The sequence below is a fragment of the Anser brachyrhynchus genome (assembly GCF_964034855.1).
Source record: "Anser brachyrhynchus genome assembly, chromosome: 2".
In the NCBI taxonomy this organism is placed as follows: domain Eukaryota; kingdom Metazoa; phylum Chordata; class Aves; order Anseriformes; family Anatidae; genus Anser; species Anser brachyrhynchus.
In genome coordinates, this window is record NC_137695.1 from 149,049,840 (window position 1) to 149,621,669 (window position 571,830).

Consider the following 571,830-nt stretch of genomic DNA (forward strand, 5'->3'; position numbering starts at 1 on the left):
CCTGAGGGGAGCACAGAACTCTAACCTGACCCAGAGCTGGGATGGGAATGTGAAACATAAAAATAGTTATCGGAGAGCAATCTGAAATATCTGAAATGTAAGATCTCTTCTTTGAATGGGCTTTCTTATTTCTGTTGGTGAGATCTATGCATGTGGATCCACTGATGTTGTAGAACTGCTTGGGAGCTGGGTGCAACAAGGAGGCTTGGAGACTGCACCAGCAGCATGTTTGGTTAGGTCTCAAATTGGAGAGAGATGGGTCTTATTCCTGATTCTCAGAGGGTCCTGGGGATTTCTCCATGCCTCATTCTCTTCAATGTTGAGTAATCTAATCAAGAAAAGGGATATGCACCTCTTCCCTAAAGCATTTTTGACCAACTGCAAAAAGAAGCCATCTAATTTTAAAAGCAAGAAGAAATGTATATATATAATATTAAAATTAATATTTTCACCTATCTTTCCTCGTAATCAACAAGGCTGTTAATATCACTTGCTGATAACTGTCATTGCAATACTGTCCAAATTACCTCTAATGATGGGAAATACTGTATTGGCCAAATAGTCCAGAAAAGTGACAATCCATCTGGGCTGCAGGAATATGAAAAAGTTTTGCCAACTGTGCCAACCTTTCCTGAATTAGATGACAATGAACAGTGTTGTGCAGCTGGAAAGTGAATAGGAAGGGTTTGAGAACTCACCAGAAAAAGGGAACTGTGTGGCACAGGGAATCACAGCCACTATGTCTTCTGCAGTGCTTCCATTTTAGCGTCTTCCCTGTTCTGGCTCTTCCTTACTCAGGTTGACATGGCAATGCAAGGCCAAGCAGGAAAATAAATCAGTTAGGTCTTCTCGGCAGACTGTACACCTTGGTGTTGGCTTCAGATATAACATATTGAAGAATTTCAACTGACAACTGCAAATACTAAATTAGATTATGTCTTAGGAATTGGCAGGAGTATGGGGAAACTGTGAGAAAAATGGAAACATCTGAGGGTGATAATTTATTCTCTGGTCTACTAAAAAGATGCTTTGGAAAAACCAAGTGAACAAAAAAACCATCTCAGCCAAGAGAGTGTAGGATTCACCAGAGGTATCTCTGGCTGTTGATGTGGTGGCTTATTTCTGACAGGGTATGTTGACACCACTCAAGGGATTTATTGAGGCCTGATATTTATCCTCAGATAACATTGGGGTTCTTTTCCTAGGACTAGCACCAAAAACACAAGCTGCATAAATTAAAAAGAGGCCAGCAGGATTTTTTTCTGCTATATTCAGCTACACTTGACTATTATTTCTGGGAAACGCTTCAAATTACAGCCAAGAAGATCATCTCTCTTCTTCATCCAGTTGTTCTATTACAACTCTCCAGCCATATTCCTCCTTGTTTCCTCATCAAAGACAAGTTTTCTCCCCTTGCTTTGAAAGTCCTCCGAAATATTGTCCTATCCTTTCAATCCTTTCCATTACTGCAAGTTCAGTTCCAACTCAGGCTTTGCCAATGGCAACAGCCCCAGCACCCTTTCCTCCAGGAAGCCCTTTAGTGCACTCGTGCATTTAGATGTCCAGAGCCACCAACTCTAATGGCTCTATTTCAGTGCAAGGGCAACAAAAAAGAGCTTTTTGGACTCACAACTCCGTATTTCACATAGTCTTCTACCCTGTCATCAACAAGCAAGAAAAGTTTCCAATCAAATGTGCAATGCAACCCCTGAAGTCCTACTCCACCATCCCTCCAGCATGCATCCAGTGGTCTTTAACCTGGTGAACATGTGTGCGGAGAGCTGTGGGAAAGAACTGCTATAATAAGGACTGAGAACATTGTGCATCCCATTAGACAAACCTGCCAATCTGTATCTCACACTCCAGACCAGACAACCTGCTTGATCCATCTAGAGTGGAAAGCCTCTTTGACAGCACCAACACAAATAGACCCGCTTGACTGAAATCTTAATGCCCCATCAAAGTACAGAGAATGATAGACTTAGAGGAGAAATCATGTTGGAAGTGAACTTAGCAGGTCTGTAGCCCAACCTCCTGCTCAAAGCAAGGACAGCCATAAGACCAGACAGATGCTCAGTGCTTGGGTCTTGAAAACACCTCTCAGGATGGAGAGGGCACAACATCACTGGGCAACCTGCTCCCACACCTAACTGTCCTCATGGTGAAAACAGTTTTCCCTTTTCCACATCAAAACCTTACTGTTTCAATTTCAGTATGCATTTAATCAAAATAAATGTGGCATTGTTGTTATTGTTTGTAAGAATTTATGTAACAAAATTATGCAGGGCTTTTCACTCACCTTCGTCCTCAATACTTAAGATATTAGATATTCTCTATGACCATTTTAAAACTCCACCAGCTGTTACTTGTTTATTGTCCTAGAGAACAACTAATTTACATTCAGAGCCATTCTATAACCAGATACGATATCTTGTATTTCAATGTCCTTTACAGTAAAAGAGACCCCCCAAGCACTTAAATATATATCACAAACCCCTGCATTAACTGGCGGTTTCTTCTTTGGTAAAGCCTGGCAGCTGTTTAACCACAAACAGAAAATAAGGAAAAAATAGTTTCGGATAAGACATGGGAAGTACTGCAGGAATTTGGCTTGTCCTTCTGTGGTGATGTTTCGCTGTGAAGAGCCGTCGTCAGCGTTTCTCTCAGAATAAGTCGGCTGGAAAGAGACTCCCAATTCAATTCAGTACACCTAAATAGCAAAGCTCAGCAACTCCCAGAGATGTTACTAGGAACTCTGGGTTTCTCGGTTTGATCGAGAAGCAGAAAAATTGCTTTTACTGACTGAACTCCAGATTTTGACACCTCATACAAAGCTCTCGCAATTCAGAAATACTTTTTTTTTTTTCCATTTTCAGTCCTGCACACCATTGCACATTACTTCATTGCTTCTCTAAATTCAGCAGACACTACACAGCACAGCAAAATGCAGTGAGATGCAGCATGCTTCTTGAATTGGGTCTGAACTAATGTTCCCTGCAAAATGCCTTGGGATATCTTTGTTGTCCAAGAGTGATGAAGAACACAACTCTGCACCACCTCAAAAGCTCTCACACCCCCTGATAGGGTCAGAACAAAGATGTTTTAATCTGGTAATGACCCATCAGAAACCAGGATTGCTCTTTGCTCATCTGCACAGTATGTTCAAATGCTTGCCTTGTATGCACACCCTTGAAACACGTGCTAAATTATTTGTCTCTACCTCTGCTAAAGGAGAGGAATAGGGACACCAAATGGTAAACAAGCCTCAAGCTCTGATTCACCTTCACACTATATTTGAATGAGTAACAGCACCAATGATGATGTATTTTTTTCTAGGTTTGTTCAGTTGCATGGATTATAGTTCATATTTTCTGGAAGCTATTCAGCTGCAATTGAGCACCCTGTAAACAAGAACAGATGCTCTACAACTTGTCACTACCCTTCTCCACTATCCCAAGCCAGTGTGCTGCAAAGGGAAATCAGTGTAATGCACTTATGTGCATTTTTTTGCCTTTTAATGGACAATTTATCATGACGAGGAAGAGCAAGAAATAGAATCAATCAACAACAGCTTTCATGGTTAACACAGGGAATCAGCCTGGTAACAGGATTAGCCAGGAGGCTCCGGTGGTTTTTCTTTGATGTTCCAGGTTACTTTCAGTCCAAGGCTGAAAGAGACAATTGTTTTTTCTATCTTCAGAGCAATTTGCTGCACTCACAAAATAATACAGTAACCTCAGTGTGCTAGCAACATCTTTCAGAAGTGAGCTCACCACCAAACCCATCAACACCACTGCATCAACTGTGAGAGAGACTCTCCATCCATTGCCTCTGGTGGAAGGACCTCCCTGGCGAGCCTTCTGAAGGATGGGCCATCAGTAAGGCTTCAGTGGAGGAAAATCCAGGTTTTCCCATAGCTCTCATGCTTAGCAGATGAGACCTACCCTGGCTAGTTCAAGGTGCTTTGACCCTCCTGCCATCACTGAAATTGTGCAAAATGTTCACAGAAGTCTTTGCCAAAATTCTCCACACTCATGGACGAAGACCCCCATGACTCCTGCCAGAGACCTCTGATTACTCTTTGTAAATAGCTAGAAAGAGAAAATTCCTTACCCATTTGTGTTATTCTCCCATTGCCAAAGTAAAACTGCAAACATAGGCTTTTATGACGGCAAGAAGACAGTGATAGTACCAGCAATAGATGGATACACTGATTCAAGCTCACAGAGGAAAGTGATATATGCACCACTTCAGCAATGACCTTTTAAGCAAGCAGACTTCTTATGCTTGATGTCAGGGAAGTGCTGAACAGGTTTAGCTTCCCTGCAACCACACATTTGTGTTCCTGAGGGCCACCTGCAAGCAGTTGAATCCAGTGTTGAGGAGAGCATACAATGCCAGTAGCCTTTATAAGGGCATTTAGGGAGTTTTCCAAATATTTTTTGCAGAGGTCAGAGCTTTTGTCAAAGTGGATTTTCACATAGGATAGAGATAGTTCACTCTGAGCATGTAAATAGTTAATTTCTCACTTCAGTTTAAAAACTTTGGAGTTCTTCACTGCCTCACATAAGTGATTTTTTCCTCTTCTTTGCTTGATACAGATTAGTGTTTCACAAATAAAAGAGCTCCTCAGTGCCAAAGTTAAATCATATTATCAGAAACATAGAAGAGAATTCGGTAGGCAAAAAGCTAATTCTGCTAATACCCCATGAATGAAATTCTAGCTGTCAATTAAAGAAGAAATACTTCCTCTTCTTTTGAATGCTGGAGAGCAGAATTAATGCCACAGACCAATTTCTATGGTACAATGTAATAACACAATTACGAAGCTGAGAAAATCCTAAAACTTATTTTGCTTGGCTTCCAGCCTGACAATTTTCAGAACCGTATGCAATGTACGGTTATGTTTCCCATTAAAAAAATATTTGTTAAGCTTCATTCATTCGAGACACAGGAAGAGACAATTCAATGGCTTATCAATTTCATCTGAACATCACTTGATTTTTTTGCTTGGCTTGCACTCACATTACAGTCTCCTTAAGTAGCTGCAACAACCCAGATTCAAATAATATTTCCATCCTTGTACCAGACAGCAGTGATTTACAAGCCTCTCAAGTCTTGTATGACGAGCGTGGGACTCCCACAGTCTCACCTCCACACCTGGGCTGTCTCCTTGGACATTCACTGTGCAGCATCACGAGTTGGCCCAATCTGTGACCTGCTAAACCACTTCATCCAGCACAAATGGGGAGATTCCTCTCCAAACTGAAGCACCTAATAGGATTAATGTCCCCATATACCTGTGCACTAGGCATCTGAGTTTCAATTACGGTTGGTAATGATCCAGGGCTCAGCATTTAGAGATGCCCATTGGTGCATTTAGAGATGCCCTAGATTCCACATGATTCCACACAACCTCCTGGCACCACTCCCGAATGGCATGAGTCTCTTCCAGGACTGTGTTTTCCAGATATATCCAGGCATCTTGAGTACTCAAGAGCACCACACAAGTTCTGAAACTGAGCCCTGCCCTTCACCTTGACTGGATCCCACCTGTAGAGTGAAACCAGAGTTTTTCAGCTGAAGAAGGAATCCAACATATAGCTGACAGTGTCTGTTTTCCTTGCAGTAAAGTATGAGTCATCACACCTCATTAGGCCATATTCAAAAAAATATATATATATTTACATATATATATATATTTAAAGACAACTATTAAAGACAACAAGTAAACTATTCACATTCAAATCTGGCTCCAAATTTGGAACACTTCAAGGTTAAGAATCTGGAATACTGGCTTCCTACTCTGGAAAGATAGTATCTTCCGGAAAACTAGAAATCAGACTCATAACACTGTTAAATTGTGGAAATGCTGGAATATAAGGATAGGGTCAGGCCTGTTTCCCAATATTAGAAAAATATTTGAAACAGAATTCACAAACAAAAATCTGTTCAATGAGGTACGTGGAAAAGGGTAATAATAAATCAGCTGCTGTATTTGAAATGGCTTTTTTATTTTTTCAAAAGTTGCTCAGTTTATCTCCATTTGGCTTCTGTGTGGTCCCACTGAGTGTGATTTGTGATTAAAGCTGATTATGATGCTTGTCTTGAGGCTAATACTTACAGTCCATTTATACTGCAGCCTATTTCATTGCCACACAGACCCCAACATTGGTTAAACCAACCATGGAGAAGGTTGCAAGAAGTCATTAGCAAAGACTAACTGGGGAAGCAAGGCAGGTTGTGGGAAGCAGCTGGGACCAGGCTCCAGCCCCAGGCATCAGGCACTTCCATACGTCTGAGGCCAGGTTGGGACATTGGGCTGCAGGTAGGGGTCAGGATCAGGCCCCATGAGGTGAACCAGGGTCAGACACAGCCATGGGATGGCCAGACTGAGCTGTAGGGACAGGGTTGGTCTCAGCGGAGCCCATGGCCAGGCAGGGCAGGGCTGTGGCAGAGCTGGACACTAGCATTTTACAGCATCAGTGGGGCAGAAACTGATGGTCCCAAAACCACACCAAAATGGGGCTCCTAGGCCATGGGCAGGAATGGTACTACGCTCCAGAGGAGACTGGTCATGTGCAGTATGGGCTGTCAGTGCCCTTGGGGTTCTGATGGTAAATACTTGTAGCCCTGAACTTCATCATCTTTGTAATACACCAAGAGATGCAGGTGGGATTCAGCTGGAGAGTAAGACACAACTTTAGGTGCCTGCATGTATTTGTCATGTCTGCAAGAGTCTCAGCCACCATTAAAGTCACTGGAGAGCCAGCTTTTATGGCCTTTGGTTCCTGAGGAATCTATTCAAGATGCCCAGCCAGTAGCCATAAAGTTCATCTGAAGAATAAGACAGCTGAATGCAGACATCTAAAGGCAGGTGCCAGGTCTCAAATCTCACCATCATCAGCCAAGATTTACACCTCAACTCACAGGAATCTTCTGATAATGGAAGCATCCTGGAGCATCTGAGTTAAGTACAAGGTGCTGGTAGATGGGACATGAGACCAACAGTGGTGCCTAATTTAATGTGAAGTGTATCAGCTTTCATGAAGTGTGTTGGTTCTTGGAGAAGGAACATCCCCTGGAAGCCAAAATGAGGTGACACCTGAGTTCAGCAGGACAAGCAGGGTCATGGTAAAAAGTGCTAAGTAAAAGAAAAAAAAAAAAAAACAAAAGAACACCTTTCTGTTTAAGGAGGCCTGTTCTATCATGGAGGAGGGTAGAAGTCAGAGGAGCGATGGTGTGAAAATAAGGCAGGAGGACATGTTAAAATAGGCAGGAGGACATGGGCACAAGGCCCATGATCCTGGGCTGAGAGGGAAGAAACATCAGGGGATATTCAAAGAATTGTACCAGTGGCAGCCAGAAAACTCCTGGAGATGATATGAACGTATTAAAGCTCTGGCACCAGAAGTACAGACTGCTCTTTTTTTTCCCTCCCCCTCGACCTCTCCCATGGATTTTCCCCAATAAATCATAACAGGAGCTTGCTGACTGCTCGGTACACAGCCACAGTCACAAAGGGTGTCTTGGTGTCTTTCATTAACTCGTTTAAGAGAGCAGTGCTCTCCAAGCACATTATACAACCACAGACTGGTGGATGATGCTCACTAGCAGTCCTTTTTTTTGTTTCCCTTCTGGTTTGCATTTATGTGGCCTAATTAATATTCAGTCAGAGGAACTCACTTTCCATTTACCCAGATGAATGAAGCAGAATTCAGAGCAGAGTGCTTTGCAGATGTACCAGTGGTCAACCTTCAAGTGCACGTCCTTCTATGTCAGGTGGGAGATGACTTGTGTCAGTAGTGAGGGGTGAAGTACCAGCAGTCCTGAGCCCACTGCAAGTGCTGCATGGTCACAGGCCATTTTTTGGAAAGGAAGGACGCCCTTTCTGAGAAAATTTAGGGAATCTAACCTGAGTTCCCAGTTCTGATGTACCACGGTGTGGAGTAAGCTGTGTTTCCTCAGTTTTCTGGCACATTGATTCATGTCCTCTTCACCTGCACATGTCTGTAGGCTGAGGTGCTCTATGCCAGTCTTGCTACATATTGTATTTAAATGGTATAACAAAAGAAAAGTCCTGAGCAAGTTACAGGGATTCCAGTGTAACACCAGGGTGGAGGCAGGGATGGTGATGGGATGCTACTGCCATAACGAAGGTAGATGCCAAATATTTTCTCTGGCCCAGAGCTGTAACAGGTCTTGGTGGCTCTGGGTGTCAAAACATCTAAAGATTTGGAAGTTGTGCCCAGCTGAGTGGCTCAGATCACCATAGCTGGGGCCCAGGTATCACTGGGGAGAATCAGACACCCTGGAAGGCAATGCAGGAAGCCTATACGCCAAGCAATTAGCTGTCCAGATTTAAGAAGCAGGACATGCCAGCCCTACCTAAACAGTGCCCCAGTGTTTAGTCCTGAAGCCTTGTTTGATTCAGGGTCAGCAAGACAGATGCTCCTTTTTTTTTTTTTCCTCCTTTTTTTTAAAAAAAAAAAAAGAAAGAAAGAAAGAAAAGTAGTTTTAAGGTTTCCCAAGCAGCAGGAAGACCCTAGCCCCAGTATCCCATCTCCTGGCAAACAACCAGACAACTCTTACAGTAAAAGCAGTGCCACTTCCTCACTCTGGGGAAATCTTGGTTCAGCATCAGACAGGAGCTGAGCATCTGGCCAAGAATCCAGCTCTTCAGGGTGGTACTTGACTGCATTAAACATTAGGCCACACTTTCTCTTTCTGAAATCCCTTGACTTGCTCCCTCCACACTTTCCAAATTCTGCAGCTAGTGAGACTGGGACCCTGCAGTCAGTGGACTTACTCCCACATCATCTGAATTAACACTTTCCACCCTATGCACTGTGTGTAGCAAGGATCCAGTGAAAGAAATAATATAGGATGCGGCATAATCTTTTTCTGCTCACCCTCACTATCCCAGGGTGGATTAGTTCTCCTTTATTATGGATCCTTTGTCAACCAGTCCAGAGAACTATAGCTTTATTACTGTGAGATTAAATAATTATGTACGTCTATCCTAATAAGAGAAAATGTGGTTTGAATTTTGTAACAGATGATCTTGAGGACTTCAGACTTGCTCTGTCACCGCAGTTGGCCATAACCATCAAACTGAGTAGTTTTATTGTAAATTTAAATTATGAATATCTCATTAAGTTCTGAGCTTTCACTATGACACATGCATCGTACAGATCTTATTTACTTGTTATTCACATTTCTATGGCACTAATCATCAGAATATCCTCCTGATGATAGAAAATGCCATCATTTCATGTAGGAAAGCATTGCAATGCCAGGAAAACAACCCAAGCGTACTTCCTAGGTTGGAGGAAGGAGAAAGCCTCCTGCTTCAACTAAACACTAGCAACATTAGCACTGAGCTGGTACTGCGTCCAGATAGAAGAGGTCAGCTGCCACCAAGAGGTAGATTAGACTGCTCTTACTCTACTGAAATATGGGAAACTCACCTGATGTCTGAGTGACAGATTAGGACTTTTAAAGTGATTTAACGTCTACTGAATGTCTACTGTTTAATCTGTTGAAATTTCTGGACACATAGACAGAGGACACACGATACTGAGTTAACCTAAGCATGCAGATTTAAAACTAAGACATCTTAGTTGGACCTAGGGCTTTTAGTGTGACCATTGTCGAGGTGGGGGTGGGGGAGAAGGGAGAGTGGAGGAAAAGTAATAGATGTGTGCATGGGAACATCGGGACACTTTCACAGCTTTATAGGTACTTATGAGCTGAGTAGAGTCCTGAGCTATTATTGTTAAGATTAGTTCATTTCTCTTTGGTACCTTGTAATTGGGTGATTGCAAAGGTTTACAATAACCAACGTATCGTAGCACAATACAAGACTATAAAATTGCTTTGTTTTTCTGCCAATTATGTGGTGAGAAATATATGGCTGACATGTCTTGCCACATAGGGGAAAAAAATCATTTCCCAATTAGCTTTGTGTATTTTTGGCTAAGAAGTTTTCTCATGAGTCACAAATCATTTTCTCATGGCATCAGTAGCCTTATTACATATGCAACTAATTTTGTTCTGTAATCTAAAGCAGCAACAAAATGAAAATTTCTGATATTTCTCCTGGCATACAGTTATGAGAAGCTGCAATAATTTTTCCTGCTCTACAAATAACAGTAGGTGCAAAGGATCTCAAGAACAGGAATACCATTGTGCTTTCTTTTGGCAATAAGGAATATAATGAATAGCATACAATGATCCTGACCTCAACACATCCGTCACCATTGACTATTTTCTGACAGAGCTCCAAAACAATGCCAGCTCAAAAAAGGATTTTGATAGCTCTCTTCTTATACTTATTTATCACATGGAATTAATGTTGGCCCCACCCACTGATCTCAGTGAGATCAAGGGGAAGTTCACAAATGGTTTCAACAAAAGAGAAAATAAGGATTTCTTTCTAATTTGTTGACCCTTGAAAAAAAGAGAGAATACTAGTAACCACATTAAATAAAAATCAATGTAAGTTCATGGCAATCGATGACATTATAAATATGCTTCTTTCTGATGAACGTTAGAAAATCTAACCATGGTGATTCCTGCTTGCTTCTTCTGGGGTTGTCTACCTCCCCCAAGACGTGCTCTTGCTGTTCTCTATGGGAGATCATCCATTGTGGAACTGGCGAGGTTTAACATAAGATATGCATCTTCTAAAAGATGGGCAACTTGACAATGGAGCTCATCTTACTAACTGGCTAATTTAACATTGATTTCTTTATGCTTAGAGTGACTTGAGTTGCTGCTTTTTCCATGGTCCAATGGCTCTGAACCTTCCATGCTGTAAAGAGGTCTGTTGCCACCTAAATCCTTATGAAAAAAAAAAAAAGAAAAAAACAGCCAAACTCCTGTCCATGACAAGAATGCACCATAATATCAAACCAGTCACATGTTGAAGTTAACATTCTAAAGCTTCAAAGGCATATATTGTCAATAGCTTTGAGAAAGAGATACATCATCCTATAAATCTTAGAAAACTTCCCACTGCAGCCAAGTGCCTGCAAATGAAACAGCAGCATGACAATTTCACAACAGGCATGAAAATTGCTCAAAAGATTTAACCCATAACATGGACCTAAGTAGGAATAACACACCTCAAGTTTTCAAAGCCTTTAAACATATCAGTACACTCTACCTTCAGCTGAAACCTTTGAGTGAATTAGCAAAACTGTTTTCAGCTTCAGTTCTGAGATGTTACAGTAGGCTAGAGAAATAGTATCTCAGGTATTACATTCCTGGTGAAGGGCAAGCACCAGCAAAGTCAGAGATAGCCCTGCCTTGTTGAATTACACTACATCAAATAGGAGGCCACAACCTTCGGCCTTTATTCTGTGCCTACAGTATCTCTGCCAGCCTCTAATTATATTTTCATGTGTAAGAACTGACCTAGAGTTCACACCAAGGTTCACACCAGATTGTCTTTCTCATATTTCTGTCAGCTCTGCAAGTATCAGTGATGGAGGATCACTGGACTCCTTCCTTATTCCCACCTGGGTTTATGTTGGCCCTGCAGGAGCACAAGTGCCAGCTTGGCTATGTGGAAGGAATGGCCATACATGGCCATGGCTTTTGCATTTTGAGATCTATTTTTCTACTTGTTTTCCTCTTTAAAATTTGATTTTTTTTTCTCCTCCCTTTAGGGGTCTGCTCTCATGTGCACCTGAGTAGTCCAAAGAGACTACAAAGACAGTTGCAGGCACCATCAGCTCCCTGCTTTCTCTCCTGTCTGGGTTAGCAAAGCTGGTAGCAGAGAGGTACTTTGGACAAGAGCTGAGACAGTCCAGCAGCAAGAGAAGTGTTTAACTGTAAGATCAGGAAACACCAGACCTTGCACTCTAGCTGGGACTGTACAAGTACCAAACTGTACTAGACCAAATGCAGTACCAAATGAATCTCCAGATCTGGGGTCATCAAGATTATGAGCCCAATCTCCAAACCACTAATGACTTGATTGTTTTTACCATTGAGGAGTCAGGCTGCCTGTACATCAGTGACTGCTCAATTTATTTTCTTTTGCACACCAGTACATTTTCAGAGAAGAAAAATGAAAAATGAACAGACAGGATACAGTTTTAAGGCAGGCATGCCTCAGAAGGAGAGTTCACATAATTCAAAGGTATTTTAGTTGTGTTGTTTTGCTGTTGGCTATTTGGGATTCTCCAAGCTCACCTGGCTTCTAGATAAGAGTGGGATTCAAACAGGAATGTGGTGCAAATCAAGCGGGGAGGGTTGTTTTCTAACATCGACCCAAGTCCACATCACAGCTCTTGTAGTCACTGATGGCTCAGTCCCAAGTAGTGACAAAGCTGAGGGCCTGTTTCATCTTAATCAACTCTCACTGACTAGCTTTAACTACCTCTTATGGATTGGTCTTACAGCTCTCCAACTGTACTTTTCCTGCCAAGATTGTTCATTTCAGTGTTTTTCTTTCAAGTGTCTCAAGAGCACAGTTCATACAACTCCATATAAATCTCCAAATTTACAGCATGTCTAAGTTATAGAAAAGATGGTCAGGAAATTATGCCTAATAGAAAACTGTCAGCGGCAGATTATGAGAGAAGTGTGCAGGACAGGTAACGATAAGGCAGGAGAGAAATACAAAGACCTGCAGGAAAACAAAAGAAGGAGCAGTGGGTCTGGTCGCCAGTTGGCATTTACGCCAGCTTAGTCATATCAACTAGTGGTGCTGTTCTTTCTTACTGCGTTTCTCTGGCAAGAGCCCTAGCAATCATTTTTATGATGGTAACAGCTACAGCTTTTTTTTGCTTCAGGAATTTTGGAAAGCTATACAAACCAAAAATACCTTTTTTTTTTTTTTTGGTGGTGGTGATGGAGTCTGTTTCACTATATCCAGAGTTGACTAAATTGGCCATCCCACCAGTCTTTCCCACATGCAGGGCCGCGGCCTACATCTCAGCCCAGAAGAGCAGGGGCTGTGTGAAAGCACCACCCACCCTCCTTCCCTCAGAGAGTTCCCACATTTGAGTTCAGTCTGAGTTTGTCCATGAGCAAGGAAAACGCGGCAGGTGAAGACAGGCATGGTGGAGCCATGCCTGACCACCAAGTAGATATGCTCAGGCCTCCCGCTCTCTCCCGCTTCCCAAGTCCTGGACTGCCAGTCCCAGGACCAGCACCTTTCTCTTTCATTATGTTTCTCATCTGGTTTAACTTCTCTGACCTGCCCAGGCAGACAGTCAGGAGGTTTGGTTTTAATAACATGGCTGACAGGCAGAAACGAGCCCGGAGGGCCTACTTCTGGCAGCCCTTCCCTTTTAACCATAACAAGGATTGGGTGGAGAAGTCGCTGGGTTGCAAGACTCTAAGTAGAAGTGTGTGGGATGAAACCTGCCAGAGACAGGAGAGTGAGAAAGGGAAAGATATGAGACTCGCAATGCAGAAAAGCAAATCATGAGTGACACAACAAACCAAGCAGTGCCAATATTCAGTGCCTACAAGCCCATCTGCCAGCTCCCCTCCCATTATGCTCGCTTGGATGCCTCATCACTAAACCCGGTCAAGCCAGAGTGCTTTGGTCCTGTCCTCCAGCAAGAATAACTCTGTTTCAGAGCAGGATCATATGCTAAGGGAAAACCTCGAGTGATCCTGCTGTACCAGGACAGACGGTCACAGATGTCTGCAGCCAAACTGGTTGTGCAGCCCAGACAGCCGTAAAGCTTTGTTCCTCTACTAAACACTTCTGTAGTTACATGTTCAAGGCTGGGTTTCAGTAGAGTCAGTGGGTGCATACGATTAAGCCACATTTATGTGTAGAGTTATTTCTTTTTCCAACTGAGAAAAAAAAAGGGGGGGGGGCAGATTTCAGCTTTTTGATACAGGTTTTTCTCATCTTCACCTGGTACCTGCTTCAGATTTGGTTTTCCAGGCAGGACATTTATTCAGCTGACTTGGAGCTAATCAGCAGTAGTTTGAAGTTAAAGCAGATTTTGTAAGTGAATCTTGATGTGGAGAAAGTTTGGGGGGGGGGGGGGGGGAGAAAGGAATCCTGTGGTTTTTCCACGATAAAACCCCCAAACTGTCAGCTACTGTCTTTTTCCCTTCAGTACATTTTTCTTTTGCTTTTCTTTCCGAAGGGCTGGGATAGAAGATGCAGACCCCCATCCCACTGCACTTTTGTTTCTAGCAGGTTTCAAACACAGTGACGAGCAGCAATTTTTTCCATCCTTCCCCTGAAACAGAAACCACGTTCTGCCGTCATCTGGCAGAAAAGAGCAGTGTCCATCCAGGGAGCCACAGCAGAGAGGTCACTGGTAAAATACACATGGAAACTGAAATATTCACTACTCAAGGTTTGCCTTTGGCTTGCAGCTATTTTAGCTATTAATATCTGAAGTGTTCAAGCCTTGCGAAATGGTTCTGAAATAGGTACTCCAGGTCTTAGCTTAAAGACTCCGAGTATTTCAACCTCGAGCTCAATGAAAGGTGAATCGAGTCCTTAACACAAATAATAACAGGGAGAAAATACTGCCTTTCATGCAATGCTAATATCCTTGACCCCCCACACGCTTTTCCCCAGCGGACAAATTAGAGCTTTTATTTGCATTTGGGTCCCTCTAGTGGATAAAGAAAGAAGCCCGAGGACTGCTGCAAAATTTGCGTGCGACACGGAGCCACACAGTCTGCAAACTGATGGGGTGTCTGTGCCTTCGTTTTGCCTTTTAAAACCAGATCACACCGCAGCTCGACACAGATAAAGCTGCTGTGGTGACAGAAGCCAAACCTCAGCACCCCACACTCTGAGGGACAGGAGGGGGCCCCTGGTCAGCTATGTACCAGGATATTCCACGCTTTTCTCTCATTTTTGGGATGGAGCAGCACCGCCATGCAGCTGTATGTACTGAGAGACAGCTCGTGGACACCAGGTTAACCTGGGTGAGCAGTGCACCCTTGCCAACCTCATACAGAGCCATGTTAGCACGAGTGAAGCCAGCAGGTCAGGGGAGTGAACCTTCTCCTCTGCTCAGCACCGGCGCAGCCACATCTGGAAAACTGTGCCCAGTTTCAGGCTCCCAGACTCAATGCAGACATTGACAGACCACAGTGAGTCCCATCAGTGGCTATAAAGGGCATCAGGGTCTGGAGCACACATTGTAGGAAGAGAAACTGAATGAACTGGGCTTGTTCAGCCTGGAGAAGAAACAGCTCAGGAGAGAGCTTGCTTCTGTCTACATCTATCTAATGGGAGGGCATAGAGAAGGTGAAGTCCATCTCTTCTCAGAGGTGGATGGTGAAGAGACACAAGTAACGCTCCAGAAAGATACAAGGAAAAAGATTTCACCATGAGCATGGTTCAGCACTGAAGAAAGTACCTAGAGAGGTGGGGAATGTCTGCACTGGAGATACAAAAATAAAAATAAAATAAAATAAAATAAAATAAAATAAAATAAAATAAAATAAAATAAAATAAAATAAAATAAAATAAAATAAAATAAAATAAAATAAAATAAAATAAAATAAAATAAAATAAAATAAAATAATAAAATAAAATAAAATAATAAAATAAAATAAAATAAAATAAAATAAAATAAAATAAAATAAAATAAAATAAAATAAAATAAAATAAAATAAAATAAAAACTTGACCTGACAAGGCCCTGAGCCACTTGCTCTCATTCCAAAGTTGACTCTGCTTTGAGCCAGGGGCAGGGCCAGATGATACCCAGAAGTTCCTCTCAACCCAAATTATTTTGCATCTCTCACTCACTGAATAACCCATCTGGGCCTTGGCTTTAGTAAAGAAAATTTTGTAAAGAAAAAATTTAGTAAAGAAAAATTTGAAAAGGAGCAGTGGCTATGTGAGAAATTAGATAAAGAGACTGATCCAACATCTGAGATCATGGAACAGAGCCAGCATATGAAGGAAAACTGTCCATCTGCATTCGTCCCCACTAATATCAGGTACTTGCAGTCCTGGCCACCCAGTCCTGACCCATTCTGAGACACCTTTTATCTGTTCATCACTGAAGGAAGAAGGTAAAACACAGAAGAGTGGGATTAATTTCTTCTTCACTGACAGATTCTCATCAGCAATTCAGCAGCTCCGGTGAGCACTTCTTACATGCCTCATAACAAGGGACACTTGTGTTTAGAGATGAAATAAAAGGATTTGGGGATGTGGGAGAGAGAGTTAACGCTTTTCACATCACAGCCAGAGTGGCAAAATGGTTAAGTTCATTTGGAAAACAAATTGCTGGCAACATGTTTGCTACACGGGTGGTTTCCGTGTTTATTTTTTTGCTGGTTATTTCTTAGTTCTTCTGTTTTTTTAATGACTGCATAAAGTTGTTAGGAATTACAGGCCTGTTTTTGTTTCCACTGAAATAAATGGAAAGCTCTCACCGATTTCTCTGCTGCCAAACTGAGATTTTTATGGCCTGATGCGGGCAGGCTTCCACAGCGGTCAGCCCAGAGAGCACAGCAAGCCTTTCTCCAGAGCAAGGGGCTGGCTGTCCACGACAGATGGCTGCATGGATATTTCCTCTTAGACAGAGGCTGAACGTGGTGCCATCCTCTCATCCCACATGCAACAAGCGCTCTCTACCAAACATTTCAAAAAATATTCATCAGGTTCCTGTTGAAAAGTTGTGGCTCCAAGGGTTAAAAGCTGGCAGAGCGGTGAGCAGAAAGAAGTAACTGATAACTTTTCTGTGCACATTGCTATGAGCTGCTCCTTATTTTGCTGGGCAGTGTTAGCACTCTCTTTGTAAGACTGTGGAGCAGTGATGATGTTGGGCCATCAACAGGAAAACCTGTGGATCTAGGAGCATTCGTTCTGCTTTCAAGTTGTTCAGATACCAGTTGTGTGTTGTACTGAAACAGGCAGACAGCAGGATTGTGCTTTGACACAAAAATCTGCTCAGCTCCAGACAGAAAGAGAAAAATGTTCTATCTCCCTTTGCAACCAAAACCACAAAACAGAAACTAGGCAGAAAATAAGGGAGGTGGTGGGACGGGAGCTCCCTACCCAGGTCATCCTGAAGCAGTAATGTGGGCTCACAACATGACCTTGAAAGAGAAGTTTTCTGCCATAGAATAAAAAATGCTGGGATTAATCAAATTAACACATCTTTTATTTTAGGCAATGAAAAAGACCCATCTGACATCACTGAGCAGCTGAACACCTGCATCTAGTGCATTTAACACCCTAGTAGGTGAGCTTCAGTCCTTAAAATCACACAATTACCCAAAGCATCACAGTGATCTGATAATGGGATCCCTGACCTGATACGTGAGAGTTCAAAACAGTTCCAAATGTGAGGACCCAGGAACAAAATACTCAGAGGTACCTCAGTGCCAAGGGCTTCCTGACCAATATTACTGCTTATCAATAGTAGAAATGCCTGCCATGGCAAGGGGAGAGTCCATAGCTGGTTAAAAGATAGGAGCCAGCTTCCTTTGTCTTCCTCAGTAAGGCCTTCATCCAGATCATACAGATATTTGGTTTTCCATCGCATGGGAACCAGGGGAGAGGGGAAGGCACCATGTCCTGCATTGAGACAGAATGAAAGCATGGCTAAGCATACAGATGGTTTAAGCCCCCCAGACCAATAACACACAGCAACTTCAGTGGACCTTTTCCATCTGCCCTGACTTGTAGTGTGTGACAAAGTGTCATGTTTTTGGCTGGGATAGAGTTAATTTTCTTCATAAAGGTTTGTATGATGCTGTGTTTTAGATTTAGGATGAGAGTGATGCTGATAACACACCGCTGTTTCAGTCGTTGCAGGGCAGCGCTCCCCCAGAGCCAAGGACTTCCCAGCTCCTCGTGCTGCCCTGCCAGCGAGGGGCTGGGGGTGCCCCAGGAGCTGGAGGGGACACGGCCAGGACAGCTGGCCCCAAATGACCAAAGGGACATCCCACACCATGGGGATGCTCAGCAATGGCAGCTGGGGGAAAGAAAGAGGCAGGGGGTGCTGGGAGCGGTAGCGTTTGTCTTCCCAAGGCACCGCTACGTGGTGAGCCCTGCTGTCCTGGGGGTGGCTGGCGCCTGCCTGCCGGTGGGACAGGGCGAAGGGATTCCTTGCTTTGCTTTGCTTTGCCTGTGTGTGTGGCTTTTGCTTTGCCTGGTAAACTGTCTTTGTCTCATCCCATGAGTCCTCGCACTTTTACCTCTCTGATTCTTTCCCACATCCCACCTGAGGAATGCGAGCAAGCGGCTGGGTGGTGCCCAGCTGCCTGCCGGGGCTCAACCTCAACACAAAGCAACAGGAGAGCATCAAGACAAGAGAAATCAGAGGAAGGACAGGAACATAACACGGAAGCCAAGCATTAGGGGAATGGGTGCCAGATCTTTGCATAAGCAAATCTGTTGCCAATCATTTTCCTGGATAGAGAAGCTGGTGTGCCTTGAGCACAGTTTCCCCATCCAAAGAACTTGGATTTTAAGCTAATTCTGCTGTCTAAAAGATTACCATGAGGCCCTAATCCGTTCAGCTCCATGGTAAGGGGAAGAATGCAGCACACAGACCTTGCTGGTAACCACATACAGCACTGGCATCAAACACTACTATGAGCACCAGTTAAAAAGAGAGGCATGATTGCACGGCGCCAGGCTCGCTGATTTCCTGGCAGCTCTATGTCCATGCAAGTCCATGTCCATGTGAGCTGTATATCTTCATGCTTACCTCCTGCTTGCAATTACTTCCCGTTACCCTGATGGCTTTACTGCCACCTCATCGCTCACTCCCCTGTGATGCACGGCATCAGCCTGCCTTAGCCCTTAGCCCACAGCCATTCACCCTTGCAGACACATTTCCCAGCCACTGCCAGCTCGGTATCTTGGGGTCACACCACGGATCCCTAGCCCACCAGGACAGCTTTTCATCCTCACAGCAGGGTACCTGCCCTGGAAGGACTTTCCCAGCCCATGGCTTTGCTGTCTGGCAGAAACTGATCCATCCCTCGGCCACTGCTGCCTGTCTCTGTGGGATCTCCATGGTCGTTGCACTACTTTTGCCCATGATGGTGAGTGATCCAGCGTGACCCAGCATCCTCTGCCCCTTGTAGGGGAAGACTTCTCCTCTCTTCCATGTGCAAAAGAGAGCAGATTGTCTGGGTGTGCCTTAGGCAAAAATCTCCTGGGGAAAGGAACCGACTGGTGTGCCAAAGTTGTGCAATGAGTCCAGGGGTGGTGTTTGGTAGGACAAAGTATATGAAAAAAGATTAACCCCTGCTTAAGAAGGCCAAATTCTGCTGAAAGACTTCTCAGCCCTGGGTTATGAACCCATGCTGAACACCCTGTTGCTGGCCCTGTGACAGAACTGCTCACAGTTAATCCTTACTGAAATAACACCTCCTAGCCAGCAAAATGAAGTGCCTTAATGGGGAGCTGCGGGGATGCCTTAGGCTGGCTGGGACAAAGACTTCGACCATACCCACCCGTTAGCAGGGAGCTCTTCTTTTCCATGCTGAGCTCTCTCCTACTCCAGCAGCTAGAAATAATCACTGACAGCAGAGATGTTCCAGTCCTGTTTTACACCAGGAAATACAAGGGATGTCCGCGGTTATGAAATATCACATCCCTCATTCTCTTAGGTCTGTCTGTTAGTAGGAGGTTGGTAAGGTTGGGCTCAGCAGAGCCCTAATGAGCTCAGAGGGTTGGAAAAGTTGCATATAATGTAAATCTGCTCTGAAATTAATCAAAAATTTATACTTTCTCCACATTTGGCTATAATTCTTGGGAACAAATGAAGACAAATCGCAGTGTTAAAATCGCTTTATTGTGCAATTTTAGGTGCTCACTCCCAATACAAAAAGTACTCGAGTTTATGAGGAAAAGAATTTTAAGAAAATTTTGACATGAGCAAAGCAATACTTTTCCCCTAAATTCAGCCTGCAATTGTCTGAAGAAATATTCCAAAAATCACCGTGCAAAGAAACAGCAGAACTGACGGATTTCAGCTGAAACATTTTAAGCTTCAGGGAGTTTCAAGTGAGAAAAGTGGGTCTTAGAGAGGAAACATGTTTGGTAATATAGGCATAGCAATTGCTACCAGCTCCACCTATAACATGTTCAAATTAATGTATACTACACTGTCCCTAGTAAAACACAGATTTGAGAGCCCAAGTGTTTCCACTGCTATTTGCGCTGATCCTTGCCATGAGAATAGCAATGTTTCATCTATGAATAAAAACATCAAGCCTAAGCATTTCTGGCACTACATATAAAACTTCCCTTTTCTCCCACATGTTAACATGGAGATTCACAGGCAACCAGCCAAGCAGACCGGAGAAGCTAAATTCACTGTATAAATAATTCAGAATCAAAACCACTGGTGGTAAATCTGGAAAGTCACCATCTGACCTACCATATGTGGTTACTATGGAAATAGCTTTCTCCTTTAACTTAATGTACTCAGTAGTGGGAACCATTTCCCTATGATTCACATGAATCTCTGGCATGTGCTCCACTGCTAAGTGCCAGCAGAAAGCTGCTTGTTGCAGTGATATTATAATACCTCGACAGGATTTCAGGGCTAGAAACTGCCACAGACTGGGTATGAGATAACCGGAGATGAAGTTAGAGTACCTGTCAGCAAAAGCAGATCAGAAGAGGACTTGGCACCCAGCACTGCAATGTGGTCGTGTCCAATGCCGGTAATGTTGGTCCCAAGGTGATAATAAACCTGTAGCTCACAACAAAGAGGCACAGCTCACTTCCAACTCAGAGATGAGACTCGTGGCCCCCTGCCTATGAGATGAGGTCTAGTTGGGATTACAAGGATGGGTTTATGTTTTGAAGGATTAAGCACAGTGCAATGATTCAAGAATTCCGGACTTCTTACCTGCCCCTGCTACAGCTGCATTGTCCGAGAAGTCATTTCACTTGTTGATACCTGTATATATGCCTGTCTATACATCGCAGTATTAGAACAGATAGATGTCCTGGTGACAATAGCATCAGTCAGGAAGAAGAGAAAAAATCTTGGATTACATCAGTTGGAGGTATGGGGTGAAGAGAAGGAGGGTCAGGTACTGGTGTCATTCTCTGGAGTTGCAGCAGGAACAAGAGCAGCACACCAGTGATGCTCAAAATCAGCCCATTTTGAGCGCCACTGGGAAGCCATGTGGGAAACTAAACAGGGAAGAAAATAACAGAATAATCAGATTATTGTTACATGAATAGTTTTTCTAAAGCCTTCACTTTACATATGAGATAAATAGCATATTTTACTAAATAGCAAAAAATATTTTAATTTTCATACTGTCTCTTCAGTAACTAATAAAACTTCTGCATTATACACCCTGGGTTTATAGGGCTGTTAAAATGCAGCCAGCTCTGCGATGAAGTGCAACAGTTGTTATTCTGTTCATATTAATACTCCATCCAAGGCCAACAGAAGAAGATACTCAATTATTTACTATTTTACAAACAAAACCCATATAAAAACCTTGGTTATTAACCAGTGCTCTGCACAACAGGCAGGGCAGCCTGCATCAGAACCTGCATTCCCCTCACACGGAAAAGTGGACATGCTCATCTTCCACAAGAACTCAAAAATTCCTAGCCAACTGCTAAATGACAGATAGGGAAATTATGCAAATACCTTTAATTTGAAAGGGAAAGGTAAGAAAAGCCCTGTAGAAGGGGCTCTCCCTTAGGAGGGCTGGGATCTGTCAGACCTGGGAGAACAGAGAGTGGGTCCTTGTCTGCGGGGAGGTGGGTGGAAAGCAGAGACGCACATCAGAGGGCTCAGGATTACCTCCTCCTGCCTCTCTCTATGGGTGATACAGTGCTCCCACTCCTCGATGCATCCCACCAGTCCGCAGTCAGATGGGGTGAATCTGGACACCAGGGAGCCCCTAGGTATTCGGCTCTTCAATAATTCCTGACTTACACTGACTCCTTGTTTCCCCCCACATCCTTTCCTCTTTTCATCACGGGGAAAGAACAGGCTTTCAAATACATCCAAAGTAGAGAAAACAGAAAGCACAAACTAAAATTCCTCATTGACACCTTTGGGATGACGGTGAGCACAATAGCTTGGTGTGATTTAGGTTACAATTTATGACTTCAGTCTGGTTGTTTGATACCTACTGACATGGGAAAGCCATGGCCACTGTCTACACCCAGATAAATGACAGACTGAGCCGTTAGGATGCTCTCACCATTTTGTAGGCAGAACTTGACAGTATATGGAAAAGTATCAATGTGACTGTGAAACGTAGTTGTCATCCAGGTACTTAAGCATCCCTCTATTCAATTAACACACATTTTAGTGTCTCTGGCAGAGTTCATTAATGATTCACAGACCCAAGCAAGGTTCCCAGTTCAGCTTCTGTGGATGGAGTGAAATGGTCAGTCACACAGCTGCTATACAGGCAAAAATACTCGAGTGAAGAGCCAAACATGTGGTGTGACTCCCAGAAGAGAATTTGGTGTCTGATGTTCCTCACCAGTACTCCAGACTTAGACGTTGTTTGGGTTGGCCACCGATTCATTTTCTGGCTGCAAGTAATGAAGGGCGAGCAGCTGGGCATCCCTAACTCTCCCCGGCTTTACTGTGGGGTCGGTGTGATCTGGTGGTTAAAACACAGCCCTAGGAAGTGATGGCTTCGGTCCTCCACATCCAGCTTCCCCCTCTTGCTGCCAAGGGAAGCCTGTCCCAGGTGTGGGTGCACACGCTGGGTCCTTCCAGCGGCCGGCTGTAGGATTCCATGGTTTACACATTGCAGTGGGTAGGGGGGCTCACCCCGCTCTGGACAGAGAACTCCAGGTGAGAAGGTGTTGGGAGCTGCCAGTGCTCTGTGCAGCTTTTGAAGGCCCTGATACCCCTATTTGTTTTTAATAACCTCTGTTCGTTCTTATTTCATTTGTTCAGGTCCATCAGTTGTGTCCCAAATGGGGAGCGATACTGCTTTTTACAGTTACTGGGAGACGTGAGCACCGTTCAAGATCTTTCATGTCCAGATGTGATGAAGTGTAATGTGCTTTTTTCCAGAATTCAAGGTCTCTTTCCCTTGAGAGCCAGCTAGTCATAACAGAGATGAAAAAGCCATCACTAGTCCTTCCCAAAGCTGCCCCAGCGCTGTGATACAAAGACCATCACAGTCTACAGATTTACACCCTATTACCTGCAGCACCAATGCGCATTTTTCAGTCTCAGGCGAGTGGAGTTTGATCGCACCTGTTAAAACAGTGTCAGCAAAACATGCATTGAGAAGTAACAAAAAGCTCCTCGCTGCGGATGACAGCAGTGAGAAAAACCTTTTGATTTGGTCTCATCCCAGCATTGCCCTTTCCCAAGGTGCCACACATAGCTCACTGTTTCTCTGCAGACAGCGTACAGATTCCCTGCACTCATCCCCACAGCACCATTTATTAAGTGATAGCAAAGACACCATGTGCTAACACTTCTTGAGCGTTGGCCTGGCTGCAAGGGGCGATGCAGAGCTCACTCTGTCCGGCAGGAGAGTTGAAGGCGGCAGACTGTGGACACTGGAGACCTTGATCTCCACTTTGATCTCCACCTCCATGCCTGGTTCACAGGGGGGCTCCTCTGCTCTCTGGGAGCAGTACAGGTGTAGGACAGTGCCAGAGTGCTGGCAGTCCCCTGGGGACAGGTGTCCCCTGCCTCTCGTCTGGTTAACAGCAAGGCACATGGGCTCTTTGTGACCGATGGAGGGAATGGCATTACTCTTCCTGGGCCAGGCAATCTGTCTCAAAGCTATGGGTGCTGAAGATTTTTCCCTACCAGGCAGGCAGACGGACCTCTTGTAATTAGGTAATGAGCCCCAGCACCTTTCATTACCTGGCAATCGCATACTATTACACTGAGACTCCTTACCTTCCTTAACTTTCATGTGAGAACCGCTCAGATGCTTAATTCTGAAAATGATGGATGATCTCTAAATGGGCAAAGAATCTCAATTTCCTCACACGCAATTAACATTATCTGGCCCAAGCAGACCTGTGCGGCATATCTGAGAGCTCTGCACACAAAGCTCTGCTTTCCTACACCCCGCTGAGATTCAAAAGCCACTTCAACTTGTCCAAACTGTAAAAGACATGACAGAGCATTTCTGTACCATGTTTTATGGCCTTTATGGCATCCAAAACAAGTCTTTTAGTAGAGGAATTTGTGCATTCATTGGGCAAACTCTGAACTCACAATTGTCCCTGGGCAATCTGTCTGCATGGCCATGTCCACCCATTTCTGTAGGGGATGCATAAGAATTTGCACTAGGACAGCCAAATGTTTACACCCTCACAAATAGTCCAGAAAAAGATTAATTTGTTTTGTGCAAAAAATTTCAAGTTTCATCCAAAAAGTTTCTGGTTTCATCCACTGAAAAAAAAAATATTTGGCCCTCAACCCAATTTGCAGACAAAAATGTTTGGGACTTTTGTTGTCATGAACCAAACAGAAATCATAGTTTGGCTTTTGCATTATTTTGTTTGTTTGTTTTTCAATAAAAAGAGGAATTTTCCACATCAGTTTCCATTTTGACAACGAAGTGATTTATTTTAAAGAAGTATTTCCAAATGAATATTCCAACTGGCTTTCGTTGTTTGTATTTTTGTCCAATAAAGAAAGGGAAAATGTCAGTGCAAGAGACAAAAGCTGCAGAGTCACAGCTCACAAGGATGAGTGATCAGGAATGCATTTTGCTTGGCTGTTTCCAAAAATCCGTCCCTCAGTAAATAATAACTCTGGGTTCTTGTTCATCTGCAGATCCCGAGTAACATTTCTAAGAGAAACCTTTATCCTTGAAATTAAAAAATCACTTCTTTCACATGCTTTTCAGAAAAAGGATGTACATACACTTCACATGCAAAATTATTTCTAACCACCCACACTAACTTCAGTAACCACATATTCCAATTTCCATAACCCATTTTCTTCCCTACTCTTTCTCCTCACTGAACTGTCAAGTCTTTCGTTGCATTGCAATCTCTTTTTTCCATACAATTTCCTTTAAAGAAACTCTTCTGTCTTCAGGTGCTATCAAATAAATAATCATTTCCCAAATTGATCATTGAAGCTAAAGCCTGGGCTTGCTGTTGCTGGCATTCTGCATGTAGTTCACAGTCATATACACGTGCATGCACAGACATGAAGAAAATTTGGATAACTCTGGCACTAAAATAAGAAACTCAAGGGACCTACGGTCTTGGCTTTTATATACTCCTAAGGTTATATTTCCTGCATGAGGTGGTAGATATTATTCTCACTATTAATAACATAAAAAGAAGCCATCAAGTTGCATACTTCTATCTCACAATTTCAGCACACCCAAAACACTGTGTCCAGCACAAAGCACTGACTGCATTCATCCAGGTGACTTAAATCCCCCGTTTCCTGTTTCCTAGCCCAATGCTGGCTTCTGACATCCCAGCTGAGGTACCTGGCACCAAAATCCAGGTATAGAGTTATACAGGCAGTGCATTATACATCACACACAACATCACAAAGAAGAGACACGGCCTACTCTCCTAGAAACTGAATTATTCATTTTCTTATTTAACTTTTCTATCTCCATTTCTCAATCTAAATGAAGTTCCCATAAAATCCTTAATCCACTGCAGCCATATAAATCTGCTCAGTGAGTTACAAGAGGGAACTAGAGGAAGAGAATTTCCAAAAGTACAAATGGAAAGAAAAGATCCAGCCTTCACAGCAGCTGAACTACCTTTAAAACAGTGGGGGTTTAGGTTTTTTTTGTTGTTGTTTGTTTGTTTGTTTATTTTTTTTCTCCAAAGTATCCTGCTTTAATATATTAAAGCATTTAATTATTAATACACTCTGCTACTGTTCACTTGCTTTGATTTCAGACTCACGAGGTGCCTTTGGCAAGCCCATTCCAGATCTGCCTGGATGTTCAGCCCAAGGGTGCTCTTGCGGTAGCAGCTGATTGGAAAGATTTCATCAAAGTATTTGGGGGGCCAAAAAAGATCTGGTTTTGTCATAATTCATGCATTTTCAAAAAAAAAAAATCTGTTGATTTTGATGGCATTTGCCCTAGAAAGAAAATAATTGGCACATTGTGAAGTTCACATATCCTATTTTGTCCTTTTGGAACAGTAGTTTTGATTTTCTTTCTCCTGAAATGGACTTTGAAAACAAAATTCAGTTAGCAACGTTTTAAAAGATGGAAATTAAGACCAAACATTTTGTCTCATTTAACTGCCTTCCTGGAATTTCACTTACTGGGAAAGGATAGTTTTTCCTTTCCAGTTGGGAATGGAGAATCAGAGTTTCCTTGAAACAGAAGATCTGGTCTCCACCCATACCATTTGCCATCACATGTGCTTATAAACATGAGGAAAGGATTTTCAAATAATCAAAACCATATCAAAATAGCCCAAAGCTTCATCAGCGTAACACAGAGGAAATAGCACTATGATTGCTGTGATCAGGTTAAGTCCCACAGTGGAGCTAGTGGATCCAAGTGGTAGGTTTTCCCCAGTGGCTTCCCCCATTAGAAGACCCTCAGACCAACCAGCAGGTCAGAAAGTAACATTTATCCTTCACAGAGTTAGGCACCAAAAAATTGATCACCTCCAACAGTGGCAGAAGGAGAAAGCAACTTTTGCAAAGGGTCGGTATTGGTGAGCTTTAATGAAAGTGTGATCCAGAACCCTAAAAAATTTCTCCAAGCAGAGTGGCTGGATCAGGATCATTTCTCCTTTCAGGTGATGAAACTCTAACACATTGCATAAAGACACACTTCCAAAATTCACTTTTACCAGAATCCTGAAAGTGTAGTTCCTAGAGCCATCACAGAGGCTTTTAAACCCAGACAGTTTAGAAGGTTGGATCCACTGCACGACTAGGTTAATGGACTCACAGATACGGATAGACGTTGGATCAGGAACACAGTGCCGAAACTGTGGGCTCAATCTTCTCCTTACTCACCCAGTAAGGGCTTATCCTATTAGGTGACATATCAGATATTTTTTTTTTCCATCCCCAAATAATTACAAGGAAGACAGGAAATCTCCAGTGGGAGACAATTAATGCGTGTAAGTAGGCAGGGAACTGAGAGGGTTGTTACCACACCCAACGCAAGTGAATCACGGGAGAACACTTTGAAGAACGCCGCATTTTACGAAATAAGATTCCTGCATTTTTCTGAAGTGTTTCAGGAGGAGAAAAAAAGTGCCCGTGATGTCACCAGGCCTGCTGGGCGCTTCCAATCTGGGCTTGCTCTGCCAAGTATTCCCAGAGCGGTGATTTAATTTTGGCTGTGTCACTACTGCTATGTCAGCTGTGCTGCTGCGAAAGCAGCTCTCATGTCGTTCCAGCTGGGCTGTTGCTGTCTTTCAAAATCCTCATCGTGTGTGACACTACAAATGGACAAGTCAGCAAGGTACTAGCTTGTAATAATGAATTCTAATTGCACATATGGGTAGGATCGGCAGTGCTTCGGGATGCATTAACACGGTCGGCATTTGTCGTGGGGCGTGATCTGAGGCTAACAAAACTAAATAGCAGCCTGAATAAAATGAGCTTTTTGCAAACTCATGCTAGCCAGGGATGTAGATATTTGCCTGCTCCAGACCTTGACAGAATGGCTCCATGGATAGAGGCCATCGGCGGGTACTTTGCCTGTGAGAATGGGGACTTTCTGTCCTGATGTGGATCCTCCTAATGCAAAATAAAGGCTATTTCTCTGCATTCCATTACTGCAATTAAAAACAGACCAAACAGGGCTTCTCACCATGTGATGGACACAGAAATATGCATGTTTGCCAACTCCTCGCTGAAGCAGAGGCACAGCAGTTTTCCCTTTGTAGTTCCAGTAGATGGAGCAGTTCCTGTCCCCACCCAGCTCCCCAGGCTCTCTGCTGCAGCTTTTTTGCTTGCTCTGGGCTTGTCCTGCTCCTGAGCTTCGCAAGCAAACTGCGTGTCAGAAGGAAAACAAGGAATAAATAGGTAAAAGACCAATACACATCCATGAGCCTAAAATTTCAAATGGAGAAGTAGAACCAGTGCTGGAGAGAAAGCAGTTTGACCAAAAAAATAAAATTAATGAATTAATTAATTAATTAATTAAAAAAAGAAGGAAGAGAAGGGATGTGGTTGGGTGCACAGCTGTCCCATGAAAGAGTACCCTTTCATCTTCTTAATACCTCTTTCCCTGCAGGGACATGTGAATACTTAACCACTGGCCGTGCAGTAAACTGACACTTGTTTTTTTAGCTCACACAAATCACCTGACGTCATTCAGCTCCTTGTTGGGTGAAACGGAGCCGGGGTGCAAATCCCACAGAGGCAGCCCCCCCCCAGACCCCATCCCAGCAGCTCACGTTGCAGCCTGTCACCGCTACAGGGCTCTGGACCAGCCGGACTAGCACTCAGCCAGGCCCTACAGTCCCACTTCCATGCCACGGTGCAGACACAACCCTGAGGACCAACCTTCACCTCCCTGAAACTCCACAAATTGGTGTCCACAAAGAAGGAACCAGAAGCTGCAACGTCCTGCTCATTCCTTCTCTCCAGTTCACGGAAACAGGAGGCAGCACGAGGCAGAAAACACCACATGGTAAGTCAAGAGCAAAGAAATCATCCATGTTATCCTGAGAGAGGAGAGGTGGAAGATGTCTCTAAGAGAAAAAATATCCACTGGATAGCCTCCAAACTGCACTGAGGATCAAACCTCCTCTTATACACTGATCTTACACAACTGAAGTCAACAAATATTCTTCCATTAACTAAACTGGCAGAATAAACTCTTTCCAGCCAGAAGTGAGCCACTTACATGGAAACAGTACAGATAAATCTAAGACTGCAAACTTAACCACTGACTAAATGCAAAAGCAGGAAAGCTGTGCTCTAGCTGTCTTCTGATGTAGTGCGGCACACGTGTCAGTAGGACGTTTACTGGCCTGTTCTGGATAGCATACACAACGCAACTGGGAAAGAAGTGAAAATCAGAAGAGTAAGAAGTGAAACCAGTTAGAGAAATTGTCATAGGCCCATAATAAAACCAGCTAACCAACAAGACGATAGTGAAAAAGCAACCATCAAATGTACAAGAGGCAAGCCAAAACTGATGCCATTGCAGTCAGACTTCCACATAGCTTTTTTATTGTTATTTACAGGATAGCTTTATACTGTATTTCCTAAATAAATGAACTGGAAAGGCAAAACCAAGCTTGAATTGAGGCTGCGGTTGAAGATGACAAAGTGAGGCAGGGTGTCCTGGTTGAAGGAGACAGCTGATGACTGTCGAACGATGAGTGTTAACAGAGGAAGAGCCAGTCTTGGTATAGCAAGAACCTTATTAGTATCACTGATCCTTCTTCTGCAGTCAGTGATTTCTCTGATTAGACTGGAAGGACAGTGGTTTTCCCTCCAGATAATTTCAAGAATATTTTCCTTTCATCCATAACAGATGAAAATTTATGTACTTGGGGAGACTTCCAGATTGTCTCTGGAGCTGCATGATAACAAACCGCCGCAGCCTGCTTTTGAGCTGATCCCAGATGGCAGGACTTGCCTTTTGCTCCGTGCAGATGCTCACCGGAGATCTCTCACAGGTGTAAATCAGGGCAGCTCAGTGATTTCAGTTCCTGAGGAGGATTAGCTAGATCACCAGTTTTTAATCGCTCTAAGATTTTAGGGCAAAGAAAATTATTTTAAATGAGTCAGAGCAAAATCTGTCATCCCTTCAGCACTGTGCATATTTCTCTCTACTCTGTAATTTCAGCTTTGGAAATTCCAGCAGTGTCAATCAGAGCAAACTGAGAGTCCCAAGGAATAATGAAATAAAACGAAATATTCAGCGTTACATCTCGCACAACTTAGGAATGATTTAAACACTGAAGTGGAACTTTTACAAAACCCCGAGGAAGTTTTACATTTTGTAGTGTCAGCAAAGCCGGACTAACCATCCCTCCTTCCCTTCCTCCCTCCCTCCCTCCACAAAATTCCCAGAGAGCTATAAACACCTACAATAAATCTAAGGCTTGTGACCACTTCCTAAACTGAATGTGCTGGAGGATTTTTTATGCAAATCCCAAGGTACCCCCAGCATTATTATATTTTATTATACTGCTTAAATAAGCTTTAAAACATATACATGGGACTAGGTATATTAACTTCCATAGTAGCTGTAATCTAGTAAAAAATGGTTTACAAAAGGAAAAGCCTTCATTAAAAATTCTTATATTGTTGTATATTTCAATATACAAGCCAATATTGATTATTTTAACCTCAGTGTTATATGTGAGATGAAAAGGTCTCTAAAAATGATTCACTGATTTTCTAGGAGTTGTAATAAAATAAAAATAAAAACAGGGTCCTTCATGAGAATGGACAGCTGAAAGAATAGCCACCTCCAGCCTACACAGGGCACATGGCATCACCTGAAAAAGAAGCACATAGGCAAAAAGTTTCTACTTGCTATTCTTCAGTGCACATGCACATTTTAAACAGACAAACAGGGAGATCAAAGGAAAGAGAAATGCAAAGGATACAGCTTGAAAAAACATCACCACTGTGAGAAGGTAAGAAAGCAAGCCTTAAGCACACATGCTGGGGAAAGGGCATGCAGCTTGCAAAGGAAAGTTGCTGCCCCTTGTTGCCTGAATAATTTTCAGAAAAAAAAAAAAAAAAAAAAAGTGAATTTTGTATGTTGCTGAAAATTAAACACAACTGTCTGAGAGAGGAACTATTCCCTCCGTTTCTCCTCGTCACTGCTGCAGCCTGGCGTACATACCTGGTGATGCCCACATCCCAGTGGGATCTCCATGGAGTCACTGCATCCCCACAAGCAGGAGAGTCCACAGACAAGGCTCAGACCATGAGGTCGATGCACTTGCAGGCTCAGTACATGATTGCTGTGCTCCCTATGTGCTTAGTGTTAACCCATTCCACTGAAATCAGTGGGTCTGCTCACATTTGTACTCTTATTCACAGCTCCGTTAAATATTGCATATTTGGATCCTAATTTTGAAAGTCAAAAAATGTCATCAGTATGGTGTTATGATCACATTAGTGTAGGATGAAGGAGAAAGTGGTGTAAAAAAGGAAAAAGAAGAGAAGAGAAGGGAAGGGAAGGGAAGGGAAGGGAAGGGAAGGGAAGGGAAGGGAAGGGAAGGGAAGAGAAGAGAAGAGAAGAGAAGAGAAGAGAAGAGAAGAGAAGAGAAGAGAAGAGAAGAGAAGAGAAGAGAAGAGAAGAGAAAGAAATGTAACGTTTAAGTCAATTATTATTCATTAACATTGAGACTGTGACAGGACTTAGAAGCAGACTGTGCTGGCATTCACTAAGTGGTCGTTCTGGAGGCTCCCCCACCACAGAACACCCCAATTCAAACAAATGTCACAGTTCAAATACCCTCATGCAGACTGCACAGAGAAACTCTCTGGGAGAGGCTTTGGGAACCCACAGGACACAAGACTAAAGCAGAAGCAATCTCCTAAAAAGCCTCCCAGCTAATCTTGATCTGACCTATTTGTGAAAAGTCCCTGGTGGAGGCAGCTCTACAAGCTCTCCGGGCAGCCCGTTTCCCTGTCCTGGCAGAGCATCCCACCCACAAGCACCTACTGCTAGGACTCTGTTAAATCTGGCTTTGGCTCCTTTCTGAGGCTCTGTTTTTAATGTTAAAACAGTTATCATGCAAAAAGATATCAGGTAAAACTGAGTAAATACACTGAGTACATCAGTTCTATTCTCAGCTCCCTTCTATTGACAAAAAGGTTGTTTATTTGCATATTAATGCCTGTTTAGATTAGAAGGTTTGTCTCTAAGAGAGAATAAGAGTTTATTTACAAAGCTATTCTGTTGTTTCCATCTCTTGAGTGTTTGTTTCATTGGAGCCACCTGGGTGTCTCTCAATCTGTTCATTAATTACCCCAAGGGGTCACCCAGACCCCATGTTTTAACCCCATGCAAAGTGCTGTGAACCATATACAGATGGGCTGAGGCTTTGGGGTCTGTTCTGTGCTAATCAAAAGTGGTGAACAGATTACAGAGCTGCATAAAAGTCACGTTTTTATGTTAAGATATAATGGTGATATATAAGGGAGTTTAGTGGGGTAGCCAAAAATTGTCCTAGGGTTGCTCTCCTGGATCAAAGCAGGGATTCATGTAGCTCACTATCCTGGTTTTCTCATTGTTGTTTTTTAACACAGCAAGTCCCATGTACTTCAGAAGAAAGCTTTTCAAATGTTGCACAATGGTTAGATACAGATTGAACTAAACTCTGCATTAGAGCTCAGTGTTAAATCTAATTTTTAGAGATGGAATTATCCCAAAAGAGCGAGACTTTGTAATAAACTGCAAAAATCTCAGAGCAAAAAATAAATGCTAAAATAGCTTTAATGTAGAAAATAATTTAGTAGTGATGGATAAAGATAGTATTAGCGGGAGATAGGTGAGCTCCATCTGTCCTCCTTTCTCATCTCAGATCCAGATCCAAAGAAGCATTTGCATTCCTAACTGCTCTGGAGGTACAGAAATCTCAGTGAAATCAGGAGGATCTCAGCACCCAGAGAGAAGCCAGGTACAGCTCTTACAACCTTCGTCCTCCTACACCAGTTCATAGCAGCTTTGCATCCCACTTCAGCCAGACTAGGATGAATCCTGACACAGGGTACTCACTGGATACCCCAGCTGTACTGACCCAGTGCAGTTGGGCAGAGTCCAACTCAGTATAATCACAGAACCACACAACGGCTGAGGCTGGAGGGGACCTCTGGAGGTCATCTGGTCCAACCCCTGCTCAAGCAGGGCCACCTACAGTATAGTCCACCTCTCTTCAGAGACCACTTGCATGGGACAAAGCTAACTGTTTGTGTATATCTTTGCATTCAAGAGCCTCCAACAGATCCTAAGGGAAAAATTATGCTCTTATTGCAGTATGTTTAACTCCAAATCTTCATCTTAGAACAGACAAATAATCATAGATGTGGCAATTCCGAGTTCTCTGGTGATTCACCACCAGAGAATGACTGCAGGCATCTCTCCTGTGGAAAAGATATGTCAGTAACACCACGTCATATTGAGCTCCACTAGCAAACAGCCACTTACTTAAGTAAGATCAACGGGATGATCTCATTCATAGCTGGTCCTGAACAATAACCAGCTGTGATAAAGATTGGGAATTAGAGGTGCCTAACTTTGGGGGCAGAATTGATCTCCAGAGGCAGAGGCAGGAGCTTAGCTGTCCACATGTGCACTAAGAGCGTAAATTCACACTGCAGTCAGCTCCAGGGCTTGGTTTTGTTGGACAAATATAACTGCCTAATGTTGCTTTATATGCCCCAGGGGATCCAAGAGATCCACACAGAGCTGGATGAGATGGCACTGTACCAAGAGAAGCCTAGTTCCTCCCTGAGCAGCATCAGAGTCCAAGCATGATTTCCTAAGCTGATATCCCTAAAAGCCTTGGATCATGCTCATGCAGGCTGTTACTGACTCAGTCACCTAACACAGGCACCTGTTGCCACCAGAGATGCCTGGCTCCAGCCACGTTTCCAGAAGGGTCTCTTTGAGGTCATACACCATATCTGCCAGCCCCTTGCAGGTGTGCTAAATGCACTGCCGCATCTGAAATGGCAATTGGTGTGTACTCACGGACAACAGATATCCCTTTACAGCCCCTTTGTCGTGATACCAATCACATCAGATGCATCTATTGCTATTTATTGAGTATACAGAGACTCTCGATGATGAGCTGATAGAGGCATTAGCTGTAGACATCTTCATCTGGTCAGGTGAGAAACACCCCAAGGAAAATACTTCTTCACATTACAGGCTTTTTTTTCCTGGGGAATGTTATTCTTCCTTTATAAAACCAAAAAGAAAAGGTGATTTTTGCATGGCTGATTTAAACTTTAATATCCTTAACCATGAAAAAGTTGTGAGTACCTTTAGTTCTGCAGAATGCTTTCCCATCAGTAAAGAACGCAACAGCCCATTTCAGGAATGAAACTCTTCAAATTTTTTATAAAATATAACATCTCAATTTACTAAATTAATTTACAATCAAGGGTGAAAGAGTTGGAATTATTAGATCCTCTAAACTGCAGAAATAGATTAAGGGATGAACATAAATAGAATTACGTGCCTCCTCACAGCCTTTACCAATGAATATTCTATCCAATCAAAGTGAATACATGCTTGATAGGATCAAGACAAAATGAGTGGGATGGCTAATTATTGAATGGAAGTGGAACAAGTAATGACATCTCATCACCAGCTCATCAAAATGGGCATTTCAATGTTGAACTGAAACCTGTAAATAAATAATTTAAGACACTTTAACAAATTCTATACTCCAGGAAGATAAGTTATCATAAATACCTAACCCACATTGCAAGATCCAGTTTTGATATTTTTACAAGTGGAAAGTATTTTAAGAACAGTCTTTCTGTCATGAAGAGTATCACAAAAGCAGCTCACACTCTCCTTTTCTTTATTTACTTATGTGTGTTTGGCATGGGCCTTTATACACTGCAAATGTTGTGTGTTTATGTACTCCTAAGAGATGAAAGATAATTACTGAGGAGAATGGCAAGTTAACCATTGTTTAAATTTAATGAATAACATTAGTTTTACTGAGCAGAAAAGAACAACAACAAAATAGAGAGAGATTTGTTTTTAATTTCTAAACCAGGAAGATGCAGGTAGTTATTTGTCCATACTAGGCCAAACAAAATTGTCTAAAAATTTGAAATCATATAACATTTTTGCTTCCAGATTTTATGTCAGATTATAGCCCACAAATTTGTCCCCTACCTGATTAGTGAGAGTAGCAAAAGGTTTCTCAATATATATAAGCTTACTGCTTTCCTATAGCAAAAGGGTATTTAGGACTTTATCCTTCCTGGGGAAAAAAAAAAAATACAAAGACCCTACCCTTGATTTCTGTTAAAGCTCTGGAGCAGCTCAGGCATAAGACAGACATTTTAAACTACTGGAGCAAGTTCTATCAGGAGTTCTGTTTAGGAGTCCCAGCAACACATGCACAACCAGAGGCCACAGTTCAGCTGAGTGGCAATGTCCATGTTGTGACCAATTCCATCCTCAGCTGGACAGCAATAGCACCCTGCTGGAAAGGACCCAAGGGCTATGGTGGACACCATTTGACTAAGAGCCAGCAATGTATTCTTCCAGGGAAAACTGCATTTTGGGTTATATTTGGAGCAGCAAGGCCAGCGCGTCAAGGGAATTCATCGTCCTTGACGTATTGGATTACTAGTTTTGGTTTCTGGCCCTCCAGTTGAAGAGGGATGTGGACAGCCTGGAGGGTACATACTAGTGGGCAGCCTCACTACCTCAGGAGACTAGAGAACAAGACCTAGAGAGAGATGCTGAGAGAGATGAGCTTCTTCAGTTTGATCAGAAAGAGTCTAAAAGATGATCTAACAGAGGTCAGCAGCTACCTGATGGTTAGTTACAGGGGTAACAGGCTTGGGAGGAGCTGGTTGGACAGTGTTTCGCTAGGCAGGTAGGCAGCATGGGTGAATACTTCCCAGAGAAGTCATGGCACCTCCATCCTTGGAGGTTTTCAAGGCTCAGCCAGATAAAGCCACAGCTGATCTATGCTAAAGTTGTCCTGCTCTGAGAGGGACTTTGGACTAGACACCTCCAGAACTTCACCCCATTGACTTGTTCATGGCCCCTTGCTTCGATGACCACACACACAGATTGTTCTTCCAGCCTGACCCACTGCACAGCTCGACGGCTGAATGGGTCCCAGGGAGCAGGGGCAGAAGAACTTCTGAAATAAAAACTTCCCTGGATGGATCCAGGCTTCCCTCTGCACTGGGAAGGATGGTAGCTTCCCTGAAGAAACGTACAGCAAAATAAAAGCAGTACCACCCCTCTAAAGTCATTTGTCTCAATTGGTTGTGAGTAATATGAGCTGGTAATATTTGTCTTTGTTTTGGTGAGGAAGAAAAGGCAGGGGGAAGGACTGGCAATCAGAGAAACAGCTATTCTGGCATCAGTGGGAAGGCACTATATAGATTCAATCTTTTCAGCAAATTGGTCTTCCCAGGAAAGTGCACCTAGTGACAGCTTGAAATTATGCCTTTGAAAGGGAAAAGTAACTTTAGGTATGTGAAATGAGGACAAGAACAATTAAACACTGTTCTTACCTTGTTCACACCTGCACAGAGCTCACAGAAATGCACTTTACTCTTTCCCCTTCCTTATGTGAAATGTCTCCAGATGCATATTAAAGCACAGTCTTCTCATGTGCCTGCTGCAAGATGCTGAGCAGAGAGCAAAGAAAGTTTCCAGTGTTCAAAAAACCTTGCAGATCATATACCTGGCCCTTCTGATTCCCTACATTGTAGGGAGTGTTCCCTACATTGCTGCTTGAACATCAACGTAAGGGGAGGCAGAGTCGAATATGCAAAACACCATTCAAAACTGCACAGTCTGCCCTTGTTGTTTTGTAGATGCAGACTTCAGGTGATGATAGAACTCATCTGATCCAACTTGCAGCATTGCACGAGGCTAGACATCTCCTTGCTGCTCATGCATCATGCCTGCTGATCCATGGCGGAGCTTTGTAATAGCCCCTGCTTTCTTTTTAGCATAGAAAAAGGAGGGATCAGCAAAGCACAGTTGCTGGAGAGTAGTAAATGCTCTGTTCTTAATCTCCCCCACGTGTATGAGAAAGTAAATGAAAGCCACGTAAAGAGAATGGGACACAGAGGACCATATTTTCAAAGTGCAGCTCTTAAGCTGTCACCCATTACAAGCCCCATGCACATTAGACCCATTTATGTCACATTTGCACTTGCAGATTGAAGGCCTCTTGTGCAATAACTGTACATTTTACACCAGTAGAGCATTGACACCTGAGGCCAACATGGTCCTGCCAGGAGCAGGGGCGGCTCTTTCACCAGAATAAAGCAGGCCTCAGTGTTTATCAGACATGATCCCTGTGATGTGTCTGAGGTGACTTTTAATGCATTAGAAAAGCAATCCCTGCGCATGCAGTGCAAGACAGGCAGTTGTGCTGAGGAGGTGGGGTAGAAGCAGAACCAACTCTCCTGGTAGCAAACCACAGTCCTAACATGAAACTCTGGCAGCTGCTTCACAGGTTGTCGCAAATGAATTGCCACCATTTACAAGTAGGGTATTACAGTAAAATGGTTTTGATTTCAGGAATCTTTAGTATATCGGGCTGTAGTTTATGGCAGTTCAGCTGCCATTGCACGGGTGGCTGAGCCATCCCTGCAAAAAAAGTGATGGGATGGGAACCATTGTAAATGTTTGAAAATAAGCAGGACACCAGAAGGACCATTGCCAGCTTGGCCCTATCCCAAAATGCCACAGGGAAACATCTTCCTGCACAAATGCACATTTCAGACACTGGAAGTGACTGAGGAAAAAATCAGAGATTTATATTGACACAAACAAGGGAAAATAAATAACAACCATAAACAGAGTTACCAGGTCTGTACATGTCCCAGATGGCAGAAGGCATAATCTATCAGCATTACAGGAAAGAGTGCCTGGAATACGGATATTTGCAGTTGAAAACTCAGAATACGGAAAAAATAGTCTTGGCCATATTTTGCCCATTAAGCTCCGTGAAGTGCTCTGGGATACGGAAATGAGTGAGAGAATCCCTGGCCAGTTTCCACCTTGGCTTCTGTCTACTGCAACCAACTTCGCAGCTAATTCCTGTGCACCCCTCGCTCCAGCAGAGCATTTACTAAATAACTTTAAGTACATAATTATCCCCCTTCCATTTAGGCATTAAACAAACACTCAAGTTTTGCTAGAGCAGGGCCCCTGGTGAGTAAGAATAAGCATGGATACAGCAGCAGCCAACAAAATCAATACCTAATTCCCTGCAGCAGGGCCCCTCGCATGAAGGACTCTTGTCCAGCGTAGGACCAGGAGCGGAGTTTGCTCAGACACAGTGGTGGAGTCAAGTTTACCCAATGGCAGATACTCCCAGTGTAGATGTTGACATCTGCTCATCGCTTTAAAATCCCTTTATGGAGAGAAATAATGTGCCTTTGAACCGTTCTTCACCAGATCTCTTTAGAGGTCTATCTGGCAGGGGGCACGATGCATCCTATACCCGGCTGAGCAGCATTGACTATATAGAGGCCAGTTTGGGGTAGACATGGTCTTTAAGGGATGAATCCTCTCACCTATCTGCAGAAGACAAGGGCTCACCCCCCCAGGCCCTTATGGGGAAGCTGAAACCTGGCCCAGCCATGAGGGTCAATGGGAAGCCCTGACTGGGCCCTGCGAAGCTGTGGCTGGCCCGCCTCTTTCTGGGGAGCAACCTGAGCAAAAATTCCCACTTCTCATCAAAAGCCGGGCTGAAACTCAAGAGAAGCCAGACAGCTTGGTCCCAAATGGGTGTTAATCCCGTCCCTGGATGTGCAAAGCAGATGCTCCACAAGAGGGCTCCCAGATGACGGCAGTGCCTGGGAGCCACCTCTGCCCCCTGGGACTGCCCACCCAGCACTGAGGTGGAGACACCCTCCTCCTCGTCTCCTTCCCCAGTCCTTGGCCCAAAATCGGCCTCTCTCAATCCCGTCTGACAGAGATATGATAAGTGGCGTCACCACGCGCCACATTTCGGCATCCACATCCTGAGAAGCTGCTGGGCTGGCTTCCCACAGAGGAGACAGGGACATCCTGTGGACACTGAGTCACTGGTCCTGAAATGTGCCGCTCCCAAGGACACCCACACCCAAAAGTGGCCGTGAGAGAGGGCAACAAACCACCCACAGCCCCATTCACTGGTGGGGGGGAGAAGCAGCCCAGTTCAATGCCAACGTCCTGAGAGAGGATGCAAAAATCAGCCAAGAAAAGAAATGCCTACCCATGGTTTTCCTATGGCACAGAGACTGCCTCTGTGATTGCCAGGGCTGCAGGCTGGAGGTGGATGAGCAGAAGTGCATCCACAGCTTGGGTGGCAACCTGACCAAAGGAGGCACCCCAGCAGGAATAGCTTGACAGCCCTAACCAGGACATACCTTTAATGTTGTCAGTGCTGCGATTTTAGTCCATCAAACTCTTGCCGAGTTCCTGCTTTCAGGTGAGTTTGTTCTATTCTAACTCCTGTGTAGTTTTTTCTCTATTGAAGTTTTATTTTCAGCTGGTTTAACTCGCTTGCAGCTTCCATCCCAGGAGTAAGACTACCATCTCCATGGGCCTGGCCATATGCCCGCTGTCAAAGCTGCAGTGCAAAGGCAGAGAGCACCACCCTCTCTCCTTTTTATTGCTGGAGAGCTGAGGTGCAAAGAGACCAGCTAGCCAGCGCCATGTGAGCGTCTGTAGCAGGAGCAGAGGCACGACCCATTCCTCCCCAGCTTTACCCTCACAGCACCTTAGAGCAAAGACTCACGGGCTTTCTACTCAGCTTGCAGGGTTTTGTGGTTGCTGGTGAAAGAGCTGAATCTCCTGGTGGGAGCAATGCTGACTTGGGCTGCATTAGATTTATAGTGCTTTAATCAGATGTGGACATGACCATGCTGTGTCCACTAGAAACTCTTCCAGCCTGGTTATAAGGTCCTTCACCACGCCATGCTGAACACCCACAGTGCAGACTGCTCAGTAGGTGCTGGGTGTAGATGTGATCTAGCTTAGAAGCTGCTGAGATGCTGTCCGAGAGGTTCCCGTAGCTGGCGTGGGGAGGCAGCCAACTGCGTTTTCCACAGGTCAGTGCAGAATTCACTCCTCATCCCAGGCAGCTGCACACAGAGGTGATGAAAGGCTTCTGGAGAGTGAGCAGTCCTCTGACGACTTCCAGGTATCTCCCCAGTGAGCAGGGAGGCCCAAATCAAGCATCAAGAGCACATGTGAACAGCTGCCACGGGAGGAAACCGCTCGAGTTATGAGGTTTGTTTTCAATTCTTTCCCCAAACTCAGCTCCATATGTTGCTACATTTTTCCAGCCTCTGCAAAGTGATTCATGTGGCATGTTGCCTAACATTGCACAAAGTGTGCCCATACGAGGCCTCGCAAGTGCGCGGGAAGACTCTGCTCCGAGGCAGGTCCTACCTCTCCAAGGACAGATGGGACTGACATCGCTGCCCGTAATGCTCCTGCCCTTCTCCAGCTAAACACGGACACCCTGTGGAGCCCGGGCATTTCCCAGCCTGCAGAGCCTCAGGGCAAACCCTGTCTGAAGTTCCTGCCCCTTCTGCATCTCTGGTCAGCCCATTGCGTCTAGCTGAGGGACGGTATTATAACCTCGGCAGCAAACTCTGTCCTCTTGGCCATAGACATCCTGCAAATAAACCTCTGGTATCTTTGGCCAAGCACCATGCATGATGCTCCCACGTAGATCTCTTTGTCCAAGATTTAAAGAGCAACAGAATACAAACTGCATCTTCTATTCAGAAACGTAATTGCGAATTCTCAATTGATTTTGTGCCAAAAAGGTATACCATAAAACTCAAAGAGGCTATTAATGAGAGAGACATTAGCAATAAAAACCCATATAACTCTGCACATAAAGATGAGCGATCATTATGAGAGCAGAAGACAGAGATGCAAATACCGCGTGTTGTTTACTTGGGGTGATTTTGCTAACATTTGGAGCTCTGGTGTGGTAACCCTTCACATAAATATTACAAGACTCCACTACGTAATTATTCCATCTTGAATGTCATCGTCTGTACTTTCTCCCAGAGTACAAGTGGTTTAGATAATTGGAGGGAGTATTTGAGACTCAGTTGCTCAGGACTGGGTTCAATTGTTTTTGCAGCAGCATGAGCATATGTTAAAGGTATGTCAACTCCAGAGGACACAGATAAACTGAATTAATTTGATCCACGCTAACACCACATCCTGGAGGGTGGAGGGAGGGCAGTACAAAGCTGGCTGAACTTGTGTCTAAGTTAAACCGTGCCTGAGCCAGTAAAAATCTGCTTTTGTTGATGAGGTGACTGGCACTGTGGACAAGAAGAGGGCTGAGGATGGTATACACCTTAAACTTCTGTGAAGCCTTTGATGTGGTCTCCTACAGTGTCCTTAACATCAGATTGGTGCAATACAGGTTGGATAAGAGGACAATAAGACGTCTCCTCTTCACATCTCCTCTAATGACCTTCACATCACCTCTAATGACCTGCCTGATGGGACTTGAATATGCAAGCATGCAGGTACCAAATCTGGGAGGGAGTGAGACGCTGGAGGGCAGGCTGCTGTTCAGGGGGGGCTGGAGAGGCTGGAAATTGGGCTGGCCAGCTGTGGGACTTGCAGATGAGGGGCCCTTCCTCAAGCTGTGTGCTCCCAAGGATTCTATCCAAGTGTTTAAACACCTCTCACACAAAGTTTTAGCTGCCTCCTGTGCCAAAGCCCTTCTGTCCCACGCATAACATTGCTGATACTTTACCTTGGGCACTGGGAGTCTAAATGTCTTCGAGGGTCTCAGGCTGAGCTCTTTGGCCTGAGACCTTTTTGTTTCAACTGGCAGGGTCAAGAAGAAAAGAGTCAACTAAGGCCAATCCATTAAGAATAATGAATTTTGGAAAGAGAGAATTTCCTTTCAAACACAACTTGGTACGAATGAGGATGAAATTCCCCATTATCCAGCACTCCAGTCTGGCTTAGTATTCAACATGTAGCAAATCTGCCCAGTGGATAAGCTCAGAAAGACAACCATGCAGGTGTGTTCACCTTGTCCAGGCCATGGGAGCCCTTGGACAGGCTCCTTGGTGCATGCTGAACTAGGGCCAGCCCTAAGCAGTGATAGAAAAAAAGGAGGAGTGAGACAAAATGTGGGAAGAGGGAAATCAAGAGGCTGTTCTGCACATGTAAGCAGCCCTGATCCTAACTATTTTCCTACCTTGGGTAGTCATTTTGGGTATAAATTTGCAAGAAATGAGAGTTCTCACCTACCTTTTAGCAGTGATGTCTAACATTCAGGTGCTCCTGGCACTCGCTCAGCCCTTGCCTTCCCTGAAAGTTTCCCTGCTGAAGCTGGATTGCTCCATGTCCTGTCTATGCATGGTATTTTGTCTCCTGCCAAAATGCCCTTTGCAAATGCAGGAGGTGAGGGAAATGTCTGGTCTGGAAGTCCCCTATGGAGTTGCATACACATTTTGGGCTGTTTAGGGTTTGAGTGAAAAGAGGCTTCTCACAAGAGCACAACTCAACATCTTGGCATTTTCCACCAGCCAGGAGGATGTCTGTGAATCCCAGACTCAGGCTCCTACCCCCAAAATGAATTCCCAAATGGGAGGTGTGAGTTCACAGGACAGCAGGTCACCTAAAAACAAGGCTCACAGGTACACAGTGATGTGGCGTTTGAGTCTTGGTGTTGAACCTGAAGATTCCTGTCTTGGTACATCCACCTGTAAATAGGAACTATAGGATTCACTCCACTCTACTAAGATCTTGAAAGAGCATGAGGCTGGAGCCTGGGGTGCTGAATTCACACGTGAGCTTCCCACCTCACACCTATGTATGAGAGAGCAGCTCCTGCTAAGGGTAGGGGGTAGTTTGGGGTGCTGAATTAGTAGTGGGAGGAAGGAAGGCAAAGTCTCCCCCTCTGCCCTCTCCAAAACACAACATTCATTTTTCTGCAGTGCTGAGTTCTCAAAGAAACTACTTGTTTAAGGCAACAAGCTGAGGCATTTAATTACAGTGATGCCATTCATAACACGACAGTTAAGCATCTGTTGGCTTTTATAGCATAATCTTTATTCTAGACCAAGAAAAAAAAATCTCTGAGTTAATTTGGGTGAAGAGCCCCGACCCAAGAGCCCAGGAACAGCAATTCTCTTCTTCCAGTAACTCAGATCTGACCTCTCTGCACCACACACAGTTTGCATGATCATCTACAACTTTAGGAGTCCTGCAGAGTAGTCAAAAACAAAGGAAGCCATCACTACATATCAATTTTTCCTCCTCACATGTGGCTATTTTGGACATATGCTAACAGATGTTGCTATCCCAGCAACAGCCTCTAGTCTAATCCAGGGTTTTCCAGACATTCTGGACTATTTGACATTCAGGATGCTTCCTTCACCCCCACCTATGGCTTGTACTGACAGGGATATTTTCTCAGTCAGCTTTTCTCAGTTTTTCAGTGGGAAATGGTAAAAAGTGCTGTGGTTCTGCAGGTTAGTTGGACCTCTTACAATGGCCTTAAGAATGGATCCAGACACAGTTTAGGAACTTTGAATGGGTGATGAGAACAAACTCTATGGACATCCACAACTCTCGAATACCACCGCCTCTATTGAACACTTTCAGGAAGAAGAACTGGGCATTGGAACAGGTTTCCCAGGGAGGTGGTGGAGTCACCATCCCTGGGGGTGTTCAAGGAAAGGTTGGGTGTGGTGCTTAGGGACATGGTTTAGTGGGTGACATTGGTGGTAGGGGGATGGTTGGACCAGATGATCTTGGAGGTCTCTTCCAACCTTAATGATTCTGTGATTCTAAGAAACACCCAATGCGTTGCACAATGAGACTGCATCAATAACGCTTTAACCAAGCCACTAACCTGAACCAGCTCTATCCCTTCATCATCACCTCTGCAACATACCCGCAGAAAGAATATTGTCCTTTAATAAGCAATTGTTTCTTCAACCAACTAAAATTAACTTTTGGTGAGATGCATCTTCAAAACCAGGTATTTTTAAAAGCTTCCTGAAAGGATATGCTCAAGCTATAGTGTGATCTGAAAGTTTACAGAGGCGCAAAGAAAAAAAGAAGCCACTCCTCAGAATCCAGCAGCAAACAACAGCCAGGTTGGTTGCTTCTCCCTGGAGCCAGAGTTTCACCCTCAGTAGCAGAGCAGCTCAGCAAATGCATACTCTGGGAAACATGCAATGAAAACACCAAGTCAAAGTTCAGCTATTTTGGAGTCGTTAATGGGAAAAAATAATACTTTACTATAGGAAAAAATCCCAGGAGACTTCCTCATACACATTCGTCACTCAGAACAGCTACAAGGAGCTTATTCAAACTTTCCATCCTGGCATTAATTGTAGCAGCACCTTGGAGCCCCAGCAAGGAGAGCCAGGCTGCAGCGGGCACTTTGCACGTATATGATAAAGGAGACAGTCTGTTCCCTGGGAGCTGACAAACAAGCAGATAACAGAAATAAATAGATCAGCTTCAGAAGACTGAGCAGCATGGAAAGCATCAGGCAAAATTATAACACTTTGAGTAAGCTGTGAATGCATGGAAATTGCTTTCTAATTGACTTTTTTTCTGAAATGCAAACTATACTGCTCGTCTTCAAGTGGACAGAGCAGTATCACAGAAACCTTCGGTACATTCAGCACAAGCTTGACAGCTACCAATTAGACCAACCATTAACTGAACAGTTCGTGGAAGAAAAAAGGGCCAGAGCATCATGATCCTCAATGCTATTGTGCTGATTAATGTCCCTCTATAAATTACGTCTGGGTCACCTGTGCCAGTATTCTTCCATGCTGTTTAAAGTTTCTTTCTTTCCTGAGCTTAAGTTCTAATTAAAAAAAAAAAAAATCTTACTTCAATACGACACAGAAGGCTCTCAAGCTCATGTAGTGGTGAAACTAAGCAAGTTTGGAGAAGGCAGGCCTACTTTTATGCCATTTGCTCTACTGAGATAAGGTTTGCATTCACCTTCAGAGGTCAACGAAAGCTCTCTGATGGATCTCACTGCACACAGCTTCATAAAGTAATGTGGTCCTGAGTACTAGTTGTAAAAAAAAATCTGTCATTGAGTCCTGGATTCACTTTGTCACACTCACTTCCAGACCTGTGTATGAAGCCTTGCATGCAAGTCCTCCAGCTCATGAAGAGTAGTAATGAAGAGCTGGCAGCAGACTGCACTTGCACTTTCAACAAAAGCAGGTATTGTAAGAAAGAAGAAGGGAGAGGAGATGAGGAAGAAATCCATGTTCCTCTTCTTTATAATGCAGAACTCCAGAAAACAAAGGAAGAGAAGAAACCTGGGAAGGATAGGATCAATTTCAGAAGGAAAGGAGATTTCTCAGAGAAGACTGGAAGTCCTCAGAACAGTAGGAGTGAGAAGCAGGTGTGCAGCACAGAGGACCTGAGTACATCCCTCAGCTGAATACCCATCCCACAACAGGTTTGTGAGGTGGCAACCAGAGCATTTCAGGCCATGTCCTGGGTATGGTCCCCACAAAACCCTCTGGGTCTCCTGAGAACCAGATCACAGAGCATCCCAGCAGCAGGGAGCTCAGAGTCCACACACTCTTAATACTCACTCTTTTCTACCCGGTAAGCGTATCCAGAGATGCCAGCAAAGAGGTCAGAGCCTATCACCACTTGAAGTCCCACCAGATGAACGTAGCGTGCTCCAGGGCTGCTTACTGGGGTGGTGGATGCGGTACTACAAGACTGATCCATCAGGAGAAGCCCATAAAATGCAGGAAAGGCATTGAAAGCCTATGGATTAGCATTCGTGCCCTTATTTCTAGAGGTGCTGCAAATTTACCACCACCACAAATTTCACAGGCAACTGGCAGCTCTAAGTGCTTTCTAAAAAACAGTATATATGATTTTTATATGCTTTTCCTGATACAGACCATGTGAGTTCCTCTCATCACTACATGGATGGGGAAAAGATTGCTGCCCTTTTAATGTTCTGGCAGAAAAATGGAAACCTAGATTAAAAGATATAAATCAAGTCTTTGTTAGAAAAGAAATTCTTCGGTACAAAAAAAAAAAAAAACTTTCATTTTGGGGAAGCTGGTCACAAGGAAAGGGCATTGTTTTCTTTCTTTCTTTTTTTAAGGACTTTAAAAATGAATCAAAATGAGCACACAGCCCTTCAGAAGGTCCCGGCCTGCCCACCCTCTGGGGTTCAGTTGGAAAATTGCACTTGGAAAACATCTACAAAAATGTTGGCAATTATATGTCGGCTTTTCCCCAAAAGACCTCATGGGCTTCTACTATCCAAACAGATCAGATGGCTCAGAAAATCCACATCTGTACCAAGATGCCGAATGGGAGATGAGATCAAAATGTGAAACGAAGAACTTCTGATAGCTCCTTCACAAGTGCCATTAAAGTCAGATGGAGGAGCAGGAGGTTCGGCTCCCCCGTTTCTCCCCATTCCCCCAGTTTACAAAGCCTCAGCATAGGGCTTGGACCAAGGGCCCCAGCCACAAAGACACTTCCCAAGCCACCACACCAGGGAGGAACCAAGAGCTTTGGTTTCAAGAGACCATTTCTTGTGACAGTCTCAGCTGTTTTCACCACTTTAGAGATTCTTTTTCATATACAACGTCAGGGGGTGTTGGAAGGAGTGTCAAGATTAAACAGAGCACAAAAGTTCCCTGCTCATACTCTTTCCCCTCTGGACAATATAAATAAGATTGCACACTTTCTTTCTGGCAGTAACCGCTGTTATTATTTTCCTCCCTCTCTGCTGATGCTGCCAGTTGAGCATGGAAGGACACCAGAATGGAGAAAATCACCAGGAGAAAAGGCTTTTGGAGTGAAGATCGCCGTACGTCATTTAAAGAAAGTTGCTAGAATTAGCTCACTTGAATTCCTGTGTTGCTGGGAGGTGTTTGGAGGTAAACCCAAATTCATCCACAATAATAAACTCCCCATCAGGATGAATTGGGGCTTAGCTGCAGCCTTTCTGTTCCCGTTGCTGTGTTACAGCACAGAGCTCACTGCGACCGGAGGAATCGCTGCCCACCGGGGCGTCCCCACTCGGAAAGCATAGGACGGCAGCTCCCACTGCACATCCTGGCTCAGGCCTGATCCCCAAAATCTGTCTAGAGAGACCATTTCTGGGCTACAAAAATGAATTAGACACACGCAGCCCCTGGGCAATAGAAAATGATGTGAAGTGAGAGGATTTCTGTACGAAGAGCTGACTATTCAGATGGAAAAGCCTCATTAAAGGAGTATAAAACTTACAACTAATCAGATCCACATAAGTATTCAGATCTGCAAAAGCCAAGACAGCCCTGAGATAAGCTTTCTATACAGTTCTCCTCTGATGTGTATCAGTGATAAAGCACTTTGAATCACCACTTTATTCCTGGAGCCAGATAACAGGCCTTACCACTGCACAAATATTTGTCTTTACCCAGTTAACAGCGGCAAAGCCATTAATGCTTGGTGCATTCCTTGTCCCTCTCTCCTTGAGCATTTTTAGGGAATGCCAACAGCAAGTGGCTGTCTTGTGGCCCAGCTGTGTTCCACCAATGTCACCCTTGAACCTCACCCCAATGCCAGGGGATGCCTTGGCAAAGAGGGAACATCCCGTATGTGTAAATCCTTTTAAATCCAGGCAGACACAGATGAACCATTCACACTGTACTCTCTTTATACAGAAAATGCAGGTTTCCCATGACCTATGCGTACGTGACTTCTGGGTGAGTAAATTCAGAGCACAGCCAGTGCATGGAGTCAGTGCGTAACGCTGCTGGGAGAGCTATCACACTATCACACTATTGCCAATGAGGTTATTTGACGTTTTGCTTCACTGGGACCAGGATTTCAGGCAAATTGCTTATGAAAGGTGGTAGACTGGAAGACAAAAAAAGTGCCAGCTGGACAGCCTCGGCCTACCTGTTCACTGGTAGTAAGAGAGGGTTGTAGCTCTTGCATTAAAATCACAGCTGAAATTGCTAAGCTCTCTGAGTAGAAACTGCACTGTCCCCCAACCCATGAAATTCCAAGGTTTCCCACTGTCTCCCATGCCCTATTCAGGTACTGGTGATTTCATGCGGTGAGGAAACCACGGGCTATGCTTTGCTGATATGGTACCAATAGATCATGCTTGTTGAACATACCGCTTGTCCTCAGACGGAAATACCACTCAAGGGTTTGGCAGGACTCAGGTCAGCTGTAGAGGGAGGTGTAACACCTTTCACACCCATCCCCATGTATTTCCAGCACACAACAATTCAGATTTGATTTCAGCTGGGGCTTCTCAGAAGACAAGTATTTCTGCGTGCAAGACCTGCTCGGACCACAGAGGAAGGTGGACTGGCTCCATTAGGCATCCGTTTTCCATTGCAGTCGTGCTGGTTTGAAATCACTTGCCTGTACTGTGGAAGCATGAGTGTTTTACCGTTCGCTTCAGTGGGAATCCCTGTGCCAGAGAAGCAGATGAGGCAGTCGACCACCCCGCCCTTATCTTTGTTAATTTCACAGTACACACAAACATTGCCATATCGTCCCGACAAAGCTCCGTCTGCTGGCCCTGCGCCATCCCCTCCGCAGCGCCTCCTGTGCGGCAGCCCAGTCTCCTGGAGCTGGAGAGATGCGATCCAAATCTCTTGGCAACATTAAATCGCATTCAATTAACTTTGTTGGGGGACAAAGTTGTTTTGCTCCTGATGTTTATAAGTCTGATTAGCTAGGCAATTAGGTATGGCACAACTGATGTGAGAAGACACAGCACGCTCCAGAGCAGCAGAAAGAACCCATTAGCTAAAAACCCTGCCAAGTCCTCAAAAAGGCCCACAGTGGCAGCAGGTGCAGGCAACTATCTGCCTTCAGTGCCTTCTATAATGTGGTCTGCACTCATTTTGTTTCCACCTGCACAGATGCCTTCTCCAAGGCACCACAGCTTCAGTTTTGGCCCCATAGGGCATCCCCACCTTCGGAGGATGGAGGTGGACCGGTGCCATGCCCTGGCTAACCATATGAACATACATCTCCATCTGGCACTTCCCTGTGAATAAAAACTCATTATTGTCTCCGAAGGGATTTCTTCTGCGCCTGTAACAAAGCAGGGAGGTGGTCTTCTAGGTCCTCAACCAAACGAGGAGGTGCTAGGGTGCGGTACCAGCTGGGAAGTGGTGGGTTAACACTGCAGGCCTCCCCTGTGTGTGATTTGACTTGTGCTTAGTTGCAACGCATGGATCTTTAATTACATCTATATGACATTAAAGGGAAATTAGTATAGTCAAAATTCATATTCTTTCCAGAAAGAGTAAAAAAAATAAATAACCAAAGAGGTAGTAATTTGTTTTTACCACGCAGCAGGTGGCTTTATATCCCTCATTAAATTATACAGATATGATTAATATTTATCTACATTTGTACCGCTATCCATCAAATTCAGTACCCACCACACCATCCTTAGCACTGCACTTGTTTTGAAATGCATTTCATCAAAGTGGTAAAACGTAAGAGTGGTGAATAGGACCTGGACAAAGAGAGACCCTTATGCCCCAAGGCAATACAACATTATGGATAGTTTTAACACAATTTACACTTATTTTTCATCCTATTTCTGACTCCCAAAACCAGGTAGAAATAAATTCAAGGGGCTGGGGGTGAGGGATCCTTTATCTTCTTTTTTTTTTTTTTCTGGTTTGTTTTAATATTGAAAATTGTAGTTTTGAAAACAGGTGGTTCTATACAGCTCATAGCCAGCAAAATGCACCTTCACATCTTTATAAAGGTGTATGCCTTTACAAGTTGCCCTCCTGGCGCGTCTTCCCACTGCTTTCCCCTGTATCGCCACCCATGCATCACCGCTCCCCCCCCGCCTGCTCAGCCCTGGACGCCACACAGCTGATGGCAGCAGGACGCTAAATTTAATTTGCATCTTGTAATACAAACGCGCCCAGAGGTTGAAGCAACAGGCAGCTTTTTATAAATCAGATTTTACATACAGTATCATTTTTTCCCCAGCCGCTCTCGGGGTGCGGGGAAGTCGGTATTTCACAGGCTGCACTTGAGCTGAGCTTAACCACCTCTGTGGAAAAATGTCACCACAAATTTGTCACTGAACCAGGGTGACATTTAAGGTGGCTACTGTGACAAAATACTTTACACTGAGAGAGCTGCTTTTCTGGGTTTCATCAAGTTCAGAAAAGAATTTCCCTTTAGTTGTCATAAATACACTTAGCCTAGCCTGAAATTTAGCATGTTCCCCAGCAGCTAGCTTTTCAAACCCAGTTCTCCAGAACCTCCTGGAGATGTTACCAGCATGGCCTTGTGGCGAAACAAAATCCTGGAGCTACCCCAGCACGCAGGGAAAACCTGTGTGCTGGGACCTAAGGGCAGAGCGTGCACTAAAAGGACATTATGAACCGCTGGTTGAGCCGTGCTAGGATAAAGGCTCCAATTTATTTCTGCAAGCACAGCAGTACTGCTTCTGTATTTCTGACGGTGATACAAGCACACTTCCCTGTGAAAGCAGGAAAATTCCTGCTGCCACTGCTAAGATACAGGCCACTCATAAATATTTACCGCGGCGCGCGGTGAGCCGAGAGCTGGGCGCTCCTGCTGGGACCAGCCACGGAGACAAACGATGGCTGTGGAGCGAAGCCAGCGGGTTTACGCTCAGGAGATTCGGCTGTGCCAAAGGTTTTTTTCATGATGCTGGCAAAAGCCACAAGAGCCCCAATTCTGGTGTTGATTTTTATGACCGCTCGCCCAGAGCCAAAGGCACTGGAGAGCCTCATCCCCAGCTCCCCCAGGCCCCAGCTTCACACCAGCACTTTGGGATAACAGTATGGGCTGATGGTATGGGTGTGTTGTAACGCTCATCACGTTAATCTTTTAAGCATCTTGAGACCCTGGTATGGACAGCGCTACATAAGTACTCTTATTTTAAGTGTACACAGCCAAAGACCAATAAACTAATTACATCCCCCTTAGGAAAAGAGAAGATATTAATCTTCTCACATTAAATCTGTCCAGGGTAAACATTCTTCTCTCCTCCTGCTGTTAAAACATGTTGCCATAAGTGTTTAGTGCAACACCTGACCTGTTTCTCTGGAATCTTCCTAGATTAGGGTCAGGCCATTTGCACTTCAATAGTTCCAGGGCTGTACCGCAGTTTCTGGGGCTGGAACATGGCTCAGCTGTAAACACTTGCTGGAGGCCGTAAAATGGCATAAACAGGCTGGGCCAGGGAATATTTTTATAGTCAGTTTTGGAAGGAGAAAATCATTGTATCCGAATCTTTTTTTTTTTTCACTCGTTTTTGGTTGTGAGCCTAAAAATTTATGGAGGTCTTTGAGGTCAGCTCTTCCAAATGGCTTAAAGACGAAGCTGCAGCAAGCGTTTGCCAGGTAGAGAGGTAAAGCAAACTGAAACGGCCTGACTAGTGATCCACTCAGGCTGTATGGATTATATACATATAAAAAGGGACTGGGGAGGAACAGATGCACCAGACCTGTCAGCCTTGTACACCAGCTCCACCATAAGGGACAGGGGAGCCTATAGCATGCTAAAGGCTGTGTGATCCTATGTCACTATGCAGATCCTGGCACAGCAGCCCCAGTGGGGTCCCCTGGATGTTACCACTATACAGGATCACCATCATATGAAAATCTATTCTGCTGCACAGTGAGGAATTGTGCCGTTTCTCCTGGATCTTCCCCTCCCCTTTCCCAAAAATCCTCTCCTGTCACACTCAGCTTTGTTACCACTTACCACTTAATAGGCACATATTGTTTAAGTCCTCCTAGACAGCACCGCATCCACTTGGCAATGATTAAAAGAGCCAAATCAGACTGCCTGTTCACTTTCCAGCTCCCCAGAGAGGTGGCACATGGTGCCACCCGTCCGCCTGCATTCCTGCACTGCCAGATATCCCCATTATTTCTCTCTGTACCATCAGTTTAAACGAGCTACATCCTAGTCCAGAGGACAGATAAAGGCACGTCCTGAAAATTCGTACTAAAGTACAGACAAACATACAAGCTGTCTCGGTGAACTAGCTACATGTGTAAATAGCTTCCCAGAGGAGCAGACTCAGTTTGATGGTTAAAATTGGCTCCAAAATCCACAGGAATCACACACACACACAAAAAAAACCAAAAACTAATTTGAACCGGGGGCTGTGATTCAGGTCTTTGGTTAATTGAAAATGGGTAACAGAGGCTGTGACACCTGCGGGGCAGCCTTTGGTCACTAATCCACTCCAGTTGGCCACAAAGACTTGCGACAGTTGTCACCCTTCCCGCCAGGCTCAGCAGGGAGGTGAGAGATGAATGCCCTGGGAAGCCAACCCACTCCCCCCCAGCCCTGTTATCTTCTGGATGGGGTCGGGGCAAAGCCACGGGGGAGCAGAGGTGAAGCACGCATTGCCCCCGGCCATGCAATACCTGCTTCCCAACAGGAAACAGGGAGTTTGGCCTCCAGAGCTTTTAATCTATGGGTATGGGGGGGGGGGGGGGGGGGGGGCGGGGAACAGGGGGGGTGTAAAAAATTCCAAGGGATTGAACTAGCATCATAAACAGGTGAAAATGACTTTTCAAAGAAAGCGATGTTCTCTACGGAGAGACATATTTGGTTTGTCAAGTGGATGCCACCCCAGCCCAAGCCCCGAAGTCGGGCAGAAAGCCCCCGGGAAGGCTTCAACCCTTCAACTCCAGGGCAAATCCCCCCGGCTTGCAGCACAGAGCCCACTTCTGTTAAGGCAGAAGCCGCTTTTTGATTCCTCCTCTGAAGCATCCTGGCCTGCCTGGTCCCGCGGTGAGGTCATAACTCAGGGCTGATCACATCACAGCGCGTTGCCATGGCGATGCCTGAACTGTCACCGAAGGATGCGTGCTATGATTTCACAGCAGATGGGCTGTGAGGGAGGAAGCCCTCATTTAAATTTTAAAAATTGCTTTAGTAATTAGCAAGAGCAATGGAAAAAAAAAATATATTGAAAAAGAAAAAAAAAAATCCCCGAAACTGGCAGCCTCAGCAAAGGGTAATGAATTCTGCAGGCGGGGAGGGGGGGAGTAGGGGCTGCTGCTCCCAGTTCCCCCCATGGGGTCACTGCCCAGCTGCAACGTGCCCCCCCCTGCCTACCAGCACATTTCAAAGCACGGGGCCAGCCCCCCTTGGTAGGGAAGGCAGAGGGCTGCTGGAGGATGCTGCAGGTCTGAGGCTGGGTTAAAGCACCAAGTGCCCGGCGGAGGGGAGATGTGTCCTCCTGGGTGCACAAGTTCTTAGCAAGAAGCTGGTTCACATCTTCCCAGGGCCCTTTTTAATGCAGAAAATGAGGAGCTTGGAGTCCCAGGAACGTGCTCTTGTCCTTGCGGGGACATGGTGAAGCGTCACCCCCAAGAGGAGAGTGCAGCCCCCAGCCTCCCAGCCCAGCCGCACTGACCCGTACAGCAGCCTACGCTGGCCTGGCCCTTCATCCTCAGCATCTCTGGGGCTGAGCCCAGTTCCTCCTGTCCCCCTGCACACTGGGGACCAGCAGCAGGCCCCCTGGCCCATGGGGGACCAGCAGCAGGCCCCCCGGCACATGGGGGACCAGCAATCGAGGGGGCAGAGCAGACCAAGTCATGCTTTCCAGCCCTGCTGCCCCTCCTCAGCAGAGGTGACCTTGATGAAGCCGAGCTCTAGGTCCCCATCCCTACAGCCACCAGGGCTCATGGCAGAGATGCTGCCATCCCCATAGCTGCAGCTCTTCCACATCGCAGCTGCTCAGCAGTCTCCGGGCAGGATTAAATCTCTCCTCCGCCTGCAGCAGGCAGCACATGCAGCATCTCGGGGACCTTGGGCTGAGTCCTCGTATTTAATGGGGAGAGCAGACTTCGGTGCAGCGTGTTCCTTGCTCGTTCGGTGACTAACTGTTGATCTCTCGAAGAATAAGCCAGATGGTTCCCGTGATAAGTGATCAGCTCTCCTGGAGTTTTTGAAACAGAAAAAGACAGATGCCTGCGTGCCTCTTGCCAGGACCCATCTGAAAGCTCAGGCGATGAGTGCAGGCGCGCCGGGAGCTTGTGTTTAGGGGATTCTCTCCATCCAGGCTCAGCAGCTGATCCTCCCCATCAGCCCTGCTGAAGGGGAAGCATCTTGCCTCCTGACAGCCTCCCCCAGCTTAAGGGCATTACAGATCATAAGGTCAGCCCTTATAATTGGATCAGACCGCAGCAGCGCTTTGCTCTTCTGCGCATTTATTTTAACATCTCATTTTGCAGACAGCACGTCTGATCGGTGCTCTCCACCTCAGCTTGTGTTTGTACAGCTCAGCGATTGAGGAAAGTGAGAGGATTGACAAAGCACTTTAGCAGGGGAGAAAGCTTAATTTTCGTAGATGTTTCGCCAGGGGAAAACATATATAGGTTGGGGAATGAATGGCAAACATAGGAGGTGAAAGAGCGCTGTTCCTCCTCACTGGTCATTGACCACAGTGCCAATGCCAGCGCCTCTCTTGCCATGAGCACAGAGAACAAGATCTCCACAAGAGAGGGAAGAAACAGCAGTGTTTATCTGCTGACCTCTTTCCAATTTGTTTTTACCTTAATTTCTACTGCTGTCCACACCGAAAGCCTAACTCCAGCACCAATCTGTACCTAAAACACCAGCTGCGAGCCGTGGCCTCGCCGTACCTGTGTGGGTGATGAGGAGCAGGGTGGGATGGAGCCAGGAGCCAGCTGTGTGATCAGCAGCTGTAGCTGAGCCTGGTTGCTCCTGCAAGCAGCTCGGGACCCCAGCCCAGAGCTGCTAAACTCCGCTGGGGGGTGGAAAATGCATCCTGAAGCTCCCAGCCCACCTTCTGCTGCCGCATCCCGTGCGCGAGCCTCCTCCTGGTGCCACAGCGCTAGGCCAGCAGAGACATGAGCAACGTGCAGCCGTTTCTTTCCGTGCCTCTGTTTTGGCTTCCAGAGGATGCTCGGCTCCTCCGAGGATACACACGGAGTCTCCTCGGAGCGCAGCTCTGAGCTGCACCTCCACGAGGGGGAAGGAGCTCTGTAACGCTGACTCAGCCTGCGATTTCACAGGCTTAAAACAGTCAGAAAGGAACCATCACGCTCAATAAGACGGAAACATATGTGACAATACATATGTCAGACGCTCATCTCCTCGCCGTTAAGGGTATAGAGACACGCGTATCAGCACACGGTTCGTTATCTCTGACCAAGGTGCTATTTCACAGGGAGGCTGCAACTTTATCTGAGGTCTTTATGGAGCAGGCGTCACCTTAAATCTAGAAAAGTGCACAGAGGAAATGAAGAGGGCACTGGATTTAAAGCAAGCCGACGTTCTGCCCTTGCTTCCCTGGGAAATTGTGCACGCACTCACGGTACTCCGTGAGCAGTGGGGCTTCCATTGTGCTAGGAACTGAAAAGAGAGGCTTTATGCAAAATAAATAAATAAATAAATACAACATACAGCGATAATAATAATTGCAAACTTCCGTTTTGCATATACTGTATAAGCAATTTCCATTTCCTTACCTTGCCCTGCATCATTTTAATGTTAGGCTTCTATAAATTAATTACATTCAGAGAGTTAGCGAGAGTATTTACACCACTTTCACCAGAGATACTTCTTTTTTAGTCCGATTTCCCAAAGAATTAAGACTTTTGTAATTATAAACCCTGATCACAAATACTGCTCTCCCATCCCCCAGCAAATTTTTGATCCTTTCTGTTGATTTCATTTAAATGGCAACAAAGCTGGTAAAAGGGCTGGAGGGCATGTCCTGTGAGGAGAGGCTGAGGACGCTGGTGTTGTCCAGTCTGGAGAAAAGGAGGCTCAGAGGTGACCTCGCTGCTCCCTGCAGCTCCGAGGAGGGGCAGTGGGGAGGGAGGTGCTGGTGATGGCAGGACACGTGGGAATGGCACAAAGCTGCGCCAGGGGAGCTTCAGACTGGACATCAGGAACAATTTCTGTACCCTGAGGGTGGTCGAACACTGTAAAAGGCTGCTGAGAGGGATGGCTGATGCCTCATTCCTGCTAGGGTTCAGGAGGCATCTGGATAATGCCCTCATTAGTGTGCTTTGACTTTTGGTTAGCCCTGAAGAGATCAGGTAGTGGGACTCGGTGATCTTTGAAGGTCCCTTCCAACCGAGCTATTCTATTCTATTCTATTCTATTCTATTCTATTCTATTCTATTCTATTCTATTCTATTCTATTCTATTCTATTCTATTCTATTCTATTCTATTCTATTCTATTCTATTCTATTCTATTCTATTCTATTCTATTCTATTCTATGCTATGCTATGCTATGCTATGCTATGCTATGCTATCCTATCCTATCCTATCCTATCCTATCCTATCCTATCCTATCCTATCCTATCCTATCCTATCCTATCCTATCCTATCCTATCCTATCCTATCCTACATCTGACAGGGCAGGAGTCAGAGATGACCCCCCCTAAACCACAAGTTCCCTAAAGGAGAGCATGTGGGCAGAGGTGCCACACAGATTGCTGGTCCCACCACTCCAGATTCAAACAGAGGAGGAATTTGATGGCCAGACCAGGTCTCTGGTTTGCACTTCCACGTGGGAAAACGTGAAGTCGCAGAGGAGCAGGTGCCCTTAGCCTTACCCCCACAATCTCCGCAGTTGCCTTGCAGGAACGTGGAACAAACTGGCACAATTTTAAAACCCACACCCTCCTCGCCTTAAAACCGAGGAACCGCGCTCCATCCTTAATGGCTTTTCAGCTCCCAATTGCTACGACGTCATGTAGGTTTTGGGGGAGCCTCGCGAGGGCCCTGACTTAGCGCAGGGACCGCCCGGACCTGGGCTGGGAAGCGCCCTTTGTCCCCAAAGGCTGCCCCCGGGCAAGGCACCCGGCTCCCACTGGCAGCCCTCGTTTGCACTTGAAAGCCGGCGTTTGACGGCAGCATCACCTAACCGGGCAAAGAGCCCTTCGCGTTCGGCAGCGAAAAAAAAAAAAAAAAAGAGAGAGAGAAAAAAAAAAAGAAGGAAAAAAAAAGTTAAAGAGGCCTTAAAGAAAGTGCTAATTAGGACAACCGCAAGGAGACGATTTTTCGCTTGCCTTTCCATTGATCTGCCCTGTAAAGAATATTTTACATTAACAAGTGTAGCTAAAACGCTTTGGCTCTTCTTTGTTTTCAGTTCCCAAATCACAGAAAATTATTTAAGACTAGGAAAAAAAACTTAGGGGGGGGGGGAGGATTTTTGCAGCAAAAAGAGCTTTTTTTTTTTTTTTTTTTTTCCGCCAAGCATTCAAAATTCGGCAATATTTCCAATATTTTCCAATAGCTCCCTCCTGGCGAGGAGCCGAGGAGCCAAAGCGAAGCGCTGGGAGCGGGGGGAGGCAGGGATCCGTCCCGTTCGCAGCCGGAGCTCGCAGAGACTGCACTCAGGCAGGCAGGCAGGCAAAAACACGCCTACTCGGCTCAGGGTATCCCCGCAAAGAAATCTCTTGACATTGCTTTGACATATTTACTTTCTCACGCGGTTTTTTTTCTTTTTTTTTTTTTTTTTCCCTCCAGTAGCGACAACTCCCGGCTCCCCTTCCCCGCACTCCGAGCGATGCCGGGCGGTCCCGTCCCCGCGGGAGGCTGCGGACACCGCGGTGCCCGGGGGTGTCGCTGAGCCCTGCGGGGGGGGGTGGGGGGGGTCCAGCCCGGCTCTGTCCCCTCTTTGGGACGCTGCCGACCCCCCCCCCCCCCCGCGGCTTCCGAGCCTCGGGAGGTCGAGGTGCGTGATGTAGGTGTGAATTTAAGGGCACCTCGGCAGAGGGAGCGCGTCGCAGCCGGCGTGTCCCCGAAGTTACGGGGACTGTTAGCCCGGACTTGTGGCGAGACCTGCCAGCCGGCAGCAAGCCAGGCTCGGCGAATTATTTCTCCTCATGAAAACACCGTAGCCAACGGAAAACAGCCCGGGTCCCGGCTGTCTGCGCGTCTTCGGTAGGAAGGGGAAGAGACGCCAGGAGTTTTAACGACAGTTTTAAACGGGGGGGCAGGCTCCGTGCGACGCGGCAGGGATCGCAGCATCCCTCGGAAATACCCACCACCCCCCCGCGACAAACGGCCACCGCCTGCAGCCCCCCCCCCCCAAATCCCCCCCCCCCCCATCCCCAGCGGAGCCCGCAGAAATGCCCCCCGCCCCCCCAGGTGTCCCGAGGGGCAGCCTCAGGGAGGCGGCACGGCCCCATCCAGCCGCTCCAGCCCCACGGAGGGGGGGGGGCAGGGAAAAGGGGGGGGGGTCCTAACCCCACGGGGCGATGCTACGAGGGGGAGGAGGGGGGGGTCCCGTCGTGGGGCAGAGCCCCCCCACCCCCGGCGGGGCGCCACCGGCGGAACCCACGCGTGCGGCGCTGGGGGCGTGGGAAATTCACGCGGCCGCGGCCGGGGCCGGGGCCGGGGGGGGGGAGGGGGGGGTACGGGGGGGGGCACGGCCCCGCTGCCAACTTTGCTCCGAGCCCAGGGCCCCCGGCGGCCGCCCCGGCGGTGGTACCGTATGCAAATACGCAGGCTGACGTCAGAGATCACGTGGCTTTTGGCGTAGATCCCCGCCGATCGAGGGCTTTTTTTTTTTTTTTTTCCCCTTTTTTTTTCTTTTTTTTTCTTTTTTTTTTTTTTTCTCCTCTCCCTCTCCCTTCTCCTCTCTCCCCTCCCTCCCTTTCCCTTCTTGCCGGGGCGGTGCGTGCGGGTGCGCGCAGCGGCCGCCCGCGGGGGGCCGAGCGCCGCGGGCGGGGGGCGCGGGGGTCCCGCGGCCGCGCGGAGCTTTCCCCGCCGCTCCCCCCGAGACGCTCCGGGGACGCCGCCTTGGGCTCAGGTAGGAAACTTCCCGGGCGGGGTGTCCCCGTGTCCCCCCCCCCTTTGCTCTCCTTCCCGAGCCCTCCTCGGCCGCCCTCCTCCTCCCTGCCCACATGCGCTGGCGGGCGCTCCCGCCCCGCTCGCTCGCACCCAACTTTTGCTCCCGGAAAAAAACTGCTCCGGGAGCCGGCCCCGGGGCTGGGGGGGGGGGGGGGTGCCGGAGCCTAGGGGGGGGGGGGTGCTGGGGGTGGGCTTTTAATTGATCGCTTCTTTATTTTTTAGCAATGCGGCTTCTTTCCCCCTGCCCCCCCCCCCCCATACACCCCTCCGGTCCTGCTCGCCGCTGTGCCTCCCGATCGCAAGTTCGGGTGAAAGGGGGGAAAGGAGGAGGAGGAGGAAGGCGGGGAGGGGGGGGGGGGGGGAGGAAAAAACATGTCTACGTTTGTCTGTGTCGACATCAGCAACACAAAATATGGCGTCCGCTTTCGACAGGGCGTTACGTAGAGGCGAGCAGGGCGATTTTGGCGGCGCGGGGTCGCGACGGGAGCCGCTGGCTCCCGGGTGGGGAGATGGGGGAAAAGAAAGAGAAAAAAAAAAAAAAAAAAAAAAAAAAAGCAGCCCGGAGTGGGGGGGGGGGGCTGCAGGCAACGGGCCGGGGGGTCCCGGGGCTGCCGCCGGGCTCCGCGCCCCGCTGCCGGAGTTGGCCGGGGTTTCTTTGGCTGCGATTCGGTGGGTTCGGGGGGGTTGTGATTTGGTTCTGGTTTTGTTTGCGGTGTTTTGGTTGTTTGTTTTTTCCCCCTGTCCCCTTTTTGCCGGTGAGGGGGCACCGCCAGGCCCCCCCCCGGGGGCACGGAGCCGCCCGCCCCGCGCCAGCCGCTGCCCAGGGCCCCGCTTCGCCGGGGCGTTGAGTTCTCCCAAAACGGGATCGGGAGATTTCGGGAAACTCGGCCTTTGGCACATTGCGTCCACTTTTTTTTTTTACTTTTTTTTTTTTTTTTTTCCTCAGGAGGGGGGTGACTTTCTCTTTTGTTTTAGCAGCTTCCCAAAGCCTGCCCGCAACTGTCCGCTTATTATATATATATTTTTTTCCTTCCCTCCGTCTCGTCTCCGGGACGAGGGTGAAAGCAGAAGGCACGGATTTTGTCCCCTCTTTGCTAGGAATAAAACTTGCAAGCGAAGCTGGGACGTGCTGAGGAGCTCCACCTGCCTGGCTCTGGGGGTCCCTCTGCCCCCTCCTGCTGGGGGGCATCACCCTCGTCCCCCCCTCCTTGGGCTCCCCAGGCACCTCCCCGGTGGAGCATCCCCACCCTGAGGGCAGGAGCTCCTTTTAAACCCCAGGAGCTCACCGGGGCCCTGGCGTACAGAGGGAACCCAGCAAAAGTTTGTTGGGGGATTGGAAAGTGGAGAGCAGGAGGGGAAAAAGCATCCAGAGAAGCAGGGCTGGAGGAAAGAGGGGGACTTGCTGGGTGACGAGGCTCCGGCAGCTCCTGCCAGTGGTGCTGGAGCAGTGGGTGATGCTGGGGGCGCACACAGAGCCCTGCGGGGCTGCACCTCTGCCCACAGCAAAGCTGGGGGCACAGCACGAGGATGTCAGTGAGGCAGAGCCAGTACCTCCTATGTGTTTGTTGTGTCCCGCCTCAATTCAGGTAATGCAGGTGCCAGCATCCCAGTTCGGGAAGTTTTAGCACATCCTATAGAGGAGAAATGACAGGAACTCCAGCAAACTCTCTTTCCAACTTGGAGCTGAAAACTAACACGTCAAATGCCTCTACGATATTATTTTCATGAAATGATTGTAAATCATTGCTGCTCTCCGCTTCATCCACTTCACCTGCAAAGAGCTGTGATTATTTTAAAACTAGGGATTAAACTTCAGGCCGGTTCGTCCCCTGGCTGGAGCCGGGGCAGTTTTATAGGTGCGAGGAGCAGGCTCGGACATCTCCAGCAGAAACCTCATGCATGTAGCCTTGCTGGGAGCTCCCAGAGCCCGGCTGGATGCGTGGTGTGGTGGTGTTAGGAGACCGGGAGAGGAGTGATTTTGTTGTTTGAGAGGTATCTGTGACAGAAGTGCTTTGCCTGTGTAATATATTCCTGTCCCGGTGAAGCCTTTCTGATGTAGATGTGGCTTCAGCCTGTAGGATGGATGCAGCAACCCTTTGAAACACAGAATTGCAAATTGATCTCCGGGTCGGTGAAAGCCAGCTACTGGCCAGCAGGTTGGGAGGGTATAAAGGCTAAAAAAAGCCCATGCATTTTTAAAGTTGTTGGCCAGTCCTTGTTTTTCTTCAGCAGCCGCTTGCGTGTTTATCCCCTCTCAAGCTGCCACAGTGCATGTGCAGAAACGAATGGCCATGAGCTCTCCTCTGTTTGTCCTCGCTTCTTGTACCTGTGATGAACTCGGTCCCGGAAAGCGCTCACAGATGTGCGTAGCTCAAAGTGATCAGCCCAAAGTCCATGCGATTACTACCCTTCATAAAATGACGTTTTTCCTGCCTGGCCACCACAGAAGTTCTCCCGTCAGAGTTTCGTCCTGCAGCACACCTCTGCTGTAGGTGTCTGGGAGGAGGGCGCTCCCTCAGCTGCTTTCTCTGCAAGTACCACGGTTTTCTTTTCTTTCCACCACAGGGACAATCCACGATTTCCAGGGCTGTAAAACCAATAATTCATGGCAGGAGACATCCCAAGCTGGCAGTGTCGCGTTTTGATTCTTTTTGTCAGGGAGGTGGATTTTATGGTGTTTTAATAAAAGCCCCAAAGGAGAAAACTAGCGTTAAATATAGCAAAGGTACTCGCTTCTTTTTACTTTTTCAAACCAGTTTCAAACTGCAGCAGACTGGAATACAGCAGGTTTTGCTCGTCCTCATACAAAATGAGGCTTTTAATGCCAGGCATGACATCACTGTGCTTGCATGTGCGACATCCTCCGGTTTTATCCCTTTTAGCTCCGCTCTAACTAGGGTGATCCTCAGGGATATCACTTGGAGTCTCTCGCGGCTGGGACGTTTTGACCCATATCTGAGTTATTTTTTCTGTGTGTCCGCTCATCTTAAGGAACGAAAGCGTCCACTGAGAATAAATAAAAGTAGTGTTTTGATTATAATTTGTTGAGAAATGGATGTGGTCTCAACTGACTTCCCTGAGACTGTAGCATGGCTGTCAGCGGCAGCAAAGCTGCATTTCCTTTTTATGTGGACAGTGTAATTTGAGTTTTAACTTCCTTTCAAGCATAACCATGATCCAGCTAGTGTGCTCTTTACCTAACAGTTACTGCAAACCAGGGGTTGTAACATGGCACAGCTCCCTGTTGGTATCTGTTGGTATTCCAAGTAAGTAATGAAATCAAGCATTAAAGGCATTAACTTAAATCCATTAAATAATTCCTGGGATTCTGTCAAGGTGTGTTTGTGTGTGTCATGCCAGCTGGAACAAATGTGCGCGGTGTTAGTTTATTTTATCTCCCGTGTGAAAATTCATAGGCCTAGAGTTCGGTAGATGTCCTTGTAGGGTGATGTTGGAAGTAAGCGATAATTTGGGGGTTCTTAGGTAAAAGCTAGAAGAGCTGACCATTTCCAGAACATTGCAAATACTTTTTAATACGTGGTAGTATCTGTTAGTGTGGTGCCCCGAGGTGGGAACGATGTGAACAGGGCCCTTGAAAGATTAATCCAAGAGAGTTCAATTCCAGCATTGCTGTCCTAAGGCAGTTCAGAAATCGCCATCCCAGCCCTCCCTCCCAAAACCACCATGGCTTTACAGATCGTAAGGTGGGGGGGGGGGGGTTGTTGTTGTAGTTTGTTTGTGTAGGCTGTTCTCTGTAACTGTGAGCCCCCCAAATGGCTCTGAAACGAAAACTGAGGTCTCTGACTGCAGGAGTTGCTGTTTTATGTAAGCCAGCCAGTACCGTGAGCGTGTTGGTGCAGCTGGGAGGCCTGGTCCAACTGGAGCACGTAGGGCGTCCGCGTGAGGTGTGTGAAAGATCCTCTGTTGTTGGTTTAGGGTCGGTGAACAGGAGGGGACCTGTAGGAAGTCCTCCTGGGGATTTAGCCTAGTGGGTGTGGGGAGATTTCAGTGAGTTGTGACAACTTTCTGCAAGGAGCCACGGCCCGTGCCAGCGTGGTGAAAGCAAGGCCTGTGCAAGGAATTTGGTGTCATGCCGGTACTGATCCTCCTCGTCACAGCTCCACCTCCTGCTTACATCTTTTCTTCTCTGTGACCCCTGGGCAGGCTTCCCGGCAGGGACATGATCTAGCAAAGCCGAGCCTGTTGACCATCAGCTTGCCCTTGGAGTTAACTTTTGCAGACATTTCAGGTGTCAATTGCACAAGTCCATAAACCATGGGTTAAAAAGCTGTGGTCAGCACTGTTGAGCAGGGACGTGGTTGCCATCCACACCACTGACAAGCTCTGAATTGATGTAGGTCTCCTCCTCAGGTTGCTTATAATCTCTTTAAGCAGGGCACCCAGGGCCTAGGTGGGCATGAGCACTTTGGTGGGGTAAGCATCCTACAGCCATGCCAAGAATTTGCTCCTCGAGTTTACTCATCACGGGTTTATCCTCCCAAAGCCGGGCAGGGAGCTGGACAAGCTGCGTAAGCACAAGATGCCCTTTTGCTTTTGATACAAGCATTTCTGCTGGTGGGACATGTGCTGCCCTGGGCTGATTCAGCATTGTGGCAAATGTCTGTGGCACTGTAGGAAGCTTCTTAAGTGGTATGTGTATATATATATATATAAAGTACAGCATTTCAGTGATGTGATTTATGGCATGGTCCCAGCTGGCACCAACAGCGAGGACAATTAACTTCATGTCAACAGTGGGAGGGGTGGGTTGGGAGCTTCTCCCCCTGGCTTCTGTGCCCAGGTTAGGCCATCATGGGCCTGAAGGCTTAGTTTTCCTTGCCTATTTTTCTCCCAGTCTTCCTGTCCTGACCTTATTTCCCCTCTTAGATACTAAGTGCTTTTTAAACTTGCAACCTCAAGTTACCTGTGGATTTTGGCATCTCTTTTGTTGTTGTTAATTGTCTATTGTTCCCACAATTTTCTATTAAGTGCTAAAACTGCATATTTGACTTGCTGGATCCAAAAAAAAAAAAAAAAAAAAGCTAAATGGAAAGAGATTTTCTTGCCTGTTTTGAGTCAATGACCGTAACTGAGGAAGCCTCAAGTTCAGAATTATTTAACCTCTTGTATAGCCTGGTGAGTAGAGGAAGAAGTCAGAAACCCAGAAACCTGATGTGTATCTCCTACAGCAGAGCTTTATAGGGGAAAAAAATGTGATTCCTTTCTTTTTACATGGAATCATCTTGTGGTTTTTGTTTTTAAATAGCACTCCAAAGAAGCAGGCTCTGAGCGGCTGCTAAAGGCACCATCAGAGGAGTTCAGTAAAATCCTAGTATTTCCTAAGAAGTCTGTGCCCCGTCTCTTTGCCTTCAATCTACGTGTTCCCTTTTCTCACTCTCCAAGCTTTGGAGGTCTTTTTTTTGTATCTCTCAACCTAAATTCATGCTTATTAATTTCAGTTACTTTATGTTACACTTCATTCAGACAGCAGAAGTGGGAAAACACTTGGATTTTTGTTGTTGTTGTTTGGTTGGTTTTTGTTTTGTTTTAATTTGAGGTCATAAGTTTGCTTTGTTTCAGATGCTGCAGGGTTTTGGGCACTTGGCTGGGGGATGCCAGGTCGAAGCAGACAGCACTGGCATCTCCCAGGTTTGCTGCCATGCTCAGGAGCGCTGCTGATTCACTCTCACAAGAAATAAAGGAGAGTCCTGATGGTTCTGGCCTGAAGTGTTTTTGACAAGATGCCTTCCCCACCCCTCTTTCTGCCTCCCACCTCTAAAGCAAATATGTTTTGTTGTGGTTTGTTTTTTTGTGTGTGTTTTTGTGGGTTTTTTTTCCAGCATCCTCTCCAGCACGAACTGTCAGGCACTGCAGGGAGTTTTTCCTTGTCTTTTGTCTCTCCAGAAAGTGATTTATTTAAATGATATGCTCGGAGCACGCTGCCGTTGCAGGCTTCAGTGCTTGTCGCCTTCCATGCCTTGTTATAGTTTCCTTGAAATCCATGGAAGATCAGCCCAAGGTGGTTAGGCGGTCCTTTATCCCGCATCTGTTCCCTTGTCCCCGTCAGGCATTCCTGGGGCATCTCCTGCAGCCTGACACGTTGACGATGCCACTTGTCATTACTGTCGTGCGGCACTGCTAGATGTTGGGAGGAGTTGTGGCCTCACAGTTACAGATTTTAGGGATCTCTTCCTTATCTCCCGGGACAGCGTAGCCTTTTTCAAGGCTATGAGAGCCAGAAACCCTTTTACATGAGCTTTGAGTAAAGTTCCTGATCTTTCCAACCTGGGCTCAGGTACCAGCATCTTGTCAGGAAGGCACCAGCTCCACTCTGCTACTGTTTAGAGGGTTAAATTTAATTTTCTTTGAGAAGTCAGTGGTGATAAAGTGCTGAAAAAGCATCATGTGGGGTTTCCAAGTCAGAGACAGCATCTGGGGATGCTGCATGGGATATACAGCACAGCCGTGCGGGGCTGGTGCTGTGGGCCTGCAGGATTTTGCAAGGAGGCTTCCAGGTGCAGAGCTGGTGATGAGCAAATCATGATCTGTGGGTAGTTTCAGAGGAAACTGCTTCCTTAGGGAGCCTCTTCCCTCTGCCTGTCTGGGATCTTCTGGCCTAAGGAAGGAATAAGCTCTGCGTGTGTCTTAAAGCAATTAGAGTGACAAGGAAGAGCAATATGTTAGTTAGGAGGGAGCTGTTTTCTTCAGCTACCCTTACTTGGCATCTTCTTTTTGTCTGGAGTTAGCGTCCTCAAGTTTTGCCGTCGCTCAAACTCGGTTTATGCAGGGCTCCTCTCCTCTGCGGATGTGCCGGAGTCCCGTCTGTGCGCCCCGTGGTTATGGCAGGGGGATAGAGGTGGTTTGGGAAGCGTTCCTCGAGGCAAACACAAGTTTCAAAATCTGCGGTTAATCAGATACAGGAAAAAAATGTTAGCTTTCTGAAGCGTTTTGCGTTCAAGCCTAAATGTTTTTAGATGTTTTTAGACCATAGAGATGGTCTTAGCTCTCCAGCCCTGTCTCTTCTCACTTAGTAGAAGATCAGAGTGCCGAGGTGGTGGATTTAAAGGTAATCTCTTGAAATCTGAACTCATTTTTTTTTGCTCCACTCTAGCTCCTTTGCAAGTGGAAGTTCCTGTTCTCCCCGTAAGGCACCTGCAAGTGCTTTAAGAATGGGAGCTTTCAGCAGGGCCAGCAGCTCCAGCTCCCAGCGGAGCCAAATGCACCTTGCTGCAAAATCTCCAGGGGATGCACATATACATGCTTGTTGGGAAAATAATAATAATAATAATAAAGTCACAAACCTCTGCTTTCATCCTCTCCCCAGTTTAGGAGGAAGTATGTTGTTTAGATCATGTTTTGCTTTTTTTTAGTTTTATTTTCAGTATCCTCTTCCTTCCCCTCCTTTCCTTTCCCCGTTCCCATAGCAGGGCAGCACATCCCTTTGGGCACAGGGTGCTGTCTGGGCAGGGTGCTCACTGCCCTCGTCCCCTGCGTCCCAGGCTGTGCTTCGGGGAGCAGCAAGCTGTGAGCTACCGGCTGGCCCGAGCTGATTTTTTCCATAGTAAATATGAGCCAAGTTCTTTTGAAAATTCACGGTGGGGTGCGGCCTGGGGCTCTTTATAATTCCACCTACCAAAAAAAGGCCACATTTCACGGTGGCACAGCATCATTCAGTGCCTGTCTTTAAATAAGCAGTCTGTTCAGTAGCTTTCTACTTCTGTGCTGGGGAAACCGTGGCAGGGAAAAAGCTTTTGTGGCGCACGGTGGAGCGAGGGACCTGCTCGGTGATGTGCTATTGAATGCGAAGCACCCCCCGGAAAGTGTGCGAGCTGCATTGCAAGGAGGATATTGGGTGTTTAGTGCTAGCGCTGCTGCCTCCAGAGATTGGTTGTGATGTGGTAAATAGTGTGTGGTACTTGCTGGCCAAGCTTTGGGGGCTGTTTGTGGTCTGCTTTGCTTACAGAAGGTATAGGGCAGCAGCTTGGGGATGGGAATTAGCATCCATCTCTGCCACCCCTCTAACTTCTCCTGTATGTTTTGTGTGCAGCAGTGCAAGGTGCACTTTGCTGCATTGTGAGAAGGGTGTATTAAGGGTGTATTTGCACAGAAAACGAGTGTGTTGATTATTGAATTCATACCTGAGCCTCCTCTCTCTGCCCATTTCCTGGGGTCACAGCTGGATCATGTACTGAAGTCTGCTGCCTTGGACCCGATGCGTCCTTCCCCATCGCCTCGTGCTGGTTCAGCCCCACTGGAGGACCCTTCCTCACCTCCCTTTCACAAGGTCTGCAGGACGGAGGAAAGACCTGTGATTTGCCACAGTTTATTATGTTTTTTTACAACCCACAGATACTCATCTTGAAACATTGGTCGCCTTCTGCCGTGGCCCCTTGGCTTGGGTTGGGTTGGGTTGCAACTTGGTGAATTTTTGGCTGGCAGTGGGATGGTCCTTGTGCCTCTGCTGTGCTTTAAAATCGGTTGAAAAGCACTCAAAAACTTGGAATCAGCAAATTTTAACACAGTATTGAAATTTTTAGAGTAGCTAGCAGAGGAAGAAAAATATCACAAATCTTGTTTTTTGGTTTTGTTTTTCATGAAGCAGTGAGACGGTTGTGGTAGAAACCCAGTTAAGAAACATTTGCAGTTGGGTATTTTTTTCAGTCATTAACCTTTTTTGGTTAGTCAGTGATTTTAAAGTATCTGTTCTTAAATTATCTAAAACATCTGGTTCATGCCAGATGAGGAAAAGCCCAATGCACAGCTGGGTTTGGCAGGATTCTCCGTTCATGAAGTTTCATCCTTAACATGATTTAAATAGTTCAAGGTGTTAAAGTCATTAAATCAAGGTTTATAACAGCTTTCAGATGCTCCCCAGTTAAAGCAGGAAGGAATGTTACATGCTATGTGTTTTAAAAGGAAGCACTGAACGTTCTTTGCTAATTATGTACTTTTTTATTAAGTCCAAGTAGGTTGTGGTTTTTTTTTTTTTGAGGCGTGTTTGGCAAATGATAGTTTTTAATCAAATTACAGAATAAAATAATTGCTTCAAATTGAATTTAATGAACTCTTATTTTACAGGTCTTCATACAGCGAGGCTCTGTTAAGGCCACCCTTGATCTGCATTGAAATTAGGCAGGCAGAGTCTTGTTTGAAGGCAAGCGAAGCCAAGGACCAGTTTTCTTAAAAACTAGAAGGCATCATTCCAGGAGGTGCTTGTCCGGAAGCACAGGCTTTAGGAGAAAGCAGGGTGTTAGAGGATAGAGAAGCCTTTTGTCTGTTCGGCAGGTACCAGCAGATAGATTAGGCAAATTGTAGGTAATGGTTTGACGAAGGGGCCCAATGCTGCAGCCGTGTTTGACTTCAGCACTGCTTTGCAGCTCCGTTCTGGAGGGTAGGATTAAGACTACAGCTTTGAAATTAAGCTTTCCTTTTCCTTGTCTTCTTCCTAATAAATTCAAGGCTCCTGACTGCCAGTTGTGAGTGGTACAGCCTAACCAGATGACATGCAAACTTTTGTGCTCTGTTCTGAGGCCTTTACGTAAAGTCGAGACCTTGCAAACCCCACAGTTCGTGGGCTTGCTCGGTAAGGAGATGGGTCTGTGCTGTCCTTATCCACCTAGGGATCTTCAGGGAGTCTCTGTGCTACAGACCCTTGTGGTTTTTTTGCAGACCCTTATCATTTGTTTAGCAGGAAGAGCTTCATCTGCGCCAAGCCAGTTCTGATGTGAGCTGAAATCCAGGAGACTGACTGGGGGAGCGGCAGGATTGACGTAGGCTGCTTTCCGATGGATTTGACTCTAGAGATTGGACTCAGAGACCTGCGTCCCCTTCCCTGAACGGCACTGCTCGTGGGGACCCGTCCTCCTCACCCTGTCTGCTTTCCCTGGCTGTAAGGCCGGAGCTGCTCCAGGCTTCGCTGGGTGAAGCTCTCTGTACGTGGAGTTAGCAAACAGGGACGGCTGAGAGACGCTCACTGCGTTCCCGGCTGGGAACGTGCAGGCAAGGCGATGTCAACTCAGAGGCATGAAAGAGTAAGCAAAGCAAAAATACCTTTCCACCGAAGTCGTCGCTGTATGCAAGGCTGAAATCATAGGAGCCGTTCTTTGAAGTCAGCTGCCTAGTTGTGTTGTGAATTTGGCTTTCAAGGCACAGCTTTGAACACGTAGCTGAGGCCTTTGAAAGCCCCAGACCTCTGCTCTTTTTAGTGACATTTTTTTTTACATACATCCCTCTGCAGGGCACACACATAGTTGCACACACGCGTTGCGTGTTCCTACCTGGACATGCATTCAGGACAGTGTTTCAGTTGGACGTAGTCCTGAGTTTTTCTCCCCCCAGCAGATGTGCCTGGAGCATCGGGACAGTCCGTGCAGACTTTTTGCAGCAGTCTCCGTCCCTGGGACCCACCACTGCTGGGTCCAGCACAAGGGAGCCGTCCCCTGGCTGCCACCACACGCAGACAGGCTGGGTGCAGTTCTCCTGGAGGTCTGTGACCAGCCCCGGGGTCCTGTCCTGACGGGAAGGATCTGGTGAAAGGATCAAGCCGTTCCTTTGCATTATCACACTGTAGTGAATGGGCAAACACTTCTGTTCTCATCTTGCCTTTGCTTCTGAGATCACCAGCAGCTGTTTCATTAACTATTAATGACCCGCTCATTAATGCTGTAAAAGGCTAGGACCAATCTCACAAATTTTCTGGACTCTTCCCCTGAAATATTTATGACTTGCTCACTATGCAGAAGGGCAAGAGCAACAGCAGAGAACATGCCTCCAAGTTTTGTTGAGCATTATTAAAGAGCTCATGAATATGAAGAAGCTGGCAGGTTCTCTCTCTTTTTTTTTTTCCTTTTTCTTTTTTTTTTTTGGCTTGCCAACCTTGCACTGTGTGTCTGGCTGCAGGGGTAGGACAGACCCACAGCAGGCGCTCGCTGAAGTATCGCTGGCTCAGCTGGTCCCTTGGTGCTCTGTTACTCCAGGCAGCTTCATACCCAGGCTGACCTACTCTTGTGTCTGGTCTTCTGCCTCCTTAGCAGAGTTTTGGCTGCTTTACTTGTAATCGGTCGGTCCTGTGGTGTTTACTTTGCACAGTGCTTGACAAGCCCCAAGGTGTAAAAGTTACATCCAGGGGAGGTTATATTACCCTTGCTTAATAGATGGGGAAAATGAGGTGCAAAAATTGAACAATTTGTCTGGAACCAAGCAATGGGAAGCCAGCAGAGGATGGAAATGTTTTTGCAAACTGTAATGGTATTTTTAATTGAAGTCTGGTTAGTGTGAAAGAGGGAGGATTCAGGCTAGGGAAGAGTTTGTCCCTAAACAAACGGGAGGTGAAACAAAGCCAGGAACCTCACAAGGATCACCAAGCCTCATCTGAAGCCATGGCTACAAGTCGTCCCTGTCCCATACCAAACAGAGCTCCTACGTGATCATAGAGATAAGCACCGAGTAGTGCTTTCCCTGGGAAGGTGCCAGTTGTTTTAGCTCCCACCAGTACCAAGAAGCGTGTCATTTTAATGTCTTTTCCACGTGCAGCTGCCCCTTAGAGTAAAAAGGCTCCGGTGTGTTTGGAAGATGGAGAGTATGTCAGGAATGACCAGCTTTTAGTGCTCTTCAAGCTTCTGGACTTACAGATAGCACTGGTGTGGAGCCAGGCAGCAAGGCAGATCCGTATCAGGAGTACTCCATGGTAGAACTTCCTTGTTACTACTTCTTACAGAGTGTGACTATTTTATCCCACGTCATATGAAAGGACAAGGGATGCTTGGTTCTTTTCCTGGAGCCATTACTTATAGCTGATGGACCAAAGTTAAAATGGATCCGGGATGGAATTCCAAAGTCCTGTCCTTCACCAGCGTCGTCTTCAAGGGTTTAGCTTAACACCTTAATTTGTACTGCTGGGACAAGGCGAAGAGCCTGCTTAGGTAGCCTGGTGGTAACTAGAAGCTCGTGGTAGCACGTGGTCGTGCCGTGCCCCGTATGACTGCAGCAGGCCCTGGTGGGACCCCATTGTCGCATCAGACTCCGGGAACACAGCAGCGTGCTGAATGCAGCTTGGTTTTGACCTCAAAACTAGCATAGTTGTCTCTTGGGAAGACTCGTGGGACTCTGCAGCGAGCATCCAGATTTTGAGTGACTCTTGTCACTCATTGAAGCAATTCCTTCACAAGCTGGAAAATGGATAGATGCAAAAACTGGGTCTCTGCCCTTTTGCTGGTGCAGTTCTTCCAGGGGCAGCTGCAGTGGAGGCTGCAGAGCAGATCCTGGTCAATTCTTTTTGTTACCTGTAGTGCCATTATCCCTTTGTCTGTACAGCTGCTCTTTTCCTTCTGGAACATCTCCCCTGTCATCCCACCCAAGGGCATAAATCTCCTAAGTTTTGGGAGCCCTTTCCTTCCTTCTTCCTTGGTGGTTAGGAGGAATTATCCCAAAACAGACCCTGCTCCTCTCTCAGTTTCGCGTTGAATCACAGGTGAAGGATGTTGCAACATCTCTATTCCTGAGCAGAGGGAGGACCAACGTAATTCAAAGCGCTGTGTCCTGTCCCTGCCAGAAGCATCAGCGGTCAGGTATCGATGATGTGAGAAAGCGCGGTGATGATCAGCATTTCCAATAAGCAGAAGCTTACGGTGTCCTGTGAAATAAGCGGAAGAGGGAAGCGTCTCCGAGTGTCAGCTTTGGGATCTTGGTGTCATAACTTGAACATAGAGAGCCGCCAGCAGCCAGAAAAACTCCAGAAGTGTCTCCTGCACGCTGCTGAGCTGCGGGTGACACTTCAAGGGAAACGTGTGTCTGTTTGCACTCTCAGGCAGATTCCTGATTTCAGCGCCTTCAGGCTGAGGACTGGACCACACTTTGGAGGAAGCTGAAACTCATCATTCATCTTCCTTTTTTTATTTTGCCACTGTGTTCCTGTCATGCTCTGTCAAGATGAAAACCACTGCTCGCATTTTCAAACAGTGGTGTCTGAAGTCTAGCCTTTAAAATGTCGTAGCATCGAAGTGATCACTGGGGTGCCAGTAGGTCACTGGGACCTGTGGTCCTCCAGCATTTTTTACCAAAAAAGACCTCGTTTGTTAGCTAGATCCGTATTTGCCTTGTGTCCCCGGGTGGGTACCCAGGTTTTGAAGTGTTACCTTAAATTGTTATGAAACCTGATGTACATTTAGGTCGATGGGTACTCCAACCAGCAGCCACTTTGGGGCACAGTAAAGTCTTACTCAGGAAAACGTCATCAAAGCCTAAATTAAGAGGAGGAAAGGATAAAATCAGCCTCATAGCTGCAGGCTTATGGGTGGAAATGGAAGAGCTGGTCAGCTGGCTTAAATACAGTGGGTCCTGGTTAAGTCTGGGATGAAGCTGTCCTGTAGGATTTTAATCGCTCGTTGAGATGTGTTAGTTTCTCTCTGTAACAGTGAGCGTTACAGCTTCATCCTGCATGCCAAATCCTTTCCTGAAACAGTGCTAATCTGGAGTTCACAGATCAGTGAAAACTCTCCTGTTTGGCTTTTTAATAAAACCTTGTATTTCACCGCATCAGCATCTCAACGCTTGCTTTACAGCGACTGACAGTCGCTCCCGTGAACGGAGGGGCTCAGCGGGGAAAGGCACGAGGGCTGAACTTTATGTTTTGTAGAACACAGGTTGTAATGCGCGCTGCAGAGTTAGATCGCATCTCGCTGTCTTCTGAAAATAGCTTGGGGTTAAGGCATGCCTACAGCGCAGACTTCTGCCAGCAAAGCTGTACTGGCCAAAAGCGTGAAGAGGTGTGATTCCTGAGTGACACAGCCATGCTGGCACAGCCCCAAGGCAAGGCTTGCTTGCGCTGGGAAAAACCATCCTTCCTCGGCCCTTTTTTTGGCTGGTTTTGCTGCGCTGTTGTGGAAGGTGGGCTCGTTGCAATGGCTCGATCTACTGCATAACGTTCTGACAGCACTATGTGGGCATTCGTCTGTTGCTGAAGAGCTTCTGGTGTCGTGGGGGGTCTTGGTTCCTACAAAATTTTTAAAGGGATGTTTTCACATCCTCCTCAGTATCGGAGGTGAAAGGCACATCTTAATCGTCGCAGGTCCTCTGCTGTCGGCTGTCTTTGGGTGGCTGGTTTTGGTGTCCCTCCGCTCGCTGGGGCAGGGCACAGCAGCTGTTATTCTGGCTGCGCACGACTTAATACTGTATAAGGTTGCAAGATCCAAAAATAAAAAGTGGAAAAATATGCAGACGGAGGAAACAAAGCACCAGTTTACCTCTTGGACAGAGCATCTCCCTTCCCTCTTCCCAGCACAGCTTTACCCCCTGAATCCTGGAGAACAGATAACTCCTTTGAGTTTTTATCACCTACTCCATCTTTCCACAGAGTTTTAGTCTTTGGCTTCCTTCAAGAGCTGATGTTGTTACACTGCTACTGCAGGTCCTTTGGTGAAGTACTGTGCCTTTCTTCCCCCCAGCATTTTAGAGTTACACATTTCTTTGCTTGAGGAAAAAAAAAAAATCAAGGTCGTTCTCAGCGTCATTAGGGAACCAGAGAAAAAAGCAGTTCCTCAAGTTTTTTAACCCCATCTCTTTTTTAAAAAAAATAAAAAAGTGTTGTAGTTTTTTTGGTTTGGGTTGGGTTTTTTTGTTTGTTTGTTTCAAAAAAAAAGCTCCTGATAGCTGTTAGCATATTTTCCATCCATGTGTTTGTGATGCAGAAAAGTTTTCTTAGAAGAATTACGTGCAGAAGCAGCAAGGAATAAAAATGGTATGTACATTTTTCCATGGGGAATTAAAATCTCTCTTCCCATGGCCCTCACTAGGGCATTACCCTCCTGCCTGTCCTTTTCCTTCAGTGTACCCATGTCCCCACATTGCGAGTTACTGTGCAAATAGCTCGGTTTCTCAGTACAATATTGGAGGCTCTGATTTCCAAACAGGTCCCTGAGGATGTGCCAATTGAGTGCGACGGATGGCAAAGGCCTCAGCAGACTAGCAAACCTCTTATTGATGTTTGTTTGTGGTTTTTAATTTACCTGTTACCTTTGGCAAAGCTAGTGCAATAACTCAGTCTGCTGGCATTACCCAGCTAAATTTCAGATCAGATAACGGTGTATTGAGATGGGATTATCAACAAGGAAACATTAAGATCCCCAACTTGGTCTCCATGGGGAACGTGGGTTCTGACTTGAAACAAATATGTGGCAAGGCTGCGACTGTGGCTTGTTTTTCTCCCAGAGTAAGAATGGGAACTGTGTCATCTTTCGTTGTCTTTTCCCTGATCCAGTGAAAATCAGCATTTTTTCTTTCTGCAAAGTAGACCCAAAAATGATTTTGCTACAGCAAATGCAAAGGCGCTACGGAGGAGCTGGGTCTGAAACACTGAAATGTGATTGCTCTCCAGCGAGTTTCCCACATGTATATGCTGGTGCTGTTTGCAGCTGTGGAAAGGAGGGATGCTTGGCTTCCTGGGGCACGAAGTGCTCGTGTTTAGCCCATCCCAACAGATCACAGGGCACAGGATCTCACTGTAATATCCTTAATCACTTCTCATTTCCCTCTTCCACCCGGAACTCACTGTTACTGTAGGGATGCATACAGGCACCTCAGCGCTCAAAAACAACACTCACTATTTTTACCTGTTTATTGATTATTTTTTATTTTTCCTTGAGGCTAAACACTAAAGACAAATAAGTCAATGAGCAAAGCATTTAAATGAATATACAGTTATTATAACTGATATCAGGGCAAAGGAATGCAAACAGGCCAGCGTGTGGCTTGATGTTTTTAGCTCCTGACCCTCCCTCTAGTTTTTTATTTTGAGCACAGGAAAGGGCCAATATATGACCATATGCTTACAAAATGCTGGTTGCAAATGCATTCCAAACAATGTTGTCATAGTAATGATATGTCATGTATGCGTCACGTTTTATCACATCATGAGTGTATCCACATGACTACAAAACTTACTGTGTTTTCTTGTCCTATTCTTTGCCACAAGTATTAAGAATTGTTTCCAGTATACATCTGTATCCATTCCGAATAAATTGGAAATGTGATTTCACTTCGTTCAGTACTGTTGGAAAATTCATACCCTGGAAAATTTGCAAGGGTATTGCAAGGAAAATGTTAAGCGTGTGCTTAAGCATCATTGATGTTGATCAAGTTAAGTGTGCACTTAAGCCTTAGGAGCTATTGCCTCTTTCCAAGCATTGGTCTTAATGCAGGTTCTGAAAGAAGGGGAATTGATCTCTACTTACAAGGTTGTGAAGATGGAAGTGCACCTTGAGGGGAGAAATAATAAGCCAGAGTTGATGCAGGTAATGCTGTGAACATTATCTTGGCTGTACCTTTTCATTTTCCAAAGATAAAATCCTTTCAGCATGATCTAAAGATTCCTTCAATTTTCAAAATAAAAAATAAAAAAATCTCCCCTTGGGATTTGTTTTCCCTTATTTTTCTTGTCATGTAATCGCCTTCGTGTACTTTTAACAAGGTTTTGAAGTTAACACTACTTTGAGGCAGTGATATCTAGGCCAAAGAGGTTCGCACCTCTGTGGTGTGAGTGAGTTCTTGTGATTTTTGGGGAGGGAGGTCTTGTGATCAGGACGTGGAGGAGCAGGCAATCAAGGCTCCCAGGTCCAGATTCGATCTCTGTGGCTTTCCCTCTTGTGAGCCTTTGGCAAATGAGAGAATAATGCAGACTGCATATAACAATCTTTAAAATAGATCTCCTTTGGGGAGAGTGTGGATTAATTAACATTTCAGAGACGCTTTGAGTTCCTTTGATAGGTGTTGCAGAAATGCAAAAGTGTTGTGTTTTTTTTCTTGCTAGACATAGGCTGTCTAAAGGACAGATTTTAATGATGTTGGTTTACCTCCTAAGAGTTCTTTTTCAAACGGAAGACTATTTAGCTTCTTATGTATGTACCAATGTGGAGTTTTACTGCCAGTGTAAGCCAAATAAAATATACAGTGCCTGGACCAAGACTGGATCTGGTACCTTTGCTTCGTGGAGGTTCATGCTGATAATTTGCCACTAGCCTCAGGCCTCTGATAGCAATTTGCCAGATGCTATACCAAGCCTAATTTGCATCTGTATTTACATAAATGCTTTAATTAAAATTATATGCACCGAGCTGAGATAGATCGGCAGCACTGCCTGCTATTTGTTTATGTTCCCTGACAATAAAACCCTACCTTGGCTGCTGCTTACAGATCATACAACCTGACAAGGCAGCTTGAGGTGTGGACTAGAAACTGGACAGATTTCTAGTTCGACTCTACTGCAAAACAAGGAGAGACCTCAGTCTTCCAGAAATAAATTCTGCCTTTATTTTAGCACCAGAAGTGATTTGAACATCTTGATTCCAGCAGTCAGATTTGGTCCAGGATTCTCTAGGTTGGGTAGTGCTGTGTAGACATGATTTGTAGCTTCTTGCAACCCATGTCTACTTTGTCACATGTGAAAAAATGTGAAACCCCTCTGAGTACAATAGAAAAATATTTTAAATACATCTTCCATCAGGAATAAAATGTTTGCTGTTCATCTATGAGCAGAGCATTACAGAATTCTTTGTAGAGGTAAGAGCTCTAAATAAAGGTATTTCTGGGCTCAAGTAAGGTCCTGGTCCTTTCAATGGGACATGTGAAAGCTTGTGGCTGAGTTGGGATCAAGGCAGTGGAGACACTGACTGAGGCTTTTGCGTAGACTCCACAGTTAATCTGGAAAATGCTAGCATAAAAATACAAATAAGTCAAAGCCTGAATTAAATCGAAACTGTACAGTTTGCATTGGCACAGCAGAGGTTGCTCTGGTGACTTGCTCTGGTCAATGTCACTGCCGCTCCACAGTTATTAGGAAATCATCACAAAGTGTCACAAAGGAGACTAATAGCAAGGCAAATTTACTTAACTTGCTCGATACCAGGTACTTCCAAGCCACCATTTCATGTTTTGAGACGTAGTGTGTAGATCTGAGCATCCGCAGTCTGTTTCTCAGGTGACCTGTGGCGACCACCTTGTGTAGGGTGACTTGCCGTGGGACGGTGGCTGAAACTTGCATATTGAAGTTCATGTGCCAGAGCACAGGCATAAAAGGTGGCTGTATTTGTTTCACAGTGGCCTAAATATCTAAATACAGAGGCCATAGGCAGGCTGGGCGGGCAGCCAGGGGTGTGAGACGTGCCGGGCGGCGAGGGGTGTCCAGGCCTGTGGCCACCAGAGATGGCAACTGGGGCCTTCTGGGGGCCATGGCAAGGCAGTGCTTTGTGCTGGGGGAACATGGGAGGTTTAACTGGGAACAATGAAGCCAAATTTCCAATCAGCCTTGCTTTATCTCGTCAGTAATAAAGGAATGAGAATACCTCCCATTTTAAGTCCACTGCCGTGGTTGGATGCTGGTGGTAACCAGGTGTTTCCAGCCTAAGTGGAGCAGGAGAAGGATGGGAATGTGGCACATGGGGTTATTCTGGAGCTCGGGAGAAGAAACTTCTCCCTGTGGAAAGCGTCCTGCTGGAGTAGGATATGTGTGTGGGAGGTTTTTAATTTTATGTTAATATATGCTCTGTAGCAACCTCGTTTGGCAGGGTGGCCTGGTGCTCGGCCTACCCCTCCACCATCCCTGCCGCATCGCCTGGCAAAGAAGTGACAGGAGCCCTGCTCCTTTCCTCTGCCTCGCAGAGCAAGCCCATTGCAACCCCAAAATGGTCACTGGTGGGAATCTGAGCCGATATCCCAAGTTTTTTACCTCTACTTCTCCCAGGATGATCTTAACACATTTTGCATGAAGTGGGAGCCAGGGAGCAGAGGAACACCATGTGCAGCCCAGGGTGGAGAGAAGTTTTTTTTTGAAACCACGGTATCTCTCTGATTTTAAAATTCACTACTAATGCTTTGAGTTTACCAAGCACTGTAAGCTGGCCATTAATCAGCCAGCCTTGTCACAACCTGTACATATTTTAAGAATTGTGCCAACTGTTACTGCTTCAGTGATACCTAGAGATTTAGTGGAGAGAAGCCTGGCCTAATTTTTTCAGCGCAGCTAAGGAGGCGTTTTCATTTCCCTGTTTAGTGGGACTCTCCCCAGCCTTATTTTTCAAGGCATTTTCTTTGAAAGATTGCAAAGCTCAGAGCAATCAGTTAATGCACAGTGGAAGGCAGAAGTCTGGGTGTAATATAGCAACAATTCTGCAATTAGACGTGTATTAAAAATTGCACTTCAGCATGGCTTGGTTGTGAGCAGAGGGGCAGCCTGTCCCAGAAGACAGCGATCCAGCCCCTTGAGCTTATCGCCAGGAGGCAAGCAGGATTTGGAGAAGCACCTCCTTGGGTGAGCCTCCTGAGCAGGAGCTGCATTCATGAGGCTCCTCAGGCTGAAATGAGAGATGGTGGAGGTGGTTCGAATAAAAGTAGATGGAGCTGTAGGTGCTGGAGCAGGGTGGAGAGCACGCGGTGTGGCAGGGAGGTGCTTGGGAGAGGGAACCACCAGCCTGGTGTTGGAGTTTAGTCATTCGTGTATCAGAAACCGTACATCTGTTAGGTTGGGTTTTGGGTTTTTTTTGTGTTACACAATTGCTGTGGTGGAAACTATTACTCATCTTTCCATCTCAACTCTCCAGACAAGGAAAACGGAGTGTAAAAATGCAACCCTGACAGAGCTTAGGGATCCATCCTGATGATCCTCTAGTGCCAGAGTGGTGTCCCAGAGCCAGGAAGGAGTTGCTCAGCTGAGTCAGATCCCTCTCAAGCTCCAAGTCACAGTGCGCGTGCAAATGTCCCCACTCGCCATGTGCCTGGATCCCTGCAAAACCAGGTCTTGCCAAAGCGTGTGCCCAGCTTCCAGCGAAAGCAAGCTTGCTGATCAGGCTCTTGGGCAACATTTAGTTATTCCCAGCATTGCACCACCAACAAAATATGCAAAAAGCATCTCAGAATTAAAAGGACTGCGTCCTGGAAAAGCACTTGAGAGCCAGTTCATTAGCTCTTTGTTTTTACCAGGAGTTAATTAGACTTCCGAAATACTTTATAATTTTTTTTCAGCTGTCATCTGGAGTCGCAAGCAATTTTTTGAGTCACTGCTCCTACAAACTGTTACCTGTTGCTAGGCATTGTCCTAGAAGTGTCCCTTCTCCATTTCCCACCTATTTGTGCAGATAGAGTTGATAATTCAAGACATCTGCAACAGGTCACCTCATCCTAAATCAAAATCCAGCTTTTTTGTCACCTGAGGTCAGCTCTTATTTATTATTTCTATTACAGAGCACCTCAAGACAGACATTGGGGTTGATGAGACAACATAAAGCAAAACTGAAGAGTGTGCCAAGTAGTTCATAACCATGGAGCAAGACTTGACAGAGGGCAGAGAAATGGAGAGATAAATTAATGATAAAATGTGTGTGTGTTTTTCTTGTGCTTTCTCACGTCAGCTTTTCTACACATTGTCAGCTAAGTTTTGTACATGTAACAGCAAAGATATTAAATAGTATATAATAAAAACAGAAGCAATGTGGGAAAACGGCATTTACTGAATTTAGAAATTGATCCAGATGCTCTTTTGCTATTAGACTTTTTTTTTTTTTTAATCTACCTTTTTGATTTGGAGTCACCCAGCAAAACTAATCCTTGGCTCAGGTGGATGTTTGGCTTAAGTTCTGATATTCTTTTTTTCTTCTTTTTAAACTGAAAAAAAAAAAAAAGCTTAAAAAAATGATATGGTATTTGCAGAATCAATAGAAAAGCTGACCCAGATAAAAGTGTGCAGAAATTGGTTTCATGCCCTAGAACTTTTCCTGCATGCTTTTTGATGCAATGTATCTGATCCTTCAAAAAGGAGGTAACACAGAGTGATCTCAGCAGCTTTGAAGAATTGTTCTGGAAGAATAACAAGGAGCACCAGAGAAAGGGGTGTGCATGTGTGCTTTTTTTTTTTTTTCCCTTGTTAAATATATTGTGAGAAGGAAGGACTTAATGTCATGTTGCAGGTTATGTTGAAAGATTGGATAAATTTTGTATGAAATCCCTTTTTGTCTGATTTTTAAGTGGTGAAAGCGTGTTTCTCCTGAACAGCTATTCACAGTAGGATGTGAATTGCACTTTATCTTCCTTGGTTTGAACCTTTTCCTACCGGAGTATGTGGCAAAGGCGTATTTAAATAGTAGCTGGATTTGCTCTCAGAAATGTAATTATGCCCTGGATCCTGAGTCAGGTAGAAGGCTGTAAAAAGCATCGGCTGCTACTGACATACTCCAGCACAAGACTCCAAATCTTAATTTGATTCAAATACAGCATTTAGATCTGTGGAAGTGTATAAAAGCTCCTGCCTGAATGTATGTCTAAAAGCTCCAATGTCTGAACCTGTCTTCCTTTGGCTTCCAAAAATGCCTGAGGGTGTTCGGAGGTGTGGACCTGGAGGTGTAACAAACCAATGTTCAATACAGCCGTCACTGCCATGAGGGTGATAAGTGGATAGGACCAATTTGTGGGGCTGAAAAATTGGCGGTATGTGAGGATAAATTTTTGTTCCATCTCTTTGTGTTCTCTGCTTAAAAAAAAAAAAAAACTAGCTGGAGGGAAAGGATGGGCCCCAAGTTACTGATTCCTAACAGAATACGCAGATGCAGTGCCCAGGCTGTGCTGGGTATTGCCCGGATGGGGGGAAAAGTCCACAAAAGCAACTGCTGCATGAGTTTTCCCAAAAGCCTTTCAGTCCTAGGGGTGAGCAGAGCCATCAGACCCTCTGAGCGCCCACCAAGCCTAGGGGAGCCACACCAGTACAGGGATTTGTGCTGCCAGAGGATGCTAGCCCTGTTAAGCTCGTCTTTCCCAGAATTTATTTTTTTCCCTCAGATGCTGTTTTTTGGTGCTTGGTGTGTGCAGGCTTTCTGCTTTCCACAGCATTTCTGCAAGGCATTGAGTGCAGGGGCACTGATGTGCCATCACTGGTGCTTCAGCTGCAGCTTCCCAGATGTTGATACATGCTCTTACTGAAAATAAGAGACTCAACAACACCTACTGGTGCTAGTTTTCAACAGTAGATGAAACGCAAACACCGTTACTTGAAAGGAGTGAAGTGATTTCTTGCTTTATGTTTACACCCTATGCTCATTTTGTTTCTCGTACCACTTTTGCACTGACGGCTGCTGTGTTTGGCAGGAATTTGCAAACACATCGATGCTTACAGCCAAAAGTAGGAATGGTCTAAACAGCCGGAAAAGGGAAACCCCTTCCTCTTGTATTTATTTTTATAGCAGCAAAATGTAGTTGCTGGCTGGCCTTGGTCTGTTTTTTGTTGTTGTTGTTTTGGTTTGTTTTTTTCCCCCCTTTTTTCTTTTTAAGTTGCCTTTCTTTTCTTTTCAGCTTGGGAGTTGAGGGAAACAAAGGAGGAACGAATTAAGAGCAGGAGAAAGAGTGTCTGCTGCATGGCTGAGCCTCATTTGGTGAGGAAATCAGGCTGAAACTGGAGAGACCAGGCCAAATCCAACAGTACTGGGTGGCTTTAAAATGTGTCATTCTGACGGTGAATCGAAGTGGTGAAAACAGCTAGCGATGTTTCTGGCTGCAGTCTGATTCCAATAGGTTTGTACACACAGGGAGCGATGCTGCTCGCCTGCTGTCGGCATCATTTGCCGTGCGTTCCTGTGGGATCCCTGCTATAGGCAATCTCGAATGATAACCCCTGTCCTTTCCAAATCGGCACGTGTGCTTAAACCGTAAGGTCAGGCATGCGTTAGCGTAGTTTTGCTTTCTGTTCACTTCAGTTGTCTTTTCTCTGTTGATCTTTTCCTCTTTAGCACTGCCATTGTTAAAAGCTTAAATATTCGTGGAGGGTAGGAAGGAGCGTGTGGTTCTTGGCTGGGTCCCCCATGTACGACATTCTCTTTGTCTCTAAAGCAAACTCGCTTGATGACACCTGGATGGATCTCAACACCAGGGCTCGGCATCCCTTGGAGTTGAAAACTGAGTAGCGGATTGATAGCGTACAGCTCATTTGTTTAAAACTCAAATAAAAATTACTGCCGTACCTATGCTGGGCAGCAAAAGTGTCCTACAGCAGTGCTACTGTAGCAACCACTGTGTTGGAAAACAGTTATCAGTCGTGGTTTTGGCAGAGGAGAGTTGGACAACCGCTTTCCAAAGGCATTTATTACTCTGGGCGAGCCTTTACTGGCTTGTCTCAGAGGTAACTATCCAGAGGGTGGCAGTCTGAAATGGAAGGGGTAAGAGGAGTAATGTGAAATAATTTAACTCTACTAAAAGCCAAATAAATTAATGATGAACTTTCTCCTGGCCAGGAAGCATTCTGCTACAGGACATCACTGAATTTTCTTACACAAACATTCTTCTCTTTGCTCTAAAGCCCTTGCTGCCAATTTAAAATAGTATACGAAACTGAGATTTCTCACCCTTCAAGAAAACGCTTTGATTTGTTGAGGGAAACTAGGAACAGTTAAGAAAATAGAAAAGAAAGTAATACGTCTTTCTCTTGTGCTGACATCCACAGCTAGGGGATGTGTTGAAAAGCGAATGTAATCGGCTTTGAGCAATGCTTTCCCATTCTTCTTCATTTGGGTTCAGTCCTTTGGTTCCCACTGAACAACACGATGGCAAGGTGAGGTGCAAAGAGGCTGTATGACCTGAGTGGAGACACGGCATGGATCAGGACCTTGTGCTTGTGACTGTCAGGCTGCCAAGGTGGAGGGGTGCCTCGCAGGAGCCTCCTTCTCTGCCCGTGCCATGCCAGAAGCTACGGCAGCCTTCCCGCTCCCAGCCTCACCTCCGTCGCACCCGAGGAGGCTGCGGAGCCCCTGCTGCGTATCTCACCGTCCCTTTCAGTGCTGGGGAAGGGCAGCCGAGTGCCCCGTGGGATAAGGACGGGGTTGCTGGGGATGAAGAGGTGCAGGGACATCCCCAGGCACCAGTCGCTTGGTGTGGCACGTGGTGCATGTGCTTACGGAGACCTCCGGGCGGTTCTGTGGGGTTTTGTTTCGTGGTTTGGTGGCTGTCGTTGTTTTAACGGCCTTTTCACTGCATATTCAGTTATTTGATGGAAACTCTGGACTTTTGTTATGGGTTTGTCTTAGGGATAGGGGTGGGGATGGTTTAATTAAACTCTACGCCGAACCTTCCAGCTCTGCATTCATTATTTGCACTGCAAACAGAAAAACTGTGAGGTGGTCTGGTTTGGCCCATGGTAGGACTTTGGCTACGCCAGGAATACTATCTGTGTGTTTCCATCCCCATGTCTTTGCTCAAACTGTGCTATTCTTACGTTTTTTAAGCACGTGTAGATCGTATGGGCACACACAAGCTTTATAAAAGTGGGTAGAAGTGAAGGATCGTCATGACCACAGTCTTCCCTTTCGTTGAGGGTCCCCAGACCTGGGTGAACGTTGGAAGAGGAGCTCCGCGGAGGAGCAGCAGCACACAGCAGTGCCCCGCCAGCCAGCAGCTGCTGGGGAGCTCAGGACCCGCCAGGATAATGGGAATTTTCAGCACACCGAGACAGACAACTTCCAGGAAAGCTTGTATCTGCTAATCATGCCATAATAACAGTCTGCAATCTCCAGGCTGTAAACCACCCATTTCCTACACAGCTGTGAATATTTAATTTGATAGAAGGCATTTCTATTCTAGTGCTCAAAGTAATGCGGCTCACTGAGGTTGTAATTTTTATCATGGTAGTTTTTTAGGGAAATCTAGATATAAGCTAGACGGAAAAGTTAATAAATGCCTATTGGGATACAGACACCAGGGGGTGAGGAGCTGACTTGGACTTCATTGTCCCATGGCCTTGATGTCTTGGGCAGGGCATGGCCAATAGATGGGGGAAGCCAAAAGCCACCAGGCAGATGGATGGATGAGGACTCCTCCCCATTGCATCTCTCTTACCCAACCCTTAGGACCCCCCAAGCCTGGCATTTTGGGGCAGCCAGAGATGGGAGCGTGGTCATGGGTCACCAAAGCCTCGTGGGGCTGCTTGGAGCTGGTGGAGGGTTGGCGTTGGAGGTGTGACCTGCTCCACGTTGATGCTTCGGGCAGACTGGCAGTGGGGATTAAACTACCCAGTTGGCATCTTTCAGGAAAAGAGGTTGAGGAGGAGTTTGGGTTTTATTTTTCTTCGACTCAAGTGCAGCTGGGGAAAGCAAGTGCTTTCAGGACTCCCAACTCCATTTCTCTTTGTAAAGTGTTCTTTTGCAAAATTGATAATTTCCTTAGGTTGAAAGAGTCTCAAAGGAACTTTACTGTCAAGCTGCAAAAAAGTACAGCTATTTCTCTTCTCTGCCCTAACGGCAGCTCTGGATTTACATTTTAGTTCACTAAAGATATTTCAACGATCTGTTTTTTGGGGGGAAATCTCTTGCGAACAATGAAAAATAATCCCATTTTCAGGTGGTTACCGCTGTGATGTTTGGGTTGCAGAAACCTGCTGATGTTCGTAGAGTGACACACTTTTTGAAGTCTTTCCGTTTATTTGTGGTTTTCTGTTTGTTGTCGTTGTTTTGACATGAGATGCCACTCTTTTTTTTTTTTTTTTGGAAAGCATCCGGAATGACGAAGCGGGGCTTGGGGCCGGTGGTTGGGTTGTGCCTGCTGGTTGGCAGGCGGAGAAGGAGGGAGCTGGAGTTGTCCTCCCTAGGCTGCAGGCCAAGTACAAGCACACGGAGGCGATTCCTGTGAGTCAGGTGGCGCGTGGCAATTCACAAACCACCGTCACCTGTTCCGTACGGGTGCTCGCCGGGACACCACGCTGGAGCCAGCAGATACAAATCCCTCCCGTTCCTGTCCGTGACCACGCAGCTGTGTACGTGGCACGCGTAGAAGAAGGCAGGTTGTGGTTCGAGGGCAGTGTGGCTACGCGTGCACGGGTGCCTGCCTGCGGACGGGAGAGATCTGTTCTGCCTTCGCCTGGTCCCGTAGCTGCGACATACTTCTGCGAAATCACGTTTTTGTGGAATGAGTGCGGCTTCCCCTGACCTGAGCTGGTTTGGAGTAACGCAAGAAGCATTTCGGGAGCAGCCATTCAGGTGTAGCTGCCCGGGCAGGGGAGCTCAGGCTGAACAACGCTGGGCAAGACCTCATTTCTTTGTGTTAGCCATTACCTACCGGATGCAAAAAAAAATATTTGGCATTTCTGTGCAAAATGTGTCGTGACTACTTCTTCCACAATCGCCTAACTCCAGACTTTCAAAAGCAGTAGCAGATCTCCCAGAACCGTGAGGTTGTTTGTAAGATCTGAGATATGTGTGCGTGTATATGTATATATGTATATTACCGGCTCGTTTCTGAGCTGCTGTCTTAAATCATGCTCTCATAGCCACGAGGGGTAGAAACTTTTTCCGTGAATTCCGAAGAGGATTGCGTGGTGCGGCACAAGAGTGAGGGACTGGATTTAATCACCCTGGAGATTTCCTCTCGCTTTATGTTTCCTAAAGCTGGGATCCTCACAGAAACTTCACTAGCTGAGTCTTTAGGAAAAGCACCAAAAATTGTGAGGCTCATTATGCAGTCCCAAGAAACGATGGCACTTTATATAATGTATTTATTTCAACTGACTCTCTAACCAGAGGTTAGAAATGAGGCTACTTAGTGCTACAGGCAATTTTGTTGGTGGCTGAAAGCATTTTATTTGTAGGGGCGGTTTTGGTCCTGTTGGGAAGACATGGGGCCACGTTTATGCACTGGACACAGCACTGAAAAGGCAGGATTTCAGAGAGTGGATTCAGTATAAGATAACCAGAATAAGCCCATTAAATACAGAAACTGCTTGGCACCAGGATTGTAGCCCAGGAGGGGAGAATTGGGGGATTTTGACCCAAAATTCTGGTGCCCAAGCAGGTTCTGTCCCTTCAGCAGGTGGAGGTGTAAACATCAGTTTCTGTTACAATTCAGTGAAACTCGTATTTTGCCTTACTTTGAGACGGAGCAAAATGGGAAGCAGTTTCCCTTTTATCTATGAATAAACATGCAGCTTCTTCTATTCTAAGCTCTTAAAAAACATTTTTGGTTGTGTAACAGCTCCTGGCCTCCCAGCTCCTCGAGTAGCTCTGATATCCCTTCAGGAAATCAAATAGTGTCTTCCTTTGAAAAGAGCCAAAAAACACCTGACCTGCTGCTGGGAAGGAGCGAAAGACTCCCAAGTTATTTCTTTCTAATTTGCCGTCAGGTTTTCCAGCCAGCCTTCCTCTGTCCAGATAACACGGAGAATGTGAAGTTTCGAGCTGAAATTCCTCAGCTCGAGCTGAAGATGCAGGCGGTGCCGTGGGCACCGCTGAAGCGATCGATGAGCTGCTGTCTCGCGAGCAGGGTGTTTGGCTGGATGTACTGCTTTTGCAGCTGGATGTATTGCTTTTTTTTTTTTTTTTCCTTTTTCAGCCTGGTCCTGTGACCACTTATTTTCCCCTCACCTTTTCTTCGCAGCCCCTCAGGCAGGGTGTTTCTCAGATGTGTGTGTGCACACATGCACAGCTGCTACTGCCAGACCCTTCCCTGCCAGCTCTTGGGGGGGGGGGGGGGGAAGGAATATATAAAAAAGTAAAGGAAGAAAAACCAAAGAAAGCAAACTTTAGCTTTAGGACCCAACAGGTGAGTCCCTTGAGGGAGAAGGGTGATGAGCCAGACACATTTTGTCGGAGCTCCCAGTAGCCAGAGCTGGTTCTGGCCCATGCCTGCAGCAGATGTGTCGTGGGTATTTCCAGTCCAGCAGGGCAGGAGGACAGGGCATCCCTCTGTGAGTGCTCCCCACTGTCGTTTTGGCCTCAGAAATGTGGATTTTCTTCTTCCCAAGAGGCCCCCGAGGTATGTGGTGTTACCGTAACGTGCTGGAGCACCAAACCTTCACGTGATCTTGGTGGTCAGTGGACAGCGCATTGCTGCAGTTCCTGTCAGTCGGCATTCCCAGGTCCCATCAAAAAAACTCCTTGTGGGCAGAGAGTGGAAGGGTTGTTTGCTGTTTTGCTGTTTTCTCCCCATTTTTTTTCCTGACTTACAGAACTTTCCCCCTCTTTTGTAGGTATCAAGTTCTGCTCGCCTTCTGAGGTAGAAGTACTGAATTCACAGGATGTAAGAAACACAGTGCTGTGAGTAGCTGTTTTATTTCTATTTTCCTTTTAAGTGAGAACCCCAAGTTTGCTCAAACAGAAGGAAGCATAAAAAGAATTTTTTTTTTTTTAAAAAAAGAAAAGACGCTTTTAGAACTGTTTACAGCAAGCAACTCCAGTGCTTTGGAACCAGTTGTGTGTCTCTGGCACCTCTTTGCAGCCCACAAAATATAGTCAGCATTGTATTACCACATAGGCTGAGTAATTATCTCACTACAGATACGAACCACATGAATGCATTTAACTATGAATATGGTCAGCAGAATGGACCATTAGCACCATCTGAAGCTTGTTTGTTATTTTCAAGCCCTACCAGCCATTAAAAGACAAAACGTTGCTGGAGAGTTGAGGCAAGGAATTCCTCAGGAAGAAAGCCTGCGTGTTTTGAAAAGGGAGAAGAACATGGATTTGCCGTGAGGTGCTTCTTGAGTACGTGTGTGTACAGCTTCCCAGCCCTGTCACCAGAACACAAAATGATCCAGTATCTAGCTCTTCCCTAATCTGGTCAAATAACTTCAGAGACACTTTTACACTGCATGAGGTATCTGCAGGCTTGGCTCCCTCTGTTGCTCCAAAGCAGTTTGGCCAATATTTTATGGAGTTGGACTCGATGATCCTTGTGGGTCCCTTCCAACTTGGGATATTCTATGATGATGAGCATATACACATATATTTAAGCAGCAGCCACACCGTGGCTTTTTCCCCTGCATTGCCAAAGAAGCCGGGGCTGGTTTGCAGCTCCTGAGCTGGAAGAGCTGGGGCTGCACAAGACAAAACTTCCCGTGCCTCAGTGCAGCTCCTCCAGGCCGTGGGGGAACAGGGTTCAGATTTGAGTGTTTGGGTACCACTGCTCCGGGCTTCACTGCTTTTCTGTAAGTTTTCCTAGCAGAGCAGCTGTACAGGGGTTGGGGTTTTTTGAGGTGTTTAAAAGCAGCCCAAATCCCATTCCATTTTTACCCTCTTCTGTGGTGATACAAATCTATGGTTACTTGGAAATCAGAATTTTGTTTCCATTTATATTTCAGTGGCATACAGCCTGTTTTCTGTTACACCAACACGAATCTATTTGGGCTAGAGCAGAATAAAACCCCAAATTGAAATCAGCCTGAAAAAAAGAAAGGGCTTTGTTATGTTAAGAGGAAAGAAACCGAGTCCATCAGTGTTCGGAAAAAAGACGTGGTAAAAATTGCTAAATAAATACCTGGCAGGCATTCAGAAATTGGTAAGCAGAAGCCCAGCAGTAGGGAATCCTGCTTCCAGCTTTTTGTGAGGGATACCAGCACAAAGTCCTTTACTGGGAGAAAAATGTCATGAGATTGTGATGGTGTTTTGGGTTTGTCCTCAGTAAGTTCTGTCGTCTGTAGTCTCCCTTTGAATCAAAAGTGTTTTCTCCCCACTCCTTGGTGTTTAAAGTGCCACATGAGGCCTGCTAATCGAGCTGTGGGGTTTATTTTTTTGTCCGTCACTTAGAAAGCATTGCACAGAAGGGGCTCTGGCCTTGTTCTCTACAGCTGTGCTGGCTGCAGGGAGCTGGTGTAGGGGAATAAATTCAGCAGAAAGGTGCCACGTTACACGTTGTGTCTCTCAAAGTATATCCATCCATTAGAAACGCTGTTCAAGCAACCTTCTCTTTGAGATGAGCATTTCATTTTCTCTGAAGTAGGCAGCGTTAAAATTTGGCCTCTGCTCTGCAAGCACCTCTGAAGCCCTGACAAATCTGTGTCCTAATGCACCCATGCGGTGCTCGCTGCTGCAGAAGGAGTAGACACGGGGACCTGCCCGTGCTGTGCTCCAGCTCTTCAAAGGCAGCCCGCTGGCCCAAGGTGGATGCTGTCTGTGTTGTTAAGTCAAAGCAAAGCAGCGATGCAGGAGGCTCTGATATATCGTGGCTGTGTTAAGAGGGTGAGAGATAAAACAGAAGAGCAGGCTGCTTGGAAGCTGCCCAGGTAACTCGTGTATGGTCTCAGATGGCTCTGAAATTATTGCAGTGAGAGGTAGTCATTTTTCAGCGGTGGAAGGAGACGTAAATTCCCATTTACTTGTGTTCTAACGCTCTGGCATGTGAAAGGCTGCTTGACCAAAGCCAAGAAGAACTGGGCAGCGTGAGATGGCTGCAGCAGGGCAATGCCAAATGAGAAACAACACGTAGAAGGTAGAGGAGAAACCGGAGGTGGAACATCTGCTCTCTGCATTACCCTCCAGTGTTGTCCTGCAAAATGCTTCAGGAGCAGGCATTCAGCCTGGAGAGGTGCGATGGGGAGAGGGGAGAGCTGCTCTGCCGGGCAAGTTCCCTCCATGGGGTTTTGTTCTTGTGGGAGAGAGAAGGGACCAAGCCCTGGGAGGATGGAGCGGGAGAGCTTTCTCCGGGTCAGATCCACTTGAGGAGAAGCATCAGCGGTATCACAGTGGTGTGGCTGCTGTCTTATGCCAGGATGCTGGGGGGGGCGGGGTGGACAAGGTGGTACCAGGGCAAGCTGCAACGTTGGGCTGCTGAGACATGGCAGGCCTGGCAGGAGAGCACGAAGGGCAAAGAAGCACATTTTATGCACTGGAAAAGCTTGGAAAAGATAGCTTGGAAATCTTACCCATTTTCTGTCAGCACTCGCAGATGTGTAACTGTGAAGGAGATTCCCGTTGCAGGGGGACCTTTCTCTGCCAGATACGATTTGGCTGGATTTGGGGGACTTCAGGCTTTTTTTGGTGGTGGTGGGTTTTTTTTTGTTTTCTTGTTTGTTTTGGTTTGGGTTGGTTTTGCTATTTGCAGCTTGAGCAATGAGTTGACAAATACTTTCTATCAAAGCCCTGACAGCGGGGTGTCCTCTGAATACCAGCGCTACGCACAGCGCTCAGGCGCTGGATGGTGCCCTCGGCCCCCAGCCAGGAGAGGGTGAGGAGATTTCCTCCGTGTGACATCAAGTCCACCTCTGTCCTGCGGCCAGGGCAGGGAGGAGGACAGCTTTTCCCAAGTGCTCAGCACCTCCTGAGCTTCGCTAAGGCCAGGGCTGATGCTGCCTGGCTTTCCAGCAGCCCCAACGTGGCTGTCCCTGAGGACCCAGTCCGGGAGGCATGAGGAAAGAGAAGAAAGCAGGTTTTGTTCCATTCTTCGTATTTTTTTGGTAGTGTCTCTTCTTCCTTTTCTTTTCCATTAAGCATGATGTCACTAATGACATCAGTCCAATAACTGCTTGCGGTTGTCATAGTCACAGCCTGTGACACCCAAACAAAGCAGCAGGAAACCAAGCTGCCCTACAAATGCGGTAATATTCACCACATTCCTTTCGATTAATAACTACGTGATTAGGTATTTAGTTTCCATTAGGAAAAATAAAAAATAAAAAAGGAGTGGGGGGGCTAAGAGAACAAAATGAAGTCGCTGCGAAGGGGAAGGTTGTCCCTGACTCTGAGCCACGCAGCTGCACTTCTGCTTCTGGTTCCTCTTCCCCCAAACCAGCGTTGCCCTGGGACCTCGACGTTCGACTCCCTCCTGCAGCGATTCCCTTCGGCGATTCCTTCACGGTGGCACCGTGGCACGGCTGAAGGCAACAGGGGAAGTCCCAGCGCCTTCAATGCGAGCGGTGTCCCCAGGGAAAAGCCTCCCAGGGCAGCAAGTGCCCGTCTGTTGTTTTGAATCTGTAAAATAAAGAGATTTTGGGGTGAGGGGCAGGGCTGCTCTGCACTTGCAAGGTTTCTCCTCTTCTTGGGAGTTTGCACAGTTGGCCTGAGGGTCGGAAGGGACCCGCTGCAGGACAAAACTCCACCGGTTTCTGAAAACCCTTGGCAGGAACAGATGGGGAGTGGATGCTCTGGTGGCACGATGAGAAATAGGGGGCTGGCGGGGAAGGGGCTGTTCCACCCCCTCACCGCCGCCATCCACACTGCCCACACCAAGCCCCCCCCCCGGCCCTGGACACCCATGGAGACGTGCACGCCCCCAGCATGGCTTCCCCAAAATCCGTGAGCTCGTGGCTCCTGTGCTTGGCCAGGGTCAGGAGCCAACCCCGCCGAGCCGGGGGCAGAGGCCGGCAGCGAGCGCTGCCCAGCTCCGGGGCCACAGGCGCTGGCGGGGGGGGGGGGGGCTCATTATATAATAGCTGGAGGTTGATTAATATGCCGTGAGTCAGAAATGCTGGGGTATTTTAGCTTTCTCTAGTTGCCACGGCAACGTTATTTTAACAAATAGCTTTTTAATATTTAATTAAAACTCAGCTTTTGGCAAGCCGGGGTAGGAACTATTACAATCGCTACTACAAAGGGTTAGCCGTGGGTTTTGGTGGTTGATTTGTGTGGGGTTTTTTTTTTTTTTTTCCTTCCCCCCCTCCCAGATCTGTCAGTTTCGCCAAAAAAAAAAAATAAATCACTGTAATTCATTAGTTGTGAGAAACGTGTGCGTGTTCCCAAGACACAAAGCAAATGTGATGCAAATCCGCAGCCGCACTTGACAACCGAAGGTTGTCGCTCCTTTGAATGCCCGGTGCCAAGCTGGCTCTGTCGGGACAGGGCGGTTTGATGGTGTTTATTAAGCGCTGCTTTGTCGCCAGACTTCCTCGCTCTACCTTTGCCTGCCGGGTGAGATCATGCCCGTTTTGTTTGCTTCCGTGCCAGGTTGGATGCTTTTTCCCTCGCCAGCTTGTAGAGGCTGGTGCTCGGGGCCAGACCGGGCTCTGGACCCATTCCTGGTCTTTTTTTAGGTGAGCTCCTCCGCTCCCCGGTACTGCGGCGGAGACGAATGAACAGAGAACTCGGTCTCAAGAGGAAAATAAATATTTAACAGCTCTCTTTGTAAATACCTTTTATTTATAGAACGGTTGCAGGTTCTGCCGTGCTTGGTGAGCGGGGATGCTTTTTATGCAGGAATTCTGCCTTGAGGGACTCGGTGGATACTTAAAGTCATTTGTGATATAATAATGAAATAAACGTGTCGGTCTCGTGGGATTCCCTCACAACCCCTATTTGCTGTGATTAACTCCAGTATTGCACACTTCGTCTCCATTCTCATCGCATCGCTTCATCTCGTACCGAAATGTTATTTGGAAATAACACCTTTATTTCCTGGAGGGAGGGAGGGAGGGTGGGGAGGCTGTTCAGTGTTTTGACTTACGCAGAAGAGTCTGAAACTAGAGGTGCCTCCATCACGTATCACCATCACGTCTCGCCAGGTCCCTCAGTTCCCAGAAGGCTGGCACAGGGCTGTTATCTTTCCCCCTTCCAAGTAGCATGGCTCATCTCTGAGACCTAAGGCATTCCTTCCTATTTGTGCTGAAGGCACGCTATTGCGACAGAAATTGTAGTACTGCTGCTGTAGTCTTGCAAACAGTGCTTTGGGCAGTTCTTTGAAGCATTCTTCTGGGTTGCATCCCACATTTCTGTGGCAGGCAAAGTGTCTAAGACTCTGTTTAAACCTCTCTGTCAGCTGATGGCCGCCTCGAGGAGCCCAGAGGTGACCCTGGGATGCGGTGGGAGATGTAATTAGCACAGGGTCTCTCGATGGACAGTGCCAAGCAGGGGAGGTGACAGGCCTCGCAGCCACCCTGGTCAGCTGCTGGCTGCTGTGGGCTCTGGGGAGGAATGAGCTCTATATCCTACCGCTAAGGAACCGCAACTTCCCTGCTGCAAGATCAAATTTGCCTGGTTTTGTAGCAAGCATGGGTCTCAACGTGGCTTGTAAAGCATCGGCCAGAGCCACTTTCGCTGGTGAATAGAGGGAGGTCCCGCTGTGCCAGGGACAGCATGATGGGGAGCACGGTGCTGCCCAGGTGGAGGTGGCTGCAGAGGTGAGCAATGGGTGCCGGGGCCAGGAGCAGGACCTGGGCTGCGAGTGATTCAGGGACTTCATGATGTTTCCAAGCATCGTGTTGTGCGGCAGGTCCAGCTCGTTCAATCTGCCCTGGAAAACAGCTTTTGAGGTGGGAAAAAATCAGTTTCTCTAGGAGGGAAGAAATAGGGAAGAGAAACTTCATTTTTGTTTGGGTAGATGTGTCACACAGAGTCTTCCTGAAAAGGCAGATGGGATTGGCACAGGGGAATAAAAGCTGTGCCACAAACACAGACTGCAGTGGAAGAGTTCAACTGCTCCCCAGCAGAGCCTCAGCACCTGGGCCATGGGTGAGCTGCAGTGCAAGGTGCCATGTAGGTTTTCAATTTGCACTAAGCTCGGACTGGCACGTCATTTTGGGAGGCACAGCATGACCTCCGGCAGACCAAAGCAAGACCGAGTGCCCTCTGTCCTTATGAAGGTTTAATATCTCTGCACACACTTCGTATTGCAAGTCAGTAATCTGGCCCAAATCCCCATCTAACCAACCCTGGAGTCTCTCCCCCTCCCCAAAACCCTCACTCCCCATGCTTAAAGCCAGCCCAAGGTTTGCTTCCTTTCCTCTCCGCTGGTCCCGGTTGATTTAAAACCCACGCTGCTACCTTCATGTCTGCCTGGTAAGTGAGAACAACAAGGGATGGAGTAGAGAGCCAGGTAAATTGCAAGGAGGCAGGTGGGAAGTGACAAAAATCACAACAAACTTCCCCGGAGCTCCCTGTGCTCCCCAGGATGCAGTCCCCCCACCTCAGCTGCCGCGGGAGGTTTTTGGTAGCCTTGTCTTCTCGGGGACTGCTTGCTCCCTACGGGGTCTGCTGGAAATCAGAGGGAGCTGGCACCCCGAAGGCAGGAGCACTTAAATCTGCAAGTCTGCTTATGTATTGGAGAGCACGCCCTCGTCTCGCAGCCCGGCGCGTGCAACGGAGGTGAGTATCACAGGGTTTGCATCCCAAGTAGCTGCCTGCGATGCAGCTGTGATACTTGCATGGGTGGTGTGTGCTCAGGCCCCATCTCGCTGCTTTCGGAGCTCAGGAGGAGCATCACGTACGCGCCGAGCGCTGCGCTGGTGTCTGAGCTGTCTCAGTTCTCCCTGCCAGCGTTAGTCACGGCTCAGGTGCAAACAAACCCGGCGCGTTTCCTGTCTGTGCTCCTCAAAGCGTGCTCAGACCGGGCTGTAGCTGCGCGTGCTGCTCCCTGACACCCGGCCGGGCTCGCGAGGGATGGGTCCAGCCCCAGCTGGGTCTCAGGCGGGACAGTGAGCGGGGGGGGGAGGAAGAGCAAGGGCAGCACCCGGCAGCTTCTCCAGGAGGAGGCCCGAGGTCCTGCGGCATGGGGAAGCGTATTTGTCACCAAAGAGGCTGTTGGTTTTGTGTTTGGTTTTTTTTTTTTTAGTTTTGTTCTAAAATATTCTATGGTCCCTATTCCTGGTGCAGCCTTATTCTCCAGTGTTTTTGTTTTGTTTTGTTTTGGTTTTTTTCTGAAATAAAAGAGCCCTCTGAGTGACCATGGCCAGACCATTTCTCTGGTGTTCAAGGAGTGTAAGGAGCTGCTTCCTGCTCTGACCCTGCTTCTGGTGGAGCCGGGAGCGAAAGTTCAGAGGAATTCAATGAGCCAGGATCAGCCCCTTCAAAAATACTTGGGCAGCACTAGGAGAAAGCACTTGTGAGCAGGTGAGAAGCAGCTTGCATCTGCCTGGGGTGGGGGAAGGCAGCACACCCTTGGTAAGGGCTGCTTTTGTACTGAGCACATGCCTTTTGGCGCACATTAGGGACAGAAACCTCAGCATCCTGCAGCTGCAGCGTACCGTGCAGCCCTGCCTCTTGCAGCCGTACGTCGTGCGTGGCTCTGTTGCTGCAGAAATCGTGCCGCTGCTCTTCCTAAGATCCGAAAGCGACTTCGTTCCCTGTCTGTGAAGACCTGAGGGTGCGTTTCGTGCGTGTCACGAGGACGGCTGAGTATCTCTTTCCAGCCACGTCTGGCTGAGTAATTGTGTCACTTGGATCGACTCCTGACTGCGGCGTTACGCTTGGGCTAGTCCTGAGGTGGCGGGGAAGTCGGAGGGACGCGTGTTAAAAGTGGTGCAAAGCTAGCAGAGCCTACAGCACCTCGTATCATCTTGGTGGCTATCAGGTGGGTTTTGAGCCTGGGAAGCAGGCGGGGATGTGATGAAGGGAGAGGAGGGAGACGGTGACCTCCACAGAGCTGGGTTTCCAGGAGGAAACCCTGTGCCTCCGGCGATGGCCGGGGTTTCCCACAGCCCCCCTCCTGCACGGGGTCTCAGTCAGGTCTCGTCGGCCCCTCCTGCAGCCACCGTTTCGTGCCATGGCCGCGTTTGCAGATCCCCTTCTGCTTGGCTGCACGCCGCTTCTTGGCAACCCAGCTGCCCTCTCATCCTGCCTGCGCGTGATGTGATCGCTTCCTCAACCTGATGGGTTTAATGGGAGGTCTTCACAGCATATAAAAAAATCCTGGTAGGCTGAGCTGGTGAATTACACCCGCGAATCACAGCCCCTGTGCGCCTGTTTCTGACACCTCCCTTCCGCAGTGTGTCTCTTACCTCCCAGCCGGTGCGCTGCTGTGCCCAGCAGGTCTCTGGACAGCCACAGATACCTACTAAAGATGTTGCTTCTCCTCCTAAAAACCTCACTGTGCTCTGTGGCGTATCCATAGCACTGGGCTCAGGTGTAGTGGCCTCCTTCGTGTCCACCTGAAGCACATGGCTGCAAATACAGTGACGGTAACCTCAGTAATGAGGTTTGAGTGATGGACAGCATCGACAGCTGTTGGAAACCCCCAGTCTGTTGTCCCAGCCCCTGATCCGAGTCTCCTTTACAACATCTGGAGCGTGGAGGCGACTTGATACCAACCTGGTCACTGACACCCTCCGTTAAAGCGTGCTGCTTCTGCGGCGCTGTCAGACCCAGGAATTTCACAACCAGCAGTGGTTTCCCAACACAGCCATCCCTACCCACAGCATTGTTTCTGGTGGTGCCTTGCCGATGTCTGCCCAGCAAAGTCTCCTGGCGTGTGATGATTGTTACCGTGTGCTCACGTTTTGTGTGATCACAGCGATTGTTCAGCACCAGGCCCATTTCGAGGGGGAAAACACCTCCTTTTCTGCAGACCCATCAGTTGTTATCGATCAGATCATTTTCTTTTCCGGGCGGCTCTAACAGGGTTGGTCCCACTGACACCATTGGACTCAGCTCCTTGTGCTCTCTGCCTTTCCTCCGACGCTCAGGCCTGAGATCTGCAGAGAGAGGATGGTCCGGGTGTGACAGTGATACTCAAAGGGTTCGAGTAACTAGCTGCGCTTTCCCTCGTAGATAATCTAAGAAGGAAATTATCGGATCTATTGGAGTGAAGGAGCCCGTTGCCCTGTTTGCTTCAGCGAGACCGTGCAGCACCTCGGTGTGTGTCCTGGCTTTTTCCCTGGCTCTTGCCCCTTTGCAGGAGCCTTGGCTGGGGTAGCAGTGCAGACCCAGACACCGCCGTGGTCAGCATATTTGCAGCAGTGCTCTGTCAGACACCTGTATGCAACGCATAGGACCTCAGTTTTTTTCCAGGACGTTGAACTCCTGGGGGGTCCCATCAAATGGTTTTGGAGACCTGGATCCTGGCCCCATCTGCGAGTTAGTCTGTGGCTGCTTTGCAAATGCTGGATTTTAGTCCAGGTGATCAGAAGCCCGGCAGTGGGGGGCTGTGAATTCCTGGGAGTGAGTTTGGGGGTTTGGTTTCCGTTATGATTTAGTCAAAAAGGACGACAGACGGCACGGCTGATCCACGCACACTGCCCGCCTGTGGATCCTTTCTCACGGGGACTGCTGGGGGCGACTGGTGTTTCTCGGCCACTCCTTGCCCCAAAGCCTCTTTGGTAGAAGCTCGGTGCCAAATTGTTTTGTGGAAATTCAGCACAGCAGCAGTTGGATGGAGGTGAGCAGGTAGGAAATCTAGGAGGGTTTCCCCTCAGCAAGGGCTGAGGTCGCTGTGGTGGACACCTCTTGCCCTTTGCTCTCTGCAGGGCAGAAGCACCCTCACCTCTCTGCCTTCGTTGGGCCAAAAGGGGCTGAACAAAATCTGTCTGACTGCACGAGTGGGAATTCGTTGGGTTTAACCTTCAAACAGAGTTGCCTGTGAGGAGCTATTAGCACAGGCAGTAACGCTTGATGCCGCTTGTTGTTCCTGAGCCACCGATTGTAAAGCATCGAGCTTATTGCTCGAAATTACTATTTTTGTCATGGTATAAATGGTTAGTAGAGAGTTTTGAGGAGTATGTGTTGACTCATGGGGACAGCAATATTTAGCACTTGCTTTTTTTTTTAATTTTTTTTATCTTCAAAGCAGTTTACAGCTAGTAATCCTCCTAACTCCTCTTCGAGGAAGGAAACAGTGTAAACTCTTTGGGGCAGGGATTGGCGCTTGTTTGTCTTTGTAGCGCTGAAGTTGGGATTGGGGAAGAAGTGTTGGTCTGGGAAAACATTCTCACTATAAAAATCCTATCTAATTATCATACAGAGAAACCATTCTACAAGAATAGCTCAAAAATGCTGGAGAAGATGTTGGGATCGGGACATCTCCAGTGCTAACAGTTAAATGGTATCCTGTCTTTCTCAGATTTATGAAAAGAAGTTTTATCTGTCTCGGGAGGTTTTCTTTTGTTGTTTAAAGTTCCATAAATCTACATGGGAGATCTTAAAATTGGAGGGGGAGTGTGTGACTAACTGAGGCATTTCTGAGTTAAGTTGTAACATGAAACATAAGAAAATAAAGGTTCTCTTGGCTGGTTGCATTAGTAGGATATATTTGAACCAGTGTGTTGCATGTCATTAAACATATGGTGAATCACATCTGACATACATGCCAAAAAGAGTCTGAGATAATGGGACCAAAATGTCATTCAGTATTCACGTAACAGAGTAATTTCCTGGAATATAATCTACCGGGATTGTAAAATTAAATTTGAAAATGTATCCCCCTTTCTATCTTGCCCCTTGCAAAATAAAACCGCCAGAAATCGTTAACCCCTTGTTTGTTCTTGCTGCAACTTGTGAATATTAAGTTTCCTATTGTGTCTCGAGAGCCTTTTTCTGCCCCAGCTTCGCCTGCCCGAGGGCAGAGTCTGTGCACATCCGTGAGCGCTGTCCCTGCGCGGCCCAGCCTGTGCTGGGTGTCTTCTGCTTTGTCCTTCGCGTCTGCCATCTGTGCTCTCCTGAAGCGGTGACCACTTTGGGTAACATGGCTGCTGCGTGTATTGTAATGGACGTACAAATGTGCTCTGGGTTTGTTTTGGCTTCATAGGATCTATTCGATTAAAAGGCGTTGCGTGTAGTTGTGCGTTGCGTGCAGCTGAGTGTACCATGAATCTATTCTGGCTGAAACAGGGATGTTCTCCAGGGATCTTACGCGTGTTAGGAGAAAGTATAGTCCAATTATTGCTAACCTGCCTTTATGCTAAACTTAATGCTAAACTGCATTAGATAAACTTAAGAGATTGCTGAGGTTGTAGGGTAAGGTTTTCTGAAAGCCAGGCTCCAAATCTGCTCGGTCTGTCTCCAGTCTGTGTTTTAAGCGTTGACTCCAGCTCCTAGCAAACGTTCTCTAACTTCATCGGTGTTAGTCAGGCGACTCATTTACTGGGAACTCTTACAGGCTCCGGTCTGTTTACACAGTCCTTATTGAATTAGGTTGGAAAAGCACTGTGGAATTTCAAAGAAAAGCATTGTGGATTCATGATCTTTCCTTTTTTGTAGTCCTTTTGGAGGAGGATGCCTGAGGTCTCTTTTCATACACGTGTAGACGCAAATCACTGGTGAAAACGTAGCGGAGAAAAGTCTTTTATCAGTGTTGTCTCGGCCGACCCTTGTCCCCTTGTCCCCTTGTCCCCTTGTCCCCTTGTCCCCTTGTCCCCTTGTCCAACCCAAAAAAGACAGCTGAGGTGCAACCCAACGCCTGCTGTTTTCATTATTACTTACAAATCACCCTTTTTCCCCTCCGGAAAACCCTGTGCTATCATCCATGCCGTGATATACATGCATACACACACAAAGATAAACTTACAGCCCACCAGGATGAAATCCGTAGTAAAATCTTACATGTAATATCATCAAAGCTCTGGTTTAGGCAGGGCAGATGGAGCTGCCCTGCTGACCTAATGCCCATTAAAAAAAAAAAAATCTGTAGCTGGTGTCAACGGGCTGCTTTCTTTTTCTTTCTTTCCCTTTCTTATCATTTCTGTGCTTTCTCTTTATAAGAACTTCAGTGCCACATTAAAGAGATTACAGGTTCTTTTCATCTTTACCTTTTTTCCCCAAATTTTACTTCTTCCCTGCAAGCCTCAGGGGTTTTTGTTGTTTTATTATTATTATTATTATTTTATTTTAAAGCAATTGATTTATAGCTCTCCTACCTACTGGGAGAGATTGACCCGCTACTGAGCATCTTCAGACAGCCCTTCTTTTGGGTCACTTGGGACTGGAAGCAAACAGAGGTCTGGGTTCAAAGGTGTTTCTTTCCTGGTGGTACTTACTCCCTACAAAAACAGCAATGGCATGTGCTGTTCTTGTATAGTTTGATAGGTATCGTGTGTGTATGTGCCTGCATGTTGAAATTGGGTTGTCCGTGGAGGAAAGACTTATTTTTCACTAATAGATTTCTTGCTTTAGATCTGGTAAAAAACCTCAAATCATTCCTTTCCCCTCTTTCTCTCCTAGTATGCTTTTGGTGTTTTTTTTTTTTTTCTGTGTGTGTTTTGGGGATTGTTTTTTTATGCAAGCCTCAGACTGTGCTTTGATTCTTCTGAAACATCGGCCTTGGATCCCATCTGAAGCTCCTTTTGGTGGGTTAAATGTTTTGTGGCTCTCCTCAGTTTCCTGCCCCTGTCTCTGTCTGCACGTCTGGGGCAGGAGGCAGAGCAGGGACGTCTTTCACAGCCCCAGCTTCTTGTGTGCCTGATGGGCCGCGTGGGCCATGCCCTTGCTCAGCTTTTGAAGCACTGAAAAAGTATCTTCGGGTAGTCTGGAAAAGGAGAGTTTTCAGTTCCTGCCATCTGATACCAACTCAAAATTGTTTCATCTTCAAAGGAAGAAACTTGAAGTGCCAGGGTGGCTGTTTTTCATCCTTCCTAAAGGATGAGTCTGACAGCACCAAATTTCCTTGGCTGAGTCTATACTGGTCCAAAAACACCGACCTCAGCAGTCAGGCTGATTTATTCCACAAAAGGAGTAAAATCTGTCCTGTTCTTGTTTAAATTCAATTTCGAAAGAATGAGATCTAGAATTAAAAACAAATGATGAGAAGAAAACAGAGCATCCTTTTTTCACTCACCTTCCTAGATCTAATATTAAGGCTCCTCTCCTCACTCACTCGTGCAACAACAGCTAAGACAAAAGTCCCATGGACGTAGCCCCTGAACTCTTTTATTTAGTGCCGCCTCTTGTCATTAGAAAACAGCTAGAGATGCCACGTCTGAGCCTTGGCAAGTGACAAAAGAGGCGAGCAAAGATTTAGGTGGCAGCTCCGTTCTGCAGATGGCTCAGGTTCTGGTGACCTACCTCCTTTTGCCTGTCCCTCCTTGGCCTGGCGTGGTTTGGATGCAGTTGACCGATGTGAACTGATGTGTGTCTGAAGAGGTTTGGGAGCGGATTTCAGCAGCCAGATCCAATTTCTCAGCAGTGTTGTGTGCAGTTGTGTTATGTTTTGTCATATTCCCTTTATTTTAATAAGTGTTACGAGAGGACTCGTCTGCGATTGACTGAGGATTTTCTATTACATTTCTGTAGCCTTTTCATGCTCCGTGGCTGTTGTTCCCATTTTGCAGTACCTCGCCTGGGATAACTTCTCTTTGGAGCTGAAATCTTCCAAAAGGAGAGCAGAGGCACAGCTCACCCAGTCCCGGGCCTGTGTGAGTGGGAAGCGGTTTTAAGGCTTCTTGTTTGTTCCCTCTCTCCTCTGATATTTACCCTTTAATTTACTGTTGTGAGGCCACAGGAGACACCAGGGGAATTGAATGCATCAGGTCATAGCGGGCACAATTGCTTCCCAAGGCAGGAGCACCCTCCCTCCTCAGAGACTCGGCAGTATTGCTAAAGGCCACACAGATCAGGAGCTCCGTGAGGAGTTTGTCCTGTTCCTTCTGACTGAGCTTTTCAACCCCCTTCGTGTTTTGGTGGGGGTGGAGAAGGCAAAAGGAATCAGGGAGGAAGCAGGTCATGGAATCATAGAATGGCTTGGGTTGGAAGGGACCTTAAAGATCATCTGGTTCCAACCCCCCTGCCCTGGGCAGGGACACCTCCTACCAGACCAGGCTGCCCAAAGCCCCATCCAGCCTGGCCTTGAACACCTCCAGGGATGGGGCATCCACAATTTCTTTGGGTAGCCTCTTCAGCATCTCTTCTATGAGACAAAGAAATGATGAAGAGAAAAGGAACTTTATGAAGAAAAGATAAAAAGTAATTCAAGAATTCACCGGGGGGTAGAGGGTCCTCTTTCATGTGAGGAACATGCAGTATGCCTTGATCTAATCCCCTGAACATCACAGAAGTCTTGAGACAGCAGTTGCTTTAGGAAATGTTTTTGACCAAGTGTTTCAGTGCCAGAAGGCAGCTGACCTAGGGGAGCTGAACCTTTCTACATAAATGCATGTTTCAACGATGCTTTTGTCAGGAAAGTTGCCTGAAGCCCATACTGGCTTTGAGAGAGAGAATGGTTTGAACACTCCTTGGAGATGTGGTTTCAGGTCTCTGCCATCCCCAGCCTTAACCGCTGGACTATTGTCTCTTTCTTCCCACCTTATTTGGATTTTGGGGTTGGGTGATTTCAGATAACAACATCAGCTCTTGCTTTTTTTCAGCTGTGGAACGTAGTTTTTCCTAAACCTCAGAAACTGTTGTGCAACTAAACTTTCACATAAAGCCTCGGGAGAAATAACCCTGGATGGCTCCAGCCTGGGTAATCGGAGCACTTAAGGCAGAGTCTTGCAGGTGATAAGATAGAGAGGGAATGCTGTTGGAAAGAAGGAAAGGGGACGAAGTCCTTGGGAGTTGGCTTGAGTGTCAGCTTTGGATCCTGAGCGGTTCAAGAAGGATCACAAAGGATTTGGCTACATGGCTAGATTGAAGAATATCCAAAGATGAGGCATGCCTGGAGGACTTAGCTCCCACAGATGTCTGGGGGTGCTGAATTTCTGAAGTATTCATTAAAGGGCTGGGGAGGGGGGGTTGTTTCAGAGGAAAAGTTGTGGTTGCGAAGGCGAGTTTGAAGGCGCAGCCCGTGTTTAATTGTGCTGCAGCAGCGGCGGGTCGGTGCTAGCAGAAGACGGGGTGCAACCTCCAGCGATGCCTATCGGAGGCAGCGAGGGAGCTCACAAGCAGCCTGCTCGCAGGCTTGGCTGCCCACACCACCGGCCGTGTCCTCAGCCAAGGGACATCCCCCAGTGAGCTCCTTGCTGTGGCATGTGGAGACCGTCGGGGAACATGGCCCAGTTGCCTTAATTCTGCTCCTTCCTGGTGCGGAGAACATTTTTGGGGCTGCAAAGGTAATTTTCTGTGACGTTTGGAAAACAAAATACACTGAACGTGCTTTACAGAACAAGCAAACCAACCAACCTGCAAATGACCAAGTGGCTGGTTAATGGTTTGAGCCAAGGTCGCTTTCTTGGGTGTCTTAGTGGTAGGATCACCAGGCTGGACTTGGCCAGTGGAGGTTTTTAGCACGCTCTTTCCCTGCCCTCCTTCATTTTGCAGCGAGGTCCATGCAGAAAAGCGCACTCGGAGCTGGTGGGTTGCCATGGCAAGAGCTGCCACATCGCACGGAGCTCATAGCAGGGTTTTCGTTGGTTATTTGTTTTAAAGAGAGAGAAATTTTCACAAACGTTGTAAAACTGGGAGACGAACTGAATTAACGCAAGCTGGTCACAAAATCAGCGGTTCTTGAAATCATGCAGTTAAGAATCTTTCTTTTTTTTTCTTTCTCTCCTCCCTTGGAAGGAGCGCACGTGTTTTGGCAAACAAATCCCGAATATTAGTGTCCCGCTGGATGTCGGTGACTGGTTGGTTGGAGCCTATTTTGCAGCACACAGGAAAGGGGGGAGGAGTGTTTGCTGAAGTCAGCGGGGATGAGCGCATGTTCTGGTCGCTGTGCTGCAGACCTGTTTCTGGCCATTTTCGTGCTTTTCGCGCTTCGTGGCCCTGGCAGGCAGCACCGTGGATTAGTAACATACTGTGTCGGAGGAGATGTGAGTTCGAACTTCTCGCAAAACTTCACTCTTAGCATGCATGGGCTGAGTGGAGATTATTTCTGTGCCAGCACCACACGATCCCTCTGAAATTTTGGGGTTCTTCTGGCACGGGCGCTTCATGAGCCGTTGCTTTCTGTGCTCGTTGTGCTCAGGGTTTTGCAGGATTTCCAGCTCAGTTTGGCTGGAGAGGCAGCCAAATGACAGGTTATTTCGGAAACAATCAGACTTAGCACTTCTGTCATCCCGTCCCTCCGTGCGGACGGGACCGGAGCCTGCATCCCGCACAGGGCATGGGCACAGGTTTACACTTTCCTTCTGACTTCTCTTTCGCCTTTTTTTGAAAAATTCAGCAAGAAGATAATCCATGAGACCGGCAGGCAAGGGAGAGCTTCGGGGTTTGAAGCAGGAGGGGGAGGTGGGCTGGGAAAGAGCACGAATCATAGAAAATAAGGAGAAAACTGAAGTAATGAGGTTTATGGGATGTTACGAACTCAAGCTCAGGTCTTGCTTTCCTTCTGTTGACCTACATAGCAGCAAGAGTAGCCGCCTTCTGAGTTGATTCCTATTTTTGTGCTTCTGCCTTCGTATGGCTTCTTTGCGTTGCATTCTGATGTCGTCTCGTTTGGAGAATAGTGATTAGATTTTTTTGCTTTTGGGGGAGAATCAATTATGTATAAGAAAGTACTCAAAAATCATTCCTTCAGATACTTTTTAATGGAGCAAAATTGCTCAATGGAAGATTTCTGACATACCAAAAGGCAACGTGAAATAATTGATTGACCTTGTAAGAGGCGACTAAGACGTGTTCCCCTAGGGAGATATTTTTTATGTGTATAAACCAGCCTTGGCTTTTTCAACCAAGATCCCTCCTACTCACCAGAAACGGGAGGAGAAGAAACCCAGTTTCAAAAAAAAAAAAAAAAAAAAAAAAGGATTTAGACAAATATTCCTCAGTAAGACACTGTTGTAACGAGCAGTTCTCTTCTGCATTTCTGAAGTATTGCTCAAGAGCCATTGTTACAGTTTGTTCATCTGGACATGCTATGAAGTAGCCGGAGGGGGATCCAGGGAGACAAAAAGGCTGATGCTTGTAATGACTCCGGCTCTGTGCAGGAAGCAGTGAGTATGCCCGAATTAAAAATGTGTGGGAGGAGACAGGAGGAGGTAACTGTCAAGTACACTTCGTTGTGTTTTAAGGTGTCCTGATGGCAAACGGTTACACTGGTAAGAAAGAAATGAATGGAAGGTTTTGCCAATTCTTCTTGTTGTCGTTGGCAGTTTATTCTTTGGCATGGTAATAATCTGTCTGGGTGAAACATTGTCCCTCTGTGGTTTGGGAGTGTAAGGAGCATTCCAGCCAGATGCCAAAGCATCTGAACTTTGTGTGTTCCAAATCAGACTCGGTTTTGGAAATGGGAACTGGTTTGTTCTGCGTCCCGTGATGTTTTAAATGAGAAATGGAAGAAACGAAATGTGCCCTGTTTTGTGGCTCTCTCTGTGGCAAAAGTCTGCAAAGGTGTGGATCAGGCTAGTCTGATCGTACTTTAGGTGTCGCTTAGCTGTTTTTAGTACGTGGTCAGATCTTATGAAACTTCATTTACTTCCAAAGATGCTTTTCACTCTCTTCTGCTTTTTTCAAAAAGAAGCACTGTTTCTTTCAAACTGGGATATTAAATAATTTGGGAGTGATCCAGTAATCATCTCTTCTGTGTATTTCATGGGTGAAATGAAAATACGGAGACACTCCGTCCTGCCAAGTCCCACTCTTCTCCAGCAGCAGCCGCTCAGGCTGTGCTCACCCTCCATCCCCTGCCCCACCACTGGCATCTTTTCCTGGAGCTCCCAGGTGCTGGCAGCTCCCATCCACAACCCAGGCACCTTTCTTGCAAGAGCCAGGACAGGGAAAGGTGGGACAGGCTGGATTCAAAGCCCTGCTCCAGCCCTGCTGTGCTGACATACACACACAGGCTGGCAGATTTAGAGCAAACGGAGAAATGTGGCACGGAGGAATAATGTTACATCACATCTATCTGCCACGTTTCTGGCCTCGAGGACAAGAATGTACCTGGAAATCGGAGAGCCTTATGCTGGAGGTTTTGCAGCATCCAGGTAGCGAAAGTCCTGCGAAGAAGCTGGAGGCAGAGCTCTGACACTCTCGGATCTGCTGTCTGTGCTGCTAGTCAGGTTGGAGTTTGCAGGAATTCGTGACCCAAAAAGCAGTGACTGGCTCCCCTCTGTCTCCTCTGTCCCGCAGTACTCGCTGTGGGAAGAAGGAGGTAACGTTGCGGTAGCGGGGGAGTGCTTCTGGCCCAGCCATGGAAACCCGACAGTGTGTGACAAGGGGGAAGGATTGCATTGTGCACCCAGGTCCTGGCACGAACAAAGGTCCTTTGTGGCCCTGCCAAATTCTCCCAACAGCAAAGCTGTCACTGTGTGCAGAGGGCAACGGCTCTGCCCTGTGACAAATCGGAGAAGCAAAGGGTGATGTGGTGAGGAAAAGGGAGCTCATTTGATCCGAGATCCCCAGGGCAAAATGCATTTCTTTGCCATCCTGCCTAGTAGGCGCCAGGAGGGACGCTTTGTAACCTGCACACACCCACCTGAAATCTCAGCGTAGGGCAGAGCAAGACAGGCCTTTTCCCCATAAGCCAGCATGGTTTAGAAAGGCTTTTTAACTCTGTGTGTTTGGGTTTTCTTTAAAAAAGTTGTATGTATGATCTGTGATTATCCTAAGGAAGGTAAATATTTATATTTAATATTAGGGTATTAGTTGCATATTAGTTGGATGACAGAAGTTAGAACAGCAGTACAGAACAATAATGTGTTATTTCGTGAATAACTTTATCTCCAAGCTACTATTAATTTCAGACTTTAGATGGTGTGGACATCAGGACCATCAGTGATGCTTCTGCTGATGGATAACGAATGCTTGGTGGCTTTGGTCTTGTATGAGATGCCTTAAATACCCAGAAGGCCGGGAAAATGTTTTGTGACTTGCAGTGGAAGGGACGCGTGCAGATGTTTCCAAGGGTCTTGTCAGACTTGCTGTTTATTGTCTCTTTGCCTTTTCTGCTGAACATGTGGTAGGTCTTCTGCTTCTGCCGTACCATCCATAGGATTATATAAAGCAAAGTGTTTTATATGGATATGAGGTCTGGGTGCTTACTAAGAAAAAGAGTGATAATTAAATACACCTTGAAAACAAAATGATTAAATAAAAATTGAAGCCTATAAGGGAAAAATGATGTGCAGAGGTGATCTAAACAGTAATTGCAGGAGCCCTTTCAATTACCCTTGACTGAAAGGCATGTGGGAAGTGTGGGTAAACTCAGAGCAGCTTTGGGACAGGACTTCCAAAGCCTTCAGAGCCAGCAAGAAAGAACAAATATATTGGCAGTACCCACAGGCTTTGGATGAGAGGGGGTTGTCATGAGAAGGTCTTCAACACATGGAAAACCTCCCTAAAATACTGGATTTTCCAGAATTTAGGCATATATTTATTTATTATATATTTATTTATATGTTTTAAATATATGTCAAGGCAGGAGAATTACTGAGCTGTAGCATTCAAGCAAAGGAAGACCAGGAGGAATTGGTGCAGCTTTGCTAGCAATGTATGTTGCTGCAGCTGCAGAGGAAGGTAACTTTGAGCTTCTGTAAGGACAGAGGGATGTCAGAAGCAGAGGGGCTTCTCTGCAGCCTACGTGCAGAGACAGGCTTCTCTGCAGCCTGGGCTGATGAGTGATTTCTAAGGGAAGGCAGATAGTTCGGGCCTTTGATCTTCAGACTTATGCTTTTTGCACAGAGTTGTGGTGGTTTTGCGTCTTCAGCGCTTGTTCACTAGGACCTAAACTAAGAGTCCCAGCTCCTTCTGCACTGGCTGTTAAATATTTTTAACTCATGAGCCAGGAGGATAATCTGAATTTATGGGAGGATGGAGCAGTAGCCTGGAGCACAGACCACCTGGATATAATTTCCAGCCCTGCAGACTTCCCATGTGACCGTGGTGGGTAGGGCATGATTTTTCGCATTGTCTTTACTCCATCCCATTTGGCAGCAGCAAGCTGTAAATTGGCTTGGCCGTTTAATGAAGCCTCAGCCACGATCTCTTCATGCCTTAATTGCCCATCTGAGCAATGGGGATAACGGCACTGCCTTAATTCACAGCCCTGCTGTGAGGATAGGTGCCTCAACAGCCATAAAGCCTTCAGATGCTGGGCTGCTGGGATCCTCTGAACACCGCTGGTCATTAACTACCTAAGGCGGGCTCCTACATGAGGAGAAAGGCCCTAAAAAATCTACCTGTTTTACACACTCGGTGGACATCATGTGTTTGCTGTCAGAGAAGAAACGGCTCTGAATGGGGAACTACATTTTTCATGGCGTGAGGCAAGGCCGCTCTTGAACTTTAAAGAAGTAGAGCACAAGAAAATGTAATTTAAAACGTGACAGGATGAGAGTTTTTTACACCCAGGTACGCAGAAAGGCCCTCAGCAGAACCATCAGCACCAGGGCTGGACGGAGACAAGGAGGTCAGGTGGATGGATGCGGAGCACTGCGTAGGCCGGTGCTTCTTTTAAGCACCTAAATCCTCATAACCAGCAGCCATCGACTTCCTTGTGAATGGGGACGCAGAGGTGTGACCTGCTGGTTTTACACCTCGCATGGGCGAGCGTGGGGGTCTGCAACACGCTGTCTGACCCGGCCGTGGCATGGGTGGTGGGGTCTGTCTGCACCCCCAGACCAACACGTGGCATTTCAGTGTGGGGTTTTGCCTCAGGTTTGCCTCCTCAGTTCATCAGGGTATTGAACCATGTGAGTTAGGCCAAAGGCGGACTCTTCATCTGCTTAAAATTGGAGCTGTCTTGAAGTGCCTGGGGCACCAGGTTTGTCTGATATCCCCCGTTCACCTGGGGGACGCTGAGTGTCCAGGTATCTGAAGATCTGGCTCGCAGTTTTTGGGGTGGTTCGGTTTTGAAGGTGTGTTGAAGTTCCTGCTTCTGGGAATCTCAAGGTGAACGTTTTTGTACATTGCTGTGCAAGCCTTCGGTGTGGTGGGCCCCCAGGCACTGCTTCATACCCCAAGCCCTGCTTTGTGATAGTTTATGGCACCGTAGCTCAGGCCTTTCCATTCAGATGGAGAATATTTTTAGGTATTATAATTGTAAGCCAGACCTAATGTTTTTAAATGGGAAATTACTGTGTTCTGAAGCTTTTCTTGGTGGTGCCAAGGTTCAGACTTCATAGACAGTGTCAATCTGAATGACAAGAAGTGATAGCCATTGAATTCAACGGAGCGCAGATGAGTGGAAAGGGAAATGGGGGCAGGAGAGAAGAACAGGAGGGTCTGGGGAGCAAGGTTAAAACCATGCTGTGGGAGGGAGATGTTACACCAGTCTGTTTGTGGTGTTTTCTCCTCTGATCTGTACTCCTCATCTGGGAACATGAAGATACACAGAGAAGCCCTTGGGGGTGGGGGGAAAGGGAAGAGGTGCAGTGACTCACCAGCGTTGTAAATCACAACCATCTGCGTTTTTCTACCACATCTTGAATGAGTCAAAGGGGGAGGTGTGTGGCTATAGACACGCAGGTTACTAATGTTTTGTGTTAATTGTTGAGCTCCTTCCTCTCTTTTGGGAACTCCGTAGACTCCTCCAGTGCTGCTGCTGTGTTGGATGAGGCTGATGCAAGGGATGCTCCCCGTGTCGGACAAATAGTGTTGGCCACACATCCTGTAAGTCTGCCTGTATTGCCTCTGTTGTTCAGGCTCAGCACTCTGGTTGTCTGGATTTCTTCTTTTCCTCTCCCTCAAATCTAAACCCTGCTGAGAAGCGGTCACCAATTGTCTCCTGCCCTCAGCCTGTGTTCCTTCCCCTCCATCAAGTCCTCTGGGCACTTTTCGCTTGGTGTTTCATGCTGTGATGTGTGCTGCCTGTGTCAGGAGGAGAGAGATTTAGGGGCTGCTTGTAGAGAAATTAAGTTGGGTTTTGGTTGTTTTGGGTTTTTTTTTGAGAAAGTTAGAGCTTATTTCTGTCCTGAAGCCACGCAAGAAGAACACCCAGTATGCACATGTGATTTTTGTTTGCCCTATGCAGCTCAAAAGTGTTTGTGAGGGCCTTAATTTTACTTGAAAAACTTGCTGCTCAGCTGACTAAAGGATGGGTGCTGTGGTTCCCGGGGCAGGAAAAACTGCTGAGGGAAACGAGCAGTGTGAGAAGTCCTGAAGCAGGAAAACTTCTGTGCTATTGCTTAAGTTTTGCAAGTGTGTAAAGAAGTCAAATGCCTTGATTCTGTAATCACCCACCTTCTTCCTCTTTGCAGGCATTTAACTGATAGTGTCCCTATAATAACCATAAGTCTGAACAGAGAGAATAGATAATAATAATTGAAATATATAGGAATATATCAATATATAAAGCTGTACCCTGCCTAGGTGGAGGATCACAGGAAGGAAGAAGGGGACCAGACATTGCTGTTAAAACGTGGTTTATTTTTCCCAGCGAATGGGAAATGATTTCTAGAAGTCACTAGAGGAAAGAGCACCACTTTTAACTCTCCTAGGAATTGTTCACTCCTTAAAGGCATACCTAAAAATAAAATAAAATAAAATAACTCACTGAATATTCAAACAAAACAAACTGGTTTTAATGTGTAAAATCAAATGTGGCTACATCCAGGTTTTGGCCATGTAGTTGAAGGTACTGTGTACAGATAATTTTTGTTTTGTGTCTGTGAATCTCTTGTCATCCCACCACATGGTTCTACATAAAAGCTCAATATGAAGAATTATTTAAATCCAGCGACTTTAATCCACTCCAGTGATGAGGATTCAGTGAGCTGCACAGACAAGTAATTAAACTAATTAGAATGAATGTTTTTATAGTGTTTCTATTTCTCTCTTAAGAAATCTGTTGGTCTTTATTTCTCTCTGATGAACATGCAAGTACCCACCCTAGGAGTAAACATGCTGCTGATTAGAGGAGATAATTTTGACATGGTGCGTGACTAATCTCTGGAACTCGCTGCCCCTGAAAGCCATCGATGGAGGGTGTTGGGAAGAGGCTCAACCCCCGTGCAGGTATTGAACAACTGCTGATGCATCCACCAGTGTTTTGGGGGGGGGGGGGCGTGATTCATCCATCCTCTTGCTTGGAGGAGGTCACACTGCATTTTTCCCTCCCCAGCGGGAGAGCGAGGCCCCAGGAGAACACCCACCAGCACCTTCTGAGTTTTGAGCATGGGCAGCTGCAGACACCACAGGGATTTTGGAACCCTTCCTTCCGCGTGTGGGAAGCAAGGGATATCCTCTCCCCTGCTATCAGAGAGCACCAGCAAGATGTGTGTTCAGTGGGACCCCAGGGCAGATGCATCTTGCAGAAGCACACACCTTGAGGGAAACAAGTTCATAATCAGTGGGAGGCACGGCCCTTGTGTGCCAGTGGTGGTTGCCCACATGCCCCATTTGGTCTTCAAGCTGTAGGTTGCCAACCCGTTTTCCAGAGGAGATGGCAGTGGCCAGGAAGCGAGGAAACCTGGATGTTGTCCCCATCTCCAACACAGGTGCAAGACCCGAGCACATCACTGGTGCTCGCCTGCCTCTCCCGGGCCTGTCCCATCCCCTCGGGAGCTGGAGAGGGACAATTCCTGTGAGGCCTTTCCTGAGGGAAAGGCCACTCTCTTGTTTGGGAAAGTAGCCATTGCTGCTATACAAGTATTGAATCAGTCTGTAAGGTGGTGCTTTTCATTCTGGGTAGGTTATTCTATCACTTTCCTAGTCCTCATTTTAGCCACTAAACTTAAACCTGCATTTAAAATAGGGAATTTAAAAAAAAAAACAGAAACAGTGATTGCAGATGAGTACTTAAAATAGAAAATTCACAGCACAAAATGTTCAACTTGCCCATTTCTGGGAGGGGTTGGCCACTAGTGTTCATACAACCAGCAGCACAGAAAACCCGCAGCTTTTACCATGCCTTTGGCTTTGCAGTGGTGTGAATGAGAACGTTTTAGTTCAAAGAACATATCATGAGCAATATACTCTGAAATACGTCTAGTGTGCGATGCTGGCTGACATAGCTCACTCTGGTAAAGCCTGTTGAGCTTTTTTTCACAACACTTGTGTTTTCCAGCATAAATTTCTCCATCTCTTTCCTCCACACCGTGATCACGTAGACCCTGAGCTGTTAATGCAAAGAGGCAGCGTTCGTGTGGATTGGCTTCAGCACGCCATTCTCTGGGGTTTTCTACTACCCTTAGCACCTTTTGAGCACTGCATTTCATCCCACCTCAGCTTATCCCCACCACCACCACCCATCGGTGTTTTATGTGTGTACTTTTGCCTCTTGGTGGCCATGCTGCAGGCGTGGATTCTCCCAGGCAGGGCCGCTCCTGCCCTGCTTCGCAGAGGCGTTGGCACCCAGCTTCACGAGTCATGTTGATGCGGGTCAGGAGTCTTGGGGGCACTTTGCTTTGCTATTCGCATGTTAAAGGTGTGAGCAGCTGATTCTTAAAGCAAAGAAAAAAATACACTTTGCTTCTTCCATGCAGACAAAAATTCATGGCCATCACGCGCCAGGCCATCATGACGGGCCTCAAACATCTGCATGGTTATTTTCTAATTAGAAATGTCTCCATCAACATATGTGAATTAAAAATCTACAGCATTTTCAAATTTATTTTTTCGTGTCTCAGAAAACTATTGCTGTGGCAATCTGTATACCTCCCCATTAATTTTGCTTTATTCAGCTTACAAAGAACAGCAAGGGAGTCAGAGCTCTTGGCTGCTCTCACTTAAATGTTGTTTAAAAGCTCAACTCTGCAGTTCAGAAACCTTCCTTTCTTTCTGTGGTTTTCCCTTTGTAAATCATTGCAGTCCCGATCCATCATGTAGGAATTATTTGCCCTGGTTTGCTTCTGCTTATTCTCCTGCATATAATTAAGCAGTGTTTTTAACTGTGTTATCACAGTGGAGAGCAACAGCATTTTTGCTGTGCTAGCTGATGTGCTTTTTGATATTGCTGCAGCAGCTGCATGCTAAAAACAGTTGTAAGGAAGGAAAAACATCACCCAAGGCGTGTTCCTCTTTGCACCATGAAATGTATCTCTCACCTCTCATCCTTGCGTTTGTAGGAGAATAATATTGCCACAACACTAATGAACATGAGTTTGCCCTCTTTGATAGGGAGCAGGAGAGCAGTTCTGCTTTACTCTGCATCTTTGCACCGCAGCTACCTCCATGGGTGAGGAATAAATGGGCATAGGGGAGTTACAGGGTCATCCAGCAATAGCAGTTCTTGCACAGAACCAAGCTGTGGGCATGATCTCGGTTGGAGTCAAGTGTTTTTTGATTTGCTGTGTGATAAAGCAGGGCAACATCCCGAAACCTAGGGACAGAAAGGCTTGTGACCAAAAAGTCCTTTCCAGGTAGCAGCTGCGGGTGCTGCGCTGTCACTCCTGCTGTGTCCCCAGGCTGGGGAGGGGGAATGGGAGAGCTGAGAGGAGTAGTTGGTACCTTTGTGATAGCGAACGTCATGTTCAGACATGGGTTTTTGTTTGCTTTTGGCTGCAGCCAGATGCTGGCGTAGGGCAGAGCAAGTTTTCCAGTGAGATGAAAAATAAAGGAGTCTGTTGGCAAATCACACTAGCGTCGCTACAGTTTGTTTGGTTTAAAAAAAAAAAAAAAGTATATCTGTGAAAAGCAAAGATCCATTTGCACTGGGTGGGGGTTTCAACCCCTTCGGGGTCTCTGTTGCATCCATTTCATTGAGTCCTGGCTCCTCTGCACTGGAAGTGAGATGCAGTGTGAAGTAGTGGCATTTCTGGTGTGCCTTTCCGTTTCTGCAGCAGTTAAGGTTCCATCTGTATTTTTGATTTGACATCGCTTATGTTTGGGATAGCTTTTGGACAACCTTTCCCAAACTTCCTCATGTTTTTGGGGACCCTGCCACCAAAGCCCCGGGGGAAGAGTCCTGCGACAGGGAGTTCAGCCTCTACTTGAATATTTGCTTTTTTTCCTTTTAATTTGTTGGGAGGTAGTATAACACTGGCTATGGACACAAAGGAAAAATGGGAGAAAGTGAAAAGATGGCAAAATTCAGCACAAGAAAGGTTTGTGATTCATTTTTCCAGCCCTTTGCTTGAACTGTGCTGTTTTGTAAAGCCAGTCCACACGAGCAGTTCTAGTCAGCTTAGTACCACTGGCACAGACTGCCCTGGAGTTTTATTTTTAACAGCTCTGAACTGCTAAGTGCTTCAGGATAGTTACAGCTTTGCCAGCATAAAAGTGTTTTCACTGCCCAAACTTACTTCACTTGAGAAACCTATAGAGGCAGGAATTATCCTTTGCTGCTGGAAGGTGGCATTGCTACCCAAGCAAACATTTTCCAGGGACAGCCAGACCTAAAAACATGGTTTATTTTCCCTGCATAGTTCTCTGCAGTTTCCCAGCCTGGGAGCCAGCAAGCAGCGAGGGAATCTGGCATTTCCCTGGTCATGCACCAAGTCACCAAATGAGTTGCCACTTTGTTCTCCTGTCTGATGCTCCAGAGCCATCTGAACAGGGCTTTGAAAGATCAGAGGACTGTGGCTGGGTTAGTTCGTTAGCTCTTGGAAATTAAACAAAACCAGGCTGGGGCCTCTCTCATAACTGCCACGATGCACTTTTGAGCAGAGATGCTGAAAAGAACACATTGCTTCTGACCTGCGTGCTCCCGTCCTGATTGCTTTGCAGAAGCAAAGCAAATCGAAAGCTCCTGTTACTGCAGACGGGCTCTGTGGTTTGGTTTGGACCTGGTTCACGGAGGCAGCTGTCTGCTTGGAGGCGAGCGCTTTTGTTTTTAACCTGGCTGCCTTTGGCTGCTTTGTGCATCTGCTCGTTTAAAAATAAAAAATAAGCATAACAAATATTTCTTTTTTTCTGCTGTTTTCCCCCCTTGCAGCATGGCAAGCCCAGCAGGAGACGAGGCAGGTCAGCTGCAGGGGTGAGGGCTGCCTTCTCCCACATGCCTGGGCACTCGCTGCTCGCAGGGCAGTTGCCACCAGCGCCTCTGCACCCCATGCATGGTGGTGACAGCAGCTCAAATGGAGGCCAGTGGTCCTAGGTCCCATCCATAATAAAACAAAAACAGCGAACGAGGCTGGCTTTAGCGACAGAGATCATCGTGTATGTGCCAGGAGAAGCCTGTACCCAGTGCAGCCCTGTTTGTCTGGCACTAGATGTGAATTTGGCCCTTGGAACAAGCTGAACAGCGGCTTGGTGAAGTGTGACTTGTGTTGCCATCTCAGCATGCTGCTTGCTGAGCCTTGGTTGTTGCTGAGGGGTATCACCAAATCTGGGGAGTTGCTGCTGGCTGGAGGACCAGCCACCTGCAGGTAAAAGCCGGTGGTTTGTGCAGTCAGGTTTGTGTGTTCCCCTGCCCGTCTCACAGAGATGTGGCATGGGTGGTCTGTATTCATTGTGAGGAGTGACCGGGAGCTCCAGGGCACGAGAAATGCCTTAGCAACTTCATATTTATCCTGGGTGAGGCACTTACCGAGGTCCTGGAGGAGCAGTGGCTTGGAGGTCCCAATAAACTCCTCATACACGCAGTTGCTGGGCCTCGCTTTCCTCCCCCTGTTTCGGGACAAAGGGACAAGTAGGGTCCCTCGCTGGTCGTGGTCTCCCACAAAAAAAAAAAAAAAAAAAAAAAAGCACATCTTGGGTTGAAACTCATTTGTTTTGTTACTGACCTCCAAAAAGCCGCATTTGACTTGGGGTTGGTTTCTATAGTGTGCAGGGATTCTTGTGTGGCAGAAAAACTGTTCAATGTGTAGAGTTAGCACAAAGCAGCGGTTAGAAATACAGAAAAACGCTGCGAAATAGAACGGAGGAAAAGAAGCGATATGTAAAAATACCCAGTAAAATTGTAGCGGACAGAATTTTTTATCCATCCACCCACTTATACGTGTTTTGGAGATACCTTGGCCCACGTTCTGTATCAGAGCATCCGTGCCTGGGGCTGATCCTTGCATCCTTGTGAGAGGTGGGAGTTTGGCACAGCAACCCGACGTGGCAGAGAGCTTGCCGTGCTTCCAGAGAATGGGGAATTCAAGACATTTACCCTGACTTTTAAGAAACATTTGATTGATCCAAAGTAGTAACCTAGATGTTTCTCTTTCTACAGGCTTTCTTTCCCGTCCCATTCCTTTATCTTTTTGTTCTTAGCCCTTTCTTCCTTTTTGGGGGAGAGGGGGATTGATATTCAGTGAAATATAAGTAAGCCTTTCCCTGTCTTTGATGTCTTTTCATTTCCTTCCTTTTGCTGATGTTGCCACATGAATTTTGCAGAAGGTCACACATCAGAAAAGGAGCAGACCATTAAGTGAAGCTGTGTGGCCAGGGAGGGAGAGCAGCAGAGGAGTATCGGGGAGCTGTGGCTCCATCCTCATCCCCACCAGCCTTTCCCAGAGTGCTGCGTTGCACCTCCCTTCCCTCATCTGCAAGCATCAATGTCAGGAGTGCAGTGGGATCTGCAGGGCAGTGTGAGGTGACCCCATTACCTTCACCCCGTTTCCAGCAGCAGCCTGGCTTAGGCAGCCGATTGCACCCCCTTCTCTCACCTTTTGACCCATTTCAACCAGTTTTGATATAGCAAAGTAGCTTCCGGGATAATTAATGCTCTGCAAGCTTCATTAAAAATGGTTGGCCAGGAAGATGGGTGTTCAGACAGTTGTGTGTTTGTGTCTAACTTCTGATCCCATCTGCAGTGGGACACAGCAGGTGACAGACCACAGACAAAATACTCTGTGGGAGGATGATTGTGAAGGGAAATAGAGGGAAATTTTGAAGGAATATGTGGAAATAACAGAGAATATTCGGAGTAATCCAGTTTAAAGGTCAGTCAGCACAAATCTGCAGAAAACCAGGCATCATTTGTTCCACTGTTCATCTGCTTGCTTATTATTAAAAGGGAGAAAGGAAAAAAAAAAAAGCAACAGAGATGGCGGAAACCCAAGGCATGGGTGGCTCGGAGGTGCTGATGCCTTGGGGAATGATAATGAGTGTTGATGATCCCAGGTCAGAGGGAGATGTCACCATGTCATCCTGACCAAGGTAAATGCTTAAGGCATGGCCATAGAATCACAGAATCATTAGGGTTGGAAAAGACCTCCAAGATCACCTGGTCCAACCATCCCCCTACCACCAGTGTCACCCACTAAACCATGTCCCTAAGCACCACGTCCAACCTTTCCTTGAACACCCCCAGGGACGGTGACACCACCACCTCCCTGGGCAACCCGTCCCAATGCCTGACTGCTCTTTCTGAGAAAAAATGTCACTTCATTTCCAACCAGAACCTCCCCTGGCACAACTTGAGGCCATTCCCTCTGGTCCTATCACTGGTTACCTGTGAGAAGGTAGCTCCCCCCAGCTCCCCACACCTTCCTTTCAGGTAGATCATGCTGTGGACAGACCAATCCATGCTTCACTGAGCTGAGTGAAGATGTGCCATTTCCCAGAGCTTAAATGCACCCTCAAGCATCAACCCGATGCTGCAGCGCTTCACCAAATTGGAGCAAGGGTGCAGGAGCACCCCCAGTCTTGGTCAGGCCTTTGGCGGTGGCCGTGAGCATGGAGCACCACGCGTGTAGGCCGAGGCAGCTGCAGTGTAACAAATAGCATCTCTGGACAGCCTCTCCTCCATCCTGCATCTTTGCCATTCCACAGCTTACGTTTCAGCAGAACCTTACCTGCGAAAGTGCTTCATGAAGTGATGTACAGAGAAGCACTTCACGCTGGGTTTTGGGGAAATGGAGCTGGAAGCTGCCATCCCTGTGCTTGTCCGCAGACAAAGCTGCTTCCTCTGTCAGTATATCACTTTAGGTTTCCGTAAATGCAGTAGGGGTATGATCTGCGATGGGCAGACTAGCAGGAATATGCTCTAGAGACTTTCAAAGTACTGATAAACTGCAAACAGAGCTAAGCAGTTAGCATCTGCGTGAGCAGAAATTGTTTCTGGCTCTCATGCCAATGCAGAGGTGAAAAGAGCAGGTTCAGGGGCAGCAGTGAGGTGGTCTGAAACTGCCCGCTGGTGTTGGATGTGTCCGGGGGAACTGCAGTGGGATTTACCTCATCTGATTTTCACTTTGGTGATTCTGCTAGGTGCCGGTCACTGCTCATCATTTACAAGCTTTACAAAAAGGTCTGCATTTTTTTTAGAGATAAGATCTCTAATTCAGATTCTCCATTTAATGTGCTTCTACAAAAATCAACACAGATCCTACCCGCGTTCCATCCTCCTCAAGTCTGTAAGCCCTGGTGCCCCCCACGTCCCATCCCATGGACTCCTTGATGTCAAACGATGAGTTTCCCATCAGGTGCGGAAACGTTACAAACCCAGAGCCCGTCTGATCAAGAAGAGTAGCAAAATTAAAGTCAAGAATTGATTAGAAAAGGCATTTTGTGAAATAGGAAAGACATCTTTTTTTTTTTGCCTCTTGGAACTGTTATAACAATGGAATTCCACTCCCCCCACACACCCCCCCCCGATGAGCACGGGTAGATTATAACACAGCTGGTGTAGTTTCTCTTTTTTTTTGTGGTTGTGCTGACTGATGTTGACTTCAGATCCTTTTAAAATGCATATGTTTTTATGGAATTCTTACATTTGAGAACTTCCAAAACCACTTCACCACGTGAATCGTGTTTTTAAAGTGGATTCTTTTTTTTAATTCTGTAGGCAGTTAAGCGCACAGATCAGGACTCAATGGGAATATCAGCAGGGTCACAAGAAGGGACCCTGTTTAAAAGGGATCTAAGGATGCCTGTGACCTCTGCTAGCTGCCTTTAGAATCAATATTCAGTGAAAAGTGGTAGTTTAAGGAAACTTTTGTTCCAGAAGAGACTTGATAGGCCTCCACAGATCTGCTGCAGTTTCTTTGAACCCACCTCTCATCAAAACACAGACCTTTGAAAATGTTGACTTGCATTAACTATTCTTTCTGCCTTTACTTTTAAAAGCAAGGCAGTCCCTATAGCTTTATTTAGAAATCACCCATCATTAGTAACCACAATCATTTAGTAGACATATTTACAAGGTAAGTGACAGTGGGAAGTAATTAAGTTTAATATAAATCACACTCAATTTCAGATCTGCATGCTTCAAAATAATAATTAATAGAAACTGCAGCTTCTATAAAAAGGTACAGTATTTATAGCAGTGTCTTCTTTCTTTTCCAGCTAAATGCATTGACTCTAGTGGAGATTAAAATCCCCTGTCTGTTCATCTTCCTTGTTTCAAAGTCATTTTCTACCTGTGGTGCACTTCATTGTGAATTATCCACTGCTTTTATTCTTTGTGGGCAGATTTTGCCTCTTAAGTTGATGGGGAGAGTAGCAGGGGAAGAGTTTAGCATTGTCCAAAACGTTATTTTAAATGTATATATCTTGAGCTGTGGCTTTCTGCTCAGTCCATGTTTTACAGATCAGTGCCTAATGGTGTGTGCTTTGTTTCACAGGTGTCATGCAGCTGATGGGTCTGCCGTCCGAGCTGATGGTCACAGCCAGGGCTGAAATCCTTTATTAAACAAAACAGTCAAGTAATCTGGGAAGGTTGGAGCCATTTGCAAGATCTTTTGAGTTTATTGCTCACCCTGCCAAAAAGAAAAAAAAAAAAAAAGTCACCATTTGGGACCACAGCCTGCTGCAAACGGCCGCCATGGCTAGCAAAAGAAAGTCAACAACTCCCTGTATGGTGCGAACTTCTGAAGTGGTGGAACAGGAAGTCACGGAGCGCGTAGAAACTCCGAAAGAGAAGGGGGCTGGCACACCGCAGCAGGACGCTAAAAAAACTTGGCCTTCAGAAAGCTCGGTAAAAGATTGTGAAGTGGTCGAGGCAAAGCCCCCAGCTGAAAATCAGTCTAAGAAACCCCAGGGCGGTTATGAGTGTAAATACTGCCCTTACTCTACACAAAACTTAAATGAATTTACAGAGCATGTTGACACTCAGCATCCAAATGTCATTCTCAACCCCCTGTATGTCTGTGCCGAATGCAATTTCACAACCAAAAAATATGATTCTTTATCTGACCACAACACAAAATACCACCCGGGAGAGAGTAACTTTAAACTGAAATTAATTAAACGGAATAACCAGACTGTTTTAGAGCAGTCCATTGAGACCACCACTAACGATGTCACTGTCACGAGCAGTGGGCTAGAAAATGCAGAGTGTGAGGATTCGCTTCATGGGGGAATTAGTGTGAGTAAAACGCCGATGATGAAGTTGGGAAAGCCTAAAGGGGAAACCAAGAAGGGTCCCAAAAAGCCAGAAGAGGGAGTTACGGAAAACCATGTGGATGGTGCTCTCCCCCGCATCATAACTGAAGCCACTGAAGCTATTGCTTGTATAAACGGAGACCTCCTCCATGACGTGTTAGCTCATGTTATGCCCTCTGTACAGCTACCACCAAATATTAACCTTGTCCCCAAGGTCCCGGTACCTCTGAATAGTACCAAATACAACTCTGCACTGGACACTAACGCAACCATGATCAACTCCTTTAATAAATTCCCTTACCCGACGCAAGCAGAATTGTCATGGTTGACAGCAGCCTCAAAACATCCAGAAGAACAGATCCGAATCTGGTTTGCTACGCAACGTTTGAAGCATGGCATCAGTTGGTCTCCTGAAGAAGTGGAGGAGGCGAGAAAGAAGATGTTCAACGGTACTATCCAGGCAGTTCCCCAAACCATCACCGTCCTGCCAGCTCCTTTGGCAACGGCAAAAATCCCCCCTCCCATCATCCAAACAGCTTTGCCCTGTCAGATACTGGGCCAGACTGGTCTGGTTTTAACCCCTGTGTCAAACGGTTCAGCAGTTTCCTGTTCACCAATTACGCTTGCTGTTGCCCCAAACCAGGGGCAAAAGAGGACAATACAGACCCTAGCAAGTGTCCCGGAGGCCAAGCGTCCTCACGTAGTTCAGGTGCCCGAGAGTCCTGCCAAGCTGACCGCCGTACCGCTGACGCCAGCCAGCGAGCGAAAAAAGACGAAGGAGCAGATAGCAGAGCTGAAGGCCAGCTTCATAGCAAGCCAGTTTCCCGATGACACAGAAGTCTACCGGCTGATAGAGGCAACGGGTCTCTCCCGGAGTGAGATCAAGAAGTGGTTCAGCGACCACAGGTATCGAAGTCAGAGGGGCATTGTGCACGTCACCGGTGATGCTTTAGGGAAAGATCAAATAGCACCTTCACTGGGTCGGCACGGCCGCTCATTCCACCCCTATGCAGATTTTGCACCCCAGAAGTTCAAAGAGAAAACCCAAGAGCAGCTTAGGGCCCTTGAGGAGAGCTTCCTACGATGCTCTTTTCCGACCCAAGGAGAATTGGACAGGCTTCGAGTGGAGACTAAGCTGAGCAGGAGGGAGATTGATTCGTGGTTCTCTGAGCGGAGAAAGATAAGGGACAGCATGGAGCAAGCTGTCTTGGACTCAATGGGATCATACAGAAAAATTAAAGAACAAGGAACTCCCAACGGTGCAATAAGCCAAGCAGAACTGCTGAATAGCTCCCAGCTCCCCGGTGCTTTGTCTGGGTCCTCTGCCACATTTAAGAAGACCCAGGAGCAGATTCATCTACTGAAAAGCACATTTGCAAGAACTCAGTGGCCATCACCCCAGGAGTATGACCAGTTAGCATCTCAGACTGGGCTCACACGAACTGAAATAGTTCGCTGGTTCAAGGAAAACCGGTCTTCGCTAAGAACGGGGTCGCTTAAATGGATTGACCAGTACCAGCAGCAGTACGCCGTTGATGGCCATCACGAGCAAAATCAGAAAAAGGGATCAAAACTCACGGAGAGTCCAAAGAATGGTAACGAGGTGTCTCGGCAGCATTACCAGGAGCATAAAAAGCTGAACGAAGAGAACGCAGGGAAAATGGTGGTGAGAGCCAAAAGGGACTGCGAGCCATTGAAAGACTCTTTGTTGGGGAACCAAGCGGAGGGTGCGGAGAGGCTGGAGTGCAACAGCCACGACGGCCACGGCAGCGAGGAGAACGAGGAGCCGGCCGAGGTCAACTGGGTGGAGGTGACGGTGGGCGAGGATGACGCCGCATCGGACTGTACGGACAGCTGGAGCCAGGCGGCGCCCGAAGGGCAGGCGGAGCTGGCGGACTTTGACTCTGAAAGTATATCTGGAGACAATGCCCACGTATAGACAGGTAATGCTGGTGGTGCCCTGCTTCTCTGGGCCGGCCTCAGGCCGGGTGTGCTTCCAGCATCCCCTAGCCCCTTTTCGGTGCAAATCCCAAAAAGCCCGTCCCTGCCGGATCCTGGTGCCTGCTGGATGCCTGAGCACAAGGGAGAGCTGTCCTGGTTGTAAATTGAAGCAGTTGCTTGCCAGGGAGGGGTTAGTGCTGTGCGCCAGGTTTCTCCTTTCATTTTGGGTCAACTCCCGTTTAAGGGCGTTATTTTACTTTTTATTTTTTTTGCAGTAAGTGCTTAAGTCCTGAACTTCTGCCTTTAAATGACCCGTGTAACCTCTGCAGAGCCTGATGTAAAACACACCAGTGGAGCCATGCAAAGAAATAATAGGTGATACTAGTTCCCGATAGCCCTTTTGCTAACAGATCACTGATCTCCCACGGACAGAGGCCGCAGCGCCTGGTTTTGCACCTCGGCTCCTTCCTTTGCAGCAGAATAAAAGCTCTCTGCGGGAAGGGCCCGGGCCAGCGATGCTTCTTTATGCAACAGCAAGCAAAAAATGCTGTGGGGCCTCAAGCGGCTCATGTAAATGTGCTCTCTTCCTCTTGCAGGTGAGAACTGTCTCCAGCCTTGCTTTGTTCTGCTTGCTCACTGTAGAGGCTTAGGAAATGCTCCAGACTAAGCTGTGTGGGTGTTTTAGCAGCTCTTCTTCACAGGATCCTGAATTTAAAAGCAAGCTGCAGGGTCTTTTCTTAAGGGGGCTGGGGAGTTATGTGAGCTTTCACAACATGAGAGGATGTGTTGTTTGGAGACCTGAGGCCTGCTTCTGATCACAGTTACGCAGGTATAAATCTGGAGCAAGCTCTGTCGGGGTTTCTTGACTTGCGTGTTGAGTTCCCCAGAGCCTTTAACGTTCTGTGCATGGTACAGCCGAGATCAGAGCCCGTCTTTCCGGAGCTGGAGTCTCTTTATGCTACAACTTACCCAACAGAAAGCACAGCACCACGCACTGACAAACAATTAGAGAACTTGGATTTTTGAAAGAATTAATGCACCTCTGATGTCTAATAAGTATAATATGCTAAAATATTAAAAAGAAAAAAAAAAAGAAATACAAAAGCCAGGACTAGAGGAAGTCCCTACCCTTGCACTAAGGACGTTTGCTATTGCAGCTGGCAGGCCTCAGGTTGAACTGCTTCGTGTTGCAGAAGTGCAGGTTTTTTCTTAGCAATCTCTGCTGGCCAGCCTAGAGCCCTCCGGTTTCTCCTTGTGCTGCATGTATATGCAAAAGTCTGCTAGACACTCTGAGTTCAAAAAGGGTTTCCAACCCTGCAGTGGTTGCATTTTGAACTACAGTTTGGGCATTCAAGAGATGTCACTGTGTCCGTACCACGGAGTATGTTAAAGCTCCAGGCTGCGCTACAAAACTGTCCTGGGCTGTGCTTGCAGAAGCTGCTGGCTGGGGGTGTGAGGAGCGGGTTGTGGCAAGCACAGAGACTGGAGGAAGACGGGCTGGGGACATCACCTGGAGCTGCTGTGGCTGCTGCAGAGGCACACAGGGGTGCCACGGCTCTGCAGCCACATACGAAACCAGACCCAGGATCTGATCACATGAGCAATGTGAAAGTGCACCATGGGATTTATATTTTTCTGTCAGGGTTTGTCATTCCAGATCATTTTGCCGTTCCAGCTACAAACAGTTACCCTAATGTAACCGAGGGGAGGGAGCAGGCTGTGGGCGAGGAGGGGGAATGGGGGGCAGATAGCAGGGAGGGGGACCTGGCACCACTTTCTCACAACTCTCTCGTGCTGTGAGACCGAGCCTTGCCTCAGCCCTCTTCCCAAGGGACAGGTCGGTGCCTGCACTGCAGTGCTAGCAGGATAAATTGGGGTGAAACTTCTGCCATCACGCCCTGCTGCTGCCCTCGAAGCTCCACAGCTGTGGAGGTGCTCAAGGGTCATCAGAGAGGAACTGTAATAGGAACTTTACTCTCAGATAAACTTTCACCAGTTTATCCTTTTCGTGAGGACCTTCCAAGGGCCTGCTGTAAAATGCACCAGCTGAGAAAAGATGCACCAGAGCAGGGCTTTCCCTGCAATTCCGGAAGATCAGACGACCATTTTGTCCTCCAAACTTCGCCTATTTCTCAGCATCCCAACCTGGCGACTTGACAAAAGCCCAAAGCCTTTCTCTCTTTTGTTCCACATCGTCTTCCCGGCACATCTCAGCCCAGAAGTGCCAGTGCCTGGGTGGGAGGCGCTGTCACAGCCGTGGTGACGTGAAAGCCAGGAGCTTTATCCCCTGCACTGATGGGACCCGTGGAAAAATCCCAGCTTCTTTGTCCTTCAGGATAAACTGTCGCTCTCATTTTTGCGAAGGCTGGCTATCTTGTTTGATTTTGAACTGAAACTTTGGAGTTGAGCTAGCAAGGTGTTACCCGAGGTGACACCCAGGGTATGACCCAAAAGCAAAGACCGTGTGAGACCTGACGGTGAGCTTGTTTCTGTGTGTTCTCACGTAAAAAAGTCTGATTCTTCCTAACACCATAGCCCTCGGTGCCTTCGAGGGGCCGTGTCACCATCCTGGCTGCACACAGGAGGCGCTGCCAAGCGCTGAGTTGCTGACAAGGGACTTTTCCTCCTCTTGGCTCTTGCACAGCTGCAGTCACGGTGTGAAACTTCCACTGCTGCGCTTCACTTTGTGCAGAAACGTGCTCCTTTGATATTCACGCTGTTGCTATTTTCTCAGCCTGACATGAGCGCTTTAAAGCGAACATTTTTCTGCGCTCAGTCCCCGTACTTCTGTTGTGCAGCTTCTGCAAAACTTGAAGTGCTGCAGAACTTCTGAGATCCCTCTTTGCCTCCCCCAGGTAGTTTTATAAGTTCCTGAAACCATTAGGGAGTATTCGTATTACAGCCTCGATGGACCTGGTGCCTGAGAAAATGGGTTCTTCAAAACTGATGCATTTCCAGTTGTTTCTGCTGGACTTTCACGGCCTCGTGGCCACACCATCCACAGGCTAATGGGGTCTCTGTTATAAAGCCTGCTTCTGCCTATCTGAAGCTTTTGCCAAAACTGGATGAATTCCACGGAGCAGAGTCAGGTTTCCTGAACACTCCCTCAAGACTTGTCCCCGTAGGGCACCTTCGGGATGCTGAGTGGCCGCTGCAAGGCGCGCTGAAGCCCTCACTAAAAATGCCCCGGCTGCTGCGTGACGAAGCTTTGCATCCCTCGTGTATCGGCACAGCCTTAGCTCCCTGTCCATCCGTGCCGAGATTCCTGCCTTCCGACAGCGTGGGTCAAAACCAGGTCTCTTGTCACCACTTGCGCAAGCCTGACGAACAGAAATCCGCCTCGAATTAAACGCAGCACATCACGGCTCAGCCCCGGGAGCAGGAGCAGAGCATGCCGGAGCGGCTGGCAGCCTCTGCTGGCTTTCTTCACAGCATTATCTCCCCGGGGGGTTTTCCCAAGATTTCCTCAGACCAGAGCTTTTGTCTTTTCTCAGAAATGTACTTTTTTTTTTTTTTTTTCCCCCACCACCACTTTCTCCACCGAAAACTTTCTGATTCAGGGTTGCTCTCACAACCTCCATTTCAAGCCCAGAGGCCTTCTACCGAGGTAGAAGATGCTCTCGAGGGCCACGAACGCTCCCCGGGGTCGCTGTGACGCCCTTCCACAGCCCAGGGAGCTCGGCCGAGCTGTGCTGAAGGCCAAGATCTGGGAGCTGCACACCAGAAGGCCCCAGAGAAGCCAGGCCTTGCTCGCTGCGTGGTGCTGAGCATCAGCAGCAGTCTGGGCCCTCCCGGTGCCCTCAGCTCCTTTCACACCGCGGTGGGAGCCGAGATCAGTCGGATGCTGGTGGCCCAGCACATTCCTCGGTGTCTGAGACTGGTGAAAGCTCCCAGCACCGGGGTTTCCCTTCCTTTCTGTTCGAGTTCTCATTTTTCTTGTGGTTTGGTGCTCGATCCGTGAAGCTGGCTGCAGCGCCTGCTGCCGACGGTGGGCTCCACGGCCCCTGTCCTGAAGGCAGCGTGGGACTTCCCAGCGGTTTTTGCAGAACTGAAGCATTTTAGGGACTCGCCGTTTCCCCTAAAACCAGTAAGCTGTGTTGGAGACCCAGCAATGAAGGACTTCAGAGGGAGAAGCAAAACCCAAAGCAGCAATTACAAATTTGCAGTGCTTTAGAAGGCACAGAGAGGTTGTCTGAGTAAAGGCTGCAGGGACAAGGAGGGTTTTTTTTTTTTCCTTTCGTGTTGGCACAAACCCACGCTCTTTTGCTGGGCTGGGCCGCTTTGCTTTCTGAGGTGCAGATGCCAGACAGAGCTCAGTGCCTCTGTGGGAAACGACAGAGCTAGTAGCAACGTTCGTAAAAGGTGTGAAATAAGGGCTGCGGTGAGCATTGGTGCAGGAGAAACCACCCCGTGCTGCCGCCTGCAGCTGCAGCCTGGGTCGGTGCTCACACTTCCTGCACTCTCACACTTTACTCATGGGGAAAACCACGCTGGAAGTCATCCCTGTAGGGCTGACATCCCTGTAGGGCTGACATCCCTGTAGGGCTGACATCCCTTGCCATCTCCCTGTAGGAGCGCCCTCGCCCTGTGTCCCCATCTGTTCACAGGGCCGTGTGTAGGCAGGCAGCTGTTGGAGGGCTGGTTTCGAGTTTGTATAATTCTTTTCTAAATCCGTGCCATATAATGAGAGGATTTGCCGGGGAAGAAAGGTCTGAAGTCTCCTTGCCTTTAGCTCCATCTCTCCTGTGGGCACAAAGCAGCTGCCCCCAGCCCTCGGGTGTCACCCACGAGCCGGTGCAGGCTCTGCCCGAGGTGTTCGCAGCAGCGAGCGATCGGCAAGAGTCAAGGCTGGGCTTGTTTGTCCCCATCAGCGGTCTGTAGGGGGGTATTAGCTGGCTGTTGGGCACAACAAAACAAATCTGGCACCCTGCTGCAGCACCAGTGATAGGGACAGGCTTCAGGGGGTGGTTAGTACCAAATGCAGGGCCACGGCAGCTGCAGGGATGTAAATCGGGTGCTGCATTAATCAACAGCCCAAGTAGCTGTTCGTGGTGTCTTTAAAAGTAATATGTTTCTTCTTTAATTTTTGCAGGGGTACTCATCAGCTGCACTGTCCTGACAATGAAGGGGAATTCTGCCTGAAAATAGAACAAAAATCTATTTTCCTGCCTGGGGTGAGATAGCGTGTTGCGACTCCAAGTCTCAAACCGTGCTCGCGGAGGCACAGTGAGAAATACTCTTGTGGAGCACCGTCATGGGGTTGTTTATAGTGCCAAAGTCCTACTACTGCATTGAAAAGGAAAAGGAAGAAAGAAAAAAGGGTCCTTGTACATAGGGTTCTCCTTCGCTTTTCTCCCACCCACTTTCCTGCCCATCCTCTTCCTGTACTGGAACAGATTTGTACGACGTGGAAATTTTGTTAACTTTTTAATAGGTGCAAGTTATTCTTGCATATAACGCCATGGCAAAATTTTAGGGTTGGTTTTGGGGGAGGGAGGTGTCTTTTGTGGGGAGGGGGGAGAGGAGATTTTTTTTTTTCCGAATCACCGAATCACAAAACAGCTGAGGTTGGCAGGGCCCCCTGGGGTCCACCTGGTCCCCCCCTGCTCAAGCAGGGACGCCCAGAGAAGGGTGCCCAGGGCCACGTCCAAGCGGCTTTTAAAGATCTCCAGGGGAGACCCTACAACCTCTCGGAAGTGTTTGAAGAAAGATTTGCAATTTTAGGAATCTCTTTGGTGCCGATCGACATCCGATCCCAGATTCCCACCCCAGCAGCCGTTTACATTTCAGCCCACGCAATGCAGTTTGGGTTTGGGGAGGGGAGGGGCGGTCTGCCTTGGTTGGGGCTTTGGTTTTTTTTTTTCCCTGTTGTTTTGACTTTTTTGTTTTGTTTTATGGCCATCTTCTACTGGTTGAAAAATTTAAATCTGTGCTTTCCTGTGCTCCTATGAAGCGAGTCTTCTCCAGCTCCTGTACTTCACTTTTCACAAACGAGGCCAGACCGTGGGTCTCTGACGATCTTCGCTACAATGCCTTTTTTTTTTTTTTCCTGTTTGTTTGGTTTTAGCACTTTTTGTTTGAACACGCAACCCCCGGAGGGGTTGGAGTGAGAAAATGAAGATGCTTCGTAATCTGAACTTGTTTGCGTTTCTCGGGCTGGTACAAGGATGGACAGCATAAACACAAGCCTGTCCGCCAGCTTTAGATGTTGCAGCGCACAACGGAAATTTCTGATTAACCCTTGCCACTAAATTTTTAGATCAGTTCTAGATTCCTGAGTGCACTTTTTTCAAGTACTGCTCATTTTCCTTTGTGCGAGGTGTCTGTACGTGCGGGTGTGAGGAGGAAGAAGAGGAGGGAGAGCTGGAGCATGCGTGCGGATGCAGGAGCCGGCCGCTCGGTTACTCGGACCAGCTGCATTTTGAAACCTTACCCATATTTCAGTACACTGCACAAACACAATGCGTTAGGGAGTTTGAATAAATCCAGTTTTTCTAACTTGTTGCTCATTTGTTGTAACTCAATAAAACAAAAGCTAGACATTTTGGTAACCTTTTTCTTGTCTCTCTCTTTTTTTTTTTTTTAATCTTCTTAATTAAAAACAAAGATCGGCCGCCGCCAGCTCCACGTTGTGCAGAGGAGCTCAGGGGCTTTAGAGCTGCGATTAGGGTTGGAACTGGTTTTGCAGTAATCGGCTTGGCAAACGCGAACCAGATTAAAATGAACAGCTCAGTCCACTACTGATTTTTATTTTCCTGGTGTCAGACAGTTGTACGCCATGTGAGGGGGTCGGATAGTGCCTGGGAATGGGGAACCAAGCCCCTGCCCCATGCATGGGGCATGCATGGATTTAGGGGTACCTTTATATTGGTTGCCCTTACAACCTGAATGAAGGAAGGAAGGAACGAATGAAAGAAACCTTCCCCATGACATTTAAACATCAAGGGAAGTTTACAGTAAGTAGGGAGGAGGACTCGGTGACTTTTCTTACCATAAAGCTGTCCAGGACATTGCTGAAAGGGGCTGAACCAGCGCCCATCTCCTTTTGGGGCTGGGAACTGCAGTGGCTGCACTCACCCTGATCCTACACCAAAATCTGATGGCAAAAGGTACAGAAAGCAGCCCAGCTGCTCCTCCAGCACCTGCAGCCTGCCGGTGAGCACGCACACGGGCTGTGCCATTGACCACGACGGCGCAGGAGGCTGCATGGGGCGATCCTGCCTGCATGGAGCCCGATGTCCTGTGCAGCCCCTTCTGTCCCCCCTGCATGGGCTGTCGGATGGCTGGATGTGTGTGTCAGGAGGCAACGTGTCTGATGGCTTTCCTCCAGGGCTGCAAACTTGTAGCTGAAGCTAATTGCCACTTCTGCCTGCTTTGCTTACATGAAAGGATGCTAATATTTTAATTGCCCTCGTGCACAGTTTTTAACAGCCACTTGGCAGCTTAATATTCCAGTTTGTGTCTCTTCTGGCTGATGTGCGTGTAAGTATGTGTGTCTGGAGTGCTGACCTACTTTGTTTAACTAGCAGCGCTCCCGTGGCTCTCGGGAGTTTTCGGCAGAACAAGACCCACCTGGGTTGCCTGTATTTGCACAGCACCAGCCGCCATGGGATTGGGGACTGGGGCTCAGTAGGATCACTGCAATTCAACCAGAACAATAGCGGCAGCCCTGGAGTTTGTTATTGCAGAGATAATAAAGTCAAAGCTCTCCCAGAGCAAACAAACATGCTTGCAGAAGAGCAGCAGGGCTTTGCCAGCCCCGGCCGGGAGCGCCGGCCGCACGGCCATGGGTTGAGGATGGGGGCAAGCCTCCGAGTGCCACGGTTCCTCCTGGAAAACCAATCCCACTTCCTTTTTACGCAAAAGCACCCCAGTGCCACACAAAGGTTGCTTTAGGGGGGATGCCTGAGCAAGTTTGCAGAGAGGGCACTGCGAGCAGGCTTTGCTGTAATTAATAACGACACGGTGACTGAAGCTCTAGGAGAGGCCAAGTGGCGAGGCACAATCAGGACGTTGTTCGTGCTCCGCTGTGATCGGGGACGGCCTTGGGCACGGGGTTTCACTGCGCATGGATGAGAACAGGCTGCTGATGCTGACTTTCCCCATGCACAGCTCTGCCTCCCCTCTCCATGGCCTGGCTAGGGCAGGCACTTGTGCAGTGCTTCTTTTAAAAAATATTGCTTGGGGAAAAAAAAATCCATCACTCAGAAGCCAGGAACTTGAATTAGGTGGCCTGTGCTTTTCTAATTTAGTCTGCTTGTGCACTGACAAGAGGATGGTTTTTGGTTACATGCACACATGGCTTTCCGTGCCTGGTCCATAAGATGATCAGTAAATGAGACACCCTTTGCTTCTTGCTGTTGTTATTCGGGCCTTGCTTAGAAAAATAGATTTCTTTGTTTTGTTTTATTATTTTTTTCTATAACTGATGTCTCAGCAGCTCAGGACTCCACCACCGTTACAGAGCTTCCTCAATAACTCACAGCAGTGTGACTGGGCCTTGATCCCTCTTGTAACGGGGAAGCTGAAGCACAGACATTTCCAGGTCCTCCTAGTACTGGAACGTGATTGAAAACAGCCAAGGACTGCAGGTGTTTTTGCTGGGCTTGGCCTTTTCTAGCCCTTTTAGTGTATAACATGAGGTTACCACTGATCCTGGCTGCACCTCAAGCTCTCACCTTGCCTGCAAAACAAATCCTAGACGTTCACATCCAGCACCCGAGGAGCATTTCACCAAAGTTTGATGCCAAACGGCCACCACTGCCAAGTGGAGGGTGTGAAGACCTGAGTCCACCTTCTTCTTCTTCTTGGCATTGCTTCCTCGCCAGCAGCCCTGCGGTTCTGACTGGGCAGGAGGACCAAAAACAGCCAAGTTTCATCTTCTGCACCGGCCCTCAGCAAGGCAGTCACCAGACAGCTCTGCCTGAGGAAACCAGAAGCCAAATTTGAATATTTGGGGGATGTTGGCAGGAGTCCATGGGACAACGGTGGCCAGACTGCACGAAGAGCCCATAGGGAGTTGGCCACACAAAAGCCCCTGTCAACACATGCCACAAAATCCCTGGCAATCCACTATATGCTCAGCCATATAACACATAGGAACTTGTTGTTGCTACCAGTGGCTTAGAATTTGACCAAATTTGGGTGCATTTTCCTAGGGGTGATGAAAAGCAGCACTGGTACAGGCCCTTTTCCTCCTAATGTCCTTTCCCTGAAGGGCACTAGAGCTTTCCTAAATCAACGCCCCCAGAAGTTTTTCATGGGAGCAGAATTTATTACTCTGATTTTATGGAAGTAATTCAGGGCTTTTTGGCTGAAGTCTTCCATGTGTCAAAATTAATTAATTAACAAACACTTGATCTGGAGACTGGGCAGGGAAATTCCCATCTCAGAGTTACCAGCAGCCGGTTTTCCTGCTGGAGGGAGCACGGATCAGGTGCTGTGAACATCTCCTTTGTGACGATGCAGAAACCCACCCAGAGCAGCCCCACACTGCCCTTCCCCGTTCTGCTCGCTGCGGTGCCAAACACATGGCATCCTCCAACCCCTGTTTGCCCTGCTCCCCGAGGAATTACATTCCCCTATTTTTGCAGACTGTGTGCATATATTCGCTAAATACATTGTGAATTCACCCAAGCATAACAACGCCAGTTTTAAATTTTGCCCTGAATCTGAACACTGGTTAGATTTCTAGCACTCATAGACTGGATTTTGTAGTTTTTGGAAGTTCTGCCTAGGAATCGATGAAGATAATACCTCTCACCTCATGCTTGCCTTCAGCCGAGGGCCATCCTTGGGCAGCCACCAAAGCTCCGCTGACACACGCAGCAAGGCTGCGATGTGCCACCAGGCATCACTGGCCCCAGCAATCGCTTGCGACACATTTTGTTGGCACACATCGTGCAGGAGAGCTCAGGAAACACAGTCCCATCTGCTACCCGCAGAGTCAAGAACTTCAGAGGGAGGAAAGTTTCAGAGCAGAAATCTCAGCCTATAAATCCCTCTGCAGCCTAAATTACATTGCTTTTCACAAATCCATTACTTACATATAAAAAACTCATTTTGCAACCAAGTTGTTGCAGGGGCTGTCCCAATGCCTGACTGCTCTTTCTGAGAAGAAATGTCTCCTCGTTTCCAACCTGAACCTCCCCTGGCACAACTTGAGGCCATTCCCTCTGGTCCTATCACTGGTTACCTGTGAGAAGAGGCCGACCCCCAGCTCCCCACACCTTCCTTTCAGGTAGTTGTAGAAAGCAATGAGGTCTCCCCTGAGCCTCCTCTTCTCCAGACCAAACACCCCCAGCTCCCTCAGCCGCTCCTCACAGGACTTGTGCTCCAGGCCCTTCACCAGCTTCGTAGCCCTGCTCTGGGCACGCTCCAGGGCCTCGATGTCCTTCTGGTACTGAGGGGCCCAAGGCTGAACCCAGCACTCGAGGTGCGGCCTCATCAGAGCAGAGTACAGGGGGACAATCACCTCCCTGCTCCTGCTGGCTGCAAGTAGCAAAAAGAGACACCGGCACCTGGGAGAGACATGATAAATTACAGACACATACAGCAACATTATAGAAGTCAGTTTGGTATCTGGATAGCAAGGAAAGTGTACACCAGTGATGGAAAGGAAACTTTTTTAGTCTCCTGAACAGAAAGAGGCCTAAGACCATGTTGATCAGTGAAACGAAGGACTTCAGTGGTCATTTGACTGGTAACTAATGGAAAGCTACAAATGGAGCCTACAGGCCTTGAATGTAGTTCTGAAAATATTCACAGTACAGCAGGAAAAGGAAACGGTAGCACAAGCTCCAGTGATGATGGAGATAAGGGGGGAATCACCAGCCCCAAGCACACAGCTCAACTGCAGGAAGCCACAGCAGGTTTTTCACCGTGTTGTTACTGCCATCAGACTTGCTGCTCCAAAATGGTAGCTCTAAAGTATTACAGTCCTCATCATTTAAGCACCCTACACACCAAGAGCAAACTGGCTCAGGCAAAGTAAATGGGATATCTGTGAAACTTCCTAATGCGCAAAATCATCTTCTCTATACATGAACACAATGGCAAGCTGGACATACTTGAGTTTGCCTCCTGCCTCAGCACACTCCTAAAACACACACTGAACAGCCGGGCCGTGTCTTGTCACCTGTTAAGCCTTCTATTTTCCGCCCCAATAGGTGGATATTCCCTTGTTCCTATTAATCAGCCAGGGTTTCACACACACTCAGGTGCGTGAAACGTGGATGTAGCTGTAGACAGACAACTCTTGGATGGTCTGTTGTCTACATCCCTGCTCCCAAGGCACTTCTGCACATCTCCCTTCACTGGAGTTGGCTGTAGCTCCAATCTGTGATCCGCATCATCTGCTGCCTCACCCAATGGGTCACGTTTGCCCCTCAGAGGTTTAGGTTCAGCTCCCCCAAGTCCACCTCCAGCTGAGCAGAGGATGCTGAGCAGGGAAGCTGGCTCTGGAAAGCCAGGGAGGCCTGCTGGAATTAAGATTAGCACCCAGTTTGATCAGGTGACACCATTATTTGTGACACACGCAGAGATAGAGTGCACAGAGGTGCTGAGCAAGGTGGGCAGTGCTAAGAGGAGGCACACCTGGAACAGCAGAAAGAGGATGCCAGGATGGTTCTGGCACCACGATAGCTATGGAGAACATACCCTGAGCTGGAGAAGCCCAGCTCCGAACCTTTTCTCCAGCCCAGCTTCAGCTACCACCAGGCTTGAACCAAAGCTGGAGGCAGAAACGTGGGCAGGGAGCACCCAGGTTGGGGCCCACAGGGTTTTGCTGCACGCTGCTGCCAGAGCCCAGGTGAACAGCCCAGAGCCAGGAGCCCCAGCCAACCCCTGCCCCAGCACCTCAGCAGCAGTGTGCTGCAAGGCTCCCTAGCAGGGATTTAAACAAAAGGAATTTTAATCTTTTTTTTTTTTTTAATGAATGCCAGCGTTTGAAAAGGGAGCGGGGAGGGGAGAGGATGGAAATTTTAACATGAAGCCACACGCTGAAGGTCACAGAAAGGCAAGGCAGACATTGTCTTCAATAATATTGAAAGGAAGACCAACCCTGCTGTGTCAGAGGAAAAAAAAAAAAAAAGAATACTTATTTTGATTGGAAAGAAGGTTTCTCCATGCCCAGTTGTGGTGCAGCATTGCACAACGGAGACTGCTGTGGCTGGGAGCAAGGAGAATTAATTACTTTGCTTTCTGAAGCATGTGCGGCTCTGCTCTGCCGTGCCAACTTCAGGAACGATAAGCACTCACCCAAAGAGCATGGGGAATTTTTTTCCCTGGTGTGAATTTTGCCGGGCTAAATCACAGGAGGCCGCTGAGTTTTTTTGCTTTGTTTTCTTCACACTTGGCCTAAGCTTGAACCTGGGGAGCACCAATTTTGTGTTGGCCGAGGGAAGGGAACTGGACTGAGCGCCCACGTTCGCAGGGAGGCGTGGTGGTGTAATTGCGTTAGGCAGCAGCCCGTAGCGCTGGCTGCCGTCGCGATGGCAGATGACAGCACCTCGTCACAGACAGGGTCGTGACAAATGCAAATTTCTCTCCGGCCCACCTACTCTCTCTGTGGGTTTTGCTTTCAAGGGCATTCCAGCATCCGAACAAAGCCGGAACGCGTCTCTCCCCAGGCGAGCAGGCGGTGGGGTGGTGGCACTGAAGGATGGCTCCAGTGCTTTGTCCTCAGCTGTGCCGCGGCAAGTCGTGTTGCAGAACGGGCTTATTGATGGCGTGCCTGGCCTTTCAGGGCTTTGAATTGTTTCCTCGAGTCTCTCGCTCACGTTTTTCATTTAGAAGGAGATTTTTTATACAAGCGACTTGGGAACTGAAGTCATACAGGTTGCTGAAGCTTTCCTCCTCTGCTCGCAAATAACTCCCAGGTGTCCCTTGGCAGGAGAAAAATGGTTTCACCCAGTGAAAGCACCACCCACCGCCTCAGGATAACTGCAGATGCTGCCGCACTGACCTTCAACAAGCAAAATCACACAGCGTGTACATTTTCACCGTAGTGTTGACACCCCTTCGAAAAAGCGATTCCCACCTCTCCCAAAGCCACTGCTTATGGCCATCTGCGGCCTCAGCACGCCAGAACTGCGGCTCCTAGCTCTGCTCCTCATCCCAGGTTTGTGACAAAAGCTGCTGACTTACCTACGCTGTTGCAAAAGGACCAAAGGATGCACGCATGGGGTGGTTTTTACATCAACAGCTCCTGCCGACCCGTTAACACACTCTTGCAGCAACACTCAGCGAGCCTCCTCCTAGCTCTCAGAAGTGGTAGAGCCAAAACTGATGTCTCCTCAGCAACCCGCACTCACGTTCTTAGTTCATGCTTAAAAAAAAAAAAATGAAAGCTGTTACAAGCATAAGATTAAATAGAAGAGCTATTCAGAGCTTATCAGGCTTTCACCATCCATTTCTTGATGAAAGCTAGAACTGCCCTACTTCCCATGCCTTACAGAACTGATTTTAATTTGCTCCTGAACGACAGCTATCAGTATCTAAACAAGCCAAGACACAAACTCTTGGGCAAGGAAGATCAGCACTTTTCTGGAATTATATTCTCCCTGAATTATCATATGCAAGTAATGATTTCTCTATTGGCACTTCTGCTTGTTCATCACTAGATTAATGCTTCAAATAGGATCCAGACTACACGATTCTTAAAACCATCACCTCTCGGGTTCCAAAACAGATATACAGGGACTGGGGAGGGAAATTATGCCCACATCCTATCTGGTGCTGCTGCTATTCAAAGATAGATTACACCAATATACTTCTTGTTCCCATTTCACCTGCATTCACCAGCTCTTTAGCAGGGTTGCTGTACCAGTCCGTAGCTGTTTTCTAGCATACCCATAGTAAAGCTGAAGCCTGACACACAGTGGCATTGTCTGAAATAAATGCAAATCCACAGAACTGCCCTCATTTGGGCAAGAGCTTGAAAATTTAAGGTGCTCCTGTGGAAGAGGGAAAAATTAAAGCTATGTAGGCGAGATAGCTACTGAATAGGGAAGTGTCAGCCCTACTGATTTGGCCCACAGGCAAATTTAGCTTGAGTCAAAAAAAATACAATAGCAGCAATACAACAAGGTATACATCCAGCACGAGTGACCTTGGCAGTGGCAATAACGCCAGGGGAAAGGCCACCAACACGAAGGACATCCTGCTTCACGCCTGAGGGCACTTCCACGGCAAGGCGCTCCTCCCCAGCCGTGTGCCTACCCACTCCTACCCCACAGAAGCTCCCCCAGCAAATTAGCAGGAATAAGCCGCTCTCCACTTGTTAAAACAAACAAAAAAAAAACCAACCCATATAAATCAAACTGAATTCCCTCTGGCTTCCCAGCTATGGAGGCATCAAGACTTGAATACCCTGCCCTGAGGTCAGAGGTGTTACCTTGGCAATTATACGGGCACAATTGCTTTCCTGCTCCCCTTTTTCCTGGGTTCCTCCTACTTTCCTTCCCCGTCAGCAACATGCCCACACATCCCCTTCAATATATTTTGGTTTTTTCCCTTTTTGAGCTGTGCAGCTAGGGGTCATTATTAATCACGCTGGTTTCCATTCTCCATTTCCCTGCTCATTGTCCCGTGCCGCTTGTTGAGAACCTTATCTTTATTAGCTGCTCTTATCACGACTCGATTACACATTACCAGAAACACTCCTTACTCAGCAGGATTTCCTCGGGATTGCATTGCTTTCGGCTTCGGAAAGCAGCTCTGTGGAGCGAGCCACTCCACCACAGCCAGCCCAGGAAGTTATTGATCTAATTTAAGATGCGCAAGGGGACATGAAAAGCTGGAGGATGACTTTGAGGAACCGGCAGGAGCAGATTTAGAGGACAAAGCATTTCTATAGGGGAGGAAATGCATTAGCTTATGTTGTTTGCATTGGCATTCAATTATAGAGTAATTATTTGGCCTCGGTGAGCTGTGCTCTAATGGCAGCCACAGAGCTAAGCTCCTGCAGCACGGGGATTGCATCCAGCTAAAATGTCCCCCATCCATGTAGTTACTCAACCAAATAACACAGCTGTACGGCTATTGTACCTGTCTGCTTCCAAGAAATCAGACTGATACAGTTCTTAGAGATTTACTAGACCTTCAAGCACCACATCACCACACCACGTACTCTACTGACGGGATTTTTCCCCTTCAATTCTACTATTGCACTGCCCAGGGAAGTTAAAAGGCATCAACTCCTATCAGTTTCTCTTTTTGCATCCTTCCAATCCCCCTCCCCAAGCACGTTGCACAGAATAAATGGTTTGAAAGGGCAGAGTGAGTGCAAGGGCTGGGGGAAATGCATTGACAGAGATGAGAAAAACTTTTCCCTAATGGATGTCTTTCTGAACCACAAAACCCCATGTCTTGTTGAAGGCAACACTGTCCAAGGACTCCACGGCCTGGTGAAACCTCCCGGTGCCAGACACAAGGTAGGGGCAGGCAGCCCAGGCAAGACGTGGGCAGAGCTGGGTTTGTTTGATTGCTTCCCCTCCCGCTTGGGCAGAATGGCACCGCCATACCATTGCCACAGCCCTTTGGATCCCAGATCTCAGCCTACACACAGCTTCTAGGGCTGTCTCAGCAACAAGGAGGTCTGGAGAATTCATTAGGCATTCAGTTAACAGAGATGGAAAAAAAAGGGCACAAGAGTTCTTCTGGAAAAGCAGGAACAAGCTCCAAGAGCATATATAGAATTTGAGGACATTTTTTCTGAGTCCTACTACTTACTTTCATCAGACCATGTGAGAGACGGAGTTAGTGATAGCTGAAAAAGAGATGACTGTGAGCAAGGGAAGAGGTATTAAACCGGTTCTTCCCTGGAGAGGAAAAATAAAGGTGACTGGTCATTTACTGCCTGCACAACAGCCACCAGAAGAAGCAAGAGAAGATTATAAATCGCTGTAAAACCAGTATTGCTCCTGGGCCTGTGATTTTAAGTATCAAGACTCAGCTTCTGAAAATGGTTTGAAGCTCTTCTTTGTATATGCTGGCTGTCATGGTAGGCAATGGATGAAGAGTTCCCGTTACAACCTGCTCGGGCTCTGTAAATTGATGCAGATTCGCATTTTGCAGGTGGAGCTGGTGATTGATCTGGTGATTCCTGTGAGAGCTCTTCCCTGGCACTGCAGAACACGGGCTTGGAGAAAGCACAGGGAGCGCAGGTTCGGTGGAGGAAGGCTGAGAGTACATCCCCTGCTCTTCCTCAAGTGCTCTGCTGGAACATTACATTTGGACCAAATTCTTTGAGTGCGGTTTCAGATCACCAAGAGGGAAGGAAGATTTGAATGAAGTAATGCTGTTCTCACTAAAACATACAGGAAAACTAAAAAGCAGATTACAACTACCCCCAACAAGAGCAGCAGACGTGCAGGGAAGCTTCCACCAGGAATGCGGAAAACCCCCTACTCTTCTCCCCTCTCATGGGTGCAAAACGAACTTTTTACTTAATCACCTGCTAGACTCGTTAACAGCACCAACACTGCGCGATGCCGGTCAAGTCTCAATGAAGACAACTACTCCCAAAGAGCCCTTCCATTTGAAGTAGGTGAGGTTTTTTTGACTTTAAAATAAGCTAAGGGGTCTGTCAATACAACAACTTGAAACCTAGAGGGAAGCATCACTGCAAAGAAGCTTTCTACATTTAACCAACCACTGTAAGGTGATGTGAACCCCAAAGGGTGAAGAAATTTACCAAGCAGCTTGGCAAGCCTACAGGTTGGTGCAAGCAGCATCCTTACACCGCTGGTTACAATGGTTATTAATACAGGGATCTACTTAATACAGGGATCTACCCACTGCCCTTTAATCCACAGCCAGTTCAGGGACTAAGCACCTTTCTTTTAAGAAGTGAATGCAAACATTCATATGCAAGATGACAGCTTGCAGTGTTTTTGTTTCTAAACGCTGCCTCCTGTTGCCATGACCTCCATCACGAGGGACCCCCACCTAACAGCTAGTGGTCTACAGAAACTTGGCCTTAGGAGCCAACCTGAGCTAACTAACTTCTGCTCACGTGTTGTAATCACTCCTCCCAGATCATGTTCCAGGTGATAAAAGGGTGCAGCACCGCTGCAAACAGAACTCCCTTCGTCACCAAAAGAAGCGTGCCTGAAAAATATGATATCCCTTCATCTTTTCAGTCATAAAAAGCAGCACATTGTCATCCTTTAGATGTAAGTACTTCTGCTTAATATGCACATCTTACATAGTTAATTTTATTAATAAAACCACAATGGTAGACTAAATACCAAATTTCGAGTCACACTGTTACTATCATCCCTGGCAAAGTAAGAATCTAGGGATGCAAACCAAGAAAAGCAATTTACTACTGTACGCAACAACAGCTCCAAAACATCTCCACCAAAATTAGTGCCCTGTCACACCATGGCAAGTACAAATTGATCAATCATCCTAATCCTAGCACAGAGAAGAATATGAATCACATACCTTTTAAGTATGAAGAGCAGAAGTGAAGATATTAGGTGACCTGTCAGATCAGAAGCTTGAGACTAAATAAACGTGCAACTCTTCAGCTCGCTGCCTTAACTTACCAAGGCGATGTGCCTACCTCCCTGATAAGGTACAGAGACATACAAACACAGAAACAACCTTACACTAAATTGCAAACAATATGCTACTCTGCAAGTTAAAGCCCCTCAATTTTCCTCACGTGGCACTCAGAGGACAAGACGGGTCAAAGCAAGAGGTCATTTCTCTGTCAGACGCTGGCTACGCCCCACTACCAAGCTATCAGAGAACAGCTGTTGACAAGGCAGAGTGATCGGAAGGAAAGATGATGTGTTCCAAAACCAGACATTTGATTTCATATTCCTGGCTCTCCCACTGACCATTTACGCAGCTTGAGCAAAAACAAAAGCAAGCATTTGTCACTTTGCTGTATCTGGTGTATTTAGCATGGACTGAGACTTTCCAGCTTAAAAGAGCTCAACAGATTCACGTACCACCTCAGGTACCAAGTCCGTGGTCTTCTTTGGCACCTCCGTAGTAACAAACAGAAAAAGTGCAGTCAAATGAATGACGAGGACCAGTAGAGTCATTCGGACGATGCTAAATCTGTCTCCAAATCAGCTGAGGTAACAGACCCTCAAAAATTCTGGCGGTTGTGCCTACCTGGCTGGACAGAGAGGGTGCTGCAGAATACCAAGGTGGCTACTGGGAAATGAACTGATCTCTATCAATCCCACAAAACTTGAGTGTGAACAGACAGGTATTTCCTCCCAGAAGACAATAAACAGTGAATAGTTGAGTATATCCCCCAAAAACTGCAACAGGATAATAACCCAGGAAGGACACACTGTCAGAACTTATGGTGATAAACAAAGAAAATATCTTTTATGATTTTTTAACTCATCTGAGGAGACTCCCCCCCCCAAAACAGGTCATTGTCCTGAGAGTACTTTTGATCAACAGCAGGTGGTGTCACAACGCAGCTGCCAGACACCCTCTGGAGACATGCACATCAGAAGGCTTCTCCTAAGCTGAATTATGATTTAGCGAAACAGAGACAATAACAGATTAAAACTTTAATTTAAAACTTTGCCAACAAAAAGTGATTACAAAAAGGGAAATTATCTGTACAAAATAAGAAAGGAGGTACTCGTTTAGCAAGAGACTGCCATTGTCAGTGTACGCTGGAGGACAAACAGTGCTTCAGGTCAAATGGCAAGAGAGAAACAAACAAAGTGAATTTATAATATGGAATTCTACAGTGAATCTTCCATACAGCAATGTAAATTGACTTGAAGCGGCTCAAAAGCAAACCAGGACTTACCAGAAGTCTGTTTTTCTCACAAATCCCTTTTCTCTTTCTTTATGGAAGGAGGATGCACTACAAAGCAAGACCCAGCACAATGCACAGGGCCAGGACAATGACTTTTGCCGTGCTTCCTCCCACTCGTGCCTTCCTTCTGTAACAAAGGAGCTGTGCAAGGTGAGTGTACCAGAGTTTAAGCTGAGTCACAGACTACTGCATCTTCACTTTGCAGTTAGGTCCTGACTCCAAATAAAGACAAAATGAAGACAAGGTAATACCGGTTTGGAGGCAGTGATATTTTATGACTAAAAAGACCAGTTGCACCGTGACTCCTATAAAACTGATGGTTCTGAAACTTTTTGAGTTGGCCATCAAGTAGCAGGTGCTGGTCAACAACAAATTAGTATTTACAACACTGAAGTCCTCTTTCCCACCCACCCTTTTCTACAGAGACAGACGGAGACTAGAACATCTTCAAAACTTATCACTGAATGGACAAAAATGGCAGGTTCTCTCTGAACTCCAAGCTCCTGTAAAATCTAAGCACGCACTGTGATCATTACCAGTTTTCCACATTTCTCCACAAGCCGGATCAACAAAAGGGAGCTGCAACAATGAAATGGAGCATGCATATTTTTCAAGCAAGCCAGCTGAAAACTTCCAATCTGACTGCTGATTTTCCACCCAGTTTCACATCAAGAAGTATTTACAAGTTTATCAACCTTCATTAGCCAGGTTTAATGAAGGGGGAAAAAAAAAGGAGTAATAAAAACGTTCTGGCCCAGATTCACTTCACCTACTTAGCGATACCTGAGATACCTACGTTGGGGCAGAACAGCCTTGTGTGCCCTGCCCACCCAGTAAAAAGAAAGACAAATGCTAAAGGGAAATTCAAAGACTTGAATCTCATCCTAGTGACAGTGCTTTTTCCTCCTACTGTAAAACAAGAAGGGCAACCATATTCCAACTTAGTTTAAGTGTCGTTCACATGAACCTAAGCCTTACATTTTCACTAGCAGCTCCCACCAAGGGAAGTTGAGGGATGATTACTTTTTTTTTTTTCTTTTTTTTAAGAATCCTATGAGACATGCACGAGTCCTCCTTCTAACTGGGAAAACTGAGATAAGTAATAAGTCTGCTCAAATTCATACGGTGAGTCAGTAACTAGCTAGCATTACAGCTTCCTGGATCTCAGCCCTGTGCTCTGCCCACAGGAACCCAGTACTAGGATAACTACTGCACAGAATCATTTCCCTCTCCATGTCAAAAAGCTTTACAAGAAAAATACAGACGCTAATAAATAGTGTACGTAGTTCCTCATTCACCAGTGAAAGAGTCCTGTAGTAAAAAAAAAAAATCTGTTCTATTTTATCTTGAACCTGGAAAAGTTTATTTCCAGCTTTGATTCTTTGATGTCTTAAAGCTTTTAAGAGAAAGTCGTAAATTCAGTTAATATAAACATAATGCTGTAGTCAGAACCCTTTAACCACAATGATATGTTACATTTTCTAGCTGTAAATTACTATTTGTGCTATCCAATTTTACAATCAAAACAGAAACCTTGAAGCCAAGAATTCAAAGATCTCAGGAAGAAAACAATCCAGACAGCTTCAATTTAAGTAGAGCAAGCCTTGTACATGACATGAAGAATTCATAGATTTCAATTCTCTGAGTATCTGTCATTGCCATTTCAAACGAAAGCCCTCTTTTCCTCAGTCTTGCCCATCCCGTGCTGTAGCAGGTTGGACAAATGATGCATGGCAAGAAAAAATTGCTCTGGAAATACAGCTTAATAATGGAAATAAAACATTTGTACTTCACTTTATGAACACAGCACAGAAATATCGCTTAAGTAATGTTTCCAGAGACCCTGGGACTTAAGCACAGCTATGAAAAAAGTCAGCCTCCTAAACATTGGGGTTAGTTTGATCCAACTGCCATACACTGGATTCTTACTTTACTATGGCTGAAGCTTTTAGTGTACCAGGTGAGATAGAACATCGTTAGCTTGTTCCATCGCATCACAGAACGAGATGGCAAAATGGATGCCTGTTGTGACAGACAGACAATACTGTACAAAGGCAGCTTATTTTTAATGGCAGAATCATATCGGACACTACTGGACAACCTGGAGTAAGATCTACATTTTTCCCTTGTGGACTTTATAATTTTCTCTTGCACCAGAAAAATTCTTCCAAATCAGTTATATCCAACAGCACTACAGAGAGCTCAGTTCTTTAGCAAGCTCTGCACCAGGAAGGATCAGTCCTAGAAGCAATTAAAAACAACGAGTTGCTGTTTTCCAAGGGCAGACGTTATTTACTGGTCACCTAGCCGGAAACCTTGGCCCCAGTTGTGTCTTCCACCACCCTGCTGATCTTCCGCAGCTCTTCTCATGCTAGCAGGTGGGACACCAAAGCCCGACACTCCTCCTCTCCTGTTTGGCAGCCAGCGGTACCTAGGGCAAGCCAGAAGAGAAAGAGTTTGAGAAATAGCTGTTTGTACCTTGGGGGTAATTACCAGACTACTTTTCCGTGGACTTCCTTTCAGCTGCTAGACTTTGCATTAAAACTAGCTTTTGATAGCAGTACCTCACAGGATTCTTTCCAAATTTAAGCCCCCAGTACACTGAGAAGTAGGAATTCTGGGGAACTTACATCCCTGGGATGTGGTTGTATGAACAATAATCCAAGCAAAGGGAAAAGACAGATGATAAGGGAGTCTCATTGTTGAGAATAAATGCTGTGATATAAACTTAATTTCCCTAAATTCTCGTCCTTTTTTTCCTGGAGAAGTAATAAAAACACCAACAAATTACTTATGAGCATCTCTCTCCAACAGTTACAAAGCTCCTGCTACCACAGCATCCAATTATCTCACCGCTCTCTAAATAAAACTTCCTGCAGAACTGTGGACCAGAGACCAAGGGAAACAGGCTCAAGCACACAGTGTGACTGAAATCAAAGTTCAAGTGACCTGGCCAGAGCAAATCAGGGCTGTAAGACCTTATCATCCAACTTAGGCTACCACCTAAACAGTGATCTAAAACACAGCTTCTGCAGATACCAGTGGGATGTCTGGGATGCTATCAATGCAGAGTCATTTCAGGTCTACAATAAACAGTTAATTACGCTGAGCGCCTGGAAATCTCTTTCTGAATTTGACCAAGAAAATCTGAGGCCCAAACATAAAAACCAGATTCCTTTATAGAAGAAAAATGATCCCGTATAACCTTCATTATACTAAATGTATCTGTAATTCATGACAGCATTTTTTTTTTCAAAACTTTACAGTACAGAAGCAGAATTTATCCCACTTCAGAGGTGTTTTCAGTACTTCTATTCCTGCTTCTCAAATACAGAGAAAAATTAAATACACATATGAGGAATCAAGAGAATTGCATATAATCAACAAGATTGATGGTAGTTTCAGAGCTGTTATTACCCTGAAAGCCATTTTAAAGCAACATTTGTCTTCTAGTCTTTAAGGAAAGCTAGGTTTAGCAGTAGGGCTTGCAAACACAAAGCTTCCCTTCTCATTAAAACTTGCAGAGGAAATATAACAGTAATTCAACTTCGTCCTTTAAAAAGGTTAAAAGATGTAAACTATTAATTAACTGAATTGCTAACTAAGACTTGGTAGAGAAAAAGTAGTTACAACCCAAAAGGGATGAGGACAAGGGGAACTGAAGCTATGATCTTTGGCTTCTGACCTTAATATTCCAATGCCAAAACAATGAATAAGTTACAAGGAAAGCACTTCAGAATCCAAGACCTGAAGTCTCAGTCCAGGTGACTTGTACCAGCTGCAGAGTAGGGTTTGTATTACCGCACTTAAATCTGCAACAGACTTCTGTTGCTGTTACAGCTTGCTAAACTGGTAGCTACTGTAATGACACACGGAAATACAGATAAAAGATCAGGAGAAAATAATTTTAAAAAGAATGTGATGGCTACTGTCTGATAATTGGTAGGGAGGTCTCTTTACTATAGTTTAATTCACTAGCAGAGGTGTAACCTTTACTCTTACTCTGAGAAGTGGGTAAAGGACACGAGCCACCCATAATGGTAACAAAGAATACTGGCCATCTACAAGAAACTAAATATTTTTGAGGGCTCAATCTGTACACAGCAGCACAGTCACTATGATAGTCTGAAGCAGGTTGATTTAACAAAGTATTTTACACAGTGCAATCCTAGCAAATATATGTCCTTATAAACAACCCAAAAAATTGATCCAAATAAACAGCGAGACACAGTATAAAGCCAGCTTACAAGAACTGAGGTGTGGACAGAAAATTCCTTCCTCCCAAATCCATTGGGTATTTGAACATTAAGAAGAAATACAGGTGTCCAACCAGATTTCCTATCAGCTCATTGATGACTCTGCAAGGCAAAAGAAAAAGAGGAGTTTCACATGCCATCTTCCACAAAAACAGTGACCATCTTCTGCCAGTTCCTATTGTTCACCTGCCACAGGCTCTGCCAGGGCCACGAGCCCCGGAAAATTTCCCTTCCCTCAGCATTTTGCAGCCACTTCTTTAGAAGGGCCAGCTTGCAGTGCCAACACATCAACAGGCTGTTCCACCCTCCCTTCCAAGCCATCTCCGCAGACTGTACTGAAAACGCAATTTAATGCTTGTTTACCTCGGGGAATTAGACCGTATAGCTATTAGTGTCTAAAATAATAGTCTGCAGAGCCTGAGAAGTTACGGCTGTTTTCGCTGGACAACCTGCCTCCCGCTGTACTGTTTTGTTCCCAATTTTGCAAAAGCACTGCTGAATGGAGGCCCTTGAGTATTTTCTGTCATGCATAGAAACAGCAGGTATCTAACAGCAAGCAGTTTTCCTCAAGTGACGGATGAGTCAGTGGGAGGCACAGCCAGGAAAGGGAATTTGGTTTTGCTGCGCTCCTATCTCCTCCTTTTATAAACCAAGCACACCGCTTGCCGTTGTCACCAATTGTGTTACAGCATCACCAAGAGGCCCCAGTCAATACAGGGCACCGGTGGGAAAGGCTGTGCACAAAGAGGGGATTTCTGCATCACAGCACTTAAAAGAAGTGCAGAACAAACCAACAGATACAGAAAGTGCTAATATGGCACCCCGCAGGCTTGTTATTGCCATTTTTCCTTGTTTCACAAGCTGATAAAAGCATCATGCTGAATGAGATTCTGATGGAATGAAGTAGCTTGCCTCTGACAAGTGTTGTTGTTTCTAAAACCAGTAATAATGGCTGGTCACTTGGGATGAAATCTTTCTTTACTGGGCATCATGCTTTTAGCAAGGAAAAGGCCTAATGCACGGATCTACTAGAACATAAATCAAATTCTTATTATTTCTCCTCACCTACATTCCGTAGTTCTCACATCCACATCTCCTTCTTTGCATTTATCTTAAACAACCACCATATGACACTGAGAAGGATCAGTCCAATTACACAGCTTTAAGCCTCTTATTTTAATATTGCTATTAAATTCAGCAATAAGAAATAGCTGTAAAAACCTTTATAACTTCAAATTGGCCACATCTGTAAATACGTACGATCCACCAATGATGTAGTTGAATCCCAGGATAACCCATGGAAGGTAACAGGCCTGAAAAAGAATGCAGAAATTGTAAATACAAGTGAAGTACTACTTAAACCTGCTCAAGCTCCGCTGCACTAGTATGTATGATTAGAATCTCAGTGTTTTAGCATTACACAAATCCGAATATATTAAGTAGATTCTAACTAAGAAGGTAGAATACTCTAAACTGAGCAATCACTAGCACGTTTAGACAAATCATACTGACTTAAATATTTTAAGTAGATGTGCCTTTTGCAGTCTGTGTTCCATGCCAAGCTTACATCTGAAACAAAGTCCTAACATTTCTGACTTTGAAAAGGTCTGGAAACAACAATCAAGAGAGTTTTCACTACAACACCTGGCAGAAACTGACCAAGCTGCATAGGAAAGAGCAATTTAGAACAACAACTATTCAGCTTTTAGCCAGGTTAATGTGTTATCAGGAATTTTATTTTCCTTTTTTTCAGACAAATGTATTTCAGTGGTCAGGATACCTTTTCAGTAAAGCCACACTGCGTGACACCATATGGAAGACCAACAGACTTGTCTCTGCTGCTTCTAAAGGAGTTTTATGAGTGCATGAGACATCTTTAATGGGAGAAAATACTTATATTTTGTCCCTCAGTCCTTTCACATGCATCTTCCAGGCAAAAACCTTTCCAACAACCTGTTCAATTTACCTTAAATCTTGTTCCAAACCAGAAAGATACAATCATGTCTCTGTTCAGCTGGGCCCACACGTAAAGCACTGACATGATGAGGGGAATCATCAGCAACTGCAATATTAAAAAAAACAAGAAAAAGAAGAGAGGCAAAAAGTTACCATAATGTTCACAGAAGTTTGAGAAACTTGGAGAGCAAGGGACTAGAAGGTTCAAAAATGGTTTAAAAGCATGATGCATCAGCAAAGTCTTTAAAGATTGCCCCAGGATCTCTGCCACCACACACACATCATGGATCTGCTCTCAAGATCAAAAAGCTAAAGAAGAGAACCTCCTTGGTCATTCTCTTTTGCTGTGCTGGAAAACACTTTGTTACTGAAGACAGTGCCCCACTAGGCTACAGTATGATAGCTTAGATGAGCACGGAAGCCAAAATAGGTGGTGCAATTCCCGATATAGGTATAAAATGATTTAAATGCATATTAGAGACACCTATGTCCTGAGTATACGACCAAATGATAACTTTTGAGTCTTAATACACACAGGTCTACGCTTCAGCACAGTGCAGTGGAGACACACCAGAGGAGTCTCAGGCTTTGAAGCCACGTAACTACAGCAGCACAAGAGCAAAGCAAAGGGCTCCAAAGCAACCTGCACTACGCAGAACAGCAGCCGTGGCAGATTCCAATGCTCCCAGCAGCTGGGTACCACACCTACAATCAGCAACATTTGTGCCGTAATCGTTTCTGTTTACAGTCCAAGGCAGTAACCCCAACACATCCTCACCTGGGACTAAGCCAGTATGTCAGAGGTGTCGCTGCATCTGCGTGCCAGCTCTGTGCCGCTCAGACCACCAACAGGGAGGCGTAGCGGCACATCATCGCTGCAAAGCGTCGCAACCTGATTAGGCAAAGCTCTTGGAAGAGCTTCAGGTCACCCCCTGCTCCATGCTGGGAGAGGAGGCTGTTCCTAATACTGCCCTACTGCAGCCCTACCTTAGTTGATTGGAATATTTTGGTGAAACAAAATATAGAGGGCTGTTTCAGGTATCTGCTGATTTCTGAACCAAAGAGAGCGTGCTACCAACACTGCCATGAACAGGCTTAACACCACAAACCAGCTGGGGTGACTGGAAGAGAGGATAAAACATGTCCCTTCAAGGGTGGCACTATTTAGTAAGCTTCACTTTAAAGCTGCCGTACCAGAGCCAACCCAGCCTTCCCCAAGCCTTAAGTTTCACCAGCAGTCTGACTCCTCACACAAGCACCTTAAATTCATTATTAAAATTATTTTTATATATATATATATATATATAAATAAAAATAACATATATTATATATATATACACACACATAAAACAATGTTTATGAAGGCCCATTGGAGGCCCAGATGTCCTACTCTGTCATCTCACTTTTCAAGTCATTCATTCAACACAAGCAAAATCCCTAATTCCAACAAAAATACATGTATATACCAAACAGTTGACCCTCTTCTAAGCAGCATCTTGTGTGCAGACTTAAAACCATTTTAACTTTATTTTTTAAAAGATACAAATCAACACAGTCAGTCTAAAATTCATACAGAGTGACTTCAGCATCCTTTTGAACAATTTGGTGGAGTCTTCCCCACAGCAAAAAAGAATTAACTGCGAAATTATGGACACCCCTTAACAGAATTCAATCCTGACTGCAGGTGCATAATCATCATTTCTGTCTACTGGAGGAGCCTGATAATTGATCTAATAAATACTAAGATAATCTTGCACAGAGTATTAGAGATATTGGTGCAGGCTTTGGGTGATGGGGACAGAAGTAAGATGAGGACGGAACAGCAGAGGCAGGCTGAAGGCATGCAGTTGTATCTGATACTTGGTTGTATTCAAGAAATGCTTCCTTTATTTCCACCCCCCTTAACATCTGGGCAGATAAGAGCTCCCTCATTGGAGCTCATTCTTCAGACTGCTATTTAATCATTCTCGTGAGGATTTTGCACTTCACAGTTCTGATAGGAATCTGAAGCTGCACTTTTCACAAAAAGAGCTTCTGTCAGCAAGTAAGTGGAATGAATTTGAGAAGACTAACGAACCCAGGAACCATTTTTAGCTAAAAAAAAACTAAGAATGCAGATCCACATTCATTAGAGGAAACAGTACATAGATGAAATCTTGGGTCCACTTCAGTGACAGGCAGAAACTTCCTGACTGTGAAAGCTGCTTCTCGCTCCTTGACTCCCTAACTAGGTTATGGATGGAAGATTCAGAAATGAGATTGTGATGTCAGCTGAGGCTAACCCAAACTACTCAAACTCAAAAAGAAACACTACACACAGAGCCAGTCCATTTTGACATAAACTAAACCAACCTACCTTAAGTATGCTCTGTGTTTATGTAGATAATGCTGTCTGAAAAACCATTAAACAGTCTGGGACCCTCATTAAATAGTCCGAAAGCTGAAGGCTATTATTTTTAAAAAACTGCACTGCACTTACCTGCATGTCCATGGCCAAGCCAGTTATCTGTCATTTTGCCATTAAGGGAAAAAGCAGCAAAACCTGACAGACTAGGAGGAGAAAAAGAAACTACACACACACTGAACACAAACGGGAAAGCCTTTAATTTTAACGCTTAAAATGAAAACAATGTTCTTGGGAAGTATTAAGTCAGGCACTGGAAAAATGAAAGACCTCCAATGATCTACAGAGTTGCACACTTAGCTTGAAAGGCTACTGAGAAGTGATTAATGTACATGAACCTCAAGTCAGTACCCCAGGAGCTGGCAGATGCACTGGCCTCCCTCCATGATGAAGCTGGCCAGCTACAAACTCAGCCAGTCCTTCCATAACAGCAGGTTATTTCTTCCATTAGTTTTTGGTGGTTTGTTTGGTTTTTAAAGACTAAAACGCTTTTGTAACAAAAGAAATACCAAATCAGACAAAAATATCTAATATTGCCACTAGGTCACAGAAAATGAGTAATTTCTTAAAGACTTTTAACATCACTTTCCTGCCTTGGAACTCAAAAGGTTTGCTTGCTGTAATAACTGCTGGGCAGAAACAATTACTGAAGAATTTTGCTATGATCAGAATGCTTTCAACAGTTCACGAACGCACGTAAAATGGCACTGAGCTCCTTCCCAGCTCAGGCATCCAACTCCCTCCTTACATCATCTATGGAACAAGCACCTGGAAGCTTTCAAATGACCAGTTTGAACGTCAAGACACAATCAGACTCCTCTCATAGCTCACAGCCAGCAGCCTGCAACCACAACGAAGCTGCTGGGTTTCTTAACAACACAGCTAAACACAGGTTGTTTTCCCAGTACAGCTGCAGCTCAACAGGACTAGCAGGACTAACAATTCCCTCCATGTGGAATGTAACTAGAGATGGTTAATCTATTGATAAAGGTGGCAGCATTTCTACACAGGAGTTTGCCTGGCTGTACCTGGTTCACGCTGTCATTACTCCCTTTTTTTTTCTAGGAGTTGTGCCACTGCAAATTGCTGCAAGGAGGCTAGGAACAACACAAACAGAACAGGAACGCCTCCAGGGATGGGGATTCCACACCCTCTCCGGGCAGCCTTCACCTGTCTTTGACCAGTGCCACAGTAAAAAGGTTATTTCTTGCATTTAAATGCAATTCTCTGTGTTTCATTTTGTGCCTGTTGCCCCTTGGTCCTTCTGAGGACCAGAGAAGTCTGGCTCCTCCTCTAATCCTTCCCCCACTAGGTAGCTATCCACACGGATGAACCCCTGAACCTTCTCTTCTCCCGTGCTGCAGTCCCAGCTCCCTCAGACTCTCCTCATATGATGTTCCAGCTCCTCAGCCATCCTTACGGTCCTTCGCTGGACTCGCTCCAGTCTGTCCGTGCTTCTCCTGTACCAGAGCTGGGCAGAGAGGAGCCATCACCTCCCTCAGCCTGCTGGCAATGCAGCCCAGGAGGCTGTCGGCCACCTTTGCCACAAGGGCACGTCGCTGGCTCCTGGTTAATTTGCTGACCTCCTTTTCTGCAGAGCTGCTTTGCAGGCAGCGAGTCCCCAACCTGTCCAGGTGCACGGGGCTGCTCCTCCCCAGGGGCAGGAGTTTGCACTTCCCTGTGTCGGGCTCCACAAAATCCCCAACCAGCCCATTTCTCCAGATTGTCCAGATCCCTCTGAGTGGCAGCACAACCGTCTGCTATCAACAACTCCCAGTTTTGTGTTTGAAACCTAATGAGACTCAGGAAGTCGGCTCAGTGCAGGTGTCCCAGCACTGCTTTCACAGCCTTAGCTGACTTGTAACCAGCAGGTAAGGTATGGGCTAACCCCAAATTCCCAACTAGGGGAACAGCAGAGATCAGACCTGCTTGCATGTGGCAGCTTAAGCACACTAAATTCACTCCTAGCCCACGCTGCAAGCCACAGAAGTGGCTACTGGAAGTAATACAGTGAGCACTACAGAAGCTCTTGCAGCACGAGTGAAGCTTAACGTAAGCAGAACTCCACTCCTCAAGTTACAAAGCTGTGTTAGCACACGCAGTGAGTGGCTCGCAGGGACAATACCAATACATTTCCAGGAAGACAAAAGTTTACCTGTAAACATTTGCTACACTGTAGATGTAGTTAGTTGCTAAAACCTGGTCTTTCAACGTATTTCAGACAGAAATATTAGAACTAAAATATTCTAAAGGTTTGATGATATGACAAACAGAAGGATACAACGATGCAGATCCAGTTGAACAGGAGCATGAACATGTAATCTGCTGGCCTTCCATCAAAAGCCCCTGTAAATAAAAAGATTTGTTAGGAAAGGTATAAAATCTTGGTTAAAACATTAAGACTTTACCTTCAGAAGTCTAAGAAAACTTCAGTTGATAAGAGTTACACTAACTACTGCCAGTGGTTTTTGACTTTTATTTTTTAACTTTAAAAAGCCTTATAAGAGAACAACCTACGAGACCAAAAATTAAGACTTATTTGCATTAAGTGCACACACAACAGCTCTACTAAAAAAAAACTAACATACTAACTCTGGAAATCAATAGTTTTAACTTCACAAGACTTCAAATTGGAGTCGGATCCAATCCCTCCCAAGAAGTTGCCAGTCAGAAGCCCACAAAAAACAAGCGTACTTAAACAGCAAAAGCAGAGATGCAAAGCTTATCAAGTCACATGAAAGCTACTCCTTACTTAGGCACATTGCATCCTTTTTGCATCACCTGGTCAGACTCAAGAGATACGAGTTTTTACACTCCAGAAAAGTTAATATATGTGACAGAGTATACACGTGCCATGCATTCTGTTCCTTCTTCCAACCTGAACTGCTTGTCTGATTTCCCATTTCAAACGTGTCCATGTTTTTCAGGACAGTGGAAAAGAAAACTAATAACATTCCCTGCAAAGAAAATGAAGTTATCTTTTGATGCCCTGTTGAGTTTATGACCTGGCAGAGAGAAGGGTTAAAAAAACAACTCAACTCTTTGTGAACATGAAAATTATAAGCTCTCACTCCTGCGAACTGTGGCAGAGACCTCAGCATTTGAGCCAGACTCCTATCGAATTTCATGTAACCTCACGCAGGCAAGGAAAGACCAAGAATTCTGCTGAAACAGGCCCAAAACACAGTGCACCACAAACAAGCTGATTTATTTGCTAATAAACATCAAAATGCCCAGAAAGAAGGACACTCATGTTAGCACAGTGTGGCTTCCTACAACTATTTTACTGGTCTTCAAACATCTAAAGAAAAAATATCTGGTTTTAGCATTTGCTTTTTAAAAATAACTGGAGTGATTCACTCTGCGTAAAAGAACTAAAATGGCAACCTTGTTTTAAGTTTATTATTTAAGTTTAGCCACGCAAGCTACACGACAGAAAAAACAAAAACACTTTGAAAAAATCTTTTGGAAAGTTTTAAAGCCGGAGAACTACATTAATTGGAGTTTTTTCCTTACTGTTGCCATACAACACAAGAAACAAATAGAGAGGAAGCCGACTAGCGCTGCAGAACCTCCAAGAAGAGGAATCCCTCCAGAATATGAAGAAATAAAGGAAATAAAAAAGCTTTTAACGTCATTATTTAGGAGATTACTAACTAGCAAGACGAACTATTTAAGTTGAATTTCCAATTAATACCTAAGTCCAATTCATATTTAAGAAAACTGAGCTACAGACTCCCAAGAAGTTCAGCACAGGAGCGAGGAGCCCACTGCATCCATCAGGGCCCAGGACAAATCCAGCACCTGGTGAGGAGCTGCAGGCTCAGAATCTCATCATCCACACTGCTGTCAACTCTGCACATTTCCACCGCAGTCTCCCTGGTGGCATTTGTTACCTTCTTCACCACCGGAAACAAACCAAAAACACCTCAATCTCATTTTCCTCAGGTAGCTGGACATCAGCTCATTAGGAAAACACAGCCACAGTATAAAGCCATATGGTTGTTGGTTTTTTTTTTTAAACAGCTGAATCTCTTCCCCTCATAAATTTGAGGTTAGCATGCAACGCTAGTGTATGCTCAAACGCCATGTATAACCCTGACAACAGTCATTTCACTTCCTCGGTTTCACTGATAAAAGGAGGCAGGTCTACGCTGAGTTCAACCTTTAAACGTATCAGCAACTTACACACAGCAACTTCCCGCTTTCAGAACTACAAAGAATCCGAGAAGTTTTTGTAGAAAGGAAGGACTGACCTAATCAAGAAGCCTGGTTACATTAAGAAAAATTAATCTTACAGGTGAACTGCATTGCCCCACACAACAACACAGCTGACTTCTCAGCTTCAAAATCCAGATGTATATGGCAGGAATGTAAATTCACTGTTGGAAGACCTGACTCCCTTCCATGAGACTTCTGCCACAGCAGAGACAACTACAGTATTTTTTTAGTATATGTACAAGCAGTGATGTCTTATAATTTGCATATATTAACCAAGAATTCTTATTTCGTATAGCTTTGCACGGTAGAATGTCGTAACTGCCATTACCCACATGTGTTCTTAACCTTCTACACCAAAAGGCTTAAAGAGGAGGAGGAGCTGGGTTTAGTTACTGAACGGCCGCATACTTTTATTGAGAAACAACCAAATGCAATGGGCACACTCCTCCATTTCCCTGTTACTCGCCTTACGACTTAAAAAAAGGGATCCCACAATGCCCTCTGGATGGCAGGTTGACTGGGGACCTCTTCTCCACCCACAGGGGTTCCCAAATTTCCTCCACTTCCACTTACACCATCAGCTCTAAGGCTCCATTAGAACGACACTGGAATTAGTGTTTACAAAGGCTTCCAGAGGAGTTTGGCTTCCTAAATGCTTTCATTATTTTCTTGATTTGAAATAATTTTTGCTAGCTTTAATGAACTGTGATACGAAAAGAAATCTTATTTGAAGCTACCTTGTAATAAGAATCTCTTTTTCAAGAAAAAATGAAAACGATTATTTTCCATTATCTGACCTCCTGTCTTCTACTCTCGATTTTTCCCCTACATAAAAATCCAACGAGTTCCTTAACATTTTCACATTTCCGTGTGACAGAAAGGTACGCTTCATTTGTACAAAGGCCTCTCCCAATTCAGCATTTCCTACAGAAGAACACAAGTAAGCACCATCACCTTTAAAAAAAACAGGAAAAGCTGAGACTGTTACGTATTACACATGCTCTATCATACTTCCATGTTAAAGGACACCAGACACAAGAAAAAAGAAGTAAAGCTGTCTTCTTGTCTCTCTCCCTTATTTCCTGAAATCAATGACTAGAAGCACCATGCCTTCCCATTGAAAGAAAATATCAAGTTCAAGTAAAAAAAAATATCAAGTAAATGAACAAGCTCTGTGCCACAGGCAAAGAGGCAGTGATACAAAAGCAGTTTTTAGAGCAGTTTTCCCTTTGACTGACATAAGGGGGCACAGAGATGAGCCATCTTTCTCCCAGTTCTGTCCAAGCCTGCCACAGTCCCATCACCACAGTCCCCAGAGAAGCTCTGTTTGGCAATGTTTTGTCTCTATCAACTCCGGGCAGAGTTTCCCACGTGCACACCCCTTAACGTACAACATACCTGTTTCTAATCGCGATGAATATTGGTACAGGAAATACAAATTCACCAAGTAGAGAAAACCTGTTCCGGGTCCCACTGGGAAGAAGAAAGTTGCAGTTATCGGCCGCCAGATCTGTCCAGAGCAAAAGAGAAGGACATGTTTGTACGTTGCGGAATGTGTTCATATGCACAGCTTTTTTGTTCTCCTTTCCTACCAATTAATTGGAAATACAAATTTTAGAATAAAGATTGCCCAAGTATCAATTACTGCTGCTTCAGCAGCCTCTACAGTTGCTTTTAATCTGATGCGCAAAGCTGTTAAGACTACAACTAAAGTCACGCACAACTTTCCAGGGCACTTCCATCACATCTTCACAGTATTGAGTCTTTACTGCGGTGCAAAAGAGGCTTGCTTGCAAGGATGCCGGCCCGTTTTAAAGGCATCTGTGCAGAATCCACTCTAACCTGTTTGAGGCAGGATCTCACAAGCAGCCTTTAGCATGTTTTCAGACAGCACAAGCTACTTTAAGCTTTTTGCACCTGCTTTAGAGTCTCTCAACCATCGGTGTTATGCACAGTGAATGGCAGCACATAGCCAGGATAGAAAATGTCTGGCCATTTAAGAATGCACTCAATATTGAATGGGAAACATTTCCAAATAGCATTTCAGGCTCCTGAGCTTCGTAGTTCCAGAAGGATAAACAGAACTACAGAAAACACAGCCGCTTGAGCTATTACATTCTGGGGAAAGTATATGAAGCAAACAGAGCACAAGCTGTCTTTTTCTCTTTTTTTTTTTTTTGTTCACTCAGTCTGTTTGACTAGTGATGTAATGAATACGTATAAAACACACTGAAAGGATGGGCTATCTTCGCTTCCGTCACTTTCATTTTCAGTTCAACCAGGGGGTAACCGCCCCAAACATCTGTGTACCAAAACAGTGAACCCGTGACCTCCTAACAGAAGGAAAGGCCACGTCTGCCTTGTGATCAGCCCCAACATTTCTAACACAGAGGAACACCGTTATTCTGAAGCTCCAGGACTTTTGCAGCTAACTTACATCAGCCATACCCAGGCTGACAATCCCCAAACATGATGTTTTACGTTCAGAACACGAACATAAAACACCAAGGATCATATAAAGCACTTTTTACACATAGAATTTGCCCCAGTATCCCCAGACCGAGCTGGGTCTGGGGGCAGTTGCGTGCCTGCCTCCTCGCCCACCACGCTGTAAGAGGGGCCAAGCACGTCACCTGCAGCTACTACCACGGTATTTATGATTACAGGAGCCGAGGCACGAGGATGAGAGGTCAGAAGAACGACACAGCTCAGAAAGGGGCACGTCCTCTCCTCCTTTCCTGCCTCGCAGGAGCCCTGCGGGGCCGAGCGCCCAGCCCGTGTCACCTTGGGGGCTGCAGGGCGGGTGCTGGCCCAGCACAAGCCGCTGCAGGAGGGGGGCTCTGCCCCCCCCCTCACGCCGGGGAAGGGCCGGGTCAGTGCCCGGGGCTGTCCCGGGGCGCTTCGCCCTCACGGAGCGGCCGCTGAGGGACCAAGCCCTGGCTTACAGCCCACCGCCCCGCCGCCGCGCACTACAACTCCCAGCATGCCTTGCGCGCCGCAGCCCATGCTTTCCATGGGGGGGAGCGCCGCAAGGCACGCCGGGAGGCGTAGTGCGGCCCGTACCTGGAAGCGGTTGATGAAGGCGTCGGGCCACAGGAAGAGGTAGACGGGGCTGACGAGGCCCAGCTTGCCGACCAGCGGCACCGCGATGGAGCCGGCGAACCAGTAGCGGGTGATCAGCGGGATGCTCCGGAACCAGTCCCCTAAGTCCGACATGGCGCCGCCGAAGCCGAGGCCGAGGCCTCGCTGAAGGATCCGGCCGCTGAGGGAAGGGACGGGCGGGGAGCGGCGGGGCCGGGCCGCAGCTCGCACAGCGCCCGGGGCCGGCGGAGGAGGGAGGAAGGAGCCGGGGGGAGGCCCCGAGCCAGACGTGGCGCCGCCGAATTCGGCCCCGCCGCTGCCGCTTCCGGCCCCGCCCCGGAGGCCGTTGCCAGGTGACGAGCGGGCTCGGCAACACCCGCCGCGCGGAAACTACATCTCCCAGCACGCCCCGCGGCCGCCGGGCGGGGACTGTTCCATCCCATCCTATCAGAGCGGGGGGGGAATCACCCTCCTGTTCCCTATTTCCCCCTATCAACAAAGCGGGGCCGGGCCGTACCATGAGCGCGGCTCCCCCTCCCTCCGCCGTTTGGCGGCCGTTTGGGGGGAGCCCGGAGGATGCCGAGCCGGGAGCTGGGCGGCCGCAGCCAGGGCCCGCTGTGGGCCCGCGGGCCCGGCCCGGCGGCGGGCGGCGGCGGGTAACGGCCGCTGGGGCTGCCGGGGGGGGCGGAGGGGGCTGAGGGGGCTGAGGAGGCGGGGGGCTGAGGAGGCGGGGGGGAGCCGGGGGCAGCGCCGGGGGCAGCTCCCCGGTGGGTCGGGGGGGGGGGGGGTGGAGTTAAATTAAATTAAATTAAGTTAAATTAAATTAAATTAAATTAAATCGCTCTGAAGGCAGGCAGGAGGCCCGATGGGTGGGCTGCAGGCGTCCAGGCCTGGTCTGGGCGGCCCCTCTGGTTTCTAAGTTGGGCCTGCCCGGTGAGGGGCGCCCAGAGGGGACCTTTCCCACCTGAAATCTCCCTGAATCCCTCCTGAAATATCCCCTAACTCTTCCTGAATTTATCCTGAACTGTCCTGAATTCCTCCCGAATCCCTCCTGAATTCTCCCTGAATTATTCCCTGGTTTTGCGACCCGCCTGGGGCATTTGGGTGAGCCAGCACCCAGTCCCCCCCCCCCAGGTATTAAAACATCAAAGCAGGAGAAATAACTTCACTGGACTCCACCTGTCGCTGTATCAGTGTAACGGCGCTGTGAGCAATGCCTCACCTCGGCAATTAGGGATTGGGCAACACTGTAGTTTATAGTGGAAGTGTTCCGCCGGCAGGACCAGGGATCCTTCCCCTGTACTCTGCTCTGGTGAGGCCGCACCTCGAGTGCTGTGTTCAGCTTTGGGCCCCTCAGTACCAGAAGGACATCGAGGCCCTGGAGCATGTCCAGAGAAGGGCCTGGAGCACAAGTCCTGTGAGGAGCGGCTGAGGGAGCTGGGGGTGTTTGGTCTGGAGAAGAGGAGGCTCAGGGGAGACCTTATTGCTCTCTGCAACTGCCTGAAAGGAAGCTGTGGGGAGCTGGGGGTCGGCCTCTTCTCACAGGGAACCGGTGATAGGACCAGAGGGAATGGCCTCAAGTTGTGCCAGGGGAGGTTCAGGTTGGAAATGAGGAGACATTTCTTCTCAGAAAGAGCAGTCAGGCGCTGGGACGGGTTGCCCAGGGAGGTGGTGGAGTCACCGTCCCTGGGGGTGTTCAAGGAAAGGTTGGACGTGGTGCTTAGGGACATGGTTTAGTGGGTGGCATTGGTGGTAGGGGGATGGTTGGACCAGACGATCTCGGAGGTCTTTTCCAACCTCAGTGATTCTGTGATTACACCTTATCCTCTGTGTAACCAAAAGTGTGTAGTTGGTCGTGTGATGTTTCAGATCATATCAGTGATACAGAACATCACTATGTACATCACTAAAGCGCTAAATACAAGTACACGGGTGTTGAGGTGCTGGCCTCAGAGACGGGTGTAGATGTGAGGGTTACACGTAATTTATTCCGAAGGCTGAACATCTCTAATGGTGCACCAGTTAAGCATCCTGAAATAGCTTATTTCATTTGAGCTTAAATGCTCAAAATAACTTATTTGGAACCTGTAAATGTCAGAATTGTCCTGAATTTGTTTTTTGTTTGTTTTTATTTTTAACTTCCTTAAATACCAAGGGCAAATTCCCACAAGAGTTTAATTAAAAAGTGTTTGAAATACTGTCTGTCCCAAACCGAAGAGCAGTAAGAATGCTGTTTTTGCATACCTGTGTGGTGTTTGACATGGGAAATGTGAAGTCACACTTTGTATTTTTATGATGCTAAAGATACTAATTTATCACAAGCTGTTAATTTAAATAGCTTATTATCTTTCTAATTTCATTTTTATGGCCCTTCCCCTTTATCCCAGAAAGGGACGGGCATAGCAAGACAAAGTACAATTAGTTTTTATCTCTAGCCTGTGCGATAGCTGCGTGGCCCTCCTGGGGTTCACTCACACTTCGTGCATACACCAGCAGTTGCATGCAGGCATTGGCTTACGTATTCTGCTCTCCTGACAGCAGGTAGATAGCAGGATTTTACACTGTCATGGCCACAGTGTTCTGTAAGGGCCCTGAAGTCCTTAACCAGCCTCCCATAATATTGGTTTTCCCAGCATTATCCAAGAAATCCAGGAGCAGCAGGCCTCCCAAATCTTACTGTGCTGCTTCCTGGGAAAAACCATCCATTTCTGGCTCATTCTGCACATGGGGTCCTGTTCTGCATCTGGCTTCATTTTATGCTAGCAGCGTGACGCAGGGAGGGAACGTGAGAAGGCAGTAGCTTTTGCTCTGTAATACCTCAGATGAACAATGATAAAGATGGCTTGCTTTGTGCTTTTGAAGACTCTGGAGAGAAGTGGCGTTAAAACAGATTCCCCTATCCCCCAACCTCTCCACATCTAATCCAAGTGTTGTTTGTTCCTGTTTGTTTGTTTGTTTTTAACAGTAATTCACAGCTTTTCAGTTTTCTCTAGCTTGTTTCTTTACAGTGACAACAAAGAGGCAGGCTCCTTGCTGGGCACTGGGCTGTGTTTTCAGATAGTTTGGTAGCTGATACACCAGCATACAAGTTACTGTTACTCAATAATATAAATGAAAATCAGTGAACTCGGGCCCACATAAAAGGACCATGGATGGTGAATTTCCCCCTGCCTGCTTTCTTTAACATCTCCTGACTATAACTACCTTCCAACTACCTTCCAACTTCCTTTATTTAGTGTATTTTTAATATTAGAAATACATGTTTTTCATGGAAGATTTCTCATAGAACACCAGGAATGATCAGAATTCTAAAACCATAACCTAGGAATCTTTAAATTCTAGGTCGTGGAAAAATGCATGTCTATAAAAACAATTCTAAACAAGGTTGTTTTGCTTGCTTTCTTCACAGAGTTATAGTAAATATAACTCACAGTGCCCCAGGAGCTCCTTCAAAGACGATACGGTTTCTGAATGTGGCATTTGACAGTTCTGGAGATTCCCTCCTTGCCGGAGACCACCAAGGCAATATATATGTTTTTGACCTGAAAGGAAACAGGTAAGAATATTTATATCAAGATATTGTAATTATCCTGCTGTCTGTAACATTCAGGGACATGGAACCTGCCTGCCACTGTGCCACAGGTCTGGTTTTAACCTCAGGTTTCTGTGGCTGTGGAGATGGATGGAGGTTTGCTCAGAGCTGAAGCTGCCAGCCAGTGTCTGATGTAGGTTTCCTGTGTCCTATTTTATTAGCGTAGCTGTTCCAAAAAGATAAGAGGGTTGTAATTGTAAACCGAACAAACAGCAGTTTCACAGACCTTCAGTGATTAAAGACTACCAATGAAGTTGTTCTGTGACCAGTACTGATCAATTAGTAATATGAGCCATGAATTACAACGAATTAGTCCATATCGTCATTTTGCAGAAGTACATTAATGTCTTTTCAGTTTTACACTACTAAATTGTACAGTATCAGCACTGATTGTTGTATTTGTTATAAGTAGATATGATTTATTTGCTCCCTTCCTTTGAGTTAATTTATTTCTTGGTGAAATATGTTGAAGCTGTTTAAGCCATTACTTCACTTGACATAATGACCCCAAGTTTGCTAACACAATGAGGCCGTGTATTTTTAAATAGGTTCAACCTTGTTCAGCGAACAATGCAGGCGTGCACTGCTTTGGCATTTAATCTTCGCAGAAAGACAGAATTCCTGGTGGCTTTGGCAGACTATTCTATTAAGTGCTTTGATACGGGTAAGGCGAAATTTAAAGGTTTATTATCCGGATAGTTATGAAAGCCTTTATAATTTTAGTTTCAATCTCAATTTTTTGTAAATTGATTGAAGTCTTTTATGCATCTCATGCCTTGTGTTCTTACCACCACCCCCAAGAAAACAAAAAAAACACAAGTTGAGACCTGTGAGGCCTGTATGGGTTATGGTCCCGGGGGTAAATAAACCCTTCACTTTGTCAGAGCTTCTTGTTCCCACTGAGTCACACAGGCATTTGTTTAGCTGAAGGCTGGCACAGGATCACAATTATATATTTTACCTTTTTAATGCAAATCTATGTATGTTTCGTTGTTTGTTTTTTTTTTAGAACAAGGTATTCTATATAAAATCAAAGCAAAATCAGTCAACAATGTTAGTTTGCAACTGAACCAGTTGTAAACTATGTTTACAGTAAAATCTGTAAACAAAGTAAGCTTATATACTAAAAGAATTGTCAGTTGTATTGAGAACGCCAGCAGATCTGTATTGTTATTCAAAAGCAATATCTAAAATTAACTTCGCGGGCTAGCTGTGTGCCTCTGACTTGGTTAGAAGTTAAATGGTGAAGGGCATTGACAATTCATTCTTCCTCACTTAACCTGTCAAAATTGTAACTGCAATGTCTCATATCGTCTGGACTTAAGTCTTTTTAAAAAGCCATAGGAGTCACTTACCTGCGATTTGGGCGGTTCGAGGCTGATATTATTAGTGCAGTTTTTAAAGTAACAATGTTTCCCAAAATAAAAGAAGAGTAGGAGATAAGGTCTGAAATCCTCCTGGCTTTTCCTTTCAACCACGGTAAGTTTTTGTTTTTGGATGCACTTAGAGAAATATTGCTAATTATCCCACGGTCCTGCATGTTTTTATGGCTCTGTTTCCAGATACCAAATCATACCGAAGAATGTTTTAAAATGTAAGTGATCTTCACATAAGTCAGCGCTGGGTGAGCTACCCTTAGAGGTGTGTTAGATAATAGTCGGTGGGCCCCATCCCCTACTTCAGAAGCCCTTCTCTGCAATCCCATGTCGTCCTCCCGTGTGACAACAGCTTTGAACACTCAACTCTCCGTAAGCCCAGCAGCAAGTTTGGCTGTTAGGCTTCGCGAGCTGCGTTCCAGCCGTTTCCCACCCTTGATGCCGTAGCAGTCGGTCGGCTGGAAGCGCCCCGCGGGCGGTCAGGCAGACTGCCCCGCGTACGTAGTCTGATTGCCACAACTGCAGTTCAGTTGCTGAGGAAGGATTAGTGGTCACGCAGTCACCAGTGGGAGACAATGTAGTCAGAGAGCTATTTCCTCGGCGTGCAGAGCACAGCAGAAAAATGTTTTGGACTCTAAAAGAGTTAATGAGGTGTTGCTTTCTGACTGTACTTTTCTATAGGCATTGCCCATTGTCATTAAACCTTTTTTCCTTGCACCTGTAAATAGCTGCGTAATCATTCACACGGATCGTCCACAAGTCAAAACAAGTGGAGAACTCTAACTAGAGCGTTCAGCCTTCTGAATATTCAACTTCTAGATCCTTCTGCCGGTGTTCACATCAGATAATCTGCCCACAAGGCATGCTGAATTTACCTGATCTTAACGTTCATGATTTCTTATGATTGATTCTTAGGCTAAATTAAACAAGCCTGTGCAGGTTGGATTTCTGTGCGGAGCTGAGAATAATTTATGAAATCTGTTACTTAAACCTGTTATTTAGAGATGAAGAGGTTATGTTTCTCTGTGGTATAATAATAATCTGAAGACTGATATATTTGTTTCTTGTTTGGTGGATTGTGATGGTAAAATGGTCGTACACCTGGTGTGATTAAAAGTCCCTTTCACAGCATAGTGCTGGCAATGAAGTGTGTAATAGTCATTGCACTTGGAATGACTTTCATATTCTTTATTTTCCCATCAACTCCCCCAGAAACCAAGGAGCTAGTTAGCTGGATGAGAGGACATGATTCTTCAGTGTCTTCCATCTCGGTCAATGGCTCAGGCAGGTATGCCATCACTACCTCCACTGATACAGCGCAGCTCTGGGACTTGGACACCTTTCAAAGGAAAAGAAAGCTGAACGTTCGTCATTCTGTGGGTATACAGAAGGTGAGTAAAGAACAACTGCTAAAGGGCAAGCAAGCATACCTCAGCAGGAGTAATACCACATGCTAAAATCACAGTACTTGAAAATAGAGGGCAAGATGTGTGAGGAGCACTGAAGTAAGTCCCTTGGTTTGCTCAGCCCAGAGCAGGGCAGGCCGAGGGGAGGCCTCATGGCGGCCTGCAGCTCCCTCACGAGGGGAGCGGAGGGGCAGGCGCTGAGCTCTGCTCTCTGGGGACAGCGACAGGACCCGAGGGAACGGCATGGAGCTGGGACAGGGGAGGGTCAGGCTGGGGGTTAGGGAAAGGTTCTGCACCCAGAGGTGGTCGGGCACTGGGACAGGCTCCCCAGGGCAGTGGTCGTGGCACCGAGCCTTCCGGAGTTCAAGAAGTGTTTGGACAACGCTCTCAGACACAGGGTCTGATTTTGGGTCATCCTGTGTGGAGCCAGGAGTTGGACTCAATGACCCCCATCGGTCCCTTCCAAGTCAGGATATTCTATGACTGTGATACTTTTAAAAATTCAGCAGAATCTTTCCTGCGTTCCTTGGGTGTATCTCCCTGACTGTTGCCTGACATCACTCAGACCAGTGTGTGGTCAGCAGTTGCAGAGATCTGCTGGGAACATGAAAGGAACCGATGAGTATCTTTACTCAGAACTTGGTCGGCTGTGACTGTGACCAACCCAATCTAACCTGGAGGCTGGCCTTTCTTTGACCTGGGGATGGGCTCAGATGACCTTCGGAGATCAGTTCCAACCTGAAGGAATTTGTGATTCTAAGGGTGTTGTTCAAAAAACAGTTTTGGGATGGTGATGGTAACTTAGTCACCACCACCTACCCCATTCAGTTGCTTATTCCAAAGCTTCTCTTCCTCCTGTGCGCACGAAGCACTGAATGTAGGAGCAAACAAGCTGAGAAGTAACTCAGCAAAAAGAAATTGCTGCATTTTAGCTTAGTGGTTTCTTTGGTTTGGTTCGCTGTGCACCAATACTGGAACAACACAGGGGAGGAGAAAGAGTAGGTTTGTGTCAGGGAGTGGTTTAAATAGGTCTACTATGGTGTTATGCCTCTTTAAATAGGTCTGCTTGCGCCACCAAACGTCAGACTTGGGCATTTGTACTACAGAAAGCACCACTGCAGTGCCTGAGCAGTGCTTGCACACGTGCTGCCCTACAGTGAATAGTCGTACCCGTACCACTTCAAACCGAAGTTCTCATCAGACTGGTCACTGAACAGCTATGCTGATTTTGTAAAGAATGAGGATCCTCATCTGAGTGCTTTCACCCTGTACTAGGTCAGGCAGGAATTTTGTCAGCCTGAAATAGTCACCTGGCAATTACTGGAGGAGATTGTGTATACGTTTTTAGTTGCTGTATTAAAGCTGCTCTTTAGTGCACATCACGAAAATAATTATCAAGTCTTCTCTCCAAAGAAGGCTGCATTTCTTTAGTCTACAAGATCTTTATTATGGCAGCCTTTCAATGTGTAAAGGGGGCTTACAAGAAAGACGGAGAGAGACTTTTTACAAGGGCATGTAGTGATAGAACAAAGGATAGTGGTTTTAAACTGAAAGAGGATAGGTTTAGATTAGATATCAGGAAGAAATTCTTCACTCAGAGGGCGGTGAGGCACTGGCACAGGCAGCCCAGAGAAGCTGTGGGTGCCCCAACCCTGGAGGTGTTCAAGGCCAGGCTGGATGGGGCTTTGGGCAGCCTGGTCTGGTGGGAGGTGTCCCTGCCCAGGGCAGGGGGTTGGAACTGGGTTGGCTTTAAGGTCCCTTCCAACCCAAACCATTCTGTGATTTTTCTGCTGCTCATCTTTCTTTGTCTAGGCTACATGCAGGGGCTTCTCGCTGATGAATGACTTTTGGAATTTGGTAGGATCAGGATGTTACAATGCAGAAACAGACTTTTAAATCCAAACAATAGTGACTGCGGTTGGGTGAATAAATCACTGTTTGGGAAGCAAGAGCCTGCAATTTTGGTTTGGCTCTACAATTCCTGATAGGACTTCATGCAAGTAATCCATCTTATCTGGATTTCATTTTGGTGTCTTTAGAATAGAGATAATGCTGTTTACTCCTATGCCATGATTCCAGATATACAGATAGTGCTTTATTAAAGATCAGATTTATTTTTAGACACAGCCATGACGCTCATTGTCCAAAGTTGGACTCCTGCTTGCTAGTTAATTTCACACCAGTCTGTAGAGTTCTTTGGGGTACCCTTTCATTTAAGCCCAGACTGCACTCCAAAACACACCTTCTGTTCATTTGGTATGGGACAAAGCAAAGTTAATATGACAGGCTGAGTTGCACGCTGTAAGAATGGCAGGTGGAAAAAAAGACAAATGAGGAAGAAGAGCTAAAGAAAAAACATCTGTAATGACCATTTTCAAAGCGTTGCTGCTCATTCAGCAGCTGCGTGTGACCAGCTTGTGGTATTTTTCTAGGACAAAGCAGAAAACGAGGAACTGCTCATTACTCCAACTTGCCAGAACTTAAATAGCAACTTTAAACCCTTCCTAGGGCTTCGTTTACTGTTGGAAGGAGCAACAGACTTTTTTTGATAATAGGAAGTAAGAAAAGGTGGAAATCATGTTGCTTAACTTCATCCATCTGCACGATAGGCATTTACTCTCATTTCATTGTCTAGGCTTCCTCAGTCCCTGAGGGAGAAGGGGCAGCTCGGTCTGTCTGAACAGAAATTACTGTGGTAGGTGAAATGACGTTTTCCTCACAGGTAACTTCTGCTCACTGTCAAGTGACTGAATTGGGCTGAACATCCAACTTTCAGCCACTGACATTCAGCAACATGAATCCTGTCCCATTTATCCAGATTTCAAGGCCCAGAGGAACAATTTGGACCAAAACTCTGAATTTCTTGGCACTGACTGTAAATGTCAGCTAGTGAACCCTTCAGGTAGTCAGTCCCTCAATGAACAAATAGCCAAAAACACTTGGAATTTAACCTTCAAAGTCATAGCTGTAGGGAGTTAGCTGAAGCTGCGTGTGCTGCTGCTAAAGCAGAACCTCTGTTTAGGCTAGTAGTTTGTCATTCAGCAAGAATGTATCTGATGACATCCCAACATGTAAAAAAAATCCATTTTTTTATCAAAAGGAATTGCACATAAACAATACACCCGTTCAGAATAATAAAAAAATATATTTACAAGCTTTTTGATTTTATTTGCTTTCATGGCAAACTCTGCATTTCGTAGTTGCAGAATACACTGCTAAACTTTCTACAATATTTATAACATTTAATAATTGTATGTAAAATTAAGGAGCTTAGGTCTGAAGGTTAGTGCTTCACACAATACATTTGCAAGCTGTTGAAAGCTGAAGTTAGTTTGTAGAAGATGCAGCAAGCTCTTCAAAACCCTCCAGTGCTCAGTGAGCAGTTCTGGCTCCTCACTCCCATCCTTTGCTGCTGCTGGGTGCATTTTCCCAGTACCTGTGTTATACCCTCTCTGGCATTCATCAGAACCCTCCATAAGACAGTCACAAAAATAACCCAGGTAAAGATTTCTGTCATTTTGGTGAGTTAAACTGGCTTAGCAAAAGGTACAACAAGTTCTGACCCAGTGCAAGGGAGAGCATGGCAGACTTGTCTGTTACAGGAGGAAGGATCCCACTGTGGGATCAAAGCCTTGCATTGCAGCTGCATTACACAGTTACCAAAATATCCATACTGTCATGGATTTTTTTGCTCTGTTCTGTTCTGCCATTCACTTTGATCCAATGTAAAAGGTAATTCCTTGACAATGTCATTCCATTTTTTTCTTTTTCATATTCTTTCAGGTTTTTTTTCTTCCATTGAGTAACACCATCCTCAGCTGTTTCAGAGATAATTCTGTTTTTGCATGGGAATTTGATACTCTGCACTGTAAATACCAGTTGCCAACTGCAGTAGAAGGTTCTACATTCCTTTACAAGAGCTTTGCAGTTACCAGGTAAATTGCTATTTTAAACATTCTAAAGACAAACTACAAAACCTGTAATATTAAAACCGCTTTTCTTTTCTTATTTGTCATGTTTTATGGAAGCATTGAGCTATATGCTATGATAAGCTTTTGAAATCTGCTACAACTGACGCTTGCAGCAAGGGTCAACAGCGGTTTTTATTATAGTCCCATAGTAGTTGAAATAAAGTAATTTAATTTAATGACCACTAAAATAAGGTTCATCTATTACAAAAGCAATTTTATTATTTAGGAGCTATTTTGTTCTTTCAGGAGAGTATGACAGGAATAATGATAGATTCCCAAGTGATTTGAGGGCATAGAAAGAAATGTATGATCTCTGTAGCTAATACTAGCTTAAATTATAGTATTCTGATGAATACTGAGAAACTTTGCCTCCTCTGTGATCCAGAGATGGCCGGATTTTTGTAGCTGGTGGAAAATCAAATCATCTTCACTTATGGTGTTTAGAATCAAAGCAGCTGATAAAAATAATCCAGATGCCTACAAAAGTACGAGCTGTTCGCCATCTGGAATTCCTCCCGGACAGTTTTGATGGGGGCTCCAATCAGGTCAGTTTTAATAAATAAATAAAACTTGAGGGGGGATGTTTGGTTACTCAAGGCAACACAAGTACTTTAAGGGCTTTTTGGGGACAGTGGGGAGATGGGCCCATACCATACAAGAGGAAAGCTACAGTGCTGAATGTTTGTTCAATTGCTCTTACAGTTTAATGGAATGTCAGTCCTTAATTTAGTATTCCTCTTTGGTTTACATTGACAGCATTACTGATGAATCCTTTTAACTTATAGGTCCTTGGAGTATTAAGTCAAGATAATATTATGAGATTTATCAATATAGAAACATGCAAACTGCTTTTTGCCATTGGGAGTCATGAAGAGGGAATTAGCACAGCAGCGATTAGCCCCAATGGACGGTATATTGCATCAGTAATGGAAAATGGTAGTGTCAATTTATACAGTGTCCAAGCTTTGACTCAGGAAGCAAATAAGGTACGGTACATGTCTCATAACTGCAGTAAATCCTATTAAAGGTGACACTTGTCCGCGTAACTTTTGTATCAGCAGTAGTTTGCTGATGTATCATTGGCTTAGAAGTGTGGCAGTGTCATATTTAACACTACAAATACAGAAAAAGTGGCTTGTTGGGTTCCCTTCATTGTTATTCGAGCCTGTCAGGTAATGTGGTGTTTTCAAAGTGCATCATTGTGTTTCTGGTTTTGGGAGGAGGGGGAGATGGCATTTCTTTCTACAGTGATTTATATGGACCGATTTTACTTTGTAATGACATTTGGGGGGAGATGGAAACAGCACAATTGTGCCGCTTCTGTTCCATTTCCTACCAGGAAGAGTTTTGCAGCTAATGCTCTCTTAAACTGCAGGCATGAATGGTCTTTTTGTTACTGTGATTTTGTTCTTCTTGCTGTGTTATTGGATACCAGCATCCATCATTATGGCACAATCATACTCCTAATCCTTCCTAAATAACAAACATTCTAAATACCAGTTCTTATTTTATTAAAGTAATTTATTAATGGGAGTCAGGTTTCTAAATCCAGAATTCCATATATCTTTAATCACCACGTCTTTGAAGTAAACAGTAACCAGCTTTGGATAATGAAGGAGTTGGAGCTGAGGAAGGATGTGTAAAGATGTCACACATGCATTCCATTTGCACTTTTGCTGCCGGGTTGACATGAACTGGGATATCCACTTTGTTCCTTGCTTTCCCAATCTCCAAAATTGAATTAATGCCTACCTGACACTGATGATTAATTTAAGTTTGTAAAGGTCTCTTGTGTTCCTTCTAACAGGTGCTATAGAAATGCAAAGTATCTTAGTAACATTGAGAAACATACTAAAATAAATAACCAGAATGCTACGTGGTACACATTTATACTATCCCAATTGTATCTTAGTGTTTATTAAACAAGGAAATAACATGATGTTTGATTTGACGTTTGGAAGCTACATAAACGTTCTCACAGTACTTCTTGCTAGTTTATTACTAGCAGCTTAATTCTCTGGCATACATGTTCAGGAGTATTCAGACCATATATATTTGTTTCTGTTATAAATGTGGCTCTCTTCTTCATGGTATGGCCATCAAGCTCAAGGATATAGCATATAAAATAGTTAACATTAAATTATAGTGTGATTTATTCGGTCTTACAAAATGTTAACCAAGTTATTTTCGCTTAATATTAGCCTCCACCACCCCAGTTCAAAGTAGTGGAGGATTGGCCCAAGTGCAAGTCAGAGGCAAATAAGCTGACGATGAAAGTGACTTCAGGAAGGTCAGAGCGGCCTTGGAAATCCAAAGGAAACAAAATTCAAACCAGACTGCTGAAAGTGCAAGCAAACACATCACTTGAAAATAAAGAGGTAGGAGGAAATTGCAAATGTTTTGTTCTCCAGTCTGCAGCATTCTAATTTCATTGCAAAAAGAAAAAAAAAAAGCCATTTACTTTAGAGAATAAGTTCAAGCACTGATTCACTTGGACATTTGAGCAGAGTTAAGGGAGCTTTACAGTATTTCTGCTCGCTGTTCAGCCTGTATTATGTGACACAGCCAGAGCTACCATTCCTCCAGTCAGGTTTGGGTACCTCTGAAGTTGTTCAAGCAACTTGTGACACATTTGCTTATTTGGCAGATCTGATCTGCTTCCCTGCTAGCAAACTGCACTTCTAAGGTGTCTGCCTGGAAGCTGTTTCATTCTTTGGAATTGGTCAGATGATGCGTTATCAGTACATTTGTTTCCCTTCCCTCATCATTGTGCTGCCTTCTCTTCATGTCTTTATCTTGAGTCTTAGATATATATATATATAGTCATATCTGCAAATATATATATATATATACACACACACATATAGATATTTTCTCCTGTGACATTCATCAGAACATAATCCATTTCTTATGTAAATATTCTTTGGTTGACCATATCCATCATTTATTTATATATAGTTTAGTCAGTCAGGGTCTGTCTGCTTTTGCTGGAAATCAATGTCAGCTGTTTGATTTCAGCAGGAGATGAATGATCTTCATTGTTGAAATACCTGGGATAAAGTAGCTGTACACATTATAGTTTTTCTTTAATGTTATGCTAAGAGCTTCATTATTTAGCTACTGTGCAAGGAAGGAGGTAAAGAACAAGAAATCCTTAGATTTATCGTTGATTCCCTGTTTTGTAGAATGAATTGCCAGGTGGATTAAACAAGAAACGTCTACAGGCTTTGTTGAAAGGATACGGCGAATATCCAGCAAAATACAGGTATGTTTGTGTGCATGTTCATGCTTGCACTAAATCAATTTGCGTGTGTTTACTGGCCTATGAAAGAGAAGCTGCTTGACTAAGTCTCCATTTTAATTACAGGATGTTTGTTTGGCGTTCCTTATTACAACTTCCTGAAAACCACTTAGCATTCAGTAGCCTAATAGATAAGGGTACCCACAGTGCGTTTGTGAATATTCAGAATGAGTATCCGATCAAAAGCAGGAAACTGCTGAGAGTTTTACAGAGGTAAAATGTATATTTATATCTACTTAAATATTACAGCTTTATATTTTCATATATTGATCTGAAGTGTATGCAGTAGCTGGAATCAGCTTGAAGGAAAAGTCTAAAATGAAATAGTGCCCTGATGCATTTTTGTTTTTATAACCGGTATAATCCTGCATCTAGTTTGAATTTCACATGATAGCATGATACATGATACGTTTTACATGATAGTATGATAGTTCTAAAAAGCATTTGTTTGGTTTGGGACCAATGTTTTCTACACCTTTTCTTGCCTTTATATGCAGGACCTTATCAGCTCTAGCTCACTGGTCTGCTATCTTTGGTGAGACGCCTTATATTCCTTTGCTAGCATTCCCATTTGTAAAATTATTCCAGAACAACCAGCTGATCTGCTTTGAAGTTGTTGCTACAGTAGTAGGTAGGTAAGCAACGATTTTCAGAAGTCAAATATGATGCAACATGTTTAAGCTTTCCCATGCAAAAGAGTTTTTCCTGATGAAATGAAGTGCTTTCCTAAGATGTCACCAGACTCTCTTTTAAAGGTGTTGCCAGGAATTAATATGTAGCGCTGCACGTTTAAAACCAAAACCTGTTTTTAAATCAAAACAAGATATTAGACTTCCTTTTGCAGTATTTGTAGCAAAACCAAGCAGTTTTACAGCATTTGTAAAGTCTAATCATGAAAAATGAATGTATCTTGCATAATTGCATCATATTTAATAACTAAAATCTGTATCTGAGACATGGGAAAAGTAGTCAAGCCCACCCCAATCAAAGGGGAATGATCTCTTTTAAAGTTTTACTGTGTTTAGCTGTCCTAAACACGTGGTACCTCAAAATTAGACATTTGGCTGAAAGCTCTCTATGGCTGTCATCTGAAAAAACATACTAAATTAAAGTGCACTACACTTAAATTAGTTGTTGCAGCTGCTTCTAAATCTACAGAAGATAAGTACTGCCAAGCATCCATACACACTTTGCAAACACATGCTGTTAGTGAATAAGTACCCAAGTTTACCAAAATTATTCTTAGTATGTTAAAAATTACTTGATCCAGGCTGTAGCTTGATGAGACAGAAAAACTGGCTTAAGTATTCCCATCTGCCCCCAACCACCTAGCCACACAGCACACAGACTCGTTTCGTTTTATCTTTGAGCCAGATTAGTTTCCCAAGCTGGTTCACAGCGTGCTGACACACTCATGCCAGTGCAGCTGGAGGAGCAGCGTACTGTGGAAATGGTGTAGGAATAAATGGTAGGAGAGATAGGAATGCCTTAAATAGACTTCGCTTAAAACTTCCTCTTAAATTCACAGACATTATAAACAAAGCTTAAAGTTGTCAAGAGTCTTCCTCTCTGGATTACAATGGATTGTGTTTTGTTTTGTTTCTTCTTTAGTTAATTTTTGTCAGCACTGGTTTGAGTATTTTCCCAATCCTCCAGTTAATGTCCTTAGTATGATGGAAAATATTTTAGCACATCATGACAAAGAACTACTTCAGCATTTTATAAAATACAACGTGACCTCACAGGTAACATTCTAGCCTACATTTGTATATGAAATGTCATTGCAGTGAATGATAGATAGTGCACTAGTGTTTTATTTTGACATAATTCTTTTATTGAAGGAGTTTTCATTAAATAATAGTGAATGATATAGGAGTATAAAGAATATATCATTGCTTTCCTGCAACTTTTCTTTTTTGCATAGTCATAAATCTCATGTATATGCTATTGTAGTTCTTAGAGATCTTCCCTTTCAAGTGTACAGTGCTTGAAAATCTACTGGCCAAATTATAAATGTATTTTTACTTTCTTTTTTTTATTATTTATTTCAACGTAGGTGTGATGAATGAATTTTGTAAGTAAGGCAAAACCATAATTATACATGTTTATCATTAAGGATGATTTTAGCTTCACAAAGCTAAACACATCCAGGGAATTAAGAAAATTATGTATATTTACCCCATATTCATTTTGAATATTTATAGTGGGGAATAAAGTGTATCTTCAAATATTCTGGTTTAGTTCCTGTTTCTTTCATAAATAATTAGACTCGTGGTATAAGGCAAGAAAATTTTATATTATTTCTGTGAAAGAAATAGCAAAATTCGACTAATGGATTGTTTTTTCAATTTTCCCAAATGATGTAGGTTTATGCCTGGCCTCTTCTAGAAACCCTGTTCTCTGAGGTTCTAACAAGAGAAGAATGGCTCAAAGTCTTTGATAATATCTTCTCTAACCATCCTTCATACTTCCTAATGATTGTTGTTGCCTATATTGTATGTTCCAGAGCTCCATTGCTTCACTGTAATCAAAGACAGGATTTTGAGGTAAATGTTTTTTTTGAAGTCAGTCACCTGAAGGTGTAGCTACAGAGAAGTGTGAAACACCATTATCTGTTGTTACGGAGTTTTGAAGGAGGTGTTTCAGTTCTATATTAATGTATTATTACATTTCTGAGCAACGTCATCTGGTACCTGACAAATGTACGTAAATGAATAAAACATTGAGCAATTTCCTGCAGTTTCATGCAACAAGATCTCTAGAAGCTTCCATAACCTTTCTAATGCCACTAAAGTTATTTAGTAAATGGCAATGGTTCATCAACCACAAAATAATTCTGCCTTTTATTTGGAGTTCTAATATTGATTTCTGTGTGTGGAGACAAAAGACAGTAATTCTGTCATGTTGTTTCATTATTTTGCTTTCAGATTTATGAAGTCAGGCAATATTATTTGATGTTTTCTGATGCTAAGCTAAAATGTTTTCTTATGTTTAGCTTTACAAGGGAGGAGGAGGATTTTTTTACATGAAAACATCTCTGTAGACAAAGGATTCCACCTTGAAAATGTGCTTGTGAGCAATCTGACAAGTATCAGACAACATTATTGCTACATTATTTCAATAACTAACTGAAAGACTTTCTTGGTGAAGATCTTTGATGGGAAGAACAGTCCTGCTAGAAGAGGAACTTCTGTGGTTCATGTTTAAACACTAAAAGTTGAGTGAGGTCTATCCAGTGGTAGGAGTGTCTTTTTGAGCAGTTTACGCTCTTACATCACACTTAGGTTCCTAAATCTCTTCACAACTGTCGTTGGAAGGAAAGGAAAAGAACCCAAGTATACTTCTAGAAATTGAAGACGTTTGGGCCAAGTCACTTGAGCCCATGATACTTTACTAATCAGTAGGGCCAACTTAATCACTTTTTTAATCAACGTTTGGGATATAGAGCTTGCTAATTTACCTAATTATTCCTACATAAGTATATTAAAAACTTGCTTAATCTTTTGTAGAATGTAAATGGAAACATGTCTCTTACAGTATTTCTTTCATCATCGTAACAACCTGGACATTAACGTTGTGATTAAAGAAGCTTATCATTTTATGGAGGCTACACCACCAGATATCCATCCACAACGTGTGCTTGATGACTTCGTACCACTTACAAAAGGACAGTACCCTGTATTTAATAAATATCCCAAGTTCATTGTGGATTATCAAACTCAGGAATGGGAGAGGATCAGACAGGATGAAATTGAATACTTAAGAGAGAGGTATTTAATGGGAAAGTTGAAGACGGTGTCAAAGTGGGAGGGACAGGTGGACGCAATTCCCTTTTTCTGTTATGTTGCGTATGCTTTATTCTTGAGAATAGAGAAGCAATACGTATAAAAAAAATGGGGAAGATAACTTTAACATTCAAATAGTTACTTGGCTTGACGCGTTTTTTAAGTTAAATTTGTGGTCTAAATACTGGGCTGCCAGTCCTCGAAGTTGAAAGCTTAGAAGTCAGAACCTAAACTTTTGTTCATGTTGTCACGTCCAACTTTTTGTGAAGGGCCAGGAATTCCGAGCTTGCAGTTGAAATCAGTGGGAACCATGATTTCGAGAGACATTTAGAAACCATTTTTTGTTAAGAATGTGGAGATGTCTGCATTTGTCTGAAATGCCCTGTTGTCTGTAAAAGTCAGCACTGTAGCTCTTTCTCATCTGTCTCTCATCTTTCTCACTCTTCTGTAGTACATAAAGGGGATGTCATAGTCTCATGAATCACATTTCAGTTATTGATTTCAAAGTAATCAAGTAATTTCTTGGTACTTGTCGTGATATAAGAACAGATGATCTCCTTCCATTTAGACAGTTAATGCATGAGTTAGAAGCTAAAGCACAGGAACGGAAGGCAGAAGATGAAGCTTGGTATCGAAAGCAGGAATTGCTTCGAGAAGCTGAAGAACAAAGGCGAAAAATGCTTCTGGAAGAAGAAAAGAAGCTGGCAGAACAGAGGCAAAGGTATTACAATATAAGAAACATTAGGGCCCTGGCTACAGTATCCTGCTATTACATTTTTAACCATGAGTAAAGGAGAAATGGCCACTAATTTGTGTAAATTGAAATGTGGGAAAGCAGTGTGGTCTGGTGGGTCAGATTTTGGTGTGGGAATGAAGAGATCTGGGTTGTATTACTGCCATGCTCAAGGGAATACAGCAGATCAGAGGCCAAGACACTTCATATTTTTGTCTCAGCTCCCAGTCTTTTCTCTGGTCTCTTCAGATTGCGAATGCTCTTGGGCAGCCAATTGCTCTTTGTCTGCACACTGAGACTTCAGGCCGTGGGCAGACTTAAACTGCAAATACAAGAGTCATTTACAGTCTCAGAGTACTGATGCTATACTGTACACGTTCTTGTATTTCCAGTGGATTTAGAAAAATGAAGGCTTTATTTTTCAGTTGCTGAGTAAAGAGTTGAGATAGTACCAAAGTCATTCCGTAGTTCATACGTTTTGCGATTGTGAAGGTTTGAGAATTTCAATGTCTCCACAGGTTTTTAGATCAACTAAAAGTGATACTTGGCTTGAACTTCTGTAACCTACAAAGTAGGCTTTTATTTAAAAAGTGAGCAGTGGGATTTTCTTTGCCAAGTAATTCTTGCGTTTGTGGTTTTGTTCCTTGAAAGAGTTTGATATTTTGCAAATAAACATAGGACTAATTTTGTGCTGAAAGAGGTACCAGGACACTGGCAATTATTCTAAGGAATAGTTTCCAGCTCTGGATCATTACAATACTAAACTAGTGCTTATTAACGTACAACAGAAACAGAGCACAGGGCTTCAAAGCTTAATTGGGAGAGATTGCCATTAGAGGATGTCTGTGTGTCTCTGAATTTAATTTCGTCTTGTAAATGAAAACTGGGCAGTTGACAAGAATGAAAGCAACTTCCCTAAGCTTTACAAGTTAGAGATTAGCTCCTAGTAACTGATGGGTGACCGTGGTGCAAGCTTGTGCTCTTTGTTACTGACCTTTTATAAAAGGTCATAAAAGTTCCCATGTTTCTGTTTATTTTGTCTTTGAAGACTAGCTGCTGTGAAAAGAGAACTGAAAGTAAAGGAACTACAATTTCTAGATGCTTCGAGAAGGCGTTTTCTGAAATACCAGCAAGATCAGCGCCAAATGGAACTGAAACGTCTTGATGATGAAATTGCTAGAAAAGCTGAGTATTGCTCAAGCAATTCTTTTCTCGAAGGTTTATTCGGAAAAATAACCAAGAAAAAATGTAGAACTAAATTTTCAGTTCATATACTGTGATTTGTGAGTCCAAAAGTGTATTTAGCATGAGGTGATAAATGCATAATTTAGGGCAATTCTAGCTGGCAAAACTCCTGGGAAAAGCCAGATTTATCTGTATACCAACAGTGCTGAAAAATGTAATGAGCTCCTTAAAGGACTAGTCAATTAACAGTCGTCTGTGGGCTGTATTCAGGCTGCAAATTAACTCTGCCATTGATTGAGAGTCTCTGAAACCGCCTTTGGCCAAGCCTGGCTCTGCTCCTGCAGGGTTACTAGCTCAGGCACGACATCATGCAGACGCAGAGTGGAGCACGAGCTTTAGAACCTCATGGGCATGAACCGAGTCTTTGCAGAGCCATTCCTTGCAGCTCAGCACCACACTTTGCTGACTCAGGGAACTGTCAGTTTCTTTTTTGCAGCTCAACACAGGTGGCCACTTTCGTATCTCTACTGTCCTCCACAGGATTTAGAGAGCTTTTATTCACTTTGGAGCTGCATCTTACAGATTATTAGCACTAGATCAAGCCTGACATTTCCCTAATGTGTGACTGGATGCAAAACTATTCCTGTGCCTCTTTGCCTCTTCTCTCCCTTGCCCTGTACTTTTGATCTTCAGTATCTTCCATTGTTCGTCATATAACAGAAAGTTAACTAGAACTTAGAAGTAGAATGCTGCTTCTGGTTTTGGACATTTTTCTTGATATTATTTTTTAAATGGAGAAGATTTTTTTCCTTTGCACTGTTTTCATGTGTTTATCTTCTCCTGAAGGCATCCATAAGAGAACAAGAAACAGCTGCTGCCGTTCAAGATGTAGAAGTACGACAGATGGAACTTGAATCACAGAGACAGCTTTTTGAACAGGTAACTGTTAGGGAACTGTACAGATGTTTATATTTAATAGTTCTTCCTATGCAGTTCTCAGATTTGGTTGTATTCATTCAACCAGACAATATGAGGAAAAATTGAGATGATTTTTTTTCCCTTTTTTAATACCCTTTTTAGAATAAACCCTATGATAATAAAAGCAGTAGTAGTACTCACTGTTATCCATTTTTCTGGGAGAAAATGCCTGTATCCTCCCCATTTTATTTTTCTTCTGAGCAGAGGCATCATTCGGTTGATGCAGGCTTTATCTGTATACTCAGCTGGCTGAGAGAAGCGAGAAACATGTAAATAAGAAAAAAAGTCTATAACAATATGTTCCTCATCCCCAAAACTCCCACCTTTTCATCTGTGGTATCCAGATATATCTCCGTTTTCTGAAGGGAACAGTGTGACAGATTGATGTAGTGGATGAAAGAATGTCTCATTGCCAGCAACATCATTAAGCAAAAAGGAGTGGATGGTTTGTGGGGAAGGTGCAATTCCTTTCTCAAATGCCATACATTGTAATCCAAAAAGATCATTATTTAGTATTAAAGGTTTTTATTTTGTATACTTATTTTTTTGTATTAAGTATTTGTTCAAACGCAAAGTTAAATGTGAGTTAATAATAATGGTTGACAAGGCTGCCAGTCAAAGACTTAGTAATGTGTGTTTGACTTCTTAAAGCTTTTGGCCATGGACTTTTTATAATTCGTGCCGACCATAACTGGGCTAAATTTCTTTTAGCATTTATTTGTTAAATACACCGCCAGCTGTACTGTGGCTGCAAAACACAAACCGGGGTAGGATCACTGGTGTTCCAGTACATGAAAAGTCAGCTGTTTAAGGGGAATTAATTCTACAGTGACCATCCTCTTTAGGCTAGAAAGGTACTAATTATTTAACTAACCAAGGATATATGCCCATAAGAGCCTGTACAGGCAGGTTTTCACTGCCCATGCCCTGAACTGTTTTACTGCTGTCAGCAAGGGTCTATATTCAATCTCTGAAGGCCCGTTGAGAGGCAGTGTATGTTAACTGTGCTTCAGTACCCTGCTGACGCAGCTCAACGGATTCCAGCAGGTCTGGGAGGGGATTGTGCCTTCTTCAGAAAACTGTAGATGCGCCCCGATGAATGTGAAGAAAAGTTGTTAAGAGTTAAAATTATCTTTCTAGACCTAATGCTGATTTGTACTATTTTGACAAATCATCTCTGCATTCAATCTGCAGATGTGTTTATTTTAAGTCCCTGTGATATGAAGCATGATTTATATTTGTGAAGCATTCTGAGGTTTTGGCTAAGATATGCCATGAAAATGGAGAATATTTTCATGATTAATCTAATTGATTTATGTTGGAATTCTGCTTTCATGGTCCATTGTAATCCATAGAATGGAATTACATCAGTATAAACCTGGGAGATCACTGTGCTGACTCAGGCTTAGCATAATTCCAAGTGGGTAAAACAGCAGGGAGTATCACTTTCTTGAACAGTTGTGGTAGGTTATGATACGCAGTGGGATGAGATGTGTGGATATATTCAAATACTAGTTTAATGAAGTTTTAATAAATGTTAAAGAGAGAATTACCAAAGTGGTAATTTTGTAAAAGTAGCTTAGCAACAATAATTTATGCTGGTGTGTTTGGCAGCATCTTATCAAAGATCAAGAGAGCTCCACACAGGAAATGAAAGAAGAGATAGATGCCAGTCGAAGAAAGGCAGATCTCGAAGATCACGTTGTTCAACGATTGGTGGAAACAGATCGAGAAGAAAAACAGAAAGCTCAGATGGTAAGATGATTGGATTTTAACATGAATTTGGGAAAGTTAGGGTGTTAACTAGTACAAGTGGTACTAGTTAATAGCATTTTAATTGCAATTAGCTAGTACGAGTAAATGTGAAAATATTTTGAAGGAAATCTAGTTTCTAGTTACCTGTATTAATAGATCATGATGGCATGCTAAAAGTTTGGACATTTTCAAAAATCTGACTGAAGTGTCCAAGCAGCTATATAATACTGAAATTCTCTGGGACTGCCGTGAGTATTAATTTTCCTTCGCTTCCCAGAACTTAAAAGGAATATAAGACTCAAAAGTGCTCTTCAGAGTAAGTTCCTCCTGTTAAGGAACATGTTTTGTTTGTAACCATAATAAAACAAAAGTAAGCCACAAAGGAACTTTCAGTTGATAGTACTTGGCAGGAAATTTGACTGTAGAAGCTGTCTTCCTGATCACAGTAATGAATGTGTATGGCTTGGCATTAGGAATTGTTCAGATTTTCAAGCTCAGAACTTGTAACTGCACAGTTGGAAAAATAGTTGCAGCTAACCCACTACCCATATGCTTGGCATCTGCATTTATATTTTGTCTAGAAATAAACATATGGGTCTGAATTTTTGTAAACAGCCTTCAATTTTTGGAAGCAGATGGATGTGGGTGGAAGTATTGGCATTCAGGTATCGCTCTTATGTTAAGAGCACCTGGAAATGATATGTAATCCATGGTAGGAAAGCAAAATCCCCAAAATTGTGGAGTGAGCTTATGTCTCATTTAAAAGGCCCCGGGGGAGAGAAAGAATATCAAGAGTGTAAAAGAAGCAGAAAACAATCCTGTCAGATGTGACAGCTTGCTGTAATGAATGGGGGAGTGGCACTGCAGGTGCAGTCTCCTACTAGGGACATCTAACAGCAATGCTGCAGGACACACGAGTTTGACAGCAAAAGATCTTTCTTTGTCTGTACGTAAGGCTGTGTACTTGAAATAAAGTAAGTGGATTCCTGGTAAGAAAGATGTTTTGTTTAGGTAGCTGAAGAAAATTTAGCCAAAGCAGAGCAGAAATGCATCGAGGTCGACTGGAGGTTGCAGGCATTGCACAAACTAAGGCACGACGATCAGGACCGTGAGAAGCGTTATGAAGAGATAGCCAAGCTCCTTCACGACAACAGGGTGAAAGAAGCCGAACTGCTGAAGGCCATGAGGGAGGCAGAAGAAAAAAAGGTATTTGCGTTATTTCTTTTCCTAAGGGGGACTGGCACAAACATAACTGTCTTTTGCCCTTAACATAGTATGGCATAAAACTGAAAAATATTGAATAAGAACTGTTTTGAATAAGAACAGTTTCAACCAGAAGTTTCTGGAAGCACTAGAGCAAATTAATGAGGATATTTTAGGTTTAGGAAAGCATATTCCTAATTGTGTAAGTTTCTCTCATTTTTTTTCTCTAATTCAAGACTCTTAACCTTTCGTCAGGTGTTCGAAGGAGAAAATTTTCAAAAAGGAAGCATTCAGTCGGTGTAATAACATACCTTTTGATTTAAGGATGAAGTGTAGTCTGTAATAACCCAGATGGTTTTGCTTGTTGCCTTTTCCCTGTAATACATGTGTCGAAGATGCACTTAAATATCTCTGTTGCACAGTGGGAAGAAGTTATACAGAAAAAAGCACAACTGGAGGAAGAGCAGAAGGCTGCTGCTGCTGCACATGAACACAGGAAGCAGTTTTTAGAAGACAAAATGAACGGTGCGTTAGATTTGGCTGAAAAGCTGCAAAGAGAGGATGGCTTTTTCGGTGAGTTTAGAGAAAATGCAGTTCTCCTGAGTATCAGTCATGAAGGCCTGGACTCATCAACTGAATACAAACAAAGTATCTAACGTTAGAGATAAAGTTCTTTATATAAGCGCTTTTTGGCAGTATTCTTTCATGTAACTGATATGTAAGGCCAGCCTTGGAAAGGAACTTCAGTTTGATATCCATCAGATGCAGCAACATAAATGATCCATTGAATTACTTGACTCCTGTGTATAGGTGCGATTCTGTTTCCCAGCAGTTCCCTCATGCACCCCCAAAACTGAGGATACTTTTTCTCCCAGTACATTATTTTGTATTGTTTGTTGGGAGGGCAGATAAACAGAAAACGTAGGATAGTTTACACCGATTTTTCATCAGATTGGAAACCTCAGCCTGTAATTTTCTGTTTGCCTAGAGGATACCTGCTGCTTGGGCTGCCTGTGATAGAGGCAGAGATATTTTTCATACGGGTGAAAACAGTTTCACCAAAGGTTATATGGGAGTTTGTCATCAAGCATTTGTATCTTTCAGACTGTCCCACTGACATCAGTCTTGCCTCCAACCTGATCAGTACTGTTCCAGCCTAACTGTAATTCCAATCACATGATGAGCTGGCAGAATTAAGTTCCCCAGCTGTTTTCATACAGTTAAAGGACACAAGATGGAGTACAAACTCTCATTTTCTCTCCTTTCCTTTGTTCCCATAATGTCGTCTTCATGCTAACATATTTCTTTCTTTCACAAGGTAGGATTTTCCAAATCCCTGTGATTTCATAAACGGTGTCCTCTTGTAGGCTGCCATCAGAAGGGACACTTTTCCTCCTTCTTCCTGTGCCAGACACATGTTCCCATACCCTCTTGCGTCAGGTCTGTTATTCCTAGGCTACATGACAGGCTAGAACGGCTTGCTTATTCGACTGCACGTTAGTCCTTACTTTCCAGGACTAGAACGTCAGTCACATCTGATCTAACTTTGCACCACAGAGTGTTGAGCTGCAGAGCCAGCACAGAGGCAGTGCTGTGACCAGGAGCGAAGGAAAGGATGGGAATGGCATTTTTGGTAGGAGCACAGGCTTATGTCAGCTTAAACCAATCATAAACTCTCATCCCTTAGAAATCCTCTGTCAAATAACCTAAAGAAAAGCAAACTCACTACCAACAAGTGACTTTGCCAAGTGTTTGTTCACAGAGGGGGGGGAAAAAAAAAGGTTTTTGTGTCCTTCCAGGACTGGCCACTACATCCTTCTGAAATGCTGCATTTGGGTGGGTTTGCAGATATTTATCTTATTCTTCCATCTCCTCACACACACACAAGATTAGCGATTAGTGTTAAGACTGGATGATTAGTATTGCTCTCGGCAAAGTTTTTCTGACTTTGCCCTAATTTGCCTGATGGTTTTAATATTGAGTAATTTGCAACTGTAAGTTATTAAAATGGGTGTCTCCTTCTAAAACTGCAAGTACAAGTCGACATATTCCGCATGAACTTAGTGGCCCATTTGTTAGAAGATTAATTATATAGGAAGAAACAGCACATGTGCAACTGTCATTAGTTAAAATGAAGTGCAGTGATGCATGCCTTTGACCCGTAGACTGAAAATGTTGACTTCAGATTCTGAGGAAATTCTACTTGGCATTAGTAGGACTGAGTTCCTTCCAGTTTTGCTTCCTGCAGAAAAACTGTTTCACCTCAAGCAAGAAAAATTCACTAGGAATTTAAACACTTAGAGTTTACAAAGACACCTTCTCTCCATTTCCCACAGAGAGGCTGCGCGATTTAAAGGCTGGTCGTACAGGGAGAGGGGTAGAATTCCAGCAGGTGCCAAAGTCTGGAAATGTGTGTTTGAATGATTTGTCTGCATCAGAGTCATCATCATACAGTAAGTTTCTAAGTTACAGCCCTCCTTTCCCTCACGTTTAGCTTTATATGCATTACTGGAACACCTAGATGGGTGATAGAGCCATTATTAGTCACGTAGATGTTTAGTGGACAGTAGACTGGTTTATTGTTGTATTCTACTTCACACCTTAAAAAAAAAAAATCACTACCAGGAATAGCACAGGTAGGAAGTGCCTGAGGCGTGTCACGTTATGAGACTAGTCATTTTAAACATCAGCCTAGTTTAGTCCCATTCTGACCCGATAATTTTACCTATGCTTTTTCTGTGTCTTCATATTTGTGTGATTTTGGGGATGTTGGGCATGTGTAGAACTGTCTTTTGTGAAAATCCTACTGAGAGTTATAGTCAAGAAGTAGTCTTCAGTAATTTCCTGAGGGCTGTCCTAGTCAATGAAAGCACACACTTGTATCTTAGCTATAAAACTCTGCGTGCAACAGGAAACATGTTTCTTTGGACCTGCCATAGCACCCCATCAACATCTGACCTTTTTGTAACAAAACTTAGTTTGCCCTGGTACCACTCTCGGAGAAAACTGTTCCTTGCTTTTGCAGGCTGTAGGGCTGTCTCAAATACAACGGTATTCAGTAATAAAATGTAGTGTTTCTCTACAGGAGTTTCCTCTTTTCCAATAAACATTCATGTTATTTACGGAAAACAGTTGCAATATTAATTCTGAGTTTCTTGCATTTAAGTGTCTTCAGTTAGAAGACAAGAACTGGCATGCCAAGAGCGGGAACTGATGGCGGAAGTCAGACAGCTCAGACAAAAGCTTACTGCACAGGCTCGAATTAGACATCCTCCAACTCATCTCTCATCTACAAAGTGGACAACTTGAGATGATGTGCTCTGGACCTCAGCTGTACTTTCAAATTATCAATCATTGAAACCCTAACTATGTGTAATGTGATTAAAGACTGATCATAGATTGTTTATTTTAAAGGCCTTTGGAAATATTTTTATATAAAAATAAAATTCTAGCTAGAAAAATGTGCAGTGTTTGTAACCTCGTTATTTTCTCAGTAATTATAATACTATTTTTACTTGTAAAATAAACTCACTTTTTACCATTGTTATTACACTTAGAGTATTTGTGTACTTTATTGGCTCTGGTCAAAGCCATGACTTGAAGCAACAAACCACTGTGAAAATACTGCTTTTGTGAGTGATGTGTAAGTGCATTCTACAAGTTGCAGCAGGGATATTTGCAGTTAGAGAAAAAAAATCTTTGACAGTGAGAGCCAAACACTGAAGACAGGGCCCAGAGAGGCTATGGAATCTTAGCTGCTGGAGATGTGTGTGTATATTAGCATATATATTAGATGCATATATATTAACAAAGCACATTTCCTGAGAGAAGGGAGAGGAACTAAATAAAAATAATGATTTTTGGTGCTGCAAGGCTGATTTTCACTGGCTGCTGCTTTTAACCAAGAGTACAACATTATGTACCAAAGACCTGGGACTTAATTTGTTCATTTTCAGCCTGATAGACTGAAAATTCCTTTTAGTTTTCTATGTATCCCATTCATTCAAGCTCCAAGATAGGAACACACATTTTCAAAAGCTCCAAAGCAGCAGTGTAATCCAGATGTGATGTTAGTTGAGCGATGCTGGGATACAAAGAGAAATCCCTAAACATCTTGCCTAGGTGTTCTGCTTCCCATGGGGTTTCGATGACACTCTTTGGGGCAGCAGTATCAGAGAGGGGCTCCCTGTGAGTGCCAAGCACACGCAGAAGGCAGGCTTGGGCAATACCGCTGAACAGCTCCTCTTCGTCACCTGAGGCAGATGGCAGCCTCCCAATTTCATGTTAAATTCCATGAAGATGTAAATGCCAGAGGTACTTACTTATTAAATTAACATACTCTGTGTCTAGACCCATAGTTGCATTAGCAGGCACCAAAATTCATGGAAAACTCATCAAAGACCCTCAGTAGAGCTCAGGGAAGGTGCAGCAGCATTGCTTTTTGAAGAAACACAGCAAGCAAAGATCTTTGGGATGCACAATGAGTAGATGCAAAAAATGTCTTTTTTGACGACTGCAGTTGTCTTAGACATAACGTGATTATTTCTATATTTAAAAGAGAAAAAAAAAACTTTTTTGGCTAGCACCTTGGGCCATATGTGTACACAGTTATGGTTTGTAAAAAATGTTATAGTTGTGCATTATTGGAACGGGTTGCCCAGGGAGGTGGTGGAGTCACCGTCCCTGGGGGTGTTCAAGGAAAGGTTGGATGTGGGGCTTAGGGACATGGTTTAGTGGGTGACATTGGTGGGGGGGGGATGGTTGGACCAGATGATCTTGGAGGTCTTCTCCAACCTTAATGATTCTGTGATTCTCGTTTATTAGTGGTCAATGGTTCTATGTCCAGGTGGAAGCTGGTGACAAGCAGTGTCCCTCAGGGATCTTTTTTGGGACTGGTCCTTTTCAATATCTTCATCAATGACATAGACGATGGGATTGAGTACACCCTTAGCAAGTTTGCAGATGACACCAAGCTGAGTGGTGCGGTTGATAACAAAAGAATGAAGGGAAGCCATCCAAAGGGATCTGGACAGGCTGGAGAAGTGGGCCCATGTGAACTACATGAGGTTCAACAAGTCCAAGTGCAAGGTGCTGCACGTGGGCTGGGGCAATCCCTGACATGAACACAGACTGAGAGAAGAACTCATAGCAGAGATGAACTTAGGGTTCTGGTGAATGAAAAGCTCGACATGAGCCAGCAGTGTGTGCTTGCAGCCCAGAAGGCCAACTGCATCCTGGGCTGCATCAGCAGAGGGGTGGCCAGCAGGGGAGGGAGGGGATTGTCCCCCTCTGCTCTGCCCCTGTGAGGCCCCACCTGGAGTGCTGCGTCCAGGGCTGGGGCCCCCAGCACCAGAAGGACGTGGGGCTGTCAGAGCGGGTCCAGAGGAGGGCCATGAGGAAGATCAGAGGGCTGGAGCGCCTCTCCTATGGAGACAGGCTGCGAGAGCTGGGGATGTTCAGCCCGGGGAAGAAAAGGCTCTGGGGTGATTTCATTGCAGCCTTTCAATGCTTAAAGGGGTCATAAAAAAGATGGAGAAAGACTTTTTACTTTGACAGATAATGATAGGACAAGGCAGAATGACTAAAAACTAAAAGAGGGGAGATCTAGATTAGAGATTAGGAGGAAATTCTTCACTCAGAGGATGGTGAGGCACTGGACCAGGCTGCCCAGGGAAGCTGTGGATGCCCCATGAGCCCTGGGATGAGCCCTGTCACGCTTGTGCATGGTTTATAGGTTCACGCCCACTGTGAATCTGCTCGAGCTGCCCCTGGAGGCCGGGGCTGCCGGGGAACCTCCCCTGGCAGCTCCCCGAGGTGCCCTGCCCGCCTGTTTCACTCAAAAACCGCCACCCACGGGCGTTCACCGCCCGTGCGGGGCCCTGGGACAGCTGTGGGGCGACTGCCCCGTGTGAGGGACACCCGGCTCCCCCTGCACGGCCGGTACGAGGCGGGTTTGGTCCCGCGGCGCTTTTTGTTCCGGGGAAACGGGGGAAAAAAAAAAAAAGTATTATCCGCCTTTGCCCCGTGTGAGGATCGAACTCACGACCTTCAGATTATGAGACTGACGCGCTACCTACTGCGCTAACGAGGCGGCTGGAAGGAGCCTCGCCGCTCTGGCTATTGGGGGCTGTCCTGGGGAGGCGGAGGAACGGGAGGGGCCGGCCCATGGGGACCCTGTGGGACCCTGTGGTGGCCATAAGGGACCCCGCGGTGACCGAATAAGGGCCTGTGAGGCTTTGTGGTGGCCGTGTGGGGCCTGTTGGTGACAGTCAGGGCCCTTGTGGTAGCCGTGTATGTCACCAGTGTGACCGTGTGGGGCCCCAAGGGGACTGTGTGGGGCCCCTAAGTGACCGTGTGGGACCCCGAGGTGACCATGGGGGACCCTGAAGTGACCATGTGGGGCCATAATGTGACCATGGGGGATCCTAATGTGGTTGTGTGGGATCCTGAGGTGACTGTGGGGGACCCCGAGGTGACCGTGTCAGGCCCCATGGTGACTGTGTGAGACCCCGAGGTGACCGTGTGGGACCCTGAGGTGACCGTGTGGGACCCTGAGGTGACTGCCATGGGGCCTCAGCCTGACACTGGGACCCCAGGGTGACAGTGGGGGTTCCCCAGGGTGACAGGAGTGGACCTTGGGGTGACAGGGGGATCCTTGGATTGCCCACGTGTGTCCCCAAAATGACCATGAGGTGCAGTGATGGTGTGAGCCCTAAGGTGGCCATGTGGGACATGGGGGTGACCGTGTAGGACATGGGGGTGACCGTGTGGGACCCCATGGTGACTGCGCTGGCCTCGGCTGGGGGCAGGACGGCGGGCAGGGCCGGTGACCGCCCTGCTGGGCCCGGCCAGGCCCTGATTGGCGTTGGCAGGGCGCGATCTCGCACGTCACATTAATTAGGAGGCATCGTTTTGAGCATAATTGCGCGGAGCAGGTCACTAGATAATTAATGACTTTTTGCTGCGTCTGACAGCTGCGGGCGGATGTCGGGGGCGGGGGGAGGGCAGGGGACGGTTCCCAAAATCACATCACGAGCTGCGCCGCTCCGGCCACCACCTCCACCACCTCTCCTCTGGCTCCCGAGGTGCGTGTTCCCCCCCATCCACGGCTGTGGGTCTAAAATCTGAACCATTTCATACTCCTCTCTGTTTTAATATGTATGCTTGTGGCACGCTAGCATATAATTACTTTCTTTTATTTTTTTTTTTTCCATAAGGCATCTGACACAGACTCTGGGGACACAGACACAGAATCTGGGAATCTACCCTGGAAAAAACAGGTCTGTGCTCCTCTGAAGAGCCCTGAAGACGCCCGTGCTCCTGAGCGTGTTGGTAAGAGTGACAGGAGTCCTTCCCAGCTCAGACGTGCCCTTAGCAGCCCAGGAGAGACCAGGCTGCTGCGTCTGCTCCACCCTGCTCTGCCTATGGCCACCTCCGGAGCCATGGCACGTTGGTGCACGGGTGCAGCGTGGAGCAGAGCTATGCAGCCCGATGGTAAACCCTACCTGCGTGATAAAAGTGTGTCACACGTGCCTCTGCGTAAAAGCATGCACACAAGTATTTATGGAATACCTCAGGCACGGTGCCTTCACACCCTGCCTCACCTCACCCCCGTGCAGTCATACCAGTCGGCCTGGCTCCCAGAGGCACTGCGCCTCTCACCCCGCTGCGAACCTGCGCCTCCGTCCTGCTAATGACACAGCAGCCGGGCTGCCACGGTGACAACGTGACTCCAGAAGCTGCTGCCTTTAAAAAAAAAAAAAAAAAAAAAAAAGGAAAGGAAACCAAACAAACAGCACTAAATGTGCACAATCAAATGATGAGTGTTTGTATTGCTGATGCTTTGAGGCCAGCTCACAACCCTCCCTCCACATAATGCTCAGGATGTTTGGGAAGGGGTATTTTTCTTTTAATAGGGCAGCGTAGTCACAAAGCTTTAAAGAAATAAATGAGTGAATCGTCTATGGTAATAGCAACATACTGTGAACGGGGCACAGTGACGAATTTCAAGTTTATTTTTAAGCCTGCCTGGCAGCATGTAGGTACAGACAAGAGTCTGTGACCCTTTCTGCTGTTCCAAAGTTACGGACATGGCTGATGTCTTTGTCCCAGTTAAACACCAGACTTGTTTTTGCTCCATAACAAATGCTAGGGGAAGAGAGAGAAGCCTCAAGGTGTTTTGAAGATTGTGCAACGATCCTCGGGAGCCTACCTGCTTTTGCTTGAATACTTTCCTCACTCGCATTTCACAGGATGCGACAAGAAGGGAAATACAGCCAAATCGGACAGCTCTGGTAATTGGACTTGAATCCTCCGTATGCCCTTGGGGTGAGGTGGGTGCCTCTCAGATAAGCGATCTAATCAGCTTTGTACTTGTGTCCCATCTGGAAACAGATTGTTGCTGAAGTACACCGCCACCTGAGAAGTAAGCTTCTTTTTTTTTGAAGATAATTGTACCAACAAAATCAGGGAGTGTGAATTCGCCTGAGGTAATAAGATCTCTTTATTTTTATTCACAGTTAATTCATTCAGCCGAGGTGATTTTACGCCAGAATGCAGTCTCCAAACCCGAAGGACGATTACGTTCCCTGCGCCGCGCATATGCACTGTGCCTACCCCGCAGATCGGCTGCTGAGACAACGAACCATGAGCCACTCCAGACATATGGGCAAGATAAAAAAGAGGCTGGAGGACATCAAGAACCAGTCCCTTAAGTCGACGAAAGCAGATTTCAGCCACAACGAAAGCATAAGGCTGGCCACCGACGCCTTCCTGGACGGGGGGACAGACTCGTATCTCCAAACGCTGAGCAAAGAAGGCGAGGTGGATTTCCTCTCCTCGGTGGAAGCTCGGTACATCAAGGAGAATGCCAGGGAGTCGTATTACGCGCAGGAATCCCCCGCGGACGGGGCGGCCGCGCCAAGGCAGACCGATGCCGGCTCTCTCCCGTCGGGGACCTACTTCCCAACCATTTCTGACAGCAGCGAGCCAGCCCTCCTGCACACATGGATTACGGCAGAGAAGCCCTATTTAAAGGAAAAGTCCACGGCCACGGTGTATTTCCAAACGGAGAAGAACAGCAACATCAGAGACATCATACGCCGGTACATCAACAAGACCACGCAGGTACGGAGAGCAAATTCATGTTCCCTCTGCACTTCTCTGTCCTCCTGCTCTTAAAAAGACCAGGTGAAGGCGGTGTTTGATCAGAGCCAGCCTGGTGCGTTACCTTGTAGCTTTGCTCTAGCCAGAGCCCATTAATGTCCAAACGCAGTGCTTTGTGTGTACTCACAAGAGCACCCTTCACTTCCGTGACTTAAAAAACGAACAAAGAAAGGAAAAAAGTTCTCCCTGTTCTTTTAAACTCCAGAGCACGCTCTGTGAAGGGCGGGTGGGCTCCGTTCCTTCTCGTGCATCAGTTGCTCAGCTTGGAGCGGCCACAGCGGTGCGAGCCGTGACCCCGGCAGCGTGCCGCAGCCGGCCCAGCTGGGGAGCTGCTCCTCTGGGGTGCGCGGCCGTGGCCACCCCTGGGCTCTCCCTGCCACCGGGCTGTGGTGCAGGCTGGCCCTCTTCAAAGGCACCATTTCACCCGCAGCAAGGAGTCAGCCGAAGGCAGCTCTGAGCTAGAAGCGATCGTTTTGGAGGATTGGTGGGAGACGTGGGCGAAGGGGAGCGCTGGGAGGAGGGCAGGTGCGTGCCAGGTGTCCCCGAAGGAGTGGAATTGTTCAGAAAAAGGCTTCTCATCCCTGACGGGTTGTCAGTGTCACTGAACCGTGACGTGGGCTCCATACAGAGCCTCCACAGCCTAGCTCGGCGTGTGGGACAGGTGTGGAGCATGCCTCGGATAGCAGACAAGTTATGGGGGGGCGTGGAGAGGTGCCCGTCACCAGGCAGGCAGCCCACCGGCTGGGAAGCCAGCAGATGAACAGCTGACGGGGGCAGAAAGCTCTTCCGATGCGTGTTCTGGCGGAGTGGTGACAGCTCGGGCTCTTTTCTTGGTAAAAAACTGCCTGACCTTTCAGGACCCTGCTAATCACCATCAGGGAGCTTTGCCCTTGCGTAAACTTGCGACTCCATCGGCAGCGTCACAGACGAATGGTCAGAAGCAAAACCCTTGCGGCTGCTGTGTCAGAAGGGAAATTTGGGGGGGTCCCAAGACTTCAGTGGCAACGATGAAGTCCCCAAAGACTTCTTAAGGGTCAGAGCAGTGGGCACACCTGATGCAGCAGGGAATTTGCTTGAATTTTGCTCTGTAGGGGAAAGTACCTGCTACACTCTCCGCTTTAGGTGAGGGGTGAGAGGCCCTGGGTGAGAGCTAGGAACGGAGTGGCATTTTGGGGGAAATAGCGCACATTTCTGATTTCTTGGAAACCGTGGCTCTAGGTGTTACAATCACACCCCTACCGCTTTTAGCTCTGCTAAACAAACTCTTGTTGTGTAATTCCTTTCCAAAAACTTTAACCTCAAATTTCTCCTGGTTGGAGAGGCGCAAGACAGCAGCCACATGGAAAGAGAGGTGTGTGTGTGTGGTGCCTGCTCGCCGGCACAGGCTGCGGAGCCCTCTAGAGTCAGGGACTTTGCTGTGGCAGCGTCCTGCAAGGGCAGGAGCTGGGACTGATAGCGCTGAATGCAGCAGCCTGGGGGAAGAATGCCCGCTGGCAATTTCTCTTCGAGAGGCTACAGGTGCTCAGCGCGTCAGGAGAATCGCAGATCAGTCATTTTAAGCTGACAACATCAGAAGGGTGCAGTAACAGCAGCAACACCTCTGGCATAGGAAGATAAGCATCAGCCAACGTGTCAATCCAGTCCAATTTGCCATCTCGAGAGGAGAAAACTCACAGGGGAAAAGTGGGAAATGCAGTGCAAGCTCACATGACCTTCCTAGCCACCTCGCTTACGTTACAGGAGGGTACCAGAGTAACACGTGGTGACAGGATCAGTTTGGCACCTGCTTTTTGAGTAGTTCTTCAGTGACCGGATTCATTAGTATCTGATAAGGGCACGTGCTGGATACTTGGTGCTTAATGTGGCCGTCAGCAACATAAAAAAATGGAATAAGGAATGTGTTTGTGGATGACACCAAACTGCAAGGGGTTGGGGAGCAGGGAGAACTGTGACCCTAACACGTTTGTGAGGCACAAATCCCGAAGCGAAAGGCAGAAGCACTGAGTACTGCAAGTAAAAGCCACACGCAGAAACACGGCTCGGGAAGGAGTGGTGAAAAAGCAGGAGGCGGTCAGGAGCTCCGGTGAGGCTGAATGGGAAGCAGCAGAACTGTGCTCCTTAAAAAGGCAACCTCGGCCGGAGGTGCGTTACCAGTAAGCGTGGACGTAAGCTGTTGGACGTAATTGGCCATAATTGGGCAATTACCCAGCACTGGCAGGGCCTTTTCTGAAGCGCCGTGCCTTGGCAGCAGGGTGAAGGTGTGGGATCCTCGCCCGCTCCACAAGTACCGCGGCTTGTCGGGACAGGATGCGGGCACGCAGGACGTGCCGGGCCCTGTAGGATTTCCTTGGGGGCGGGGAGGGAAGGGAAGCTCCCTGGCAGGCGTGGGCACAGGCATCGAGTAGGATTCGGGGAAAGCTGAACGAAATTAGGAGGACGGAACTGCAGAAATACTGTAAGGTTTGTTTTCGCCGGTTGAACACGGCGTCCTGTGAGTGCAAGTACCACGAGCAGGAGCGTGGAAGTGGTTTTATAGCACATTTAATGCTCCCTCGACCCACGCCGTCAAGGCTGTGAGTTTAAGGAGCTGTAGGGTCTTGCTGCCCAGTCCGTGCCGCTCTGAGGCTTTCATACCCTATCCTGCCGTTTGTGCGCTGGGAGGCACAGATGTGTGCTTAAATTGGAACAATTAGCTCATAAACCATGGAAGTCAGATGTAAAAATTAAAAAATATGGAACTGCTGCAGTCTGTGGCCCCACCACCAAGAGCAGAGTGCAGGTTTAGGAGCAGGACCGTTCCGCGGGTAGGCTGGAACAGAGAAAGCGTCACTCGGTGATTCCTGCTAAACGCACACGGCTCAGGAAAGCCGGTCGGCCACTTGGCTAGGGCTGCGGCCTCTTGTTTTAGCTCCGTCCTTATTACTCTCCGATCAGTGCTTCAATATGCTTCCTAGTGCTGAAATCTCGCCTACAGTTTCCTGGGTCACATTCTGGTTTATGCTTAAAAGAACCGTCGGACGTTATGTTGGATTTATAAGAACAATAAAGCAATGAAGCGACGTCTCTCCTTGATTCATTGATTCAGGGGGAAAAACAGAAGAAATATCCCCACGTACCTCCTAAGGTTTGCGTTTGTTAGAACTTCTTAAAAACAAATAAAAACCCCGCTACCTTTCAGTGACCTCCCGGGCAACCTTAACGTATGTAAATTTACTCTGCTAATGCCCCTGCTTTTTCTTCCCCTAGGTGCTCGCCATCGTGATGGACGTGTTCACAGACACTGAGATTCTCTGTGACCTCCTGGAGGCAGCTAACAAGCGCATGGTCTTCGTCTACCTGCTGCTCGATCACGGCAACCTAAACCTCTTCTCTGAGATGTGCGACAAACTGCAAATCGCTGAGGATCTCTTCAAGGTACCGCGGCTCTCGGCTTCATCTCACGTTAGGCATTTTGGGTTAGAAGCACGGTTACACTGGGGTCATTCCACTTTGTAATTAAAACAGACAAAGAGAATTCAGAGCTAGCGTTATCTTACCTAGTTTCTTACCTCCGAGGATGCCTACAGTTTTCCATGGATTTTACAGGAAGTTGAGGCATTTCCACTAGACGAAGCCCCCTAACAGAGGGAGGTGACAAAAGCATTACAGCTGATTCTGTTTAATGCCTGCAGCAGCCCCAGACAGCAGGGAGCACAAGCTGCACACAACCCCCTGTGCTCGGCAATGCCTGGGCGGCCAGAGGGACTGAACAGGGCGGTTTCAGCGGGGCTGGGAGGGGTTAGGTCTGCTGGCATCGCCTTGCTCCTTCCCCTGCTGCTCTTGATCCCCAGCCTCAGCGTTTCAGCTCAGTTCTGTGGGTGTTTATATGAAACACAATAAAACGATGCTGTTAAGGCTTTGCCTTAAAGGTGATGATGCCTCACGTTGAGCTGGCTGTTAGCATAGTCCAACTTCGTCTCTGCCGGAGGAAACTGACCTTAGAAATAACCTCCTAGGAGCCCTCCCAGGTGTTGCTGGAGGTGCTGCAGGGCACCTGTGACATCTTCGCGGGGATGGCTGATACCGCAGAGACTGCGGCCTTCCGCAGCAGCAGCTGGAGGGCAGGCAGGAGGCCTGAGGGCATCCTAACTGCAGCAGACACCTGTGTTTCAGCAGCTGAATTCCACACCAAACACACCAGGAAGCCGAAATTAATAAAACATTCTCATTGCGGTGTCTGTACGTCTGTAAACCCCCACTCCTTAGCTATTTGTTGCATGTATGCTGCTCCCACTCACAGGTTTTCAAAAATGAGCTGCACCCTTGGTGCCACTCATTTACCGAGGCCTTAATTCTGCGTAGCGTGCACGGAGACAGTGGTGTCAGGTCTGGGTACCTGACGTGGCTTTAATTGAGCTTGCTGAGGTGCAAGGAGCTGCTGAGCTGTGACAGCTCAGAAGCATATCACGGCCAAATGGACCTTTTCCTCCATTCACACGTGTACTCACACCTGATACTGCATTAACAGCTCATCGGGGCCTCACCAGCAGCGCAGTGTGCATGTCCTTGCAGGCCCGGGTGGATTAGAAAAAGCAGAGGTTTTGCCCTGCTGTGTTGTGCCATAGACAGCGTGAAACGTTGGGGAATCGCGTGTCGCTGGGATGTCAGTGGAGGTAACAGACTGCTCGGAGTGAAGGACGCATCTCTGGTACTCATTTCATGACGGGTAGCATCTGTTCTTGTACAATGCAGCTGCTCCTGTGCAAGTTTCCATGCAGGTTTATGTCCCCATTGAAAAAAAATAGCCCTCTATGTAGTCAGAAAGCTTGGCTGGGCTTCCACTGTCCCCAAACCTTCAAATATAACGTTAAAATCCATAAAGAAATCGTAACAGAAATGACGGAAGTGCTAAAGGCAACAGGGGAAAAGGGCTCTTTCCTTCTGACTTTTAATTTTAAAAGAAGACAAAACATGTAATTCACTCTGTTCATATAACTTTTCTTTTTCTTTACTAGAATATCTCAGTCCGCAGTGTTACTGGAGAGGTTTACTGTGCCAAATCAGGCAGGAAATTTTCAGGACAAATACAAGAAAAATTTCTTATCTCTGACTGGAGATACGTGCTCTCTGGATCTTACAGGTGAGATAAGCCATTGCAGTTCATATCCAGGTGCCCTTTTATTAATATTACTTCACAAAAAAACTGCCGTGGAAAGTTTGGTATGGGTGAACAGGTTTTTTTGAACAAAAAATACCTTCTGCTTGCATATACGTGCCGTTTTTCAATAATCCAAATCGCTTGCTTAAAAGCCCGTGTTACTTCTTTACGGAGTGTGGTATTTAACTTAAACGTTCCGAAACTAATTAAAACAACTTTGCCAGTGCAGCCCTGGAGCAGAACGAGAGATGTGTGTGTCTTAGTATTATGCTTTCCTTGTTGTTTGGGTCCTCAGATGCTGTGATCATGAGACATGATACGTTTCCATCCCTTGGGATCCCTTAATGTAGCTCAGCTTATCTGAGGATTTGTTCTCTATTTGACCAGTTCAGTGATTAAAGGGAAAGCAGAAATACTTCAGGGACTTACTCTTTTGTCTTGTGTTTCCCTAACAGATAGGAAGTGCGTATCTAGGTGGCTGTTGTACTTTATTTTTTTTTTATAAGCTGCATCTGCAACTCTCCACTTTTGTGCTGCTGTAATTATTTCAGGTACAGGACGTAGCGTCTCAACAATTGGCTTTTAATTAAGAGCCGAGATCCTCAGGTCAGGGAATTTCATGAGACTGTGAGCTTGCATCAAATAAATAAAGTTCCTAAGCCTCATGGCTACGTAGGTAAGCTTCACAAATGACTGAAGCGTATCCTAGAAACTCAGATACAAAAAGACGAGAGAAAAAAATTACAGATGTGATTAAATAATTAAAAGGAGGAGATTGTTTTTCTTAATCCAGGTTTATGATTTGGAGGCTTAAATGCTTCTAGTCTGATAAAACTGTGCCACCAGGAAGATTATGCAACTGTAATAACAAAGGTAAACGTGAGTATGCGGGGCTGGGGAAGGCTGTAAGAATGCAGCTGTCTACTGACACAGGCACCCACTTTTTCACTGTTTCCAAACGAACCATCAGACAAAAACGAGTGAACACACTGTTGTTTTTTTCATTGGCCACTATGGTTTTATTGTTCTTTCAGTTTTCTTTTAATCCCTCACCAAAGACATTTGGAAATGCAACAGCAGATTCATAGAGAGAGCAGTAGATGTGCGGGAGAGGAGGGACAGAACAAGACAGATTTTCTTTAGCCAAGAAGCTTCCTTTTGGCTTCTTTTTTCAATCCTAAAAACAAAAACAAACAAACAACAACAACAAAACCTCAAAGTCCTGTGCAAGACTGCGCATGACTGCTGTCATTCTCTACTGCCGTTGCATTATCTTTTAAATCCAAGAGCCTTGTCAAACTACCTAATCCCCTATCCAGCAAGCAAGCAGAGAGGGTGGTGAGGAGCAAATCTATACGCTATTTAACTTCAGCATGCTCAGCACCAGTTTGGAGATTCACACGGGTTGTACCTGGCGATCAGTGCATGGCATTTCCATAGGCTTGCTAGCTCTCCCTTTATTCATCTGAAAACTTTCTATTATTGCCAAATCTTACTCACCAACCTCTGCAGGTGTAAACAGAATGATGTTAAGAGAGTAAAACACTTTTTTGCAACATATTTGCTGGAAATCAAGTTTAAATAAATCCTAAAACTGATGCAAAGGATCTTAAAACTAATACAACAATATATTTCACCTTAGTGCTGTGCTCTGCACGACTTTATAACAGCAATGAGGGGAGCAGGCTGAGGAAATAAAGTAGCCCTTTGGTACTTAGTGCTCTAAGAGCGACCGCAGCTTGCTGTTTCCAGCCAAAGTGTCTGGGAACAAAATATGTTAGCCTAATAGACAACAAAGAGGGCTGAATTTGGTAATTAGTTAGAGGCAAAGGAACCACCATGGAGCCTGTGGGATCTCCTGCTCTGGAGTGGTTTTCAAAAACCCATTTGAAAAGCCATTCCTTTGGTCAGTGTGGATGTGCTTGGCTCTGCCACACAAGACAGGCTGGAGTGGAGAAGCTCCTGAAGAAGCAGCAGCTCCAGCCGTGTGTCTGCGTGAGTGCAGGCATCAATAAATGTTTTAAGATTTAGTTTTTGTCTCGATCCTTATTGCCTGTTTCTATGGTGTTGGGTTAGAATGAAATATTTCTTTTTGCTGCCTCTGTCTTAGTCTAGCCCATCCCGTTAAAGCTGTGCTAGCTCTTTGTATTTTTTATTTGAATGAAATTTGAAGTTAGCGTATGAACTCAGTGCTCCCAAAGGAGGCAAAATGAGAGCCCCAGAAGCTGGCCCTCTCTCCTCAGGCAGAGAGCTCCAGGGCTGGAAGCAGCGCACATCCACAAACATTTGTCTCAAATCACGCGGGTTTCACCTTCTTGTTTTACTGCTGACCCTCTCGCCACCAGTCTGTAGAGAATCTTTGGGTTATTAAAGGACCTGGCTTTCGCTGCTTACAAGTGTTACAGCTAAGATCAGTGAGCCACAAACAAGGATCTGTCCGTCAGGCACTCCAGGAAGTCATATTTGGGAGTGAATTGTCAAAATTAGCCCCAACAGCTTTCTCCTCTGAGGTAGTTACTTTCTAAAAGCCATTTATAATGGATTTTTCTTTCTCTGTAAACTTTCATGTAGAAATTAAATATACCTATAGCACAAAATATACACCTGTCGCTCCATGTCTCAGCCCCTACATGAGTTTGTGACTTCAGTGTAGATATCTGAGACTAACTGCTTGTATTTTCATATTCTTTCCAGGTTCATAGCCTCCTTCACGGTTAGATAAAGGGCATGCAAAGGTTCGGAGAGCGCTTTTTAGCGCGTGAAGGCAATGCCCTGCTAGCACAGCAGATGTTACCAAACCGGGGGGAGTTCGCTTGCTGCGCAGTTTATCTCAGCTCCTAAGGTTCTGTCAAAATTTAGAATGATTTGCGTGAGGTGGAGGAGAAGTACCCGTGGTTTAGTAACTTACTGAATATTTTCATGTCCGGTCATAAATGTACAGGTGCCCAGTGGCACTGAGCAGGGATTACTTCACTCCTCCTCTTGCTCCTGAATCAACAGTACAGGAACGACGCATGCCAAAACCTAGCCCTCGTTAAGAACGCCTTGAACTGGCGAGTACAAATTGTGTCTTTATTCTGTTAGCATCAGCTGAGGCTCTCAGTCCCTCCGAGTTTCAGAGAGTTCTGTCAGTTTTGACAAGACCGGGATTGAAAGTGCACACACCTACAGCCAAGTCTGGCCGCTGGCAACCCTCGTGCAAATCCAGCGTAGCTAATAAGGTCCTGGAGGAATAACCGGGACAGACTTTTGCCAACACTGAATAACCTCAAGTTCAAACCCAACGCTGGGCAGTAACCTCTGCTGCCCAGCTCGAGCCCCAGTCAGCTCGGGGAGTAATTACATCTCATGCTCTCAGCTGCGCTCGTGTTACTGATGCTGCTGCTGCTCACACAGGGCAGCCTGCACAGCACAGTCGAGCTGGCTTGCGGCTTTGTAAAAGAGCACAAATTTACGTTTGCCAAGTGGATTAGGGTAGTACATAAAAGAAAAATCATTTAGAAGCCACGAAGTGTTCCGAGGTGTGCCTCCGGTCTACAGGAATAAAAACTGTTGCGGTGCTTCTCCCTTACTTTACAGCAAAGTAGATATTTTTTTTTTTAATTTTTGTAAAGGCTGTAGAAAATATTGCTAATTTCATTCTCTCTGTTGTGAAGAAAGTGAGCTTTTGCCCAACACCAGATGAGGTTTGTTTTGGGGGGGGGCGAGGCGACAGGGAGGTTGCGTTTTTATGTGCTTCTCTTGACCAGTGCAGACAGAGGCACAGCAAAAGGAAAGCCGACAAAGGATGGTTATTTTTCACCAGTCTTTCTAATGCCAGTTTGGAGCGGGTGAAATCTACAACCTGGCGTGGCGTTCTGCAGGGGAGATACAGCTGCTGTATCTGCAGACGAGACGTGGCAGGGCATGAATTTAAGCACTGAGGGACACCGAAACCAGGGGTCTGAGCTCCTTCCCACGAACAGCCACCCAGAGGCAGGCTCCTGAAGGACTTGGCACTTAGTCCTGCCATGGACATGGCTGATGGTTTCCACCACTCCCTTCAGGAGCTTATATAACTTCACAAGGGTTCTTGAGGGTTTTAGCGGCAGCTGCAATAACAAAGCTCGATCCAAGCCAAAGAGAGAGGCGCTGATGTGAACTGACCCGAAAGTCAACCGGGACACCTCCGTCCCGTGTTGGATCTCCCGTTCCAACCGGCTGACGTTAACGCTAACCCTCGCCTTGTCTCTCCCTCCAGCTTCACGTGGTTGTGCGGCCAGGTTCACCGCAATCTCCTCTCCAAGTTTACCGGGCAAGTTGTGGAGCTTTTTGACGAGGAGTTCCGACACCTTTACGCGCTGTCCAAACCCGTCAGGGGCCCGAAGTCTCCGCCACGCACCATGCCCTTCTTCTTCCGCACCACCTGGGCTCCCCAGCGCAGCCTCCCCGACAGCAACGAGGGCAGCGCCAACACTCTCTCAGACCCCCTGAGCAGCCTCTCAGCCGGCAGCACCCACCAGAACAAGCAAACCCCAAGAACTCTCATATTCAGCAGCAACCTGGCCCCGCAGTCACCGCTGCATAGAGTTAATTCTTTCCACAGCTTTGTCTCGTTCACGCCCCCCCCAGCCCAGCCGGCCCTCCAGCCTAACTACTACCAGCCGCACTACGCGGCCGATAGCTCGGCGGTTCTCTACAACAACATGAACATTTACCGGCCTGTAAGAGTTAGACAAGAGGAACCAAACAGGACGGGCTTAAATTCACCCTGGCGATGCCTCCACAAAGGTAACCTGTTTGCATAATAACCACCCGGCCTTGAATTGCAAGCAGACGTAGCGAGGACCTGTTTAGCAATCGCTTGTACACTGATGAACGTAGAAATTCTGCCTAATACAAAATGAGGATGATTTCGAGCCGCTTGTTTTGTTTCGGTGCTTGTGGATGCTTCGTTTCCCTAATTAAAAAGCCAAGCCTGGCAGCACGTAAACGTTGGACGCCTCACGGTCCCAGTAAGGGCACATCTAAACAGCGCTGCTCGCGGTGCAGCGCCGCTGCCGCCAGCCACGTGCCCCCGGTGACCGGTTGGTGTTTCAGGAGGTTTCCGTGTGGCCAGGCACCTGTACACGGGGTAAGGCGCAGGTTCTCCCCGGGCTTTTTATGCACTTGCATAAGGAACTAATTCGGGAGACCGAAGGCTGCTATTTACGTGCCAGACTGACACGATGCTGTCATCACAGCTTAGTCTTGATTTAGGAGGACTCCTTTAGGGCTGGCAGGGAAGCACAGTTTCCACCTTCGCACTGTCTCGGAGCTGTCTGCTTGAGGTGCGCAGCGAGGAAATCTGCTTGCAGGGTTTCTAGGAACAGGCCTGCTAACCGCGAAGTGGACCGAGACCAAAAGCTCGGGGTGCAGAGGACATCTCACAGCCACCCTGTGCTTCCTTTCCCTCATTAGCAACGTGGGTGCATTCCAGCACGCTTTGTTAGAAACCTCCAGTCCCACCAGCTCAGAGCAGTTTTCCTCGTTGCAGAGCAGCTGCGTGGATTCAGACTGGAAATTGAAACCAAGTAAGGACGCAAAGTCCTGTTAGTAACAGCCTCCAAGTACCGAGTTCCAATTCACTTAGCAGTGCGTGGATCTTGGAAAGCCTCTCAGCGGTCACTTGACTGAACATTAACTTAGAGAATATGATACTTTTTTACAGAACTCTTCAAGGTTTCTAATTTTTAAAGAGAAACTGGGTATCAGCAGTTTCCATTGAATAAAAGGAAGCTACAGACATTCAGCACCTTGAACCGTAGCGCCCACAAAGCTGAGAAACTTTTGGCCAAATAATTCATGAAAACGAAGGAAGCTTCTGTAAGTGAAAGCAAAAAATAGTACAAAAACTCATGAAATATGGACTTCCATCGAAGTCCCGAAGTTACTAGACACCTAACATCTATTGATTTATTATTTTTATTTTTTAATCCTGCTTTACATCACCTTTCATCTGACTCCAGCAGAAAACAGAAGCCTGAACACATTTGCCCATCTGACCCATTTTGCCTGTCTTCTCACCTGTCCAAAAATTGTATTTGAAAGAAAATAATTTAATTTTTTGGCCTGTGGTTTGTGAAAATTGTATGCAACGGCAGAATTTCAGGTGAGCAAAGTTTCTCATCCTTGGAAGAGCTATAGTTTTGAAAATGTAAAGTTTACAGAACATTATAAAAGGTACAGGATGGATACGTGCTGCACCAGCTGTGGTGTGGATGTTTTTACCCCTGGTGTATCAAATTTTGGAGTCCGGGAAACCAATGAACTATTGCATATCACTGTAAATCTCTGTACATAGCGACATTTTTTTGGATTCCTTGGGAAGAAGGGAAAATTGATTCTTCATTCCTATGAGAATTCTACTTAATTATCATATACAGTTATCATATTTAGATAAATAAAAGAAATTTTCATTAAAATCCCTCTGAGAATCGTTTGTTTCTTTGTCTTTTCCAAAACTTACATGATTTCCATAAAGCCAGAGCCCAGCTGATGAGGAAATGTGTAGGGTTTTTTTTTCTGAAATCGACTCAAACAGAATTAAACGTGTGTCCCTCCTGCCTAATTAAGACTTTTCTTCTAAATTTGGGTCAGTCCCTTGGTCCTGCTGGGGCCCAATTGGGGGTGGCACGGAGCGGATATGGGAAGACGTTCATAGACCACTAGTTCACAGACCACTACACCTCTGAAGCCTTCGTTTCCTTAGGCCATGACCCGTGAAATCCAGAAAGGAGCTCTTGTCATCACCGTGGGGTGAGGTGCTCTGCCTACAGAAGTTTTGGAGCACGCAGCTAATGAGAAGTAGATAAGGGACGAGCTAATAACACAGAAGGAGCATTGCGAGTTAAGAAGAATTAATTTCAGCCCTGGACCAAGGACACAGCTTGTGCTAATTTAGACGACAGCTGAACTTGAATGTCAAACGAATGGAATTTCAGTTTTGATGGAAAACAATCAAGAGTTTGCAATTTCAGCCCTGAGTTATGCCAAAAATCCTAACAGGCTCCCACAGGCTTGATTGCTCAGCGATGAAGGGAACGTGTGGTTACAGGCAGCTGCAGAAACTACCTGTCAGGAAGGTCGGGGCAGGATGCTGACATACCTGTCAGCCTGCTGCGAGGGAAGGGTGTGCATAAACACTGCTACCATGCGATGAGAAAAGGGGGGGGGCCTTCGCTAGCCGCAGCAGTAACGTGCTCCTGCTCCTCGGGTTGTGTTCGCGCGCACCAAATCGCTCCCGAAGCAGCACGACCGGGTCAGAGGGTCCTGCCCGAAGCGCCTGGAATATGAGCAAGTGTTAGAGTGACAAAATTGAGTCCTGGTAACAGCTAACACAGCCTCGCTTGCAGTTTGCAATCCTAAATTTGCTGTTTCACTCAGCGTGGAGTCCCGGTGCACGTATTAATCCCGATATTAGTACCGTGAGAGCCAAAACACGAGGAGACCCATTACAGGCAGATGCGGAATCACGCGGAGCACAGAAGCGACGCTGAGCCATTCCAGCACGAGATGGAAACGCAATGCCCCTCAGGAGACAGGATCAGAAACAGAAAGCTGGAGGTAGAAGTGGCATGCCAAAAAAAGTCAGGAGGAGGCCAAAAAAGGAGGAATTGAAGTAGCTGTGACGAGAGGTAGCCAGGCACGAAGGGGACAAAGAATATTTCCCAGGCCCGGCGCGACAAACACGGGTTACTTGCAGCAGTAACCACGCAACACGCTCAGAAGAGCGCTCGTGTTGTTTTCCCTGCAGTAGTCATAAACAACATTTTTTGCCGTATTGTTGTGTTTGAGAAAATACTGCCTGTTCTTCAGAGCTGCCGCCTGCCTTCCGCTCCGCCAGCAGCTGGGCTTAACCGTTGTGGTGCCAGCCCAAGCGACGACCACAAGCTAAACAACCCGCACGCCCCCCAAAGAGCCTCCAAATCGCGTTGGCCATGTCGCTGCGTGTTTTGGCCATCCCAGCCCTGAAATGCCAACACTTGGCAAGCGGTTCTTTTGCTGCTAAAACAGCTCGAATGCTGTTTCCACCTTCCAACGAGCGGAGCCAAATCGTTTGGCAAGCTCCCGTGAAATCTCTCCGCGAACCTGGTCCCACAGAAGCTGTGTTACGATGCTGGAACTGCTGAACCTACTTGGGAGCTGTGGGAAAACAGATTTTATCCTTTGTCTGTAGCTACTCATGACCGTAAGTTTAAGAGAACCTGGGAAAAGTGCCTGCTTCTGTAACTTTATTTTTTTTGCTGACATGTTTAGCACAAAGCTTTTCACGTTTCTGTGGCTTTTCTGCAAGACACCCTATTGCTGCTGCCAACAGTGTGATTAATTTAGGGCCCCTTACAGACAGTCTTTGCTGCAAACAGCAGTGAGCCTTAAAAGCATCCCCCAGCCTTCCAGGTGGGCTTCCTGCCATCCGCACACGGTGCTCTACACACGCACACCCCCAAAAAATTCCACCTAGCAAAGCGGACGCATGCCTAAAACGAGTATTCTGTACTACATGAGGAGCGCATTCACGCTTCCCCGAGTTCCCTTGCCAAGCCATCGGATTTCGTAACCAGCTGACCAGGATGTGGTTTAATCGCATTAAGTCACCAAACTATCACAGGTAATTTGACAGGGCTCAAGGCGATATTCCATCTTTCCGGGGAGATTTCACGCTCGGCTTAGCAGTGGGACGTGGCACACCAAGTATTAGCGGCCGATTTCCTAACAAGCTTTAAAATCCATCTGAAAGTTGCAGATACAGAGTGTGTTCGTGTACGGTGAATGACATTTCAACTGTGAGTTATTGCAAGTTTCAGCACTCTTTAATAGTTTTCGTAGTTTTTTAGTTTTCTTAGCAGAAAGAAAACACGAAGAAAAGTCACAGCAAATTATGTCTGAGAGATTCCCAGTTTTACACTCTCGCCGTTAACATTTTTACAAAACGCTACTAAGAATTTACAGGTCACAGCTTAACAGGAGATAAAATGGGGGAAACAGCACACTTTGTTTGCCTCAAATCTGAATTGTTTCAAACCAAAGAAACGACAAGATCTTCGCTGCCTTCTCCTGTGCCAGCCCACAGCAGACAACGTCAACGCTTCAGAGCACAAAGCGAAGTGCTGTCGCTGTGAACCGAAAACAGAGCATAAGGATCTGTATGATGCAGGAACAACACTGCCAATTTCCCCAGCAGAGGATTTTCTTTTCCTTGCAAGGTTTTACAAAGGATATGCTCTGACTAAACACTCTTCAGCACATATAAACAGCCTTGACAGTTTTTCACCTTCCTTGTATAAGCACCCTGAAGACTAGGCTGTGGCTAGCTCTACGCCTGCAAAAGCATTCAGCCTAGGCGAAAATCTCCTTCCAGTTCTAAGTTAAACAGTTACTATTTAGATATTTTCCCCCCAAATATGGAATTATTGACAACTTTGCAGCATAAATATATTTAGGATTCCTAGCCACTCAGCCCTGAACAGTAAATCAGTGAAATGTCAACTGATCAAGAAATATTAATTTAAATTGAAATGGCTAATTCCAGGGCTCTAAATGCAACCATGTAGGATTTAAAACCGAGGAGTTTTCAAACTGGGCATTAAAAAGGAAGCCTTGCATTCCACCAGCATCACAGACCCCCCACCTCAAAAATCACAAGTGCTTCAAGAACCCTGTGAGGTTCGTGACGGAAAGCTACCTCTGAAAGTTAAACCAAAAGGGCAATTTTACACTGGATTTCTTATTATTTTTAATATAAATGTATCAGTGAACAAAGAAAAACATGAGACATTAAGACTTTAAATGCAGAGATTTATGTAAGTTCTTAAAAGATATACGGGAAGAATTCTTAAAAAATATGAACATTTTTGGAAGTATCATTCCACGGTCATTTGAAGACATGATAATACAAACAACAAAACGTTTATGTAGCCAGAGGTGGGCTATGTGTATCTGAACAGAACTGTCTGTCAGAGTGGCATAAACCCTCCTGGAGCCCACCAAACCATTTGCTTTCAAATTCTGAGGCCGAGGCAGTTACCAGCGAGGACAGTGCTGACGAGCCTATGCATTTCACCTCACCCTGGAACTCCTCTTTTAGTTTTTCCGGTATCAGATCCGCCCCCATCACCTGCAAACAGAGTACGAAAGAAGGTGGGAAACAAGGAAATACCTTGCAGAGGAAACAAGGAACGTGACAACAGCCAAGCCATTTACACACGAACCATACTCCACCTAGGAGACGTTTCCAAGCCACCATTAAGTTGACTGCCTGTTGAATTCTGCAATAAATATGGACAATTCAGAGGCTTCACAGTGCACAATCCCTCCCAGCTTCGGCCTGTGCTTGTATGTGGGGATGTTTACTGTGAACAGCAGGGGAAATCTCACCCCCAGCTCCACGTTCAACGCCCACCTCCCAGGAACACCTACTGCGGTCTCCTGCTGGGGGGTGTCAGGCCGAGGGAAGCAGGGACGGGATTTTCTTTTCACCAGCGTTTTCGAAATCTGCGATAGTCTGCATGCTACTGCCCTCTAATGGATGAAACCCCGCAAGATCGTCTGCCAACTTGGCAAATAAATTTGGCTTTTAGTAACTTAAACCTGTAATACTGGCAGCAAAGTTAAAATCCCGCCAGCTTCTTTTTGTTCTTTAAAATAGAACTCCATAAATGACACTACAAATGTTTAAGCTCTGTGAATAAAGCCATATAATATTAATCTCCTCCTCTGTAGTTCTTTTAAAATTAGAAGCCAGTACTCAAACTGATCGAAGAAATAACGTAAAGGGTTGTCTCTGTCTTTTTCTGAAAATTTTCTGAAGGAGCAAAGAGTTTAACAATCCAGTGGCCCTCGGCGCAATCTCCACTCGCATTTCATGCCCGTGATTCACTTGGTGGCATCTGAAGTTGCCAAGATAAAACCTGCATCCCAGGAAAACGCACGGCGACGATGATGCAAACACAAGTCCAATGAGGAACGTAACAACCCTGAGCGCTCCCGCAGGAGGGTGCTCATCAGAACAATCTGAGGAGGAGAACCTCAGCAGAACGAAGATCCACCCGCGTGACACACGGCAGCGCCGAACAGTTCCGGATAACACGCTCCCAGGGCATCCGCCCTGGCTAATTTACCTCGCTTCCCAGCACGGTTAATTAGCCGAGGGGAGCGTCAGGCAGCTGTACGCATCACCTGGCCCAGGCACCTCACCCAGGACTCGGTGCTGAGCTGCCCACAGGAACCTCCACCCAGGGCCACGTCCCCTTACCTCGCTCAGCAGCAGCGAGGAGGTCTCGCTTAAACCAAACTGCGCCACTTTGCCCTCAATTTCCTTCTGACTTTTTATGTTGTTCTCCAGAGCGAAGGACGCCTGTTGCGACTGGGTAAGCTGCAGTAAAAGCCTGAAATGAAAAAGGCAGCTGAAGAGGGGACGGCTGGAGAAAGAGTACGTCAGCAAACCTAAAACCAACTGCAGTATCGTACTTTAAGGCAGCTCTTCTCCCTGACTTCAGCCAGCTGCACAAACTGAGAAGAAATGAACACGTGTAGCAAGCTGCTCTGGTTATCCTACATGCTGCGATACTGAGAAGTACTTCTAAAAAACAACATACCAAGTATCTCTGCTGGCTCTACACAAACATCTGCCTCCCCACGTAGTCATGCCACAATTCAGCAGAGAAGCTCGGGTCTGCAAGCACTACCTGCAGCGCGTCAAGCACCCCACACCCCGAGGCCGAACAAGACAGCGGTGCTTTGCTGCCTATGGCACTGATTATTTCAGCGATTATTTCTGCGACCTGAAAAGCCAGAAATTTGCTTTTTTTTTAGCCAAACATCAAATACCTTCAACTATCAAATATCCTGGCAGTTTCCAGAGTCCTCCTCCCACAAGGAGTAAAACGTGTCAGCAGAGGAAGTCTCTGTGCATGTTCAACCGAGTAACCACTGAGACTTAGCAGGATCATTCTGAAACTATGCTTCATTCGTGCTTTATACAGAAATAAAATAAAAATCTATCACATTTACCACAGCTAAATGTGGCAGGTGTTATAATAAAGGTGTGCATTTGTAGCAAGAGAAAACGTTAGGCCTTAGCCGGCAGTTTTCACGTGAGCAATATAAACATCAAAATCTCCAAGCCTCAGCCAACAAACCGTGGGTAAGTTCAATAAAGTTTTCACAGAGAATTCAAAGTAAAAACGGGAAGGAGCTTTTCTTATGGAACATTTTTGGTTCAAAATTTACATAACAATATTAAAAAAAAAAGAAATGTTGAAAACGAAACAAAACCATTTCTCCGTTTTTGTTGCTGGCAAAACTAGAAGAATTAATTATTTACAATGCTCTAAAGCAGCCCCTTATTTACTGAAGAAAGCCGTACTCACATCCCTTTTCCAGGTGCCATTTACCCCGCACACACAACATCCACGTCTCACTTAAAATCCAGCGGACCTGAAAACTTTAGATAACCTGACACATAAACCCTGGGATGGGAAGAGGTTCCCCCTGGACAAGTGTTTATGCAAATATAAAGCACAACCAACACCTTGCGAATCTGTGTAGGGAGATCCCTGAATTTACAGTTGTCTCAGTGCTGAGCCACACGCACTGAAACAAGAAGCACACATTATTTTCATACAAATGTAGCTTAATATTGGACATCGATACTAAATCTATTAACTTCTCCCAAGCAGCAATTAAATCACCTTCTTTCAGTCAAAGTACAGTTAAAAACTGCTCTACCTGTTTTAATATTTCTTAAAAATTGCCCGCACAGGGCAGTTATAAGGTGTTCTCTGTAAAAACGTTCATAAAAAGGCATTAAGCACATTCAGTGACTAACACGTCACTGAAAGGCAAGAGGAAAAAAAATCGAGGCTATTTTAACAAAAATCATTTCCTAATTATCTCTTTGAAAGACCGTGTTGTGGGGATTTTTGTTGTGTACAAGAGTTTTAGTAAGAGAAGGAAGAAAAGGGAAGAGCATTTTAATGCAGCCTTGTCAATCGGCTGTCACAGAGTTCCTTTTTCAGCCTCATCCATTATGCAAATTGGTGTGTTATTAAAATAATACGCTTTTGCTCAAGCATGAGGCTTCAAGCAAATAAGCCAGGTGGCACTCACAGAGGGAAGACGGGCTAGCCTTCCCTCTGGGGGACTTCAGCTGCTGCATCTTGAACAGCAAAGAGAAAACAGCCACGCTCTAACAGGGGTGTCTGTAGGAGAATAACCCCTTTTGTATAGAATAATTGGAAAAAAATCACATAATGAGATCATTAAAGAAAAGTTTTGCTTCTCAACGTTGCATGACACTGACTCTTTCCATGCAGATTGCAGTTGTTCATGGCTGGTGGACTTCACCTTTTACATCTCAAGCAGTAGCAGGGTGCCTCTTTGTGTTGTCAGCACCGAAACAAACCTTGACATTGAAAATGGAAGCTGAAAATCTCAGGGCTGGGTAACAATATGCTTAAAACTGTCCTGGACTGGGAGAAGTTAGCATTACTCTAAGAACGCATTTCATTACCTCGCTCTAATAAATGAGGCACATGCCTTTATCCCAACCTCCCTCGACACGCTCTGCTCCCAGGGCGCGCAGGCTCCCTCCATCCCTTTGTCCTTTCTCTCAGGTTCGGGTGAAGCACAGGGGGTTTCTTTTACAGCTTGGCTGCTGTTACAAGTCCCTGCGTTCTCGCTCTTTGTCTCTGCAGCAAGGCTGGACCAAAGGCCTTCCCTCTGGCTGGCTGATCCGTGAGGCTGGAAATGAATCTCTCTTCCAGCTGATATTTTGGAGTGGCTGTCACTGACACCAACCTCTTCAGAGCGGTTTGTATTTGTCTCTGGAATGCGTAATGGAGACAGGCTCTCTAAAAGGCTCGTGTAAGCTTCAGCGAGTAACTTCCAGTACCACGGGTTGAAGGGATGTAAGCAGATCAGCTGCTGCAGACACAGCATCTTTTTTTCTACGTTTTTCAGATCCTGATAAATGGCAAACTGCAGGTTGAGCACAGTCGTTAAGTGATCCGTGTTAGTGGCGCCGCTTCTCTGGAAACCAAAGATAGAAGATAAAAGATTAGTAACAAGAGCAGAAGAACAGGACCGTCCTTCAGAGCCTAAGAAAACATCTCCCTGAATAATGACAAATACCTCTGGAGGTAATTTTTAAAATGTGCACGACTGTTCTCTGAGCTTTAAATGATACAGCGCGACACGGCTCGTGCAGGATCGATCTGGCAGCACTGCCTCTAGTTGCCTTGTCCCAGCCTGACAGACAAGAAGGCCCCTGAACATTTCTGCCCCTGAACTCTGTCACTTGCTTATTTGCCTTCAGTATGAAACAGCTGCCCTTCCTGGTGGTAAAAATACCTTTTATATACAATAAACAGCAGCAGCAAAATTTCAGCAGATTTCAGAGCCTCTCGACATTTTCCTCTACGGAAAAAACTCCATTAGGGGCTAGGCACTCTTCCTGGTGGCAGTTTGGCAGCGAGTACATGGAAATAAAAGGAAGTTTCGAACGGTCACTTTTACAGTGGAAAGATTTAAGCACTCGTTTATCCCCTTTCTTATAAATCCTATTACGTTACGTTAATTCTGCCTGGCAGAGCATGATATTTAGCCCCTTCCAGGACTAGCAGCCTCCCTGCACGGGGAGCTCACCGTGGTACAGGGTGTTCTGATTTCTACAGGGTGACGATATCTGCAGTGACAGTTACCCTCTGCTTACCAAAACACCCCGAGCACTGAGCATCCTGAAGGACTACACACACGAAGATTATTTTTCCAGAAAACAGTCCATATAAAGGAACTACTGGCAATGTTTTTATGTTCAAAGCATAAAAGAAAGACTGTAGGAGTTACCATTTTTTCTGCAATATCCAGAGCTTCCTTGTGCCTTCCTAGTTGAGACAAACACCGAGCCTGGCCCTCCTGGACATCCCGCCTCATGGCGATGTTACCGGGAGGTAAGCGGAGCAAGCAGCTGGAGTATTCACTCAGAGATTTCTGGTAGCGTTGGTAGAAAGAAAAGGCAAACAAAACAGGGAGAGATTGTCATTTGAAGGCTATCCCGAGAGCATGCTTTGTTTACGACTGCACTCACAAAGGGAATCCAGGAGCTGAAGCCCAAATTTTCGTGTCTCCACTCAGCTACCACCCACTGCCAGCAGCGCACAAAGGACCTGGAACCACGGGGTCAGAGAGCCCAGCTCTGAACCGCCCGAGCGTGGACGGCGACGAGCAGCCCCAGCCCCAACCCACGCCTAAGCACAGGCAGGGATTGCAGGAGGTCACCTCCTGGCCCAGGGCATACGTGACACGAGGCTCCTTCGCCCCAGCTAACTCAGGGATCGCAGCGCTAAGCCTAAATTTGGCAGACGTTGCTTCAAATCCACGAACGTCTCGGCGAGAAGGTATGAACCTGCGAAGGTTTGAGCAACGAGAAGGGCTGTCCCTCACCTCACATGAATAATCAGCAAGTCGGGGGAGACCGCAAGGAAAGTGAGCCTCCATCACTCCTGTACGGCGGCTCGGATTTGCATGAAATAATTAAATATTAATTGGTTCAAGGAAAAAGACGAGAATGAGCAATACTCCGTAGCTTAATGCTCAGGGCACTCACCAGGACTCCAATTAACATTTAAATACATTATATTAAGTATTCAGTGATGCTCAGACTGGAATCTTGGTTCCTTCCTCTCTGTGGGAGAGCTCAGACCAAAAGACTAAAGAGCAGAGCTCGTTCTCCCATCTCTCTAAATGAATATTTAATTATTCCTTGCAAACTTGAATAGCTCTCACAAAAAGAGCCCACAAGCAACATCCCCGAAATACCTCCTGGCATAATGGTCAAAGTATTTCTCTTCCCTGGTAAGCTCACATTCCTTCTCAGGCAAAAGTGAGAGCTCCCTTACACCCAGTGAGTGCAGCAGGCATGAGGGCAGGGGGACCAGAGGAGGGCTGCAGGACGTCCCTGTCTGCCTTGCTACGTGACAAAGGGGTATAACCCTGGCAAAGGTTTGGCATTATGAACCCAAGCAGGTTCTGCAGTCATCTCTATCCTAAAAAAAGGCATGGCTTAGATCACTGCTGTCCTTGGTCTCTCCTACCTACTAGCTTAGGCTGGCATCAAAAACGGTTCACAATGACTGAAGAGATTCCCATTTACTTGTTTCCAGCCCCCTTTCTGAGGTCAGTGCTCTCAAATCTGTGATTTTACACGCAGACGCTCTCTTCCCTGGCTCTGGTTCTGCCACAGTGATCCAAGAACACACCACCAGACGCGGCTGACGTGGATCGCTGTGATGGAAGACGGTCAGGAAGCAAGAGACGTTCTGTTGCGCTGCAGATCTGTGGGGTGCCAGTCCCTCGTGGGAGGGCACCGCAGCACATGGCACAGAGCAAAGCTCTTCACGAAAGCAGGATGTCTCACTGCAGCCTGAGGCACCTCCCTCAGCATACTTCTGTGAAGCCATTCAGGGCGTCTTGGCTGAGACTGGAAAATGTCTGTCAGGTACAGACAAGGCGACAGCAGCACTGGAATAATGTTTAAAAGCAGGACTGAAAACAGAACCACGAATCCAACAGGAAAGGCAACAGGAGTGTAGTCGGATGTTGGCTTGACAGCTCTGAAATCAGGGAGCATGTAATGCAAACCACAGCCTGGAACAGAGAGTGATCAGAGCTGAGGCATGGGCAGAAACAGCTGAGTTTGACCAGGAAATATGTCTGGGAAAACAAAAGACAGGATCCTGGAACTAGGATGGTAGAGGCAGGAGAGCACTGATGATGAGGAATGAAGCTCAGCAAGCAGGCAGTGTGGAGAGGGCTTTTTTGTGGGGGCAGGACAAGGGGCAGTGGCCGCAAAATGGAGCGCAGGAAGCTCCGCACCAACATGCGAAAGAACTTCTTCACGGTGAGGGTGACGGAGCACTGGGACAGGCTGCCCAGGGAGGTTGTGGGGGTCTCCTTCTCTGGAGATGTTCAAGGCCCGTCTGGACGCCTACCTGGGCAGCCTGCTCTAGGGAACCTGCTCTGGCAGGGGGTTGGACCCGATGATCTCTGGAGGTCCCTTCCAACCCCTACAATTCTGTGATTCTGTGGGGGTCTAGGACTGCAGCATGCAGGAACATAAACGGGGAACATAAATGCACCCCAGAGGTATAACCAGCCACCCAGAGCCAACAGAGGGGTGGGACAGGCAATGACCAGGGTCACGAGCCAACTGTCAGGGGCCTGATGACTCCACTCAGCCAAACCCTGACGGCCAGGGGGAGCTCTGAGAAAGGTGCAGGGCAGCCAGGCGGCAGCCTGTGAGGTGACAACCTTCGTGGGACGAGGCATGATCCCCAAGAGCACAGAAATCAGCCTGTTAACTCTTGCCGACCGTGATTTCAGCGATCACAAACATCAGCCCTGCTCACAGCCGGGCCATTAACATGTATGGGCTCGGTATGCATTGCCTCCGGAGGTCAAACACCATTTCTTTTAGGCTGGCCGATTCGCCTTGGTCCCCGTTGCCTCCAGGAGATGACAGCTGGCTGAGAAAGCTTGCCAGAACAAAGCTAACTGTTACGGCTTGGGCACACTTTAACCAGCAGAGTGCCTGAGCTGACGGGGCTGTAGTGCCTCCCAAGGTGCCATCGAGCCGGATTTAGGTACGGCAGGACCTAGGGTCACGGCTCAGTCAGGAGGTTTTTACAGAAACCTACACGTCCACCCAACACACTGAGGACTACAGGGCCTGATTTCAGCGTCCCGGTAGCTGCTACAGACCGAGGCACCGACTCGTCCCCAAGCCCGGTGCGTGAGAGCCGTGCGGATACCTCAAACTGCCGCTCCCTGTACGCCAAGTCAGCCCGGAATTTATTGCCCGTTAAGATCTCGGCGTCCTCCTCTCCGCCCGTCTCGCCGCAGAACCACTGGGGGCGTAAAAAAAAAAAGACGTAAAAAAAAACATTTGTAAACCCGCGGCCGCCACGCTCGGAGGCGCTCCGGGGCGGCTCCCTCAGCCCCCGGTCCCCGTTCCCCAAGCCCCGGGCAGGCAAAATCCCGGTCGGGGCCGGGGCTGGGGCCGCTCCCAGCCCACCCCATCCCATCCCGGCCCCACACGGCTCCTCCCCGGCTCCTCACCCGGGGCTCGCAGCGCTTGGCGCTGTAGGGCTGCCCGGCCCCGCCGCCCGCGCCCCGCTCCCTGCCGCCGGAGAAGAGGGACTCGGCGAACTCGCAGCCCAGCAGCGGCTCCGTCGCCGCCTCCATCGCCACCGAGAGCGGCCCAGAGCGGCTCCCCCCCGGCCGGCCGGCGGCAGCGCTCCCCCTGCCGGGCCCGGGGGGAGGCTGGGCGGGCGGCGCGCTGTGGGGCTGAGGGGGGCCGCGGCCGCCATTTTGGGCAGGGCGCTGTGGGGCACGGGGGCTGTGGCTTCCAAGACGCGGTTTTGGGGTCGTGCTGGTAGCGCTGAGCCCCTCGGGGAGAGCCACAGAGCATGAGGAGAGGCTGAGGGAACTGGGGTTGGTTAGTCTGGGGAAGAGGAGGCTCAGGGGAGACCTCATTGCTCTCTGCAACCACCTGAAAGGAAGGTGTGGGGAGCTGGGGGTCGGCCTCTTCTCACAGGTAACCAGTGATAGGACCAGAGGGAATGGCCTCAAGTTGTGCCAGGGGAGGTTCAGGTTGGAAATGAGGAGACATTTCTTCTCAGAAAGAGCAGTCAGGCACTGGGACGGGTTGCCCAGGGAGGTGGTGGAGTCACCGTCCCTGGGGATGTTCAAGGAAAAGTTGGACGTGGTGCTTAGGGACATGGTTCAGTGGGTGACATTGGTGGTAGGGGGATGGTTGGACCAGGTGGTCTTGGAGGGCTTTTCCTGCCTTAATGATTCTGTGGTCCTGTTCCTGGCGTTTGTGCGTTGGTTTTACGAGGCAGGTGGTAAGAGGGCAAAGTTTACCCTCCCATTTGGAACAGGACTATTGCATTTCCCATTGCTCTGGTGAAGATCCTGGCCACGAGTCATCCTAATGGAAATTTAGAAAGATACCATAAGAAATACTTGAACTTAAGTGTCCTGTGCTTAGATGAATTAATTGCATAACTGTGGAGTTATTCTGTTGGTGTCCTGGTCCAGTGTGCATGCCAGGGTGGATGGGAGAGTATTTCAGTAACGTTTCCATTTGATTTCAGTTCTCGCCCAAGGCAGAATGGGGAACTTTTGAAATCTCAGGCTTTCAGAAGACAGGACTTCCCAAATCTCCCTGCATTCTGCATTGTTGTGCTGTGGGAAAAGGGGACACAGCAAAGTAAAGACTGATCCTAGAGCTTCTTTAAGACTTTAAGACTCAGACATACCACTGCTGATTAACAACGCCTAGCTATTCCAGCTGTCTGTCCTGGCTCATGCCACTACCATACAGAACGTGTATCGTGTTTTAAGCATACTGCAACCCTGTTTCCTCTCTCTGCCCTACTGGCCCTTTCATCCAGGGAAATCCATTTCCTCCCACCAAACCACCATACAAGTTCAGAGAAGGTGAGCTGAAAAGTTGTCCTTGTACTTCCCTAACCTGAAAATGGACTCATGAACCTGTGCCTACCGGAACAGCTTTCGAGGCCAAACCACTGCTTGTATGGATAATTTGAAAGGTTTCCTTCTAGTAGAGATGTGAGAAAGGGGTGGAGGGTGCTTGTGGTTTTTTCCTTGTTCTTTCTAAGTGGTTACATGCTCAAAATATCTTCCATACCAGCATAGCTATGACTGGAACTAGCATCAGCTGGTATAAATCCTTGGGTAGAAACTGAACATTGGCAAGTAGATTTGACTAGAAAATGAAAGGGGATTGAGGTTTCTTTTGCTTCTAAGCTGACCATTTGGCAAACAAGCCCTCTTGAACATAGGAAGCTGCTTAACAAGCGAGTCTGGAGAGAATCAGGAGCTTGCTCCACATGATGCTTCAGTCTTTTCGTTACAAGCGTCAGGGTAGGCGAGCACAGTCAGAGCTTCTTGTCTGCGCACAGCAAAACCATCTGTCTCCTCTCTGCATGCAGACTGGTGTGCTGAGCTCCTGCAGGACAGGCAGAGGACACAGGAATGAATCTGCAGAGGTTGGCACTGGTGTCTGAACACTTACAGCGTCTGCGCTTCTCCTCACATATGCTGGGCACGTGCTCCTTTCCCACTCCTCCAGGACTGCCGGTCATGCTGCAAAACACAAGTCTGATGAGTACAGCACTAAAATCCAGCAGGACTATTAAGAACAAATGAAAAAGAACACAAAAAAAAAAAAAGGAACATGAGTAAGCAAAGTGAAATGTGGCCCCAGCTCAAAGTAAAACACAAAGTGCAAGGCGCTCCCAGGGGCAAACCCAAGTGCAGCCAGTTGCCTGCCAGCTTGGATTGCGGAGTCCTCCAGGGCTCAGGGTTTCAGCCATCGTTGCCTCTGAGGATACCAACGTGGTCTGCAAAGGCTCTGTGTTGCAACGCCGAGCATGCCTTTGTCTGGTAAATCAGTGATAGGGAAGCAATTCCTGAGCGCCACGCAGGGGGCCTGGCAGCTGACTGCATGCTTTGAGTCAGAAGTCACAGGCGTAATATCGCTTCTCCTCTTCCTTCCTTCCCTGGCTCTCCCTTTCCCCCGCCTCCCCTCAGACATTTAAAAGGCTCCTCGTGTATTAGTTACTGAAATGAAAAAAGTGCAACTTAAGGAAATTCCTGTGCCTTGTCAGCACTGCAGTTTTGCTCAATTCCTCCTGCAAGACCCGAGTCATCGGCGCAGCTGCCAGCATGCAAATTCCCACTGTACTTGAGTAAAGCTGTTTGCCTGAGCTCGCACGGCGTGATTTGCCATGGTGCTGTCAGCCTGGGCTTCACGCAGGAGAAAACAGCTCTGCAAGAGGCAGCTTTGAGGGGGCTCAGAGATACATGAGCCTGATGGGAGCCTGTGCTGCCACAGCTGCTCCGTGTAGGCAGCTACAAGGATAAAAAGCCACAGATGAATCCTCTTCCTCAAGGCAGACGAGGTCTTACTCCCCTGCCAGCCAAAACCACCAGCTCAGCGGATGAAAATCAGGCCAGTGACACCGACGGGCTCTGAGAAGTTGCAGTCGCAAGTTCCTGCGCATCAGCAAAGCTGTTGGAGCTGCTGGCATGAGCATGAGCCAGCTGTGATGTGCTGGGACCCAGCTCCAGCCTCAGTGAGCTGGGGACAAGCTCGTGTGCTTCACCTCGCCGTCGGGGTGAGCCCAGAGGAAGCCCGGGCACGCAGGACAGCCCAAACGACAGGCAGGAATTCGTTCTGCTGCCGCAGCGTCTGAGCCTTTCGGCCAGGAAAAGAAAATACAGCACGGCAGACAGAGCTTGTCTGAATCCCGACAGCCCTTCTTCTCCCGGCTTCCCAGTCTATTCCGAGGCGAAATTAATTCGAAAGAATTGCCCCCTGGAGTTTCTTTAATTACTGGGTGTTATTATTTGTATTGTGATAGCCTCCGTGGGTGCATACCACAGCCCAGCCACGCTTGTGCCAGGAGGAGAACACACACCACAAAGGTTTCAAGAGACCATCAAGCACACACAGGAGAAACAAGAAACCTCGGTTGGCAACCAGGGCCCTATTTTGGTCGGCACTACCCACACACGTCGGCTGGGCAGCTCGCACATCATTTACAGGCTGAGCGAGACGTCCTGGGAAGGAGCTGCCCTTGGAAGGAGGCAAAAGAGAGACCAGTTCCCCCCTCAGCCAGGCGTGCTGCCTGCAGAGAAGAGGGCAGCAGGGCCCACAGGCGGCGTTCCTCAAAGGGCGGGTGGTTCCCGAATCGTAAGTGGATTCTTCCAGACGTTGTGAAACATTCGTACCTTGAGGGGAGATTAGTTTGCTTTTTTTTTTGACAGTCATAACGTCGGCTCTTCCCTAAACACGTTCACGAAAAGACGAGGAGGAGCTCTTTATTTACTGACATTGTCTTGATGTCCTTGTCTCCCTCTACTTATTGTCTCCTTCCTTTTATTGAGCCGGGCGAGTTCTTTACAGCAGCAGCCATCTTTCATCCTCTTTGCATGGTGCCAAACAAGGCGATACTGTCCACGACGGGCACAGGAGGGTGATACAAACAGCATCTCATGCAGAAGGGCATACAGAGGCTATCGCTGGTACAAACCACCACAGACAAACGAAGGCGATCCAGCAAACAAAACTGCAGTTGAGCTCAGGTGAGCTCTAGCAAATCTTACGAAGGTTCGAGATGCAGCTGCAGATCCCCGGAGCAATCGTCCTTGAACACGAAGTGGTCACACTCAGGGTGGCGAAAGGCTGACCCCTGAGCCAAAGCTCCCAGAAGCCACCGACCGAAATTGCAGAAAAACAACGCTCGGCTCGAACTCAGCCCATCTTTAAGGAAGTGCCGGCAGAATCGGGAAGGGCCTCCATCTGCCTCCAGCTGGGTGAGAAACCAAACGTGACACGGACAAAGCTGCACTCGCTAAATCCACGTCCGTCCCTGAGGAAGGCAAAGCCAGCACGAAGCAAAGGCAGACGTGGGAGCCGACACGATTCCTTCCTCCCAAAGGGCAAAAAGTGCTCCAGCGCCTCCGCTGGCTGCGGGAGGAGGGCGGTAAATTGAGAGCAGGGCGGCATGAACAGGGGGATGCAGAGGCCGGGGGCTGAGCAGAACAACGCCAGGCAAGAAATCGGGCAGAAGAGGTGGCGGTGAGCCGCAGACGGACAGAGCTGCAGCAGTGCCCCGGCCAGCCTGCCCCAGCAGCGAATCCAGTGGGCAGGGAGCCTCCTTTGCCTCTCTCTCCTCTCCAGAAGGAAGCAAAGCCACGGAGTTCGGCTTCTCTGTGAGTCGGCGAGCCAAGCCACGGTTCTAAAAAGACACAAAAACGAACGGGGAGATGAGGGGTTGCGCATCACAGAGATCAGGATGAGAACCGCTTGCTGCGAGCAGAACCCAGAAGGTTTTTAGGAACACCTCGATAAGGGAGGATGCACCCCCCCCAAAGCTGGCTCATTCGCCTGATCTACCTTAAAACAGTGCAACCTTTCGAGCCCCTGGCGAGCCACATTAACTAGGCCATAATGCTTCCCCCGCAGGCCTCGCAGAACCCAATAAAGTCGTTACTGCCAAAAGGGCGCGCTCAGCACAGCCGCGTTGGGCTATTAACGGGCTGCGCAACCATTTCATGTCTGGTAAGACAAATGAGGAACAGAGCGAGCACGCCCTTGGGCTTGACTGGAGCGTCGTTGGAAAGGGGAAAAAAAGCTTTTCGGAAAGGAAGGAAAAGGTGATGAGGTGTCTGGGAGAATCCTAAAGCAGTCGTCTTCCCTTGCAAGCCGGCACCTCGCCCTCGCTGGGGGGAACCACACGCCCCCAACGCTTCCCTCGGATGCCTGTTGCGGGCAGTAAGGCTGCGGCTCCATGCTCCGGGGGCGCACGCTCGCACCAAAGCCATCGCAGCAGGCGGTATCGGGCCCAAGACTCGCAGTGAGGTTTGTGGGCCTCCTCCTGGGCCTTTTCTCCCCCCGGTTTTATCAGTTAGCCTCCGAAAACTCATCATCTTCCCCCAGCCACAGTTGTGCTTGGTGCTTAATTGCTTCTCGTGATGAAACCAGGGGTGTGGAGACCGCAGCGGACTTGTTCCCTGTTAAAACTTCGCTTGGGGCTGGGCAGGGCTGAGAAGCACCGGGCAGCTGCTCCTGTAGGACACGGCTGAAGAAGCCCTGTCTGGCTGCTGCAAGCCTCTGGTGATCCAGAAAACCGACCTGGCTTCCTACGGTATTGCTGCCTTGCAGGAACAAAGAGAAATAAATCTTAAAGAACTGGAAAACAACCAACCAACCGAAAAGCTACATCAAAGAAATACACAAAGGGCTTTGGGGTTGCCCTCGAGTGCCCCTCACAACTCGTGGGCTTTCGGTCCCGCGCTCCTTGTCCGTAAGGAGGCTGGCAGGGGACAGAGCTTCCACACGGGAACGACCAAACTGCTTTTTTGGGTTCTCCGGTGCAGCTTCTCCACAGCTGGAAAGGACCGGTGAAAATTGTTGTTCAACGTAGCTTGTGTGGCTCCACGCTCGCCTCGTACAGGTACCAGCGCGTCAGGAAGTGCAAGAAAAAGCAGGGGAAAAGCTCCACTAAACACAAACAAAATGCAGGAATCCAGAACGGGCTTTGCCTGCAACTGCCCCCTTCCCCCAAATTATTGGAAATGAGATGAATTTAGAGCAAAGAACACCCTGCAGAGTACATCAGCAGCACAGGGCTTAGCTCTGTGGTGTCGCTGAGAAAAAGGAGGGGCCATTTCCATCCCACGGTGCGAGGAACTGCAGGACTGAGAGCATCACGGCTGCGGTAGTATTTGCACCATCTCCTTTGGAGCACGGCGTTAACGGGGGCTGTTCTGGTGAGGCCTCTTTTATGTTAGTCTCTTAACACAAACTTCGCTGAAATTGTTTTTTTTTTTTTCCTCTTTGGTTTTCATTTAGGAAAACTGAAAAAGGGTAAGAGCATTACTGCCAGCACTGACTTCTATTTTCACCCAAAGACACAAACCAGCTAGGTGAGACCACCAGTTTCTCCCCCTTTTCCTGTCTTTTTTTTTTTTTCCCTTCTACTGAATAAATATTTTAAGGTAATGCACATCAGCACCGAGACTGCAAGGAGCCACAGATGGGAGGGAGTTAGTCACACCGCTCACAGTTCCACTGCAAACCCGTATAGTCAAAGCTTTCGGTTTACAGTACTTGAAGCGCAGCAAGTCGTTTCGCAGCCCCAGACGCCACAAGACACTTACCAAGCAGCCCCGAGACCACCAGCAGTGTTCCAAAGCAAAGCAAAGCCCACGGGGAGCAATGTGACATCGCCCCGGAGGGGACTTTCCGGTGCAGCGAGAAAACTAAGGCGCTGCCCTAAGTGGTTCGGTACGTGAAATTATTAAAAATAGCAGCCATCGGTATTGGTGTGAAAACAACTGGAAGGCGGCAGGGGCTGGGAGGAGAAGGCTGGGAGGGGAGACACAGCCCCCGAGGCCGGCTGCTCTCCTCCGAAAGTACGGTCCGAGTTTGGCGGCGCTGCCAACGCAGCAACCAAAAAAAGGTCACTTTAAAAAAAAAGGTGGTTGTGCGCGGCTTTTCCTGACTCCCTCTTGAGCTGACTGAATCTCGAGCAAGCATTTTTTTCCTCTCCTGTTTTTTTTTTTCACCGACCTGAGTACAACTGTTTGGGCAGACACCCAGCTGTCCCGACCACGAGCGCTCGCCTCCAGGTCCCTACTTCGGTTCGGGGTGTAGTTTTTCTGGGCTGCCGCAAGCCACGGCACAGGAACGGCTCTGTTGCCTTAAACCTATCTTTCTCTTGCAGGGATCGGCGTGTGGGAGTGATGCCAGGCCCTGCGGGGACAGCGGGCTCCTGAGCACCCCTGGCCAGGGCACAGCGGCTGGAGCAGGGCACCGCGCGCGGCTGGGTAGGTGAGGGAGGCTGCCGGAAGGCAGCGGCGCTCCTGGAGCCTTCTGGGGCCGCCGCAGGGCTCAACAAAACGCCCGCCTCAGCCACTGCCTGAGGAAAACGCGCATTTTTAAACCAGCCCTGAGGTCGCCAAGCGTGAGGCCCAATTGACAGGGCCTTCAGCAGGGAGGCTCCTACTCGCCCCTACTCCTCCCACCCCAAATATTTTCAGCGTGGTAATAAAGAGCGTCTGCCTTAAGGAGAGAAACCATAGGGACGTCCCTGCTGATAGGGCACAAGAGTTAGCAACACGCTGCTGCCCCGACCCGCACGTGAAGCTGACCTCGTGCTGGCTCTCCAGCCAAGCCACTTCTCCGCTTGTATCGCGTCCGAGGCACCAGTGAAATTCGGTTTTGTGTAACAGGAAAAAAAAAAAAACAGGCACTTGATGAGATCTGGTTCGTGACATTTTCAGACAAACATGGTTTCTGCTTTCCGCACAGCCCTTTAAAAACACACACACTCAGTAAGGAGACGTTTATTCCATTATTTCTGTTTGCAAATTTTTTGGTACAAAGTTTATTTTCAGAAGTTCCCACGTGATCCTTCCTTCTACCAGCTTCTTGTAGGATTTTTCTCTCTCTGATTTATTTTCTTTATCTGTTGAAGCAAAAGCAGTAATTGCTACAGAAAGCAATAATGGCAATATTACAAATATTTTACAGCAGCATCCATTCATCTCTTTGCCTCAAAAAAATAACAAAAATAAATCCAAAGACGAGATCCATACTGCCACAAAGGCTTAGGTTTGTAATATCAAGAAGTATGCTGCGTTCCCATATATGAGTTGTACAAGTCCGGCACAACTTTCCAAGTTTGTGCAGAGCCTGATAAATAAGACACAGAAATATCAGTTACATTATACTGTTTCTAAGAACTTTTACTCTGTAAAATGTTTGGTCACTCCAAGCTATAAGCTTAATCACATATCAAAGAACACAGGCAATAAAGCCCATCTTACTAGAACATATAGTATTAGGCCAAACAAAATATAAGAGGACAAAATCTAGTGGTCACTGAAGCCTCTTCGAAAAAGGTCTAAAACAGAATGTTTCCATTATGTATCAGAATAAAAATGTACTGTATTAAAATTTGATTTTCTTTTTTTCCTTTTTTTTCTTTTTTTTTTTTTTTTTACAAGCTGTCTTTTAATCAGTCTTCTATTTACAGTGCAGAACTTCTGCCAACTGCAGTAGTTTTAACTTTGGCACAACACTAAGTTCCAAATCCTTTTGAGTATTCAAGTCCTGTGTGTGTCCAAATATTTTCTTGGTTTCACGAAAGTTTAGGCCCATTCACAGTTAACCAGTTTTCTTGAACTTTTTCAAGAATTGCTTCCCCTTCACCACGTTGGGCAGCTACAAAGGAAAGACACTGTAAGCTATTGCATCATTCGTAAGAAACTCCTCATTCTAAACGCGAATAGCATCGTTGCTTCCGTTAACAACAGCACATACACCAGACATCACACAGACTGCTACATACTGGAACACCTTCTAAAAACCTTGCTGGTCGTTAGTGAATCGTCTTCCTCATACTTCAAATACATTAACAACGCATTAACTTAGCTTCATTTCACATGTCAAACAGGACATTTAAATATATTGCAATATATTATAGAGAATTGCAAAGCTCCATCTTTTCTGTAAACGAGATCGACACCTGTTAACTCTCCTGTGCACATGAAGAGCAGTACCTAGTGCCACATTTTCTGTACAATATAAAGCCTTCCCAGGTAGGGCAACTCATTTTAGTGCATTTCTGTACAAACTGTAAGCATACATGCAGGTAACCAACTAAGCAGGATTGGGAACACTTCTGTAAGCTGGAACTGGAGGCAAGGGGAACATTGCAAAATCAGAGTGGAGCTCTCGTGGTTGATTGTTTCGTATCACAAGTGAAGACTTGGCAGCTTGAACCTTCTGTCACTCTAGCAGATTCTTTAGGGTAAGTTTCATGATAGGTATCTAGTATTGAATAAGCATAAGGAAACGCTTTGATCAATTGGGATACAAATATTACGTCTCAACACATTTTTAGGTATGCACAGTCCAATGTTCAGATAGTAACATTCTCTCTAAAATACTTTGGCAACCCGAAAACCGTATTTATGCCACAGTACGCCGACCCAGGATCAGTTACTTTATCCGCCACTGTAGTGCTATCTGCTCTAGAATAAAGAACAAAACCAAAAATTAAGACCTCACACTTCCCCACGCGTGCCAGGCAGGGAGTGGAGGCGAGTACCATCGCTACCCACAACGGAAGCCCAACAGGACACAGAGACCAGTGCTGCCACCCAGCCAGCACGCTCCGAGGTGAAGATTCACCTCCCCTAATTTCAGACATCTGCAACATCCCATCAGTGTCTGCCCGCGAGCCGCCTGTAACAGTCAGCGGGGTTTGGGGCGCAGTTCGTCTGACCGGCTGTAGGCGTTCGGGACGAGCTGACTCGCACTTGTCAAGCTGCTGTGGTGTCCTGCTCAACTGCAGGCATCCACGCACGGCCAGACGAATCCCCCCTTAACTCAGGAAAAGTGCTACGGGATCCTCAGCTACCACCCAACATTTTAAACGTTGTGGTGAGTCATTTTTTTTCTATGAGTATCCACTGAAAAAGTGCAGATGCTCTTCACTGTAGCAGGAAAAAAAAAAAAAGACAAAAGAAAAGCTCAGGCCATTAGACTTGAAAATACTGTCAGCAACCTGCCCGTGCTTCAAAACCTCCCTTTTCACAAGTGGGATAATGACACAGAAATTTCAGCTATCGAGTGTGTATAAATAGCTATTGAGAGGACTTTTCACTGTTGCATCTTTCATTTTCCAATCTTTTCCGACAGCATTTTAATACCTCACCAAACCTCCAGTCACTTGACCCGCTAAGTTTGTGTCACGCCGCTCGCCAAACGTATTTATCCCAGTACTTCAACAGCTCGATGGGGAATACAGGCGGAACCCAGCACTGCTCAGGGTAGGGAGCCGAGCCCTGCGCCTGCCTGTCCTATCCCCAGCTGACACGCTCATCCCAGGCGTTCTCAACAACTTCCAGCAGTTTTACTGCTCTCTCATCACTGATACTAATTCCTCATTATTACTGAACGCAGGCAAAAGTATTTTCCAATAAATAATAAATTAAATCAAAGAAAGTAACTACATTTCATTGCACTCTACTTTTGTGCCTTCGGGTAAGGGCGGGGATATTTCCTATTACAGAAGCTTAACGATTATCTTCTCTCCTTGGGAGATAGGAACATAGAGAGGAGGAGGTGGTGGAGGACACAATTTGGGGCTGCCATATTTACAGGAGCAAACACTGAGATCCAACCTGGATGCACAGCGCTCCATTAAGTGCAAAAGGAAAATGCTCCCCACCTTAAACTACAGCTTAGTTCTTCAGCAGCCAGGGGCTTGTTGTCTGAGTTTCTGCTGTGCTTTCACTTCTGAGGAAGATGGAGGAGGAGGAGAGTGTCTGCATCGTGGGGCTTTCTAGCTCACGGGACTGCATCAGGCTTTGAATCCCTTTGTATGGGCTCCAGAAATCCTCTCTCTGCTCTGAAGGAGAAGGGAGAGCATTCGCCTGCCTCAGAGTTCCTTGGTGAGCAGGAAGACAACAGGCTTTTACCCAAGGTCAGCAAGCCGTGCATTAGAAAAACTATTTCATGTCACACGTGGACATTGCATGAGTTTCCTTACTAATGATCAAAGTTACAGCTAGCAACCATATTGCACATAATGCTGTGAAAAAACAGTAAAAATGGTACTGGACAAGGTTCAAAAATGGAACGGCCCCGTTTACTGTAGTGTATTAGAGATAATCCACTCAATTCTAGTCACGGGGTACCAGGTATCTTTCTTTTGCTTTCAGATCAGAGCTGGGATCTGTGCATGCTAAACATGAGTGACTGCAATACTAGTTCTGTCAGAAGAGCAAGAGTAAAATTTGTCTTGCTCACCAAGTTTTAGGTAAGTGAATTCTGCAGGGCGAGGAAAATGCGGAGTCAAGATTCTGCATTTCCCTTCTCCCACTCCTTCCAAGCCAGCACTCTGTTAGTTCATTCAAACCCCAGGGGGGATGTCTCTGACTTTCTTTACAACTAACACCAATCCTAGGGCCATTAAGAGGCTGATACTGGGAATTCAGCACTGCTCAGACAGAACTGTGCTTTTTCATTGTACTCGGAAGAGTAAAACATGCTGTGAAGCAGCATGATCCAGGGACAGTGAGTGCCTCAGCAGCTGTGATACTGCTTGCGTGTTTTTAGCCCTTCTCCCTCTCGATTCTAGCAAAGGATTACCTTCAGCCTGGCTTTATCTGAGTTCCAGAGACAACATTAACCAGCATCGTAACAGCAGGTGCTCTTATCAGAAACAGCAGAAGAAAAAAAAGCTCAGCCTTAGCTCCAGAGGAACCGACGCTCAGGGCTGGATCCTGAAACAGTGCTCCCAGTGAAGACTGAGAACAAACCAGCAACCCAGAGGTAAGCCCTCAGCCAGATCTGGTGTTGAGGACAGCGTTGCTCAGATTCCTCATCAGCTGAGAACGAGAATGTGCCGTACCCCCTCCACAGCTTCTGTTTCTCTCAGGTGCCTGGGGCACCATGGTAAGGAGCACAGTGGCCTAAGATCAGACGAGACGAATCTGGGCTAAACCCCTGCTACCAGCACTTTGGGGTTGCCGCCAGCCATGACCAGGGTCTACAGACAAAGCAGAACATCCCGACGGCCTCCAGCACGCCAACAGCTCCTTCCAGTGCTCCTCCTATCAGCTCTGATGCAGGAGCCTCTGCTAAGCGTCTCCCACAGTGCAAATACACACGTGCTGTAAACACGAAATAAACTGGGCTCTTTTTTCCCAACAAAAATAGCAGATTGTGAGTGATACAAGTGCATACAACCGGTGTTTTCAGGACTGAACCTGCCCAGATTCTTCTCGTCCTTGGCACAACTGAAAGGTTTACAGCGTGCATCTAGCCTAAGGGAAATGTGGGTACCCTGCGCCTCTCGTTATCCGGCCCACAGCACGCGGTTTAATTTAAATCCTGTACTCTGCAAAGAGATGAGATGGGCTGTAAATGCTGTTATAACGATATTATGCAATACGTGGAACTATAATGTTTACAGCAGTTGAAAATCTGGTCCAGTATACGTCAGCCATCCTCTCTGATCATTTTACTCAAAGAAGACGTCCAATCCAACTATATTTAGTCTGATAAACAATGTATTTCCTCTTCCTGTGTTTCTCAGACCAGATGTGCTAAGGCCTAACATTGTAGCTGAGCGTTATTTAACAGAGCACTGCCAAAATGGAAAATTTCCCAGTTCAATCACACAATTAACTTGGATCTTCATTTTTTTCGCATCTTTTAAAGAAGGTTAGATTTAGTGATGAACTAAATGCTAACAAAAATGAAGATTCTTATACAGGTTGCTTGGGTGGGCGTTTGTTTGTTTGTTTGTTTCTTTGTTTTGTTTTTTTAATTAATTCTGGCTCACCCTTAAGGTTTAAGGCAACTCCAGAATTCGCTTGTTGGAGGCATATTCCCAAGGAGTTTAAGGATTTGCTTTAATACTTTCAGAAACTTAAAAATAGCATCTCTTTCTCTACTAGTTTTGTCCTTTCCCACCCATCAAGCACTGATTTTTGACCCTGTAGTCCCAGTGGAGCTTGAAGCTAACGCAAATCTTTCTTTGATTTGCTGCTGTCTCCAACAGCCTCACCCACACCATCACCTGCCAAACCATACCTCCCTGCCACCTGCAGCAGCCCCTGCTGGGAAGGCCAGATCCTGATCTCTCTGACACCACCTCACAGACATTTGTCAGACATTATTCCCTCTCTTGTTCCGACCTGGGTTTCACCCACGATCTGGCAAGAAGATCAGATGTGATATGAACTCCTCTGCTTCAGAAAATCATCACTGAAAAGACTTCTTGGTCTTCTGACAGCTATCACAGTAAGGAAGAAAGAATAACTCTAGATTAGGTTCTTGGAGACGTGGAAACATTAGGACACATTTTCTCTATGCTAATCTTTCCCTCACAGGTCAACAGATGCAAATGCCTACAGAGAAGATGTCGACAGATTTGGAAAGGAGATCGCTAGCGTGCTTTCTGTTAGTGCCCATGTAAAAGCAGACAATGCTGGCTACAGCAGCACCAGTTCCTTATCATCTTTAGACATCTAAATATAAAGTAACTTACCCCTAAAAAATGCAGACCGACAGCGGCACGAACACAAACTGCTCTTCCTTGCAGTACCACTACTCTAGAATGCCAGGTATCTGCCTAAACTTTTGTGAATTTGGCCCACCGTTTTTAATCTGCTTATCCAAACGCTACTATGACTTCACTGCCCCGAGACCACATGGCGTTTTTTCATTTCTTTTCCTTTCTTTTCTTTTAATATAAACACTCATCCAAGATGCAGATGCTCCCTAACCAATTCAACTACTTCTGGGGTTCAGGTAGATCGAACCACCCCTATAAATACGTGTGTTCACCCAGCAGCCCTAAGAGCAATCAGCGCAGTGGCAAGCTCAATCCATCAGGCTGAATTTTAGGTTAAACTTGCACATGAAACATTCAACCGGGCTATCGCTAAAGAACAATTAAACACCGGTGTGTTTACCATTCCTAACCACCTAAAAGCCATATAACTTCATTTTGTTTGAGAATTATAAAGCAGGTCATTGCCACAACTTACTTGAAAACCTTTCTTACTAGCACCTGAAGACGCTTTTCGCCTCTGTATCTGTGTATTCTTACAAAACCGTAAGCAATGCTGAAACAATGAAAACAGGCAGTTTCTGCCTCATGTTCACCTTAAAATACAGTGTAAGATTTCAAGAAATTAGTCTTTTTAGCTAGAAACATAAATACTTTTCTTACCATTTTCCAACAAAGTAAAGAATGCATAAGCTAAAAATGAATGTTGCTATCAACTGCATCAAGTCTGTCAGGCATTTAAATTAAATTGATGTAGGATACACTGATTAAATTTAACGAAAAGCATCTTCTAGCATTAAACTCATTCAGTTAGCTCATTAATTATCAGCAAGAAACATTTCAGCACAAGCTCTGTAAACCCAAAACACTTTGAAGATACGCAAAAGGTGCAATATCACCTCGTTTTCTTAAACCAAGCAATCCTCACCCCTAGGTTCATTGATTCCTTTGTCACACTTTTCCCCTTCTCTTTTGTTTTGAATTCTTTCCTTAAGAAATAAACCCAGGCCTTGAAACCTTTCAGGTGAAGTGATGTTTGCAAAAACACATCCTAGGTTTTTGTATTTTCCTCCTTCGTGAGCAGGCAATGTTCTCCTACAACAACAAAAAAAATGCGTCTGTGGTGGTTTGTGTTTTTTTGGAATTAAACAACATAAGGCAATTAAATACTGAGAAGCAGTCATGTGAATGATGAACCTTCCCATCGGTAATGCGGAAGAGGAGGAGCTGAACCGGAGCTGATTTATAACCCCATGTCCTAGGCTAGGCCTGCGGATGTCCATCTCTGGTAGCAAGGAAGCAAATGCTCGTCGCCTGCACGGGTAGCATCTTGCCCATGTTCTCTCGGGTGCAAGTAAGACGCTTTGCAGGTGCTTGCTAAAACTGAAGGCCAGGAAAAATTGTGTGGCTCTTCACCATAAGATCAAACCTAATTCACAGGTTTTTGGCTCCCAGATCCCAAACTGTGCGTCAATCTGATTTGGAGAGTTTACGCTTAACATGTCGGGGAGGTTCCCAAGTATCGCTATCGTCTGTTTCTTCCTCGTCTTCCTGATCTTCCAGCATTTCATCTTCTTCCTCGTTCTCCTCAAAGAGCTCTATTCCAAGTTCTAATCTTCTTTGCCTTTCTGCAAACCACTCTCTGACCTGCTCATACCCCATGTGAGATTTGGCTACAAGTTCATCGAGGTCTTGCTCATTAAGGAATTTGTGCTTCATGTAGTAGTCCTTCAGGATTGCTGTTCCAGTTTTGAATTTTATGACAGACACACCTCTGTCCCAGCAATTTAACCTCTTGCTTCCCCGAGGCCTCCCTCGAGGCCTCCCTCTCCCCCTCCCTTTTGGTCTTCCTCTCCCTCTCTTCCTCGCAAAGCCTTGCCCGTTCAAGCTGTTCGCGTTGGCGCTCTGGTAATAGTAATACCACTTCAGTCCGCCGTTTTTCCAGGCGTAGCGAGTATCTCCGAACCAGCTCACAATTTCTGACCTTGGGAGCCCCGTTTCTTCTGCCAGCTTGTTGTATTCTTGCGGGGATGGCCACTGAGTACGAACAAAGGAACTTTTAAGCATGTGCAACTGCTCTGGGGATTTTTTGCCTATTTTGCTGGAAGCGGAGCCCCCCGATTTTGGTCCTGCTGCTCCATCTCCCACGGATGTTTCTCCAGCCTCCTCTTTTGAGCTGCTGGCATTGCTCTCATTCACATCGGTTCCCTCTTCCTTTAAGACGTTCGACTTCCTTCTTTCTGTAAACCAGGCATCAATCTCTCTCCTGGTAAGTTTGGTTTGGGCTCTTAACCTGTTCATCTCTTCGTCTGTAAGGATAGGGTTATTAAGAAAACTTGCCTGGAGGACTTGCAGCTGTTCAGCCGTCTTCTCTTTGAACTTCTGCGGGGTGAAATCAGGAAATGCACCCCACGATGACTTGCTCTGCGGAGCGGCTCCTGTCGGGGACTCGTTCATTTCATCACTTGAATCAATAACAATGGTGGCACACGAATCACTGTTGAGATGAATCCCGTGATTATTCTTCGAGTTCCTCTGATTGTAGCGCGTGTCGCTGAACCACTTCTTGATCTCTCCTTTAGTCAGGCCTGTTATTTTCATAAGCCTGCTAATTTCCGAATCTTGAGGAAACTGATTCTTCAGGTAGCTGACTTTTAATTCTGCCAGCTGTTCCTTTGTTTTTTTTGCTCGCATGCCAAAGGAATCAGGATTCATTAGCGCGGTTTCGTTTTTGATAGGCTGAGGGGCAGGAACAGCAGCTACTTGTTTGGTTTCTGCCATGGGCTGAGCAGTGTGAATCTGACTCTTCTGCAGCTGGGTTTGGTTTGGGACTCCCGCTACAGTCAAGGCTATCGGGGCTGTCACTGGTAAGGTATTTGCACCTGCGACTTGAGTGAGAACAAGCCCTGGCTGACCAACTATCTGGCACGTCTGTAAAATCGAAGGTAACCCATTGCTAGCGGCAGAAATGTGCGCTGGGATGACGGTAATCGTCTGCGGCACAGTGTGCACCGTGCCATTAAATTGCTTCCTCCTCGCTTCCTCCACTTCCTCCGGCGTCCAGCTCACACCGTGCTTCAGACGTTGGGCAGAAAACCAGATTTTAATCTGTTCCTCTGTGTACTTCGCTTGAGTGGAAAGAACAGTAATTTCTGACATGGTTGGGTACGGGAATTTGTTGTAAGTGTTGAGCAAAAGAGGATTGTTGTCCAGAGCAGTGTTATAGGCTGGAATGCTATTTACGGGTATCAGGACTTTGGGGATCAGGTTTGAGTTCTGTGGAGCTGTAACAGCTGTTATAACCTGTGCCACCCCGGGCTGAAGCACCGGTGCTGGAGTCACCACCGTGCTCGGTACGTCTGCTGCGCTGCAAACAACCGAGTGGCTCGCTTTTGACTCAGAAACCGACGGTGGTGGGTTTTCTACTACTTCTTCCGAGTTTGGCTCATTTTCCGTTCCCTTTTCTTCGCCAGGAATGTCATCGACTACGTTGTGGAAAACAGCAATGCGTTTAGTTTCGGTTTTGTTTTTCATCATTTTCATAATAGGAGTTTTGCTAATGGAGATCCCCGACGAGGGGGCCTCAGCAGGGTCAGCCTGCTCCGCATTTTCTTCTCTAACAAAACTCCCATCAAAAGTGAGATCGTTTACAGTCTGCTCAAAGATTGTCTGATTATTACGTTTCACCATGGTCAATTTAAAATTCTCCTCGCCGGGGTGGTACTTCAAATTGTGTTCTGAGAGAGCGTCGTATCTTTTGGTAAGAAAATTGCATTCCACACAAACATAGGATGAATTTAGTACGACGTTGGGATGTTCCGAATCCACGTGGAAAGTAAACATATTGAGATCTGGAGTCTGAAAAGTACAGTATTTACACTCATAGCCACCTTCTACTTTATTTGTGTTTTTCTGATTGTCTGAATCCACACACTCGTGAACATCCTCCTCGCTTGTGACGCTCTCTGCTGTAGGGTTATTCTCTGCTGGCGCAGCTGCGGGTGGTCCTTCCTCCACGTCTGACACCGTTCCTAGATCCGGATCCTGCTCGTTGGCTAAGACCATGCACGGCGTTGTTGATTTCCGTTTACTTGCCATGCCTCTTCTGTGGATGTGATACTGACTGGTCAGCTACAGGCTTAGCTTCAAGCTCTTCTTGATTGGTAATAATGGCTTTTGGTACTTCAAGTCAGTTCTTGTAACGTCTCAACATTTATCCCATTAGCAGCTTTTCTTTTGTAGTGCAATCAGATTAAAAAAAGACAGTTGAGGATGAAATGTTGAGACACTGTTTTAAAGTCCACATCCACCACCTGTAGCAAAGAAGAGAGTGTAATTAGTTCAATTTAAAGACTACTTTCTGTTCTGCTACATAGCATGGTTTAAGGTAATGCAGCCCTTTGGGGTTCCATCCACCACTGGTCACCCCTGAAACCAGCAGACCCGTTCCAAGAAGAGATCCTCACAGCTGAGGCAAGAAAGACAAATTCCAGCTCAGCTATTACAGGCTGGAATTTGTTTTCGTTCACATCAATGCAGTGAGAGGTGCAAGACAGAGAATAGTACAGAAAAGGCAACCTTCTGTTTCCCCTCTGTTTCCTTGCTCTTGGGCTGCTTTGTGTAGGCTACAACTCCTCTCAGCCGCTCTGTGAGCTCAAGTCCTCCCCATCACAAACTCACCCCCAGCACGACATCTCTGCTGCTGACTCCATCCTATGTCTTTTATGCCAGACATTGTGAAGGACCCTAAAAAAGGCACGTTTAGCCTATTTTTCTGTTTCATTACACATGTAGGTACAAGCATGCACAGGGCCTTTCTCCCCAGTCTGAAATCAGGCAAAAAATGCCTTTTTAAGGCGCTCTGACAGACAAAAGATGACTATCCTTTCTTCCTAGCTCCCCAAATGTCATTCTTCCAGTGAAGGCCAATCCCAGACCAATAAAAGCTGATTGTTAACAAATGGCAATTAACTAAAATCTGTTTTCATGGCTCTATGCATTAACGGGGACATGATTGATTGCGTGAACTCTGCCATAGGGGAAAAAAAAAAGCATTAAAAAGTGATATAGCAAGCAGAAGCCAAACAAAATTATGTATTTTCTATTCAGAATTCCTTGTTCACTTCTAAGAAAAACTAAAGAAGTACCAATCCAATTTGAGGGCTACATAAATTCAGAGAATAAATATGTTCTTAAATAGCACAGACTGGAGTGAGTTTTATCCCACTGAGACCACAACTAGGCTGTTGGAAATGATGCACAAACTTCTGCAGCGGGTTATCCTCTTGGTAATAGTTTTCTTCTTGAAATAAAAGCAGACGCTGATTTCTCGTGCAAGAAATCCCATAGATACACGAGTCTGTAGACAGGGGAACATTATCTACTGCCTGAAGTGGTGGCATGCTCACGTGCAAGAGGGACATTCAAGCAGCTGCTTCAGAAGGTTTATAAGGCATGTAACAGGTTAAAAACAGAAGGCCAGCTTTGTTCTTAACAAAATCTTAAAAGAATCTTAAAAGAAGAGCAGTGTAAAAGGAAGAAGCGCAGTTTAAAGAAAAGAGAAGGAGAAAATAAATACTGTTTCCCACAGTACAGTAACACAGTCCTTTATTTTTGATTATGGGGAGAGCAGAGGCTGTGGCTAGGAAGGAAGGCAAATAATTCCGAACTTCACATTTTGCCTTTACGCAAAAGACAAAATCGCTCATCCCTAGCTACGAGACAGTGCTGCTCCGCAAGCTCTCCTTCTGAAACTGTGCCTTACTGCACTTTCCTGCAAAAATCCTCCCCAAGTGCTTCTAAGTGACCCTCCGAATCTCTCTGCACTGCTTCCCTGCCTACACCTGAAGTGTGCAGCCCAGGACAACAGGCTCCTTATGCCAAGGGTACGGTTACACAGCATTAAGGACACCGACAGTGCTCCATAAATCTCAGGTAATCATCATTCCAGGATCATAATTATTTCATAGAGCTGGCGTTGAAAGGTACCCTTCTTCGACAAGCCAACGCTGGCAATCTGTAAAATTGCGGAGAGGTGTAAAGGATATTTATTTTAAAGTATATACAAAGCGTGCACTGCAGACTGTCTCATTTATCTTCGCGGTGAGAAAGCCACGAAGCTGAGCTAAATGGATCCATTTGTCTCCCTGCCCTGAGGGACGAGAGGTAGAGCATCATTAACTGTGCCACTCCTCTGCGGGGCTGGAGGGCTCTTCACAAAAGACAGGCAACTGCCAAGACGCAATGTTGGGCAATTCTCCTGGGGAAGAGCTGGGTGGTATTACCTAATTTTTCTGCGATCTTGAGTAAAATTTCCGAAATGCCAGAAATGCCAGTTGTCACAAGCTGCTTAGCAGCCAGCAGAGCTGGCCGGAGCTGCAGTTTGACGCGGCTCGAGGTGCTTTGCAGTGCCCCGTGCGCCGAGCAGAACGCAGGACCGGCTCTCGGGGCGGCCCAGCGAGCACGGGGCTTGCTGAGGGTCAAGCCATGGGGCAGCCCGGAGCGCGAGGGGAAGCAGTGTTTGACCTGACACGCAGCATGGAAGCACGCTCGAGATAAGGCCCGAGGTAAAGAAGAAAACTTGAACCCCGTCCAACAGATCAATAAGCGCTTCCCCAGTCCCTCACTTACCCAGCTGCCTATAACCCTACAAGCCCACGTGCAATTAATTGCATCACCTGTGCCCTTAGAGCTAAATCTCCGTAACACCACCCTGGTTCCTGTGTTTGGTTTTGCTCACCATGTCCAGGCAGACCGTCCCAGCCCTCTACTGTTGACCAAGCAACGTGTTTCTTTGAGGCAAGCAGGTGTCAGGAAAAGAAAACCACATCTACGCTCTTCTCACTACACAATTTTTTAAAAAGACATTGTGATTTTAAAACCCTGTTTAATTCAGAGCTACAACAGCATTCACTATTCTCAAATCCCACCGAAGCCAGATGTTTGCCGCCCTTCCCAGCCTTCCTTCCTCTACAAACCTTCCAGAAACCCCTGTACCGGTTACTAATGGGATTAGCGCAGCTGTAGCACGCTGCCTGGTTATGTTCTTTCAGTTTACCAGGGAATTACGACAACTCACACTTGAGCAGTAGATCAAAGCAATTATGCACCACCCCAGTCCTTCAGTTTCTCTGGAACACCTCTCCTGTTCTGCTGACGAGGATGCCATGGGCAATTCCCATGAATGAGGGCAATTCCCTACGTGTTCTCCTGTGTATTATGTCTGCCTGCCCCAACTCCCCTGAGACCACCCCTCATCCTCCATGAACTCCTAAAGACTATCACTAACGGTTCAGAGGTTGCTTTGGCTTCTCCCTTAAATACTTTCAGGTCAAATACATGAGCAAAGATTTTCTATTCCTATCTGGACTCTACTTTTGTGTTTTTCCGTCTCACTACAATATAGGAACTCCGTTGTGCAATTTGGTTTGTCAGGAAGCATTTCAGGTGTTTGCACCATGTCAAAAAGCTTCATTTTTGGCTGGACGGCTGCATCCAGAGAGCTGCAGTCAACAGCCCAGCATCTAAGACTCGATTACTAACTGCAGGATGAACAGACTGAGAGCAGCCCTGTGGAGAAGGACTTGGGGGTCCCGGTGGGTGACAAACCCAATAAGAGCCAGCAGCGTGTGCTTACAGCCCAGAAAGCCTGCAATATCCTGGGCTGCATCAAAAAAAACCGTGGCCAGTGGCTCCAGGGAGGTGGTGATCCTCCTCTGTGCCACTGTGAGACCCCACCTGGAGCCCTGCACCCAGCTCTGGGCCCCCAGCACAAGGACACGGATCTGTAAGAGTGAGTCCAGAGGGGGCCACGGGCAGGATCAGAGGGCTGGGGCACCTCTCCTGCAGAGAAACAGAGTTGGGGTTGCTCAGCCTGGAGAAGGGAGGCCTTACTGCAGCCTCTCAGTACTCACAGGGGGCTTTTGAGAAAGACAAGGAGAGACATTTTACAAGGGCGTGTAGTGACAGGACAAGGAGTAATGGCTTTAAACTAAAAGAGGGTGGGTTTAGATCAGATATAAGGGAGAAATTCTTCACTGTGAGGGTGGTGAGGCCCTGGCACAGGCTGCCCAGAGAAGCTGTGGATGCCCCATCCCTGGAGGTGCTCAAGGCCAGGCTGGATGGGGCTTTGGGCAGCCTGGGCTGGGGGGAGGTGTCCCTGCCCAGGGCAGGGGGTTGGAACTGGATGGTCTTCAAGGTCCCTTCCGACCCAACCCATTCCATGACTCTTCAGTGGAAGAATCTGGAGGAAAACTTCCAGGTAGTTGCACTTCAGCTCTCAAGACATTCGCTACTGCAACGCCCTTTTGTAATTTTACCTCAGATCTTCATACTGGTGACACTCCTAGCAAAGCCAGCCCATGATATTTTCCCAGGGAAATAATATAAGCGCAGGCACACATTTTCAAAAGCCCAGGAGCTTATATTTTTATCTCTGAACAGGCAATTGCTCAGGACACTGCTCTTCAGAAGTAGAACATAAACAGTTAATAATACCAATTCATTATTAATTTTATTAAGACAGACTTACTCTCCGGAGTGGAATTCAACACTTAAAAGTTATCTCTGTAGCTGGTCTGCATAAAGATTTATATGTTTCCTAAACACTGCCTCTCTGATTGAAGTTTAAGGAGGAAAAGATATATGGCTGACAGCAGAAAGCAAGTAAAAGAACACGTTTCTAGGACTAAAGTTTTGCCTGCCTCGTCCTTCCATGCCCCAGACAGGAGTAGCTGATGCCGCACGAAATGAGATTACAGAAAGTGTTCTCCGTGTGTTCAGGTGATATGCTTCACGAAAAGTCATTTTTCCTGCTTGCTGTATGACACTTCTATCCAGCATGCAGGAAGAAGGGAGAAAAAAGGCAACAAAAACCCAAACTCAACGTAACTGGAAGGATGTGCCCAAACAGGGTGGCTCAGGAGAAGTCTGAGGAGAGGAACCTGCTTCCAACTCTTAAAATCACCTGGATGAGTAGGTGTCTGCAATCTTCCTCAGCCCAGAAAGCTTTGTTTTGGCTTCTTCTTACAGCTCCCAATTAATCCACAATGATAAGGAATGGTCAGTCCTTTGTTTAGCCCACTCCTAACCATTACCATTCACTCTGCGTTGCTGTATCCACGTCAAGAACTCCTCTGCACAGAGCTCAGCGCAGCCTGTTCTGCTCTGACGGGTGCTGCTGCTGCTGCTTCCAGCTGAGGAGGGCGAAGGACTTGGTTTTACAGAGCCACTTTTTCTGTTGTCCATTACCTGGGGAGTTCAGAGGGCATTACTGCTTCTGACTCCAGAACAAAAGCGAATCTCAATTTAAACCTATTTTCCCTCACCTGCTCAACTGGGCAGCTTAACTTTACACAGGCAGGTCTTGATTTTTGGACCTCCAGCGTGTTTAATTCAAGCGGTGAGCACCCAGCGCTTGTAGCACCCGACGTGATTATTCTTTAAAGGATCAGGCCTGGCCACGATCACCGATGTAAGTGTTCACCTTAGCCAATAAAATGGTGGCAGAGTTAGAGATGGATTCTTTTTTGCATAGTTACAGCTCTGTTTTGTTTTGCTTGCTGTGCTGTTGCATAGAAAAATGGGAAGGAAGAGGAAATAACATTATTGACCTGAAAAGATTGCGGAGCGTGTCTGGGGTTGAATAAACATTTAATTCAACCCCCAAAATGTTTGTTCCGTATCGGCTTTTAAAAAAGGTAACGGTAAAAATTGATTCACTTCAAAAGCTGTTTATCAAAAAAAAAGTTTCTCCTTAAAACACCAAAACAAAAGGTTTTGTTCCCCCGGGGTTTCCTCCTTTAAAACGAAAGTCTGGCACAGGCACCGTTTCACAAAATGTTCCTTTCAACTTCCATTTTTTTATTTTTTTTTTTTCCCTAAGCTGAAAAAATTTCTAGAGACCTCAGCTTTCCCAGGCCCTGGCGTAGGGCTGGGAGTACAAAACCTTCCGTTCGCTTCGGGAGCTCGTGTCCCCAGGCACCTCTCAGCGCTGTCAGGGAGGAGAGCTGCAGCCCTGCAGATGGTCCCTCCCTCGCCAGACGGCCCGACTCATCCTCTCGTCACCGCTCTGCGAGGTGACACAGCTCGGCACAGCTTGCCTCTCCTCTCCCTCCTCCTCCCGCCAGCCCTCCGTGCCCTCATCACATGGGAAAGACTTCAAAGCGGCTGTGAAAGGAAGGCTCGATGGCAATCAGCAGCCTGGGGAGCTCTCTGCCCGTCCTTAAACAAGTGGGGCTAGGTCTCACTAGGGCTCGGGCCTTAAGGGTGCTTCTCTACCTGAAGCCAGCGGTGTTGGCAGGAGCAACGGCAGCAGGAGCTTCACACCACGCCGGGGTGACAACCCAGACAGGGAGGAGGAGGATCCATTTACCAGCGGCGGTTTAAAGCAGCCTGCAAAGCGCGAGTGACAGGCATAAAAGCACATCGAGAGCGGGTAACAAAATATCCTGCAAATCCTACCTTGGATACAAAGAGGTGGCGATAAACTATGACTCATAATTCTGCCAGTTTCTTGTCTTTAAGCAGCAGAACGCATTTGTCAGACCTCAGGCTAGATCCTTGCCAGATTTCAAGTTCCTATGTCAGATCCCCAAGGCACAGAGCTGCTCAGAAAAAGAAAGATAACGCGGTTTGTGCACGGAGAGCGCCTCTCTTCCCTGCTTCGCTTTCGCGTTTTGCTCTTGAACCAGCTGGATGTTCCCCCAAATCCAAGGCCCGGGGAACAAAAGCAGCCTTCAAACAGAAACAAGTAAGAAATTGGCATCTCGAAGATCAGAAGAAAGTGGAAACAAGGACTTAAAATGGACTCACCAGGTGACACTAACACGCTCTGCTACATACTCCACACGCACACGCCGACTTGAATACACCAGGACACAGACCTGAGGCTCAGGTAGCTCGTAAAAGATCCCAAAATACTCGCTCCAAGAGCATAAACGCAGTGCCTGCAGGAGCCAGCGTTCTGGGAGAAAGCACGTACGTGGAGTGTCACTTGAGCGGGTAAAAATAACGAGACTCTCTCGCAGAGACCCAGCTTAGCACGCGTCGAGATGAAGACTTGCAGCATCCAGGCTGCGATTCCTCTCCAGAGCCTCCTCCAGCACTCCGGCCACTGCGGCTGGTGCTCACGGCACCTCCTCCCAGCCGCGTCCCACCCCGCGCCCTCCTCAGAGCCGCCTCCAGCACCCTAGGTCTGCTGCCGCTTCAGGCGAAGGTCAAAGGCTGCAGAGGGCACAAGAAGTCCTTTATTGCCTTCGTCACAAGATTTGCTTCTCCGCTTGGAAGTCAAAAACGTGACTCCGGAGCTGACATTTCAGATTTCTTTGAAGGTGCCTCACGGTGTCCCACATCAGCTTTGCAACTGTAAGCTGAATTAAACCACGAAACCAAAGCAGATTTCACCTAGACCCTACTGGCAGACTCCTCTGTACTGGGGAGGTGTGTTTTTTGGTCGATGCTCGCAATTTCTTCAGGACGTCATCCTCTGGCCTGATCCCACCAACACGGGTCGGCAGCAGCACTTTTCACGGCAGCAGCACAACGCTCGAGCTTCCCTCTCCGTACGCAGGGTGCTCGGTCCCTGCCGTTCATGCCAGCGGTCCCGGTGCAGTGCTGAATTTCTGCCAGGAGCCAGGAGAGGCTGCGGGGACGCTTCAGGTCTGTCTCCACCTCGCTGCCGGGCCAGCCTGCTCTCAGCCTGCTCCTGGAGATCACCCACCACTTTTGGGGCAGGGCGATGGAGGAGTAACGGCAGCTCCGCGCCGGCTGGGGACTGCAGGCAGCTGTCCGGAGAGGTCTTGGAGATCTGCTGGCAACTTTTAAGGAATTTCCATCCCTGGAAGACCGCAAAACTCGGCAAGACCCAGACCAACCCTATCTAATTTCAAAGTTAACCTCGCTTTGAGCGGGAGGCAGGACCAGACGATCTCCGCAAGTCCCTTCTATTCTTTTTTTCCCCTTAGAACTTGGGGATGTTTCAGCTACAAAGGAAGGCAGACCGAGCTGCCTGCAGAAACACTCTCCGCAGGTCTCCACCACGTAGTAAAACACCAGCGTGTACCCAGTTAGCCTCTGCAGCCAGCAAAGCATTTTCATTTGCGGCAGTGCCCCGACCCCAGCCTCCCGCTGAGCTCCGTACTGCGCCGCTCGGATGCTCCCGCTGCTTTCCGCAGGAGATGGCGGCTTACCCTGCGCGACGAGGTCTGATCCCCCTCTCCCCGCCATCACACGTTCACGGGGTGCGCCAACACCGCTCGCTGCCAACCGGGCCAGCGACAAAAAGGGTGGAAGACGCGGGAATGCAGAGCCTGCCAAGCGCAGCGTGCGGAATAAAAGGCTGGCCGTGGAAGGACGGTCACCTGTGGGAGTCAGACGGCGTGCTCGAGTTACCACGGAGCGACACGGGGGCTTAGAGAGCCGCCGGACCAGAACACAAGCACCCCAGCTCACTGCGGTGGGAGCGGGAGGCTTGCACTTAGCGTTTGACTTGTTTCACTTCACCAGCGCCGCCAGATGAGGAGCCCAGCGACAGCCCTGACGCCGTCCTGCGCTGCTCCGGGCTCACCTTAAACGCGGGCCTGCAAATCCAAATTCGAAGCTGCAAATTCAAAGCCTTAGTTAAGACCCCTTCCGGACCCACGCCCCAAATTCTGACCGTGAGCCCCACTCCCACCACGCGCCCTGCCCTCCCTGCGCTGCCCGGAGCCCCGGCTGCGACCAGCGGCTCAGGTGTGGGAGGCGCCGAGCGAGGCAGCACAGGGGGCTGCGTCCTTCCCCCGCGTCCTGGAGCTGCCAGGGATGTTTGGGCTCCTCCTGCCAGCCGCTCACCTCTGCTGGCCGGCGCTGGCAGGGAGCAAAGAAGTGGACTGCAGAGAACAGACCACTCCAGTTCACTTTTTGTCCCATTTAGTAATACAATCGTGGAAAGTTAGCAGAACAGGGTTTAAGTGAGAAGTACGTCGTTAAGTAAAATGCTGTGCTTAAAGCAAATTAAGTTTAAACACCATCAAAATCCGATTACTTCTGTTTTAAACCACATAGGTGGTTCGAAGCCTCACATGCATACTGCGGTCAAAATCACGTTCTCACCGGTTTAAATGAGAACGGACACTGAAATTGTATTAAAAATACTGTACGCGTTAAGAAAAACATCAAGGAGCAACAGAAAGCCTCGAAAATTGCCCAGCCCAAAACAAGATAGGATGGGAGGGGGGGCAGAAAGAGAAGAATCAGTGTTGCTTAAACACCCTACGGCTTCGAGTAGGAAACTCAGAACCAGTTTTAATCAGAAATACTTCGTTAAGTTATATTAACGTTTCAAGAACACACTGCCTCATAAATGACACCTGATTTATCAACATTACAGCAGTCATCCTCCTCGGAGAGCACCGGTCGCTGGCTGAAATACTGACTGTGAACAGATACGTTCTTATTAACAGAAAAAAAGTAATGTGAAAAAAAAAAAGAAGTAAGTATTGAAAAGGGACGGGTTTGGTCCGTATAATTTTTTTTCTGTTTAGATGCAAGTTGTCTTGGTCAGGTCGGAAATTCTTAGTGAGAACATGGAATGAGTGGCCACCAGCGCCTAACCTCACAGGAAGACGTTCACTTCGTAAGAGTTGCACCGAGTGAAGACTGGATGACCTGAGAAGTGTCCTCCCTGAGAAAGCAGGACATTTTATTGTCTATGTAACATTTCCTTTTAAGGTTTGAGCACGAGCTCTACCAGGTTCAAAATCTTAAGGCACGGACCTGCCACCACAGAAGCAATATATTTAATCTACTAAGTATAAATATCATATCTTGCCTCCTCTGTAGGTTTTAAAAAACAGCCATGCATTCTTAGATATCCTATGTATTTACAGTAGTTTAATTAATAATACAGACATGTTATGCTGTTTAGGGGAATTTTCAATTAAATTTTAATTTCCAACCAAACGCAGCCTGACACAAATTGGGAGTAACAGGAACTAATCAGCTGACAGGCAGGATATGCATAATTCACCATTTTCTAAGAAAATGACGAAGTATAAAAACCAGCAGTCTGAGTACGTGAGCGTTGAGGTAAAGGACTGATAAAATAAAGGGATAAATCATATTTGTGTGTTTAACTCAGCAAAAGTCTGCAAACTGCCACGGTAGCAGGCAAGGAGAAGCATTTGCTATTTATGAGAACTGCAGCTCAAGATTCGAATAAAGCATTTAGATCGATGCTCCCTTCCTGCAGATTTAAACTGCGATCACATCACCTATTTTAAACCGCTTTGACTTCTACCAGTCAGCCCGGTTCCCACCTGTTTTGAATGTTTTCGACTCAGTGCGGCAGTTAAATGATTCCTGGGGCAGAAGAGGAGGACTGGTAAAGAGGAGCATGCCTAGTGCCGTTATTAAACCGAATCAAAAGAGCCCAGGATAAGCCTGGGGTGTGGTACTCAACGAGAATGTTTGTGAGTGGCCAAGTTTAGCAGAAGAGAATAGGCAGGCCTGGAAGCCCAGGGGAATGAGATGCATCTGTTGTTGTAGGCAGCCCCAGCAAAATGTTACTGGTTCACTGGCCTGGGGCACGACTCCCCCCTTCCCTTTTGACAGCCAAGGACAATATTAGCTTGCCTTTTTTTTTATTATTATTATTATTTTTTTGCCATCGTCAGGCTGAAGCCGGGTGAGAATATTTTGTGTCTAGACTAATAAATGTTTGTGCGGATTTTGCAAGACCGGCTTATGGGAACAGAATCCACTTTTTGTTTTCTGCTGGAAAAAAAAAATAAAAAATAAAAATAAAAAAGGAGCATTAAAAGCAAATGAGCACCGTCGTGCATTTGTTTTAAATTGCATATTACAGTCCTGCTATTTTATGTGCAATCAATACGTAATTTGGAAGAAAAAATGCTTTTAAAATTCAGAGCTATCCCTGAGCAGCTAAGGTTCTCTTGGAAACTGAAGGAGGAGTCTGAAATTATTGTTCTTTTGTTTGCATCCCCCAGTGGGAAAGGCAGCACACAACTAGAAACCACTGTGCTTTGAGGCAGCATGAATCATTAAGAATAAAGATCAGCCCCCCCTCTCCCCATTTAAACATGAGATATTAAAACTGAATCTAGGACAAAGGTAAACTAAACAGACTCCTTTTCCTTCCCGGGCAGTTAGCGGGTTAAATCAAATATCAAAGGGACTACATCAACCTTATAACTTCCTCTACCGAAATTAAAAAAAAAAAGACAACTTGTATTTTGCACAACACGGCCTGCCCCAATCCCAATCGCAAGCATCAGCCGAGTCAGTGGAAATCACCGGGATACGCGAGGGCCCAAACCTACATTTTCTTTTTTAATATTTGTTTAAGGAGGGCGGGGTGTCTCCAAATGAAATGGCTGACCGAGCTTTTTATTTCCTCGCTCTGGGTGGAAATGACCGAATCTTTCCACGCAGAGGAGCGCAGCGAAGCGGCTCTGGTGCGCGGCACCCGGCAGCCCCGAGCCTCCAGCAAGCTCTCGCGCTCGGCCCGGCTCCCTCGGGACTCGGCTCCGGGCAGCCTGCAGCCTTCGGCCTCCTCCAGTAGGAAGAACCCTGCTCAGAACAGCCCGTGTGACCCACAGGTACCAGCCTCAGCAGGATCAGGTCCAGAATGGGGATGTTGGCTCCTCTAGGTGAGAACGCATCTGCTCGAAATACGTACGCAGAGATTTAAATGATGTATTCCTAAGAACGTGCACACCTGTCTATTTCTTCAGCACGTGTGCAAGGAGTAAATTTGTTTTACTTCATCACTCTTTTTCTCAACTCTCCCCTCCTTCCTCCAAAAGGAAACAAATGACCAACATTAGCAAGGCCTTCTTTTTCCCCGGTGGAATCCAAGGACTAGGGAATTGAGAAAACCTACTTGTCAGGAATCAGGTTTAAGAAGAATGTTTGTGGACCGGAAGGTAAAACAGCCGAAGCTGTAATCATCTTTTAACCAAAAAAAAAGCTTCCTTCCATCGTAAATTATTCCTGTTAGTGAAATAAAAAAATTTAGTTCTCTGCTCAGCCACAGCCTCCTCCACCGAATTTCAGTAAAACCTGTGAAGAAGTCGAAGTTGTAAAACATTCGTCAGATACGAGGAGCAGAGTTGTGTGGGTTTGCATCACGCTTAAGCAGACACCCACAGCACCAACAGGGGCTGTCCAGAGGCACCAGCTCCTCCAAGAGTTCCCCTCACACACAACTGCTGACCCAGCACGAAGCTGCGGGCAGGGCGAGCCTTCCTCAGTCCTCATCCTCACGTACGCGGGACAGGGAGCCGTAATATTCGACACCACAAACCAGGCTGGCGGTAGCGCGGTGCTGAATGCTCCAGAACTTCTACCCCAGCTACAGATGTGTTTCGTCTTGCTGGGAATCGTGCTGAGAAGCAGAACCCCCTGAATTTGCAGGCGGGCTTCGCTCAGCTCCCTTTGCGACCGCTGCTAAGAACCCAGCTACTCCGGACACAGCCCTGCTTTGCTCAGCACCCTTGACTCCAGCAGATGCTGCTGCTGGCAGCTGACCCATATATACAAAAAACAAAAAGCACCATTTTCCTACTTTTAAAGCATTCCGAAGATTTACCTGGAATTGTGACCTTCTGCAGAAGCTCGCAGCTGTAAGTAAGGTTTAACCACCAGCCCCGCTACACCCCACGTAGTAGTGGCTCTTCTTGCCCGTCTCCTCCCCGGTTGTCTCCCCTTTACTCTTTTTAGGACACACAACATTCCCAGATCTCGTTTCGTCCCAGTGACCAAACGGGAGCCTGACACTCAGGCACTAGTCCTTTGGGAGGGTTTTAAATGCAATGGCACGCTGGCATACGAAGCGTGTCTTTCCCTTGTAACACAGGGAGGAACGAAATCCCATTAGTACCACGTTCTCCTGAAGCTAACACACCTCGATTTTTAGGCAAGCCAAGCTTAGACACTTCCACCAAAACGGCCTGGGACCACGCAAACACACATTTACCTCTACAAAGTTCTCAGCACCTTTCTAAGGTAAGACAGCATCAAAATCCTAAGACTCCCAACCTATAAACGAGGAATCAAGCCTTAAAACCTCCACAAACCGTGTGCCTAAGTCACAGCACTCATCATAAGCTGGCAGCTATTCCCGGTCTCACAAACCGTATGTGGCTAGAGAGATGCTCTGAAGATTCAGGGCGTTGAACACGCGCAGCTTTTGCCATAACCACGGCAAAGTTCAAGAGCTCCCTCCTGTCCTCCTGCCCGCTGGGGGGGGATTTGGCGCTCGCACCGCTCGCAGAACGACGCCGGCGTTGCCAAAGAGCGAGGGCTGGTGCTGCGCTCGCCTCACTGCGCAGCCCTGTCTGCCCACCGCTTAACCCGATCTGCTCCTCCAAGGCTCGCTCCAGCAGCGGCTTCAAGCCGCGGGTCCCCCAGGCCGCACGTGAAATTCCTTCACCCAAGACCGGCGGGACAGGAAGGGGAGCAGTAGCCCGCAAAACACCGCTGGGGAAGGCCCTCGCCCAACGTGAACCTGCAACACCAAGCGACTTTCTTGAACGGCTCCAAACACAACTGGAAGCCTGTATTTTTGGAACTGAGCTCTTCTGGACCTGTTAGGTGCAAGCAGAGGTCCAACTTCCAAAGTGTGTTTGCACCGTTAAGTTCTCCATGATCTATCTCCAAGATCTTTTAAGAACTAGTAGCAACATATTCCGACTTCTTTCCTGTTTTTTTTCCTTCACGTTCTCCCACCTCGCCATATCTGCTCCTCTTTTATGCTCTGCAGTTTTCCCAGTTTCTGTGCCGGAGCGTGATGCTGCCCTTCCTGCATTTCCAACAGCACAGAAAGTGCTCCACTCCACGCTCCTGTCCTTGCCCCTTTCGATCACGCTCTTTTGTCACCAAATTCTATCAAACTTCAACAATCACCGTGATCTCAAAGCCCTTAAGGACAGGCACACAGCTTCCCGCAAACGACGACAGCAGAATTGTGCTCACTTTGGGCTGACTTCCACAGCTGGTTAGAAAGGATCCCCTGGTAGCAGAGATCCTGCTTTCTGCAACACGTTGCAGCTCACTGAACTCTGAAGGGTACGAGAAAAGAGGCGAGCGGACCTGGTGCGGTTCCTTCCAGCTCCCCGACAGAAAGACAAGAGAACTGGAAATGAACCATCAGCTAAAGGGAGGCACGGCGCAGCATTACGAAACGCCATCTGGCTGGTACAGGGTAAGGAAGCGTAGCATTTTTGGTGGCTCCCACCTCCACAGAAAAAGAAACAACTGTTTATGCCGCAAAGTGGTTGGAGTATTTCAGGAGGCCCTGAACTACCCCAAAAAAACAACAACGAAACCACAAACCAACCAAACCAAACCCAAACAAAACTAACATGATGAATCGCAATAAAGATGAAAATCAGAATTAATAATACTAATAACAATTAAGATGTTGAAAACTTAAGTAATCACATCCCTTGTATAGACTGCAGGAGGAAGCACCTTTAATGCCTGATGTGACAGTATCAGAAAGTTAATTAATAACACCATAAAACTGGATTTCTATGAGCACACATTCGGCAAAGGTGACACAACTGACCTGCAGCGGGACAGATACGTGACTTGAACACTGATACCGCTACCTGTTTGGGAAATAGCGAGGAAACAAAGGAAAGAGGGGAAACGGTGCTATACTGAAAATTGCATCACTTGTTTACAAGTCACTGACAACTCAGAGGCAAACCATTCTGGGCATTTATGGATCAGTGACCTCACGTCGAAAGCACAGGACGGAGAGGGAATACCGACCATCAATTCACAGAAGGGAACAGCGTGTCCAGGCCCTCCTGCACTCAGCTAAAAGTGTTCAGAACGTCCCCTCCCTTCGTGACCCCACAATTGTTATTATATAGGACTTTCACTACACAGACACCGAAGAGCTCATTCTGTCACTTTTGCAACAGGCTTGGGATTTCTAAAAATTAGAGAAGCTAATTTCATAATGTAAAAATACTGCATTTGGCACAGGGGAATTCTCAGCTAGACTTCAGCCTTGACACACAAAGAGAAACTGACCATAGAAATAAAGATTAGCCATAGCTTAGCCACAAGTGAATATGCCTCGATTATATTTATTACGTGCAAACAGAATGAGGAAAACAGTTTATACTGACTTGCTGCTTTAGAAGTTAGTTCCATAAAGATGGAAGAAATTCTCAACTCAAACTTGAAGAAAGCATCAGACTTAAAAAACAGCCATAGCTGTCTGAAGTAAGGCTTTTATGAATTCAAAAGTCACATCCAAAATAAAAGACCATCTATGTTAATGGTAACTAGATAAAAAAAAAATAATCCTGTCCCTCGGACTTTTTAAGACTGGGGGAAAAAATAGCTCAAGGATTGTAACTAGCCTAAGTGAAACACCACAAACTGCTAAGGGAAGCAAAAGACACAAGGAAACAGCCTTTTTGGTACATTAGGAACAAAAGGAATCCTAACAACAGTACAAAGTCCATCATTTGACAGAAATTCTTCAGGATGGAGAAATTTACAAAAGGCAGAACAGTTCAAAAGCCAGCTCTAACAGTCGCCAATGACACATGGACACGCAGCGATAAACATTGTCTTTTCCAATAATAACCAGCAGAGATAAATGACAACAATTAAGGCTAGCCACCGGAACGCTGGATGCAGCTGAAGCACGCACAGGTCATCAAGGGCTTTGCGGGAGAGGAGGGAACCCAGAAGGGTCAGAAGAAGCACTAAAAGAGTAGGAAAGCATGCCTCACAAAGAGAATGCGTGCCCTACCTCAAATGCGTGCCCTACCTCAAACTGTTATGTCCCGAACTCGTCTTTGTTAAACAAGCACAGTGCACAGGTACGTTACCAAAACGCAAAGGGCTTCTCAGCCAAGCAAAGCTACGAGGACCGCTAGCCTGAAGTTAGCGGTCAGTCACCTCGGTTATAAAAAATGGCATCTCCTTCTAACGAGCCCTGGGGAATTCAATTAACAGCGTAACTGGAAGAGGCTGCCTTGCTGGCAATGTTTAAAGACGGTAACAAATGGGTTTTCTAAGTGATGTCTGCTTGTTCAGAGAGGTTTTGACTTAGGGCCTACAGTATTTGGGTCCCAGGGTTTGCCTCGTACAGGTTGTTCTCAACAGCTGGACCGGGTTTCTCTACGTACCCACGAGCTTCTTGTGCACGAAATCCCTCTGAGCAAACACAAACAGAAAAGAGGCTGCTGCTTAAAACCAGCAGCACAGCTTTCAAAATTCCCCTCTCGTTTCTACCTTTAGCGGAACGTTTGTGTTCACGTAACAAGTTTCATAACAAAGCCCGCTTTTTATTTATACACTGTTTGCATGCACTTTGACATCCCCAACGCGCTCTCCGCGCTCGTCTCTCTTCGGCAACCAAGCGGCACCTCTCCCAGCGTCTATCCCGGCTCGCGGACCGACACCTCAGCCTTTATCACTTCGCGTGACAGACGCGAAGTACAACTCCTCCATCCTCACGTCAACCCGCCGGGAAGCAAAAGCGGCCCCGACGGGGAGCCCGAGCACCTACCAGCCAGCGTTGACAACCGCAGACGCTCCGCTCCCTCTCAGAGCCCCACAGCTGCCTCCATTACGCGCCTCATCCGAGCAGTTGCCGATCTCCAGTGCTGCACCTCATCTAGGGGAGAGCCGAGCGTCAGAGCGCACCCCGACACCCCAAAACCCCCCGGCAGGGATGGGGGCATGGCCCCGCTCCCTCTCCCACCGCCACACCGAGGTGTGTGGGGGGGGGAGCCCAGTCACGGATGGCTCCGTCCCGCTTCAAGGCACGGAAAGCGAAGTTGCTCGCCCTGCCCGTTTCCACACACCCCCCCCGCTCTGTCACACCCGGATTTATCCCCGAGGCACCCCAGGCCCCCGGGGGCCGCCGCCAGACAATGAGGAGGAGGCGACGGGCGGGGCGCTGCCGCCCCACCGCGCCCCGTTTCCCCCTCGCCGGCTCCCCCCCTTCAGGGGGGGCTCGGAGCCGCCCCTCTCTCCTCAGGGCCGGCCGAGGGAGCACCTCGCCCTCTCCCCGGGGCCGGCCGGGGGTCTCCCGTCGCCGCTTGGGGTCGCCCCGCGGAGCCTCCGCCTCGCCCCCTCAGCCCCGTGCCTGCCTCCGCCGCCGCCGCCGCTCACGGCCGCGCCGCCATTTTGCGTCTCCCCGAGTCGTGCGCTCCCGGCGGGGCGGGCGGTGAGCCGCCGAGTCCCAGCGCCGCCGGCCGCCCGGGCCCTCGCCTCGCCGCCCGCGGCGCCCACTCGCATCCTCCCGGCGCCTCGCAGCCCCCCGGGAGGGTTGAGCGGGGAGGGCCGGGCAGCGGCGGGCCGCGGTGCCTCAGCCTCCCCTGGCAGGGAGCGGGGCGGAGCCGCTCCGCCCGGCAGGCGGCGGGCGGCCCGGCCCGGCCCGGCCCGGCTCGGCTCGGCTCGGCGGCGGGGGCTGCCCCTGGGCTAGGTTCCAGTCCTTGCTGTTGTGCACGCCCACGGGCATAAAGACGCTGACGGTGCCCCGCTCCCTAACCCGGCAGCTTTTTCTCCACCCCTGAGTTTCCGTCAGGTGCCCGGCGTCTGGCGCTGAAGGGGGAAATCGCTGCGTGCTCCGGGGGCTGGCCGGGGCACCTCCAAAACCTTTGGAGATAAAAAAAGACACAACAGCAAACAAACAAAAAAACCACCCACAAAGCCCTTTTTTTCCACCTCCAGGCTGAATAAAGAGGACCTCTTCCTTTAATACATATCCAGATATCTTAGCCGATACTTAGTTTTAACTCCCACTACGTACCTCTGTTAAATACGCTGTGTTTCTACATATCGATTCTTTTATCAATGTTTTTGGCTTGGACACTAAAATTTGATCTTTTCCCCAAGTCAGAAAAATCAGAATGTGGCTTCTGGGAACCGGTAGCTGTGACAGCTGTTCACGCAGGACTGAGATTTACACATTTATTTATTTATTTATTTAACTGTGGAGGTATTCTTTTTCTATTGAGACTAATAACAGGGAGAAGTTTGCCCAAAACTTTGAAGAGCAGAAGTTTTGATGCCAGGAATGCTCCTGCTTCCTCATTTCCTGTCATTCACTTTACGTTTAAGTATGAAATTTTCTAGTTGTAACGCAATGAGCTAACTGTGGCTCCATAGGTAAAGATGCATTTAGGATACCAGGTTTTCAACATCGTCTTCAAGTGGATAAGAAGAAACACCTTTTTGCCTCAGTGATTTTTTTTTCCTCCCCTTTGCCTGGAGATGCAATGAAAGCTTCCTGTTATCCACTGAACACAGACACCTTCACAGTAGCTTTTCAAATGCAGTGCTAACAACACGGCTCTTTGTTCCCTTCTGTACATCTACTGAAATGCAGATTAGGTACCAGGTGTAGGTCAGTCTTGGAAAAAGCTGCCACCCCTAACACACTGACGGAAACGTCAGCGTTGAGTTGTACCTGGCTCATGATTTGCCAGTGTTTGCCTAGAAAGCTCCATGTTTTATATGGCATAGATAGATCTTGCAACAATTTAGAAAAGTTAGACCTGGAGTACTGTGTCCAGTTCTGGGCTCCCCGGTACAAAAAAGACAGGGATCTCCTAGAAAGAGTCCAGCGGAGGCCACAAAGATGATATGGGGCCTGGAGCATCTTCCCTGTGAGGAAAGGCTGAGAGACCGGGGTCTGTTCAGCCTTGAGAAGAGAAGACTGAGAGGGGATCTCATCAATGTGTATAAATACCTGAAGTGTGGGAGACAGAGGGATTTGGCCAACCTCTTTTCAGTGCTTTGTGGGGACAGGACAAGGGGCAGTGGCCACAAAATGGATCCCGGGAAGTTCCGCACCAACATGTGAAAGAACTTCTTCACGGTGAGGGTGACGGAGCGCTGGGACAGGCTGCCCAGGGAGGTTGTGGGGTCTCCTTCTCTGGAGATATTCAAGGCCCGTCTGGATGCCTACCTGGGCAGCCTGCTCTAGGGAACCTGCTTTGGCAGGGCGGTTGGACCCGATGATCTCTTGAGGTCCCTTCCAACCCCTACAATTCTATCAGAAAGGAGCTAATACGCTGGTTCATATTCATACTGCTGCCTCAGTGATGGAAGATATTTATTAGACTGGCCTAGAAACCTGAAGTGATGTGCTCAGGAGCGCTAGCTAGCATCCCAAAAACTCAGGCCTGCAGAATGCAGTCACAGGAGAAAGATGACAATGCAGTTATAACAGATGAGGAAAGAAGCTAGGAAGCGCAAATGGATATTTTTATGGTGTGCACTCTTTTGAGCACCTCAGAAGTTGTTTTCAGCTGTCTTGTCCGTGATTCCTCAACTTCATGTTTATTATATAAAGGATTTTTCAAAAAGTCGTTTTAGAGAACAAGATAAGCAAACCATATGCACAATCCCATTAAAAATGTCCAGCATATATTAAAAAACATCATACGATGGGTGAGCAATTGGCTGACGGGTAGGGCTCAGAGGGTTATGGTAAATGGGGCTACATCGGGCTGGTGGCTGGGTTACCAGTGGGGTCCCCCAGGGCTCCATTTTAGGGCCAGTTCATTTCAGTGCTTTTATAAACTATTTGGATGTAGGACTAGAAGGTGTTTTGAGCAAATTTGCCAACGACACCAAACTTGGAGGAGTTGTGGACTTGGCTGAGGGTGGAAAGGCCTTGCAGAGAGATCTGGACAGACTGGAGAGCTGGGCGAACATCAACCACATGAAGTTTAACAAGAGCAAATGCTGGGTCCTGCACCTGGGACGGGGCAACCCTGGCTATACGTACAGGCTGGGTGACGAGACGCTGGAGAGCAGCCCCGCAGAGAGGGATCTGGGGATTGTGGTTGACAGCAAGTTGAATATGAGCCAGCAGTGTGCCCTGGCAGCCAGAAGGGCCAACCGTATCCTGGGGTGCCTCAAGCACAGCATCGCTAGTCGGTCGAGGGAAGTGATTGTCCCGCTCTGCTCTGTGCTGGTGAGGCCTCACCTCGAGTACTGTGTGCAGTTCTGGGCACCACAGTACAAAAAGGACATAAAACCGTTGGAGAGTGTCCAGAGAAGGGCTACGAAGATGGTGAAGGGCCTAGAGGGGAAAATGTATGAGGAGCGGCTGAGGTCACTTGGTCTGTTCAGCCTGAAGAAGAGCAGGCTGAGGGGAGACCTCATCATGGTCTACAGCTTCCTCATGAAAGAAACATAGAATCATAGAAACACAAGGTTGGAAAGGGCCTACAAGATCATCTCGTCCAACTGTCCCTCTATCACCAATACTACCCACTAAGCTACTAAATCATATCTCGTGCACCTTGTCCAGACGCTTCTTGAACACCGCGAGGGATGGTGACCCCACCACCTCCCTGGGCAGGCTGTTCAGTGCCTGACCACTCTGAGAGAAAAAGCTTTTCCTGATACCTAATGTAAATCTCCCCAGGCGCAACTTGTGGCCATTTCCTCGAGTCCTATCATTAGTTACCTGAGAGAAGAGGCCGACCCCCTCCTCATCACAACCTCCCTTCAGGTAGTTGTAGAGTGCAATGAGGTCTCCCCTGAGCCTCCTCTTCTCCAGACCAAACACCCCCAGCTCCCTCAGCCGCTCCTCACAGGACTTGTGCTCCAGGCCCTTCACCAGCTTCGTAGCCCTTCTCTGGACACGCTCCAAGGCCTCGATGTCCTTCTGGTACTGAGGGGCCCAAAGCTGAACACAGCAGTTGAAGTGTGGCCTCACCAGAGCAGAGTACAGGGGGACGATCACCTCCCTGCTCCTGCTGGCTGCACTGTTTCTAATCCAGGCCAGGATGCTGCTGGCCTTCTTGGCCACACTGCTGGCTCACGTTCAGCCAAGCATCGATCAACACTCCCAGGACCCTTTCCTCTTCACAATTTTCTAGCCACTCTGCCCTAAGCCTATAGCGTTGCATAAGGTTATTGTGCCCAAAGCGCAGGACCCAGCACTCGGCCTTGTTAAACCTCATCCCATTCACATCAGCCCGGCCTACCCAGATCCCTCTGAAGGGCCACCCTACCCTCAGACAGATCGACACTACCTCCCAGCTTTGTGTCATCTGCAAACTTACTGAGGGTACACTCAATCCCCTCATCTAGGTCATCAATAAAGATATTAAACAAGATAGGCCCCAGTACCGACCCCTGGGGGACACCGCTTGTAATGGGACGCCAGCTGGACTTAATGCCATTAACCACAACTCGCTGGGCACAGCCCTCCAGCCAGTTCTTTACCCAGAGAGGGAGTGGAGGGGCAGGCACTGATCTATTCTCTTTAGTCACCAGTGATAGGACCTGAGGGAATGGTGTCAAGCTGAGGCAGGGGAGGTTGAGGCTGGATATCAGAAAGAGGTTCTTCACCGAGAGGGTGGTCGCACACTGGAACAGGCTCCCCAGGGACGTAGTCACTGCACCAAGCCTGTCAGAGTTTAAGAAGCGTTTGGACTGTGCACTTAGTCACTTGGTCTGAATTTTTGGGTAGACCTGTGTGGTGCCAGGAGTTGGACTCGATGATCCTTATGTGTCCCTTCCAACTCGGGATATTCTATGATTCTGTGATTCTAAAAATCTGTGACATTAACCGAGCTGAAGAACAATTCAGGGAAAAATGAGGTTGACTCCTTTATTACGTTTTCAATGTAATAATACATTAAAATGTACATTTTCAATGTATATTTTTCTTCCTCCCGTGTTTGCTTTTGACATATAACCAAGACGATAAGAATGGGGTAAGCTGATCACAAACTTTTTTTAAAGTTGATACCATTTTAAGTGTAAGATTAAAAAACGACAACAACAAAAAAAAATGGTGGCTCACTTTTTACGGATACATATCCGAACACTACAGATGAAAGAAAAAATTCTTCACAGTACACAGATATTTGGACACATGCTAGAAAGCCGCATATTAAGAAAACTGAAACATACAAAAGAAAAACAGACGCAGGTATTGCACAGTTAGGTATCCGGTATCACTAGGTGTTGTGTATGAGATGTGACATAACACAACAGCAACATATCCTGCTGCATATTTGAGCACAGCTAATATAGAATTTTATTTTCGAAAAAATAAACCTTTCCTGCCTTACCCTTAACTTAAAAGTCTGTCAAATTCATAGAGAAATTTTTCTCTGCTGGTTTGAAGAGGTATCCATCTTCAAAGAGAATATTGCTTTCCGTTCACTTAAATATATTTATCACCAGCAATATATTCATTTTTATGAAATAAACAAATATAATTATCTCCAGGTCAGTAGAAAACAATTTATTCAACTACAAGGCTTTCTTGTAACTAGCTTTTCATATTGAAATGGTATTCTCTGGTATCACTAAGATTGTCATTGTTAGAAGCAAGACTACGCTTTGCATTAGAAAGTTTCAATAAGCAAATCTTGCTTTGCTTCTATTTGTGTCGTTTACTTTTAATAGGCAAAAATCTTATGTTTGTGGAAAGTGTTTCTCCCACATACTTTCTCTAGGGTGTTAATTCTATGAAAGTTTCTCTAGGGTGTTAATACTGTGAAAGCCCCTTAAGGTGCTATCAGTAAATTATAAAAAAAAATACCTCCTGCACTAAGGTAAAGGAGGTTTACAGGTTTCTAAAGGAGATAAAAATACCTCCTGCACTAAACTGCACTAAGAGGTTTCTGAAGGATTTGCATTTCATATATAGGTTGTTTTAAGACCTTTATGTAATGTCCAGTGGAATAAAGAGCACCGCAGATTACTTCAGAAAAATATATTCTGAATAGCTGACAAAGTATGTTTATCAAGTTTTCAGTCATTTTCTTTTAAAAAGAGGTACTGGAAGTATCTGAAAGATGTTCAAATCTACAGTGTTACAAAGGCACTATCAGCAGTAGCTCTGATAAAAAGAAGACAGAAAACTAAGGTGTTGTGTAATGGAAATGAAAGCTACACCCAGTGATCTCAAGAGACTGTGTATATTCCATTCCTTCTGTCCAAGCTTGCTATTTATCATGCTATATACATACACATATACATGTATATACATATATAGCATCATAAATAGAGAGCTATATATATAGGACAAAAATATCAAATAAAAGCACTTAAACAAATTTGTTTTAAGATAAATTTATTTTAAATACCTATATATGAAATTTTATATACCTGTATATGATACTCTTTACTAAACTGTACACAAGTAACAGAAGAACGTGCAACAAAAACCTTTGGAACGTAAAAACCAAGTATGTTGAAGATCACATTACTTGTAAGACTGGAAGACCGCGATTTCTTTCTTAATTTCCTAATAAAAAAAAGGACAAAATAGCAGTAAGCACAAATGAAAGCTTAAGAACACTTTCTATTACTATAAAAATAAAGAATTTGTAATACATAATTAGTAATATTTAGCAAATAGTGTGCTATCACCATCACAATGACCTATTACCCCTTCTAGCTTCAGATGCATCCTTATGCATCCAAAATAGAGAGTAAACTATATGGATAAGTATAAACTATATGGATCTCTATCAGCAGTGGTTTCACAACAATTAGAAAGAGGAAACAGTTCCTGAAAAGCCACAACAAGCTCAAGAAGTTAATTTCTAGACCTTGAATAATTACTTGTTAAATTCTCTCTCTTCATACAGTAGACCACACTCCTGACTAACTTGTACAGTGCACTCTGAATAGGAGAGACTTGTTTGTTGAAGCTAAAGGAAGAAACAGAAAACCAAGAAAGCTGTTTAACTTTTAATACTTAAATTAAAAGTTAAGTTACACAAGTTCACAGGCCATGAGATAACATAAATAAATCCCTTCTCAAGCTAAAAGATCTCATTTTTTTTTCAGGAGCGGCCTCCCTGAATCCAAATAATCTTCTCACAGGCAGAACAGAGTGTCCGTTCTAACTCTTTATCAGATGTGGAAGAAGGGATCGAGATGACCAGTGCCTAAAAAAAAGGCACTCTCTTTTTAAGGCAGACTGATAGGCACTACAAATTTTATCTGTTCTCAAGCACAAACAACTCCAAGATAAATGGGTTCAAGGATCTTAAGTCTGAAGACTGAATATCCAGCGTGTACTGGGAACACCTGACTTGGACCATGGACGCCTCACGCAGATTTCTGCTGAGTTCTGACAACTCTGAAATCATCTTTTACAGGAAGAGACCAGAGAATTTGACTCATTAGTGTAAAACTGGCACAGGCAGAAATCTCCCAAATTACAGATGTTCAAGCACATTAGTTAAAAAGAGATTAGAGTGTGACTAGAGAGAAGTCTCAAACTCTTGTTATATCCTTAAATTTCTCTTCAAGGATAGAACAACTACTAAGTATTACCGTGCCTGACTGGCTGTAGAGGGAGAGAGAGGAAGCGAAAGACTTAGAAAAGCACCTTCCTTTCATAGCCCTCCCGCCCCCAAAATGGTTCTCAAGAAAAACTACTGACAGACTAAGGTTAACTGCTTTGAAAGGGCTGTGTGGGTGGACCCATTGTCTTCAAGTTCAAGCTTTTTCCTGCTGAAACTGCCAACAATTATGCCAAATATAACAATGGTTTTGCAATATGGATAAACGTCTTCCAGACTGAAACGAAAAAGTCTTACTGTTGTCGTTGTCTGTGCACAGACAGCTAAGCAGTAAAGAGCAATGCTAAATAACCACGATATCCGGAACGCACAAATACTGCGTAACAGCGACAGAAAGTGCTAGAATACAAAGCAAAAATTACCTCCACCAGATTGGTTTTGTCATAGTCTTCCCGATGTTTGTAAATACACTGTTTAATGATGCCATATACTTTTTCCAAGTAAAATATGTCAAATCCCTGAGTTAGCTCAACGACAGCGTGGAACAGTTCCTGAAGAAAACAATGGAGTAAAACAACTTCAGAATAGCACGAGATCCTTTGAACATGCTCTTTATGTTTTCAGAGGTTAAACAGTAACAACGCAAGTGATATCCTACTTTTCTTACACTATTAAATGAAATGTGACACTTCAGAGAACAGACTGAATATCCCATGAGATTTCAGTGGAGAAAATGAGTTAATTCTTCACACTTCACAGAAAGGAAAGGCTTAAATTTCAGACAGTCTTTTATTACTAATCAATCTATCACATCAATGGTCATAATTGCAAGTCGACTGCTTCCCAAGCAGCAGGGAATGGCACGATCCTCTTTGTAGGATAGCTGCTGCCACAGCAAAGCCACTGTTGCATTTCATTGGAGAAGCTGTCGCAGCAGCGCAGGGCACTGTAAAAAGGATGTTTGGAAGCTAGGCTGCACATCTTGTAGACACAGCTGTGCCAGCTGGAAAAGGAAGCATCCTTAGGTGATTACCTTTGCCCATGTGTGCCATGCCTACAACTCTGCTGGCAGAACAGATTGCTCAAGCGCCCAAGGCAAAGTGAGATTAGTTTGCTCAATCCTACCTTTAAATTCAGGGGTGGATAAATAGCAAAGTGACTGCTTGTAGCAATCACCTCTCTCTCACACAGTCGCTTCTATTACCAAAGACGCAGAGATGATAATCTCTGGCACAGCAACAGTGACAAGCTAGTGGCAGCACCTTCTTCCACTGCCACAGCTGTTCGTTATCTGTGTGAGGCTGTGAGCATGTAGCTTTAGGGAGCAGCCATGCCAAATGGAAATACTACTGCCCCCTGGAAATACTGCTGCTTATCTTACCATCAAGCTCTGCCTCCCTCAGACCAGCTAGCACAAAACTTCAGTATTCCCCTCAACTTCATTCTATACAACACAGATAAAACACACAAACCCACCCAGAGCGCTTTCAGCTGCAGTAAACAGAAAAGGAAAATCTGAGAAAGGTCGAGGTCCCATGTCCTAACTGGGTCCTAACTGCTAAGCAGGTCCTAACTGCTGCCATATAGATGGCTGCACACTGATCAAGAAGTTCATAAAGTTCCGGGCCAAAGGAGCAAACACCACCAACAAAAATCCAACTATTTCTTGAGGTTTACTTAGCTGACTCTGTGAAAAACCTCTATGGCTTCTCCGTATATACTGGCAGACACGGACAACATAGAAACCTGGAATCTGCTTCCTTTGGAAGCCAGCTTTAAAAAGTTAGTATCGCCTCTACAAGTTAGGTCACAGCTTAAGGATGTGACAAAAATTGTGCTGGCAAGCCCCTTTACCGAAGGGGATTCTTATCTGGTCATATTCTCCCCACACAGGATTCATGCACATAAACAGCAACCCGTATCTGCTTTGGGCCAACCTCCATGACTCCTAGCAATTTTCCCAACTTCTCATTTCCTCATTCTAATTTCTAATTTCCCTCATTCTGCTATCCCCTCAAGATGGTCCTTACTTATGCCTCTCCAACTCACACAAAGGAACCTTTTTCCTCACGTACCTAGGGCCACTCTTACCCATTTCCCCCGCTGGAGCCTAGGATAACCACTTTCCTCCCGTGAGGGATTGGCAAACCCTTATTACACTGCAACAGTATGGGTGTGCAATTCTAATACTGCATTTTGAAGGAATTTCAGAAAAGTAGCCACTTATCCATGGCTAGCTAGTTTATGTCAACCTGCTATCTTCAGGTTTAAAATCATCACTGCAAGAAATAAAGATCCTTTTCAGGTTCCTAATACATCAAAGCATGAAAAAAAAAAAACAACAAAACAAATAAAAGCCCTCCAACCCATCATAAAAATTATGAATCATTAAAACAATATTCATAACCAACAGTACTAGCAGGTCGTCAGTGCAGTATTTTAAAATTCAGCAAGGCCTCTTACCTTAAAAATTAGGCAAAGAATCTGTCTCCTAAATTACAGTTGACCAAAAGCAAACGGTAGCCTACAGAAATCTACACGAGGTGTGGAAACTAAACAGTCACAGTGCATTATGGGTTGAATTATTTCACAATCTGTATGTCCTTCCAATTAATTGTTTTAATTGGCATTGGTTAACAATGGGCTTAATTTGCAATTGTACACGTCGCAGGAATATGTCCTATCTGAGTATTAAAAAGAAGTTGAAATTAGACATACTTTGAGCTCACAGCGATCCACAATAACTACATAGTCTGGCTCTGTAGAAACTTCCACATTGTTCTCATCACTCATCCGTTCCTGTTCTACCCAACAACATCCAGTCGGAGTCATCTGAAGTGTCCAACGATCTGGAATGACACAAATTTCTTCAGTCAGGTTTTCTGTTTATCTGGAATACAGTCTCAATGAAGTATCCCGTACCTGCAAAACAATCTCTTTCTACAAATACAGAGACAGAACTGTTATCATCTTCACTGAGAAAGAGTTGGCTTCTCCCTTCTTTCCAGCTAAAGTCACTGCTCCATAAAAATTAGAAACTAAGACAAAAAAACAAACAAAAACACCCACAAACAAACAAAAAGCACCAGAAAAAAGGGTAATAGTGAAAAAAATAGTCACGTTGCCAATTCAGGTTAGGGAATACATCTTACATTACAACATTAGGGCGTACGTCTCCTATTCCACGTTACTCTGGATCCACGCATCCTGAAGTGCAACTTTTTAACCTAAGCTGCTCGTTATTGGAAAGTGCCTCGTACAACAAAAGAATGTCAGCGATTGCTGTTTTTCAGTTAGGTACCATTAGAAAAAAACAGACTTTAGAATCAAAAAACCAGCACCTACAGAAACACATGGGCTTGGCTTGCATAATTACAGGAGCAACATCACTACGGAATAAACCGTGTGATGATTTTTGAGAGCTGTAACAGAAAAAATAAGACTGAAATTGAAGGCTAAAGCTAATAAATAGCGTAATCCTCCTCAGCAAGAATAAGGTGCTAAATGACCTGTTGGACTTTTCACTTACCATTTAAACTTCGCTTTTCAGAAGCTAGAGTTTCCCATCTTAGTGCTGAATATTCAGGAAGCTTAGCACTTTCCTTTTCAGCATTAAGTTCAGCTTGATATGTGCCAGAAACATGGTTTTCCAGAAACTCTTCTTCACCACTATCGGTTTGGTCATCTGTTGGTACTCTATTTTCTTTATCGAATTGAAAACACCTTCTTCTCTTTGCTGCAGCATGTGCAGATTCGTTCCTTCTGCGCTTTCTTTCTGACGCACCTACAAGGATACAGCATAAAAAGTAATCCAAAACATTACCAAAAGAATTCTTTCTTCAAAATCCATTATCTTCATCTTACTTGACTGACAAGAAAAACAAAGGAACTGAGCTACCACTGCCTATATCCCTACATATGTCGAGAAAAGAGTTGAAAGTTAATGGGGTCACTTTGCTATTAGATTAAAAAACAAACAAACAAACAAGCAAACAAAAAACCACACACAACTACGTAATTTCATCCACAAAACAATCACCTTCAGGACTTTACATGCAGAGGATTCTTACTTTGGATGTGGAGTATTAATACAATGTGAGGTTATTTGATAAAGTCACTGTCTTACTACGTGAACTAATATAGATGAACATCAGAAAAGCCTTTGGAAATAAGCTCTTCTTTGAGTCTGTTATCAAGCTGCAGACTTCAAAAGCTGAATACGTGTTTGGAAGAGTTTAATTAAAGAGACAATTTTAAGGGAATATTCAAAGGAGAAAAAAGAATAAAGACTTATACCTCATATGCTTCCTGATTCAGTAAATCTTTTGTGAAAAAATAAACTTTGTGGTTTTGCCCAACAGAAAAGCCCAACATTCGTAGTATTCACATAGTATTGCAAAAGGATATGGGTGAAGTCTGTGGCAAAATTCCCACTCACACTAGTTAGACTTCCCTCCTTCAACTGGAAATCACGGTATGAGGTAGCGAAGATTTTAGCATTTGGGGAAGGGGGGGGTGGAGTGGGGGAAAAATACCATTTTGCGTAATTAAAAACTAGTTGAGTATTCAGAAACTGCCATCCACAACATTTTTTACCTCAACAATTAGCAATTTAGGGGCTATTAAATGTCAGTTGGGTCATCAAAGTTGTTTTTTTATATTGTAAACCAAATTTCTTTGAACTTTAATTCATACCTATATTGAATGAATGACCTCCGGATTTATCTCTCACATTTTGAAGTAAATTTGAAAACATAATACCTCTGGCATAAAGAGCCAGGGATCAGAGAAACCTGTTGTGTCACAAGAACAGAGAAAGTATGAATGACAAGAGCAACTGAATAAAATGCAACTTGCCATTAGAAAGGGGTGTACTGGCATCTACAGGTACCGCTGTCGTCTTTGCATTTTCATTACCGTATTGATCTGGTTTGTTGTATTCAGTCGCAGGGTTTTGCTGTGGTGGCTCGGAGTCGTTACGTGGAGCACGCGCTGGAGAGATGCGACCTTGCAATAAAGAATAGATACCAAAGATCTTTGTCTTGCATTTTCGGTTACAAATGCAGAGACAAGTCTTAAAATCCTTAGCGTCACAGCACATACCTCTTTTCTCAAGAGATTCTTTAATTTCTTCACACAGTCGGCGAAACTCTGCATCCATTTCGTTCCTCACCATAGAATATGCAGTGTCTTGCAAAGCATAGGCTCTGTGACGAACTGAAATTTTACAGACTTTAACTGGATATTGTCTACCAACCAATGAAACTGCTTTGATCACAGAAAAAATTTGCTCTCTTCATAGGCTGGTTCTGAAAGGTTATCTCAGTGAATATTTTCAGCATGACAACATAGAAGTTAATTATTAAAACAAGAGCACTAGTTCCTGTGAGCACTTATATCACAATTCCATGCCCAAGTAGCAAAATGCTAAAATATTTACAATCCGGTAAGAAATATTCTCTGTGGATGTCCAAAATCATCTAATCCATCCAAAGTCTACCGTCCGCACACAACATTTATCCATCTCTACATTTGACAGATTTTTTAAACTAGGGATAGAAAGCACATCCTCACCTGCACGTCTTTGATCTAGGTGGCATTTTAAGGCATTGTTACAGATAAGATCGATGTCCTTTAGAAAGTCTCCTGCAGTTAGGTACTGGCGCGAGTCAATTTTAGTCAGAACTGTTGAAAGATCCATCGGCTCTTTAATCCTTGTTGCAAAATCAGGTACCTGCAGATCAAATACACGTGTTCAGAGGTTTTCTTAAACTTGCACACTGTCTACCAAAATTATTTTGAAAACTTTAAATAAACGACTTCTTAAAAACCCTGAATATTTGTAATGCATCAGAAGATGCTGAAATTAACCAGTTCGCTTTTCAAAAATGGAAGGGCTCTTTCAACTGGCGTTACAGCTGCTACGAGAGGACGAAAAGAAGTAGGGAGGTCAGAAGGATGTGCATGGTAGAGAAGGAACACCGAGGGTGGGAGATTCATTTCACTTTGCTTCAGAAAATCATAACAGTGAAAGCTGAGTAAGCCATCCGACATTCTCTTTGTTGTTGACATTGAGAAAAAGGTGCATGAATTGCACCTGTGAAGTATCTATTCCAGGCATCTACTTTAGAATGAGATAACTGGGCCCAGAGGTGCTGATTTCTTTCCTCAGACCGTAAGAGGAGCCTAATGACTAGTTTGGATGAGGACATATGTATCTGTCTAGATATTTCACAACTCAAGAACCTAGGAGAAAAGGAGAAGAAAAGTCAGTGGATGCCTATGCGAACAGGACTTTGCTGATACGCGGGTATATTCAAGTTACATCTGTCTTTGAAGTATATGCCCCTAGTTTAGACTTATCGAATAAACTGAAGGAGAAAAAGGTACCTACGCAGCAAATGGGAGGAAAAAGAAAACACACAGCACTTATGGTTGATTCATATTGAGGAGCTCCAGATGAAACAGAGAACAGAACTTAGATGTAGAGCTTAGTGATACGGTTTAGTGGAGGAGTTGTTAGTGTTAGGTCAGAGGTTGGACTCAGCGATCTTGGAGGTCTCTTCCAACCTAGATGATTCTGTGAAAACTTAATTTTACAAACTGCTGCTCCTATTCCTGTTCCCACAGAAACTGACAGTCCAATAAAGAGCTTTAGACTTCATTAAAATAGTCCTGTAAATACTGTTTGTAATTATAAAGAAAGATCTCTGTGCTTTTCAGTGCTGTAACATGCCTAAATATCAAAGCCTTTTCACGAGCAAACTGTGTTGGCATTTGGTCTGGCTTTTTAGAATGAAACCAGGGCTTTCAGCGAATAATCCGATAATAGACATTTGAGAGTCAGCAGAAGTAAAAGCACTGCCTCTGCTTCTTGCAAAATCCTAATAGTGCAGTCCTAAAAACAAAGTTGAACCTTCCCCAAAACGCTGAGAAATACAAACACTGAGAAATTACAGACACACACAGATCAACACTAGTTTACCTTCAGTGGGTCAACGGGCTTTGTAAATTCCTTGAAACGTCTGTCAGCGGCAAGTCTCTGAGTAACATCCCTCAAGAAAATTCTAAGTTCACGCAAGGTATCCTCCTCTTCCTCCTCCAGCAGCCCTACTTCTTCCTCTGGTGGCTCCTGAGGCTCAGGTGATGATGGTACAGGCAGGACTTCTAATGTCCGATGAACTTCAATTAACCAGGAAAAATTAGCCAATTTACAGTACTCAAATACAAGCATACGAAAAATTACTAATAGAAAACGACCACCAAAGCAAATCCCAAAGAGCTAGTAACTTACAGACAGGAAAGTTTTAGATGTATTTCTTATATCCTCACCTGCTTTCTTTACAGGAGGCCTAGCAGTTTGATTTAGAATTATGTCCTCAAAAAAATTTGCTCTCTCTTCCTTACCAGGCAACTTGATATCGCAAACTTCTCCAAATTCCTTAATAAATAACTTTTGGATCTAAAGAAGAACGAGAAAAGACATTTCAGATTTAAGGCCACAAAAAAAATCATATTCTATTCCAAAAAGACGAGTACCTGTTAAAATTAATAATAATTCTGTGATTCTGTGATAACCTGAAGAAGACAAACTGAAAAGTTATCTTCCTGGCCTTAAAAGGCTACATTTTCACAGGTTGGCATGGCAAATTCAAACGTCACCTTTAAGAAACACCTGTAGAATTAGATCTCACTGAAGGGGCTGTACGATACACTGATAAAGTACTGGCTTTCACCACATCCAAGATCGCTTCCCTAGTATTCACTTGCCTTGCTGTGTCCTTTAGTTAGAACCTTTATGGCTATAGAGGGAAGAGAACGGCTTCAGTAGACAAGTGAGAGCTTTTTGCTAAGTTTTTATTTCTGTACCAAAAGAAGGTGTCTGAAGTAGCTAGTACTTCTTGGTTTTCCTCCATTTTTCAATTTCTAGTATCAAAAGGTACGTAAGGAATTTCAATACTTATTTTAGAAGGAATTTAGAACCAGTACAAAAACTTCTGTGGAACTTAAGCACTTTCAAAGCAGTTGATAATAAACACGTCTAGATAAGACCCATTCTCTCCCCCAATATCTGGGGCAAAATAATCCAAATGAGAACGGCGTGTTCCTCTTTTGAACACCTTCCTTTAACGTAAACTCTCAGAAATCAACAAAGTTATGCACGAACTTCTACTACAGTTTGTTTAGGAATACAACTGAAAATTGATATCAAAGTTACTTAAGCAGAAATTGGAACTCAGCTTTCCAGCTTGGAAAGATTTGGCCTACACGAAGAAAGAAACTGAATTTTTTATTAAAGCGTTTCAATTCTCTACTAAATTGCATTATTAGCAGTTTATCCAACATAGCATGAAATGGCAGACTGTCAGAAGAAATCTCTTCAGTAAAAATATCCTTTTGTCATTTACATTTCAAGCACTGCATATTCTTGCCTAAACCACTTCGTAGCCACCGGAATTACTGTCTTAAGTAAATTTACTATTTGTGTGTGTGACAAGGGGGTCAAAGTCACTTGCTGGACTCAGAAAAAACCTTAAGCAAATGCTTTCACAGTATTCTTTTTCTCTAAGCAAATTTTAAGAGATTTGTTAAGGTGCCTGAGTAATAACAGTATGCATTTAAGAAAGCACAGCATTTTGATGCTGAAAGCATTCCTAAATTAACAAGAAACTGAAGAAATAGTAAGAAAAGCATTGACAGAAATACCTCTTCTGGGAGATCTGAGTGACACACATCAGATGTAGCAAGCAGCAAAACTGGAGAAAACGCTGGAATGTTCTGCAGTAGAGTTAGAAAAGTAAGTTTCAAGGCAGGCCCAACGTTGTCCCACCACAAATGGATATCTGGGACATAAATTATGCTTGGTGCTGTCTTCTGAGCATTTCGGATCAGCTAGTGAAAAGGAAAGCTTGGATAAGAAAACTAAAACACGTAGAATAGCCTGTTAATACATAACTACATAGCCATCTAACTGCCCTACGAAATGAAACTACGTGAACAGAGCGGCAAGTGTCCTTTCACATGACAAATTTCTCTGTGCACTCTTTCAAATTATCAGCATTCGGGGAACTCTAGTCAGAAGATGGGAAGGATATATTCAGGCAGTGACTAGACACTGTAGCTATATGGCCCCAGATAAAATCATCGCATAACAAAAAAAAGGAAGTGTTCCTCTTATGTGCCACATCAGTATCCAGTCACGTAACCTGTCTGTCCTTACTTGTACAGCTCTCAAATGTTTTTACTAAAGGTAAAAGTATTTTAAGGTAGTGATGCCAAACAACAAAATGGATTTCCTGCCTAAAAGTAAAAACACCAAATCTCTTTATGTTTATTTTTTCTAGTTAAAACCACATCAGTGTGCAAATGAAGCATTTTGTGAATTTTAATGCTTTTAAACAGCACAAGCTGTATATGTACATGTAAAAACAAAACAAACAGAAGCCCTAAACTTTGGTTGCCTTACAAATATAACAAAAAAAGGCTACAAAAAGTACATGACATGCAGTCTGATACAGAGCCATCTACTGGGAGCACTCAGGCTTAGGAGGCAATGAAAACTACTTTCTGGATCCCACTGAGATGAGCAGCATTTCTTTGCACAAAGAGAGGTTTATTAGCAGCACCTCCCAGCTTCCTGAGCTGCTAGCAACACCCTCACTGTAAAATTGGGTATGGAAAATGTGGACATGTACAACATCCGTATTGTTTATGGTTTTATCTAAAAGAAAAGTGGATTTTCAGACAGAAGCAAACATAACAGCGCATTAAAACAAGGCCACCTCCATTACCAATGAATTTTGCTCAACTCACTTGCAACTCAATCGATCCTTTATATACAGTCAATGAATCCTATGAGAATAAAAAGATACCTGTCCGCATATTTCTTCTGGCGGCGCAACGTTTGTAAGCAGATTGGATAGGTCCAGGGTGTGAACGGGAAACTTCTCCAAAGCATGCAACACCGCGGGTGCCAAGTAAGAGACCTGGCCATATCCCGCTTTTCCTGCTATTAGCAGATGGGGCCGACACGACGTCGGTTTGCAGAAAGCACTCCTAGAACAATGGGTATAAGAAAACAAGTTTATAAATGAGGTGCTGAATAGACACACAGATGTTCCAAGTACTTTTCCTATATACTTTCTTTTCCCTCCCCAAATAATCTCCGTATTCCAGCAAGTAATAAGCTGTTCTGTGATCGGGAAGACTATCAGAGCCCATTTTCTTACAATCCTGTACCATACCTCCCCCTAAGAAATCCTGCCCATCTCTGTTGTGTCTGCTATTCATTTGGCTGGGCTAAGCAATGGCTCCTGAATTGCACACAGACTGTCTAACTGAATACACAGACGACAACTGGTCTGCTACCTGATATGGGGGAGCACAGCAACTTTCAGCACACACCAGTCTGGATCTCACCACTTCCCATATACACCAATCTTCAGAAAGTCTCAAGTTTAAATACTTGAGAGGTCTCTACATCTGTCAAGTTTAACTGAAATGTGGCCCTAGTTACTGGAGAAGGTAGCAAGAAAGGAGCAGAACAATATTTCTAGAAAAAAATGTCTGTGGGCACTGAACCACACTGGCCGTATCTAAAGCAGCACACAACTGGATTGGGTAAATGACAGCGGTACATTAAATACAGGTAAGATTTCCAGTTAATTTATTCAGCCATTCCAATTGTTTCATCTTCTTCCCTTATGTCTCCTATTCTTTACTAAACCAAGATTGCGAATTAATATTGGCAACCTTGCTTTACTGCTAGGAAATAAATTTGCGAGAAGCATTTGCTTCTTTCCCACTACAATCAGGCTGTACCCTTTGCTGGCTTAAATCAAAGACGCTAGAGACCTAGCCTTGCTCTAAAGGGCAGAAAATCTTCTGGACAGCACAGCAATAGAAACTGAGAAAAATAACTGGCCCAAGTGTGGCAACATAGTCTAGCTTTCCAACTGTGGGCTTACGTGACTTCCATATTAAAATACCAAAAGATTAACACAACTTGGTGGCTTAACGGTAACAAATAAAGACACCATTTGATTTTTTCTCAAGGTGTTTTAACAAGTCATTTCTCAGTTTTCTTTCTGCTACATAATTCACTACTGGTTTAACAATCCTGGAAAACAGAAGGGCAAAAGGTGGCAACGCAAACCCATGAAGTTGGTTATTTTTAGCTAAAAGGTCAGACAGCACGTTAATGTGGTCTCGAGTTTTTCAAAGAATGCCATGGATTAAGTCAACATGTTCTGGGAGTCTGCGGATCACTTTGGCTTAGGAAGGGAAGCCTGGGCTTTTCAATTCGATCATTTAGAGCAACTTACTTCGTTAGAACTTTATTCCCTTCACCCTTTCTTCTTGTGAATACCGAGCACCCCTTCAATACACAAAGGTGATGTCACCCCTTCATCTACCACCCCTCTCACTTTTAACAGCTGAAACTGTTTACAAAGACTCAGCAGTCCTAAGAATTTAAATGTAACAGGGACCTATCTTTCTTTACCTGCTGGAAGAGAGGTATTTTTTCTCTCGTCCGTCAGGCATTTTATCTGTTAGTTCATCTCCAGAGACTGAGGATGCGTCGTCATCACTGTCAAGTATATCACCTTGTAAAATAGGATTTAAATTGTCTGAAAGACAAAAGAGGTTTGTTAACTTTCCTGAATAGCCTGTGCCTTTCTCTTGCATTAATACAACTTCTAAATCTGTGCCAAAATCCTTTCTTCATTTGAGGGCACAAACTAAATGCTATTTCCTAGAGTTCATCCCACGACAGATCTAAGGAGATGGCACAAGGCTCTGCAAAGCTGTCCTAAGTCCCACTGATGTGTATGTATAAGGTACGCTACTCTGTTGGTGATTTTTTCCCCCCCTTAGAATAAAGAAGATTAGGAACAATTTCTGTAGTTGCTAAATAGCTAAAAAAAACAAGACCATTTCTTTCTGGAGGAGGTTCCCCCAGTGAAAGCACGGGGATTAAGGATGTGGTGGCCACAGAATTCCATTCGTCTAGGACTACTGGGATGTGACAGAGACCAATGCATCTTCTAAGTAAGGCTCCTTAAAGATCACTGAAGGAGAAGATAACAGGAGGCAGACAGCAGAGGGGCAGTGCAATTACCAATCCCCTAGCCTCTCTGCTTTTATGCTGTTGGTAGTTTTCCTGCCTTTATTTTACCAAAGCAAATTAATCTATCAGCTCTGCTGGGAGTAATGCTAGTAAGATATTCTCAAGGAATAGGTACATAACTAGTCAGGGATCTCCGTTAACCAGGAGTGGAAGGAGTTTATCAATTTATTCGCTCTCACCAACAGACAGACTGAACTTGCTCAGGCCTGAGGCAGTCAGGAGTCAGCTCGCACATACTATGCAAGCAAAGCCTCAAAGTACACACTAGTAAGTATCAATACTGATTGATCTCACGTGCAAGTGTACAGTATGATCCACAAACATTTAAATTAGGAGACTGGTTAAAAATCATGATAGCTAAAACAATATTTATCTGAAACCAGTTATACTTGTATCCTGATCCTGACGTTCTTCAGAAAGGAATTAAAGACATTGACCTAGAAATGCTTCCCCTCCAAATATCTGAGTTTTTATTTTTAAAGGAAAAGAGCTGCTTTATACTTCAAACCTTAAGTCAACCTCTACAAATGCTAATTATTTCAGCTACTGTCAGAAGCAGGATGCTTTAGTAGAGAATGCATAGTCCTCTACCGTGTGTTGAGTCATTCAGAGCTTCCATTTGGCATTTCAGTTTAGAATCCAGAATAAAACCTATGCATTATATTCCAGATATTCCCAAAATAAAGACACACATGGAAATAATAAAATTCTACCATCATTATGTCTGAAAGGTTTGTGTATGCTGATTGTACAAACCAGAAGTTTTTGCTTTGGCAGAATTTTAAGGAAGTGGCTGCTGTGGCTATACCTTGCTGTCGGTCCTTCTTTAGCGCAAGCTGTGCATGCGGGAAGATCTTCTGCACGGCTTGTAAAATATTTGCTACTGTATTTTCAAAAAGTGGCTTAAAGATGCGTGGTAGTGCTTGTCCAGGTGAAGCCACAATCCTGTTTGATGCTGGAACAACCTTCTTCAGAGCCATAAAAAAGTCCTTTGCTTTTATTTTAATAGAATTAACGTCCAGTTGCAATTTCTCCCTACTTGCATAAATCTGAGGATAGCATCGACGCAGACAGCACAGCGCAGCTTCAGCACATAAGGATTTTATATCTGCACCGCAGTATCCTAACAAACAAAAATCAAATCTGAGTCAAGGCCCAGGTTTACAATACGCAACATTTAAAGAATTTGTAATGCCAAAACCGAACAGGTTAACAGGGAATCGAAAGTGCTACCGCTCTGCAGGGAAGTTTTGCTATGTTGCTCACCACCTGATATCCTGTGCTTACGAAGCTGAAGCAGACTCCTCATCAAAACTCTGCTCTTGAGAAAGATGCCCCAGAACCATTCAATGTTCTCAAACAACAAGAACGACAACAGAAAATAAATAGATGAAAGTATCTAACTCTGACTGCTACGAAGGCGTGCCATCTGCCTCGGTGACTAGTTGTGCAGAAGGGCACAAGAGCTCGGGTACTGCCTGGTGCAAGCTAAGATTCTTTACAACTTAGTCACAAGCACAATCCATTTTGGTTTCAGTCTTACCAATGCATTTCTCAGCTAGCTGATCAAGCAACTTGTCCGGTGGCTTAGGGATCCAGTCGCAAGTATGAATCTTGAAAATTTCTTTTCTAGCCTGGAAACAAAATCATTGCATTTTAGCTTGTCCTAAGTTTTCCTTAAAAATACCAACAAGAAACAAACAAACTGAAAAGCAAACAAACAAACCAAAAAACCAACCATCCCTCAAAACCCCTCATATATATTAATACATTTTTCTTACTTGCTCAACTTTCAAGTATTTTACAGTTATTTAATATACACTCTGCATTTTCAACCAGGAAATTGAATATTTCTAAATTTGTTACACTGATTTTTTCTAAGAACGTGCAATGAAAGAAAAGGCATTTATAGCTTCAATAACAAGTTTCCAAAATATGAGACCTAACGACCCAGAGGAAAATACTGTAATGAAAAATTTATCCAGAAACAGATCTTTTTCTCCAAAAAACTTCTCTAAAATTTAGCAAACTTACATCGTGACAGTCTCATTAGTCCATCACATTTGCTTTTCAGTCAGTAAATTCACAGAAAGCACTTCTAGCACAATGTTTCAAATTGCTACAATTACTATAAAGAAAAAACAATTATGACTCAAACTGCTACCACTGATCTGGGGAACAATCAAATGCAAACACGTCCCCTACTCATTCATAAATGAAGGACTGAGACCAAAATGAAGGACTGAGACCAAAATGAAGGATTGAGACCAAAACCACAACTTCAAGATGAAAGCGTCTAAGTGGACTAAATAATTAAGCAAATGGGAACAACTTTGGGAATGAAAGATTTGATTATAGAACTACTTGGTGGTATCATCCTGACCATATATATTCAGTACCAGATTTCCCCTCCACGGAACGACACAGTGTCTCCATGTATCACTCTTTTGTTCAAGTTGTAATTTTTTTTTTCTATAAAGTTGGACTTCGCCACGTTAGCATTAACGTTGAATTTAAGTTCTCACCTCTTTATTTGGCAAGTTGAAGAGGAACTCTCTGTCAAAGCGTCCTGGTCTTCGTAAAGCAGGATCTACAGAATCCAGTCTGTTGGTGGCTCCGATTACCACGATCTCCCCTCTGTTATCTATGCCATCCATAAGCGTCAGAAGAGTTGAGACCATGGAACTAAGAGAAAAACATAATTTTTACTTACTGGTTCAGTAAATTTTGTTACATTCCACATGACTTTCTCCCATGGGTAGTCAAAAAGGACAAGCTTTTTAAGGGCAGGACTCTTTTTAAGACATAAAAAAATAGGTAAGTTAACACAGACCACGTGCTGATATCAGACTTAGTAAATTGGTTTCAACTATCGTTTAAAATCAGCTGTTTTAGCATTGAGTTACAAGTTTTTAGGATAAATCAGTGTGTTCACAGTAAATTAAACAGGTCATCATCCTTTTGTTATTCCCCAAAGAGCAAGCGGATTTTATGTAGGTGCAAAAATGTAATACCTATAGATGTGGTCTTGTTTACTGGACCGCACAGGAGCGAGACCATCTATCTCGTCAAAGAAAATAATTGAAGGTCGCATCTGATAGGCCTAGCATGAAAACACAGAGTAAAACAGAATGATGTAAAGAAAAAATGCACAAAAACATCATGGTTAGAATGTCACCTCAACTAGATTTTTCACTTCAGCATCTGGGACCTCTACTTAAAGAGCTAATGGAGTATCTGGCATGACTAACCGAAGACGGCAGTCCGTGGCAACCCACTGTGACTGGGTGACAGGAAACAAATCATACCGGTAGTTCTTACAGCTGACATTTACAGCAGAAACACTGGCATTTCCACTTCAGTGGGAAAAAAAATATCTATCAAAATACAAAAAAAAGCAGCTAGTTCTACTTACAAATGTTGACCATAGAAAATGACGGTTTCAACTCTGACAGAATACACTGCACATTTCAACCTTACCTGTTCAAATAACGAACGAAGCTGACGTTCTGATTCCCCCACGTATTTTCTCAGGCAGTCTGAAGCCTTTCTCATAAAAAATGTTATTTTTCTGTCACCTTGGCTACATTCGCTGGCAAGAGCACGAGCAACCAGTGTCTTTCCTGTTCCTGGGGGACCATAGAATAAGCAGCCTCTGCAATAAAAAAGATTCAGATAGGAAAAAAACCATCATGATGAGTACCTCTTACGACCATCGTCTCTAGAACAAACTCCTCTTTCCTAACCAAAACACGTCATGTATAAGACAGCAGTAACAGCTGAAGTGTGGGTAGAGTCAGAACAGATAGAAGTTCTGCGTTTTTACAACATTTCACAAGAAAATTTATTTTTTTCACCCAAAGAAATGAATAAGGGGGGTAACTCAAGTGTACAAAACCTTCAAAAGAGAGCGTACTGTCCCAGAAGGACACTTCCAAAACTGCTGACAGACAGGCTGATTAGAGCAAACCGGAGCCAAACGAGCAAACTTCAGCACAGAATCTGAGAATGGGCTCAATGGTAAATCACCAATTCATTCTTCAGTGATAAACTGCATATTCTTGCTTTCACAAAATGCAGAATCTGATAGTGAAGCATTTAATTCTCCCTTCAAAAGCATTAAGTTACTGGGTTTGGTCTCTCAGACCATCTATAGCTGATGGCAAGCGAGGAAGTCTAAAGCTGGAAGGAAAAGTGATGCCTTAGCACTCAGAGGAAAAAGAAAAAAAAAAAAAAGCAAAAAGTAGGTGGGAGAAACAACTGGGCTTCCAAGCAACATATTACAATTGACTTCCACTAGAGAATCCCTTCTTGCTTACAGACTAATCGAGCTGACTTGTACATAAAACTCAGAACAAAACCACTCCAACCCAACTTTTTAAAACCCAGGCACTTTTGAAGTATTTTCTCATCTTAAAACACCAGACACTAAAACTTAAAACTTTAAGGCATTCATTGCTTATATTTTTAATCTACATATATTCTGGATTCTATCCATTTTTAAGAAATTCCTTTTTACTACTACTAAAACAAATGTTCAACGCTGCCAGAACTGTTGAAGCACGGAAGCATATTGATACCTTAATTGAACATTCTCCCGAAAACAGCTGACTTACAATTAATCGCTTTAAGGAGTTACCTTGGGGGCTGAATATTCAATCTCTCAAAGACTTCTGGATACAGTAGGGGAAAAATCACCATCTCTTTCAAAGCTGTGATGTGTTCTGAAAGACCACCCACGTTATCAAATCCAATCTAAAGAGAAATTCAACACAACACAGTTTATATGCTGAAGAAAGCAGCAACCTGGATACAGGTTTCATCAGCAATTATGTCAGCACAAAGGAAACATTCTGGGCGATTTTTGAAGTTGCTTTAGAGAAAACCATAAACAAAGGTAGCTGTAGATGGCACATTACTGAGAGCTTTCATAATCACCGGAAACACTCACTGACACAAGGAATTAAAGACTTACCGCGCTATCTACTTGCATTGGATCTCCCTGACTTCCTCCAACTTCCTTTTGATCCCTCTGAACTCTCTTTAGGTCATGTTTCTGAAGTTTCACTGGAAGAGTCCTGATTTGAATTAAGGAGAAAGAAAAAGAAGCCTTATAACTTAAGATGCAGCTAGAAGATTTTTGTTTTTATAACGATGCCAAGCAGATGTAGAAGACCTTATTAATTAATATAAAGAAGACCTTACTAATTGACATAAACTTAAACCTAATTAAATATTCATTTGAAGGAGATTCCTCCCTCCCCTATTCTCTAACAACAGCAACCTTCTTGAAGATGTGCTCTCGTTGTCCTCACTGCTCTCACCACTCTCCTCCGTATCACATGTGCTATCAAGTGAGAGAGATGAGCAAGAGGTTGTAGAATCACTGCTGGGGGATGCACGTCTCCGTCTGCAAGCAAGCATATAAACCAAAAAGTTAAAAAGAAAATAGAGCAGATACTAAGTAACACCAAAAATTAAGGGAATTCTAACTCAGAATTTACTCTGAGATCTATTTTCCAGGCCACTGTACTCTTTAGGAATCTGATTTCAAAGGACGCGACATGATTTTCCTTGTGACAACTGTCTGCTTTCAAGAATGCTCAACAAAATATCTGGCAATCAACAGCATTCTCTACGCACTAACTGCTTACAGAATCCAAAAAGCCTTTATCATTATACGGCAATTTATGGTTTCATTTAGATCTTTTCTTTTTTAAGGTAAATTTCATAGAGAAACATTAATTGATTCCAATGAGAAACTAGAGTCAGTATTTGAGTGATTTTTTTTTTTAAATCTAACAAAACTTCCATAAAACCCCTCCCTCTAAATCAAATGAAATTATCTTCCGTTTTAAGAAAATAATTTGTATCCTTCAAGATTAAATTGTCTGACTAAGATTTTTAGAGGGAGATTCTGGCTTCAGTTCCAGAACAAAAGAATTTCAGTTACAGAAACTCAGACCCTATCTCCATAATCATCTTAGCAGTGACCCACAAATACTGGATTTAAAACAAACAAACAAACAAAAACACTTAAAAGTATCCACCTCCTCCCCTCCAAATATTTGTTTCCTCTATATCCTCAGACTACCACAGTACTGATCATAAAGTTACTCTGTAATTACCACTAAACTGAAAACCATTTGAAGCATGCAGTAACAAGACTGACAGCTCTACAGATAAATAAGAGCTATCACTAGCCATACACCAACCTGGTACGTCCCCTACAGCAAGATTTTTGTGACCCAGCATTTTCAAGTGACTCTTTCTGTCTGACAGAAGGGGGCTGGTCCGGATAAGTTCTCTCTTGTTCTTTTGGTTTTGCTGAAAGGAAAGAATCCAGAATAATGATACAAATACATTTAAGAGAGAGGAGGATATCAAAAGATAAAGGAAATGCCACGTGTTTCACTCATCCCTAATTCCAGAGGAATTTTTAACTGTTTTTGCTTTTCATCAATGCATAGTACAAGTGGAAAAATGCACCTGCTTTTTAAGGTGAACTGAAAAATCACAAGAGCAAGATTATTAAGCATGATTAACTACTGTTATATCAAGGTACATAGTTTTGTTGTTTTGTTTTTTTACTTCTCAGTGGAGATCTTTAACTCACAAGTTCTGATACGGAAACAGGAAAACTTACTCTGTAGATCTATGAAAAGAATAGTGCACTGAAGGAACAGTGGCAATATAAAGAGTAAATTACGCGCAGAAAAAAAGAAATGGGAGTAAAAAGTGGGCATTCTGAAGTCACACTACAGCAGTTAGCATTGCATTTGTAATACAGCACTGACAGCCAGTAGAAACAGACCAGTGCATACACCAAATGAAAAAGAGCACTAAGTATGCCAAAGAGCAAAGAAATAGAACGTGCACAGGACACGTGCGTCTGATAAAAACAGTGAAGTTTACGTGCAGAATGAAGGTACAGACCTGAAATAGAACTGTGTGCGCAAATATATGTGTATTTGCATTCAAAAATTTTATCTCATTTATGCGCAAGAAATAAGGTTTTAAGAGAAACTGTGCGTTTAACCTACTTTCCAATGGAGCTTGATAGCGATCAACGGGTTTCCTCTGTCGAAGGTTGTAACGCCTTGGAATATCTTCACCATCATTTTCTTTGTTCTCATTTTCTCCTGATGTCTGTACTGTACCACAAAATGACACCGAATCGTTAAGTACTTTTGCAAATTATATTAAATCCAAAATGCACTACACAGATGCCTGTAGGTTTTATTATTACCATTATCTTAATGACACAGTGGATCCTGCAAAACCTTAGGATGAATTTATGCAAGTCATGTTTCAGAAATCACAAATCCTAACAGACGAGCATGCACCTAGACATTGTTCCGTCCTCTCTGAAACTGCTGATCGACTTGTCATCAGCCTCGGTGTTTAACAACAGGCAAAATTCTGTCATATTGCTTAGCTAAGATGCAGACCTTATGAAAACAGCTATTTCAGAAAGTCACTTCTTCTTAGTTTGAGAAAGTATTTCATGGAAATGGTTTTAATAGTCTGTAGTGCTAAGACTAAGCCTAGTAATCTAGGTCCGAGTGTATCTCTGCCACAAATTCCGTGAGCCGTAACGGGCCAGTCACAGGCCTGAAGCTCACCAATGAGAAAACAATGCCAAATGCATATAAGCTTAGGCCATTAGCTTCCGTCAAGTAACTTGAAGTTGTTTCATGAAAGATGGTAAAAAGCACAAAAACCAGAGTGCAATTATCTACCAGGTTCTGGTGAATATCCTCTCACGCTAACAGCAGGACACCAAGGCAGGAACGTACATACTCCATTCACCTACCTGTCTGCCAAAAGGAATTAAATTTTTTTTCTTGAAAAGCACTGCCCTTTTTGTTTTTTTATTTTTTAACCCGAAAGGTTGCATTGCTTTCTGAATGCAAGATAAGTGCTGTGGGGTATACAGACAGCACATGGAAAACTGAGAAATAAGTAAATGAGTTTGTGATCACTACCATCTCCAGTCCTTGGTGCTCCAACACTCCTATCACAAAAGCATGAATTTCTCTGCTTTATTGCTCCGCCAACCCTTTCCTTTGTTCCAATAACTTCTTTTATAACAACACTGGCACTTTTCTCACTCTTTTCTGGCCTATTTTTAATTATAAAAGTATATACTAGCTTTTTCCTAATTTAAAATTGTAGTTTGTATTTTGATCATCGATTAATTGCCCCAGGCTCATTTCCCATTCAACATGCTATTTAAAATTTCTCTCTACAAGTCTCTGCTGCACAACTCCCTGAAACCCACACACTTTAACCAAGCTTCTCCCTCTAGACCGGCCCCCGCCTTGTATTCAAGCTACTCTTATTAAGACCTTAAGCTAATGTTTTCCTAACTAAACCTCCAAACGATGAGTCAACTCTGCTTCTCCCTTACTAGTCCATGGCCAAGTCATTGTTCCTCTCGAGTCCTTCCCTCGGGTTCCCACCTGCCACTGTGCATCTCTCTGCTCCTCTGATGGGAGGAGCAAAGTATTTTCTGGGGCTCTGCCTCCTGTCATTGTCTCTCTGAGCTCCTTTGCGGGTGTACAGGTGAGCTCTACCACATAATCTAACTTATCAGCTCAACTACCACAACATCCTTTTCTGTCCTTAAGTACAGTCTTGCCCCGTCCTGATCTGTTTAGAAAGCTCCTACGAGGATGATCTGATTTATTGCTTTCATCACAACTAACATTCTTCTTAAAAACTGTAAGTTTTCCCATCACTTCAAAGTTAATATGGCCTTCCGTGGCTTAACCTCATTCCACAAGTCACTGAGTACCAAGATGACAGCTCCTAATTACAGGCCCTGACAGCAGCTTACACTGGCTACCTTCTAAACGCAAAAATGCACAACGCTATCTTCTCTCCTGCTGAGCTTCACACCTGGGAGGAGCTTTTCATACACATCTGGCAGCCTCTCTATCTTGCTTCCTGAAAATTCTTGCTGTGCTGCTCAAAACCATGAAAACTGTCACGCTCCTGCTGTAGCGGTATCGCTGTTTCGCATGCTGAATGATACTGTTCATTTCTTTCCATTCCCACCTGTCTACAACCATCTGTTGCCTTTTATCTTGAAAGCAGTTTGGAAAAACGCATTGTTTTTTTTTTTTAAACACCTGTTCTGAGCTCACTACAGTACAGCCCTAGAGTCCATAACTAAGGCTTGTAAAGTCAATAGCAACACAGAATTTTTATAGAAGACAAATACCCAGTAATTTAGCTTGTTTCAATTGTTTAAGACAAGGCTTTTGGTTAGAACAGAGTAAAGGAAGCTTAAAACCAGAACTCACCAACAATCTCATCTGGACTGCCAGGTTTAGCAGTTCTTTGACAGTCTGGATTCACACAGGTGAAGATATCAAGGTTTTCCTGATTCAAAGCAACAAGAAAGATCGGTCACAAACGTGCAGAAAAACAGACGTGCATACTTGTTGCCTACACAGTAACATTATCGAGGCACTCCATATACATAAAAAAATAAATTAATGCACAGGAGGAGAGAATGGGAATAGGATTGTGCGCACCCACAATCAGTAACAAGAATTTCTGCTCAAAACTAGGGCTCAGTACACGCGGTGGTTAAATACTTGCCCAGATACAAAGCTGAGTGCATTAGTTAATCATAGGTTAATAACCTACAGCGTGACAGAACCGAGGAAAAAGAATTACCTTCCTAGCAGACATACCAAAAAAAAAAATCATACAGGCGTGTGAGAGATGCTAATAAAAAGTACTGTGGACAATTCTGGTTTAATTTCATGGCCCTGAGCAACCGGCTCTAGGTGTCCCTGCAGTTGGACCAGATGACCTCCAGAGGTCTCTTCTAACCTCAACTATTCTGAGATTTGAGAGGGAAAAAAAAAGGAATTCAGATCTAAACAAAAGGCTACGAAGGCAGGCTATCAGGAAGTTTTTAAATGATGTGCCTATCATTCAAAAGAACGGTAGAATAATTTAATTTAATAGAGCAAAACTAAGACAGAGGAAGTATGACTGCTGCATACAACTTTAACAGGAGTTCCTCTAGACACAGGGCATTACTTAAGCTCATGACCAAGCCACCACAGGAACAAATATACATAAAGTAGCCACCAGTTAATTCAGTCGGAAATATGAAAGGCTTCAAGTTCCTGAAAATTCTGGGAGCAGCTCGCAACCAAGGACGTATTCTAAAATGCCAGTTCGGTCAATTTATGAAAACAATTCCATTTGCCTGTAACAAATGATTAAAACTACATGATACTGGAGATTCTTTGTGAGCTCTCAAGAAAAAAAACACGTTAACAGGAATCAAAATTCGGGTGAGTGACAAACACAGGAAGCTACGCACTGCCTTTTGTTAAGCTTTCCAAGTAAATGTGTTCCCGAGCATGACGAGAAATATGATTTAGGAGCTAAGGAGAAAAAGATAAAACAGCTTAAACTGCCCAGGTGATGGAAAGCACCAGTCTTTTTGCATATTCAGTCCCCCAGTCAGAGCTTTTAGTAAGATTTGGAGTAAAAACCCAAGTCTGAAACCGCTGTTTGTAAACAGTGTCCATTCAAAAAGCAGAAGGCAATTCAGAAACTGGAGTATGAGACACGCATTTCAGCATCCCCCTGTTATCTCACATCTTCTGCAGAAGATACTTCCTCCACTCTTAAAAGATACCTGGAGCACAACTCTATCAGTAAGACATGAAGTTGTAATTAGAGAGCAAGACTGTATGTTACTTTAGACCACACTATTCTTTGGAAGGAAGTTATTTCAGTTCAGTTAAAATCACAACTAAATTACTTCCCTACGTGAAATACTCTACAAAAATGGCAAAATAAAGGAGTATTTGTTTCTGGGTTGCTGCGCACCTCAACGTCTTCCCAATGTCTTCTTTGGTATCTACGGATCTGCTCCATTTCATCCATTTTTTGCAACACAACTTCTGCAGTACTAAGATAGAAAGTTGACATGTAAGAGCAAAGTTAGGCATATATGAAAAAAATTAAACAGTACAGATAATCAATAGGACGTTTTAATATAGAATGCACAAAGCAAAAGTCATTGATACTTAGCCAAGATTTTAGACATTACCAAAAAATTAGGTGAAATCTTTATTTTTGATAGAGATTTAAGAACAAACATTTGAGGATTTGCAAACATACACTGTTTTCAGGCTTATTTTCCCCTTACTGAGCACATTTAAAATATGTATATATTTAAATGCAGGAGGAAAATAAGAATTCTGAGTATTATAATAAGACATTAGAAAGAAATTATGTCAGCTTTTAGTACTACTTAAGTTGCTGTGCACAGTAGCATTAAGTCATTTTTTGTTCACCAAGGAAAGGCTGTTTGTTCTTCTCTTCATGGTAATCTAAGTTTCATGTTGTAGAAAATAATGAAATGAAATTCTGAAGCAGAAAACAATTTTGGCTTCAGAAACAGAAATAAACCACGGACAGAAACGCAGAATCGCTAGGACTACTTCACTTTGACTGTATCAAACTGTCCTAAGTTTCTTAACCGAGCGTTACATTCGCTTTTGTAAGTATGGAACAAAAAGTTCATTAAAAGTGAAGGCACTTCTGACACTAAGAAAACTGCTGAATGGGGAAAGTTAAATCTAATGAAAGTCACAGGTAAAGTAATCGTTCGGGTTCAGAAGACACCCCAGAAACCCGCTAGGCCCATATATAAAAGACGCTCAGTATGAAGATCTCTCATCAAATGCCAATCCCAAAACTACAACCTCAGCGGCAAATTAAACCCAAAGCCTGTGATACGTGACCAGTACCAGCCACTGGTGGCCAGTAGTTACCTGTAGCAATGCATCGCAAACACGAGGGCACGTAAGGAAGTCTCGGCCTACCCCCGAATATACTGAACTCACAATGCCAGGCGCGACCGTACCTCTCTGCTGTCAAAATACAGAGCAAGTCGAGGCCAACACCATGCCATAGCACAAAGGCTTGCTAAGAAAGATCATTTTAGGAGGTCTGCAAGAAAAGACGACTTACTTTGTTATAAGTTTGTCAAACAGAATGGATGAGTTTGTAGTAGGGTAACGACTTCGTCGAACTCTGCAGCTTCGGCGCAGCTCCAGATCCCCGTTTTCTCCACGGACTCGTCTCGCAGTTTTTACATCAGCTCTGGTCCTCAGCGTTCTGGTGACTGAAATTCGGAAACGAATATAGTATTTTGAGACAGTAAAGATGGGCTTCTCTTGATTTCACCACTGCTCTTGTAAAATGTAAAGGGACAAGCAAAAAAGACACCCTGAGGTGGACTGCTTTTTCGTTAAATTCTGAATCAGAACTTGTTGTCATGACCACCACATTCCACTCACTTACCGTTCTGAACGTTTAAACTGTCTACTTAAAAGCGTGACCTGTAGAGAAACTTTTTAAAAGACTGAAAGCTAGTCTGACAAAAACACATGTGCAACTTTTGTTCCACGCAGGAGGGAAGTTTACTTCAGTTACTTCTGTCTTGAAAAAGTGAAAACAATCAACACCTTTCTCTAAGGTGTTTTCACTCCATTCATGCAAAACTGTATCTAACAGTGTTTAAAAAAACTATTACATTTTAAGTCTCTTCCTAAGATGTATGCTTTATTACCCTGTTTAAGCACGCAGCACTTTCATTTCCTGCATTAAGATCTAACAGCTCAAGGAGATAAGAACCGTTTCAAGAGAAGTACCCAAACACCAGATAACTCAAACTCTTGCTTTTTAGAAAAAAAGTCTGCTCACTGTTTACCATACAGCATCCTTTGGCACAGGCTTGTTGCTTGCACTAGCATTAAAATAGCCAAGAGGACAAGGGGAAGGCAAGAGCTACACCACTGTGGCGGTAGGATCACAGCTAAGGTTTAAGTTTGTGGTTGCCAACTCTAAGTTTGAGCTTACTAAAGGCTGACTAAGTTTGAGCTCACTAAATAACAATTTACTTTACACAGTTGGAACTTGAATTACAGCACGGGAAATGCTGTCTTTCAGGCCGCTTGCCCCCGTTTGGCCCACAGCTGGGAGGACACTGCCTGCAGCTAAGAGATTTTTCCACTCATCAGCAAGTGGCCTCACTGCACCAAGCGTGCCTGGTAACTCAGCCCTGCAGTTTAGTCTCAAGTCAAACTGCTCAACTTCAGTGAGAGCTTCCAAACATCAGAAAAGTCACTGATGAGTGAAGGAGCTGATGAGTTCAGAAGGTTTGGGGCCAAATGAAATCGATGGAGTGACCAAGTGCCATCCCCTTCAGTAACCAGCATAAACAGGTATCCTAGGGAGTTACAGCCACTTACCTGCATTATATTCTTTTTTTCTGTTTGATTTCGGCTTTGTCAACTGCCTACATTAAGAAAGAGGACAGAGGAGAGAAGGGGGAAAAGAATTCTTGTATTAGACCCAACAAAAATGGGAAATTTCACCAGGTTTACAAGCCAGTGCTCCATGGTATACAAAGAGAAGCACCACATGGAGGATCCAGATCCCAAGTCTGTCGCATACCACATGCACACAGTTCTGTACGTACCCACATTTCCTAACTTGCTCACGGTGAATTCTCAAAAGTATGAGCAATAGCTCAGTGACCAAAGTGGAAAAGATACCTCGAAGGGGTTGGGAAAAACACGCATGGTTTTTAGAAAAGCAGAAGACTTTCACTGAGAAGAGGGATTCTAGTTTTAAGGTACTGGTACCAACATCAGCATACTCATAAGACTTTGCTGATTTTAGCTGAAGGTTTATCAGGCCATGGCTCGCTGGACACGCTTTCACTCTTGCTTTTCAATCTATAAATTGAACAGAGATTGAATGTATAGAAATACAATACCTTGAAAAGTGTCCTCTGTTGACATTTTCACTCAATATTGCCATACTTTCCTCAAAGTTGGAGCCTGAACATCGCAGGATGCTTTTTCTCATTGATCTTAAACAGTGTCCATTGAAACATTCAATACTGCCAGAAGAATAATCCTATGAAAAGAAGGAAACATGAATGTATTTATGTGAACCACGTAGATTCACATAAAGAAATTTTGCCTCACGCAAGTTTAGTTAACCCTCCCGACTTGGCAGTGGGGTAGACACTGAACCACTGCTGTGCTCAAGAAAAAAAAAAAAAAAAAAAAAACAGAAAAAAAGAAAAATCAGCTTTCAAAACTAAGGCTCCCCTCTCCCCACCATTTTCTTGTGGATAACTTACGCTTAATACCTTGGCAAAAAGATATCGCAGCAAAACCTTTCACATAAACTTAGTATTTCATGAAAAAAAACAACAAAAAAAACTTTCAATTCATTTAGTCAGAGGAACAGTCAAGCTTGACATTATACATCCTAGAATTAAAATCTAGTTAAGAGTTTTTCTCCCATCTCCAGACCTTGCTAAATATGTTTATTGGGAGCTCTGTCAAAAAAAGAGCAAGGCTCGTTATACCAAAGCTTACAACCCTTCTTACTACTGTTGACCTTTGTCATACTGCTGCTCCTACAAGGATGACTACTATCATTTTTAGTACAGGAGGGAAGCAGTGATAACCCTGAGGGGGGGCTCGTTCTGTTTACAAAATGAAGTTTCATTAAGAGTACATCAAACCAAATTTCACTCTAAAGTCAGAAAATAGATAAGATTCTTCTACTCCTCGGCACCAACTTTACTAAGAGCTTAGTTAGCGTTTGCTCAAGAGAATGGCAAAGGCATGAAGAAGTTAGAGGAGGGCACTGGTAAGGGCACGTGGGAGAGCGCCTTTCTTCCTCCTGTTCTCTGTGCTGATGGAAAGGGGCCTCACCAGATGCTTGCCCTAGCACGTGTTTGAATCCAGGCACCCAAAACAACTTTTAAAGACATTTTTTGTTTCTCAGATCCAGCAGAGATGTAACAAGACCTGAAGCTTAAGGAGAGCCAGCCTGGTCTGTCTCAGCGATGTTTAACGTTTCTCCTCTGGGAGGCTTAAGAAAGAAATCAAGTTTTAATAAACCTTTGCTGCCTCTTAGGATTTTCCCTGTGTGTTTATTTGCACACCGTGCCCCCCAAGCTGAAATGCAAGGCCAAGAGCTGCCGGCTGCCCCGAGCACACCGGTCGGCTCTGACTGCCTCGGTTTGAGCTCTGGCCAAAGGCATGCGGGGACCGGGACGGTTCGGGTGGTGCGCAGGGTGGGCTGCCTGGGCAGCCCCGCACACGCAGCCCGCTTCTGGAAGCAAGCCCCCAGACAAAATGTCATTCCCTGACACAAATGGAGCGCACCTCCAGTCCACAAAGCACGAGGGGAATGGAGAAAGAATCCAGCTCCGATGTCATTCTTGAAAATCACCCTGAGCTTGTTTGGGGAAAGCTAAACTCCAGACTGAAAGAAGAAACGCTTACAGAATGTCAGTGTGGATATTAGTGGGGAAAAAAAAGTGGAATACCTCGGGAAATCTCTGTACATACAGTTATGCATTTGTTTGTTGACTTCTCTGCAACAAGCCCAGTGCCATGTACTTGTGTTATTCTTTATCAGCTCTCCTTTTACCTTCACCTTGCCTCAAACGAGGGCACAGCCAAAGCAGGAACAATGGACATTGCTAACTCTGACCGTCCTCCGCTCCTATGAAGGTGTCCCCAAGTCAGTGAGACAGCAGACACTGAGAAGCGCTATGTTAACTGCAGCAAGCTGCCAGAAGGGCAGAACTAGCTCCTATCAGCCATACACGGCTGAAAAAATGCACTCAAGTGAAATTCAGCAGAAGCAAGTGGCTAAACCAGAACAACAAAGAAACTGGAGGGAGGAATTTCGTGAAGTAGTTCGTATTTTGAAAGTTACTTTCCTCCTACTATGGGAAGCTATCAGCAATTGCTTCTAAAAAGTTAGCTGTTGGGTGTCTCTAAGGAAGTAAGCAGATGCCCAGGTGCCATTCAAACAGATAAGTGTGTTTAGGCTACGAGGCTGGGAGCTCTGGTGCCGAGTCCCTACACAGATGACTCAGGAAGGCTCAGCACAGGAAAGGGCCACTTTCCACTTTCCCCAAACAAAAAGGGAACTCTGGAGCACACGGGTGTCAAGCACAGATCACAACAAAACGACCTCGTTTGGCCTCAGGAATTAATTACACCAGGGTTGTAAAGCTGCAGATGCACAGCCTCCAGAGGGACAGCAGCCGCTTACAGTCTGCCACGGGTCTCCTTGGGACTGGAAACTTGGGAGAGGACAAAGCCATCAGATTCCAGTTTACCTTAGACTTTCTGCTGTATGCTCCTTAACCTAGATGGATGAAATATGCTGAGTAACTGGAGGTAAACGGCTTGCTGATATTGGGGAAACTGCAAAAGCTGCTACAGCCAAGTCTTTGCGCACCAGAAAGTTAGGGAAGAGACATTAGGACTTGAACATGCAGCTAGCAGCAGGATCACCATCTGTCATCTAGGGCACTTCTACATGTCTCCGCAATTTGAGTGCTTCAGCAAAGCCTGGCTGTCCTACAAACGAAGCAAGAATGACTCTATGCCTCGAAGCATGGGAAGTTCTGCAAAGAGGGGAAAAACACAAAGAAAGAAACCAAAACAAACAAAAAAAACGTTACAACCCATTTCAAAATAGGGATTCTGCTTTCACTTCAGTGAAAACTTTATATTTAACTTCCTCATTCCTGTTCCCACAACGAAAGCGGGCCAGCTGTTTTCTCTGCCTGACTTTGTATAGCCCTCCCTCACGTGCCACAGGCCGCTCAAGTCCTTGCAGGCTTTGACAACTGTTTCTCGTGTACACTGCAAAAGCAAAGCCGAGATCTTTACACAGCCTCCAGTGGCTGCTTGCAAAAAGACACCCCAAGAACTTCTTCCTTCTTAGTTCAGCAGTCTTGAAAAGAGGACGGGGAAGAGAAAAAGCAACACAAAACCCCAACCTGAATCCAAACAACTGAAGATCTGGGGCACTGAAAACATCACTTGGAGGCAGGGCTCGCCCCGGGAGCTGTGAGGGGGTTCCGCTCTGCCTTGGCTTGCCTTGGGAAGAGCAGAGCGTTACCTCTGGAGAGCTGCCAACTCCTCCAGGTGATGCTGAGCAGGGATGGGAGCAGCAAGACGGAGCTGGGAGCGGTGTGGATGGAATACCAGAAGGCCTCTGCGGCCACGCAGGTTGCCCTTAAGAGCGAATTAGGGTTTTCCCTAACACCGCCAAAAGCTTAAGGAAAGTTGTAGCCGTATTGCGCCCCACAAGTAAGTGTTTTTATTTAAGCACTAATTAACGCTGATTCTCAGCGCTGCTCTCCGAGCCCCCGCAGCATCCCCCGCGTGCACCTGCCCACGGGGCCGCCTGACAGGCGCCTGAAGGCGGCGGGGCTGAGGGGGGAGGGGGCGGAAAGGAACCCCCTCAGCGCCCGCAGCCCCCAAAGCTCGCTCGGAGGGAACCCCGCGGGAACTCACGGCCGGGGCTGCTCTCTCCCTGCTCGTCCTCCTGCCGCCGGGCTGCAGCGAGAGGAACTCGGAGCTCACGTCCATGGCGGCCAGGGGCGGCCGGCGGCTCCCGGCATTGCGCCTCAGCACCACCATGGCGCCGGCGGAGGGAGGCGCGGGGGCGGCGCCCACTGAGGCGGCTGAGGAGGCGCCGTGCACCTCTGCGGATCCCTCCGACCCACACGGAGCCCGCCATCTCCCTCCTCTCCCCTTTCTTCCTCCTCTCCTTTCCTTCCTCCATCCTGCCGCGGCTCTCCCGCCGCCGCCCGGCTCCCCGCCCTCACGGAGACCGGCCCTCGCCCGCTCTTTTCCTTTGGAACTTTTTTTTTTTTTTTTTAAAAACTTTCCGGCGGAAGGTTACACGCGGAGGGCTGCCGCACTGTTTGAGACTTTTGGCGGGCGGGAAGCGGCGCGTGCCGCCCCCTCACATGGGCGCCGCCTCCTCACGGGCTCCGCGCCCGCCCTGAGGCGGCGCCGCGGCTCCCCAAGGAGCCCGGCCCCGCAGTCGCGTCCCCTCACGGAAACCTTCCCCCGAGCATGGCGGGGCCGGCTGAGGATCGGTACCGGCCGGCGGTGCCTCCCCGAGCCGCCTGCGCCTACACCGGCTGCTACTGGTAAGGGAGGCGCCGCAAAATGGCGGCCGGCGCCTGACCGGAGGCCGGCGGCGCTCTGAGGGGGGAGCTGGAAACGGAGCTAAAGCTTCCCCCCGGGAGACCTTCCCGACCCGGTTTGGGTTGCTGGAGGTGAAGGTGAAAGGGGGATTGAAAAGAAAACGGCACCGTCGACGGTTGTGTTTTGCAGTGAGGAAAACGTGTGGAAGCTGTGCGACTACATCAGGGGTCGGGGGGAGTATCCTTTGGAGGAGTTCTACGCGGTTTTCATATCCAACGAGAGGAGGATGGTGAGTGGGTGAGTTGTGCGCTCCGTGGGGCCGGGGATGGTAAACTACAGCCAGGGGCAGGTGAGAGCTGGCCCCAGCCCTTTTAACTACAGCCTGGGGTAAATGAGACTTGGCCCCAGGCCCTCCTGCAGCAGCTCGGTGGGCTCGGAGGCGTGCAGGCAACGCCACCTGGGAGTACGAGGAATTTCATCTGTTTCTGGCCTCCAGACCCCACGCCGCATTTGCTCCAAGTTAGACATCAAGGCAACACCAGAACCTGAGAAACAGTAAAAGCAAACAGCTAGAACTGCCACGCCACAATAGAGCCCTGCTCTCTCCTCTGGATGCCCCAAGGATAACCTAAGGGGAACAAAAGGTTCGTGGCATTCTTCTGAAACTTAAATGAAGTTACTCTAAAACAACAGAGGACAAACATTGATTATAATTAAAGGTTGGGCTAGATGATCTTAGAGGTCTTTTCCAACCATTCGATTCTATGATTGTCCTTATCTGACGCACTTGGATTGTGGGAAAAAAGAGTCATGGTGTCCCTACGGGCTGTGGGGCGATTCTTCCCTGTCATCCATCAGTTTAGGGGGATGATTATATGGTCCAGAGTAGCATCCAGCTTCATGCTTCTGAAAGGTAGAAACTGGAGCAGGTTTTCTGACAGCAGCACTGATATAAGCTGATGAAACAGAGAGTTCAGCAAAGAACTTACTCAACCTGAAACTAATCTCTGTAAGTCAGAAGTGGTTTATGCCAAATTACTTAACTTTCAGATCCCACTGTGGAAACAGAAGTCAGGGCATGGAGATGAACCTGTCGTCTGGGTAAGGCATTCTGTTCTTATTTTCTCAGTATTTAAGCGCATGCTTCTGCAGTTGAGATCTGCAGGATAAGATGTGGGCAGCGTTAGGCACCTCTGCTGCAATGAACTTAAGTTTCTGTTCCCTCTGAGCATCAGGAAGCACTCTCACTGTGCAGCTGGCTGGGCACTGGCACAGGTTGTCCGGGGTGCTTGTGGAGTCCCCCTCTTCAGAGATGTCCAAAAGCTGCAGCCTGCAGTGGGTTGGACCAGATGACCTCTGGAAGTCCCTTCCAACCTCAGCCTTCCTGTAGCTCTGTATTAGTGTTTATTATTCTTCTGCAGCAGCCTAAATCCAGTCCTCCTTTTATTGTTCACAGGAAAATAACAGTGAGATGGCCCATAAAACCGACAGGTGACAAAGCTTAGTTAGCATCGGTAAGAGTGCACAACAATTCTGTGAAAATTACTGTCTGGATTTGTTGGGGCCCGCCAGCTTTGTAGGACGTTAAATAGATGTCTTGTAAGAAGCTGATGGATGAAAATATCCATATAGGTCTGACATGGGATTGAAAAATGTAAGGCATACGTGTCTTCAGGTGCCAGCATGTATGTAAGCTGTTCCAGTGTCTTTGGCATGTCATTTGATTGACTATACTTCAGTAGTTGCCACTACAGAATTCCTTTAAAAGATGTGTAGTTATGGTTATATCATATGGGGAAAAAAAATAATGTCGTGTGGCAATTTGTTTCAGAAATTGTGTTTAAAAAAAAAATCTATGATTTTCTCAAATTCTGTAATTGCAGAATCATTTTCTGGAAAAATATCAGTATGTTTATGTTGTAAAAAAAGGCTTGGTTTAAAAAGAGGTCCAAGCGTTATCAAGATGATCTGAGAAGGAGTAGGAGTTAACTGGTAACAACTACCTTCAATTTAATTTTGTAAAACTGCAGTGTAAGTAACTAATACTGAAAATAGTAACTCGAGTTTCTCCAAACCCCCGCCGTACCTATGTTTCTTGCATGTTAAGGAATAAAAGATGTGGTGTTAGGACTAGCGTACGCTTCAGGTTAGCTGCCCAGGCTGAAATCAAAGAAGGGTACAAAGGAATGGGGAGAATACCAAGGTGTACCAAAAGGCACGAGGGCTGAGGCAGGCGTTAGGAAACCTCTCTCCTGGTGCTGGAACATCACAGGCCTGATACCTGAGCGGTAGGAAGCAGGATTTAAAGAAGAGGAGCTGTAGCCTCAGCTTTTAGGAGGCTTTTTTTCTACTCCCTTTGCCAGTTTCTGATTAACAACTGTTCAGCTCATGACAATTACCGTTCTTCCCAGGACTACCACGTTATCCTACTTCATGTTTCCAGTGGGGAGCAGAACTTCATTTATGATCTTGACACAGTGCTGCCGTTCCCGTGTCCTTTTGACGTGTACAGCAGGGAGGCCTTTAGGCTGGATGACAGCCTTCACCCCGAATTTCACAGGTGAGGACAAAAAAAAGATGAAGACCGCGAATGTTGTTTCACAAAGTCCAAGCTGAAGTTCACTCTGTGGATATACAGTGATAGAAGTCTTTTGTTATGCTCCAAGAAACTAAATGCGCTGCATTATTTTTCTAAAGCTCTTTAGTTGCCGTTGTTTAATTATCAATTAATCATTGTTTTGATCATCTGTGATCAAAAGCCCTTCCTTGCTGTAGTTTATTCTTAACTGGCCAGCTGCTTGGCTCAGTATTTCTGAGTGAAGTATTTAAGTTAAGGCTCTCTGGGAGGAAGAAAGGGCTCTTGTCCAGAGTGACTAATGCAGCATTACATAAATATATCTTCTGATATATCTTCGCATTATTGTTCAGGAAAATCCGAATGATACGAGCAGATTTGTACCTGAAGACGTTTGCTTCAGACAGATCTCACATGAAAGATGCAAACGGCGAATGGCAGAAACCTCCTCCCTCGTACCCCTGCATTGAAACAGCAGGTAAGCTGGCAGAACTCCTTTTTCCAGAGTTGAATGATTTAGTTAGCGGTGGGCACAATAAATAAAAGTGCTTTTAGACACGTATGTGTAAGTGTATCCAGCTGGCTTAGTGTGTCAGGAAGAAATGGGGATCTGCAGTGCTTGCCTTTTCCGAACATACAAAGTGTAGCATGCCTCCTGGCAGCTGCCATTGCCGTTACCAGACACGAACTACTGATCTTCAGAAACTGAGCAGAGAGTAAGAGGTATGAAATGCTGTTCCCCCATTGCTAATGCGGAGCTGAAACAGAGGCCAAGCAGCCTGCTTAGGGTCAGAAAGGGAATTTTTAACACGGCGATTACCACGCTTCAGCGGGCAGGTTCCATCTTGCCAGAGCACGTTATTTTGACAGGACCAAGTTCTCTGGTTCAGCTGGGTGCGGTCAGTTTGCCTGCATGAGTTGTTTGAGGTTTCTCTACCAGGTGAGTGGACTGAAGGATGCTTTGAAAGCAAGCAGCAAGCTGCAAATTTTTCCCAAAGCCCTGAGTGGTTTAGGTAACAGCCTGGGGTCCGAGCAGAGAAATGGAGAGCTACCATCTCTTCCAGTCTGCACAGCTTCTTAAACCATTTTTATCACACGGCATTTCAGCTTACTCTAACCATGTATTTGCCAAGCTGGCTAATGTTTGCTGTGTGTTTGTTCTCTTGTTTTCTTCCCAGATGGAGAAAAGTGCGGTGAAGTTTTGTTTCGGTAGAGTTTGTTGTTGCTGTGCATGTTTGGTTTTGCTGCTTTTTTAATCATATGATAATACTGTGTGCTTCTGTTAGAGAAGGTGGGGTCGAAGGAACACTGTTCGTGTTTAGAGCCAAGTTTTTTGTGGTTTTAAGCTGCAGGTGAGTTAATTCGCAGTCTTTGTATTGCCTTCTAAGAAAGTTTGGTGTTTCACACGGGTGTAAATGAGTTATGAGTGGGGGCAGGAGCACAGGTACACCAATCTCAGCCAACCTCCAGATTGTCTTTGGGATGTTGGCAGGTATCTAAAGATACGGAGACTCTCATCGCTCCTGTACTTCACTCCTTAGCCTGTACCTTGCCAGGCTGGAAGGAGCATCCCTGAGATATCCAGTGCAGATCCTGCTCAAAGCAGGTGTAATTGGACTGAGGGGCTTCAGGACTCTGTCCGGTCTAGCCTGGAACAACTCCAGGGACGGAGATTGCACCACCTCTCTAGGTACAATGTTCCAGTATTTGATCCCAGGCATGAATTAAATACAATTCCTGGTATGTAATCAGAATTTCCTGTGTTCCCGCTCGAGTGCTTTGCTTCTTGTCCTGTCGCCAGACACCTGGAAGGCTCTGAGTGCATCTGTGGTGACGTGTTGTCATCCGGGCAGTCACCGGAGTGTTGCAGAGGAAGGTAACTGGTTACCCTGCGCCCACCCAGGGTGGAAGATCGCTGACTGGGTAGCTTCGAGATTTGGGTCAGAACAGGAGGAGACTGTCAGATTGAGGACATCTCGTTCAGGCTGCCTTTCACTCAGCGCGAGTTTCTCAGGCTTTGTTTTTGTTTTTCCTTTCCTTGGGATACCTTGGAACGGTGTGTGCTTCAGTGGGTGCCATGCCAGCAGCCAGTGAGGAGCCCAGGGGTGGCTGCTGGGGAACGAGCACGTGGTAACTTTGGGCTGAATCCAGGTCCTGTGCTCCGGTGGTGCAGGTCGCAGATCGACAGGCTTCCTGCAGGCCAGTGTGCAGATTTAGAAAGCATCACACGCGAAAAGGAGGTGGTAATTCTCTCCCTTTAGACACTGGTAATTTCCAGCACGGTTTTATCAGGCATAAAGCACCTGACTTTAAACTCGATAGAAAGCCGGGCGGCTGACCTTTGGTTAGCGTAAAGGAGCCTGGGACATAAATGTTCATCCATGCCAAATGCCTTCACAGGTAACTGTTTCCTCCCCACTTAGAGTACTCTCCTTTCCATGTGAACTTGTGTTTGTCTAAGATTAAATTGCTCGCTTCTTGTGTTAGAGGTGACTGCAATTTAGCAGCTGGCAGAACTGGCCATGTATATTGTAGTGCCCATTTATTTGTGAGGCACATCGGGATCAGAGCATTACATGACTCCTTGCTATTATATTGCTGTCACTTAGAGCAGCCAAAGTCATAAGCTCTTGAGAAGATGATTACAAAAGGTGATCAGGTACAAGGACTTACATTATGTCTATTTGCTCCGTCTCTGATGTTAAACAAATGCTTGAAGACTGAAAAAATACAATAAATACATATATTTTTATAAATGTATGAGCATTGTACTGTTAAAAAGAAATGAGCCCCTGAACTTGGGGTATTTAAAGATAATCAGCACTCTGGTCCTGCTGCGTGTTAAAGGATGTTACACTCAGCGTACCTTGCTTCTCTTATCCCGTGGGGTTTTAAAGCTTTTAGTAAACTTTAAAAAGACAGGAGGTTTTGTTCTTGATACTGAAATATCGCCTCTTCCAGGGCAGAGCAGCTGCTGAGCCCAAATAGAGCGCTTTGGGCAAGGAAATTCTGTAGCATCTAAGTCAATTGTAGGCTGAATAGGGAAATGTAAATACCCACTGTGGTGCTGGGATGAGACACTGGGACCAGCGATGCCTTTTTATGAAGTATGCCAGGAAGTGTTTTAATGATTGTGAAATTCCTTTCGGAATTGAAGCAATAAACCTATCAGGAACCAATGAAGCAATTTTTTTTCCTAATACTAACTCAGAAGGAATAATTCTTGTGTTGGAATAAGTGTCGTGTTGGCAGTGCTCTGGCCTCTGTTCCTCTGCTGTGGCTGCTCGGAGGAGCTGGGTGCCCTAACCGAGGAGCTGGGTGCATCCTGCTTTTTTAAGCAAAACAAACAAGGTAGGATTTGAGGTGTGGATTCACCATTCTAGAGCTGGCTAGCCCAGCCTGGGTTTTTCTTTTAAGTCTTCCTTCTACAAATGAATGAGGGTTGATTCTGCGTAGTTTGAGTCCCGATGAGATGAGCCCTCCTTGCTGCAAGCCTGTGTACAATCCAGCTTGCACGCTGCGTTTCACATTACTCAGGCCTTACTGCTTCGATACAACTGGTAGCACCAGCTCTTACCGCTGAAAAGCCTCAGTTTGATTTTCAGTTCTCGCCAGGTGTTTGGCAGCACACAGACAGGATGGATTTGTTCTCTTTATTATTATTACAATCCCTAGAAGCCATAAATTACGGGCTTGTTATTTTTGAAGAATGCGAGTAGGACAGCTGAGGAGCTGTGGAGGTGCCGTGTGTGATGTATTTATGTAACAGGCAGCTGCTACAGAGGGCAGGCAGATGTCTGCAGTTCCTTTCTGTACCTTCTCCACAAGGTAGTGGAAGGATCCTAGCGAAAGGGAAAAAAGACTGATACAGATCAAAGTAGCTCATGTGCACTATAACCTGATCCTCGTCTGAAAATAAAACTGTCAAGTTAGGTCCTCACTTCATGAGCTTTTGAGTAAGTAAAGAATCGAGTAGGATGGAGATAAGTATACAACTACCCTTAGTTATTTAGTATTTGAGGTATTTAAAGGAAGTCTGGAAGAATTTAAACACTCTGAGGAACCTTGGAGACTTGGTTTCCGATCGCTCAGCTCCAGCAGGACTTCGGCAGCTGTCCTTGCGCAGAGTTCATCCAAGGTCTGTGAGCCAAACCGAGGCTCGGCTGAAACATCGCTCCCTGACTCCTGCTGGCAGACGCCACAGGTACCATGGCTGATAATGCCATCGGACAGTTCACAGCCTTTTATTTTGTCCCTGCTCAGGGCAAAAGTCTCAGACTTGATGAAAAAGAAATAGATAGACGCAAGAATCTCAGGATGCACCAGGTAGGCCTCATGGGCTGTAAAAACAAAGTGAGTTTGGGCAAAGAGGAAGCCTTAGCTCTGTGCGTGCCCAAATGCAGACAAGTGTAACACCTACAGCACCTGAGGAGGACTGTGAGCGTGTTGTAAATCTTAAAAATAAACAGCAGATTTTTATTATTATTGTCTGTCGGTTTTCATCTGCTTCAGAAAAAGGCTTTTGTGGTGTTCTCCTGCATTTTTGCTGAGCTGTTGCCTGAAGCTGTAAGGTCTCGCATAACGTGCACAGCCTTCAGATGTAACACACGAGTAGTAAGGATGACATGGGGGGACTTTTATCTCCTGAACAGAGTGAAATGGGAGAGATCTTCTGTGTTTTCCTAGGGGTAATTACCCAGCTGTCCTACTGCTTCAGTGCCACCTAGTGACTGGTCCTTAGACCATCTGCTCTTCACGGGATGGTTCTCGTTGGCTTGTTACAACAGGTTTTGCTCTCATTAAACTTCTGATGCACTGTGTTAATGCCCTGCCACCACCCTTCTGAATGTCAGAGAATATTTCACTTCCTACAGACAGTGTGACAGCAGCTTCCAAGTTGCTAACAGCAGCAGCTGTGTTTGTGACTCTACTGGAACAATCCCCCTTGGGCTTCTTCACCATTCACAGAACACTTTAATTAAATTATTCTTCTGCTATGCTTGGTGCACATAAAGCAGGAAACTTATTTATCTTTCAAATCTTAAACTACATGAGTAATCACGTTAATTGTGAAATAAAAGCATCTGGGAGGAAAAGACAAACTGGGAACTGGAAAACAAGCTTACCAGGCTACCTGCAAGCTGGAGCCGTTAGCCTCTGCTGATTGTTCTGGAGTTACAACAGCGAGTTGCTGGGCTTGTGCTATTTTAAATCCCCACACAGTCGAGTAGAAAGTGGCCTTGTGCTGGCACTTGTGGCAGCAGTAGGACCGTGCTTGACTGGAGAGTTTTTGATGTGCGTGCCCAAACAGGCTGGCAAGGAGAAGGTCGAGTTAGGGGACGGACCTTGCAAGCAGTGAGAGCTGGGGCTCAGAAAATCACAAAGCTGTGCCGCAGTGTAGATGTGGTGCAAACAAGAGGGCTGCAGGGGCTGGGCGTTGGCTGGGACTGCAGGGTATGGGATTCCCAGAAGTTGTCTTCCCTTCCTCGCTTACACTGTCTGTAATGGTAAGCCTAATTACACAGGCTTTTTGCAGCTGAAGCAAATTCCATTTCTAATCTGTCCATTAGAGCCCACTCTAGTTTGGTTCTTAATCCTTAAATGTGCACAGGAATCACCCGTGTTAAATAAATAGAGCAGAAAAGCTGTAGCAGTAAACCCATGGGCTCCCCCACTCTGTTTTTTAAACTGAATCTCTTCCAGTTTTCTTTTTAACGTCTATTAGAAAAGATTATTTGCACAGATCGTCAGTGAGAACATAACAACAACAAACCCACAGATCGTTATTAGAGCTGAATAGGCTCAGGAGTCGAAAATCTCCGATCAGTATGGTGCTGAGTCAGCAGCTTGCACTAGGCCAGCTCCAGAAAAAAGAGACACGAGGTGCCTAAACCCCAAGCCACAGACCAGCACGTTCTGCTGAGCAGTGTGGGATCCGCAGCTGGGGCAGAATGGTTTCTGCCTCTCCTGCAGGGAGAGGCCAAACTCCTTGCAAAAGGCAGCCGTGATTGCTTTTCTCTTGAAAACACGGCAATTAACCTTTCCCTCTCTGACGACCTGAAGCGGTTCAGGAGACAAAAAGAAAAAAAAAAAAAAAAAAAGCGTTTGCCCCCAGCTGAGGTTTGTGCCCTCTCAGCCTGAGCCTCCCTCCAGGCTCCCGGCTGGGCCGTGTCAGAGGTTTCTCCCTGCCTTGCGGGGCTGGGCCAGCGTGCAGCAAAGACAGTTTGGGGCTGGAAGGAAAGAAAGCACCAGCGTAAGCAGCCTGGGGAGTAACAAACTCTGGGTTTGCCAAGAGGCTTCTGAAAGACGCCAGGCAGCTCCCTGTTGTGGCTGCTGCTGTGGCCGGTCCGTTTTTGTCGCTGCAGAAGCTCCCTGGCTCGGCTGGCTGCGGGGGAACAGCTCCCCTGCCTCGAGCAGCCGGGTTTGTGCAAGGGCAGGGACTGCGAGGCACCTGGTGCTTCGCAGCTCCCTGTTTGGGTTGTTGTCTGCACTCCAGTTCTCTGATGCTCCTCAACTCTTCCAGGCTGCTGTTGCAGGGAAAAATAAAATCTTATGCACGCTGTTCCTAAAGACTAATGAGGCTTACCGATCAGGTAATGGGATTACTGCCGTGGGCAGAAGGGGGGGGGTTCAGGACAAACGCCACATTGCAGGCGCTGGAAATAGAGGTTCTGGTAGCACCGTCCGGTCTGCGGAGTTGTTGGGCTGCTGCTCAGCAAGCGTGCTATGAACTGCTTTGAGTTAAACTTTCAAATGTTTTTTTTTTTCTTGGGCCTTTCATAATAGCTGTATGTGCTACAGAAGCTGAATCAGGAACTCTGACGTTTTGCTTCTCTTCCCTCTTTTTTTTAGACTCCAAGATGAACTTGGATGATTTCATCAGTATGAATCCCAAAGTGGGCTGGGGCTCAGTGCTCCCCTTATCGGACTTTGTGCGTCGGTTTGGCAGACTGACTAATTACAGCTACTCCTTGAAAGGACAGTGAAGTAAACAAAGAAGTTCGTTCTGCTGCAGTTGTCAGTCGGTTTGATTTGTTTTGCTGCTCTTACATTGTATTTATGAATGGTTTACATTCCTTTATATGGAATAAACGTTTGGGCAAACAGAATACCCAATGTACCCTGAACTGAATAAAGTCTTTTATTTTTATTACTTAAGAGTGAACTTGTTTTTTTTTTCTAATACGTCAAATCAGAGGTTGACATCCCACCATAAACGGATTGCTTTGCCACCTACTATGCCCGCATTGAGAAGAGCGTTTAAACGCTGTAAGAAAAGCTTTGGGAAAAAATAAACTACTGAACGAGGTAGCTCGTACTGCTAACTGCTACCGCGTTTTTTTATAGGGAGCTAAACTGAGAGAAAGAAGTGAAGGTTTTTTTCTTCCCTTTAGCTCCTTGAGCCAGCTTGCCAGGAGGTCAGGCAGCTGCTGTTGGTGGCGTAAGGACAGCGGCAGGAACACCCGGCTGGGGGGAAGGGGACGTGCAGGACTGCCCCATGGAAGGACCGAGACTACAGCAAACGTTTGTGACGCGTTTCAGTCTTGGCGAGGAAAAGCACGGTAAAGGTGTTAAGTGTAAATGGCTCGTTTTATCTGGGTGTACAGAAAAATATAAAAATTTAAAAGATAATGTAAGGTAATATGGCCAGGAGTGGGTCCCAGTGGAGCAGCTGGAGCTGGCTCTGATCTGCCATGGGGCAGCTGCTGGGCTCTGCTCACAGAGGCCACCCCTGCAGCTCCCCCCACTACCAAACCCTTGCCACATAAACCCAGCACCTGGGCATTGCTCAGCAGAGCCGTTAAGCTGTTGCAGGACATCAGGTTTTCGTCCCTCCAGACATGAGTTTGCCTCTTGGTTAAACTCGTGAGCTACCATCCTGACCTGGTTCCTGGCGGCTGAAATCCGCGGCACGCTCCCTTTAGTGAGGCTCAGATACGAGAATTTGCCAAGTTCAGTCTGATTTCAGGATGAAGGCTGTTAAGGAGAACAGAGACAACCATTATTCGGAATGTACAAGTTAAAAATCAACATGAAGAAACATTCCTTTCTCTCTTTAATCACTCTCTAGCTTCTCCTTTCCCACAGAGAAGTCCTCCCGACTTTCTGTTGTCCACTATTATTACAGTATTTATGTGCTGAGAGTCCCTGTGTGGTGGCTTTTTGGACTTTCTGAACCCTTGAGTTAGGCATTGAAAAAACAGAAGAAAGTTCCTCGCAGTCCTGCTTTCTCCTGGCTTGTGTGTGCTGGTGGTCACTGGAAATTCTCTAGCACGTTCGCTGCTGGAAATGTGTGAGCCCTGACGGCCTTACATCCGCGCTGGGGGCACCCTGTCCCACAGCTAGGTCCTCTCACTTCCCCCAAACTGCGGATGCAGTAAGCTGTGACGGGATAGAAGACCCACGCCTGTCCTGCCTCGTTCTCCTCTGCTGCTTCTTTTTCATTAAGAATATCATTTATTCAATCCAACCTCTTTTATTTGCCTGTTTGGGACCTTAGGGGAAAAAAAGCTCTTTTTTTCTGACATGCGTTTTCTTGGTGCATTTCTGCAGGTCCGTCTCGTGGAAATAAAATTTTTCGGTTGGCCAGCAGAGAGAGCAGTCAGCACGCAGCAAGCGTGCGGCCAGCTCCCCGCTGGCACGGCCTGTCGGGTGCTGTTACAGCTCAAAACAAATCATCCCGACAGCGGCGCAGAGGTGATGGGTGTCTTGCGGGGCTGGGGCAGTGGGTTATGCGTTGCCCTTGACTGCCTGGGCCCCTAAGGACATCGAGGAACGTGCCAAGGCCTTCAAACTACCGAGCCTTTGGATCAGACCGGCGTTCGTAATTCCTACCGAAATGGGTGCGTGGCACCTTAGAACGTCAAACTAATCGATATATGGATTTCGGGGGCTAAATTTAGGCACCCAGGACGCTGCAATCCGACCCGCGCTATTAAGTGAGCGGCTGGGAGGCACCGGGCTGCACTTGTGTGAATCAGATTCCAGGATCAGAGCCCGGATCGGAACATTTTGGCCTGCGGGGCCCTTCCCTGCTCGCCCGCTCGTCATCCAGCCAGGACCTCACGCGTGCTGCGAAGCACGGCGCTGCTGCAACCATGTGCTGTAAAAACGGTCAGCTCTAGGGTCTGCTTTTCTGTTGTTAGAATGAATTGGGCCGAATTTCCCTATTTTACGGTGCTGCATGGTTGTTGTTTTCTCCTTTCTCCCTGCCTTTCCAGCAAACGCGGGTGGTGGATTGAAGGACACAGCAAGGAGCAGGCAGGAGGCGTGAAAACCCCGCCGGGTCCTTGCCGTAGCCCCCAGCACCCGAGCAGCTGGCTCCGCATTTGGTGGGGTTGCCCTCCTAGGGTGTTTCGGATTTGCAGGCTCGGGGAAGCTCAAGGTGAAACCCGTCTTGACGTCCGCCTGCGGTAATCACCTGCTCAGAAATTTGAGGGAGCGAACGCCGGTGATTTTCCTCTCCCTCCTGGCTTCCCCCGTGCACAGGCGCTGGCCAAGCCGAGGTCAAGGTTAATGAAGCATACCCGGAGAGTGAGTGTCTGGAGGCATCCGCGCAGCTTTGCTCAGCAGCTGCGTGCGCCCTTCCCCGTGGAGCTCAGCGCTCGGCGAAGATCTGAGCAAGGCTTTTTTGTGATCATGGAGTCAGCAGAGAAACACTCGCTGCAAATGCAGCCTCTCAAAGTGCAGCTGCAGCAGTGGTTCTGGAAAATCTCCCCGGTTTGACCTAAGATAAACAAATATGGCAGCTCAAGTGTCCTCAATGTTTCCTTATACTTACAGTAGGAAATACCTTGGATACTGAGGGCAGCTAAAACAAATCTTGCCTAGTTATCTAAGGCCTCTGGCAAGTCCCTGAGTTTCTGGGTGAGCTAAGCCACTTCCCATGCAGGAGGCACACAGAGCTTGGTTTCGCACCGCCGAAAACAAGCATGCAAAGGACCCGAGCTGTGGACCGTCACTCACAAGGCCCGAGGGCGGTGGCATTGTTGAGTGTGATGAGCAGGGTGTTTCCAGCGAGCCGGATTCCTGACATTACAGGACTTAAAAGCAGGAAATGCTCATTTGGCTCGTTCCACGTCATACCTGCCTTCCCATGCAGGGCTATATCTGGAACCCGAACGCTGCAATAAGGCAGGAATCATTATATGTTACCTTTTTTTTTTTTTTTTTTTTTTTGAACCGGCCTACACAGTAAGAATATGGTAGTTAGCTCGGCCTTCCCCTCTTCCGAGTGTGTAATTGTGGTGGCACGCTTCCCACCGCCTCGGCGTGGCTGGTCGGATGGCAGAGCACCAGCTTCACGCTCGGAGCCCTCCAGAGAAACCGCTCTGCCGCAGCTTTTAAGTATTTAGCTGTAAAACCTCCCTCCGCTGCCATGGCTTCCGACTTGCAGGGGGGAAACAAGGGTTTCCAGCCCGTGTTTATAGCCCCTGTAATCAGTAAGGCTATTTATACTGTACTCATGTACTCATCACAGAGTACTTTGCTGTATGAAATGGTCATGGTTATATTTATACCCGTGCAAAAACAAAGTCATCGCAAACTCGGGTGGCAACGTTCAGCGTGTTTTGCCCATGCTGTGTGCTGCTGTTTCTTCAGCAAATGGAATATCTACCAGCCCAAGTCACGCTCCTAGCACAAAAACCCCAGCCTGCTGTACGTCAGGAACCCCACTGGTGTTTTTCTGTGCTTGTTTTTTTTTTTTTTTTTTTTGTCTTGTGTGAAATAAACACAACTATTTAGCAAACTAACTTTGACCAGCTGCTACCTCGGTACGAATACGAGGTGATGCCAGCAAAGTCCACAGAGTTATATTAGTAGAGCTGAAAGCAGAGTTTGATCCGTTCTGCCAGAGGTACTAAAAATACCTTTTAATATGCTAAGGTATGTGTCTAGCCAGAAGATGTTTTCAAACGCCTTGTTCCAGGGAGCTGCTACGCAGTAAACGGAGCCCGAGCAGCTCGGTCCTGAGGTGCAGGGGACGAAGGGCTGGGGAAGGCCGAGCGCCTCCAGCCTGGCTCTTGGCCGGGGGCAGCAGCACCGTGTTCCCCTCACGTTGGTCCCAGCAGCAGGGTGGGAAGAAGGGACTTGGAGGGGGTTACAGTGCCCTACCTGCCGTATGTACCAGTGGTGTTTTACTGGGAGGAATGAGATGCTTAATCCCTCATTTAGGGCTTTCCCTGTGGCCTCTGCGCTGCTCGGCATGGAAGCTGGGAGAAATGGGCTGGGACTGCCTTCCTCCACCAGTGTCCTGCTCCGAGAGACTTTGAGGGTCTCCATGTGCTCATGGAGAGGGACTAAAATGAAGGCCCTCAGAACACGTGTGTCTTTTTCTGTACAGATTTCCACCTCCTCTGGAAATCAAATGCCGTTTCTGGTTGCTTTAGACAGTCAGGCAGGGTGTACTTACCTCAAGCAGAGTATATTCGTGAAAAAGACAAGTTCGTGATTAATGCAGAAAGATTTCTTCCCCACCACAGGATGAGCCATGGCCTAAAACCTTCAAGAAAAGCTGCTGCTGACAAGAAATTACTGACCTCCATTACTCACACTGCAGAGCCCAGCGTCTAAAAGACATCTTCTATTAATTAGGCGTACATAATGTGTGCGCAGGTGCCCGTGTGCCTCTGTGCGTGTGCCCTTATCGCTCCCATAAGCACTTGGCTCCTCCTGAGAAATGCTCACACCTTGGCTGCTGCTACCTGGCAACATTTAAGGGCTTTTAGGCCAAAATTTGCAGCGCTGTTAGTCATTTTAACTCCCATTGTCACCCCATCACATAGCCCTTTGGAAACACTTCAAGATTTTTATTTTTATTTATTATTTTTATTTTTTTTCCATGCCAAAGCTTGGTTCCTTTAGGAAGACGAACTGGCAGTGGAAACACTGACAAAAGTACAAGCTAATGTTGTGTTGCTTAACATCCTTTCTTCGGACTGCTCCATCAGGGGGAGTTGCTTGTTTGTTGTTGTTGTTTTTGGTTCTTTTGGATGGCGCTAAAGAAGCCATAAAATTAGCTACAGCACTGTTCCAGGGATTTGCACACTTCAGCCTCATCTGCCTTCAAAACGAGAAAAGGCTCACAGTAAAATGAAGGCAATGAGCGGCGCTAACCCTGCTGCCACCAGTCAGGCAGGGCAGGCCGGGCTGGCGGCAGGGCAAGGCCTCGCTGCTGTGCCGCGGGGACAGGGGTTTCTGGCAGGCTGACAGCATGCACGGGGACATTTGGCTCAGGCAAAACATTACAAACGAGGGGGATGCGGAGCATGAGATAAACGGGGTCCCGTCCTGTATTTCAGCAGAGGCATTGCCCTGCTGCCCGCTGGGGCCAGCAAGGCTTTGGGCTCCTGTTTTCCTGAAGGCTCGAGCAAGGGAAGTTTGCATTTTCGCAGTTTCTTTCCCAAATAAAGACGAACTAAATTCACAAATGGTAAAAAACCTCGAGGCCCTAGCCTGAGGAGAAGGGGTTTAAGGTGCCCAGGTGTGTTACAAACTGCGAGGCCTAGCACTGAGCGCGCAGAGGCCGTGCTACCTGCAGCTGTGCTATCTCTGTGTGTGTGTGGGTGTGAAACCGGTTACCCGGCCTCTTTTCTTCCGAATGTTCGCAAGGAGCAGGGAATAATAAAACACAACTTTTCCCCAGAGAGCACAGGAAAAGAATTACTGCCTGGGTGTAGCTGGGGGCAGAGTCTGGCTCGTTATTTTCTGCGAAATAATTCCCACGGGGCCTTGTGGAAACCCAGTGGTGTTTTTTTTTTTTTTTCCTTCATCTTCTACTTCCTTAAACTTTCACAAATACTCTGCTATAAAAGCCTTCACCCCGTCCCTTGTTAGCTAGGAGAGAAAAGGTTAAATTCTCCTTTCATACTCTAATGTAATTCATTTCCTGTTTTTCACAACCGTCTAGACACAGATCTAACGAGCATTAACCCTGAGTCCCACCATTGGGTTAAAAATAGAGGGTTTAAATATAAAAGGGTGTAGTAGGGGAAAGATTGTAGGTTTCTACCTACTGCCATGAGCCAGCTATTTTAAACAAGAACTATTTAATTGGTTATAAGCAAGGGGAAAAAAAAAAAAACACCGACAAATAAAATGACTTCAGTTTCAGAGGTTTAAAAAGGATCGTGGTGTTTGCTTTACACACAGACAACAGAAGTGCTGATGAGCAGTGGCACAGACAGCTTGATGCCCCATCAGGAGTTATAGCCGTCTGGATTTACACCTCCAGCCACATCCAAAAAAAAAAAAAAAGAATAAATTCCACTTAGGCGAGAGAGCTATAAAAAGACTGGAAGAAAGTAAGTTGAGAGAGAGCCTGTGTTGAAAACCATGTTCAGGTTCTGGTGGGAAACCAAATTACACATGGTCATCCACAGGCAAAAGGCCCCGCAGGAGTGCGTGCCAAGCCCCAAGGACAAAAGCTCCAGTTACTGCAGTCCCCAAAGCCATTTGTCTTGGCAAGACAAGGGACAAGGTGCTAGTGCACCACAGTATTTAAACACTCATTCACTTGTGAATGGGATTCACTTGTCAACGGGATTCTCAACAAACTTGGGCTGAGCGTTGGCCCAGGAAAATCTCCCCTTGGACGTGTGGCCTCCTCAGAGGCATCTCACACCACCTGGGCTATGATATCAGAGCAGGAGGGAGAAAGAAGATGTCTGAACTGTAACGTGGTCCAAAGCCCTCTCAAAAGGGTAAGTTTTGCCTCAGGAGAAGAGGCAAAGAGAAAACAAGCAGCTGATCCACGACCCAGAGCTCAGAACGGTGGGGAGCACGCAGGTTTCAAGGCAGCCACAAGCAACTTGGCACATACACCACCCCGACAAAAGCTTGCCCACAGAGTCATCGTTTTTGATGTACTTGATGAATAAGCCTACTCTTACAGACATTTTTAACTCAACGGTCAAAGCTCTTTTAAAATAAGTCAAAATTCATGGTGTGCCTTGAAGGGGAGGAAATCACATTTCCTGAGCTGATTGCATTTGTCCATCTATAAATGCAAAACACAGAGGGCTGTTTGTTTATTTTGTAGAGCTCGGAGTGGGTGTCTTTCCTGTTTAGCCACCCATTTTCAACAGTTGCATTTTGTAATTTCAGCAACAAACAACAGAGACCGCTGTGACAAAACACAGTCAGGCTGGAAACTCTGATGGAGGCATAAAAAGCAGCCAGCATCTATCTCTTGGTGTGAGGGGCTGGATGTGCCACCTCGGCTGCAAAATCTGTGTTTGGTTCCTCCCCTTCTCTGCTACGAGTTCAAGGCCTGTTCTGACCAGGACCAAAATGATCCAAGAAAAACATTAAAATGACATTAGTTTATTTTCTACTAAAAAGCACAATATAGTACGCATCAAGAAATGCGAGGGGTGAGCTGATGTCCTTCCAGCTTCGGAAAGGCCTTTGAACCTATGTGAGTTATTTATAGAGCCTTTTAGAAAACAGCTCTCTCCTAGTTTTGCAATTTAACAAAAGGACCAGCTCAGGTTTTGTCAAAAACAAAGCAACCCTCTAAATAGTTCTCTGGAGCTCACCCCATATCCCTTAGAAAAAAAGGGAAACAGGAGATGATGGTTAATGAAAGTTGGGGCAAATAAGAGTCATAACCCGAAATTGTGTTGTGCAAGTAGCTTTCAGAATGGTTTTGCCCCATCTCTACTTCTTTACTGGGCTTTAAGACAGGTGGTGAGGGCACTCCAAGGAGCTCCCTGAATAATTGTTTCACTGGAGCTAAGCCGGTGCCACATTATCATTACCAAGGCAGGGCCTCCTTCAGGCTGCTGGACCATCCGTAGAATCACAGAATCATCTAGGTTGGAAGAGGCCTTCAAGATCATCAAGTCCAGCCACCAACCTGACCTACTGAGTCCCATCCCCAAACCATGTCCCTTAGTGCCACATCCAAGCATCTCAGATACCTCCAGGGATGGGGACTCCACCAGCTCCCTGGACAGCCTGTTCCAGTGCTTGCTTCTGCTCCAGTCCTGGTGAGCTCCTGGAAGGTTGGAGGTGTTACGGCAACAGCACTACGAAAATGGGAAAAGGCACGGCCAGACCTTTGTCACCTGAAGGGGTTACGGACAGAGCTCACTGACCCACCCATTCCTAAAGAGACCGGGTATCCCCTTTAAAGGATTTAGTCTACAAAAATAAGTAAAATTGTGTACTTCCAAGAAATTTAGGAAGGGCATTTGAACAGCTTACTCACTGCCTTGCTTAAGACCAGTATCTTGCACGCTGTCCCACATTCCAAAGACTGGGGATGCAACCCTCTCACTACACTCCTGATACAGCATAACCTAAAAAGACACATGCAGACACATGCAACTGCTCAAACACCCTACCTGACAGGAAAAATGTACTGAAAAACAAAGCATCTGCTTTTTGTTTTTGTTTTCATAGCTGGCTTCCATGCAGCAAGTCATCCCGTTTTACCAAGATATCTTATCCCGTCCCAGCCCGAGACATGTTTGCCTTTTCTATTATTATTTCTTCCCCAATTTGCTGAGACTCCCTTCAGTGGGCTCCTCGCTTGCATTCCCTCTGGCCAGGAGCCTGGGTCTGAGCATTGCAGTGCTGACTAACCAGATGCAATAACTGGGACAAAAATAAAAATAAATCAAAGTCACTTGGATAACATGGCTAGAAAAACATTTCTGTAAGCCAGGAAGTGAAGCTATCAGATCAGTGCAAGCGCTAGAGATCTCTTTTGGAACAATCACTCCTGTGCTTTGGTAGAGTGCAAATTCAAGTGCATGAGCTGTAGGTGGGCGCTAGTTAGACTAGAAACAAGTGCTCCATTCACCTCATTTTCCTTCGAGTTGCAGTGAAGTAACAGCTCCATCCTGGACATTCCCCATGTGCCTAGTGCCATGACAGCCCAAGTTCTGGATGTTCCTGCAGAAGAGTTTCTGCTTACAGTCACGAGAAGCTCAAGGCCGATAAGGTCAACAACTTGGAAGCAGTGAGACAACCAACTCTGTGGTTCACATTGTTTGAACATTTATTGCAATTCAGTGTCAAAAAAATGTTTTACAAAAATACATTACTGTCTGCACAGAACAGCTGTAAAAATCAGAGTTGAACATGCAAGGGAAGAGGAAAAAGTGTGCAAATTTATATGGAAGGATTTTAACCACACAGTAATATTAAACAGAAGTCGTATTATACAAGGGATGCCTTTCACTTCATATCATCTCTACTTACAACTTTAAAGAAAAACAAAACAGAACACACTCTCTTCCATATACAAGTATTTATAATTACTGCAGATAGTTCCTAAAGATGAGCATATTTGCCATTTCCAATTAAAATGCTCCCTCGGTAGCAGACCTGTTAGCACTCTGCACAGCTCGTAATAGCTAAAGAAATGCAAAGTTTACCCTCAGTTGCCCTCCCAGGGGGAGAAAAGGCAATGCTTGGCCAACGGAGGGGGAATCTCTCTGGTGTTCATGATATTAATACAGTAGACTACCTATGTCAAAGACAAGATTTATTCTCCCCAGGGCCAAATCCTGCAAGGCCTATTTGTTGTCAGTGAAATCACTGGAGGAAGATGGGGGATTGAAATCAGGCACTGGAAAAGCAGCTCACGCCCCAGCAGCCACATGCTGCCAGCTACACGGACACCTGGTTGTGTCTTCGGGGCCTTTAATGAGCATCATCACAAGCAACGAGCTGCAAACAGCAGCACAGGCAGAACACCAGAGTCCCCGACCTCGTAACTGGCAGTCTTCATCAACCTGAGCAGACATCAGCTCCGCTGGGTCTCTGTTTCTGCTAACAGGCCAGCTAGGAAGAGTGGCATTTTAATTTAAAGCTATTTCTTTTTGGCAAGGTGCTGATCTGTGGGGAAGCTGTGCAACAGGTTTCTGAGAACAACCCCAGAGGACAGCGCTGGTTTGCTGTACTGAACAGTGCCTAAGCGTGAAACAGCACATCTGATTTACTAGCTACGTAACAACCTGAAATGTTCCTGCTCTAAATCAAATTTCAGCTACTAAAGGCCAGGGATTTTTCTGGGCAGGAAAAGCTGGTGTAGTACCTGTGTATGTTCTAGGAGGAGAGAGCTTTGCGAGAGCAGTCAAACAAACGGGAACACAAACAGTTCAAAACCTGGGGGGGCAAAGAAAAATGATAGAAAAGATACTCTCATATACAGAAAGTGGCAGGGTGCAATTAAATGTTTACATAAAAAGCAATGTCTTCAGAGCAATAGAAGTTTTTCTAATCGCTTTACAAAACAGGATCTAGAAGCTTTCACAATTGATAAAAGAAACCCAAACAACGTAAGAGGAGGTGCACACATTTTAGGATCAAACTTTACCATACCATAGTTAATACAAATGGCTTAAGGTATGTACAGCTGAAATGGTGCCTCTTGAAGTGGCTATCACATGAAAGTGAACCCCAAACACCTGCCTCTTATAGAAAGCTGGAACAGAAAGATCTCTCCCTTTCTGAGCCTCCTCCCCTGCATGGATCTGTTTTTCCTCTCCACAGTGCCATGCTCTACACCATTGCACTGCTTAAAAACCTCTGAAGATAAAGATATTTCTTTGCATACACTGGCAGCAGAAAAAAAAACCCAAAGAGAGGAAGAACCTCCTTTCATAGTATAAGAACCGACGCATTTTTAATGGGAACGCAGCCACCAACTTGAGGATGAGATGCTGTTTGAAAAGAACACTCGATTTCCAAAACACCAACAGTAAAAGCCTGTTTTCCATTCACAGTAGGCTTTGCCAGAGTTGTCCTAAAATAAAGGTCCTTCTTGCGAGAGAGCAGCCTTACACCATCCTGCCTGGGGTCCCGAGCTATCACGGCTGGTTTCGCTCCTCTGCCATCCAAAGCCAAGCAGATGCACTTGCACTGCTGAATACTGATCATTTTGTTTTCAAGTGGTTAGACCAAGCTATTTGGATGCAACACCATTTTGTTTTAAATGCACAAAACGGAACCGAATCTCCCACAGTATCTCCCTGTACCAGCCACTTGAGGAACAATGACTCTCCCAAAGAGATCAGGGTCTGATTTGACAGCTGCTGGGGCAGTAAGATGGTGACTGAGGCACATTCTGCTTTTTGTTTAGCCAGTTTTGTTCTCCAGCACAGTGGCTGCTTGGTTTTCTGCTACTTGGGACACCAACAGCAACATCCCAGGATTCAGGACGAGCAACACACAAGTGCCTGGATTAAGAGATTGATCTTCAGCAATTTGACCCTTTAAGATCTACCCTGTGCTACAAGAACACTAATTGAAATTAACTTTTGCAGATAGGAGCCTCAGTTGTACGTAAGTACAGCATCACCTGTGCTCTCTGGGCAGGGGGACATGGCATAAACTCTGCTCAAAACAAATGAAGGGCTCATAAAGGCAGTGGTGAGAGCTGAGGTGTTCCCAGACCACAGCTAAATTCTGGGGTTTTGTCTTGTCATGCAGGCTGGATTTAAATCCAAGCTTAAAATTCACCCAGTGCAACAATCTCATTGTTGGGTAAGTGCCATCTGGCAAGCAGGGCCTCAGACTACACAGAAACCCCCAGCAGCTCAGGCCGCCTCCATCACAAGAGGTTGACTCACTGCAGATGCCAGGGGCAGAAGGACTGCAAACCAAACCACGCCTGCGTCAGAGCTGGAAGCAGAAGATGGAGATGGTGAAGGCCATGCGAGTCCTCTCACTAGTAGAAAAAATAACAAGAGTCTCCCAAGACAGTGGCAATACTTCATTCACTTGCAGGTTCCTGTCCTTAGCATCCTCTTTCGACAAGGCGGATTTCAGCCTCACCTACCCGCTGACATCACTGCGGGAATGAAAACAGAAACCAGCCTCCCTTACTCATGAGCATCCCCCCAAAACAAGCACAAGATGATTTTTCCAAGGCATCAGCTTTTAAATCACTTTCAGTTGACATGAACATAATCAACAGGCTTATTTTTACCAGCAAACTGACGGAGAGAGCACCAACACCAAAATAGTATTTCCTATCCCAGGTTTTCTCCTCGTCTCTGGATATTGCCAAGCTTCTGGCCATGGCTAAGGGCTGCACTGGCTCACAGAGCTCTCCAGAAAAGGAAAAACTTGGGTTTGCTGGGGGAAGGTAGGAGAACAGCAGTTCTCGTCAACTTTTTCCTGCCTTCCCCCTTCCCAGTCTTCTTCCCCTCTTCCCCACTGCTCCATCTAGAGGCAACTTTTTTCCCCTTTTTGAGTTTCTTCCAGGGTATGCAAAGTGATTTAGTTTGCAAAAACGCAAATACTGTCAATTTTTTAAAATGCAAACAGCTGCAGAAAAGTGTTGAAAGTCAGTTATAAAAACATTAAAAAAAAGGAACAGAATATTTAACAATACTAACTCAAGTAGTTCTTCCTGAATTGTCCTGAGTACTCCTCTTCCTCAATTCTCTGTACATGGTCAGACACAACCCACTAATTTTTACCCTCCTGAGGTATCCTGCTTCCATTGCGCACAGAGAAAGTGCTATACAGGAAATCTACTGGCAAATGGCAAAACCTTTCCACCGCAGGTTTTCAAATGGTTAAATATGAGCTGGAATCTTCTAGTTCCACCATGGTGCGTGTATATAAGGTTCCGCTTTTCACTAAGAGATCGTGAGCCAAATCACGGCCACAACGATGTCAGGAGTTTGGCCACTTGCTCCACAGGACTGAAAACTTTGCTTTAGGCTAGTGCTAAAAGATCCCATAAAGAAGGTCAGCACTGGAAGCCGAAGGGACTAGACTGGGTCTTCGTTTTCTTGGCACACAGAAATAACAGAAGAGGTTGACTGCCATATTGGAAATCCCTCACTTTCCACAGCCTTGAGTGCTGTTTTTAGCAAAATGCTAGCCAATTTCTTCATGGTCTCTCACCACCCTGAACTCCAATAATCTGAAATTAAACAGAGTGCTGCCAGTCTGTCAAGGAATAAAAACCGCATCACTTCACTAGACTCAACAGCCCTAATCTCCCTACTAATTACCAGCTCCAAGATGATTTAATTCACTTGACAGCAGTGGGAACACAGAGCGGTGTGTATATGTTGGAAAACTAGGAAGACATGGGCTTGAACCAGATTCTAACCTCACTTGGGAATTCATCCAGTGCAATTAACCTAGCGGAGTTGATATGAATTTATGTTGCAAGATTAAACCCAGTCCTTTGTTTCCCTATAATAGAACTTCCTCCCTTTTAGATAATCTTCATCCTCCTGACTTCTCTTCCCTTTTACTTAATCTTTCATAAAACCAACGTATTAAAAGAGGATGGAGTAAAGTCTTAGGTATTTATACAGTGCCTATCATCTAGGCATTCAAGCACTGAGTAGAGCAAGAAAACTAACGTAAAGAGGTAAGCATTAATGCAAGAAAAGATGCTTACTATCACAAACATTTCCCTTTAAATCATTGTACAAAATACAAAAGTTCACATTGTACACTGGATTTTTGTTTGAAAGGTACTCAATCTATTAGAGGTAGAAAGTGGTATGGTGCGATTCTTTTGTAAGTAGGCTAGAGTTCCACGCTAAGTATTTCAGGATGTCTCCTTTTTAAAAACAGAAGTATTATTAAACTTGTCACAGGGATATTTTTCATAAATACTTTTAAAAACATCATATTTATAAATATGTCTGCTAAATAAAACCAGATGGAGAAACAGTTCAACAGTCCTAGCCTCATATTGCTTTCTCTCAATTATTAGAAACAAACCAAAGAAGTTCTCAAATGGTTACGGGGCAAATTCATTTTTAACTTCTAAAAACGAAAACGAAGGTTTTGCCCTGTATCTTGTACTCTGATCATAAAAAAGGGACTCTGTACAACATGCTGCATTTATATACCAGTCCTATGGAATTCTGTATTCCTTAAGTGCTGCACGTCAGTGAGCAATTTCACCTTTCATCTCCGAAATCCTCTTGTTCCTTGACTCAGGAGCTTCACACAAACATGAATATTTACACTATTTACAAACGGAGTGTCCAAGCTCAGTGGCATAAAGTGTCCTGTAAGAATCGCGTAAGCTGCGGTGATCCAAGTTCAGAATCTGAACAAGTTGATAAAGTCTTGCGGTGAAAGAGAGGTGGAGCACGTCTCCGGGTTGTTGGCTGTGCAAGGGTGATCAGTACCCTGGGAAAGGAGAAAACAACTCCATTTAGAGAGACTGCAGAAAGGGTGCCAGAGCACCTAAGTGCCAACTTAGTGCTGCCACTCCGCCAGACATCCTGCTTGCAAACAGAGCGGAGCCCAAAATATTTCCACTCTCGCCAAAGCAGACAGCTCTGAATTGGGCTTCATATTTTAGGGGTTACTGTGAAGTCCGGGGAAATAAACCCAGAAAAAAATCAAACCAGAAAAAATCCAATTCACTCTTTCCTCCTATTCTCTGAGGCACTACAGGTCGGAGTCTACCATCAGCTAAAGGAGTTTAAGTCTAGAGATGTGCTGTGGATATCAACGCAGAGGCCAGCAGAATCGTGTTGTGGGCTGTTTTATAGCCATCAGCTCTTATTCTTGCTAATCCCACTGCCAAGACCTTCACCTCCACATAATGAGCGGCAGGGGTTGCTGGCAGTGCTAATGCAATTTGCTACAAGTAGCCTGACAATATGCCCATCTCACTCCCCTCTGGCTTTGACGGCAATAACTTGTTCAGCATAGACAAGATGGGAATCCCTGAAGCATGGTGAAAGGGTCTTAATAGTTGAGGGAGGATTAAGATGTAGGAAAACACCCGATCGTGCAAGGCAAAGGAACTGCAGCTTCTTTAAGGTGCTGCAATCAGAGGAAGCACTGGGTGCCCTGCGGCTCCTGCCCCAACCAAGTTTGTCCCACCACCACCTCCTACCTTCCAGGAGAGGATGTGGCAGTGCCTGCACAGCTGCAGCGTGTCACCGTACTGCTCCTTCCGTGGGTAACACCTTATAAGCTTGAAGTACATCTTTTTCCAATCCAGCTGTCCCTTGTCAGATAAGATTAGCCGTTTACGAATCTGAAAGAAATAATATGATGGTAAGTGCAGTAGGTAAAAAAAAATAGAATCATGGTTTCTTCTTTCCACCCATCTTGTTCTCTCCCTTGCTTTAAGTTTAAGTTAAGCACCATCCCTGCCTGTCACGTAATAGTTTCTATGTAACACCAGGAAAATTCCTGCTCTGAATGCCCGGCTGTAACAGGCTTCCTGATAGCAACAGCCTCACCTGATACCATTATCAGGGTCTAGCCTCATTTCACTATTACTACTGTATGAACGCCTGAAACCCCGGGAGCTATTTCATACTACATTAGCCACTGTTTCGGGCTGGCAGGGAAGTGGAACTGCATTTAACAGTTTTCAAAGTTCAAGTCAGTTATTTGTCACACTAGCTTGTGAGGCCTCCATCTTTCTTTTTGGGTTCATTAGCTGCAGAAATTGGACTTGAATGTACTTGTTAACAGCAATGACTTCCCCAGAGTCACTTCCAAAGTCAGATGCAGAGCGAGCAAACAAAGCAAGTCAGCAGGGAAATCTGGCACATGTTTCCTGAAGTGCAGAGATCTGATATAGACACCCCACACATAAACATCATCCGTAAACAGAGAGGTGTTTGTTTCTTTCCATTTGTTTTTAATTTTAGAAGACCCTAGATGATTACCAGCCTGCAAAAGGCCAAAGATCTTTACACAGGTACAACTTGGGTAGCAGCAGGGCTGGTTTCCACACACCGTCCTGTCACTCACGAAACAGCTCAGAGGGGATTTCTTGCTCTAAAGGGCAGGGGAGTACAACACATTGCTCACAAACCACATCCACAGAGATTCTCCACGAGGGTGTCGGTCCTTAGGACACTGCAGTTAAGGCTGGAGCTTGGCTGCACGTTTTCCCTGCACACGTGGGGCGAGCAACCATGACTTGCAGTTGTTACCACCTGGATTAGGGCTGAAGAAGTTCACCCTGTGACTAATTCCTTAGACTCCTATTTCAGGAATCATTGCTGTGGCATGCAGAACCCTCCTCATAAATCATCTTTACAGCCTTTCCCATACCAGCCTGTGTTATCAGCTTGCACCACAGCCCACAGATCCAGAAGATAGTCAAGTAAGAGTGTCCTACCCATACAGACGCACTCGCTAACAGGTTGCAACAGGCAACTGATAGCGATCTGCACCTCGCCTCGTACCTGTCTGTCCGTGAAGTGGTACTGGCAGAGCTTCTTCCACAGCAGCCGGTCTTCACTGAGCACTTGCAGGTCGGGAGCCACTTGACCGAGGCTAACCAGGTCTCTCCCATCGCTCAGTCGCTGCATGATGTTTAATTGTAAACAGAGCGGCAAGTCTGTCAAAGTGGTTCCTTTGAAGGCAGGCTGGAAAAAAAAAAAAAAGACAAAATTGAGCTCAGAGGAAGCTGGAAACCCAAGTACTTCTAACTTGCAGTAGAGTTACTACTTTTTAAGTATTGCACTTCACATGCAAAATAAGCAGTAGCTCCTTCTTCTGAACAAAGAGACATTTGACCTTCCTCTGAAAAGAATTTGAGGTTTCTTCAACGAAGGGTCCGTTTATTCTTATTACAAAAGCAGTAGGAAGCAGAGTCACAGTCCAAGCCTCTCTCCCCTCTTCTCATCTATCCCACATCCATACTCAAAAGACACTGTCCTCGAAAGCACCGCCACTGGCTTGCACGACAGCAGGACGCCGGCTACGTCATGGCAGCAGGCCCTAACCATCCTCCCCCCAAGGTGAGTGATACTGGCATTGCTTCTCAACTTTGGCCCTCTGTTACCCACGCTGCTGGGAATCTCGTGCTCTTCCAACACGTGTTTCAGCTCACGCCGTCATAAGATCCCACTGCAACCACAGCGGCGGCCGATGGATACCCGCAGGAGGATTTTCCCTGCACGGATTCCCAAGGCAGTGCCGGCAGGGCTAACCAACCCTTCCTCCGAACACTTGAGGAACCTGCCCCTTTCCCACCAGCTGCAGCCGCAGCTTCGCAGGCTGTTCAGCCACATCAAAGCACGCTCTGCAGCGCCAAAAGCCACCTCCGCTCCCATTCAATTCACCTTTTCTCGGTCTACACACGGGTCAGGATTATTTTACAAGTCTGCACAGCAGCACAGCTCCAGGACAAACCAATTGCAATGGATTAGCAGATCCTGCACCCGGGGGCGATCCAAGGTACCCACGGGAGCAAAGCATCAGCAAGGACCACGACCCGGGCTCGAGCTGCTCCAAAATCAGCCCCAGCCTTATTAAGACAAACAGCAGCTTTGCGGATTGGGCCCCAAGGAAGAAACAATGTTCAACAGATGTGCCAAGTCTATCGTTTACCCTGCACAGAGATGCTGCTATTTTTAAGTTGCAGAGTCACATCGCCCGCCTCGCAATTGGCAGGGCTGTTAACCGTTTCAAACAAGGAGCACGTGGGCCACCAGCAGCAGGGGAACACTGCGTGAGGCTGCTTTCAATCACACGGCCCCATCTCCAGCCACGTGAGACTGCAGGGGCACGAGGAGTCCAACTGCACATAAATAGTTCCCATCTTCCCCAGGGACCAGCCCGCACTGCTGGTGGTCCATACAGCCTGGCTGGTCCCCCAGCACTGCCTGCTACCTGCAAGAACCCCTCCGCTGAAGCCAGGCATCGTTTTTGGCCAGCTCTACCAGCAAGACAACCCCTTCAGGAGAGTTGAACCATCTCGGCCACCTCCAGAGGGTATCCGTTCCAAAGCCAACCTCAAACAATTGATCCCCAGTTCCCATCTCCCAGCCCCAAGCAGCCTCTCCCTCCCCACCTCCCCCTCTATTCCCCTAACACCAGCTGGCTCCGGAGACAAGAGGAGCTCCGCACGGCCGGGTGCTGAGGGTTAAGCTGCGAGCACGCTGCCTGGCTACGCGCAGATGTTTGCTTGGTGCGATCCACTTGCGTGCTTGGAGATGGAAGAGGAGGCAGAGAGCAGCACTCCATCATTCCTGAAGCCCATGAGTCTCCTGCTGGCTATGCAGGACTGTGTCCCCGCCCGTCAGTGCAAGCTGAGGTTGTTTTTAGGGGCAGGAGGAACGCACCGCAGCCTTGGATCACCTCCCATTGATCTCCCCGCCACGCTGGCTTTTGCCCTCTCCTGCAGGCAGCCCACACAAGCTCCACCAGGGCAGGACAGGCAGGACTGTGCTCAGAGGCTCTTGGTTCAGCAAGGGGGGGGGGGGGGAGGCAGAAATCAAGCAAGCACACGCTAATGTCTTATTTCTGAGGAAGCCAGTGTGACTGAAACAACTCCATACAGGTTTTCTGAGTCAGAGCCAAAGACTTATCTGCTGCTACTTTTCCCTCAGTACTCCTTTCCAGGACTTTTCAAACATTACTTTCTTTGGAGAAAGAACACAGATTAGATCAGAGCAGATCATTATGTTGTCACTTTCTGGACAGTTGTTTTTTGTGCCCTTTTTTTAATGCAACTCTAGCACATACTCAGTGTTTTGCAAGTTTTTTTTTTTTTTTTAAAAAGGTCTGTCTTGGCTGTTGTGAAGCTTTTTACCCCCTCCAGAAATACCAGAAACGCTCAGCACTGTAAGCATCTGGCTGCACAGAACGGGGCTTGTTCTGCCTTCCTCTCAAACTCAGGTTTTGTTCTACTTTGACCTGAAGCCATCTTCAGAGGTGTGAATTTTTTTTTTTTGGAAGCTCTCCACATATTTTTATATTTTAGAAAAGTGTCTGCAAACCTATACTGTGTGCATAAAAGGCAGTTCCCTTCACAAGCACATTTTGATGCAATTTTATCTGGGCAGGCAGAGCTTTGAAATGCTTATGGGAGTTTTGAGAGTCAGTAAAGGTGAGGGGAAAAAACCCGTACTGTATTTACTGAGTTGAGCAGGAGGTCCTAACCTGGGGTGTCAGGGAAACAGATACCCCAGCGGAGCTGATCCCAGCAGTGCCCAGGCACTGAGCAGCTCCCCAGAGGTGGGCACCAGCAGGGGCAGGCACATCCCACAGCAGGGCAGAGACCACCACCACATAAGGCAATGTGGATTTTGCAGTTCTTCAGATTCCCTGGGACCTCCCGGAGTTTACCTTCTCCCAAATCCTTCTGCCTGTATTGCTCCTTACAACTGAAGGACTGGGAACTGTTTCTTGATGTTTCCAACAAACACAGCCATGAAGAACGATGAAAGCAGGACCTCTGCTCAACCCTTGCGAAGTGCCTTTCTGCTTGACCCACTAAGGAAAAAGGTGTTTTTAAAATTCCCTCTGGCCATGCTTTGGTATGGCCAAGTGGGAATTGCACAGCTCAGTTCACTGTAGAAGACTCCTACAGAGGACACATTGACAGGGAGGTCAGCGCAGGGGGAAGGCTTTAGCATTTCTGGGGAGTGAGCACCCATTCAAGGTGAAGTGGAGAAAGTTCACCTTCAATTCACATGCAAAGCCAGGTTAGGAATTTATCAACTCATTCGTCTCTCCCAGCTCCACAGCTGCTGCTGGAGGACCAGATGTTGTGAAAGCAGGACTTGTCTGGCTGGAACAGCCAGCTCCAGACTACTGGAAGAATCACTGATGTTTTCAGCCAGGAAACATGAAGTTATGCAGCTATTTGGAAATTTGCATTTAATTTACAGATTAAACAAATCTAAAAACCTCAAATATCTGATAAACAACTTTTGAGGGCAATTTCTCAGATTTTAGAAAAAGATTGAGTTGACTTTTCATACTGAGGCCTCATCTCCGAAGACTCTCAGGAGGAAGAGAGAGTTTCCTGCCCAGCTCTGTTCACACAGAGCCTCAAGAGCAGAAAGGAGTCACACCACCAGTAACAGTGAACATGATCCCACACTGCGTACACTGAACTGGCTGGGGACATGTAATGGCTACTATTGCTTTATTTTGATTTAAGGGACTCAAGTAACTCAAGGAATGCAGCCAGTTATTTTGGCAACCTCAGGTCCTTCTCCAGCACTCTGCCTGCATCAGGAGTACAGTGAGATATAGTCACCCAGATGAAAGCTGCTACATGAGAAGGTTTCATGAAGAAGCCACATTATTTTTAGCCTTCAGGATTTGCGCTTACCCTGGTGATCTGAATGTTGTTCAGTTGCTGCTGCCAGTGGAGAATAGTCTCCATCCTGTGCACCCACATGTTGATGTTTCCAACCAGGACAGACTTGCCGACCCGTTGAACCAAAGTGCAGAGGGATGTGTAGAGGGTCTGCAGCAATTCCCGTATTAGCCTGATGTTCTGCTGGTCTTCAAGGACTTTGGGGGAACAGGAAAGGTTAAAAATGGAAGCTGCCCAAATCCTTTTCTGAATCTACATGATTCTCAGGGAAAAGTTACCTGCTGTAATCTCACAGGCCAAGAGAGCCAGCCTGTGCTTTTCTTTTGACAGAAAAGCACTTAAACATGAGCCAAGCACAGCAGGTAAGAGAACAGATGGAGATATTCCTAGGATAAGCAGATGAGGTACCCATCCTTTCTAGAGCACTTCCCATTTCCATAGCTGGGAAACCAGCCAGCTTTCCCCTCTGTTACATGTGAGAGGTTGTGTGTGCGCCTCTCCCCGACCACCCCAGCTGACGGGCAGCGAGATGCTCAGCATCTCCAGCCTCATCGTGCATGCACACCCCAACAGGGTGCTCTCCATTCCCAGGCTTCAGTCGGAGCTAAAGCACCAGGAAGGGAAGCAGCACCTCTCAGCTGCAATCCAGCCCCACCAGGAGCCCAGGGAGGTGAAGACAGCCCTCGAGCTTTACTTTCCCCTGGAGGAGAGGGAGCACTTGATATTGCAAACTGGAGACAGAGCAGCAGAGACTGCCGATGTGTCAGGCTGGGGGGCAGGAGCAGCTGCCTCTTCTGCAGTCAGAAATAGGACTCAGCAGGATGCAGGAGTGGTAGCGAGGGAAGTGGGAGAAGGAGGAATCGCCTCCCAGATACCCACCAAAATATGGAGATTTCTTCCCACCCCTCCCACTCTACATAGTCCTTCACTGACAAAAAGGAAAGTGGAACTGAACTACAGGAATAAACAGGGGTGGCCCCTCTTCCCCCACCTTACACTGGGTATTCCTGAGGATGTCATTCATGCTGAGTACACCACATTAATTCCAACTCCTCCTCCCCCGCTTCGTTTCCATTTCTTACCTTTCTGCACCACTTTTTCCAAAATGTTCATGTAGTTTTTCTGGGCAATGCCACTCAGTGACGTCAGCTGAGACTTCGCTATCAGCTCCAGCAGCTGTGGGTAAAAATAGAAGTGGCAAGCCTTAGAGAGCAGAGATACCTTTCTAATCTTAACTCCCGTCACATGACACAGCAAAACAGTCCGGGCACTTGTTTGCTGCATGAAAATAAAAGGTAGATGGAACGGCAGCAAACTAATGCATGGGTGGGAAAAAAAAGAGCAGAGGAGAAATGATTAAATCCACACAGAAAGGGGTGGGGAAAAAAAAGGCCTTCTAATGATACTCGGGAGAAAAATTTGGTTTCATGGCTCAGAGATGCAGGGAAACCACAGGGCAGCGCTCAGACTGACAGCATCTATTCACACCGAGGAACAATGAACGGCCGACGTCACCGTCCTTCGCTGGGGCATAAACAAGCAGTGTCATGAGGGAACACAAGCGAGCGCTGGTTTGGATGGGGATGTTATTGATGGGGCAGTAATGAGAATCAGACCCTGCAATTTACGTCAAACGCCTCGGTTGTATGGGCTTTGTCAGAGCACTGTCACCACGATGGAAAGGTTAAGGGCTGTATTAAAACCAAACCATTCCCACCCCCCACCTCTAACAACCCCCTATTCCCTCAACATTTCTTCCCCTCTGTGCAGTTCTTGCAGCTGTAACAATCCCAAGCCATCCACCCTTCCCTGTTTGTCCTGTTTACTCCCCGTGGAACCAGGGAAATCTCACTTTTACTTTCGATTGCGATTTGCTTCCTGTCGCCGATCGCCTGACTCGTGTACTAGCTGAATGCTGGATTTGGGCTGCAGTTGCTGAAGGAAGCGTTTCCCCTGGGACAGATGCCCTCTCCTCCCTGGGCTCTCTACCGGTGCAAGAAGAGCCGTGGAAGTTTCCTACGGGTCATGTTCTGCAGAACATGTGGCTTGTGATCTTCCAAGCCTTCCTCCCTTCCCCCAGCATTATATAAATACAGGCTGTCCACATGTCGTTCCATTTGTTTTGGATGTACATAGCCTTCTGTTTTAATTTAGAAGGGAAAGGAAAAACCTTTTATGCTACAAATCAATCAACACGTTACCACATGACTAGCTTATTAATCCTTTATCGTCTGGAGCTACGGTATCCCATTGCTGGCACCGCCGAGAGTACAGAGAAGGTGCAACTACTTGTGTCAAGTAACTAAGATGTTTTTCGATAAGACTTGATAAGTCATGAGCTGAACTGTTTGCCCCGTTTTAAGAATGACAGGAATGCATCCATAAAGTTACCGGCAGCCTGCCATGAAGCAGAGAGCTCGGGGAGAGGAATTATTGCAGTCGTTTGCCCATTCTGCTCATCTCAGGCACAGGCATGTGACTGCCAGTTAGAAGCAGTGAGGTTGCTGAGAGCGAAGTTGCCTTCTTCAGTTTAATTTCCAGGCCAACACCATCATCAGATGGCTTTGAGTTTACATTCTGTGAATATCTTACACCTCGCGTGACTGAAAGAAAGTGAGGAAAAAGGCTCGCGCTAACTTCTGTGAAGGGCAGGCTGCCTGTTTTCTTGCCTCATTTGTAGAAACAAGATACAGGAAGAGCTGGATAGTGTTTGGTGCACATAGCAAGATGGCCCACTGATGCCTCTCAGCAAAGTGAAGACCCCAGATACTCTTAAAAAGAAGGCAGTCTGCAAGATGCTTGCAAAGCCTTAAGTCTTTTCCTCATTTCTTGAAATACTGGAGGAAGTAGAAGAAACAGCATCCTGAAGTAACCTGCGATACTCTGCTTACATCAACCTATTTAGCCTCCAGACCTTTGATTATCGTGATCAACTTGCCAGACTCCATCTGTACATTAGGCACACACGCACGCAGATCAGCTCTTGTGCACAAACAACTGCTGCCTCCAGATTGCACTGCTCAGGAACTGGCACAGGGACAGCTTCCTCCAGGCTGGGTGTTAGCGATGCCGTGCCCATCGCTGAAAACACTAAAATATACCCAGTGATAAGTATCACGTAATGCAACACTGCAAGAGCTAGAAAAGCCAGAGCCATTCTTTACGAGGACCAAAGATAAAAATCTCAGTTCCTTGAAGAACACTAAATTGGTACAAAATTAAGCTAGACAAACAGACTCAAATTTGCCTTGCCTGTGTTTATCAAGGTTCAATTTATGTTCGGTGAACCAGCTCTGATGTCACGTGTCACCTCCCTTCCCCTGCAGCAATAAACACAGGATGAAATTCCATATGAAAACTATGTTGTGAATAGTTCTAGGACTACTCCACTCCCCAGCGACTGCTGGCTTGCCCTGCAGACCAAAAGGCATTTTTATTCCTCTGTCCTCATATAATACACGTAAAACAGGTAAAGGATACGGTTCAGCCAGGCTCTGACCCATCCATGCCCCACACACTGCAGTGAATTGAGGGTCTTTTAGCACTGGCACAGCCCCAGAGTACAGCCTCATTTAATGGACTGCCAAATTTGGGTCTACGGCATGATACAAATCAGTGTTGTCACTTGCATAATACTGACTAAAAGCAGACTGATGGGTTCAGATTAATGCTGAGTAGGGTAAAAACAGTGGAGAGCTGCAAGCATGTTATGATGCTGTTGCATTAAGTCCAGCCCACGCTCAGCTGAGAGGGACAGATGGTGGGGAGAGCACAAAGGGAAAGGTTAAGAGCAATTTTAAAAGGCCTGCTTTTCAAAAACACTAAGTAATTGCATTCCAGCTGATTTTAATTGGAGCTGGGAGTCTGTAACCCCTCCTGAAAAGAGGGCATTAGATCCCAATTCCCTCTTTCAGATCCTCGGGAGTTGAAAAAGGTGGGCTGTCAGCTTCCCCAGAAAACCCTTCCTGTCACCTTGCCACTAGTTTGTTTGCTCTCAGGGGTCTGCAACAGCCAAGGAGAAAAGGCAAGAGATGCAGCAGGTTATTCCAGAGCTGGCAGGAAACAGCAGCTTCCACAGCAGGGCAAGAGCCTGCTCTCCTCCCCACACCAAGAGGATGGGGTTTCCTGCTCAAACCCTACTAACAGTCAGTGCAGCGAGCCACATAGCTCGGGGAGCACAACAGGCCTTCCTCCCCACAGGAAGGAGAGAAAAAAAGGAAACAAGTGACACATGGCAGGGAACAAGGGCCCCAAAACTGTGGTGTTCTGTACTCATCACTGTGCACATCACTTACAGGCACCCCACAGCCAGCTGGTAACTTCTGCCATACTCCTGGTGTAGGCAATCCAGCCCCAAACGGCCCACAGAGACAGAAAGGCCTCTGCAGGCCTGCACTGCACTGAGGAGGGTGTAACTTGGCCTCAAACCCAGCAATGCTTAGCAATGGTTAAAAATCACAAGCCTCAAGCTGCTGGAGTGTAAATCCCCACCGGAATGCCCCAAACACCTGCCGTAGGTAAGGAAGACTGCATCCTGTGGGATCCCCCCAGCTCCTCAGGGCTGGGGCTCCTCACACCTGAGCTGCTTGGAGAAGCTTACTGCAATGAAAAGTTCCCTCCTGTCACCCCCCGTTCTCACAGCCCTTCACTTTTTGTGGCTGAAACGTCACATTGGTTGTAAGCTGGGAGGTAGAACAACAGCAGGGCGAGTTATAATGATTTACAGTGCAGGTGCTGACAGATCTCCATGAGGCAGCGTTGAGCTGATATTCTTTCAGCACAGCATAAATCCAGGACTCCTGGAGCTAAGGGCTATAAAAACTTAAGAAGAAACAAATTTAAGAGACTACTTTAACAGGCTGCACGCTGTCTAGATCATGTTATTCCAAGAGCTGTGCCCATGCAGCTTAACCTGACCTAAGCTTTTATGATCAGAAACAGCACCTTCCCTTGAGACATTACTACACAACCATCATATGACAGATCTTTCTGAAGGAAACAGCCTGCGAAGCCTCACTGTCATCTGAACAGAGTGTTCCCAGAGGAGAACCAACAACTTCTGGGCTGCAGGCACTCTTGTCTCTGCTTATATTGCGTATGCTCACAGGAACACTTCCAGTCTTTGTTAATTCTGCAAGAGCAGAGAAATCAGGACTGCTTCAATATGAAAAAGTTTGGATCTTCTGGATCAATCAAGCACCTTCCTTATGAGCTCTAAAAAGGGAACATTTTCCTGTAATGTCTGTGCAGGTGGTATAATTCAAACAGTCAAGCAAGGAACAGGTCATGGTGCTAATACCTGTACTTACTCTTCCAGTACTTTATCAGCACTGTCAAGACAAGACCGATGTTGGAAGATTTCTCCTCCTTCAGTTACATGAACTCACCAGCTACAGCTGATGGTACCTGAGCACGAAAAACAGCCTGACAAGCTTTCCAGCGCTTACACTTCCACCTCACCTGGAAGAGCCCATTTTGTAACAGATCAGTGCCCTGTTAGGAACTAAGAACTTAATCTGGGAATATCTTAGACTTCTGTACAACAACAAAAAAATCAGTACTGAAAACACACTTATGTTCAGAGACTTTCATAGGGGAATGCTTTGAGAAAGGCAAGAGGAAGCTGATGGTCACCCTGAAAGCCTGTGTTAACAGCAGTAATGTATCTTATTTCCCTACAGAGAAAGTTTGGGTATAGCCAGCAGAGTCCCAGGTCTGCAGCCGTTTCTCTCCCTTCTTTCTCTGTGGGCATCCTTATCCTCATTCCAACTCAGCTTCCCTCCTTGGAAAGCATTTGCTTGATGAAGTAAATACTGTGACATTAATCAGATCCTCTGAGCAACGGGTGGAACCAGAGAGAACAAGGAGAGGGAGGGAAGGGAAAAAAATTCTGCCTGCCAATAGTCAAGGCATTTTCCATGTGACAGATCACTCATCTGTGTGCTCTAGGAGGCCTGCAATTTGCAAAGACCCATAAACAAGATCCACATCTAGGCAGTGCTTTTCATGAGTGAATCTGGCACAACAGGCATTTTATGAGCTACTATTCACCAGAGACTTGGCCGATACAACCCCTTCATTTAAGAAGTCAGTTTTATATTTGATCCATGGTACCAGGTTTAATATCTCTTTAATCTGCCAAACCACAAGTCAGCCTCAATTAGAAAGCTTCATACTTCTCTGTAATGCTGTATCCTTAGGACTACTTAGCCTTAGAAGCTCAATTTGTAGAAACATGGATACAAGTTGACTTCCGTACAGAACACTGCTATTTGGGACACGTGGCAGGTCTGGTATGCTTTTATGAAGAAGTCCTCATTGGAAAAATGAAGAAAGAAGTCAGCCTGAGCATCCCACCAGGCCATACCAACTACACCGAAATATGAGTTTGCTCTTTAAGAAATTTCATGGGCCTCCTGCCCAGTCACTGCAGCCCTGTGTGAGATAACTGTCACATTGTGTGAGCAGCAGGAGCCCATCACATGGCAGAGCCTGACCTAAGGCTGGACTTAGCACAAGTCTCCAGAGTTTTTCATGGTCATAAGGTAAAAAAAAAAATCCATCAAGGTGATCCTTGGAGCACCAAATACATGTTTTATTTTTCCTTCTTTATATTTAACCAAAGGGTTATTGCCTTGGCACAAACTAACTGCCCTAAGGATGACATGGTGGTGTATATATCCAGTATCAGAAAACAGTGAATAGCTGTCCTGGCAGCCACCTTCTCTGTGCAAGCAGGAAAACAAGTTGTCCCAGGACTCACAGAGCTGTGGAAGCCTGAATTTCAATGGACTTGTATCCTGCTTTTCCTTTGGCATCGTCCCCACTCCTTACCACCACCATGGCACTTCACCCAAGGAATTACCATTTGCCTTCCTGCACTGTGGGTGGGTAATCACCCCCCAGTGCCTGTACCCTTCCCAGGGTGACAGGGTTTTCACAGGCTCCTGGTCACCTAACCAACAGGTGAACTGAAGTGAACTTGCTCAGATCATTTCTTCCTGACTTTTCAGGACACTTGACTCAAAGGGAAAGCAATACCACTGCTGCTTGCTTCAGAACCTAAAACCTAAACAGCTGGTGCCTCACCAGTGATTAACAGCTGACGAAATGTGAAAAGGAGCTGTTTATAAACAGCCTCAAGCTAATAACAGGGTTTTTTTAAGCTTATTAAATTCCAAGACTTGATAAGCATTCTGAAATTTGAGATCAATTTGCAGATCACATGTGCATAAACATACAACCATCTGCAGCCCTCAGGATAGGGGATACCCCAGAACACCACCATTTCTTGGTAACCCAGAGGGAAATGAAAAGCCTTGATCTGTTACGATAAGTCAGATTAGGAGGAACCTAGGCAGAAACCTGTGGCTGACAACTCCCACCAACTGAAAGCATCAGTGCTAACAGAATGCTTCACCCACTGAAACTGGTGCCACTCGCACAGGATTAAGAGCAACCATGATCCCTGAGTCCTTCATTTCAACTTCTATGAGGTTCAGCCCATCTTCTTATTCCCAAAAGACTCAGCTCCCCGAAGTCTCTCCTTTGTCACTTCACAGGATGTCACCCCCCCAGCACTCATGCTTGCAGGTATCTCAGCCTCCTGTGCAAAGAGGTCCCCACTGCTCTGTGGCCTCTGCAGAGTCCATGCTCCTCCTGGGACTATAGGAACTGCATTTGGAAGCAGGACTTCAAATACAGTAATTAGAAACAACAACTTGTTTTTATTTCTCCAACATGAATTTCATACACAACTGACATTATGTATTACCTGAAACTATCAACTGTTCACTATAACATATTTGAAAGTTACTAGGAATGCTGGAATAAGGACAGCCCAACCGCCTTTTACATCACTACCACATCCCTCTCTCTCCATCTCAACAGATCTGAGCATAGGTTTTGGGGTCTATCCACACATTTTCCATCAAATGCTTGACATAGCAAGGCCCAACATCCTCACGCGCACCTCTTCCTTGCTGGTACTTCCCATCACCCGATGGATGCTCGGTTCAGAACCCTCCCCACCACCACAGCAAGATAAGCCCTGGCCTTTCACTCACCCTCACGACATAGTTGAATCTCCTGGAGTCCAGGATAGCACTGGAGAAGTCAAGCCTGTTGAAGGCTTCTCCCAAGGTGCAGTAACCATGGCGCTAAGAAAAAAAACCAGTCTGGGTCATGTTTTGGCAGACAGAAATCCAGACAGCATCAGGAAGACGTGACCCAGGGGAACTCAATTTAGCAAGCTCATGGGTACAAAGCATGGGACTCGCTCACAGCCAGAGGAGGCAGTCCCATCTCCCATGGAGCCGCACTTACTGACGTCAAGAGTGGGCACGGTTCAATGTAGGTTATGGTATTTTCCCAAAAGTGACACGAGCTCTATTCATGACCCTTAGATAGCTCAGATCCATCCCTCCAGAATTTACGAGGGAGAAGGAGTCTGACATTCCTGGGGCTCAACATACAGCCCAAGTTCACTGAGGGTGGTTTCATGCAGCCGCTTCCCTCCACGAGCCCAAGCGAGCCGTTGTGATGAATTCCAACGATTTTCCATGTTAGGACTGTGCTGGGTGAAGGCCAAGAACAGTATTATGGCTTGGTCCGCAAATGGCTTTTTTTTTTTAAACCAAGGGAAGCAAACAAGTCATATTTTAAACACATGTATAGAGCCTTGCACAGCAAGCCCTGGCTCCCTGATTAGGGCTTAAAATCATTACTGCAATTCCAACCACAAGCCAGATCTTCCACTTATCTCTTAAGAGCTTCTGCTGATTTATATCAGCTCGCTATCTTCCACCGTGTGGAAAAACAGTACAAAAGGGAACAGACAACCTCCGGTTGCACTCACCTCTTTTGTGCTCCCCTTATGAACATAGATCCACTTCTCTTGGTGGAAATCTGTTTAAAAACACATTTTGCTCAGTTAATCTTCTACTCTGCAGAGGGCTGCATCTCTGTTCTGCTCACAATGCTCGCTGCCCTTTTATCACAAAGGGAGTTTTTTTTTTGTGTTTACACTGCTGAACCTGAAACCAAAACTAGCAACTTGCTGAGCTGCTTTGTTTCCATACTCCTTCATTTGAGACGACAGCCCCGAGCCTTAAAAAGGGTTTATGTTTCAGTGACAGAGCTCGAGACTGTAAATGTTTAATCTGCCAGCTACGGATATACCATAGCACCTCCTCTTCTTTGGTACCAAAGAGAAAGCGTGGCTGACAGCCAGGTTTTGTTGTTATTGATTTTATTAACTATTCATTACCTTGGATACAGGCTTGGGATTGAATGTCAAAATTGAAGTTGAACAAAAATGTCATGAGACATCAGGCATGTGGGAGAGAGCTTTTAGCAGTGAGGTCAGGCTCAGAGGAGCATGCTTATGCTTGCAGCTAACTTGCTAAAAAAGAAAAACCTATTTGGGAGCAAAATTATCCTATTTCTAATTGCCCCTCCCTTCCCTCAGAAATAGGAGTTGTCCCATCCGTCCCCCAAAATAGCTTCCCTGTACCCACCACATGCTGCTCGCTCAGTTTGCAGGAAAGTCCTCACTGTAACAGCAGTTATGTGGCTCAGCCCTTTTCCCTCCCCACTTTCACATGGGCTCTTGACCCTTCTTTCACCACACGCCGGCAATTCAACAGGCAATACGAATAAGAACGCTCCATCCTACGAGACTCCTTGCCTTGAAGGACACACTGTGCTCCTGGAATCCTTTTCCACCTAAGGACACAGTGATGTACGTCTGCCTGGTACTGAGAGCCCAAGGACAAACCCAGCCTCAGCCGCAGGCATGCAGATCCTGCATCGAGCCCTTTTAAACGAGTAGGTCACAGCAGAATCCAGCCAAAAACTGTCATGGTAACATTTGTTTGTTCACACAGAGAACCGAATGCACAGAGGGGCCAGCTTTTGGCATCTGCTTCCAAAATCCTGGGGGATCCACAGTGAGCTAATACTAGTGTGGGAATGGTAACTCATTTCCTCTGTGCATGTTTACATTTGGAGCCTTCACTAACTCCAGTACCTATCTCGCAATCGGACCAACGCAGGACTTGCAGTCCCTGCAGGATCCCCATGTTATCCCCCTGGGCGCCATCTGAGACCCCGGCCGCTCGCTGTGCACAGAACGATCTCCAAGCTCCCGTTGTTTTGAGCAAGCTGAAGTCTCAGTTCATTTTTCACGCGCTCTGGGCGCAGAGATACGATCAAAGCTCACGTTCAGGCTTATAGCCTCCAGTAATGTCGATTAGAGCTCTGCGTGCATATGGAAGGAAAAATAAATTTAGCCTGTTGTGCACGAGGAAGTCTACAGGGGGAAAAACTGGAACTGGTTCATTTGAATGTACCATAGGAAAAAATTACCCTCCTTCTGACAAATACAAATGACAAAAATTTGAACACAACAAGTACAACTCCTCAGAGCAGGGATTACTAACAGGGGCATAAATCTTCACATTAAGCTGTATCCAAGTTCTCTACTTAAGTCAAACATGGGCGCAAAGCCCTTTGAGATACTTTGGAAGGCTTCTCAAGCACCATCCAAAAAACCCATAGATCTGAAGCATTTTCCATCCTCCCCCTGCAACAACTTAGTTTTAAAAAAATGCCCAAGCAGACATCTTACACTGAATCTTGGCTTTGTTATTCAGCAGGTCCTTTTTCCTCTTCTTGGCAGCAACATCATAGTTGAGGCTGTTGAAGAGATTCTCTTTGTTGTGATCTTCCTTTTTACAAAAGCTGTGAATGACACAAAGCAAGGATTCTATTTATTTCTGCAGCCTGCTGAATACTATGCTTCCTGTAAGGAGAGAAAATACACAGGTTTTCATTACAAATCCCGAAGCTACCTCGTTGCAGACCATTCTACAGGCCGCGTGCAGGTTTTGCATCCAATAATGTTATTTTTAAATGAGTCTCCAGTGCCCCATCTCTGCTGGAGAAAACACAACTAACAGCCAGGAGCAGGCAGAGCACATCAGTGCTGGGACACCGTTGGGCAGCATTTTTTTCCTCTTTAACCTGTTTCTGTGCTTAAATAACACCACTTCCTCCTACTGTAGGTGGTAGATCCCTGAGACAGATTTCTCTGCCAGGACACATTTAGACATCTGACGACACATACTCACACACAAAGTATTAACAGAGTCCCTACAAAACATTCTGCTTTCAAGCTTACAGGAAAAGCTCAGCTGAGGTTCAGACTTAACTGGTGGCTTTCCAAAGCCCACAGAGCAGTGGCTGTACAAATTAACAGCTAGGATCTCTCATCTAAGACTCCATCTTCTGTATTTGCTGGAGCTTTGCTTTATCATTAGCAAAGGGAGCTGTAACCACTTATTTTCTTTGAGGGCAATGAAAGGCTAAACGAGCGCATCGAGATCTCTGCTGATCTGCGGGCCTGCAGATCAGCAGATCCGAGCAGCAATGTGAAACCGAGAAGTCCTTGGGCAGCCGCAGCACAGAGCCTGGGCTGTGCAGGGGAAGGCAGCACTGTCCAGGAGCTCTTGGCTCCAGCTCCGGTCCCCCACCAGAGCCCCCACACACCGGGGGCACAGGGATGCCCCACAGGTGCTGCAAGAAGACAAGCAATACACCTGGGAGATGAAAAAGAGCTGCTCTAGCAGCTTGCAAAGGATGGGACGGCTGCCTACAGACCCAAAATCAAAAAAGAAGGGTCCCAGGCACCTCACCTGTGGCAGCACTAGCCCAGGACACCCCTGGAGCTCTGGCTGCTGCTGCAACCCGCTGCTGCTCGCAGCGCTGAGCTTCCTGTGCTGCAGCCGCAAGGACCCCTACGCAGCCAGGCTGCTTCCTCCGCAGCCCGCTTGTTTACACTCTGTAGCCTCAAAAGAAACACGAGCACCACGCAGCCTGGCTCACACCTGACAGCTATCCAGTACAGGCTCCCGCAAAGGAACAAAACCTGCAGGACAAGGCTCCTCGCTTCTCCCCGCTGCTAAATCTGATCGCCGGCCCAAGCCTGCGGCCGGGAGAGGGAGGTTGGTGGCCGTCAGCAGGGTCACACCACTGCTACGGGCAGGGAAGCAGAAATGCAGGTGGACAGCGCTCACAGCCTGGGGAACTGGACGCTTCTTACCAGCTGCACCGGGCAGTCCCCAGGGCCAGCAGCTAGATGTGAGCAAAACACCCCGGCTGCTCGCTTCCCCTGTCCGCGCTGCTTCATGCTGGGGACCAAAACCAGACAGCAGAACACGGCAGTCAAAAACATTTTTGAGAAGTTCAAGCTCCTGCTTTATCAAAGCTGCACGAAAAATCGGTAGTGGGCCAGACTAACATGCCCAGCGCAGCGGCAGAATCCAAGCCTAAGAGCGCGAGAGATCTGCTTTAAATCTGACATGTCAACAGCACACCCTGCGCTGTTGACTTCCTACTGAATGACTCTGTAACCCGAAGCCTTCATAACAGCAGCAGTGGACGGATTCCAGCATGGGAGGCAGATTGTTCCCCTGTTTATGTATTGACAGATTTCCATATTGTTCTCCAAGGAGCCTGGACGGGTTGAACGGTCAGGCACCGGGACCTCAGGACCCTCCTCACTTTTTTTTACTGAGGAAGATGCCTAAGCCCGGGCCAAACCTCAGTACTCCCAACGCGCTAACTCCTGCCAGCCAGACATTTTTCTACCTATTTACAAAATAGATGTTTTGCATTCTAAACTTGATTTAGAGCTTGCACAAAGGAGGGAAAGATAAAGAACCACCGCGTAAGCCTCCTTGCACAACAGGATCTCATCTGCGGCTCACGGCAAATCCCCCTTTGCTCCAAGCCGCTGTCACGTACATTCCTGTCCCCTCGCAGCCAACAAGCCCGGACCCCGCTGGGCAGAGCCGAAAACAAGACGTAGCTCTGCAGGAAAAGGTTGGTTTTGACAGGGGCGATCTGACTAGGGATCATTACACCCGTACCGCTGCCGAGGCTTCCTGCCCTGAACCACGCAGTTTTACGGCGCTTAAACCATCCCGGGGGGTTTTAGTCCCTCTGCAGTCAGATTAATCAAGCCGCACATAAGGCAAGCTCTTCATAATCTGGGGGAAGATTTATGGCTTCAGACACACCATACTTCTCCGGCTGGGGAACCGGGAAGCCTAAGGAAGCGCTTGCTGCTGGAAGAGGGAGGGGAGGGCAGGTTACCTCCAGAGCTCCCCAGCGAAGGCAGCACAGAGCCAGGAGATTTTCAGTGGCACTCCCTTAAGGGCAAAATCCCAGAGCCAAGGGGGCAGCAAACGTTTTGACGTTTTCTTCGAGGAGGCTGAGGAATAAAAGGCTGCTGCTGCTGCCCGGGCTGTTTCCAAATTACAGCGTGCCTCAGAGAGGCGTTACGGGGGGCTTTGCAGCTCTGTTTCTGTATGAGACAAGCCTCGGGTGTCAGCGCAGCCCCCTGCCCCAGCCCGGCAGGGGCAGCCCCAGGGGACCCGGGGCCGCTTTGCCCCCCCGGCCCCAGCACCGGGGGAGCCAGGCTGCGGTTTTCGGGTTTATTTATTCCCCGTGCTGCAGAACGCTGCCGGGTGACTCAGGGCTGACTTACAGCATGTGACGAAGCCGGGAGCCTGCGCGGCTCCGGTGGGGTTTTAGGAGAAGGGGAACCTCCGACAGCCCCAGGTGGGGCTCAGCACCTCTCTGAGCGGCTCCAGGACGAAACCCGGCCCCAAACACCCCCCCCCCCAAAACCAACCCCCCTCCCCGAGCCCGCAGCGCCCTAACCGAGCCCCCCAGGCGGCCGAGGGGGGCTTTCCACCGAAGGGCGAGGGGTCGAGCCCCCGGTTCCCCACCCCACATCCACCCCCCGGACCCCGGTGACCCTCCGGCAACCCCAAATCGCCGCCGCCGTCCGTTTTGGGGGTCCCCCCCCCGGTCCCCTCGGCGGCGCCCCGCACCCAGCGCCCCCTGGCGGCGGCTGGGGCCGGGACCGGGACCCGCACCGGGGCCGGTACCGCGGCCGGTGCCGGTACCTGCTGATGTCGCCGACGAAGCCGCCGCTCTTCTCGTCGAGGAAGCGCGTCCAGCCGTCGGCCGTCTTCACCCAGCTCTGCCCGGGGGAGCGCCAGTCCTGCCCCAGGAACGGCATGGCGGCGGGGATCGGGTCCGGTGGGACCGGGTCGGGTGGGACCGGGTCGTGCCGGCTGGGGAGCTGCCGGGATCGGGATCAGGATCGGGATCGGGGCCGTCGGGGTCCGGCTGCGGGCGCAGCGGCGGCGCCGGGCGCTCTTTATGGGCGGCGCGCGCCGTGTTGCCGGAAGCGCGGCGCTGGCCCGGCCCCGCCGCCGCCGCACGTGGCCGTGTTTGTGGGCAGCGCCCCTCCGGGGGCGGGGCCAGCGCCGCGCCGGGACCCGCCCCCTGCTGCCGCTGGCCCCGCCCGCTCGCCCCAACGCCCCGCCCCCTGCGTGTCGTGCGCATACGGGCAGGGGCCTGGGGGCTGGGGCAGCCCCCCCGGGATCACCTGGTGCAGCCGCCCCCTGCCACCAGTGCCACCCGCGGAACCGTGTCCCCAAGCACCACGTCCAGCCTCTCCTTGAACACCCCCAGGGACGGTGACTCCACCACCTCCCTGGGCAACCCGTCCCAGTGCCTGACTGCTCTTTCTGAGAAGAAATGTCTCCTCGTTTCCAACCTGAACCTCCCCTGGCACAACTTGAGGCCATTCCCTCTGGTCCTATCACCGGTTACCTGTGAGAAGAGGCCGACCCCCAGCTCCCCACACCTTCCTTTCAGGTGGCTGCAGAGAGCAATGAGGTCTCCCCTGAGCCTCCTCTTCTCCAGACCAAACACCCCCAGCTCCCTCAGCCGCTCCTCACAGGACTTGTGCTCCAGGCCCTTCACCAGCTTCGTAGCCCTGCTCTGGGCACGCTCCAGGGCCTCGATGTCCTTCTGGTACTGAGGGCCCCAAAGCTGAACCCAGCACTCAAGGCGCAGCCTCACAGAGAAAATTATATACAGAATGTTTTCTAACTGTACATTTCTTACATCTGTATTTTGTATCACCACATTATATTTATTTTATGTATATTTATGTATTATGTATATTTTATGCACGTATGTTTTATATACAGCTATTTATATAATACTATATAGGTGAATATTCATAGCACAAATATTTAAAGCCCAAGATTATGTATGACAATACGTACGGACATCTATAAACACAGCTCATTGGGTACTTGTTAGCAGAGGCGTTACGGAACATTAAGAATTGCCGCCTTGCACTCAAGCCCAGGCGGGGTGGCGCGCTGGCAGGCACCACAGCTCCTTTTGCAGACGCAGGGCACTTTGTGCAAGTATTGCAATGGAGCTGCCCGGGGCTGTGCTGCACCCGTCTCCACACAGGGATTTCGTGGCGGTGGGGACGGGGCCGATGCTCTGCTCCTCGGGCTGAGGGAATGAGTGAGCAACAGGCACGTGGGCTGGGGGGGATCAGCTGCCTTAATCCAGGCCGTGCTGCCCACGCTCCCTGGCTGTGCTGCTCACTGCCATGGGCATCTGGCGCTTGCTAGCACCGGTGCTGTGCATTCACCCTCGATGAAGATGCAGATAACAGCGTTGAAGCCCTGAGGAGGCTGTGCAGGTCATGAGTGGTGCTGGATGCCTGCAGCATCTGCACGCTGCTCGCACCTGCGCAGCAGGGCAGGAAGCACTCAAGAGCTGCGGCAAGCCAGAGCACAGGCAGAAACTAAAAGTCAAGTGCAAGGACACTGGACTGAGCTCTCTGGGGCAGCAAAACCCTTTCCTTATGGGCAGTGCCAGCTATTTTTTATGTGTGAAAGGGGATATCGTTTAGGCCACAAGAGTGCTTGGAGCTGCAAAATAATTTTTGAGTGGGTTTCTTGTGTGATTTAAGCATCCTGTGCCTTCAACAATTGAGCAAAGTTGCGATAGCAGCATTGCAGGTGATGCTGCCCTCCGTCTGCAAGGCAGCCCTGGGGGGATGAAGGCTGCAGGGGCTGAGCCCACTTGGGACAAGGACAGCTCCTAACAGCGGGACCATGTCTGTGTACCCCAGTGCCTGCAGTGTCCGCGTCCTGCCCGGATAAGTTCAGGCAGTTTGGATCCATGCCACTGGAAATACCTTCATCCTTTTAATGAGGGTCACTTGGCATCTGCACTGCAGGTCAGGTTCAGTCCGCAGGAAGGGACGGAGAGAGCAATGGGTGTTAGGGAAAGCAGACACAGACTGATTTGTCCTGTCTCTTTTAAAAGCCATTGTGGTCCAGGGTGATAACCTACAACAGGTAGCTCAGGCACTAAAACTCTGCCTTTGGTCCTCTGGACGTTGGTGTGCAGGGCTTAGGTTTTGTCTAGAGCTCGTACATCTGTAACAGATGGTGGCTCCGTGCTTACAGATCTGAGAAATGGCATTAGAGGCTGGAAACAGGCACGTCCAACCTTGAAAGGAGAGCATCCTGCTCCTGGTCCCAGCACATAGAAATGCTGCCTGGTGTTCAGAGGGAGCCTCCTGTGTGCTGGTTTGTGCCCATTGCCTCTTGTCCTGGCACTGGGCACCGCTGAAAAGAGCCTGGCTCTTCTCTTTGCACCCTCCCTTCAGGTATTTGTACATATTGATGAGATCCCCCCCCTGAGCCTCCTCTACTCCAGGCTGAACGGTCCCAGCTCCCTCTCTCTGTGTCTCCTTATAGCATCAAAGCAGCCTCTTACACCTCCTCCTAGAGATCACACACCCCAAAAACCTCTAACTTAAACCTTTAACTGCACAGCCTGGGGGCACCTGGCAAGGACTTCCCCACAGTGGCACCTCAGCTTGTACCTGTGGGTATGCAGTCAGCACCTACAGACACCACAGGGCCGAGCTAACACTAGAGATCAGCTCCGAGAGAGGAGAGGAGTCAGTCGAGTTCCCGCAGGTAAGTGGGCTTTGGGGGAATCGCTGATGTGGCAATCCTGTCACGAGCAGGGTAATCATGTCTGAACTGAAACCAGGAACCCTCTTTCACAGCAGACTCTGGGCAGCAAACCCTCTCGCAATATGAAGTGCTGCTCCCCCAGGGAAAGCGAGGGGTTCGTGGCATACAGGTGAGGGCCTGGTGTGTGTTGCGGGATCCTGCCCACGCCACAAGCTCAGGCTGCTCCCACCACCCGATGGGGAGTGGTGAGGAACTTGCTTTTGGCTGCACGGGCACCTCACGACTGCCTGAAAAAACTCTCCACGTGCTGGTCCTGGTAGACATTTCTCCAGAAAATTTCTCCTGGAGGCCACCCAGGGCTGACTCATCTGGCCGTGGCAGGAGCTTGTCTCACAGAGTCACACAGTCACAGAATGGCCGAGGTTGGCAGGGACCTCTGGATTTCATCTGGTCCTACCCCCCAGCCGAGCAGGATCACCTGGAGCACGTTGTGCAGGATGGCATCCAGGCGGGGTTTGGGATATCTCCAGAGAAGGAGACTCCACAACTTGTCTGGGCAGCCTGTCCCAGCGCTCTGTCACCTCACAGTACAGAAGTGCCCCCTTGTATTCAGCCAGAACCTCCTGTGCTTCAATTTGATGCCCGTTGCCTCTCGTCCTGTTGCTGGGCACAGCTGAAAAGAGACCGGCTCTATCCTCTCGACACCGTCCTCTCAGATATTTATACACAGTGAGGTGGTCTCCCCTCAGTCTTCTCTTTTCCAGGCTAAACAGCCCCAGCTCTCTCAGCCTGTCCTCACATGACAGGTGCTCCCGTCCCCTAATTATCTTAGTATCTCACAGGCCTATGCCACAGGGATGTTCCACGGGAGCCGGTTTTCACTTGGGAGCTGGGGACAGCCACCTCACCGAGGGCTGAGGCAGCCTTGGTTGCTTCCCAAGGGCTGGGACAAGCCTCTGCAGCTCCACAAACCCTCCTCCCCGCGGGGCACTGAGTCCTGCCTGCGAGGTGGGCAGAGCGCAGGTCGGACATAACGCCCGTGGTGCCCGGCAGGCAGCACGTGCAGTTCTCATCTTCAAAGCATTACCTGGTGGGAATGAATCCTCATACCGGGCACAGAGTCTCGTGACACCTCGCTCTGCAAAGAGAAAGAGTTAACGACGTGGTGAAGGCCCGTCAAAGGGTGAGCGAGGTCACAGCAGGGATGAAGTCACTGCAGTTCCTGCCTGCCTGTCCCGTGACCGTCAGACCTTGTGTACTCCTCAGGTTGGCAGCCGGCAGCTCCGGCAGTGCAGGATCCAGCCTCCTCGGTGGCAGCAGTCAGGCAGCCCGGGAGGAGGTGCTGGGCATTGCTCACCCTCGGCAGCTGGGATCAGCGCTGGTTTTCCCCGGCGAGTCACCGGGTGCGTCCTGTGATGCTCGCACAGCCTGGCAGAAGGAGGTGGCCAGGCTGAGGATGCTGAAAGGCCGAGGGAATTGGCTCCCGGTGGGATTTGGGTGCCAAATGTTACCTTTGTCACCTTTGGGCTGAAGACTTGAACCTGCTGAATGGGGTCTTGGTGGTGGATTTTGGGGCGAGAGGGCTGTTGGTGTGCATCTCTAGAGAGGACTCAAGCGCAAGGTTCTCCATCTCCTCGGGAGAAGCCCACCCTGCTGTGGAGCGGGAGCGGAGGCTCTTTAGGAACCAGAGGGCAGCGAACAGCACAGCATCCTGGGCAAAACCCTGCAAGCACCTTTGGTGAGAAAACTCCAAAGCAAGCAGCATTCAGAAAACAAAACAAAACAAAATAAAACAAAACAAAACCACCACCACCACCAAAACAATGCCCTTGATTTACCTCAGTTGAAAGAAACGTACCCCGCAACACAGAGGGATGTGGCTAGGACAGATAACACGGAGGAGAAAGCCGCAGAAGTACTGGCAGTTCCCCACACAGGCAGGACAAGCAGCAGGGTGCTGTCTGGAACCGGCCAGCAGCAAAACAATGTCAGCAAACTGGCTGGGAAGAGGCAGAGCCCCAGGGGCACGTGCCTTGTAGGAGGAATTAGAAGGGCAGAAGGAATTAGAAGGGTACCCAGGAATTCTTGCTTGCTGGTTGCAAGTTGGGCACAAGGCAGCTAATGGCAGGAGTGATTTGATTTCACGGAAAATACACCTTTTCCATCTCAGAGGGTGTCTCCGCCTCCTCCCGCTGGGTTCGGCCCGGGGTTTTGTAGCCAGGAGCTGTTAGTGCTTGACATCCACTCCCACAAGGGAAAAGAGCAGAAGCGGAGTGCTGGGGTGGCAAACAGCCAGCAGTGCCTGCACCGAGCCTCGGTGACGGTCCTGAAGGAAGCTGGTTTCTCTGTGGGGCAGCAAAGCACCACAGCAGCCACTGGGTCAGCTGCTGGGGCTGCACCGCAGACGCTCGGGGAGCAAAGGGCATCCAAAGGTGCTGAGCTCCCAGGGTGCCGCACCCCTCACACCTACGAGAATCGAGTCAGTAGCGGGGTTGGTTTGGGCTGGCTTTGTAGTGTGGGTCATGGCTGACTTCCTAGCATAACCCATAATCTCCTGTAATTACCCCAGGGACATCACGCAGTGGCCATGCCCTTCGTCTCTCCCGCCCTTGTGGCACATCGCGCTGCGGCTCTGCAATGGGGCTGAGGGCTGTTATTGGCACGCTGTGGTGTTTGCTGTGGCTTTTGGGGTTGATGTTAGGTGGCCCTCTGTGCATTGCTGCCTGGTTGCCTGCAGTCTCAGGGGGCCCAGCTCGGTGACCCAGATTCTCCTCTTTTTGCCCACTGCTCTTTTTCTCTGGCTGCCTGTTACCACTGGCTATTCAATTTTGGAGCTTCCTTGTGTTTTACTTTTCCTGCCTCCTAAAGCCTTCAGAGGCGGAAGGATGGCACTGTTCAAGGGCAAAGCCTGCCGCCGAGGATGGACAACCTCTTACTGTCTTACAAGGAAGGTGAGGACACAGACGGAGGGAACAGAGTGTGAAATTTCCACCCTTCTGTCTGCCCCGCAGCCCGGAGAACGCAGCTGTTTCCATTGCGCGGAGGCAGGGCGCTTTCCGAAGGTGGACCCAGGCAAGGTCTGGGAAGGTGCCAGGGGGTTGCAGCCCTGCCCATCGGGCACGCTGCCCGCTCTGAGCCTCCCTTCGACACGATGGGGGGGCAACCTGAGCGTAAGCCCTTCCTGCCGGACCACACTGCACATCTACCCCATCCCACAGGCTCGGGAAGGAGTTGTTTTTCTCACCAGCGTTAAGCAAATGCAGATTTCATGGTTGTGCTATAAAAGCCACCGCAGGGGAAGCAGACTGGGGAGTCATTCCTGGCTGGATTTGACCATGTCCCTTTGCTGATCCTCTTGCGTCTTATATGTTTCTAACACAAAGGCTAGCCAGAACTACCCATTTTACAAGACACCTCATTTTTCCATATACAAGACAGCTCTGCTCTGCATCTACAGCTGCTTTCCACAAAAGCCAAAGCCTTGACCGCTTGCTCTCCATAAAGAACCCACAAAATTTTCTCGGGATGCTCGCCTCCACGTCTGCAGCAGGCTCCAGCCTGGGTCACTCTGTATTTTGCTTACCCAAACATGACCCCGACAGCATCAGTGGGGTGCAAGGAGCATCAGTGCCTGACGGGGAGTGTGGTACCAAGCTGCCTGGGGCCGGCAGGCTCTGGTGGGTGGCCAGCGACTGACACAGCCACGGGAGCAGACTGCAAAGGGCAGTGGGACAATTTGCCGTATAAAAGCTCCCGTGAGTGGGGGAGCGTTGTTATTAGAGATTTCCGATTCTGACCGTTGGTAGGATACACAACTTTTCCTAAACACAGCCTGTCCAGCTGCATTCCTGGAGCACACATTCTTTGCCTGCATAGCTCGACCAGAGTGTGGCCAGGAATAGCGCTGTGGCTTCGCGTGGGACCTCTCCCAAACACATCTCTAGCTGAATAGGGCCACTTGGCCCGTGTGCTTGAACTTGGACCAGGCGAGAAGAAGAATTGTAATTACCGTTTTTTGGTCCATTTTTTACCCATCGCCATCTATTCTTTATCCTTCACACCTAAGACTTACACTTTCAATCTTTCAGCCTCGTTTTCTGTTTCTTGAGCATCTGACGGGTGCTGCGCATGTACTGCTGCTCTCTGTGGTGCTGTGCACCGGTGCTGGTGAGGAGGGACAGCAGAGCAGCCTTCTGGGGTTCCTATAGTTAAGGCCTGCTGCTGTGCAGTAGGAGGTACTGATTCCTGTCTCTGAAGCCACATAGCTGGGATTCAGCTGGCTACTTGCAGCCACGAAGAATGCTTGGCTGGGAGGGCGACTGCCTGCTTTCTGATTTTTATCGTAAGTCTTGTGATAGCTGGCTTGCTTGTTGACAGCCCCACTTTCTGGAGCATAGTTTTGGGGTGAGAAGCTCAGCTTTTGGTTTAAACCAGAATGCACGTTTGCAGCCCTGACAGTTTCAGGGAGATGCTGCAAGGTTCGTCCTGTGCGTTCACCCATGACTCAAAATGCAAAAGGAAAATGGAAAACACTCAGTGCTTTGGTCAAGAAGCCAATAAATAAATAAATAAACAAATAAATAAATAAATAAATATGTTTATTTAAGACTGAGCTGTGGTTTTTTGAGTACTTGGCACTGGCAGTCCCGCGGAGAGATGTCCTTGTGCCAGGCCTTTTTGTTATGGAGAGGCTGCCCATAATTTTGGGATCCAGGACTGCTGGGATCTAAGTGCCCTGGCACAGGCGACAAGTTCTCCCCTTTGCTCCCAGGAGGTGCTGAGCAGGGCGGAGTGCGGTGCTGGGCTGACTGGCCACCACTCCTGCCCAGCACCTTTCAGAGGGCGGAGACACGAGATCAGTTTGGCTCCTTTCCCTTGCCTTGCCTATCAATGCCCACAGGCAACTTTAATGCCAGTGCTCTTCATCTAAATCCATACAAGTAAGACATTTTTATAACCTTTTTCTTTTTTGATGACCGGCTGTGTGAAAGAGAAATGCTGTTTCCTGATCAGCCCTACTGCTGAAGACCACGGAGCCTCTGAGCTTGTCCCTTCCAGCAGATAACGTGAAGACATCTCTTAAGAGCTTTGGCTTCACCCCATCAGGCTTGCCGTAGCTCCAGCAGAGGCAAGGAGTTTGTAGCTCAGCAACCACAGCTTTTAATTCTCCTTCTGTGCTTCTCTTTGCTGCGTGCAGACGTAATCACAGCGGTCAGTCCTTCCCTTCAGCTTCCCCCTTGCTGCCTTGTGATGTTTACATGGTGCGTAGTGTTCTGCAAGCTTCAGATAAACAGAAATAAAAATCAGTGTTGGTTGGCTTTATAGGAATAACCCCCGGAGTCAGCAGCCGCTCACTGGTTGTAACCTTTAACTCTCTCACCAAGATGTGACTTTATAGAGGAAACAAACAGTATCGACTTCGGGTTCCCATGTGTCACACTGTTTTCACATGAAAGCAGGAACAAACTGAAGGCAGCACGGGAATGAAGCAATAAAGCATCTGGGCTTTCTTGGCCAGGAATGGAATAAAGCGTGCCTGATTTTTCCAGGAAGCAAGTGCATTTGCAGAGAAAGTGCCAAGGAGTCACAGCAGCATCTTTGTTATTACAAGGATGGGATTTTTCAGCACACACTGTGCCGAAATGATGATGGGCAGCTACTACACTTGTAGGCTCTCATAGTCTTTCTCCAGGTAGTGGGAGCCCAGCCCCTAGGAGATGCTGTAAAAAGGGAAGCAGCTCAGAGGCGGCACAAGAGTGATACTCTCCAAGATGTTTTCCATCAGCCCAGAGCTGGTAGCTACAAGGACGAGGGACCGCGCTGGTACCTGCAACGGGACAAATGAAATCAGGAGTTGGAGTCCATTTTTCTTTGGTTGTAGTTTCCTCTTTTTCCAGTTTTAGCTGGAAAAGAGGCAGTCTTCTTCTTGTAAAACAGAAGGAAGATCTAAGCAAAATAAAACCTATCTTTATAAATATCTACTGAGTGGCTTCATCCATATTTTAAACTATATTTAAAACTGTGCAGTAAAAAATGCAACTTGCTGCTCTGAGGGTTTTCCCATCCAAAAGGCAAGCCACCTCTCTTAATCAGGGTTAAAAACGTAACTACGCAACCTTGTGCTGAGTTGCTCATCTCAACACTTGGCAATGGGCTGAAGCATGTTTTGGAGAGTATCACTGGTTCCTTTCCCAAAGATAGAGGTACAAGCTGTACCAACCCCTTGAAGTCACAAAAAGGCCCCTTTAGACTTTGGCAGGGATCCAGGTGCTTGGAGCTGATGGAAAAATAACGAATCCCTGCCATAGTAAAACCGAGATACGGGGCCGCGTAACTCAGCAGACTCAGCAGGATCGTAATTCAGAAGCCCAAGCAGGCCACCTGCGTGGCTGGGACATATATATATATATTTATGTATATATTTGGCAAGAGCTCGTGTGGATTAAGAGTCTTTGAGCTCTGCAAAAACAGTTAGGTGCTCTACTCAGCCACCACACATCCATCCTAAAGGGAAAAAACAGTTACCTGTCATCCCACTTTGGCATGTGGTAAGATATGTGAGCTGTTGTGTTAGGTCTATAGGCCAGTTCAGGAGAAAATTCTGTCCCCTGATCCAAAATGCATCACCGGGCCCAAGACAGACCCTTTCTTTGGCTTTTTGGCAGCTGAGCTGAGTTTAACAAGTCCGTGTGCACGATGAGAGCTGCAGCAACACGGCGGCTCCACGCTCTTCGTGTGCACCGGCTGCAGGGTGATGCAATCTGCCTTAAACTCCTTAAACTCGGTCAAATTGCCTTGCCTTTCGCTGGGGTCAGAAGTGTGCTCAGGGAGGGCCACCTTGGCTCCGCTCGCAGGCAGGAAATTGTTAAACTTCAGCCGTGCACTGGAAGGAGTCTGTCGGTGAGCCTGTCCCAGCCTGGTCTTTGGATTGCAGATCCCCAGCAGCAGGACTTGCCCTTTTTTTTTTCAGAGCTAAACTCTCCGATGTGATTTCCCACCCATATCGCATCAAGAAAGTGAGTCTCCCTAAGTTTGCATTTAATTTTAAGGTTCTTCTACTCTAACACAGCGCAGGTTTTTCCCAGCCTAGGTGGGACAGAGCAGCAGCATCTGAGCGTGCAAACCAGACTTTGCTGCTGCCAGAACGGCTAACGTGGCCTCCGCAGCTGCTGCTGGCGACTCTCCCACTGATACTAGCGGAGAAGGTTTCGTTCTTAAATTTGCAGCCCGTGTCCCTAAGTAATACCCTAACTTAAAGCACCGCGGTGGTTCGAACAAAGTTTCTTGCTTGGTAGTCTCCTTCCTCCGGCCCTCTTGTCGGGAGGCAGATCTGGTGGCCAAGCACGAAGCTCTTCCCAGCAGATACGGTGCTGTTTATTGTTGAACGCTGCGCAGGGTGTGCTGGCTTTTCAAGTGCGGCCACTGTAAGTGCAGCAGCTGGAACGCAGGGGAGGGAAATGCTCCTAGGTCCAAGCTGAGCCATCAGCTATTCCATCGAGTGTGAAACTGGTGCAAGAGCTCATTCGTATTTCTGCTGAATGTCCAGCGAGTGCTGCGGCAAAATTAATTCCAGATAACGCAACCAAGGTTAACTTCATGGAGAAAAACTTGGAAAGTTTTTTGGCAGGGGGTGTGTGTGCAAGTCCATTTAGCCATACCCGTTATGGGAAGGACGTTAGCTCTGCTGGGGGAGGATGATGACACACGGAGCCTGACTGAGGTCTTGTTGTGTGCCCGTGGAAAATAATTTTTGTATAAGGTAGTGTGCGTAGCACAGGAAACCTTGAACAGGTGACAGCTGACTCAACAGACAAGTTTTTAGGTCTCTAAGCTGTAAAAATACAGGAGAAGGCAACTGCTTACCTTAAACTACCTGAGCCCAGCCTTTTCCTCCAGTTTCCAGGTGCTGCAGCTCACCTTGTACAAAGCAGCAATCGCTGACTCTCTATAGAAGCAGGCTGTGTGATCATAGCTGGGTATAACCCTTCCAGTTAAATTAGGGCATTGTAACAGTGTACACAGTATACAATCCTGGAAGCCAGAAAGTAAATTTATAACTTTTCCCATAAAACCGATTTCACAATATTTTTGGAACAGGCCTTCCCGCTGTCTTTTGAAGAAAATATTTGAGCTGGAGGGAGAAAGAGAAGGTAAATTCAACTTAAAATCTTCAGGCCCAAGGTCAGCCCCCAGTCCTTACTATCACCAGAGTCGGAAGCCACTTTATCTCCTGGTGTGGTTTCACTGTAGCTGCAAGCTTGTGGGAATAGCTGAAACCATGAGAACAGTTGATCCCATTTATCCCATTTCCACCCTTCCTGGTGCTGGGGTTTGTGTGGGGTTACACTCAGACATGTTTCTCAAGAAAAGTCAGCTGGGGATATACCACTCAACTCCCTTATCTTGATGGATCTTCAAAGCCACCCCCTCCCCAGATCCCCAGCCTTATCTGGATATAAACAGAGATGCTCAGTGCATCTCCGGGACATCTTTCCTACATGTTCAGGCCGAACTATAATCAGCTGTTTCGGCAGCGGAAGTTGGTGTAAAAATGGATTTGCTGAAAGATTTGTAGGCTATGGAGAGGGGACAGAATGGAAAGAGCAGATGGAAGCGATTCTCAGAGAGGAGGGATATGGGGGGTCAGTCATGCTCCCTGTTGATCCTCCTTTACTGGGGTGCATGGGGTCTGCAGGGGACATTGCTAAAGACTTTAGGGTTTAGATGATGTCAGTCGTACCGCAGATTGTGTGCCACCGAGTGCTGTCAGAAAGACCACGGTTCCCTCTAGAAAGAGGAACCCATTTTCTCTCCCCCGGGGGCTGAGCTACGGAGAGCAGAGCATTACAGTGCTGATCTGACTAAGCTGACATAATAGGCTTCAAATAAATAAGTCGTGGGCAGGCAGTAATTGCAGGAACACGGGCTTAGTGGTGAAAACACAGATCGCCACAGGTATGCCCCAGGTGCAGAGGGCATTGTCGCTTCCTTTCCTCCTCGCCATGTAGAAGTCCGTTTTATAATTTACAGTTACAGCTTGACTGGCACTGCAGACCTGAACCAACAGATGAAGTGAAACCTGATAGCCCCTCCCTGTTATTTAGAATAATATTCCAAAAATATCCCCCTGTTCCCCAGGCATGGAAAGCACAAAGGGCAGAAGAGGACATGGCCTCCCAAATGCAATGACTCCACCTCTTTTTCCCCCAGCTGTAGCTTGGTCTTGTTCTGACAATACATACAATGTACAAATGTTTCTATCTTTAACTGAAGAAAGGAAAAAGAAAAAAGGGACATCGTCTGTTGGCAGGCAAGAGGGCTGTCTGCAATGTTTCCAGCAGGAAAAGGTTAAAATTGACTTTATGGCATTTTTGTTGATCTGCTTTTCTGTCCTTTTCTATGGTTTGTCTTCTCGGCCACAGAAGGTCTTCTGTGGTTCACCAGCACTAAGGACTCTCCTTATATACATTTTTCCATCTCCAGGGGGGTTTTGGTCTTTACCCATGAAATGTCTCAAAGAGTTGGCAGCATAAATGCATTAACTACAGGTTCTATAATGTTTAACACATACGTGAAAAAATCAGCTCTGGAATTATGCCCCTTTACATCTAAACCTATTTTTCTGACTAACTGAATATATGCACATGGATATCTGACATGGATTTAACTTACTTTATCCTATACAGTCCAGCAGCAGCAGCCAGTCTGATAGCATTTATTTTTCTTTTGTACCCCCTAGGAAATGCAACATGGAGCTGATGTACAGCGTCATGGCTGGGACAAACTAACCTCATGTAAAGGACATTCAAAACAGCATAAAATGAGGCTGCACTTAAAAGCTGGTGCAACATTATTCCTGCAGTTAAACAGACACAGTGTCACTGAGACCATCGATCTGGTTTGCTGGACTACCAGGGAAGGATAAAAACTCCAGCTGGCAGAAACCAGAATTTCAACCCATGATTTATTTCTCGGAGTAAATTCCAAGACTAAAGCCCAGTTCTGAGTACAGGAGCCCACCCAGTAAGTGGTTGATTCCCTCTGCTGGGAAGCGATAAAAGATGTCACTTTTACCAGTGAAACCAGATGGACATCTCTTCTCAGAAAACTTAATTGTGAACATCAGAGGCATCGTGATACGTAGTGTTCATCTCCCCGGCATGTTGGACAAAACCAGCCAATCCATAATAATAAGGTAATTGGCTGTAATTTATCATGTTAAGCAATCTGGCCCCAAAAGTCACCAGACAATGCATGGGAGAAGTTAGCCCCTAGCACACGCAGTCACAGCTTGTGTTAGTGCTGCAGGTGGTACCAGAACTGCCCCTGGCTCAGGCAGACTACAACATTATCCCGAGCACACAAATGTCGTGGACCCACCGAGACCAGGATTTGGAGCATGGAGGAATCCTGCTGATCTCCCCTTTAGTGCTCCGGCCAACTTTCTCTTTCCCCCAGATAAAATGCCCTGCAGATCTAATGGCAGAATTTGGCTCTCAAAGCCAGAAATCTTCTACTGTAGCACAAGCAGTATCCCAAAATAGAAAGAAAAATGAGAAACCAGAAATGTTTTCTTCTTTCAAAAGTTTCTGCAGGAAGCTAACAGCGAGAAACCGCCGAAATGGCTCACTCCCAATTACCTCTCCTGGTCTCAAATGCTCAAAAGATCTCTCGTCCTGAGGTCCAGAGGGACCTTGATCTTATGCCTGTGGCTCTATATCACTAGAAACCACCTTAAGGTAACTGAGCTCAGGATCCGGTCTTTCTGTATGAATCAGTTTTAGGGAAGCTGACAGCTACAAATCCCCGTGTTTTTGTTCTGATGAAAACAGCCTGAAGATCTAAATTTAACAGTTGATTTCACAATACTCGTTTTGGACTGTAAGTAAAACCACCCTTGAAAAATAGCATATAATAGGAAGAAATATATTCTCTGGATGCTTGAAAAGCAAACCAAAAAAGCAAACAGGACAAATTTATCCTCATTCACAGCTTAAATTGCTTCTGATGGAATAGCTTTCTGCTCTCTGCTCGGGTTCTCAGGATGAATACTGTGAATAAAAATGTCAGTTATAGAAGAGATTCATAATTCCTGACCCCATTTCAGAGGGAGATACAGCACATATCTGCACAGTGTTCTGGTCAAGGGAAACAATGCCTGCAGATCAAATCTGAGATGGGAATGTGTTTTTTTTTTCTTTTTTTTTTTCCACATTAACAAGACAGAATATTTAGCAATTTTTTTTTTTGAAGAGAAGACTCTTCTTCATGCACAGAGTTATTCTGATGAATTTCCCCATGTGGACAAGTAATCACTATCACTTACCCCACAGTCACATTACTATACTTTAACAGTGTGAGGAGACCATAAAGTGGATGTAAATATAATTTATACTTCGAGAACGGCATATATCACCCCCATATTATGAGGCAATTTATTGTAAATGAAAGCAGGGCCTCTCCAGTGAAAATCTGCTCTGAAGAGTGACGAATAGCATCTTACATTTGCTGCTTCCTGACTGTATTTGAAGCAAGGTCTGCTTTCACATAAGCCAACGTGGACAGAGAATGCCCTGCCTCCTGCTCCTCCTCGTGCCTTATCAGCTGCTCACCAGGCGCCACAGACACAGACGTGCAAGTTTGTTGGAGAGAGTAGGATGCACATGTGTCCTTGGAAGCACGATTTTTATTTGGGAACATCTAGGAAAAGGCTGGAATTTAGCCCGAGCCTTGGGTGCCAGCAGAGTTTGTCAGCCCAGTATTTGGGAAAAAAAGTCGTCGTGCTTATAAACTGAACACAGCAGAGAAGAGACACAAAGAGAAATTGCACAGAGGCTTTTTGCAATACAGTGTGCCACGTCACAGCCCCCCAGAATAAGAGATGTGCACCCACTGTGGCTCAGGACCCGCCTTTGGCCACGTCCTGATGATCCCGGGGGTGACAGAGGTGTCCCTTCTTCCTGTGCAGGTGTATAACTGCATGGGCACCTCTGAGGAGCTAGTTGGAAAATGGCCATCCAGGGCATAGATATGGCCGAGGCCACCCTCCTGGGCCTGGTCTCAACCTGCCCCATCTTGGGGTCCTCAGGGTGCTATCCAGGCCGTGAAGGAGACCCTTCCCAGGTCGGTAGGACACTTAAGCCTACAGGGAGAACAACACATCCTCTTCTTGCACATCCTTGGAGGAAGTCATCTTCAAACCCTCCTGTCCACCGGTGGTGGGTGACACCTGCGGCCCACCACCTCTATGCACATCTTCTCTCCTAGGAGAGCTCCTCCCGTGTCCCCCAGAACTGCTGCTGGCAGGAGGGCTGGCTCTGCAGTGCTCGGTGTGGCCGTGGCAGGCAGCTGGGAGCGGTCGGACGAGCGGCACTAATGGCAGAAGAATGCGACGTGCCCCCGGGCCTACGAGGCGGCCTGCGAGCAGGCTCAGCCCTGCACGGCTGGGGCATTGCTCCCTCTGCCGCGTGATGGGTGAGCAGGCGGCGTGGCATGCTGCTGCTCTTCACCTGGTGTCAGGGCTTGTCTTGAGAGGTGGTGTGCTGGTGCAGAGCGTGATGTGTCCTCAGGTGTCCCGCTGGAAGGTCCATCAGGCTCTGCCTGGGTTATCAGCTCCGCTCCTTGACCACCCCTAGCTCCTTGGGAGAGGAAGGGCTTGCTGAACTTCACCAGGAGGAGCTGAAATGGGGCTGGGAGTTTGCCCTGTGGTCATGTCTGTGCGGCAGTCCCACCCCATGTAGCTGTGCTCCCTCCTGCCTCCTTACATCCCACTCCTGCCTCAGGTAGAAGCCTGCTCGTCAGGTCCCAAATGGTAATGAAATCACCTCTTTGCATATTGGCCCTCAGCCTCACCAGTCACCTGGACCTCTGGGAAATTTGGGGCTTGACTCTCCCTTGCCATATTCACACTTACCTAAGACAAGAAGACCTTTCTCGCTTGGGTCCTGGTTCTTTCCAGGGGACAAATACTCCCCACTACAATAGACTTGGCATCCGCCTTGGAAAACCTGTGGGCTTTTGTCTGAGCTTCAGCCACTGATAGCCCCAAGCTGCCTATGTAAGACCTGGGAGTCTTGAGAAATTTGCCTACTCCTTGTGCTAAAACTAGAGTTAAATTCTTCAGAGCAGTTCGAGGTGAGGCTGTTAATGAAAATTAAAAAACATCACATGTCATGAGAGATCTCTCATGGTACTAGAAGTGCTTTTGTTGACAAAAGCCAGCTCATCCGATGGAGTTAGTCCGTTTAACCTCAGTTTAGCATCAATGAGGCTTTGTTGATTTGCACATGCAGAGGATTTGGCCTCAGCACCCAGTCCATATCATTTTATAGCAGATAATGAATGCAGAATGTCATGCTTGCTTTCCCTACTCTTCTCTGAAGCTGCAATGCTACTGACCTGAAAACATTTTCCCACTATTAAACTTTCAATCAGGACACGAGTCCTTTTTAAGATGATGAACAACACACGCTGCCTTCTCTCTGTGTGGGAACAGCTTTACTGTACCAAGAGGAGGTGTGATCTTGACTTTATGTCGCTAGAAGGAAGGCGGGATAGTGATTTCTTGTGGCACTGACTCATACATGGTACGTTTGCACTCCTTTTCACATCTTCCTCCTGATCCTGTTTTAGGCTGCATTTCCATTACTCCTCCACCCTGGGGGAGGGATCCTCAGCCAACATAGCTCTAACCCGGAAACCACAGAGGATGAAAAGACCTTTCATAGCAGTAATGATGCCACGTTCCTCTCCTCTGCAGCTGCATTTTGAAAACAAAAGACTAGGAGGCAAAGTCGCCACCCACAAGCAGGACTTGCAGCTCTGCAGCCATCGGGGACTGGTGCAAATGGGCCTAATGCAGATGCCAGAGAACATAATTCCTATTGACACAAGGGAACAACAAGAACCAAAGCTGTAACCTAATCTAGGGTGAGAACAATGTCCATTTTTGTATATTTAGCAAGGACAGGCTCGGGCCATGCACTGAGAATTTAGCTTTGCCCTAAAATCTTCACATATTTGCAATCAGCTGTTTGGGTCAATCTATTGTGAAGACTGGGGAATGTCTGCAAAATATGTGGTGGATGCACTTTGACCTGGTTGCACCTTGATAGGTACCCGTGCCCAGGTACATATTCCACCTGTATTAAATATTCCACCTCTTCGTCAAAAGGATATGAAGACTCGTGGAAACACATGCAGTAGCTAGGTGTTATTTCAAACAAAGTGTAAAAGAACAGGTAGATGTCTATGCACTGATGACTTCTTTTTATGACAATGTTTTGGTAGGCCAGGTTTATCTGTGTGCCTCAGGGCTAAGTGCTCCTTGGGTCTTGCTTTTCCAGCACAGATAGCACTTTTGAACTGGCAACGGGTGGGTGATTGACATCAGACAGAAGGCCTGATTTCATCAAGGCTTTGGTATGCCACTTGCTGGAAAATCTATTCTGATAAGTGCCATCCAGTGTTATTAAACATGGCACTGAAAGATAAACTAAGTCCCTGCCAAGGAACTGCCGTTGTGGACTTGTTTGCTCTCTGCTCGTACAGACAGGCCTGATGTTAGTCATTGATGGGAAAAGGTCAGTGGGACTAGGAAGGGCCTGGCTGCATCTGGCCTTAGCTGCTGAAAGCCCCAGCTGCATAGCAGCAGTGTAACTAAGTAAGCCTGGTATGTAAAAATCCCTTTCTTCCTTCTCTTGGACAGACTCAAGAGCACAAACTGGAAGTAAAATATGACCTAGAGCTGTGTGGTATTTCATGTGCAGTTGATGTCTCAGTGCCCATGTGAGGGGCGGGATGGTGCAGAATCAAGTTGGTGTCCACGAGATGCCTCAGAGCTCCTGACACCCCTTTCCTTTACCTAAAGCTGTCTGAAATGTCTATGGAAAACCTCTCTTAGCATTCCTAGCGACTGTGTTTCAGACCTTGTGCTATTTGTTTTCTTCTTCACCTGCTAGGAGTTCACTCCCATAGCTGCCTAGTGCTTGATAATCTCCTCTGGATTGCAGTGCTCTGCTTGGGTTTCTGTCACTGCCTCTGCGTGACTTGTCCTCTGCTGGCCAGGAGCTTGCAGGGTCATGTGGGACACCCACGCTGGGATGGAAACACAGGAATGGGTCATTTCTTCTGAGTCGAGCAGGCTCACAGCTGCACCACCCAAAAATAAGGGCATCATTTCAAACAGCATTGGCCCTCCCAAATGTGTTTGTCTTTTCCGATGTGCAAGGTAGGGAAGAGATATTTTCCCCCCGGCATGGAAAGGAAACAGGAGAACTGAGGCACCAACGCCCACATCTACAAAGGTATTTAAGCACTCGCTGGGATCTGGGCACCATGGCCAAATGGTTTGTTGATAGTCACACAGTCTGGGACAGCAGGTGCCTAAACCCATGTTTCCAAAGTCCTAAGCACCAGCCCTTATCGCAGGATCGAGTTTCTCCAAAACTCCTTGCAGGACCAATCCTAGGAAAGGGCTGATGTTGCTGGTGCCAGTTCCTCTGGTTACTTTTCCCGGTGCCCCATGTCCCCAGGCACTGACCCACCTCGTGCCGCGCGGGCTCCTTGGAAGGGGAGCGCTCAGCGCCCCGCGGCGCCCCGCTCCGCTCGTCCCTTGTGGGTGCTGTGGGGAACCACCTGCTGCTGTAAATCTGGCGGTGTTTCCTCATCTCCTCCGCATCCCCTTTCAACTGCTGTAACTGCATCTGCGTGACCCGTTCTCTCCTGCTATGCAGAAACTTGGGCAGTCACACGGGGACATGTGGGGTCGCCTGTACTCCCCTGACCTCGTAAATATAGCACGGTCAGTTTATTCCCAGAAAGTATGGTTTACGTATGGTTTTCCTTTCGTTATTTTGGATGTAGCAACCCGTCAGCTAGAAGGGCTCCGCTTGCTCCCTTAAGCAACAGCAAGTCAGTACCTGACCTGTTTAGAAAAACATAAAGGAAACAACAGGGATCTGGAGAAATCTTCTGATGCAAGATGCTCGCTGAACTGCATGTGACCCTGTGAAGAGACACATTAGCTTAAAATATTACTACGTTATTTAGTGAAGATAAAAGAATATTAGGGAAAATATACAAGGCTTGAGGTCAAAGATCCCGGGGCAGTCCATTTCCCATTGAAATCGAATGGCCAAAATGAAGAGGTCAGCAAAAGTTTGCTTGAATCTGGACTGAGAGAAAACAAGGGAAGCTCTTTGCTCACTCCAGGGAGTGCTGTTATCAAGAAGATCTCAGCATAACAGACCGAGGCCAGGATTTTCATACGGAGTTAATTGGTTTGCTTGCCTCTCTCGAAACACGCTGAGCAGAGCTGCTTTTGGGAAGGTGTGAGAAGCCACGGAGCACCCCGGAGGTCCACGCTGCTCCTGGAAATCTTAACCAGCACCCTGAGTCTGATTTGCTGTATTTCACCCATCTGCTGTCACGTCAAACTCCAGGAGATAAATGATGAATTTTTGACGTGGGCAAACGTGGATGAAGTGAATGGTGTTGAACCTTTTCAGTGCCCTCTGGGGCATCCCCACTCAGTGTCCCTTTTTGTGCCAAGACAGGCACATAGAGCCCAAGGTATGGAGATGCCTCATGCTGGTTTTAAGATTTCAGGATGCGCTGAGCTTACCAAGGCAGGTGGTGAGACCTCGGGAGCGGTGCTTGGAAGACAAGGTTGAAGGACTCCTGCAGTTCACAAATGCTACTTTGGAACTGGAGAGTCAAGTACTGCCAGTTCCTAGAATCAGCTTAAAGTTAATAGAGCGATGGCAGGTGCCCAAACATCCTCGCAATCCACCATTTGCAGGCAGATTTCATCACAGAACAGACAAAATAAAATGGTTTTAAAAAACAACACATCCTGCAGGTCTCTGTCCTTGCCACTGATGATATGAAATGAAAACTACCAGAAAAGAAAGGGGGGAGAGATGAATTCTTATAAATAATGTAATTGGATAACCTTGAAAGTGTCAAGAATGTGTGAGACTTTGATGCATTTTTATCCTTTTAAAATAAAACAGATGCTGAGGGGAGGTTATAGGAAGGCGTCTCAGGAAGGCTGGTGCAAAACATTGAAAGAACTGATTTTTTTTTTTTTTCAAGAAAAAAAGCAAAGATCTGGTCCTGTGTACGTGGATGTAGTAGTGTATGCTATGGAAATAGGGTGTTTTGGCATGACCTGCAATTGCAGACTTGGAAATGAAACAGGTTTATGGAGTGCTCCATACACATTACTCTGTATTTTTAAAAAAGGTTTCAGATGACCTCAAAGGGAAGGTTTTCATATCCAGGTACCTGGTGGGAGACTTTTGGTTTCCTTGAGAGACTGCCTCCAGGCAGGAGAGCCCCTGCTTAAGTAACAGCGTTCCCACTGCTGAGGCACGGTCCCCCTGCAGACGCTGCACGTGTTCGTGTCCTTCCCATACGGCCCGTTCTTCTCCTGGAGGGTCTGTAACTCCATGCTCAATCCATTCCTGATTTCCGTGGAAAGCAGTGTACTAAAATGCATTGTAATGAAAGGAGGTGGGGTCTAACTTCAGCCCTGCTATTTAGAAAAGCCTTTTTTTTAACATTGGTGGTCTTTAAAGGAGCATTAATTTTTTTATTTTTTTTTTATTTTTGGCAGTCTCACTCAAAATCAGACCTCTATTCATTTTATGACTCTTTGCCTTTATCCAGCAGATTATCAGTTCATTTTAGTTCATCATTACGCTCATGTAAGAGCACAGCACTCTTTCCGTAGGTGTGATTACTTCCTAAACAGCAAATAGCTGCAGTGGGACTGTCTTTGTAAGTCCCCCTTTGGCAGTTTACAAGAGATGGCATTTTTCGGGCTCTACGGACTCCTTCACAGTGCCTCTGTGGGGTTGGTAGCATCCTTATTTTAATCTCATGGCAACAGAGACACGAAAGAAGTAATGTATTTTGTCCATGATCACTCAGCAAGTCCCATTCCTTCTCACTTGACTGACGATGCCACCTAACTCTGCTGCTGACGTACACTGACAAATTAAATCTCACATCCACTAGTAGTGATAATAGGAGTAAAACATAAAATAGATTAAGAAATGGATGTCAGGGGAGTCCCACTGGTGTACCAGGCACTGGGATTAATGTTTGGCTCCAAAGGGATGCTCTGTACTGTCCTGAAAGCATAATCTAATCCCGTGGGTGGATAAAAAGCAAGAAAGTGAGAATAATGCTCTCGAGTTTCTGGCTCCTTTGTCTCCATCCCTGTCTTGGGCAAACCTCCTCCGCTCTGTGAGCAGTTAACTGAGTACAGATCTCAGTATTCTCCTCCCTATGGTTTATTATGAATTTATTAAGAAGAAAAATCCAATCCCTTCAGCGATGAAAATTACCCTCATTTGCCTATAAATAGGCTTAACCTCTTAAACTGTTTCAGATGCTGCTGATTCACCGATCTGATCTAGATCTTCAGATGTTCTCTGCTCCTACGGCTCCAGGGCAAGTGACTCACGCTGTCTGCAAGTGCATATCCCACTGAGCCCGGCAGCGTGATTCTGCTGCCCGTGTCTGCAGATTTCTGCTGAAACCTGGGCGAGGGATTTTCTCCTGATCGAGGTGAGCTCGCCAACATCCTGCAGCCCCAAGTGCTCTGTTGTATTTACATGAAAATCCACGGATTCGCACTAGTCCAGCCACGGATCAGCAGAGGAAAAACGTGTCCTAGAACCGAGGAAATATGATAAAGGCAAAACCCTATGGATTCGTGTAATCACTTCCCCAGCTGCGTTTCCCTTCCCTGCCTGACAAGCCTAGGAACATCTATCTGCACTACCTGTCACCTTACCTTTGAATTTGCCTTGGAAACATGAAAGGGAAATGTCAAAGTTATTTCCGGACAACCTAAATGGCTTTTATAGTTTGTTCCTGGAAATCAGAGAGCCCTGGGCTGGCTGAGCGTTCCTCACTCACTGTACGACATGTGTTTTTAAAAGCCGAAAAGATTTACATTCCCATTTCTTTTTCCCCAGTTCCAGGAATTGTCCCAACCCTTTCTTGGGGAGGAGGAAAATTTGGATGTCGAAAAGCAGCAAAAAATCTCTTATCCTAGGTGTGTTTTAGGGTAGCCGTGTCCTTCCAGCTGTGGGTCACCTGGGGAGAGAGGAGGTTGGTGTTAGGCAGCTGATGTCTGGCTGCCCCACATGCTGTGCTTCCCTGGGCTCCTGGCTCTTGTCTGATCCCGTTTGTGTGCTCATCTGTGGGAAGAGCTGTAGCTCAGGGAGCCACTGGGAAGAGATGAATTTTGGCTTCGGTGTACTTCGGTTATCCAGGTTAAGGTGTAAGGTGTTGCTCTTGCCTAATGCATGAGCTGGATGCTCTCAAACTCCAGCTGATGATGCTCTGAGGAGCAGCTGTGTCCTCTGCTCTGAGTCTATCGCAAGATCTTTGGGGGAAGAACCAGTGTATTTTACATTGCCATCACAAAAAAAATGGACTCTCAGCTTGAATTAACTGTGATTAACTGTACATGTCATGTTTCCTGCCTTTAAAAACATAAGATCAGGCTTGGAAGGGCGAACACGCTTTTTGCTTCTCTGTCAGTTGCATTTCACTCTGCAAGCACCCCTTCGTTCACTGGGCGTTTTTCTCCTGAGAAAACTTCCAGAGCCCTGTATGACTGGAGAAGGAACAGACAACAGACTCCTTTTGCTGGCATTTGTTTGAAATTACAATGAGCAAAAAGACAACTCTTGTAGGCCCTAAACAGGGCATCTCAGCTAGAAGCCTTCAGCTAGCATCTCCCAAGCCCAAGTATTGCTACATTACCAAAAGGACAAATTCTCCATTTAAAAAAACAGTGTCTTGAAGAACATTTGTACGGCCTCTCTGTTTTCGTAGAATCGTTTAGGTTGGACAAGACCTTCAAGATCATCAAGTCCAACCATCCACCTGACCTACCGAGTCCCAGCACTAAACCGTGTCCTGGTTCAAGGCTTGAGCTGGTGTCCAGTTAAGCTGCTGGGATTCTTCTCCTTAGGATGCCCTGCCCCCCTGTGTACTCCTTGCACGAGCATGTGTTTGTTCGTGCTGTGGGTGGGGAAATGTGGGATCCCATTAATGGTTAATCCAGCTGCAAGATCCTCTGAAGGGATGACCCAAGGTCTGAAGCATGGCCTGAAGCCCACAGCTGGAGGCCCCATAGGCACAGCCTGGGTGACAAAGAGACCTTCCAGCCTTTTGCCCGGGATGAACCCCGGGAAAACACCTGGCAATGGCAGCAGCAGGAGTTGTCCTCTGCCATCGGCATCCTACCTGTGAACCTGAGCGCGCAGCAGCGGCGTCTCCCCCAGCGGCTCAGCGCTTTGCATGTCTCTGCCAGGTGGCAGTGGGCAATGGCCACACGTGCCCTGACCCCCTGGGCTGGCTTCCCGTGTCACAATCGCTAATGCTCCTCGTGCCCAAGGCAGAATTCTCCTGACAGTGCCACGCTCTGCAGTGTTGAGGCTGTCTCTAAGAGTAAGAGCCCTACCCGGGGAACAGATAAACAGAACAATGTTTGAGCCTCTGGTACTCTTTAATGTCATTTGGGGGGAAATATATGTGTCATAACAACATAAAGCAGGCGTATTTCCTTTGCTTTCGATCCGCCTAGTGCCAGGGTCCACGTCATTTCGGCATCAAAACAGATCCAGCAAGTGCACGGTGACTTTGCTCACCCCGGAGCCGCCCGTTTTGCCCCCTTGGTACATATTTGCCTCTTGCCTTCCAGCCGCTTTCCTCGCCCCTGTCAGCTGATGTCACATCTGTTGTGGTTAACATCTTCGTTTTCATTGGAAACCCTTGGGAACCGGGCCCTTATCTCCACATACCAGGCACATCAAAACTGTTTAATCAACCCTATTAATTCCAGAGCTGGCTGTTGAGCTGGACAAAACCGCGCGCTTTCCCAGCACCGAAGGTTCATGGCCAAGCTGCACATTGCAGAAGCCTCCACACAGTTTGCTCGCCGCTCCTCTGCACTGGACATGTTCCCCTGCTGTCCCCCTGCTCCTGCAGAAAGGTATCAGGACTCAGCACGAAGGCTCGGGTTGGTTTCAGCTGTTTTTCCAGACCAGGAGCATCCCATCAGCTTGAAAACAGCTTTAAAAGGAGTTGAGTCCTCGGTGTTGTTCCCTGCTGTCCTGGGCAGTCGTTGCCACCTCAGGGCACCTACAGAGCACATCTGCTATGAATTTTGGCCTAAGAAGGTGCCCAAGAGCAGGGAGAAACCTCAGCAAGGAGCCACGACCTGGACAAAACTGGTCCTTAAGGCTGTGGTTGAGCTGAGGAAAGCAACGTGCCTCTGCTTTGACCCAGTGTGTCTGCTTTAGGGAGGTGTGGTGGAACATGGCTTATTCATCAGGTCCGAGAAATAAGCTCGAGAAGATTAGATATGGGAAGATGGGATATAAGAGGATGGGTTATAGATATCTTCCTGAACAGGTGAAGAAGTGGAGCAGATTCTGCCCCCTTTCCCCACCTCCAGCAGTACTTTACCCCATCGCTCGCCCCCGGCAGCTGTGGGGATGCCATGCATTGGCAAGCACCACGAGGTATGCACCTCGAGGCCCAGGACCGCTCGAGACGTGCTGCTCCTTGCTTTTCCTGGAAACGGGTCTTGCAACACGAAAGCAGTGCAGGCAAACAAAGAGGCACCCAGCAAAGTGACAAGCGGCAGCTGGAGCATGTGGGCGCCTCGCGGAGTGACGGGGCAGGCGGGCTCCTCGCCGCTCTGCTGCTGTTTTGGAAATCTCAACAAACAGATGAGGCCGGATCAATCTCAGTGCCCTGGCACCAGCCCTGAGCAGTCCTGCTGACTTCGGTGGCAACCTGAGATACCTGTTCCCCCCAATGCACCATGCTTCATTTGCACCCTGGGCAAGCCAGCCCGAGATAGCTGCTGAAAACATCATTAGTTGCCCGCTAATTAGCGGGCCTCCACTCCTTTGCTGGTGCAAGCTTGCACCTAGGAATTTGTGCTCATTTGTGCCATGGAGAATAAAGCTGTTTAATTTCCGTGGGGAGCTTTCAAGCAGCTGGAAAAAAAAAAAAAGTATGGATGTTTATATTTTGAAACAGGGATTGTTTTTGCCGCTGTCAATTATTAATGGCTCTCAGGTCAGGCTAAGGAACAATGCCAGGGATAAGTTACCCTGTAGGCTGCTCAGATGTGCTCTACCCAATTGTTTCCTTCTCGGCTACAGGCCTCACCTCGCAGTGAACTCATCGACGGTTGGAAAAAAGGACTGACGAGGGGCTGAACTCGGTGTGCCCGTTTATTTATGCAGCAACAGCTTTCCTACTTTGTCAGGTGTGTTTAATCAAAAAGAAGCAGGAAATGCGTTATAATTATAAACATCTATTAGTGCGCAAGAAAAAGGCTGCCCTTGGAAAGGATCGTGTTGTTTGAGAAATGGTTACAGTGAGAAAACACAGGCTTAACCTACGAGGCTCTTGGCTAAGATCAAAGCAAAGCTGCCTACCGCCGCAAGCTGTCTGTGCGGTGGGGTTCAGCGCTGAGAGCGCAGCAAGGGAAGTGGAAGAAATCTAAAAAGCAAATGCTATCATCTCCTTTCTTCCTTTTTTTTTTATTTTTTTTTCCTGAAACTTTTCCCCTAGTCTAAAAGATGACTCAAATGCTAAATATTTGCTATAAAAATTAATAGAATTAGCGAAGAATCCAGCTGAGAACACAATAATTAGGGCCCGGTCCAAAGCCCGTGGAGAAATTCATTGTTTTCAGCAGGATCTGGCCCGGGGCCCCGGCGAGCCGAAGCAGAGATGGAGTTAAGGCACAGCGCTGGGAGAGCCTGCATCTCCCGCAGTCTTTCCATGCGACCTTGCCCAAACTTGCGCACGTTGCTCAGTCCTGAGGCCAGAGAACGACTGAACCCAAGCTTGCAATCCGGCAAAAAGCAAATATCCTGCTGGGCTGCGAGGCCGGGCGGGCGGTAGGTAAGATGCAGGAGGGCTTCGCTGCTCTGCTCAGCACCGCCAGGCTGAGCCAGGGCGCTGCGCTTAAATTAAAAGAAGCAAAACAAAACAAAACAAAAAGACAAGCTGGAAATTGTCCAGGGGAGAGCAACAGAAATGATCAGAGGTCTGCAAAGATGACTTACGAGGAAAGATTGAAAGGGCTGGGTTTGTTTAGTCTACAGAACTTGAAACGCTAATAAACTTTAAAGATGTAAAAAAGTGTATGATGCCACAAAGGGTAATCAATTGCCCTCCATCTGGGTGGGGATAGCTGAACGTACAGCAAAGAAGATTCAGGATAGCTACTGTTAAAAGCTAAGAGGTTAATAAAACTCTCCAATACGTTAGGGAGGGAGCAGAGAGTCTGTCATGGGAGATTTTCAATGCGTTAGATATGTACCTGCCACGAGGGACCGGGAACTCGCTGTCCCAGAGAGCAGCCTGCTTTCAACCTCTTCACCCTACAGTTTCCGTGATCTGGAGACTGTCTTGGGACACCCAGGCATGAGACCTTAGAGGTGCTGAGCCTTCACAGCCCTGCCTGATTTGGAAAAAGGCAACAGCTGCTCAGCCCTTCCAAAAGCTGACCCCCAAATCAAGGATCCTTTCTGAAAACCTTTTTTATTTTATTAAATAGCTGCTTCCACATGGGGACGTGGTCATATTTATGAAGCACCTTGCTCGTCTCCCTTGGGGGTTTCCCATCTAAGTGAGCACTCAGATGTTGAAATGTTAGGACAATGAGACCTCTGGAAAAGCATGTGGTGGCTCAGAGTGTGTTCGGGGTACTGGTGGCCCTGCAGACCCTGTTCAGGGAAGTCCCCTTCTGACTTGGGCCCCTCGCTACAGGAAGGACATGGACGTGCTCGAGCGAGTCCAGAGAAGGGCGACCAAGCTGGTGAGGGGTCTGGAGAGCAAGTCTTACGAGGAGCGGCTGAGGGAGCTGGGCTTGTTCAGCCTGGAGAAGAGGAGGCTCAGGGGCGACCTTATCGCTCTCTACAGTTACCTTAAAGGAGGCTGTAAAGAGGTGGGGGTTGGTCTGTTCTCCTACGTGCCTGGTGACAGGACGAGAGGGAATGGGCGAAAGTTGCAACAGGGGAGGTTTAGGTTGGATGTTAGGAAGTACTTCTTTACCGAAAGGGTTATTAAGCATTGGAATGGGCTGCCCAGGGAGGTGGTGGAGTCACCATCCCTGGAGGTCTTTAAAAGACGTTTAGATGTAGAGCTTAGCGATATGGTTTAGTGGAGTACTTAGTGTTAGGTCGGAGGTTGGACTCGATGATCTTGAGGTCTCTTCCAACCTAGAAATCTGTGATACTGTGATACTGTGACTTCTGAAGGAGCCCTTCTGAAGGAAGTGTTGCCTTGGCTGACCTGTTAGAAGAGCTTTCACCCATTGCACCACTGGGCACAGCAACTGCAAGGGTACGAGGTATTGCTCTAGGTGGACCAGGAGGTGGCCAGAACCTGACCAGAGAGGTTCACCCTTCCCTTCTCCCCACGGTGCTGGCCCCAAGGCTGGATGGCCCTGCCCTGCAGCTGCTGGTGCTGCTGCCCCTCCGGCTCCAGGGGGCTGAGACCCAGAGAGCCAGCGGCTGCCTGTCTCTGCCTAGATGCCTGCCTCCGTAACGCTCAGCGTGGTGCTCTCCTTTCAACCCTTCCCACAAAGGCCTCGGTCGGAGTTTGCACCAAAGCCAATCAAGCACAGGACAGAAGGCTATCAGAAACCACGCTTTTTATTTACTGCCCAGGGAACACAAATCCGTTGAGTTACGGATGTGAGGAGCCTGTGAAGGGGCAGGGTTTACGGCTGGAGCAGAGCTGGCCGCAGCCCTTCGCAGCACAGGGGACGTGGGGGTGACGGGAGGCACCCCGAGGGCTGGGGGAACGACGCTGTGCTCAGCGCTGCTGCGACTGCGCCTCCTCATCGCACTCCTGTTTCCTGCCCAGCTTCAGCTGTGCAAGGCACTGTTTGGCCCCTGCATGTACACCGAGAAAATTGGTGGTTATACGATACGGGAATTAAACAAAAACGGCCTGCTTCCAAGCGAAAGCCAATGGCTGTGGCAATGGTTTGCAAACACGGGGTTATGACCCCAAGTCGGCTTTTTTTTCTTGGTTCTGGGTACAGTCACGAGCCTGGCAGGAATCCGTGTCAGCTAAAATGCGTGGCAGCGACTGGCGTCTCCCGGAGTCTTGGAGCTGAGTGGGGTCACAACAGGAAGGGCTTTGGGAAGGCGGTACCGAGGGGTTAGGAATAAACATCTCCCCTGGGCAGGCTTTCCATAATTGGCCATGACAAGGCTTCTTTCTCCAGGGAGCTGGAGCTGGCCTGTGAGGAAGCAGAATGAATCATTGCTCCGGTCCAATTTGGCAAGTGCTGTGATTTAGCCCTGCTTTGCACGGGAGGAGATGATGATATAGACTGAAAGGCAGGAGAACCCTAGCCAAAGACTTCCGAGCTGGGGGATGAGTTTGGGTTCCCACTCATTTTTTGCAGGTTTACTCAGATCCTTAGAAGGAAACCCTGGCAAAAACTGCTGGTACAAAAACAATTCCCTCTATCAACAATGTAGAGGGAACAATGGGGACTCCTCAACGCAAAGCTCGTACAAACAATTATAACCATTTTATTTTGCATTGTTAAAACAGCAGTGGATATCCAAGTCCTCCTTCCAGCCCCCTGCTTCGTTAACTATTTCTGTTAACCTCCTGCTCCAGGATACAGATTTACAGGAGGCGATCACAGTGGCTGGAGTTGGTGTCCTGCAACGTGGTGATGACCACATGGTTGTGCAGCCTCCTGTGAAGAGGAGGGTAGAGTGTGGTTTCCTCAAGCCACCTTATGCCCTCGAAAAAAGTCCTGCTTTCTTCCAAGTACAAGGAAAACAGGGTGCAGTTTATTCCGTTCCTTTTCTAGATGTTGGTCACCAATGCAATCTTAAAAGCTCCTTGCTATTTTAACAGTCTTACCAAGCCTGCTAACCTGATGGTAGTTCACAGCCTGATCAGTATCTGATGATTAATCCCCTCCCATTAAAAATATGCAGTTAGTGGCAGAACCCCACAAAAATACTGGCGGAGCCAGAGTTGCTTTGCCAAGTGGCAGACTTACATTTGCTCTTCTTGGAAAGCTGGTTTCCTGTCACTGGCGTTTTCTCATCACTGCCTTCCAGTGGTTTGGAGAGAGGAGAAAGGGAAAAAAAAGAGCTCCTCCCAAATGCCGCTGCTCTTTTACATCCCCTCCTTCCATGTGCTCCCTCTGTTATTCCAGATTTCAGGAATGACATCACCTGAAGAGCTTCCTAACTAACCCCACTGCTATCCCCAGTGCAAAGGGAGAAGCAAGCTTCCAGAAAAACAAGAGCCCTCCAAAAAGAAGACACAGGCAATCTTTATTTCCATTATCCCTTTTCCTGCTCCTTTGGAGAGCAGGCAACGAAACATAAATCTTCACTGCACCATGAAACAGAGGTAGCTCGAGAAAATAAAATATGCATCTTGTAATATGAGCATTCAGATCAAAGCATCAGCCTTTTTCTAATTTCTAATTTGATGTCATTAAAATTCCATGTCTTACGAGATGATTACTGTAGCTAATGCAGAGAGACGCTACTGGGCTGGCTATACAACCAGGGCTTGGGGCTTCCTATTCCAAACGCTCCTGCCACTGGACATAGAAAGCTTGGCCAGCACTGAGCAGCAAAGGGCCATGCCATGCAGCGGAGTATGCTAACATAAATGCAGGTTACCCAGATCTCACTTTCTCTGGAGGTATCAGCACTCCTATTCACCTTTCATTTCAGTCTTCACAAGACCAAATCCTGCTCTGGGTTCTTACCCAGTATTTTTTGGTTTTCTGCTGAGCTGCTGGGAAAGGTCTCGGGGCTGGACTTCAGCAGCACCACATGCAATACTGGTCAGATGACTATGGTATAAGCATGAAGCTCGTGACCTTTGTGGCAGAGCATTTGGGGAATGACCAGCCCCACTGGTACCTTCAAGAACAGGAGTTTGTGAGACTCCATGAGGATTCCCCACGTGCTCTGTGCAGAGCAGGGTGGGTCCTTTCTGGAAAACACCAGGAATGTCCTGGGATGTACCAGAAGTCATTTAGAGAAGGTTAGAACAGGGGACACACTGGAGTGTAAGGCACCCGTGGTCAAAGAGTTTGTGTGGCAGTTTTCCCTTCGTTGTCCATGTGTCCGTCTCTGGGTCATAGCAGTCCAAGGAATCTGAGTCTTCGATGATGTTGTCCACAGTGAGACACCGTCCTCCCGTGACATACAGCTTGTTCTTGATGACAGTGGCCCCGTGATGCATTCGCCTGTCCTTCATGTCTGCACATTTAACAAACTTGTTGCCTTTTGTATCATAAGCAATTATTCTCCGGGTGTACCCTAAATGCAAAACCAGAGGTGGAAGAGACAGATGGGAATTAGGGTTTATGTCTCAGTTTATACTGGTACATAATTTGGCAGAATTAAGATATCTAAGCCGGGAAGTGATGATGTGTCACAAGACTGCCTGCCTGTCTATCTTCCCTTCTTGTTTGTCCTCACCCTGTCTCCTATCACCTTGGCAGCTAAGGCTTGATGAGCACAACAAAACCTTTCAGATCAGGCCTCTCAAACACAGCTGGAGCTTGCAGTTTTCCGCGTGCACCTTCAGAAGTCACAAAGTAATTCTCGTTAGCCAAAAGGCTCCTAGAGCCTCACTCAGAAATACAGAAACCAGTGATGTGGGAAGCCAGAAAGGACAGAGGGAGTGACAATGCCTGGTTGGGTTGGGGTTAGCTCTGTACACAACGGAGCTAGGTACTTCACAGTGCAGTCCCACCACCGCTCGCTCCACACCCTTGCCCTCTGTGCCATTTCTGTGCTGGCCACTATGCCAGCAGCCCAATGGATGGGGTGGTTTAACCTCACATCGCTGAGAGGTAAAGACTGGTGCAGGGTCCACTGTTACCCGGCAGCAGCTTGTAGTTTGTCTATGTATCCCTGTAGATAATCAGGACTGCCTGTAGCAAGCAATCTGCTTTGGGCCATGCTGCGCGGGCCTTGAAGCCACTTTCCCTAACCTGAAACCATCACTTCAGATAAAAGTATTTGAAGACAAAAGAGTTGAAAATACTGTATTTTGGGCACTTTGGTCTGAGTTCAGGCTAATTTGCCACACAGGATCTTGATAGTCTGGGACCTTTTGACCCATCTCTCCCCTACTCTCATTGCATAGGGTAGCAGCGGCCTTGTGCAGGGGAAACATACTGCATTCAGGCCCCGTGTGATTTGGGTTCGCTCCTCTGCTCTGCTAAAGCTTCCCTATATGTCATTCTCCCTTAAATAATCTAAGACATGCTTCCTCTTGCCAGCCTGTGGTCAGGGAAGCTGCATGAAGGACTATGAAGTGCCAAAGTACCAAGATCTGATCTGTCCAAGTGCCATGGGCAGAGGCTGGTCTCTGAGTTGAGTAAGACACTGAGAAGTTTCTCCTTTCCAGGTGTTTCATGCCCATCTCGGGGCATTGCACCATTACCCTCAGGAGGAGCCCTGTAGCCCCCCCACTCCAACAAGCCATCCTTGGCCTTGTGGTAACTGTGCTCTCCGCCCTTCCAAGAAGAGCTGTCATGGAGGGCCAGGCTGTGAGTCAGCAGGGGAGGAGCAGGGCCCCATGGCTTTTTGTTTCTTCCTTTCTCTGTAGAGAAGTAACTTGCACTGGCTGTCCCCCAGTTTTCCCCACTGAGATTTTGCTACCCAGAGTGAGAAGGTGTCCTCTGGAGAGCTTGTCCCCACTGCCACTGCCTTGAGACCCCTTGAGAGGCGCCTATGGATCGTGGGCATATTCCTCCTCTCCCTCCCAAGCTCCACAAGCTGTTACGGGGAGCACAGTCCACACATGATGTTCACCCCCGCAATGTGATAGCCATGCTTGGCATCAACACTTCTCACTGCCAGCATGGCTGGCTGCAGCTCTGACCATCCCTGGCCTGAGCAGGGGGCATCCTGAGCAGGAAAGGTGAGAAATCTTGCAGGATCTGGGCATGGGCTGGCAGCAGGGAGGGTGAAACAGAGCCCTTACCTCCTACGATGATAATCTGGTCTCCAATCACAGCAGCTGGTGCACAGACATTCTTCACCACTCTGGTCTCCATCCGAAACCATGTATTCCTGGAGACATGGTAAACCTGACAAATAAATAAAGATACACACAGCTGTTTATGTTGTTTTTTGACCGGCAATTGTAATTACAGAGGAACTTATGGTTTTTATTTTGTCTTAATGAATACAATCCACTGGCTCAAACTGCTGGAAATTCGAGAATTTACCCACTCTTTTTTTTTTCTAGTACATCCCTTTGGAAAGCATTCTAGTTCTCCAGGCTTGTCCGCTCAGGAGATGCTAGCACACACGCTAAGGCAGAGTTTCTGTCATAAGCAAGCTTCTCCAGTGTAAGTCTTCTTCTGGCCATCAAATTGCTGTAACTCCTGGCTAATACTCTCCTGAAATGCAGGTTGCTTCCTTTCATTATCTAATTATTCTGTGTAGTCCTGCCTTAGCTTTCCCCACTTCCTGGGCAAACCAACCACAACTTCACCTAGCTCTGCTGGCGGCCCCCCGTGTTTGCCCTGCAGCTGTATTTGTGTTGGTGGCTGGTATGTGATCAGATTAGCAAAGAGACTTGCTGATAGGACTTAGAATGATATCTAAGTCATCAATTTATGTGAGAAAAAGAGCTGCTGCCAGATGACGATCACTCAGTCATCTGTACGTGGGCGACACCAACTTCTATGTCATGCCATATAGCGATGAATAGAGCAAATATTTCCAGGACATCTCCCCACATTGAAAAAGATATTTCCTTTCCCCTGATAATTAAGTAGAGTTATCATCATAAATAAGTATTGCTCGTGTGCTGGTTGCCATCTTGGCTGCTAATGATGCTTCTTAGTTAAATTACCTAAACCACTGAAAAACACTCAAGGAGAAAGTAACATTGCGTTGCTAACGCTTCAGATCAGATAAGGAAGGATTTCATGTCTTTTTTCCTCCTAATATACTTTAACCACTGAAAGCAGGCAGAGATCCAGCAACATGTGGCAGGACCCACGCTTTTAACACAACTGTTTATGTGAAATAACTGTCAGTTTAAGCTCTGGCCTTTTGATGAGTGAGAGTCTAATTGCTCTAATGATCTCAAACTGGCATCTTTGCTGTCATTGCGAGGGAGCAGGTGCGCAGCTGAGACCCCAGCTCAGCTGCATGCTGGCCAAACAGCAAGCACTGATTTTGGTGAGATGGAGATAGGCACGGAGGTCGCTTGTAGCCTGCTGTAGCATTACCCACGGGAACTTCCAGGACCTCTGTGGGAAGCAACTCGCCTGCACAGAGCTGGCACCTGAGGAGGGGTCTCAGGGCTTGTGCCTGAAAAACATTCAAGGGGGAGAATGAAAGAATTGCAACTCTTCTCACAGACAAGACTTCCCTGAAGTAGTGTGTCAACTCATCTTGCCTGTTGCTGCAACTCACAATAAAGTTTTTTTGAGGGTTTGATTCCCTCATCAAGGTGATGAACCACTGAATACTTTAGATGAAACTGCCTCTGACAAGCAAGACTGACTGTTACCTGGATAAGCCGAACGGGGTTTTGCATAATGTCTTCTCCCCCAAAGAGGTAGACCCTCTGGTCTTTAGCAGCAACAGCAGGGTGAAGGACAGCAACAGGCATGTTTGCCATGCTCTCGCAGGTGTTGTAGATGCTGTCGTATCTTTCCACGGAATTCAGGATTTCTTGGTTTTCACCAATTCCGCCAAATGATAAAATATAATTTTTATATGCCAAGCTTCTGTGGGAGTAACGTGGAACTAACATGGGCTCAACCAACCTCCACTGATTGAGTTTGAGGGAGTAAATGTAAATATTATCACTGACTGGGCTTTTCTTATTGCTAACAGGCATCCCTCCAAGCACATAAATACTGCTGTGTAAGCTCACTGCAGAGGGTTTGTAGAGGCGCACGGGAAGTTTGGCCAGGCTTAGCCATTGGTTGGTCTTGTCATCGTAGAGCAGGACATCCCTTGTGGTCTGCTTGTTGTCCTTCCTGCCACCAACGATGATGAGGAACTCTTGGTTGGAGTACCTGCGAGGAACGTGCACCATGGGCTTGATGTCGGGTGCGTTGGTGCTGTACAAGGAAAACATCTGTCTCCAGGTCGATTCGAGAATGCTCCTGCAAGTGGGTGAAGACTGAACAAGGGAGTCATTGGCGATGAAATGGAAAAGGAAAGTTGGGTGGACGTACTGAAGCCGGACCTTCTTGAACAAGTCTTGGATGTAGCCTTGTCTTGCCTGGAGGTCATGCCGGATCCAGACCATCAGTGTCTCAAAGACCTGCTCCTCCTCCCCGCAGAGGTCATCGTCCCCAAGGTAATCAAGGAGCTCCAAAGGACAGAGGTCCTTCAGGTCCTCAGAAGAGGCCACCTCAGGAAAGCATTTCAAAGCCATAGCCTTGGCTTTCTTATTCAGGCTTTGGCAGTTCAAGATTTTTGACAGTCTGATCATGCTCAGACAGTTGTCAGGAGTCAGCTTGTCTTGGAGGTAGGCAGAGCAGGCCTCAAACAGCTTAGCATACTGCAGCATGGACGCCGTCTCCAAGAGGCACAAGACATTCTCGGCGGATATGAGAATCTCCCCTGTGTAAACGTAAAGGATAATCTGGTCCAAAATCTCAGCATCAATGCCCTTCAGGATGACTTTAGCCTGGTGACTCTCTTTGAAGTTGTTACAGAACATTGCCTTGAAGTACGGGCTGCTGGAAGCCAGCACATTTCGGTGGCAAGGGACTTCAAAGACCCCAGAGCAGAGAGTAACATCAGTCAGCATCCCGCTCTGCCGCAGAGCATTCAGCTGCCTCAGCAGTTCGGAGGAGAAGTCCTGGTCTTTGAAGAGGAACTCCTCAGCAGATCCCTCCTCCATAGCAAAGTAAGAGAGATGAATTCTGGACTTGGCAGAAAAAACAAATTCTTAGCAGCTTTTATTGAAATATCCAGCTTCGAGGGAACAAATCAGGACTTTGATGTTGCTCTAAATATTCGTTTGCTGTTATGCATAAAAATGGAACATGGGTTAGGCACAGTGGGAAAATAATAAAGAGGCTAAAAGGTCACTAAGACCCTTTAAAATTTTTATAAATTTGTCAGATAGGTTGCAACTCTGGGGTCAGCATCGCCTGCGTCCCTGGCAAGAAGCAAAAGCACTGAAGTTATCTTGCTGATTTGGGATGAAAGCTGAACTGCTGAAGCAACTGGGTTGTTCATTTTAATCACATTGAATAAATGTGCTTAGACATTTATTCACTGTTTTAAAGTATTAGCAGTTTAGTAACTTGCGCCTCTTTCGCCTAGAGTTAGTCATTCCCAAAGAATGTAAATCTGGCAGAGCTGAACTCTGCAGCAGGGCAAACTAAACCCTAGAGACTGGGAATCTGCATTAAAACAGTTATTTGTTAACTCTGCTTAGCTGTGGTTTTTTTTTTTTCATGTTAATCAGACACACAATGACTAAATTAACTGCCAGGCAGAACAATTTGATGAGTATTTCATGACTAACTGCTCAATCTGCAGTGAAATCATACGGTAGAAACATTTACCTTCTGTTGTCCTTCCCTGCATGCACTTACTCTCTGTCGCTTATTCTCTGCTGAGATTTTCCATAGCTAGAGCCTGGATAAAAACTATAAACCCACAGGACGTTTCTTTCAGTAGGTAAGTGATTCATAGAGGGTGATTTCTGGACGTGTTTATTCTGAAGTCACTTTTGCCGCTTTCGGGAGCTTTGTGCAGGAGCGCAAGGCGGTGGGGCATTGTATACATTCCAGGGCTAAGAATAGGCACATATGGGCTTCTCACTGTTATCACATGTGACGCCGCCGTTGCCTTTTGCAATGACCTGGCCGGTACTGAGCATGCCCAAGTGGTGTTTTTCTGGCAAATGTTTACATATAATAAATAGACACGGAGAGGAAAGTTCACTTATAAAAGTCCTGGCTGTCCGTTTGGAAACAGCAACAGGACCCTGTCCTAAAGTGCCTGGGAACTCGAGAAGCCTGTAAACAGTCTGCAATGCCTTGCGCTAGGTGATGCACTGTCACGTATTTTCATGGAGAAAGAAGGGCCTCCAGGGCTCCTGGTATGGCGGATCGTGTCTCCACCTTATGGACAGGCATGGGGAGCACCTGCCCGTTGTGGTCTGAGCTGGTGGGTGGGTGGGAGATGTTTGGTGCACAGGGACTCCATACCCAGGGCACCTAGCGTGGGCAGGGAGAAACAGAGATAGAAGTTCTCTCTTGGAGCAATTTATGCCCCTTGATACTTGATACAGAAAATAACAGGTTGTGGCTTTTTCTGTAAGGACTTCAGCTCTCTGAAACCCTTAACAAAGAAACATTGCAGGTGCCTTGATGAAAGTGAGCGTTGTGGGTGGGAAAAGTGGATTAGTTTGTTGAAGTGAGGGCAGCAAGCTAGAAAATCACCTGAGGTGACCAGTCCCCAGGCTCCTCACTGCAGACACCTCGTTTGGGCCTTTAACTGCAGATGTCTGCAAGCGAACAACGTGTCTGAGCTCCCTTTGCAGCTCCTGAGGCCTGGTCAATACAGCCTCGGAGTTATCCAGGTGACCAACAAGCACCACCTGTGTTTGGGTGGGTGAATCGACCTCCAGGCACCTCTGACTAAACCTCCACTGGCTGTAGGTGCACAGCTGCCTTGGTCATGTGTAGGTGTCTGTTTGACACTACCACGCAGGTATCTGCGATGATGAGCCTAAATCCATTCCCAGGGCTTGGATCAGTTGAGCACTTCATGCCACCAGAGGATCCTCCACATCCCCGACTGGCCCCACAGAAGGGCCAGGATCTCCAGCAGGTCCTGTGTAATGTGTCCCAGCTCTGTGCCGATATTCTGGGCATTTCAGGAAAAATGGCATTGGCTGCCCCGTGGGTGACTGATGCGGGCCCCTTGTCAATGCTGCAGTTCCTGCCTTTGTTTTGGGATGGGACTGGATCCAAAACACCGCTCCTAAGCGCCGCAGCTAGAGGGAAATACGAGGTTAAAGCACAACTCCTTCTCATGTTCTCAAAGCCAAGGCTCACTGGTGAGTGATGTCTGCGTCTGGTCACCGCGAGGCAGATGAACGAAAATCACTGGGAGCCGCTGTGCCCTCGTGTCAACCCCCGCGTGGCGTTAGCCTCCGCAGCCCGCCATGCGCTCCTGCCTCCGCACCGTGTCCCAGCAGAGACCGTGGGGATGGGGGCAGCCCTGTCCTCTAAAAACAGCAGCTTTGCATGACAGGCCGTGCCATATGTGGCCTTTCCCAGGGACTTCGTCACCCAGCCCAGCAACATGGTAACGTGCCTGAAGGCCAGCCGAGCCCTGAAGGCCCGGCCCCATGTCAGGGACGGGCTGGAGTAGGCCTGGCACACCTTCCTGGAGGCCGTGGCATCTCCCCTCCCTGCACAGCCTGCGTCCATGCCCGGCCAAGTGAGGCGAGGGAGGCGAAGGGAATGAGCACAGGGCTTGTCTTGATGGGTCACTGTCAGGGTGCACATGGCAACGTGCAGCCGCTTCCCTCTCCTCGACCAGGGCACGGGCTGGAGGACAGCGCTGGGGAGAACGCGCCCTTCCCTCCATCGCTGCCTCACCAGCTGGCCAGGATCTCGCTGTAAATATTTAGAGTGGCATTAAGAACCCGAAGGAGAATTTCTCTCTCCTCATCCAGAGAACATTAGCTACCCAAACAAAACGCCCTCTCGCTTTCTTTCTTGCTCTGTATGTATACGCTCTTGTCGCGGCCCGTTTTGATGATTGATGTAGCTTTATGTCTCTGTCTGGCTTGGACTCTTTGCTGCCTGTTTAGTTCTTTCTCTTGTTGGCAGTGGCTGTGGATTATTTTTTTAACCCTTAAAGAAACAAATGACGATTTCTGACTTCACTGATGACACTGCTTTATGGGGTCAGGGAAGGGTAGGTGGCATGTTCTGCTTTAGATACTGATAAATTTGGCATTTATTTAGAAGATCCCAGGCTTGAAGGTTTTGTACAGTTATGCAAACTCCTGCTAGCACAGAGTACAGTGTGTGCTGTTTGAAAAGCTTATTGCTCTCGGTGTGTGTATGTGTGTGTGCTGCTCCCTGCTCCATCTCCACACAGGTCCCTGCCAATTTGGGGCCGAGACTCCCAAGCAATGAAGCTCCCACTGCCTGCTCTCTTCTTTCCTTCCCAGAGCTTATGGTTTCAGACACATCTCCAACCAAATGGAGATGCTTAGCTAGGATTTCTTTTGTAAATAAACCAGAAATCATTTTTTTCATGGTACATTTTAGAACAGCATGCCCTGTATGGCCCCTATTGCTGTAGCATACCTTAGAATTTAATGCTTTTTCCCTCATGACCGCTGGTAAGAGAAGGCAGAGCTGTTTCTTCTGTGGGGCAGCGTAACTTGTCTGACAAAGTCTGCTCCTGAGTGAATCCTTGAGGCAGGTTCCCTAGGTTAGCATGCTAGTCATCGAGCCAGCCTCACAAAGGCTTAAGTGGTCTTTTTTTTTAGGATGATGGGATATCGTGCTAACCATGCAGTGGGATATTGCATGGATAATGGTGACTGGTCTGAACACCGTGTGCAGATGGGAAGTGGGTTTGTTGGCAGGTTATGTCACCTAATGACACCATGGGACTTGATGCTGCAGGTCCCCCATACTCCCGAGGAAGGCTGGAGCCATTGGGGTTGTTAAAAACAGCGACCCTCTGCAGCATCCAGCTTATGAAATCCTTCAGCTGCCAGTTTCTAGGACACAGAAATGTCTACAAAGGAACAAGCACTCTGCTGCAATGCTGTATACTCACACTGTTCCTTCTGCTCTGAAGTGTTTAGGAGTGCTCAGTTTTGGGATTAGGGTGGTTGAATCTTTGATCTGACCCAGAGTAGCTCTTCTTATGTTCTAGTGTAATGGGATGATGAAACGCCTATTATCGTGCACTAAGCAGCAGAGTGGAAAAAAGCTGTAATCTAATCAGCCAGCAGACAGGTGCACGGAGAGGATTGGTGATGTCAGACAACTTCTAAAACTCATACGCTGATCCTATTACAATTCAGGTGAAAATGAACAAATACGGATAAGGAGAAAGGCAGAGAGTCCACTGAGCTTATTCAGTGGTACGTGCACCACCTCGATGACTACCAAACACAAAGAACTGGGATAGTTCTCTGCCCCTTGCCTAAAATTTGCACTCTACATAGGCAGGGCAAGAGAAGAAAATATTCCTTATTATGGTCTTTATAAAACAGGGAGATGTAACAAAACCCAGGATTATCATTCCTCATCATAAGAAGAGAAAATTACAGGGATCACAATTAATCAGATGCCATGAGCACGGGGAGATGCCCCAGGCAGTGGCTGCAGCCGGCCGTGGTTCCAGCATCCAGCCCAGGCTGGGAGAGTGGCCACCACTGCCTGGGATGCCGCCTGCACTGGCATGGAGTTTGGTCGGTGTGTACTTGACACCATTTTGTGTCTTACAAGCTGGAGGGGAGAGAAATATGTGAGCAGAAAGGAAGGCTAATGATATGGGGAATTAGTAGATTTATGTATCACATATTTATTACATATAAACATGTATCACTAATATCTATAGTGAAAAAAAGAGCAAAGATACGTCTATACTAGCAAATTAGTATCAAGAGATAGCATGGATAGGGACCCTTTACTCAACACATACGTCCTTGTCTTAACCAGCTGATAGCACCAGGAGACCTAACTCCATACATGATGTCTGGGCCAGATCCATGAAGGAAATGTTTCCTCAAGGCCAGCACTGGGTTTTGGAGTCACCCCGATACTCCTTGTTGAAGCATCCTCCCCGAGCCCTGTCCATGTCCAGCCTGAGCTGAGTGTGGATTCACTGTTTGGCTTACTGAATTGGGAAAACAGACATTTGATCCTATCTTCTAGCTCCCTGGTTAACATCTTAGGTTCACAGAAGGCAACAAAATTCCCCATGCCAGCAAACAGCAGAGAAGATGTTGAAAAGTAAACAGAATCCAAACTGAATACAGGGAATTGGTGTCATATGTGACAATGAGATGAAGTCCTTTGTGTTACTTCAGGCAACAGAAATACAATGGCAATTCCATGTGGCACTGCCAGCTATGGTCTCCTGCTCACAAACGCCCTAATTCTCCTAGAGTCGTTGGAAGATGTGGGTTGGAGAGACCCTGGAAGCTCACCTAGCAGGGCTACCCTCTACGTTAGATAAGGTTGCTCAGGGATTCCTGTTGAATTTTGGAAGCTTTGAAAGATGGAAAATTCTCAACCTCTCTGGGTACCCTCTCTGGGCACCTGGTCTTATTCCTCTTTTGTAAGCCCAGATACCTTTATGATCCTTCTCTCTCATTTCTCTTTGACTACTGCATTACTCATTTTCTGTTTAGCTGCTCAGTAAACATGATTTCACCAGGTGCCCTACCACTACTGCTGTCATTCACGTTGGTGTGATACTTGGTCCTGATCTAAGGCTTAGTTTAAGACCCGATTAAATCTGGATTCAGTTCTGATCTTGTGGGCTGGGTGATGGACTGTATCTGTAGATACTGGTCTTGGAATTTGAACTTGGATTTTGAACCCGTGACCTAAACTTTTGTCAGAGGCATGGGAACAAGTTTTACAGCTTTGGAGACTCAGAGCAACTTCACAAGTGTCACAGCCATCACTGCATGTATTGTGTACAGATAGACAGATAGATGAACATAGTGTGTAATTCAGTGATGACTTTGCCCCAGTATGTGTGGGTGTGAAGATGCGTGGGCTCCCGGCTTGGTTTCAGGCCAATCTCTAATTAAAGAGTGAGAGATTAAGATGAAAGCAATTGTACTCTTCCTTCTTTAGTCAGAATGACCTACTAGCATTAATTAAAACAATCTGCAGGCAAAAATAAATTTGGCTGCCAAAATTATGCGCTTCACATTAAATAAGTACATAGCTTGGTTTAAAGGGTGCTGAACTCCTAGAGGTTTCACAGAAACCAATCATATAGCTTTGGGCACTCTTGCTTGAATATTTCAAAACAAATCCTTTGCCTAAACCAGCTCCTTCATGTGCATTTCAGACAACCATGTATTTTTGTTCCAACTACATCATTTGAGAATGGGTACCTGCCAGCTTATCTTGGACAGAACACACAGTGTGACCTGGAAAGGATAAAATATCACCAGGAACACTGGACACCTAAGTAGATTATTCATGTATCCTTTCTATAGTCTCTGATTACAATAGCCCCATGGCAACAGCAAGAAGGAGACACACAGATCCTGCTCTGCTTCACTCTTTCTGGGTCTGAAAATTAAAGACTTCGATAAAGTCAAATCCATTTCATTCAGTCCAGTTCATTTCAATCCAGTTCATTTCAGGTTTGGTATCTGCCTCTGATATTTTTAGGTTACTGAAATGTTGTCAAAGGAAGATCAGACCTCTAAAATGCTGGGACATCCTATTACATCTGTGTAACACACGAATCCTACAAGCTCTCCATTTTTCCCATTGTCCATTTATTTTGTCCTATCTTTACCAACTATAAGTAGATGTCCAGATGTTACCACTGTGACATCGATACAAGCAGAGAGAAACAGGTCCCATTCTTCAAAAATGCTATTTTCAGTGGAAATTAGATGTCAAAGTACCTCTGAGAATTTAGGTCTGAAAGATCTTTCCCCTGACAGTGTAGTGCATGCAGAAGAGGGAAGGGGCCAAACACGAAAAAGAGCTCACAAGTCCATCTCCTTGACCCAGATTCTCTTCTCTCTGTTCTTACTTGTCAGGTCCTCTCATGTTACCATTTCTCTACATCTTCTGTCACATGATTATAGGATTTTAGGGTAATTCAGGGTGGACGGGACCTCAGGTGGTTTCTCATCTGACCCTCTGCTCAAAGCAGGGTCAGCCATGAGACCAGACCATGTTGTTCAGGGTTTTACCCAGTTGGGTCTTGGAAACCTCCAAGGACAGAGACTGTGCAACTGTCCTGAGGTCCATGTCTAGCTCTGTAGGAGCAACGTTTTCCTGATGGACAGATCCACCTCATGAAGTCCTGTCTCTTCCCCAGCCATTCTCCTGTGCCATATCTCAGGAGGTGGTGCTAACGTGGACTGCAATTCCTTATCTCCTTCATGGTATAACGTAGGAGGTGACGATGTTGAGGCAGGAACTCACAGACAGGGAAATCGCTCCAACCTTCCTTTTCGATTGCGGGATTTTTCTCAGGCTTGACTTAAATCATTAATTCACAGCCCACAGGTTGATTAAAGAGCTGTAATAATAGGTTGAAAAGAAATTTCTATCCATTCTCTCTTGGCAGGACTGTCATGGCATGACACGGCACCCTTCAAATTGGGGGAAAAAAGCAGGGAAAGATCAGGGATAATCTTTGGAACTAAATAAAGGCAGTAAGTCTACCCAGAAGAAATCATGACAAAATAAAGATTCCTCCACATATGCAGACACAAAGAGGCCAATTTAGATTTAGTTTTTTAACGTGTCTTTATTGCTTAAGGACATTTGGCGAGATAGCCATAACATAAACCTCACGTCCAGCTTTACTTGGCAACATGTTTCCCAGCTGGAAAGAAAATAAATTGGATTTTTTTTCTTTGTGCTAATGCCACATTTTTTGGATGCTATTTTGGAAACTAATCAAGAGGTGGCTGCTCAGCATGCTTCTTCTTTCTTGATGGCTTTTTAGTGCAAAATAGCCAGCAGCAACTTTCTGAAATCTCCAGAGATATCAGAACGGACAGCTTCAGTTAACGACTTCTTGTACATTTGCTGGAACTTCCCCTTTATTTCTGGCAGGTCGGTCTGAGGAGACACCAAGAGTTTCTTTAGAAGAATGGGACGTGCTTTGTGCAATGTGCCCTGTTTCTACGAGGGACCCCAGGGTCTGATCCAAGGTCCCCTGCTGCCAGTGGGAGGAGAAGAGGAGAAAGCAGGAGGTCCAAAAACCTTGGGCCCAGCTTAATAGTGGGACTTGAGGTAAGCCCATGTCAGATGGTGTGTGGTGAGGGGTACGGGCCTGAGTGGAGAGCCATGCTGGGGTGGCTGGGGGCATCTTTGCCTGGTGCTCAGCAGTGTTGTGTGGGCACAGTGTTGGTGCCAGGCAAGCACACAGATCAGTGCATACTCCTGAGGCCATTCTGGTGGCAAGAAGGAGTATCACTTCCAGAAGTATGTTTAAAAGACAGTTTTGTTCCACCCACCACGGTAATTTTCTGGTTACTGCGTGGGGAGAATGAAATGCCTTGTCTTGAGCTTTCCTCTGAAAAGGTACCCATGGCACAGTCCTGATCTTTATCACTGGTTTTGAAACATTCTCATAGTTAAACCACATCTTAACAAAGAGACTACACTGGCGACTAATTTCTCACACTACTGATCATTTAAATGTAGGTTCTCCTCGTCCGTGTGAACAACTTCTCTGTGTCAAGACTGGAACAGCTCCGAGGTTATACAATCTCAACAGTTTATACGGAAGGAAGAGTTAAAGACTGTGTTTATGATCTCAAATGCCTTGTGCAGTTTTGTGCTTTTTAAAATTACAATTATCTCCTTTGGCTCTTAATTTTTCTTCCCTCCTTCCCATCTGCTTTTTCCCAGCTGGAATCAGAGAGAATTGGTGACATATGTTTATTAGAAACTGTCAATTTGGGAACTGCTACTTTATCATTACTTAACTAGGAATTTACTTTTACACATCTTCTTGGGGCCAGACCTCCCCATGGACCAGTTTTATTTAGGTACAGTTGACTCCACTAGAAATTTCCTGTATGCTTTCTTTTTTTCTTCTTTTTTCTTTTTTTTTTTCCAAAACAGAATTAGATGCAATACCAAAATTAGAGTTGCCTAGGTACAAAAGCAGAGTGTGACCTCTGGTGTCATTGGTCTGGAAGGGGTTGGCTGAGCACACGATCTACCAGGGCTCACTGTACCCTCTCAGTCTGTATTTCTCCCAGAGCTGATGGTATTACAGTATTGCAGGTCGCAGGGTGTCCTACCTCGGCCCTGGTCACAAGGACGCGAATTAAGGTCTCTTCGTCAGTCCCAGCTCCCTTCATTGACTTGTGCAGAAGTGTAGCAAAGTAACCTGGGCAGTCTTTGGCGCAACTGACTAGAGGACAGTAAGAAACTTCATTACACTTGCACATTTACACTTTGTCATACATCTTCAATGAGAAGGAAATGAATAAGAAAGAAGGAAAACTCTTTAGGGTTTATGATCCTGCAGACATATGAGCTGGTTGGGCTCTTGTTCTGTAACTGGCCCCTAACAGTATGTAAGGAGAAGGTTTGGGGTCTGAATGGGGGAATACATTTCTCCACAGGGAAAGCATATTACACAGTGAAATGATCAGCACTGAATATGCTGCCATTCCACAGTGAAAATGAAATGGATGAGCATGAGCATTTGCCTGTCTGGAGATCTCCTTGCCCATCTCTTCTCGGGGTACTTGCTCACTCCACAGCTCAGAGGGGGAAGATTTGGGAGAGCCCAGATCCACACAGATAAAATCAATACCAGTAAGCTTACTAAAGCCAGGGTACATGTGTAAATAAATACTGGCGACAGGCACTCCCAGTGCCAAATGGCTGTCAGGGACCCTGGTGGTAGCCTGATAGCACACCACAAATGGTACCCAGGCATCAGCTGGAAGTTAGCAGCAGACACAGCCTCAGGGGCAGCTCGGAGCTGGTCACCCTGTTTCAGAGGGCAAAAAAAATAGCCTTGTGGAGAGGAGATGTGTCTGTTTTATTTCTAAAACTAAGGGCTCCAAATCATTATTGAAACCTGGTTCTTCTTTTCCTAGCAGGTAAGTAAGCTTCAGTTGAAGGCTATCTCAATAGCTGTCACCTGCATAAAGAACCCCAAGAATGAGGGCAAGATGGGGGAAAGAACTTAAAATGAAAGCTCTCAACACTTTTTTACCAAGAGTGAGGTAAGCCTTCTCCAGATCTCCAGATGTTTCACTTTTAATGGATTCTTCTATGTCTTTCCCATACACCTAGAGGGACAACAAAAAGTAGCCATCAGAGCTGCCGTGTGTACAAGCCGTCCCACTGCCATAAAACCAGCATCAGCTTTAGGACACAATGGCAAAAGACCAGTTCAGATCCTTTTGAGACTTTCCAAGGGAGCAATTCAAGGGTAAGTGAAGATCTTTTCCGGTATAAGTGCTCACAGATCCGCTGGCACCAAGAAAAGAGGGACTACAAGGTCCGGTAAGGCACAAGAGTTAGATAACCTAAATCAAGCAAGTTGTACTGATACCCGAGGGCTTCTAGGACAAACAAGTTGTGGCTTCTTCTTGAGCAACCCCAAGCAAAGGAGAAACTCTCCGAGTTCCCTCTAACCCCTTTATCAAGCTCTGGATGGCTTCCACACAAAGAAGATAAATTTTGGAACTTTACCAGCTCTATGAAGTTTTGTTACTTATTGTCTTTGGCTGCTCAGGGAAAGCTTACAAGCACTGCAGTTGTTCCCTAGTTTTTGTATTACTCCGTAGGAAAGGGGAAAAACAGACTGCTACTTCAAAACAGAGTTCATCCTGCCCTTTGTGGATTTTGCAAACCTCAAAGCCTTTTACTTTGCTCTGTTTTGCTGTTAGGATGGTCCTGCATGGCTCAAAACTCAAGTGGACTTTAGATCAGGCCTAGGAGACCGCAGGTACAAAGCAGCAGTAGGTATCTTGTGAGGTTCTGCAAGTGCCAGCCTGGTGTAGACCCGGCCCTACTTAACCAAACGTGTAGAAGGACTCAAGTTCTTGTCTTGGCCCCCTTCTCCTTCAAATGCATCCAGGCAGGATGTGGTGGCTTGGTTTGGGCAACCTGATCTGCTTGGCTTTATGAATCCAAAAGCCAAGGTAGCTTGGAACCCCCGGGGTTTGCAGTACTATGAAGAACTACCAGTTAGTGACTGTTGCTGTTCTCCTGCCAGCAGCAAACCAAAAGCTGGAGTAAGCTGCCAACATTTTTCCAGCTAAGGGTTCCTTATTGTGCTGACACTGAAATATGGCCGTGACTGAAGTTTTTCCCATCTCCAGTGCTTAGGGTTACGGTTTTCTGATGAACTCAGTCATCCTACGAAGTTCAGGACTGTGAGCCAGAGGCTGGAGGTGGGGCCCTCTCCTGAGAATAAATGTCACTGCCAAGCTTCCACCTTTCTGCCAGGAGAAGGACCTTGGATCTCCCATTGCTTGGACTTTCACAGGCCAATTCCAGGCGAAAGGCATCAGCGGAGGTAGGCTCCAGGCCCAGCCATGAGGAAAATGTCCCTGGTGGGTGACACCAGGAGAAGCAGCAGACAGATGGGATCCTGCTACCTTAGTTTGCCTTTTGCTCGGAGATAGAGGAGAGCACAGCAAAGTCCTTGCACCAGCTGTCTGCTCAGGGAGGGCAGAGAGGAAGAGGCTGGAGGTGTGCCTCTGCCCTGGCGGAAGGACTGAGGATGAGTGCAATGGGGAGGTTGGAAGAGGCCCTCCCAGAGACATCAAGGTCTCAGGAGTAAGCCAGGGACTGACCTGGCACACACTCACCCATCTGCGTGCCTTCCCCACTGCCCCAAAAAGGTCCGGCCACTACAGATAAATGGGACAGCCACCACCCAGCCACCACTGCTGTCTCAACCGTGTGTCCTGTGGTCTTCAGCAGAGGCACCATGACGTGGTGTGGTGGCAGTCAATGGTCTGGTGGGGTATGTTGGTTTGGAAGGGGAAGGTTAAACAGCGAACATGAGTGTGTGAAGCAGTGGGACCATGATGAGAGACCCTGTCAGGCTCTGCTTTGGAGGAGAAGAAAAGATCAGAAAGGTGAAATTCTGCTTCAGGGCAGGAGTTTATGAACATATCTCTTTGCTGGTCCTGCTGCAGGAGTGGGGACGCCCACTGTCATGCAGTTGTGGAAAGGAAAGGGCATCACAATCTTTACTTGGTTGGATGTTGTGTGGGCTATGAAAGGGAGTGGGTTCTTCAGTGGCAGAAGACACAGCTTTTATTCCCGATTTCTTTAAGATCGGTATCCAGTCATATAGAAATATTTTCTGAGATTCATTTAAAAATGGCAAATAAAGGATCACCTGCCCCACATGTTGTCATAGGGTTTGCAAACTACACGTGAGGCCCTGTGCAACCCACATCACAGAAAGGAATAGCTCACCTTTTCATAGGCTTGAAAGGTTGCTCTCAGCTGACTGTAGCTTCTCTTTGCTAAGACCACATTGAAAGCCAGCTCCTCTGTTCCCCAGCGGCCTTCTCCTGCCTTAAAGATTGCGTGTCATTTTTTGAAGCACTTGTTTATTCACAGTAGAGACAAAAAGTCAGCTAGAGCCCTTGATTCACCACGCTCCAGCCCGCGCACCCCTCACTGCAGCTCTGTACACTGCCCTTGCCTCCGTGCTCGGTGCATTTTGTTGCCTCCCGGGCAGCACGCTGCTGAGCAGCATAGCACAACGGGGGGCTTTCTGCAGTTTCACTTACTTTATACAGATCTGTGGCATCTTGCTCAGCGAGCTCTGTGTTGACCTGTTGGTTCTCATCTCGGGTTGCCTACAGAAGAGGACATTACAGTAGGAAAAAAGACCAAGCGCTGGCTACAGTTTGTAGTGGGAAGGAGAATGGTAATTTCGAAGCCCTCACAAGTATTCTGGTTATAGTTTTGCTGCCATCTGCTGACAGTCGCCTAGTAATGGGCCATTGTGGTGGTGGCACAGGATCCAACGGTCCAAGTTTGTGCTAGACTTCAGAGGTGAAGCCTGAATATTCATCGAGGCAGGGTTTATCTCACAGTTTCATTTGCTCTGTGCTGAGGCCCTAATGACATTGCACATCTGATGCCTCAGGAGCAGGATGGGGATCTCAAGCTTTAGACCATGATCTGGAGATGCTCCTGGGTGGCCGCATGGCCCAGAAAGAGCTGGGCAAGTTGGAGCTAACGTGGGCTTTGGTGTTCAGCCTTGAGTCAAAAAAAATCAATGGATAACATGCATTTACCTCTCCTGAAAATATACCAATGCTTTCCAGACTGGTGTATTTAGTGATGTGACTGTGGGGTCTTTAAAGCTCCTTCTATGTACCAAATCTTTTCATTTCTGCTGTCTTCAAAGAAATCAGAATTTAAAAGCTCACTTCTGAGTTTATATAAACCTATTTGATATATTAAGAAGTTGCAAATGTAAAGGCTCTTATCCTGAAGAATGCTTTTGAGAATGCCTTTTGCTTATTATAATTACTTCATTATGATATTATTTATTACAGTCACCTTATTCTAAATAGCAGCTGATCCTTATCATGATAGAGAAAAGGATATCTCTCTCCCCAGCAGGTGCATAATAGCAAGTTCCCAGCCTTACCTCCAGCACAGTGACCAATATCTTCCTCAGGGAGCCACTTGTGTCACTTTTCACATCAGACTCTAGATCCCGATCAAAGACTGTGGAGGAAAAGAAATAAAATATGAGAGGGTTCATTCAGTAATGGGGGCTTTAAATGAAGATGTTTGAAATGGAACACTACTCACGCCGCTTGTACGCCTCCTTTATGTTTATGATTTCCTAGGGGAATAAAAAACCATAAATCAATAGGCAAACAAACATACAAAGCAGCATGTACCAGCACCATGTCTCTGTTGCTCGAGGTGCTGCGGGTGTGGAGCTGGGAGAGGGCGTGGTGGGAGGCAGGAGGGGCCCAACTTCTCCTCAATGCCACCTTGGTGGCCACTTGCCACCATTAACAGCCTAGGACAGCATTTGGAGCAGTGCCTGGCTGGTTTTGCTTGCATTTAGGAATAAGCTAAAGGGATTTTTGAAGAAGACTGTGTTCTTGTAAGTGGTGGGAGCCAAGGCCAGAGCCATGCAGAAAGCTCTGACAGCTGCCTCCAGACAGGCTCCTGGGGACTTCTGCATCCCCAGTGCTGCCCTGTGCCTCCACAGAAGGTGTGTGGTGGATGTGTAGGGCTGATGAAGGAATCCGAATTGCACTGCTCTTACTCTGGTCAGAGTTTTGGCCCTGGTGTGACAACCTTCAGGCTGCAGTGGACACAGGCCCGCTCTTTGCCCTGCTACCTAAGGCACACCACATGTAAAATCTACCCGGGTGTCCCAACCTTGTTGTTTCGCGTGCAGAGAATCTCAATCAGCAGTGGCTCGTCCGTCCCAGCACCCTTCATCGCCTTCCGAAGCTCCCGCGCCTCGTACTCGCAGGGAAGGTCCAGCAGAGCCAGCACAGCCTTCTCGAAATTGCCACTCAGCTCTCCCTTCAGCACCTCTTCCAAATCCTGCGAGCGAGGGTGGGTGGAGGGGTTAGTGCAAAAGCTGAGGTGGGATTAGAAGATTTATTTGGTTGGTTCAGGGAATTTCATGATTTCAAAGCTTTTTATGTACCAAAAGTGCCAAAAATATGAAAAATCCATGAAATACATAGGCTTTTTTTTTTTTCATATTAAATTTTCTATTTTGTTTGTTTGTTTGTTTCATGTTGAAAGAAATTTTTCTCCCATCTTTGAGTATTAGCCACTCATTTCAGTTTGAACTCTTCCTTGCTTAAATACATGTAAACTAGTGTTTTTAAAAACTCAACAGGAGAGATTTATCTGAAACACAATGCAGAAACCTTCTTTGAAAGAGGTGCAACAGAAGGGATCAAGTTTTTTGAAGTTCTCTTCCACTTTTGGTTAGAATTGACTTACTGGGGAAAGCAAAAAAATTCTATGAAGTGCTTTGATTTCAAGCCATCAGGTTTTTTTCCAACAAAAAGCAAACAAGCAACAAAAAAACCCACAGAAAGCAATAAAAACCCTCTTTCTGATATGATCTACTTAATTCAAAAATTAAGGTGACCCTGGAGAAGACCTGGCTAGTGTGTAGGTGTTGGCCAAGCACTCATGTTGAGAATGTCTATCGATGATTTATTTTAAGCCCTATCTGCGGCTGACGTTTCCTGCAGTACAGGAAGCATTTGACAACTTGAGAACAACAATAAAGAAGGACGGCTTTAAATCTTTTGTTCCTAAGCATGCTCTTACACAATTGCAGACAAACACACGATCTTCAGAGGCTGACACCAGTGCTGGAGCCGATCCCAGGAGCACCCCGTGGACCTTACTTCCCCCAGGAGCAGAAGGCAGTGGTACCTACAGCTTTGCTGCTCCTCTCCCAGATATCCAGGCTGCCCAGGCAGGTGGGAAGGCTTGTTGTGTGCTCGTTTCACTGGGATGTCCTCTGGAATTTGCCCATTTCTAATGCCTATTTTTATTAATCCTCATTATAGAGCTAACTCAGCGGGGTGTATGCACCCAAAACCATGCTTACTGTCTGGTTTACATATGAAAGGCTTTCTGGTCCTGCACTGCCTGTCTTATTATCATTGATTAATGACTAAAGTACAAGCAAACCTTAAGAAAATACCAATTTAATAATAAGCTCTTCAGGATTCAGCTGTTTACCTAAATAATACATTGGAAGATTTTTTCTTACATACAAAATGACCGAGGCAGTCCACGCGTCCTCCTCCAGAAACCAAGCTCTCTATGAGATTTCTCTGTTTTGCAGTGTGCAGTCGATCTCAGCATGAGCATAAATCAATACTAAACCTACTCAACTCAACAAAAATATAATGATGTAAGACCAAGTGGTTCCTCTGAATATGCACCTGAGCAGGATTTGGAACTGAAGTTAGCTGCATTTGTCTGAAAGCCTTGGTTTCAGGCTTCCTTTTTCGAAATGCACTGAAGACAAGCTGGAATATTTTTAATTCTGGTAATGACTTATTTTCTAGCTGTCCCAACTTTGACTAAATTGCTCTGATCTGGTTAAGGCTGATTTCAAAAAGACTCTGAGGCCTGATGTTATTAAGATAATCAGTATTTTGGGAGAAAAAAGAAAATGCTGGATCAGAAACTAACTAGTGACCTCCTTAAATCTACTGGACCCCTGATATTTGAAAAGGAGATCAATGTAGGCTACATTTCCCACAGGCATGCTGTCTGAAACAAAGAGGCTATTAATTTTGAAATACCTTGCCATACAGAGCATTGTACTTCTGTTTTATTTGTTGTCTCTGCTCCGCTGTTCGGCTTGACAAGACTTCGATAATTTTTTTTTCATCAGTTCCTGAAAAAGAAGGTTGGGCATAGGCTGCATTTAATCAGGAATCCAACGCAGAGGAAAGAAAACAGGACTGAGTGCTCTTGTCTCTAAAGAGAAACAAATCGATGTGCATACATCTACTGGTGACAACTCTAGGGTTTGTAAAAGCACGTGAGATTCTTCTGATGAAACTTGTATCTATAGTTGGCTATAATGTTCAAAACATAAAATAGAAGTTCACTGCCTCGTGCTGCTTATACGTTATAGGGAATTTGGGTCTTCTGCTTCAGATCAGACACTGCCCTAAAACCAGGGCACTGTCACACTACTGAACATGGGCTGATATCCAAGTTTTTGGTGGCAGTGGCTGTTAGAAAAGTCCCTGCCCCTGTTTCTACCCCTTCCTGTGGTGCTTCCCAGCTGCAGCAATGGCCTGGGGCCTGGGGTCAGGGTAGGAGAGGATGTGCTCAAATCAGCTTTATTAACCCACAGCCTGAACTATGGCTGTACAAAACAGGTTGTGCTTTGCGCTCGATGGTGTCAGAAAGAGGAGTGGGAATCAGCCTTAGTGGTCTGAACCTCTCTGCTGATGCTGTTTTTTTTGGCAAAAATAAGTGGGAGGATGCAGCCACTGGGAAGTCCAGGTGATGGGCACCGCAGGGGCTGCATCTCCGGGGAGCCTGTGGGGGAACCGACCGCACAACACCCTGCCACGAGAAACTCCTGGGGCAGCTTTGAGCTGAAACGCATGCAAGAACGGAAGCGGCTTGCTAAAGGCAATGACCTTGTTCTTGTGCTTTTCTTGCCCTAAGCCAATACAAACAGATGTTTGCACTGAACGAAGCTGCTGGAAGGCATTAGTCAATGTTTGTGGCTAATGGGACGGGACCAAAGCGATGTTGTTTGGTTGCATGAGTGACACAATAGAGGAGCTGTTGCATTAACACGTGCCCTGGTGCACGTCTATCTGGGGGGCCAACGACTTGCCTCAGGCATTATTTCTTCAAGGCAGGTATTGAAATGGAAAACGTGTATCTGGAGGGACCTCTGATCCTGCACGGGATGGGCACTGCCAAAATGTCCACAGTGTATAAAGGCCTCAGATGGCAAATGAAATGCATCAAGCTGTATTCCAGCTCTGCCGATGTATGTGTCACGCTGGTGAATATTGCCTCGTGATCTTCCGTCTGTTGCTTCCACCTACTGGGCTTTGGGTTGTGTTATGCCTTACTGCAGGCTCTTGGGAGCTAGGGCCTACAACGGTTTCTGAGGAGCTACAGCACAAACAATAAAAATACAAATTATACTGGCATACAATAGCAACTGATGCATTTTCCTCCCTTAATGTCATCACCGGGTACATTCAGACAAGTTTAGGGCACCTTGTACAGTTCTACCTGCTTGGAAGCAAGACAGAAGGCACGGTCCAATTTTAGAAGGAGCAGCACCTCTGTCTGACAATGTGGGGCTAAACTCGTAGTGGGAGAGTCCTCCGGGGAACCGTCTTAAGTATGTTGATCGGACACTGTTCCTAAAATTCAGGCACTTCATTAGCTAATCCTGAGTGTCAGTGCTATACCAGGTAGAAAGGCTTAAATACCTGTTTACTATGCAAACGCCTGGTGTGGATTAATAACTTAATGCTCTCACATGCTGCTCAGCTGTTCTTCCTCTGCTGGATGTTGGCACCTCCGTGGATCTGAGGACCCACGAACGCCGGGCATTCCTATTCACACCAGTGCTTAAAGTCAGCCAGCTTACTTTAAGACTACCACTGAAGATGGTGGTAGCCAGTACTTCTGGTTCAATCACTGACACAGGTTGAGGAGCATCCCATATTCCTGTCAGCTGACGGAGCTGCAGTGGGCTCTGATGAGCATCTGGAGGTGATCATGTTTTTGACTGGTCCCTGAAGATCTGGGAGAGGACATATACCCATGCCCTTAATCTGGCCTTACTGGCTTGACCCCATGACTGTCATATCAGCCTTGACAGCTTCATGGCCCTATCCTAATCCTAATGTTTACCCTAATCCTCTGCAGCCGTGCAGTGAACACACCAGATCTTACCAGTCTTTGAGGAACAAGCTGTCTTCCCTTCCCATTTATCTTAATCCTATTAAACTCCATGGGTGTGCATGTGCTTTGAGTCAGTGACAGAAAGAATAAAGATTAACTGAAACTGGTTTAAACAATTGTTTTTGTGTATGTATATGCTGTTTATAATCTTGAATAGAAAGCAAGAGCTTTCTTACCTGCTCCTTTGCAGGCGCTGTGTATTTTCTTGGCATCTCGGTCTGCATCAAAACCGTGATGGTGGCGTTTTTCAGTTGACTGGGAAAACAGAGAGACAACAGATACACGAAAAATGATTTTGCAGAAATTCAGGCCAGGTTCTCACCTGATCTTTAGTCACATCATCTAATCTGTAAATACCACGTTGGGCTTTTCTGAAATGCTGTATCTATCACGAGGCCCCGAGGACTGGAGCAAAACCAGCTGTCCCCACGTGACACGTGATGCCGATCCCGTGTAACTTTGCTCTGCCAGTTCAGGCTTGTTCAAATAATTTGAATGTAATAACTGTATACTGGACAACTTTGTGCCAGATCAAATATGATTTGCCTGCACCACTTTAACAACAGGCCAATATAAACGACTTATCTGATGCGGGCAGAACCGTGCCCTTCCTCTGCAGGACGTTTGTGAGGGCTGAGAGCTGCCAGTCCCAATCAGCTGAACACAAACTGGTCCTGAAAGCCTTTCCTGCATCGATGCGCTCATGCAAATGAGATAACTGGAGATATATAACAGCAGAAAGATGGCACTATTTATTTTTTTTTTGGTCAGTATTGTACATATGGTTACCTTGAGCTAGATCTATCAGGGATAATAACTCAAAGTCCACAGCCACAGCGGCAGTTTACAGCCTGACATATCAATGTAAACAGAAAACCACACTAATTCCTACTAATCTGATAAGCTGTGAATCAGAGGGGCTGCAGTGCCGGCACATCCTCTACTCGGCTGTTTCTCAGACAAGGGCAGAGGTACCTGCGAGCAGGAGGTCAGTGACATTTTCATCCTCCGTAGTATCACGAATCAGATCATTTAAATGCCTGGGAGCTAAAATAACACTGAAAAATAGCTCCTAGGTTCCTAAATCAATTTGAACTATTTGCACACCGTCTGCCCTGGGGGTTTAAGCGTGCATTACGAGTGCTTTGGTATTTCCATTCAAATAGCAGCAGGTGGATCCGGCAGCTTGCTTTGCAGGGCTGCCAGCCACCAACTCTCCGCTGCTGCTGCTGAGGGGTAGGCACCCAAAGACACGGCCCTGGGCTCTCCGTTAGGGCTAGTTGAGGGTTATGACACCCCAGGGCATGGCACAGGGCTCCTCAGCCCTTCCAAAAATGCCACCCACACGACCAAACAGCAGAAAAGCCTCCATGGCTGAGCAGCCTCCTCGTCCTAGGGGAGGGCACAGGCCAGAGGTGATTCCTGACGAACACCGCAGACAGCATCGCTCTGCTGGTCTGGAGACAGTCTAGCCACGCGGATTTTGGCCATGCTCTGCCATGTACAGGCATAACCTGGAAGCCTGTTTGGTGGTGGTCTAGGAAAGTTTCGCACTGTGCACTATCAGCCCTGGTGGGAAAGCTGCAGCTCTGGGTTAAGGAGTCCTCTATCTAAAGACAAAGGGTCTTATCTCAAGGATAAACCCCCAGTCCCTGTGCTTCTTTACCTTTGTAATAGACCAAAGACAATTTAAGCACCTTGGCTTTTCTCGCAGTTAATGGCTAGGGTACAATTTACTGCTAATGGCAGCTGCTGTACGGCAGCCATCTCGCTCAGATTACCTTAATTGAAAGCTATTTTTACAACAGCAATTAGTGAGGTACAACAACAACAATGTAAAAAGTTCTCTCTGTCTTGTGGCACCTTCGTAACACCTTCATTGCCACTTCATTGTCACAGACGTCCCTAGCGAAGCTGTATCCTGCTGTGTGCTCTGGGCACACGCACGCTTGTTTAAACCTTTCGAGCAAGGTGGAAATAGACGCATGTAAATCGTATTTTCTAGGGAGAGATTTTATTTAACAGATTTCCAATTTCTTGAGAAATTTTCCAAGAAAATGTAAGGGAAAACCACAAAGTTAGAAAACAGGGACCCCTGTCTGTCCAAAGTGAATCACTTGAACGCTTTCCTATTTTTCCACTGTGACGGGGTGTTGTGCCTCTTTGGTGGGATCATGTCCAAGAGAGGTTGTTTAGCACAGTGTGCTTGGAAATTCAGCTCTAGTTTCTTTCTCCTTTTCTGATGGATACGTTACACCCTCATTTTCCTTCCCCTCTTGGTAACAGGCAGGTTCACCAGAATAAAATTCACCTTTGTTCCCTGCAAGCCCAGAACAAACAACGGTGGCTAACCAGCCTCGGGGACGAGCTTGGGGGACCAGAACAACAGCATCCTACATCCCAACAGGAATCCATGCTGGATATACAGCCCTGGGAGGCAAATGCCACACGCACAATGGGTCTCTTTGCTGTTCGGGTGCTCCTCACCCCGTGGTAGGTTCAATGAGCATCGCACGCAGCATCCAGGGGGACGCTCTGCTGCCCGCTCGCTCGAGCGTGCCCCGCAGAGAGCTTTCCCCTCTCCCTAACACCAGGTTCCTCAGGCCAAGTGTTTTCAGCATTTCTGTCCATACCTTGAAATATGCTTTTTGGGATTGTCAGAGTTACCGCTGTCTGAGGTAGTGCGCTAATTATTTCTTCCATCTGCACGTTGGGGCAATCCCAACGGGCACTGAAAGCTGGAGAGATAACATCCCTGTTCTCCTACTGCGCTGCGGGGAAAGCGGCCCTTTGCAGGACTGGGGTACGATATCTGAATGAATTAAATCACAGTGACGTTAAGCTATCATTATTCTGGCTTTGTAGCATTAGCGTGCTTTTAAGGTGATGTTCATGCCACCCGTACAGCTGATCCTGCTGCCTGCTAGGCAGCTAATACTGAAGTTATTCTCCAGTTGCTTGCAAAGAATTCCTTTGTGAGGGCAAGGGCCAGGGAAATAGCTGGAAAAACAGCAAAAAGGGGACAATTCTGGAGCACAAAATACAGAGAAAATTGCTAGCTTTGACCACTTTGCTGTATCCAAGGGCTACTTGAATTTATAGCCCCCAGATTCACTCCAGACAGGAGTCCCGACCTGTTGCTCCGCATCTGCTTCCTCCAGACCCGGGACAGAAGATGTGCTGGTGAGATGTGAGAGGACAACGGCTGTGTCTGGCATTCGCTCCAACTTTCCAGCCATTCCTCAAGGACTGAAACACCAACACAGAGGCCCAAGGGGCTTCCAAAGGGTTACAAAGCTGGTTTGGGCTTTGTCCTGCCTCACCCACCAGCAGCGCTGGGCTGTGGGCATCATTCCTGTCACACCAGTGCTGCTGCCACCGCGGCTCCCACTGCCCCAGCCCCATCAGAAGTGCACCCGGTCCCGCTAAGCCACCCCAGCACCTTGGGAGCGTGGTTTGCTACCTTATGCCTCGATGGCTGTTGGGCTGGACTCGGATTTTAGTGAGTCCCCAACCCCTCCACGCCACTTGTCATCGTAGCTGCTGGGTCTGCGTGTAGCACAGGTGCTCCAGGTAGGAGAGTGGTAGCACCAGCTACTGAAATAACATCACGGATTTATGAGGATTCATAAAGACATAAAGAAAAATAGCTCTTCTCAAGGGAGGAGAAGGAAGGCTGGCTTCTCAATGACGGTCAGGATACGCTTGTCTTAAAGCAGCACAGGAATCTATCAAGTCAGCTGCGCTGAAGCCTCCATCTTCAAATAAATCCCTGTAAAACATTAACCGATGAGTCTGGGGGATGCCGTTCATATAGTGCCGTGAGTAACGCCAGCATCAAAGCTGTGTAGATAAAAAATCTGATACGCTGGGTAGGTACCTGTCAAGGCCAACTCCTGAGTCACCCGGAAAGCTCTGCTTAAAATTCACTGTCTGACGGTCCCAGCCTTGATCTTGCCCACTGACATGGCCCGCTGACTTTTTTATTTTTATTTTTTTGAACAGTATTCCTCAGCTTAAACGGTTTTTGTCTCGCTCGTATGTATCTTTAGACAACGACCATTTTCCCTTGCAGCTTCAGCTAGCAGATTTATTTCCATTAAACTGGACAGATTATCGCTCGTCTAAAGCCAACACTTTTAACTTGTAAAGCACACCGAGTAGTTTTTCCTACTGTAACTTACACTTCAAGTAGGTGGAAGATGAATTTATAACTGAAGGTGGTTGACGATGTTTAGAGAAGCATTTGGAGACTTTTCTGTGAGTTGTCAGCATGTGGAGGAGCTCTCATGGAGCACAAATAAACAGCTTAGCAAAAAGTTCAGCAAAAGCAAGGGGGGAAACAGGGGAAAAGTAAGATCTGGTGGATTCAAGGCATCAGCTATTAGAATTGGAGAGGGGTAGCAATACATTGTGAAGATGTCAGAAGACAAAAGCTAGTAGCTTCCTTATATATGCTGCTAGCCTGTCAGAAGACAAAAGCAGCAGAAACACCGCGCTGAGCATGCCAGGTAGCTTCCTGTATTGCAAAAGAGAGACAAAGTACTCCACCTGAAAATAGCTGATAATACAGCTCAGCAACCGCAGGTATTTTTCCACCCCCCACCCCCCGAAGCAGATGCACGACCGTGCTCGAGAACGGAGGTTTGGGGGCGGTCATATCAAACCAACAGAAGGGTGGCTGCACGGGGTGCTGCTGGCCGTGCTCGTCTGCTGCAGCCCCAACACGGGTCGATGTCGGTGGCGTGCGCGGATAAATGCAGACACAAGACCCTACGGGTGAATCGCAGGAAGAGCCAGCAGGAGCACGGCCGCTGCTCCAAGCGGTCGAGGTGCAGATTTAACAGCTGTGGGCAGAGCTCTGACATGGGCCAGGCTGACCCAGGGATGTCGGGGCTTCATTTTTGCCAGGTCCATTTCTGTGATTTATTCGGTGGATGTCTTATTTCAAGCTTATCTTTGGTTGCTGCAATTCATTTTGGAAAATAGGAATAAAAATGTAAAATGGCAGCCCGCAGCAAGGGCAGGCTGACCCAGCCATGCTCTTTACAGCACTGAGTGTTGTCTGGAATAAAATTTAGGGCAGTCTTCAGTTGTTTGGTGCCATTAGAGATGCCCTTGGGTCAGCTGCCTGCTGCCAGTAGGAAGCGCATGGTCTCCTGTGTGACCTGCATCTTCCAGCCTGGTGCGGATATCTCATGGGTCTGAGGGCATCTGCAGCGGTTACTGGAGATGGGCACAGAATCAAGCCCCAGTTATTCTACCCCTTTTGTAATCCTTCACATACAATGAATTATGATCACAAAAATGTGTCGGAGAAAACCAAGGTTTGAATAAGAAGGGCAGAAACCAGTTCCACGTGCAACAATCCGAGCTTGCCTCCCAACAGCCTGCTTTCCCCCAGATTCACATCTCCTGCCTTCGATCTGGTTTCAGTGCCTGTCCTGAAACAAGACACGCATCAGTCTTTTGCTTATGGAGTTTCTAATGCAGTTTCTCTCTTCTTTTAATTTCACAGCACCTAACAGTTTTGACACTAATACCCTGCCGGTAAATTCAGCTAAAACATTTCCAGTGGATACACATTTTTAGCCAGGTGTCCCAGTTTTGGCTGGAATACAGCTGATTTTCTTCCTAGCACCCTATATGGTGCTGCGTTTCGGATTTGTGACCAAAGCAGTGTTGACAACACCCTGATGCATTAGCTGTCACAGAGCAGTGCTCACACAGCCTCATGGACTTCCAGCTCCTCGTGCTGCCCTGCCAGCGAGGGGCTGGGGGTGCCCCAGGAGCTGGAGGGGACACAGCCAGGACAGCTGGCCCCAAGTGACCAAAGGGACATCCCACACCACGGGGCGTCGTGCTCAGCAGTAAAACTGGGGGGAATTCACCTGGGGTTGCCATTGCTGGGCATCAGTCAGCTGGTGGTAGATGCTTTGTGCATCACTTGTTTCTCTTTGTGTGTGTTCTCCTGTACTTACTAAACTGCTTTTAACTTGTCCCATGCATTTTCTGGCTTTCACCCCTCCAGTTCTCTCCCTCATCCCACTAGGGGTGAGCGAGTGGCTGCGTGGGGCTGAGCTGCCCGCCAGGCGAACCCCCAGCACCGGGTATCACACATTCAGGCACCGCGGCGTCCTGCACCCCGCTTCTTGAGGAAGCCTGGCCCCAAATGATCTGTAACATCCAAAAGGTAGGCACGGGAATACCAGAAAAACAAACTGACAAGCCAAAATAATTGGAAACCCATCACAAATCGCAAAGTGGAACCTGCTGAGATTTCTCAGCTCTCCCCGTGCACCGCCACTGATCCACCAGCCCCAAGACCTTCGGGGAGCCTCACCTCCAGCCAACAAAGCAATTCCCCTCCAGCTCAGCACTGAGACAGCTGCCGGGACTGCTCTGGGGAGAGCTGCTCTTGCAGTGGGTAAGTTAGCAGTGGGTAAGTTAGCTGACATCTCAAGGTCCCTTCCGATCCCATGCTCCACGAATTTCTGTTTTCCTCTTTTGTGTGGAGAGGAAAATGTATTATCTACAAGGAGTGCCCCAAACCATCTCGTCACCTTGTTAGCACGATGGCAGGGCTGGGGTGTTTACCTCATCAGTTACATTATATCTAATATTTTACGACCACGGAAGACAGCTTTTGGCAAATCACCACCTACGTGATTAATTTTTTATCAATGCATACATACTTAAGATTAATTATTTATCCTTGCAGAAGCCTTTAATGAGCTGTAATGCAACTGGAATCCGAGGTTAACTAGACTGGCATACTGGAGAGAGAAAAAAAAAAAGATACTTTGTCTTAGAACTTGTGGTTTTAGCCCTCCACTACATCACGCATTACCAGGATAACCGCCTGTGAACAGAACCAACTCTTATCTGAAGGGATAGTCGTAGTGACAAGCAGCCCAATTCTCATCGCTCATTTCCAAGCACTTCCTTGTGTTAAGAAGAACACACAAGAACAAACGTGGGAGAAGGCTGCTGTGTTTTGGTCCCGATTTACTTCAAAAGCCAGACTGAAAACACGCTGCTATGTTTGTGTTTCATCAATGGTCTGCCTTACTAGAACAGACATTTGCAGTCACAAATATTTTTTCACCTCACTGTCACGCTACCTTAGGCCCCTCGGAATTTGCATCAATTTGTGGATCACAGCAGAAGCTATGAGCATAACAGGAACAGCCACAGCCTCCCACCACTATACAAGGTATACTCCTTTTCTATAATGATGTTGCCTTATTTTAAACCTATGCACTCCTACTAGCAAATATATTTTCCTGCTTTTGTCGGCCAAAAATACAGTTGGGACTGGAGTGAACATCAGCACAGGGAGGAAGAAAAGCCTGGCAGATATTCCTGGGGGACAAAAGGGTGAGTTGGTCAGAGAGCTCCAGACCATCAGTCAGAAGGGGCAGAAAGCCCACTTCATTTCAGTGCATGGGCACTTCCGTAAGACAAACCTCCACATATTGGAACTGCTCAATGTAGAGGAGAAACAAAAGAAACAATGATCAGTTACTAGAAGTCAAGGTCATGCCTCATCTAACCGGGAAAGGCTGATCACGGGTGAGGATATTTAGTCATTACTGGACAGTGGGTTCCCCATCTTGTTATTCTTCTACCAGCATAAGATGTTCTTCTGCAAGCTCTTCTTCAGTAAAATTAAAATAGTTGGGCTCCATTATTCAGGTAGGAATTTTTGTGAACTGTACAGGTTTTAACACAGAGGTCGGAGTAGATGGTAGGCAATATTTGAAAACAAACAGAAGCCAACAGCTGTGGCATGTTGGCAATAGGGCAGTATCAACAAGCGCCAGGGTTTGTGCTGCGGTAATAAAAAGGTGGGGTCGATAAACATCTGTAATCAGAGGAAAGGCTCGGTCCTGTTGTTCAAGGACTGCTGCTCTTGCTCCTCGTTTTGGACGTTTCTGTGCCGTAGTGCTGGCCAAAGGGATCGGTTCTTGGGCAATGTGAGGAGGCCAAGCACATGGAGGGACAAGCTTAGACCAACTAGATGTATGTCAACGGGGAAGCCCTACCTTAAGGACTGTGTGTGTCCTTTTGACCGCGAGCTTTCTTCCTCTGCTGTTTTGCAAAACGTACCTGGCATTTTTGTTTGTCTGAGCAATTTTCTCAGCCAACCACAACGTGGAGCTGGAAAATTGCCACCTGCCTCCTTGGCTGCGCGGAGAAGCGCACCAGCCTACCTGCATGCCATGCGCCATCTGCCAGGCAGGCTGCCGCTCTCCAAAATCCCTACGGCTGTTTTAGGCTTACCAGCTGTTTGACAGCAGCACACACCTAGGCTAGCTTCATGCTGCCAGTTCGCTGCTATTAGCAAGAAAACAGTTTCTGTATGAAGTGTATACTGGGCAATGCATGCAAGTCATGTAGACTGGACTTCCTTACTCAACAGACTTGCAGTGACTCAGTGACTCCTTCCAAATCACCTTTTTTTTCCTACATCTGAGACTAAAACTACAGTGATAAGAAGATCCTACTAGAATTAGTTGCATTTGCTTTTTTTCCTGTTATAAACAAGTGGCATCAGTGACGCTAATTGCTCTGACGGCTATTTAAACTGCAAAGTTAAGCTCTCTCCTACAATGTCTCTCCTGTTTCTATGCAGCTGTTAATATATCATCTCAAAAGGGCTTATGGCTAATTTTTAACAACTTAATATCTTCATACTCATCGCCAGGATAGATGAGCCCATAATTAAGAGAAAAAAAAAATGTTTTGGTGGGTATCTCTCATGGCAGAATTTTGCATCGTCTGGTTTTAGCGTGTCCAAACTCTTTTGGGTCTGGTGGAAATCCTTAAAGCAGATTACTTTTGAAATCAGAGTTAGTTATCAGGGTACTTTTTCAGCTGAGGTCCCAAATCTCTGACTTGCATACTCATACAGAGCTAGCTCAAGTGCTCTTATGTCTCATTAAAACTTTTGCACTCTTCTCATTACCTCAGCTGAGACTTGTGATGAGTTCTGGTAAACTGATAGAACTGAAGTTAATTCTTCTGTATGCCAGCAGAAAGGCTAACAACACTTAAATATACCAATGCAGGGCTGAAAGACGTGGGCACGGTCTTTGGGAATGTCACACTGACTCATCTGTACATTCGAAATCCAAATTATTTAAAAGGAGAAGAACTGGAAGGAGGCAGCATCCCATCACGGAAGACCAAGGACTGCATGCCTCTTCCCTTGGTCCCTAATGCTTCACTGTTTTTAAAACACTTCTCTGCAAGATGCGTTATGGAAAACCATGTATATATTCATAGGTACATACACGGGCTGTTACTATGCAGGCATTGCGTGTTGAGTATCTGACAAACCACCGGTGCTGGCCGAATTTGGAGGTTTCTGTGTCTAACTCCCTTCCACCTCACAGGGTGGAGGAAGTCTCAGGATGCTCCCAGGTCAGCTGAATCACCCAGGGCAGCAGCAGCCAGTCCATTACTTCACTCAGTCCTCATAGCTAACAATACAGGCAGAGTAATTTCTCTTGATAGTAATGGCAGACCTTGGTAGAACATACTAAAAATGTGCATACCTAGAAAAGTGTTGAGTCCAGATATTTTAAATTTTTGTATGTTTTAACAAAACTAATCACCCTCAGATAGTTTGGTTTTGTTTGAATGTTTTTCCATAAATGAATAATTAATTTTTCATGGGTTTATGCTTAGTAACACTTACATCATCTGCACTCACAGCACAGCATCAGACCTAAAAGGAACAGCAAATGTCCTGGGTAAATGGGGACCGTGGAAATGAAAAGAATCAGCCGTGGTTCTTCCCCAGTGCTGTGTGGTTGAACAAGAAGGTATTTCTGTCTTCTGCTGCCTGTGGGCTTAGGGCCAGGGTCTGAACAAGAATCTATTGTCACTGAATACTGGTCTGCCAGGGGAAGTAACAAATAGCTACTGTTGAGCTTTGTGATGAGACGATCAAATCATGCTGCACTAACACTTGTACTAATGAGACATTTCTATCCTTGTAAGCAACACAAAAGCCCTTGTGATATTTGTGAGCTTGTCCTTGAGAGGATCCATCGGGCAGATGTGCTCTTAAGGTTATACTTACTTTTTTACCTTCCAGTTCTCAAACCAACTGGCCCACAGCAACCTGCTGCATCCTTCTTATGTTACAGAGTCCTGCCTGGCAGAAGGTTTGGGCCGCTTTACAATAAGAAGGTGAAACTCAAGGGACTCCCAAAGAATCTCAAAAAAATTGTAAATTAACAACGAAGCACTTGTCCATCCTCAATTCAAGTCCCAAACATCACACAGAACAACAGAATAATGCATGTAGGATCTTGGATTCTTCAGATACAGAAGGTTAAAAATCAGTTAAACAATTTCACAAAAGACAAAATCTATCAAAGTTTTCAAGCCATCGTATCATGAAAACCATTGCTGCTATTCCCAAAGTGTCCCCAAAGCACCTTGCTTACACCAGAGCCGCTACCCAGATTTTCAGGTGCATTGATTCTACTTGTGGTGATTATGAAGAAGAGCAGAAGTGCAGGTAAGCTTGAAGATGCAAGACTGCACATGGAGAAAATAATTAGAGACTTTAAATCTCTATGATGATGAGCAGTCAGGAACTTTAGCTGGTTGTAGAAAGAGGGACTGGACCCAGTTCAGACAGCGAAAAGCGGGTGGAAATGTTCAGGTTTGGAGCTCTAACGTTGCATCAGGTGCAGCTCTTAAAAAAGAGCTCAGATTCAAACAGAAAGCTACTCCTTAGACTGGTTGGAAATTTTTTGTTAAGCATATTTTTCAGTAAAATTTGTTACTTTTGTTCAAATGAACATGCTTAGGAACATATTCATTTTGATGGAAGCTTCATTTTGAATATGATGAATTCTGATGTAGCTGAAAATTCTCATTTTAACTTCCAAGTGGTTACCTTTTCTTTCCTATGTACATTGTTCCTTTGAACAATGCTTAGTGTTCAGTGAAAATTTCATTTAATAATAACACTTTTTTTGAAGTTTTAAACCTAAATCCATCTAACCAAAACAAAATACCTCAGTTGACACGGATGATTCATTTTCTATTTCTCTCAGTAAAATTTGGGCCAGTTAAAGAAATTTCATTTCTGAAATTTCAAAGCAGACAAAATTTTGGAATGATGCAGTATTCAACAGATTGAAACAACCCAGCGTTATTCAGCTCTACTAGTGTCAATCTATGAAAGAGAAGTCGCCTTTGTGCACTGCAGTGCCTCCCAAAGCCACCATAAACCACTGCAACGTGCCGTAACACCACAGTGCCCCTTTCATCCTTCAGAAAAAGAGTGCTTACTGGCTTGTCTGCTGACAAACTGGTAGTCCCTACGGTTGGTTTCCGTACATCCTCTGGGAGGTTGTAAGACTTGCTCTGGAGGTTTAAAAAACACAATACATAAGACATTCGGGAACCTGTGGTTGCAAAATATGAGATTAGGAGGAAGAAAAAGCTGGAGCTGAACACCTCTGTTAAGAACTGAGTCTTTTCAGGCTGTTCCAGAAGTGGTTCTCTGATGCAGGTTCAGGCACTTGTCCAAGACTACCTGTAATTTTTGTGGGGACAAACACAGAATGATGATGATAAGGGAGCTACAATTCCCGGGTGAGAAATGGACTGAATAACTGGATTCTCATTCAACAAGGTCTCACACCTCTTCCCACTGAAGCCCACAGCACCACTTCAGCGTACTGCATGTCCATCCAGGCCACCTAGTCCAGCATGGAGCTCACACAACCGCGAAGCCTGCCTGAGAGGCAGCGCTGTGGTCTCTCACCACAGATAGACCTCAACTGGCTACGTTAAATCTAGATTAAATACACTTGTTCTACACTGCTTTCAATGCCAGCGTCCAGTGCAAGGTTCTCCAGGGTCAGGACCCCCAGCAGATGCCTGCTGACAGCCCTGTGATACATAGGGTGAGGAGATGGGGCCATCTACACTTTCAAAGAGAGACAGCAAGCTCCTTGGCTTAGCAGCTGGAGCTCTGCACAAAAGGTACGGGCTCTCTTGCTTGGTCTGGCAGAGAAAAAGTCCCGAAGAGCTGGTCCAAAAGCAGCAGATTCTCTGCATCTCTCAGGGCCTCGCTGAAACCGAATTGAAAAAATAGTGGCGTAATAAAATAATGCAAATCCTAGAGCAACTATCGTAACGTTAACCCCTGTCAGCAAACAGGCTGTCTTCTATTGATACATACTGCTGAGAGCTGGCAATCAAGAAGACTGACACACAGCTGAATAAATATTGTCATGCATCCATGAGTTCTAAAAGTGAAGGTAAAAACCCCCAACTTCATCAGTGAAAGCTACCTCATTTTCAGAAGCACTGATCATTCACAGCTACCACCTAAACTTGTGACAGTCAGGCTGTTCTGAGGTCAAATATCTTTACACACACTTAGATATTTATTATTAAGCACTGAAACGTTGGCCAAAATCGTCCCAGTCAAAACTTACATGGCAATTCAATGTAGCAAATTCTGACACCTGAATTTTGACCAGACCCATCTGCAAGCACCGCACTTTGAGATTACTCCCATCCCTCCTATTCAGTGAGAAACTTGGCTGAATTTTCCAAGTGTTGGCCTCTGGAACAGGAAGATTTTCACAGATCTTTAGGGAATTATTTTTGTTCCAACACAAATTTGCTAATCTAATTAAAATTAGTTGTCCCGTGACAACCTATGCATCATTTCTTTTTCTTTAAATTAAAGCGCTGCCGTTTTTAGCTATGCCATTAAGTGTTAAAACATGCAGAACCTGTGTGCTACAGTAATAGTTTTATAATTCATGTAATCCAACGAAGTGGGTGTTACTAGCTGTATACATACAAATTGCCCACCCCCACTTAAAACAGACTTTCAGTTTAAAACTTCATTTGCAGCTGTATTCATGTCATTTGAAGAGAAAATAGACAAAAATAAAAGCACGAAATTGTTGCATTCCTGACAATCCAAATTAAATAGCTACTTACATGCGAGCTGCCCATTTTTGCTTAGCCTGGGTGTGGAAGATTGAATTCTTCTGCTCTTCAATAAAACAAGCATTCAGATGGAACTGTCAACTCTTACGAGAGCTGCTAGGTCCTACCCAGCCCGGGGTTAATCAGTAACTTCTGACATATTCCAATTTCAGTCATTTCAAGGTGGGGTATATTCCATCATTACACGGTGGCTTTATCATCCCTACAATTTAATAGCACATCCTGTTGGGTCATGGAGATGGCTGGTTGTTTTTTTCCAGGGAAAATCAGGATTTCGTAATATAAAATTATATATACTCTTTTATCTAAGTTTCATTACAATGATTTAAAACATGTAACTACGGTAGTGTCTAACATGCACTTTCAAATATTTTAGAAGGCAGGATGCCTGCTTTGAAGAGTTTATTCCGGTTCTTATAGGACTCGGTGGTATTTAATATGTCATTGAGGACCCTCAGCTCCCACAAAATATTTCAAACAGCATCTTGCTGCTTGTACGGGGTTTAGATGGCAAGGCTTTGGCAGCAGGGAGAGGGGGCTGCAGGGGTGGCCTCTGTAAGAAGAGCCCAGCAACTGTTCCCTGTGCAGCAGGAGGGCAGGAGGTGCTCCAGGCACGCAGCAGCAGTTCCCCTGCGGCCTGTGGAGAGGCCCCTGGTGGAGCAGGCTGTCCCCCTGCAGCCCACGGGTCCCACACGGAGCAGATCTCCACGCTGCAGCCCGTGGAGGAGCCCCCGGTGGAGCAGGTGGATGTGGCCTGGAGGAGGCTGCGGCCCATGGAGAGCCCCCGCAGGAGCAGGCCCCGGGCCGGAGCTGCAGCCCGTGGAGAGGAGCCCACGCAGGAGCAGGGGGGCTGGGGGGAGCTGCCGCCCGTGGGGGACCCGTGCTGGAGCAGTTTGCTCCTGGGGGATGGACCCCGTGGGACGGAGCCGTGTGGGAGCAGTTGTTGGAGAGCTGCAGCCCACGGGAAGGTTAACCCACCACAATGCCTTGGACCGAGGCACTAGGACAGCCAGAGAAAACTAAGAGAAGAAAACAAGTACACTTGCATTTATAGCAGTTCACTTGATTAGCTAACCAGTAAGCAAAAGGAAATCACTGTGTTACCGGAATGCAATAATAATTCTAGCCTTGGGAATATTTGTCACTTATTTAATACTTGTGTGCTTATTCTCAAGACACCGGTGTGTGTTTTAAATAGTTTCACAGAGAGACCTTTCCTGCAAAGACCTCACAAACATTCTAACACACTTTAAAATAAATCGGTTTTGATTATGGTGTTCTAAAATAAGATGTAAAAATCAAATGTGAGTATGAAGAATTTTCTCTAGAATCAATGCTTTTTGGTGACATACTGTCTCAAAGACATCTTCGATATGTTTCCTGAGCTGGGAACTATCCATTTCTTACATAACACTTTCAGGAATAAAGCTGACCCAACCGACAACAAAGGAAATAATGAAGTTGGAGAGAAAACAACTGCAGGGTTTCGATGGAGTCTGCTAGGTTGGAAGGCACTCAAAAGCTCCAACGCAGGCTGGTAAACCTACTGCTTCTATCGGTTGTAAGTGAAGTATAGCAGCCCGGCAGGTGAAATAGAGAGCAACTCATTAAGGATTTAAAACAAACAATAGATTGAGTCATACTATATCATGCTATGCATGCACACGGTCTATTTGAACATGCAAATAGGGTTTCAGTAGAAAAACTACGTGTTACTCCCAGAGATCAATATTATTGACTTCAGTTATGTCCTGGGAATTTAAAAGTTTGCAAAATTAACAAAAATAAAGGATCGAGTGGTACTTCTGAGCCTTGTAAATAACAGGACTGCCTCCCTGCCAGAGATTTGGACATCGTACTCCTGTGGGTGACATAGCCCAGGCAATAAAATAGGGGCATCTCTTGGTACCTAGTGAATGGAGTCTGCCTCCACCTGTTTCCTCCTTCTTTTGCCAGCAGGATGGAAAACCAAGGGAGGAGTATTACACCATGGCAAGATCAAGCGGGCTGGATGCGGGGCATGAAAAAGCACTCAGGGCTTATCAAAATGGTGTCTATTAACAGCCATTCTCTGAACGGCAGAGCACAGCAAAATGAAACAGGTGAAAAGATGAAAGAGATGAAGCATTATCCCATGTAAGAAGCACCATACACTACAGCATGCAAACGTTGACTGGTAGTGCTGCTACTCTGGAGATTGTAACCAGAGAGCGGTTAAAGCTGATGGGCCGTATGTGAGGCTAAATGGAAGAGGCCATTAAGGTCTTTAATCTAGTGAAGGAAGTGAAATAATGAAGGACCAAGGTGGTCACGGGTAAGAACTAAGTGAAGCTGAGCTTTGCAGCGAAGATGGCTTGTGCTTTTTGCAGAGGCTATTTCTGGTGTCAGTCTGCCCACGTGGCTGGGCAGTGGGATGGTGTCTCATTTGTCTGTGAGAAGAGGACGATTTTTCCACTGGAGTGACAGGCACCTGGATTTCTGAGCAACAGAGAAGCACCGCTTGTGGATGACACCAGAGTCAACAGAATTAATACCTTCACCAACCTTGACTGCAGCTTTGGTATGAGCTACGAAATGGCTCTAAGAGTGTTAGTGGTGCTTGGCATTCCTTTCAGCTCTGCTGAACCCTGGCGATCCTGCATGGGACAGATAGTTTGAAGAAAGTAAAGACAATCACAGGAATGCATAACGGTGTTTCAAGATTTATTCAAATAAATGACAGAGAAAAAAAAAAAAGAGATCTCACTGCAACTTCTGAGTGGAAGTATGGAAGTGCTTAGTCCAGAGAAGAGCTGCACTGATTCAGCTCAGCTGGCTCTTCCAAGCACTATTTCTTTACTACACAGATATGCCAGAGCCATCTGTGAGTGGGAAAAGCAAATCAGCGGGCCGCCACCAGTCTATCACACTTGTTGAGCACATCGAAATCAACTTCTATCTCAGGAAACAGAGGAAATCACTTGAGGAAGCTGTGCTGCTGCTTCTGATTTTAAACAAAGAGGAACTTGTTGAAAATACAAGGGGATGCCAGTCTGAAAGTGGTAATGATACACAGAGTTAACTTATTCCAAGGAAAAAGCACAAAAGACCTGGAATAAGGGAAAAAAAAACAACTTTTTTTTTTTTTTTAATCAGTGAACTGAAAGGTAATGTCTTTTGAGAAGGTGAGCTCAAGAATAGAGGCTACTGAGAATAACTGAAATAGAGAATATTAAAGCCCGAGAGCAAATTTCCTCTATAGGAGGGAGAGATAGGCAGTGCAGTAAGAAAAAATATGTAGCTGTAAGGCTGCAACAGGTACTTTTTAAGAAAATGAAACTTCAAAAGGCAATAACTGAGACTGCATGTAGGTGCAGAGAACAAGAACATAGGAACCAATTTAGAAAAAGCAAATGAACAGAGTAAGAGGCATTAAAGACAAAAAGAAAATGGTCTATAAATATCTCAGAAGTAAGAAACAGACAAAGATAAGCGTAGATTTATTGCAGAATGTGGAAGGAGAGTTGCTAATGGATGATGCACACACGACTGAAGTGTTCAATCCCTCTTTTTCTTGTCCTCACAAAGGAAGATTATTACTGCCAGAAATTATGCATTTAAATAAGTAGTCATGTGTACTAACCAAAATGGAAAAAACAATATTCATTATACGTAGTCAGCAGCAAAGGTCTACTCAGTCTTAAACCAGTGCTAAACAATCTCTGAACCAAGGCTGATTACCTGTGAGAAATAAAGTAGGTCAGAGGAAGTTGTAAAGGACTGGCGAGGCTACACATAGTGCCTGTATTCCCAGGATAGATCTGTACCTTGCTGCAACTGCCTGAAGCGATAGCTGGAGAAACTCTAAACTGTGCAACATCCACCCGTAGTAGCAGAGCTGGGAGGGAGTGGATGATATCCTAAGGTTTGGAAAAAGGATCAGGCCAAGAAAAAGGACCTCTTACTATCCGGTGCTCACTGCATTGTACATAAAAGATTTACACCAACGTGATTGTAACTTCAGGGTCCAGTGACCTCAGTCAAAGGTGCAGGAGTTCAGAGTGTTTCATCTATGATTTTTACTTAATGAATTTGAATCTGCAAATTCTCAAACATTAATAAACACATAAAAATTTTGTTGTATGGTATCCTCTCAGGTAGTAAATTCAGATCTTGTTAAATATGCCCACTGTTGGCTTCTAATCATAGCTCTGATCAGTTATTCTGTCTATCTGTAGATCTACTGTATGTCAATAGTTTCTTTCTAATTGCCTTGGTTCTGCTTCCCTTCTGCCAGTGCTATCAATGAAAAGCCTGAGGCAGCTGATAGGAATATAATGGAAGCCTCCAAGCTATGAAGCAAGTCTTTTTACTGCATACATTACTGTCATTCTGGGCAGCTACATTTTTAGCTTGTGGATTCTCATATCCGTGTCTTATTAAAATGGTTATTTGTGTGCTGGTGCCACTACCAAGAGAATTTACTTCAGAACCATCCACAAAAAAAAAAATAAAAAAAAATCATCCTGCCCTACTGTGAGGCGTGTCTAATTACTGATATCAAAAGCAAACAGACAGTACCAGCCAAAGACCTGCACCGCCTGGTTTACGTAGCAGCAGGCAAGGCAAAAATGGCTTTGTGTTATTATCTTTTCAATAGTTTATTTATAAACCAACGTAGGGTGTGACAGAGAAGGACTCTTAAGAAACCTGGTGACTGTGATTTGAAGGATGAGGTCACTTCAGCAGGCTGTGACTGTGTTCCTGGACTGCACCCTGCCAGTGGTATGAACAGGGAGGCCTTGTCTCTGGGGCCTGTGAGCTGCTCGCCATCTCCTCAGCTGCAGAGATCAGCGTGGGGCACATCCACTGCCCGAGGCTTTGTGCCTCTGCAGCTGTGCAGAAGGGAAATCCTGGAGACAGTAGGGACACCAAAGCCGTAGAAATGGGTCTGTCATTCACCGACTCAATGATAACAGAGCAGCGAGCTTCTTTCTATTGCTGTTGGTCCCCGTTCACCTCTGTCACCATGGCTTGAAGGTTATTGCCAAGCAGGCAGGGTAACAGCTTCATCGAATAAACTGTGCAAGGGGTCAGGGGCTGACTTGCTTTCACTTGGTTCTACTTGTTTATCAGTTAATTCACTAAAATGTTGTGCGGTGTTAAAAACAAATAGTTCTAACCCCATCAGTAATTCGCTGACAGTTATGAAAATGCTTGTGCATGGAAAGTTGGCACTGATTTTGACAATTACGATATTATAAATAACTCACAAAACCCTAGTTCCTAAGAGAAGAATGGCTTCTGCTGCTGGTGTTTTATTTGAAGTGGCTTACTTGATCGTACTAATCCCCTTGTGTGCTATCCTATGTGAACAGGATGGGCCGCAGCTGGTATCGGGTCTGCAAGCCTTCAGTCCCCAAACTGTGTAGACCCTATACTGGGGCACACTCGGCAGAAGTAACCCAGGGCCACTGCTACACGAAACGCTGTTGCTTGTTCCCTGTCATGAAATGTTTATTTCTGCTCCTGTGTCCACCCTGGCCTTGAGTAGTCACAAGTACTTGTCCTGCCATGTAGCAACCTGCATTAGGAAGCCAAGGTTAAAGGTAACCAAGCAGGCAGCAGGGGTACGTCAAGCCTGGATCTGCTCACAGTCTGTCAGTCTGTGGCTGCCTGTGATAGTGTGTGGGGAAAGAATCACAGAATCATTAAGGCTGGAAAAGCCCTCCAAGACCACCTGGTCCAACCATCCCCTACCACCAATGTCACCCACTAAACCATGTCCCTAAGCCCCACGTCCAACCTTTTCTTGAACACCCCTAGGGACGGTGACTCCACCACCTCCCTGGGCAACCCGTCCCAGTGCCTGACTGCTCTTGCTGAGAAGAAATGTCTCCTCATTTCCAGCCTGAACCTCCCCTGGCACAACTTGAGGCCATTCCCTCTGGTCCTATCACCGGTTACCTGTGAGAAGAGGCCGACCCCCAGCTCCCCACACCTTCCTTTCAGGTGGTTGCAGAGAGCAATGAGGTCTCCCCTGAGCCTCCTCTTCTCCAGACCAAACACCCCCAGTTCCCTCAGCCGCTCCTCACAGGACTTGTGCTCCAGGCCCTTCACCAGCTTCGTAGCCCTTCTCTGGGCACACTTCAGGGCCTCGATGTCCTTCTGGTACTGAGGGGCCCAAAACTGAGCACACTACTCGAGGGGCGGCCTCACCAGAGCCGAGTACAAGGGGATGCTCACCTCCCCGGTCCTGCTGGCTGCACTGTTCCTGATACAAGCCAGGATGCCATTGGCCTTCTTGGCCACCTGGGCACACAGCTGGCTCATGTTCAGGTGAGTGCCAACCAACACCCCCAGATCCTTTTCCTCTGCAAATCTTCTGAGCCACTCTGCCCTATGCCTGTAGTGCTGCATGGGGTTGTTGTGGCCAAAGTGCAGGACCTGTCACTTAGCCATGTTGAACTTCATCCCATTGGCCTCTGCCCATCGAGCCAACCTGGCCAGGCCCCTCTGCAGGGCCAGTCCAGGTGAGAGCACCACGTCCAGGCATGAGTGCTAGTCCGTGAGCCTGAGCCTGTGGCCAAGAAGGCCAACAGTATCCTGGGGTGCATTTGGAATAGTGCTGCCCACAGGTCAAGGGCGGTGATCCTGCCCCTCTGCTTGGCCCTGGTGAGGCCACACCTGGGGTATTGTGTCCAGTTCTGGGCTCCTCAGTACCAGAGGGACATGGAGCTACTGGAGTGAGTCCAGAGGAGGGCTACTAAGATGATGAGGGGACGGGAGCACCAGGCTGAGAGCTGGGCATGTTTATAGCCTGGAAAAAAGAAGACTGAGGGGAGACCTCCTCAATGTATATAAATATCTGAGGGGACGGTGTTGAGCGGATGGAGCCGGTCTCTTTTCAGCTGTGCCCAGCGACAGGACGAGGGGCAACAGGCACAAACTGAAGCACAGGAGGTTCTGGCTGAATACGAGGGTACACTTCTGTACTGTGAGGTGACAGAGCGCTGGGATAGGCTGCCCAAAGTTATGGAGTCTCCTTCTTTGGAGATACCCAAAACCTGCCTGGATGCCATTGTGTGCAATGTGCTTTGGGTGATCCTGCTCAGCAGGGGGGTTGGACTGGATGAAATCCAGAGGTCCCTGCCAACCTCAGCCATTCTGTGACTGTGTGACTGTGATACTGTGGGATTCTGTGGGATTCTGTGGGATTCTGTGTGATTCTGTGTGATTCTGTGGCTGTGTGACTGTACAATTCTGTGACTGAGGTCAACTGTATGAGGTTCAACAAAGCCAAGTGCTGGGTCCTGCACCCGGGGCACAACAACCCCAAGCAGCGCTACAGGCTGGGAGATGAGTGGTTGGAAAGCTGCCTGGCTGGGAAGGACCTGGGAGTACTGGTTGATAGTCGGCTGAATATGAGCCAGCAGTGTGCTCAGGTGGCCAAGAAGGCCAACAGCATCCTGGCTTGTATAAGAAGCAGTGTGGCCAGCAGGGCTAGGGAAGTGATTGTCCCCCTTTACTTGGCTCTGATGAGGCCGCACCTTGAGTACTGTGTTCAGTTTTGGGCCCCTTGCTACAAGAAGGACATGGAGGTTCTCGAGAGAGTCCAGAGAAGGGCAACGAAGGTGGTGAGGAGTCTGGAGAACAAGGCTTACGAGGAGTGGCTGAGGGAGCTGGGGTTGTTCAGCCTGGAGAAGGGGAGGCTCAGGGGCGACCTTATCACTCTCTACAGGTACCTTAAAGGAGGCTGTATAGAGGTGGGGGCTGGTCTATTCTCCCACGTGCCTGGTGACAGGACGAGGGGGAATGGGCTAAAGTTGCGCCAGGGGAGGTTTAGGTTGGATATTAGGAAGAACTTCTTTACTGAAAGGGTTGTTAGGCATTGGAATGGGCTGCCCGGGGAAGTGGTTGAGTCACCACCCCTGGAGGTCTTTAAAAGACGTTCAGATGTAGAGCTTAGTGATATGGTTTAGTGGGGGACTTGTTAGTGTTAGGTCAGAGGTTGGACTGGGTGATCTTGGAGGTCTCTTCCAACCTAGGTGACTGCGTGACTCTGTGACTCTGTGACTCTGTCACTGACCAGCACAGGCTGACAGACCCCGCGCCCCGCCCCTCCCGCCCCCTCCCGCCCTCCTCCCCGCCGGAAGTGACGCCCCCACTTCCGGGGGCGTGACGCGGAAGCGGCCGGGCGGCGGCAGCGGGTCGGAGCGGGCCGGGCCGGGCCGGGCCGGGCGGGGCGGGGCGGCCCCGGGGCTGCGGCGCCCCCCGGCGGCGGCGGCGGGGCCTGGTGCGGCGGCGGCTGCCGGGCCCCCTCGCCATGAACATCGACGTGGAGTTCCACATCCGCCACAACTACCCCTGGGCGCGGCTGCCGGCCAGCGTCAAGCAGGTACAGCCCGGGGGGGGGGGCTCGGTGCGGAGAGAGGGGGTGTGAGGGGGTTGTGAGAGGTGCGGGGGTGTTGTGAGGGGAGAGAGGGGCTGTGTGTGGGGAGAGGGGCGTGTGGGAGTGGTTTGGGGGCTGTGAGAGGGGAGCGAGGCTTATAGGAGCGGTTTGGGGGCTGTAAGGGGGGAGTGGGGCGTATAGGAGCGGTTTGGGGTCTGTAGGGGGGGAGTGAGGTATATAGGAGTGGTTTGGGGGCTGTGCGGGGCGGGAGGGGTGTATGGGAGTAGTTTTGGGTCTGTAAGGGGGGAATGGGGTGTGTGGGACTGGTTTGGGGTCTGTAAGGGGGGAGTGGGGTGTATAGGAGTGGTTTGGGGTCTGCGTGAGGGGGGAGGGGAGTGTAGGAGTAGTATGGGGTCTGGAGGAGGGAGAGGGGCCTACAGAAGTGATTTGGGGTCTAGTGGGAATTTGGGGTCTAGTGGGAGAGAGGCATGTGGGAGTGGTTTGAGGTCTGTAAGCGGGGAGAGGGGCGTGTGGGAGTGGTTTGGGGTTTGTAAGGGGGAATGGGGTGTATAGGCGTGGTGCGGGGCCTCTTTGGGGGGAGAGGGGCTTATAGGAGAGATTTGGGGCGTGTATGGGGGAAATGGGGTGTATGGGAGTGGTTTGGGGCCTGTAAGGGGGGAAATAGGGTATATGGGAGTGGTTTCATGTCTGTGTGGGGGGAGAAGAGCTTATAGGAGTGGTTTGGGGCCTGTATGGGGGGATTACGGAATATAGGAGTGGTTAGGGGGCTGTGTGGAGGGAGTGGGGCTTACAGGTGTGGTTTGGGGTCTATGAGGGGGGAATGGGGTGTATAGGACTGGTTTGGGGTCAGTATGGGAGGAGAGGGCCATATAGGAGTGGTTAGGGGGCTGTGTAGGGGGAGTGGGGCTCGTAGGAGTGGTTTGGGGTCTGGGGGGGGGAAAGGGGCCTATAGGAGTGGTTTGGGGTCTGCAGAGAGTAGGTCTTGTAGGAGTTTGGGGTCTGGGGGGAGAGCGGGGCTTATAGGCGTGTTTTGGGGTCTGTAAGGGAGGAATGTGGTGTACATATAGGAATGGTCTGGGGTCTGGGTGGCAGTAGAGGGGCATGTAGGAGTGGTCTGGGGTCTGTGTGGGGTGAGAGGAGGCCGTGGGGGTGCGGGGGTGCTCTCAGCCCAGCCCCAGGCGGGTGCTCCAGCAGGGAGCAGCGCGCCCTGAGCCAGGGCTCTGTCCCCAGCGCCCGGCGCTGCTGCGCCCCGTCGGCAGGGAAGCGTCGTGGGAGCCACTCGGGGAAAAGGAAACCTCGGGAAGGTTTGGTTTGCGGCGGGGAGGCAGCGTGTCAGGGGAAAGGGAGGTGCTCGGCTCAGCCCCAGGGCCCAGCGCTGTTGGAAGGCTGGGAAACGATTCCTGCCGGCTTTTGTGCTCGGAGAAAGCGCCTGGATCTCTCTTTGGGTGTCCGGTCGTGGGCCCCAGCTGTGACACCGAGCGTGTTTCTTTTCTAGTACCTGGCTCTGCAGCACTTCTTTGTCCCGTACACGCAGCAAAACACCTTTCTGTCTAAGGATCTCTTTTGGATAGGAGCTTCAGCTGAGGGAACCGGGAGAAGAAAACCTCCCCGCTTTTTACCAGACGCAGAGTAGAGGAATAACGTGGGGAGTTTCGCAGGGCAGCTGCGGAAATAAGGCATTTAAAGCATCAAGCAAAGTTTGCTTTTTATCTTGCTTCGTGATAGTCGAGTACTGTGCTGTGCTTACGCCTTCATCTTGTGACCGAAGATCACTCGGTTGCCTCCTCCTGTGAAGTTACCAGTGAAGTTTTTTATTTTTTATTTTTTTTTTACTTCTAAGCTTATATTAGGTGCAACAGCTGTAACTCCACGTCACTGACAAGTAAAGATTCCTGTTGCACTAATTTGGGGCGCTTCTTCAAGGCTGCAAGGTGCTGACTGCTTGGTAAAATGCTCAGTGCTTCCTGTAATCAAAAACGAGTTTTTTAACCTTCGATTTGAAGATGAGGGGCTCCCTTTTTGACCAGAGTGGTTCTAGGAACAGAAAAACAACAAAAGATTGCCGTTTTAATTCCACGTCCTGTGTGGAGGGACCCATTTAACCAAAAATACTCTTGACCTTGTGCCAGGACTGAAGTTGCTATCACTGTAATGAACTGGGGACTTGCTGAATGATGACAAGTGCCTGCATTTGGTTGTGTATGAGACGCTCTGCGGTGGTTTCACTAAGACAGGTTTTGTGCGTGCCAGCTGACAGGTCTTCTCCTTTTCAAGGGTCTCGGAAACTCTCAGAGGGAGTATGAAAGGCAGGTCGTGCTCTACAGCATCCGCAATCAGCTGCGGTACCGGAATAACTTAGGTGAGTAAAGAAACAAAACAACTTCCAGCTGCTACCCGATTCTGCCTCATGGAAGGCTCTTTGCTGAGAAGCTGCAAGAGCTCGCCCCGTTTCAAGGTCCCTCCCTGAAAATAAATCCTTCTAAATGATAAAACGTCAAGAAAAAGCGTTACTTTTGGGTCTACCTGGCTGCTTCTCCAGCAAAGCGCTTCGTAAGGTTACCGAGTTGGCGGGTGCAGCTGGATTCCTACTGCAGCTGTGAGCAAGTTCCTGTTGTGCCCTTTCCCAAGAAGTTAAGAGCTGTTACAGTGGCCTTGGCTAATAAAATAAAGCCTGGCTCTTAGGAGCTATTGGTTATGATTTGTTTGCACACTTCCAATGTATTCTGTATTGACCGCATCAAGTCCTCTTTCTGTCGTAGATAAAGGTTTCACTAATTAATGGTAATTTCCAGAGCCTGTGTGAGTTGTCTCTCAGCGGGCCACTTCGTGGTAACCTGTGAAATAAATCTGTTCTGTTCTGAAGTGGTCCTTAAAGGCTCTGAGAGCGCTCGTCGTGTGTGTCGAATGGGTGCCGAATGCCCTGCACCACTCCTTTGTTCGGTTTTTACTTTTGTCAATCCACATTTTGCTATTTCTGATCCTTCTGCTGTGACGTTTTACTTTTTTTTAATAAACCTCATGACTTTTTCTCCCCTTTTCCTGTAGTTAAGCATGTCAAGAAGGACGAGCGGAAATACTACGAGGATCTGCTGAAATACAGTCGGGATCACCTGATGTTGTACCCTTACCACTTGTCCGACATCATGGTTAAGGGGCTGAGGGTAACACCGTTTTCCTATTACACCGGCATCATGGAGGTGAGCATGAAACCGGGGTGAGAAAATGTTGTGTTCTGTCCTAGAGGCAGCAGAGCTGGCCCCGTAGTGCATGCAGGGGCTTGTTTGCTTTGGGTAGGATCTGCTAACAAGCTGCAGGTAAGGAAAGTTTCCGGGCAACTCCTTGTACCTGCAGTTTTTTCCCTTGTGCCCCTGGAAACCTTTCAAGGACTGGACTTTGTCACAGGACACTGAGCGGGCCAGTCTTTCTTTCGATGTTTGGTATTTGTGACTCTTCATTTGCACAAAAAACCAAAAGCAAACTCTTTGATTAATAGAACAAAGGGAATTCTGTTTAAAAAAACAACACAGGTTTGAGTTGTTTTCTTTTCAAAAATGATAGTTGACCATATTAGAGATTTCTTCTCTGAGAATTAAGATGGCTCTGTTTTCTGTCACACACTGGCAATCTTCTTTTATTCTCTTTGGATGTCGGAAGCGACTGTTTATCTTCTGCTCAGCGATTGTACGCTTTATAGCTGTTTAGTTCCTAGCTTATTCTGCATTATTGGTTAGCAATTTCCTGTGCTGTTTTTTGTTGTGAGGACAGATACAGGATTTCACCCTTATTGCTCTGTAGATCAGCGTTTTTAGCTTTTTAAAGCTTACATCAAACGAAAGTATATTTTTTTGTGTATTTAACTTATTCTGTGATGAGTAGTCAAGCAGTTGGCAAGTCTGGGAAGTTAACTGGCTGGTGTGGGTTAACCACAGCAGGCAGCTAACCCCTCACAGGTGCTTGCTGCTTTCTCAGTGGGATGACGGAGAGAAATGTGAGGATATGAGTGAGAAAACTTGTGGGTTGAGATTAAAGACAGCTTGCTAGGTAAAGCAAAAGCTGCTCCTGCAAACAAAGCAAAACAAAGAATTCATTCATTGCCTCGCAGTGGCAGGCAGATGTCCAGCCACTTCCAGGAAAGCGGGGCTCAGCGAAATTAATGGTTACTTGGGAAGACGCATGCCATAACTCCGTACATCCCCCCCTTCCTCCTCCTTTCCCCCAGCTTTTGTTGAACGTGCCATCGTGTGTTACAAACATCCCTTTGGTCGTTTGGGGCCAGCTGTCCTGGCTGTGTCCCTCCAGCTCCTGGGGCACCCCCAGCCCCTCGCTGGCAGGGCGCTGTGAGAAACATAAAGGACCTTGAGGCTGTGTAAGCACAGTGTTCAGTAATAACTAAAACATTTGTGTATTATCAACATTGTTTTGGTCACCAATCCAAAACCTTTTCTACTACGAAGAAAATTAACTCCATCCCAGCCAGAACCGATACAATGACTTCAATAGATTTCTATTTTAATTTCGATTTTTTTTTTGCAAGACAGAGTGATTCTTGGACCTGCTTCTCTGAAGCAGTGACTTTCTTGTTGGAACTAAGTTTTCTTTTCTTTTTAAGGATATAATGAACAGTGAGAAAAGCTATGATTCGCTACCCAACTTCACTGCAGCTGACTGTAAGTATTCTCTCGCTGCATTGCTGCTTTCAAGGAGCTGGAGTTGATTTGCAGGGCGTCTGTTTGCTTGGAAACAAGGGTGTGAGTGAAGGTGTAGAAGCATTTAAATAGTGGTGTCAAGGAGCATGTGCTCTGCATGCGGAGTTCTGTCCGTATGGTTAGCACAAGAATTGGGCTAATTTGGGTACAAATAGACATGGTACAAAATCTTGTGCAGCGTCTGTCCTTGTCTGTGGTGCATTGCTGTTTGTTGGGACTTCTGGGTGGAAAGGCTCCCTGGCTGTTGTTGTGCGTCAGCAAGCAGAGCTGATGCTTTCCTAGTAGGTTTTTTGGTGTGTGTTGGGTAGAAAGCTTTGGGGAGTCCCCGAAAGGCTGTTGGCACTCCTGTGAATTAACATCAGCGTACAAAGAGGAACGCGTACCAAAATGTTACTCTGTGATACCTTTGGATGTCCCAGCTGTTTTTGTCTTGCTTTCTGCTGTGGGCACCAGAAGGGCTGATTAGGGAAGTGAAAATGCAACCTCGCGTGTTGAATTTGAAGGAGAACAGAGCGATAGCCTGCTGACAAGTCTTACAGAGGAAAATGCAGACTGCTGACACAGGGAGGGTGTTACTGAAACCTGCCACTGAGAAGTTATTTATAGCTATGTGCTTCATTTCTCACCTTCCCTTTGCATTTATATGGTTCTCTTCAAGCAAAACGTACAGTCACGTGAGGAGTAGTCTGCAGCTTTGGAGAGCAGTTTTTATTTTTATTAAACAACACAAAACCTTGAGTTAACTGTACTAATTTGCCTCTATTTAATGTTCACGCTGGGGAAACAGATAAGAAACTTTTTGCTCAGCATGACGTAGGTTCTTGGAAATCTAATGCTGCTCAGGAGTCTGCAGACAAGAAAGGCTTCTTTGTTTTTTTTCGTACCGATCCTATTATTTTAACAGCAGCTGTGAGTCAATGACGGAAGTAAATTGCGTATCTTCATTATCATTTTTAATAAAACTAGTGTCAAACCAGAAAGCTGGACGTAAAACTGAGACAGAACATGGGTCAAAGCTCAAAACTGCTTGAGCAGTTTTCTTGTATCTTTTCGCAGATTGTTAGTGATTGAAGGCTAGGGGTTATAGAATTAAATCCTGATTCACTTGAACTCAAATAGTTGTTAGTCATCTTCCTTAAAGGCTTATATGGCCTTTTGTGCTCTAATTCTTAGCTTACAGAGTTCTAATCCACTGCGTGGTGTGGTTTTAGTCTGGGGAAAGAAAGCTATCAACCAAAATTGGGTACAACTTTAGTCCTCTTGATCTGAAGCATAGTTATTAACTGTTGATGTAAGAGCCAAAGAGAAAGGGGTTAGATTATTCCATGCTACCCTGTGACTTGAGAGAAATGGGATCTTTTTCTTTAAACCTTTGTAGAGTAAGTAAACAGGGATAGGTTGTGGTTTTTAGATGCACGTGATTCTCAGTCAAATTCAGTTAGAACTGACTTGAGGTTTTCTGTTATTTTGGGAAGAAAGAATAAGTGAAGTAGGCCTGATTCTTTGAAGAATGTTTTATGTATCTTCATCTTAAACCCTTAAGAGAAATAAAAACTTAATTATTTTTCAGGTCTAAGACTTCTTGGTATAGGAAGAAACCAGTATATAGATCTAATGAACCAATGTAGATCTTCAAAGGTGAGGTTGTCTTTGATTTTTCCCTTCCTTCCCTCCCCCACTTCCCCTCACCCGTAGCATATTCTTTGATAGGGAATGGAAACATTTCATGGGCCTTGTTAATTTTAATAATGTCTAACCAAACACAACATACTGTATTGCTAATTATTTTCCGCTTTGTGATATTAATAAAGAACTTTTAAATTAAAATACACTAAAGACAAGGATATGCGGCATTACTTCTTTTAACATATTTTCAGAGATGTATTTATTCCGTGGCACCAGGTAGCTAATATTTCCTGGCCACTATAAATATGGAATGGTGGTGTTGGTTTTGGAAGAATTATCCCGTGTTTCTATGGGTGCAGCTGAGAGCAGAACTCATTCTGGGACTGTTCTCCAACTAGGAGTGCATTTTTGTGGTACGCGTGTTGCTCCCTAAGGCAGCAGCAGTGCGCCTGAACAAGCAGCCCTGCATGTGAACTGTGGAAAACATTGCGATGGCTGTTGATAGCCGTATAGGTCTTTCAGTTTGCAACAGACTTTTCTTTCTCCAGGAAACTCATAAATGGTTGGACCAGGTGATCTTGGAGGTCTTTTCTAACCTTTATGATTCTACAAAATACTCTCCCAATAGCTTCATGGTACTCCTTCAGCCAAAGCGTGTTTACCAAAATACGAAGTTGACAAAGTGAACCAAAAAGTAATGGCTATGCAGTGGAAGAGAATGGAAAGGGAGCTGTCAGTAAACAGTACCCTTTAGGTTTTCTTTCTTGGATTGGAATTCACTGTACTTTTATGGCATCATGCTGATTGAGAATGCGGTGTACTCGGTCTTTTAAAGTAAATAAACTATGTTCTTAAAATCGTTTTTAATGCTGTTGAACTTCTTAAAATATACCACTTGTATACTGCTGTTCTTGGACTCAATCCTGATGTGTTTGAATAGTGTTTTTAATTAATGGCACATAGAATACAGTTTTATGTGAAGATTTGACAATATCACATGGAAATATTTTTTTCCTTCTCATTCTCATATGATGTGAGGGCGGAGGGAAGCACATTTGTTTCTGAACAAGCGTGTGCTTTTACTAAATGACAAGATTAAAAGTATTTGTGTGTGTCCAGTCTGTGGATATAATGTACTTAAAAATGGATGCTTATAAAATTAGGTTTTATAAAGGTAAACAGTTGTCTGCACGTGTGAAGTGCTACTTATTTCTATCTCAAATGGACTGTACCACTGCAGAAATTTTTCAGAAGGAAAACAGCCCGTGATCTGTTACCTGTGAAACCCGTGGAAATAGCCATAGAGGCTTGGTGGGTTGTGCAGTCTGGCTACATCACTGAGGATGACATCAAGGTACGTGAGTACAGCTTGCATCTCCTAATTTTAGCTGAATACCCCGAAAATGGGCTTCCTTTTGAGTATTCTACACAAAGACTGTTGCAGGTTGGAGGTTTGTAACAACTCTTTTCCGGATATAGAGACTGGAACTAGAAGTGGCTGTTCTCTTCAGCATATTCTGCCCTCTCCCTCCTTTGTACTTTCTGTGTTGTGTGCAGTGCCGAGGTTGCTTTGGGTCAGCCTAACTGTGGCAACCGAAGCATGTGCTGCTGTGCTTTATAGGGAACATGCAGCTAAATAGCTTCTCTTAAATTTCATTTCAACTCTGACATATTGTTTTTTACTAAATCTTCACCTTCAGTGTAACTAGAATGTTGGCGGACTTTGATATGTATCTTCGTCATTTCTGCTCACCTTATGTCTCCGTATTTTCTTCATTATTTGCACATGAAAAACATGTGAGCTGGCTTACTGCTTCTTCCTTGTTCTACTTTCATTCTCACAATTTCTCTACGGTCAGCTCGTCACTTGATCTAATTAATTGATTTAATTCTTTCTCCGGAATTTTTTGTTTGTTTAGATTGGAGTGTATTTACAGCAGTGATGAAATCTTTTTTTGCTATCATTGGGAATATCTCAGGCGGCAGTTGCTTGTATTCTGACATACCATCAATCCAGAATAGTTAATGTGAAGCAAGTTGCTTTGATATTGTGTTTGACCTCTTTCTAAAATGGTTCCAGTTGCATGGTTGAAGACTCAATTCAGAAGCTTTAAAGAGCAAACCTCTGTGGACTTCATTTGTCCCCTGTGCAATTAATCATTGTTACCTGTGCATCTTGTGCAGGGACAAGAGTGAAAATTTTAAGACTTGAACAGGAAATGCAGTGAATGCAAGCATTTTGCTGAAGAGCATGGTTACATTCTGTGTTCTAATTTCTTATGACTGATCTGAACATGAGATACTTGTGGTTTTTGAGCGGTATTTAAGTTGCATAGACTTATTTCTCCAACAGACTAACAAGATTTCATTCACCTAGATTTGCACTACATCGGAGAAGTCTGCTATCGATAAGATAATTGATTCAGGTCCTCAGCTTGCTGGCTCATTAGACTTCCATGTAGTTCACAGTAAGTGTTTGACTGACATTCTTCTTTATTTAATCTTGTCCAGAATCAGTAAATTCTGAGAGTAGTGTTTGAAAACTAGGAATAAAAGGGTTGTAGACAGTGTAGCATAAGAGTATGGGGAGGAAAATACTCAAGAGCTTGTACAGACTACGTTCTAGACCTTGTAAACTATTTAAGGGTGAGCCTTTAGCAGCTGTTGATGTGCTATTTCAAATGATTTAACAAATTCCTTCATTACAAAGTGACAGTAGAGATCAAGGGAGGGGAAGGGCGAGGTGGTAAGATGAGGATAAGAGAAAATAAAAATGGCAGAGTCGATGCTCCCAGGTGCTAACACTTCTGTTTGCTTTTCAAAGAAGAGGTTTTGAAATTTCATACTGTTTGAACACCATCAAAAATGGAGCTCAAATCTAAAAGCCTGTCTCTCCCTGTTTCAGTGTGAGAAGCATCAGCTGTAGACAAATCACATTAGTCAAGGGAGTACAAATTCATTGACAAACTCTTCCTTGAGAAGTTGGTTTGTAAATGTTTGGTTTACTACAGGCAATTGGAACTGTGTTAGAAATTAAGGCCAAATTCCATTGCCTGTTACAGAAGCAGAACAAAACAGAAATTTAAAAACAAACAAACAAAAGGTAAGGTGGGTGTAATACAAGCTCTGTAGTGGATCCAATACAGTGTAGGGCTTAAGAAGACTTGAATTCAAAAAACACTTAATGATTTTTCTATATATGTGGCCTGGTGTTGTTTGCGGAAAGGGCTTAAAGCTTGGAGGGAAATAGGTTTAGAAGGATCCAATGTACCTTTCTACCTAATTCAGGGGTAGAAAAAGAATGTTGTATAGCCAATTAATGTAGCGAACTGTTAGTAGGGTAGAATTTTATGGGGAAAGAGGGTAGGTTTTTGTCTAAATCAATACGTTTTGGGTACAGTAATTAATGTATCAGGTACGAGCACTGAATTTGAAGGAGAGACAGTGAAAAGCATCCTTAGTGTGTTGATGGATTGTGATGTCATCCTGAACTGTTCATGCTGGTTTACTGATGTGCGCTGGTTTGCAGAGCTGAGTACGTCGCTGAACAGCTGTTGTAGCAGCATGAGTTCAAGTTGGTCGTAGGTGTACGGCATGCATCTTGTTTAAGCTCTCGCTGGAGTAATTTTGCTATATGTAGTGTGTGTATGTACATAGGTACGTAACAGAATCAATCCAGTCAGGACAAGAGGGAAAATAAGTATATACATATATGTGGGTATGTAGATTTGTATATATGCTCATATATACACAGATTCTCTCTCTCTCATTATTACATTTCTTCCCTGCCTTATCAAATATAATGTAGATGGAGTGATCTTGGGTCACATCAAATAAACCCCTGACAATAAACTGTGCTTATTTTATACGTGTAATTTAGCTTTATGCTTTGCAGTTAGAGCACAGCTGTTACAGACCGTAGAAGACTCTAAGATAACCATGCTGAAATGTTTTGCCCTTTCTTAGAAACTTTTCCCTGTCTCATCTACTGTGCAGAACTCAATTCAAACGCTTAGTGCTCAAATCATGGCCACGTTTGGGAAGTGTTATTTGATACCCACCATGTTGTATGCCATGCTTCCCTGTGTCTCCTGTGCTTTCGGTGATCCCTTGTGCTGACGTGTCCTGGAATTTATTTCCGTAGTTGTATAAAAAAGACTTTCTGTGAAGATTTGTGGGAAGGACATGCGAGGACCATCAGAGCTCATGTGACTTAGTTTGTGTCCGTGCTACAAAGCACACAAGCTCTACCCAGAGTTAGAGCAGGACCGAAATGTAGCCAGCAGCCTCAGGTGACAAAACTAATTCAGAATAACACTGATTGATAGTACAGTGATGGTGGTGAAAACAAAGTTAACTTTCAGGGAGAGAAGTGATTGTTTTTTACCAAATCTAGCTGCTTCAATTTCTGGTCATTCTACTGTACTCAGGCATCCTGAAAATAGTTACAGAGCTCCAAGTGCACTGCGTCATAAAGAGCTCTGTTTTAGGGTAACACCTGCTGAATATTACATGCATTGATCCACACATTGCAAAGTAAAATTGTACTGTGCAGGTTCATAGAAAAAATTACTTTAAATTCTGAATTGACTGGTGGGGAAGTCTACTTGTATCATCAGTACTCTGGAAAATGCTTTTTCTATAACAATGTGCTTTTGTTTGTACAGGCTTGTATAACAAAGGATTTATTTACCTCGATGTACCAATATCTGACGATAGCTGTATAGCAGGTAAGTCAATGTTTTTATGCTATAATACCTGTGTTTTCTTGGATCTATTTCAGTTATCTTCTAGTTGTCTGTCTTGGAAACTGCTTGTCTGTATGCGTGAGTTTGCTTAAAGCATTTGAACCATGAGAACTTTTCCCAACAAAGTATTTTTCAGCCATATTAAAACATTTTCTTACTGTACACGGGACTAAATTCAACTTGAATTTTTATGCTTTAATATAAATATCTAGGTAAGCTGAGATTCTTTCAAAGATTCATGACATGACTTAATAAGTACCCTCCTGTATGTCTGTAATGAAAAGGAAGAATAATGTAAAGAAATACAGCTGCCTTGCCAAAGGATGTGACTTTTTGATTCCTGTGTGGCTTTTTTAACAGATGCAGCTTTTTTTTTTTCTAGATATTGGTTCCATCCTTCATGGTCTTGTCACCTTAATTATAGTAAAGTGCTGTGTCTGGGGACTAGGTAGGAGCTGAAACCAGTGCACTGTATGGCTGCCCTTTGAACAGCTCATTGTTCTGTGCTAGGTCTCAGGGGTTTCTGAGCTGAGTGTAATATGCAAAGAGGCATTACTTGGAACCTAGCTATGCAGAACTATGTGTCATTGCTCTAATACAGAGCAGTTAAGTGAAAGTGTCCTCTAATTGCAGAATTACTGCTTAGATATTAGCTTTGGGATTCTCAGCCTAGGGTGGAAGTGTTTTTTTTTTTTTTTTTTTTGTTCTTGTTGGTCCCCTTCACCCCCTGCCTTCACATTAGAAAAACATTTTATTGGCTGGCTGACTGGGAATTATCTGTAGTGGATGGACAGGACTCTGCAAGACGATGCAGGGCAGAGTGGCTTTAGATTTTAAAAGAAAACACTGACAACCATTGCTTTTCTTAAGGAGTAGGAGAATTTTTAATACCATGTAAACTACCTTTAGGCTTTTATCCTTTCAGACTCCAGGGAAAAATAGATACCATGAAAACTAAATCTGTGTAAATTTATCTGCCTGTTTTTATGCAGTTTCAGTTTAAAAAAGATTACCAAATTGTAATCTTGCAAATAACTTTTGCAGTGCCGCCCCTTGAAGGTTTTGTGATGAACAGAGTGCAAGGTGATTACTTTGAAACCCTCCTGTACAAGATATTTGTTTCGATAGACGAACACACTAATGTGGCAGAGGTAAGTAAAACTTGCCTTGTGTGAGGGAGATAGGAAAACTTGAAAGGGCCTAAAGCACACTGGTGAGATACTTAAGATTGAGATACAGATAGTTATCAAGTGATTTTATTTGTAAGTATTGTCAGACTTCTAGGATTTGAGATCCAACTGGATTCTTTAATATTGAAAGTAACTTGGTAGTGCTGCAGGCTAAAGGTGCACCTTCAATTCAGTGAAGCAACTGTGTCAGCTGGAGTGAATTTATACAGGGGTGACTTGTTGTAGCTTGTTCTGTACAAGATAGAATTGGAGAAATCTGTTTTCTCTCTGTCCTAAATGGATTGATTCTGTTTTTACTAGTGTGAATTTAAAAAAAAAAATAAAAATTTCTCCAGTAGTGAAAATATGTAAGGTATTGGCTTAAAGTAGGAATGTAGCTTTTGCATAAGTACTTAAATTTTAATGAAATACCTTTTTCATAATGTCTGATTCTCAAAACTTTGTGAATAAGTACCTGAAAAATATCCGTTAAATACATCCAGGATTTATTTTCTTCTTTGTATGTCTGCTGATATACGCAATTAGCCTAGAAATTACACGGTAGAAGAAAACCTAAGATTTCTTTTGCATGCTTTGAAGTGGAGCAATCATGAGACTTCATATGACACTCCCCCCAATTTTTTCTATTTTGTCTAGGTCAAGGCAAAATTGCTTCTACCATTACAGGCTGTATTTAAACAAATATAAGGAAACAAAGCCAATAAAAAGATGCCAAAGCCCACAAGTGGCAAATAACTCTGCATTTTTAATTCTGTATTGTTGATTCTTCTTTTTTTTTCTTTTTAGCTTGCAAATGTCCTAGAGATTGATTTATCTTTAGTAAAGGTATGTGTGTCATACATGTTATTTGATGTGAAAATGTCATGTCCTGAAAGTTGCCTTCATAGAAGGGTTTCATATTGCAGTTCCTTATTATGTGCTTGTGTGGTTTTTCAGAATGCTGTGTCCATGTACTGTCGGTTAGGCTTTGCTCATAAAAAAGGCCAAGTGATAAACCTGGATAATCTTCATCCATCATGGAAGAATGTTCCTTCGGTAAACAGACTGAAGTAAGTGTCTCCATTCTTTCACAAAGCTTATTTTCTCTTTGAAGAGAAAGCTATCGCCTAAATCTGACTGTAGAGCTATCAGTTGCTCTCTTTGACTTCTATAATAGTTGATTTCACTTGGCTTTCTAATATGTATAATGACAAAAATACTTGATTTTCTTTAAAATCTGAGGATAAAGGGTGATAATTTACCCTGTAAGTTCAATTTATTACTTCTGTTGTCGTTACTCAGAGCAGGCTTTTTGACTTCTAAGTGCCTAGTTGCTTGCTTTTGAAGCAGACAAGCGTGTGCTTGTTTTGAAGTGCTGGGCTCAGAAATAACAGCTATTACTGTGCTAGTACAGAGACAATGTCTCTTGGTACTGCTGTGAGTGAATGTGCACGTACATAAAGCTTGCTTGCTGTGAATAGTTCTTTCACTGACATTCTTTATGCATATCTATATCAAATACTGCAAAAGTGATGTTAATATGAAGCAAAGGGCTCTCTGAATTGAGGTGCCAAGTTAAATTATTTAAGAGTTGTCAGGCACTTTGTTTAGTTCAATTTCTCTTAAGCCACTGAAGCTCAGATGTAGTGTTTTTTTTCTTTAATGCTAACTCAGAATGTGAGAACAAAGAAAACTAGATTTCTCCGTTGGATTTTTCTTGAAAGAAGGTGGTTTGATTTTTTCAGATCCGTTGTTCAAAACCTGGTATTTTCAAACCACCAAATAAACTTTTCTGCTGAAGCTAAAGCAGGACTCTGAGGGACATCATGCTGGACTGGTTTAGGGCTTAGAGGTATTGAAAGGCATGTGTTGGGCGTGCCTGTGCATGGGATACTAGCACTGGAAGGCGGAGATACTTCTCTGGTGCTACGGTGACCTATAGATGTGGATTTTAATTCGCATTAATAGGAGTACTTTGGATCCTCAAAAGATGCTGCTTTCATGGGACAGTGGGGAAAACAGAAGTCCTATACAGGAAGCTGGGTCATCAGCCACAGATACAGATACCAACAGTCAAGATGATCCAGGTTAGCACTCAGTGAATTTAATACATTAGGAGCAGTTATATTTCATATTTGTAGTGCCACAGGCTGTAAAGGGCTCTAGAAACAAATGAAATGCAGATTGCTTTTTTTCATATGAAATATACGGGGGGGAGGGGGTGTCTATGTCTTGTTTTGTAGTTCTTCAGCCTCATTTTCAGGGAGAAAACTCTATTTGGCTAATCTGTATATGGATATCAATTGATACCAAGATACTGACATGTGAACATACTCATTCAGGTGCTACTTTAATAAAGATAAGGGAATTCTGTAGTGCTTAGTATGCCATTAACTAAGGGGTTTTGATTTTTTTAAGTAGTTTTATGACTTGTTGATGTTATATTTAAACAAAACAAATGTGATAATCTATTTTCTTGTTCTTTATTAGCTGAAACAGCCAGTGTGAGCAGCCTGAATCTGTCTAGTGGACATACAAAGCGTATTGCCTTCCTGTTTGATTCTACTCTCACTGCCTTTCTAATGATGGGAAATCTTTCACCAGTATGTCAAAATTGTTCACTGTATTACGCTAAGAATGAGTATGTAAAGTTTTAAAATAGTTCAACTTCATTATAATGCAGCTTTAATTACTTTTAAAAACTGTTACATTGTTTGTGGCTAAGAAACATTTGCTTAAAAATTTTTGCTTGCATGTTTCCTTTTCAAATAATTAAAACAATTTTGTTTTGTTGTTCCAGAACTTGAAAAGTCATGCAGTTACTATGTTTGAAGTTGGGAAACTGTCAGACGAGTCTCTTGACAGCTTCTTAGTAGAGCTGGAAAAGGTAATCTGTTACGTGTGTGGCCAAATGCTTTTTCAGCACTTGTGTAAAGGGCCAAAAAAACCTTGTATTTTCTATAAGACTGCTTTAAGAGTCTCATCTAGCAATACAGTGCTGCGAACACAAATCTCATCGTGCTGAACCTAAGTGTTTCAGTTAAAATGCTGCTGATTTGCAGCATTCAAACCTTTTGCGACTTTCATGTGTACAGAAATGTGGTGTCTGGTGAGCAAAGTGAGTTTGAGAGCAGTATTTGCCCAAGTCTATCTGTACGTACACCTGCATTAGGGCTTGCTTGTTAAATAGAAATCACTTGCTGTTTAGTAGGGTGCTTCATATACTTCTGAAAATCTACATATAATTTTTGTAGGAAAACTTAACCATTATATGCTGGTATGTTTAACCTACGTACCCTTTAAAGATAAGTCTACAATTGTCTTTCCGGAATTATGTAGCAAGACTGTGCTATTATTTGCTGTATTCCTTTACACCGATCAGGATGACTGGACACGTAAATCCCTGCTTAAAGACTGAGGCATAGTTCACATTTATAGGTGTGTGTATGTTTTGACAGTTCAACTAGTGTGGCCAAGATTCAATTTCATTTAACAGTTGCTGTGAATCACCTTTGCATATAGCCTGCAGGGTTGTTATTTAGTTAGAAAGCTTTAAAATGCTAGTTTGTTAATCTTTTCCTGTTGTGTGATTGATGCTCATGGAAATAACATGCCATTTATATGTATTTATTTTTGCTTCTTGTTTAGGTTCAAAGCACAGGTGAAGGGGAAGCACAGCGGTACTTTGATCATGCACTTACACTGAGAAACACAATACTTTTTCTGCGGCATAATAAAGACCTAGGGGCACAAGCTGTGCAGCCCGACCAACCAAATAACGGTACTGAGAATACTTGTAAGGAAATCCTTCTAACTTTAACTTCCACGGACTCATCTTTCAGATTAAGCTTCTGTGTTACAAAGCAATTGGTGTTCCCTATTCAATTAAATATTTTGAAGCCAAAACATCATTACTTCATCCTTCATGCCTGTGGTGCTGAGTAACTTTCTTCAGTATTTCTGCATGTTCTTCTTTTCTGGGATCAGTTGGTGAGGAGCAAGTTGTAGCTCTGTGCCAGGGAATTCTGTATGACCAGAACTGCTGAAATTATTGGGATTAACTTGAATAAATGTGTGTATAATTTAAAATTTAGTTGTGGAGAATACTGTATGCATGGTTTGGCAGGGTGGAATGGAAAATCTTAGATCATGCTTTGTTTTATGTTCTATCTCAAATGATAATTTAAGAATCTTGCATTCTCAACTCAGGGTTTCCCTTGGACCTCTTACGATGTGAGAGTTTGCTCGGTTTGGATCCAGCTACCTGCAGCAGAGTTCTCAATAAAAATTACACTCTGCTGGTTTCCATGGCACCACTCACCAATGAAATTCGACCTATTAGCAGCTGTACACCCCAGGTAAAAAAAAAAATAAAAAAATAAAAAATACTGTGGGGGGAAAAAAACATTACCTAGTAACATAAATGTCTCTAACTTTGTTTTAGATGTCTGTCATGTATCCCTTCAGAAGAGACATAATTATTGCCACGTAAAATAGTATTTCAATTTGTCTAAAAATGCTTAGTGAGTAAAATGTGAATGTTTACTACATTCAGTTTAATTTATTAACAATTTACCTGTTTGAGTGGGGTTAATGACAGATACACTGTTCTTGAACTCATTCATAGAAAATACCTTAGTATCAAGAGAGTGAGTACCTAGAATATCATCTCTCCTTATGAAATTAACGCATTTGTGCTCCTTCCTGTGCTGCAAAACTAGCTTTATTTTTATTGAGAACTGCTGATTGTTATATCTGTACATACAAGAATTAGAATAATAGGCTCTAATTGTTTTGAATAATCTCTCTTCAGCATATTGGACCTGCAATACCAGAAGTCAGTTCAGTTTGGTTCAAGCTGTACATTTACCACATAACTGGACAAGGGCCACCCTCTCTTTTGCTCTCTAAAGGAACGCGTCTTCGAAAACTTCCAGATATTTTTCAGGTAGCGTATACATGGATTTATTTCCTCTTCTTTTTCCAAATGTTTCAGAGGTGTGCAGTATGCTAAAGCATTCAGGGATAGCAGTTGAAGTCAGAGAAATAGTAATTTTTCCTACGGTTTAAGTGACATAATATTTTAATAAACATTACAGTAGGTTGGGCAAAAGGTTTACTTGGCTCAGTAGCCAGTCTCTAGCAGTGGCTGTAGCTATATGGCTTCGTAGTATTTCCTCCTAAAACCTTTCCAGCCTTCCCGTGTTCTGGTCTAGAACTTCCTGAACTGTATGTGATTTTGTGTATATAGAGGCTATGGCTGGAGGTCTTACCTCGGCAGTGAGCAGTTGCTCTCCCTGTACTTCCCAGCCTTGAATCCATCTAACCTTTGAGTACACACAAAGTGCTTTGGGAAGGATTTCCATAAGACAGTGCAGGTTTGTCCAGTTCATGGACAAAGAAGTCCTGTCTAGTTCGTTCACAAAGAAGTCCTGCTAGGTATCTTGTAGCTCGGCAAACCTAGGTGGGAGTGGTCACGGCAGCTTCTAAACTTGCCAGAACCAAAAAATCATATCTCTTGACTTTAACTTGACATGTAGCAGACACTGAATAGTGTTTGTCTCTCACTGATAACAGAGTTCATGAAGTATAAACTAATCAAAAGTCTTGTTCAAATTTATAATTGGAGTCTCTACAGTTTGCATCTCTTCGTTCTGAGCAGACACTTGAGCTAAATAGATCACAGTAACATGAAGACACTCAGAGAGGGATGTGTCTTCTAAGGTATATCTATGTCAGCAGTCATCTCTGGCTCTAGGATTTGTAGATGCATTTTTCATTCTTCCAACATCTTCCATATATCTCTTCCCTTCCCCGTCATGTCCTTTTTGATCTCAAAAGTTTTGTGGGTTGCTTCTATTTCTAAGACTAGTTTTAAAACAGCACAAGATTAAGTGAATCAAGTCTTCTGGAGAAGGCATTTTGTAAGGCTCTTGGCAAAGAGTTTTACTCAAACATTAGTCAGTCAGTAGCTTGAACTAGTGGTACATGTTATGGATTGCATATTTTCATTGATGAAAAGCAGTCAGTGTGGTAGCCTTGGAAAATTTCTATAGTAACCTGTATTTTCGGTAAGCTGATGGGTCTGGTTTTCCTGTACTGCGTGATTTCACACCATGCATTATCACAAGCTTGTTAGAGCCTTCTTTACCTCTGTATACAGATGGGGATACTTCTCTCCTGCTACTGTTTTTCAGTGTCATTTTCTTAAGGAACTGTTGAGACATTTCTAAAACTCCTACAGATAAGCAGACATGCCGCACTTCAATCTTGAAAACTAAGAAGTAAAAATTGTTTCACAGTCAGCGTTCTTGCCTCTCTGTCCCTTCTCTTTGGATATGTATTTTGGGGTGGATATATCGTTGTTCTCTTTTGACTGTGTTAGTTTATCTTGTTTTTATTTTGCTTTTAAATTATATGGGATTATTTTCATCTCCTATCTGTTATGAGTCTGCTGCAAGGGCCATGTAGGGACTGGTGACAGATACCTCCTGCTCCAACCAGCATCTTAACTTTAAGGTTGGCAAACTTCTGTCTTTACTGGAAATAGGAACATGAGTGATACTTGGAACAAAGTATAACGCTATGGAGTTGTAATTACCTGCAGTAACTTCAGAATTGTAACAATATGTTATTAGCCTAACTAGTATTTCAGTGTGTGCTTGGATAGTCTTTTACTGCTGTAAGTTTTCTTCTGTCTTCCAGGGTTATGATCGCTTACTAATAACATCTTGGGGTCACGACCCAGGAGTGGTTCCTACTTCGAATGTGCTCACAATGCTGAATGATGCTCTAACGCATTCAGCTGTTCTAATTCAGGTACAGAGTACTCTCTATAAGTGATGAAAACCTATGTAATTTTGAGCAAAGCTGTTGCATGGTAGAGGAGATTAAGAATGTAGGAGAGCTATGCTTTTGCCAGGAGCTGAAAAATGTTTAACTTCTGTAGCCATCGCTGCTATGATTTAGAGATGGTGAATACACAAGTTTTGAACTGAATGCATATTTCATGTGCATTATTGCTTTATGGGCAGACATAACAGCGTTTTGATGAAATGTAGATTTGTGGGCGTGTTGGGGATGCAGGGGTCTGGAATGCAACTGAAGAGGTCCACAAGCATTTTGGACTGTAGCTACTTTATATGAGGTGGCTGGAAATATGAGCTATTTTTCAAGAAATGCGCTTTTTTCGGAGTGCTTAGTATTCAATTCTTATGGTAAACTACAGTTCAGGTAATTAATGACTGCTTTTATGGAAAGCCAAGCATGCTGTTTGTCACAAACAGCAGAAACAGAGTGGGTTTGTCTATTTGGGTAAGTAGAGTAGCTTCCGTTAGTATTTCCTCAGTTTAGCTGAATTCTTGGAATTAATCATTTAAATAGATGTTTAATATTTGCAGCAAACATAAAATTGCACATTGTTGAAGGCAGCCTTGACTGCTCAAAAAAGTTCCCTATATAAGGGGTGGAAATTCCTTTGTTTTCATTCAGAAATGCCCAATGATTATGAAATTTGTTTATAAATAGTAATTTTAGAGAAATATTGCTCCTCTTCAATGTTTAACTTCAAAGTGTAACTTCACTGTGTTTATTCATATGCATTTTAGAGGGGAGGGTCAGGTATCTTATTCAGTCTATTTTAGCTAAGCAAGAGTTTTAATACATAAATATTTCTGTTTGTTTCATCAGCATGACTGGTACCCTTTAAAAGGGAGCACGAGTAGGGCTAAGCTAAGTTGATGGTATATTTTTCTGTGTCTGATGTGAATTATTGATGTTCAGGGGCATGGCATGCATGGAATGGGAGAAACCATGCATATACCTTTTCCATTTGATGAAGCTGAGCAGCAAGGAGGTAATTTTCTTTAATGTAATCTCTACACCACCATATTTATTTTTCCTGCATGTTACCTTGTTCAGCAAAGTTGTGATAATAATTTTAATACCAATTACCTTGTAATTACGGGTCAAATCAGATGAAAAATTGAAACAATGTTTAAATCGTTGACAAATCTGTTCCAAGCTTAGGGATATGTCTCCATTCTATGTTGTGTCCTAAATAGAATGTGTTTTCTGGTCTGTCTTTTCTTCCAGTACAGACATAAAGAAGTAACTTCCACAAACACCTCTCAATTTTTATTTGTGTGTATTTATTAACTGTATAAATAAATTTTCTGTGTATTCTTCTCAAAGGCTTGCTTCTATTCAGCATTTATTAACTATGAGAGGTGGGACCAAAAGCAAACAAAGTTATCTTGTTTAGTAGTACTAGGAACTATTATGGAGGATTTCTCTCCCTAGGAGGAGCTTTGCTAGCAAATTCTCCTTCAAAGTCTGGCTAGCTCAACTGATTTTAAAAACATAGGAATTAACTTTCTGACATACTCCTTGGCGAGTAGGACACGAACACTGGATAGCTGAGGTCATAGCCTTTCCAGCTGAGAGGTCTCCTCACAGTGAAATTCCAGAAATAAAATCTAAAATTATTTAGGCTGCTATTCAGAAGAATCTGGGCCAACTAGAAATAAAGTTAATTTCCTACTTTCATTTTTATTACGTTTAAAATGCATTACTTTTATATACGCCCTCTCTGGCCTGTCTGTTTTCTGACATGGTGGTAGGTAAAAATTCTCAAAGGCAGAATCGCTGTGTTCTAGCATGAACAAGTCAGTGTTGAAACTCATCGTTACCCTTTAGTACTCTACTGTAGTTCTTCAGAATTTCAGATCTGTGGAATATGTCTTGTGTCAAATTTGCTGTAAAAGGCTGTGGCACTGAAAGAGCTGGACGTTGGTTGTTCCTAGCTGAACCTGGTCCACTGTGTGTCAGACAGACATTGTCTAATGTATTGCCCCATATCCACCAATTTTATTACTTATTTGGAGCGTTACAGGAGACAACAAAAAATCCAGTTAAAGAACTTAGCCTGGCCTAGAGAACTGTAGAACTGTATGGCTTTGGAGGAGGATTTTGGTAAATTAAACTGAGATATGTACCGTTTTCTGCTAGACTTCTCCCGTGTGAACATGGGCATTCATACAGCTTTGAAGATACTGAGAAACAAAGTAGACTTGCAGCATTTTTGTGGCTATGTCACTATGTTGAATCCTACAAGTCGGCATGCGAACAGAAAGCTGAGCGATGCTTCTGATGGAAGAGGTTAGTTAACGGTGTTTTTTTTTTTTTCCCCTTGATTTTAATACAATCACTTCAGCAAAGTTGAACAAAGGATTAAAATTTTTTATTTGGAACTCTACAAAATATCATCTAACACAGAGAGGAACCCACCTCAAGTGTAAAGCTTCTGGCAGTAGACAGGCTTCCTAATTGTTCTTTGAGCCTAGCTCAGACACTGCAGATACAGACTGAAAATCACTGCACTACGATAGCCAGCAGAAGGAAGAAAATCATTTAAAAACATTAAAAGGTAAATTGTCATTTTTATGTGCCAGAACTTGGTCTTTCATAGGTGTGTTGAGGATCCCTAAGTAGCTCTTCAGTCCTAAAATCAGTAAGACCCTATATTTCTCCATATCCCTTCCTCCAGCTTATTAGCTCTATGTCCTTTGGGCACAACCTGTGTCAAGTTCCTTACATCAGTTGATAATTAAACATATATTCATCTAAATGTTTATGTAAGAATTATTTTATCTCTAGGAGACGCTGAACTAGCATCAGGATCTGATGTAAACGGGAGTACAGAGTCGTTTGAGATGGTGATAGAAGAAACCTCAATGGATTCTGCAGTCAAGCAAAGCATTGAAGGTAAAAGCATAACAAGTGTCTTTACTAAACATTTTCAGTCTGGTAAGATGCCTTGTTTTTAAGGTTCTGAACACTTTGTTGTTAGTTATTGTCTAGGATGATAAGTGCAACACTAAGTGTTCTTTCTAAAATTCAGATTCCCTTGAATCTTTGAGCAGTTCATTAAACTAATTGCCTTGGAAAGTATGAACTGTCCAGTAAACTCCTGATCTGAGAGAACTGGTTCTGGGATCAGTATTCTTGCTTGGTCTTTCCCTAAAATTTGGTTGTCTCTTTAGTACCCACAACAGAACTGGAATGGGTTCCCCTGGAATTATGCTTTGGCATTCCTCTCTTCAGCTCTGAGTTGAATCAGAAAGTCTGCAGAAAAATTGCCACTCACGGATTATGTAGGAAAGAAAGGTAAGCTGTGTTTTACCAGCTACAGGTTTAACAGTTGTGTGTGTTATGTCCAGAGCTTCTGCAAAAAACAATACCTACAACTCGATGACTATAGGAGCAGAACTGAGCTGATCGTCAGAGTACCTTATTCAAGTGTGTAAGGTGGTGGCATTGCTTTTTGGCTCGAAGATACCAGCTGTAATGTACAGTCTTAGTAGTCCCTAGGTGTAGTAAAATTAGCCTTTCTTTTTTTAAAAAAACTTGTGCAAGGTGGAAAATTAATTCTTTGTAGCAAACTTTCTGAACAACAACAAAAACAAGTAGTAAATTTAGGTGTGCCTTCCAGGTCATTTCCCCTTCCTAGCCTAGCACAGGTTTTTTTCCTTCTTTCTGCACCCACTGATCCCCTTCAAAAAAAAAAAAAGCTTACTAGTAATGCTTTGATGTAGAATGTGTTTAGCTTTGGTGTAAAGTTTCTTTGATCTTGGCATTTTATTTCCTAAGCTTAGTGCTGGCTTATGATCAAGCTAACTTCTGCTTTTGACGATAGCTTTTCTTTATGAAAGATTACTCTTTCAACGATGTGCACTTTTTTTCCCCTTGGTTCTGGAGACTAAATAAAAGGCAGCTTGAAAACATGGCTTAGGGATTTTATTGTAGCAGTCAACTTGCTTTTAATAGTCTGTCACTAATCTGCTTCTTAAGTCACGTCACCACGCCTTGTCAGTGATAACATTACCATCAAGCTTTCTGTGCGAAAGCTTTTTATTTTGTCACATGATATCAGGTACTGCCAAAGTTATTTCTGAGCAAGTTACCATCGTACTTCTTTACTAGAATAAATCTAGGCCCTTTGGAAGTTTGGGAATTTATGGTGTGCATTTTGATTTTTCTGTATTTGAACATAGATTCTTCTCTTTCACTTTTGACAGCCTTCAAAAACTCTTACATTCCAGCAGAAAGCTGTCTCTGCAGGTCCTTAATTTTGTTCATTCATTCCAGGTAAGGATGAATAGTCAAGATGTAAGTTGTTCTGTATGCTGTCATCGTTTTTTGCCCTCTTTGCCATTCTTTGTTGTACGAAAACATACATCGTTGTGTTTTTTGGTTTTTGTTCCTTTTCCTCCTCTAACCAGTAATTGTATTAAGTGCTGTGAACCTCAAATTCTTCTAGCCTTATTTAAATTTTTGTCTCTTAATTTCTGGGTTTCCATACAACTTTTTTTTTGGAGGGGGGGAGTGGGGACAGGGTAGTTACTTATAATACAGCCTACTCTGGTGGCTGCTTGGTTGCTTCTTAGGTACGTCAGGGAGATCTCTGCAAACCATCAATGTGCTGAGCTTTGAAATGTTATCTGCATTTCAAGTCAACTGCGTTCACTTAGGAAAAACAAAATACATTAACCAGTATCTTACACCGGTATACTCTAGCACTTGTCCTAAGATCTTCTAGCATCTGGTGGTGAATGAGTATAAGTATGTAAAACTACATATATTGGGAGAATCTTTAAGAGCAAGGATAGAGAACGGGGGTCTTGCACCGCAAGCAAGGAGAAATGCCAGCTACGCAGCCTCCTATCGTTCTGTGTGGAAATGTGTGCTAGCAAGGTGTGTCAACATGTAACGTGGGATCTGCTTAGCTGCCTACGCTTTGTGATACTAAAATTCAATCTTCCCAATAAGGTACGGATCTTGCAGGTTACTTAACCAAGGTAGTGTTACGGATGGTGGGACCTAGAAACTGTTTCCCCGTGAGAACATTGGAGGTTCCCAAAAGGTTTGAAACCTTAACACCATCCATGAGTCTCAAGAGATTTCTTCTTAATCTCTTGGCTGATATACTTTTCTTGATGATGATCTATATAGGGAAGGGGGAAAAAAGTGCTGAAGTGATTTTTAAGCTGAGAAAACCAAAATTCTGGGAAATAAAGCTACTCAGAATATGATCAAGTCAGTGCCTCTGTGTGTGTGTATACACACATACACGCACACCTCCAAGCACAATATGAGATAGTGGCAGTGTTTAACGTGCTCAGACTGACACAGTAGCTATCCTCTGGATTTTATAACTTTACATTCAATTTGCTAGGTCTTCCCTTTATTTTTAAATCTCAGGCCTCCTTGAAGGCTTCATGGAACCTAAATATGTGCACACAGATGCAGCTGAGGCTGTGCTTCTTTCCTACTGCCCTTTGTTTGTTCTGGTTTTGCTTTCATAGTGATTTGGATTAAGCATATTTCAGAAACACTAACTCTATTTGCAGATTGGAATAGCCTGTTATATTCTAGCTGTTAAATCCTTAATTATTTATCTTGTTTTTAAGATGCCTTTATTTATTTATTTATTTATTTATTTATTTATTGCTTTTAGGAAGGTATTTCAACACTGGATCAGCTCCATGATGCTGGTTCTTCAAGTTCACTCTTGCAGCCTTCTCCTGCAGATACGGGTGTTCCGCTTCCTGCCAAGAATCTCATGTTCAAGGAGGGTGTGTTATCCGAATGGAACGGACGGTCCCCTTCCTCAGTTTTTATTTCAACCACACCTAAAGAACAGGTCAAATAGGGATTCTCACGCATTGATCACTGAATGCCTTTCTTCTCTTATGGTTAATTTATAGTGCCAACGACTAAGAAGTGTACTGTTGCTGCAGCATAACCCGTGTAAAAGTAGTGTTACAAAAATGTATCGTGTTGCAGTATTGGGGAAATGCTTAAACCGTCTAGAACTTGTTACTCATTACTGCGTATATTGCTGCAACAGAGAGCTTTTTAGCTGTCAGCACTATTTTTATCTTGAGACAATCTTTCTTTTATAACTAAACACGCCCTTTGTAGGCTTTCTGATGATTGTTAAATTTCTATGCTGTCACCACAAAATTGCAATAGTAGTTTTCTATGTTCATTACTCAGACATAAATTCTGTTTAGTTTTGTACTGTATTACTGAAAATCTTTCTGTATAAAGGTAAGACATTTGGCTCTTCCTCTGAAAGCTCAGTGATACCAACTGTTCAAAAAAAAAGTATCATGGTGATATGGGGCATTAAGAATTGTTGAATTACGTTGTTTAGCCTAATACCAGGCCGTGACGAATCAGCACAATAGGAAGAGGTTTGATGTTTATCAAGGCAGACTTGAAGCCCTGCTGATGATTAAGGCCACTTTGAAGACGAATGGTGCACTTTCATCTCTGGCAGAGTTCAGTGAAGATGTGGAATTAGGGAGAGCTGAAGTGGTTGGCTCTGTTTGTAGGGTTCTTGTTGACAATGGACTGGTCTTGCTCTGTGTACGAAACCAGGAGTTTCTGAGATTTTGGGCACACTGGGAGTTTGTCCCTCATTGTTATTTGAAACTGCTGATGAGCACTATGGGAAAACTCCTGATGTCATAAGTTGACTTCAAGGTAGATAACTAGATCTGTGCTATTGATTAATGTTTGAAAGAACAGAGCTCTTTATTTTTCATGACTGTCATTAGCAAAGGAAAACAACAGCAGAGGATGTGTAGGCAGAGACTTCTCTGAATCTGTTTTACTTGAACCATTAGCTGTTGATTTTGACAAACATTACAGTGAGTTTTTTCATCCAAAATCATGTTCTGACTATTTCTAGGGGATGATTTTATGTAGCATGATTTCACGTTGTTTATACTAGGCATTAACAACTTCTTGCCACCTTTAAAAAAAAAAAACAAACACAAACAACAGGCCTGTCCCATATAGCACATGAGGAGAACAAGAGATTTGAAATACTAAGACTTTTAACCCAGGCGTCTAAGTACTCTGCCAACAACTCTCTTCTGGAACTACCTTGATTTAAATAGTCATAATTAAAAACGAGACTTAACCATCCGGCCATTACTAGCCTACGTTATGTTACGGACCAAGAATCTGCGGCAAAGACGATGCTGAAAAAAAGTGAGGAGAAAAATAACAACATTTGGGTTTGTATTCTGTTCTGTATGGCTGCGTGAAAAAACACAACAGAAGTTCAAAAAGGGAAACTGTACCATGGTAGGTTAATGCAGCGACTTCAGCTGCGACTGTGAAAATCCCATTCTTCTTTTCTCCTTTGCTTTATATACATTCCTAAAGTGTAAGTGTGGGACTTGTGCTCTAAGAAACTGGAAGTCTGTAGTACTTCAGTTTGCTCAGTGCTGCTCTTTTTTTACATCTATTTTGTTTTTGTATTTTACCAACAGCAACTGAATTTAGTATTCTGTGTAAATTAGGGAGCTAGAATATCTATATAAAATTCTTTATTTACACTACAGTGACTTGTACTGGAAGTACATACTCTCCATAGCGTTTTTTTACGTTGCCTTACTTCCTTCAAAGGAAAGTAAAGAGGAAATGGATGTCAGTCTGCTAGAAACCAAGTTTACTGTGAGAATTGTTGTGTGGAGATTAATCCAATAACTAGCACTGTAGAGGAACTAATCAGTAGAGGATGGCTTACACTTTCAGTACTATAGACAATACTTTCAGCGCTACAGTGAGCTGCAGTAGATGAGCTAGTTTGGCGTATTGTTTTGAATCTTGCCATGCACACTGTCTGTACAAGCACGGGACTGATGATAGTGCAAGTTAAATCTGTTGTACGGAAGTTTGAGAATGGATTTCAGTTTTTGTTCTTGCTGCATCTCTTTCAGTGTTACTGAGTGAAGGATGACCTCTGTTACTAGGTTGTCTAAAGCTTCTAAATAAAAGTTGTCTGCTTTTCAGAGTTATTGAATACCCACAAATCTTACCGTTAATGGTGAGGATTCCGGATACGTTGCAGTTCTTAGAAATCAAGCTTCTCTAATTTTGTTGCTTCAACACTGAATTAGGAGCTTAAGTGTTCAAGTCTGCATATCTGAAGTTTACCGAATAGATTGCAACCAAAGAAGTCCGTAAAATACCTGAAACTCGGCTACAGCTCCAGTGCTTGGGATGGTCCAGAGGCTTTACTCAAAAGTATGTGACTTTTGTTTTAATTGTGGTGTAAAAAATAAGATCTCCAAGATCCTCATACCAAAAGAATCTATTTTATATTGTATTGCAAATAAAGACAAATGAAATGAATTTCTTTTCTTCAGGTAGTTTTATTGACAGTGGGGGAAATCACATGCATTACAACATTGTAAAGTTATTTTAAGTTTGTCTTCAGCAAGATCTATTTTTAACTTCTCGAAGAGAGGTTGGCGTTGTGCTCTGGCACAACCACGTGGTAATCATTCTAGATGGGTGCACCTGAGGATATTCAGGAACCAACTAGAAAATGTTCTGTTTGTTTTCAAGTTTTTTGATCATGACATTATCTCACAGTTGTTTTTCCTTTTCCACCGTTGTTCTCAGATTTTCCTTTTTCTTGTTCAGTGTTTCTGGCTTGTATTTTGAAGGTTTTAAAGTCCAGCTGTAACTGAATACAGTTGAACTCTTCTAGTGTGACGTTGTTAATATTATACATTGAAATGTACAAAGTCTGTGTTCAGTTAAATTATTGGCACATGTAACAATTGTTTACAAATAAACTGTGGTGTAGGTCAAACCATGTGCAGAATCCTTCACACGCAGTTTTGTCATCTTGGGCACAGCAATAAAATGTCACCCTGGCACCGTAGTGCTCAAGACTACCGAATGTTATCAAAATATCTTGTTTCCATATACATCCAATTCCGCAGAAATGCAGTTTTATAAAGAGAAAACTTTTTTAGTGTAGCCTTTTCTGTACCTTAACCTCTAAGGAGAAGGGAAAGTACAAGATGATGTATGCTGTGTCTCTTCCTTCAGCTACAATTGGTAGTGTTTATAATTGAATGCAGCTGCACAGGTGGTATCTGATCCATTTTCTTTGACTAAAGAGACTTGTGACTGAGAGCTTAGATGAAGTGATACCAAAATTGTTGTTTGTTTCTTCCTTTGAAGCAATCCCTTTCAGCTGAAGTCTGATTTATAGCAGAATGGCATCGGAAGCAAACTGCACTGCAAGCTCATTTGGCTTTGTGTAGGTCTGTTGGCACATTTCAGTGATGGCAGTCACTCAAAACAGTGCTACGGAATTACCGCAGATATCTTTATTGCTTATAGTGATCATCATGTTGCTGCTAACCATGAGCTATTTTTCATTTGAGTGTTAAAACATTTTCCAAGGCAATATTTGAGTAGCTGTTTTCAATAAACTGTTAACTGTTCAATAATTTGTGTAGGTATAACAGCGTGGAAAATCTGCAAATGGGTGGATAAATAATTCAGGACAATGTATCCTGTAAGCCTAGGCTTCATCTTAGCAGTACGACTGCAGAGAGTCTGATTACAACACAAAAAACAAATACAGAAGTAGATGAGGAAAGAAAACTAATGGTATCCTTTTTGGATTTAAGCCTTCCTTTATTCTATTTCAGATTTACTTGAGAATGTCCTTGTAAGGCCCCAAAGACTTCTGTTCCACTTGAGTACTCTAAATGCGTGCCTCTAGCTTTGTCGTCAGGACAGAACCAAAGGCTTCTTGTCCATCACAGATGAAATGTATCAGGTTTTATTGGTCGGCACATACAGCTAATACTAATCCTCCCACCCCCTGGAAATAACAAACAGGTCAGCTGCTTTTGAACGCAGCCTAACTTTTTATTGCCTTCTTGTAGAAGGCTTTGGCCTACTTGGATATCAAGATTACTTGCTTAGGAACTGTTTGGTATAGTCTGTCTCTTGGAACTGGGCCAGGGTGAGCTGGGACTGGGCAGGCTTTGGGAATTGAACGGGGTTTGGACACACTTCTGGGTCTGCAGTGACGTCCCCTGCTCCTCATTCCAGCTTGTGCATGTGAAATGGAATGATACCGAATGATGTGCTCACGTACAAATTTGTATTGCTTTCTTCAGTGTTGCAGGCTCTGGAGTTGCAGGTAACTCCTGGTGTCCTTGAGTCTTTGTTACATGACTCTGCACAGCTTCACAAAAGTGCATTGAATGTCATGCGAATATGACGGTGGAGGCACTGCTTTATAACGGCTTTAATGAATACTGACGTTGGATTCGTGCAAGCTAATGAAAACTGGATTTGTTTAATCCTTGTCTCTTTGCATTATGGGTCTGTGTCCTGCATCTCTAGGCTCCCCATTTCCACCCATTACTGACTCCCTGCCAACCATCAAACAACTATCAGTCCAAGTCCAAGCAGCACTGAGAGAATCTCAAAAATAAGTGTACAGATGACCAATATTTTCTTCTCTTTCTGCACTACAACAACATGATTTTCTACAATTGCTTATTTGCTGTTTTTTCCCCCTGCAGAGGACATAGGGAAAAACGTTTTCACCATTAAGACAGTCAGGCACTGGAGCAGGTTGCCCAGAGGTGTTGTGTAGCTTCCAGCTGTGGAGGTTTTCAGAAAAGACTGGGTGGAGCCCTGAGCAACTTGATCTGAGCTCACGGCCCACAGCACTCCTGGAGTCCTGTTCAACCTCAACCTGTGCTCCTGGTTAGAAATCCAGGAAGCAATCTTACATGCTTGGTTTTAAGCAGGACAGAGTTGAACACCACACAAAATTCAAGCTGTGTGTTGGGAGATGGCTGGCCCAGGGGAGCATCCAGCCAGTTTTACAGCAGGTAAGTAACGCAGCACAACACAGCTTTGTAAAGCTGCCTGGATCATCGCTACTCCACTGCCAGCATGAGAGTGGCTTTATCGACGTGGCGGTAGTGCGAACAGGCGGCCCTGCGGCGCTATGCGAGCTGGTGGCAAGGAAACTTGATGGCAACACCAAGACTGGGGCTGGAGCCCAGGGCAGCAGCAAGGTGCTGAGGCCAGAGACCTTGGAGGACAACAGGGTAGAGCTGGTGGTGACTTCAGTGTGTCTTCTGAATTGCACCACTTGAGACCAGCGGTTTCTTTGTTTGCCTCATCTCAGCCTGTGTGCTATTTTGTTCGTAAAAGCTACGAGTTCAGTTCTGTGGTTTTGACAGGACTTAAACTTATTTTTCCTGGGCTGCAGCTTTTGTTTGTTTTTCTCCTGTAGACCAAGCCTGGCACAGTTTCTGCTATGCCCACTTGCCTCTTGATGCTCTGTTTCCTGTGGGTTTTTGTGCTGCAGCGTCAGCTCTTTGCCTGCTGCTGCCCTGTGCGTTCCTCTGGGTTGCTTTGCGCTGCGCTTGTCACATGCGTGTAACATCTGGCTTTGAATCTCTGCTTACGTTTCTATTGTTATTAAAAATCTGTGGTTTTTTGTTTTATGTTTTCTTTCCTAAAGCCTTTGTCAAGCTTAAGACTTTCTTTCACCGCAGTTACTGCATAAAACTCCGTATGGGGATGGGGGAGCCTCTGTTGCTCTGTTTCCCATCGCAGTACCCATGGGCGTTCAGCCTAGTCATGCGTCTGCATTGCCCGTCTTGACAACTCTTCGTGTCCCTGGGCTGCCTGGCCCTTGGCATCCAACTGCACGGAGCTCGGTTCCAGGTTCTCCTGGGATGATGCAGCAAGGTGCTCTTCTGTTGTTTCTTCAGCTTGTGTGCTGCTCCTGAAGCTACAGGAAGCTCCCGGCTCCTGCAAGGGGAGTGATTTAGAAACAACAGGAAGAAGGAAATCAGTTGACTGGAATATAACCATCTCTGTGACTAGCAGAGGGCTGGAAGTTTCTTCTGCAGCAATGTATAAGGTGGTAGAGCCTGCAGCACGCATGGTGAGCAGGTAAACCACAAGGTTAAAGTAGTTTTGGCCCAGTGTTGTTGACTGAAAAGAGTCGTAATAGAAGGAATATATTCAGCCTAGGAACAGAAATAGAGGTGAGATGAAACCAATGATGAGAAAAGGGAAGGAACAAGTTGAGAAGAAACACTGAGAGAAGGGGAAGAGTATGGGTACTGACATGCTGTGTCCTAGAGCTCACTTGTACAGTACAGAGAAATAGAAATGGGCTTCTTAAATACCCACCATAACGTGCCATTCCTGCCCCAAAAATCTGGGGAAGAAGTTAGGCACTGAAATGAGAGGTGCCTAGGGTGTGAGCAGTCTGGGAAACCAGCAGGAGGAGAACTGTAAAGGCACCCCCATGGCTTATCTTCTAGCTCTTTGAACTCCTCCAGCCATCACCGTGCGTTAACTGGATTGCTTTTACACCCAGTGTATAAAAACAAAGCATGTGTCAAAAAGGAGTGATAAGGTGTTCCTCCAATTGCTTCTAAAATTAAATGAAGTAGCTGTAAATACTCTGAAATCATACGTGTGTTTGCCTGGACCTTACAGTGGGAACACTACAGTAGGACTCAGCAGGTTGAAGTTTCTACACACATGTCCTGTAGGTGCCAGCACTTTTCCTTGTGTTGTCTTGACTTCGAGAGACAGGATTAAACAATAGATTTTTTTTTTTTTTTAATTAAAAGTATTCCTATATTCTTAAGGTGGCTGTTCTTGGCTGGAGAACATTTCTGACCTGAGGCAGTTTTATGTAGTTGTCAGGCAGAGCTCTGCCTACCGGATTAAGACATTCCAGAAAACAGACTTGGTTAAAATGTTACTTGCAGAATACCGTGTAGCTGGTTATAAAACTGGCTAAATAGTAGGACTAAGCCTTTGTCAAATATTGATTTGATGAGTGACACTCGTCACGCAACCTGATGCACTGTTCCCATTAACTGTGCTGTATACCAGAGTGGACCTTAGTTCAAGCCTTAGCTTAACCTTGCATTGCCATGGCAGTCTCCGAGCTTTGCTCAGCTTCATGGCATTGTCTGCAGGCCCAGCTCAGTTCCTGGGAAAGTGCAGCTCCTGAACCACCACAAAATACAGCCTGGTTTTTAAATACTGCTCTTTTTTAAGTTTACCTTAGTTTATCAGTTTTTGGTCTTTTGAAATAGAGCCAGGAACGTCTGAGAAAAGGATGGGGTACAGGACTTTGTTAGTCCTCACCTGCAGCTGATTGACGTTCACGTTTATTTGATGCTGTAACCCCAAAAGGGCAGGCTTACCTACGTGGCTCCGTGCTGAGAACCTGTGTGGGACACAGGTGTCTGAGCAGCCCGGACAACCCGAGTCTGAGAGACCTTAAAAACAAGAGGAACGTGGCTTTAGCCCCACTCTGTTTACGTGCTATTTTTGATAATAGTGATTGGGAGGGTGAAATAGTGAATTTCATAGAATCATTAAGGCTGGAAAAGCCCTCCAAGATCCAAGAGGTCCAACCATCCCCTACCACCAATGTCACCCACTGAACCATGTCCCCAAGCACCACGTCCAACCTCTCCTTGAACACCCCCAGGGACGGTGACGATTTGAAGTGTGTTTGTAATGTACAGGTAGAAAATCGATGTGGAGCATCCCCTCGGACCTGGTATTCCCTCAGATGCCTGTAAGCACTTTGAGGGGCACGTCTGACAGGGCTAGCGTGGCCATTTCATTCAGAAATAGTTTGGGGATTTGCTTTTGGAAGAAAAGCTGTTGAAGCTTGAAGCTTGAATGTTTTGTAGCATTCCTTGCGCTTCTTCCTCTGCATTGATCCTGACTAGCTATTTGTCTAAGCCGTCCCTGTAATTCCAACCTTGTGAATTACTAAGGAGAGCTCTTCCCCTTAGCAGTTGCTGGTAAGGCAGTCCAATACAGTATTATTAGCTGAACTTCTATAGGGATTTTTATAAAAATATCCGTTTCTTTAGCTGAAAAGTCTGATAACGTTGGTGAATGTTCTTCTTTGGTCCAGTATTTCTTGCTTTCTTCCTGGAGAGCTGAGTTTACAGCTGTGGCCTGAGGGGACTGAACAGATGTCGGTGATGAACCTGAAGGTTTATGCACAGTGACAGGCAGATGATAACGTTTCAGAAGGTGGGGGGGAGATATTGTTTTCATTTCCACTCGTCAGAGCAGATACATGTCAAATCCATTATTAAGCAGAGGGCAGGATCTAAAATTGTGGTGCCCTGTGGGTTTGTCTTCAGGCTAGCTGTACAGGGGGTGCAGATGCTGGGGGGAATGAGTGAAGCAAGATGAAATAAAATATATATTTATATATACATAAAAATCAGCGTCCCATTTAGAAGACTTTTTTCCAGTCCTTGCTTGAGTTGGACAGAACAACTGCTTCACTTATCAAGGGAAAAATCTGGATACTGCCTTCTCGTGACACAGGACAAATTGTTATTTTTATCATAAACTGATTTTTAAGTCCCTGCCAATGGCACCACTGTCCTGCTGCTACTGGAAAAATACGGCTTGCTGCCTGACAGGGTTTTAACAGGATGCAAACAGCAGGCAGGGCTTCTCCAGACCAACAGAGAGCAGTCTTGCATCAAAATATGAGAGACTAATCTGTTGTAGAGAAATGTGTCTGCTCCTCACAGGCTAGGAGTGAGAGCAGTAACCCAGAAACTCATGTTTTTAGGAAAAGGTACTTTTTTTTTTTTAAAGCAAGAGGCCCTTTCCCCTCCTGTTCCTGGCTGAATCGCATCTGCAGAGAGTGGAGGGGCTTGTTGGGAAGGCGTTGAGTTCCTGGCTTGCCTTGTCACTTTTACTTGGTCTTTGCCAGTGCTAAGGGCAGAAGTGGCTTCTCCCTGTGCTTGGTGCAGTGCCTGGTCCCCATCGCTGCCTTTGCACTTGAAAGGGTCCCCAAAAGCAGTGTCAACCCCATGTCCAACCCCTTTGGACTATCCCACGTGAGCAAAATGAGGCTGGGTTCCTCTCAGCGTGGCGGTTTCAGCTGGCTCATTGCACACCCCAGCTGGGGGCACACTGAGACAGGTTGGCCCATGTCGTTTGAGGACTGGTGTTTCCCTGGGTGCTGGGTTACGGGTTCTTCTGGGCTGTCTTGGTGCCAGGATGTGGTCAGGTAATATTTTGTGGGAGGAGAGAAGAGGAGAAAGGAAGAAATCATTCTTGGTGTTTAGGTCTTATTAGATCCTACTAAAAAGAACTTAACAGTTTTTAATGCTCTCCACAGATTTACATTTCCTTGGGTAGAGAAGAGCTCAGGTGGATTTCTTAAAATACGTAAGGATCAGTTTAGTTTGATTAAACACTGTGTTTTCTTAACTGAAGAAAGTTACCGTGATGAAATAATCTGCCTTTCTGGGATCGGTTATTCTGTGCTGACCGCTGTGCCGGAGAGGTGAGGTTCGAAGGAAGGGGCCTGACAGAGGAAGAACAGTAAAAATAGGTAGGACCATGCAGCTGGCTAACGCTCACAGGAATGCTATTGCTATGTGTATCAGCTCCTGGCTGTGCTGCAGTGCTGGACGAGAAGGGGTGGAGATGAAACCTGTCCCAACCGCTCCTGAGCATCCCAGGGTCCTCCGAGCAGAGGTGGCCCCAGGAAGGTCTGGGGTTGGAAAGGACATCTAGGCCAGCAGGTATTCAACCAGCAGATGAGCAGAGAGGACTCTGACAGAGCAGTGCTGTCTTTGAGAAGAAACCACATTGCTTGGAGGCATGCACCAGCAACTGCACCTTTTAACTCGTGTTTAACTGTTATGCCACCAAAATAAAATCTCCCTGGTTATAACCACTACAAAGTTTAATTTTTCGGTTGCAGGGAATTGGAGGGCATCTCTGGAAGAAGGTAATTCCTCATCAAAGCTGAGTCATTCTTCTGGAACAGGGTTGTTCTTCATATGGGATTAGGTGCTCACAGGGGGATTTACAGTGGCATACCTGAGCTGCCCACCGCTCTGCTGGGACATCACCTGCCCGTTCTTCTGTCCTCACATGGTCTCATGGTATTCCTCTGCCTGAAGTATGCTCTGTCCTAAACTATGGCCCCAAAGTCCAAAACTAAAAGATAATTTAATAGCACACTTCAAACTGCCTATCAAATCTTACACCTGAAGTTAAAATGACAGAAAATCTCTAAATGCATCTCGAATGAATTCATTCATTATCTCAAATTAAAACGAATTCAAATGAAATTTTGAAATGCTTCAGAGAAATCATTTGAGCTTAACTGTCAAATAACAAGTCTTGTTTGTTTTGTGTGCATGTGTTTTTGTGTTTAAATCATCGTGTACATCTGGTGAAGACTAGCCATCCTCCGGCATCAGGCTTAGCTTGAAAAAAAGACTTCCTAGAACTGGGCTCCTACCTCCAAACAAGTCTTGGCTTTTGGGGATAAATTTATTGACAGATTGGATGCAGCTGGCTCTCTCTGCCTGCCATTCCCCGCTCCTCAGCAGATTTCTGCCCTGGGAATCTTTGCTGGGCTTGCTGGCTGCATAAACCTGCTCTGCAGTGACCCATTTCTGTGCAGGGGCTGGTACAGCTCATTTCAAACCGACTTAATGGATTATTAAGAAGAAGTTTTCTGCTCCTGAGTAATGCTTATAACTGCTAAATGCATCTCCTGGGTAAAATCACATCTGTGTCTGAAGCAGGGGCCAGATGAGTCTTGCTGGTGGTGACTTTGGGGCTGACGAAGCCACGGGTGGTGGCAGCAGGTTGGGATATGCAGGGGCCACGCAGGGGAAGAGGGATGGGGGCAGACCCAGCCACTGCTGCAGGCTGCTTAGTGATGCTCCTCTGCTGCCTGCCTCTGAGCTGCCTATCGTGTTTGTGCTCCTTTCTTTTTAAAAAATGTTTGAATCACAGAATCATTAAGGTTGGAAAAGCCCTCCAAGATCACATGGTCCAACCATCCCCCTACCACCAATGCCACCCACTAAACCATGTCCCTAAGCCCCACGTCCAACCTTTCCTTGAACACCCCCAGGGACGGTGACTCCACCACCTCCCTGGGCAACCCGTCCCAATGCCTGACTGCTCTTTCTGAGAAGAAATGTCTTCTCATTTCCAACCTGAACCTCCCCTGGCACAGCTTGAGGCCATTCCCTCCAGTCCTATCACCAGTTCCCTGTGAGAAGAGGCTGACCCCCAGCTCCCCACAGCTTCCTTTCAGGCAGGTGCAGAGAGCAATGAGGTCTCCTGGAGATGGCCTGTGATGCTGAAGTGTCCCCGGAGGTCACTTCCCACGTGGGAGTGTTACACAGAGGGTTTTTGCTTTTTCTAGCAGCTGCCATGAGGTGGTTTGCTGTTTCCATGTCTCAGGCACCCAATGTACGTGCAGCTGTGGGCTGAAAAGGTTCAGAACTGCTCGGTTGGAAGGGACCTACAAAGGTTTCACAGAAATCCTACCAGAAATTGTGAATCTTCTTGAGCAGGGTGTGTGTATGTGTGCATATGTGTGGGTATGTGTAAGTAATATATATATATTTTTAAATGCCTGCTGTGGGGATAGATGCCTCTCGTCTCCTGTGGTGGTCCTGTGGCCAGGCCTTGGTTCATCTCCCGCCTCAAAGGCCAGTGCTTTTCTGACTTACCGGGGGGTTTATTGAGCAGTTACAGCCTCAGCTCGTTTTACACCAACAAAACCGTCCATGTTTGCAGTTGGGGAGTGCGGTGTCAGTTTCTTGTGGCCCTGGTGTGAACGATTAATACTGGCCTTTTGTGCAGGGAATGAATTTAATTCATCTGCTGGCTTACCACTTCGCAAAACAACAGACGACGCGGTCCTGGGCAAACTGCTGTAGCTGTCCCTGCTTGATCAGGGGCTGGACCAGACTTCAGCAGTCTCTACCACCTTCAGCCATCCTGTGATTCTGTGAAAAGCATTGTCCCTGGAGCAGTTCGCTTTTCCATGTAGTGCCAGCAGCAGGGGAGGACAGGCTGTGCCCCACGCCTTTGGAGCAACCAGAGGAAATGATCAAATGTCCTAGCAGCAGATCGGGTTGAAAATGCCATCCCCCAAAAGTACAGTGAATTTGTTTAACTCGGTCTTTCTGGGGAAACTCTGCCAGGGTGTAAACAGCCTGGGACAGCTCGTCTGGGTGTGGATCCCTGTGTCCCAGAGACCTGGCAGCTTCCTCTCAGCAGGGAGCAGGCCCTGGTCTTCCTGGGGGCCCTCATGTCTGTTGTTGGGGATTGAACTGTGAACAGCCGAGAGACACCACCTGGTGCAAGGGGGACATGGAGACCCCTTTGCAGACCCCCTTGTGTCCCACTGTGTTCACAGGTTAAGAAACAATAGGTTGAATTGGGCACAGGACCTCCATCGCTGATGTTGGCCCAGCTGCTGGCTCCCGGGCCCGCTTTGGCACGGACGGGGCTTGCGTGGCCAGCAGGGCCGAGCTCCCTTCAACCAGGGTGAAGCTGCGAGAAAGCTGCTGGCTTCAAACAGCCTGGCCTCAGCTCTTTGATGTCTCCTGCAGGTTCAGCTTCTGTGCCAGCCTTCGGTGGCTCAGCAAAGTCCCCGAGGACCCTGACGTATTGAATAAACCCATCTCACACTCTTGAATCTTGCAGCAGGGAAGGCCACCTACAGGTCTGTACCCAACCCTCATCTAGATGCTGAACTTTCTTTTGGTAATGAATGTGTTCACCAGGATACCAGGAGGCTTTTTTTTTTCCTCTCCTCCAAACAAATCAAAATTCTCATATAATGATGAATCCATCTTGCTAATTACAGCTCTGGGGAAAGGTTTGCCCTGTCTGCCAACAGCTCATTCAGATTGCTGAGGCACAGATCAGATTTTTTTCTGCTGCAGATCTGTGTTTAATCCCAGGAGCAGTTCTAGGCTTTGTTATTATAATAGCACAGGCATTCTCAGTTAATTCATATGTTTGTCTCCATGTGTGTCACTTATGGACCTGAGACTTCAGTGCTCAGAAGCTTGGGCTGCATGAGGCTACTTATGGATAGATGATGGGGGGAGCAGTCTCACTTTTTTGGGGAGGAAAAAATTATGGAACAGGAAAATAAAAATAAAGTTGAAAACTAATGAAGTTCTGGGGTTTGGGACATCCTATTAATACCTAAAATAGAGTTCCTATCTCTGAAAATTACTGAATCATACTCTGCATTAAGTCATTTTGCTGCAGGCTTATCTTTGCTCTAACTAGGACAGAAGAGAATGACTGCAACTGCATTATGCCATTTTATTTTTCTAAGTAAAAATAGCAAAGTTGTCATCTACCTATAAGCAGTACAGATACCCCCTTAAAAAATAATTTGCCCCTGCAGGATGCCTTATAATAGGATCAGAAAGGTCTTGCAGCTATCACCGTGATGTGTGCAGGATACCTGCAGAATACAGCACTGATGCTCTAGAGGTGATGGAGAAGTCTCCCACTCCATTTCCTCCTTCTCTGGGTTGCTGCCAGGGCTTGCAAGTCAGAGCTCCTGCCAGGGCTCAAGTCAGCAGAAGGTCAAATGCAAGCGAACGTGAGGGAAACGTCTCAGGAGATGCCCCAGCTTTGTGCTGTCTTTACTGGGCTCTGTCTAAAAGGCGCAGAGCCCTGAAGGGATGAATTTGCCATAGATTTACAAGCTTGACTGAACTTACAATTTTAATTGCCTAGAAAGTTGTTTTGCATCCTGCATAGCAGAGACAGCCCTGCCCTTGCTGTGAAGAGTGCTGCAGAGCATTGCCCACTGCTGATGAAACCCAGGGGTCTAACATCAGTTTGCATGAAGCTGGCAGGGACGTGTGCATGCATAATGTCATATACGTGTTCCTTTCTTCCATGCCCCCTTTCCCTGCTCTGTAATAGGTACCCTGTCAAATGTCCCTGGAGGAGATGCTCTGACTAACGAGTTCTGAGTGTGTGAAATGCAAAAAACCATCCAACCCCATAACGCTGTAGTCTAAAAGTGTCAGAGACCCTCCCTGGGGGACTCACATCATCCAATTCTTTCAGGAGCTTTAAGAGACAGATCTTAAATATATAAATTCATAGAGGAAAAAATCTTATTTGTCCAATCACTAAGCTGATTAAAACTTCTATCCTGAGATACCGAAGAGCAAAGAACAACCCAGAGGTGTTAATGAATAGCTTGGAGTTAATTAAAATGATGGCATCACTGAACACAGGTCACCCCTTCCAGATACGAAGCTGTCTGCCTGTGGTTCTATGTAAATGTTGTGAATAAAACGCTGCCGGTCTGATTTCTGTTTGGTTTAGGGTCTTTCTCCTCTATCAAAGATCATTTTGATAAACGAGAGCTTGAGGCTGAAGGAGAGGAACCGTGCTGCTGGGTACGGCAATATGGACGCCTGTGCCCCAGAATCCTTCTGCACAGCAGAGCCCTGAGTGCCTTCAATTGCAGATATCAAAGTTACAGCCCCTGGTGCGGTCTGCTCTTGGCTTTACCGATGGTGTAATCCAAACAACTTGTGCAAACGCAAGCAGAAGATCCAGTATCGGGCATGCTGTGAACACTACGGGGGCCGTGCTTCTCCAATGCAGCAACGAGTGAGTACAGAAGTAGCAGTAATATTCTCAGAGATGTGTGCTTTGTGGTTGTCTAAGACTTGCACGCGGTGATGTCTCTGGATCAGGTTGTAGATTTTACCCTCATCCATGCTGTAGCTGTAGTGGTAAAGAAGGGCTGACCTGTGACGTTCCTTAAAGACAGAGATGAGGTGGCTGAATTTCAGGAGGATGAGGGAAGAAATGGGTGGAAAGATGCAAAGAAATTGGTGTGACGTTCTTAAAATGGCATGTAAGGGAGATGGCATTGGAGCTTTTGTATGGATTTGCCTTGAAAGTACTCAGGAAGGCAGGAAGGAGGTTATCAAAGCGGAGCTGATGTTCTCTAGGCTGGACAGCAGTGGGGTTGCTCAAAGCATGAGGCTCTGTGGGTCTGAAACACTCTCCTGAACATGGGACAAAAGATGCCAGAGAGATTCATGGACAATATTTTGCCACAGTGATTTTATGTTTTCTCATAGTCTCCACAGACTTTGGCTGAGAACCATGGCCTTTTGTTGTCATTTTTAATATTTGCTTTTTTACTGTCAATATTTAACTTCCCAGTGTGATTTTGTAAACTGGCCACCCTAGACTCAAGTTGACATTTTCATCAGACCATTCTGATGGCAAACTAATGGGCACTAAAACCCCAAACAAATATATAATACATAGTCATATTATACCAATTTATGTCTTTAAAGCCTGTTAAAACAATGTAAGCAGAGGGGTTTAGCATGGTTTGAATGTTGCCTTTACAGACACGAACATTAACTGACATTGTGTGTTAGCAGCTTCTGGATGGCATTGCACTTTTGAGACTGGGAAGGGTAATGCAGAAAGGATTGGAGGGTTTAGTATTCGCCTGCAGAAAGAGTGGTATTTAAGTGACTGTCTTCCCCATGGTTTTTAATCCCCATCTAACACCTGCTGTCTGCGAAGCTTTTGTTTTGACACTGTAGATGTTCTCTACAAACTATTCAAGAGCTTTATAGGGTGCTGGTATTTCTGTAAGTGGATTGTAGTTATCTGCTTTGAAGAGGTGGAAACGTCACTGAATTAAACTCTGGAGAGGCTGTTGCTGGTTTTACGTATCATTTAAGCATGACACTCACTTTTTCTGGGAAGAGATCCGTATCAGATGAAAATTTTAAGAGCCAAGCAGTTTTTGTATTTTTGCATTTTCTTAATTAGGCACGAAATTTCTCAACCCATAGTAATTTGTTTTGTTGCAGTTGCAAATCATACCATCAGCTTTCTTATGTGATCGGAGCAGGTATTTCTACATTTTAGCACTGGATACGTTTGGGAACCTGAGCTACTGCCGCCGATCTGTTGGCAATAGTGATAATATTATATTTCCTTCCCCTGTGTACTGAGGTGAGGATGACAGTTTTCAGCACGGAGAGTTTCTGATGTATATTGACCTACCTGAATGTCACATCTTGAGTGGTGGTATGGGAAAGAAGAGCCAGGAAGACAGCACTGTTACACCACGCTGACAGCTTGGGCTGAGCTAGCAACAGCGAGCACACACATACAGGGACGTCAGCCCTGGGAATTGGTAATTAAAATGTCCCCATGCAGGACCACCTGTCCGACATCAAGTATCTCCTATCGACCATTGTCAGGGCCTGAGAGGAAAGCACACAGCCCTGGTTGTGTCCAGAGTTTCAGGGCTTCCTAACAAGGCTAACGTTGAAAATAAATTGGTGTGGTTTTGGTGTGATGGACCTGCAGAACCAAGTCAAGGAGAAGGTAGATGCATGACGGTCTTCAGTGTGGGCTCCTACGAGGACTAAGAACATGGGGTCACTAACTGGTGACAGGCAGGAGAGCAGGCAAGAACATCAAAATGGGTCTAAATCTGGAGAATCACGGTGCCAATCCCAGCTGCTGTCTTTTTTGAATGTGAGGACCGCATTGCAGGTGCAGGCACTGGGAGATTATTGTCTTCATCCGCATGCAATGAATGTGGTGCTGTGTTTCTCCCGAAATTTCAGAAAGAGCTTCTCCTATAATTTTCCCTGTAGTTTTCAGAAGGAGATTCAAAAATCCATCTTTAACCATTGTATATGGAGCATCTGGACGATGACATTGAATGGTGGGAAGGAAGTCCAGGCTGATGCTTGGTGCTGGCACTGGCCCACTGCAGGCAGGGACTGATCCTGCACCTCTGTAAGAGGCAATATTCACTATTTTCTGCTCTTCCCACTGAGGTGCCATGCAGCATTTCTTGATTTTCACTTTGGGCTTGATGCAAACCTGCACCTGGCACGAGCCTGGGCTACTCTCTGCATTCGGGCAAAGCCAAGGAGTTCTCCGGAGTTTTTTTGGTGTGGTTTTAGTATTATTTATAGTTTATTGGACAAGACACGTGCATGGCCTCTCCCTAGTTTTACATTAAATGCCCTTTAGATGTTTTTAGTGTCCTTGCTTTGGAAAGAAGCTCTGGGTGATGCAGCACTGTATAAGTGTATTCTGTAGCCTGGCTTTAATTGTGTTTTCTTCCTCCCTGATGTTTTGCTATGGGAGTTATGGCTGAAAAGGTGTTACAAGGGAAATACAGTCTAGACAATTTGTGCCTATCAAATATTTCATTTCAGGATGTCACAAGCCCTTCTTCTGAAATAAAAATCACTTAAAGGTCTTCCTTTGATCGTATTTGATTTATTCCAGAGTAGGTTGAATTTCACTCCCACAGCCTGCCACTTCAAATTCTGAAGACTAAAATGTTTTATACATCTGCACGACTGGTTACAAAGGAAGACATTTGGCTTTCATGCCATGCTCCTCTTGCTGTGCATGTACCTCTTGCAGGTATGCTCCACAGGCTGTGCTTCTGTCAGTTCTTCCTTAGGATGAACGTAGACAGGAATTAAAAATGAATTGTCTGTGTTCTACTGCTCAGATTTATCTAAAGATTTCATTCTCACTTGTTTAAGTTTGCAAACCAATCTGCAGTCCTGTGCAAGGAGCGAGATGGCAAAAAGATTCATGCCTGCACCAAACCCTTAATTTGCTTTTTTCCCACTCACTTCAAAGAGTGTACAGCTAAGTGGCATTTTCTAGAGAAATGGAGTTAATCTATTTCACATAAAACAAAATGAAACAGAAAATTGTTGAGTCAGTTTCATCTACAAAAGGGGAACAATGCTCACACTAATATCAAAGTGCTTATTTACACAGGCATGTTATAGGTTATGATCATCCCTGTAAGAATCATCATAATGTTTTTTAAAAATTCAGGTTGCAGTGTCATCCTGTTTCCTTCCTGATGCAAATAATAAATTTAATAAATTTAAAGCTGGAGCTGAGGCACTTTGTTTGAATGATATTTTTTGGATAAATAGTTTATATGTTGAAAAAATGCAAATGAAATAGCTGTTTTTTTTTATTTTAATTGCTGAATTGACTATTTGCTGATTTCATCTGAACAGTGTTTCCATTGTTGAAGCACTTTGCCTTTAAAGCTGGAAAGTAAAAAATAATTTTAAAACTTAGGACAAAATAAGTGTTTGTTTCAGTCCCAGCCTAACCGAGGTTATGTTCTTCACTTCACCAGCAGAGCTGAGCTGATCCTCTCCTCTCCATCAGTGACAGAAGACATGAGATGGCTGCGCGTCCCCAGGGGCTGTGGCACCCGATGCCTTCAATGCTGGCTGCTGCTCCGGGGTGAGTCCTGCCAGGTCTGGAGGCATGAGTGCATGTTCCCACGTGTACCTACAGAAGCTGTTTTCACGATCTCTCAAGAGAAGGGGAACTGCATTAAATTGGTGGGGCAAGCTTCCTCTTCTCCTAACTCTTTTTGTTCAAATGCCGCCACGGAAACATCCTTGTGGAAGGGCAGGGACAGCTGGCTGGGGCTGCTGCCATCCCCTGACACCCCCGTGGTGCCCACGCCAGGATCTGCTGGTGGCAGCTGGTCGGGGCTGCAAAGGGCTGAAGTGAGACCATAACAAGCTATGTCAATAGGCTTTTCTGCAAGAGAGATGTAAAAATCACAAAGGTTTTAACTCTGGGTAATCCCTCAATTTTCTTGTCTTGCTGAACAGCAGTGCAGTGGCTGTGTGTCATCTGGCTGATCCCTGGAACAACGATGCTTCTGAATAAGATGTAAAGACAGAATCACAGAATCACAAACCGGTTGAGGTTGGCACGGCCCTCTGGGGTCCATCTGGTCCAACCCTCCTGTTAAAGCAGGGACACCCAGAGCAGGGTGCCCAGGGTCACATCCAGGTGGCTTTTGAAGATCTCCAAGAAGGGAGAATCTGCAACCACCCTGGGCAACTTGTGCCAGTGCTCTGTCACCCCCACAGTACAGAAGTGCTTCTGGTGTTCAGATAGGACCTCCTGTGTTCCAGTGTGTGCCCATTGCCTCTTGTCCTGGTACTGGACACTACTGAAAAGAGCCGGGCTCCATCCTTATTGCATCCTCCCAAGACCTGAATGAAAGTAGAAGGACAGAAGCGAAGGGCTTCCCTAATCATAGCAGTCTGTACCAGCCTCTTGGGACTGACTTGTTCATCAGTCTCACCTTTGTATCAGTTTTAGACATGGCATCATGGTTGTCAAATAATTCTTTTTATTCTAGAGGGAAAGAATGGAGATCCATATCATCACACTTGAATGAATGAATGTTTATTCCCAAATTGTACTGACTGCAAGACTGCTGAAATGTGGCAAAGCCAGGGAGATACCTGCAATAGAAGGTCCGCCAGAGCAAACCAGGTAATGCAATATGTAACAGTAACAGAGGCCAAAAGGTCTTTTCCAATGCACCAGATCGATTCCTAATATAACCTGCAAATTTTTGTGGTTTCAAACACAGTACTGGGCTCACTGCTAACAGTTTCAACTGTGTGGGCATGGTATAGTTAGAAATGGCTACTTTGCAGAGAGCAAGCATATACATATATATATAAAGACACATCAGATGCACCGTGGCCTTTCTTTCTGACAAGCCTTTGGTTAAACAGTTGCTGTGAACGTGCCCTGCTCACATGCTGCTGACACTAAGGATTTGGTGTAGCGAGGAAGAGGACAAAGCAGTTTGATGTTTCCAAAGACTGGAGAAAAAAAATCACGTACCTGTCCCCGAGTGCTGGTTGTAGGAGGCTTTTATCTCACTGCCAGCCCAAATGAGAATTTTACCCCTGCTGTGTACTTGAACCACGGTAAAACAACAGAACTGTTGTTAAACTTGGTGCTGCAGTCATTGCAGTGCGGTGAGACAGATGCATAAATACAAAGGGCAGCTTCAGCAGCACTAATCTGAATTTACAGGGACACTGCAGACCTGATTTATTCAGGCAACTGCTTGCAAAATTGAAGGCTGAATTTATCTCCATGTCATAAATCCACTGGCGTTTTTAAAAACACGGGGCAGCAGGGAACACTGGCCTCCATCCTGCCATGCCACCTCTGCTCTGACGAGGAGATGACTATTGTTTTTTCTGGTTTTGGAGGCAGAGAGGCGGCAGGCAGTCTGGGTAGGCAATGGTTCAAGGTTTCCCAAGCTATGGATTTTACTTCACCAGAAGGCCCTGGGGATAAATTAAACTAACACAGGTTAGATAAGTGTTCAAGAACACTCTTAGTATTAGGTAAAATGCCTTCAAGAACCAGCTCAAGAGGGAATGAAGTACAGTGGGAATGCTCTGGCATCCTGGGAATTGCCATCAGAAAAAAATAAAGATGGTTGGATCTTTCTTTTAGGCAAATTGGTTTTGGAAGTTGTCTGACCTGGCATTTCCCACATTTTGTAGAAATACCTTAGCAGATGTTGAGTGTCAAGACTTTATCACGGCTTCAATTTCTGTACAGGTGCTTTAAGAGAAATGCCTAGGGTTTTTGGAAATAAATTTCACTGCGGATTCTTAACTGGCTTTATCCAGCTTCTGATATGCAGATCTTTGGCTCCTGACGATGCACGTTATGGTTTAGGACGGCGTGTTGTTTGCAGCATGTGGTCAGAGCTCTGGGCACGGTTCTGATGCTGCAGCTGAGGTTTCTGTGGCCGCGGTGGAGCTGGATCTGTATGATTTGAGGTGGGGGTCCTGCCGCTGATATCGGGGCTGAGCACAGCCCAGCCACTCTCTGCTGGTAAAAGTCCCTTTCCTCTACTTGGAAAGGAAAGCAAATAAACAACAAAGGATTTTTGTTATCCTTTGCAAAAAAAGCAGCATGCTTTCTTCCCTCACATTCTATGCTGTGTTTGTGTGGAAACACAGCGACAGTTAAATGAGCTTTGTTAAATCTTTCATCAAACACGCTAGCTGTGAAGAAGGCAGAGGAGGTAAAAGGCAGTCTAGTGTTTTCCCTGCAGACTTTCTCGCAGAGGCTGCTACCAGTTCTGAGGTCTGCAACTCTGCGGTTCCTACGTGCAGTTGCTCATTTTTGCACAGACAATTTCCTGTAAGTGGCTGTTTTGAGAGAGAAATTGCATAGATCCTGAATTTCTATTCTATCTGAAGTCATTTTTCTCCCATTCCCAAGTGAGAGAAAAATTGGGTGTAAATGTGACTGTTTCTAAATCCACTCTTTTTTCATGAAGGATCAGCTAATTATTTTAGAGGGATCTGTACAGAGAAGGGAAGATGCAGGCTTGGGGGGGTCAGCTGCAAAGTTCTTAGATCATCCCGGCTCCTGGGTACAGGATGTCTGTAAACTACTCCTGGATATGAAACCCGGTCTGAGAACAATCCAGGTCTGTATTTGACAGAGATTTTGGAAAAAGTGAAGGCTCTATGCGCTCAAATGCTGAGGTAATGCAAGTTATATCACAACTGACACTCAGCTGCATTTCCAATTTCAATGATTATTGCAGAGATGCTTTGGCTTCAGTCTTGCACTCATTAAGTTTTAGCATGCCTCAACTTTGTGTTAGTATCTTTTTTTTTCCTTTTGAACTGATATCTAAGTTCAAACTGAAAAAAAAAACACCATATGGCTACACAATACATTTCACAAAACAAATATGAATGTCTTAAAAATTAAGATAAATGTGAATTTAAATCTATAACTGACTCAAAACTTCAGTCCCTCTCTCTTTTCCTCTTCCATGTTTATATTCTTAAGTGCCTATTTTATCTGGCTTCCAAGTCTCTGACGCAGTGGATTTTTGCTGCTTAAAAGGAATCAATTGCTTTGCAAGCCAACAAATGGGCTTCCAGGTAAGGGAGAAAAATATTTGGCCCCCGTGCCCCACTCCCCTGTGCTGCTGCCCCGTGGAGATGAGTTGTGTCTGCGTCAGTGCTGGTGCATTCAGTAACTTGACATCTCCAGTTTGGCTCCTGGTAGTTCAGAAGAGCAAATATTATTGCTAACTTCATTTTGTGCAGAGCAACCGACATGAAGCAGCAAAGCTTTTGCGCGCCTTCTTGGTTAGTAAGGGCTATAATTCATGCAGCTTGTGTTTGGTGTGGAACGACAAGTTAATGGAAGTGAATTTCCTCCCATTTACAAATCAAACCCTCCGAATAAACAATGAGTCAAATCACAGGAGGCTTGAAATGTTTCCTCTCTCCTGTGCTCTCTCCTTTCCTGGATGGTGGGTGCTTCGTGGCAGCAGCTACATTTCCCCATCTCTCTCTGATAATCCAGACAGTGCTCAGTAGGCTGCTTGCTTTGACATCTAGAAGAGTATTATAAAAGGAGCATAGAAATGGCTTGTATAAAAAAAAAATCACCTCCTTTTCTTTTCCCCCTGCCTTACATGGTTACATGCATGGTTACTGCATTTTTCAGCAGGGACAAGATGCTGCTGCAGAGAGTGCAGGGACCCGTGTCGGGTCACAGCTACAGACCCAAGCCCAGGGACCCAGGGACTCCGGTTATTTTACAGTTCTCTCTATTAAGGGTGAGAGTATTGGGGTCAGATTCCTTTGGGTTTGGTACTCCTTTGGTTTTGGGTACTGCAAAGCAGAGGGCACTCTGCCCCACACACCTGCAGTCCATGGATCACGGCCCAGGCTGACTGTTCCCTTTCTGGCATCTCTGAGGGCTTTAGCTGTGACTGGTTGTGGGAAAGAGCTGGTGGTTTTGGTGTTTCTGCTTCATATTGTTCTGTTTCATGATTCAGTATGCACTTGTGGGATGCCCCGTATAGGCTGCTTACTGAAACGCACCCTTAATTTGCTTAGGTTTTTAAGCTTTTTGAGGCAGGAGCTCTCTCTTCTGCACAGGGCTGAATAAGTACTCAGATTGTGGGACCCAAATTTTGTGTGTGCTCCTTAAGTAGCAATCATTCTTCCTAAAACAGACGCTCACGAGCACCCAGCAGTTGATCAGGCCATTCAGAGAGATGTATAATATTTGTGTGACATGGTGCCAAGAGGTACACACCACGGCAAGACTGATGGCACCCACAGAGATGACCCAGCCAGGTTAGTGCACCAGCTCTGCCATCTCCTCCCTGCCCTGACATGGGAAGCGAGCTCTGAGAGCCAGAGGAACCACAGCCCTGGCCTCACGTGCTCTGGAACTGCACCTGAAACCATGACCGTGCAAATAAAGCTTTGCCAGTGGCACAAGGAACATTCTCATGGTTGTGGCACTGAAATAATGAGAGACTTCCTCAAATTCAGCTGCGTGTTTGTTGTTGACTTAAGCTGGTCTGAACACACGATGAACAGAGGTGTTGACACACCAGCCTGCTTGGCAGAAGCTCCGTATCATAGTTTGATTTTAGATTTGTACCCGGCCTGCCATTTGACACTTGCTGTTAAATCTCCACCACATAATGAACTCAGTGGGCTGCCAATCGAAGGGAAGTCAAGAACTGAAAAACAGCCATTGCAAGGGGAAAAACTGAGTACCGCTGGCAGAATAAAGGTGGGAGTTTGCATTATATCTCCATCCTCTTCTCCATACTATGCCTGAATCAAATCGATCTCTTAGGAATGATTTGGGCAATATGTGGGAACATTAAAAACCACAAACCACCCAGAGGTAGAGTGCAGATAAGACCCTGGAGTTATCCCCTGATTTCTCAGCCTGTAGGTGCTTTTGTTCCACAAGCAGATAGGTTTCTCTGCAGCCAAAGCATGACTGAGAGCATCTCATGGAGCAGAGAGCTGCTCACGGGGGTGCCTTTGCCTCACAAGACAGTCAAATGAGGGGCAGGGAAGTGGGACCTGGCAAGGCTTTATCACCTCTACAGGGAGTTATGTTACGGGCTCTGAATTACAGTGTTTAGAGGACTAGGCATTTTAGGGACTGCAATACCTATGTTAGAAGCTGAAGACAGACTGTCTGGATCTGGCCATCATTGTATTTTGGTTTCTGGTTTGCAGTGATATTAGGGCAGCAAGAAGAGAGATTGCTGCCTATTACTCACTCCTGTAGCCCCTTGCTTATGGCCTGCATGCAGCTTTGAAGCAGAGCCGTATGAAGACATCACCATTCTGGTCTCATTCTGGTTTGAGACATCAAGGAAGAAAATTAAATAAGGAGATGATACAAAAACTGCTTTGCAAATTATCCCACAGGTATTATGAAGGAGAAGCCCTGCAGATAAAATACACTGAGTAATTTCAAATCCATTAGCAGTGGGTGTGCATAGAAGTCCCTTGTCTGTTATGGAAATGTGTGGGCATCTGTCCATAAATTGATAAAATACTGAGAGAAATGCTAACGAAGCTGAGACTGGAACAGCAACGAGAAGCTGTGCAAGGCTTTGATGCTAAATACTCTCTGCAACTACACAGAAACAAAGACGAGGCTGGGAAAATCAGAATTAACAGCAATCCAATTTAATAAGAAGTGGTTGTTTCACGGGTGCTTATGGAAGGAATTAATCTGTTAGATGTGGAACTCAGGAGAAAGAAGGAAAATCATTATGTATTACTGGGGCCTCGGTCTGACTCACACCAAAATCAAAAGCATTTAACAGTGTAACTGTCTTTCCCTTATCAAGCCTATACCGTGGGATAGGGGCTGAACACATGAAGAAGCATGTTGTGTTATAGATGCAATAATTACCTGGTTGTGCAAAAGATGAGAAGGTAGAAAAATAATTCTGTGGGCAATGTTAACTTTAAAGTAACTTATTTCTAGAAAAGTGGGTTTAGGAGCATCAGAAGAGGGCAATGGGATGAATTTTGGAAAGGAGAATGAAAAAATTACTGCGGGTAATGCTGTTTGAGGTTTTAAAGCACAAAGCACTCCCTCATTCATACGACCAGGCAGCTGAGGCTTGGAAGCTTGCCTAGAGATGGGATTGTATTATGGGCACTGCTGAGAAAATTCTGTATAAATATGTTTCTGTTGAGGTTAAAAAAAGGCAAAATAGGCGGCTGCTGACATATGAACATAAAAATGTCTCCCACAGGATTTCAGGTTCAATTTTAATAAATAAACTTGTTGTAGATTAAATAAACCAACAGAGCATATCTATATGGGATTCCAAGAAGTGCAGTTGCTAAAAATTTTCTTTCCCTTTTCTAATACAACACAGCCAAGGAAGAAAGCAAACTGACTTTGTCATGCTTTTAGCTATAGTTGTGTAGACACGAGAGTTTGAATGGTTATACAGAATTTTATCACAGAAAGAAAACAAAACATCTATGGCTGAGCTGCGTGGGAAGCTATAAGGATGCAAATGAGAAGAAGAAATTTATTTGATTCAAACAGGAGGAATCTGGCTGCGTAAAATCCAGTCTTGTTGTACTGTGAGAAAGGGATGCATGTGAAGCAGGGACATCTCATTGTATAATTTCAAAACATTGAAGTACTCAGTAGCAGCAGTGGGCTCCAGATAAAAGCTTTTGCAAGCTACATTTGATTTTGTTCAGTAAAACAGGTGAAGGCTATGGTTGCAGTTTTGCAGGCAGATAAGGTGATCACACTGCAGGGCGATCGGTCTGGTGCATACTCACATGATGTCCTTCTCACCTGATGGTAAAATCAAACATTGTAGAGCTCTCGGGTAGTACCAGATAATATGGTATGGGGAGACTGCATTTTTAGCCAGGCTACTGGGGTCAGTTTTAAGCCTGGCAATAAAATGTGAACAGGAAGCTTGATGGAATTACGTGAACAGGAGCTACGCCTTCATGGTGTTAGCTATTAGATACATTTCTTACGCCAGTAAGTGTAATATGGGATCACAAGACCAGGAAATACCATAGGGTCTTTCATTCCCCTCTCTCTTATGGGGCATGGCCACAAATATTACACCCAAACCTGCCTGGAGAGCTCAGGGTGTTCCTCTGGTAGGTGTCCACCCCTGCATCTGCTCTCTAGAAGGGTGTCAAGCCAAACTCGTAAAATGCTTTGTTATCTCCTGTTGACGAAGATGCTCCAGGTGACTAATTCACATGTGGACATTTAGTCTGAAGCAATCTGGAGTCAGGAGAGATGAACTGTCAGCCACACTGGGTGGATCGTGACCTAGCAACTTGTTTGAGGTACAAAGCAACTGCCCTCTCAGTAGAAAGAGGAGAGAAAACAGCCAAAGAGAGACAGGAATTTTCACTGCAAGCTCAAGTTCCTCCTCTTACGTGAGCGTTGGGTGGCATGTGGCTGTCTTCATTTTGCACTTTTTTGTTAGGTTTGTGGGTAGGAGGGGAAATGGATTGTGTTAAGATGGTGGTAAGCCGGTGAGATAAGTGAAGGGAAATGAAAGAGAGCCTTTGTTTCTGCAAAAACGACATTCTGGAGGCTAATACCATGTGTACTTTCATCAGAATTACTAATGTTCCTGTTGTAAAATACCATGTGTACTTTCATCAGAATTACTAATGTTCCTGTTGTAAAAGCAGTCATGTAAGAGAAAAATCCGGTGCTGTAGGAGTTAGAGTATGGCCTACAGAGATAACAGATCTTCATCTTGTTTGTTTCTTGGTGCTTAAGCACAGCAAGTGAGGGGGAAAAAACAACAAGCCAGAGCACTGAAGGCAGTCATATCAGGAAGTCAGAAATGTGCCCTGAGCAGCATCATGACTGCATAGCACCCTTGTCTGCGGGTGTTCAGCACCCAGGTCTGCAAGGTGCTGAGCGCCCATGGTCCTGCTGTGTGCCATAGATGTTTTTGAGAAGGAGAAGGGGTTGTACCAATGTGCTCCAACGTGGTGCTCAGGGCTTCCTGTGGTGAGATAGGTGCTGCTGTGAGTGCTGGGGAGTGGGGCCATAGAGGGGGGGCAGGACCATGGTGGTCTCTCAGACGATGGTCTTCCACTCCAGATACAACTCAGAAACTGCAATCGTGCGGTAGATACCTGAGCCTCTCTTTGCTGTGCATTTGGAAATGTAGGAGACATCTTCCCTTGTGGTAAGGCAGTGCTGGTGCTAATGAAAGGGCGTCCCTCTCCTAAAGCCCTTTATGCTGCTGAAAGACTTCTCTGAGAAGTCTGAACTGCTGGAGAATCCAAAGATAATAATCTGAAAATCATACATTTAAAAAACTTTGCTTTAAAAGCCTCTGCTGGTTTGCTGCTGGAAGCACAAAACCTTCCCCTCTCAGAAGCCAATAGTGGAGCAAGAAGGGTTCAGAGAGGGTGACTCTCATGATCTGAAGGATGGGAAATAGCTAGGATCAACAGAGCTTTGTCACTTTCTGAAGACAAAAAAGAGATAAGGGAGGGCATGGTAGAGGTCTATAAAACCTGGAGTGTTCACGTTCACTGCGTTTTCTGAAGCAGGGACTCCAGGCCGCCAAATTTCACTGAAGAGCAGTGTCAAAACAAATAAAAAATATTTGGTTTGTGACACCAGGTTTAGGCAAGCTGTTGAGCAGGTAGCAATGGGGAGCTGTAGTTATTAGAGGTGCTGGGGTGTAGTTCTATGGTTTTCTTTCTCTCCCCTCCCAATTCAGCTCTACAAACCAAGAAAAAACAGCTCCTGGGTTTCTTGCACTCCTCCCCCTGCTCTCTTTTGCCATAGTTGCTGCTGTCTCTGCTTTTCTTCCTTCCAGGTAGCTTTCTCTTGAAGGCTTGGACCTCCGGGAAGCCTCATGCCTGAATGACTTCTGGTCCAGACGTTTCCTGGACAGGGTGGCACTGACTGTGGTGGGGCAGAGACAGAGGCCACAGCCTCCCCGGTGTGCTCCAGACCCCACACCAGCTTTAATTAGGCAATGTAAGATGCTATCTGTGTGCCTCAGGGGATTCCAGTTCAGAAAGCAGAGAGAAAAGGGCCATCAAACTTTTATGGCAGGTTGTAGTTAATTTACATAAGAACTCTTCTTTCATTTCAGTGCATGGAAAATGTTTTTACGGTAGCTGTACGTGAAATCTATTCCAATCCTTTTACATCAATAACCCCGTTTTCAGGATTGAATTTATGCATGAAAACCCAGTGACTTTCTCCAAGAAGTGTGAACTGCTGGAGAAGCCAAAGATAATAATCTGTTAATCATAAATCTAAAGAGCGTTGCTTTAAAAACCTACTGCATTTAAGAATCTCGTCCTCTGTGCTCTGAAATGGAGTAGTTTTAGCTTGAGTCTGTTCTGGTATATCAACAGTATGCGATCCTTTGCTAAGCAGTGACAGCTGAACTAGTTCATCTGTTTAACACTGTAGTTATGTATCTTATGCAAAGAGAAACAGTGAGCAGGTGTTTCCTCTTCATCTTTGCCGTCCCGCTAAAGATTTACAAGCTTTTAATGAGTCTCACCCACTTGTCTTTGCCAAGGATCAGTGTCCTAATTTTTGTAGCCATTACTTGTCTGGAAACTGTTCCAAGTCCTTGGTCACCTCAGTCACCCTCCTACGTACCCTGCCATTTTCTACCGCCTTCTTCTGGGAGGACTGTACAGAATATTAAACTGCACAGAATATTAAAGACAGGTCTATAGAGGGGCGTATTACTTCTTGTCACATAACACACAAATGGTGGATGCTTGGTCCACAAAAGAGGCTCTAACGCATGACCAGAGCATAAATAAAATGCCCTCATGATAAAATCCCCAAGTGGATTTTCACTATAAGCCACTCTTTTTGTCATTCTTTCCCCTTTCCTTCTGGACTGTATGAAAAACTCTGCCAGCTTTGTGTCTGCCTGTGGGGGTCCCTCACTCTCTGTTTTCTCATTTCTGTCCACCAACGTGCTTTTCCCAGACCCTTGCAAGCGTGATGACACTGTTCAAACTAATTGAGATAACAATGTAATGAAAACTAGCCACACCTTTTGGCTACTCTCATCTACACTCTCTAATCTCCTTTCAGTCAGGGGCTGAGAAAATATTAGTGGGTAAACACTGGTGAGTCACAGCTATTTCTAGAAGCCACCTGCCCAGGAACCAGGAAAGTGCTCGGCTCACGTAACCCTCAGCCAGGAGCTCTCCCATATCAGCATTGTATCACTGGGGATGTGTTGCCCCACACGAACCTGCTTTTGCCTTTTTCCTCCATTATAGAAACACAACACCATTTTTCATGTTCGGAGAGACTATTCATGTGGTTTTGGTTTATTAGTGTCAATTAATACCAAATCCCACTGTTGATTTCCAATAGAGTCAATCATTATCACCTTGGAAAGCCTTATCAGCTCTGGTGAGGCCGTACCTTGAGTACTGTGTTCAGTTTTGGGGCCCTCAGTACCAGAAGGACATCGAGGCCCTGGAGCGTGCCCAGAGAAGGGCTACGAAGCTGGTGAAGGGCCTGGAGCACAAGTCCTGTGAGGAGCGGCTGAGGGAGCTGGGGGTGTTTGGTCTGGGGAAGAGGAGGCTCAGGGGAGACCTCATTGCTCTCTGCAACTGCCTGAAAGGAAGGTGTGGGGAGCTGGGGGTCGGCCTCTTCTCACAGGGAACCGGTGATAGGACCAGAGGGAATGGCCTCAAGTTGTGCCAGGGGAGGTTCAGGTTGGAAACAAGGAGACATTTCTTCTCAGAAAGAGCAGTCAGGCACTGGGACGGGTTGCCCAGGGAGGTGGTGGTGTCACCGTCCCTGGGGGTGTTCAAGGAAAGGTTGGACGTGGTGCTTAGGGACATGGTTTAGTGGGTGACATTGGTGGTAGGGGGGTGGTTGGACCAGATGATCTTGAAGGTCTTTTCCAACCTTAATGATTCTGTGATTCTATGATTCTATGATTTATGTATAAAAATATCTTGCCATTTCTGTGAGTATTAACCCTAAGATACTGTCAGAGAGCCTGACATTGACACACGTTTCTTCATCCTTTCCTGCTTGCAGACAGCACACCAGCACTGCAGCCACCCCTTTTCAGCCCACAGTCAGTATGGTGCAGCCTCCCGTGCCCTTGGGGCTTTCAGGTGGATCAGCCAGGCCTCGCTGAGCTCCTGGCCAACCTCCCCCAGGGCACTGCAATGTCTCTCATTGCATTTTCATTTTTTTCACTTCTGAACTTAAGCAACCCAAATCAAATTGCTGTCACAGAAACTCTGAGCATGCATCTCTGCACAGAGATTAATGTGGCTGAATTTGCCCGCTTTAAAATTTAATTCAGATTGGCTCCCCTGGGCTCCTCTGTGCAGTAATGCCTTCAGTGGACTCCCACAGAGCTGGAGACTGGCCTCTTCCAGGGAATTAGAGAAATAAAAACACCTAAGGTGAACTTAATGTCACTTAATCTCATAAAGCCCCTTCCTTGTCCACGGAGAGCAGTGAAGCACAGCTCCGCAGGCCTCCTTTGGCCTGGTACATTAGGAAGTGCCCTGGTGTGGTGAACTGAGGGCAGCTGGACCCTGCTGGATGGCAGGCACCATGTGAGGTGATTCTCCCTCCGTAAGATGTATCAGTGTCCTAAATGTGAAAGAAACTGCATCAGCTCTGCAAAGTAATGATCCGTGGCGGTTATAATACCCCCTGAGCTAACTGAACTCCAGATAAAAAGCAGAGTGAGAGAGCTCAGGGTTGTGAGAGGCAAACTCCCTTGAATGTGGGAGCTGGACTGACTGAACTTCACCTAGAACAGCTTGGAATGAGTTTCCAAAAGATTGACTTTCTGTCCTCTGTTTTATTTGAATCAATTTTCAGAACTCAGCCCTGAAGCACGGCCTACTGAAAACTAGTGGGTCACTCTCAGTTCCCCTAATCTTCTGCGTGATGTGCAAGATGGGGCCGCATAGACACTGGTACCCAGTGCCATTCGAGATGCCAGGGATCTCAGCCACCCACAGGGGCTGGCATGCGTAGCACAGGATCCATGGGGCAGGCACACATTTCTGGAGCAGTGAAGGGAGATCACTTGTGAGGTCCTGAAGTACCACAGATGGCATTCATTGCCCCTGCTGAGGCAGTTGAATTGCTTCCTTTGCACCCTTATTTATGAAACAGGCTCCTCTTCTGTCTCCAGTTGCTGTCTTACTGAGCACAACCTAGACATACCTAGAACCCTTTCTCAGCTACTTTGTCAGGATAAATCTATCTTTGGGTGAAGGAAGGAAGAAATAGCAATCCTGGCACCTTCATGATTGGAGTTAAAATGAATAGTTAAAGCAGGCTTTTCACAAGCATCCAAGCCAACCTGATGGTTCCATCTTTCCTATTGCTCCCCACTGTGTGATGGCTCTCCCTCCTTTCCTCCTGCCTCCAGACTCCCTCATTCATCCTACAAACCAGTTCCAAATTGCCCATTTGTTTCTGGTGGTTTAGTGAGTTAAAGTGGCTCAGAGCAGCGTTGCTATAGTTGGCATAACGTAAGCAGGAGAGACGTGGCTGGGAGCAGAAGAGGGGATTGGTAAAGGCACTGGTGCCTCTGTCCTTTTTCAGCAGCAGTGAGCTGTTAAATTGGCTCAGATTGCACTGTGAAACCCCACCAGTGAAAGATGTCTAGACTAGATGGTACAAACGTGTCCCTTTGTGTTTTCCTTAGCATATACAACAAGTGGCCAAGTGCTAAAACAGTTATGCAACCTAAAACACAATAATAAAACATTCTAACAAATGTTGATGCTCTTTATTGTGTCCTTCCAACACAGCCTGTTTTTAGCCAAGCTGGAGAGCAGTTTCTGTTTGAAAAGATCCAAATTAACCTTCGTGATGTAAGGCACTGTTCTCACCAGGAGATCAGGCTTTTCTTTTCTTTCCCATTTGCTCCTCAACATGACTCTTCGGCAGCACTTGAACATGTGTTGCAAAGCTACTGAACTGAGTAGCAAAATGACTGCATAGGCAAAGCACTGCACAGTGAGCCAAGTCTCTTCTTTTTGTGCTAATTGTCTTAATTGTCTCTGTTTATACTCTTGTATAAATGGCATTTTTTAATACATGATATAGGTTTACCTTTGCAGAACTTTGCAGCACAGTGAAGCGTGTATCTATGTCTGATGTGAAAGAGAAAAGGATCAGCTAGTTACCACCCTCTGCATTTGGTCAGCATGTTCAGTTGGCCTCATTAGGTTGACCAAGATATTGCTAGAAATATGGCTATGCTTTGTCCCAAAGTTTACATCTGTATTGCTCCTGAGACTAATGAAAGTGCTGTATTTGCTGTGTTGCTATGATAGAGCATCATTGCGTGATAGAGCATCATTTGCTGTATGAATCATCTGAAAGTTTTATATTATGCTTGCAAATGCCCTAGGGAAACAAGGAACTGTTCCCATACTGCAGATGGGTTAAGCTGTAGTTCAGAGAGAATATATGACTTGTGTGGACACAATAACAGCAGTGTCACTACAGGGAGCAGATTTCATCCTCAACCCATGCTACGAATCCTGATACACCTGCCTACACCATTACCAGTATCAGAATATAGGATCATAAATAGGATCACGGGAGAACTGAGGTTGGGAGGGACCTCAGGTGGTCTGTAGCTCAACCTCCTGCTCAGAGCAGGGTAAGCCATGAACTCAGAACAGGTTGCTCGGGGCTTTGTCCAACCAGGTTTTGAAAAGATGCAAGAACAGAGACTGTGCAACCTCACTGAGCAGATTGTGCTAATGTTTGACCGTCCTCATCATGAAATTTGTTTTCTTTATATACAGGACATACAGGGGGTATCAGAGATATTCAGTATCTCTGAACCCCTGAGGGGACTGATCTCCTGAACCTGTGCCTATCCGCTCCACCAGCCTCTAATATCTTGGCTAAACTTCCATTGATTTTGTTGGGATCTTTGTACCCTGTGGAGAGTGGTCTGGATTGGTGAGTCTGGTGAGGGTCTGTGATTGTGGATGAGGAGCAGAAATTGTAGCAGTGCAGCAAATACCTGAACTGAATGAAACCCTGCAAATGGAAATGCATCCCCCATTTTGGCATAGTAGCACCTCAAAACATCAGGCTGTTGTGTTTCTGGAGCTGTTTTATGAACCAAAATGCAGTCTGGGCCATGAGCTGGTCTTGCCTGACCATGGTGGCAAGGAGAACCCACTCACAGCAGGAGAAGGAAAAAACATGCCTGTAAAGAAGCTCCGTGAGCCAAAATTCCTGAGTTTTGAGAGGCTTCACTAAACAGTTAACTACATTGCATACTCCAGTGCTTTGGGAAACCTTATCTAGAATAAGAAAAGAGTCATGAATACAATTAAGTGTTTAAACAGCCTCTCCCTAGTGTGGTGGATATCTTGGTGAGTTAATCATAAACACAGGCAGAATCCCTATGGCAGCCAACGGAAGAAGAGAGGTATGTCTTGCAGGTGCTGGATGAGTTGCTGAAGGCCAGCTTGACACTAAAGCATAAGAGATGGAGGATAAAAAGGGAAGGTAATGTCTCTTCTATTTTTTTTCCGTTATTTTTGATAGTGAAAATGCAAGACATCCTACAGGGAGATAAAAAAAAAAAGATGTTTAGAAATAACTAAAGACTCAGAATTTTAACATTCAGCTGCTTGTGTGAGGGTTTTATTTATGTCAGCAAGTTTTGTATTGGTACAGGTTTACGCTTTAAAAGTCTTTAAAGAAATAACATTAACTCCACTGAACTGCAAATGGGAGGAGATGAATGTCTCTGGCAAGCATATTTTATTGTGCCTTTGTTTTTTAAAATTATTGTTTAGTTTAGTTTAGTTTTGTTTCCTGTCCACTGTTTTTCAGAAGTGCAATATCTTTGGGATTGCCCTGGCTCACAGTTGGTGTGTATCAGCCCAGCAGTGCCAGTTAGAGAACAGAAATCACTTAGACTGCTCTGGTTTGGGACTTATTCAATGGGATAATTATATTTCTATTGAATAAAGGCAGAATTTCAACAGGATATTTTCAAAAATTTTCAATAAGATAATATATCCTATTGAATAAGGGCAAAATTTGACACTTTAATCTTTTAGTGCTTAGGTCAGTTGCTAGAAATAGCCTTGGATTCCTGAAATTAATCCAATTTATAAGCTGAGGATTTGCCCTAAATTGTGAAGTGCTTGTTTGTCATAAGCAAAGGATAATGGCTTTTTGCTGAAAGAAAAGAGAGAAATATATCAGTGTCCATGCCTATGAGTGTGTAAGTGTGCATATATCCAAGTTTATTTGCATGTTTCTGTATTTCTCTTCACAGTTAGCTGATTTACATAGGATGTCCTGTTATTGGAGTATTTTCTTGTTTCTACCTTCTTTTGCAGTATTTCTGAATACGATACTAGCAATCAAATTCTGCCCTGGCTGTAGCAGACCAAACCCAGAACTTCTTCATGGATTTTGTAGTCACTAGGGGCTCAGAGATGTGGAACTGAGATCAAAGCTTGGCCAATGTGCTTAGATGATTTGCTTGAGAACCTACCATAAATTAAATTATATAAATAGCAAATGAAAGAGATTAAAAAAATTTAGCCTAGTGACAAAATCTATTTTGTGCCTTCCCTAAACTTTGGGACAACTGTACAAGGTTTTGTGTGTGAAGAGAAATTTGTTTTATTTCCCTATTTTGCTTCCTTCCTTGAAACAGCCAAAAAAATTACCGAAATAGCTCAGATTACATTTAGATCAACTTTCCTATTCCTACTGTTGAAAAAGATTTTTTTTTCCTGCTGAGAGAGTTACATGGTCCTGGAGCCTGAGTCATTTACTGCTCTGTGGGTCTGATCCTGCAGACAACAGAAATCTTTTCCACCAGTTGCTTGGGGTGTTGGATTAGGCTCTGCACCAGAGTTCCCAGGTTCAGGGATTTAATAATTGACTCTAAACAGTTTATTAACTTTTTTTTTCTTTTTTCTTTTCATGGGTACAATATATAATTACAGTGTTGTAGCTATTTTATTTTTTTTTTAAAGAAACCATGGTCGCAACAGTGAAAAGCATTGTAAATAAGCAGTGCTAATGCACTTGGACATTTGAATTGTTCACAGGAAAATGTGAAATTGCATAGTGACGTGAATCCAATCCAAAAATATCAATACCAATTTCTTGCTTGCTGCAAGACAGTGGGCCCTGTGCTTAGATTGCTCTGTCTGACATCAAGAGATGTTTACTTTGAGGATGCTGAAGTATCTGGTATTTTACTCTGCTCATGGTCTTGCTTTCTTATGCACTGCTATTGTAACTACTGAAGTAAAAGCAGTTTCTGTGGGAAGTAGGTAAAGTGGATAATAGCTGGCTTTCTACGTAGTGATATCGCAGATGCAGTTCTGGTATCGCTCTAGAGAAATAAGTAATTGTTTCAGGGTTTGCACTGGCATACCAGACAGCAGAATGTGATCCAGTAAGAATAAAAAAAAACAGAACTTCAGCTACCTGTGATGGCGTAAATGACTGATTTTTATTTGTTTATTCTTTTAATTGAACAATTATTACAAAAAAGACTCCAAATCTTCCAAATCCTTTTACAATGGAAAACGAAGCACAGTCATTCCCAGCTGGGTGTATCTCTTTGCCACGCCATAGTCAGACTGCTGTGCGGCTGCTGGCATGCAGCTGCGTTGTGTACAGCACTGGAAATGAAATTAAGAGGGCAGTTTTGGACTGAGGCAGGCATCGGGAGTTTTTCAGAGAACCCACACCAAACAGAGCAAGCAAGAAGCTGCACCTCCCTTGGCAAGTTCTGCATGGCTGCAAGAAGCATCTGACTATGCGGACACCCACCAGGCTGGGTTTCTCTGTAAGCACTCAGGGAATTGCCATCCCTCTGAGCTATGGATTGTCATCTGCACTGCTGCTGAGGCAAAGGGAGGGGAGAGTCCCCTAGCAATGCAGTCATGCTGTGCACACGTAAGGGAAGTTTTGCTGAGTCTGTTCTCACGCAGTTTTTCCCATTGTTCCTTTCTGTTATATTTTGTGCTGTTTCCGTGGATGTTTACTCCTGCCTGAAACTCCCTATTAAAAGCCCATCAAATTAATACATTCAATAGATAGCAGGACTGTAGACATCTCCATTCCTGCAAAACCTTTCCTACTTAACAGGGCACAACACAGCCCTTTTTACCCTCCAAGGCTGCCCATAATGACCCATCCGGATTTCAAAGAAGGGCCACCAGGTGGCATTTGAGGACCAAAGCACTGGTGGCACAGGCAGGCTTTGTAATGTCACTTTCTCCTCTGTCAGGACAGGGTGATGGATAATCTCACGCTGGGTGGGCAGATTTGTCCTCTGTCTCTAACATGGTTTGATGTAGTTTGTTGTTGCCGTTATACACTGTTGCTTAGGCTGTGCTTGCCACACAGGGGTGGTATTCACAGGGACAAATGTAGATGTCTCAAGTGTCTAGACTCCCTTTCCAGTTGATGAGGAGAAATGGATTCTTCTGGTGCCTGATGCATTTGGAAACATTTCTGACATCTGCTTGATGCTGATTGGGGTGACTTCTTCTGGCTTGACTCGCTGGGATGTGGCAACCTACCTGTAGAAGTCAGGTGAGATCAATCTGTCATTGGTGTCTAGATACGTGGCAACAGATCACACTCAGATAAACCCCATGCTATGACTTTATGGGGCCTTTACAACTTTGTCTTCTCTGCTTTGTGATGAAATTGTTGGCCATGTGGCTGAGCTGCATCTACCTGGTGTAAGTGAGCAGGCTGTCAGAGGGGCTGTGCTGGCTGACACCAGCTGAACATCTGGCCTAATTTCTTTCTCAGTAGTAATCCATATTTCCTAAGTTATTTTCATATGAAAGTCACCTGGAAGTCTTGTTTCCTGGGGCGAATTGGGTATTTGTTTGTTTGCTCGATTTTTTTTTTGTTTTGTTTTCTAAGCTGCGCCTTTGCAAATGTCAACACAAAAGCCAGGTGTAGTTTTCTTCTAAGGTCTTGACTCTTGCTGCTTTCAGAGAAGATGAGGTGGGTTTTCTGGGCATCTTGCTAGAATTTCTGAAACATATAATACCCAGTTACAATGAGTATCTTTAACATTTGGTGTTTCTGGTTGTTCAGGCTGGAGCCATGCAAAAAGCCTGCAAATAAGCTATCCTTTTATCCAATCTGCATGTGCAGCCTGAGGCTGATGCACACGCTCTGCCTGATCGGCTGTAACTCCGGGCTTGCACACTCTTAGAAAATAGGAGGTAATTTGATTGAATTTAGCTTGCAATGACAGACATTTACGTTAAGTGAAATTACTTGCTGTTTCCTGCAGTTAATGGTCTGTTCTCATACAAAGCAACTCTGATGTGTGAGTGTCTGATCCCTGTCCTCATGGACTGTGTCTCTTCCAAGCCGTAGCTCAAGGCTTTGGCTAGCATGAAAATGATGGCTTTCTAATTTTAGCCAACACCATCAGAAATGCTGCCCTCATAGAAGTGAGTTGAAAAAGGCACAGCTCTTAAAATAGACTCCAAATATGAAAAACCATGAGTCTTTCTTTGGTGTATTCCTGAGGAAAACAAAGGGGTCAAAAATTCTGCTGTGCACTTTGGTTTCCTCGAGGACAGAGATGTTGGAGGACGGTCTCACCACCAAGATCAAATGGCTATGTTGTCTCTCTGCATCTCACACTGCTCCAGCTGACGTTCATTCTGACTGGGGATTTGTTGGTGGCACAGAATTCGAGGAGATAACAAAGAGACTTGCTATAATGAACTGATTGTGACAAAAATCATAGAATCACAGGATCACAGAATCATTAAGGCTGGGGAAGCCCTCCAAGATCACCTGGTCCAACCATCCCCCTACCACCAATGCCACCCACTGAACCGTGTCCCCAAGCCCCATGTCCAACCTTTTCTTGAACACCCCCAGGGACGGTGACTCCACCACCTCCCTGGGCAACCCGTCCCAATGCCTGACTGCTCTTTCTGAGAAGAAATGTCTCCTCATTTCCAACCTGAACCTCCCCTGGCACAACTTGAGGCCATTCCCTCTGGTCCTATCACTGGTTACCTGTGAGAAGAGGCCGACCCCCAGCTCCCCACACCTTCCTTTCAGGTAGTTGTAGGGAGCAATAAGGTCTCCCCTGAGCCTCCTCTTCTCCAGACTAAACAACCCCAGTTCCCTCAGCCGCTCCTCACAGAACGTGTGCTCCAGACGCCAGCATGGGTTCTTGAAAAGCAAGTCCTGCCTGACCAACCTCATCTCCTTCTGTGATCGGGTGACCCGCCTGGTGGGTGAGGGAAAGCCTGTTGATTTAGTTTACTGAGAGTTCAGCAAGGCCTTTGACACGGTCTCCCACAGTATTCTCCTGGAGAAGCTGGCAGCCCATGGCTTGGACACATACACTCTCTGCTGAGTTAAAAACTGGCTGGACGGCTGGGCCCAGAGAGTGGTGGTGAACGGAGTGAAATCCAGCTGGTGACCGGTCACCAGTGGTGTCCCCAGTGGTTGGTGTTGGGGCCCATCTTCTTTGATACCTTTATTGATAACTTGGATGAGGGAATTGAGTGCATTCTCAGTAAGTTTGCAGATGACACCAAGCTGGGGGGAAGTGTTTACCTGCTGGAGGGTAGGAAGGCCCTGCAGAGGGACCTGGACAGGTTGGGTCAATGGGCAGAGGCCAACGGGATGAGGTTCAACACGGCTAAGTGCCAGGTCCTGCACTTTGGCCACAACAACCCCATGCAATGCTACAGGCTTGGGGGAGAGTGGCTGGAAAGCTGTGCAGAGGAAAAGGATTTGTGGGTGTTGGTTGACGCTTGCCTTGTGAGTGGTCAACCGGTGATGTATTGTTTCCTTCCGTGAGTAACATCAATAGGAGATTACTTATTTCTCTGTGTGCTTATACAGAAGGGAGTGTATTAGTCATTCCTCCAACAATCTTTCTTCATATAATCCATACCTTACATCATGTTTGTTTGCTTTTCTTCTTTATTAAATAATCCCAGTAAAATATTAGTGAAATCTGAAGCACAGGGGCTACAGACCCAATCCTTTGCAAAGGGCTTCATTCCGGATCTTTTCAAGACAGGCACCTCGCCGGACTACACGGACAGCTATTTGTGACCAGCCATTTCCACCTCGGATACTACCAATGCTAGTGGCAACTGCTGGAGCTTGGCTGCTTCCAAACATCTAGAGAAATACCCCAGGAACCAAAAGGGCTCCATTCAACCAAATGTGCTCCCTTGTTGGCAAAGGGCGACTCGCATGCCATAACAGCAAGCTCCTTTGAGTTGCACCTTGTGAAGGCATGGTGCTTTCAGGGATGTTGATGGGAAGCACATACAGAGATATAAAAGCGTTTCTTTGAGGCACTAGTCCTCTAGAGATTTTATACAGCCTTTCTTTGAACAGCTTCCCTCCAACTCCAGTGAAATAAAAGAGCAATACTGATGAATGATGTTATGTCGTTGGCTATGGTAAAAGTGGAGAGAGGAGATATTTGTCTGAGAAACCTTCAGGTTCTCTTATCTGCAAGATACAGTTGGCTTTGGATGAAAGGGTATTTTTTTTGAAAGTCCAGTTTCTTCTTGAACACTTTCTGTTTATAAGCTTGGATTTTCTGGCAGCAAATGGAAACTGAATTGCTGCAATACAAACGGAGACTGACTTTCTGGATTAAAGGGGTTTGAGAGCATCAGCATGAAGGACACGTACTTGTGGCTGACCATTACCACCTCCCAGAAGGCCACCTGGGGCTGGGTGGCAGCTGTCCCATGTCCCCTTTGGAATTTCCCATGGATTTGGGTTTGGCAATGCTCTACAAATAACTGCTCAAGGTGATGTTAGTTCTCTTTCTCTCTTGATTAGTTCAGGCCTAGATGAGGAAGGAGTTTTTTCAGTCTGTTATGTACAAACTACCCAGAGTCGAACTCAAATCACCCTGCGATGATTGTTATCTGAACCTGGACAGAATTACTGTGCCAGCCATTTCATAAAGAGCTCAGTTTAAACTTGGTATCTGTAGAATGGCTGAAGGCAGCAGCTGCTCTCCGGCTTTCAAAAGATACAAATCTGTTAGGAAGATAACCCCCTAAAATCATACTGAAGATTAAAACAGTGCAAAATAAGAGGTTATTCTGGCATAACTGTTAAGCTCTAGCATTTCACAGCCCCACTGAACCAGAAATAAATGAATTCGTAGTGCTTTAAGAGAAGTGGGATATTTGTTCCACTTCAAGAAATGTCAGAAACACCTGCTACTAGCCTCTTATCTAGGAACATCTATTTTGTTATTATTCAGACTAGGACTGAAGTAGGCACCATAAATAGGTTTATGATGGAAAAACAGATTTAAAAAGGAAAGAGATTCGGTGTCGGTGATGTAGGATTGCAGGGACATAGGAAATCAGGGAGTGTTGTGAGCATATTGGCAGTGCAAAAATTACAATGTCATACACATGCAGGTGCAATTGCAGAATTACGTGCTCCAGAATTGGCAGTTGCTTTTGGTAAAACTCTGGGAGGGTAACCTGCATCCCTAATCCTCCCTGCATGTGCCCAACACAGGGTCCTTCCATGTGCCCAACAGGTCTTTTGATGTTGGATCTTTATACGTGTTGTGGACTTGGTAAGGTGAACTACAACTTTCCTGCAGCTGAGAAAGAATGAAAACTAAAACAAAAACCCAACCTGACACAAAAAAAAAACAGGCTGTCTGCCAGACAGGCTGACTTCTGAGCTGCTTTGTGCTCAGACACGTTTTTGTTTGAAACCTTCTCAGCCTCCTGAACGGTGTTTAAATTTCATGCCTACTTGGTAGAGAATCTCTTCATGTATGTAGTGAGTTCAGATGCTGAGCACTTCCCGCAGCAAAAATTCTGGTTTTGTCCCTATGCCAGAAAGGATCTGTTTGGGATTAAGTCTTTGCTGCTGAACAGCTAATGATTGTGCTCCAGTGCTAACAATGTGCTGATGAAACAGAAGCATTTTTGCAAATGTCATTGGTTAACTGGCATTCCCAGGATATTTTGCAACATCACTGGAGAGGGACGAACCAGCCAGCAGTTTGTGGGTTGCAGTTTTGGGCAATGAGTCCTAACAGCTGGATGCAGGGCCCTGTGCTGAGCAGAAGGCAGAGCTCATGGCTCTGCCTTTGGGACCGACAGCATTTGGTACAAAATAGGCCAGCCCTAAGGATGTTTTGTATCCGTGTCCCAGGCAGCCTTCAACAACTGGGACCATGTGTGTGGGGAAAGGAGGGAGAGGAGTTAAATAGCCGTGGCTTAGTCCTCACCTTGTCAAGAGACTGATTTCTACCATGGGGCAGACTCCACAGCCATGCCCAAAGCTTACATCTTACTGTGCACTAAGTCCTCCCAGATCGGACTTATTATTCATTTTCCCTTCTAGCTCCACAGTAATTTGCTGACAAATCTTGCCAACAGTCTTTGGAAAGTTGAAGATTAAATACATTTGGAGTACTGTAAAATAACAAGTCCCTAGGGGAGAGGTAGGATGCGCAGCTGAGCTGCAGAACACAAGCTTGAATGCTGAGACCCAGCACTGTCTGTGAGAAACAGCTTGATAACGGATGTTTGTATTGCCTGGCCTCACGTGAGCAAAGGCTTGATTAGTTCCTGCCCAGGACTGAGACCCAGGCATGGTTTTACGTCCACAGGGTGCTAAGTGAGGTACCAGCGCTAATTATGGGCTGCTTATAGACCCCTCCAGGCTGACCTGGCATAAAACTGCTCTGCGCTTTGCCAGCTGAAGGAGTTTCTTGCAGCGCAGCCCCAAGCCTGTCACCGATGCTTCCTTACTTTTATAGATACAGGAAATTTTTATGGCATGACAAAAGTGGAACCAAAGGCATTAGCAGGGGTCTGAGTTATGCAGTTAGACCAAAACGTAGGAGCAGCTTTTGTACAAATAGGTAGGTGGGAGGGGAAAAAGGGTTGCAGGGACATGGAATCACGTGCCAGCTGCTGCTCACCTGATCACTTTAACAAGGCTTTTGTTTTATTGTTCAAACCTGAAATCTTTTCCTTTACATCAAAGCCCCCATCAGTTCAATATTCAGTAAGAAATGCACTCACTGAGGGTAACCCAACAACATTGCCCCACACCAGCCAGGATTTGCAGTGGTCAGCAGGCTCTGGCTCTCCAAACCCGGCCACCCGCACTGCAATACCAAAGCTGCCCCAAAGCTCCTGCTCTGGTCCTGTATAGATGCTTCCGCATCTGTACTTCTCTTGGCCAGTGATCAGCTCTGCAGCATCACTTACAAAAGGCAAATTCTGCTTTTTATACTAGGCACCATCAGACCACTTTACTTACTCTCAGCTGGACCATGAGCTAGATGCTCCTGCCTAGATTTCAGCACATGGATTCCTCCATCGAAAATTGCAGTAATCTCAGCTTTGGGGCCACCCAGTCACTGAGATAACACGCCTGGTTAATACCTGCTGAGGAGATGGCCTATTTAAGCTTCTCGGTTTTTCTAACAAAGTATCACTTTCTCTCAAATAACGTTGTTCCAATACTTAGAGGACTCCCCAGAAGCAGATGATTTATGATTCAGGCACAACAGGAGTCAAACCCTATTCTTAGCTCCTTGCATCTGGCAGCTGTGTGCCCAGTTTGGGACCGCTTGGCTCAGTCCAGGTCTCACAGAGCAGGAGGCACCGAGTCCCCCAGAGTTTCAAAGACAATTGAGAACAATGTTCCGTACCCATTAGAGCAACCCAAACCAAAACATATTAATGGCTAAGTGCCTCCAGCAGTTGTGAGGAACCACTTTATTCAGTGGGGTCTTTCACTGGATGCACCAACCCTTGCTATAAACCCTGTGGTTCAGATCACCCCACTTCTCAAGCAACATGGAAGCCTCCTGATGCTCTTCCCATGGGACAAGTAAATTTTTTACATCCATTAGCTGAACGGAGCACCCAAAGCTGCATAACTTAATGCATGTAGCAGGAGTGAGGCTGGAAATAGTCTGCACGTCTTGACTTTCTTCACTTCCACTTCACTTCCACTGGAGGCCTGGCTTAGCCCAGGACTGCACGGCTTGTTTATGAGAAGAGAGGTTGAGACGCTTTTAAAAACATATTGACTATTGAAAACCTGCCCTTATGTAAGCTTTCTATTTACACTTCTAAATTTCCTGTGGCCTGGTGCTGGGCACAGCCCCCACCTTGATTTGTCAGGCAGCTCAGATAAACACCTCCTTTGTAAGTAAAAGCAAGTTTTCTGTTCAGCCTTAGATTCAGAAAATTATAAAAAAAACTCAGCATTTTCTACAGCTTGCTGTGGTGGCAATCATGACGTGGAACGGATCAGGGTTTTGTGGCAGGAGTGTTTGGTGAAGGCAAGGTGCTTTTGGGGCTGTTTTCTACCATTTCCCTGTGCTAACACCAGGGCTAGATCCAGGCCCCTTTATTTGGTACCAGTTCCAGTGTGACGACGCCAACCTCTGCTGAAGAAAACTCCAGGTTTGGCTATCATCTGCCTGAAGGCTGTTATCCCTTCACTGGACACAGTGCTTCTCAGGGAACATTTACTCTGTGGCACAGCAATAGCTAGATTTATTCTGGTGACATTTTTCACTGCTCTTGATCGGATGGCAGGCAGGGGCTAGGAACCTGCTGAGCTGGAAGAAAGGCAAATGGTGAGGGGAGAGGAATTATCAGTACAGTGGTCATGCAGGAAGGAAACATCATGTAGAGTGATTTAAATAATTCAGCATTTACCTTCTGGATAGCAGCTATCACTCTTTTAATCATCAATAATAAAAGAAAAGGATAGTTCCTAGGGTAGGCCTCCCAGTTGCACTATGTGCTCTGCAAATATAGGTTGATTCCAACATGTGTGCATGTACGGAGTCTGCTTCTGCCCTACTTGTTGCACGGTAGCTCTGGAAATGTAAAATTTGGGAAACGTGAGCAGGAGTTGCAGCTGGAATCGTAATGATGTGGTCCTTCCTGGCAGGGAGAACAGGAGGTAACACCCTCGCAGCCTTTCCTTGATATTGCTGTGCTTAGATATCAAGCAGCCAGTGGTCCTCCCGCCCTGTGCCAGCTTGTGCTTGATGCGCAGGTAGGGCTTCACAGCCCAAAAGGGGGGCTGCTGCGGTCAAGGTTGGACGGGGCTCTGGGCAACGTGGTCTAGTGGAAGGTGTCCCTGCCCAGGGCGGGGGGGTTGGAAGTAGATGATCTTTAAGGTCCCTTCCAACTCAAAAAAATAATGATAATAATAATAATAATAAAAAAGGGCAGGTTAGTGAAACCATCCTATTGATAATAGATCATTTCTAAATTCAGCCCTCCAAGGGAAATGCAGTTGGAAGCTACGCAATGAAAAGTCTGTCTGGACTAGAGGAGCTACCAAATATTGTTGTACCCTTCATTAGTGCAGTTGATGGTTTATTTTTCTATTTATTTATTTATTTGTTTGTTTGTTTATTTTCAGAAAAAAATTATTAAGTCTCTTTAGATTTAGAATTAGGGACAGCTAAAGCAACAGTGGCCACCCAGGACATAGACACGCCATCACCCAAACTTAAGACATATGCTGCTGGTGATTTTTGTTATGCTTATTCTTGGTGGTGGCTTGTTTGTGGTATAAACAGAAAGAATATGGGAGAAAGTGAGAAAATGAACTGATGAAAAATACCCTGATAAAAAGACAGAATAAGAACTTTAGCCTAAATGTAAACTTCAGAAGGAAGAATGAAAAAAAAAAATCATTTTCTGCTCCACTGAGGAAAAAGGGATTTTGCGTGTGCTTTTTAGAGATAGAGGATTGTATGAGATATCTGATTTAATTAGCATTTCTCCTCCTAGCAGAGCTTTGCCCATCTGCTCAAGTCAAACGAGTGTGACTGGGGCTGGCACTGTAGGGCAGGGCAGCTTCCTGGCTGCAACCTTGTGCCCCATTGAAGCAAACAGAGCAGGTAGCAGGCCTGCAGAGGCAGCCATCTCCCAGAAGTCATCCAAGAGAAACAAAAGAATACAGAAATCTGAATCTGGCCAATCACTTGGGTTAAACTGCACAAAGCTCTGTCATTTCTCTGCTGCACTTCTCACTCCAGTAAAACTGCTGGTGCTTGACATGCTACGGGTGCTTCATCATAGCAGGAAACTTAAGTATGTATCTTGGGAAGAACGAATTTGCCCCAAAATTCAAATACGTAGTTTCAAAGATGTCCTTGGAGAGAATTTCAGCCTCATGCCTGTAGTCCTTCACCTCTATGGGTCAGCTCCCTCTTATTTGCATCAGGAAAGGTTAAGAACAGTGTGAAAAAGGTCTTATGGGAAGTGCAGAACAAAAGAGGTCCTGTGCATCCGTAACCTGTTCTCAGCGAGGACTGGAGGATGTCCAAGAGGAAATGTCAAGAAGTAGCTGTATATACAAGACAGGAGGCACGAGTTGTGAATAATTTGCAAGCTTAGTGGCTAAAAATGGCATGCTGTATTAACTAGGATGATGGGAGGAGAAGAAGGGGGAGACAACCCAGAGCCCTGGGCTGCAATAGAGAGGAGTCAGGCAATCTATGGGTGGAAATAGAAAGAAAGTAGAGAAAATGAAACAAAATTCTAACTTAATAATAACTGAGCACAAGTACACAAAGACTTAAAATAGGTGAAATGTCCCAGAGAGGGGTTGCTCACTCTGGAAGCCAACCCCCTCTAAGACGTCTTGGTGGTGTGAAGATCTCGGTGTCCTTCTGGCTCGGTGCTGTTGGAGGAGAGCAGCGTGTGGCTCCTGCAGATCTCCCCAGAGCAAGAGGAGTTAATGTTGGCACAGGGAGAAGTCTGTTCCGGTTCAGTGTTTACCAACTGGACTAACCAGGCACCAGGTTTGCTACCTGCTGCCTGCATATGGAAATACGAGCTTGGAGAGCCTGCTCGCAATGTAAAAGGCAGCGACTGGAAGGAAAACAGCAGGATGGAGCCCTCGGCAGTGGCACCTCAGGCCCACAGGTATGGCTGATGCCCTCAGGGAACTCTTCCGAGGGTTGATTTAAATTCAGCTGGTCATATTTGAAGACTTCTTCCTGAAGGAAAATACACAAGTCCTCTACTGCATGTTTACTTGCTCATGGCAGGAGTGATTATTACTGCTTCTGTTTATCTCTTCCGTGCTGCCTTGTGCTTTCTGCAGTCACTTCTACCTGCATGAAGTCAAGGTAAGATATTCTTAGGCTGGATGGTGATGGCTCAAGCTCCCTGTGAGAGGGGAAATGACTCTAAGTGGTGCAGGAACAAGAGAAATAACCCCCCTGGGTGTATTACCTGCATTCTTTATTTTGTGGGTGTGTGATTGTGTTTAGTAGGTCTGTTAGCCAGTTTTTGTGCATCGACATAAGAACAGCTACAGAATATGACTCTTAATTTGCATATGTTCAAGATGTGGTTTCATTGCCGTTGTGACTCACCATGCACAAGAATGCTGGACGTGTCAGTCGCAAGTCATTGCTCTCCTGCAGAAGGGGAAGGGTTGGGAAGAACAAGGGCTTTGTGTGCCTGGTAAATGGCCGGCATTTGCAGAGGGCCTGTGCTGCGGTGCTGCCATCTCTGAAGCCTCCTCAGAGCTCTGGAGTTTAAATCGTGGTGACGTTGTGTTCACAGTTCAAAAGTTTGAATTATACTTGTCCAGAGTGTGCTTGAATATACCTGGCATTTCCCCTGCTGGAACATCTTTCAGTCATTCTGTGTATAACAGCATCTAGGTAAATACTTTTTAATTAAAGCACCAAGAACGTGGGAGCAACTGGATCAGATCGTAAGGTCTCCTTTGCTCCAGTTTCTGTCTCCCAAGAGGGACTGAGGGTGAATACTTGGGAAATGAGTCTGGGAAACAGGTATGAGCCAGTGACCTGCCCTCAGCAGTTCATGCAGTTTGAGCTGGATGGGCATTAGACCCCCCACCAGCAAACTCCATAAATGTGTGTGAAACTTCTTAAATTCTTTGGTCTCTACAGCATTCGTTGCAACGAGTTGTATGATTTATGTGTCTTGCCGAGGAACACTTTTGCTCATTTGTTTTTAAACTTGTCACCTGATTGAGTGGTTTGAGGACTGAGAAACTCCTTTGCTCATTTCCTCCATGTCATTCCCTATTTTACAGCTCTCTTTGAAACACCCCTTCAGCCGCAGTACAGTAGATCCACGTACCTGATCAAGAGCACGGTAGTCACACGAGGCAGCACTAATTGGGGATAAACTCACGTTGCTGTTCAAATGTGCTCCAAGAATGGATTAGTTTTTCACTATCAGGCTTTCTGCCCGATTAGGCATAATTCTGGCAAAAGCTCGTACGGCGTGCTTTGATCATTTTGACAGAAGCGCTGTAATGAACCTATTCATGATTCAAATCCAGCGTGACTTCTGGTGTTTATGATTCCGTGTGGGTTCGCCAGTGCTTTAGAGGCAAAATGACACCTGACGGCTTGTTCCTAATGCCTGTCCTGATGACACCCAGCGTGGTGTTGGCTTTTCTGCCTGATGCTGGACACTGAGCTGTGGCTTCCAGAGACTCCAGGACCACCTCCGTGAAGTCGACTGCCAGTTCTGTGTTCAGTGCCACACAGGATTATTTTTTACCTTGGTGCACTACCTTAAAAACACAGCCTACCATCTCTTTTCCCAGCTGAACAGACTCTTCCAGGAGTCGTTGCCACCCTCTGATCACACTTAGCAGTGTTTTCTGCCCACTGCTGAGTTTTGTATCCCTTTTGAGAGGCGACATTTGGAGCAGCAAGCAGTAGCCAAAATACAATTATTTAGTGGTATATGTTGTTTTATCATATTTTTAAACTAATTTCCTACAGTTCCTAATGACCAATTTCACTTTTTGACTGCTGCAGTGCACTAAACCAAAGTTTTATATGGATTTATGGACATATAAAACAGCAGAACATAAACGACACATAAAGACAGCAGAATTTCCTTCCTGAATAGTAACAGCTAATGTAGAGCCTATTATTGTTTAGTTAAGAGTTAGTGTATAAATAACACAGACCGTGGTATTGTCGCCTTGCAATTTTGTTTCTGAATTGCTAATGATATATTATTAGTTCAGACAAGACATATAATGCCATAGTGTCACATCAATGTGAATCAGACATTTCAGAACTGATACCAGTATGTGGGCCACAGCTGATTCTTAAATAGCAGCTGGTCATGCAGGATTGTGTATCCACCTTCATGAAGCTGAAGTTTTTCATTTGCAAATCCTTGGACCTGTCAAGTGGGAAGTCGGGACAAATGGAAACAAGTTAAGACAGCTAGGGCGCTGGGCTGTGAAAGAGCAACAGCAGAAATAATGGATTTTGGGATAAAGGGAGTCTCATTACTGAATCAGGATAAAGTATCTGACAGTATGTTGTATGAAGCAATCCTGCACTGGCAAAAGAGATAAGGGAAGATATTTCCTGTTTGTTCATTTAATTTAACTTCTCTGTAATCCTGAGAAAAGAAGGCATGAAATGAATACACCATTAACTGTTCATTAAGGTGTTTCTTTCTGTTTGACCGAGTATATAAACGTTATTTTATTCATCCCTTTGTGACAATTAAATGCAATGCAATTAATTTCTTCCCATAAACTTCATTTATTATCAGAAATTAGATACTAGCTTAATAGAAGTTGTTGTTGATTTAACTAATTATGCTTGCATTATAGTTTTAGATTGATTAGCGTTCTTATTCTGAGGCCCCATCGTTGTGTTGTAATTATGTTTTATTCTTTGAAATGAATGGTTTAAATGATGAGATAATGTACTTTTCCTATCAATTTCCTTGACTAGTACATATTGTGGAAGTGATAAAATGGGCCAAGAGCCTCTTATATTTTGACATTTATAAAGGAAAAAGAAAATATATGACCTAGACAATTATTTGAGGAAAATAGAAACTACTTGTGTGGAGATGAATATTCCCCTAATGTGATACTGTTTGATCTACTGCAAAATTCTTTGGAAAACTAAGTTTTGTTGAAAGACACAGAGTTTTAAGGAGATACAAAAAAAACAAACCAAACCAACCAAACAAACAAAAAAAAGGAAACTACCTAACAATATGCAACATGCAAATAACAAAATACAAAGATGCAGACCTACCTAAGAAGCTTTATATTCATATGTGAGAAGGCTAGAGGTGTTTTTTTCCTCTTTCTTCAGTTTCTAACACTTTCCCAGTCCAGGCAGTTACTGTATCCACAGCTCTGAAGTCCTCAGGCACTGGAGCTGGCTCAGATCTGAGCTGCATGAACCTTTGATCATTTCTGAACTAAATAATTTTGATGATGCCAAAAAATTGTGCTGAGGCTGCTGCTTCCAAGGAGGAAGGGGCTCTGGGGAGGAAGCAAGGCAGCTGTCCCACTCAGGATTTTCTGCTGCCAGAAGTGTGCTGGCAGTTCATTCACCCTGTCCCTGTAGGGACTTCTGGATGGTCTCTGGGGACGTAACAGATAAAATTGGGTTTGTTTCTGTGCCTGCCCTCTGTGTCTCCAAGGATCCCCCGTTGTCATCTCCTTGGTTCTGTTCCTCTGTGCCCACCAGGAGCACAGTTCGTGTGTCAGCATGACAGAAAGCCATCCCAGGGCTCAGGGCTATGTATATTGGTCTTGACAAGCATCTGTCTGATGCAGTTTAAGTCCAGGACTGGGTTTTGCCTGGACAGCAGGTAGAAAGCTGCACAGAGAGGGAGGCCTTTTGGAAGGGACAGAAGGTTCCTCCTCAAGCTATGCACCCCTGCATTTAGACAGCTCAGGCTGGTTGTTCTCCTGACTATAATGGAGGAAAAAAGTGATTTCTTCAATCCTATACCAAATGTCTTGAGCGAGTTAGGTAACCTGCACCCTAGAAATGCCCGTTTGTTTCTGCTTGTGACAAAACCACCTAAGATGTCGGAGGCCAACACCAGATTTTGGTGAGATGAGTGCCTCCCCTGCTGCCGGGGATGAAGTCTGTTGCCTAAGTCCCGACGTGAAGATTGAATGCACATGTGACCATCCGTGCAGAAAGAAGGTATTGTCCCCAAATGTTAACTCTCTAAGGGTATGAACTTCTGGAAGTCTTTTGACTGAGAGGAAACTGAGCTTAAACTTAATGTTGAAAAACCCCAAGGAGATTCAGTGTGTACTAAGGTCACTTGTACTCTCATGCTGACAAGTCTGAAGTGCTTTCTTGTCAGCTTGCCCTTAAATTAGCCTGCAAATTGCAATTATTGGATATCTGAGGGAACATTATGCAGTGTAAGATGTCATCATGAAGCCTCTGTGATGACAGGACAGCTTAAATGAAAAAGAAAGGGCATCAAAGGATGTTTTGGAAAATTGACAAGTTGGAAATCTGGAAGCTGTCCGGGATAAATCTTGATGAGAGGAGAGTACAGTTAGTAAGTCTTTTTCAGGAAGGATGGTAATGAATTCAGAGACCTGTGGCACTGATAACGGGAAATGAAGCCTTGTGCTTATAGATTTCTGATGCAATTCCAACACAGTCCAAGTATAACCAAATGTTGCTGTGTGGTTGGTATCCCGCTCTTATTCACTACTTCTGGGAAACCTCAATGGATCACAGTCAAATTAGGACTCACATCATCACCGTACACATGCAGAAGAAAAAAGGTTGTCCTTACTCCAGACTTTTTACAGTTCTCATGCAGACAGAGCTGACAGATTTGGTCCTGTTTGTGTTTGGCAATTCTCATGATAAACTGAGATGGCCGATTGCTAATTCCTTCTAATCAAAGCAATTGCAGTGGGAAACCTCTAAGGCAAGGATGTCCATGGTCTGTAGGAGATTTGTTCTCTACCTCCTCTTTGGATGTGAATTTGTTTCAGTGTCTCTTAAATGATCTTGTTGGCTCCAGAAAGGAACAAAATCCTCGTCTGTCTTAGTGAATCATCACAGAATCATTAAGGTTGGAAAAGACCTCGAAGATCATCCGGTCCAACCATCCATCATGTAGTATATGGGGACTGAATCTCCACCGAAGTTCATGAATACTACTACCAGCCTCACCACAGGTCAAAGATAGATGAAAGACTTTTCCTGCACCTCAATCCGCATTCCAAATACCTCCTGATCTGCCAGATTCTTGCAGTGCCATACCTGTTCAACATACCTGGCAACATAATGGTGAAACTGCATGGAAGCCTGGAACTTTCCCTTCTTGGCAATATTTTCCTGTGAAGGTTTCCACAATCTTGGGGAGAGGGGAAGGAGTAATTTTCCATTTTTCAGCAGCAGATTAGATTTGTGGCTTGAAGTTGAGTTAAACAGCATTACTTTTTGTGGAAATTTGAGGACAGCTAACTTTTTTTTCTTTCCAGAAGAACAAATCATCTAAAGAGAGTAATCACAGAATATATTTAAGGAGCCTAAATGGTTTTGTTAAACAGCATGGATGCAACCCATGTGCACAAGCTTTGGAGCTTGTACACTATCACTGGATGATGAACAATTTGTATATTAAAATGATGGAGTCTCTTTATTTTGAGGGATTTATACCTTCAATTTCTTTACAGTTTCATTTATTTGGCTTAGACCTTTACAGAGGGGATTCTCTGGCAAATGCCATGTGTAATGAATGCTACCCTGCCATCTTGGGAAATGGCCCTGTGCTCTCCTCCTTCCCCATAGCTGAGCCCTGCAAAGGCCTTGTGCTGGCTGCCTCTCTGATATTTTTGAAGGATGTTTCTCTGCATGGCCCCAGTTGCTTTTGGACAAGGTAACCAGTGGGGCCACACTGGGACTGAAATCTTTTTTGCTTCAAAGACAAATCTTTCCATTTTCCAATTTCCATCTTTTCTCAAGCTTGGCTCCTTCTGTTGCTCTTTGAGACTAAGGGACATGGTGTAGCAGTAGGTGAGGTTTGCAGTTGGACTTGATGATCTTGAAGGTCTTTTCCAACCTAAATGATTCTATGATTCCATAATCATACTGTCTTTAGTCTGTCTTGGTGTTACATAAAAATAAAAATCATAGATGTCCCAGTTTCCACATCAGGCTTTATTAATGGACATTGCCTACAGTTGCCCTCTAACTCCTGCTTTCCTTGGGTCATTAAAACAAAACAAAACAAAACAACTTTCTAAATGTATTCCTGTGGTGTTTTTACTCGGGTGGGCGGCCAAGCTCCACCACAACCGCTCTCTCACTCCCCCTCCTGAAAGAGGAATGGGGAGAAAATATGATGAAAGGGGCTCAAGGGTTGAGATAAGGACGAGGAGATCGCGCAGTAATTATTGTGACGGGCAAAACAGACTCAGCATAGGGAGATAGTAAGATTTATTGCCTATTACTAACAAGCTAGAGAAACGAGAAACAAAGGAAAAAAATCAAAAGCACCTTCCCCCCCATCCACCCTTTTCCACCTCCTTCCCCCGAGCGGTGCAGGGGAGCGGAGGATTGGGGGTTATGCTCAGTCTATAGCGCTTCTTCACCACCGCTCCTTCTTGGTCACTCTCGTCCCCTGTGCTGCGGGGTCCCTCCCACGGGATGCAGTCCTTGCTGAACTGATTCGGTGTGGGCTGCCCACAGGCAGCAGCTCTTCAAGAACTGCTCCAGATATGGGTCCGTACCACGGGGTCCATCCCTCAGGAGCGAACTGCTCCAACCTGGATCCCCCACGGGCAGCAGCTCCCCCCAGGCCCCCTGCTCCTGCGTGGGCTCCTCTCCACGGGCTGCAGCTCCGGCCCGGAATCTGCTCCGGCAGGGGTCTTCCACAGGCCGCAGCCTCCGTCGGTGCAGGTCCACCTGCTCCACCGTGGTCTCCTCCACAGGCTGCAGGGTGGAACCCTGCTCCACCGTGGTACTCCACGGGCTGCAGGGGGACAGCCTGCTCCACCATGGTCCTCACCACAGGCCGCAGGGGACTTCTGCTCCGGCGCCTGGAGCACCTCTCCCCCTCCTTCTTCACTGACCTTGGCGCCTGCAAGGCTGTTCCTCACTCCTCTCGCTCTCCCAGCTGCTGTGTGTGGCGTAGCATTTTTTTTTCCCCTGTCTTAAATATGCTCTCACAGAGGCGCAAAACAACATCGCTTATTGGCTCGGCTCTGGTCAGCAGTGGGGCCCTTACCTAACATGGGGCAGCTTCGAGATCCTTCTCACAGAAACCACCCCTATGGCCCCCTGCTACCAAAACCTTGCCACGTAAACCCACTACAATTCCACCAATACTGGTTGGGTTTTGGCATTGTTTGGGACATGGAAGTTGTGAATTTTCTGTGATTGGGCTCAGAATTGCTGATGTTCCTCTTGGGCCCGGCCAGTAAGCTTAACGTGCTTGCTCTGAATATGAATTTTAAATATCAGCTTCCCTTTCTGGTTTGCAGTAACTTTTCCTTCACAAGTAAATGCACCTTGAGTTTGCAGCTGATTTCAGGTGTTTGAGCATTGATTGCTATCAGGTTTACTCAGTGGATGCGTGCTTGATTGGCTAGCTGGACCGTGCACTTTCCCAGAAAACTTATTTTTATTGCTACACCAATACAGGCGAACAATTTCTCTGATGACAAAGGGGAAAAATGTGCTGACTATTTACCACTGCATGCTTGTGGCCAACGGAAATCCTGAAAAAATATTGCCATTATCCTAAATGTTTTGTGTTTTCACTTTCCCCACCTGTATTTTTTGTTACTGGAGTTACTAGCACAACATTCTCAAGCACTACAGATTGTTTCCCCCTCTGAAATGCGGGGTATATTTGTTTCCTTGGAAAAACCATAGTATTAAATCCTGCCCACAGAGACCTCTTGAATTAATGCTACCAACAATTGGGAAAATGATAGAGAGCAGTACCCTAATACAAGGGAAGTTCTAGGTGGGTTGAAATCCACCACTGCTCACAAATTTGTGTGGGTTTCAGTGAATGTCTCAGCTTTAAAAATAAGTTGTAAAGAAGTCTGTTTTCAAAATATAAAAGTATGTAATTTCAACATTTCAAAATGAAATGTTTCGGCTATGCTGATGTACGTTTTTGTGACATTTCAAATTGAAGAGGACCAAATTGCCTGCAAACAGAACCATTTATTTCACCGCTGTGTATACAGAATGTGAAATTTGAACTATGCTGACAACAATCAGGCAATATCTGCAACAATGTGAATTTTTCACCATGAAGTAAAGCAAAATGAATCCTGAGCAATGACTTTGGGTTTCTGAGTATAAGTCAGGGTGGTCTGGTTAATTCAAAATAAGTCCATGAGTTTTTATCTAATGAAAATATTTTCCAGAATAGTTTCTCTACTATTTTTTTCTCCATTTTTTTCTTTTTTTTTTTTTTTTTTTTTTTTTTGTCTTAGTTCAGGCATTCAAAGCCAAGAGACCATTAATGCCCACCCTTGTTCCAAGTGCTGCCCAGTTTATCATTAAGGAGGAACTTCTGTGTATGTCTCCTATGTTATTGTAACTGTTTACCAAACCTACTTTGGCAGCAAGAGATGACACATGCAGACTTTAAGGATCATTATTAACCACTGGTTCAATCCTTCAGAAACCTGGAAAAATTAAACTACACACTCCAGTGCTCAGTGATTCGATTTCCACTCCCCAGTCTCCTCTCAAATAATGAATCATGCAGCTTAAATCACACTTTGTTAAAGGAAGAAGAGATAAGAAAACTATGAAGATAAACAAAAACCAGCCAGTCCTTTCCCAAAGTACAGCTGTGCTAAATTTCCCCACTTTAATCTCTCAGGGATGCAATCGCAGGACAGCAGCTGCTCGCCAACCTCTGTTCAAAATCTTGAGTTGAAAGGGGAAATCTGGGTGCAGCCTTAATGCAAAGATGGTGTTTCTCTTCCTTGTTGCTGAGAAGAGATGCTGTGCTGAGCCCTCCTCAGGGACAGCGGGGAGAAGTCCCATCTTCCCCCCAATGGCTTTTCCTTGCAGGGCATCAACTCCTGCCTTGGTTCTGGGACATGGAGGAGCAGAGTTTGGAGCAGCAGGTCATGTCTGAACTGAAGACTGATAAATTTATTACTCTTGTAGTCATACTTTTGTTCTGCACTTGTGAAATGTCAGAACAGCAGCAGTGTCCTATTCCAGGACTGCTGCTGCTGGACCCCATCAGAGGGCAAAGAAAGAGGGTTTGGTGGGATGATGCTGGCTGGCAGCCAAGAAGGAGGGACTCATGGCTCTTCTCTTGCCTTCTTTGGATGGGCTATGAAAAGAAAAAGAAGACTCTCCGTTGAGGGCAAAATACTGTATGACTTTTATAGAGATGTTTCCTTTTCCCCCTCTCTGTAAAACCAACTCTACAAAATACAACTGCTCTTTCTCTCTACTCACAAAAGAGCTGAAGGACCAATGGGAGATTAAAATAGGAAAAGGCAAAACAGCACAAAGCTCTGAATAGCCAGTCTGGCTCTGTGCTGTCACTGGGAGAGATGTTTTAGCTTATCTCAGCATTGAACTGCCTGCTGCTGCAGGGCATTTTGCCATTGGTTTCTCAGGAAGCAGGACTGTGTAGGTCCCCGATGAGTGTCTTGTCATGTCTTATACGTGATGGCAGCCAGCCCAGGGCCATGCCGGACCTCACCCCATGAACACTTGCTGCTCCTGAATGACGGTGGTAGGCTCCTGGCAAGGGGCTGTGGCTAAAACAGAATGAATGCAAGGAAGAAAGCCTTACTGGGGCCACAGAGTGACTTTAACCAGGCATGGTCTGAGAAATGATGTGCCTAAAACCCCACTGAGCTCTAGTAGGCTTAGTTTTAAACCAGATTAATCCCCTAGTTCAGAATAAGAAGGAGTGGGAGCAGAAAAGCCACATGCAGTGGTAGCTGGGGTAGATGCTGGTCTGAAGCACCCCTGCAACACAGCTTGGGGAGAAACTCTTGTCCAGCTCTGCTTGTGGCTTTGCTGCTGGAAGGGAGTGAGAACTAAATAAATAAATGGCAAAAGCTGTGGTGGATGTGCCACCAGCACAGTGCACATCCTTACCAATAAAGTTTAAACAAATGCTTTTATGTTTACCTTATTCACTGCAAAACTGCTTTTGACCTGGAGCCTATAATTTGTCAGAAGTTTTTATCTCTGGTCTCATCACAGGCATAAGAATTATGTGTGGAGAAATCAGTAGAACTGGAAACTTGGATTTCCTTTTTTAACTCTTCCTGCTGTCTTGGTTTGAAATGAAGCTCTGGCTCTGCTCTCGTCATGTTTGTCTGTACACTGCCAAATTTTAAAAATAAACAAAATTAGATGAAGTAAGAATCCAGATCATTTCCCTGTATTCTTTCAATAGAAGGGAAATCATAATATAATGATCTCACATGGAAATCAGATCTCTCTCTCAACAGGTCTTTAAACCAGAGTCCAGCACAGAGAAGGGCTGGAAGCTATTACAATGATTGCTTTTCCTTAATTTTTCAGAAAGGGGCTGTTTGCTGGCATGAAGCTGAAGAAGAAGAAAAAAGGCGAGAAAGGGTTGACTATTGCAAACAAAGATGCACTAGGTAAGGCCCTGTAAATAAATACTGCAACTAACGAGAGCAAGTTGGGGATTATACTATACCTAATTTCATGTGAACTCATTTGAATTGTGTCTTAATATTGATAAAATGGGCAGTAAACTCCTTATAGCTCTTAAGTAAACAGAGAGATTATTCTTTTTATATTAACTGTTCTGTTAAATCCACCTTCAGATCCTGCAAGTTCAGACTGCTGTATCTGATAGAGTAAAACAAAAATGTTAGCCTGATTCTTTCCATAGACAGATGGCATGTTTTTAAAAGTTTTTTTTTTTAATTTATTATTATTTTTATATTTATAGTCTAGAGATAGATACATCATTGTATAATTCTTTCAGAAGATATGCTTGTTCTAAAAACTGCAGAACATAACTTTAGTAGTCTGTTATGGCTGGATAGGCTGGCTAAATAAAGCTGGGAGCTTTATCTAGTAACAGTTCTCCTCTTAAATGTATGGCAGAGTGGTTTTTTTTTAATTTTAACAGATGTAGGTACATCTGTAAGACATGCAGAGTCTTTTATTTCTTACCCCCTAACACTCTGTTGGTTCTCAAGCTAAGGAGACATTCTCTAGAACACCCTACCACTGCCATTTTCCTCCTATCCCCACAGACCTCCCATTCACCTTCACCAAAACTCATATTTCAGCCACAACAAATTGTTTGCTTTTTTGTGCTTTTTTGCAGTCTCATGCTTGAAATTTAATGGGATCTTTAAAACATGGACTCCTAAGGGTTTAGTGCAGCCTGTGAATTACACTGCTGCAATAAACCAGCCATGTATATCTTGACTCACTGCTGGGTAGAAACAGGAATACTTATTTTGTGTCATAAACACTGTTTAGCTAAAGGGCACTACCTTAAACAAAAAGATTTTCCTCTGGTCCTTACAGCAAGGGATCTTGGCTTTTAGAGAAAGAGAAAACCAAACACTATTGAGCTTCTTAGTAATTACAGTTATGTTTGAGTTTATTTATCTTATTTATCTTTATTTATCTTATGCTTTATAAATATTTCATGCTCTACAAGAAATACTACGCTATAATTTTGTTCTGTTTTCCATGTAAGCATTCAGTTCTCTGTAACTGATTTTTCAAATACTGCCTTTGAGTCTTTGCATGGATTGGAGTCCTTATGCTGCATCTTATGCTTGCAGCTGTTGACTCCGTCGAGGGTGGTGAGGCCTTGCAGAGAGATCTGGACAAATCAGAGAGCAGGGCAATCACCAACAATATGAAGTTTAACAAGAGCAAGTGTCAGATTCTGCACCTGGGAAGGGGCAAACCTGGCTGTATGTACAGACTGGGGGATGAGATGCTGGAGAGCAGCCCCAGAGAGGGATCTGGGGGGTTTGGTCAACAGCAAGCTGAATATGAGCCAGCAGTGTGCCCTGGCAGCCAGGAGGGCCAACCGTACCCTGGGGTGCATCAAGCACGGCATCGCTAGTCGGTCGAGGGAAGTGATTGTCCTGCACTGCTCTGCGCTGTGCGGCCTCACCTCGAGCACTGTGTGCAGTTTGGGGCACTACAGTATAAGAAAGTCATAAAGCTGTTAGAGAAAGTCCAAAGTGGGGATACAAGGATGGTGAAAGGCCTAGAGGGAAAGACTTAAAAGGAGCGGCAGAGGTCCCTTGGTTTGCTCAGCCCAGAGCAGAGCAGGCTGAGGGGAGGCCTCATGGCGGCCTGCAGCTCCCTCACGAGGGGAGCGGAGGGGCAGGCGCTGAGCTCTGCTCTCTGGGGACAGCGACAGGACCCGAGGGAACGGCATGGAGCTGGGACAGGGGAGGGTCAGGCTGGGGGTTAAGGAAAGGTTCTGCACCCAGAGGGTGGTCGGGCACTGGGACAGGCTCCCCAGGGCAGTGGTCGTGGCACTGAGCTGCTGGAGTTCAATAAGCGTTTGGACAATGCTCTCAGACACATGGTCCTATTTATTTATTTACTTATTTATTGGGTGGTCCTTTGGGGACCCAGGATTTGGATTCAATGATCCTTGTGGATCCCTTCCAACGTGGATATTCTATGATTCTGTGATCTTCACACATTTCATTAATGCCTTCTTGCTGAGGGGTCTGAACTTGTAAAGATACAGAAATTACCTGCTCTCTCTTGGTTGACTGGGGATTTGGGTTTAGGAGACCCAAAGGAAGTGTGCAGTAAGGAAGTTTGGTCACTCTTTGAACCATTTGATGGATCCACATGAGGGAATAATTCCTGATGATCAGTTATGTGCAGCATACACATGGTTATTGAGTAAAAAAGGATATTGATTCAGATATTAAAATGTCAGGAGAATGGATCTGTAAAACAAAAGAAGCATTGCAAAGAGTTTACATCACAACAGAAACAACATGTAAAAACCTTGTAAAGGGTGGTCTAGGCAGGACGTCACACTGGCACATGCCTGTTCCCAGCTGAGGAGAGGAAAGTTTTATCTGTTTTAGCTTACATAGCAAACAGTACAGAGTACTACAAGCCCATAATCAAACAGCATGCTCTAGAGTAAATAGGATATGGGGGTTGTCATGGGAGCTTAGTGCTACAGGTGCAAAACTGTTAATAGACACCTTTCCCTCAACGGGTGCAAAGCAAACCATGTCTACACAGAGGCAATTCCCCCTCCCTGTGTTCTGGGGACATCAGACAAGAGCCAGAGGGGCAGACAGAGAGCATGTATGTTATATGAGACTTACAGTGGAGGAACCTTCATTAAAAAGTATGTCAGCTCGAACACAGAGCTGCCCTAACAGGGCAGTAGGGCACCCAGGCTGGAGCTGGCTCATGCAGTTATGCTTTGCAGTAATAGCAAAAGTCCCATCTGTCTGTACCTGTCTGGTGGTTTGCTTGGAGTAGGGGCTTGTGGAATCCAGCTGCCAAAGCTGCATTCAAACCTGATGAGTGCTAAAATTAGAAATCCAAGTAAGATTTACTGTATGGTGGATGGTCCTTTGCTACCATCAGCAGTTTCTAAGTACTCCTCGAGGAACCATACCGTTGCAAAGAGACAGGGAAGCACTATTAAAACCCTTTGTCTAGTTTTGTAGTTGGAACACAGTGCCATAGAGCGCTTGCAAAAAATACACTTGAATGTATTTTCTTTCATTTGATGTAGAGCTGTCTCCATAAAGTCATGTAAGCCACCGAGTGTCGCTGAGCAACTCATCAATAGTTTTGTGGGTGCCACTTGGCAGCTTCTAGACCAGAAATAGCTCAAGTCCAGAGTCAATGAACATTTCGTGCTTATATGTATGTATCAGAATCAATTGCAGGCAACCAATTTCTAAACTTTCACCCAAAACACAGAAGTCCCTTCCCAAGGCAGGTGTTGAACATAAACACACTCAACAAGGGGCAGAGATGCTGGTAGTGCTTCCCTTGGACTAGGAGGACAAAGCAGAGCAGTGTGGGAAGGGCTTCTCTGTCCAAATGTAGATGTGTACCTCTGAGCTACTGGCTGAGACTCTCTTTGGTGAGGAACTAAAATAGACACTACTGGAAGCAATTTGTCTCATCTGAGCATAGCTGTCTACAAGAGATCCCATGAATCGTGTTCTTCAACTCTCTTTTTCTGTTCTTGATCTCCAGTTCATCATCTCTGCATTGTGGAAGTGATTTGAAATTTTGAGAAATGATTTCAAATTTAGGCTCCACTTCAGTCACTTGGAAGGAACCGGAGGGTGCCACACTATTAAAACAAACCATGAATGGCAGACTCGCTCCTGCAAATACATGCAAAAAAACTCACAGTCTGTCCCACCATCTTTCTAGCAGATGAGAGATAAGGCAATCAGATGCCACTGGCGCATATGTGCCTGAATGCACATGGGGTGAAGAGAGGGGCATTTACATGCAGTATATGGTTTTGCACAGAAGGGGAGCTGCTGCTCATCCGTGCTGCTCCATACAAGTCCTAATTGTGATCTTTAATTATGATACATAAATAAACAAAATAGTCAGCTCATGTTGATGAATTCATTGCTGCTAACTGCTCCAAGTTATCTTTTTCTCACAAATATCAGAGGCATAAAGATTTCTTATTTTACTCACCAGGTGATCATGATGGAAGTGAGAATCTTCACTATGACACTCTTGGAAGACAAGAAGAGGAAGAGGAAGACCTGATGAACAGCAATGCATTGTCCAGTGTTTTTGCATCCTTAAGCCCAAAGAGGAAAAGGTTGTCCTTGGCATATCTTATCTAACATCCCCCAAAATACTTTTTCCATCCTTCTTGGGAATGGCATTGCCATACAGCAATACACCTGCTGACAGAAAATCCATCTGCTGACAGCAGTGATCCCTTCACTCCTTCCACATGACAGAGTGGGATGTACTTCTTGGCAAAATATTATCAGCTCAAGACAGATTGTCACCAGGTGCTATCCAGTGCAGAGAGAGATTGAAATTGGTGCCGAGAGGGCCTGAACTCTGCTGCTAATGAAAATGAGCCAAAGGGGACAGCAACTTCTATAACCAAGTGTTTGTGTAGTTGTTTTTTCATATGGGGGAGGAACGGAGTCAGGTTTGACAGGATCAATGGGTGAAATCATTCCCATGCATGGCAGGTAGCTGCTCTGGGCTGTGCAGATGCAAAGCATTTCCCTATTGGCAAATACATGACAGACAGAGCCATGCCATACATATCCAGGTATGAAATTCTATAGTACCCAAGGAATGATTACACTGAATTCTGCCATATATGAAAACCTGCCATCCTCTTCACGCTTCGTGAGAAGCAATAGGAAAAGGTAAAAGAATAACTGGGCACCGTTCTGCATGGGAGGTGGAATTGCTCAGGTACAAACTGTGGCACTTACCAAAATTGCCAGTTACAAAGCTGAGTGACTGTCCTTGAGTGTGCTCTGAGCTCCTGAGAGATACAAGCAGACCAGTGCTTGTAGCCAAATTCCAACAGAAGAGGAGGGAGGTATTTTGCTTTCTGTGTGCATGGGCTTTGCCCAAGGAGAGCTACTGTGGTTCACCTCGCTACGCAGCCCTCATCTGATCACAGGTCTGAGCCCTTGGGCTACTCCTGTCTACCACGCATGTCCCTCTGATGGTGTTTGAGTGACTGCTGGGGAAAGCAAGCCTAACAGCTCGTGACAAAGCCACCTGCCACAAACAATGCTAGCTTAGTGACAGTCTTTCCAAAACATGTCCAAGTAGTAGTCTTGCCTAGAGATGCCTAATGAACTATTTTGTGATTGACACAGGGCAAAGCTGGTGCCCAGGATTCATGAAGAGGAGATGAAATCCCAGAACTACCAGGTGAGCAGGGGGTGACAGCCCTTACGTGCCTGTGAAATCCCAGGGTGGGCTGGAGGTGAGCCTGGGAGAGTACATGGTGTCCTTCACCCTGCAGATTGCCATCACCATCATCGAGGCCAGGCAGCTGGTGGGTGAGAACATTGACCCGGTGGTGATCATCGAGATTGGTGATGAGAAGAAGCAAACAACAGTGAAGGAAGGCACGAATGCCCCCTTCTACAATGAGGTTGGTGCTCTCTCCTGGGGAAGGCACTTTCTTCAGTTGTTCTGGGTGTTCTTCACTGGCTGGTAGCTTGAACAGGGATGGGCAAAGTTGGTAGCATCTGCCTGTTTGTGTAGGGATGTCTGCCCAGGAGCTGTTTGAGTTTCAAGCTTGGAAAAGCACTGGCAGTGGCTCTCTTGAGTTTGGCTCTCTTTGCTCTTTCTCTTCTGAAGCTCTGTCCATCCTGATCTCCCTATCACATCCTGCCTCACCCCACTACTGCTGCCTCATCATTTTTCCATATGATCCATTTGGGAGATTTGTCTAAACTACCCCATCCTCCCTTGTCTACCATTTCCCTGCTTTAACCCTTCCTTGATGTATGTTTTTCCCAGCTGGTGACAAATCACATGAAAACAACTCCCAGAACAAATACTCCTTTGGGTTTCCTCATGCTTCTTGTCCCTTTTGACAATAACCTCTGATGCAGAGTGCCATGGGCCGTGCTATGCAGCCATGCAAGGAGAGAGGGCCAACTGGAGAGAGGGCAAATGGGTCTGGGTTACAGAAATGGTGATCCAGGGAGCAGAGGAAGGGCTTTGCTGTGCCCACCACCACCTCCCCACACCCCCAGATTCTCACGATTCTCACCAGGACACATTGCTGACAGTGCTGCTACCATCACAAGGATAATTCTGATCTGCTGTCCTTTTTTTTTCCACAGTACTTTGTGTTTGATTTCGTTGGACCACAGGTGTTTCTGTTTGACAAAATAATCAACATCTCTGTAAGTACCTAGGAAAGCCCAGTACAGTAAGTTAAGGTCATTGTTGTTTATGTCATTTTGGCTCTAAATGTTTCTTTCTTCTTAGTGGAATTAAAAGGAGAAATAATTTTAGGTACCAAGAGTGCTATGAAGGCAGCATGAAGAGTAGGAAGGAGGAAGGAGAGGGAGAGGAAAAGGAAGAAAGGCAGCTGACAATGATTTGAAGGAATGTAAAGCTCGATGTAATGGAAGATTAGGTGTGTATTTTCAGGGACACGTGTTGCTGTCTTGGCAGTCTGTGAGGTAGAAGGAGAAATTTAACCTTAGTTAACAGTTGTCAGCATTGTCTTTGTCGTTTTAGTTTTCAAGCTTCACCTTGTATCAAATGGCTAATGAAACTTCTGGCTTATCTCAGTTCCTCAGATACAGCTGTTTCTAACTAAGATATCCAGGTACCTTATCCTCAGCAGCAGCTCTTGGGCTGTCCACAGCTCAAATACATGAAATTTGTACTTCTGCAGGGTATCTGCACACCTGACCTTCACGTATCCATGAGTACAGAGTTTACTACAGGCTGACACTGGCTCATTTCTGAATGGGAATAGATACTATCTCACTGTTATGACTTACATCACAATGTATGGCCCCCATACGTTCCTCTGAGATGGTTAGTATCAGGATAACACTGACAGATCAACTTCCGTGAACTATTGCTGCTTAGGGATGTGTAGTTATTTTTCTCCAAGGTATGACCAGTCTTTTGGACCTGGAATTCTTTAGATAATGCTTCCATACATCCAGTGGAGGAGGGGAAATTGCCAGCTTTCTGAGGGTGTTGGGGTATGTGGGAGAATGTGCCAGCATTTACTGGTATCAATCTGCATAGTTTTGTCAGCCTCAGAGAACATTTTGATTTACACCTGCTGAAGGTGCAAGACCAAGAAATTAAAGAAGGCCTTTTAGATAAAAATGACGTTTTAAAAGAAAATACTAACCTAGTGCAATGCTCATGTATGCTGCTGAAAACAGAAAATCACTACCTTGCAATACAGTTTTGGAGAAGGCAACGTATCAGAGGAATAGAAATAAATAAGAGAGGAAACACACTTTGGGAGAGGAGGAAACCCTGGGGTATGGAAATCTTCCCAGCACTTGCTTAGCATGAAACTCACCTGAGGAAAAGCAAAGATTGGCAGCCTCCATTATTAGCAATCACTCATGCACTGAATTCATTTAATCTGTGAAAATGAACTCATCTGCATCTGGAAGCTCAAGGAAATCAAAAAAGATTAGTGCTATTGCGCATCAGTTCAGCAGTTATTCTAGCTGCATTAAAACTCTGCATTTGAAAAGAAAATGAGATTAGCTGGTTCTTAGCACCTGCTAAGGAATAGATATTTTTCTTGGTTAATATCTCCCAGTGCATTCCAGCAACCTTGTAGTAGATGCCCCTTCCATGCTAAGCCTATATCTTCAGTAGTGAAATGCTCCCTACGTGAACACTGCTCATTCTTGTCCGCACTCAGAAAATCCAAAGAAAAACATTCAGTCATCTATAGAGTCAATCAAGTTTGGAAAGCCACAAACCCTTAATGAGGTACCATGTAGATTAGGCACAATGCTCCTTCTCAGAGAAGATGAAGGCATTCACTATAAACTTCATGTTCACCTTATTTGCTGCATTAGAAAAAATATGCTTGAAAAAGTACCAGGAAAGATGCAGAGGACTTAATGGAAGCACTGGGCTATTTCCTCAGCAGTTAAAAGTGCCAAGTACTACAAGGAGTGGAAACCCTCATTGTTTCAGTAGGAATAGAAGGCATTTCCAAGGACATCACAGTTCACACAGCAAATCTCCTATAGCATAGAGTAGTGAGGGTTACACATCTAACACTGTCTGAACATCTTGTCATGCCCTGGAGAGGAAATAAAAGAGCAGTGAGACAAGACAATATGAATTTACCACATATCCTCATTTCTGCATCATAAAAGAACTCCTTTTTTTTTTTTTTTTGGCCACAGAAAGCCTACAGCCAACTTCCCCCTTCCACCCATCCTGTGATGGAAACAGTCAATTTGGGCAAGTTCCTGTTTCCACGTAGTTCCTCCAAAAGTGTCATTTTGAAACCCTTCAGCTTTCATGGCTTCTTCCCCCATTGGTGCCCTAGTCCAGCTTCATCAGAGTAAGGCTCCAGTGCTGTGATGTGTCAGCAGGGACTGAGAGAAAGCAGCACCAGTGCATGAAGCCGTGGCTTCACTCTGGCTTCTCTTCCACACAAAGGCCACTTAATTTTTAAGCTTTAATCACAGGGCTCAATAAAACTGATCCTTTGTCTGCCCTACTTCAACACCTTCCATGTTGAAGTGAGGTTTTACCAAGGATAAGTGAGTACGATCCCTAAATCACAGCAGCACAGTGGAGAATAACGCACAAAGTGAAGTCACATGAAATATCCAACGAAAAATTACAACAGACCTGTATCTCTGTCAAGGATGTACAGGTCCAAAGCCAGGGTATGAAGTCCTCTACATCCCTAAAATGGTCTCAGATGTGTGGATATTTAGCCCCAACATTTAGATTTAGCTTCTGTGGACCCAGGGTTTTAATTTCGTTTTGCAGTTCGGCCAAGGTTTCCCAGATAAATCAGGCTGCCTTCAGAAACTTTTTCCCAAGCAAGGAATGGGTTTCATTCAAACTTTAAAACTATTCAGAACCAAGATGCGAGTCTTATTGTTTCACAAATGCAGTTCCAGAGCCAATCTTCCTTTGGAATATGTTGCTAGCATCTGCCTTGTCTAAAAGATGGAGCACACACACATATTTGAAAACCAGACACACAAGTACATAGATTCAGAAATTATCTGACAAAGGAATATTATTAATTAAATTTGAATTAAATTGAATTAAATTAAGTTCATTACTTGGCAGGAAGGATAAGGAGACAGACTCACTGGGGCCTGCCTGCCATCTCATTTACATCTATATCACTTCTCTGACTTCATTAATATTGTGGGGGGTGAAGCAGAATTGTGTCTCTTGGTTTTGTTCACATTGACATGTTGCAAAGAAACACTTTAATTCTTTCTCCTGTGGGTGTACTCAGTTCATATGGCAACTCGGCTCTTTCACAGAAAGTGATACAATTTCTGCAGCCTAATGTGGAACCAGCTGTGCCCCATGTGTTTATATTTATTATGATTTATTTTAAACTGACAGGATAAGTAATATAAATGCATCTGCTGTGAAGATGCATCCATCTGATTCCTGACCTATTTAATCCTGGGAGCTGGGATGAACCTCTGTGATTCCACCTGGATGTGACTGTATTGGTTTCTAAATTGGCACAAGGCATGGGGGAAGAAGAGATTTCAAATGCTCACTGTATCTGCAGCTATGTGCAGCCATCTTTGGGTGGTGCCGAACATCACTGCTTATTACCTCTGAACCGAATGTGATCTTTGGATTGCTCTTTCTTATGCTGAGAAGAGAGATAATGACATTCTTTAATCTGTCTTTTTCTAACAGGTTATGCACCATAAACTGATTGGGAGTGTGCTGATAGGCTCCTTTAAAGTAGATCTGGGGACAGTGTATAGTCAGCCAGGTAAGTGGTACATTTTCTGTCTTTTTTTGTCTGTTAAATAAGATGAGAAGAGGGAAGAGGGAGGTGCACTGCTTTTCCACTAAGGTGTCTGAGGTATATGCCAAGGGATAAATTTAGCATTTTTTTTATTGTTTTCCTATATGGGTACCAGAGAACCAGCTGAAGTTTTGGGAAAAAAAGTTCAACCTTGAAAACATCTTGACAATCTGCTCATTGGTGGATGCACTTATCGGAGCCAGGTTTTCTTTAGTGAGTCAGAGTGGGCACCTGAATGCTTACAAAACCTGAATCCACCTGCTTGTTGCAGAGCAGCTGAAGGTCCACCACATGTGTTGGGGTAGAATGAGTGGAGGTAGGGAGAGAGAAGGGAGCATAGAAGAAATTGTGAGGAGAGCTCAAGGTAAGAATAGAGGCTGACCAGAAAGGGGGAGAGAATGAAGGAAGTGATGAAGAGGTGACCATGGCTCCACCTGACCTGCCATCTTCAGAGATGTCCAGTTCTTTCTGAAATTTGAAGCTAAGAGAAGATTACCTATCTCCACCCCTCCCCCCCCCCCCCCCTTTTTTTTTGGTCTGTTTTTACAACCATCCACAGAACACATATCTTTCTTTCCTCCACAGTCACTCAAGGACCAGGTCTTGTCTCAGTCTTTAGGAATGGATGTATTTATGGCATCTATGGCATCAGCTATGGCATCTAAAGACAAAACAGCAGAATCATTCAGGCCATCCTCTCTCCAGGGCTCCTGAATTAATGAACGAAGAAAAATAGCCTGACTGAATAGTCACATAGGCTGCTCTAGTGTCTGAATTTTGCCCTGAATTTCTTACTCATAGCTTTATGGGACAGCTGTGTCTGAGGGTTGATCATAGCCCTGGGACCCCAGAGCATCCTAGCACACTCTGGTCTCCCCCTCTCACTCCTTTACATACCCAAGGTGATGGTCAATGACTTAATGTAAAGTTTTAGGACCTTGCATAAGGAGGGTTGATCAAGCACGGCTGAAACAAGGACTGTTGTGGGTGAATTTGCATGAATATTTGCATGTTTTGCACCCACCTCTAGCTGCGTGTTTGTTTGTCTATCTTACAGGTCATCATTTTTGTGACAAGTGGGCGCTTCTCACAGACCCTGCTGACATTAGGACGGGAGCCAAGGGATACCTGAAGTGTGACATCAGTGTGACTGGCAAAGGCGACACAATACAAGCCACACAGAAAACAGCTGATACTGAGGAGCAGATTGAAAAGTATTGCTATAGATTTTTTGTTTTGTTTTGTTGTATTTTAATGCATTCGTCTTTACTAAGTACCACAAAAGTCCTCTGCTCTATTTTCAGTCCTGGCCTTGCTAACGCGGGGTTAATAGCAGAAGTCACCGTATACCTGGCTGTTCTGATGTGCTCAAAGAGAGTTTTTTTTATAATCCTCTCATCTAAATTGAAAGGCACATAAGGGTCACTTCTCTGTAGCTGATAGACTTGACCATGCCCTGTGGCTAAGTGCCAGATTATCCCTGACAGAAGGTTCATTGATCTGAAACCAGCTGAAATATTTCTGAAAAGCAGTGAAGTAAGAAGAAAAAGCACGAGGAGATGCTATTCCTTCCCATCTATCAGATGTGTGTACATAGATGTTTTCTATATCCTTAGGTAAACTCAAGTGCATTCTCCACGTAAAATACAGAAATTCAAGTTGGTAATGAGCTGCCAGCATACTTCACATTTTACAAGAGCAATGTTTCTGGTCAGTACTGACATATGGGACAAAGTCCAAGGAGGGCCACCAAGATGACAGGGGGCTGGAACCCATGGCCTACAAGAGGGGGAGTGGGTTGGTTACTTGAGCCTTAAGAAATGCATTAAGGAGTGTCTTACTGCTGTCTTCAACTGTCTAATGAAGAGGACAGAGCCGGACTCTTTTCAAAGTAGAAGGATGAGAGGCTTTGGATGCACATTAAAATAAGGGAATTTCAGAGAATATATAAGGAAAAATGTTGTACCATAAAGGTGATCAAATGTAGCAGGGACAAAGAGAGAGCAGGAAATCTCCATCCTTGGAGACATTCAGAATTTACTGGACAAGGTCTTGAACAACCTGATCCAGCTGAACCTGCATTGAGCAGGGGGTTGGACCAGATGATGTCCAGAGGTCACCTCCAAACTATGTTTTCCGTACTTTTGTAGTTAGTTCTCTATCACATAGAAGTGTTTCCTGAATAATGCTGTACCACTTTCTCATGGTAACCAGAAAACATTTTAGTTTAGATGCAGAAACAAATTTGTACCCGTTTTTGTGCCTACTCAGAACACAAGCTAACTTGAGATGATAATTTTGGAGAAAAACATCACTTCATTGTCTGAGTTTTCTGTTTTAAGGATTTGGCTTCTTTCTGCTTTCAGGAACCTCTTGATCCCCAAAGGATTTCCATCTGAAAGACCATGGGCCAGATTTTATGTGAGAATTTACAAAGCAGAAGGGCTTCCGAAGATGAACTCTAGCATCATGGCCAATGTCACCAAAGCATTCATAGGTGACAGTAAGGACCTTGTGGATCCCTATGTGGTGGTCATGTTTGCAGGTCAAATGGTAATTGGGATCCTCTTGATCACAAATGTAGGCCTTCTTTCCTGCTAGCTGTGTTATAGGCAGGCAATAGAGATGATGTCCTTCATATTGTTGTTATGTAAATCAGGGAAGGCATATTTCTTTCATCAGAAGGAAAATTTTAAATTCTTAAATTATGCAGGAACAAAGTGAAGGAAATACTTAATGCCAGTGGAAGAACTGGTATCAGCCTCACAGCTGTAGGTTAGAGTTGTGCAGCAGGAGGGGAAAGTGAATTCTGCAGAAGTTACTGAAACATCCAGTTACAAGACAGTGAATCACCCAGTGTAGTATTACGTCAGTCATATATTCTGGTCTCCTTAAAGTGAAGAAAGAAAACAGGACTGAAATCAGTAAGGTAGGTGCAATCTGGATTTTAGGGATGTGTATTCACTGGGGAATTATTCTGCTGTAATTCAGCAGAAAACCTTGCAAGTTTTCTGGGGGTAGCAACAGAAGAAGCATTCAAGTAGACTCTCAGCGATGCCTGGCTTCATTACTCCTGCAGCTCCTGCAATATTTAAAACGGTGCTACAGAGAGCTGCCTTCTGACTTGGTGGTGGAAGAGGACCAGAGCCCAGGGATTTGGTTCCTCTGTTAAGTCCGTGAAGCACCGTGTCAGGGAGCTTGTCTTCATTATTGACCTCACAAGGAAAGAATCTAACTGGAAAAGGTTTTAAACCAGCAATGCTTTCGGTGTGCATGGAAGCTGTGGAGTGAACTCCAGTTCATGCTTTACAGATGTTTTGGGCATGAGAATGATGCCTGTGGTGCTGATTTCATCTTTTGTTGTGAACCCAAATTGCAAAGTGTTACATCTGAAACTAGTATGGGTTAAAATGTTTCGTCAAATGTGTGCAGCAACTTCAGGCTTAATAGACATCTGAAGAAGACACAAGAATGGGTGACATGCGAGTTTGCAGGCTGGCATGTAAAATATGGGTTTAGAGGTATTGTTCGTGGGCATTTTCACTTGTTTGTCTTCACCAAACGTGAAAGTAGAAGGCTCGCAGCTGCACTGACTGTGTTATGGTCCTGCCCTCTCCTCCAGGCTAGGAGGAGCTCCAGTCTACCTCCCTAGCACACAGGCGTGTGCCCAGAACACGAGCCACAGTAATCATATTTTATACTAGATAAATTGCCTCGATTAAGGTAATTCCATTGGTACCTACAGCCTGGCAGCTATAATGAATTTCATCTTACGAGACAAATTGCACTGCATTAGTACTACCAAGGTATTTCAAAAGCCATTTGAAGATGTGCAGTTTGTAGCAGAAACACCAAAGTCTGTCTTCCTAGACATGTGTTGTGCATAAAGGCCCTGAAGAATTAGATTTTATTCCAAGCTCCACCATATGCAGGTGAGAATTCTTAAGCCATAATGTGGTCTTTTATTAGATACAGAGGGGAAAATAAACAATCTTATAGATAAACTTTCAGGATAGGATATTTGTGCTTAAAAATTGACTGGAGAGATGTTGCTGAGTGCAATTTCTGCTATACTCACTGCTGTTCTCCAGAGTCTGATCCCTCTAGGGTTAAATATGCTGGACTTTCATTTCAGGGTCGGACAACAGTGCAAAAGAACTGTGCAGATCCTGTATGGCACGAACAGATTATCTTCAAGGAAATGTTCCCTCCACTCTGCCGAAGAGTCAAAATCCAGGTCTGGGATGAAGGCAGCATGAATGACGTGGCCTTAGCCACCCATTTCATCGATTTGAAGAAAATATCAAATGAACAAGATGGTGACAAAGGTAAAAGGAAAAATGCAGTTTCCAAAATATGTCCCTACAGTAAAATCTACTTGCTTGAGATCTGGGCATTGATTAATCCCATTTCAGGGATTCCCAGAGCTCAAATAAATCCAAGTTTTTTGTTGGTTCTGAAAGCTATTCTCTTGCTTAATCTGAAGTTACATCTCGTTGTGCTTGTTGTATGGTGGTGTGCCACTGATTTTCTTGTTACGGGGCTGCTACGTAATTTGGTGCCTTTTTTGTGACTGTGGCAATAACTTGTTCTAGCTCATTAGGAATGACTGATGTAAGTTTGTAGTTTGTGCTAGTTTCTGTCTGCCAATGAAAGCACAAAGTGCAAATTACAGGCATAATGGGCTTGTGTTTCTGACCTATCCAGGAAGAGCAAAGTGCCATCACAGCTCAAGGAGGTAACATAGACTAGTGTGTAAGCCCTCATGTATGTGAAGTTCACTACCTGGAATCTTTTCACTGATGTTTGAGCATACCTCTATAGCCTTATTTATGCTGTGTTATCCTAGTGTGGAACATGGTCAGTTATCACAGCTCAGCAAACCCCTGGTACCTCCTTAAACTTCGCAATTTAAATCTGTAGCTGAGGCCTTCAACAACAACAACAAAAAGATAAATCATATAAGGTGGGCAGTGGCATGGGCTTGTGAACAGTCTTGACAAGGCGAGAAAGCCTCTCCCACTGTGTCCCAGTCCTCAGTCTGTAGTAGCAAGCTCTGTTTTTTTCCAAGAGGTGCAATAGGCTCCATGCACCCAGCACATGTAGTATGAATAGCTTCTGAGAAAGAGCTTCAGGTTGGCAGAGTCCCTGGCTGGATATTGACAGAGGCTCCTTGGTGCCTAAGAATTGCCCTGAAAAATAGTGAATTGGTCTCCACTGGTATAAAAATGGGTCCAGGTTTGGCTTTTGGTGTACAAGAGGCAAGCTTTCTTTGAGCAGACTGTCAGGAGAGCGCGCTAATGCCAAATGGAAATGCCATTAAATGTGCTTTATCTCCAGGGTTCTTGCCTACCTTTGGGCCTGCCTGGATCAATCTCTATGGCTCAGCCAGGAATCACAGCCTCATGGATGACCACCAGGAGCTTAATGAAGGTTTTGGAGAAGGGGCCTCCTTCAGGGGACGTCTCTTCATAGAGATTGCTGTGGAGATACTTTCAGGAGGAGCCCGTGAGTCAAAGTTTTCAAGGGTTATCAAGGATATCAAATTGCCATCTAAAGACAAAGACTCCAAAGCAGCCAAAGGAAAAGACAAAACTGACAAAGCAGGAGAGGATGGAAAGTCAGCTTCTCCTTCAGATAAGACAAACTCAACTGAAGTGGAAGTCGAGCCATTTGATGTGCCTTCAGAGGTCAGTATGATACTAAGAGACTGATTAACATGTGTCCCTGTACCTCTGAGGACGGCTCTGACTTGTGTATTTGGCTTCTGGTCATGCAATATTGCTTTTACGTCTTGGTTCCATAGTCTTGGTATCTTCCCATAATCAAGCAACACATTAATATTAGCATTTTAAAAAAGCATTAATATAAAATAAAGCATTAATATGTATCTGTAACTGACGGGAAGTATCGCTTAGGACTCAGTTTCCATAAAACTTATTCTTCTGCCCTATTGCCCTTTCTGCACTAGCTGCATCCATGTGTTCCTACTACAACCTTACAGGATGTAATACCTGCTAAATGGTAGAGAGCCAAGGGAATAAATTGTAATAATTAAGTCTGATTTCCTGCACTCATTTGAGAAAATTGGTAGTTGTCGATTGAAGTCAGTAGGGAAACACTGATGTAAAATTTCTGCAAGTACAGAGAGATTCAAGTGCAGCCTAGATGGCTGCGTCTAACTTTCTTCCTTTAGTCCTGCATTTTCAGTGCTGGTTTAGATTGGCTTAGCCTCAGCTGAAGTTAACCGATGTAAATTTACTACCTTCACCTGCTGTACGGATTTGCAACCTTGGAGGATCTGTGCTATGATGCTTTAATGAGGTTGTGCAGTTGTGGCAAACGTGGGCTCAGATGCTGAACCACTCTCTGATTCCTTGCTCCATCACATCACAGTCTGGGAGCAACAGCACATGGGTACATATAAAAGCTCTATTTTTTTACCAAATAATTGGGAAGAAAAAATATTTTTTAACCAGTTTTCTTCCCCCTTCAGTGCAGCATGCCACTGATCAAAATTTTGGCTTTTGTATTGGGAGTCTCACCTTAGTGCCTAAGGTAATTGTGTCCTTTAGTAGATCTGATTCTTGGTCTTCTGACTCCATCTCTACAAGTAAATAAAACACGAGAAATGGTTCTCTGATCTTGAGGTCTAGTCTTGTCAAGTGCTTTTTCTTAGACTGTGCCCCATCATTGCCTGCATGAGTGCTAGCTGGAACAGGTCAAGGAGTGTGTTAGCAGAGAAATGGTATGGGTAATTGTACGCCAGTGTGCAAGCCTGTGCCCTGGTCTTGCTTTATACGCTTATATAGCTGTAAATTGCCTTCGTCCCTCAGGTCTTCTCTGAAGATTGTAATAGACGTGACATGAAAAGTAATTTATTTTCATATAGATTTTCCTTTATATAGAGGAGATCCATTTTTATGAGGGCTTCAGACAATATGGTTTTAGGTACTAGCTAAATACTCCGAGCAGGGGAACAAACCCTGCTGAAGCACAAATAAATATTAATAATAGTAATAAGGATTCATTTTTGATAACTTTGCCTCAGTTTCAAATACAGAATGAGAAAAAGGCAACAATATAATGCAATGCTGCTTGATATTCTTTTGTTTTTGACATTCAGCAATATTTCTTGCTACAGTAGACACAGTAATTGCATTACGACTCTCTGAAAAGAAAAGCAGGTACGGGAGCCATTACACATAAGGCAAAAAAAAAGTTGCATAGTGCCTCTGAGACTACAGAGGCAAATTACCTGGCCCCAAAGCTCAACTTTATTGACTGAGTCAAACAGCAAAAAGACATTAAACATTTGTAATTTGCTTTCTTTATAATGTGTGGTGGATGTGTTGGTCATAAGCTCTGAGCCTCAGCTTTACTAGGCACACCACGCTCTAGGTTCGTGCTGAAAATAATCAAGGTGCAGAGAAGCTAACGCTACTCTGGAGCTGCAGTCTGCTTGTGGTGTCAACTTTGATCTGAGATGCTGCTAATCCTTTCGGTGAAGACCTATGCTCCTTTGCTGTATATAGCACAGGTTTTTTTTTTTTTTATTTAAAATGAAGAGGTCATGGGCTATGTCAAAAGCAGTTTCTGCTTTGCAAAAGGCAGGGAAACAAATATTCATGTACAGCTGATGTTTTATTCATTGCCTCACTGTTGCAAAAGACACTAGTTCTGATCTTGCCTAATGGGCTTCAGGAGACGGGTATTCGTGCTGTGAAATCAGTAGTATTTGCATCAGGCAGATTGTGGCAGTCAGGATGTGAATTTGAGGAGAACTCAAACGAAAAAATTCAGCTCGCTTGAGCTTAGTCTTGTCTTGGGACTAATAGCTTGTTTTGTTAATAACCCAAGAGCACTGGAGGTCTCAGCTAGCTTTCCTTGGATGGGTCTCCAGTAGGTTTATAAAGAGCCAAACTGAGTCTCAAAACGCCACAGAAGGTCGTTACCCTTTTCAGGGTGTGCTTCTGTGTTGAGACTGCTTGGTTCCTGTGCTTCCACTGTCTGTGAAAAGCTGCAAACAGGGTTACCAGTTCCTGTGCTGTGATGCCAGGGAAGGTAAACAGCAAAGGACTGCTCCCCACACACGGAGAGCCCGCCTTTGTGCCTGTGGTTTAAAGCACAGAAGAATAAAAAAAAAATCAATGGCTGCTTGGTTTCAGTAGGCTTTTGCACAGGGCTGGCATCTAATAAAATGTGGATGCCAGAAATCTTAGAGTCTTACTGGTCTCACTGAGCATCCCTGAGCAAGGCCAATGTCTTGACAGTACAAACACAAGGGCAGTAGGTTGCAGTCGTCCCTGGGGAAGTAGAGCTGGACAAGCACTCCCTTGCCTGGATGCATTAGTGTGGTAGCATTTACTATCACAATGAAAATGCTACACTTACTGCAAAATAACTTCTCTCAGGATAGTGACATGTTGTTGCTGTTGCACTCAAGCCCTTGAACTGCCGTAGGTTGAATGATGGTATAAGAATATGTGGATATACTGAAACCATTTAATATGGACTACTGGTGAGGTGGAGTATGAAGCGAGAGGTGATGACTTTTATGTGACCATCTGACAGAGCTGGACACTATTGATAAGACCAAAGTCATACAGATTTTCTTTTTCTTTTTCTTTTTCTTTTTCTTTTTCTTTTTCTTTTTCTTTTTCTTTTTCTTTTTCTTTTTCTTTTTCTTTTTCTTTTTCTTTTTCTTTTTCTTTTTCTTTTTCTTTTTCTTTTTCTTTTTTTCTTTTTCTTTTTCTTTTTCTTTTTCTTTTTCTTTTTCTTTTTCTTTTTCTTTTTCTTTTTCTTTTTCTTTTTCTTTTCTTTTTCTTTTTTCTTTTTCTTTTTCTTTTTTTATCTTTTTTCTTTTTCTTTTTCTTTTTCTTTTTCCAATCAGAGCAGATTGTTAGACTGATATTACTTCTCCCTACATATTGTCTCACTGAGCACCTCAGACTGATAGATATACAACAGTAACACAGCTACTAGAGACTTGTAAAGGCTCTGTGCTATAAAAGAAAGGAGAAGACAAAATAAATGTCTTTTTTTTTTTTCTGCCTCCTTCTTCTCCAATAGATCTATGAAGAGAAAATTGAGGATTTCCTCCTCTTTGGGACATTTTTTGAAGCCACAATGATTGATAGAAAGGTTGGGGACAAGCCAATCACATTTGAGGTTTCCGTTGGTAAGTGTGTTAAGCTCATCCCCAAAGCAGAGAGGAGGTCTTGACTGCAAGTGGACACTATGTGCTATTGACAGCTCTGTCTCAGGGTTCAGGCATCACCTTCAGAGCAGGGATTACAGGTTTGTATTAAACTCTGATCATCATTTCCCTGGGTAGCATCATGCTTACTCCAGTCACTTAGCTGTCTCTACTCCCAGGTGCTCTGTATTAATACAAATCCTCCCACTCAATACACAGCGACTCACCCAGTATTTAGCCTCCAAATCTCCTGGGAGATCCAACTGAAAAGGTTTATCTCAGGATGGCACTCATTCTGTAGTGCTTGTTGCAACTTGTCCCTGGCTGTGATGGAGCCTCTTTGCAGGGAGGGTCTGTGTGGACCCTCTTGGCCAACCCTGCTGACCTACGTGTGGGTTTGTGAGTGTGGCACAGGTGTTATTGTATAGCCAAGCCTCAAAATGAATGCACCAGCTCGCCCTGTGAGATCCTCCTGATAAGTCCTGTTCGCTTTCTGGGTAAAGCAGGGCAGTACTGCATGAGCAGCATCCTCATTTTGGAGTTGAATTGTCCCCAGGAGCAGACTAAAGAAAAAATAAGACATTTTCATGAATGTTGACTGGATATTTTCAAACCAGAAGAAATTTCCCCTGAGAGAGAGAAGCCAGAAATGGTCTTATTTCCCTTGCAGGGGTACGCTTATGTCTGTGTTGGAGTCCAAAAGCAGAGTAACACCCTGACACTTGCCATCTTAGTGCTTACATAAGTTGGTACACTCATTTGTAAGGGTATGTGTGCAGGGAGAGTTACTCTGACAAACAGAGAAATCAATGAGTGATATTGATTCATGCTGAAACTCAGCAGGAAGCAGAGCTAGGAATAACAAGAAACTCATGTACATAGTTGGGCAAGAAATGATACTGAGTCTTGTTGGAGTTAATACTAAAGATGAGTCTGGCTCTGAATTCTGGACCTGAACATCTGTCAGTTATCTGTGCAGTTGAAATTCAGATCCACATTTGGCAAATATCCATTATTTACATGATGAGAGGAACCTAAAATCTAGATTGTGATGTTGTATGGGGTGACTCAGCACACCCTTTTCCGGCAGTGAATGTTTTCTATCTGTCTCTTATAAAATCTGTAATTACCACTCTGATGGATGCATCTCTTCCCCAGTGCTGATAACTGCCCTTTAAGGCAAAATCGTACCAGAGAAGATGGCTGTATTGTTAGCAGAGTTGTGTGGATTCAGGCATGAAGTTGGGGCCTCCAAGTATTGTTATTGCTGAAGGTCCCTCTGCAACCCTACTTCGCAAAATTTTCTTGGCTGAAAATGAGCTTTAGCACTTCTGAGATCAGACTTTGTGATGATCATACACATGTTGTAAAGAAGGCATACAGTTGCTATTTAAATCAAACACACATAGAGGCTCCTGGGTCTAGAAATATCAGCAACAGTATTGGTTTTGCTTCTGAATTTCTTTATCAAAAGCAGAAGTTCCTTTTGTTTTCCTAGGGTCCAGCAAACAGAAAATCACACCACTCTGTGATACCCTAGGTACCTAATAGGTAGGGCTGGCAAGAAAGCCCTGTCTTGGAGTCTGAAAAGACATTGTGATAGACTTAAATTATTAGGACCTTTATATGCTGGGGAATGGCCAGAACAACTAATGAACATGGGGGGGGGCGGGGGACAAAGATTTTTTACTTTGAATATTCTTCCTCTTTTTAAAACCTCATTCCAATTTACCACCTCCAAGGCAGCCATCTCTTCACTTGTAATCCCGTGTCTCTAGGTAACTTTGGTAGAGTTACTGATGGAGTGTCAGTGGGAGCTGGAGGGAAAAAGAAGGCACGTGGTGGAGAAGTGGAAGAAAGTCTGCTGCATGAGAAGGAGGATGAAATTTCTCATGACCTCGGGGTACCCTTGATATCCACCACACACCCTGAGAAGCCACTAATCACAGGTGGGAACAGGTGAGGATCCATGTTTTAACGCCTCATCATGCACAACTCTGGTTACTATTTTATAATCCTGTGGGACTCATTAATTAACCCTGGCAGCATTAAACCAATTGTGTGGATTTAAGGCTTTCAAAAGTGGATGTTGTGGATCTGCAATCACATCTTTCATAACAGTAAATTTTCCAGCCTCCACTGAAGTGGATGGGCTACATGCCATTTTTCACTATCTTCTGATTTTGGCTTCATGGGCTCTTGAACTTCTTGTTCTGATGTTTTTAAAAGGGCTGTCGTATGCTGATTATCATTTGGAAAGCTGTAAGAAAGAGTAAAACTCCTTCAGTGCTGTCCCTGGTTGAGGGTCCTATACCCTGATCACAAGTAGCATCCATCCAGTGATCAGCTCCAGAAGCAGAATAACACATCAAAAAAACATCTGGCCAAGACAGAGACGGTTTCCCTGAACACTTTCCAGAGCTAATAATTATAGATGTAGACTTGAAAAGCAAGTAGTAACAAAAGTAGGAGGAAATAGTCCTCTTAAAATAAACGATGGAGCAATGAATGAATACATGCAGAAGGCTTCTAAATGACCTTGCTTATAAACAAAGTGTAAAGGTTTATTTCATTTCAAAGATACCAATAAAAATAAATATTTTCTTTGTTGCTTTGTTGGGTAGAACAATCCCTAATATAGCCAAGTGCCAAGACTAGATGGTATCTCTTTCTGTAGAAGGCCAGGCATTGCCAAGCATTTTACAGATATAAGGGCCAGGTGAGAAATTTGAACCTGTATCTGTTTGGTTTCTGGGCCTTCATAAAGTTAAGAAGTACTTTCATCCTTTCCTGCAATTGGAGGTTCAGCCAGATTAAATAAGAGGCAGTGGAAAAAAATGAAAATACCATAGCAGATTTCTTTTTTCTATAGCTAATAAATAAGTAAAAGGGGAAAAACAATATTTATCAGAAAGACAGTTGCCTCTCCTCATTACCAGGATTGCATTTTGGGTACATGCTAGGTTATTATCCTCCATGAGAGACTTTGAGATTTTCAGTTTTTCCCTTAACAGAAATTCAGATTTAAAGAACTGTTGTAAAAGAATGAATCATTCTTCAAATCTACTATTTACTTCTTGACTCTCTCCAATATTAGCCAAGTTTGCTCTCATTATGTGTCCCTGTTCCTCAAATTTATGTAAAATGCTGCACCTTTTCTTTTTTCCCTCTTGTGCTATCTAAAACAGTTTGGCCAGCCACAGATACCAAATAGTGACTTTAGTACGGTCACCTCATATTGGAATCTCACCGGTCTCATTGCTGGTTATATTCAGTATTAATCAGTACTTAATGGGATACCAATATTTTAAATAAACTCGGTGGTTTTGAATCATAAATGAACAGCAGAAAACAATAACAAGAGTCCATTTTGGAGATTAAACCACTAGCTAATTAAAAGAGCATGCAGACAAATGAGACCTCTAATGTGGACACCATGAAATTGCCAGGAATTTTCCACGTTTATATCAAAATGTATGGCATGGATAAGCTAACATGGAAAAAGTGGTTCCCCAAAATTCTCATAGAAGGAGTAATAAACTTCAGAGCTCAGTCTTCCGTTTGAGTTATTTCATGGCCATATAATTTTCTTAGCAAATCCCATGAAAGAACTCATGAGCTCTGTGAATTTCAGGTCAAGAAGTTCTGGCATTGAGAGATAGTTGAATTGTTCCTCCCTCTTATGAAAGCACCAAATTTTTGACTGTCCAAGACCTGTATAGCTCTGCTGCTCACCAAGTTTGATGTGTAATGCTCAACTTGCTGTAGGTTATTGAGGAGCAAGTATATTGGAAATTCTGTTTGTCTTTTGATATTCCATAGGACAATCGAATGATCTTAATCTGTTTTTGAACAGAAAAACTCTTATAAAAACCTATTAGGGTGTACTGAGTTTATGTGACAAGGACGTGGTAGTGGGGGGCTGCAGGAGGAGCCCAGCAGCTGCCCCATGTCAGATCAAAGAGAGCTCCAGCTGCTCCAAAAGGGACCTGCTGCTGGCTAGTGCTGAGCCTGTAAGTGATGCTGTTTGCATCTCTGTGAGAGCAGATTCAAAAAACTGAAAAAACAAAACAAAACAACAACAAAAACCTGCTGCACAACAGCAGCTGGGAGAGTGAGGAGTAAGAAGCAGCCCTGCAGCCCCCAAGGTGAGTGCAGCAGGAGGGCAGGAGGTGCTCCAGGTGCCGGAGCTTATGTACCACAGCCTCTCACAGAGGAGAGATGGAAAATGCAACCATTTTTTCTTCCAGCTGTGGGACACTGCGAAGAGTAGGAGGCTCAAGAACTTTTATTCTTTATTATCTGGAGAATCAGTTTCAGTGGAGAAGTACTGAACAGTCACAAGATGAGTACACACCAGAAGAGAGCTCTGAGCTGCAGAGCATTTATTCGTGGCATTGGGTTGGAGCCATTCCCAGAAGAATGTAAAGCAGTTTATAGAGCTTGGTTTCCATTAAAAAGCTCTCCACCGTCCTGCTGTTACTAGCTGAAATGATGCAGCTTCTAGTGTTAAATCCGGTATGGCTAAGTGCGGTGTATCATAGCACTGTAGTATTATATAAAGGGAGGACATCAGGTGCTCATCAGATACGTGCTTTTTATGTCGTGGCTGCCACAACTCTGATGAAACCACCAGGCTCTGTGCCAAGTGTGCATTAAAGTTTGCAGAGCCTCTGGTTGTGCTTGTGTCTTGCTCATTTTTTCAGTACAAGACCCTCTTTCAGTAAACACCAGAAGAAAGTAGCTCTGCAAAAAGTCAATATGACAACTTGGCCCTGAGATAGAAAGTGGGAAATGAGAGAGCAGCAGACGCATTTTATTGCTGAGTTGTTATGAGTTAGGTGTCACTTTTACTAAGCAGGGTCCTGTAGATCAGTTTCTGCCAAGACATGTCAATGTCTACTAGCCACTGTTTTCAAAAAAAGTCCCATGAAATGAAAGTGTCAGTGAGACTCTGTCCTGCCAGGCAGTGCCGTGCACAAAGCCATTGCTCTTAAGGAGGTGGTCAGGTTTTAATCTTTGCTCATTTTTCTGCTATACGTTGTACTCCTATTGCTTCCCATCATTAACACAATATTTCAGAGCTTCTCGGCATGCCTCTTTGCGTAGCTTTTCTTCTACCCTGAAAAACATTGGAATTAGATCCACTGGCTTCAAGACTTTTCAGGGTTCTCAGAGAAAGCAAATGATCTTGTAAGTAAGTGATGCTTCTGTTTTTTCTTCCCATGTATTCACTGGGCAGCACATATGAACACATTCTGTGGTGTCTTTGGTTTCTGTACTGTGAGAGAGCACCAAACATCTTTTCTTTCCATTGCCTCCCCCTGAACTCTTTTCTTACTTTTACGATCTGCTCTGCACTTTGTTTTCCTAGGAACTATCAGTACCTGCCGTACGATGACAGGAAGCCCTGCATCTGTGTCAAGAGCTACTGGGGCAACCAGACCTTTCGTTTGTACTCCTCCAACACTCTTGAGAAAATGGCAGACCACCTGGTAAGTGGCAACCATACTCCCAGGCTCTGGCATTCAGCAGATCGTGGCAGTGAGAGGTAAGGTTCCCCAGAACAGGTCCCCACAGTTTCACCCAGATTTATTTCTTACCATTCAGCCCTTTATCTTAGCTCCTGAGGACAGACTCCAGTTCTCAATGGTGACTGTAGGTGTTGGGCTAGGCCTCCTGTGCATGCTGGGGTTTGAGAAGTTAACTCCAGCAGCTTGCTAAATGTAAGCAGTGGGACTGCAAACAAAACCAAGGAGAATTATATAGCTTTTCCTCCCAGCTAGTGGAGAATGTTTCCTCTGACTGGTCTTCACCAAATTGAGGAAACAAAGCAGCTCCAAGCAATAGAAATGTGTTGGAAAGACGTTCATGCTGCTGGAGTCTTCTCTGCGCACATCAAGCTTAGTGGTATATCAAAGGTCCTGTTTTGTCACGTTGCAAACTCACCTGCCTCATTCTTGCTAGTCATATGGTGAATAATGGCATTACAGCACCGGCAGTATGACAAAGAACCCTTCTTTGCATAATAGCTTTTTCATGTGTTTTTCTTAGGAGGAATCATTAGAGCAAGTAAAGGATTTGATCAAGGTTTCAGAAATTGAATCTGAGGAGAAAATGAGGACGACCCTAAGTGATTTTATCAATCAGAGCAGGTAACTACGTTTACTAAAGGAATACAGAAAATCAACTTTATATGTTGGCCACAAATTCAAGACTAGACAAGGAAACTGGTGATAAAAATAATAATAAAATGTACAGTAAACTTACTGGGATGTATTTATTTTGCTATAAAAACAAAGGGCTTCCCAAATTGCAGTTTCTATTTACACAAAGAAAATATTTTATTGCTACTTTCAACATTCAATATTGACAGGAGACTGCTGCCAATCATTTCCATATTGTTTTGGCTTTCTGGACTCTAAGAATAGAACATGTGGAAATAAATAGGGTTTAATACAGTGTGTGATAGGCATACTGTAGAAATATGCAAGGTCAACATAAAGCAAAGGATTCCACATGCTGGGATAAATGCTCCAATGGGCTCCCTGTCAGACAACATGATTTGGCTCAAAATAGATATAAACCCTAACTTATTAATCCTATTTTTATGAAGTATGGTCCAGAGATTCTGGACTCTATTCTTTGACTCCTATGGGTGCTCAGTATTTATTTTAGACAGAGAATTTCAGCCTGTCTTCTGGTTCATGTACTATAGCAGGCAGGGAGCATTTCATTTCAATGTATTTTAGTAACACGCATAAAAACCAAACCATACCAAACAAACATACATTCAAAAAACCTGTTATTGTTGTGTCCTAGGGCCTTCATTGCCATTGCTGAAAAGAAGCCCAAAGGGTTGAACTACACTACTTTGGACAAAAAAAGACTCCTGCTGTTCAGGCAAGAACTGGTATGCATATTTTTTCTTTAAGCATTGATGCAATGATCTTAACTGAAAGCACACGGGTTGTATACATGTTAATTTATATTTGATTTCAACCACAGTGGAATGCTTTATAATTAATATGAATATATTATCCATGAGCACTTTTTTTTTTGATAAAGCCTGCTTTGCTTAATAAAGAGTTGTAAGATATCCTGAAATCATTCAGAACATACTGCTTTGAAATAAAAATAAGACATAATAATAATGAGCCAATTTTTCTTTTCCATGCGTCTTAAAATGGGATGATGCTGAGTACCGTAGAATAATACCCAGTTAACATTGCTGTTCAGTAGAATAATACACAATTAACATTGCAATTTAATTATTGTGGTGGGGCTGAACTTCGACGCTAGTAGAGTCTGGCATTTGATATTCCTGGACACTTAGAAGCAGACACCAGAATCAGTGTGGTCTCACGTATTCTAGTTTGTTTTTATTCTTCATTTCTGCATTTTAAAGTTTCCTTTACGTTTACCCTCCCTCAAGTGCTAGAGGTCTGTTAGTATAAGACAGCATCTGGATTAGGCTGAACAAACCACAAGAATCACTTGCACTTTTTTTTTTTTAAAGATTGTCTGTCTATTATCTATGAGGAGGTGTTTATGACCATCTTTTGGCAAAGTAGATATATAAAATAGGCCAGATGAGTCACTCCTTAAAAACATTTTTTTCTTCCTATTGTATATAAAGCAAGCTTTGAAATCCTACATTGCTGGGGTTTAAAAGTAGATAGGAGACCTGTTCCCAGTGAGGAAAGCCAGGATAGAGGATGCACCGTAGGATTCAGTTGGGTTTAAGCACCTACCTCCTCAGTGGGCAGTGAGACTTTATTCACCTCCTAACGGGAAGCAGTGAGAAAAAATTAAAAAAGTGTGCAGCTCATCAAAATGTTCATTAGTTTTATTTATGGTTTGTAGCACAGAATTAGGTGGTACCTTCTTTCAGGATCAAAGCATTATATTTCCAGCTGGCAATCATGTGTTTCCTGAGACTTCCATACATACAGTACACATACAGATAAGAGAGAAGGTGGAGAAGGTGGGGAACATTCACAATTCTGTTTTTCAGCTCAAAAGAGTTAATCTCTTTCTGTTGTTTCTCTTTTTTTTTTTTTTTTTAACTTGCATGTAAGACTCTTACTGTCTTCTGTGTCCAGTTCAAGCTACTTGATAATGCATACGAAATATACGTTGTCTTTCCTGATTGCAGGAAGCATTGTCCAATGATGCCAAGGGAATTGTTCAGCAGCAGAAAAAGATGTCACTGGATGAAATGATACGTGAGACTCAGATATTTATAGATAAAATTCGATTCTTGATTGATGAGGTAATCCATACAGAAATTCAGATAAATTCACAATTTGATTTTCATAATGCAGTGTGAATAATAAGTCCTGACTTGGTTATCCAGGGTTCTCCTTTGGATATCTGGCCCCAATTGTTTTGCAGTTCATGGAGCTGTTAACACACTAGGGTAGGAAACAGTGGGCTTAGTGGTATGGAGTGGATGTGGTACAGAGTGTTGGTTGTTGTTGTTGTTTAAAAAAAAAGTCCTGCCCTGGTGGTTTGGAGACAGCCTGCTTTCTGATCTGAATTCATGTCCTTGCTTGTATGGGCATAGTGATTTGGACTAGTATGAGCTCAGGGATCTCTTTATTATACTTGACTGTGCAGACACTGTTTAGACATACTATTAAGCCTGAGAATAACAGAAGAATAACTGTATTTGGTCAGGCCAAAATCCAGCCAGTCAAGTGTTCTCTTTCTGCAAACTGTGCTAGCAAACCAAACAGGGCTATGGATATTCCTGGGCTCAGGGAGTGAGTGCCACAGACTGGCATGGTTTGCATCTTACAGCCAAATCGTCTCCCTTCTCAAAACCTAGTGCCTTCTGGACTCCTAGTGCCACCTGAGAACAGTCTTTGGGCTGTTTTTTGCTTTGAACCATCCTTAGGCTTTGCTTGGGGAAATGCTCTTCAGGGCAGGGCAAGGCTCCATGGAGCAACATCACGAGCAGAATAGATGATGGGATACCAGTGCTTGAGTTTGGCCCTGGTCCTTTTTGTTTTTCTTGTAAAGGTGAAGTTGGTAACATTTCCATGGTGGATACTTTCAGCTTACACAGTTTGTGGGTAAGTGGCTTCCTGAGATGGTCATACCTGGATTTTTAGTTGTAATTTCCCCTGAAATGATCTGCAGAGTGGGTGCTCCTTAATCACAGCACAAAGCTCTTTACTTTCGTCTGTGCTTGGGAATGGAAGTTTGGATTGCAAAACATGAAGTGACAGCCTCTTTTATTCAGGGTATATATCTGCCACTTCACAAGAGAGGTGGGGAATCAGCTCTTGGTAGGCTGTTTTAACAAAAAAAATACGGTGGTGGCTTACAGAAAGAATCCAGTTTTAGTTCGGTATTCCTTGTTGTTTAAAGCCGCAGAATACAGTGCCCGATGTGTTCATCTGGATGCTCAGCAACAACAAGAGAGTTGCATATGCAAGAGTCCCGGCAAAACACATACTCTATTCCCCAGAGGAAGAGCAGAGAGGCAAGGACTGTGGGAAGATTAAAACCCATTTCCTGAAAGTAAGTTTGGGGCATTCTGTGAACACAGGTAATGACTGAGGAGCCCTTGGTATTCAAGTTTCACACAGGGATTGTATTTTACAAATTTATCTTTGTCATGTACTAAAAATGTGTACATGTTTATATATGCCATCTGGTAATGCTTACTTCTCCTATTTATGCCTTTCCTTCTTGAAGTACTGTATTATTGCCAGGCTTTTGGTGCCTGAGTGATTCATTCCTCTACGACTTGTTAGAGCAAGTTTATAGCATTGTTTATCTATAGCTGTATAACTAAACAGATAGCAGAGGTGCAGCCTCTTTGCTGGCAAAGACGTCAGAATGCAGCAGCACATGGAAGACTGGGAGGAGACTGGTAAGAGCTCAGCATGCATGCAACTCAGATAGCAAAGGAACATAGATATTCAGAGCTAACATAGCAACTGACTATGTTTGCTATTTAAAATGTGCCTAGGTTTGTGCAATATTTATCTAAAATATTGTTCTGGGGTTATTCATCTTGAAGGAACATCTTAGTGAATATTATATGCCTACAAAGGCAGAGTGACCAGCAGTGGAATATTATGCAGTGGAATTGTTACTATGGCCAGAAAGAAAAGTCTGAACACACCAGGCAATAGCAATGTCTTTTAATGACTTTTTAGTGGTTTTTCACCTGGAGCGGCTGGGAGCACTCCCGTAAAGCATAGCTAAAGAGTGGACAGAAATATCTGAGCTTCTGATAGTTGCCATAGGTATTTGTTAAGCACAGTGCTATCTGCCTGCATAAACAAACAAACCAACTAAACAAACATAATTCATCCTGCAGGCCCTACAATATCAAGAATTACCTTATGAACAGGTAACTAAACACTGAGCTAAGTGGAACTAGATGTAGTGGGAGAGGAGAATAAGGAAATATTTGTATTGTTTGTCAAGACCAGTAACGTTTTATACTGGAATATGTTTTCTGACCTACCTGATGAGGTAATATTTTTAGGAGTACATGGGACTAGCTATTGGAGACCAGCAAAACTGCATGAAATGTGAAGTGGGCTGAAGTCTAGGAAAAGTAGGATATCAGCTAGCACTGGCATGCTTACAGCTATCAGTTAGTCTGCACAAACACTATGCCATTTATGCAGACTTTCAACCAACTACTTATCTCCTCCCTAAGAATCACAGAATTTTCTTGTGCTGATTGGGTCCCAGGGCCACCCACTGTGGAGATGTTGGTGTATCAGTTCAGTGAATGCTCCTTTATTTTTGTAGTTTACTCTGCTTTCACAGGACTCAGCATCCAGCCAGCCCTCTTTCTAGAGCTTGTTGGTAATGGGCGGATTTTTTTTTTCTTCAGCTACCAGGCAAGCGCCCATTGGGCTGGACTGTGCAGGCAAAGGTGGACATTTACCTATGGCTTGGACCTGCCAGCTATGCCCGCAGCATCATGGAGAATTTGCCTGTAGGGTATGAAACTGAAATACCATCCAACACCAGCTCAGAGCACAGCGTGGTGCCCTCACCTGCCTGCCTGCGGTATAAAAGTAAGGCACTGTTTCTTCTCCATAGTAGCAATGTAAGAGGGCTTGTAAGAGCCAGGCAGCCCCAAAAGCTCTAATTCAGAGGGTTGCAAGACCTCTGTTTAAAGTAGTTGCTATAAGAGAATCACAACTCAGCAAATTTTGATTAGCAAAAGTTCATTTTGTTGTCAAGTCCTCAATCCTGCTGCTGCCACTTTGCGGGTGTCATGGACAGGAAGCACCTGTTTTCTTACACTTTCACTTCCCTGTGCCATGGGTCTGTCTCCTTGTGCTGAGGAGAGATAAAAACTGCCAGTTAACAACCTTACAGTAAGGACATCAATTTTAAGTGAATCCAGAAATCTTACACAAACTTCTGAGTGTTTCAGGTGTTTCGTTAGTGAGACAGCACTAGCAACAGTTCCCTTTGTCAGATCTCAGTTGGACGGCAGGTGGTGGATCTTCCCCTCCTGTCCGTGTGCTGCATCATTTCTGTGAGTCTGACATTACTGTTTTCTTTGCAATGATGTAGCCACGCACCTCTTCCAGCTGAGAGCCCACATGTATCAGGCAAGGGGGCTCATTGCAGCTGACAGCACTGGACTTTCCGATCCTTTTGCAAAAGTTACTTTCACATCATACTGCCAGACCACAAAGGTAAGTTGCAAAATCCCTTGAAGTAAATGGAAACACAGTTTGGTTGGGTGTTTTTTGTTGAATTAAGCCATGAAAAGGAAAAATATTGTTTTTGCAAGGAGGTGCCTAGCACAAAAAGTTGGCCACCTGCTGTTAAAAGGCAACTCCTGACAGTCCACTGCAAGCAAAGCAAAAGTGTTGGTGTAGCCTACTACTCAACATGAGGTGCAGTAATACTTGTTTATTCTAGCTCTTTCAGACATTATATTCTCTGGGGCTTCTGGGCCTTTGCAGCAAGCGAATTACCTTTCTCTACTTATTTTTCTATATATTTTCAGTTTGGGCCATTTTCATCGCGTGTTGTGAGGATGAACCCTACGTTTCTCTTTCCTTATAGGCTGAGTGCAATGACTGAGCAACGAGTGAAGACCACCTTTATATAACTTCTGTAGCCATGCGAGTCAGCACGGCTCTTTGCAGCATAATTCAATTCTCAAGGATCGCTTTAGAATGGCAAAGCTGAAATAAGCAGAAAGCAGAGGTGTGAGACCTTTTGCACCCCTTCGCACACTGCAAAAATGTGCCCATAGCAAGTGGTCCCACATCTTGTGGTAGTTTTACCCAGCTGGGCAGCTGAACTCCACCACAACCGCTCTTTCACTCCCCCTCCTAAAAGGGAAAGGGGGAGAAAATATGATGGAAAGGGCTCAAGGGTTGATATAAGGACAAGGAGATCACTCAACAATTATCGTCACAGGCAAAACAGACTCAACATAGGGAGATTAATAAAATTTGTTACCTATTACTAACAGACTAGAATAGCGAGAAACCAAAAAAACTCAAAACACCTTCTCCACACTCACCCTCTTCCACCTCCTCCCCCCGAGCGGCACAGGGGAACGGGGAATGGGGGCTGCGGTCAGTTTATAGCACTTTGTCTCTGCCGCTCTTTCATGGTCACTCTGCCCCTGCCAAACTGATTCTACAGGGGCTGCCCACAGGCAGCAACTCTTCAACAACTGCTCCCACACGGCTCCGTCCCACGGGGTCCATCCCCCAGGAGCAAACTGCTCCAGCACGGGTCCCCCACGGGCGGCAGCTCCCCCCAGGCCCCCTGCTCCTGCGTGGGCTCCTCTCCACGGGCTGCAGCTCCGGCCCGGGGCCTGCTCCTGCGGGGGCTCTCCATGGGCCGCAGCCTCCTCCAGGCCACATCCACCTGCTCCACCGGGGGCTCCTCCACGGGCTGCAGCGTGGAGATCTGCTCCGTGTGGGACCCGTGGGCTGCAGGGGGACAGCCTGCTCCACCAGGGGCCTCTCCACAGGCCGCAGGGGAACTGCTGCTGTGTGCCTGGAGCACCTCCTGCCCTCCTGCTGCACTCACCTTGGGGGTTGCAGGGCTGATTCTCACTCCTCTCTCTCTCAGCTGCTGTTGTGCAGCAGTTTTTTTTTCCATTTCTGAAGTCTGCTCTCCCAGAGGCACAAACATCACTTATTGGCTCAGCTCTGGCCAGCAGCAGGTCCCTTTGGAGGAGGCCAGAGCTGGCTCTTATCTAACATGGGGCAGCTGCTGGGCTCTGCTCACAGAGGCCACCCCTGCAGCCCACTGCTACCAAAACCTTGCCACGTAAACCCAATACACATCTCCCTCAGATATTTTTGGAGGCAAATGGTTGTCTGTGGGCATTGATGGTGCCTATAAAGAGAAAGGGGAACTTTTACCCATAACATGAAAACTGATTTTCAGAGGTTTTGAGCCTTCTACAACTGTCTTAGTGGGGCTTAGAGTTCTGAAACCTTGGACACAAGCAAGGCATCATTTGGGATGTCACCAGCACATCCACACTTCCTGATGAAGCACTCCCAATCAAGCAATTTATAGTATATTAAACATTTCCTTTCTTTCATTAGATCATTTCTCAGACGTTGTCCCCCACCTGGAACCAGATGCTGCTCTTCAACGGCATTGTGCTTCATGGGGATGGACAGGAAATCGCTCAGTTTCCCCCAGAGATTGTCATCGAGCTGTATGATGATGATGCAGTGGTAAACTTGAAATCCTTCTTAGTAAAGGCTGTTGCATCTTTCTGTCAGTGTAAAGGCAAAGCTCTGTCACTGAGTAGGCATTAAAAGGAAAATTGTCAAGCAACATGGATAACCTTGATGAATGGAGCTCAGTGCTACAACGATTTGCAGTTTAATGTCTGAAATCAGCCCTGAGACTTAACCTTTTGTCCTTGCAAAGCTGTGGCCCTGTTTTTCCCAAGTGAATACTGTCCCCAAAGACTGACTTAGAAGCATCTTCTCCCCCACCTTCCTTGCATACAACTGTAAATATTGTATCTCTGTGGAGACATGGGTTTATCTCTGGCCTTGCATTTTTCTTTGCTGTTTACTTCAGGAAAAGGGTGGGCTTTTTGTTTATTTGTTTGTTTGTTTTTCCACAAATATTCTAGGCTTTGCATCATCTTGACTTCATATGCATTCCACACCTGTGTTCTCCTTTATTTAGGGTAAAGCAGAATATATTGGGTCTACAGTGGCTGCCCCTGTGGTGAGGCTTGCTGACCAAAAATATGAACCACCTAAACTCTCTTACCACCCAGTGTATTGTGGAAATCTTTCTGGAGGAGATCTTCTTGCTGCATTTGAGCTTTTGGAGGTAAACTAGACCTTCTGGACCATTACTTTTTTACACCATGGGAATTAGTGTGAACTGCAACTGGAGCAGGATTATTCTGCTGTTGTACCTCTTAGTCCCCATGCAGTCTGTGTCATTCCTAGTCACCATCATACCAGGGGAAGAGGGGACACTGCTGATGTGCAAACAACAGCAAAAGTCTCACATGCTCTGTGTGTCATTTACCGTTTACTTACCCTGCTCTAAATTGGGCTCTGGTTTAAGAAACAGTGATGAAACTACCATCGCCGTTGCAATGACCTACTCTTTGGACTTAAACAACTTCAAAAATCTCTCAATATTTCTCTGTCCCTTAGAAGAAGAGAGCTGTGAATAACATTAATTGGATAAGGAAAACCCGGTTTTAGATACCCGTAATGTATTAGGAGAAATATTACACTGGTTTTCCACTGAGAGACAAAAGGCAAATTTGGCATACCTCTGGGGCTAGCTGAGCAGATGCATGAGTAGAGTGTAAGGTGTCTGGGCTTTCAGGCCCCAGCAGTATTTGCAGAGCCACCACTTGTAGGAAACTTCTCTGCACTAAAAAACTATGACAATTTATTCTGAAATCAGAACTGGTAAAAATGTTGAGCTCTGTGACACATTTTACAGTTATTCCCAGGATAAAATAAGCTTTTAAGCATGATAGGCTAATTATGTTTTTGATGAAACCCTGCAATATGAAACCGTGGGGACACATAGGGGACCTCATTAGGGTGGATACCTAGGGGTAGAGTCTACTACCTTAGCCATAATTTTCCCTCTTTTTTATTGAAATCTTTGTGAACAAAGGGAGCAGTGTGTTTTGTTTTGCTGTCTTATGGGACTAGGGAAGCAGCACCACTATTGGGATATATTCAAATATACCCCTAAGACTTCTCCAGAGAGTTGAAAAGAATTGTAAGTAAAGACCCTGTAGTCCTCCTGTTCATCCTGTTCATACTGTATGTTATTCTTTACAGTGACAACACTCTAGAGCATCTCACATGGCAGATATTAGCAATGTGGACATGAAAGAAATTTTCATGAAAAAATGCATATAAACATCTGCAAGGTTTCAAAGCACTTCCAGAGCTGTTGTGCCAGTGGTTCCTTCCAATAATAGGGAATTTCTGAGGGTGGAAATGAATACCTCTAATGACTAATTAATTCATTCTCTTCTTCCAAGCCCATAACCCTTCCTGTGACAAACTGTGCTCAATAACTCTGAGCTGCAGGTACCGTTTGGTTCAGTTGAAGAAGCAGGGTGTGAAAAGTGAGCACTCCTTTCTCAAAATGAATGCTGTTATGCTGGGTCAGTGCTAGAGATCTAACCCAGTTCTTATAATGCAGTATCCTGGAATTTAGAAAAATATTAGACTAAAATAATATAGATTAATGGATACTAGAAGTCTTGATTTTGCTCAAGGTGGGCTCAAGATTTACTTCTCTCTCTTTTTTTTTTTTTTTTTTTAATCAAAAGAGAAAAGTCCCTCTGAAAATATACCTTGTAGGTATTCTCCTGTGCTTTTGTTTAATTGTGTTAGATCATTCTTCACCTCTTTTTCTGTGTAGTTTCACTGTGGCCACGAAGCAAAATCCTTGCTGAGTTACACCAAGCTAATTCCACTGAAATTAGTGGAATTTCATGGTGTAATACAGAAACACTCTATTTCACTAGAAGTTGTTAACTCTTGGAAAACTCCAATACATTGCAGGACATGTGTAACATTTCCTGTGTAACACGTTCCAGGTGACCCTACTTGAGCAGGGGGGTTGAACTAGATGATCTCTGGAGTCTTCCTCTCCTAAGTTGTGTCTTTGGGCAATAAAGCTTTTCTCATAGCTAGTGGAGCAGTTTAGAAATTATTTTCAAAAGTCACTGTAGCCTGCAGATGAACATACTTTTCTTGGTCATCTGTCATCAGTCCTGAAGTCAGATAGCACAATAAAATTGGGTACCATGAGAGTGAAATTATATGTGGGGATGTGATATCTTGTATGTGATCTGGTTCAGATGGTCTTTGCCTCTTATCCATTTACTCTTTTATATTACTAGTTAAAGTTCTTTCATAGTACTAGTTAATCTATTATGGGGGTACATTTTTGGAGTGTCTAATGTCAATTAATACAAAGGGAGAAAATGTGAAGTGAATATAATTAAATCCAAACAACTGGCTTTTTAGACAGGCTGGTATCTTTCACAAAGTTATGTGTTTCTGTTTGGCTTTTTAAACAGCATCACAGAGGTGGCTGATAGAAACCACATACACTGAAAACTAGACCTAAATTTCTGGCCTTAAGTTCCACGAAGTCTATTCAAAGAATTGCTTCAGATTCTTACTGATAAGGGGCCATAAACATGTTCCTGTGATTTATTGCTGTTAATTATGTTATTACTAGCATATGCTGCAGGTGCTATGCTAGAAGACACGTTTTCCACCCATCTCCTCATACGCCTACAAAATCCTCGGAACAAATCCCTTCTCCCTAATGCTAATGAAACTCCCACACAACAGTACACAGCTGTATGGGCAGATGGCCTAGTTAAAAGAAGTGGAAGAGTTCAAGTTTACAGGTCCGTTGAGAGCTGTCTCTCAATGCTTCACCTTGCAGCAGTGACAAGTTAGCTCGGGAACGATGAAGCTCTCCAGAAGGTGTGTTTCTTTTTCCCAGAACTGTATGTGCAGTGCACTTTAGGTGCTGTGCTTTGTGAGAAAGCCAAGGGGAGCTTTTCCTGCAGGTTGTTAGTTTACCTGTGAAGTCAATGTTCCTACTGCTGTCTGCTAGCACAGCCCGAGCTTCTGGTAGGAGTGGTCATCAGGCCCCGACTTTAACTGCTGTATGTAGAAATGTACTAAATCAGGTCAGGCTTCAGATCTGCCCTGCAGATGGGATGAGAAGGTCATAAATGTACTGCAGAGAATTAGGAAGGGGTTGGGAAATATAAGCAGGGAGCTTTCCAACAGAAGGTGAACCAAATCAGCAGCAGAGCCTGGAGTGTGACAAGAGGCGAAGAGCAGTGAGATGGTGAAGCCTCGGAGCTGTGGTGGAGCATGTTCTGCTCCCACCCACCTGGCACGGGGAGCTTGTGTGTACCCGAGTAAGCTCCTGAACGTGGGGCAGACTTATATGCCATCACACATGAAGAGCATAAGTGCCGCCTGCAGCAAGATTTTAGTAGCTGCACTGAGAAGATCCATCCCTGATGCTGGAGATGTGATTCACAAGTTCTCAAATGCTGACAGCATCCAGTGGTGCAGGACTGCTATTCCCAAATATAATGCAGCTGAAGAGCTCTGGCATGTCTGGCTGGCAAATGTACTGTTTAACTCATGTATACTGTCTGTTCACCAGCCTTATTTAACTAGAATCAGATCTAGAATTTGTCTGTGAAAGTCTCCTAAGCAGTTTTGTTCAGGATTTTTATTAAATAGAATTACCATGCTTTCTGTTCTTCATAAATTAAATTACCATGCTTCAATACGTGCATGTCTGTAGGGCAGACTACATCCTGCTGGGGCAACAGGGACTATTTTTTCAGCAAGGTACATAACCCCAATCTATTGAACACACTTCCTGCCAAGTGTATTAGCATCACAGCAGGATAGACCACGGTCCAAGTCACATTACACCTGTCTGCTCTGTAATGTGTCTTGCGAAATTGCATTAAATTGGTGTTCAATACACCATTCACAGATACTTCTGATACAGTTTTTATTCTTCCAAAAACTGTCCTGATCCTTGACTGCTAAATTTTTCAGATTCCTGATTCTGATCCAGACAGACTTCCCCCAGTGGATCCACCAGATGTTTCGCAGATTTACCCGGTCCCAGCCAACATCCGACCTGTTTTAAGCAAGTACAGAGTGGAGGTGAGCTACCTAGAGTATTTCCATTTCCAAATCTCTGCTTCTTTTACTCTGTTACTGGACTATAAAGTTTTAATTATGTGTGATGATAATCTTAAAATTCTAATCCATAGGAATGATGTAAAAATAACATTTGGATCCCAAAATATACATGATAAGCTCAGATCAAAGTGATTCTCTAAGGCTGGGCAAGTGAGGCAGTGCTTCCACCTGAGACCAGCAGAGGCTACTTGTCAGTCCTGGCCTGCTAGGAAGGGACTGCTCCCATGGCAGAGTGAGTCTGAGGGACCTGCTTCCCTGCACTTGTTCTCAGTACAGCCCAGGAAGATGGCTGCAGGAGATGGAGGCCTTCCCCTTGTAACTGACCTCACTGGAGGTGATGTTCGGCATTGGCCATCTCCCAGGCTTTTTTTGGGGGGGTCCCAAATTTCATCCAACCAATGTCTCCTGCCTGCTTGCAAACGATTGCACTTTCTCTGCCCACTTTGTGCAACTGATGTTTCTCTGCCCACCACAGGTCCTGTTCTGGGGTGTTCGAGAGCTGAAGAAAGTCCAGCTTCTTTCTGTAGATCGCCCCCAGGTTTTCATTGAGTGTGCAGGGAAAGGAGTGAAATCCTCTGTCATCCAGAGCTACAAGAAAAATCCCAATTTCAATGTCCTTGCAGATTGGTTTGAAGTGGTATGTACAGTGTACTACTTCTTGCCTATCCATTCTCTGTTTCGGCTAGGCAAGGTGCTAATTACTATTTTCCCTCTTTTTCTGTCAAATCATTTCTTCCGTGTCTTGTGTGAAGGCTATGGGACATCAGTTCTTATGTGAAAAGCTAATGGTTTGAAGATGTTCTAAAAGAATTCTGCTACAAATGCATGATAAAAGAAGGCGCGATGTTCCTCAAGCTATGTCCCAAATAGGCAAAGAAATATGTTGCAACCAGGTTTTTACTGATAGGTTGGAACTTGTTGCCAAATAACAGGGCTGTTTTTAGTATTCTTTTTTTCCTCATCTCCCATTTTGCAAGGTAAAGCTCAGTTTCCTTTATTTTCTTTCAATTCTCTGAATTTCCCCTAGAGTGTTACTGGTCTATTAAGAAGATCGATCATTTCTGGCTCATGATCTCTGGACCTTTTCACATTGTAACCCTTGCTGTTACAGACTGGTAATTTAATTATTACCTGTTTCTTGGGTTATGAGAGCTATTAGTTTCACTGAACAAAGGCCAACATCAGAAAAAAATATCCATCTGATTTGCTCTACTTGGCAACATTAACAGAGGTGAAATTTCATTTTCAAGTCAAAAGAATATCAAAGCCTTAACCTGGATACTGAGGCACAATAACTAGAGCATTTTAAAGTTCCATTGTACATTACATGTCCAAAGGGCAGTTTTACGCTTTAAAGTCGTTCTATAAACATGAAACTACCCAGTATTCACCTCTCATGATTGGGCAAACTAAGGCAGGTAGGATTAATAGCCTTGGGTAAAGCAGCGGTGGCATTAATACTCACAGCCTCCAACACTGTGTTCATTCCCTCTAAATGTTCCTGATTCTCCCAGTTTGTCCTAATAAGATGGGCTTGCCTATGTCAGCATGGGACTCAACTCAGTTACACTGTCCCTATGGTCCATTCTGTATTCTTAAGGAAAAGGCTTTCTCCAGACTTTTCAGAAAACTGTGGCCAGAACTGTGTTGCCTGTGTATTCATTTTGCATTTGAGTCTGTAAATAGCTGGGGAGGAGAAGGGAGGGAAAATTATCAGTTTTATTGCTGTGCATGACAAAAATTCAAAATGTGATCTAAATTCTCTAGCAATTCTCATGCTGCTGTCTGCCCTCCCCCACTAGGAACTGCCTGAAAATGAACTCTTGCATCCACCACTAAGCATCTGCGTAGTCGACTGGAGAGCATTTGGGAGGAGCACTCTTGTTGGAACACACACCATCAATTGCCTTAAGCAATTCCTATGTAAGGAACAGTTGGGTCCTCAAGCTACACCAAGAAGACTAGACATTATAGAAACAGAGAAAGGTAATTGGGGAATCCTGACCCCAAATAGAAAGACAAAGCATTGTTTTTTGAAAACAGTGAAGCAACTGCTCAGAGGCTTCACACTAGGTACATGATTAGAAGATTTGTTTAAAAGCGTTGAGCATAGGGTCAAACCCTTAATGATATGATTGTCACCAAATATGATGGATGACAGCATTTCTGGTAAAATCTACCTAAGTTGCAAAGTTTTTATTTCAGCTTCACCTGAGTCATCCCAGCCTGCAGACCTATCCCAAGAAGAACCTATTTTAGTTGATCATGTCTACGCTGAGGTGGAGCAGGGTAAATGTACCGTGATAGAGCCGGAACCACTTCCCACCACACTTCCTGCTGCTGAACCAGAGCACTCCACCTCTGAACCACCGAAAGACAGAAAACAGAAGGTGGGCATAGCTGAAACTGCCAGCTAACTGTCTTGCAGTCTTGTAGACTCTAGCCCTTCCTTATAAAATGGTAATCTCTTATTTGCATGTTAGATGTTGTAGCAGTAAGAGGGCTATTTTCCAGATAACAACTTCCTGAAGGTTCTGGGTACTGGTGTTAATACCCACACTCTCGCTGGCCCTTTAGAGGGCTTGTTAGCAATACTGCTTTGATCCCACATAATTTCATTAATTCCGTTAATAAATAATGCTGTTTTTTCCTTCTGTGCTCGATGTTCATCCCATGGACAAGTGCTAGTGATGTAGTAGACTTTTTGCTCCTCTTGGCTTTGAATGATCTACTTAATTACAAAACTATTACTATATATGACTGCTTCAAAGTTCATGGCATTTAGGCATGGATGAAAGTCTCATTGTGTTAGATGCTCTATAAACATAGAGCAGAAAGTCTGTTTTCAAAAGATCTTACAGTTGAAGTATTAAACTGGTGTCAATGTGTGAGTATAAATAGACAGAAAAGCACAAGTAAACAAGGCAATCCTGGTCAGCATGGCACTTACTGTACAGTATCTGCTCTAGAATGTGCACATGATTTTTTTGGGGGTGCACACATTCTTCCTTTCTCTGTGGTTTCTGCCATCATGATCACTGTTTTATTAACAACAGTAAACACAAAGGAGGACACAGCACTGAATTTCATTTCAGAAGTTCTTTCTGCAATTGCATAAGGCAGGTTTCTTTAACTCTTGATGTTTCAACAGTTAGTTGTTTCCAGCATCCTTCTTATTTGGGGGGTAAAGGAAAATGCAGGGATATCTTATGCCTAGATGTACACACCCATTTGGATCTTTGATCTGTTATGGAACAATTTAAATATACGACTGCAAAGGGTAGTAAGAAAAGATTCCTAGAAAGAACCTTATAATTTAACTTTCTGTGTCATATTAATTACCATCCCCACTCCCTATTTCTCTCTGTGTTCCTATCTCCCCACCAAACAGACAACTCTGTGAGGGTGTAGGATGAAACATACTATTTAACAAGGGCCCAGACTTCTTAAACAAGAATAAAGCTAGTAACATTTGCTGCATGAGCAGGTCATTTTCTGGTTCAGATTTTAGTTTATGTTTTTGTTTTTGTTTGCTTGTTTGTTTAATGAAGAAAACTGCTGAATTGCAGCAACTCTTTCTTCTTCCAAAAGGCAATAAATAATAATGGGAGTTATAAAAAAATACCTATGAACTTGAATGGGAGAAATCAATTTGTACCTGGATGCTTATATCCCTTAAATCTACACAGAGAAATAGGTAATAATATTTTACCTATTTTATGGGTTGCTTCATGGTTGATGAAGTGTCTTGGAATAAAAGACAGAGACACTAATTTGTCTTGCAATTTATTTATCTCGTGGAGGTTGAGATTTTCTTCATATACATCTGGTCATGCTTGATGTCATGAGTAAGGTGATTAATTTGAATCAGTTCTAGAGTTCAAAAGTGTTTTCTTTATGCTTTGGTAGGATAGGAAAAAATCCATCCAACGGTCAACAAAGAGGAGAAAAAGAACGATTGCAGATGAATCAGCTGAAAATGTTATTGACTGGTGGTCAAAATACTATGCTTCTGTGCTCAAAATGCAAAAAGTAAGTCACCCAGTAGCCCCAAACTCACACTAATAAGAAATGTTGTAAATCTATATGTACTTCTGAATCATTCTTTTTTGGTATTACATTCATATCATACTGAAGAGTTTGTCAATTACCTCGCCCCCCCCTTTTTTTTTAAAGGTGAAAGATCTTTTTCCCAGTGATGGAAAAGCTGAAGACTGTAAGTAAATTATTTGCATTTTTTATTATTTTGTATTACTAATACTTTTATTCTCTACTATTTTACTTTTAAACATTAATGTCTGAACAGAATTCTGCTGGCACAGGGAGTTCTTACCTCTACAACTGTTCAGATGTTGGGTAGGTTAAAATTTCACAGGCACTTTTGGGTTAGCATGAGTTTTTTGTCATTCCAGTCTCATGCACAAAGATTTTTAATGTCAAAATAATGATGATAGAAAGTGAAGATTATCCTTATCTCATGTTACTTTTGTAACAGGTCCAGAAAAATGAGCTTTTCTGAATTTTGAATCCAATTCAGAATCAATGACATAGGAACAGATTCTGCTGGAAGAGTTCATGATCATGTGTCTTATTTCCATAGCTGTTAAGCTTTGGTCCTTGATTAGGTTCAAGGGGAAAATATTTTGCAAAAAATTCCAATAAGAATTGGACAGAAACAGGCAGTGTGTATTTATGTGTATATATATATATATAACAGAAAGAAAACAGTCCATGGCTTAACAAGTTCCCCCTTAGTCAAACAGCTCTAGAAATTATTTTTGACAAACGTGGCCGCTTGAGCAGACTGACAAAGAAAACAAATGCTCACTGTTTGCACAAAGCTGTTGTTCAAAATTAAAGTACAGCATCTTCCTATGCCAGGGCTGACTGCACTTCACCAGTGATTGAAGTGATCTCTGTTTTTAAGAGGGTGTTTTTTTACAGCAATCCAGATTGCTTGAGATTGATGACATGGCCTAAATGTCAGATGTTATCATTCTCGAAATAGCAGCTGACAGTGTTTCAGTGATCATCAGTGCTGCTGAGAAATGAGGCACAGATCAGTTTCTAAGTGGAATTCACTTTTCCAGATGGAAAAAATATTTGGATAGAAAACATTCCACAAAGATGTGATGTTCACTTACAATTAGATTTTTACTCGCTATGTTGACGTGCATCTATCTGCTATCCAGGCAGTTGTGTGGCATATTGTTTTTTGACTGATGGCTCAAGACCTTATAAATTCTCTTCTGATAGTTCTTGTTACATATTTTAACCTATGATGAAAAGCATTATACATATAGGATAGCACTGATAGAATATGTACATATATATGTAGTTCTAACTATTGAGTAGCAGTGGTATCAGGCACATATGCATGTCTCAGAAACTGAAAGTAAAGTGAACTCAAAATCCAGACTTCAGCCCAAGAACTGAACCATCTCAGTGCCGTTTTTGAGGGCTCATCCTCTTTGTTCAGAAATCCCCTCTCATTATTTGGAGTCCTGCTCAAGGTTGGGCAGATGCCTCCTGCCATTTTTCATACTTCTGGTCTTTCCCAAGGTGAGATATACTCCATTTTGTGATGCCTTTAGGCAGAGAAAAGATTGGATCACTCATTATATGAAGTACCAGTCAGCCGAAATAGCAACTTCCAGTTTTAAATGTTACGTGAAAGGTGTTAAGATCTGTTGGTTCACATCTGGGAGGAGTGAGAGAGAAAGCAAAAGGACATTCTGGGAGGTGACAAGCAGGGAAAGAGTGATACAGGATGCCATCACACTTGGTCCACCAAGATCAGCATGAAGACTATCAGCCACAGACAGGATGAAATGCCACCTCTCTGTCTGGGAGGAATGATGGGAAAAGAGGGGACCCAATGCTTGGTAGCAGAAGAATGAGTGGAGAAAGAGCAAGGGGTAATCTTTACAACGTATTTTGCATCCTTATCTGAAACACTTGATATGCATTGCTGACCAAAAACCTACATGATGTTGTGAAATCTCTGCAGATAAGCAGACTTCTGACCATATTGCATTGATCATAGAAGAGGAGCCAGACAAAAGGAAGGATAAGATATTTAAAAGGAAACTGCAGGAAACGACTCCAAATCTAGCAACACTGCAGGTAAGAAAGAAGTAAGTCTAAGAGGTAAGTCTGTTATTCAGTCTACTCAAAGCTTGACCTCAGGGGCTGAGTTTAGCAATACCCTCCTTCTATTTATTTTAAACACTTTGAAATTGATAATACACACATGATAATAGTGATTCTGCACATAAGCACATAGGTCCCAGAGAACATCCAGGGTCTTGTAGGACGGATGTGACCCACTTGCCCTTAGACCTTCAGTTACCAATATAAATGCACATAGAGAGCCTTAAGTGAAAATTCAGTTTTGGTGTTCACCTGTAGATCATTGTATTGCTACCCTGAATTAATTTAGTGTGACTATCAGCCTCCTTTCTTTCCCTTTCTTCTCTGTTTTAGTGGGTTTTTTTTGTTTGTTTTGTTTTTTGAGTTTAGCTAATCAAATGTATCTTTACAACATGAGGACACTTTAACTAGCCAATTCCTTTAACTCTGTTAATAGTTTGGCTTAAGAATATCTTTTTTGAAATGATATGATGCTCTGTCTATTAATGATACTCTATTTATGCTCTTTTTTGAAATGATACCAGCACAAAAATGTGAATGATAAGGGGCAGGGGGGGAATTAATGTCATGTTGGTAATGTTAAATCCTATTAAAAATGACTAAAAAGAGTATGGAAAACATTACTGTAATTGTCAGCATCCTACCTGCTAGGGAAGTAATATTCAGCTTGTGTTAGATTTGGTTGGGATAGGAGGAATTCAGAGAAAACATAATGGGTCATGCCAGAAGACTGGAGAGATGAGGAAGTCTGAAAAGATTAGGACTATTTGGGTTAGGTAGTAGCTGAATAAAGGGGAATTTGACACTGCTATTTCCAATTTTTAAGAGATGGCATTAAACTAGACCCTTTTCTTTCACGCTGAATAAAACTTCATAAATTACAGGTGGAGAGTTCAGGGGGAAAAAATGTCCTTTTAAAAAATGTTTTGGTCTTTTTTACCTGTCCTAAAGCTCCATCCCAAAAGCAGTTTACTGTTGTCTGCTTTGCTGTCTTGCCTTGATACATTAACATAGCTGTTAAAATGCATCAATACATCAAAGGCATGTTGCAGAGAGGAAGCAGTTGTAAAGAGCAGCACATCCACACTGTTTTTCTCCCACACCAGTGCTTATAAATGTTCATTCTGGATCTTCAAGAGCCTCTTTTACCTATTGAATTAACGAGCTGTTCCAGTCCTTGGGAAGGACTTTTGTTAAGAACAAAGCTGTTCCTGTTTTGAGTTGGGAATTAACTTTTTTTCCCCCTCAAGGAGTTTTGCAAAACCTTGGTTTTATTAAAATCTGTATTTTAAGTCAAAATGGATTTCAAGTCATCCTGTAATAAAAAAGTTGCTATAAATATATTCACTGCACTACAAAAAAATAAGCATTCTCCTATTTTCAAAGATTTATGAAGGAGACTTGGAGAGTGAATTTAATAACTTTGAGGACTGGGTGAAAACTTTCCATCTCTTAAGAGGAAAATCTAATGATGAAGTTCATGGTGACTCTGAAGACAGAATAATAGGAAAATTTAAGGTGAGCTCTAATGTTTACATACAGTCTCTAAATTATTACCCACTTTTCATGCATATTTCAAGTATACCAAAGATGAAAGAAAAGGACATTAACAGTTTGTTGTAAATAGAATTATCTCTTTTATTGGATCCAGTCATATTTTTATTTTCCCATTACCCAATAGATGAAAGCAGCATCCAGCACCAGCTGTTCACTGTTGATTTGAAACAAGGAATTGGAAAAAAAAAAATCACGGAAGGGGAAGAAGAGTTATATTACGTTGTTCAGATTCCACTAATGCAACTTCCATTGCTATGCTATCAGTTACACCAACTTATATGTAATTTTGAGTAGTTTAACTGGAGGCCTTTATAGCTGCTCCATTTGGAAAAAAATGCACCATTAGGCAATCTGAAAATGCAGTTCAAAGCCTGAATAATATTAGTAGGATTTCAAGCACTTTGTACTTCAGAGAAACTGATTAAACTCATTGATACTTCTGTTAGTTTGCAATGCAAATTTCTGTTCAAATGACTTGCCGATTGCTTTCAGGCAGCATGAACTACTCAGCAGCATGAATCAATATTGGTTTATATGAGTTGTTCAGTGGCTTCAAAAACATACAACAAGCTGGGTTCCAGTCACACTGCTGTGAAACTAGCTCACTGAAATTATCATTTTACAAATATGTAGTTAAGAGCAAAATGCTATTTTCAGAATATTAATACCAAGAAAAGTAGATATATTAATACCAAGATATTAATAATAATAATTAATACCAAGAAAAGCAGAGTACCTGCAGGCGTTTGTCTTTAAATAATAAAATGGATAGCTGAGAGCATGCGAATATTTCTTGCAATCATCTAGATGCCGTCCCTGGAGGTATTTAAGAGACACGTGGATGTGGCACTAAGGGACATGGCCTAGTCATGGGACTCAGTAGGTCAGGTTGATGGTTGGACGTGATGATCTTGAAGGTCTTTTCCAACCTAGAAGGTTCTGTGATTCTGTGGTTCTATGGTACTACGTTATAGACCAAAAACATTTAACAGATGATGTTTAACATGCTGAATCCTGTGTTCCCTTTGAGTGGTACCGCAAAATGTGTTGTGTATATGTATGTGCTGCAGTGCAGGCTGTTTGAATGATGTTTTGCTTGCATTCAGAGGTTTGTTTCTGTATTGTACTTCATCTATTTTCGAGGGAAATAAAAGACAGTATATTACCAGGGCTCCTTCTGCATATACCCATGTCCTGAGGATGGCAGCTTGCTAGATGGAGGGCAGCCCCGCATCCTGCAAGGGATACCACCAAACCACTCTGTCAATGTCCTCATCAGGGTTTATATTGTGGCAGTAAGTACAAAGCTGCTTTTTTAACCTTGAAATAAGTGGGACACTGCTTTTCAACTTGGTTTACCTCCAGTATCTTTGCAGTGAAGCTTCTGAAAATCCTCATCCATGTAGTAGATTTTTTATTGTATTTCAGTTAGTGTTTCATGTTGTATAAAAGTGTGCTCTGAATAGAAAACATTACACATTCCTCATGATAAGCCACAAGACAGGATAATCACTTTACTTGTTAGGGCTAAAGAGGCTAGAAATATAACTAACACATCATGGACAACCTCTTCCAGTCATATTATGCAAATGCAGTAAGTTTTAATCAGTAGAGTTGTTTCAAAATTACACATCAACACAGACTTCATACTGAGGGAGAAATGGGAGAATATTTTGTGAGGGCTGTGAATTGGGTGTGATGAAAGCAGTAGATGTTGTGGATAAGGTATGGGGTTGACAAAGAGATAGAAATACAGAGGACAAGATAATGAGGGAATGCAATGTGAGAAGTGAAAGAGATACATGAAGCAGGTATTTCAGAGTTGCAGGAGATCTAAAAAGGAAAGAATGTCATACAAAGAGACAACAACAAACAAAACTGAAGAGAAGAATAGGAGGAGGATACTTTATTTCGTGACTATAAAAGCATCCAAGCCATTTCTTCTAAATATAATCTGAGGATCTGGTTTGCATTGTCCAAGGACCTGGTCCACTTTTTTATGGAAACCTTTCCTGAATCCAGCATGTACTAGTGCAGACAGCTTCTTCCTCAGCATTGAACAGGCTGAGAGAGTTGGGATTGTTCAGCCTGGAGAAGAGAAGGCTCAGGGGAGACCTTATGGCAGCCTTCCAGTACCCAAAAGGGCATACAGGAAAGCTGGGGAGGGACTCTTTGTCATGCAGTGAAGTGACACAGCAAGGGGTAATGGCTTTAAACTAAAAAAGGGTAGATTTAGATTAGATATAAAGAAGAAATTCTTGACTTTGTGGGTGGTGAGGCATTGGCATAAGTTGCCCAGGGAATCTGTGGATGCCCCATCCCTGGAGGTGTTCAAGGCCAGGCTGGATGGGGCTTTGGGCAACCTGGGCTGGTGGGAGGTGTCCCTGCCCATGGCAGGGGGTTGGAACTGGGTGATCTTTAAGGTCCCTTCCAACCCAAACCATGCTATGATTCCATGATTGCCTCTTCTGCTAATCTCTTTTCCCATCTTAGCAGTGGTGGGATGGTGCTTCCATCTGCTTCACCTTTGGAAATCCTCCTCTCCTCCAGACTGTCTTTTCCCAACAGCCTGTGAAGCCAAATGGCAAGTTTTGTATTACTCAAGGAAAGCAAAGACCCTGACTTCCAGAACACCCAGGACCAGGCAGGGAACCCACAGACCTGTGCTGTGACCATACTACATTTAAGCAAGCTTCCTGAGGACACGGAAATCTTTCTTCCTAACAGGCATTTAACCTCAGCCCAGCTGATCCAGATGGCAAGTCAGATCCCTACATTGTACTGAGACTGGGCAACACAGAAATTAAAGACAGGGAAAACTACATTCCCAAGCAGCTAAACCCAGTATTTGGAAGGTCAGTAATGTCTTCTTTTTGTTTTCAGTGGGTTTTTTTGTTTGTTTTGTTTTTTCCTGTTTTTTCCCTTGCCACCACTTTTGCTGTTACTATTACAAAGCGTTTGTTATATAGGCTGATGTCTGCCTACCCGGATGTTGTATGATTCTGTTGATTAAAATGTTAAAAATTGTTATCACCCTGTATGATTACAAATTATTTAATTTTCATACCAGTCAAAACACATCCTGAAATGCAATCTGTGAGAGGTTTTATGGAATGATGCATGAGAGGAAATGAAGCAATAAATGATCTTGTCTGGGCAAATTAGTACAACTGTCAAGTTTAAAGTGAAATAAACATTAGCACAGTAAAGTGCGATTTCAAAATCTGTTTCCATTTCAGGTTGAACAGAATGCCAAATAAATCTCATGGTTATAGGATTAAGCCAAAAAAATTTTAATATCCCCTCAGTCTTTTGAATGTGAGAGACAGATGCAAGCTCTCAGAAAACATCAATTTTGTGTTGTTAAGGTGTTAAATTTATTTAATGTTGTTAATTCTAATAACCATGTTTTATTTTCCAGTAACTTTCGCTGTTTTAAGATGCTTGAAAATGTTTTGAATTGGGATGGAATTGGTCTAGCAGAACAGTAAGACAGAGAAAGTATACTATATTGGACTGAAAACCCATTAGGAAAGAGTCTTGTCTGCAGCAGCAGAGACTTAAAAGAAAATAGTGTGAGGAGAAAAGACAGAGTAGAGCGGTCCCTCCATAGCACACCATCTCAATTTCTGTGATTGAAGCTCTTCTTTAGTAGAGGTTGCAACTGAGCTATCATTGTGATAAGCTCTGAAGATTAGAGATGCATATAGATGGAATGGGAAATTGCTGCTATATTTGATGTAGACAAGATAGGAATTGACTGTTCATTTGGATAGTCCCTGCAGCTGCTGCCAATGGCAACAGTGGGGTGACTGGCCCAGCAACTCTTTTCCAGCTTAGCATCAGTCATGGTAACCACCTTTCACCCTCCTTGCAGCCCTGGTCAGCACAGTACCACCAACCCCACAGCAATGCCAGAGCTTTCCCAAATTTCTCTCTCCTCCAAAACCTGCTCTGCTCTTGCTACAAAATTAGGCTTTGGACATTTTGAGAAGGATAAAACTCTTTCAGAAGATGAAGATCAGTTTTGCCTGTGCTTTGGAAAAACCTGGAGCCAGTGACGTGCTGATGAGGACGTTCTGTCTTCCATCAATTTATGAAATCCCTTTTAAGGTCACTTTTAGATTTTCAACTTCCCTAAACATCTCATGACAATGATTTTTATCCCTGAAAATAAGTACTACATGTACTGAGTGAAAAAGGATTTCTATTCTGTGGTTTGGTTTTTTTTGAAACTTGTTTTAAAGCTTTTGCCTGATGATTTTACTGGGTGCCTCCAAATTCCTATATTCAACATGTAATCTAGAGCCTTTGGAAGAAAACAGAAAAGTCTGTTTTGGAGGTTCTGAAAAGTGCACAAGAGCTCTCATACATACAATTTCATTAGCCTTGTAATTTCTATATGTTCACCTCTGGTGGGTTCAGGATAAACCATTGCAGCTGATCTACTCCTTCCCATTGCTCTGTCTACTATAGGTAGGAACAGCCTTAGAACTGTAGAGGAGGTGATACGGAAGCAGGAGGTAGAAATTATTTTTGCACTGTGTGTTTCTAGTATGTTCAGGCATTTTATTAAAACAAAAAACGCAAGCAAAAAAAGTCCCACACATTGTCTGCATGGTATTCATTAACTTAATTTTTAGGCTTCAAAACTGATTTGACTCTGCATACTTCCCAATTTTTGCTGTAGATCATTTGAAATCCAGGCTACATTTCCCAAGGATTCCTTGCTCACTGTCCTGATCTATGACCATGACTTCGTGGGAACTGATGATCTGATTGGGGAAACTAAAATTGATTTGGAAAACCGTTTCTACAGCAGGCATCGAGCTACCTGTGGGTTACAAAGTCAATACGAAATGTAAGTACCTCTTCAGACAGCCACAGAGAGCAGTACACTGTGAGTGAAGGTTTTGAAGGAGAAATTCCAGATTTGGCCAAATATTAAGCTTTCTGCAGCACAAAAGTCACAGGAGGTATTTTAATTAAATTTACCACAGAGCTTAGCAGTAGCTTTGGGTAGCTGCCAAATAGGAGGTAGATATTTTAAAATTAACAACATTGTTTGTTCACCAAGTGTTCTAAATAGTAAACAGCTTATAACATATCTGCTTGATAAACTGTCTTTGGACAGACATAAAGGGCGAATGGAAAATGGTCTGTCAGGGCACTTACAAAGGGGCTTGGCCCTTCTCCCCATTATTGAACTGGAGAAAGTATGGAGAAAGCCAAACTAAAATAACTCTTTGCCCTGGGGTGAAGAATTTACCTGGGAGGTGAGGATTTGGGGTTTTTGTCCTACACTTGTTTTGCTATTTTGTCTACAAACAAAGACTAGATAAAGTTAAAAAGTGATCCAATAGTGTGGACTGAAACCCAAGACTCTTTCCTTACCAGCTCCAGTATGAAGTATTTCTTTATGTCCTTGTTCCAGGTCCTGGACAATCTCAGCTTCTCCTATGCATGTGGGAGCAGCAGAGTACTTCTTCCTTAAACATCATTCTGGAGGTAGAATGTGTAGACTTGAATCCTTAAGTTAGAACAGGGAATAGCTCTGGTCCTTCTCCTCTTGGGGAGCATGCCAATGCCTGGGCCACTTTATCTAAGCTGTGGGTTAGGCTGCATCAACTTCTTTTGTGTTTTAAGAGGAAAGAGTGATTGGCCCTAGGGTCTGAGCACCTGAGAGGAGGTGTCTCCTCTCAGTGCTGGACAATTCAAAGGAATAATTGAGCTGAGCAGACACTGGGGCCACTGGCCATGATGTGAATCTCTGCGTATGAAATCCTGTTTGACAGCACACTTTGCTGGAGGAAAACTTCACCCATTTCTCTCCACTCTGTTCCCTCCTTGCAGAGAAGGGTACAACGCGTGGCGAGATGCAACAAAGCCAAGTGAGATCCTCACTAAGCTGTGTAAGGACTACAGAATAAATGGGCCCTTCATGCGGCCAGGGGAGATACAAGTAGGAACGAAAGTCTTTAAGGGACAGACGGTCTTCATTGAAGACGAGAACGGTAATGCAGTAGTTCCTCATTCTTTGACTGTGTTATAGCAATACCAAGAGGCTGCCCCATCTGCAGCTGAAGTCCTGTTGTGCAGTGTACTCTAGGATCAGATTACTGGAACCTGTCTCTGCTATGAAATACTCATGGAACTGTGGTGATGAAGGCTGTGGCTGTATTACCTAGTAGTGTCTGTATTACCTAGTACTGTATCTTAACTGGAGAGAATCTGTAGGGCAAAACAGCCATTGATGAAGACCTAACATCCCTGTGGTAGGTGTTAGGGCGTACTTTGGGCTAGCTCCTGCCTGATCCCAAGGATGGGGTGCCCAGGAGCAATTAGAGTGCAGGTGATGCTCTTTGAACATGTCTTCCGGCTTAGTTTCACCTGAAAGTAGTGCAGCTTGCATGCTCTGAGACCCCTCCACACAGCAAACCAAGACATGAGAAGTCAGGATAACCATTAGTCCTTAAAAAAGGTATTCCCTGTCTAAAGGAAGACACGTAGCGTAGACAGAACCAAGCAGGGAGAAAACGAAAGAGAAGTACATATGTACATATGTGAAGTGAGGTATTCAAGGTCAGGCAAGTCCTTGTTCAACCCCAGTTAGGTTCCAGGCCACTTACCTGCCAGACCTACCTGACCTGCTTGGCTTTCCTCCTCTCCATTGTTTGTTTGTTTGTTTGTTTGTTTGTTTTTTTTCTCCCCACCTCTTGATTATTACTACTCTGACTGCTCTTCTGGAGCGCTAACACAATGCTGTGTAAATCCAGATATCTGGGAAGTTCATGAATCCAGAGGGCAGGACAGAACTTGTTTTCAGGGCTCCCAGATTAAAAAGAGGGCAAAACTACCAGGAAGCTGAGTGTCCATATCATATAAGGGTGGAGTGGGACAGAGCTATCAGTGATTCACTACTATCATTTGAGTAAGGAAAAGGGATGTGAGGATGGAGACAAGGAGGAACAAAAGGAGCTGGTTTTGGAGGCAATGAACACTGTGGAGCAGGGAAACCTCTATTCACCTCTTTGTGTTTCAGAACATTCATCTTTGAGCAAATTCCCTTTGGCAGCTACAAAATACAGGTAACCCCTCCAGTGGAAGGCTGCTCAGGTAGCGTTGTTGGAGGGAGAAGAGTTGATCCATTTTTGGTTTGTTGGCCTGAGAGAGATTTATGTTTTCAGTATTGCTGCTTGTTTTCTTCACCAGCACACAAGCAAATGTGACTGCCAGATGTAGATCAAAATTCTGGTCCAGTAAAATGAGCTTCAGACCAACCAATGTCAAACGAGATGATGAAAACTAAAAGCAAGGAAATATAGAACCAGATGTCAAAGTCCATCTCCTGAAAAGCTTACTTACACAAATTTTTTTGGCACGTTATAGAGAAAGTTTACAGCATGCAGTCTTTTGCATGCTCCTTATCCAGACTGCTGTTCTGACAAGGCAATCTGGTCCTTATTTCCTGCTGAGTTCCTGTGCTGTTCATCGTTTGGGTCTGTAAAACTAACAAGGGCCACAGATTTGAGCTCCAAGGGAGTACTGAAAATGGGCAACAGTAATATTTTTACTTTACAGGTGGTGAAACCGGTACTTGAAGGCCGTACATACAGCTTTAAATAGCAAGGAAAAGAGTAGTTCAACTTTGCTCTAGGAGTATGGAAGTTATATATCTACTCCAAGGTAGTCTAGGACTATCTGCAGCCAGTAGGAACAAACGGGCATCTTCAGAAGGTGTGCAAAATGTCTTTAGAAAGGTGCCTGAGACAGAGGGGATGGGTTATCAAGGGACAATCTGTCCTGCTTACCATTGAGGCTACTGGACTGAGTAGTTCAGGCTAAAAACCTTGCCTTTAGCTGGATAAAATTAGATGAAACGTATTGCATCTCAAACACACGGCAGCACAAAAAAGAGAGCCAGGACTCAGAACCACAGGGTCATTCTTCCTTCCTATCTGTGCCATTAGGAAGTGCTCAATACCTACTGATTAAATCCAAATGAAACCTTTTGTAATTTACCAGCAACTCTGAGATAGCAGCATTCTAGGAAAAGTTATAACTGCTGACAAAAATAGTTTTAACTTTCTTTTCACTTGGGTACTTCTCTCCTAATCTAGGAGACATCGGTCTTCAAATCTCCACGTTCCTTTTGTGTGGAACCCACATGAAAAGGGAGGAAAGAGAGACTCAGGTGCTCAAAAGGCTTTCTCTGCTTTTCAATATCCATGCCACCTGCACTATTAGCACTGTTCCTTCCTTAAAATGCCCTCCTCCAGGGTCTCCCTTACTTTTTCCTCCAATGGCAAAGCAGAGCTGTTCAGAAGACATGTTCTTGCCCATAGACTTCAGCCCTCACATTACTGTTCTTCCCTTGAGGTATGATTTTCTTCTCCAGGGTGATCTTTGCTGTTGCCATCACAAGGCAAAACGAGGCTGTAGGTGTAATTTCTAGTGCCTATTTGCTGGTAGCTCCATCAAAATCTTGTCTCCTTGTCTTTCACAGGCCACAAAAACCTCACATTTGCAATTTTCTATAACAAGTGTAGTTCAAACATTGCTTCCATCTTCCTGTTAGAAACAGCTGCTGTAATAATAAAATGATTCACTGTATATATAGATGAACTGCTGTGTAAGTTCTACTTTTCTATTTATCCCAGTGGGTACGCTTATTTACAATGCACTTTAAGACCCTTCTCTTCTTAGCTGGGGTACATAAAATCATTCCTTTTAACTCAAGCAGGTTTTTAATGACCATTTTATATATTTAATGGAACATGTTACCAAGGGGGTTAGCATTCTAATTTATCTCTGTTTGTTCTTTTGTTTTACTCTTTCCTATAGAGGAGCCAGTTGAGTCGTATGAACATCTCTCCTTAAAGGTTTTACGTGCTTGGGAAGAAGTCCCTGGGGTTGGATACAAGCTGGTCCCAGAGCACATTGAGACTCGGCCTCTCTACCATAAGGATAAGCCAGGCATGGAACAGGTAAGGCAGCTCAGTGATGGTGTAGTGATGGTAGACCCAAGAGAACTTTTCCTTTCCTCCAGTTACGGTGCTTTCTAATTGTATCTGCAAACTTATAGAGACAGCGTCCAGGTGGTGTACCATACACAAGACTGTACAGTATCAACCTGGAAATTGTCATGCATGTGTGTATACAGTGAGTTACCTAAACACACAGTAGCGACTTAAGCTATAACTGCATATTTTCATTCTTTTAAATGCTCTCATTTATTAAGCTAACACAAACCCTATTTGTATGTGGATTTTGGATCTTCTCAGTTTTCATCATATACTATTTTTATATGGACTTTCACTTGGAAGTTGCCAATGTTTGAGCTCAATTCCAGCTTCACCAAACTACTGAGAGATTGATAGAATATGTGTATGAAAAAAATATATATTGTGTAGTTTGCTTATAGATTAACTTGTTACAGACTAATGAACTGCTTGGTGCTCAGAGGGGAAGCTGTGGTTTTGGAAGACAGAACTACATTTAAAACCTTTTTAAGTCTCACTAAAATAAGGTTACAGTGATGTTTATTCTTTTTTTCAAGGGTCGTGTACAGATGTGGGTTGACATATTTCCTAAAGATATGCCTCTGCCAGGACCCCCGGTGGACATTTCACCAAGAAAACCCAAAGGGTAATAATACTGTATGCTTCCTCCCAGCACACTGGTGTCAATCTTCCAGACTGAGTCTTAAGTGTCTGGAAAGAACTATTAAAAGAAGTATCACAACAAACTTCTGTGATTCTGATACACAGAAACTTAAGTCAAAGGAGAGCATCTGGTTTGGTTTCTTTCATTAAACAAGTCAAAGAACCACTAGTGATTTTTGCATCAAGAGCTACCACACATCTTCTAGAAAGATATTCCTTTTTCAGAAAGAGACTTCAGTTGGCTAGATGCAAGAGTCCCATAACAGTTCTGATATTATCATCCATTTGTTGAGCTGAAAGAAATAATTCTGGTTTCAACCCCTTCTTCAGCTGCATAAGACGCTTAACCCCTGGGTGAGATCTTTAATCTGATGCAGTGGTGTACCTTTTGGATTTCCCATACTTGGCTCAAAGACAAGATCAGAAACACACAAAGTAACAGCAGAAAGAGACATGTTTGGAATAGCAGTCTCTCAAATTTCAGATGGATCCTTCTGTTTTATATGCAACGTTAGACATAGCTATTCAAGTTTATTTTATGTTTATAAATAAAAAAGTCAAACAAGACAAACAGAGTTCTCAGGTTATCCTTTATCTGCTTTATTCCAATATTTTAGCAAGGCCTTTCTTTGGAATTTTACGTCTGAAGCAGCATCAGATACTATTCCTGCTTTATTTACATTTGAACAAGGAGCGATGTAACGCAGACTTGTTTATTTTCCTTTCTTTTTATAAAAGCCAAGATTTGACAAAAATAAGAGTCCATGTAACAAATACTTTCCTCAGATCAGAACTTTCTGTAATTTTCCTTAACAACAAATATTTTCCAAGCAAAAATATTTAAAACTAATAATATACACAAAAGCAAAATGTTGATGCCATTTTGCAGTCTACAAAACCAGGGAAAAATATTTACAAGTCATTAATTATGAAAAAGAAAGTCAGCATACAAACTGAGTTAAACATTTTGCCTAGAAACACCTATTTGCTGCAGCAAAAGAGACTCCAGGCTCCATATAACCTCAAACACTTTGTGAAAACTTTTCTTGTTGGTGATCTTTGAGTGAACCAGGGTTTGATGGAGATATGTAGAGGAAAGTTTCTTTGTCTAGTGCAGACGCTTTGTTTTTAGGGTCCACATGTCCTGAAGGGCTCCATGACCTAAGATATCTGGTAACTTCAGGGTCAAAGAATTACACACATGAGATTGATATTATTTCCAAGACAGCATGTCATAATAGAAAAATCATTTGTTGGATTTCCCAAATATACTTTTTAAAAAATTTTGCAGTTAATACAATGACTCAAATTTTTTAATATCAAGTGTTTATGTCACCTACAATATCTGTATTTCAGTTCAAACTTCTAGTAAATATTTGTATATAGAGAGTGGAAAGGATGGGAAAGATTTATTTCTCTTTACTGTTGTTTCTGAAGATGATGATTGCACTTTCTTCAATGAAAATATCTCTAAACAGTATTTTTTTTCCCTCTTAATCCATTGGATTGCACCAAAGAAAATGGTTTCAAGCATTTCTTCAGAAAAGCACCTCCCAGGGAGCTCTGATTTTTATTAGCAAGCTGCTTTCTTTCAGCTTCGGAGGCTGCTCTGATGATGTTGCTCATATCAACGTCGCCTTGTTACACTGCAGCATTTTTGTGAAGTGAACTGAAAAGGAACAAGCACATAAAAAGCAAGGAATTTTCCATCTCTCTGAAGTTGGCCATGACCCTGCTGTCATTCGGCAAGCTCCAAGAGTGCAGAGGAGCCACCATCCCCATTCTATTGCTACATGCTCTTGTAAACAGAAGGGGCCTGAGGCTGATGCTATTTTAAGAGTTTTGCACAAATACAACATTTCTTACTTTACAAAAGCATGATTTGGAAGAGGTTTACATTAGCTAGCATCTGACCTGAGCCTGAGTATACACACACCTACTAAAAAAATGACCATTTGTTAGCATGATCTTAACTATGAAAAATGTTTCTATTCTTTTTCAGCTATGAACTGAGGGTAATTATCTGGAATACAGAGGACGTAATTCTAGAAGATGAAAATATCTTTACAGGGCAAAAATCAAGTGATATTTATGTAAAAGGGTAAGTTATTCAGGAATTGTCTTCAAGAGGACAAATAATATTCAGTCACAAAAATTATTTTGTGGGAATATCTGAGGAGGTATTTCTGTGACCTTGGTACTTTGCTGTAAATGCCTGTCCTAATTAGTCATGTATATTGAATACTGCTTCACCATTTTTCTCACTTAAAATCAGGTAACTAAAAAATGACTGAGGCAGAGATGGCATAAGAAGAGAATCAAACTCACAGTTCAGCAAACAGAGACAAAACACAAAATTTGAACAGTAAAGGCTCACATGGAAGTAGAGATGTATGAAATAACTACAGAAAAAGGAATTATGAGCACAATAGAGACAAAAAGCTGGTGTATGCCAGACAATTTCAATGGGAAATATTTTCTAACCTCATGTGGGAGTACATGTGTGTGAATGAGGTCCTGGAAAAATCTGAGTATCTAGGACACTAAGGATATAGAAAAATAAATTTAGATTTAGATTAGATATAAGGAAGAAATTCTTGACTCTGAGGGTGGTGAGGCACTGGCACAGGTTGCCCAGAGAAGCTGTGGATGCCCCATCCCTGGAGGTGTTCAAGGCCAGGTTGGATGGGGCTTTGAGCAAGCTGGTCTAGCGGAAGGTGTCCCTGCCCATGGAAGGGGTGTGAGGGGGTGGAACTGGATGATCTTTAAGGTCCTGTCCAACCCAAACCATTATATGATTCTCTGATTTTACCAAGGAAACTTGAGTTAGTTCTGACCATTCTGTGTGGTAGCAATCCCTTGGAGAATGCGACATTAGCCTAGATAAGTGTACACCAACACAGCCACATGGTCCCCAGTGAGCAGTAGTGCAGTTATTGCACACACTGGCTGTATAAACCTTCCCTTGCAGTTCCATGAGAGGAACTGCTCTGAAATCCCTGGTGTTCACACATAGCATCTTAGCAACAAACTTAACATGTTCAGAGGAGTAGCAGAGTAATTCTGAAAGCATAAAATTCAGTGCAAACTAGAAACCAAGGGAATAAGTAGGGAGCCAGCCTTTGTGCTGAGCTGTGTGATAATGTGAGGACATCACTATCACTGCCAGAACTGCCTGACAGAGAAAGACAGGAGTAGATACCTGTTTGTTTCTGTGCCTTAATGACAAAGGCACACATCTCGTTATGTTCAGATAGTACACTCAGCACTGAATGTGTCACCAGGATTTGCACTGGAATTGTTGCTAGTTTTCCCCATTCCTTGTTGAATTAATGAAACTTGCAGGGAAAACACCACTCTTTGGGTGCAGTGCAAAAATGGTAACCTTTACTCAACCTGTGATCATCTTCAGAACTAAAATGCATAATGGTGGATCATTACCTTGGTGGAGCTCTTCAGAAGAGAAGATTATGTTTAGGAAAGCATAGTCCTCCTGTAACATAGCCTTGCACTTCAGGTGATATGCACACTATAGCAGAAACCAAGAAAAAAAGACAAGAAAAGCTGGGGAGACTTCTTCAGCCATATTTATGCCATGTTTATACCCCCAGACTGCAACTGCAAATGCTACAGACTCTAGGACTAACCACTTAAGCCAGTTTTGGGACATTGACGTGGAATCTGTTAGCATGGCACAACATGACTACAGGGTGATTAGTAAAGGTTAAAGGAATGATGCTCTGTTTGCTCATCCAAAACGTTGTTACTCAATGACAACACCTTCAATTCAAACTCCCCTGGTGATGGCAGTGTGTTCCACTATGTGCTTGCCATAGGTGGATAAAAGGCCTGGAAGAGGACAAACAGGAGACAGACGTACACTACAACTCCTTGACAGGAGAGGGCAACTTCAACTGGCGCTTTGTGTTCCCATTCCACTACCTCCCAGCTGAGAAACAAATGGTGGTTAGTAAAAGAGAAAACATATTTTCCTTGGAAAAGACAGAGCGCAAAATACCCGCTGAGCTGGTGCTTCAGGTGTGGGACTTTGAAAGACTCTCTTCAGATGATTTCTTGGGTAAGTATGCAGTGAAACTGTCTGAGCTTCATGTGAGGTCTCTCTATACCTGTATTTTATAAAGGTGTGTACAAGGAAGTGTCTGAGACCATAGTCTTTCACGTCTTTCTCCGAGGCACCACGTTGCCACCTTATCTATTTCTTGCAGAGTGAATAATTAGGGACTTGGATGCAGCAATGCCAAGGCAATATAAATGAACTGCTGAAGGTACAGGGAGATTCTCAGCAATGAGGCTTGGGCTAAAATGCTGCATTGCTCCATGTGTCTTACCTGAAAACTGCTGTTTGAATGCCTTTGTGTCTTTCTGGTCTCTGAGTGCTATCACATCACTTCGCTCTCCAGGCACTCTCGAATTGAACCTGAATGGCTTCCATCGAGCAGCAAAGTCAGCCAAGAGCTGTGACCTAGGCATGGCTGTGGCAATGAGTGAAGAAAACAAGATCTCCATATTTCAGCAGAAGCGTGTCAGAGGCTGGTGGCCTTTCGTCAAGGCTGGGGAGCTCACGGTGGGTAGCTTACTACAGATGAACAGATTTTCTCTGCGGCCAATAGACTCTGCTGCGATCCTGACAGAGACAGATGCTAATTTTAAATATGTTACCTGAAGAACAGCCACCACTGGCAATCCACATAACTTCTACATGTGCTTCAGTAGTACCCCCATAATTTTTGTTCAGACAATCCCAGACAGACCGAGTTTTACCTTTTTTTCTGATTCTCTGCCCCACCCCCAGGGGCAGGCAGTGAGAGAAGGGCTGTGTGGGACTTAGCTGCATGCTGGATTAAACTACTACAACTTTGTATTTTTTCTTTGCTTTCTTCCATGGCTTATCTTCTATCACACTGGATGGGCGGAGTGGAAAGTCAAGTGCTTCCATGAGTGTAAGAGGAAAAGTGTTAACTCTTATTTAGGAAGCTCTAACTTCTGTAGCCCAAGTTATGGCTGATACTAAGGATACAAGTTAACTCAACTTACTTATTTCTACTGCATGGTGTAGCAAACATGATCTTTTACTGGTGATAATATTTTGTGGGTCACTTAAATTTTAATGGCTTGTTTCAATAGAAACAAGCAGTAGAACAGCAGAATTCTGAAAATTATTGGTAAATTGGTTCTGAACAAAGCTATCCTTTTGTCATATATCTGAGTATCATCTTCTGGCCATACATGAAGAAAATTGACTTTAAATTCACCTGCTGGGTTCTTTTAGCTTTTCTATCACCTGAACAGAGCTCTAGGACTTCATGACATTTTCTGCACACAGATCTCATTTCTAGCCATCCACTTTTGTGATGTATGACCCTAGTGAACAATCACTTGTGACGGGCTGAATATCCCCCTGTTGCTAGATTGCACCTTGTCCAGCCCAGCCACCCATCTCCCAGCTCAGCCATTCAGCTCTGCAGGGACACATGATAGTTGGAGTGAACAGGAAAAGATTTTGCAATGGGCCTTAATTGCACTATGATTTAGGAAGCAGAAAAGATATTTCTGGAGGAAAACCTCTCTTTATTTATGGTCTTTGGGTGTAAGTCAGGGATTTGGTGCCTAGGTTTTCCTTTCTGCTTTTTCTGTAGCTGCAAAGACTTTCTCTTATTTTCTTTAATCAATTTCATTTGCCCTCAGATGGTTCCATAATTTCTCCACAAGCCAATTCCTGCTGTGATTTAATTATAATAACCAAGTAATGGATGCTTACGTATGATCTCTCTGATTCAGGGCAAAGTGGAAGCTGAATTTCACTTAGTCACAGCAGAAGAAGCTGAGAAGAATCCAGTAGGCAAAGCTCGAAAGGAGCCAGAGCCCTTGGAAAAACCCAAGTGAGTAGGAGCATATTCATTAAAAAGCTGGGGCAGGGGTGTTCAGCAGCAGTCAGGGAAGAGGAGCTCTCCTTGCTCTTCTCATTCCTGCTATAAGCTTGAACGAGCTGTTTGGCCATCTTGGCAATGCCGGACTTCCTCGTGGCAGGGCTGGTTGATGGCACTCTTAGCTGGCAGCACCTTCCAGGTAAGCTGAAACATCTTCCTGTGGAAGGCAAAACAAATCACATTGCTGCCCGTCTGACCTCAGCTAGACTTCACACACACGCTCATTCCATAGCTGACCTGGTCCGTGATAACCTCTTCAACCACTGCGGCTTATGCACATACCCAACACTTTATTTTGTCCACCAGTAAATATCAGAGGGAAGATATTTGCTATATTAAGATGATATATGTAAGCCATTAACATTGAAGTGCTTTAAAATTATTGTATGCCATGTTTATGCCTTTTTTTTTTTTTTTTAATGGAGTGTTGTTGTTAATCTGACCATTAGGAGGCAGAGTCTTAGTATTAGGCAACAGGAATTACCCACACAAATTTGAAGGTATCTTAACTGCTACGTATCAGTGAAAAGCTGACCTCTGCATGCGTGTGGTTCTTCTTACATAAATTAATCACATGCGGATAAAGGCACATAAAACACGAAAATCATGCCATACAGGAACCATATGACTTTAACATATGTCTCTAATTTCTTTGTATTTCATAATCAAAGAATGAAGATGCTTGTTTTTCATCATAATGCTCTTTAAATAGGACATTTTAAGTGGTTTAACAAAGGCAGATGATCTAAAAGGAGCATTTTATCTTTCAGTATTTACCACATTAAAAAAATATATTATCAATTGAGATTTTTGCATTCAGAAAAAAATGTATTTCTAATCTATTTTGGCTCAAGTACTTTGTTCTACTAAAGTAAGGAGTTAGACTGAAAAAAAAAGGAAATTGTATTTTATTTCCTGCTACCAAACCTTCTAAAAGTAAATTGCAAATCCTAAAGGTAATCATTGCACATTGTTTATTCTTCATTGGTTTGATATACAAACGTCTCAGAATAAATATGAAAGAGGGGAAAACAGCATAAAAGTGGAATTGCCAATAGTTCTAAAAAAGATACGAATTTTGTCTGAAAATTAGAGTTAACAGAGACTTATTGAGAATTAGCCTTAGAAAAACTTTAATCAATCATATCATTGAACATCTTTCTTTACCCAAGGGCAGGATGAGCTATGCCTGACAGATGTCTAAAAGATGCCCAGTAATGGGAACTGCAGCACTTTTATTACATAGCAGAGAGGACTGAGACAGTTCTGAAATATGTGTGGTGGGAAGCAACCAACCTAGGCAGTTTTAAGAGGGATCATAGTGTGTAATAACAGAAAGATTACTTGTCCAAAGGCTGTCAAAAAGATGCACAAAGCCACGCTCATTTTCAAGCTCAAATCATCAAGCCCAGCCCATGCACCCCAGGCAGCCTGGGGCTCCAGGGCACCTTGAATTTTCACCTCAAGGACATTTTTGCTGGTAATGTGCTGTTGTGCTAAAATGTGGTCACTAGCCTCGTGGCCCCTTCTCTGGTGCACAACCAGCCTGGAGGTGTTTTGACCCAGACGCAGCAAAACCAGAGTCTTCAGATCTTTTGCTGAGTAACCAGAGAGGCTCCACATTTAGGTTTTTATGATGAATTACACAGGCAACACATGGCTTGACCCAGATCTATGCTTAATTGAGATGTATACCTCAATTAAATTCAGGCTGGGACTAGTCCTACCTGACACTATCCATCTCAGAAGCAAGTCATTCGGGTTCCTGTTGTAGCTACTCATGTACAGATGGAGGCGTCATCCTATTTACGCAACACACATCTTAGTATGGGAGCAGTGACCATCAGGAAATTGGGGACAGAGGTCTTCTGCAAGGTCCTTCCTCTCCATGCTGACTGCACAATAACCCTACGTGAATGACCAGGCTGGACACCTAATTTTGAATGTTGGGCAGAACAAATCCTAAGGTTAAAAAGGTGGTATCAGCATGCAGATAGTAAATACATCAAGACCAGTTACTGGAAAGAAAATAAAATAATAGCTGAAGACATTGTATGCCTCAGTTCCATAAAGCTGGCATTAAAGTTTACCAACTCAGTGCCACATGTGTAGTATGGACTAAGTGGTTCACACGTACACAATAGTCAAAATCAATGGAGAGATGGCAGATAACTGTTTCTGCACTTCAAATAAGCTCTCTTCAGGAAGAGGTGGGTCTTCATATCTTTGTGCCAGTACTCTAGGTTTGCACATTTGTTGACAATCATGTAGGTTCATACAGAGAGAAGCAGATACATTTTCAGATTGTTCATTTTAAAACTTAATCATGCAAAACAAAATATTTTTAAAAACTAAATTATATTCCAGGAGCTACTAGGCAGCGGCAGACTCCTTAAAGTACCAAAGAAAAGGCTGACAAAGTTTAAATGTCTGAGGACTAAAACAAATGAGAAAGGTGCATGGTTTTTAGCAGAGTGTAATTTCATACTGGTAAAACCACCGTGAGGTTATCCATCTCTTCATCTCTGCCAATCAAAACAGGACGCTTTTCTAGTAGATGCTCTCTGTTGTTACAAATATACTGTTATAGCTGGTACTGAATTCTGTTGCCTATGTTGCACAGAAAACAAATTAAATGAGCCAGAGTCTGGCTTTTTTTCCCCTGTCCTTAAAGTTATGAAAAGCCCTTTAGGTGGAACATATGGAATAATGTTTTTGTTACTCAAGTCTGTGATTCAGTCAGCTTCACTCTTTATCACATCCACTTTTTTACAATTCCTTTCAACCTGGAGGGCTTATTTTTTATTTATTTCCAAGCCATTTCTACCCTAACTATAATAAGGTCTTTAATTAAAAAAATAGTCGTTTGACCTTTAGATTTCCTGAGTGTCTGTAAGATTGGCACTCCCTGTCATGTGCTGAATGCTGAATTCTCCAGATAACCAACACATAATTTAAATTACTTAAACAGCTTTCTGACGTTAAACATGTCCATTACTTTTTGTCACCCTCAGTCTTAATTTTATTCTCCTTACCGCTGTACCATCTGCACAATTACAGTGATATTTGATAACAAAGAAAGCCGGCACCCAATTTTGCTGGTGTTAACGTTGCTTGGCATCGTTGCACTCTGCAGGTCATCCCATCACACACTGCTGACAGATGTTGGCTCAGCTCATTGCAGAGGTAGGGCTGTTGAAGTCAGAGGCATAATGACCTCCCGAGCTGCTTGGCATGCCAGAGGAGAGATTACCCCTACATTTTTCCTAAGGGGAATGTTGCTTTCCTCTTCGTGTGCAGCTTTACTGTACAGTGTGAAGAAATGGTTATGGAGAAGAATATGACATGGGACAACATTTGGAAGAAATACAGGATTGTGGAGTGCAGATATGCCCCACCAGAAGGTGGCCCTTCTTCCTTTTATGTACCCAGGCAATCTACCTAGATTTTGAGGTTCCTCTCATCTCCAGTTTTCAGGAGGCCCGTTTTAAAACCTCTTCTGACAATATATCATTTTGGGCTGTATGCTAGGCCTGAGCTGACTGCCTGTTATGGCACAGTGACTATCACCAAGCAATCACATTTTGTAGTGACTCAATTGCTCCTTTTGCAATGCTAAATTCTTTGCAATGAATATAAAGCTTTTGTACTCTAATTTAAGATGTCTGCATTTCTTCTTTAGGATTTATCACAATCTTTTCTATATTTTTGAACCCCTCATCTTGCCCTAAATTGGAGTAGTTGTGAAATGTGAACTGGAATTTCATTCCTAGCTGTGTGTGGAGCTAGGGCTTGGGGACAAGATGGATGACCTGAGAGTAGGTAAAACTCACAGAAGTTGTCTCTAAACCTTTTAGTGGGCTCCCAGGAGTTAAAGGTCATTTTTAGACTCAAATATATATTTTGCAGTGGGGTAGCTTTGGAAATAGATGGATCTACCTTTACAAAAATGTTTATTTCTTTTTTTCTTTCCTCCTCCTTAGCCGACCAGACACATCCTTCTCTTGGTTTGTAAATCCTTTCAAGTGTTTGTATCACCTGATCTGGAGAAATTACAAGAAGTACATCATCATTGGCATAATTCTGCTTATTCTTGTTGTCTTCTTGGTGCTCTTCATCTACACGATGCCAGGTGCAATCAGTAATAAAATAGTTGTAGGATGAGCATAAGATCATGGCTCTCATTGTAACCAATCATACACAAACAATTCAGTTAGAAATAAAAGTCAGGCATACAGAATTAATGAACCTGAAACACATCTCTTTTGTTGTAAAGAGAAAGCATAACTATTCCTATGAGAAATAGGAGCTGTCTTAGAACATTTTAATGTCTTACTTCTTTGGCTGCTCATTCAGACCCTGCCTTACTGTGTATTATCGGTAACATCCTGACGTAGCTTTAGTGGCAATGACAGCTTGATTCTACGCCTAAAACTGAGTTTAAAAGTAAATTACTTAATGCGATGCAGAAACTGATTTGTCAATTAAGTATGTATTATTATAAACAAGTAATTAAATTTGGAGAGCAAAATCTGTATACAAGCAAATGTACAGTTCAGTTGTTGCATAGTTTTGCAATTAATTATTTGATTTCATTTTCAATGATTTTATAATGTTATTATTATTTTGAGATAAAAGGTTTATTAAAAAATCAGAAGTTAAATTGCCTTGTTTGATGTCATAAGCAGAATTCATCCTGCGCCTCCCGGTAGGTGCTCTGTGCTCTGTAAACACTTGTGAGGTAAGTGGTGACGGGAGGAGGTAGAAGCACAGATAGAAAGAACTTTTTTCGGCTGTAATTTGAAAGTGCTGGAGGTTGCTGGAGGGGAGGGATTGGGAAGATGAAGACTCAGCTGCAGGTACTGCGGTAGCAAATGATCCTTGTAAAGGAGAGGGAACAGGGAGGATCCTGCTGCCTGAACAGAGGGAACAAGGAATGGAAAAGACAAAGGATGCAGAGTGGAACATGTTGTGAGGGGTTAAAGAAAACAAGAAATAAAACCATACACAATAATCATTATGAAGGTCTTCATCCTGCTTAGAAATACAGAAAATGCTGCAGCCTGTCATGCACAAGGAAAGGCCTGATAACTTAAGGTCTGTGTGGCCTTAAACAAGCAAATATGATTTCGAAGTAGGTACAAAAATCCCTTCTTGTCTCATCCATGGTCAGACACGTTGTACTGATGGCCTTTGAGAAAATGCCTTCCATTGCTCTGCTCATACGGAGTGTGAGCGCTTTGGAAGGACTTCACCTTTAGTAAATTTTAAAGTATCAAAAGAGAAGAAAAAGAAATCCCAGAAATGCTGATCATTCTGCCAAACTGAGGGTGCGGAAATAAAAATGCAACATTCACCATCGTTCTCAAAAGCCACTTCTGTGGGAAGTTTGTGTGGCATTGTTTGCACCTAGGCTGGCTTAAGGCTGTGCCAAGAGCCTCTGTGTTCTCCTCTGGCCAACAACACAGGTAGTAACTGCATTATTCAGAGGAACAGATGTCTAAGAAACTTCCACAGAGAAAATATTTTACATTTAAAGTGCATTTTAGTGGCTTATTTTGGATGGATTGAATTGCTCTAAAAGTGCCTCCTCCTCTTTCCACTGATGATGGAGGCAGATGGCTAAATGCAGGCTGAAAGCATCCCACCCCACCCCATCCAATAGATTGTGGCCCTCAGTGTTCCTTCTAAATCTCATGCTTATGTGTACAGTAAATATAACTGAATTATTTAGGTGAGTAATTACACTGCAATTAGACATGTGGGAAAGGACGACACTGGATGGGTTTTACCATTGGGCTATTTTGCTGTAGGTGTGTATTTAATATGACCAACAAATTAAAATGCAATTAGTTGAGTCTGCACTAGTTAAACGTAACAATACAAGACGGTGATGGTGAAATGTGCTGGGCACCCCTGAGTCTCTCTTCACCTCGTATCTCTCTGCACTTGCCCCTTATCTGGTACAGTCTCCAGTTCCCCTGTGTATGTGACACATTCCTCTGAAACCACTTGTTTTTCCTTTTTGTGCTATTTTGCACTTGACTTTGTATGAATCAGAAAAGGAAATCTTTCTTCTCCCAGTACGTCTCACCATGCTATGAATTTTGGAATTGCAATTTGAAAGCTCCAATAAGAGCAAATAAAATTACTTTGATGCAAAATGTGGAAGATGAATCACAACAACTGGAATATATCGTGACAGTCGTAAGGCAGTGCTGCTGATCTTTTTCTAGTGTGAAAGGAGGCCTGATCCTGCATGGCAGCTGCTGGGTCCAGCTGTCCTTACTCTGATTGTTTGCCCTGACTGCCATGGACTGGGTGAAGTGCTGGGCTGCGGCTGGAGTGCCCTGTCCTTGGCAGAGGGTCCTGCTGCGTGGCTCCAGGACCAAGCCTCGGCTCTGGACCCCAGCAGCCATCACAGTGGCAGCGCTGTTATAAGATGGCTGAAGTGACATCTCCCTCCAAGTCCTGGTGTGATTCTGGACGAGCAGTGACTGTGCACATACCCTCTGCCCCTCTTCCCTCACATCCCCTGGCCAGCAGCCACCTGCTTCACCCGTGCAGCCCCTTGGGTCTTCAGCCCCCTGCAGCGGGGCCATTCCTGACCCCTCGTACTGCTGAACACCAACGTCCCCATACCCCTGCAGAGCCCTGCAGCCAGGGCTAAAAGCAGCATCACTCACCCAAAATGCAAGCAAGCCAACTCCTCCACAACTCTTAAACTGCTCAGGCCTATCATTATACTCAGCGCATGTAGGCTGAGCTAGAAATGTTGTCCCAGGGGACAAAGCAAAATCAACTACCTTTTCATGATCTTCCAGATGGCTGCGAAGTAGCTGGAGAAGCAGGGCTGTCAGTAAGTATTAAAGAAACAAAATCCAGCAGTGCTCATCGCTGGACTGCTCGTACAGAAGCCAGATGTTAACAGTTTTGCATCTTAAATGACTTTATGGTGACATGGCTGTGAGGTTCGTACTGAGGCTTGCCATTATTGTCAAGGGCTCCTATCTGTTTCATACGGAAAGAAAGAGATCCTTGTCCCGAGCAGTTACTTCAATGTTGGTCTGCAGTTATGCTGGCTTAATTTTGAGGCCAGCTGGTATGACTTGGAGCTTTATCAACCGGTTTCTGACCAGAAATAGCTCATTAAATAGCTGAGTGCTACCGTTGGCAAATACAAGATCTGTGAATACAAGATCATGCTCTTAGACCGAATCCTAAAATTATGTGGAAATAATAGCCTAGTGTTGCTGGTCTAAAAATGCACATCTTGCTTGGAGACATTTGGCTTGCAGCAATAAACACTGCTTTTTGCCTCCAGAAATTTTCTCAGGTAGGAGCAGATGTTGTCTTTCTGGCAGGCAAACCTGAAAGGTGGAGAGACCTGTGCCTGTACTGTTGAAGACAGATTTCAGTTTGCATGTAATCATTTTTGAGTGCCCAATTTCAGGTACTTGAGTCTGATTTTTAGACACAAACTCACTTCCTGCTGGCATTTGAGAAGCAGAGTAGGAGCAGAGTCCTACGATTAAGTATTTGGGGAGCAAGCTGGCTACTGGCTCAACTCTTTTGGCTCTAGGCTCCAGTCCGTAAGTAATCAAATCTTTACATCAAAAGAAACTGTACAGGTTTACAAATGGTACCATCGGGTGTCCAACAGCACAGCGACAGAAAGAGAGCAAGAGAGGAAGACAGACCTCTGGATGGATCACTTGTGCTGGCAATACAGCTGAAAGCATCCAGGGAAAGGAAATGGAAAGTCTGATTTTAAGGAGGAAAAACAAAGCAGAACCTAATCAGGATATAACGCAAACCACTAAAAGATGAATGGTTCTCTGTGGGGAAAAGAAAAAGAAAGGAAAAAAAAAAAAAAAAAGCAGCTCAGCTCCAGGCATATTCACAGGCACACACTAAAATGAAACCTTTATAAAACATCATTATTACCTGAGTCAGAAGGAAGATGCATTGTTGCCATCGCAGAGCAGAGACGTGGAACCACTCACTTTAGCAGAGCAGGAGGAAAGTGATAGAAAATCGCTATCAGATCTTTGCCATCAGGGCCTCGCATAAGAGGGAGCAATACTGGAAAAGAAACCTCAACTGCTCGCTGAATTGTGAGGCCTCAAGGGAAATACCTATTCATTTACACCTCTGTCATTCCTGTTGCCTCAGTTGGGGAACAGACGGTGGCACGGTGATGCTACAGGCAAACGAGCGCCTGAAACATTAAGAAGCAGTAGAAGTTTGGAGCTTGGCCACCAAAAACAGAGGGTTACCAGCAGTACCACCACGGTGGGGTTTGCCACAATCTTGCCTGATTTCTAACTGTAAGAGGGAAGAAGAGCAGCTAGCACTGATGTACAGGATGGGACAGACATTGCCCACACGGGCTAAACTCACCCCTGCAGCTTAGCGCTCTCTCAGGTGCTCTGCCCTGGAGATCTTTTTTTCCTTTCTTTGTCCTGCTGGCCTCTTGGCAGCACGTATGTCCCTGTGCCATCTCTGTGTGCCCTTGGCCAAGGGCTGATTTGCTTCTGCTTGTGAATGGGGCAGCACATCTGCCTCCCTTCCCAAATAAATGGAATTTGGGGGGACTCCTCTGACAACCCAGCTGCCGGACAAGTGTCTCCAGGTCCTGTGCTGGGACCCATTGAGCTCTGAGCAACGTGTGTTCTCATCTCTTCCCCCACACCAACACCAGGCATCTTAAAAGAGTCTCTGCAGCTACAGAAGTGCATGCATTTGCTGGCTGCCCCAACCTATTAGCCTATTAGCACCTAGCGTCTAATTTGCTGCTGGTGCTGCAGTTGCTCATGTTGAACTCTCCAGTGCACCACTCAGCAGCTGTGGTTGCACAGCCGTGGCTGAGGGTAGCACCTGGCACCTCCAAAGTGCTCCAAAATGCCAGAAACATGGCAAAACAGTCGGTTCGGCAGTATATGACATAGCCATGTCTCAAGCCAGTCACTGGAGTTTGAATTCTCTGTGCATAAAAGCAGCACAAATGGATCTGCCACCAGTTCCTGGCTCTGCCGTGGGCTCCCTCTCTGCCTTTTGAGAGGGTAGAGTCAGGTTTTCATGCAAGCCATGAAAAGCATCAAGAACTGATTAAATCTGTAAAATTCCCATGTTAGAGACACCTAACTATTGACGAAATTATGAGAAAGGTAAAAAGATAACTTCTGAAAATGCCTCCACCAATTTTCCTACACATTTCAGTCTACAAGGAAGAGTTTTTTCTGAAAGCCTGGTCTTTTTATTTTCTGCTTGCAATCATTTTAAAAAGACCAGACCACAATGTAACTGACAAAAATATGAATAGCTTACTTGATTAATTTTGGTAGGATTACCATGCTGAGCGTGGCCATTCATAGCTAGGCTTCATTAATGTAATGAATATTGAATTCGTGGTTTGGCAGAACAATTTATCCTACAAAGTAAAGCAAGGGGTAAAAACTAAGCTCCCAAACAGACCATATACATCTTTATCCTGCAGTTATCGTTCTTCTGAGACAAATTCAAAAACTCTTGTTCCTCTCGGCAGGGCTGATGTTTCACAGTTTTTAAGTCCAGTAAGAAATAGCCTGAGAACTCAAGACCTCCTGAATTTGGGGGGCAGGTGTTTTTTCTTTACTTTTTGGATTTTTTTTTTTTTTGCCTGAACTGCCCTGAAAGCTGAAATTCTGAACAAATTGAAGAGAATTTTCTCCTGTAAAGAAATTTCTTTCCTAGTCAAAAGAGGTTTAAAGGCACTATGATTGGTGCTCATGTGGCCATAGCTCCAGAGGCCAGTTTATCTGCAGGCTCAACACGTGGGCATCGCCCTAGCATTACACCTGCTCCCTGGAGGTCTCACACCATTTTACACTCCCTGTATTGCATTGGCTCAGGACAGCCCTGGCACCTTGCAGCAAGTGCAAAATGTCTTCCACTTCCACTCATTTTTCACTAAAGATGGGTCACCACCTCCCAGTACGTTAAGGACATATGGAAAACAATGTTACCCAGACCTTCAAATCTCATCCCACACCGAAAGGTGGCCTACAAGCCTTTCATGTTTAACTATCACCACTCTTCCTTCCGTTTAGATAAGAGACAGCTGGCTCCATCCTGCAAGGAATATTTTAAATCCAATCTCAATCCCATGGTTTGTAGCCACATTTTTTTTTTTCCATAAAGCCCAGAAATATCTTTGCAATATTGCAGTTGCTGCTGTTTCTGCGGTGTGCCAGCGAGAGGCTGTTGGAAGGGTGCTTCGGTTGGGGTCATGAAGCCAACGGGATCAGAGGGAGCTTGCAGAGGGTTTGTCCTGCTCTGCATTCTGCAGAATACTCTGTTTCCACCAGTGCACTGCACCAGGCACATCTCTGTAGTGACTAATGACTACATTAAAATGACTTTTACATTTGGAAGAAACAAATCCCTTGATGAGATGGTATAAAAATTTGTTTCCTCCACATGTTAGTCACAGAAACAACTCTCAGTTGGCAGGAGAAGCTGCTCATTGTGCTGCGTGCTAGCTCTGAGCTCCAAAAGGGATATTTATGACCTTGGCTGAGCAGCCTATTTTGCCTTCAGCTCCAAAGTGCGGGGTACTGTCTCCTTCCACACAAATTTATACATTTTCTATCGGTTATTTTTGACTGGGGAAAAGCTCAACCCAAGATCTGGTTCCAGACTCCCTGACAGTTGGTATATGACAACCACCTCTCCCTTCCACTTTCTAATTAAGTCCCCACCACAAAAGCAAGCAAACAACAACTTTTCACGTCTTTCTGCTAGAGAAAACACGATCTATAATAGTCTTCCAGGCTGTGTCTTTTTCAAGGACTTCTGCAAGCAGTTATGGAGGCCTATCAGCGCTACAGTAATTAGTGGGACTGTGCATGTACTTCCTGAGTGCCTCTCTGCTGTGGCCCCGAGACTCTGCATCAGCAACAACGGCCACCTTCATTAAGAGCAAGCTGGAAAGCTCTCAGACTATTCCCCTTCCTCCCGCTGTTCAGCCAGCCCTGGCTGAGCTCTCTGTGATGACACTGACAGCCAATTAACGAGCTAATTCCAGCACCTGCTCTTTCGGAGTCACCTGCTCATTGCAGTGCAGGCCATTTCCATACTGCAGCTCCTTGAAAGGGCTGTGCTTGACCTGTTGGCACAGGAAGACGCCACTACCACCTGTTTCCGTGTTTGCCCCCAGCCTGCATTTTCCCTTCATAACTGGGCACTGCAAGCATGGCAGATTTGCAGGGCTATCTGCAGTGTTAGGACACCTTCCCCAAATGGCTTTTGGGAAAGGCACATGCAGAAATTTCACATCCATGTATAGGCAAAACTGAGCGATATTGGGGATTGGGAACCACAATAATAAGGAAAATATTAAAACTAAAGACAAAGAACACTTCAGATATCTACATTACTGTGTGGGATGGTTGAACAACACAGTTACACTGCCACCACCTTCCACCAGTTGTTTCCTTGTTGCCCCAGTTCTTTGCCATTTAGAATCACAGAATCACTGAGGTTGGAAAAAACCTCCAAGATCACCTGGTCCAACCACCCCCCTACCACCAATGCCACCCACTAAACCACGTCCCCAAGCACCACGTCCAGCCTTTCCTTGAACACCCCCCGGGACGGTGACGCCACCACCTCCCTGGGCAACCCGTCCCAGTGCCTGACTGCTCTTTCTGAGAAGAAATGTCTCCTCATTTCCAACCTGAACCTCCCCTGGCACAGCTTGAGGCCATTCCCTCTGGTCCTATCACCGGTTACCTGTGAGAAGAGGCCGACCCCCAGCTCCCCACACCTTCCTTTCAGGTGGTTGCAGAGAGCAATGAGGTCTCCCCTGAGCCTCCTCTTCCCCAGACCAAACACCCCCAGCTCCCTCAGCCGCTCCTCACAGGACTTGTGCTCCAGGCCCTTCACCAGCTTCGTAGCCCTGCTCTGGGCACGCTCCAGGGCCTCGATGTCCTTCTGGTACTGAGGGGCCCAAAACTGAACACAGCACTCGAGGTGTGGCCTCACCATTCACTGCAATTTGTGTTAAATCCTCATCCTGCAGGCTCTCTGTGTGCCCTCACTCCCTGAACCTGGGCGCTCGGCCCCCGGGGGTATCACACCTCAGGCAGGATTTCTTCACCCGCTTTTGCTACCCGTGGCTGAAGTGGCTTCGGCCAGTTCAGCTGCCTCCACGGGAGGCCCAGCCTCTCCAACCTTCCTCCCTGGCCAAAGCACTCACACACACGGCAGTGGTTCTCCGGCCCAAGGAAGCCCGTGGAGGTTCGCTGTGCCCACAGCACGCTGCTCCTGGCTGCTGCAGCTCTGCACTTAGGTGCCAGATTTCAGGAAAAAGTGATTTCAGATTTCAGCTGAAGTGCCCGATGCAAGAGGAACTCTAAAGATTGTTGGCATATTGTGAGAGACAGGGATTTTGTTTGGCTGTTTACATATTTGTTAGTGATGTTTCTTTTTCCTGACAGATAAGCGATAGTTAATCTACTCCAGAAACAAGCACGCAGCTCTAATATACTGACAAAGCGTTTGCCTGTCCATATTACTATAAGAAGTCAAAGAAATGCTGGCTGTGTTTGGTGCACATGATGAACTTTTAATTAGCCATTGCAATAAAGCCTCCCCAAAACACTACGCAAAGCACTTTTCAAAAGCTTGGAGCTTGTTGGCACCATCACCGTGCTCCTGGCTCGTGGTGTGTCCATAGGTCCACCCAAGAGAGCAGCGCTGCCGTTATCTGATGGCTCTCCGGAGCTGACACCCTCACTGCAGCTGGCTGCACACAGCTCCCGCACAAGAGCTGTGCCACAGCAGCTTTGAAGGCTGTTTTGGAGCTGTGGAGCATAACTGCAGCACCTCTCATAGGCGGTGCTCACTGCCCACCTGGAGCGACCTTTGCAGGGTGAGGCCAACTCAAGAAATAGGAATTTGTTGGTCCCTCCTCTTGCTTGAGCTTTGGGCATACCTGAAAAAATCCCACCCTGAAAAGCGGGATGCTTTGTCGGCACCGTGTTTTCATTTCTGCAATGTCTGTGGTGGAGAGAGGAAAGGTAGAAAGACTGAACCCCTACTCCACAGGTTTTGATCATGACCTTTGGGGTTTGTAAGAACAAAGATTGTGCAGACAGCTAAAAGGGATATGTCCCATGAAGTTTGGGACTAACTATGTTTGTGGTCCAAATCCCATTACAGCCCCTAAAATTCCAGTGACTGCAGAGCCCAGGTCCTCAGGTATGTCCCCAAACTTCTTTATTTCCAAGTACATGGCTTTCCCCCAAATTACCTCTGATTTGGGGGCTCAAACTTTACTACACCAAGCAAATAATTTCCCAGCAAGTGTTTGGTTATCCAAGGGTCTCCTCCTACTGAGCCAAAGGGGTAGGTGGCACCTATAAACCACCTACACCCGTAATCACCGGCTGCAGACTGAATTTGCTGGGACTTCAGGCATACGCCAGACCCCAGACACTCAATTGCTTCTGCCAGGAACAAAACCTTTTTTTAGGTTATGGAGAATAAAAAAGGTCTGAGATCTGCTTTAAAGATTGTTCCACTTGGTTAGCATTCAACTATGCTAATTTATTCAGTGCAGGAAAACGATCTTGCTGCACAAAAAGCCCTGATGCTGCCATCACTTGCATTGCAGCAGCTTTGCACAAAGAGATAGTTTTGATTCTGAATTTATTCCCATTCATAATGGGGGACCAACATGTGGGGTGAGAAATACTGGTGTGCTGATTGAGTCTGGTCTCGGAAAAGCCTTAGTATTTAACAAGCCCTGCTGATTATGCCTTGCTTTGAGAATGACCCCTAAAAGCAGAGCTGAAGGATGAATGGATCGTGCAATATGAATCTCACCCACTGATTGCTTTTGGGTCACTCCCTGCTCTCTGCCCCCCCCTCTGTGAGGGTACAAGGGATTCCCATGAGTCCCTTACCACAAGACAACAAGGTTTCTAAATCAGCTTCCACTTGCTGCTAAAATTAAACATTCACTACTGCCAAGCGATCTGTTAAAAACCCCGTCTCTCTTCCCCTGTGCAACCATTTCCCTATGCTGCAAAAGCACACGGAGAATTTCCTCCTCTTTGGAAGAAAGCAGCCTTGCATGTTACTTCATTTTGAATACCGATGCAGCATGCTTATCTTACACCAGCAACAAAAAGCAGATGCACACCTGGCTCATCGTTGCTTTGTGTGGTGTAAAGTGCCAGCAGCATGCTCCTTAGTGAGCCTGTATTACTGACTTTGGCTCAATTATTGGCTATAAATTAGAGGATAAACGCAGGTGGATCACATCTCTGCAGTCACTGGGACTGGGAAACATGCAGCCTGCCTGGAAATAAATGAAAAGGAGCTACATAAAAGTGCATTTTATGAGATAGTTTGGAAGCACAGATGAGAACCAGAACGTGAACCCAGTTCCTGCACATCCCAACCCACAGCAGGAGCTTGCAGTAGGATCCACCTCCAGATCACACAGAGGTCCTGCTGCCTCTGAGCTTCGGAGCTTCTTGGGCATGACAGGAGTGGATGTAGCAGCTGGACCGAGGTGTCCTGTGGGATGTGTGGTGGAGGACGGGACCCAATGCTGCTGAGACCCCTCAGCACTGATCAACACCAGTGTCTGGTGGCACAAGCCCCCCCCCCCCCCCCATGCAATCTGGCCTCACCTCAGCTCTGTGGGAGCAATGACATTTTGGCACTTTTAGCAGCTCTTTTGTGCAAGTTTCTTACAGGTGATGGCTGAGTCAAACCCAAGAGAAGCCACGTTTCCCTTGGAACTGAGTTAAATAAATCATAAAAACAGGCAGTATCATTTTGTCAGCGCTTTTGAGGAGGCGAGGCAAATTTGTCAGTAAAAAATGCTATTTTAACCTGGGGCAGTCTGCGAGTGCTTTATACATGAGAGCTCTTTGATTGCAGTGCTCATAATTTCATTAACTTGGAGCTTTAACCAGGCTCTTGACTTATCAATATGCACGACTGTGATCTCTTTCATAATCTATCAACATGTCTTTCGTCGCAGGGTCTTAGGAGTCCTCACGGGGTGGTTTTCCTTGCTGCCCCATCCGTACCTTCTGGATGGAGGCACACTGAGCGTGGCTCCCAATACCGTGTGCGTAGCTGCCAGGCACCTGCTTGCTGCCAGCAGCTGGCACGCATCCTGCTTGCGCCTTGCGGTGCTCTCCCAGTGAGACCTGCTGTTGGAGCAGAGCTCTTGAAGCATTGGCATTGCAGAGCATCCACGCTGCACTAATTACCGAGCAGGCGATACAGTTTGTGTGGTCGTCATCCCTGGCACAGCTTAAATATTAATTGGAGACGATGCTCTGCCTGTGCTCAGCCCCTGGTGTAGCAGAGCGCTACATGGGGAAGCAATTCCGCTCTCACTCAGTGCGCTGGGAGTTTTGTTTCTCATGTGTGCCAGGCCTGAGATTGATCGACTTCAAACTGCAGGTTGAGAGTAAGTAACTTTGCTGCTGGAGGCTTTGGAAAAAATCCCGTTGCCTCTTATAAAAAAAATATGAGCTTCTGGTAGTTGTGTATGTTGAAGGACACTTAACACACTGTGAAAAGGAGCCACTGTGATTGAATGTTCCATTATAAGAAAGGTGCTGGTAGCTCCAAGGTTTCTGTTTTGGTGCTTAGGGCTCAAGATGAGGACTGGGGAAAAAAAAAAAAAGAAAAGACAAAAAAAACAACACAACACTTTCCAAAAATATTAGCCTCTCTCAACTCTAAACTGCTAGATTGCAGCCCCAGAGACCAATTCCCCTCCCCCAGGATCACCGAGCACAGCTCCAAAGCAGTGGGTGGCACGTGGGGGCATCGCCTTGGGGGACACTGAGGCAGGGCCACCCCACGTGCCCCACTGCAGCACCTGATGTGAGGACCTGATGAGCCCGTCCACATCAAAGGCTCTGCAGATGATGCTCCAAACCCATTGCTTGGAACGATGCCTGTTGCTTCAAATAAATAATAAAGCCTATTGCTTCAAATAAAGCCTTAAGTAATTTGTTGAGATGGGGCTGGTGAGGCCAAGAAGATTTTTTAGCCATCAGTGGATGCAGAATTGGCCCCTCCTAGCAAAGAACAACTTAACACTGGGGAAAAGAAAAAATAAATAAAAATAGGGTTTCCTGAGTTCAGATTGCTTTGCAGCAGAGACCCAGAACAAATTACCAGAACAGGTATCAGGAACAAGTTACCCAGAACAAGAACATCATGGTTATGAGACAGTGCTGGGCTAACAATTGGAGCGTTCAGCAGAGTAACGCTGGGCCAGTTGGGAAACCTATTGGCTTCCTACCTTCCTGATTTCAATCTTTCTATTGCAAAAGCTTGAAAGGAGCCTGTGGAAGTTCTAATTAAATCATATCTCATCAATGGCCAAAGAATGAGTAACATTTCAGTCTGAAAAAGAGCAATATTGGAGAATATGACCAAATGAATAGCGTGGTGAAGTTTCTAGCACACCATTTGACACTTTCAACCGCATCTACTTTTTTCATTATATTTTTATGGGAACGACAAATTTTAACCATAATATATGCTGTGCTTTCACCTCCTGTTGTTGACTGCAGTGGAGCAACAATGCCAGAAGTCTCTTATCACTTCTCTGAAAGTTTATATATGGCTTGCTATGACCCAAAGGGGAAAGCACGAAGTGACTGCTTCATTAAATAGCAAAATTTGACTCATCCACCCATACTATTACCATCTGTTCCTTTTTCTTCATTTCCTGTTTGTAAAACAAGTAATTCATAATTATCTGCAGTTATATTTTTTTGGGTAAGCCCTTTAGAATCAGAGCTGTTATGCCAGTGTACTTACCAGGCTGCAGGGGCCTCTAAATCCACCCAGCCTAATGAGGGTGTTGGTAATGCAAATGCATCAATCCATACATCATAGACAAACTGCTGCAGCTAGCTCAGTTGTTCTGGCATCCTAAAACGCCTATGCAAACATTTCTTTAAAAAATAAATACTATTAAAATTACTAATTCAAGACAACGTATATAAGTAAAGGCATCATCTTTTTTCTTAGGACAATCACCACAAAAAGCTAAAATAAAGCAAGTTTATGGGCACACGAGCTTCTTCAGCTCTGCGATAGAAGCAGGAACTTTCAAAGGCAGATAACGGGAGAGAAAAGCTATCGGTTTGATGTCTGTGCATCAGACCATCTCTGAAGGAAGGGAGGCTGGTACCTATCGAGTGGAAAGATGTTAATAGGATGGAGAGAAAGGTGCCGAGGTTATCTCCTGAGGAGAGAGAAGGCAATATAGCGTAGAAAAAGGGGGACGTGCAGAGTTTATCAGGGTGAAGGGAAATGATGTGCCATAAAAGCAATGCTACAGAGCCACAGTGTTTTGGTATGCAGTAACTTTATGAATTTTAATTCCCGGGCTCATATTTGGCAGAAGCCTTGTAACTTTCCTTAATTCACTTTCTGAATGAAAAAAAATAGGAAGAGTTTGGATTTTAGGGGGAAGATTTTAAAAAGCTTTTCCATAGCATACCTTAGCAGAAATGGGAGGGTGAAAGCAGCACACCTTCCTCCTGCTTGAATATCAAGCACGGACGTTCAAACAACGCCTCCTGTAACCCATCATGTTCCTTCAGAGAAGGCTCACCTCCGCCTTGAGGAGCTGAAGGGGATGCAGACAGGACCTTGCCTTGTGCCCAGTGCCACTGCATGGCTGCTCTGCCCTTGGTGGAACCAAATTTAGTAATACATCAGTTCTGCACAGTCACGCTTGTACCTGCAAGATTGTTTAAGGGCTGACGATTTATTCAGGTGGGAAAAGCTCTGCCCACTGAGCTGCTGCCTGAAGCGGGCATAGGAAATGGAGGTGGGATGTCTGGGTGGCTGGTAATTTCACGGAGTATACTTGATGTATGGAAATCCACTTTTTGTAAACTAATTTTTCAGGAAAAAGAAAAATGTGATGGTGGGACATAGGTTTTCCAAGGACAAGTGTTCTGTAACTCCTGCATAGGAATGGGTTGCTCCTAGGCACGGGAGGAAATGCCACACATGGAGGGAGTTCGATGTCCCGTGTTTTGTGAGCACTTGCATGAAGACAACCACGACTGCAGTTCAGCTGGAAGTTGTGCTGAGAACAAGAAAAAGCAAGGGAAAGTCAGTGCAATTTACTCTTAGCACCTACAAAGGGGGAAAATAAGGCATTTACTGGTTGAGGGAGACTCAGGAAGCCTGGAGGACACTCAGCCGCCCCTAGCACAGCTGAAGGGCTGCAGCTCTCCTTTGTGCTAATGCTGACACTTTCCTTTCTTACAGTGTAAAAAAATAAAACCAGAAGATGGCTGTCAGAGAGCCTCGTGGACACTGGTGTGAGCAGAGTTCAGCATCTGAAACCTCCACCTGAGCTGGGGGCAGAGCTTCCCAACGGCCCTGAAGCTGCTCTCTTCACCTCTCCTCTCAGCTTCCCCATTTATTCTGCGTACTCACTGTAAGCAGTGTTAGACAGGGTGGAAATCGGGCTTTAGAACAGGTCTTCATTCAATATGACATCGCTGCTGCTGCCTTCTCTATTAAACATAGCCAGGTTGGAAGCTTTGTGAGAGAATGAATCCGAACTCTTGCAAACTGCCATCACGGCACACTGCTTCCCATCAATGAAGGCCTCTCCTGACTGTTTGCATGGCAATGGGCTCATTTGGGGGCATGCCGCCTCCCATCTAGGTCTCTAATGAAAGTAAGCCTGAGATAAACCTATTTTTACAGCATTTAAAGTAGCCTGAGATGGCGAAGAGGACTAAGGGGAGCTGTGAGAGCCACTGAGCCCCACTCCTGACAGCAGGAGGAGAGGGGAAGCACAGACAGACACATCTGACTCCTCGGGGCAGTGAAGATGCACTGAGTCCCATTCAGAGCAAGCTTGTCTCCTAAAGACCAGCAAGGATAAAGCCTCTGATAGCCCACAAATGTTTATTTTTCCTTTCCTTTCCTTTCCTTTCCTTTCCTTTCCTTTCCTTTCCTTTCCTTTCCTTTCCTTTCCTTTCCTTTCCTTTCCTTTCCTTTCCTTTCCTTTCCTTTCCTTTCCTTTCCTTTCCTTTCCTTTCCTTTCCTTTCCTTTCCTTTCCTTTCCTTTCCTTTCCTTTCCTTTCCTTTCCTTTCCTTTCCTTTCCTTTCCTTTCCTTTCCTTTCCTTTCCTTTCCTTTCCTTTCCTTTCCTTTTTTTTTTCCAAGTTGCAAGAACCACGCTGCTAAATAAGTTTTAACTTCCTCTTCACAGCCTTCTTCTTGAAGGGAAACATTTGCGAAGCCTTGCAGCATCCTGAAGAGAGGCTGAGTGCTGTGAAGTTGGGCACTCGGATAGGACTCGCAGCTGAGCACAAAGGCAGCTCTGAGAGAGCTGTAGTAGCTGTGGCGGGGGGGTACCCAGTCCCTTCTGTTGCTGGCTGGCAGAAGGCTGCCTCTTGAGAAAGAGTAAATCGCAACCTGCATAAACAAATTTACTGTCTTTAGCAGCCCTGATGCTTTCATTTGATTTCCAACCATTTTCATCTGTACCAGGGAAACGTGCTGGAGGTGGAAGCTCAGCAAACGTGCTGTCAGAAAGAAAACAAGTTGTGAAATCTGATGCGCTTTTAAATGATATGTAAAAGCTGAATTTTTCTGAAAGTTTTCCGATAACTCTTCTGACCCTTCCAAGCTGCAAGTTTGTTTCTCAGGTCCCCACTACGGATCTGCTGCCAGACCTCACTTAGTATGGAGAGGAGCAGGGGCTGTGTAAAAGCCAGCCCTCTCCTTTTTACAGGGGCTGGGACCTGGCAGTGCAGGGCAGTGGGGCTCCAGATTGAGCATCCTTATTTTTAGTGCGAATGTGGTAATCAACCAAAAGTCAGTGTGTGTCTGGTCATCCCTAGATGATGTGCCTGAAAATGGGCGTGTACTGGATTGTCCCCATTAAAGACAAGTGAGCTCTGTGGCTTTGAGACTACCCTGCTGCTTAAATGCTCTTCATTTGCTCTCTGAATATCATCCTCAGGACCTCTTAAGCTTTTTTGCCCTGCATTGATCAGCCTGCAAAGTGATGCAGCTTGATTTTCCTCCCTCATTCATGTCAGAGATTTCTGCAGTGCCACCAAGCCCTGTAGTCCTTCCCAGCTCAGAAATCCCACATCTGATCCATCAGCAGCAATCATAAGGCCCCTTCTGTGCTGGGTCCACCCAAAGCCCAGTGAAGCAATAGGAGGTCTGAAACAGCCCACTATATTGTGCTGGTCTTGGGAATCACTTTAATATTTTCAAAATATACAATTAGAGCTAAAAGTTCCTTGTACTTCCCCCTGATGTGTCTGCAAATGGGCATTTTAAAATAACAAATCCAGCCAAAGTACCGCAGCTGCGAACCCCTCCAAAGACTACAATATTTCTGAAAAATGTTAAGATTTCTTTTGTATCGTGGAAAAAACACAGTATGTTCCTCTCCTGAACAGATGTTCAGCATGGCTGGATCTACAACCCTATCTGAGAGTTGTTCTTTGACTTTGACCCCCATGGGCTTTTCCAAACTCCCACAGCACCCTCCTTCCCACAGGTGCCAGGTAATTAGTGCAGGAGACCTGATTCACGTGCTCTGTTAAGACAAAATAATGAAGATGTTCCCTTTTGCAATGGCAAAAGATCTTACAAAATGAGAAATCTTATAAAATGAAGAAACAGTTCCTGTATTTCGAATTGCGCCCTTTGCCTCTTGTCCTGTTACTGAGAGCCAACTGAAAACAGACTGGCTCCATTTTCTTTATTCCCTCCCCACCAGGTGCTTGTAGACTTGGATAAGGTCCTCCCGAACCTTGTCTTCTCCAGGTGGGACACTCCCAGCTCCAGAGAGTCGCTCCAGTCCCTTACTTGTCTTCGTGGCCTTTTGCTGGACCTGCTCCAGTCTGCCCATGTCTTTCTTGCACTGGGACCTCGCACTGGGTATAGCACTCAGGTGGGTCTGGCAGCAGAGGGGAAGGATCAGATCCCTCCAACAGCTGGCAGAGCCTCTCCCAGCACAGCTCAGGATGCTGGTGGCCTTCCTAACACTTGTGCTGAGTGCTTCTGTTTCCATCCTGTAAAATCTGACAGTGCGTCAGGGAGGTACAGAAACTTTAAAAAGTCTGAGGCACTCAGAAATTGTGACTATAAAGTCCTACATTGGTATTTACATCAAGGAAAAAGTTCTGTTCCCAGGGAGTGACCAAAGTAATGAAAACCCATTCGGCTGCTTCCCCACTGGACAATAAATAACTACCACCAGCGAGCCCCCTGTGAGACGAGTGTGGGCAGGTGTGGGAGCGCACAGCTCGGGCAGCTCCGTCTTCTGCGTTAGTCATGTAGCTCTCTGTCTCTGCGGAGGGATAAAGCTCTGTAGGACTGTGGGTTGTACAGCCCATGTGCAATAAATGAACCTTACAAGGCGTGATTTAGTAAAGTTGAAGGAATTTTTTGGCCCAGACAAAAAAAGGCACTAGGACCACAGGGCCCCCTGGGAGGACAAGGGAGCTCCTGTTAGATTTGTATGTTATATTTCCAAGCCTACCTCCAAAAGACACACAGTGGAAGATGTTAGAGCAGATGTCCCTGTATAATAACAGTCTGATTCACTGAAATTCCCATCTTATTTACAGGGAAGGACCAGCAAGTGGAATTCAAATACAGCTGGCAAAGAAGGTCCATCGCTGATAAAAGGAACAAGAGAGTTTAGCCCCAGCTGCCTTGGGAGACGTGGGAACAAGGCTGGCCAAGGCGTTGGAGGAGAAACTACCAGGGAGGAACGTTTCTAGGCAGGTAGGGTCTGCGGTTGGGTTCTTTTATTCTGCCTTTCTCTTCTGCAATCATTTCCCCTACTTGAAGTACAGCTTCCTGCCCCTTGGCTTGGTTTAAACAAATCTGTCCCGTTGCCATCCCTGCTGTTAAAATCCCGGGGAAGCTGAGAAGCCTCTTCAGCAGTAACAAAGTGAATTAGCGATGTGCATAGGCAGCACTGCTGGGACCTGTCACCCAGGATGAGTTTGGAGACTCTGAATTGTTGACATGCCTCCTGCAGAGCTTCAGAGGTGGTTCATGAGGTGGCTTTCCCTGGTGCCAACAGAAGTGCCTCTCCGGAAGCTGAGGCATGATGTTGCCTGAGATAACCATGAAGAAAGGTGGAATTATCTCACCTCCACATCTGACCAAGTGAAAATACTGCTATCTTTCTATCATCACAACATTTATTCATCAATATTTTTTTTGGAAAATATAAGATGTCTGCTAATTTTTCTTCAAATCATGACATCATTGCTACTCCGAAACTCCTGCCTGGAGCTCAGGGCATTGCTGTTCTTCAAGTAATCATCAGGAAAATCACAGCAGAGACTTCAGAAATCAAGTATGCTCTTCCAATCTGCTAATTACTATTATTAAAGCTAACTAGCTGAGGAATTAAATTGTGCTGCAAATAGGTTTCTGACTGAAATGAAGCCCATTTCATCATGAAACCATCCCAGAAGCTGGATGCTGGTTCCATGAACAACAGCACGGAGCAGATCCTGTTCAGAAATCCTATTAGTGTCTGAATGGCCCTATCCCCTGGTAGTATCAGCAAGGTACAGAGGGAGGTGCAGGAGCTTTGTATTGCACTGTGGCAACAGAAGCAGCTGATCTAGTGACACTGGCGTAGATATCAAAGGCTTGTGCTTCATCAGTCTCCAAATTCAAGGAGAGTTTTTAAAGTTAGCGGAGATAAGGGGCTGAGATTGATCCTGTACCAGTTCTTGGAGAGGGAATAACACTTTCATCAATTTTCACTTATCTGGGGGAAGGGGTGGAGGGTGGTTGGTGGTGGTGGGGAGCTGCATGCAAACCATTAGTGGCATCTTGTGAGACTTTCACATCCACCAAACAGTAGCAATAAAAGGAACATTTCCAATGGTTGATCAATCATCAACTATTTTAAGAGCCATTAGGGGCTAAGGTTCATTCCAAGTGCAGTTTGACACACACAAAACACAAGTGTCTCCACTGGGTTTGTACAGAGGTGTTTTTTTTATGTTTGTTTTGTTTTTATTTTTATTTTTTATTTTTTTTAAGTAGCTTCTCCAGTTTGGGTCAGAGGATCAGGAACAGCAAAGTTTTCCCAAACTCAATCCTTCCAGTCCAAGTCAGCAATGGAGAAAAGAGAAGTGGTGGAAGCTGAGACTTTGTCACTGCTTGGGCTGGAAGTTTTGCTGTACCTCAGATCCAGGGAGATTCTCAAGGCTGGGAAATTTCAGCTCAAACAGTTACAGCTGAGCAAAATTACAAGTGAGAGGAGCCAAGCTTATAAGGGGTGGAAGGGATCTTGCCTTCAGAGTAGGTAGGTGGTCATTTCTTGTGTGTTGAACTGTTGAAAGTCTTTCCAGCTCTTCAGTCTGTACCTTCTTCAAAATTTCTTTGATCGCTTCTTATCTTGTTCATCTTGATACAGAAATGAGGACGATTCCCTTCTCTCTTACAAGAACCTGCTATGTATTTGAAGACTTTTTGCCTGTTTCTGCTTCACTGCCTCTGAACAGACTCAAGTGCTCCAGCCAAGACCTCATCCATGCTGAACAGAGCAGCAGGGAAACCTCAAGAACTTTGTAGGCTAATCATAAAAGTCACCTTAGTAATTAGCCTGGTGTGATCAGCCAAGCTGTACCGCTTGGGTAAGGGTGAGGGAGTCAGGCAGATCCAGTCACTTCTTTTTTTTCTGTGTTTCTGAGGCATATACTGCAGTCAGCCTTGGAGAAAGAAGTAAAGGGTCAAAGAAAAACTTCCCCATCGTTAATCTCAGTGGATTTATAAAGCTCTTCTTAAAACCTGTCCACTGAACGGTGCTTGGGAGTATAAAAGCATAACAAAGATGTGCATAACGCATTGAATCAGGGCACTTCTAAATATTTTTAACTCCACTACACCATTATAAAGAATAATATACAGAAAGGTTTGGGTTGGAAGGGACCTTAAAGACCACCCAGTTCCAACCCCCTGCCATGGTCAGGAACACCTCCCACCAAACCAGGTTGCCCAAAGCCCCATCCAGCCTGGCCCTGAACACCTCCAGGGATGGGGCACCCACAGCTTCTCTGGGCAGCCTGTGCCAGGGCCTCACTGCCCTCAGAGTCAATAATTTCTTCCTTATATCGAATCTAAATCTACCTTTTTTTACTTTAAAGCCTTTACTCCTTGTCCTATTGCTACATATTCTGACAAAGAGCTTTCCTGTAGGCCCTTTTAGGTACTGGAAAGCCACTGTAAGGCCTCCCCGGAGCCGTCTCTTCTCCAGGCCAAACAACCCCAACTCTCTCAACCTGTCTTCATATTGGTTGTCAGCCCACTGATCATCTTCATGGCCCTCCTCTGGACCCACTCCAACAGCTGAAAGTCCTTCTTGTGCTGGTGGCCCCAGAGCTGAACACAGTGCTATGTTATACCCAGAGCAGACTTAGGGACTACTATATGCTGAATCCAAGCAGAAGAGGTGGCGAGAGAAAAGTTCCTGTAAGGATTCAGAGACATGGACACTTTGAAAACTAAGCGAAGGGCAGACGTGTGACTTCTCTGCATGTCATCTAAATTCTGTGTCTTATACTGACCTCAGATCAGACCGCAATAATCAAGTAAATAAGATTGTAGATAAGACACAAAATGTACCATGTAACAGTATGCCCCAAAGTTCCTGAAGCAAACTCAGCCTCCCACTTCTGTCAACAGAGGATTAGCTGCGACAGAATAGGCAGCAGACTGATTATTCCTATCCACTATTTTATGATCCCTCTTCTGGTGCAATGAAAGGCAGTGATTCAGCTATCCAAAGAGCAGCGAATGAGAAGAAATGAAGGACTTAGTTAAGAGCAATTCTAGCTCAAAAATTGCTGGATAGAAGATTGCTGAATACATTTAAAATTCCACTTGGTTATTTTTATTTTTGTAATATCACAATCCAAGGTAAATCAGCTACAGAGACAGGAGAACCATACTGGTATTCCACTGTGGGGTTATACCTTGACATAGTGAATCTTTTTGAACAATATACTTCCATTTTAATGTATTCTTTTGTTTAGTAAGATTAGTCCTTTGCCATGTTTTCTACAGAGTACTGCAGTTTCTTTGTTTTTGTCAATGCAGCACAAAATATTCCAGGGGCTAGAAGAGAGGAAATGTGCAACAGGAGTTCTTTTCTGCTAGCTGGAAGACAGGAACTTTCTGGATGTAAAATGGATAGTACGTTTTCTAGAAGGAAATTTAAAGTGGGTATTAAAAGTATATAGCTGCATAGCAAACGGTTAGAACCAGAGGATTTTTAAGGAAAACATAGGATATTGCATCAAGCAGATGCTGGGAGTGACCCAGCATGGAAGTGTCTTAAAGATGAGTGAGTGAGGTCCATGAAGGGGACCATCCACTTGCAGCATCCCAGCACCATGCATCAAGATGCCTACCCCATCACCAAATCCCTAGTCCTGAGCTCAACACCCCAATTCTTAGCATGATGCATGAATCATATTACAGAAATGCCAGAGCGGTACATTAGAGTGGTGCAGTCCCTAAGCCACTGCAGGGCATGTGACGGGGGGAGAAGACAAGTTAAAGGCACTTTTCTCTTTCCTAGAGTTAATGCTTCAGTCTGGACTGTCATTTCTCGTTGTCTTCTCTAAACAGTGAAAGGAGTTGTTTGTGTCCCATTACTCACTAAATGGAGCAATAATCCTGTGACGGCACCACTTCAGCTGGGGAAAGCTGAGGTATAAATCCTGTTTCTTTCCTTTCTGCAGTCAGAAGTCAAATCTGAGTTCTTGCTTTTGCCCAACTTCTCAGTTATAAAGCAATCTCTCATTTGGCTCATAAGAAAAAGCTGCTTCTGTAGGCTTGAGTGCAGCTTTAAAATGCCATTTTGCATATGCAGACTGCATTATGTTTAAATGAGCAGGCAACGTATTATGTTGTCTCACTGTCTTTCTAGCTCTCCCTATGACAATATAAAATGATGGAAATTCAGTCAGACCCCGATTGCTGTTTCTGGAACATTGTAAGCAAATAAGTGTGAGATAAGGTAAAATAAAAGATGTGTTACTGCAACTAACAAGAGACAATGCATCACAGATGTAAAATTTGGGATCCAAAGACTGAAGGACCATCGGCCATGTTACAGCATTTCCATGAAAATTTCTTCAGACAGCAGAGAAGTGCATCTCCATATATCTGTATTTCAGGTACTGGGTACCAGCTCTCAGATATCTTCAGCTGCCATAAATCAGCTTCCAAGACCGTTGCCTCTGGGTCTGTCTGCCAGGGACTGTGGCGGTGTCAATCTCTTTAAGCTGCTTTTGTCAAACTGGCCAAGAATTGGCTGATGCTGTCTCTAGGAGAGGACATAATTAATTGGATTTAGGGCATTATATCAGTCAGAGGGTGGCTCAAAATTGCAATGTGGACTTGAATGTAATGACTACAGATTCAGAGCTGAGAATTCAATAATCAGACAAGCCAGATAGTCCTGAAGGCTGGGTTTGTACCTGCACACTTACTCCAAAAGGTGAGGTAAGGAGATGTGACCGTGGCTTTTTCCAGGTCCTTCATTCAGAACAGTGTGAAAAAGTGATGTCCAGGAAAGGGAGCAGCCTGCCAGCCTTGGAAGCTGTTCTCCTTCACTAATCAATCACGGGTCATTACATAGCTAATGATGCAGCAGAGACTTCCATCTACCCATCCATCACTGGACTGCAACTCTGACTTCGAAGGCTCATTCCTAGGGTGAAGAGACCATCACTTCACTCAGACTGGGCTGTTGGCTTCACAGATCAACGCTGCAAACCCTTGGCAATTAGCACAAGGACTGGAGCTGCTATTTGATGTTCACTGCTGGAGAAGGATCACATCCCACTGGTGGAGTTGTCTCGTGCTCAGGGAACACTGCATGGGACATATTATTAGATGCAAAGGGCTTCCCAGCTGAATATGATTTTGTGTATAAAACGGATTATATGGGAAGAAACAGAATGTAGCCAAGGGACTCTCAGACACCATCATTTTCTCACCTGTGACTTCAGCCATTGTGAATGTCCTGCAAAGCTGCAAAGGCAGCCTGAGAAAATAGTTTCAACAGCACTGACACATGTCAAGGGAAGCCACAGAATCTCAGTGACTTTCCCAAATCATCCCAGCACAGAACTTTTTCAGGCCTTATTTAGATTCCAATTCTGAGCATATAAAGACCATTTCTCTCTCAGCAGCACCTTGCTGAACACCAGCAACTGCTCATACCTGGTTTTCGTCCCTGATTGCAGTGCCTTGTTGTAACAAGCCCAGTGACCAATGCACACTTCCTCGAAATCGTAGGCTATCAAGCACATCATGATTCACACTGAGTTACGTTCACATCAGCATGAGAAAAGAGGAGAGTCCCCAGTATAAATCTTCCTCACTGACTTGCAAATGCTTCTGGCACATCAGGGAGCCGCAGTCTGACAAGTCTGACACCACTTGTGTTTCCCTGGGGACTTATCCCCACCTGTAATATGAAAAAAAAAAAAAAAAAAAGAAAAAAAAAACACCTACCCAGCCCTAGTAGTAGGACAAAATATGCGGAGAAAAGATGACTGATTTTTTCAGTTAGTATCTGTAGGGTCATTTTGTTGGTGGTGGTGGTTGTTTGTTTTTGTTTTTGTTTTTCCCTTTCTTCTCTCTGTTTCTTCTCAGACCACCAGGTAGGCTTCTTCCGCTCTTCCTGGAATTTCCAAAATCTCAGCAGCTTCATCTAGTCTTCTGCTCTGGCTACTTTTAGGTTGGAAGGGACCTCTGGAGGTCATTCAGTCCAGCCTCCTGCTCAGAGAATGATTAGCTTCAGAATTAGATCGGGAGGCCCAGGGCCTTGTGCAGCTGAGTTTTGGAAATCTCAAGGATGGAGTTTCTTCCATCTCTGTGGGCTCCTGCTCCAACATTAAACCGACCAACATGCTCCCACACACAGATTTGTTTCAGTGCTCTCCCCTCTCCACAGAGGCACAGGGACTGGGTGTACCAGCACAGAACAGCCCTGTTTTTTTCATATTCTCACCATGTTAATTTTTGAATGGTAACAGACCTGAATGAAGAAGTCACATATGCAAGTAAATGAGTATCATAAAGAAATCTTGTCCTGTCTCTTTATGCTCTCAGCACTGGCTGTTTCTAGGTATTTTGGAAGCAGATATGGTCTTAATGCTTCATATCTAATGAAGTTCAAAGAACATTTCAAAGACACTGTCAAACATTGCTTGAGGAAAACATACAATTTCCCCTTATAAATTACACTAGTAAATTGTTTAGTGCACTGGAGGACTAGGTACCTAGGTATATTTTACATTACAGTTTGAATCCTCCTTCAGAATTCTGTGGGGAAATGAGGCACAATTCAGCTGCTGCTGAAGCCAACACGTCTCCACAAGGACTCCTCAATGGGATTGGAGAGACTCTAAGTCCATCTTTTCAGGAACCTGTTTCTGAAAATAGCCAGTGCAGAAATTTCAGCTACTTCCAGACACAACATGGCCCATCTTTCCTTCCAGTTGTGGTCAGCAAGTAAGGTCTAGAGAAGTCCACTTTCTCTGGATAACAAAGGAATCCATTAAATCAACAAACTAGATGACATTTGGACAAGAATATCTTGAAATCTGAAATTTCTTGTTCTGCTCATGCCTGTAGGTAGAGTGAACATAGTACTAAGACAG

The 571,830-nt window shown here is 45.4% G+C and overlaps 13 protein-coding genes and 4 long non-coding RNA genes across 42 annotated transcripts; 7 read left to right on the forward strand and 10 right to left on the reverse strand.

Moving 5' to 3' along the window:
• Positions 1–17,125: 17,125 nt before the first annotated feature.
• LOC308191328 lies at positions 17,126–58,182 on the reverse strand. Of its 2 annotated transcripts, XR_013947896.1 has the most exons (4): positions 58,062–58,182; positions 27,717–27,898; positions 20,581–21,126; positions 17,126–17,538 (listed from the first exon to the last, which is right to left on the reverse strand). It is a non-coding gene; the product is annotated as an uncharacterized lncRNA (long non-coding RNA). The 2 variants fall into 2 exon arrangements; XR_013947897.1 differs by lacking the exon at positions 17,126–17,538 and having other exon boundaries at positions 19,621–21,126.
• ZHX2 (zinc fingers and homeoboxes 2) lies at positions 58,159–126,028 on the forward strand. 2 transcript variants are annotated; one of them, XM_080583626.1, is made up of 6 exons: positions 58,159–58,382; positions 86,400–86,466; positions 108,179–108,264; positions 109,475–109,608; positions 118,026–120,728; positions 125,819–126,028. In XM_080583626.1, exon 5 carries the CDS (start codon positions 118,226–118,228, stop codon positions 120,722–120,724), a length of 2,499 nt encoding a protein of 832 aa, XP_080439752.1. In that variant the 5' UTR covers positions 58,159–58,382; positions 86,400–86,466; positions 108,179–108,264; positions 109,475–109,608; positions 118,026–118,225; the 3' UTR covers positions 120,725–120,728; positions 125,819–126,028. The 2 variants fall into 2 exon arrangements, with proteins under 2 accessions (XP_080439752.1, XP_080439753.1); XM_080583627.1 differs by lacking the exons at positions 58,159–58,382; positions 109,475–109,608 and having other exon boundaries at positions 70,893–86,466.
• Positions 126,029–132,634: 6,606 nt separating this feature from the next.
• LOC308191326 lies at positions 132,635–139,086 on the reverse strand. The gene is made up of 2 exons (XR_013947893.1): positions 133,873–139,086; positions 132,635–133,610 (listed from the first exon to the last, which is right to left on the reverse strand). It is a non-coding gene; the product is annotated as an uncharacterized lncRNA (long non-coding RNA).
• Positions 139,087–139,259: 173 nt separating this feature from the next.
• Positions 139,260–155,782, reverse strand: DERL1 (derlin 1). Its single transcript, XM_080583635.1, has 8 exons — positions 155,432–155,782; positions 153,767–153,878; positions 150,429–150,493; positions 148,223–148,249; positions 145,754–145,849; positions 145,048–145,100; positions 143,779–143,889; positions 139,260–141,962 (listed from the first exon to the last, which is right to left on the reverse strand). The coding sequence occupies exons 1-8, from the start codon at positions 155,582–155,584 to the stop codon at positions 141,824–141,826; spliced, it is 756 nt and encodes a 251-aa protein (XP_080439761.1). The 5' UTR covers positions 155,585–155,782; the 3' UTR covers positions 139,260–141,823.
• Positions 155,783–155,910: 128 nt separating this feature from the next.
• On the forward strand, positions 155,911–182,290 carry TBC1D31 (TBC1 domain family member 31). Of its 4 annotated transcripts, none has more exons than XR_013947892.1 (22): positions 155,911–156,105; positions 158,859–159,005; positions 159,590–159,705; positions 161,630–161,808; positions 165,607–165,758; positions 166,180–166,339; positions 166,580–166,780; positions 167,996–168,172; positions 168,980–169,059; positions 169,144–169,308; positions 169,593–169,726; positions 170,707–170,840; positions 171,462–171,641; positions 172,633–172,865; positions 173,449–173,601; positions 174,662–174,797; positions 175,645–175,737; positions 177,391–177,531; positions 178,547–178,737; positions 179,157–179,307; positions 181,071–181,187; positions 181,901–182,290. XR_013947892.1 is itself a non-coding variant. In XM_080583623.1 (22 exons), the coding sequence occupies exons 1-22, from the start codon at positions 156,026–156,028 to the stop codon at positions 182,041–182,043; spliced, it is 3,267 nt and encodes a 1,088-aa protein (XP_080439749.1). In that variant the 5' UTR covers positions 155,925–156,025; the 3' UTR covers positions 182,044–182,290. The 4 variants fall into 4 exon arrangements, 3 of the variants coding, with proteins under 3 accessions (XP_080439751.1, XP_080439749.1, XP_080439750.1); XM_080583623.1 differs by having other exon boundaries at positions 155,925–156,105; positions 178,543–178,737; XM_080583624.1 differs by having other exon boundaries at positions 155,931–156,105; positions 169,162–169,308; positions 178,543–178,737.
• Positions 182,291–183,391: 1,101 nt separating this feature from the next.
• On the forward strand, positions 183,392–199,779 carry FAM83A (family with sequence similarity 83 member A). 5 transcript variants are annotated; one of them, XM_080578481.1, is made up of 7 exons: positions 183,392–185,819; positions 185,952–186,066; positions 186,987–187,159; positions 187,254–187,860; positions 191,146–191,313; positions 192,894–193,018; positions 197,277–199,779. In XM_080578481.1, exons 4-7 carry the CDS (start codon positions 187,288–187,290, stop codon positions 197,821–197,823), a joined length of 1,413 nt encoding a protein of 470 aa, XP_080434607.1. In that variant the 5' UTR covers positions 183,392–185,819; positions 185,952–186,066; positions 186,987–187,159; positions 187,254–187,287; the 3' UTR covers positions 197,824–199,779. The 5 variants fall into 5 exon arrangements, with proteins under 5 accessions (XP_080434607.1, XP_080434608.1, XP_080434606.1 ...); XM_080578482.1 differs by having other exon boundaries at positions 183,392–187,028; positions 187,129–187,159; XM_080578480.1 differs by having other exon boundaries at positions 183,392–186,066; positions 186,887–187,159.
• Positions 199,780–202,834: 3,055 nt separating this feature from the next.
• Positions 202,835–213,221, reverse strand: LOC308190724 (zinc fingers and homeoboxes protein 1; the record flags this gene model as incomplete). Its single annotated transcript, XM_080582379.1, has 6 exons — positions 202,835–203,171; positions 204,309–204,441; positions 206,568–207,085; positions 207,902–208,045; positions 210,865–210,960; positions 213,156–213,221. Coding segments are annotated over 6 exons (1,164 nt in total), but the record flags the coding sequence as incomplete, so codon positions are not given.
• Positions 209,041–210,853, reverse strand: LOC308188940. Its single transcript, XR_013945888.1, has 2 exons — positions 210,091–210,853; positions 209,041–210,004 (listed from the first exon to the last, which is right to left on the reverse strand). It is a non-coding gene; the product is annotated as an uncharacterized lncRNA (long non-coding RNA).
• Positions 213,222–215,892: 2,671 nt separating the features above from the next.
• On the forward strand, positions 215,893–221,190 carry LOC308188941. The gene is made up of 2 exons (XR_013945889.1): positions 215,893–217,937; positions 218,377–221,190. It is a non-coding gene; the product is annotated as an uncharacterized lncRNA (long non-coding RNA).
• On the reverse strand, positions 218,984–246,293 carry ZHX1 (zinc fingers and homeoboxes 1). Of its 7 annotated transcripts, none has more exons than XR_013945882.1 (4): positions 245,871–246,293; positions 245,285–245,392; positions 225,674–229,058; positions 218,984–219,878 (listed from the first exon to the last, which is right to left on the reverse strand). XR_013945882.1 is itself a non-coding variant. In XM_080578477.1 (3 exons), exon 3 carries the CDS (start codon positions 228,841–228,843, stop codon positions 226,216–226,218), a length of 2,628 nt encoding a protein of 875 aa, XP_080434603.1. In that variant the 5' UTR covers positions 228,844–229,058; positions 245,285–245,392; positions 245,871–246,293; the 3' UTR covers positions 218,984–226,215. The 7 variants fall into 7 exon arrangements, 2 of the variants coding, with proteins under 2 accessions (XP_080434603.1, XP_080434604.1); XR_013945883.1 differs by having other exon boundaries at positions 218,984–220,487; XR_013945884.1 differs by having other exon boundaries at positions 218,984–224,466.
• A 7,046-nt stretch (positions 246,294–253,339) lies between these two features.
• Positions 253,340–282,804, reverse strand: ATAD2 (ATPase family AAA domain containing 2; the record flags this gene model as incomplete). The annotated part of the gene is made up of 27 exons (XM_080582380.1): positions 282,543–282,804; positions 278,975–279,117; positions 278,445–278,491; positions 277,162–277,315; positions 276,013–276,094; positions 274,458–274,536; positions 272,190–272,300; positions 271,362–271,473; positions 270,431–270,556; positions 270,122–270,224; positions 269,786–269,901; positions 268,627–268,801; positions 268,161–268,249; positions 267,672–267,831; positions 266,690–266,780; positions 265,955–266,269; positions 264,520–264,646; positions 262,889–263,072; positions 261,723–261,908; positions 260,349–260,478; positions 260,002–260,198; positions 258,591–258,750; positions 258,120–258,233; positions 257,874–258,023; positions 256,546–256,800; positions 255,735–255,865; positions 253,340–253,567 (listed from the first exon to the last, which is right to left on the reverse strand). The coding sequence occupies exons 1-27, from the start codon at positions 282,666–282,668 to the stop codon at positions 253,340–253,342; spliced, it is 3,891 nt and encodes a 1,296-aa protein (XP_080438506.1). The 5' UTR covers positions 282,669–282,804.
• Positions 282,805–282,974: 170 nt separating this feature from the next.
• Positions 282,975–292,917, forward strand: NTAQ1 (N-terminal glutamine amidase 1). 2 transcript variants are annotated; one of them, XM_080578485.1, is made up of 6 exons: positions 282,975–283,186; positions 283,374–283,473; positions 284,235–284,285; positions 285,596–285,744; positions 286,113–286,237; positions 292,612–292,917. In XM_080578485.1, exons 1-6 carry the CDS (start codon positions 283,110–283,112, stop codon positions 292,743–292,745), a joined length of 636 nt encoding a protein of 211 aa, XP_080434611.1. In that variant the 5' UTR covers positions 282,975–283,109; the 3' UTR covers positions 292,746–292,917. The 2 variants fall into 2 exon arrangements, with proteins under 2 accessions (XP_080434611.1, XP_080434612.1); XM_080578486.1 differs by lacking the exon at positions 292,612–292,917 and adding an exon at positions 286,938–288,501.
• Positions 292,918–301,750: 8,833 nt separating this feature from the next.
• Positions 301,751–327,069, reverse strand: FBXO32 (F-box protein 32). The gene is made up of 9 exons (XM_080578484.1): positions 326,767–327,069; positions 323,421–323,533; positions 321,648–321,697; positions 320,857–320,949; positions 313,873–313,966; positions 312,803–312,987; positions 308,919–309,101; positions 307,607–307,750; positions 301,751–306,888 (listed from the first exon to the last, which is right to left on the reverse strand). The coding sequence occupies exons 1-9, from the start codon at positions 326,880–326,882 to the stop codon at positions 306,799–306,801; spliced, it is 1,068 nt and encodes a 355-aa protein (XP_080434610.1). The 5' UTR covers positions 326,883–327,069; the 3' UTR covers positions 301,751–306,798.
• A 28,956-nt stretch (positions 327,070–356,025) lies between these two features.
• KLHL38 (kelch like family member 38) lies at positions 356,026–362,509 on the reverse strand. Of its 3 annotated transcripts, none has more exons than XM_080580708.1 (4): positions 362,294–362,509; positions 360,271–361,337; positions 358,726–358,831; positions 356,026–357,047 (listed from the first exon to the last, which is right to left on the reverse strand). In XM_080580708.1, exons 1-4 carry the CDS (start codon positions 362,313–362,315, stop codon positions 356,761–356,763), a joined length of 1,482 nt encoding a protein of 493 aa, XP_080436834.1. In that variant the 5' UTR covers positions 362,316–362,509; the 3' UTR covers positions 356,026–356,760. The 3 variants fall into 3 exon arrangements, with proteins under 3 accessions (XP_080436834.1, XP_080436833.1, XP_080436832.1); XM_080580707.1 differs by having other exon boundaries at positions 360,271–361,642; XM_080580706.1 differs by having other exon boundaries at positions 360,271–361,743.
• A 6,328-nt stretch (positions 362,510–368,837) lies between these two features.
• ANXA13 (annexin A13) lies at positions 368,838–393,313 on the reverse strand. 2 transcript variants are annotated; one of them, XM_080580709.1, is made up of 12 exons: positions 392,891–393,313; positions 391,217–391,291; positions 380,074–380,152; positions 377,749–377,843; positions 375,839–376,009; positions 375,254–375,287; positions 375,087–375,166; positions 374,215–374,283; positions 373,895–373,996; positions 371,670–371,745; positions 370,741–370,853; positions 368,838–369,547 (listed from the first exon to the last, which is right to left on the reverse strand). In XM_080580709.1, exons 1-12 carry the CDS (start codon positions 392,903–392,905, stop codon positions 369,428–369,430), a joined length of 1,029 nt encoding a protein of 342 aa, XP_080436835.1. In that variant the 5' UTR covers positions 392,906–393,313; the 3' UTR covers positions 368,838–369,427. The 2 variants fall into 2 exon arrangements, with proteins under 2 accessions (XP_080436835.1, XP_080436836.1); XM_080580710.1 differs by lacking the exon at positions 391,217–391,291 and having other exon boundaries at positions 368,842–369,547; positions 392,891–393,305.
• Positions 393,314–401,094: 7,781 nt separating this feature from the next.
• FAM91A1 (family with sequence similarity 91 member A1) lies at positions 401,095–428,753 on the forward strand. Its single transcript, XM_080580776.1, has 24 exons — positions 401,095–401,276; positions 403,566–403,650; positions 404,337–404,488; positions 405,901–405,958; positions 407,568–407,635; positions 408,864–408,977; positions 410,001–410,091; positions 412,291–412,353; positions 413,416–413,522; positions 414,348–414,386; positions 414,498–414,610; positions 415,509–415,627; positions 416,031–416,143; positions 416,341–416,427; positions 417,189–417,321; positions 417,750–417,898; positions 418,354–418,488; positions 420,246–420,359; positions 421,323–421,395; positions 422,550–422,699; positions 423,198–423,305; positions 423,584–423,707; positions 424,619–424,688; positions 426,058–428,753. Exons 1-24 carry the CDS (start codon positions 401,205–401,207, stop codon positions 426,250–426,252), a joined length of 2,532 nt encoding a protein of 843 aa, XP_080436902.1. The 5' UTR covers positions 401,095–401,204; the 3' UTR covers positions 426,253–428,753.
• Positions 428,754–440,513: 11,760 nt separating this feature from the next.
• FER1L6 (fer-1 like family member 6) lies at positions 440,514–547,749 on the forward strand. 7 transcript variants are annotated; one of them, XM_080582048.1, is made up of 42 exons: positions 440,514–440,891; positions 444,454–444,563; positions 482,356–482,438; positions 486,499–486,625; positions 487,662–487,716; positions 487,811–487,942; positions 488,643–488,705; positions 492,211–492,289; positions 493,383–493,539; positions 494,692–494,878; positions 496,461–496,653; positions 497,666–498,015; positions 501,398–501,506; positions 503,303–503,483; positions 506,899–507,019; positions 507,579–507,679; positions 508,347–508,437; positions 509,683–509,799; positions 510,903–511,055; positions 512,392–512,578; positions 513,087–513,211; positions 515,099–515,233; positions 515,700–515,849; positions 519,614–519,724; positions 520,239–520,400; positions 521,566–521,749; positions 521,969–522,153; positions 523,673–523,795; positions 523,940–523,979; positions 525,774–525,889; positions 527,303–527,434; positions 528,643–528,768; positions 530,201–530,328; positions 532,164–532,334; positions 533,327–533,487; positions 536,318–536,460; positions 537,033–537,121; positions 539,141–539,239; positions 540,975–541,216; positions 541,560–541,723; positions 542,938–543,038; positions 547,070–547,749. In XM_080582048.1, the coding sequence occupies exons 2-42, from the start codon at positions 444,502–444,504 to the stop codon at positions 547,248–547,250; spliced, it is 5,616 nt and encodes a 1,871-aa protein (XP_080438174.1). In that variant the 5' UTR covers positions 440,514–440,891; positions 444,454–444,501; the 3' UTR covers positions 547,251–547,749. The 7 variants fall into 7 exon arrangements, with proteins under 7 accessions (XP_080438174.1, XP_080438177.1, XP_080438175.1 ...); XM_080582051.1 differs by lacking the exons at positions 440,514–440,891; positions 444,454–444,563 and adding an exon at positions 449,557–449,723; XM_080582049.1 differs by lacking the exons at positions 440,514–440,891; positions 444,454–444,563 and adding an exon at positions 459,357–459,497.
• The last annotated feature ends 24,081 nt before the right edge of the window (positions 547,750–571,830 follow it).

Bases quoted from the DNA above. Each gene is read 5' to 3' on its own strand.
- DERL1 (XM_080583635.1), bottom strand. From the start codon at position 155,584: ATGTCGGACTTAGGGGACTGGTTCCGGAGCATCCCGCTGATCACCCGC. The intron at 153,879-155,431 runs GTACGGGCCGCA...TGCTCTGGACAG, and splicing joins CCTTCATCAACCGCTTCCAG to ATCTGGCGGCCGATAACTGC. The intron at 143,890-145,047 runs GTACGTATTTAC...TTTGCCTTGCAG, and splicing joins AACTACATCATTGGTGGATC to AGTCATCAATGAGCTGATAG.
- ANXA13 (XM_080580709.1), bottom strand. The intron at 374,284-375,086 runs GTAAGGCTGGGA...CCTCTTCTGTAG, and splicing joins TATTGGTCACTGTGCTGGAG to GCAACCCGAGATGAGAACCA. The intron at 371,746-373,894 runs GTGAGCTATTCC...TTGTCCCTCTAG, and splicing joins CCTTTCAAGCCTATGAAAAG to GTGTATGGGAAAGACATAGA.
- NTAQ1 (XM_080578485.1), top strand. From the start codon at position 283,110: ATGGCGGGGCCGGCTGAGGATCGGTACCGGCCGGCGGTGCCTCCCCGA. The intron at 284,286-285,595 runs GTAAGGCATTCT...CGTTCTTCCCAG, and splicing joins GAGATGAACCTGTCGTCTGG to GACTACCACGTTATCCTACT. The intron at 285,745-286,112 runs GTGAGGACAAAA...ATTATTGTTCAG, and splicing joins CTTCACCCCGAATTTCACAG to GAAAATCCGAATGATACGAG.
- FER1L6 (XM_080582047.1), top strand. From the start codon at position 471,762: ATGTTGGCACAGGGAGAAGTCTGTTCCGGTTCAGTGTTTACCAACTGG. The intron at 513,212-515,098 runs GTAAGTTGCAAA...TTCTTTCATTAG, and splicing joins CATACTGCCAGACCACAAAG to ATCATTTCTCAGACGTTGTC. The intron at 537,122-539,140 runs GTAATAATACTG...ATTCTTTTTCAG, and splicing joins TCACCAAGAAAACCCAAAGG to CTATGAACTGAGGGTAATTA.
- ZHX2 (XM_080583626.1), top strand. From the start codon at position 118,226: ATGGCTAGCAAAAGAAAGTCAACAACTCCCTGTATGGTGCGAACTTCT.
- TBC1D31 (XM_080583623.1), top strand. From the start codon at position 156,026: ATGCCGAGCCGGGAGCTGGGCGGCCGCAGCCAGGGCCCGCTGTGGGCC. The intron at 168,173-168,979 runs GTAGGAGGAAAT...CCTGTTTTGTAG, and splicing joins CATCACTTGAAAATAAAGAG to AATGAATTGCCAGGTGGATT. The intron at 179,308-181,070 runs GTGAGTTTAGAG...CATTTCCCACAG, and splicing joins AAGAGAGGATGGCTTTTTCG to AGAGGCTGCGCGATTTAAAG.
- ZHX1 (XM_080578477.1), bottom strand. From the start codon at position 228,843: ATGGCAAGTAAACGGAAATCAACAACGCCGTGCATGGTCTTAGCCAAC.
- KLHL38 (XM_080580707.1), bottom strand. From the start codon at position 361,620: ATGGAGGAGGGATCTGCTGAGGAGTTCCTCTTCAAAGACCAGGACTTC. The intron at 358,832-360,270 runs GTAACAGTCAGT...TTTATTTGTCAG, and splicing joins ACCCCGTTCGGCTTATCCAG to GTTTACCATGTCTCCAGGAA. The intron at 357,048-358,725 runs GTAAGGGCTCTG...TTTTGCATTTAG, and splicing joins CCAGATTATCATCGTAGGAG to GGTACACCCGGAGAATAATT.
- FAM83A (XM_080578483.1), top strand. From the start codon at position 187,288: ATGCAGTCTCCAAACCCGAAGGACGATTACGTTCCCTGCGCCGCGCAT. The intron at 187,861-191,145 runs GTACGGAGAGCA...TTCTTCCCCTAG, and splicing joins ACATCAACAAGACCACGCAG to GTGCTCGCCATCGTGATGGA. The intron at 193,019-197,276 runs GTGAGATAAGCC...CTCTCCCTCCAG, and splicing joins GTGCTCTCTGGATCTTACAG to CTTCACGTGGTTGTGCGGCC.
- FBXO32 (XM_080578484.1), bottom strand. From the start codon at position 326,882: ATGCCGTTCCTGGGGCAGGACTGGCGCTCCCCCGGGCAGAGCTGGGTG. The intron at 321,698-323,420 runs GTAAGATGTCTG...GTTTTTAAACAG, and splicing joins TAACAAAGCCAAGATTCAGT to ATTTCCACCAAGAGAAGTGG. The intron at 320,950-321,647 runs GTGAGTGCAACC...TTTTTTTCTTAG, and splicing joins ATAAGGGGAGCACAAAAGAG to CGCCATGGTTACTGCACCTT.
- FAM91A1 (XM_080580776.1), top strand. From the start codon at position 401,205: ATGAACATCGACGTGGAGTTCCACATCCGCCACAACTACCCCTGGGCG. The intron at 416,144-416,340 runs GTATGTCAAAAT...TTGTTGTTCCAG, and splicing joins TGATGGGAAATCTTTCACCA to AACTTGAAAAGTCATGCAGT. The intron at 423,708-424,618 runs GTAAGCTGTGTT...CACTTTTGACAG, and splicing joins GGATTATGTAGGAAAGAAAG to CCTTCAAAAACTCTTACATT.